The 576,716-nt window shown below is 50.0% G+C and overlaps 9 protein-coding genes and 1 non-coding gene across 31 annotated transcripts in view; 3 read left to right on the top strand and 7 right to left on the bottom strand.

Moving 5' to 3' along the window:
- LOC116938348 (piezo-type mechanosensitive ion channel component 2-like) overlaps positions 1-10,126 on the bottom strand; it is a 321,131-nt gene extending 311,005 nt beyond the window's left edge. Inside the window, exon 1 of the mRNA XM_076074013.1 lies at positions 6,699-10,126. Within this exon, the coding sequence (XP_075930128.1) occupies positions 6,699-6,762 (64 nt within the window). The 5' untranslated portion in view covers positions 6,763-10,126. The remainder of the gene's footprint in view (positions 1-6,698) is intronic.
- Positions 10,127-10,311: 185 nt separating this feature from the next.
- On the bottom strand, positions 10,312-35,999 carry TM9SF1 (transmembrane 9 superfamily member 1). Of its 5 annotated transcripts, XM_032971237.2 has the most exons (8): positions 35,715-35,998; positions 34,413-34,472; positions 32,901-33,020; positions 31,306-31,794; positions 30,015-30,492; positions 29,051-29,236; positions 20,886-21,159; positions 10,312-17,968 (listed from the first exon to the last, which is right to left on the bottom strand). In XM_032971237.2, the coding sequence occupies exons 3-8, from the start codon at positions 32,982-32,984 to the stop codon at positions 17,575-17,577; spliced, it is 1,905 nt and encodes a 634-aa protein (XP_032827128.1). In that variant the 5' UTR covers positions 32,985-33,020; positions 34,413-34,472; positions 35,715-35,998; the 3' UTR covers positions 10,312-17,574. The 5 variants fall into 5 exon arrangements, with proteins under 5 accessions (XP_032827128.1, XP_075930144.1, XP_032827130.1 ...); XM_076074029.1 differs by having other exon boundaries at positions 32,901-34,472; positions 35,715-35,999; XM_032971239.2 differs by lacking the exon at positions 32,901-33,020 and having other exon boundaries at positions 35,715-35,999.
- Positions 36,000-43,632: 7,633 nt separating this feature from the next.
- On the bottom strand, positions 43,633-57,753 carry LOC116952193 (charged multivesicular body protein 4b-like). 2 transcript variants are annotated; one of them, XM_032971326.2, is made up of 5 exons: positions 57,313-57,753; positions 49,948-50,125; positions 47,847-47,961; positions 47,254-47,371; positions 43,633-45,740 (listed from the first exon to the last, which is right to left on the bottom strand). In XM_032971326.2, exons 1-5 carry the CDS (start codon positions 57,494-57,496, stop codon positions 45,676-45,678), a joined length of 660 nt encoding a protein of 219 aa, XP_032827217.1. In that variant the 5' UTR covers positions 57,497-57,753; the 3' UTR covers positions 43,633-45,675. The 2 variants fall into 2 exon arrangements, with proteins under 2 accessions (XP_032827217.1, XP_032827216.1); XM_032971325.2 differs by having other exon boundaries at positions 43,633-45,743; positions 57,313-57,741.
- A 76-nt stretch (positions 57,754-57,829) lies between these two features.
- Positions 57,830-70,442, top strand: ZFAND1 (zinc finger AN1-type containing 1). Of its 6 annotated transcripts, none has more exons than XM_032971323.2 (8): positions 57,830-58,033; positions 61,575-61,617; positions 61,718-61,757; positions 62,674-62,807; positions 63,590-63,681; positions 65,145-65,266; positions 65,862-66,056; positions 67,821-68,434. In XM_032971323.2, exons 1-8 carry the CDS (start codon positions 57,979-57,981, stop codon positions 67,857-67,859), a joined length of 720 nt encoding a protein of 239 aa, XP_032827214.1. In that variant the 5' UTR covers positions 57,830-57,978; the 3' UTR covers positions 67,860-68,434. The 6 variants fall into 6 exon arrangements, with proteins under 6 accessions (XP_032827214.1, XP_032827211.1, XP_075930143.1 ...); XM_032971322.2 differs by lacking the exon at positions 67,821-68,434 and adding an exon at positions 68,446-70,442 and having other exon boundaries at positions 57,834-58,033; positions 62,674-62,796; XM_032971319.2 differs by lacking the exon at positions 67,821-68,434 and adding an exon at positions 68,446-70,442 and having other exon boundaries at positions 57,835-58,033.
- Positions 70,443-85,601: 15,159 nt separating this feature from the next.
- On the bottom strand, positions 85,602-255,037 carry LDLRAD4 (low density lipoprotein receptor class A domain containing 4). 2 transcript variants are annotated; one of them, XM_032971019.2, is made up of 8 exons: positions 254,686-255,037; positions 254,373-254,405; positions 219,131-219,397; positions 196,926-197,222; positions 194,745-194,885; positions 88,545-88,696; positions 86,802-86,858; positions 85,602-86,583 (listed from the first exon to the last, which is right to left on the bottom strand). In XM_032971019.2, exons 1-8 carry the CDS (start codon positions 254,708-254,710, stop codon positions 85,912-85,914), a joined length of 1,644 nt encoding a protein of 547 aa, XP_032826910.1. In that variant the 5' UTR covers positions 254,711-255,037; the 3' UTR covers positions 85,602-85,911. The 2 variants fall into 2 exon arrangements, with proteins under 2 accessions (XP_032826910.1, XP_075930141.1); XM_076074026.1 differs by lacking the exon at positions 254,373-254,405.
- Positions 255,038-283,956: 28,919 nt separating this feature from the next.
- CEP192 (centrosomal protein 192) lies at positions 283,957-410,005 on the bottom strand. Of its 5 annotated transcripts, XM_076074020.1 has the most exons (47): positions 408,615-410,005; positions 404,559-404,619; positions 403,928-404,121; positions 402,332-402,466; positions 389,506-389,741; positions 387,804-387,868; positions 387,273-387,602; positions 383,792-383,959; positions 383,411-383,567; positions 382,205-382,365; positions 378,381-378,651; positions 377,910-378,059; positions 377,508-377,572; positions 376,250-376,531; positions 374,537-374,708; positions 373,710-373,849; positions 371,092-372,229; positions 367,451-367,595; positions 364,952-365,144; positions 363,679-364,279; positions 363,202-363,368; positions 356,550-356,780; positions 355,072-355,197; positions 351,983-352,111; positions 350,904-350,973; positions 349,452-349,591; positions 349,124-349,216; positions 348,735-348,856; positions 345,086-345,238; positions 343,892-343,982; positions 336,939-337,118; positions 336,131-336,391; positions 334,155-334,276; positions 316,988-317,097; positions 315,313-315,488; positions 313,796-313,839; positions 312,358-312,524; positions 311,937-312,054; positions 305,924-306,026; positions 303,597-303,849; positions 302,683-302,762; positions 301,968-302,063; positions 300,373-300,492; positions 297,821-297,972; positions 297,441-297,588; positions 295,900-295,958; positions 283,957-289,290 (listed from the first exon to the last, which is right to left on the bottom strand). In XM_076074020.1, the coding sequence occupies exons 3-47, from the start codon at positions 404,071-404,073 to the stop codon at positions 289,149-289,151; spliced, it is 8,208 nt and encodes a 2,735-aa protein (XP_075930135.1). In that variant the 5' UTR covers positions 404,074-404,121; positions 404,559-404,619; positions 408,615-410,005; the 3' UTR covers positions 283,957-289,148. The 5 variants fall into 5 exon arrangements, with proteins under 5 accessions (XP_075930135.1, XP_032827094.1, XP_032827096.1 ...); XM_032971203.2 differs by lacking the exon at positions 404,559-404,619; XM_032971205.2 differs by lacking the exon at positions 404,559-404,619 and having other exon boundaries at positions 403,928-404,118.
- A 19-nt stretch (positions 410,006-410,024) lies between these two features.
- MRPL3 (mitochondrial ribosomal protein L3) lies at positions 410,025-447,515 on the top strand. Its single transcript, XM_032971208.2, has 10 exons — positions 410,025-410,362; positions 418,490-418,677; positions 420,910-421,001; positions 421,111-421,209; positions 421,612-421,711; positions 423,914-423,974; positions 428,564-428,672; positions 440,229-440,306; positions 443,943-444,020; positions 444,257-447,515. The coding sequence occupies exons 1-10, from the start codon at positions 410,190-410,192 to the stop codon at positions 444,401-444,403; spliced, it is 1,125 nt and encodes a 374-aa protein (XP_032827099.1). The 5' UTR covers positions 410,025-410,189; the 3' UTR covers positions 444,404-447,515.
- Positions 446,230-446,303, bottom strand: TRNAT-AGU (transfer RNA threonine (anticodon AGU)). The gene has a single exon. It is a non-coding gene; the product is annotated as a tRNA-Thr (tRNA).
- Positions 447,516-448,686: 1,171 nt separating the features above from the next.
- LOC116952128 (uncharacterized) lies at positions 448,687-495,605 on the bottom strand. 4 transcript variants are annotated; one of them, XM_032971183.2, is made up of 24 exons: positions 495,248-495,605; positions 490,463-490,631; positions 481,948-482,139; positions 480,464-480,684; positions 477,960-478,047; positions 476,771-476,883; positions 476,340-476,447; positions 475,865-475,967; positions 474,734-474,897; positions 473,393-473,478; positions 471,173-471,317; positions 469,374-469,509; positions 468,729-468,929; positions 467,514-467,640; positions 466,731-466,779; positions 465,839-465,895; positions 464,790-464,825; positions 463,838-463,859; positions 462,731-462,843; positions 458,450-458,503; positions 455,114-455,200; positions 454,339-454,446; positions 453,671-453,843; positions 448,687-453,127 (listed from the first exon to the last, which is right to left on the bottom strand). In XM_032971183.2, exons 1-24 carry the CDS (start codon positions 495,506-495,508, stop codon positions 453,016-453,018), a joined length of 2,925 nt encoding a protein of 974 aa, XP_032827074.1. In that variant the 5' UTR covers positions 495,509-495,605; the 3' UTR covers positions 448,687-453,015. The 4 variants fall into 4 exon arrangements, with proteins under 4 accessions (XP_032827074.1, XP_032827075.1, XP_032827077.1 ...); XM_032971184.2 differs by having other exon boundaries at positions 477,960-478,014; XM_032971186.2 differs by lacking the exon at positions 458,450-458,503.
- Positions 495,606-497,603: 1,998 nt separating this feature from the next.
- On the top strand, positions 497,604-536,689 carry LOC116952129 (putative tyrosine carboxypeptidase MATCAP2). 4 transcript variants are annotated; one of them, XM_076074023.1, is made up of 10 exons: positions 497,609-498,991; positions 501,358-501,562; positions 509,942-510,816; positions 514,516-514,723; positions 515,325-515,533; positions 524,498-524,641; positions 525,835-525,967; positions 527,578-527,883; positions 534,354-534,451; positions 535,129-536,689. In XM_076074023.1, exons 3-10 carry the CDS (start codon positions 510,121-510,123, stop codon positions 535,291-535,293), a joined length of 1,959 nt encoding a protein of 652 aa, XP_075930138.1. In that variant the 5' UTR covers positions 497,609-498,991; positions 501,358-501,562; positions 509,942-510,120; the 3' UTR covers positions 535,294-536,689. The 4 variants fall into 4 exon arrangements, with proteins under 4 accessions (XP_075930140.1, XP_075930138.1, XP_075930139.1 ...); XM_076074024.1 differs by lacking the exon at positions 501,358-501,562 and having other exon boundaries at positions 497,609-499,069; XM_076074022.1 differs by lacking the exon at positions 501,358-501,562 and having other exon boundaries at positions 497,612-498,991.
- The last annotated feature ends 40,027 nt before the right edge of the window (positions 536,690-576,716 follow it).

Below are 576,716 nucleotides of genomic sequence, written 5' to 3'. Positions count from 1 at the left end.
AACCTCGCCGCCATCGCCTTCATATCACCGCCACTAGCTTCACCGCGACCATCGTCACGATCACTGTCATCAACATCCACAGCCCATCGCTACCTTCACCGCCCTGACCCCAACAACCCCAGACCATCGCCACCCTCACCCCAACAACCCCAGACCATCGCCACCCTCACCCCAACAACCCCAGACCATCGCCACCCTCACCCCAACAACCCCAGATCATCGCCACCCTCACCCGAACAACCCCAGACCATCGCCATCCTCACCCCAACAACCCCAGACCATCGCCACCCTCACCCGAACAACCCCAGACCATCGCCGCCCTCACCCCAACAACCCCAGACCATCACCACCCTCACCCCAACAACCCCAGACCATCGCCACCTTCACCCAACAACCCCAGACCATCGCCACCCTCACCCCAACAACCCCAGACCATCGCCACCCTCACCCCAACAACCCCAGACCATCGCCACCTTCACTCCAACAACCCCAGACCATCGCCACCCTCACCCCAACAAACCCAGACCATCGCCACCCTCACCCAACAACCCCAGACCATCGCCACCCTCACCCCAACAACCCCAGACCATCGCCACCTTCACTCCAACAACCCCAGACCATCGCCACCTTCACCCAACAACCCCAGACCATCGCCACCTTCACCCAACAACCCCAGACCATCGCCACCCTCACCCCAACAACCCCGACCATCGCCACCTTCACACCAACAACCCCAGACCATCGCTACCTTCACTCCAACAACCCCAGACCATCGCCACCCTCACCCCAACAACCCCAGACCATCGCCACCTTCACCCAACAACCCCAGACCATCGCCACCTTCACCCAACAACCCAGAACATCGCCACCCTCACCCCAACAACCCCAGACCATCGCCACCTTCACCCAACAACCCCAGACCATCGCCACCCTCACCCCAACAACCCCAGACCATCGCCACCCTCACCCCAACAACCCCAGACCATCGCCACCTTCACTCCAACAACCCCAGACCATCGCCACCCTCACCCCAACAAACCCAGACCATCGCCACCCTCACCCAACAACCCCAGACCATCGCCACCCTCACCCCAACAACCCCAGACCATCGCCACCTTCACTCCAACAACCCCAGACCATCGCCACCTTCACCCAACAACCCCAGACCATCGCCACCTTCACCCAACAACCCCAGACCATCGCCACCCTCACCCCAACAACCCCGACCATCGCCACCTTCACACCAACAACCCCAGACCATCGCTACCTTCACTCCAACAACCCCAGACCATCGCCACCCTCACCCCAACAACCCCAGACCATCGCCACCTTCACCCAACAACCCCAGACCATCGCCACCTTCACCCAACAACCCAGAACATCGCCACCCTCACCCCAACAACCCCAGACCATCGCCACCCTCACCCAACAACCCCAGACCATCGCCACCTTCACCCAACAACCCAGAACATCACCACCCTCACCCCAACAACCCAGAACATCGCCACCCTCACCCCAACAACCCCAGACCATCGCCACCCTCACCCAACAACCCCAGACCATTCCCTCCGCACGCCTCTCCAGCTGCTTGACGTTGGCTCGCAATAAACGCGCTTGAGATCATTGCTCTGATTGACAGCAGGCAAACTGCAACGTGCCTCGCCATAGCCGGAATCGAACCGAAACCCGCCGAGAGCCAAGGCAGCCACGTGCCAGGGGCTCCGCTTGGAGTTTGCGCCACCGTTGATGATCACGTGGGAGAGCATCGAGAGGAGGCCTACACTCATCCAGCAGTGGAGTTCCGCGTGCACACGTGCGCACTCAGTGGCTTCGGCACGTGTGGTCACTGCTCTGGCCGTGCCGCTGTACTGTGTGGTTCACAACCATGAACAGAAAGCGAACATCTAGCTCGCCGCCTCCATAACGAGCACCTAATGAAGGCCGGAACGGCATCATGCCGGGCCGCCTTTGTCTCACCACTGTTCATCTTTACACAGCGAACCAACAGCTACACCGTGCGGAATATTTAAGGCTGATTACACCGAGAGGAGTTTCCAGACAGACCCCCATGTAATCTGACACTGATGATGTATGTATGTTGAACTTCTTTCGCACCGTATGTAGCCAACCGTGCTTATTATTTGGGGTCAGATCGCGTAGCTACAACGCCAAACTCTGACCCGTCACCACCCGACAGAGCCAAACTAAACTAAACTTTTTATTTTACCAGGTAAGGCCCACTTAGCTATTATCTCTTTTTCAGAAGCGACCTGGCCACAAATGATAGCTCCAGGAAGTGGATTATTACGTGGACATTTTTAGCAGCCAAATACTCTAAATGTGTGGTGTTGGTTCTAAATGTGGAGGGAAAACCCGGAGAAAAATCCACGCGACCACGGGAAGAGAGAGAGAGAGACGCAAACTCCAAATATACAGCAGGCGTCAGGGTCGAAGTTGAACACACGACTTCCTGCATACCAGGCGAGGTAGTTAACATCTCCTAGCCACCGCAGATCCCCTCTCGCCACGTGAATAAGTACGCCAGCCGAGCAGCTCACATCGAAACCGCTTAATATTGAAACGCAAGCAAAATGCCGACCCTATTGCCCGACGTTTCGCTCGAGGTTACAACCCCCATCACCGTCAGCTGTGAGCGAGAGCTATCGGACGTCACCGCGTGAACGCGCCTCCTGTGCTGGGCGCCAGAGTAGGCGCCGTGACGTCATCGCAGCAGGCGTGCAGGTGAACGGGTTCATCGATGAGCGGCGAACGCCAATTGGTTGATTCCCATGTACAAGCGGTACAATCGTGTGACAAGGTAATTATTGGTGAAAATAGGATACCATTAGTTGCATCAAGATGTATTGTGTCAGTCACAATTCATATGAGCGACGGCAACAACTATTTATAAACAGGGCGCTTCAAAATCACGTGAACACTTCCGAGAATTTGAACAACGCCACAAGAAACGTGCAGCCTCAGAGCTTTGGAGACCACCTGGACAAGAATCCAGGCATTTGTTGGCAATGATGGCGAACAAGTGGAGACGCTTTGACTTTTTAAAGCTATTAACATTACATTTGTTATCAAGTCACAGTGTATTATTAGCCGTTCTTTTTCCATTAAAAACGATAGTCCCATGTGAATGTTAACATTTTTTTCTTGAAGCACGCTGTTAAATCGCCCAGCGGGTGGCATCGTAAAGAGCGTTTAGTCTGGTGACGTCAAGTGAGAGGAAACGCCGCTATTGTTCGTGACTATTTGCGTGCGTTTATTAAAGATATTGTTAATTGTTTACGTGATTGTGACTAAATAATGGATTACTTTAACTTGAAAAGCCGACAGTTATCGAATGCTATTATGATCCTAGTTAAGAATTCATTCATCACGTGCCTGGGCAGCATTGGAGATGCATCGTTGAGCTTCGGGTCTGATCGCGAGAGTCAAATGTCGTGTCGTAAAACCTCCTCCACCCGGCAACATCCATTCAATGAGGTTGCCACGTGATGAACAAACGCTTCGGCAGCGCCACCGGACTGCTGGAGAGAAATCTCACCGCGTTCAACAATGGGGCACGACGTTTCGCTGACAGTTACAGCCAGCATCATCAGGACGTCGCCACGGGGATTAATTTCAGCGCCTCGAATGGTGCGAGCCGCGGTCCGCACTTGAACCCCGAGGGGGGCCCAGACTCACCACCGCGTGCGCTGTGCACGTGACGCTACTGGGCAGCTGGAGGCAGTCGCCCTCCAGCAATAACAACAGAGGGCAGAGGAGCGACGCTCACAACAATAAGCAGAGCGCCGGGCGACTAAAATGCAGCAAGTTGGCACAATAGGGGGCACAGGTGGTGCATCTGCCGGTGGTCATCTCAGTCAGTCGACTCGTGGCACCTCCCATGGCACCTGCTGGGTCTGTCCGTGTCAGCGAGCCTTCGATACTTCACGTGGCTTAAAAGTGCACCTGGCCTGGCACAGGCACCTGGCCTGGCACAGGCACCGTGGTGACGTCACCGTCACTTAGTGGCGACTGGCGGCTGTCGGTATTGGCTCTGCGTGCGTGTGGGGAGCGGTGGTGCAGCGGTTGGCGCACTGCGCTACGAACCCGCCGACCCGAGTTCGATTCCCGCTCACCGCCAACACAGGTGACGATTATCTGAACCGGTGCTGGGCCTCCCCTAGGTCGACCCAGCCTCAAATGAATACCTGGTGGAGTATGTAAACATCGCCACTGGGGAGACAAAGGCGGCCGGGCGTGGTGCCGGCCTTCATAGGTGCTACTCGCTAAGAACACTTTCCCCTACAGTCTGTTAAGGCTATACGGGGGATCTTTGTCTTTGCTGCGTGTTTGGGTAAACTACAGAGGATTTGGACTGGTGGCGGTGTGAAAACCCTGCACTTATAACCCGCAAGGACTTGGATACCTCTCACATTGAGTCCGTGCTACAACTATACACATCATCGCAACGATTCAGAGGCCGATCGGTGTCACGGTCATCCTGAAGTGCTGCCCCATGGACTTGCGCACCCGCATTGTGAACAGAACCCCCTTCAAAATCGGGCGGCCAAGCGATTTGCCTGCCGTGGAGTGTGACGCTAAAGCGGGCAGAAGGCACACGGACAGCCACCACCCCGCGCAGCCTGTTTCAATGGACCGTGGACACACCACGCGCGCGTGCGGCCGTCTTTGTCTCTCCCCGACGTTTTCACGCCCAGGTGCTCGTTTAAGGTGACGCGAGCCCCCGAGTCACGAGTCGCCGTGTCCCCAAGCCAGAGGCTCCACTTGCCCTCACGTCTCCTCCTGCTCTTGTTAAACGGTTTCGGGTGCGAGTGTGGCTTCACCTGGTTGATGAAACGATGGAGTGTGTCTGGGTGTGTGGGTGTCACTGCGTCTTTATGTGACGAATGTTTGAACCGGTCCTGGGCCTCCCCTAGGTCGACTCAGCCTCAAATGAGTACCTGGTGCGGCGTGTCAAAACATGGTCACTGGCGAGACAAAGGCGGTCGTGCGCGGTGCTGGCCACCCACCCCCTCGTGTGCCGTGCCGGCCTTCGTAGGTGCTCGCTAATGGCACTTGCCCCAACAGTCTGTTAAGGCTACACGGGAGATTTGTGTCTTTGTGTGCGAGTGTTATGGTGAGTGAGTTGATGGTTTAACACGTAGTGAGTAGATGCTTGAGTGAGGATGCGAATGATTCGTTTGTAAAGTGAGTGTATGAGCGTGTGTCTTGCCCCAACAGCTCGTGTCGGCTTTACGGGTGCTCTTTGTCTTTGTGCGTGGGCGAGTGAGTGACTGGAGTGCGTGTGAGAGTATCTATAAGTGCGTGAGTGTGTGTGCGTGTGAGCGTGTGTGTGAGCGTGTGTGTGTGCGTGTGTGTGAGCGTGTGTGTGTGAGCGTGTGTGTGCGTATGTGCATGCGTGTGAGTGTGTGAGCGTGTGTGTGAGTGTGTGAGCGTGAGTGTGTGAGCGTGTGTGTGTGTGAGTGTGTGAGCGTGTGTGTGTGAGCGTGTGTGTGCGTGTGTGCATGCGTGTGAGTGTGTGAGCGCGTGTGAGTGTGTGAGCGCGTGTGAGTGTGTGAGCGTGTGTGTGTGAGTGTGTGAGCGTGAGTGCGTGAGTGTGTGAGCGTGAGTGCGCGTGTGTGTGTCAGCGTGAGTGTGTGAGCGTGAGTGTGTGAGCGTGAGTGCGTGAGTGTGTGTGCGTGTGTGTGAGCGTGTGTGAGCGTGTGTGTGCGTGTGTGTGCGAGTGTGCGTGCGTGTGTGTGTGCGTGTGTGAGCGTGTGTGTGCGTGTGTGAGCGTGTGCGTGCGTGTGTGCGTGTGTGTGTATGTGTGTGTGAGCATGTGTGTGCGTGTGTGTGTGCGTGTTTTTGTGTGTGTGTGAGTGTGTGTGCGTGTGTGAGAGTATCTATAAGTGCGTGTGTGTTTATGATTGTGTGTGTGAGCGTGTGAGCGTGTGTGTGAGCGTGTGTGTGTGAGCGTGTGTGTGTGTGAGCGTGTGTGAGCGTGTGTGTGCGTGTGTGCATGCGTGTGAATGTGTGAGCGTGTGTGTTATGTGAGTGTGTGTGTGAGCGTGTGTGTGTGAGCGTGTGTGTGTGAGCGTGTGTGCGTGTGTGCATGCGTGTGAGTGTGTAAGCGTGTGTGTGCGTGTGTGAGCGTGAGTGCGTGAGTGTGTGAGCGTGAGTGCGCGTGTGAGTGTGTGTCAGCGTGAGTGTGTGAGCGTGAGTGTGTGAGCGTGAGTGTGTGTGTGAGTGTGTGTGTGCGTGTGTGTGAGCGTGTGTGTGAGCGTGTGTGTGTGAGTGTGCGTGCGTGTGTGAGCGTGAGAGCGTGGGTGTGTGTGTGAGTGTGTGTGAGCGTGCGTGTGAGCGTGTGTGTGCGTGTGTGAGCGTGTGTGTGCGTGTGTGAGCGTGTGTGCGTGCGTGAGCGTGTGTGCGTGCGTGTGTGAGCGTGTGTGTGAGTGAGTGTGAGTGAGTGTGTGAGCGTGAGTGCGTGAGTGTGAGCGTGAGTGTGTGTGAGTGTGTGTGCGTGTGCGTGTGTGTGTGCGTGTGTGTGAGCGTGTGTGTGCGTGTGTGTGAGCGTGTGTGTGCGTGTGTGTGTGAGTGTGAGCGTATGTGTGTGGGTGTATGAGTGAGTGTGAGTGAGTGTATGAGTGAGTGACTAAATCCACGGGTGTGCGAGCGAGTGACCGAGTGGCTGAGCGTCTCACCTGCTATGAGGCACAGTGGCAGCAGCACTCTGAACACAAGTCCGCACACCACCTGTGACGCCATCCCCGCGTGGCTCGGCCGAGCCTCAGCCGCTGCTCCGCGCCGCCTCCCCCTCTCCGCGGGGCTCCCGGGATATCGCCCGGAGCCGCCGAGTGGGGCAGCAGCCGCAGCGAGCCAGGGGGGAGGTGAGTCGGGTGAGTAAGCCCGCCTGGCTTCTCCTTGAGACGGCCGAGTGGGGTCGCCCGGAGCTCCGCGTGGCAGCAGGAGACGGGGCCAGGCAGCGCAGGGTGATGGTGGTGGTGGTGATGGTGGTGGTGAAGACGCAACGCACCTGGACCTGCGCAGATCTCTCTGGTTTTAATATGTTCTGCAGAGTCCACGCCCGGGTTGAGTTTGTGGAGCCTCGCACGACAACTTCGGTGCCACCGTCGTCACTGCATCGCCACCGCAAACTCGGCTGCCGGAGCTCGACAGCAGCTGCGGCTGTCAGACTCCGCCGCTCCCCTCTCGCTCTCTCCTTAGAAGAGCAGAACCCCAGCCTCGCCGCCAGACCAAGGGCAGCAGCAGCAGCAGCATCACCACCACGCCTACCTCACCCCCCCACCCCCCTCTCGCGATATCTCTCTCACTCAGACACAACTCTCTCGTCTCCCACGAGGTCGTCATTTCGCAGCGTCTCTCCCCACCGGACCCCTCTCGCGCCCTCGTCTGTGACCACAGCAGCTGTGTGACGACGTGTGTGTGTACGTGTGTATGGCTGAACTTCTAACGCACCGTACGGAGCCAACCGTGTTAATCGGAGGTGCGGGAGAAGGACAACAAAACTAAACACGACAAGGCACCTCTCAACGCCTTTATTTTAAACATCTATCAAATTACATCTCACCCATTAACCTCTGCAACTTTGCTCACAGATTGAATTGTCTTTAACCTCTGCATGTCCTCTCATCCACGTGCCCCTCTGTATTTATCTGAATGCACACTCCTCACTTTGGTTCCCATTCGTTGTTAACGGCCACGTTTGTGACTCACGTCACGGCAGGCATCAATTTGTTACTTTTCACTGTCAAATTGCCCACCTCATTCGCTCACTATTTGGATGCGAATTACAACTTCACCAAACTTCCCGAGGTTCGCCCGCTGCGCTCTTCACAGCTGCGTCCCCTCCAACAGACGAGAGCTTCGCGAGCTCGTCGCACACGAACTCCGCATCATGTTGATGTGACGAGATGTTGTTGACGAGCTCGCCTGGTGCACAGGGAGGTCGTGAGTTCGATCCCTACCCTGACGCCTCTATACTTCGAGCTTGCATGTTCTCTCCGTGGTCGCGTGGATTAAAAACATGCGTAATAGAGGATTTTTTTGGGGGGGTTGGATCGCGTAAATATATAAATGTTGTGTCGTTAAACCCGCCGCCACCCGACAGCCAATTAGTAAGCTTTGTCATGTAAAAAAACATGCCAATTCGTTATTATTACAGCACACCGGTGCGTTGGAGAGCAAAACCACAACATTTACAATCTGAGTACGACGTTTCGCCAGTAATTACAACTAGCTTCATCAGGCGACAGCCAGATTTGTGGAGAAATCCTCCTCCTGTTTCGTTCCTTAAATAGAGCGGTAGATGACGTCACTCGTGTGCCCTTCACGTGCGAGGAGGGGGTGGGTAATGAATGCGTGACTCTGGGCATCCCTTACCGTCTGGGTTATTTACATGGCGAGTATCAACGTAGATAATTATGTAAGCCCATGGTCGCGACAGCCTACGTGTTCTACTTTGTTGAGCTATCATTTGTGGGCAGGTCGCTTCTGAAAAAGAGCTATGTAGCTCAGTGGGCCTTACCTGGGGAAATAAAAACTGGAGTTTTACTTTATTCCAAGCTCAGCATCCGACTGACATGGCATGCAGTTCAGTGCCTTTAGGGGCGCTATGCTGACGATGTCATCAGCGTACCCGAGATGTTCATGTTTTCGTCATATGTATGAATTTGTTTCTTACCAATATTCATAAGGTACGGTTAAAAAAAAACCTCTCCAAGCCGGACTCGGGGTAAGCCGGCAGGGCAGCCGCAATGAAGGAGACCGTGAAACATCGACCAGGAGACCGTGAAGCAGAAGACGAAAGATGTGGCTCGAAGCAGTGAACCAGGATGCGAAGGAATGTGGACGAGTGGACGTAGGGATGACCGCACAGGACAGGAAAGAGCGGAGGAGCAGCAGGCGGGACAGATCCCACACGAGTGGGGGGAATGGGACAGGAGTGAGGGGGAGAGGAACCACAAGGATTCCTTTCCACGAGGCTTTCTCTTATTGGGCCACGTTCCAATGACAAGTGTGACACGTGACCCGACGTTCCGATGACAAGAGGCCTCATTACCTCGGTTGTGTGACACGTGATCCCGGCGATGATGCTCGCTCAGTGAGCACCACGTGGGCGGAGCTCACGGATTCTCGGACACGTGAAGTTCGATTAGACGGGGGGTTGATTGTCTCATACTTACAGCTGCAAACATCTTCCTCTCACCGTTTATCTCAAGATTGTAAACATCTCCCACCTCAAGCTCGTTGATGTCACCTTCGAGAATAAATCTCATTTGAGTCTATCTCATGCTTTATCTCAACATCTCTCATGCTCCTAAACATCTCCAATCCCCACATCCCATATTCGTTAATCTTTTTTCTAATCTCACGTCGGGGGAAAAAAAAAAACCTCAGTGCACCATACATCACACGGATCTTCAAACATACGTCTCGTATCCATCATACCTCCCATCCCAACATCTCACACTTGAACTACAGCGCAGGCTTTCACGGCGGGCCTCCACGGCTCTCCCACGCGAGCCACGCGTTGTCCGGTATTTCACCGAATCATCTCGGAACAACCTCCCACCATCTCTCTTCGAGGTCACCTCTCATCTACTGGGTCACCGTGCACTCTTCCATCGTTCAACACCGCAGCTAAAACAAGGGGAGATGTCTCTAAGCTCATGTCCGTTCGCAGTGCTGATCCAGCGGTGGAAATTCCCATTTCTCCAATGGAAAAACCAGTTGACTTCCCCTTTTGGAATCCGTTTTATTTATCCTTGAGGGATGATAGGCCGAGTGAATGAGATGTTACTTACCTGGCCAGATGTTAACTACCTCGCGCCTGGTTTGCAGGAATTCATGGGTTCGACCCCGACCCTGACGTTTGTATATTTGGAGTTTGCATGTTCTCCCCATGGTCGCGTGGATTTTTCTCCGGGTCCTCCGGTTTTTCTACTCTACATTTAGAATCAACATACTTTGAGAGTATTTGGCTGCTAAAAATGTCCACATGATGAACCACTTCGTTGAGCTATCATGTGTGGCCAGGTCGCTGCTGAAAAAGAGCTGGCCAGCTCGGTGGGTAAGATGAATGAAAAACATAGAATCACTAATAGGGATTTAACGCGTCACTGTATTGCAAGTTGTGCACACTGACCACGGCATCCACTCGAGGGACCGTGATGTTGGTATCGAATCCACAAGCTTCGCACCATGGGTATTTGACAGGAAACGAGCATGGTATGCATATCTCAGTGCGATTACAAATCACAACCAAAATGCGTTCATCAAAACAAATTCGACAGCTTGCCCTATCGGTTTTTTTCTTTATTGAATTTGATGCAATTCAAAATAAAATATGCTCCAACAATATCGTATCGTACACAGCAGACCCGCAAAATCCAGGCACCGCAAAACGCGTAAATCCCACCCAACAGGGACCGACGCTCACGTGTTCGCTGCAGACAAGTGTCGGAGAGTCGCAGAGGCGACGGGCCAGCATTGCCCACGCACTCTTTCAGGTGAAGAGTTCTTTTCTAGGACAGGTACTGTACAACGCACATGCACAGCGCGGACTTGGCCATGGGGGATGCAGCGACTTGCGAACACCGGCAGTGAGGAGTGAACTAAAAGTGAAAATGCCGTCATCGACAATGCAAGCGGGGCACGCGTGTTTGGGGATAGCGGATACACTCGGTGATCAAACGAGCCCTGCCTGCTGAACCGGCCAGGCACCCCCAACACTTGCTGGGCCCAGGCAATGCCCCCGTCGCCCTCATACATTGAATCAACAACCCCTGTTCTACTGAAAGAGTACAGTAGTATTAATCACCGGCCAGCAGAGTAAACTACAGGCACGCAGCCCGAAGCGTAAATTTCAGCCTGACATGACCACTTGCCCCCCATCTGCTGCTTCTGGTGCAACCCCCCTTAGTCAAAAACAACTCGGACAAGCAACCGTGGCACGAGTTCTACCCCTGAGCCGACCAAGCCCTCGATCCACCATCTGGTGTTAATGAAGCAGGCCAATTTTCATTGTTGGGTTTACTTTTCAATGTTGCTGTTTAGAGCACTCCTTTACATATTTCCTCTGATCACCGCAGCATCGCTATCCCAGCTGTTGAGAGCAAACCCCGATAGCTGTGGATTCCTATGGGAGCCAATGGGAAGCTAATGACCAGTTACAACTTAGCACGAATTTGGACAGCGTCTTCTGTAAATCGGCTGCGGTGTTGCTCAAAGTAACTCAAGTGCCCACAATGGGCTGTTCTACCCAAGCCACATGAAGAGAATTCAGAAAAACCTTTGTCAACAAGTCACGTGTTTTAAGATAGCACCTAATTTTATCTTTCAGAATTCTGCGATAAAAACAATCCATCTTAAGGCGGTGTAATGGGCTGTATGAACCTTATGTTAAATGTTTTGCTTGATCCGGGCCCAGCTTGACAACTTAGTCCCACGCTGCGCTTTCTATCCTTGTGGAAAGCAATCAGCTGCTCAGTGGCATGGTGGCGGTGGTAGTGGCACTATCCCACCCATGCATTGACAGCTTGGTACATAGGGGATGCTGGCCTAAGGTCGCTCAGAAATTACGGGAAAGTGTGCAGATCGAACAATTGTCTAAAAAAAATAAACACTAATGTAAAAAAAACGCAACCTTTAACACCCAAAAAACAAATAGTTTAAGTCAACACCATATTGAACCAAATGATTTGAAACCCACCAGATCCATCAGAAACACGAAGAGCCGATTTTTCTGCATAAACTTTGCCTTAAAACAGCACTGCCGTACGAGCAAAGCAACGTCATTTCACCTTCACAAAATCAACGGAATCTTCTTTAACCGCAAGCTTCCAAGTGTTTCTAATGCAGCTGACCGTATTTCCCGCAACTCTGAGGATATGCCTGACCGCTTCGTCACTAAAAACCCACCCGAGTCTCAGAATACATTAAAAAATTTAAGAAAATTAATGCACCAGCATTATTACAAGAGCCAAGTCCTTTGCTCTGGGACTCTGAACAGACGAAGCGATATCTTCACTTACGCACGTGAGATAATGGTTTACCAAAAGTGCCAACAATTCAGAATGTTAAGTAATATTCCTCGAAAAGGATCTATATACTTTTTATGGGAGCAGGGAAAAATTATAAATTTAGGATTGTTAGTCCTGCTTTTTTATAAGTTTAGTACTTCCTTGCAAAACCAGGGTTAAAGCAGTATTCAATTAACACCGCCCTAAAAACAATGGCTTGCTCTGGCACAAAGATGAAGAGCTACCTTTCCCTTGTACAGGGGTAATTACTCTGTACGTATTGAGATGGGTCAGGGAGACTGCAGCTCGCTGCTCTGGGAAGGACTAGTCATGAGGCCATACTGCCTTTGGGGTTTGCCGCAAGACAGCAAAATACATTTATCCAGAGATCACAGTTCATTAGGCTACATGTGCAGGCACAAAGAGCTGTGGGGTTCAGAAGAAGAGTGCCTTATCCGGTCCTCCTATACCCCCAACCAATCATAACACAGGAGACGTAAAGAGAGGCGCGCTCCTCAACATTCATTACAGGCGGCCCCGGTTCCCAATGCGGTGCCTAGAACACAATCGAGGTGCCGTGTAGCTCGCTGGGTTCACGCCCTCACTCGCTCGCTCCCTCACTCGCTCGCTCCCTCACTCGCTCGCTCCCTCTCCTCCCTCACTCGCTCTCCTCCCTCACGCTCGCACCCTCACTATCGCACCCTCACTCGCTCGCTCCCTCACTCGCTCGCTCTCCTCACGCTCTCCTCCCTCACGCGCCCTCACGTCGGAGGCATCGAGCTGGCAGCGCTCCGACCCTGGACACTCGAATGCAGGCAGCGACTAAAGATGACAGCAGATTTGAATGCTTCAGTGTTATTATTTCACGTCGGCCTGAAACTAAATCATTTTAATTGGGTTTTGTAAATCAGTCATGTCAATATGCGTAGGTCTATTTATAGCAGGTGAGCATGGGGAACGTGGCTCTAAAACAGCTAAACTATTTTTTCTTATTTTACCAGGTAAGGCCCACTGAGCTACAAAGCTCTTTTTCAGAATCGACCTGGCCACAAATGATAGCTCAACGAAGTGGCTTGTCATGTGGAAATTTATAGCAGCCAAATACTCTCAAAGCATATTGATGTGGATGAAAAAATTGGACCCGGAGAAAATCCACGCCACCACAGAGAGACACGCAAACCCCAAATATACAGCAGCAGCAGGCGTTAGGGTCGGAATTGAACCCACGACCTCCTGCATACCAGGCGAGGTAGTTAACATCTCGCCACCGCGGCGCCCTGGAGCGTTCAAACCAGCGCTTGTGACGTCAGGCAGAGGACTGCGATGTCACTTGTGGGTCGCTCGATTAGACGTAGCTGCGCCTCTCCTGTTGTAGGAATCTCAATAAGAGGGAAAGACGTTCTTCACTCCATGCCTAATGCTTGGAATTGAATCGATAAAAAAACATACAAAGCAAAACAGTACTTCTGATTTTGCTATGGGGAGAGAGGAAGGCTGCCGACGCTTCACAATCGTCACCAAGAAACAAGGGGAATAAAACAGCAACTCAAAATCAATGTACCATTGCACAGCAGAACCAGCAAACTGGAGAGAACCGGCTGAGCCAAAGGTTAAGTCGAAACGCAATGCAGACGACCTGAGCTCAAGCGCCCCACTTCGGATGGCTCTCCTCCAGCTGTCCACACACTCGCGCATCTGATGCCATTCCGTTTGCCCGATTTAAAATGAGGCGAGAGCTTTGATTGGAGACCCTTGGTGTACATTTACCACACGACAAGCGCTACTGCTCGAAAATATTTACAATTTAGTTGCGTCTCTAATCTGGGGCACGACCTGTTCAAATTTCCTGTCGAGTCTCAAAGTAGAAGAGGTCAAGTTTAGTTGATAAGTTTGGTGCCTTGGTAACATTGAATGAGACTGCATCTGCTCTGCGTTTGTCTCCACAATCTTGAGTGAATTTCAGACTAAATGGATTGGCAAACGTATAAATGCTTTAGAAGCGAACAATGGACACAATCATAACAGTCCCTCCAAAAACATTTGATTTAAATACACCTTAAAAGTTTCAATAGCGACTTTGTTATTGTTCGTCTTTACATTACATTTATTTACATTTCATTAACTCACGTCATAATGGCGAGTTGTGAGATTCGTATAATGAGTGTCCTTTATCCCCCATCAGTTCCAAGATTATTTATCGGGTTCCTCTTTGGGGTGTTTGGCCAATTCCTTGGTGGGCAAAAACAATGTTTATATCGCATTTGTGACTGCGCCCAGTATATGCAAGTACACACAAGCCGTGCATGCTTCACTGCTTACACCAAACTGTTTCCTGAACTCGTTACATGGTCATTGTGCCCATCGGCCTATTATCGTGAATTTCGTCATTCTGGGAATATCGTTACAGGGTCTTTAGCGGCTACTTGACAGCCAGACGGTGGCGCTTTTGACAATTGACAACTGGCCACCAAGGTGCCCTGGCACGCCTGCCAGAGAAACCCCTCCATCGTGGCACAAAGCAACGGAATTAAACGGTGACATTTCAATGAATTCGTTCCCTTTACGAAAACAACGGCGTTGGTGCAATTCGCATGAGAAAGAGCAGTGCCTTTGCCAAATACCCCATCATGCCTTGCCATCTCCATCCCAGAGAGTGAGCTGCATTTGGCTTGAAAGAGAAAAACATTTGTAGATTTGGTGTTGTTTGTTGGTAAACTTTGCTCATTGGGCTCTCATTCTGCTCGAGTCTGAGCTGATGAAACAAGCAAATGTGGGGAGGGAGGGGAGGGGGGGTTCTTACTCGTGTTGCCGAAAACTATCCGCCCGCCGCAGTTGCGAAAGCGACTTTGCGCTGCTCAGCCACTTTAGACGAGACCGCCTCTTCAATCCAGAAGAGTACAATTAAGGCAAAGGCCTTCCAAACGCCGACTTAGGTTTGCTTATTAATGTCACGCACATTTCACCTGTAATTCAAAACAAGTCCCAACAGAGATGTGCTCCCAATCGTGATGCTGTGACCAGGCACGGTGAACGGGGAAGCGTGGATGAGCAAGTCTCTGCGATTGGACAGCTGCGTCGCACGACGCTTGGTGACGCTCGCCCAAGCCGCACAACCTGGTGGAAGAGTTCAGCCTCTGCAAGTGGGCCGTGACGCACTGGTACCAAGTGTCGTGATCGGTCGCTCTTCTGAAGCACTTCGCGTGACCGAAGAGGAAATATCATCAACATCGCAGAATTGGGTCGGTGTTGCCACCCTCTGCAATTTGTTTCCAAACGGAATAACGACACGGTCGGCAGTCACCGTGCTCACAAGTGTTCCTGTAGCATCATGGTTGTCTTAGCCTGTTGAAGACGGTGCCATAGTCTCGCTGTTGAACACGGGGTGAACTCGGGAAAACCGCAGACACAGGCTCTCAACTCCTGCACAATGAGCCTCCCCTCAGTCCTGTTTTCATCTGCCAATGCTCTACATCCCCTAATCACCCAGGTACCAGCTCGAATGAAGACCCTGCCATCCAGGCTGCACAGTAGCACATTTCCAGCGCTCATGTGCGGACGCGCTCTTCCTGCATGACTAAGCAACTCCTTTGCAGCTATGCTACATGCTGCTCAACATGGACAACTCGAAGGGCAACATGCTTCTCTCCCCAATTAAAACAGACAAGAGCACATTGAAACAGAGGCGGCCTGGTGAATCAGAGCACTCATACCGACCAGGTCCCAGCAGATGACCCAACACTGTTGATATACCAGGAATTAATCTAGGCTTCAGCCACCTGAGATTAATTAAACCGGCTTCTCAAGTGAACCAAATGCGATGTATATGTCACGACGACTGCACCAAAACAACCCTATTTGGATGTGTGCTCAATTAAATTAAACCCAAGTCTATGGCCTACACAGCAGATAATAGCAAAGCAACCGATGCAGTACTCTGATTACGACGGATCATTAAATGGGAGGTGAGGTCGGTAGCGGGGCTTCAGAGTTGTTTTACTCTACGAGACGCGTCTCTGCCGTTTCGAGGTAAACTAGAATACTGTTGTAAAGAATTCCATTGTGCCTTGATGCAGAGAGACCTAAATTTTCAACGTAACAGATGTAAAATTTGAAATAAACTATAATTTTGATTTAAATCTTGAAACTGAGTGTTTTTTTTAGGTAATGTTTGCCGATGTACATATTACACATTTGGGAATGCTCTATTGGCACAAATGAAGGGCGAAGAACGTTAATTCAATGAAACACTTGAGAATTCTAACGATCCCTCGTTATAATTGAGAGTGTATAAACGGAGAACTGCCGAGCTCAATTCATGCAAAGCTGAAAGGTATTTTGGCCCCAGCATCATAAGAAAATTCCTACAGGACCTTGCAAGTCCACCGGAGCAAGTGGTATGTACAAATTAAAAGTGGCCACGTGCTCTAATGAGCAGAGGTCGGGGATCATCTCCGTAAGCAGCCCTGAGCCAGTGGTGGAAGTTCTACATTCTTTTTCCTTGGAGTCAGTCTCTCAATTGGATGATGATCATCGCTACTTTCCCACAAAGTGGTACCTGTCATATCCATGCTTTGAGAGATGATGGGCTGATATGATATACAGGCGAGCATATATGTGAAAAGCAGCATGATTCAGCCGAGTGGCCTCAGAAAATATAATAGGAGTAAAGCTACCAGCAGTTGTGGGATGGTTTTGCCCTTATTAAAAATCATCAGTAAAACGGAATACGTTTCTGCTGCGATACTTAAAGTGGCCACACATTCATCGTTTTACAACTGTCGTCTAGACCGGTGATTCTTAACGATAACGGTAAGGACGTCCCTTTACAGCAGCTATCAAACTCTCACACAGAGCCCATCGCAAAAAAAGTGGCGTCACGTCTCTCTGATATTAGCACTGACCACCTAGGGGAAGGGAACTGCTGGTGTGCAGATTCAGAAAGGGCACTCATGTACCTCTGCACACCCCTTGATATATATATCAGACCCTCCATAGCCTTTTAAGGAGTCAATAGAAAATAACGATGTCTCTGCGTGGAACTTGGTTGAAAACCCCAAAATGAAAACCAAAAAGTAAAGTCACTCCGTGCTCAGACAAGCATGTGGCAACACTTAGTCATCTCATTCATGGCATTGAGCCTGGAGAAGAAATTCCACATAACTATAGCCGAGGCCAGCTACTCCATATGATGAGCACTTTCAACTTCCCTCAAAGACACTCATTTTACTGATCCCAGAGAGATGGACTGAATCGACCATTCTACCAAGATGATAACTCACAACTTTCCACAATTAGAAGTCTGGAACACGCTGCTGTGCATGGTACCTACAAAGTGTTTGCAGTTTTTTTTTTCCCCATTGTGCCATGAGGCCTGAACATTTTTCATCGGAATGTTCATTACAATTTTCTTCCAGCTGACAGAGACTGCAGCTTCCCAATGGCTTGGGAGGAAATTTTAAATGGTGGCCGAACCGGCGAGAGGATGATTGGGAGAGCGAGCGGGTGGACAGGCAATCAGGCAAGCGAGTGAGCAGCACTAGTCCATTTTAAGGTTGACATAGATGTAGCGGATGAAGGCGAGCGACGTGAAGAAGGACACAGAGCCGAGCATGAGGAAGAAGACGTAGCACGTGAGCAGCGTGTAGCCGAAGAACTCGACAGTCTGCACGGCGCCCGACATGTTGGAGCGGCGGAAGTAGTAGAAGCCCGAGTAGAGGAACATGAAGAAGCCGGTGGAGCCGGCGCTGAACACCGAGCGCCACCACCAGCGGTGGTCCTCGCCCGACAGCTGGAAGTAGGTGAGTGCCACCGAGATGCAGGCGCTCACGCTCAGCAGGATGGCAGCGACAATGAAGAGCACGCCAAAGAGCGTGTACTGCTCGCGCCCCCACACCGTCGCAAAGATGTAGTAGAGCTCCACCGAGATGGCGCTGAGGGGCGGCACGGGAGGGGTGGGGGGAGCACGGGAGGGGGGGGGCACCGTCGGCGTTAGAGGCTTGCCGAGTCGCCAAGCTAAGCGGTTTGATCGGCTGTCACGATTTGGGGTCACCATTCGATTCAAAACATCAATTATTTTCTGTTTTGTTGCCGCCGCCTTGCTCGCTTTGTGAACAGTTATGTACATTCTAGATTTGAAGCTTTCGTGACTGCAAGGATTCATACTCATTGGTTTTATTCGGTAAAGTCACGTAGGTAAAACGAATTAAAATAAACAATTAAAACACGACATTTCGGAGGCAAACGCAAGCTTCCGTCTTCAGGTGGGATCAGACACAGCCAAAATCGCTGCTTGGTGCACGTGACTTGACCGAATAAAACCAAAGAGTAGTTATGTACATGTGGATGCTAGTGTATCATTTGTAATGTCTTATTTGTACTATTCTTAAATCTTGACTTGAAGCTTTCGTGACTGCAGGAATTCATATGCTTTGGGTCTTTCGGTAGAGTCACGTAGATAGGTTCAAAGAAAATAACAAAAAATCTACGAAGTTTCGATCGCAACACAAGCGGTCGTCACCAGGAAAAAGGGGGGTTTGTCTCGAATGGCAAACTGTTTATAAAGGTTTAAAATGGGCGTAGCCCAAGTGTAATGTGAGTGATGGTCCACGGCGGCGCTCGTGGTGGGTTTCCACCAATCAAAGGGCTGCCAAGTAAAAAATTAGCATGTCAATGTAAGATCGGAGGGCGACCTCGACGGCGAGGGCGCTGAGGTGGCTATGTTAATGTGAGAGACTAGCATGTTAATGCGAGAGATTAACATGTTAATGTGAGAGACTAGCATGTTAATGTGAGAGACTAGCATGTTAATGTGAGAGATTAACATGTTGATGTGAGAGATTAACATGTTAATGTGAGAGATTAGCATGTTTATGTGAGAGATTAACATGTTAATGTGAGAGATTAGCATGTTGGTGTGAGAGATTAGCATGTTGGTGTGAGAGATTAGCATGTTAATGTGAGAGATTATTCTGCTAATGCGAGAGATTAGCATGTTAATGTGAGAGATTAGCATGTTAATGTGAGAGATTAGCATGTTAATGTGAGAGATTAGCATGTTAATGTGAGAGATTAGCATGTTAATGGAAGATCGCAGAGCCGCCACCTGCAGGTCGGCACGTGAAGTTGGCTGTGCTAGTGTGAGAAATTTAACCCGTTAATGTAAAATCGGAGACCCGAAATAACTAACATCGGAAGGTGGTAGGATGGGAACATCACAGCCAGTTATGACTTAAACTGGTTGATAACGTCCTTCCAATGATTGCTAAGTTTGTACCCATCTTCTCGGTTGAAATTGTGTCTATGTCTGTAGATATGGATGGCTCATGAGCAATCTTATTCTCTCTGGGATCAGGGCTAAGCCAGCCCTGAACAAGATCCATTTATCATTGGGAAAAGTGACAGCAGCAGAAACGTCGTAGATTTTTTGTTATTTTCTTTAAACCTATCTATGTGACTTTACCGAAAGACCCAAATAAAATGTACCATCCTTGATCTGTTTCAGTGCTTCTGACAATATTTTGTTAACGTGTACTCTTCTTTGTATGGCTTGCGAACACATTTTTTTTTTAATTGATGAATGCTTAGTCATCATCGTAGCCACAAGTGAAAGTGCTCTTCTCTTACGGACACGTTCCTAGGCTGTGTTCAAGCATGGTCGACATAACTCTGAAAGTTTTGTTTACGAGAATCACTCTCGTGAGGTCCCTGCAGTGACGGTAAATTAAAGATAAAGGGTGCAATGTCGCAATGAAGTCACTGAAGAGTGTGCACCTGACCACAACTTTAATAGATTGAAACTCGAGTTAGACAGCCCAGAACACACATTATATATGTGTGTATATAAAAAAGCAAAGCGTTTTTTGTTGCATTCTGCTTCAAGCCGAAAGTGGTGGACTTCTGTAATCCAAAGTGGAAGTGGGGTTGGTGGATCACGCAGACTGTATCATGCACGATGAGACTCCCAACCTCGCAGCTTCGCAGTGATGTTAGTTTGTCTGCTGAGAAAACACTGAACCATTCCCTATGATGGTGTATGCAAAATGTTTGAGATTTTTCCTCTAACTACGTGTGGTATAAACATCGTTCATTTCCACCTTCAGTACCATGACAAAGTGTCCTGCCCTGCACACATGTTTTATTCAGATGACAGAAACTGGGAATTCTCATTGTCAAGACCAAAGAATCTCCATGCTTAAATGGGTGCTGGCCATTGATTATCTCCGTGGGTGGCTCTCTACCAATGCTGAATATTCCATGTTTCAACGGCAGCACGGGCCAGTCTATACCAAAAACTTAACACATACACGATGTTTGAATCTGTGTTAAAAACAATTTCGTTGAAAGTGGATTTTAAAAGTTTATCAAATAAGTGTAGCCATGTCTGAATTAAAACACCGTTGTGGTTACTGAGCAGTTATGACTGAAACAGTCCGAGTGTAAACATTCACCAGGCATTCATCCTGATTTACGAGCCATCTAAATTACTCGCCACCCACTCACTATTACAACATTCCACCGCGCAAACACTCGCTATACAAAAGACGAATCAACAAAATTACTCACCATCCAAATGCTTACCACCAAAAATAATCCACCACACAAAGGACTAATCACCAACATTGCTCACTACAGAAAACACTCAACACCGACATCACTCACTATGCCACGAGCCATTCATTCACCATCCAAACACACACCACCCATACTGCCACATTCACCCTCTCACCACTACACTTAGCCCATGTGGCATGTGCTCTGTGTGATTCATGTCCAGAGTGTGCTGCATGTCTGCATGTGCTACATGTCTGCATGTGCTACATGACTGCGTGCCCTGCGTGCACTGCCCACCTGAACGGCAGGAATCCCCCAACCGTCATGTGCACGACGGCCGACTTGTACCAGGGCTGGGCCGGAATCTCGCGGGCGATGTTTTTGGTGCGGCACGGCGCATTGAATGCGCCCGCGCGGTTTTTGCCGACGATGCCACCGATGACGGTGAGCGGGAAACCGACGAGAAGCCACACGGCCACGAGCAGCAGGATGGTGGTGGCGGGGAGCGCCTGGGTCGAGCCGTTGGCCCAATGCACCGAGTTCACGATGCTCCACGTCACGAAAAATGGGGCTGCACACGTATGCACGCACACACACAAATTTGCAGCGATATTAATGCGTGCATATACAGCCCTTTTGTCAAACCCACTGTTGGATGAGAGCTCATCCCCACAATGTACGGGCCGTGGGGGTTAAATGACCATGCCGTACCACGATGGTCGGTGCGGTTAGTGAAGGCAGGGCGCAGAGACGTTTGAGCATAGTGCAGGCAGTCCTCGAGTTACGAACACATGCTTCCATGAGATAATTTTTTTTTTAAACATGAACTCATACTTACAAACTGAACCACGGAACTATTTTGTTAAGTGGAGCAATCTTCCATGAGTTGTAATGAGTGAGCCTGGGAGAGAGTGTTTGTGTGTGTGATGTAGCCATGGTGACATTACCATCACTTAGTGGTAAATAGTGGGTATTCGTATTGGTATAGCTTTAACAGACTGCCAGGGAAAGTGCTATTAGCGAGCACCTATGAAAACAGGCAGGGCACACGAGGGGTGGGTGGTGATGTTTACACACCACACCAGGTTCTCATTTGAGGCTGAGTCGACCTAGGTGAGACCCATGATCGGTTCCGATAAACGTCACCGGTGTTGGCCGTGAGTGGGAACCGAACTCGGGTCGCCAGGTTCGTAGCACAGCGTGCTAACCGCTAACACCACCGCTCCTCACAACACACACGCACGCACGCAAAGCTACATAATGCACCACACCGAAGGCCAGATTCTTAGCTCTGATTTTCGCACACCACCTCACCATGCATCAAATTAAGGTCACCAGAATCACGATGGCACGGCATTAGACGCACACCCCAAAAGGTTTGCCTAGGTAATGTAAGGTGCTGATGCTACGACTCTCACCGGCGCAAAGATAAGTAGCACGGCAGGAAAAGCTCCACCGTAATATGGGAATACGGAAGAACGCAGCTGGCACGCGAGACGCGAGCCAGGCCCAGCGGTCACTCGAGCCGGGAGACACTCGAAGCACCTTGATTACAAGCACTTGAGGTGGTTGTGGTGGTGGTGTTGTTGCTGTTATGGGACGGTTCCCTGGTGGGTGCACTGACATTAGGCTCTGCTGACTATCAAATATGGAAGGACACTTATTTGCGTTGTTATTTTACTCCATTAGCACAATTGGGATGTAATTGGTGATAAAACGCCAAACAAATCAGATTTTAAGAATAAACACATAAACAGACACTCAGCAGGGCACATAAGCAGACACACACTCACACAGGCACAGAGTTACATAATTGTGCATGCGCACGCACGCACAAATGCACGTAAGCGGTTCGGATGCTGTCGTTTTTAACTGCTGCATATTGACGCATGTTAATGTAGCGGCTGTAAAAAAGCAACCGTCGTAAAAAACGATCCCAAAATAAAACACATTTAATCGACTCTAATGTTATTTTAACTAAAGCGCACTCTGAGTGGTACATTGATGAAGTCAGCGACTTACGCTTACAGTAAGTATCGGTGCTGCAGGGTAAGTGTTTGAGTAATTGCTAGGCCCAGGGTTAGGATGGATCTGAGCGTGAGGAGTAACTCTTAAGCGTTACGGTTATATGGGTAGTAAGTGTTAATGGTAAGGTTAGGGCAAGTGTTGGTAGTTGAAGTCGTGTAACTGTTAAGGATATTGTTAAGATACATTTTAGTGTAAAGTGAGCTTAGTTCTTTCACACCTGATGACGGTTGCTTGTGTTGCAATCGAAACGTCGTGTATTCTATTATTTATTTAATTTCTACGTGACTTTACCGAAAGAGTAATTCCTGCAGTCACGAACGCTTCAAATCAAGTTTGAGCTTAGTGTTTAAATGTCAATGGTAGGGTTTGGACCAAGGGAAGCGTTCGTGAGCGGGTAAGTCTCATTGGTAAGGATGAGATAAATTTTGAGGGCTGTTAGGGTGAGTGTTTGTGTTAAAGTTAGTTGAGTGTATAGGTAATAACAATAATTTCAACTTGTAACGCACACAGTATTCACTGTCAGAGAGAGACACGAGGAACCACAGACAAGCAGGAAGGAAACCACGCGAAGATCCAGCACCAACAAATCCCCAAGCTCTGCAGTCCTCCATATACATTAAGGTGTGGAATGAATGAATGTTAACATGTGGGGGAAACCCGGAGCACCTGGACAACACCCACGCGTGCGAGAGAGGGGGAGCACATCTGGGGGAGCAGTAGTGTAGCGTCTACATCATTAGACCTCCTTTGCCAGTACCAAAATGTAATAGGGTTTTTCCCCTTTTTTCTGGCAACAAAACTGAAACCTTTTTACAAGGATTCATGTCTGCATTAACCACAATGCCTGCAGTCAAAATGCAAACAAAAAACATACTATGATAATATATGCATTGTCCTTGAAACTGATTGGTCCACACCAAGGGACGGCTTTCTTTTGAGCCTCGCCTTTTAGCGTCATCTGGTCGAGCACCAATTGGGTCGAGGCTCAAAAGAAAGCCGTCCCTTGGTGTAGACCAATCAGTTTCAAGGACAATGCATATATTATCATAGTATGTTTTTTGTTTGCATTTTGATTGCAGATATTGTGGTTAATGCAGACATGAATCCTTGTAAAAAGGTTTCAGTTTTGTTGCCAGAAAAAAGGGGAAAAACCCTATTGTTAGTAGTGCAGCGGTTGAGCGCTGCGCTACAAACCCAGCGAACCGAGTTCGATTCCCGACGAGCGACGAACAAAGTGACAACTACAGTAAAACCTTGGATTGCGAGTAACTTGGTCTGCGAGTGTTTCGCAAGACGAGCAAAATTTTTAAATAAATATAAATTTGATAAACGAGCGAGGATCTTGCAATACGAGTAGTATGTATATGCTTTGTCTGCCGAGCATCACGTGATCACAACTGATATACAAGTGCTTTGATATGAGTGCTTTGATATACGAGTGCTTTGGATTACAAACACGTTTCCGCAACGAGTTATGCTCGCAATCCAAGGTTTTACTGTATTTGAACCTGTCCTGGGTTGACTCAACCTCCCCTAGGTCGACTCAGCCTCAAATGAATACCTGGTACGTGTGTAAACATCGCAACTGGGGAGACAAAGGCGGCCAGGCGTGATGCTGGCCACCCACCCCCTCGTGTGTCATGCTGGTCTTCATAGTTGCTCGCTAACAGTACTTGCTCCTATAATCTGTTCAGGCTATACGGGGGATCAATAACTTATTACACTTCATTAGACCTCCTTTGCCAGTACCAAAATATAATAATACGGTTTTTCCCCTTTTATTTCTGGCAACAAAACTGAAACCTTTTTACAAGGACTGCAGGTATTGTGGTTAATGTAGACATGAATCCTTATTACACTGTCATCCCATAGAGATGGAACAGGTGGAGTTCACATGCGTGCTGCACTGCCGTCTCCTGGCAAGGCAGGGTATGATACCCTCCTCGATGCCCATGGCAAGGGAGCTTCGCAACACTTGTGCAATCCACCAACCCTTACTTCCACTGGTGTGACAACAGGCGTGCGCCACCACTGCCAGGCTAAGCGTTGGTGCAAGTGTGTTAAGAGTGTTTGTGTTTGTGCTTTTTGCTCGTGTGTCTGCATTTAGACAAGTAGTAGGGTAAGTAGTATAATTTAGCTTTTTACCGAATTAGTTGCTGGTGCTAGCCTCCTCCTTACGATGACAGTAAAAATAATTGTGAGCGATAATGTTCATCACCTTTGCAGTCAACCTTAGTGCAAGGGGTCATAATTTGCAATAGGATCACAGAATTAACTACTTTCAGTCACAGTGTTACACAGCTCGAGGCAATGGCACACTGCTAGGAAATCGTGCTGCACGTGGTCACCAACCTGGGGACCACGTCCAAGTCTTGGGACCGGGGTTCGCACCGAAGCTGGTGGTAAACACTCTACCAAATAATTTATCTCACCTGCCACATTGGCCGTCTCTTAAGCGCGGCGCCAGCGTGCTTCCCCCCCATTCACACGTCCCATGCGTTTGAAGTTCATTACTTTTTTTCCTTCAACGTGCCCACTCCGAGGGATAGCCAAGCGCGCGTCTTGAGTTATGGGCGCTGCAGTTTCGAGGTGGGGTAATCAACGGGCCTATGGGCCCCGGGGCGCGCCCGCCGCTCCGCTCTCATCCCCTCCAGGCGGCTCTTAATTCACACATCGAGCGGGTGGGCGGCTGGGTTGCGACACGAACGGCCGCCACGAGCCTTCATATGCTGTCTTACAATGGCAGACAATTTATCTCTCGTTTAAAAGAACTTGCTTCGGCCGTGTGTCAAATTACATTCATGCGCGCATTTTTTTTCAAGAAACGAGACTGCATAATGGGTGTCATCTAGCTGACAATGTCTGTCGATTAAACAGGAGAATAAAAATAAATCAGCCTAAGAGTGTGTTATGTTGCTTCAAGGAAATGATTCTTCCTTCTTGAGCCTGTGGGCCTTCTGCCACCCTTATAAAAGATAATTAATCACCAGCCTCTGTACATTTCTTGCCAGTGGAATTTGTTTATACCGGGTAACCTTGGAATGGTTTTATCTTTATCAGCAAGATGCGGCCTCATAAACCAAAACGACTGTCACATTTGCGGAAACAGCCTCCCACAAAACCATGTGGGGTCCAAATATAAAGCTAACAGTTCATCAGGCCACACCTTCATAAAGGGACTCGGCAAAGTCTAAATCCCTCCGATGAATATTACCGGGAGACATTAATAGACAACAAGCCATCGTGTGGCTAATGCATCATTTTATAGGTGTCTGGATTTGATGTCAGCACTTCAGTAGAAGTGTGCTGGCTCATAGCAGTTCTAACTTAGTGCCTTGACAGGAGTACAGCATGCATTCATGCAGAGTCGTCCAAATGCCTCGAAAACACAAATGGCTGTCAGGAAGCCCTGGGAACCGGCCCACCGCGTGGGTGGCGCGAATACGCAGCGCTGGGGAGGGAGGCTCTATGAGTCTGGGGACCGCACAGAGCCCTCGCTCCCGATATCTCCCGCGACATCACACGCATGCCTACCATCACTCGCCACCTGCGGTTCATCTGTAGAGGCGGGCCATCCTAATGGACGGGCCATTCCTCAGGCTCCACGTTCTCCGCAAGTGCAGCTATGTGCGGCTCGTACACCGCGGTCCGACTAACGGCACCGCTTCGCTAAACGCGTCAGCGCAGAGAAGTTGGTGGCGCGAGGAGCGAGTGGTGGTGACTAACGAGCCTTCGCCTCCATCAATTATCTCTGCCCGAGCGCTTGGCGCCGTCACAGCTATGACGATGCCTGCGGCTCTCCGCCCGACCCGAAGACCTCGGAGGTATCCTCGTGCCAATCGCTCAACGGCCACGCTGGCACGATTAAAGCTCTATACACACACGGCTGCGTCCAGCGGCCCATTTGTAGCAATGCAGGTGGTCGGCTTCACCTGTGAAAGTTTAATTAATCGGCACGCTTGCTGCCGCTGATTCTGTGTGGTGGAAACCCACTGGCCGAGTTATTTTGTAGGAAAATCCTCATGTGACGGTTCCTGACACATGCGGTTTCTGACTGATGCTTTATGTGGTGGTTTAGATATGATTTTGGGAGCCCACTATAGTTCATCATTACTTGCGTAACAGAGAACTTGGACACTATTCAAGTAACACAATATTTATTCAATTGAAAGTCAGTGCCTCCATGATCCAAGGGAACATGGGTCAGTGCTCATCTACAATAACAGCCCAAGGTCTGTGTAGGAAATTGCCATATCATTATGGTGGACACCCCATGTATATTATACACAGAGAATGCAAGGGCCCCCATTTAAAACTCAAGTCAAGTTTGTAAATATCCACATAATTACAACACAATATAATTAGCATTTCTAACAGCATCTAAATGCCAGCCACATCGTGAGATGCTGTACAACAGTGGACCATGGGGAGAGGTGGAATGTTCATTAATTAAAACAGAATAAGAATATTTATTTATACAGTCATACGGGAAGGGCTTGAACCTGGACCTGAACAAGGGCAGAGAGTCAACAACTTGCATGGATGGGGGAACGGAGTTCCAAACCACAGGGCCAAGGACCAGCAGTAGAGAAGGGGGTTAGGTGAGTGTTTTTCCAAAGAGGCCTTGGTTAGTGGACACAGCAACTACGCGATGAACCAACAACCTACTTCCTGTACTGATACCTGCAGGTTGTGAATGCAAATGAAAATGTGAGGAGTCACCGGTGTTTTTTTCAGCTCTACAACTCAATCAAGGATCTGGGAAACAATTAAAATGCAAAATGAGCAAAATCTGTTTTTCTGAGCTTTAGGAATTAATAACGATGAACCCTAATAAACCTAAAAGTTATTTGGTGTGGCTTTCCGAGGTTCAGGAATTAATTATGAAGCCTGTTAATTCTAAAGAAGTTACCCTGGCACCATGCATCAGGAACTAACAGGGAACGCAATCATTTCCATCGCACCTGAGTATGGCTCAGCCCTAGAAATTCACAACAAGACATAAGGATCCTGAAGATACCAGTCTGGCTTCAAGTTTCAGATATTAATGAACCAAAAGAATCATGAAGGTGCCTTATTCTAATTGTGTTACAATATGTCAATCTTGATTTGATTTATTATTTGTGCAAAAACAGTTACTGGACGTGTGAATTCTTGTTCATTAAACTCAAATAAATGAATTATCATTGTATAAGCGTCGTGATGAGCCGCGACATCACAGCCACCGCGCATGTCCTTGTTTTTTTCCCGACATCTGCAACTCAATATGCGTCTATTAATACAGACACATGCTGCCTTGTGAACGTGACTGCACAGCGGCACGGGCGAGCAAGTGGGCGGACAAGGCCCTGTAGTGCAAATTACTGCAGCTCTGAAAAAGTTCTGCAGCCAATTGGAAGCTGTAACCCTATACCCAAGTCCAACCCTACCAGCCTCATTCCCATTCATGGTTATCGTGCCCCTATTACTACATCTACGAGACAACATGTAAGATATAAGAATAGGTTTTACCCTTTCTGGCAATAAAACAGGTGTTAAGATGTTAAAACATCAAACTGAAACCTTTTTGCAAGGAATGTTTGCATTAACCAAATATACTTGTGGTGAACATGCAAACAAAAACGATGCTCTGGTAGTATATGATGCATTGTCTTTGAAACTGATTGGTCCACACCACAGACCGCTTTTTTTAGAGCTTAGTCTCAAACAGTGTTAGACCAAAGGACGCCAAAAGGTGAACAGCACAAAGACAATGCCACTATCAGGACATTGAGAGCTCAGGGTGAGCAGCTACATAATGGGGCCTCCCTTGCCAGTGTCAAAATATAAGAATAGGTTTTACCATTTCTGGAAATAAAACAACATGAGCAGTTTTGTCCTTCTAATTATATTTCAACCGTGCCATCAGCTAAAGTCACGATTTGTAAAACTGTTCACCACTCCATGTCAAGAGGATGGCCCTGGAGGATGATGTCACAAAACTACTTCTGAACGTATTTAATTATAGGTCTCTTCAGCTCACGAGTGGCACATTTTTTATAAGCTCTGCAAAGAATGTTATTCTCAGAGGTGGAATAAGCCAAATGAAATGAAAACCCAAATTTACGAAGATAGTTTGTACGGCCATTGGTGACTATCCTGTGACCATCACTTCCTGAATACTTGAGAATGCTGGAGGGTCACCAGGTGGCTCAGAGGTCAGAGCCCTAAGCTACCACCGCCGAGGTCCCCATTCTCAATCACGTGCGGCTGAAATCCAAACTCAAACTGAACATCTCAGCTGTGCCGGGGTCAGTTGCCTAGCGCGGTACTGCCCACCCACCTCCCGAGCCTCCCGGCCAGGGCCCACACCCAGTCCCCCCTCCGATCGGTGGCGGCCGCTATACTGCCGACAGTGTCCGCGTGGTTCAGCCCTGCAGCAAACGGCGGATTACCGGAGAAGAGCGAGGTGGTGAGCACGATGTTCCACACCCAGTTGGTGCCCTGCAGGCGGCGGTAGAAGCCACTGGAGACGTAGCCGGCGATGCAGCACGTGAAGGCGTAGAGCAGGATGGCGGCCGAGTTGATGGCGCCGTGCCGGTGAACATTAAACATCCCCATCAGTGCCATCACCAGGATGCCTGCCCGAGGTAGAGACAAACACCGTGGGTTTAGACGGCTGGAACAATTATTTTGCCCGTGAAGTTAAACACGTTGCCATAATTCTGGGTAATGATGCAGGATTAGACTACAACTTTGCATATCCGACCTTCCCATTGCCACCCCAACTAACGGCCTATACGCAGAGCAGTGGGTGCACACGGTGTAACTGTTGTGTTCACAAATCCGACATTTTCACACTCAGTTCTTGATTTTATGTACATTCGCTTATGTCTCAAGTACATTAAAGCAATTACCCATGTTTAAAGCAGTTTGCTCATAGTTAGATATGCTTCGTTGTCCTGTACATTCTTTATTCTTGAGAATTCGTGGTACCACGAATCCTCATAATTCGTATAATATAATTCACTCCGCTTGCTTAAATGTAACATTCACATAAACTTTCCCAAGGATGTGAGCAGCAAGTGAGTGGGCAGGCAACCAGTTACACAGCCGGGCAAGTGGGTGCGTGGTGTAAGTGGGCGCGTGGTATGAGTGGGCAAATAAGCAGGAGGTCGCGCAGACTGGTGACTTGGTCAGTGAGTGAGTAGGTGGATTGGTGATCACGTGACCAGGCATGTTGGCGAGTCAGCGAGTAAACCCGTGGGCAAGCGGCAGAATGAGAGTGCGGTTTAGTAGGCCGAACCTCGCAGTGGCAGATTGGATGAAACGGGTGAGCAGGTGAGGGGTCATGAGAGTGGGCGAGGTCAAAAAGAGGGTGGGCAAGCAGGTGAGCAGCGGCCCGGGCTGAGCGCTCACCTGTGGTGAGGGTGAGGAACTGCGAGCCCACGCCCAGCACAGCGCACAGGAGGCTACGGTGCTGGGGGAAGCGGAAGACATCTGCGTGGATGATCTTCCAGCCGTTGTCGCCCTGGTCGAAGTCCTCGGCCGCCTCGTCGCCCACGTTGTAGCGGGCAAAGTCGTTCTTGAGCACGCGCATCAGGATGATGAGCACGAAGCCGATAAGCAGGAACACGAGCACCATGGAGTTGATGATGGAGAGCCAGTGGATCTCTAGCGTCTTGGGGAAGAAGCTGCGGTCGCGCAGGCGCTCGCCGCGCCGCTCGTACGGCACGCTCGTGGGCTGCCACTTGACAGTGTAGGTGTGCGTCACCACGGCGCCGGGCTCCAGCTCATCCAGGCTGTACGGCTTGGCGTCACGCGTGCTCACGTTGGCAAAGATCACCTGGTCACCGTTGTACTCCACAGTAAAGTGTAGGTGTGTCCACAGCCCCACCTGCCGCCGGCACCAACAACAGCATCAACGACAATGCCGTAATGTGGTGCCAGCTGTTGGTTCGTTTCCCATTTGGAGTTCCTCCTGCATGGAGGTGCTGTTTCTAATACAATAGGTGGCTGTCAACCCATGAACATCAGAAGGGGAACTGCGTTTCAATTTGGAATTAAAGAAGCGCTTGCACTTCTCCCCATCTTACGACAAAGCAAAAAGCATTGTTGTAACTACTTCTGAAAATCACTTCAATAGGCCCTTGATCCACATTCGGTACACACCATTACATATGCATAGTGGTGTATTTGTCACATTCCAATTAAACTGAAATTTAAAATAAAATGTTATATGGTGTTTAATGCAGTTATTGGTGATCGGGCTGAGATCAACTCACTACACTTTGAGCCACCCATAATTAAGGGTGGCTCAAACCTGGATTCGAAAAACAGAGCTATGGTGCTGCTGTCCTCTAAGCCACCTCTATACGGTTCTTTCAGAATCTGCACTTACAATGAGGGCTGGAATGAATCAATCAAAAATAGACGCATACAGAAAACTAATATAAATTGATAACAATGTCATTAATTTTTCTAGGGAAACTGAATTGAGTCAACTTTTTTTTCTTCAAATTTTATCACGAGCTTCGGGCTATCGACGGAAGAGATAATATTGCCCCGTGCTTGCTTAAACAGGACACTTCCAATGATCGTAACTATGCTTATAACATGCATGCATATTTACTGCATTTGCCCAGGTGCCCACCCAGCTGCCCGCCCGCCCACCCGCCCGCCCGCCTTTCCGTCTCCCCAGCCACCATACCTTGTGAGAGTGCGGCAGGAATCCGCTCTCCTCCACGTATCCGACGAAGCCGCGCAGGGGCACGTCCTCGAGCACGAACTCGAAGTAGTAGAGCTCCTCGATGGCCTCGTGCAGCTGGTGCAGCTCGGCCTGCGCCAGCGTGACGTCGCACAGCTTGCGTGGCTGCAGCACGTCGCGGCGGAAGTGCAGCTCGTAGATGGAGCGTGCCATGCGGTCGCCATCCAGGACCTCGCCCAGCGTCAGGCTCTTGTGCTCAATGTGTTCGGGCCGGCACACGGGCAGTGTGTAGTAGTGGTACGTCTCGTGCGGGTTGTGGTACGGCCCCACCTTGTTCACGTACAGCGTCACCACCTCGCCTTCTTTGAAGTGCGAGCCGCCCGCGTGCGCACGCCCCACCACCGCCGCCGCCGCCAGCAACAGCAGCGGCAGTGCGGGCGTCCTGGGGGAGCGGCTCGCCATGGCGGAGTGGAACGTGGGCGTCAGGGAGAGCTGCGGGATAAGAAGAGAGCGCCGCTTGGTCAAGCTCGTGCCAAGCGCACGTGGCAGAGTAATTGTGTGTTGGATCCTGGGCTGTTCTTGTGCCGCCGCTGTGTCCCCGTGAGTTTAAATGAAGGGCCCTTCACAGATGAACCATGCTGAGGGAGCATCACGGTGATGGAGAGCCAGCACGCTTTAACTGGGCTTACACCAGAACGACATCACTAGGTCACCCGCGGCAACAAGACAAATATGCTATGACGTCACTCAACAAACCTGTGCATTTATATTTTATACCTCTAAGCTAACATATAGCAAGTTAGTAAACTCTCTTGAACTTGCATTAAACAATGGTACAAACTTTACATTTTTTTAATGTAACTTAATGACCACCACTATTCCCCTGACCTCATGTAGATTCCTGCCCAGTGATGGTGTCCACCTGGGTTGGATAGTAAGCCATGCAGAGGTCATGGGAGTGTGGAGACAGAGGGCAGGGGGTAGGGGAAAGGGTGGAAGGGGATGAGGCTACTTGGTCTGTGGCATGACACACACACAGGCTCAATATGCAAACCAATATCCCACTCAAACGTGGGATAACGTTTCGAACGTTAATCAGGGGTGACAGCAAACTGACACCCAGAGCAAAGGCAAGTTGAGTTGAAGAGCGAGCCAGTTGTGGTTTGAACCACTGTCCACAGACAATTTCCAAACAAGGGCCGTGGAACAAACTTTACTTTCTCAGGAGTTACAAGGAACATAGAAGCCACATAAAAAATGTCTCTTTGCTTTTTGCTATTGTATGAGGTCCGACATTTCTCTACATATAAACACAAGAATGCTTAAATCACTGGAAGATACGTTGCAATGAGCTTTAACAATATATTTTTTAACCTAAAAACAAATGTATCCCAAGTATGGCTGTGCTTTAACAATGAAGGGGACTTAGTTATGTAATGAGGGGTCTACCAAAAATCCGGTGTGGTGGCATGCCTCCGTGATCAGCACTTTGGGCGGCAAGGGTTAGTGGATCACAAATATGTGTTAAATGTCTAAAACCATTGGGCTGCGAGATGGCCTAATGGGGTGCCACGGTGGAAAGATGTTAACTACCGTACCTCGCATGGTATACAGGTCGTGGGTTCAATCCCGACCCTGATGCTTGTATATTTGGAGTTTGCATGTTTTCCCCGTAATCGCATGCATTTTTCTCGAGGTCCTCTGGTTTTTCCCTCCACCTTTAGAAACATGTGTTTAAGAGTATTTAGCTGCTATCAATTTACACATGATAAGCCACTTTATTGAGCTATTACTTGTGGCCAAGTCGCTTCTGAAAAAGAGCAATATAGCTTTTTGGACCTTATCTGGTGAAAATAAAATCGATATACATTTTAGATAAAACCATTGTCTTATCCTATCATTAGATGGGCTTTGTACAGACCATCGGAGATGCTCCACACAAATAAAAACACTCCTGATAAGGGGGAATTGGCCAAACATCCCAATGCAGGATCCGGCTACAATATGCACTTGGGATTCAGTAATATTTTTGGGATAAAATACCATTATAAGATATTCATGTAAACTATTTAAACTATTAAGAGGGCTTGCCCAGAAAATTTCACTGAAAGGAATGATGGCCGATAAGTCAAGAATAGTAATGGGAGTAGTAACCAAAGAATGGAAGATGCCTGAAAAGACATCCAACCAAGGAGATTGAGCTCAGTTGACATGTAGGTGCTCGGTTATTATTACATTACAGGATCGTGAAAGGTGGTGGCAGCGTAGGGAGGCATTCATCCAGCAGGTAAAACTTTTCTGCAAAGTTATAAAAACTCTGTTATGGAAACGGTATCTGCAACACCCGGGGGGAGGGGTCTCATGGCGATCTCACTGCGAAAGTGGTTGGGATGATTGCCGATTACAACAAGTATGAAAAACAACAGTTTTTGCATTTAAGTTTGGCAAAGGATGCTACGTGTGTTGCTTGCAAAAGTTAATCATGAGAATTCAGCAAATGCCAAACTCCATTTAATCCATTCATATATCTCGTATACGAGGTAAACGTCAAGCTTAGGTCAAATTGTCTCCCAATTCAAAGGAAAAATGGTGCAGCATTCATCTCCACTGGTAACCCTGAGTTACTGATGGAAATTCCACATCCCCATGGCGAAAAACAATCACTTCATAGGCCTGCCACGATTGATTTTCCAAAAAAAGGTTCTCATTTGGTTGACACTAGAGGGACGACAAGCTTAGTCATCTGCTGACCAGGATTTATGTTTATACGTTTTAATTAAGTGGCCTAAATACAGCAACACTCGGCCAGTGTCGGGATTAAAATGGTAATGCATTAGTCTTGTTGTTTTCCCATGCTGTTGCTTTGACTTGTGATGACCTCCTGTATCATTTGGGGAGTGCCGCCATTTCTAGACTTAAATGTAGGTTTTATCAGCTTTAATTGATTAATCATGAGTGTCTTTTGTGGGGTTGTCGAGTATATCATTAAGGTAATTAATCATAGTTGCTTAGGCTCTGGTCGACATGTTATTTAAGCAGTCGTTGGTCAGTAAAGCTGTTGGTCCACTTTTTGCAAAAAGTTCGCTTTTAAACATGCGTCACTTTTTTACCTTTCTAAAGTTTGTGCGGAATGCACTTTTCCACGCCCATTGCCCACCCCCCCGAAGGCACTGAGGAAACACAGCAATGAGTGAATAAATATAATATTTTCCTGGGTCAGGACGTGACACGCTGCCACGTAAACTCAACGGTCAACCGGAACAGGTATCGTGGTTTCATGCGAAGGCAAAAGCCGTTCCGGGTGGTGGTGCACGAGAGCACTGAGCCGGCAAAGATAGAAACTGGCTCAAACTTAGCACGTCAAGAACGGGGGGGGAAGAAATTGTAATCCATGATGAAACACCGAATTGTGTATACAAATACTTCACCCGCATTCTACGAAACAAGTTTATCATGTACTCTGTTTAGAAGCTGTGAGCCGATTTACACTAAAGTTCCTGAAAAATCTCAGCTTTCTAAGCACCCAATCGGGTTAGCGTGGCATGCACGCAATGGGTAGTGAGGCCAGGATCAAGCAGTGCTTTGTATGCCCGCTGCTGTTGCGCAAACACCACGAGGCACTCATTTCAGGTTGAGCGTAGCGATTGGCACTTTAGCAGAGCGGCTATGTAGTTCGTAGGAAAACGACATTACTAGTGGCCGTTTTGCGATATCATCAGTGTCAACCTCTTAAATGTGGCACTGCACTTTCGTGGTGAAGAAACTTGCAATAAAAGTCCTTCTGTGCTGACAGTCCCCAGAATCACAAATCTTAAATATAATCAACAAAAAGTAAACAATGACAATCCACATGTAACCACCTTCAACAATATCACTGCCGTATAATACACAGGCACGGCACATATAAACAGACGTGTCTTTGTATGCCGCCCCAAACACGAGAGAGTGAAACTCAACTTGCTCTCACGAGGTTGAATAACGGGCACTGACAAGCGAATCTCAATGAGCCCTTAGCTGAACAAATAATGGGACACGTTCAATACAGGATGGAGCGACACTTCACCTGTTTCGGCCTGCGCGACACTCGCCGCCCGCCACTATCAACGTGGACTCCGACTCCAACTCGGTGAATAATTTACGAGGCGCTTCACAAATTAACTCACGGCTCGGTTGGACTGCCTCGGAGTCATGTAGCAACGAGAGCGCAGCGGCGCTGTCAGTCCGCACAAAGGCCAAGTGGGCAGGCGGCAAGGCACCTAATGCGACATTTCAACCGAAGCTCGGCGGGATTCACGCCGAGCGATGCAACTGTCCGCGCAGGTCACGGCGCCGCCGTCTCGTCGTCCGAACGAAAAGCGAACTCAGTGAGCAGCAGCAACAACAACAAAAAACATCATCAAGACACGTTTAACCTCGGGCCTACTGCGGGCGCCAGTCAGGCGAACGCGGCCTCCGCGCTCCACCAGTCGACGGCTCCGGGCACCGCGGCCTTGGCTCTGCTGCTGCGCGCGGTCCCTTCCCCACACCACTACCGGTGGCCAAGGCGGGGTGCGCGCCGCCGCTACCGCGCGGCCTCTGTCTCTGGGCCCGGGATTCTCCGCTCCGCCGTCTCTGCTCGGCCGAACTTTCTCCGCGGCCACTGCAGCCGCTCGCTCCCGGAAGCGGCGCACGTCACCACGCTTCCCACAATGCCCCGCGCGCGCGGACTCAGAATCGACTCCGCCTCCAATCTCTGCTCTTCCTTTGCGTTGTCGTCGACAGCAGTTTACTAATAAAGTAGCACTCTATAGTAAGCACTCTATAGTAGGTACTCTATAGTAGGTACTCTATAGTAGGTACTCTATAGTAGGTACTCTCTCTATACTAGTACTCTATAGTAGGTACTCTCTCTCTACTAGTACTCTATAGTAGGTACTCTCTCTCTACTAGTACTCTATAGTAGGTACTCTATAGTAGGTACTCTATAGTAGGTACTCTCTCTCTCTACTAGTACTCTATAGTAGATACTCTCTCTACTAGTACTCTATAGTAGATACTCTATCTCTCTACTAGTACTCTATAGTAGGTACTCTCTCTCTACTAGTACTCTAGAGTAGGTACTCTCTACTAGTACTCTATAGTAGATACTCTCTCTACTAGTACTCTATAGTAGATACTCTCTGCTAGTACTCTATAGTAGATTCTCTCTACTAGATACTCTCTCTACTAAAGTAGTACTCTATAGTATATACTCTATCTCTACTAGAGTAGTACTATAGAGTACTCTCTCTACTAGAGAGTACTCTATAGTAGATGCTCTATCTCTACTAAAGTAGTACTCTAGAGTACTCTCTCTACTAGAGATGTACTCTATAGTAGATACTCTTATCTATAGTAGAGTTGTACTCTAGAGTACTCTCTCTACTAGAGATGTACTCTATAGTAGATGCTCTATTTCTACTAGAGTTGTACTCTACAGTAGACTTGTACTCTATCTCTACTAGAGTTGTACTCTACAAAAGCATAAACGGTCGATTGAATGGGGGAGATGGTGTAGATTTTACTAAACCTCCCACATTCCCGTCAACCCCTTATCAGTGCCGCCTAGCTTATCACAGACCAATTCAGACCCTATTGGTCACCCCGTGCCCTTATACATCTCAGCGTGCATCCTACAAGTCCCATCACGAGGGAGAAACACAAACAAATAGACACTAAAACATCGTTGTGCCCGTATTTACACGGCTGTACGCCGTATGGGCCGGACAACTCAATTCCCCTCGACAAGAATACGGGTAGACCGTATGGCTTGACAGCTGTGATCCTAATAGGGGTTACCACTGTTCGAGACCGTCCATAAATGACGTCACGCGATTTGGGACGATTTTTCGACCCCTGCCCCTCGTCACACGGCGTCACAAAAAGTCAGACCGCCTTCAAATATGACGTCACAAAGCTCTGCCCCCCCCCCCCCCTCAAAACCATATTTCATGCTTTAAATCACTTTAAACTATTGTCATTGTAGTGCGTATTTAATGTGGCGCTGTACTCTGATGTTGTAGGAGAAAACATTTATTAAAAAGTGTATTTAATTAAGTAGAACCTGTTGTCTATATTTATTTGTGACGAGGGGGGGGAGGGGGTTTGAGAAATGTGACGTCACATCAAAATGCGCAACTTTAAATAAATATAAACAACACTGTTGTTAATTAAATATAATTGACTTAAGGCTTTCGTGACTGCAGGAATTCATATCCTTGGGTCTTTCGGTAAAGTCACGTAGATAGGTTCAAAGTAAATAATCAAAAATTACAGAAAACTACCGACGTTTTGATCGCTATGCCAAGCGGTCGTCTTGATGATTATTTCCTTTGAACCTATCTACGTGACTTTACCGAAAGACCCAAGCGTATGAATTAGAAGTGTTATAACAACATGAATTTTGATAAATTTTCATTATTAACTTTTTGATTATTTAAATTGATTCAGGTTACCTTTTATTTGTAGTATAGATGATATTATAATGTGAAACGTGAGAACTGGAAGTAAAACTCATTGGTTTTTTCGGTAAAGTCACGTATGTAGAAACTCATTGGTAAAAATGTTATGGTATGTCTACATACGTGATTTTACCGACAAAAAACCAATGAGTCATTTATGCAGTCACGAAAGCTTTAATTCTTTAGAATAATACTTCGTCAGGAAGAGGAAGCGCAAATAAAAATTGTATGCAGTCATTAAAAACGCTTGATAGTTTCGAATAAGAATTTTAAAAACGTAAGTACTATTATTCCTGTCATATCAATCGACAGACTTTTAAATCACACACATTTGTTTATTCAATGTACATTTTTTTAAATATCAGTATTTAATTTTTATCCAATTATTGTTACGATAAAATTTGGGTACAAAGATATCAAACAGCCATTTTTGAGCATGTAGGGATAATGAATAATGTAGTACCTACTCTAGATAGACGTCATTCGGCAGGCGTGCAATAGCCAACGCGTCCTCCATTATTCATTATTCCTCCATGGAATTTGAGTTCTTTGTACCCAGACTATGGCGTAATGCTTCATTTCGCCATTGTCCGACTATGAACCATGAGTGACTGAATTTAACCATTTAGGGTCTTTGATTTAACTACGAAGTTCCCTTATGGAAATGAAAAAATATATAAACCGCTCACGATTCAGTATATCGTGTGCACGATTTAGTATTTTATGCGCAAAAAATAATCAATTGTCCGCAAGAACTAACCATTCGCACAAATAAAATAAATTGCGCATATAATTGAAATTGAGTTGTTTTACATGTTTCTATAGATGTGCTCCGTATTAGCTCATTTTATTTTTTTAAATACTTCGTATCAGTTTCAGTTCATTGAGTAATCATAGCAAACAAATAATCATAGCTTATAAAATAATTCATGAATTTAACGCTATCTAGTAAAAATATTCAAAATATTCAGGCTGGTCATTACTTTCAACTCAAATCATAATCAAAATATACAACAGTTATAAAATTGAATAAGTAAAGTGTATATTATACCAATAAAATCTAAAATATATATTTTTTAAGCGAATTGACCGCTACAATGGACACAATAAAATGTACCGGTGTCTTTTTGACGCGCACGTGCTGGAATATTCTACAAAGAGCAGAACGGTTTGCCAACAAGAATTGGTTCAAAAGTGGAATTAAATAAAAAAAAATTCTACAGATTTGCAAGTTAAAGTTGATCATTGGTTGCAAGAATTAAAGGCGATTTCCACCACAAGAAAGGGATCACTTCTTACGTTTTGAGCTAAACAAACATCATCTGCCGATAAAACCCCCAAAAATGTGCCTGTCGAAATACTTCAGAATTCTGTATCGCAGTCTGATGGACAAGTGAGCGATGCTCAGGCTGATGATTCAGCGCCTAGTACTAGGAATTCAGCAACATTGCAGTCACAGATTGACATTCTAAATTCTGATCTGGTCGGCTTGTACGAACGCCAAAAACGTGGAATACTTACACAGCAACATGATGTGGAACTGACAGAGAAGAAGAAAAAACAACTGAATTGGAAAACCAGTTGAAGAAGAAAAAGGGTGATCAAAAAAGAGTACAGAAAGGAAGAGATGAGAAGAAAATTAAATTAAATTATCTGTTTGAAGATAATCCAGACCTACGCACATCTCTGAACGTCAGGGCCAGGCCTGCTAGGCCGAAAATTGAGGAAGATCAGCCTTCATTACTGGAAGCTATTGTGGATATTGTGAATATTGCTATGCATGGATCGGTATCGCATGAAAGAAGGCAGAGCGATGTGTAGAGAACCATAAACACATTACATCAGCTGACTGAACAGTTGAAGATGGATGGCTCTACAATCAGTACAGGTGGGCTCTACCTTCGTCTTTTGCCGTCTTGAAGGGCAGCGTCACGTGTCAACGCTCCCTGTGAAACTCATCAGGGCACAGAACGACCACCATGGCAAACATATCGGCGGTTTGTTTTGTGCGGCAACAATAAGGCACTTGGAAGAGTTGGCGGCCATGCCAGGACCGAACGGTGTGTGCTTTGTGAGTCAAGACGAGAATCAATTATTATTCCGCCTAAACGCATCAGGCCATAGAGAGTCGCTGCAACGTGAACTAATGGTTGTAAATCGCGAACGAAGAAAATGGAGAGAGTGGAGATTGGATATACGAAGGAGAGCTTGATCTGAATAGAATATCCATTCCACAGGATGAAGATATCTCTGCTCTCCCTATTGATTCCATGAAGGAGCATTTTGCTTCTCCATGGGAGAATGGAGAAGCATACATTTTGAAAATGTTTGAATGATTGTTATTACACATTTTTATTCTAATGATTCTACCAGGGCTTTTCATTCTGTGGAATGAATATTTGACTGCTATAATTGTACTCTCCATTTTGCTTCGTTTTACTACAAAGTTTAAAGTATGTTTTTAATAGTTATTACTTTTAATATTTGATGATTATAAGATAATTTCAATATAATATTCTGAACATCTGCAGTTTTAGTTAGACGATGAATATTTTCAAGTGAATTCTATGCAAAATTTCAGCTTTCCAACGCCTCCTTTTTAATAAATGTTTTCTCTTACATCAAAGTGCAGCGCCACATTAAATACGCACTACTACAATGACAATAGTTTAAAGTGATTTAAAGCATGTTTTATTTTCAAAATGGAAAAATGGTTTGGGGGGGGGGGGGCAGAGCTTTGTGACGTCATATTTGAGGGGGGGGGGTCTGACTTTTTGTGACGCCGTGTGACGAGGGGGGGGGGACAAAAATCGGCCAAAATCGCGTGACGTCATTTATGGACGGCCCCTACATGTTTAAACCAGTCCAGAGTTTGTGTTGAACCAATCCTGCTGAAATTGTGAACTCACAGAACGCCGTGTGGCTCATGGGATATGTACAAGTATTTTTTCTTGCTATGCGGAGAAGGAGGCGAATCGCTGATTTATATTTGGAATGTATATTCTCCACGACGATCATGATTAGGACTATACTCTTTGGTTCTTTCGGTAAAAGTCACGTAGGTAGAAAAATAAATAAAATAAAACAAAAAATAATCTAGCACGACGTTTCGTGGTCGTCCCCAGGCGGGAAAAATAATCCAGCAGTGGAACTGCTGAACCAGCTGGGACGTCGTGATTTATTATATTATTTTTATATTCTTATATATTCTTGGTTCTTTCGGTAAAGTCACGTAGAAGGGAAATCATTAAATTATAAAAATAAAACAATAAAATTCTCACGACGTTTCGATTGCAACACAAACAATCATCATCAGGTGTGAGAATTTAATTGTTGTTTTATTTTCATTAATTTATTATTTCCCCTTCTACGTTACTTTACCGAAATAACCAAAGGGTATGGATTCCTGCATTCGCGAAAGCCTCAAATCAAGAACGATTAGGACTGTATCGTTCTATTCGCGTGGACGATGGCGACCAGCAGCAGCTGTTCAGGAGCTCGCTGCCAATGTCGATGTCTCCTGCAGGCCAGAGAGAGTTTGTGGTCCCGCCCCGCCCTTGAAAGAACTCAAACTGCAGGGGTTTACGATGCGGGCCGGAGTTTGGATTGCATGGCCGCAATCGCACCACCGTGTGCATGGGCCTGTTGGTTTTCTGTTGTGGTCAATGGCCCCACCGGTGTCGTAGAGGAAGAGGCATGTGAAAGGCAGGAGGTGCGGTGTCTGGGGTCTCGATTCGTATGCAATCTTGTTGGTCTGTGTCGCCCTCTCGTGGTGGCTACGTCGTCACAACTGCGTTGGCAACTGGAGCGGCCATGCACACTAAATCAGAAAATGTATTTCTACTGGAGGAATCCGATGAGCTACAAAGCCCTTTTCACAGATATCCAGTACGTACGGGTCAGAGCGGTACAACAAACAAAACACGATAGGAATGCAAAGTACAGGAAACGTAAGCAAATCACTAAAATAGCAACACTTTGTTTTATTTTACCAGGTTAAGCCCACTGAGCTATTATCTTCTATTTAGAAGCGACCTGGTAACAAATGATAGCTCAACGAAGTTGGCTCATCGTGTGGCATTATAGCAGCAAAATAATCTAAACAATGTTTAACAGTTTCCAATAACCCCACTACACCATCGCGATCTCCACGAATCCCACCGCGGTTAAATTCTGCACCGCAGGGGCGCCATGATGAAGCGGAGCTGATTTATCACCTGGATCGCACCCCCCCCCCCCACCCCGATTTGTCACCTAAATCGCAACCCCCCACCCCGAGCCATGAGAATTTGCATCGCGCTCCCCATCCAGGCCACAATGAGCAACTCGCTCTGAAAGTGACCTGCGGAAACGTTGTGCGACACCATCCCACTCCAACCGATCTCGGAGTGGAGCTGAACACTGCAATGCTGCGGTGTGTCACTGGAACCCTCCTAAAGTCGACTCCCACACCCTGGCTGCCCGTGCTGTCACCACATCTCTCTCCCATACATCGCCGCGACGCTGCAACCTTCCGGGAAGTCCTGCGAATCGAGGACAACGGTCGCCTTCCCATTCGTCAGGACCTCAATAACATCCAGGGTCACCGCTTTAAGTCACCCCCCAAGCCCTTTTTGACCCATGCGCTTCACCTTCAACAATGCGAATCCAATCCCATGAAGCCTGGAGTGAAATGGAGTTCAAAGGAACTCACAAACACCTTGTTGTGAAAAACCCAATGCAAGAAGATCCCCTGGGGGTTTGATCTTCCACGAAGCTCATGGTCCACCCTAAACCACATCCACTGCACAAACTATGGCAGTAGATGCGGATGATACCTGATGATGCACAAATGGAAAATTCAAAAATCTCCAGTAGTAGTAGCGACCTAAAACTTTCGTGACTGCAGGAATTCATATTCTTTGGTTCTTTCGGTAAAGTCACATAGATAGAAAAAATATAAGAATAAAGTTAATACAAATACCACGTTTCGATCGCAACACAAGCGGTCGTCATCAGGAAAAGGGTTAGCCTCTAAAGGCAAACTGGTTATAAAGGGCGTAGCCCAAGTGTATCAGCAGCACCAGCAATGCCAGTGCAGCAAAGGGCCACCAGGAAATCACTGCACCCCGCTCCACACACCACACTGCTGACGGTGGAGGTTGATTGACAAGAAAACACATGTCAAGTCATGACCCAAAGTGGTTGGTGACCTCTTTCCAATGATTGCCGAGTCTATAACCTTCCTCTCGGAAATTGTGTTTGTGTCTGTATATATGGATGGCTTCATGAACGAATCTTTGTTGATAGCCAGTAGGCTTGCAAAGTACCTTCGTCTTAGAGAAATAAATTTCGTGAGCCAGCCGCATTAAAAAAATGATCAGCCATGGCAGAAGTATTGGTCCTACCGTGTTTCAAATCTGCCTTATGCTCACGAACACGGTCCCGAGACATGTCGCTTAGTTTCCCCAATGTAACTGCTGCCGGAGATACAGCTTAGTTTGTAGACGCCAGGGTATTGCATGTCAGGAATCTAGTCCGTCACAAATAAAATCAGATCACGAATTTTCTGTAGTGTTAAATCAGACCTGGATCTTGTGTTTGTTCATGATTTTGGAAATATTTTTGGTTACCCCTATGTATGGCAGGGTGATGGTTTTGATTGGATCCTCTGATGGCTCCTTTTTTACAGTTGGGGTGATGGCTTTGCAGATTGTGTCGTCAGAATATCCGGATATTCTGACAATCGTACAGTACCCCGTCGCTGTGGTGTAACATGCCAGGGCCATTGCCTAAGTTGATGTGCCCGTTGATGAAATTAATTTCAGAATATTTTATTTTATGAATCGCACAATGAAGCATCATTTCAGTGTAAAGTTGCACACTTTTATTCAGATTCATTTACAAAGAGTAACTATATACATGCTTTGCTGCTGTACATTGCAAAATGTACGTGTAGCAAAATACATCTAACAATAACAGCAATTATAAGAAAAAAAATACATTTCATATATACAGATTTAAATGCCGTAGCCCAGGACCAAATTAAACCGTTGCATTATCGAGAAATCTGATTTGATCCGACACCATCCGTTAATAAGCAACCACGGTCGGTGCCGCCTCTCCCTTCACCAGAAAAGTTCCAATCAAGCTTCGCGACCGCAAGAAACCCGGGACGGGGGGGGGTGGGGGGAGTGATTAATTATCATGCACGGGAGAAGGGGTTGATAAACTATCACAGGCGGAGTACGGAACAGCCCTTCAGCTCCCAACAGGGAGCAGCTTGGCACCATCACACTTCAATAAAAATGAAACCAACTTGATATTAAACTGTAAAATTTGTTTTAAAGAAATGTGCACGGTGCAACTTGTAGTTAAACCAACAGCAACTTCGACCTTAAAGCAAATAAAGTTAATGTAATTTATTAAGCTAGCAACTACGTTAAATAGGAAACCACCCGGAATGAAAGCGAGCGGGACTCGTAATTTAATTAGGAAATAGAGCGTTGATAGGCAACTTAGAATTACATAAAGAGGTACTAGGAATTTAATTGGGAACAATTTGGAGTCACAAGACCAAGTTGGATTGGCAATGGACTCGGCCATAGACAAATCTAAAAGTGCTGAAGAATGTTAATAGGTGCAATTTGGAAATTTACTTCAAAAAACACCAAAGTTGCACTCAAAACAATTTGGGATTGAATCAAGCACAATTGAGTACCTCACTTGAGCAGCAAACCATAAAGACAAACCAGACTCACACTGGATACAACTTATAGTAGCAAATACAATCTCCACCAGGCGCTTGACTTTGCCTAATATTTACATTGCCATCCGCCATGGTGGACTGTGGCGATTACCCACAATCCATCATGACAGTGGATAATTGTGTGATCTTGCTTTACTGCATTCAGTGGGCCTCGTGGTGTTTGTGCAGGGCAACCCAATGGGATGTTTTTCCGATTTTGCTTTGGTTTTCCCCACGACTGACCTTTATCATTCCATGGTTTGTACAGTGCCTTGAGATGCCGCTGCATTTCAGGCACTCAATGTAATTCCAAAACCTAATTTGTTTGATAGGCCACACTGGTGACAGAATTTAGGCAAACCTGTTGGCCTTGGTCTCACGGCCCCTGGCCTCATATATGGGGGAAATGCATAAAGTTTCCAGCACAGGATTACTTGGCCATTTGTACACAACACTCCATAATCCAGCTAAAGGCGCCAGGAAACAAAGGCACACAATGCTTATCTATATTTGCACCTACAAGGGTTTATGTTTGTGGGCTCATTTTCAGGCTTCGAAACTGCAATTTGCATTTTGTTGGTTGTTTTTTGTAGGCAGGATGGTGGTAAGCAGCCTTAAGAGTAGGTGATCATGGTCACATTAACAGGGCATTTGGATTTGGTCAATTAGATTAAAATTATCACTCAAATTACCATGCTGCTTCCTCTTGTATAAGAAGCCTTTACACGTTCTGCTTTGCCACTGCACTCGGGGGGAAACATTTTGCTTGTGGCTGCAAATGTAGGTGGCGTGCCTCCGAATGTTAAAAGCATCAAGTTAATAGGGCTACAGTCATATTTTGATAGTGAAGGTCGGTGAATTCAATATTCATACCACTACACAAATGCATGGTACAGGATTCAATGCCAAAAAGTTAAAAGTGTTCCACACCACGGCCCTTTTCTTTTGTAAGACCACACGCCGTGATCTTTCGCCACTCGCGTTGACGCAGTTCGGTGCACGGTCTGCGCGCGCTCCCTTTTGTTGAGCTGCAAAGGGCCAAGCCGAGCCCTCCTTGCCCACAGGAATTGGGAAACCTGCCCAGGAGGAAGGGGCGGGGGTGTGGCGCCCAGGAGGAAGGTTGGGAGGAGACCTGGGACGGTGTGGAGGGGAGCAGGGGGTGGGGCCTCAGTTGGCCCAGGCAGCCAAATCCCTCATGTCATCATCATCTTCCTCTTCCCTTTTCTTGGTGGCTGCTTGTAAATGCAAACAGAAAAAACAAACACACATAAGGTGGCTGGATCAGAATCAGAATATGATTTATAGTGCAGGAGGAATCCAATGAGCTATAAAGCTCTTTTTCACAGATGTCCAGTAGGGGCGGCTCAAAACGTTACAAAAACAAACAATACAAAAACACGAATCGGAGTGAAAGGTATAGGAAAGGTAAACAAATCACTTCTAAATATATATGTATATAAAACTTAACGATTTTTTTTTCTTACCAGGTAAAGCCTACGTACTGATTTATTAACTTATTTTCAGAAGTGACCTGGCCAAAAATTATGGCTGCTCAAGCGAGCTTACAAAAATCCTTGAGTACCCCATCAGACTTTGTTTAAACTAAGGCAACAATTGTTTCATTTTGCAGAACCAGCCTCACTGAGCGCCACTTGTTAACGAGGGCCTTGCTTGGAAAACCCCGTTTTTGAATCGTTCCTCCCGGATCAGGGGGGACACCGGAGTGCCCAGAGAAAAACCCATACGAATGGAGAGACTCCTCAAACTCCACACAGATGGCAAACCAACTTGCTCTGGTGCTTACAAAGGCACCTTGTTTTCCTGTAGCAATGAACAAATAATCACATTTCCAAAAAACTCGGAATTGGACTACGTTTCCAAATAAAATTGTGTAGGTGTCACGATATCGCACGTGGCATCGTAAAATAGTGGACACTTGCTATTATACAGGAAAAACCTTGGAATGGTATAGCACACCATGTGACAATATGATACTGATAGTATCACGATATCTCGAATTGTGTGGCATTACAAGTGTGGGTGGTGGCAGTCGGCGCTATCCACGATCAGCGTGTTTGTTTGGAACAAGTCTGAATGCATGCGAGTGTAACAGCATGATTGAGCGAGTGTAGGGGCATTCACGCTTGTGTGTGACAGCATACAAGTGTGAGTTTGTGAGTATGTGAGTGGAATAAGAAATGCATTAGTGAGCACGTGTGACAGAGCATGTGAAAGTGAATGTGCATGAACATGCGAGAGTGAGCATGTGAGCGAGAGCATGTGTGTGTGTGAGAACGTATGTACGTGTGAAAGCATATGTATGTGTGAGTGTATGTACGTGTGACAGCGTATGTGTGCGCAAGTGAACGGGTGTGCATGTGAGCAATACCAGGCTCTGACAAACACATACATAATGAGGTGGAGAGTGACAGCAGTGTTTAGCGCACTACGCTACGAACCTGGTGATCCGAGCTCGATTCCCGCTTACTGCTAACAACAGCGATGAATGTCTGCACCAGTCCTAGGCCTCCTTCAGCTCAACTCAACTTTAAATGGGTGTCTGGTGCAGTACCTATGTATGTAAGTTAAACTTCTCTCGCCACGTACGTAGCCAAGCGTGCTAATCGGAGGTGCAGTGTGTAAACGGAAGTGAGACAACGGTGACCAGTCATGGTGCTAGCCACACCACCCTCTCTCGTGTGTGCTCGATAACACAGCACTGGCCCCAACAGTCTGTATGGTTACCAGGCCGGGATGGCAGTGAGGCGGTGGGCACACTGGGGAGCTGGCTGCCGCCCACTTCCAGAAGCTCCTTGTCCAGCTCCTCCTGCTCCAGTTCCTCCAGCTCAGCCATGAGCTCGTCCTGCACCGCATCACAGATACACAAACACACAGAGACAGAGATGGTGTTACACACAGACACGCACAGAACGAGAGTGTTACACAGTCACACAATCACAAAACGTGGTGGTGTATACACACAGACACACAGAATGAGACTATGTTACACACAGTCACAGAACGAAGTGGTGTTACACAGACACGTATGTATGTAGAACTTCTTTCGCAATTCACGTAGCCAACCGTGCTAATCGGAGGTGGGGCAAGGACAACAAACTAAACACAAATACGACACAAGTCACACACAGAATGAGACGGTGTTACACACAGTCACACGCACACACAGAACGAGGTGGTGTTACACGTACACACACAGAGCACGAGACGATGCCACACGCATACAGAACGAGACGATGTCACACAGTCACACACACAGCACGAGACGATGGCACACAAGTCACAGTTACACACAGCATGGGAGGAGGGGCACTCGTCACCTCGTCCATGTCGTCCCCAAAGCCGACGGGCTTGGAGATGGCGTCTGAGATCTCCTGCGCCAACTCCTGCTGTTCGTGGATGTCGCCCATGAGCTCGTCCACCTTGTCTATATCCCTGGACACCAAGGACACGCGCGGAGATGCGGCAAGGTTATACGAGCACGTGAGTATTGACCAAATAAAAAGCGGACACTCCCCTCTGTCTCTCAGCAGATACTTTCCCCTCTGTAACTCTAGGAGAGTGTGTGCTGAGAACAGAGTGTGGCAAGTGTCCGTGCGATGTATGTATAACAAGTAGGAGAGAGTGGTGAGTGTGAGCGCTGTGTATCACAAGTAGGAGAGAGTGGTGAGTGTGAGCGCTGTGTGTCACAAGTACGAGAGAGTGGTGAGTGTGAGCACTGTGTATCACAAGTAGGAGAGAGTGGTGAGTGTGAGCTTTGTGCATCACAAGTAAGAGAGAGTGGTGAGTGTGAGCGCTGTGTATCACAAGTAGGAGAGAGTGGCGAGTGTGACCGCTGTGTATCACAAGTAGGAGAGAGTGGCGAGTGTGAGCGCTGTGTGTCACAAGTACGAGAGAGTGGTGAGTGTGAGCGCTGTGTGTCACAAGTAGGAGAGAGTGGTGAGTGTGAGCGCTGTGTGTCACAAGTACGAGAGAGTGGTGAGTGTGAGCGCTGTGTATGACAAGTAGGAGAGAGTGGCGAGTGTGAGCGCTGTGTGTTACAAGTACGAGAGAGTGGTGAGTGTGCGCGCTGTGTATCACAAGTACGAGAGAGTGGTGAGTGTGAGCGCTGTGTATCACAAGTACGAGAGAGTGGTGAGTGTGAGCGCTGTGTATCACAAGTAGGAGAGAGTGGCGAGTGTGAGCGCTGTGTGTCACAAGTAGGAGAGAGTGGTGAGTGTGAGCGCTGTGTGTCACAAGTAGGAGAGAGTGGTGAGTGTGAGCGCTGTGTGTCACAAGTACGAGAGAGTGGTGAGTGTGAGCGCTGTGTATCACAAGTACGAGAGAGTGGTGTGAGCGCTGTGTGTCACAAGTAGGAGAGAGTGGTGAGTGTGAGCGCTGTGTGTCACAAGTACGAGAGAGTGGTGAGTGTGAGCGCTGTGTGTCACAAGTAGGAGAGAGTGGTGAGTGTGAGCGCTGTGTGTCACAAGTACGAGAGTGTAGTGAGTGTGAGCGCTGTGTGTCACAAGTAGGAGAGTGGTGAGTGTGAGCGCTGTGTGTCACAAGTACGAGAGTGTAGTGAGTGTGAGCGCTGTGTGTCACAAGTACGAGAGAGTGGTGAGTGTGAGCGCTGTGTGTCACAAGTAGGAGAGAGTGGTGAGTGTGAGCGCTGTGTGTCACAAGTACGAGAGAGTGGTGAGTGTGAGCGCTGTGTGTCACAAGTAGGAGAGTGTGGTGAGTGTGAGCGCTGTGTGTCACAAGTACGAGAGAGTGGTGAGTGTGAGCGCTGTGTGTCACAAGTACGAGAGAGTGGTGAGTGCGAGCGCTGTGTATCACAAGTACGAGAGAGTGGTGAGTGTGAGTGCTGTGTGTCACAAGTAGGAGAGTGTGGTGAGTGTGAGCGCTGTGTATCACAAGTACGAGAGAGTGGTGAGTGTGAGCGCTGTGTATCACAAGTACGAGAGAGTGGTGAGTGTGAGCACTGTGTGTCACAAGTACGAGAGAGTGGTGAGTGTGAGCGCTGTGTGTCACAAGTACGAGAGAGTGGTGAGTGTGAGCGCTGTGTGTCACAAGTACGAGAGAGTGGTGAGTGTGAGCGCTGTGTGTCACAAGTACGAGAGAGTGGTGTGAGCGCTGTGTGTCACAAGTACGAGAGAGTGGTGCGAGCGCTGTGTGTCACAAGTACGAGAGAGTGGTGAGTGTGAGTGCTGTATATCACAAGTACGAGAGAGTGGTGAGTGTGAGCACTGTGTGTCGCAAGTACGAGAGAGTGGTGTGAGCGCTGTGTGTCACAAGTACGAGAGAGTGGTGTGAGCGCTGTGTGTCACAAGTACGAGAAAGTGGTGAGGACTGTATATCACAAGTACGAGAGAGTGGTGAGTGTGAGCACTGTGTGTCGCAAGTACGAGAGAGTGGTGCGAGCGCTGTGTTGCACCATCTCACATGTTCTGGTGCGCATTCTTCATGGCCTTGGCAGCGAAGCCCATAGTCTTGAGCACCTCGGTGTTGGTGTTGGCGTTCTCGAGTGCCTCGCGCTGGAACTCGATGGTGGACAGAGTCCCGTCGATCTGTGCCAGCTGCTTCTCATAGCGCTTCTTACGCTTGAGTGCAGCGAGAGCCACTGCAGATGGACACCACATGCACACAGTCACATTTATAGATTCGTGCACACGCACCACCACGTTCGTCTCCTCGTTAGCCTCGTAGGCCGTAAGTGAGAAGTCGTTCAGATTTCAGACACCATCGACCACTGTTGTTGCATAACGTGGCCAAGGAATCAAACCCGCGCTGCTGCCTTTGTAGCTCTGCAACGACACTATTGCACACGCACACTCGAAAACAAAGAACCCACAAGTCCCACCAGCACTGATATTTCCAACCACACAATTGCACTAATTACATATTTTAACCCGAGTTGACCTAGGGGGATCAGGGCAGGCACTCGTACAACTTGCCCCCGATAACATGAATCATTGGCTAACAACAATACACGACTCCACGGGTATTTGCAGTGCCAGTTTCGTGACGCGCAAGCATTTTAAAAGAGCATCATGCGCATATTAATCCTCGAGGCAGTCGCGCAGCCGCATATCACGATGAACATCCTGTGCTTACTGTCAAAGAGCGAAAATAAAGCAGGGGTAGGTTTTTTTCTCTCACCTAATCGCCATGGCAGAACGCCTCCCTCTAACGCGCGACTGACAATCACGGCGGCATAATGCACGGAAACGCCGACCTGCAGAAGGTCGGGGTTTTTAAAGAGCGTCCCACAGTGTCAATCGTTGCCTCTTAATTCACAGGAGGCGTTTCAAGTGCCCACCCTGCTACCAACGCCCTGAGCTGCATTCCTCAACCCACAGCGACGTCCACGTATAAAGACTCGGGGGGGCCAAATGCTATTTTTGTCAACCAACTACTGGATGAAGGCACCCCACGCCATGTGGGTCACGAGGGTTATAAATACATCACCACACTTGTCAGGGCGGGGGTTGGTTAAGGTGGGGAGTATAGACTGAGCATAGTACGGGACAATTAACTTTGCTGAAATGCCCTCTGCTGGCACATGGTACATATATAGACTAATATTATGTCCAAGGGTCTCCCTGCTCAAAGCTACACACCCACTTCCTAAGGCTCGGTGTCAAAAGCTACAATTATCTAGCTCAAACAAATGTGGTGGCGGTGTGGCGATGTCTGTTGGCAGCCCGACGGCAATGGTGAAAATTCCACGTTCTATGGTGGTGGGCAGTCTCTCCACGGAGGCAAGAACTGTTCATTTCCCACAAAGAGAGACAAACGTATTGTACCTGGAAGGATGATGGGTTTAGTAGACCCATACTGAGCATTTTAACTCGAAACCTTACGATTCAGATCCAAGGACTATGAAACGGCACCACCCTATACAGAATACAGACAAACGGAGTGCATCTAAAACAAATAAAAAAGACTCGGTGATGTAAATTGTTTTAAAAGACCTACTGAGATGACATTTTCACAAATATAGCTGTATATGAGCTTATAATTAGAAATATCCCAATACTTTTTTTTATTGACTTTTGAGCCACCAAACAAAACAGCCCAGAGGTTGGCCAGTTTTACTCATCGGGCAGTCAGCATAAAACTGTAAAGTGCTTTAAGGCTAAACATTCACATACCTACGATCATCATCAGTGAAACAAGTAATTCATATATATTTTATTACTTTATTGTTTCCCTTCAACGTGACTTTACCGAAAGAGCTAAGAATATAATTCAACTCCTGTGGAGTGTGATGCTAAAACTGATGTAAAGTAGATAGTGCACATTACACGTCTCTAGTACACAGAGATCCTCCATTCAGTCTCCACTGTTTGGAACAAGTGCTTTAATGGGGCACCCATTGAGTCCAGCATAGCGTAAAAACGGTCGCGTGATCACTACCACAGAGGGCCCACACCAGATTGCACAATGTTGACTATTTTACACTGTGCTCTTTTTACAGCAGAGGTGAGACCCATATAGTAGCTGCAAACACCCATTTGTGACCAAAGCTGTGCATGCTGCTCACTCATGGAGCCTGTTCTCTGCCGTTGATCAAGTACAGCTTGTCAACTCACTGGTGAATGAGGGTTCCCCCCCTATGCCATGCAGGCATGCGGGTTGTAACCATACTCGGTGCAGACTTGTGAAGGTGGGGAGCATAGACAAAGGAGCATAGAAGTACAGTACAATAATGGATGTTTCTGCATTGCCAATGTGAGGCTCTGCCAGTTGTTCTGGAAGGTTGTTTTATTAATGGCATGAAGGACAGCATAACTAGGATATAAATGGTATTGGTATAACATTTTTAGAAAAAACAACAGACACCTAGAGATTTACCATTCATCCCTTGTCAAATGGATGACACCACTGAACGATCTGCTGGGTACAGGAACCTGCATTTAATTTGTAATGGTCCACACCTTCACCTCAGTCGATGTCATTACAATCTGGACAAACCAGGCTTGGATGGAGCAATGGCCACATGATATCATACACGCTCACGTCATGTTAATGTACACACCTTCCCACTGTCCACCTGTAGCTTCAGACACAAAACGGTGTTTTGTCAATTCTTAAGACTCACTTTACATTTCCCGCAGATCAGCCATTCCTGTTCCATCAAGATGCAGCTAAAGCAATGCAACAAATAAACACGCTCACTCTTTCTTTTGCAGAGTGCTCATGATCTCAAGGCTAAGAGTCAAAATCCTGGCCAGGACTGACCCCTTCAGCCGATAATTATCATCTCTCTCTGGGGTTAAATAACACCGGATGAAATTGCTCCCATTCATGGTTTTTCTACAGTGGTCATCCTATGAACAGACTTCTCATTGTAAGAGAACACATTAAGGCTATTCCACTGACTCACGGCTCTTTATAGGTATATAAGCAGTAACCAACGCTTGAACATAATTTGGATTGGGTCAATGTGCCCCAGGTTTCAGTATCAGCCTAATAGATCTGACCTTACCTCAGAGAATGTGACTAATCTTGCGACTAAGGCTTAAATTCCTTTGTCCTATGTCCAATGGAAGGTATTTGGCTCCAACTCCCTCCAACGCGTCCAATCTTGAGCCTCCTAAATTTCACTCTACGGGCCCAAAATTATTACAATTTAAGGTTGACCCACACTTAAATAAGTACCCGGCGTGACCAGTAAACATCGGCACTGGGGAAACAAAGGCAGCTGGTTGTGGCGCTGCCCACACAACTCCTTCGTATATCACGTCAGTTCACTGCCAACACTTACCCCCATAAGCTATACAATGTCATAGGGAGTTTTCAGTTTGTTTGTGATCAAGTTTTTTAAATGCCACGAGCAATGTGGTGATGTCACCACCACCGAGTGCAAACGGTGGTTAATGTTGTTTTCGAGAATGTGCACAAGGCACTGACATCTCAGCGAGTAGAACGAAGAGCCACTTTGTGACTTAAAACCAAAGACCAAGAGACCTGTGGCGAGTTGCATAATGCATCGCTTCGGGTGTTTTCATCACTGATTAAACACGGATTGCGCCATTGATATGCCACACGGGCCATGGAGGTGGCAAGTGTGCCGTGATGTCACGTGAATACACACCTCCTGCGTAACTTACCTCGCATTACAATTGAGTTGAATCTGTACGGAAACATCACTTCATGTAGCCCCCCTTAAACCACGTGTACAAATCCACAAGTGGCCAACAAGCCACATATTTATAGCTGGGTTCAATCATATTGTGTATGACCAGGCGAGCATACAAAGAGACAGCAGCAGTCTCTTTCCCAAATATAGAGTCCGAGATGAAAATCCAGCTGGAACATCACAGTTCAATATCCACTCACCGGTCCAGCTGGGAGGCACTGTGGTTCACACACTTCCCAATCCAGCCGGAAGGCACTGTGGTTCACACACTTACCAATCCAGCCGGGAGGCACTGTGGTTCACACACTTACCAATCCAGCCGGGAGGCACTGTGGTTCACACACTCACCAATCCAGCCGGGAGGCACTGTGGTTCACACACTCACCAATCCAGTCGGGAGGCACTGTGGTTCACACACTCACCGGTCCAGCCGGGAGGCACTGTGGTTCATACACTCACCAATCCAGCCGGGAGGCACTGTGGTTCACACACTCACCAATCCAGCCGGGAGGCACTGTGGTTCACACACTCACTGGTCCAGCCGGGAGGCACTGTGGTTCACACACTCACCAATCCAGCCGGGAGGCACTGTGGTTCACACACTCACCAATCCAGCCAGAAGGCACTGTGGTTCACACACTCACTGGTGCAGCCTAGAGGCACTGTGGTTAGAGGAGTCATCTCAACTGGAAGGTTGGAAAAGTGCATTCCTACTCGGAGGTCAACTCATCCCGTCATCCCACTAGGGTTTATGCAATGAGCACCACTGTTTTGGGAATTGAGGGAAGGGATGTCACCGCCAGGCGCTGACATTAGCGGGCCACCCCAAAACCAAAGCTCGAAGCCTTGGGGACAGCAACCCCGGCCTTGCGTCTCTCTCTCTCTCTACACTGGCACAGGTGGTTGTAGTAACTTCAGTCACGTTATTGTTTTCACGATGCGATAGAACAATTTCACAACAAAACGAGTATCTTGAAACCAGTTTCCTTTAACTCTACATTGTGTTGTGCTTTGGTCGGCCTAACAGTAAGGCTAAAACCTAAAAGTTCTGCAACTGCAGATCACTCAACATAAGCCTGCCCCACGCGTCTTATACTAAATGTAACTTTACAAATCTGTAACGCTTACAAAGCCCACATGCCGCAAGTTACTAATAATTAATTAAATGGAACGTCAGTATGGAAATTATGACGTCTTGATAACCATCGTGCAGTCAATGTAGAGCACTCCGAAAAACTTTTACGTAGCGTGATTTTAATGGGTAATAGCGCGATTTATTTTATACCCGCATTAGTCTTACTTCGTAATTATTTAGTGGGGAAATTAATGAGTAACGGTAATCGAGATGTGAAAAAAGATGCAATACGATTATCGTGGATTATCTACCAGACGATACATCGCAGTATCGCCATATCGTGGCCACCCCAGTGGTAGGTGTTGTTGTTGTTTAAATGTCTTCCCGTGTCGACTGCGGCGACTTCCGGGGTTTCGGCGACAGCGGCCAAGCTCGTTGGGTCCACCTCCTCCAGCCCACCCCAGTCCACCTCCTCCAGCCCCCCCCCCCCTAGTCCACCTCCTCCAGCCCCCCCCGGTCCACCTCCTCCAGCCCACCCCGGTCCACCTCCTCCAGCCCACCCCGGTCCACCTCCTCCAGCCCACCCCGGTCCACCTCCTCCAGCCCACCCCGGTCCACCTCCTCCAGCCCACCCCGGTCCACCTCCTCCAGCCCACCCCGGTCCACCTCCTCCAGCCCACCCCGGTCCACCTCCTCCAGCCCCCCCCCTAGTCCACCTCCTCCAGCCCACCCCCTAGTCCACCTCCTCCAGCCCACCCCGGTCCACCTCCTCCAGCCCACCCCCTAGTCCACCTCCTCCAGCCCACCCCGGTCCACCTCCTCCAGCCCACCCCCTAGTCCACCTCCTCCAGCCCACCCCGGTCCACCTCCTCCAGCCCACCCCCTAGTCCACCTCCTCCAGCCCACCCCGGTCCACCTCCTCCAGCCTACCCCGGTCCACCTCCTCCAGCCCACCCCGGTCCACCTCCTCCTCTCTCGCTGCGCCCACGCGATTCGACCCCGTGGCTCCCTCTTGACACCCACTCGCGCCGTAACAGTTAATATTCTCAACTTGTTGTTTCTCAAAACCCACGGCGTCTCGACCCCATCTCTAGCGATACCCCTCCCCCTGTATTACATGTACCTCTCTCTGTGTCACGTCCCTTGCCCTCCCGTCTCTCCATTTGCCGTCGAGGCTTCATGTCTCCACGTACCACAGTGTCTAGCCAGGGGGTAAGCGAACCGCCCCATCGGTCTCAACTGAAAACGCCAGCCATCAGTTGTCCAATCCCCCGCACCTGCGATGAAGCAGGGTTGGCTACGTACGGTGCGAAAGAAGTTCCAACATACATACGGCACCGCCCACGTGCGTCGCCGACCAACTCTCGTGAACGCGCGTCGCCTCCCGCGTACCCCCCTCTGTATTGTCATTCTAACCCCTTTCTTTATTCAGCGAATGCTTTTACACAGAGCACCAGATCCACAAAGGAAAATAAACAACTAAGTTATTGTAGACGTACGTCAACGTTACATGCGAGTGAACGTCAGCCCACGCAGCTACAGTCATGTGACAGCCTCCTCCTCCGGCACGTCCGTCTGCAATGTATACAAACCACTAAGTGACCAACTCTAACCATGCACCAGTGTATCTCTCTGTCCATATATTCCCATGTATCTGTGTCCATGTTGATCGCATGTGCTGTCTCCACCTGTAGCCATGTCCCAATGTGTTATATAGTGCCGTCTCTCCTCCCCATGCCTCGGCGTATATTCATATGGCAGTGCTCCGGGTACCCAATAAACTAAATGTCCGAGGCAATTAAATATTTTACTTCTGGGACACTTTTTTTTCCTGGGGTGAACTTCACTCCGCGACTGGGGGGGGGGGGGGGTGCCAATCAATCCCAAACCAGTGCCACACTCCGCGCTGTCGACACGCAGCGAGGGCGATTGCGCCGAAACCCTGAACGCTCGCACGCACCGTGGTGGTGCATCATCGCGTACAGCTCGTCGAGATGAGTCGGTTGCCACACCGCCAACCATCAACAGAGTAAAGATGACTGCATCACGGAGACATTATGCGAGAGCCGGGGTAAGGGTCATTCTCCTCCGTCTTCATGTCCTCAGGTCCCCGTGTCTCAATGTCTCCCCCTGTACCCATGTGCCCAAACGTCTCGCCACTTTCTCGCGTCTCCCCATTTCCCTGTTGTCTCTTCTCATCCCCTTTCGTATATCCCCGTCCACCTATCTCCACGTCGCCGTCTATCACCCGCCCTCTCCATTGCTCTTCCCCCTGTCTCTCGTCCCAGCCTCGCTCTCTCACCCACAATCTCCCCTGTCCCCGTGTCTCACCCACAATCTCCCCTGTCCCCGTGTCTCACCCACAATCTCCCGTCCCCGTGTCTCACCCACAATCTCCCCTGTCCCCGTGTCTCACCCACAATCTCCCCTGTCCCCGTGTCTCACCCACAATCTCCCCTGTCCCCGTGTCTCACCCACAATCTCCCCTGTCCCCGTGTCTCACCCCCTGTCTTCCGGTGTCACCATGTCCCCGTTTCTCGCCCCCATCTCTCTCCCCCTTGTCCCCGCGTCTCCCCCGCGTACTCACCGCGTTTGTTCTTGGTGCCGTTCTTGCGCGCCGTGGCGATCTCGGTCTCGATCTTCTTCTCGAGGAACTCCTGCTTCTTGGCGAGCATCTCCTCCGTCTCGCGCAGCTTCTGCAGCGCTTCCTGAGGCGTCACGGACGTCTTGTTCTTGTTGCCGCCGCCGCCACCGCCGAAGAACTTCAACATGATGGCCGCGTGTGTCGTCAACGACGCTCGCGAAGAGGAGGTGAGACGGAGGGGAGACGGAGGTGAGACGGAGGGGAGACGGAGGTGAGACGGACGGGAGACGACAAAACGACGACGACACGCGGGGGCCGCCGAGAGTCGCCGAAGAGACGCGAAATGGCGACGCGCTCCAAATACCCACAACGCATCGGGAGCCGCCTTGAGCAAGAGTCGCTCCCATTGGCTGGCGGGGCCCAACAGCGGCGCGTGATTGGGTGACGCGGCGCACCGCGGAGCCAATCGCAGATGTCGACGCGGCGGCGCTAGCCCATGCGGGCTGCGGTATTAGAAGCAGGTGGGGGGGAACACAACGGGCGATGACGTCACCGGTGAACCACTCCCTGTGACGTCACGCAAGGTTCCGTGACGTCAACGCTCCGACACGTACCGTGACTCACGGTCACGTGATCGAACCCCGCCCGTCGCGTAACGTCACTCGCAAGATGGCCGAGTTAGACGTGGGACATCACTGCGCGGTTGAACACTGCGGGCAGCTCGGTAGGGCTCGGCATACTCGGACTCCTTTACCCGTGTTGTTGCGATCGACTCCGTTACTGAACAAACATTTGTGTAACGGCGCGGAAACGGCTTCGTTGTTTCATGTCCAATAATTTGTCACCCGGCGGCCATGTTGGTAAGGGGTACCACGTGTCATGGTGACATCGCCGCGTCCCTATGTAAGATGGCGGTCATGCTGCCTCGCCAAGTCTCGGCCAGTGACGTGTCACCAAGTTGGGGATGTGTACTGTATCTTTATCCTGGAGGAATCCGATGAGCTATGAAGCTCTTTTCTACAGATGTCCAGTAGGGGTGGGTCAGCAAGTTACAACAATTAGTTTTACAAAGCGAAATGAGTGCAAGAATAGGGGAGAGATAAGCAACTCACTAAAAAAATATATAATTTACAAATTAAATCTTGATTTGTTGTTTCTCTTTGTGTGTATCTGGGTGTGTCTCTCTCTGTTTCTCTGTGTGTTTATCTCTCTTGTGTTTGTCTCTGTGTGTCTCTCTCTGTGTATGTGTTTGTCTCTCTCTGTGTGTTTGTCTCTCTGTGTCGCTGTGTATGTCTGTCTCTCTGTGTTTGTCTCTATCTGTCTCTCTGTGTGTATGTGTTTGTCTCTCTGTCTATGTCTCTCTCTGTCTCTCTCTGTCTCTCTGTGTGTATGTGTTTGTCTCTCTGTCTATGTCTCTCTGTGTTTGTCTCTCTCTGTCTCTCTGTGTGTATGTGTTTGTCTCTCTGTCTATGTCTGTCTCTCTGTGTGTATGTGTGTGTCTCTCTGTCTATGTCTCTCTCTGTCTCTCTCTCTGTCTCTCTGTGTGTATGTGTTTGTCTCTCTGTGTCTCTGTGTATGTCTCTCTCACTCTCTGTGTATGTCTCTGTCTCTCTGTGTATGTGTTTGTCTCTCTCTGTGTATGTCTCTGTCTCTCTGTGTATGTGTTTGTCTCTCTCTGTGTGTCTGTCTCTCTCTCCGTGTCTGTCTCTCTCCGTGTCTGTGTTTGTCTCTCTCTGTGTATGTCTCTCTCCAAGCTTTCATTTACATACAGTTCTCACCCTGATGACGGCTGCTTGTGTTGCAATCGAAACGTCGTGATCTATTTATTTTATTTTTACGTGACTTTACCGAAAGAACCCAAGAGTATTTTCCAAATTGCATCGGTTCAGTACATAAATTGCATCCGATTTGCCCTAACACCAAATGCTCTTTTGGGGCAGGCTGGGAGCCGCGGTGGCTTTATGGGATTTGGTGAACTTCCTGGCCTGGCACGCAGCATCAGGGGCCCCGTGGGTTCAACCTTGACGCTGATGATGCTGATGATGCTGTCTATTTACGAGTTTGTGTGTCTCTCTCCATGGTTGCGTGGATTTTTCCCTCCGGGTCCTCCGGTTTTCCCCCTCCACATTTAGAATCAGCATCACGCGTTTAGAGGATTTGGCTGCGATCAATGTCCACGTGATGAGCCCACTTCGTTAAGCTATCATTCGTGGCCAGGTAGCTTCTTAGAAAGAGCTATTACAGCTCAGTGAACCTTACCTGGTATAATAACAATAGCTTTAGTTTAGTTTGCCCATTCGCACCTGAAACACGTGCCCGGGTGAAAATAACGCTATGGGAATATAGGCAGCGTTGCGGCATCTGGGGTGCTAATGTAAATGTTTAACACGGATATCGAGCATCGCTGTTGCAGAGGCGGTCCCGGGCCGTGTGGAGCCCTGACAAGTCTCCGCCGTTTGTGTAACTTGATTGTGCTACGGGTCACTTTCGTGGTAAACATTGTTGATGGTTTCATCTGCTCGAGTCAAGCCGCGCCACAAGGGGTTGCATTATATAACGTGAATGTTTGTGCAATATCCATGGATCTATCGTGGGACAGTACTTTTGAAACCGATTGCCTCTCTGCGTTATCCCTCCATGTGTCCGGGTCCCACACCTGCCAACCTCTTATCAGTGCTGCCGACCTTATTCCAGAATAATTCAGACCGTATTGATCACCCCTTGCCCCTTATAAATCTCACGTTCATCCTGCAAAGTCCCATCACAAGGGAGAAACACAAACACATAGACAGTTTTTGGGCCCATATTGAAACGGCTGTACGCCGTATGGATCTGAAAACTCGATTTCCCTGGACAAGGATGCGTGGTAAACCGTCTGGCTCGACAGGGATGGGGTTGAGCCTCCGACACACCTCGGTGGTGGTCCTGGCAGCCACGGTGCCCTGAATCCGTTGCATTCCTGTCACAGATACTGAAGAGAACGTTGACAACATTACTTTCCCTAATTACCTGACGAATGTTTATAACCGCTTATGACTGTCATTTGCATAGAGATAGATTTTGTTTTCAGAAATGTCTTGTCTTTTTTTTTACAATATACTCTTTCCCAAACCCTATTGGTTTCACTGTTATGCCAATCATACAATTGCTGTAATTTTCTGAGTTGTCTCAATGATATCTAAAAACAAATGATAATTCATCGGCGCTGTTGTGGAGAATCCAAATAACTCAATGAGCAGGCCATGTCTCCTTCATCGATCAGTCTTCTCTAAGATAATACTTGATCACTTTTCTCCCGCTTTATATTTTCAGGTCAAGCATGTATTGCGCGATTTTTAGTTTTTCAAGTGTTGATTAATTTATCCCCACTGGACTGAAGAAGAAAAAGCATTTTAATCTGTAAACTTGTACCAAGGCTCTGCAATAACAAATTCGAGAATTTTTCCCCGCCACGCATGTACCCGTTGTATTGCCTCTGCATTGAAACGCCAGTGACAGTCTGTGTTTGATGTGCTGTTGGTTTCACTACATAAACACGATGCTTCTGAAAAAGAGCTATACAGCTTAGTAGGCCTTACCTGGTAAAATAAGAAATAATGTTTAATCACTTAGTTTAACATGTCAGTGCGTTACAGACTATCCTCTGATAATTGTTTTTTTTACCCTTTTATCTGGCAACAAAACTGACACCTTTTTTACAAGGAGTCATGTTTGCATTGACCACAATACCTGCGGTCGGAATGCAAACAAAAACATAACTCTGATAATGTATGCACTGTCCTTGAAATTGATTGGTCCACACCCGAGACAGCTTTCCTTAGAGCCTCGTCTCACGTGGTGTTGGACCAGATGACGCCAAAAGGCGCACTAAAAAATGTGTCAGTTAGTTGCCAGATAAAATGGTAAAAAAACAATTATCATATTTTGCTACTGGCAATGGAGGTTCCAATGGTGAGACGATTCTCTATTACATCTTGATATCTATATTCATGTGAACCAGTGTGCTGCTATGAAGTACTGTATGCTGTTATGATGCTTAATTGTGAAGTTTAGGTTGCAGCAATCGAGATCCTTTTACTGTTTTGTATTATGATGTTTAATTATGTGTTTTTTATCTGTTGCACTTCAGAGCCTGTTGTTACAATGCATTTCTTTGCCACGTCTCCCGAGAAAATGACTCCAGGACTCAACGGGCTTTTATCTGGTCTTAAAGAAAGCAATTGCATTGAAAGTAAAATTCACTCTTCCGAGAATTTATGTTGCAGACTTCCTCCCGTTCGTCTGCAATGGCTGTGGCAAGGTGTTTTGGTGAGTCTCATTGGTGAGAATATATAGTTTCTTGCACGGTGCTAGCTGCGGATCCTTGCCGCTCACCTTTGTCACATTTGTGACCCCCGTGTTTCCACAGTTTGGAACACAGAGGCAAGGATGACCACGCATGCACAGAGGTAAGGACTCGGCAGCAGAGTTTTCCTTACCTACTACACAGAACGCTCACCAATACACACAAACACTCTACAACGCATTCACAAACACTCTACACCCGCCACCCCATTGGCTCACATTTCCACAACATTCCTGCTGGGACAATCGCACACCGCAACCGCATTTCCACTCGCACATCGGAGCCATGCCGATGCCGTGCCAAGCTGGGGTGTCGCAGGTCAGGAGGTCCAGGTTGTTCACTTTGGAACCCAAAGCCGTGACGCCACACAATGTACACGTCATTCTCCCCGCTCCTATCCCCTGCCGGCCTCTGAGGCAGTTTGAGATCTCTCGTGAGGCCACCATGGTGCGGTTTAGTTCAGGCTCAGTACGGCAAAATAACTTGCGGACATGCCACCGGTATACCCCAAGGGCATCTCGCTAACTCGGCTCGGTTGTCCCAATGGAGAAGGGGTATGTGACACAAAGAGGGCTGGGCACCTGGGCTCAGAACCGAGCAAACACCGAAACCACTCGTGACCTCTACTGGCTCAACGCGGAAGTGAAAGTGATATTTTACCAGCTAAGGCCAACTGAGCTATTTAACTCTTTTTTTAGAAGCGACCTGTCCACAAATGATAGGTCAACGAAGTGGCTTTTAAAGCAACGCACGTTGTTTCTAAATGTGGAGGGAAAAACCAAAGGACCCGGAAAAAATTTCACCTGACCACGGGGAGAGAGACGCGCAAACTCCAAATATACAGGCGTCAGGGTTGGGATCGAATGCACGACCTGTATACCAAGGGAGGTAGTTAATATCTCGCCACTGTGGCGATAGTGTTAAAAAAACACACGGCCATTATGAGCCCCCAAGCCACTTGGTCACCCCTAAAGTAAAGAGAGTTTCAGAGTAACGCCGAGTCGGCACGTCGCCCACAGGCAACTCCCGGGAGAGCGGCGCCCGCGGGGGGGGCCGCGGCCCTCACGAGCTACGCGTGCCACGTGCCGGCCTGCTCGGCGCGGGAGCTGCTGCCCGTGCTGTGTCCGCACTGCAGCCTGCAGGTGTGCTTCAGGTGCGTGGCGTCGATACCCGTCTTCCCGTGCCACCCTCCCCCACCCCACTGCGTCGATTCACTCCTCCCCATTTCTTTTTGCACTTCGCCCAGTTCCCGAGCCGCTCCCTGTCTCTACATGCTTCCCAGCCGCTCCACGTGCCTTCCCGTGTGTCCCAGCAGCACCGCGCGTCTCCCGGGCAGCTCCGCCCCTCTCCCCGTTGTTTTCCATCGCCCGTCAGTCGACAGGAGAGAGCATGAAACGTGTACACTATCGTAAGACCTTTCTTTGAAGCAAGCGCAGCAGAGCAAAAGAAGCGACCTTTCCTAGGCTTAGGAAAACACGAGCAATTTGACAAGGCAAAGAATCGAGAGCTTTGTGTGTGCGCGTGCAAGTATGCGTGCATGGGTGGCCAGCAAAACGTGCGGCCGGCCGTGGTGCTGACCACTCACCCCTTCGTGTGCCTTTCTGGCCTTCATAGGTGTTCACTTACAGCACTTGCCCCAACAGTCTGTTGAGGCTATACGGGGGATATTTTTCTTTGTATGTTGGTATTCATGCACAAAGAGCACTTGCAAAGTGGTAAGCGCACCGTACTTTAAACCTGAGTTCTATTCCTGGCCAACAGTCAAAATGATCTTAACCAGTCTCCCTAGGTCAGCCTGGCCTTAAAAGAGTGCCTAGCGTAGTGCGTGAATGAAACATCGGCACCGCGGTTGTGCGCCGTGCTGACCTGAATAGGCGCTCGCGATCAATAAGGGTACACACGGCGGATGCCCGTGTCTGCCGTGTGCGGGCTCAGGCACCGGCACCAGGTGGACCACGCGTGCGTGAACCTCCAGGAGGCGGCGCCGCGCATGCAGCGCACGCAGGAGCTGGTGCGCGGCATCACTGGTACCACACGCACCCTCACGCACGCACCCTCACGCACGCACCCTCGCGCACGCACCCTCACGCACGCACCCTCACGCACGCACCCTCACGCACGCACCCTCACGCACGCACCCTCACGCACGCACCCTCGCGCACGCACCCTCGCGCACGCACCCTCGCGCACGCACCCTCGCGCACGCACCCTCACGCACGCACCCTCACGCACGCACCCTCACGCACGCACTCTCACGCACGCACCCTCACGCACGCACCCTCGCGCACGCACCCTCGCGCACGCACCCTCACGCACGCACCCTCACGCACGCACCCTCACGCACGCACTCTCACACACGCGGTGGCTGGGTATGCGGGCTACATGACCCAGCCAACGCAGCCTCGCCTGCCGGAGGAGCTCACCGATGGGACCTTGCCCAGATCTTTCAAGAATTTGTGAGCTCCTCACACAATCCAGTCTGGTTAAACCCAGGATGAATCGTAGGCAGGCCAGCCTAAATGTTTCTAACCGGCGAAGATGTTCCATTAGGGGGGTCCACGTTTCGCAAGCCTAGAGAAGGGAGGGAATGACCGTGGCCGAGAAGACCTGAAGCTTAGTGCGGAGCGACAGACCAGGTAGCTTCCATACAGCGTTACGCAACTGATGAAAATATATTGCCGCACGACTAAAACGAAGTGAGACCTCTGCTGTCAAACTGGAGCCGGTCATGAGCACACTGCCCAGGTATGGGAAACTCCCCACTCTCTCCACAACTGCCCCATCACCAATTGGGAGTTGTGGGGGTGGAGTGTCTGATGGTACAAAATACCAGGCAGGTGCTTTGTTTTGGTGGGGCTGATGGTAAGGCCCCACGTCTTAGTGGCACGCTCCAGTTTCAGCAGAAGTGTCTACAACTCCTCCTCTGAATGAGCAGCAATTACCAAATCATCGGCATACATAACGTGGTTGAGCCATCCCTTGACCACACCCGGGCATCGATCAGTCTCCCATTGTATCTGTACCACACACACCCTCATACACGCACGTGCACACGCACCCTCACACACGCACACCCACATGCACCCTCACACTCACACACACAACAGCCGCCATCCGTTGCCAAGTGGTTGTGACGTCACCACGGCCAGGCTTGGTGCACTTTGAAGCCATGTGAAGTGTCGAAGGCCTACTGCTGGTAGGAGGTCACGGGACAGACCCAGGTGCGATGGGTTGACTGACTGAGATGACTGGCAGATCCACCACCTGTGCCTCCTACTGTGCCAACTTTGCCGCGTTTTATCTGCCTGAAGTTCCACTCATTGTTGTGAGCGTCGCGCTTCTCTGCCTTTCGCGTGCCTCCTCACGTACGACATGACCCCATTTCCTCTCGAGGCCACGCGAGGTAGGAGATGTGCTGCACTCCCAGACGTCACGTGATCTCTATGCTGCCGTGAGCCGTGGTCACCACGCGTCTCTCTCCCCTGCGTAGAGGGGAGGCGTGGGGCTGCAACCGCCGCGGGGCGGCGCGGGGCCCGGAGTGCGGCCGTGACCGCGCGCGTGCAGCTCATGAAGACGAAGCAGCAGGCAGTGGGGGAGCAGGGGATCCCTCAGGCACGACCACGCGACACAACGCGATGCCACAACGTGGCGTGGCCCAACACGACATAAGGCGGCCACGGCAGGACTCCCAACGCATCCCATCTCAACAGGGCGCATCGCAGCGACACAACGTGGTCATGCCACCGTGACACGATGCAGCACAACGCAACACATCGCAACAAAGCGACACAACAACACAATGTGGCAACATTGCACGAAGCTACAAGACACAACGAGACGCGCATTGTTGCACGGCACGGCACAATGGCCGGACGCGATACTGCGCGACCAGACAACACACAACGCGCCGTCTCCACCACACTCAACGGCAGTGCGCATCACCGGGCCACGCTGGACCCCAACGGCGTGCGGTGCCTCGCCGCACCACGCCGCACCACGCCGCACCACAACGCACTGTACCTCACCACGACATCCCAAGCTTAACCATTCTGCACTCAAACCCCCCACCGCAACGCACCACGCTTACCCATGCCGTGCCAATTTAACCACGCCACGCCTGGTCACACTCCACCGTGCCGCACGTATTGAAGCCACACTTAGCCACCACGCTGCGCCCACCCCTCTGCGTGCGGCTGTGCGGTTGCAGGAGGAGCGGCTGTACCTGCGTGTGCGGTTGCCGCGACCTGTGGGGGTCTCCGAGGGGCAGCAGCAGCAGCAGCAGCAGGAGGAGCAGGAGGAGCGTGCCGTGTTCGTGTCTCGCGCGTGGTCGGTGGGACGCGTCGTCGACTGGGTCGCCAGCGCCACGCGCCTTCCCAACAACAACCACGTCGCCAGTGCCAAGGTGATCGCGCACTTACACGCTTCTACAGGCGGTACACACGCATCACTCACGCGCACAGTTTACACGTACAGTGAGGGGAAACAAGTATTTGATCCCCTGTTGATTTTGTACGTTTGCCCACTGACAAAGAAATGATCAGTCTATAATTTTAATGGTAGGTTTCTTTGAACAGTGAGGGACAGAATAACCACAAAAAAATCCAGAAAAAGCATGTCAAAAATGTTATAAATTGATTTGCATTTTAATGAGGGAAATAAGTATTTGACCCCCTCTCAATCAGAAAGATTTCTGGCTCCCAGCTGTCTTTTATACAGGTAACGAGCTGAGATTAGGAGCGCACTCTTAAAGGGAGTGCTCCTAATCTCAGCTTGTTACCTGTATAAAAGACATCTGTCCACAGAAGCAATCAATCAATCAGATTCCAAACTCTCCACCATGGCCAAGACCAAAGAGCTCTCCAAGGATGTCAGGGACAAGATTGTAGACCTACACAAGGTTGGAATGGGCTACAAGACCATTGCCAAGCAGCTTGGTGAGAAGGTGACAACAGTTGGTGCGATTATTCGCAAATGGAAGAAACACAAAAGAACTGTCAATCTCCCTCGGCCTGGGGCTCCATGCAAGATCTCACCTCGTGGAGTTGCAATGATCATGAGAACGGTGAGGAATCAGCCCAGAACTACACGGGAGGATCTCGTCAATGATCTCAAGGCAGCTGGGACCATAGTCACCAAGAAAAAAATTGGCAATGCACTACGCCATGAAGGACTGAAATCCTGCAGCGCCCGCAAGGTCCCCCTGCTCAAGAGAGCACATACACATGCCCGTCTGAAGTTTGCCAATGAACATCTGAATGATTCAGAGGACAACTGGGTGAAAGTGTTGTGGTCAGATGAGACCAAAATGGAGCTCTTTGGCATCAACTCAACTTGCCGTGTTTGGAGGAGGAGGAATGCTGCCTATGACCCCAAGAACACCATCCCCACCGTCAAACATGGAGGTGGAAACATTATGCTTTGGGGGTGTTTTTCTGCTAAGGGACAGGACAACTTCACCACATCAAAGGGACGATGGACGGGCCATGTACCGTCAAATCTTGGGTGAGAACCTCCTTCCCTCAGCCAGGGCATTGAAAATGGGTCGTGGATGGCTATTCCAGCATGACAATGACCCAAAACACACAGCCAAGGCAACAAAGGAGTGGCTCAAGAAGAAGCACATTAAGGTCCTGGAGTGGCCTAGCCAGTCTCCAGACCTTAATCCCATAGAAAATCTGTGGAGGGAGCTGAAGGTTCGAGTTGCCAAACATCAGCCTCGAAACCTTAATGACGTGTAGAAGATCTGCAAAGAGAAGTGGGACAAAATCCGTCCTGAGATGTGTGAAAACCTTGGTGGCCAACTACAAGAAACGTCTGACCTCTGTGATTGCCAACAAGGCTTTGCCACCAAGTACTAAGGCATGTTTTGCAGAGGGGTCAAAAACTTATTTTCCTCATTAAAATGCAAATGAATTTATAACATTTTTGACATGCGTTTTTCTGGATTTTTTTGTTGTTATTCTGTCTCTCACTGTTCAAATAAACCTACCATTAAAATTATACACTGATCGTTTCTTTGTCAGTGGGCAAACGTACAAAATCAGCAGGGGATCAAATACTTTTTTCCCTCACTGTACACAGTTTACACACACACACGGTTTACACACAGGCACTGCACTCACTCACGTGTGTGACCGCACGCTACATTTTGGCGTGTTGTGAGCAGACATGGCGGCGCGCGGTTGAGATTGTAGGCGCATCTTAGGATCACGCGGGAATCGTCAAGCGCTAAAAAACTCACAAATCTGCAAGGCTGCAGGGCTCTGGCCAGGAGATGGCAGCACAGCAAACGTCTTGATGAACCTGTTTGTGAGGACATTTGAGTGTCGACTCACCTGTGGCGGATTTTCTTCGTGTACTGCGACATGCAAAATACTTCTTTAAAAAAAAATACTTTGGTCAATCATCCCAATGCCGAACCCTCCTGAATAATGGCCGTGGGACTCAGTGTTGCGTTCTCATGTAAATAACAGGCATCGCTCGCACACCACCATCGCCACCACCGCCGCAGCATCAGCAGCAGCACCTCCACTCACTACTAAGCGGGAGCGACGTCGCCATGGTGCTTGTGCCAGACTAATTTCTAAATTAAGGGCTTCTCACACCATGTCAGTCCGTGGGGGTTGTTTAGCCAAATACGTCACCACACTGGTCAGTGTGGGTTTGTGAAGGGGGGCGGGGGACTCTGGACCAGGCCAGGCATCACAGCCGCCGATGTTGAGCCGTGGCCGGGACTGGAACGTCACGGCACCGTCAACGCCACCACGGCCCCGCGCCGCTCTCGCTTGCAGAAGCTGCGTCTGTGCGACGTGGCGACGCTGCGCGCCTGGCCCATGGACGCCCTCGTGGACTCGCTGCTGTCGGCCCTGGGGAGCGAGGGAGAGGGTGCGGCCGGAGAGGGGCTCAGGGATGGCGGCGGCGTTCTGCTCGAGTACCTGGACCCCGGCTGCGATGTCGCACCGGAAGCTTCGCCACCGTCGGCGACATAACGGCAGTGGTCAGCTCGGCCAGTGACCTTCAAGCCCTCGCCGATGGGGGGGGCGGCAGTCGGCGATGTTGCACGTGTGACCCGTGATCCGCGCGCGTGCGTGTGTGCGCGCCACACGCGTCCGTTGCACTCTGGGTACACGGCCTTGTCCATTAACAGCCCACCACTCACTCTCAACCGCGAGTGACAACCGTCAGTGCCACCAGTGGTTGTTCTGTGGAATGATAAGTCCCTGGCATAGAAAAGTGGAATTTCCAATACAAACTGAGGCCCACTAATGGAGAGAAGCATCACCCAGCACTTGTTTGAGGATGGTCGTTATTTGACTTTACGACCACTTAACCCCATTCGTGATGTCCAGAAGTGTGTTTTGTTTGCCCTCTTGTCTCAAATGTGAAGAACAGCCATTGCTCGTAATATTGCCTTTATTTGTTTTTCTCTTATGAGGCAGTGCCAATGAAGGGAGTGAGGTTTTGATACTTCCTCAGCTGATGACGCAGTTTCTGTTTGGTGCAAGACATTTTCACGACAACTGTAACGGGTGTTCGGTTGGACTAACTCAGGGCCGATGGGCCGCACCACATCCACACTCGCCCCCTAAGCCTCGCAGAACTCCGTGAACAGTCACACACAAGTCACCGGGTACAATTCGCATATATGCAGAGATATCGCACCAAACACAAAGTGCTGTTTGCCACGCCAAGCGCATTTGGCAACCTGCCTATAAGAGCACAGGCACATCTCTCACGACCACCGTCAAGCAGCCGTGATGTGAGGGCCAAACCCGATTGGTTTACAATAACATTTGGGGATGGGGAGGTGGTTTGGGTTAGAAGGCGGTCGATGCATGCCGAGAGAGAGGACCCACCCAAAGAGGAGGACTGCAGCAAAGGTGGAGCGATGGGATCCGTTCGTATGCAGGAACGGGATTGGCTCGCGGTGTCTCTTAGGACCATGAAGAATGGCAACAAGCTTGGGAGAGCTCGGTGGGTTGCGTGCCGGCTGTGCGAGCGACTCTCCGCGGCATCGCGCGCCCGCCTGCTGCTCGCTTGCGCCACGCCGCGGGTGGCCCCAGGGCGGGTGGCACTGCCCCCTCCCGGCTCGCCGCGGTATCGTTATTCGCGGCGATTGTCAAATTTAATCATTTAACGATGATCGCCACAATGAGTTCCCCTTACCTTCTGAATTGTATGTCGCACGTTTAAGCTTGTACGAATACAGATTGATGAAAGTTATTCGACTGTAGTTTACTCAACATAAGCCCGCCCCAAGTCTTAATGCAAGCAGATTCATGGTCTACAATGCGTACGTCTGTGCTGGCAGTTGAGCGAATATTCAGTAATTCTGTGACCTATCAAAATTATGAGGTTATAAAAGGGATGGACAAATACATTACGGAAAAAGGAATGGCCATTGTCTCTTTACTGTAATGGGAAAGCTGAATGCTCGAATATGTTTGAACATCATAACACTGCTGTATTGTTGCCAGAAAGGGTGAAAGCCTATTTTCTTCATTTTGATAGTCAAAAAGGTCCTTATCTATAAAGACCTTAGTCTGTGTCTCAAAAACTCCCAGGGTACTTCCCGACAAGGTAGAAAGCTGACTTTTTGGTACATAGGTAGCCTTTTGAACACAGGAAAAATCTGTAAGAACGAGATTTTTCATTTTAAGGCGCCCCAAATCTGGATTTGCACACATGGCTGGTATGGTGTTATTCAGAAACTGATCAAAACATTTGATGGCGTTTTTTTCGTTTGATGGAGCATTAAACGGAAAATAAAATTAAAGCGAGAACCATTGTTCCATCTTTAATTGTTTTGATATATTTTGGATTTGAACGAAAAAATATACATTTTATGATGGTCAAACCTGAAAAATCGTAAAAGATAGGAGCTTCCCCTCAATAGAGTATGAAGTACATTTTTGTTCTTTCTAATAACGGAATATTTAAATTGAGCAGTTTGTGCGTGATATGGACACACGTGTGTGTGTGATATGGACACACGTGTGTGTGCGTGATATGGACACACGTGTGTGTGCGTGATATGGACACACGTGTGTGTGTGTGATATGGACACACGTGTGTGTGCGTGATATGGACAGACGTGTGTGTGCGTGATATGGACACGCAGACAGATCCCCGCCCTCACTTATCGGCTTAACAGATTGTTAGCGAAAGTGATGTTAGCGAGCACCTGTGAAGGTCGGCTCGGCACACGAGGGGGTAGGTGGCAAGCACCACGCCCGGCCGCCTTTGTCTCTCCAGCGGCGATGTTTACACACCGCACCAGGCACTAATTTTGAGGCTGAGTCGACCGAGGGGATGCCCAGGACCGATTCGAATAACCGCCACTGGTGGTGGCCGTGGGCGGGAATCGAACTCGGGTCGCCGGGTTCGTAGTGCAGCGTGCTAAACGCTGCGCATACACGCGCGCATGCACGCGCACACACGCACGCATGCACACTTGTGTACCCAAACACACGAGCGCAAACAACGAACAGTCCATCTCGGCGTCTTCGGTACGGCCGCAGAGACCATAATGGATGGGTGTTGCAGGCGGTACCGTGGGTGAACTCTGCATTGTGGACGTTGGCATCAAGATAGAAACACCAAACCCACAAATCCTGGACGACTCGGCTTGGCGCTGGGGCCATCGGGAGCGGGGTGCGGACACGAGGGGGTGTCTCAGCAGCCGTGGGAGTCACCTTCATCCGCACGCGAGCCACTTGCAGATCAAAACACGAGTTTGCGTTTATAATTGTAAGTGATGCCACCAGGAGACAGCTTCAGCAAATTCTAGATTTGAAGCTTTCGTGACTGCAAGGATCCCTTCTATGTGACTTTACCGAAAGAATATGAATCCCTGCAGTCACGAAAGCTTTAAATCAAAATTTAGGTGTTAAGATGTTAAAACACCCAACTGAAACCTTTTACCAGGAATCATGTCTACATTGACCACAATGCTTGTGGTCAGAATGCAAATATAAAAAACACTGATACTCTTTGGTTCTATTCGGTAAAGTCACGTAGGTAAAAAATAAAACAAAAATCACGACGTTTCGGCCACAACACAAGCGGCCTTCATCAGGTGAAGGGACCAGACTGTCTCGAGGACAGCGCTGGAGTGAACACAGCCAAGCTCAGACCGCGACCTTTAAGCTGTGAGAGGAATCAAGGTGCCTTGACAAAGGAATTAGCATGAAAAATTAGCATTTAATTGGCGGACTTAGCATGATGAAAGGTGAACATGTGCAGGTCGGCGAGGGGGGGAGGTGTGAAAGGGAAGAAAAGGGAAGCACGAAAGTTTGGGGTACCACTACTTGAAAAAATATACTGTACCATTGAAAATGAGTTTAATGTTTGGTTTGATTTAGAACATCTTTCCAATGGTTGCTTAATTTGAAACCGTCTTCTCGGTTGAAATTGTGCCTGTGTTTGTAAATCTGAATTGCCTCGTGAACAAATCTCTGATAAAAACCCGTGGGTTTGCAAAGAAACTTGGTATTGGAGAAAATTATATCGTGATCACCCACAGCGTTGTAACAGTGATCAGCCACGGCAGAATAATTCGTTCTGCCGTGTTTCAAATCTGATTTGTGCTCGCGAATTCGGTTAGAGACATGTCGCTTCGTCTCCCCGATATAGCAATCACCGCAGGTACAACTCAATTTGTAAACCCCGGGGTACTGTAAGTCAGGAATGACATCCTTCACGGATGGGATCAGATCACGAATTGTGTGTACTGTATTGAACCGGACCTGGATCTTGTTTGTTTAGAATTTTGGAAATCTTTTTAGTGACGCCTGCTATATATGCTAGTGTGATGGTTTTAACCGGAGTATCAAGTGGTTGTTTCTGTATGGAGGGAGAGACAGCTTGGGGGATGGTACGGTCAGAATATCCATTCCTTTTGAGGGCCAGGTGTACATGTTTTAATTCACTGGTCAGGTGGTGTTGGTCCGAAATGCAATGAGCCCAATGGTATAAAGTTTTGATGAGATAATTCTTTTGAGCTGGGTGGTGGTGGGAATCAGGTTTCAAGTAGGAATCTGTGTGGGTGGGTTTCCTGTAGACAGAATGCCCCAATGAGCCATCAGGTCTCCTCTCAAACAGAACATCTAAGAATGGTAGCTTGCCATCTTTCTCCACTTCCATGGTGAATTTGATGGCAGGATGTCTGGAATTGATGTGGTGTCAGAAAAGGTTCAGAGCTGGGAGGCCATGTGCTAATTCCTTTGTCAAGGCACCTTGATTCCTCTCACACAGCTTAAAGGTCGCGGTCTGAGCTTAGCTGTGTTTCACTCCAGCGCTGTCCTCGAGACAGTCTGGTCCCTTCACCTGATGAAGGCCGCTTGTGTTGTGGCCGAAACGTCGTGACTTTTGTTATTTTTTACCTACGTGACTTTACCGAATAGAACTTCAGCAAATTATTGAATAGCTCTCTGTCTTGTTCATGTTTTGATAAAAAAAAAATCGCAAGCGCATGTGACTGAGTGCAACATTTTTTTTAAAGAAAAATACTCGCAGAACTTGAGTTGTCAAGTGGGGGAAATATATATAATTTTTATTTTGCCGTTTAAAACAAAATTTGTGAAGACAACACGTTTTAGACGGACGATTCCAATGCTCACTCGGGCTGGGTGTGATCTTGCGGGGGACACCAATTAACATAATTGGACCTAACTCCACACGCGTTGGCGGAGAGGCGACTTCCACGGACGTCGCACAGAAGAGTGTTCAGATCTCCAAGACGCTGTGCAGACCTGCCCATTGTTCCGTCAAGACGTCGGCGGAAGCCGCCACTCCGTCCACGCACGGTACGAGACCTCTTGTCCGGTGGGCCGTGGGCCCGGGCTGGAAGTGCCCCCCCCCCCCTCCTTGCGTGCCCCAAACCCGGATTCCCCTTTCACAGGCCGGGGGTGGGGGAGACTCCGCGTCAGTCTGGGGATGAGGGTAGCTGGAACCACCACGACCCCACGGGACAAGCACAGAGGCTCGGGTGGCCTCTTCAGACGCCCGACGAGCTGCGAGCTTCGACTCGCGTTGAGTTTTCTGCCGCTCCTGGCGCGCAGCAGAGAGACCGCCGCCGTTTCGTTTGACCCACGCGATACCGGCGACCTCGCGAGTGCATTTGATGCAGCTCACTCTCCGGCCGCTGCTTCTTCAACGTAACTCTTCTATTATTATTTTAAAAATTTCCTCTCCCCGTCTCCCCCGTATCTCTCGTCTCTCTCACCCTGTCTCTCCCTCCCCTGACGATTTTAATGCAACAACAAAGCAGATGCACGGGATCTGAATAAACACAAACAAATGTTTAGCTCGGCGCGTGGCATTCACACGTGGACGCACACACTAACGAACAGAAACAAGAAAAAATAACAAAAACATAAAATAATAAACACTTCAACAATGTCCATTTGAAATGTCTACCCATTGGGTAGGGAATATGTGCATCACATATTATTATATACAGCGCCTTACAGCAATTATACACACACGTATAGCATAAGCCAATCAACCATAAGCACCGTAGAGTATAATATTTGAGTGAGGCACGGCGCGGGTGAGCAAGCACTTGCAGTGCAAAATTACGTGGGTAGGGGGGGGGGGGTCTCTACCCAGAGCTGCCACGGCCTCTCCCCTACCCACCCCCGTCACAGGCTGGGGAGGGGAGCGGGTGGGTGGGTGGCTGCTGCCCGTGGCTCTGCTCGTCAGCGTTGTTGTGTCGTACGGGACAGCCGTGCAAGTAACGGTCAGGCCGGCGGGGAGACACGAGGAGTGAGACACGGGGGGAGGGTGGGGGGGCTGACGCTGCATCATTCGAAATTGGTTCCTTCAGCGTCTCTGCGAGCTCCTGCTGTTGCTTTGCTGGAAAACGAGTGGCTCAGCTGTTTTCAGGCCAGCGCTGACATTGACAGGAAGATGTAACCCCAACAACAAGCAAGCTCCTCGCATAGGCAGCGGCCTTTGGCTGTGTGTCCCGGGCTGACCGATACTCGGCCGAAGCTTCAGTGGCGAGAAAGCAAACATTAAAAACCACGCTCAGCTGCTCTTATCACAGCGCTCTCTCTAGAATGAGAGTAACATCAGTGACAAGCCTGACGGTTATTTTAAATGTTGCTTTTTCTCAAATAACGAAGCTTCACCCTTGCGTTGGGACAGCCCGGGACGCAGAGCGGGTGTAGATCTACACGAGCTCGCTGCTTTTTGGGATGAATCTTCTCTCTATGGAGGCGAATGGTCAAGAACCGCATCGCTGGCCAAATCTCCCAAGCAGGCCTCTTGACGTCAGAGTGGTGGCGACACAAATTGAGGCTTTCCCAGGGAGAGGAAGAGAGCGGACTTTGGCGCGTCCAGAGCAGCGTCTCGCTGCGATTATGGCGAAGCGCAGCCTCTGACACTTGGGTGAAGGAACCCAACCGGAATGACGCGGAGCCGGCACCCTGCTACTTAGCGCGCAACCACAGCACGCGGGCCACACGGCCACGCTCACGGCCGAAGCGTGCTCGCGCTCGTGACAACGATCGGAGAATAACGTGGGATCGACAGCGTGCCTGTGGCAAGATGGACATCTCGAAGGGCAGTGGTTACGGTCGTTGTTTGGCGGGTTGAGGCGAGTCTCGTTCATCCACGCGGGCGGGCGGGCGGGCGGTGTCGGAACCCAGTGGGCACTGGGTCCCACGGTGGTGAGCCATTGCAGGTGTCCTGAACGATGTCGAGTGATAACTTAGCTGAAATAGCAACACGCCTTTCACCACATTTTGGGTTGAACCCACATCCGTAACTTTAAAAAAAACTGCTTTTAAAAAGGATGGTATTTCAAGTTTCCCAACGATGTAACAATCATATGCTGGAAATTACCGCGATGCCAACATGGCTCCCCTCCGTTATTATTATTATACTCGTGTCAAGCACCTCACACCCTCACTCAACTCCTGCCCCACCAAACCAGGCTCCCATTCATCGCCCGTAGCTGCCGCTCGCCGCTAATTCCCACTTTGCAGGACCATTGAACACGAGGGGACCCCGCGGGGTGTCGATGGGGAGCGAGGTGGAGAAGGGCTCCACAGCAGCTCGGCAACCTGCGGTCAAAGCACGAGTGGCCGAATTCCACGAGGCAGAGGGCGGCATCTTAACCCCCCCCGACCCACAGCCACCCACCCCACCCAATACAAGTTCATTATTCACGATTGAGGTCGAACGCGCTTCTTAAACTGATTTGGGCTAAGAGCTGGGCTCAGCCCCAACCCCCTGACCCTGCCGAGCCTTTCGTGGGGGTGGCAATGGGGAGGTGTTGCCTTGACGAACTTGGAACGATGGGGGGGGATTAAGAACGGAATCGCGAGCCTTCTCATTATGCACACTTGCGTATGCGCGCGTGCGTTCCCACTAATGACACAAACACAACGGGGCAGGCGCACGCACACACACACAACACACACAATAGCCCTTTAGTAGCTGCATGGTAGAGGGGGCACGGGAAAATCCGTGGTACGAGGTCACAGGTAATGTAAGCACACGCACACGAACACAGGGCGACACGCGCGCCCTCAACACCCCCACACACTCAACACCCCCCCCCCCCCCCCATGAATCCCCAGCCCGGACTCCCAAGACCCCCGGGGTCCCTCCCCACTCAATCCCAATAACAGCACTCGGAGGGGTCCTGCATTATGAGCTGTAAGCTCGGGCAGGTGGTCACTTAAACTCGTGTGTGCACTCTCCACTCTCGCTCCCTGGCCGACAATTGTCTTGCAGTTAGGTTCAGCCTTGAACATTTGTTGTTGTTGTTGTTTGTTAAACACGATCATTGCTTTTGTGTCGTTAACGGCACAACCGCGCGAGCGTTGAAGCCGCTTCCTGTTCTCAGCGCACCCCTGGCGAGGGAGCCTGCGGCGACCCCTCTAAGAGCGGTAACACTCCCACCACCACCACTCCCACCACCACTCCCACCACCACCACTACCACCACCACCACCACTACCACCACCACCACCACCACTCCCACCACTACCACCACTCCCACCACTCCCACCACTACCACCACCACCACCACTCCCACCACCACCACCACTCCCACCACCACCACTCCCACCACCACCACCACTCCCACCACCACCACCACTCCCACCACCACCACCACTCCCACCACTACCACCACCACTCCCACCACCACCACTCCCACCACCACCACCACTCCCACCACCACCACCACTCCCACCACCACCACCACTCCCACCACCACCACCACTCCCACCACCACCACCACTCCCACCACTACCACCACCACTCCCACCACCACCACTCCCACCACCACCACCACTCCCACCACCACTCCCACCACCACCACCACTACTACCACCACCACTCCCACCACCACCACCACTCCCACCACCACCACCACTCCCACCACCACTAACTACTACACGCGTCTGTGATGTTTCTTAAAGCGCACTCATTCCATTATTCCTGGAGTGAATTTTTTTCAATAATTTTAAAATGGAAGTGCTGCATACGTGGAACGAGTGCATTGCGACAGCCCCAAACGCTTTCACATCCCCCCCCCCTCCTTGACCCCCCCTCCTTGACTCCCCCTCCTTGACCCCCTCCGCCCCCCCAAACCATGAACCCTGCCCAGTCCCCCCTCCTCCCAGCCCATCTCGTCCTCGCCACCTTACACTCCCCATCGCCTACCCCATCCACCCTCTCTCTGCACCACCAACCCCGGGACCCTAGCGAAGAGATTTTAGTGCATAGCATAGAGAGTCCCTGGCTCCGGAACACCGCCTCTGCTCCATTAAACTGGCCTCGCGTAAATCGGCGCGTTGCAACGCGCGGGCGCGGCCTCTCGCTCGGCCCCTCGTTCAGCCCATACTCCCTGCGCCTCCAGGGAGGCCGCAAGGGGGGGCTAACTTTGTGCTCCGATACGATGGACCGCTGGGCCCAGGGGAGGGCGAAACCCCCCAAACCTCCGTGACTCCCAAAACTCCGAGCAGCCCACCCAGCTCCAGCGGATGGGTGTCCGAATGGACACGGCGCTCACAAACCAGCCGGGTTTTTTTGTGAGCGTCTCCACTTCACAGCGCCGTGAGGTGGCGACGCTAAACCCCCCCCCCCCGCCCGCCCCCTGCAGGCGGGGGTCGTTTGCAAGTGGCAGAATCGCGTCGCAAAAGTGAGCGGCCACGAAACGCCCAACCCGAAAACGATTCCCCATCCGTGATGTCGGAAGGTGGCTCCAATAACGAGCGACCCAAGGCCATTAACAACAGCTCTCAATGCTGTGGGGGCTGGGTCACGATTCAGGAGGTTAGATGACTTCTGCAAGGCAGATGCACGCTGCCCAACGTAGCGTCCAGGGTATAGTCGTTCTGGCACAGTATAAATCAGTGTTAATGAGGACAGGTGTTAGATTGCCTTGGCTAGTGCTGGCGCCTTGCTGCCAATGTGGCTCGTTGCATTTTATTTTCGGTTAAATAAGCATCGTCTTACTTTTTGGTTCTTTCGGTAAAGTCACGTAGAAAGAAAATAAATTAAATAGAATACGTTTCGATTGCAACACAAGCAATCGTCATCAGGTACGAATGAATGAGAAAAAAACAAAAAAAATGTTCTCATTCATTAAATGAATGAGCAACTAAAATAAAAAATAAACTAGTTTCATCATTCAATCGTACCTGATGATGATTGCTTGTGTCGCAATCGAAACGTCGTATTCTATAATTAACTTAATTTCTTTCTACGTAACTTTACCGAAAGAACCAAAAAGTATTTTGATTTCAAGCTTTCGTGACTGCAGGGATTCATATTCTTGGTTCTTTCGGTAAAGTCACGTAGAAGGGAAACAATAAAATAATAAAAACAATAAAATTCTCACGACGTTTCGACTGCAACACAAGCAATCATCATCAGGTGTGAAAACCACAGCAAGAAAATTTGAAAAAAGTGGCGGGTTTTTTTTAAACCGTTTTTTTGTTAAACCGCCACTTTTTTCAAATTGTCTTGCTGTGGTTTTCACACCTGATGATGATTGCTTGTGTTGCAGTCGAAACGTCGTGATAATTTGTTTTATATTTTTAATATTTTATTGTTTCCCTTCCACGTGACTTTACCGAAAGAACCAAGAATATTATAACCAAAAAGTAATTCCTGCAGTCACGAAAGCTCCAAATCAAGCATCGTCTTCTAAAAAAATACATTACATTTCAACCGGGCCTTCAAGATAAATTAATTCAGTTAAATGAGCAGCGACCAATGTGACCTCCTCCACGAGCCGGAATACGGGCTGCTGAAGAATCCAACATCGGTCCAGTCACACGTGAACACAAGCGGGACAGACACACGCGTGCACGCGTGTACGTACACGCGCGTGTACGTACACGCGCGCGCAGCGTTACGCACACCGAGAGTACGCACGCCCGCTCGCTTGCCTGCAGGACGCACAAACAGTCCTATTTACAGACACGCTCAGGCCAAAAGCTCGCGCGTAAGCTCATTGAAGCGTCGCCCACTGACATCAACATGCACCACCACGCTCCTGGAGCCCACGGCAACCCCCCCCCACCGGCCGGGTTCAATCGCGCGGCTCAACACGAGGGCAGCGCGGGATGGATCGCGATGAGAAGTCTCCAGGCTCCGACCGTGGCCGAGGAGCCCCCGACGCTCGCACGTGGCTGATCTCTGGCCGCTGGCGACGAACGGAGCAGCGTGTCCGGGTGACGGAGGGACGGGCACTTTGGCTACTTGCCAGGACGCGGTAGCGCCGCGTGAGTCGAAAACTAATGATGATGATTATGGTGAATTCATACATGTGGGAGTGTCTTTATCGCAGTAATGTTAACATACATTTTAAAATATTGCCTTTCATATGAATAATTAACTGCAAGTTGGGAGAAAAATAAAGCACGAAGCAGAATGTGAATAACCCACGGCTGAGATAGAAAGTACTAAAACTAGGAAACCTTTGGTCAAAACCATTGAGTTAGAGACGGCGTAACGACGCTCTAAGACCAGGGTGTGTATCCTAGTAGCTTTGGCGATTGCGAGCACGATGCACACACCACAAGTGGCTATTCTGCCATCGGCCGTGTTAGTGAGATTATATACGTGGGTGAGTAATGCAACGGCGGGGTTTGACAGCGTTGGTCACGGTGAGTTCACGTTGAACTAATGATGCATGTTGAACAGTGAAACTTAACTGCAGCTACCCCCCCTCCGCCCCCCACAAGGGTCCCGGTCTCCAGGTCTAGCGGTCGACTCCAACGCCGAGCGGTGGTTTGAGGCCGAAAGCTCAGCGGCGGCGGCGGCGGCTTTGCAAGCGGAGTCCTGGAGCCGGAGACGTTGACGGGGAGAGGCTCTCGGGACTTGGGACTCTCGGGACGGTCGATCCAGCTCACGACTGTCACCTCAATCGACTCTTCCTTCAACGTCTCCCCCACGGTTTAAAGGCGGGATCGGCTGCCACGGGGACACGGCAGTGCAGGAGCCGATGATCCACGGGACGCCGGCTTTGTCCGGCACCGTCGGCTGCATTTGCATTTGGAAGTGTTCACCCGACTGCATACGTGCTGCCGTTGCTCCAGTAATAAATGTTTTAAGCACTGCGGATTTCGTTTTGTAAATGGATTTTTTTTTAACTCGCATCCTGTCCTCATTAATTGGCATTTCAAATTATTGACTTGTTCATGGCCGCACGTTCAGATTCCTCACGTCTATGGACAGACTGTCGTTATATTTTTTTAGTGGGTATAAATAACCCACAACTGACAGCGATACTCAGCGCAGTGCTGCGTTTGCAGCAGGGATGCAACGATTCGGTCCACGTTCATTTGTACGCAGATTTGTACACGCATCAAAGCATCACGTAAGAATCAATAATTTGCAATTCATGGCAATTGTACTGCGTGCGAATGGTTCGTGGGAACCGTGTGGCCAATAAATATCCTATAATCACAACGATAGCAAATAGGTATTGACTTATTAAAACATAATTAAAGACCCCGAATCTTAACCCTCAATATCGTGGAAGGAGGTACATCACTACATCCCGAGATTGCGGTCCAATCTTGTCCGATGCAACCGACTGGTTCCAACGGCAACAGGGAGACACTTCTGGATGCAAACGCAGCGCCGCGTTCTTCAACTGCAGCACTTCGACATGCGGGGAGACGGTGAGGGGGTTCACGGGGGAGGAAGGGGGCACGGGGGGGAGGGGGCACGGGGGGAGGGGGCACGCACCGGTGAAGCAGCGAGGAGCGCAACGAAAAGCGAGCGCCTCAGGTCGCGGAGGCTGTGGGCGGCCCGTTAGGCGGTGGGCGGCGCAAGAAAAGTTGTTAATCTTTGGAGCGTCGCGATCCCTTTCCCTACAGCTGCGGCGTTTGCGTGGTCCCCCCACACGCACACACAAGGCCAGAGACCCCCCCACAACAAGCAAACGCCTCTCTGGCTCATAGCACCTGGGCACAGTCTCTATGGCTTTTGTCGTCAGGCAGCTGCGAACCTTTTAACGGCGCGTCTCTGAGCGAGTGCACATGGCAAGCGGGTTGCTCGACAGCAGAAGAGGGTGCTCAATGACGAGGACCGGGGTTTGACAGGAACATAATAAGCAAAATCTTAAAACCAGTTTAAATATTTATCCCCGTAAAACACGAGGCTCGGGATGTGCTATCGTTGTTGATTGCGGATACAATAAACACGGAGTTTGTCTCAAGGAGATACAAATAGAGTAATGCTTGAGTCCATCAGACCACGGACCTGGGTGGACAAACGCTGCTGGCGAGAGAACGTTGGCCCAGCAGGGCCACGGGGAAAGCCCCCCCCCTCTCCCAGTCTCAACTGGGACAGGATTTTAGACGCATAACCAATATCTACTGTGCATCATCCGCTACTTATACGCGTCTCAATTGTTTTAAAAGAACAGTGTTTATACATTTACATAAACAAGAGCTTTAAAAATTAAGCGTCTCCTTTGCTTGCTCGATCGAGCGATGGGACAATGCCCCATCGCTCTCTTGGTGTGCCAGAGCCACTGATGGGCAAGTCCCGTGGCTGGGAGGGGGATGGGTGCCAATTTCTCCATCGGGCGACTCCGGCCAACTTCCAAAACGTGAAACTCACGGCTATCGACCCCGGAGCGACGGTGACCCGGGTTCGACCCCCGGCAATGGCACCGTGCACCAACATGCCGGCGCACCGTCTAAAGCGACGGACCTCCTGCTACGTTTTTAAGCCGCGTCTCAAACAAAAAAAAAAGAGTTGCCTCTGTGCACTGGTCGCGCAGAAAACTTGCCAGTTCGTGGTCAGCGCCGCATCCGAGCGTAGCCCAAACCCCTCTCCCCAGCACCCCGACCAGTCGTACCGCCTCGCTCCCGTTGCACGGCGGCGGCGGCGCGCCCCAACCACCATGCTCACCGCCACCTTCCCCGGAGCCTTGCGGCGACGGCGGCGGCGGCGACATCGTTCGTCAAAAGGCAGCGTAGCAGGAACTGTGTGGGCTGCGTACGTGCAGCTGCCCGGCTACGGCTCGGCCCCAAAGGTTCGCAGCACCTGCCCTGTCCCACTCCATCCAGCGGTGCCCGCCCTGGTCACGTGATCGCCGGTGGGGGGGGGGGGAGACGTTTTGCTAAACCCGCTTCGGTTGGAGCCTGCTCAAGGAATCTCCGGTCACGTTTCAAAACTGACGGCTTACAATGTGTCGTGCTCATTAAATTAAAATGGGGAGTTATGAACACGAATCACAACAGTGAGTCAGGGTTTGTGCTACAATAGGATGGCACAAAACATGACCCTTCTTGACGAGTCAGAAATGTATGAACGATTTATGATTATAAAGGTTTCTGAATCAATCTCAATGATGGATACATTTCCCTATTTAGAAATCAAAACCAATGAAAGTCAGCGAGCGACGTTCGTGAATACATCCGAGTTAAGTGAACAACAGCCCCGCTGAATTATCGCTCTCAAGTGAAAGTTTCCACCGTTTTAAAACGTATCTCCATCAGTCGTGCGAACGTCAATCATCGTTTCTATTTCAGGAGCAGATTCAATTGAAGGGTCGAAGATACGTCTCCCGAGGAACGCTTGTGCGTACGCACAGGTAGCGAGCGGCGGTCACGCGTCGCTCCCCCCTCGTTCCCCCTCCCAGGACGATACCGCGTGGTGACCCCCAGCGTGGGAACCCGATCACGAGGGGGAGCAGCACCACGGGGGCCGGGCCTCCGCGAGGAGTCATATCTTGTCGCTACGTCTACCCAATGTGCCCTTCCCTCGACCCTTTTCTTTGTCATTTATTTTCATTTTCCAACAACAAAAATAATAAGAAACTTTGTTTTCGTCTGTTCTGCATTTTCAGTTCCGTTACAAAACCCTGCTCTTCATTCCAGGGGCATTCATCAACGACAACAACAACAACGACGACAACAGCAACATAACTTGTGTTTAGTTTCACATATTCCTGGGGACTTTTCCTTTCCCCACGAACAAAGACCAACGAGAAAGTGTCGCATCGGGATCTTGCCTGCTGCTATATCACACGTGCCCTGCACCCCCCCCCCCGCTGCTACCTTCAATCCCCTGCTGTGCAAACGCCCCAAGAGGGGGAAACGCCCTTCCAGATGCAATGCAGGCGACGTGAATCCCGGTGTTCTGAGGCCTCTGGGTCGAGTTTGAGGACCAATCGTGTGAGGCGGCATTCCGTTTCAACTCTTTAGGAACCTTTCCGGCAACGTGCGACTGGCTTACAGCCGGCTGTGTGATCGAAAAAAAAAATCGCCAGTTTTCCCACTCGGGTTTGCCTTCATCGCCGGTGAGTTACGCTAAACAGCCGAAGTGAGATGTCTCCTTCGTTGGTCGTGCAAACGCAGCGCAAGGTTAGAGAGGAAAATGTCACCGAAGCTGCTTTACGCAAAGGGCCGCAGGATTCTCGCAAGGCTCTCAAATTTCGCACGGCATTCACCGGCGGATTTAAATGCGTGTGTCCGTGACATTCGCTTCAACGGCGTAAGACCTCGCTCATGGAAACCTGGTTGCCTCTGTGGCGGTACGGAACGTGTTCACGCAGTCCAACAAATGCCGTTTAACGCTCGGCGACGAGCGGCGTGGCCGTGCACCAAGTCCGCGTGCGCCGCGGGGTGTGAAACGCGAGAAAGTCCCCTCGGCAAGAGCAACCAAACAAAAACCCCACGCACAGAAGGGGAGCGGAGATGCTTAGATCCACCATCAACTCCTCCAGGTCACACAACCGCTTTCTCAAGTGTCTGGCCACCACCTGTCAAAATCGGGGCCATCGCACAGATCGCTTATCGCACGCCGAGATCCAGCTATCGTACAAAAACGGCGTTTCCGGCTACTGCTGCCACGTATCAGGTTGCGACACCGCATGTCAAATTCCAGAGGCCTCCTGTCTGACTAAAAGTCTCTCACCGCTCAAATGAGTGTGGTGGATACTCACTCACGCTGGTTCCCCGAGCCATTGGTAGACGTTCCAAATTGCCGTGGCAGATGCCAGCCTTTCCACAGATTGAACCACCGCTGACCTTACACAATGAGGTATTTACTTTATCGACGCCCAGAAGGCCGATGAGCCGAGTTATCATCCACTGACCAGAATTTCAACTCAAACCCCTTCCGATTGTGAAATGAACATTAATATAGCAAAACAGACTAACATACCTCTGCCCACCAGGATTAAATGTAAAATGTATTGCAGATTCCAAATCGAGTTCACGCGTGTGTAGCCAAGTGCTTCCAAAGGTTGAGCACGGAAGGCTTACCTTACAAAGCACAACCCTAACCTTAACTTGATTGCCAACGTGCGGTAGCCAGGACTCGACATGTGGGGACCAGAGTTCAACAGGTAACGGTGCAATCAGGTCACAGTTTTGCCAGGAGGGCTCCGTACGCCGAGACGCCGGGGTTCGGTTCAGGACTCTTGCGTTTGTCCACCCGCTAGAGGCCGGCCCCACAGAGGAGAGCAGCGGACGCCGCGTGGTTCACGCTCTTGGCTCTGGAAGCGTCGCCATTGCCGCGGTGCGACAACATAACCAAACTGACATCGCCGGAGCGGAACACCGGGAATGCCTCCCAGTTGTTGTCCCTGTGGTGTCTCTGTCGGCCTGCCCTGTTGTCTGTTCAAAATACAGTGGAGATGGGGACTGTGCCAAACCAAACTTCCCGTCAGAGTCAAAATCCAAGAGATTTCAACAGCGGCTCGCACGCTCCCCTCGCTTCCGATTAAACCTCTCCTGACACGTCTATCTCAAGCTCCCTCCCTCTCCCCTGCTGCCTCTCTCCCGCTCTCTCCCTCTCCTAATCCTGTGGCTGTCCAGCTGCCTCGGCCTTTCTCTTTCACCCCTTCTCCCCACACACACAAACACACACAAAAAAACACCCCGAGCCCGGCGCTTTCCGCCCAGATTTACGTTCCCGTCACTCTCGTCACAACACGCCGGGCGAGGCTGCTGCCTCCACACCGAAATGCCCGAGCGCGCGCCGCCCTAGCGGGGGGAGGGGGGGTCGGGAGTGGGGGGGGGGAGGACTGGTCGGTGGGGGGGGGAGGCGGAACGGACCGGAGGAAGAAGGGAGGCGGGTGGTCGACAAAAGGCGGGAGCACACATTTCTTTGTTTCACAAGAGAGCTCGTGTTTGACACTGAACGCCGCCGCAGTGGCGCCCCCGCCTCCACCCGTCCCTTACTCCCCCCCCCCCGCCACCAGCCCACGGTGTACAAAAAAATATTCACGTTCTCCCTTGCCCCCCCCCCCCCCCACCTCACCCAAATCCCTCTCCCTCTTTCGCCTTCCTGCAGAGCAGACAAGACATTAAGGAGTAGACAAATAGAAAGTGGGTCACTGGCAGATTCAGCCAGCCAGATACGTGCACACGGGTAAACTCGCGTAAGCACTTAAGAAGATAAAATAAAAGGAACCAAAGAGGGGGGGGGGGGGGGGGGGGAAAGAAATAGGGCACGTGAGATATGATCCCATAAGGGCTTGTCTTCTCAGACACAGAAACACTGACAGACGACGCAGACAGACGGACGCATGGCTGACTGGTCCCGTGGCCAAGCGGGCAAACGGAGAAAAAATAATAATAACAAAACACGAAACTTAACATCGACAGAGAGGAACACACGCAACGAAAGAAAATAACGAAAGCCGCATTATCATATATATATTTTTTCTTTTTATGTTTTCCGTAAGTGCTGGGGGAGGCGGTGGGCATTGATTTCTCTCGTTTTGTTTGAAGGGGCCACGGGTGAACCCCTCGCCCGCCGTCAGACGCCCTTGCCGGGCTTCCTGTCCGTGAGCAGCCCCGCGACGCCAACGTCCCCGTGCGGCGCAAACAGCGCCGCGTTCCCGGGCCCCGCGGCCGGGAACGCGGCGCCCACCACCTCGCTGTACGTGGGCGGCGGCCCCTCCATGCGGCCGCCGTGGCCCCCGTAGCTGGCGGCCGACACCCCCGAGTGGCTGCTGGGCGGGCACGGCCCGGCGCCGCCGCCGCCGCCGCCGCCGCCGCCGCCGAGCGCGGCGCAGGGCGGCGGCGCCACGTAGTAGTCGCTGTCGTAGACGGTGCGGTTGGGCGGCGCCCGCACCGACTCGCGGTTGATCTCCTGCTGCTGCTCGGGCGGCCGCAGCTGCAGGGTGCACGGGCCCTGGTAGGGGGGGGGCTCCTCGCCGTCCGACAACGAGATGCTGGGCGGCAGGTCGATCTCCACCTGGCTGTACGGGTAGAGCGGCTGGTGGGGCGGCCGGCGGAAGGGGTCGCGCGGAGCCGCTCCGCCGCCGCTCCCCGCCATCGCCGAGTGCTGCGGCTGGTGGTGGTGGTGCTGGTGGTGGTGGTGCAGCTGGTGGTGCTGCTGGTGCTGCTGCTGCAGCTGGTGATGCTGCTGGTGCTGCGACGGCCTGCAGGCTGCGATGCTGTCCCTCGATTGGGACGAGTACATCAGCTGCGTGAGCACGTGCGGACAGGTCAGACTTGTACGATGAGCCTTTACGTCACTGCAATATTTAGCTTAGGCTCGTTGCGTCACTCGACGAACAATGAGGGTATCATACTTTTACGACGGTAAATTGCTGCCACGTCAGAAGGACAGCACAAGGCTCGTGGGGCCTCACAGCAATGGCGCGAACGCTGCTGGCGAGGAAACGCCTCGAGGGACTTTACCTGTGAAGTGCTTTGTTGTCTGGGCACGGGGCTTTCTGAGGGACACAGACTCCGTCCCTGTAAATGCACACAGGAGAGATGCTGACTGGTGTTCTATTCGACGCTTTTAATTCAATATTTATTCCCGGCGGCATTTTGTCATCGAAGCACCATAAAGGCATGAACCCCGAGGAAGCCGGGCGGCTCAGAGGGCTCATAATGGCCATGGCCACGGATGAGAAGAAGCAACAACTGATGCTGAGGTTAAAGCAGATTGTCGTGTATATGGGGTATGATGTTCCCAACACGGTCACTGACGACAGCACCAAACACCCAAGGTAAAACTCTGGCTTCAGATTTAACGTGGCCAGACTCGGCAGTCAAGAGAGCTTCTTCGTCATTCTGGAACAGAGCGCCACCGCTTTACATCTGCGTGCTGGCGCCACGGTGGCTAGGAGATGTTAACTACCTCACCTGGTACACAGGAGTTCGTGGGTTCGATCCCGACCCTGCCGCCTGATGTATATTTGGAGTTTGCATGTCCCTCTCTCTCTCTTCCCGTGATCCCATGGATTTTTTTCCGGGTCTTCCGGTTTTTCCCTCCACATTGAGAATCAACACCGTGCGTTTAAAGTATGTGGCTGCTCTACATTTCCACATGATACAGCCACTTCGTTGAGCTATCATTTGTGGTGGCCAAGTCGCTTCTGAAAAAGAGCTAGACAGCTCAGTGGGCCTTACCTGGTAAAATAAAACATTTGTTTAAATAGTTTAATTGTTTGATTAATTAATTAGGGTAATACACGCGCATTTAAAGGATGATGGGCCGCACACAGGCCTGTAGCGATGGGCGAGACTCGTGCTGCACCGTTCCCTGTCGAGGTATGAGGCTTCACTTCAGAGGGAATTCTGTAAAGGATATTTATTACTGTCACTTTATTCCTTAATCGCTATTAATTATTGGGCTAGTAGGTGGTGGTAAAACCCTCATATTGCTTTCGCGTCTTGGTGCAAAACAATGACCCCCGAATCATACCTGAATTAATACATTAAATTAAAGGCCACCGCTGACTTACATACAGATACAAAATAAAGATAATTTTAAAATGGTAAAATGACACTCGTATAATAATAAATCATTCTACGGTTGAATAAACGCTCATTGACTCTCACTATTTTTTCCAGGAGGTCCTACTTGGAATTTCTGGTCACTTTCTAATGAGAGAATGTTGCACCGTGGGAGGAAACCTGAGCGCCAAGATTAATCTGTCACACACACAGAGGAGAGGAACACTTAATCTCCACATAGGCTGGTGAGCTGCCTACTTGCTTTACTGCCTCGTACAAGCAACACTTTTGATCGCTCTACGGATGGGTGACTCGTGCCCTTGATCTCAGCATGATGCATCATCAAGCCCACCATCAACCGAGTCCACAGAGATGATCACCATGCCCAACCACTCCTGTATGAGTACACATCATAAATGGCTGACAACACGATTGAGCAAGAGAGCGGGCACGCGGGCAAGTGGGCAACAGGGCAAGTGAGAGTGGGGGGGATAGTGGGTGAGCGGGCAGGTGGCAAAGCCAGCGGCGAAGGGGCGAGCAAGCGAGTGAGTCAGCGAGGATGGGTGAGCTTGCATGCGGGCAAGTGAACCGCTGGGTAAATGGCAGGCGGCAGGATGGGCAAGCGACCGAGTGAACGGTCGAGCGAGCGAGCGTGTGAGCGTGCGTGCAACAAGATGCGTGGGCGAGTGGGCGTACCGTGCAGGGGTGGTCCCTGCGCCTCCTGTGCATGTGTCGTCCCATGAAGGAGGACGAGGAGATCTTGTAGTGATTGAGGATGCAGGTGATGACCAGCACCATCACCACGGCGACCGACACGATCACGAGGATCTGCACAAACTCGACGCCAGCTGCACACACAGAAACACGGCAACAAGAGACCCCCGCTCCGTTAGCCGTCGTCCGCCAAGGGCGGCTTCGGTTTGCGAAAGCCTACGGCCGACATGGCGCACAAGGGCACAGCGAGAGCAATAACCGAGCAAGCCCGGCTGCCTTGATCTCTGCGTTGGTCATGCGTTGCTCACACCACATGAGGTACTCATCTCGGGACAGAAACCAGGTACAGACGCAAATTTCCACGAATGTTGTGCATGGCCAACGTTCAAAAATGGGCTGCCAGACAGCGGTGGAAGTGAGAAAATCACGACGCCATTGCTCCTTGCACACGCACACACCGACACTCACGGGAGGTATACATACAAGGAATGATGCATGTGCCTTAATCGGCACAAGACCATCATCGAACCAAAATGTGCAATCGTCAGCAAGTACCATTCTAATGTGCACATTCTTCCCAGTGTCTGTAACGGAGCCAGCAGCGCTTGTTTCACACAAGCCAGCACCCATGTGCACTTTATTTACACTTAGATGTGTGCCAGGCATCTCCGCCATGGAACTCCCTCGCTACCACGCACGCACACACGTAGACACGCACGCACACGGCAGGGAGCAATGCTCTGGGAACATCAATGTATGCGCAACACAAACATAAAATCCATTATTTTTTTACACGAATTTGTGGTCGTGCTATTGTTAGCAAGCGCCTATTAAGTCAGCCAGTACACACGACGGGATGGTCTGGCAGGTATGACCTTATCCAGTTTGTCTCCACCTCGAATGGTACGGATTGCCGGTGGAACCTACCTAATGGAGGCCCAGGACAGGTTCACAACACCACTTGCCACTGGTAGTGCACATTATAGCTAACGATTGACGCTGGTGGCAGGGATTATGCACGCACACACACGCACAAAGATTCCCCGTATAGCCTTAACAGACTGTTTGGCCAAATGCTGTTAGCGAGCACCTATGAAGGCTGGAACGGCACCCAAGGGGGTGGGTGGGTGGCCAGCACCACGCTCGACCGCCTTTGTCTCCCCAGTGGCGATGTTTACACACTGCACCAGGTACTCATTTGAAGCTGAGTCGACCTAAGGGAGGCCTAGGACCGGTTCAGATAATGGTCACTGGCGTTGGCCGTGTGCGGGAATCGAACCCGGGTCGCCGGGTTCATAACGCAGCGCGCTAAGCGCTGCACTACCGCTCCCAACACGCACGCACACACACACGTACACACCCGCTCACCCCCTACAGGAAGCACGGCAGTGGGAGGTGGTGTCCCAGCGATGCGTCTCCCGGTGCCTCGGCACACGTGCTTACAATTCGCTCTCGACATCTCCGCTGACTATTTCCACCCGGCCGTCCACACCGCCCCGATGTCTCTGGTTAGTGGTTAGCCCATTTAGTACTCCGCTCGGAGGAGCCCTGTCACGGTAACAACTCCCCACGTGGCTGAGGCTCGCTGCTGCCGGCAGCGTGCGTCCATAGGTGCAGCAACCTCAAGCTACGGGGAAAATTTGAAGCAACTGCCACAGCGCGTGGTGTCTGCTGCCAGAAGTGAAAAGCCCAAGGGTCCGTAGTAAAGGGGGAGCTTTTTGTTAGGTTTAGATTGCGTAAATATAGATGTTGTGTCGTTAAACCCACCGCCACCCGACAACACAGCCAATGAGTAAGGTTTGTCACGTAAACAAAACGTGTCCATTAGTTACCGCTTCAACACACACCGGTGAGTTGGAGAGTAACCCCACGTTAACAATTCGAGTGCTGTGACGTTTTGCCAGTGATTACACAAACAACAACCAGCAGCATCGGGCGATGAGCTAGAATTGTTAAGAAGTTATCTCATGTCATTCTTAAATTGAGGGCAGTGAAGGTGATGTCATCACTGTGAGCCTATCGGAGGGGGGTTGAGGGTCACCAAGTGTCTCCTACTCACAAAGCAATGGGGCAGCACTCACTGGGAGCTCTGGTTGGTATCCTCGAACCTGTGAATATTCCACATTGCTATCGTCTCTGCAAAATCAGCAGTCGTTGTTCCTAGAGACTGATCTCTGCCAGAGCAGAGGGATTAGAGGCTGATCAGATCTCCATCCAGGCTTTGTGCTTGCAACCTTACAATTCTGAGTCGAGCACCTAAACCACAAGCACCCAGCCATGAACAGTACCGCTGTATTCGAGTGTCTATCCTTGTTTATGCTTAGCATAGCTCCTCTGACGTAGAAAGCATGTGTGGCTGAACATTGCAGAGAGAGTGGTAACAATAATGAAGGGGCATGTTTGCTACACAGCGCACTGAATTATGCCAGAACGTTGCAAACTGAAAAGAGAGCATGCATCTTATGCGTGGCACAGTCCACAATGAACTCCGACTCAAGGGATATCATTCATCAACGTGAGCTGCAATACCACGTATAGCCACTTCAAGTGCGACATTGCAAATAGTTGCGTAATGTCTCTTTGCATTGAAAATTAGCCTCTCGCCAGAACTTGTTACAGTTCTCTTTATAGTTATTCCAGGTAATTCTTATTCATAACACTAAACAAGCTCAACTAACTATCCCTATTCATCTTGGGATGGACCACGTGGTAGTTTATGCCAAAATTATTGTCATTAACCCTCCACCACCCGGCAAGATTGCCACGTTTAAACCAAACATGTCAGCGTTGACGTCACGTGACTGATGGGGCCAGCGGTGGGTGGGGGGCTGAATGGGCAGCGGTCGCGGGCCGTGGCCGGCTCTGCGCGGTGCCGGCTCTAGGGGGCATCACGGTCACACCGCAACAACGACATCGTCACCGCCGTACGCTCGCCCCCCCCCGAGGCGCCTCTCCACTCGCGTTTGTCGGGGTCAAACCCATTGACAGCGAGCGGCGCAGCGTTCAAGCCGCCGCTCACGGGCCAACGTCGCCGAGTCGCGCCGCTCGGCCGAGCGAGCTGGCGGCGCGCTCACCTCCAGCGGCGGCCCCGCAGCCGGCACTGGAAATTTCTGCAGCCGTGGGACACGCGGCCGTTGCTGCTCACGCGACGACCGCTGTCCGACTTGCCGCAGTGAGTCTCCTCGCCGCATTGAGCAGGAGGAGAGTGTTCAAACCCTGACGAGGATTTGAAGTCGCGACTTTCCCAATTTGAGACGAGCGCTCGTGCAGTCGTGAGAGAAATATCGAACGGCGGGCCGGCAGAGGTGCGCACGTGCCCTGCTCGTTCCGGGAGGTGCTCCGAAGAAAACCTCTGTACAGGGCCCCTCCACGAACGTTCTCCGTGTGAAAGACGAGATTCTCCCTACAAGCGCTGCTCTAGTCCTACACAAGCACCGCGCGGCACAAGTCAATTTTCAATGAGACCACAACTTCTCAAATGGGCCATCGCTTTCACGCCCCTTCCCCCAAGGCTTTCCGAGTTTGCTTATCTGGCCATCACGTCGTAAGGCAAAGAATCCTTTCCGAATACTCGCACGGCAGCGCACGCCGTCTCCCGGAGAAGGGCCTGCGGACGAGCTAACCAGACTTTTTCGAATTTAAGAATAATCTCTTTTTTAAGCCTCGCAGAAGTATACACAGACAGCAGCCGTTCAAGCAAACACACAGATATACAGATTCTTCCTTGGCTGCAGATACTGTTGGGGAAAGCGTTGTTAGCAAGCACCGACTAAGGCCGGTATAGCAATAGAAGCAGTGGTGTCAAACAGCACCGTGCATGCCTACCCACCTTTGTTTCCCCAGTGCAAATGATCACAGACTGCACCGAGTACTCAGACGACGAAAGGAATCAAACCTGGTGATCTGAGATTATAGCGCAGCGTGCATCACCACTACATTCACCACTTATTCCGCACACACATACACACGACGTGGATGAATAAACTGTCCACATTTATAATTAATATGCATTTACAGTATTTGGCTGATATAAATTAATTTCCACATGATGAGTCACTTTGTTGAGCTATCATTTGTGATAACCAGGTTGCTTCTGAAAAAGAGCTATATAGCTAGGTGGGCCTTACCTGGTTACAAAAAAAATAGACATCATAGGAATACGGCGGTGCGCCTTAACCGTAAAGATACGCTTCACGGTGAACGCTGTGAATCATGTGGCGTCAATTCGCAAGAGGCGCATTGTGTGTCATGATCCAAACAAAAAAATACCGAGCAAATAACTCAATTAAAATAAACATAGCGCTCTAATGTCTCCCTGTTGCGAGTGGCAGTAACCCTCCTGAACAAGTCACGAGGCTCCTGGGTATTGCAAGAGTCATAATAACAATTCAAATAAAAAGCTGCATCAATAACAAGTGGAACACTTGCATCCAGCAGTGCACAGCGGATGGAAGATGATCGCCACGGATTAAGTGCAAAACATTTCCTACTTGTGTGGCTGGAAGACAAAACGTTCCCCAATTCCCTGCCGGCCGCGGCGAGGCAAATCGCCGCTAAAATGGCCACAGCCACCTGTGAGGAAGCACGCACGGACTTGGCAGGTACACAACAAGCGACCGATGCACCCAAACTCCCCGAATTTCAAAATCCCCTTGAACGGTGGTTCTGCTACGGCTTACCACATCACCCTTCCAAGGTTAAAATACCGAGTACCGCTCTGTTGGGAAGCTATCTAGGGACAGACAGGTCCCTGTCAGGGGAATGTGGACTTTGCACGGCCGGCTCAGGACTGCAAAGTGCTGCCTGAGGGAGGGTGCACACTGTACATCAAACTAAACAATTTTTTTATTTTACCAGGTATGGCCCACTCAGCTACGTGGCTCTTTTTCAGAAGTGGTCTGGCCACAAATGATAGCTCTACGAAGTGCCTCATCGTGTGGAAATGTAAAGCAGCCAAATACTCGAAACGCATTATATTGATTCTAAATGTGGAGGGGAAAACCGAATGACCCGGGGAAAAAACCCATGCAACCACGGGGAGAACATGCAAACTCCAAATATACAGGCATCAGGGTCGGGATTGAACCAACAAGCGAGAGAGTTAACATCTCGCCACCGTGGCAGCTGTGTATCTACCTTGATGAATCAGAGCACTGATAAAGTCGGTCTACGTAAAAACCTCCCTATCTTGAGCGCTACCCGTCTCCCCACCTACCTAACACGGAGCGAGGGTAAATTCACGACACATGCACCAAATCGTGTCAGAATCATTTACGATGCAAATGAAATGTTAAGTATATAATTAGGCTGATGGGAGTGGAAAAAATGTGCATATGTTACATATATAAACATGTGCATATGTTACATATATAAACATGTGCATATGTACTGTTCGCCTTTTGGCATTCTCTGGTCTGACACTGGTGGTGAGACAAGGCTATAAAGAAGGCTGTCTCTGGTGTAGGCCAACCAGTTTCAAAGACAATGCGTATGTTATCATCAGAGCATGTTTGTTTGGATGTTTTGCCACAAGTACTGTGTGTGGTTAATGCCTCGCAAAAGGTTTCTATTTGGTGTTTGAACATCTTAACACCTTCTGTTTTATTTTGATTTAAAGCTTTCGTGGCTGCAGGGATTCATATTCTTGGTTCTTTCGGTAAAGTCACGTAGAAGGGAGACAATAAAATAATAAAAATATAAAACAATAAAATTCTCACGACGTTTCGACTGCAACACAAGCAATCATCATCAGGTGTGAAAACCACAACAAGAAAATTTGAAAAAAGTGGCGGTTATTTTTAACGTTAGCACCACGGAGAGCGATTTGACAGTTATTCAGATGGACGAGTCCATCTATGTTCGGAAAAGCGGAGGGGGGAGGCGAAAAATATGGATGCGGTCTGAAAGCCACCTTAAGCGTGAACAATCAATTAAGACCCGAAATGGTTTATAAAATCCTTCCAATGATTGCTAAGCCAGAATCCATCTTCTCGGTTGAAATTGTCTCTGTATTTGTATATGTGGATAGCCTCATGAACGAATCTCTCATGGTAGCCGGATGGCTTGCAAAGAACAGAGGTTCTTTCAGACCACATCCATTATTTTTCGTCTCTCCCCTCCTCTTTTCCGAACACAGATGGACTCGTCCATCTGAACAAACTATCAAATCGCTATCCGTGGTGCTAACGTTAAAAAAACGCCACTTTTTTCAAATTTTCTTGTTGTGGTTTTCACACCTGATGATGATTGCTTGTGTTGCAGTCGAAACGTCATGAGAATTTTATTGTTTTATATTTTCATTATTTTGTTTCCCTTCTACATGACTTTACCGAAAGAACCAAGAACACCTTCTGTTTCGTTGCCAGAAAGGGGTAAAACATATTCTCATTTTTCATCATCTTGGATATTGGTAAAAAAAGGTCCCAAAGACGAAACAGAACGTGAGAAAGGCAAAGGAAAAATGTAAAAATAGAACCTAAAAACTATCGATGCTTGAAGTGATTCGCACACCTCTCCCTTCAACTCGCCAGGGGGATGAATCACTGAGCGGGACCTTGGGGCGTAACGGAGACATCCGTGTATTGATCACAACTGATTTCGAAGCTCAAGAAACATTCACCAAATCACACATCAAAGAGTTGACTTTTTTCAATTGAGTCTTGTACTAAATGTTCGTGAGGCACCTGCAGCCAATAGAGGCCGCTATATTCACTACAACGTTTAAAACATATTCCTCAATCGCATCACAAACCCCGAATCACGACAATGCATTTAATCATAAGTAAGGCAAATCGTTACACCCATAATACCAATTCCTACCGGCACACCTGCCTACCGACGTCCTTCCATATCAGTCTATCTGTAGATTTACTAATTTTACTCATCCTGAATAAAAGATGGGCGTAATCCAGCACCGTAGAGACGTCGGGTTGGTGGATCACAGAAATGTTGCGCAACGCCCTTGCCGTGGGCATCGAGGAGCCGTGCCCTGGCTCGCTCAGGCACAGCGGTACAGCCAACATGAGGACTCCACCTGCTCCTGTCTGGACGGGATAGAGTGTTTCCCCCTCGCAAGCGCGGGTTTTCTCTGGGCGCTTCCGTTTCCCCCCACGTGTAAACACTCATCGCTAATTGGCCGACAACAACTTCATATATAGAGGACCGCTGAGCTTGGGAAATTGTTGGCGCCGGCTAAGCGCACGGCTGCCTTCCCGCTTGCCTGTAGTTCCTCCCGACGCCCCGTTCTCTCCCTTCGAGGTCAAACGGAAAACCGCGCGGTGGCAGCGTTACAAGATTAAATTAACATTGTTAAATTAACATTGTTGTTAATTTAAACGTCTTAAAAACGTGGATTCTGTGAGTCATGGGCTCAGTGGAACAGCACCGCCAAGCCGGGATTGTGGAACCCACAAAACGAGAGGGGCTACAACAGCACACGGAGGCATCCGCTCCCACGTTACTCCGCACCTCCGATTAAGCACATTGGCAACGTACGGTGAGAAAGAAGTTAAACGTACATACATACGCACGCTCGCCGTTATCAACGGCGCGATTCTGGAGAGAGAAATTGTCGCAGGCGGGGGGGGGGGGAGGCAGACTCTGTGGGGTCGACGCGTCAGGAGGGTTCGCGCCCTCCTCAGGTGCAACCACTCGGCACGCGGCCATTTACAATGAGCGCCGTTCCCCAAATCCACGGGAATTCCTGCATTATGTTACAGAAGAATTGCCGGAAAAACTACACTCTTTCTTCTTTTCAAATATATAGCCAGGGGAAAATATGTACAGATTTTTTTGTTATTATTGTTATCCACATTTATTTCTACTGGATTACAAATTGGGTGTCCCCCAAGTATGAGTGATTTCCACCGGCCACTGTGAGTCACTGGGTGGAATTTCCACGTTCCTATTACGGGGACCAAGATCTTCGTGGCACTCACTGCCAACTTGCCCGCTGTTTTAACAAGGTGGTGCTCTCAACCGACACCAGACAGACACGGATGATAAAGGTATTATGATATTGATAATGCCATTGATGATGGATGGTGATAACGATGATTGTAATCACGATGGTGATGTGGGGCAATCTTGGCAGGTAATGTAACTCGTCGCATAATGATTAGCAGCCCCTCTATAGCAACTCACTGGGCTGCATCACGACCAAAATCCACGCATACGTTTCGTAACAATACACATCCCGTCGTGTATAAAACGAGACGCGGTATTTATGCACTGTACTGAATTTCTACGTGTACACTGGCTTTTTTTATTGGAGGAGCGCCAAAACTCCGCAAAGCTTTTCCTGTTAACGTTCAAATATCCGACACTGCCGCCACCTGCAAGCGCAGTATTCGCTGGGGCTTCCAACCCCAACAAAAAAACACCTGCAGGTGGACGGGGAGCAGCAGCGGCAGCAGCAGCTCCAGCGGCAGCAGCAGCAGCAGCAGAGGCAGTAGCAGTGGCAGCAGCAGAGGCAGTAGCAGCGGCAACAGAGGCAGTAGCAGCAGCAGTGGCAGCATCGGTGGCGGAAGAGGTGGTAGCAGCAGCAGTAGCAGCGGCAGCAGCGGTGGCGGTGGTGCGCTCGCTAGCCGGCAGCCTGCGAGGCCTCCAGCGTTCACGTTACCGCTGCCCAGGGGGCATTTTCCGTAGCGGAGGTCCAGCGTCCGCTCCAGCGTGGCTTCTGCTAAGAGCCCGTGGCATAAACGTCCAGCCACTCACCGTTTGCCAGACAATAAACAGCAAAGTGGAAACATCAAACTGCGCAGACGAGCCAACGGGGCCAGGCTCATCACTGGCCACATTTGTCAATATTGTGCCCTAAGTTCGTGAAGCGTTTTTAAAACCGCCTGCTGACGTTATTTTGAGGAACTAAATGCACGGCAGCTGGACATTTCTAAAAATGGAGAAGTGACTTCTCAGTGAGTAGCATCCAGCATAAACTTAAATTCACTATAACTATTAGATTTATTACAATTGGTACATTTAAACAGAAATAAGACAGATTCACAATGCCACCAATCTAATGGTCTGCAAATCTCTTCAGATTCACCGACTTTTTGCAAAAGAAAACCGAGCGAATGTGGTGATTAACGCACGGGAGTAAATCTTTAATTTAAGGCAACGTTCTCATATGCTACGCAAGCTACGACACCGCCGCACGATGGCCTCCCGTGAGCGACATCGTGGGGTCTTGGACGTCCTTCACCCTCGGGGAAACCGTCGCACTTTACTTCAAACTCCCCCGCAGAAATAACCCCACGGCTGTAACGGGACTCTCACCCTCACCCAAGGGGCTCGAGCGCGCCACACATTGCTCGGCCACCCCGAAACCGAGAACATTTCGCAATTCGGCCGACGCGCGCTCGACGACGGAATGGGCGAGACGGAGAAGGTGCCCTCGACGCCGACGACAATCGCCCCGACAAAGCGCGGGCGCTCGCACGGCACTCGTCCGTCTCCCCGGCCGCCGGCGGCCTGGGAGACGCCGCGCGGCTCGGCAACCCGAGGGGAGCGCAAAAACCGCAGCGGCCGCAGAACCGACGGCGGCGGCGGCGGCGGCTTCTTACCCAGCAGAGAGACGTGCACACTCGTGGCGTTCATCACAAATGGTGGCGCTTGAGGGGGGGGCGAGCGGTGCACGCGCGCGCGTACGTGTGCGCAGCGCGCGCGCGCGCGCGCTGCGCACGCACGCCCGCCCACTTCCCCCGGTGCGCGCGAGACGGCGGCGCGACGCGTGGGGCCAGACGGCGAGACGGCGCCTCTCCTCCCGCGTGCGTCTGTCACGCTGCCAGCATCGGGCACACTGTACTCGCTTCCCGTGCGACCGGCGGCGATGCAGCAACAACAACCACACAACGCGCGCGAGCACCCCCTCCCACAACGCAAAGCTCGAATTAAAACGGTAAAAATATTATTATTATTACGCATATATCTGCCTCTTATCAAAATAGGTTTTAGCGCAATTTAATAGTACGGTAAATATAAATTAATGTTACCGAAATTTAAATAAGAAATAAAAATGCCTTGGGGTCGTCTGACTGTTGGCTGGAGGAACGAGCAGGTGTCTGGGCAAGACGCCCGTCTGGGGCCGCTGCAGCAGAACGTCGCGACGCTCGATGGCTCCGTTGTTATGAAACCCAGTCTACACAGAACTCGCACGCACGCGCAAAATATCCCCAAAGAAGAAGAAAAAAACTCAAGCTCGCTGCTGAAACAAAGCTGAGCGGATGCAGCTGGGCAGACGCGACAGCTCGAGAGTGGAGAGGGGGGGGTGGTGAGCGTCGGCCAAGCCGCCGCCGGGGCGTGAGCCAACGAGCCAGCGAGCCAGCGAGCCAGCGATTGCCGTCTCCGTGGGGAGAAAAAAGGGGCAGCGCACGCGGACGGGAAGACCGCAACGAAAAATCGCGATTCGAACCGCGAGGCCGGAGAGAAGCGTTCAAGACGGAGCCCGACGGAGCGTCCTTCAGAAATCACGTCGGGTGGTGTGGTGCAGCGAATGCGGCGAGGGCACGGGGGGGTGGCTACGTGGGCGGCGGGGTGGGATGCGGGCCAAGAAGGGAACAGGGTGAACGTGGGCACTCGGAGAAGGCAAGGAACGGGTGCCGGTCGACTGGCCGGCCGCGCGAACGTGCCGTGGGTCGCTCCAACCAACCTCCGAGCCGAAAACCGTTGCGTTTGTGCGGGAGCCGAGTGCTGGGGTGACAGCGCAGCGCCGTCAATGCGGAGGACGCCGATGCTCCAACCAGACCGGTGCTGATTCTCGTGCGCAAAGAGTTCGGGGGACTTAAGCCAAATCATGGAATCGTGAATAAAAATGTGGTTCAGAGACCCTTTTTTGACGTTAGGGGACCATTCTCATCTCGTCTTGCACTGCTGAAAATGAGTGCAGTGGAATGGCCGTGCAAGCGAGACCCAGAGACGATACCACACACAAATGGCACGTATTGTCACACTCTTGGTTATCCCGTTTCCTAGCAAAACTGCATATAAACTATAATTTTCTTTGTCCCTACATTTGTGACATCATCTCTGTCAGAATATAATTGATAGATATGTTCGAATATCACCGGGAGAAAAAAAAAGAATAAACATCAACGAAGCCGTCCCTTTTCACCCCCAGTGTATGTAGTAGTTATTTATTAATTTAGGTGAAACTGTCATGTCGGCATAACTGCTTTAACATCACGGGGAATTAATCCAGTCGGGTCCATATGGCCGCGACGCCGCCGCCGCCGATTAATTTGAGCACAGAGATGCCGCCAAGTGCGAGCGGAAACATTCAGCGCGCAAACGACCCAGACGCTTCCCTCCCCTCCCACCTCCCCTCCTGCTCCCCCCCCCCACCACCACCCATCCCGAGCCGTCTAGACGAGCAATTATAGACGTGCACGGATGCCCGGCTCGTGGCACGGTGGGGGAGGGGAGGGGTGTTGGGGTGGTGGCCAAGACCCGAGGCGACCGCGCGCAGGCGTCGTCGTCTTCTGACGCGCGTGTCGGCGGCGCGAGAGGCTCACGTGTGCGCTGCTGCTGCGGCTGCTGCGGCTGCGCGTGAGAGATAACTGGCTGCGGCCAATCAGAGCCGACTTGTTGGGCGTAGCGAGCCGACCTGTGGACACACGAACGGGCCTCGGGAGCCATACACGGGAACAATGGGATGTGGTGACGGGGCTGGAGCGAGGAATAGGATAGGCCTTGTTTCGGGATACCTATTGGCTACAGATTTTTTTTTGTTTTATTCACAGCAGTGGCGTTTCACACCAAGTCACTTTCGATGTTTATCATTAAATGCCTTTGTGATGTGTGTGCACACAACCCACTGGATAACATGCCTTAATGGTAACATTATCGCGTTAATTATTAAGGACTGGTGCTGTGGCCAGAGATGGTTGCGGTGAGATGTAGCCTAAGCGTAGCAAGTGGTATTGTTAAATGCATGGTTAGGACGAGGTTTCTCCTAAATGTAAGGATAGTGTTGGGCTAGTAGGGTTGTGCTTAGTGCTAGAGATGGGGTTTATTTCATAGGTTTACAGCTGTTGTTCGTGTCTCGAGTAAGGCCTAGGGTTAGTGACTCACAAATTTTTTGGGTCAGAAGGCGTAAGTAAAATGTGTTCTAAACCCCCTCCACCCGACACACCCAATGAATAAAACTGTCACGTGAACAAACTGTCAAGTGAACAAACTGTCACGTGAACAAACTGTCACGTGAACAAACTGTCACGTGACCAAACTGTCACGTAAACAAACGTGACAGCTTACTCCTACTTCGGCACACCCGAGAGACATCTCGTAACTTTGAAAAGGCTGCGCGACGTCTTCGGTGACAGCACCGACCAGCATCGTGGGGCGGTGGGGCAGTGTTGTGTCAGTCGGAGGAGGGCTTTTCGACACACATTTGATTCACGTGATCTGTCCCAAAAAAAATGAATAACGCATCATAATATTGGTTGTGAAAGCCAACTCGGCGTGAAGCTTAGGGTTCGTGTTTGGTCTATGGGTTTTGGTTAATGCTATGTCTGCGAACTCTTACGCTCACAATACCCTGCATTAAATCTCATGCGCAAGGATCGATGCTTGTTGACTCACATGAGTTGTATGGGGAGGAAGAGTGACAGAGTGGTTAGCGTACCGCACTGCCGATCTAAGTCACATTTTTAGTTAGCTTCATTAGTTTTATGCCTGGCTAACATCGACGGTGACATGTAAGCCAACATGCACTGACCAGCATGGTGAAGTATGGTCAAACAACCCACCAGGCATAATGGCATGGGGAAACCGTTATCCAGCAGCAGATTGATTTCACAAATAAGCGCTGATTTTATCAGCCCTGAAGCAACGATGGATGATGTTTCAGTGAATCCCCGAATTGGGATTTGAACTTGCGACATTCCAATCCTGAGTGGGGGCCCTCTACCCACGGCACCGCCCGGCCGCATTGGCCCAAAACGACGGCAACGTCAGAGGGGCGCTACGGTGACGAAGCAGCCGCCGCCGGGACAGAGGGGGCCCTCGCTACCCCGAGGGGCCCCGCTACCCCGAGGGCCCGACAGCACTTGCCCGTGTCTGCCTCCACGCGGACCTAGCGGCCCCACCGCATGGCTGCGGCCCGCATCACGGGCCGCCACGGACCCGCAACACCATCAGGCACCTCACGCACGGCGGCCCTCCCATCTCGACACAAAGTATCCACTGCAAGCCCTGGGAACGCGAGGATGGCCACGTTTCTGAGATGGCGTTGAAAAGGAGCCGGGTGGGTTCACCGGAGACCGAGCTACGCGACGCACTCATGGGGGCTACCAGGTAGCGCGAGATCGACGTCGCCGTGGTACGTGCGTGGTATGTGCCATGGCAGGTGCATGCTAGGTACGTGGTACTTGGCGTGGCAAGTGCACGGTAGGTGCGTGGAAACTGGGTGGCAGATGGGTGGCGGGTGCGTGGTATGCACGTGTTACTTGCACGGTACATGTGTGGTAGACGAGTGGTACGTACGTGGTAAGTGCACGGTACGTGCGCGGTAGGTGCGCGGTAACTGCGTGTTTAAGCCAATGGCATGTCCTCCAGTGGGCTGGTGGATGTATTTATTCTATTCATGAAGCGCGGTCAAAAGTCTCTCCATGCGCAAACGGCCGCTTGGCAGTTCCTCTCGCGGTGAGCTGCCCCGAGCCACCAGTGGACATTCCACCTCTTGCCGGGGCCGCTTCCTCTACGCAGTACTGAATTTCTATCAAAGCCGAGACAGCTGATGGTCTCAGTTGAGCCCTGATCAGAAGTTTTTCTCGCGAAGTTCTGATTGCAAGTTGAATCATCTATCACATGACCTCCAGGCCAGATGGGGGGTCATGATCTTACACAAAAGACAAAGATCCCTCGTAAAGCCTTAACAGTGTTAGGTGAAGTAATGTTGCAAGCTGCACATGATTAACAAATAACCACTTGATCAGAACCCATGGCAAATGTAGATAATTTAAACACACACAGTCTGTGTGACCACAGCCTGCATAACACGGAGCACAAGGGCAATTAAAGTAGGCGTGGCCAGTGATAAAGCCGTATGCTGATGCGACTTCACCTGCGTCTGTGTGTGTATCTGTGTGTCTGTCTGTGTGTCTGTCTGTGTACACGTGCGGCGTTAGTGTCGCGATTAGCGCGCTGCGCAGCGAACCCGGCGACCCCGAGTTCGATTCCCGGTCATGGACACCAGTGATGGTTATCTGAACCGGTCCTGGGCCTCCCCGAGGTGACTCAGCCTCACAATACCTGGTACGGTGTGTAAATGTTACCACTAAGGAGACAAAGGCGGCCGGGCGTGGTGTTAGCCACCCACCCCCTCGTGTGCTGGCCTTCATAGGTGCTACTTGCTAACAGCACTTGCCCCAGCAGTCTGTTAAGGCTATATATTGTACACGTGTGTAAATCTCCCACTTAGGTAGAGCATCCAGTGACTGGACATCAGGTCAGCTCAGTTCACAACAAGCCCACTGTGAGGCGACACCCCCCAGACAAAGCTGCTCCGAGTCCCCTGGGCTCCCGCAAGCGGCAGGCATCACCATCGGCCACAATGGGCTACGGTCGAACACACGCTCACACAAACACCGCGCTGTTGTGCACACGTGCAACCGCATGAGGATACATCACTACACACCGACTCTAAGAAGATGTATTACGTATCACAGACAAGGATTTGCATTTTATTTAACAGTCAAGTGCTACTGCCCCTCAAGAGCACGATATATCTTTGCTGTGCATGCGCGTGAGATTGTATGCGTATCTGTGTGTAAGTAATCCCGTGCGTACAAGCCTGTGCACGAGATTCTATTCCTACAATAAGAACTTGAACATTAACAGGAGTCACAGGACAGTGCAGTGGGTTGGTCTCTACCGTCGAGGAATAAAGCACCACTTTGAGATTGCTTATACCAACAATGTCAAACACAACACACGTGTACACGTAAAATGTGCACTGACGCAGCCACTTGTTGCACAACATATATAACCAGAGAGCCATGCACAATGCACAGTCTAATATTTAAGACGACACGCTAACATAATATCCAAAGAAATGACACATAACGGGAGAACCACTCGCTTGGCCCGTTGCGGGGAGTGCTGTGAGCGAGACCTTACAAAGAGCGGCACGCCAGCAACATACCCACCATGGCGAACCTTTGCCTACACAGTTCTGTACGCACACACCACCTAAGTTACTCGGTTTAAGGCTGAGTTGACCGAAAGGGGACACGTGGGCTGCAGCGTAGGGCACGGTTCAACGTACCACCGCGACTCACATACACGGCATGAAGCCAAATACCCCCCTGTGTACAAGCGCAATGAGCGACTTCCGCGACGCGTCGTGTAGAGGGTACTTCTTTTATTTCTTACACAGGCACAACACAGGCCAACCTCATCCTTCTCACTCCGAGTACAACACTTAGATATTAACGTCTCCACTGGTTACACACACACGGCCGATCACTCGACGTGGTCCCACCGCCCTCATTCGGCCACGCCGCTGCTCGGCGGCGTGACGAGGACGGCGATGCAAACCCCGCAGGAGATCTTCCGCGTGGCCGGACGACGGAGAGAGATGACGGCGAGCAGCGACGCAGTCCGGACCCAAGACCCCACACGCGAACCCCGAGCCCCGATCCGCCCCAGCTTATATCCCCCCAGGCGCGGCGAGGCTCCGCCTCCGGCCACGCCCTCTCGTGGAACCTTCGAGCGGGTTCCCGGAGCATCTCGGCCAACCCCGCCCATTACCTTTGCCCCAGATCCCTCTCTCTCTCCCTTTCAGACTGGATGTTGTTGTCTTAGTGGTGCCCGTACCCGTGCTTCCCTTTGCCAGCCAGCAGGTGTCATCCTGTCATTAAACAACTTTAACAGATATATTCTTAGTTCTTTCGGTAAAGTCACGTTGAAGGGAAACAACAAAACAATAAAATATATATACAATATATAAAAACAATAAAATATATATTGTATATATATTTTATTGTTTTGTTGTTTCCCTTCAACGTGACTTTACCGAAAGAACTAGAAATATGAATTACTGCAGTCACGAAAGCTTTAAATCAAAATTTAACCTTAACAGACTCTAACAGCAGTTAGCGAGCACCTATGGAAACCGGCACACAAGGGGGTGGGGGTAGCCAACACAGCACCTGGCCGCCTTTGTTTACACACCGCACCAGGTACTAATTTGAAGGTTGAGTCGACCTACGAAAGGCCCAGGACCGTTTCAGATATTTGTCACCGATTTCGGAAGTGAGTGAGAATCGAACTCGGTGCAGTGGTTAGCACAGTGCGCTAACCACTGCACTACGCTGGCCCAAATACACACACGCACATTCGTACACACGCACATGCATAGACACACACACTAATATACATACATTCACACACAAACATTCATACACACACTAATACACACACAGTTATACACACACACGCAGGGCTGTCTGGATTCCCTGGAACTGCGCGAACCGCCGCCGCACACTCCCCCCCCCCTCGCTGGACATTGTCCAGCAGACGGGAACAGCGTGTTCTCTCCAAACACGCTCCTTTGAAAGCAGCGCATAGCCCATTTAGCGCAAACCGCGCGCATGCGCACACACGTGCCTAGAACGGAGACGACGCACGATTACACGCACGGGAAATGAACAGACGCGCCACTCGCACCGCCAGCGACGATCATTGTTTTAAACCACAATCAGCACTCAGACCGCAGTTGTTGATGTGTTTTTCAACACTGCTCAGGCGTATTGTGAAATAAAATATGGTCAAAGTCATATCCCATTCCCGTGGCAGCGCCAGAGACAAAAAGCCAGTTGGCATCCGGACTGGCAAATACGAACTCATAACCGTCACAATTATTAGGAGTCAAACGCAGTGCTCCAACCATAGTGCCTCCTAACAAGTACATCGGGTTGGGATATCAGTAGCACATTTTTTGCGCCGCTACACAGGGATGCAAATAAATGTTTTCTTTTTAAGACCCAGGGCATTCATTCATGTATCCTGAGGACACTTGGCCAAGTTTCACGGTTCCTTTATTTTCACGAGGGTTCAGATTTAATTTATTTTGCCATTTGTTCTTTGTGGGGTTTGTTGTTGTTGCTTGCGTGTTTGGAGAAAAACCGTGAAGTATCTGGAGGGATACCCACAACTGCTCACAGATAGGATGTCAACCACGTTGCTGTACTACCTTCTCCCAATGGCCACCTTGTATCCCTGCAGACCGGGCGTCCCATTCACATTTGTAAGAGCCACCCAGGGCCCCATGGGAAAGTGACTATATCCTGGTGTCTTGGTTGAACAAAATCCAACTTGAACTTGATCATTCGTTCAAGATCTGTGAATATTGAGCTCCAAAATGTTAGGATTTCAAGCACATGCCAACCACACCACCTGGCACAAGCATTTCGTGCGTGTTCGTGAAACAAGCGCAAAGCTTGAGCAAAATAATTAGATCTTGATTTAAAGCTTTCTTGACTGCAGGAATTCATACTCTTGGGCCTTTCGTTCAAGTCACGTAAATAAAAAATAATAGATCACGACGTTTCAATCGCAAGACAAGCAATTGTCTTGAAGACGATCTACGTGACTTGACCGGAAGACCCAAGAGGACAAAATAATTAGGTTAATCTCAATGAGAGCACAATTCCAAGAATTGGTGACCAACAAAAGTTCAGTTTAGACAAGCATAAAAACAGAAAGTGAAGTATTGTGGTCATATGTCTTGGCGGTATGAATTCCATAGTTCTATGGCGAGGACCGGTCAATCCAAGATGACCACTGTTGACATCCCACAATATTAAGTATTGCACATCGATGGTACTCCTAAATGCCGGAGGAATCCTCATGATGAGTCGGAGTTCCCTGTCGTAGTATTCACTTGAGCAGGATATTCACTTGAGCAGGATAACTCTCCTTGGTAAATGAAACCTCGCTTGACTCTAGCTAGCGTTTGATTTCACAATCCCCCCAACTGGTAGCTGTGCTGTTCTACTAATTGAGCTTTGCTGCTGTGTTACTTAAGATGACTAAGCCATAATAACTTAATTGCATCCACAGACTCTGGCTAGACTAAAATTACACTAATTTTAGTCAACAGCGATAACGTTATAGAACTTAATTTAAATGAGGCAGAAACCATTGACACCCGCACAAACACAATCACTTGGATGCACACTTTCGGATACACAAAGACAGATCTCCCGTGTAGCCTGAACAAATTTCAGGGGGCAAGTGCTGTTAGCGAGCACCTATGAAGGCCGGCACGGCACACGAGCGAGTGGATGGCACGCTAACCGCTACATTTCGGGAACACATAGACAAACACCGCACATGCACGCACACACGCGCATGGACACTTACATAACACCAAGGCATTTTGGGTTATGTGCCAACATCCTTGCTCGCCGTTTGCCATGACAGCGTCTGAATGCATGAATAATTTTTATGCTCAAGAAACAATTCAAATAAATTACTGGTATTTATTTTCTCCCATATGCGTAGTCCCCAGCATCTGTCTCGACGTGTGGAAGCGGAGCATACACGCCAGCGGTCACGGACATACTTGGAGGCGATCGACAAGATGCCTAGTTCAATGACATTGGGACAAAAAGTGAAGTTTAAAGAAAAAATAATTCCTACAATTTTCTACGGCGTGTGTGATTGACATCCGAGCACAGGGCTCGGCATTTTCACATTTCAAAATCACCTGCAACAAGAGAAGCGCCGCGTGCACCATCGTCGCATGACCCAGACACGACTTTACAGGACTTGGGCAGATATCCTTGATAGGTTTATTTTATATAAGCTTTCGACTAAGCTCGTTTTATCCGTGCAGATGAGTGGTTCACCACGTGAATATCTGCAATCTATATTTAAGATTACAGTTAGGATCGCGTTGCTATGCTCATATGGAGCAGTGTTCATCTCCATTGGTCACCCTGAGCCAATGATAACATTTCCACATTCCTGTGACAGGGACCAGCCTTTCCACAGGATGACATGGATCTCAACAGTCCTGGCTAGGTCCTTCGACATGTGAACAAGAGTGCCAAAGCCGTCTCTCGTTGAACAACCGCATCGGAATCCACGTTCTAACACACGACTTCCGCTGACCTGCTCCAGGAGTGGGAACTACCCATGTTGAAGGAGGGCAGAAGTTCGATTGGAATATTTACACGTTGATAGAACTCGATCGAAAGCGGACTTCATGCAGCAATCCAGCAGTCCGCTAGAAAATAAATCCCCCTTCTCCCAAGGACATTTATTTATTTGCTTAGTTGTTTTGCTTATTTGTTGGCAGCATGGCAACGGGCAGTGTATATATTATTTAGAAGGCAAAACGACTGAGCGCTTGAAAGGCACTCAGGTGCCACCTGTGCAAAGTTTTTGCTTTTCAAAGGGGGGGAAAATCAAAGTGGGGGAGATCAATACTCTGCTTGGAGTTGGAACTTTCACTGCGGGGACTTCATCATAGGTCACGGCACAGATGGGCATCGTCAGGTCTCACAACATCAAAAAATGTCAAACTCGGTAAAGACAAAGTTTGTCGAGCGGCTCAAAGAACGGGAATGTTTCGTACAAAGCGGACTTTGTTTAAATCAATTTACAATTAGACTGAAAGTCATGACGATAATGTACAGCGCCCCGTTGTCATTCCACTGCTGGATGAAGGCCTCCACACACCCCAGGCTTGGTTTAAACATCACTTGCTACTGATGTTAGCCGAGGCCTAAAATTTAACTTGGGTTGCCAGGTTCGCAGTACAGGGCGCCCAACCACTGCGCTACTACTGTACTCCCAATGACGCGCTACCATCCCCATCATATAAAACCGCAGTAACTTGCAGCTTGCACGACACACACCGACATGTATATACAATTTAATGTCGTAAAACAGTTGGCCCTGCTCATACAAACACTGCACATTGCTCATCTCTGCATGGCAGGAGACCAATCTCGCTGAGGTGGCAGGAGATCAATCTCGCTGCGGTGGCGAGATGTTAACTACCTCGGCTGGTATACAGGTCGTGGGTTCGATCCCGACCCTGAGGCCTGCTCTATATTTACTCCACGTTGAGAATGAACGTGGAGTATTTGGCTGCTATACATTTTCACATCATGAGCCACTTCGTGGAGCTATCATTTGTGGCCAGGTCACTTCTGAAAAAGATCTACATAGTCCAGTGGCCCTTACCTGGTAAAAAAAAAAAGTTTTTACTTTATCTCATGGCCATCGTTGACATCTCCCAATATAATGGAACAAGCGGTGCTCACTTATGACAGTCAAGAAGGGACCGTGATGATGACGATGATCGCCGTTACAGCGACGACAATATTGATCCGCCCCGACCATCACTGGAATTTAAATTCACGAGACTGTTATTAAGGACCTACTGCTCTCATAATACTCAATTGGCTATCCCAATCCTTCCCCATTTAGACTGTTGTAAGTGCTACTAACAAGCACTTATTATGATGCCAGCAAGGCACGTGAGGTGGTGATGTGAAAGGCAATACAGAATCAGAATCTTTATTTAGACTGGAGGAGAAATCCGATGAGCTATGAAGATCTTTTTTTCACAGATGTCCAGTAGGGCTGGGTCAGAAAGTTACAACAAACAATACAAAACAGTGATCTGTTTTTTCCCAGTGCCAATGTTCGAACGAATCAGGCACTCAATGAAGGCCGAGTCGATCAAGCGGAGAGTCCAGCACGGATGCCACTTCATAGTTCATTTATTTGGTATAGCCCTGTGAGCCATTCGGCTCTTGAATCGGGTTCAACCGCAACAAACAAAAAAACATGAACAAGAAAACATCTTAAAGTGATTATGTGACTGTGCAAACAGAAAATTCAGGAAAAAAACATTAAAAATATTCCTGAAATAGCACCGTACACCAACACTGTGTGCAAAAAATCCCAGTGGGATGAAAGTCAAAATAACAACAACAACCACGAGACAACTAAGATTAAGGACATCAGTCTAACTCCGTATACAATAAACAAAAACATGGCCAAAACTAAAAAAAACTTCTTGAAATCACCAAAATAAAAGCCATAAATGCAATGTAACAGTGATCATAGGGACTGTGACCAAATTTTTAACAATAAACTACGTAAATAAATTATAACACCAAAATCTAGAGCCATATTTTAGGCCACTGAATAGCAGTGGCAGCTAGGGGTGCACCAATGTTGGGTCATGGCCCGGAATCCAATTCAGATCGTTTGGATCAGTAGCGCAGTGTGCAAATCACGGCACCACCGCTTCCAAAATGTAACACAAAGACAAAACCCCACCGTATAGCCTTAGCAGACTGTTGGGGCAAGTGCTGTTAGCGAGCACCTATGAAGGACGGAACGGTACACGAGGGGGTGGTTGGCCAGCACCACGCCTGGCCGCCTTTGTCTCCCGAGTGGCAAAGTTTACACATGGCACCAGGTACTCATTCGAGGCTGAGTCGACCTAGCAGAGGCCCAAGACCAGTTCAGATAATCGTCACTGTTGTTGACCGTAAGTGGGAATCGAACTCAGGTCGCCGGGCTCGTAGAGCAGCGGAGCGCTAACCGCTACGCCACCGCTCCCCACACGTAACACACGCGCACACACACACACGTGGTGCTCTGCTCAAACGAGCACGGCGCAGCGCTCGTCTCCATAACTGCCTTGAGCCTGGATCTGAAATTCTACATTCCTATGGCAGGACAAACCCCTCCATAGAATGTACTACCATAGGCACACACGGTGTATATTTCCAACAGCCGTTGTAGTGCAACGAACATGGATGAAATTCTGACATCGCTTTGTTCAGACAGACATCACTTCGGCAAACGCCTCTGCTCTATCTTCAAGGCTCGGCCACTTTCAGCGCGGCCCGATACCGGCGCGCAGAACACAGCGGGAGCTCTGGCGTCGCCAAAGACGCAACTTGACCCCGGGACCCCGACTCGACCAAATCAATGACTCGAGCAGCAAGTGCCACAGAAGAAGACGGAACAACAAAAGATGCAAAGACTTAACAGGTTCACCTTGTGGATACAACTTCATAAGACATCAAAGCAAACGTAAGAATCTTACTCGCCAGACATTTATGGTGAGGACTTCCAAGAGTTTTGGATAGAGCCCGGCTGTGGGAATAAAACTAGGTATGTGAAAACACAACTCCCTCTGCTCCGCACCACGCCCCGTTGAGTTAACTAGTATCATCCAGGGTTACAATTTCATACAAAGTATTGATTCTTGTTTTTGTGTTGCTTGCGCTGTCTGTCTCATTTGTGCTCTTTCATGCCTAAAGTATCTCTCTGTTTTTTTATGTCATTCTTATCTGTTCTACCAGTCTGGTCCATACCGTCTGTCTTGTCTGAACTATTTGTATTGTTCTCCCATATCCACACTGTCATGTCGTCGGTTTTATATCTTCTAGATTTGAAGCTTTCGTGACTGCAAGGATTCATACTCTTTGGTTTTTTCGCTAAAGTCACGTAGGTAAAATAAAATAAATGAAAACAACTAAATTAAATCATGACGTTTCGGAGGCAAGTATGAATCCTTGCAGTCACGAACGCTTCAAATCTAGAATCAATGCCCTTTACGGGGAGGATTTTCACTTATTTGTTAGAGCTTTTAACAGACAACGAGACAAGAAGTCACAGCTCATCGAGACGCTAACCTTCCTCAAGAGATGCCGCGATAACAAGGTAATACCCATCGCTTTCACACTCACATCTGCTGCTGTATCTTTACCGAACTCTAAACGGATTTTGTTTAATGCTAGCCTATCACTAATCTCAGAGAGAATAAGAGTAATCCGATTTGAACTCGATAGTTTAGACAAGACTCTCTTACAATCACATTTAATGTTGACACAAAAAATGTCCCCTTCTGATTGGAACCACATTGACAACATGACTGCTGCCTCTGCTGATTCACTGTCAGCCAAATGCAAAGCTAACCTAATCGCTAAATTCAACCTCCTATCAAAGAAGAAGCCAGAATCACACATTACAAAACTGGATGTTAACAAAATCATTATTAATCAGAGTAACATCCCGATTTCGAACAATCTGAAAACGGTACTGGCTAAAGGGCAAAATTTCGCTGTCACCCCTAAACATATACCAGTAGAGGATGTCATCTCTCAGGTCGATGTAACCCTCAAAGGCATAGGACACATCCAAGCGGACGTTGCGAGAGCTGAAATAGCCACTATTCTCAAGAATGCTAAGAAACTCATTAGCAACATTAGCAAAAACTAACGCTCTGAACTTAAAAAAGAGGGATGATATAGTCATGCTCTCGGCCGACAAGGGCAATGCCACTGTCATTTTGGATAAAAACTCATACAACAAAATCCAGGACCTACTCAATGATGGGAGTTACTCCAAAATTAAAAGTGATCCTACTAACAGCCTAACGATAAAAACCAACAAGATCATCACAAGTTCGACTTCCCTAATCGAACCAACCAAACGTCCCTCCCTAAAACCCATGGCTGCAAGACCTCCCAGATTCTATGGCCTTCCCAAGATCCATAAAGAAGGTACCCCACTAGGGATCGTGTCTACGATCAACTCCCCTACCTACAAGCTAGCCCGTGTTTTATCGGATACTCTGCTTCCCTTCACTGGCAAGACCACCTCAGCAGTACTTAACTCAACCCAATTTGTTTCTATGGTCAAGGACATTGTACTATCTCCTGACGATATCCTCGTCAGCTTTGATATGGTCTCTCTGTTCACCAAGGTCCCAGTGCCTGACACCATAACAATAATCGAAGATTTGGTCCAACATGGACTGAACCCTGATGTACCTGTGCTGGTTAGGCACTGCCTCACCAACACTTACTTTACCTGGAATGGTACCTTCTACAAACAAAATGAGGGTACCCCTATGGGTTCCCCCTTGTCACCAGTGATAGCCAATGTTTTCATGGAGAAATTTGAATCAGACGCCATCCAGACATCCACCCTTCGTCCTTCCCTGTGGAAGAGATATGTGGATGACACTTTCGTCATTTGTCCACATGGCCTCCCAGCTTTGAACCATTTCCTAGACCACATTAATTCCAGACACCCATCCATCAAATTCACCGTGGAAATGGAGAAGGATGGCAAGCTGCCATTCTTGGATGTTCTGTTTGAGAGGACTGATGGCTCTTTGGGACATTCTGTTTACAGGAAGTCCACCCACACAGATTCCTACTTGAAGCCTGATTCCCACCACCACCCAGGTCAAAAGAATTATCTCATCAAAACATTATACCATAGGGCTCATTGCATTTCTGACCAACACCACCTGGCCAGTGAATTAAAACATGTACATCTGGCCCTCAAGATGAACGGATACTCTGACCGTACTATCCGCCAAGCTGTTTCTCCCACCATACAGAAACAACCACCTGATACTCCGATCAAAATCATCACGTTACCATACATAGCAGACATTACCAATAAGATTTCCAAAATTCTAAACAAACACAAGATCCAGGTCCGGTTCAATACAGTACACAAAATCCGTGATCTGATCCCATCCGTAAAGGATATCATTCCTGACTTACAGTACCCCGGTGTTTACAAATTGAGTTGTACCTGTGGTGACTGCTATATCGAGGAGACGAAACGACATATTTCTGACCGAATTCGCGAGCACAAATCAGATTTGAAACACGGCAGAACGAATTCTCCGGCCGTGGCTGATCATTGTCTCAACACAGCGGGTTCTCATGACATTGTTTTCTCCGATCCCAAATTACTACGCAAACCTCCCGGTTATTACCAAAGATTTGTCCATGAAGCCATCCAGATATACAAACATAGACACAACTTCAACCGAGAGGATGGTTTTAAATTGAGCAACCATTGGAAATATGTCATCAACCAAGTCAAACTTTAGCTGCCTTATAATTGTACAGCCATTTCCATTTAGTCAAGTGGATTTTCGTGCAGCGCGCCATCGCTTCCCCCGAACCCCCTGCCCGAACCCCCGGGAGCATAACAAAAGGCGGCTTAACTTAGCCCTCCCCTCCCCACCCACGTCCCTTCCTGGCTCCTCCCCCCCCTTAACCTGTATATAATCTCGGGTGTCTCAGAGCTCTTCACTTGATACAGATAAATTTCGATTTAAAGCTTTCGTGACTGCAAGGATTCATCTTCTTTGGTTCTTTCGGTAAAGTCACGTAGAATGAGAATAAAATAATAAATTGATAAAATAAAATAACGGAATATTATTGTGTTATTTTATTCTCAGAATATTATTGTGTTATTTTATTTTATCAATTTATTATTTTATTCTCATTCTACGTGACTTTACCGAAAGAACCAAAGAAGTTGATACAGATATTTTGCTGTGACTGTTCTACTTGAAGACGGAAGCTTGTGTTGCCTCCGAAACGTCGTGATTTAATTTCGCTGTTTCCATTTATTTTATTTTACCTACGTGACTTTACCGAAAAAACCAAAGAGTATGGCTTTATATCTCTCGTCTCATTAATTACGACCATTAGCCACAAAGGGAAATAAATAATAAACCTGCAATGAATCCTAATGAATCGATCCACACATACTCACACACATGAATTGATGCGCACACCGTAGATGCAATAATCTATTTGAATCGCAAAAATCGTCACTTGCCGAATAAAAATACTTGTGCCGGCGCGGCGATGCGGCAGCGTGCTGTAGGCGCGACGCTTAAAACATTCTCAGGCGGAGATGGGCCTGGGCCCCTGCAGCCAGCGCTTGGGCTCTGTGCACCCAGAGGGGCCTGGACACCTTCAGCCGGTGCTTGGGCTCTGTGCACCCAGAGGGGCCTGGACACCTTCAGCCGGTGCTTGGGTTCTGTGCACCCAGAGGGGCCTGGACCATTCCAGCCGGTGCTTGGGCTCTGTGCACCCAGAGGGGCCTGGACACCTTCAGCCGGTGCTTGGGCTCTGTGCACCCAGAGGGGCCTGGACCATTCCAGCCGGTGCTTGGGCTCTGTGCACCCAGAGGGGCCTGGACACCTTCAGCCGGTGCTTGGGCTCTGTGCACCCAGAGTGGCCTGGACACCTTCAGCCGGTGCTTGGGTTCTGTGCACCCAGAGGGGCCTGGACACCTCCAGCCGGTGCTTGGGTTCTGTGCACCCAGGGGGCCTGGACCCCTCCAGCCGGTGCTTGGGCTCTGTGCACCCAGAGGGGCTGTGGTGGGGTGGGCTAGCCACCTGCCATCTCTCTGTTGTTGGCATTCCCCATCTCCTGTTGGACTAATAACTAAACTATTATTATTTTACCAGGTAAGGCCCACTGAGCTGTATAGCTCTTTTTCAGAAGCGACCTCTATCAGAAGAGACATGCAAACTCCAAATATACAGCAGCAGGCATCAGGATTGGGATCGAACCCACGACCTCCTGCATACCAGGCGAGGGAGTTAACATCTCGCCACCATGATACCCCACTGACTCCGAACTCTGAGCAACATGCAGCAAATCCAAGCACGGTCCCTCAACATGAAACGTGCGTGGCTTTGAATGTGGGTGGTGTAGAATAGCGATACGCTGCCCTACTAACCCGGCGAACTAAGTTCGATATCCGCTCACAGCCAGCACCTGTGACGACGGGGTGGGCGGCCAGGCGTGGTGCTGACCACCCATCCCCTTGTTGTGCCGTGCCGGCCTTCATAGGTGCTCGCTAACAGCACTTGCCCCAACTGTCTGGTTAAGACTATACGGGGGATCTTTGTATTTTTTTCGGTGTGCGGTCAGAGTGTGTGCTTGCTGCAACTGCCCACGCTGAATTCATAAGCAATTTACAGCCCTTTATCGATGCTTTGCTGAACGAGCTTCCGTGCAGTGTTGGTCATGGGGCTTGCTTGGCTATCAAGATTTATTGAGATATCACTCGCCACTCATTTTAGCCATAGACGTGAATCAAACTCAGGTGACCGGGTTTTGTAGTACATTTGTAGTGACTCAGCACTGACTGCTGTACAGCAGCTGCAACTGCAAGTATACACTTAGCGCACACGCCGTTGAGCATAGACACGGTGTGTTTGTGCCGGCAGGGCGGAGGAACTGGGGCAAGGGTCACGGTAGACCTCGTGGGGAGGCCCCTGGAACCCTTTGGTGGGTTCGAGAAGGGAGGCGCGGCTAGGGCGGAGCAAAGCCGCGCCGTGGGGAATAAAAGCAGCGGAGAGCGAGAGCTCCGGGCTGCCGGTTCTGGGAGTGGACTCGTCTCGTCGTCGCTGTCATCGTCGCCCCCTTCGCCACTGCCGCCTTCGCCCAATCATTGCGCGACCGGACAGCAGTTGGCTGTCCCGGTCGTCGCTGTCGGTGCATCGCGGACGGGGTCGTGTCTGGGCCGGGTCGTACGGCAGCGTGGTCATGAGAGAGAGGGGGCCGGAGTTGGAGGCAGTGGAAAGTAATAATGGAAGGACGGTGCCCTCTGCGACTACTTCGTCAGCCACACACACACACAAGCCTCACAGAGGAAGAAGAGACCTACGACACTACACAATGTGCAACCGCTTGACCCCCAATACCACTGCTACCACTTACAAAGCGTGTATTCTTTGCATGCAGTATGACAATATTTATTATGCTTTTGTTGTCACTAGTGCAAATTAAAATTATTTGCTGTTCATGTTGCAATAAATAATCACGTTTTGGAAAACATGAATTTAAATAGGTGATCTCAAAGGAGTCGTCTCAAAATAATTCCGTTATTATTCAATGCACTTTTTTTTATTAGGGCAGTGGCACTTGCAGTCTCAGTAACGGTGAAATCAGAAGCAGGGCCCAGCACTGTCAATGTTTAGATCATTACGCAAATCGCTCCTCTTCTCTCTGTTTGCGGCAGCAGCACTACCAGCACTGCTGTGGAAGCGGCTGCTTCCGTGGATTTCTTTCCGCACGCCGGCACCGCCGACGTCCGATTCACTTCTCGCCTCGGTGCGGAACGCTCGGAGTTGGGGGGGTTCGCTCGCACGCACAGCTGTCGACGACACCGCCTCCTCCCCGCGGGGGGGGGGGGGGAGACAGAAGGGGGGCGAGCTCAGGGGGGAAGGGCGGCGTGGACGCGGACCTTGGCCTTCCGTGGAGGTCAGCTGACCGCCACAGACAAAAGCTGCTGTTTGCCACAAAAAACGTTACCGCGGTCGTGGCACGTTGCCGTCAATAGGGGAATTGTTGCGTGCCGGCGTCACGACACTGGAGGAGCGGGTTGGGTTGCTCGTGGGGGTGAAGGCAGAGGAGGAGGCGGAGAGGCTAAAGGCTATCATTGTGGCCCCTGCATTCATCCCTTAGTTCCTTCATTCAATTCAGGCACATCATCCATCATCCGAGGCCGCAACTGCAAAGCGGCGAGCGCATTTCCCAGGACCTCCGCTGGCAGTGGAGCCGGAGCGAGATATCAAGGCAACTGCCGACGGTTCGCGCAGCACGCTCGGCGTATAAATAGAAAGGCAAAGACGATGCTAACCCCGCCATGGCCATATCGAGACACGATTATTAAGCGCTGGGCAAACACTGCCCTAGGAATAGAAATGCGTTTAAGAAACGAACGGGGCACGCCTGCCATCTGATTACAAATGATTTTAAGAATATAACCAAACACAGCTTCGTAAATAGAAAGCCGCTAAAGAAACCATCTCAGCAATCCCTTAGATATGGAGGGGATTCAAATAATTAACCGACCACTACCATCATAAAAAAAAACATGAAAGCGAATCCATAACATTGTGAAAGTATAAAAAATCTTACCCCCTTAGAAAGAGAAGGGAATAGAATAACAAAATGTTGCATCCACTGGTACAAAACAGAGAACACTCACTGCATGGTAGTATACAGCGTGACAAAACACACCAAACAGACAACACTCCAGACTACAGCCTCGTCAAACGTGAGCAGATTGAAGACGCTCAGCAAGCCATGCATAAGAGATGGGGTTAACGCTGACCCAATGCGAAGCAGGGTAGTGCTATCTGTCCAAGAGGGTAGTTCAGTGGCAGTGCAGTCTCTGTAGAAGGCGGGTTAGTGGAGAGGGTGGTGCAGTCTCTATGGGAGGCAGAATAGCAACGTTTCTATTTGACGACAGTTTCAGTCCAGTTCAGCTTCTTTCAAAGTACCCTGCGAGCCAATAAGCTCTTAAATAGGGTTTCATCAATAAAAATAACACCACCGCTTCTCTGGTAACAGTGCTGTTGCTATGCGAGGCAGAGTAGTTCAGTGGGAGTTGGCGTCACTGTGGAAGAGAGGAGAGTACAGCTGGTAGTGCAGTCCCCACTAGTGGACATCTGCCAAGTCCTAAACATCTGTGAAAAAGAGCTTTATAGCTCATCAGATTCCTCCAGTATAAATATTCTGATTCTGGGAGGCAGTGTCGTGCTGGAGTCCAACGGCCATGCCATCTCTATAGAAGTTGAAGATGAGCCTGGCGGTCCACTGTGAGTCACGAAGCACCGTCCACCCCCCACTCCGTACAACACAGGTCCCGCGATGCCCATTTACACGTTCACATGCTCACGAGCGCCATCGCGTTCACGTCAGCCGGGCGCCCGGGGCCGCGAGCGCCGTCGCGTTGCGTTGGGAGCCGGGGGCCGTGACGGCGGCGCCACCCGCCCAGCGGCAAGTGCGGCCACAGCACGCTCCGCGAGGGGGGCCCAGGACAATTTGTGGAGTTTAACCGCCACACGTGCATGGAATTGTGCGCGTGTGCGAGAATCGATTATTCGCAATTCATGAAAATGATGTAGAAGGTATGCGCCAATGTCCCTTTGGGGAAGAAATGGTGATGTATATTAGAGAAGTTATAGAAAATTATTTGATTGTCAAAATTAGAATGACACAGAATTTGGCCTATTTTTCAAATCACCTGGGGAGTGAATTGTTGTATATCTAGTTGTAGAACTCATCGTCATCATCATTACCATCTCCACCAAAATCATTTGCACGGAAATGTTATAGCAGTGTTGCTGCAGAATGCTCCATTCATAATCAAAAGGCAGATTAGTTTTTAAAAAGTTAAGGACAACATTCATCTGGGGTTGACACAATAAGTACAACTGTGGCAAATCAGCAGCGGTTGTCTTCGAGAGGTTGGCGATAGGAACGTGGAATTTTCATCACTGGTTCAGAGAAACTGATGGAGATAAGTGGCATGTCAATCTCAATTTAGATATATTTTTTTCTTGTAAAAATTAACAACTTCAATGTCTCAACACAATAAGAATACGGAGCATTCTCAGCAAAGAGGCCCCTTTACAAAAAAACAGGAATGCAGAGCTTATAAACACACAAAGTAAGTTTAAAGCACAGCATGAGGGTGCAGTTAGCCTTTACAGACTCGGTGGGAAAGTGCTGCTCAGGAAGCTGCCACTGAGGTTGCAATGGCTCACAGGGGGGGCGGTGTAGGAGAGCAACGCGTACACCTGCGCTGCCTTTGTATCCCCCACTGCCAATGCTGACCACGGAAGGCACCCAACTTAAACCCCGACCCAGCCTACAAGAGGCCCAATTATCAATTGCCACGGACGTCGCGCACGTTTGCGAGTGGGTGTCAATGCGCAAGCTGCAGCGCGCGACCTTCCGGCGCGTGACCTTCCGGCGCGCAAGTTTGGCGAGCGCGAGCGTCTAAGCGTGCTCGGGTTTAAGCACGCAGGATTTATATCATTTATTTTGAGCGCACATATTTTAGCTTACGGGGGTTTCTGGCAAATGGATTTTTTCTTGTGCTCGGAGCGAAGCGCTTTTTGCTTCAGGCGGGTTGTGCGTGTGCGCCGAGTGTCGCACGGATGTCGGCCGCGGCAGAGTTTCCCCCGCCCGGATGCACGTGCCAGGAGCGGCGGCCCCGCCAGTGGAATTTCCTGGACCGTTTTGGCATGAGCGGCCACCCTCCCGCACGACGGTACGCGCCAGCAACAACAACAAAAACACACTGAACGCTTAGTTTCAATGAAACAACTACTAAACTTTGCGTTTTACCAGGTAAGGCCCACTGAGCTCTCTTTCAGAAGCGACCTGGCCACAAATGACATTTAGACAATTCTCCGCTTGAAAAAGAGATCTCGTGAAAATAGCCGGTTTGTGGGGTAAAGCGTGAAAAGACAATGAAGAAGTAACTATAAACTATTTTTTATGCATTTTACCAGGTAAGGCCCACTGAGCTACTGTTATTTTTCAGAAGCGACCTGGCCACAAATGATAGCTCAACAAAGTGGCTCTTATCGTGTGGAAATTTATAGCGGCCAATTCTGGAAACGCATGTTTATTCTAAATGTGGAGGGAAAACCGGAGGACCCGGAGAAAAATCCACGCGACCACGGCGAGAGAGACACGCAAACTCCAATTATACAGGCGTTAGGATTGGGATCGAACCTTTGACCTCCTGTATACCAGGCGAGGTAGTTAACATCTCGCCACAGTGACACCCTAATTAACGCGCGCCCTGGCCCGCACTAGCGCGCACGGTGCCATACGTGGCACGGTCGTTATTGAAGGCGGTCTGCTTGCCTCGTGGTCTGCGTGCCGAGCCAGCCCAGTGTGCAAGATGTGAGACAACGCGCACGGTCATTCCTGCAAGACAGTTTCTTTAAAACAAGCAAATATTTCAAAGGCCTTGTGATGTAATTAAAATTGCCCTAAATTCCAGTTTTGGTTATTACAACAACAAATAATGGTAAACTCTTGTGAAATGTAATTGCTTCATTAACTGCATTATTCAAAACCACCAGGTTGATGCAAAATGCCACTAAATTAACTACGAGGCTATCCGGTCAATGCAAAATAAAAAATTACAACAATAATGTAAATAAAAAATGTTTATACCGATGACAGTACAGAGGTGTGGTTGTCCTACACACTGCTTGCTCACTGCTATATAAAAAAGTAACTTAGGCAAAGCAGCTCGGGGCAATTTCTCAACCTCCCTGAGAGTGAATTCTCAACCTCCCTGTGGGAGATATCAACATCCCCGTGAGAGTGAATTCTCAACCTCCCCGTGAGAGTGAGTTCTCAACCTCCCCGTGAAAGTGAGTTCTCAACCTCCCCGTGAGAGTGAGTTCTCAACCTGCCCGTGAGAGTGAGTTCTCAACCTCCTCGTGAGAGTGAGTTCTCCACCTCCCCGTGAGAGTGAGTTCTCAACCTCCTCGTGAGAGTGAGTTCTCAACCTCCCCGTGAGAGTGAGTTCTCAACCTCCCCGTGAGAGTGAATTCTCAACCTCCCCGTGAGAGTGAATTCTCAACCTCCCCGTGAGAGTGAGTTCTCAACCTCCCCGTGAGAGTGAATTCTCAACCTTCCCGTGAGAGTGAGTTCTCAACCTCCTCGTGAGAGTGAGTTCTCAACCCGTGAGAGTGAGTTCTCAACCTCCTCGTGAGAGTGAGTTCTCAACCTCCTCGTGAGAGTGAGTTCTCAACCCGTGAGAGTGAGTTCTCAACCTCCTCGTGAGAGTGAGTTCTCAACCTCCTCGTGAGAGTGAGTTCTCAACCTCCCCGTGAGAGTGAGTTCTCAACCTCCCCGTGAGAGTGAATTCTCAACCTCCCCGTGAGAGTGAGTTCTCAACCTCCCCGTGAGAGTGAATTCTCAACCTTCCCGTGAGAGTGAGTTCTCAACCTCCTCGTGAGAGTGAGTTCTCAACCCGTGAGAGTGAGTTCTCAACCTCCTCGTGAGAGTGAGTTCTCAACCTCCTCGTGAGAGTGAGTTCTCAACCCGTGAGAGTGAGTTCTCAACCTCCTCGTGAGAGTGAGTTCTCAACCTCCTCGTGAGAGTGAGTTCTCAACCTCCTCGTGAGAGTGAGTTCCCAACCTCCCCGTGAGAGTGAGTTCTCAACCTCCTCGTGAGAGTGAGTTCCCAACCTCCCCGTGAGAGTGAGTTCTCAACCTCCCCGTGAGAGTGAGTTCTCAACCCGTGAGAGTGAGTTCCCAACCTCCCCGTGAGAGTGAGTTCTCAACCTCCCCGTGAGAGTGAGTTCTCAACCCGTGAGAGTGAGTTCTCAACCTCCCCGTGAGAGTGAGTTCCCAACCTCCCCGTGAGAGTGAGTTCTCAACCTCCCCGTGAGAGTGAGTTCTCAACCCGTGAGAGTGAGTTCTCAACCTCCTCGTGAGAGTGAGTTCTCAACCTCCTCGTGAGAGTGAGTTCTCAACCCGTGAGAGTGAGTTCTCAACCTCCTCGTGAGAGTGAGTTCTCAACCTCCTCGTGAGAGTGAGTTCTCAACCTCCTCGTGAGAGTGAGTTCCCAACCTCCCCGTGAGAGTGAGTTCTCCACCTCCCCGTGAGAGTGAGTTCTCAACCTCCCCGTGAGAGTGAGTTCTCAACCTCTCCGTGAGAGTGAGTTCTCAACCTCCCCGTGAGAGTGAGTTCTCAACCTCTCCGTGAGAGTGAATTCTCAACCTCCCCGTGAGAGTGAATTCTCAACCTCCCCGTGAGAGTGAATTCTCAACCTCCCCGTGAGAGTTCTCAACCTCCCCGTGAGAGTGAGTTCTCAACCTCCCCGTGAGAGTGAATTCTCAACCTCCCCGTGAGAGTGAATTCTCAACCTCCCCGTGAGAGTTCTCAACCTCCCCGTGAGAGTGAGTTCTCAACCTCCCCGTGAGAGTGAGTTCTCAACCTCCCCGTGAGAGTGAATTCTCAACCTGCCCGTGAGAGTGAGTTCTCCACCTCCCCGTGAGAGTGAGTTCTCAACCTGCCCGTGAGAGTGAGTTCTCCACCTCCTCGTGAGAGTGAATTCTCAACCTCCCCGTGAGAGTGAGTTCTCCACCTCCCCGTGAGAGTGAATTCTCAACCTCCCCGTGAGAATGAATTCTCAAACTCCCCGTGAGAGTGAGTTCTCAACCTCCCCGTGAGAGTGAGTTGTCAACCTCCCCGTGAGAGTGAGTTCTCAACCTCCCCGTGAGAGTGAGTTCTCAACCTCCCCGTGAGAGTGAGTTCTCAACCTCCCCGTGAGAGTGAATTCTCAACCTCCCCGTGAGAGTGAATTCTCAACCTACCCGTGGGAGTGAATTCTCAACCTTCCCGTGGGAGTGAGTTCTCAACCTCCCCGTTAGAAACAAAGCGGTCTGACATAGGACAACCCATCCATGTGCACGGCCGCATGGATGGGTTGTCCTGTGTCAGACCGGTTGCGTGCGCGTGCATCTGCCTGTACCAGAGCGTGTAAGTGTGCGCGTGTGATTTTTTTCAACGATGGCAGGAACCTCCATGGTGCCGAGTAGATTCTCTCTTAGCAAGTTGTGGCCAGATGGCCCCTGACGGTCATTATATTTTTAGTCCGGAATTTTTTTTTTATAAACATGGAAGGTTTAATTTGCCAAATAAAATAACCAAATTTAGAAAACACTGCTGGGAAAACCGGACACACCCTTCACATGAGACTATAGCTTAGAATGTAAAGTGTCACTGTACTGGCTACTGCGTACCGTAGGTGTGCATCCGCAGTGCTGCCGTTTGGGGCTGCGTAGGTTAGCCACAGTTTTGGTCATATCTTGTCAGGAAGCCACTCAAGCTGTTGCCAGTAGAATCCATGCAGAAGGAAGTTTTACTAGGGCTCTATGAATCCAGTTGGGTGACAATGTGGATCCAGCATTTAGACTTGCAATAGGAAGTTCACATCCCAAATGTGGACCCACTTTCTAGCTATCGTCCCTCCAGGAGCGATGAACTAAGCAGTGCTTTGGCTGGCCTATTGAGATTGGCCTTCTGTCAAAGACAAATGTTTAATTTACCCAAGTGGCTCGGGAGCGCCGGTGGCGATGAGCACCACCGCAGGCTCGTTTGAGCGGTGAGACACTTTTGGCCTTGTCAATATCAAGGTATCAATTTGCAAACGGACGCAAAGCAACGATGACAAAAGCGCGAGGGTGACATGATTCCAGTCGTATCCAAAAAACGCCACCACCAAAGGATGTGTTTTAACGTTCGGCTCAGTAAGTGCGGGGACAGCACACAACAATGGCAGTGGTGCGGTTTCAGGGCTGCTACAGGGGCCATTTCAATACTCTTCCATTGTTTAGATTATTTTTCGTTTTGCGTTGTCCTCCACTTGGCGCCGTCGTTCAAACTAACGATCAGCCACTAGTGCTCATCTACGTTGGCAGTCCTGAGCCAGAGGTACAAAAACAGTGCCGACATTACCATGGCGGAGCTCGGTCTCTCCGTAAAACGACCACTAGCGACGTTCCGCAAAGCGGTTACTCAATTTTATCGACCCCCGAGAGATGATGGGGCCCGAGACTATCCCTGACCGAAGATTGAAACTTGCATCCTTCCAACAATGAGTCAAGAGCTCCAACCTCGGTGCCAAATCAGTAAAGTATTTTAATTTCCTTTTCCAAGGGCTCCATTAATGATATAAGCTTCTCTCAAGCTTAAATCATTAAATAAAGGTTCCAATAAACCGCTGCGAGGGGGTGAAACAAAACACACCTCGGCGTGGGATCAGTGCAGATCCAACAAAGTGTGGCAAAAACTACGGGGTGGAAAAAAAAACCCGTAAACTAAACAAAGGAGGAAGGCAGCTGGCTGGCTCCGTGAAGCAGACGCAGCCAAATTGTACGCGGGAAAGAGGTGAAACTGTAGCTCCCCTCACAGGTGAACAACACAGAACAGGTGAACACAGAACAGGTGAACAACACAAAACAGGTGAACAACACAGAACAGGTGAACACCACAGAACAGGTGAACAACACAGAACAGGTGAACAACACAGAACAGGTGAACAACACAGAACAGGTGAACAACACAGAACAGGTGCGAGCACTTGAGGGCTCCTCAGCCCCGAGGCCACAGACGCAGACTGTGCTCAGACGCACAGTCTCACACTCCACTCAGTCTCACACTTCACTCAGTCTCACACTCCACTCAGTCTCACACTCCACTCAGTCTCACACTCCACTCTCACTCCAGTCAGTCTCTCACTCCACTCAGTCTCACACTCCACTCTCACCCCACTCAGTCTCTCACTCCACTCAGTCTCACACTCCACTCTCACTCCAGTCAGTCTCTCACTCCACTCAGTCTCACACTCCACTCTCACTCCAGTCAGTCTCTCACTCCACTCAGTCTCTCACTCCACTCACACTCCACTCAGTCTCACACTCCACTCAGTCTCACACTCCACTCACACTCCACTCAGTCTCACACTCCACTCACACTCCACTCTCACTCCACTCAGTCTCTCACTCCACTCTCACTCCACTCAGTCTCACACGCCACTCAGTCTCACACGCCACTCAGTCTCACACTCCACTCTCACTCCACTCAGTCTCACACTCCACTCAGTCTCACACTCCACTCAGTCTCACCACACTCAGTCTCTTACTCCACTCAATCTCTCACACACCACTCGCACTCCACTCAGTCTCACACTCCACTCTCACTCCACTCAGTCTCACACTCCACTCAGTCTCACACTCCACTCAGTCTCTCACTCGACTCAGTCTCACACTCCACTCAGTCTCACACTCACACTTCACTCTCACTCCACTCAGTCTCACACTCCACTCTCATTCCACTCAGTCTCTCACTCCACTCTCACTCCACTCAGTCTCACACTCTCACTCCACTCAGTCTCACACTCCACTCTCACTCCACTCAGTCTCACACTCCACTCTCACTCCACTCAGTCTCACACTCTCACTCTACTCAGTCTCACACTCCACTCAGTCTCACACTCCACTCTCACTCCACTCAATCTCTCACTCCACCCTCACTCCACTCAGTCTCACAGTCTCTCACTCCACTCTCACCCCACTCAGTCTCTCACTCCACTCTCACTCCACTCAGTCTCACACGCCACTCAGTCTCACACGCCACTCTCACTCCACTCAGTCTCACACTCCACTCAGTCTCACACTCCACTCAGTCTCACCACACTCAGTCTCTTACTCCACTCAATCTCTCACACACCACTCGCACTCCACTCAGTCTCACACTCCACTCTCACTCCACTCAGTCTCACACTCCACTCAGTCTCACACTCCACTCAGTCTCTCACTCGACTCAGTCTCACACTCGACTCAGTCTCACACTCCACTCAGTCTCACACTCAAACTTCACTCTCACTCCACTCAGTCTCACACTCCACTCTCATTCCACTCAGTCTCTCACTCCACTCTCACTCCACTCAGTCTCACACTCTCACTCCACTCAGTCTCACACTCTCACTCCACTCAGTCTCACACTCCACTCTCACTCCACTCAGTCTCACACTCCACTCTCACTCCACTCAGTCTCACACTCTCACTCTACTCAGTCTCACACTCCACTCAGTCTCACACTCCACTCTCACTCCACTCAATCTCTCACTCCACCCTCACTCCACTCAGTCTCACAGTCTCTCACTCCACTCTCACCCCACTCAGTCTCTCACTCCACTCTCACTCCACTCAGTCTCACACTCCACTCCGTCTCTCACTCCACTCAGTCTCTCACACTCCACAGATCGAGCCAGCGACTGCGCTGCGGGCTTCGTCACGTGGCATGGGACGCGGGCGTGAGGAAGGAGGCCGAGCTGGCAGTCGGCGACGACCACGGGCGAGACAGCCCCCACCCCACAGCCCCAACCCCACAGTCCCCACCCCCCACTCCGCCCCCCACCGCACGCGTCCTTGAAACCTCGTCTGGGGAAAAAAAATCCGCGTCTGTGCGCTCCCCCACCCACCCACCTTCACGTACACATCCTCACACACACACTCACAACCTCTAACACACAACCTCTCACACACTCACATCCTCTCTCACACACACTCACAAACTCTCACACACACACTCACAACCTCTCACTCACACACACTCACATCCTCACACACACACTCACAACATCTAACACACTCACAACCTCTCACACACTCACAACCTCTCACACACACATCCTCTCTCACACACACTCACAACCTCTAACACACTCACAACCTCTCACACACTCACATACTCTCTCACACACACTCACAACCTCTAACACACTCACAACCTCTCACACTCACATCCTCTCTCACTCACATCCTCTCTCACACACACTCACAACCTCTCACACACTCACATCCTCTCTCACACACTCACAACCTCTCACTCACACACACTCACATCCTCACACACACTCTCACACTGATGCCCCATATACAACCTACATAAGCTGTTGCGGGACGTGCTGTTTCCGAGCACCTGTAAGTAAAGGCTGGCACGGCACAAAAGGCCAAGAGCTGTGCTCGACCACCTTTATCTCCCCAGTGCTGATGTTTACACACTGCAACATATACTCACTTAACCAATAGGACCGGTACAGATAGTCATCCCTGGCTTGGAGTTCGAACTTGGGCAGTGCGATTCGTAGCGCAGTACGATAACCACTACGCTACCACACCCCACACACATGAATACGCAACCTCACAACACACCACAAAACCAACCTATTTAGACTTGGGGTAAATGCTGTTATCGAGCACCTCTGAAGGCCGGCACGGCAAACGAGGAGAGGGTCGGTGGCCAGCACCACGCCCGATCGCCTTTGTCTTCCCATTGGCGATATTTACACACCACACCAGGTACTCACTTGAGGCTGAGTCGACATAGGGGAGGGCTAGCACCGGTTCACATAATCGTGAGCGATGTTGGCCGTGAGAATCGAACTCGGGTTTGATGGGTTCATAGCGCAGCGTAGCGCGAACCACTCCGCCACAGCTTCCCACCTCTTACGTGCGTGCACACACAGCCACACTTACAACACACACACATACACACAGCCACACTTACAACACACACATACACACAGCCACACTTACAACACACACACACAGCCACACTTACAACACACACACACAGCCACACTTACAACACACACACACAGCCACACTTACAACACACACACAGCCACACTTACAACACACACACACACAACCACACTTACAACACCCACCCCACACAACCACACTTACAACACCCACCCCACACAATCACACTTACAACACACACACACACAGCCACACTTACAACACACACACACAGCCACACTTACTACACACACACACACAGCCACACTTACAACACCCACCCCACACAATCACACTTACAACACACACACAGCCACACTTACAACACCCACCCCACACAATCACACTTACAACACACATACAATCACACTCCTTCCCCCTCTCTGTCTCGCCAGCAAAGAGCCCGGAAGCACATCACCCACCCACAAGAAACGGCATTTCCTCCACCCCCACAATCAAGTCACAACGAAAGCATTCAGCAGCTGGGATGGCCTCGTGGTGAGTAGATATAGGCTGCTCCTGCAACTATTGTATACAATAACTGTGATACTTTCAACATTACGGAAGCGCTATTCGCATTGTACCTGTTGCATAAAAGCAGCACCAATGCAGAAGTGGTGCCACGAAATTCTGAGACTGCGATGCTTTGGCATGACTTGTATTGGGAGGTATCGCCCAATCCAGTAATACCTCTAGCTTCATTTGTCTTCACAAACCTCGTACACTTAACAACTTAGAACATTAGATGCATTCCCAGCCTTCGTAACGTACCATTTCATACTATAAATATTGTAAACTAAGACTATTTATATTAAAATAACATCATTTTAAACTTAATAGTATTACAAGTTTAAAATAATTTAAATAAAATAAAGTGTACTGCACTGTAAAATATTCACACTAAACTACAAACGATATAATCTATTTTACCAGGTAAGGCACCCTGAGCTATGTAGCTCTTTTTCAGATGCGTCCTGGCCACAAATGATAGCCCAACGAAGTGGCTTATCATGTCGAAATTTCTACCAGTCAAATACTCTAAACGCACGGTGTCCATTTGAAATGTGGGGGGGGGGGGGGAAACTGGAGGAACTCGAGAAAAATGCACGCGAACAGGGAGAGAACGGCCGTAATATTTGGAGTTTCCATGTTCTCCCCGTGGTGGTGTGGATTTTTCTCCGGGTCATCCAGGTTTTTCCCTCCACATTTAGAAACATGCGCTTAAAGAATTTGGCTGCTATAAATTTCCACACAATAAGCCACTTAGCTGAGCGATCATTTGTGGCCAGGTCACTCCTGTTAAAAAGCTGTATAGCTCAGTGGGCCTTAGCTGGTAAAATAAAAAATAGTTTAGCTCATAGTTGTTGGCAGTCACGGGTCAGCAGTAGGGACTTCACATGCCTATGACAAAGACCAGTCAGTCTCTGCATAAGATGACCACTCTTACACTTCAGTTCTGCCTACATTGAAAAAACATTTAGCCAAATATTGTGACATCATGACTAAAGAATAGTGATCTTGAAGTGATGCTAATCCAATGGATGATAGGGGGTGACTGAACTAATGCATTATTACTTAAAGTGACACCAATATTAGCGCAATACCTGCTATAATTATCGGTGTCCCGTCGCTAAATATAAACATGCATCATCAAGCGGTGCCGAGATGGCCTCTATCACTCAGTACGATAGTTCTTACGAAATCGCACGTGCAATTATTTTCCTACAGCCAGATATACATTCATTCTGAAATTGACCAAAGCATGCCTTGGTGGCTAAGCTGACAAAAAATAACTTGTAACCTCCTTTGCAGACGTAGAAAGTTTTTTAGTTGAATACCAAATATTTAAATCACAAAAAACGTGTTCCTTGTTAAGTAAGGTTTCTCCGGTTTTCCATCAAAAACACATGAACATTAATTTCAATTCTCCTATTCTCGTACAATGAGGTTAAATCAAATGCTCAAAAGCATAATGGTTGGTCAATGAGTATAGAAGAGATCACACAATTGCACACACAAAGGCAAGACAAAATGTGAATAGCACACACAACACAACACACCCAAGAGACCAAAAGACAGAGGTGTACGGCTGTAGACAAACAGGTGACGCATCATAAATAAATATCTTTTTAGACTTTTAGCGGGTGCCAATGAAGGCTGCTATGGCACACAAGTGGGTGACACATCGCCAGTACCATGCCAGTCTACCTTTGTCTCTCACGGACTGACGATCCGACGATTTGTCCTCGTTAACAAAGCTGCCGAGCCACAGCGTCCTGCGGCCACTGCCGTGAGATTTGCACCCGGGCCACAGGGCACTGAAACGCTGCGCCACCGACCTCCCCCCCCCCAAACACAACGGTGGACACTTTCAGTCTTGGATACTGTAGAGTTACACGAAACAAAGCTCCCCCGTGTAGCCTTAACAGACTGTTGGGGCAAGTGCTATCAGCGAGCACCTGTGAAGGCCGGAACGACACACTAAGGGGTGGGTGGCCAGCACCACGCCCGGTCGCCTTTGTCTCCCCAGTGGCGATGTTTTTTACGCACCGTACCAGGTACTTGAGGCCGAGTCGACCTAGATGAGGAGACCCAGGACCATTTCAAGCAATCGTCACCGATGGTGTTGGCCGTGAGTGGGAATCGAACCCAGGTCTCCGCCGGGTTTCGTAGCACGGCGTGTTAAAACCGCTACGCTGCCGCCCACAAAGGCGAGACAACGCGCAACAGCACGCAGCAGCAGCCGCTTGCGACGACGGGGCCAAGCCATTCTCTCTCCTCGCCAGCGCTGCCACGTGCGGCGCACCGCTGGCGTCTGCGTGCCACTCCTCGCTACAAGACGGCGGCGGCACTTGTCTGGCACGGGTGACATGTCGCACCTGCGTGCGACTACGAGCGCAGGCGTGGCCTGCTTGGCCGGCGCTGTCGTTACGCGTCCGCAGCGCGTGCACTCGCACAGGGCCCCCCGCTTGTTTAGGGGCTCCTCAAGAACGTCTCCCTCTCTCCGCGTCTCTCGGCGAGTCTCTCCATGTGTATCGCTCCGTGAGTAGCGATGTGCCGTCCTGTCTCTCTGTGCTATGTTTCCCTCTGATCTTATTTCGGTGTTTCCACCGTGGAGGAGGCTCGTGAAGGACGCTACTGGGAGTTGGGAGGCAGTCGCCCTCCAACTGTCTGTCCCATGAACTCCTGGCAGCGAGCCTTCGACACTTCACATGACCGCAAAGTGCACCTGGCCGAGCACAGGTGCCATGATGACATCACCATCACCACGTGGTGAATGGCGGCTTTTGGTATTGTTATGTTTCCCTCCGTGTCTATCTATGCGACCGTATGTGCGTCTCTCTCCATCTCGCTGTCTCTGCATATCTCTCCTTTCCCCTCTGTGTCTGTCTCTCCAAGTCTCTCTCATGGCTGGTTTCAGTGTCTAAGTCAGCGTCACTCTCCCCATCTGTTTCAATCTCTCTTCCCCAGTCGGCGCAGGCTCCACTAATACTCACCGAGATGGGGTCTAGGGGGATGTAGGTGGTGGTGGACGGGAGTATGGAGCAATCACTTCGGCTTGGCAGGTGGAAATGACAGCACACACTGCACGAGTGTCATCACTATCGAGAGGTGGTCGTATCCAGCATTACCCTCAATTACTGCACTTTACTCACAATAATGTGCCAAATGCCCATGAACCTCCAAAAGCTTTCCTTGCAAGATCAATAATGAATCGCAATTACCTCTCACCTGCTTGAAGGACAATTAATTTTACAACAAAAAAACACAAGACAAAATACTTTTAAATTGTTATTCTTGGTTCTTTCGGTAGAGTCACGTAGAAGGGAAACAATAAAATAATAAAAATATGAAACAATAAAATTCTCACGACGTTTCGACTGCAACACAAGCAATCATCATCAGGTGTGAAAACCACAGCTGTTTTATGTTTTTATTATTTTATTGTTTCCCTTCTACGTGACTTTACCGAAAGAACCAAGAATATGAATCCCTGCAGTCACGAAAGCTTTAAATCAAAATTTAAAATTGTTGTTTACAATCCTTCCAACTTTATATATCTCTCTCGTGTGATTTAATTCAATAGATGTGTGCTGGACTTGCATGCACGGCCTTCTCCAGGTAGTCCCGTTGCGAGGGGACTACCTTCTCCCAAGCAGCACAAAAATGAAGCTCAAAGGGGAATTGGCGAGGTCCAACACAAAATCCGTCTGAACAGAGATTTACAAGATCCGAGATCTGTGGGTGCCGACGCGGTAATGCAGACGAAATAAACCGAAGGGCGCAGGGCATCCCCACGGCTTGGCAGGTGAGTAACACAGGTGGCGTAAAATAACAAGAGGGCTGAAAACGCAAAACAAAATTTCCTCCACACGGTTTGTAAAAGAGAAAAAAAAAACCCCACAGAGTGCTTAGGCTCTCTTCCCCCCCCCCCGCCACACAATAAACGGATGTGAACCAGCCAAAGCTACCGGTTAGGAGACCGCATAAAAACACAACTTATTTAACACCACGTGTCTCATAAGAGCATTGGGTGGTGCTCGTTTCCACCATCGCTCCTGTGCCTCTGATGGACATGACAGGTTCCTATGGCAGGAGGCAGTCTCTACATAGGTCAATAATTGGGAGAATTTCCACAGAGTGGTAGTCATTTTATTGACGTCAAAGCAACGGTGGGCAGAGTCCATCCCTGGCTAAGGTTTGGACTGACAACCTTCAGATTATGAGTCAAATACACAGCACGGCCCAGCCCCATTCAGACTACGCTTCGGTCACAGTCTTTCCCACTGCCATTTCTCTCAGCTTTGAAGGATTATTTCATGGGGCGCTAGTTCACTATACATTTCTGTGTTCAGGGAGTGTTAATGAAGAAGATGGTGGTGGTGGTGGTTTTGATGTCTCAAAACCACATTCCTGGGTGAATCCAGACACAGCTCTCCTCGGGGTGGCTTTAGTGGACTGATACCGTGCCAAGCACTAAGCCAGCAAGCACCCCTACAATCCTCAGTTTGATTCTGGGTTTCAGCCATCTGTGATTAAAAATGGCGTCACGAGGGTACTAAGGTGGTGATCTTAGCCCCATCAAGAAGCGCAACAAAAATGTGATTTTTCACTTCATTTAACAAATTCCATCTCTGACAAAGAAACAATTGTTTTGAACAGCACGCAACAAATGCTCTTTTCAGACGTGTGTGTAAAAGGTACGCTGCAGCCAGTGTAGCCAAAGAGGCCAACCTGAAACGATTTCAAAGCACTTCCAGCGCAACTATATGACACAGAGGGGTGCACTGCTCACCATGAGAAATTGCCAATTGAAATGCCTTTTGTTTCATGCCATGATACTTTTGGCACTATTGGAATATAATTTGGAGATGTTGGATGAGGGAGGCAGTGGAAGCGATGGGGATAAAAAATATTATTTATAAAAACACCCCCTCCCTCCTCCTGGGCAGTGTGTCTCCCCCAGGTTCCGGCGTGAGGGAGGAAGAAGTGGGAGGGGTCACTCGCTCCAACGCCTGGGCACCTGCCCGGTGCAGCTTCGCCGGTGCACAGGTGGCTCCGCATTTTCTGCCGCAGCCGGGTCCTCACAAAGGGACGATTGAGGACGCCGGAGGAAGTTTCCTCCCGACAGACAGCCGGCTCCCCAGGTAGGGTTACGGCGCGCTGGCTCGAGGGGGGGGGGGGGGGGGGTGGCAGCTGTAGCCGCGCGCAACGCGCAAATTAAATTACCCGGTCGGACGGAGCGCAGGCTAGGGGGGTTGGAGGAGGCGGGAGCGGGAAGGGCGAGGCGTCTCCGGCAACGCGGCGTTCGCACGCACACGACCGTCTCGGCGACAAATTCATAATGAGCTTTCGAAGTACACCGCCTTGCCCAAGTCACCTTTCACTTGCACGCGCACACACACGTAGTCACCAGCCGACACCTAAATGCACACCAAGCCTATGAGGTATATTCCTCGCAGATCAAAATCAGCGTTTGATTTCTGACCATGTACAACACAAGTCATGCGTGCATGGTCATAACTAAGGGTATATTTCTCACTCGATATTCTTTGGGTCAATAAAGAATTAAAGCTTTCGTGACTGCATAAATTACTCATTGTTTTTTTCGGTAAAGTCACGTATATAGAAATACAATAAAATTATATTAAAATAAATCACGACGTTTCGACCGCAACACAAACGATCTTCATCAGGTGTAAAAAAACAAATAGCGAGGGAGCACATAAGGTGACATCAACGCAACACATAGAGAGCGTTAAACTGCACGGAGGTAAATACAACAAGAAGATGAGAGACGAGAATTCAACAAACCTAAGAAAAAATTACGTGATGCAAAACCAGTCGGCCAACAACACAGTTAGACACTTGCCTGGCGGACCACGAATTTCAGAAGAGTGCTAAATTTCGTGTTCATCCTCTGGGTTGAACACACTAGCATGGACAGAGTGAACAAATACGAGGTACAAGGTAGCAGAAATACATAGACAGGGACACCAAGCGGCAAGAAGAGGAAAGACGGACAGAGAAGCAAGAAAAAGGGCCGAAGGGATTAACAGACAGAGGCTTAAATAAGCAGCAGAGGTGGGGGGAAGGGCTGAAGAAAGCAAGGGGCGCAAGAGCGCGGGCGGAAACAGACGGAAGTATGGAGACAAACACAAAACCACGGTAAACAAAAAACATAAAACGAAGCACATTAAACAGAAAACAAAAGACGAAGCACATTGAGGCACTTCGAAGAACAGACAACACAGGGCAATAAGTTTAGGACAGAATTGTAAAGGTAACTTCCCCGTAGAAGTGTGGTAATAAAGAATTAAAGCTTTCGTGACTGCATAAATTACTCATTGTTTTTTTTTCGGTAAAGTCACGTATATAGAAATACAATAAAATTATAATAAAATAAATCACGACGTTTTATGTACTGGATCTTGTGTTTGCTCATGATTTTGGAAATATTTTTGGTGACCCCTGCTATGTATGGCAAGGTGATGGTTTTGATTGGGTCCTCAGATGGTTCTTGGAATGAAAGCTTTACGGATTATGTAGTTTGAATATCCATTCATCTTGAGAGCTTGGTGTACGTGTTCCAGTTCACTGGCGAGGTGATGGTCGGAAATACATCGAGCCCTATGGCGTAGAGTTTTAATGAGGGAGTTCTTCTGGGAAGAACGGTGGTGGGAGTCAGGTTTTAGATATGTATCGGTATGGGTGGCTTTCCTGTAGACAGTGTCCCATTGAGCCATCTGGTCTCCTTTCGATTAAAACATCCAAGAATGGTAGCTTGCCATCCTTTTCCACCTCCATGGTGAATTTGATGGCTGGGTGTATGGAATTGATGTGGTTGCGGAATTGGTTCAGAGTTGGTCGGCCATGTGGCCGATATTCTCCAGGATGCTGCAATGCTTGCTTGGAGTAGGGACTGACACCACAAGATGCCAGCACTAGAGTACAAGGCAAGGCCTTTCCATAATAACCTAATATTATTGAATCCAGTATTCCTACAATACGTACATACCATGAAAACAAAATAAGGCGACATTTATGTGACATACCAAAATAATTCCCGGAACAGCGTTCTGGACTATTCTGGTTCCGTTTAAGCACTAGTCAGAACCCATAAAAGAATCAATCACGTGGTTCTGAGGTGACAGGTTTCTCTCTGTGGGGCTGATGTCCTTAAAAGTGTGATAAGCGAGCGTCTTTGACGGACTGGATTCAATCTCTGGGGTTCGCCATTTCTCAGATGGGCAGGGCACTGAGCCCATACCCCTGAGCTCCTGGGATTAAGTCCTGAAGTTTGGTGTCTCCATAGGGGAAAACGTTGTTAACAAAGCACAGTCAAGGCACCCCTGATATCCTGCCGTATTATTAAGCTCTGTGCCTGGGTACAGCGGGGTGACTGATTTCAGGGCACTCGGCACTTTGGGCAAATAAAGCTCTCATGTGCACGATGTTAAATAATTATCAGCCCCATCACTCATTCCTGCCACAACAACTGATCTTGCATCGTTATCCGCTTGTCATTTGGCAGTGTTGAGTGAATAAAGAGATGGTTCAAACGTGAACATTCACCTATGCTACTAAATAGCACCTCCTGTCGAGCAGACAAGATACCATCGCTGAGCGAGACTCCGGGAGCGGTCCCACAGTGCCCCGTCGCAAGGCGGTTTTGCCTGCCAGAATGACCTATCGCGAGAAGGTTTCCAGGAGGGAAAAAAGCTTCATAGAGAAACATAACAAATCTGCCTGATAACGAAAAATATGTAGTGGACTAATATTATAAACAACAGGCCATTGGTCTCTGATAACAGGCCACTGCAGGAGACGTGAGCTATGTTTTTGTCTGTGTTAAAGAAGTGTTAATGAGTTACAATCCTTATTGCGCGTGTGTAACTTGTGCTACCAAGCTTACCTTGACGAGAAATTACAGGTTAAAGAAAAACGAATTAATTTGATATTCATTAACGCGCGTGTGTGAGAATAAACCAGCTGTGTGCTTTTGTGCATACGTATTTGTATCCTACGTCGAGTTCATCTGGATTAACAAATGTAGGATGTGTTGTAAGCGATGACATGAGCACAGAGTGGGCTAACTCCTGCAATGGTGTAGAATCGCTCCAAATGTCTACTTCACCGGGTAAAGTGTACGGAGTGCTTTGGTAAATCTCCACATACATTACCGAGTGTCTGTTGAAATGGAACTGTCGACTGTGCAAACGAGCTGCCTTGGATATACTCGCGTCGTCAAAATGCACGCATGCATACAGAGTGCGTACATTAATCTGGGGGACGGTGGACGGCACGCGCAAACTGCAACACAGACTCATAAAGAACAACAGACACGACCGCACAAAGACAGCGCGCACCCACGTACGCGCCGTGCGCGTGCGCATGCTCACTTGTTCACAAAAGCACAACGGCGAATTTACTGAGCAAAATGAGCAAGGGGCGAGGGGGGAGGCGGCGATGGGGGGGGGGGGCATAGAACGCACAATAGCCCGGCGTGCACGTTGGGATAAAGAGGACTCCAGAAACAAAGCTTGCCTGAGAATGAGAATCAGCGCACAAGCAAAGGCGGAGGAGAGGCTCGGAAGGATAAAGACGCGCGGTGACAGAGACGGCGGCCACGCACACGCGCACACTCACAGACACAAAGATTCCCACTTTGGTATCTCAGCGTGCCGAGGAAAGTGCCGTTAGCAAGAACCTGTTATGGCCAACGCTGCAAATGAGTAACACACCCAGCAGCCACCTTCATCTCTCCGGCACCGATGCTCGCACCCTGCACGGGGGGCTCGTGTCAAGCCCAGGTCACCCAAGGGAGGCCAAGGCTCGGTTCAGATACTATACGTCACTGGTGTCATGCGTGGTCAGAAATCAACCGCCAATTAAAATCTCCAGGTTGGTAGTGCTGTGCACACACACACTCGTACTCATGGAGACATGACCCCCCGTGTAGCCCTAATAGACTATTGGGACAAGTGCTGTTCACGAGAACCTATTAAGGCTGGCACGGCACACGAGGGGGTGGGTGGCCAGCACTATGCCCAACCGCCTTTGTCTCCCGAGTTGCGATGTTCACACACTGCACCAGGTATTCGTTTGAGGCTGAGTCGACCTAGGGGAGGCCCAAGGACCAGTTCCGATAATCGTGAACTCGGGTCGCCGGTTTGGTAGCACAAGGATGCTGACTGTTACACTACCGCTCCCCATGAGACAAAAGATCCCCCATATAGCCTTAACAGACTGTAGGGGCAAGTGCTGTTAGCGAGCACCTATGAAGGCCGGAACGGTACACGAGGGGGTGGGTGGCCAGCACCACGCCCGACCGCCTTTGTCTCCCCAGTGGCGATGTTTACACACCGCACCAGGTACTCATTTGAGGCTGAGTTGACCTAGGGGAAGCCCGGGACCGGTTCAGATAATCGTCACTGATGTTGGCCATGAGCGGGAATCGAACCCGGGTCGCCAGGTTCATAGCGCAGCGCGCTAACCGCTACACTATCGCTCCCCATGAGACACACACACACACTCATACACGCAGATATATATAAAGACAAACCCGCACACACTCAGGATACCATGCAAAGGCATGATTTAAGAAAATAAAGCCACACACGTATGAGGATGGTAAAAATAATGACGTGATTAATTTAACAAAAATGTTGCAGTGACAATGTAGCATTTTGTGTGGAAACCAATAATTATGACCTCATCATAAAATACCAGATTATATGACGATGATGATGTAATATGGAGAACTGTGTTGATATAGTCAACTGCCTCAAGTATGTTCTCTAAACAGTTTTCACTCACTACAAAGACAAAGATCCCCCGTATAGCCTGAACAGACTTAGGGCAATGTCCTGCTTGCGAGTAGCACCATCACTCACCACACACATGGGTACACACACAACTCACATACACAAAAAATACAATCAACATAAACATATATACGGACACCATTATAAAGGAAAATACAGTTAGTTACACAAGCAGACTTAGTATATACACACACACTATAAATGAACAGACAGCACACACACACAAACACAGACAGACACGCCGAAGCGAACGTGGGCTGCACAGAGTGACTGCACTCCATTGTCGCACTGCAGTTGGCATGGCCAATGGAAGGTTGTGGTAAAAAAAATGAGGCCAAAGGATTACAATTGGAATTTGGAGAGGAAAAAAAACCAGAACGTTGCTTCAATCAAAGAACAGTAGTTTCCCTTCTATTTCAATGGTATTGCTGATTTTGTTACATTTGTATTTTATTCAACTGAATATGTTCATGTTGTGATTATAGCATCAGTTACACCAGTACACTCGGCCATGGGAACGACATTCAGACGCAGTTACACACACACCCTGACGCCTAAACACACATACACACAGACTCGCAGACACGCAAGTTTAAACACTCAATGACACATACGCCTAAACACAGACGCGCACAGACAAAACAAATGCAGCATCACGTGCGCGTAGACGGCCAATAGGTACAGACGCACGCACACAAAGACAATGATCCCCCTATTAGCCTGGACTGACTGTTGAGGATAAGTTGAGGATAAGAGCTGGTGGCAAGTGCCTATTAAGGGTGGCACAGTTCAATGGAGGGGGGGAGGTGGTGCCGACACCACGCACGCGTGCACACCCCAGCTGCCTTTGTCTTCCCAGCGCTCACGTGGACTTCATCACAAAACGTACTTAATTTGAGTCCCGAGGCAACCTTGGGGAGGCACAGACTCGGTTCAAATACCAACAGTGAAAAAAAAGGAACTAGAACCCGGCGTGTCTGGGATTAGGAGCGCAGTGTGCAGACGGCTGGCTACGCCACTGGCTCCCCCCCACCCCCTCTCGCGCACACGCACACAGACAAAGATCCCCCGTGTAGCCTGTAACAGACTGTAGGGGCAAGTGCTGTTAGCGAGTAGCACCTATGAAGCCCAGAACGGCACACGAGGGTGTGGGTGGCCACCACCACGCCCGGCCGCCTTTGTCTCCCCAGTGGTGATGTTTTTACGCATCGCACCAGGCACTCATTAGAGGCTGAGTAGACCTAGGGGAGGCCCAGGACCGGTTCAGATAATCGTCACTGGTGTTTGCCGTGAGCGGGAATCGAACCCGGGTCGCCAGGTTCGTAGTGCAGCGCGCTAACCGCTACACTACCGCTCACACACACTCACAGACACACACAGACACGCACGCACAGACACACGCAAGCACAGACACGCACGCATACACACACACAGACACGCACAATCACGAGACTATTTCCTGCAGGGTATTCTGAGGTCAGCTGCTGCTGGGGGTCCACCTATGCGAGGTCACCACGTCGCCTGGCCAGCTGCTCCCCTCGCCCTACCTCGTCGTGTATAATAATCATACCCCAGACACGGGTGTAATCCTACACGTCCACGACTCGGGCCTACTCTTGCTGTCTCGCCACTCGAGCGAGTTTTTTTGTTTGTTTGTTATTTATTCAACATTAATCAGGGAAACCAGATCTGGGTTTACCGGAATGTTGGCGCAGCCGTGAGACACGGCGGAGAAGACACCGCACAAAGGAAGGGGACACCACGGACTGAAGAAGATACAGACCCCCGGTGCAGGCACAAACTACGCACACAAGACACATAGGACACGTACAACATACGCCAAGACAAAGACGGTGGAGACACAGACACAGACTCGCACACTCATGGTCCAAACACTCTGGTGACAGACTGACACAAGACACATTATCACAGATGACTCACATATATTAAAACACACACATTGGCATGCTCTTACACTCACACAAATTAATGTACAGGAGTGCATACACAGATATATTGTTAGGCACGAAGGCAACAACATTTATTATTTTATACTGAAGAGGCAATTATTGTTAGCGAGCACTTAAGGTCAGCTCTATCAAAGGACAAAGATACCCCGTTATAGCATTGACAGACTTCTGGGGTTAAGTGCTGTTGGCGATCACCTCTGAAAGTCGACATGGCACACGAGGGGGTGGGTGGCCAGCACCACACCCGACCGCCTTTGTCTCCCCAGTGGTGATGTTTACACACCCCACCAGGTACTCATTTGAGGCAGAGTCGACCCACACACAGAGACAGACACCCACATACGCTCAAATATTAACCCCCAGGATTAATTATCTAAATGCAGACACCATCACGGTGCATCTTCTTAACCTGGGGTGCATCTGGCACCCCCTGGGGGTGCGAGATGCCCTTTCTGGCGGTGCCAGACGTGGCCAGATTTGTTTAGAAGGTAATTCATCGGAACACAAATTAAGCACGTGCATGTAAGTAACAACTCAAACCCTCTATGTATTAACATTCTACACTTTGTTTAGGTGAAGAACCACTGCACTACTACTTACCCAAAACAGATGCACACATACAAAGATATAATCGGCAGGGACGCACAATTACTCAACATACACAATAACATAACTCCACACACACACAACGCCACTCACAAAGACCACGCAGACGTGGAAAGGTGTAAATGTATAAGAGTAAGCAAGTCTACACACGGATGGACACACAGCAATGCGGTCACATGATATTTGGCTGTAAAGCCACAGTTACAAACGTCAACACAAACGCATACAATCTGAGACGACTGTACACACACGGACAAAGCACACGCATATTCAGACACTCACTCACTCTCAAGCCCCAACAGGAAACCAGTGACGCCATTCGAAATTGTCAAAGAATGCTCTGGCATTCTCAACAACTAAAAATGCCACGGTAGAGCCACATGGGTTTAACTGGTCCACGAAATACACAAATCAACGTTTGAGAGATAATAATTTCGCATATCGAAACTTCACAAGCCAACGTTATGCTTTTATCTTCGGCATCCACTGAAAAAACAAACAGGTCTGAACGCGGAATTAAGCCAAAAATTAAATAGGGCCAAGCAAACAGTGACCCAGACGCATGCCCACTCACTCACTGGCTGCTTATATATAATTATATTTAAAATGCGTGTGCGCGTTGGTGCCGTTCGGAACCATCTATTTAGTAGGTTCGCAAAAATCTGTCAAAACTTGACCCCTCCCCCCCTCCCTGTAGACACGCGCACCCCCCCGAATCCTATAGAACGGCCGACATTGAATCCACGCAGAAACGATCAAGGATTAATACTATTAACGAGGCTTCACCCCCCGGGCGAACGCATTTTGGTTAACCCCCTCCATGCGTACGTACTAAATGGATGGCCCCTTAAGAAGGGGAGCGGTGGGAAGCGGTCGTGAAGCGGTTAGCGCGCTGCAAACTACGAACCTGGCGACCCGGGTTCGATTCCCCATCACCGCCAACACTAATGGTCGACTCGGCCTCAAAATAAGTACCTAGTACGATGTGTAAATATCGTAACGTGGGAGACAAAGGCGGTCGGGCGTGGTGCTGGCCACCCACCCCCTCGTGTACCGTTCTGGCCTTCATCGGTGCTACTCGCTAACAGCACTTGCCCCTACAGTCTGTTACAGGCTACCCGGGGGATCTTTGTCTTTGGAGTTGTGCTGCGCCGACTGCACAGAGCGCGGTGCAGACCGCAGAAGCAGCAGCCGCAGTCGTCACGACCGTGACCCCCCCCCCCCGTGTGCACCAAATCAGCAGTGACATTAAACACTTACGTAACGATTACATTTACTCAAAGTTTCTAAATATGTCTACGCTACATTTCTGCGATAATCATTGATCGTAGAACATAAACAGCAGCTGTAGTAGGATCATCAAGAACCACCAGAGGGCACAGATCACACGGCCTATCGCGACGCCTCAGCTGGGCACTGGACACTCCACTTACCACGATTCGACTCGCTCGTCTTTACCGTCTCAATGTACAAGATTATAATCAACGTCCTGCTCCATATATGTGACGCGATACCTCCATCCAAACCTATGCAAGGTCTTATTACAAAGTGCCTCTCTCCTCAATTTATCATTGGGCTGGCCACTCACCTCTTTGGATCTGGGCCAGCAGTGGACATTCCACATTACATTGACGAGTGTCAGTCTCCATACACAGCACAACAACTGCGTAGTTCATAAACAAACAAAACGGTACATAATTTTATCTATCCCAGAGGAATGATGGTTTACGTGTCGGGAGGGCAAACGAGTTCGAGGGATCTCAACCTGAAACGTCGAAACCACGGGCCGATCGCTCTGAGCACGCTGCCATCCGGCTGGACACACAACAACAAAAACCAACAACAACAGCGGCCGCCATTCGCCACTCAGTGACGGTGACGTCCCCACGGCGCCTGTACCAGGCCATGTACACTTGGAGGCCACGTGAAAGTGTCGAAGACTCGCTGACAGGAGGTCACGGGACAGACCCTGCAGGTGCCATGGGTTGGCCGACTGCGATGACTGGCAGGCGCACCAGCTGTGCCAATTCGCTGTATTTTATCCGCCCGGCGCTCCGCTCGTTGTTGTGAGCGTCGCGCCTATTTCCCTCGGTTGTTGTTGCGCGGGCGACTGCCTCGAACTGCCCAGCAGCAGCAGCGTCCTTCACGAGCCGCCTCCTCCACCACCACCACTATCAGCAGCAGGGCGATCACACACAGAGGCTAGAGGCGCTTACACGTAGGCACGACCGCAGCGAGGTCGGTAACCTGTAGGGTGGTGGTGGTGGTGAAGGGGCTGGCGGGGGAGGGGGCGGACGGTACTCACAGAGGCCTTGCGCGACGGACGCCTGGCGGCTGCAGTTGCATATGCACGACGCGTCCGAGGTTGCTGCTGCTGCTGCGACCACCGCGCTCTTGCTGCTGCTGCTGCTGCCGTTGGCATGGGCCAGGCCGGACATGAAGCCGCGCGGAGGGATGAGGCGAGGGGCAGGGAGGGAGGGGAGACCAGAGCTAAGGCACCGCGCCCGGCCTAAACCCCACCATCTAAACTGGACCCCGTGCCGCGCGCCCGGCTCTGCCTCCTCCTCCCCACCACCACCACCAAGCCCGAGCGGCCCGGGGAGAAAGAAAGCACGGGCACAGCGCGACTTGACCGCGACGGCCAAGCTGCCCGTCTGCCTCGTACCGTGTGTCCGTCTATCTGGCTGTCTCGGCGGTCACGCCGCTGGCTGTCTGGACAAATTAAACTAAAAGGCTGGCCACCGTGTCGACCGGGCTCTCCTCTAGCTGTGTTGCGGGGCTGGCGGGCGAGCCGGTTATCCCGTTCGGCTGCACGAGAGGCTGGACTAGAGGTTGGACTAGAGTTTGGCTGTTCGTCGGGAGAAAACCCCCCAGGGCCGTCGTCTCACTCGCGACTCGAATTCATCGCCCCCCAGCCCCGAACAAGGCGGACCAGGACCGCCCCCCGTCTGCGGCGAGGGCGCCCGCCCCAGCAGCCCGCCAACCAATCGCGGGCGCCGGGGTAAGGGGTCAAAGGCAGGCGCGGACACCAATGGGAGGCTGGGCCGGGGGAGGTGGCGCTGCTACCCCCCCCCCGCCCTCTGTGCACAAGGCAACCTCTGTGTGAACTCCCCGCGTCTCAATGGCTCAGACTTCCCACCCCCCACCCCTCCAACCCAACCACCACCGACCCCGCCACCCACCCCCCAGCAGAATTATAGAGCGAGCGAGAGAGCGCGGGCTCTCACTTTGTAAGCGTGGCTCTCTCTCTCTGCCACCCCCACCTCACAAGCCACGGGCGGCGACGTGCACGGCCAATGCGAATGTTGCCCACGCGGACGTCAAGGTCCCATCCTCCCCCGTGTTACTGGGGGTGGGGGGGGCATCTCACACGCACGTGGGGGACAAGGGGACGTATGACGTGGGGTGAGGGCGATCCTGAGCGACTCGAGTCACATTCATTCTCAGTGGTGGTATTTTCCACCAAAGCATTGGCGAAACGTGCACTTCATTCATTACCAGTTCAATCCCTCCGCCTTTCTCGCACACACACATACTCGCTCGCGTGTGTAAAATGCTTTGTAGATTGTTTTTACACTTTTGTTCTTCTGTTACATTATTATTTTTGCACATGTTGGAACAGTGCTCGCAGGGACGAGAAGGCTGTGCGGGAGAGGCAGCTGGGTGTTTTTTTCACGCCTCTGTGACCCAACTTCCTGCAAGCAAGGCCACCAAGACCCCCCCGCACCCTCAACCCAGCCCCACCAGCAACCATCCCTCCCCCCATCCATGAGCCCACGACTCCCAAAACCCACACGCACTCAAAACCAAAAGCCCCCGCGACCCCCAGCAGTCAGCACCAGCTTCCCCCCCCCCCAACCTCCCTCCGCCTTTCTCCACCACCGCCCCTCCACCCCAGCCTCTCTCAGACAAGCGGTGCCATGCAGCACAAAGTGGGGCGGATGGCGAAGCCGTGAGCCGTCGTCTGCTGCCGAGCGACAGAAGTAGCTGCGGTCTCCATTCCGCGACAGTGAAGTGTTCGCCTTCCAAACAGTCATTTCCCGAAAATCCGGAATTCAAAAACAACCACCGCATACAATTAGGGTGAATCACAGCGAATCATAGCTTTCATCTTTGCACAGAACACAAAAGAAACGTGCTACTCTTTGCCAACGGACATAAAAAGGATGTTGGTAAACCCGTTAAAGAGTAATTGGGTTTGTGGGTGACTAAGGGCTTGATGCTCGTGACTAGGCACTGAGTCAGAACAGGTCCCAGGTTCTGGAATTTGATCATGGGGCAATGTCTTTGTGCGTAATGATGGAAATAGTACACTATGTTAAACGTGATTATAACTTGAATGATCGGATAGCGTTGTGGTTGGAGCCTCCAACAATTGAAAAGTTGCGAGCTCAAACCTCGATCGGGGGGGTTCCCACAGCCAGCTTATTTCACATCTGGGATCAAGTTAAATTAACGCCACTGTTGACAAAAACGTAATGGTGGCCCGCATGTGCAGAGACCAGCCTCTGCCATGGGAATGTGGAATTTAGACCAACTGGCTCAGCATCATAAACTACAGCTGAACACCACCCCACGTTTTATGTCATTACTTTTATTTATATCTGGTCGTTCAGAAATGATGCCACCATGTTCAAGACTAACAAACTCTCTGGCAGCTTAATAATGAGTTGTCAAAAGGTAGCAGTACAGCAACTGGGTTGTTGACCCATTTGCAGATATTTTCCGGGCACGCAAGTTTCCACCCACATGGAACAAGCACAGATCAGACATTTCCCAATTCCATCCTTCACCCATAACAATTCTCGAGAGGTTTTGCTGGGTAGAACATACGGTACCTTTCATTGAACAAGAATATTCCAGTACGCCACCACTTTAGAACGTTTGTGTGTGCCTGTAAACACGATTGCCAATGGGGCAGCTGCTCAACGTTTATGACCCCCCCCCCAAAAAAAACCTCACACCTATTGACTGTCAGCTTCAATTAATTCCTGTCACATTTAGAGAATAAAGTATGGTAGTATTGACAAGAAAACATTAAATTCCAGCGACCGACAGATATTTCACTTGAAATCGTTCGCACACGAACACGAGCACTGAACGCAAAGTTTAATATTTCTGTTTGTTTTGGGAGCCGTCTGCGTTGAAACCCCAAACGCCGCGGTGCTGTGCCACCCTTCCGAGCTCCAAGGGTAGCCAACCACCAAACTACAGCACTCCTCCGCCGCCGCCGCCGTCATCTCACTTTGTCGTGGCGAGTCAGCCTCATTAAAACCCCAGGCCGGCTGCCAGCCCTGCCAAGCGTCAGACTGAAGACAGTTGCGGCATTCTTCGGGGCTCGCAGTGCGGGCGCGCCTGTCTGGCCCGCCCAGCGTTCCCCGCCACCGCCTCCTCGCCCCGCGCGGAGCGCAGCCGAGGGCCAACTCTCCTAGCATGAGAACTTCATGAGAGCTTTTCTATGCGGGGCATTTGGGGCGAAGGATGGAGAAGGGGGGGGGCATTGAGGGAAAGGCGAGAGGGACGGAGGATGGGGCGTTAGTAGTGGGTGGGGGGGGTATACTACAGAGAGGCACAAATAGACACACGTGTGTGTATTCCGGAGCCAGCGTGCAGCGTTGAGTACGCGTGGCACGATCACGCGACGGTGCCGAGCCCATGTGCGTAGTTCGCAAGCCCACGGACGGGCATGCACGCGAACCCCGTTCCCCACACACCGATCGGATGGTCGCCAACATCTATGATGATGAAGATGAGCGTTGTTGTTGCCAATTAGGCACACGGTTATTTGTTCCCACAGTTCCAAGCTTGATACGCCATGGTGTTCACTCATTTTAGGCCGAGTAAACCTAGGGTGGGACAGTGTTTCGGAGAACAAACACGAACCACGCGTGTGTGGGTGCGCCTTTCGTGGGAAGCGGCAGTGTGGGGGGTTAGCGCTACGCTGCGCTCCGAACCCGGCGACCTGAGTTCGATTCCCGCTCACGGCCAATACCAGTGGCGATTATCTGAATCGGTCCTGGGCCTCTCCTAGGTCGACTCAACCTCCAATGAGTACCTGGTGCGGTGTGTAAACGTCGCAACCGGGGAGACAAAGACGGCCGGGCGTGGTGCCGTCCACCCACCCTCTCGTGTGCCGTGCCGGCCTTCATAGGTGCTACCCGCGAGCGGCACTTGCCCCTACAGTCTATGGAGGCTACACGCGGGCTCTTTGTCTTAGTTCGGACACAAAGGCTCGCAGTTGGCCATGAGCCGCGTCCAGTGGTGGACAGGGCCTGCCTTGCGGGCATGGCGCGAACTTTGCATTCACACTCCCAGCACGGCGGCTGCCACATTCTCAAAACGGGCCCAGGTGCGTTCAAATGTTTTAGTGTTGATTTTCTTTCATTTCCAAGGTACCCAGATTCATGCGCTTTACCTAGTGTGGGCTTTATAGAACGTTTCACATGAGTGGGATATGAGAGATCAGATTTTAACATCTTGTGAAGGTTTGCTATATTTTGATATCAAACATCTTGTTCAACATTGAAAATGTTTGTTATATACCAGCGATTGCCCCACGTATACGACCAATAACTTAGCCTTAAGTGAGTAACTGGTGCATTGTATAAACTGGTGCATGTATCAGCACTGGCGAGATAAAGGCGGCCGGGCGTGGTGTTGGCCATGCACCCCCTTGTGTGCCGTGCCAGCCTTCATAGCTGCTCGCGAGCAGCAGTTGCTCCTACAGGCTGTTAAGGTTATACGGGGGATCTTAGTCTTGAATAAGTACTGTATGTTTGCATGTATCTCTATGTGTCTTAAATGTGTATATATCTGGGACAGTTGTGGAGAGAGTGGAGAAGTTTCTATACCAGGATAGTGTGCTTATGGCCAACTCCAATTTGGCAGCAGGGGTTGGCATTATCTTTTCATTGGCTACGTGCAAGCTGCCTGGTCTGTCTGCGTGGAAGTTGCCTGGTCTGTCTGCGTGGAAGTTGCCTGGTCTGTCTGCGTGGAAGTTGCCTGGTCTGTCTGCGTGGAAGTTGCCTGGTCTGTCTGCGTGGAAGTTGCCTGGTCTGTCTGCGTGGAAGTTGCCTGGTCTGTCTGCGTGGAAGTTGCCTGGTCTGTCTGCGTGGAAGTTGCCTGGTCTGTCTGCGTGGAAGCTGCCTGGTCTGTCTGCGTGGAAGTTGCCTGGTCTGTCTGCGTGGAAGCTGCCTGGTCTGTCTGCGTGGAAGTTGCCTGGTCTGTCTGCGTGGAAGCTGCCTGGTCTGTCTGCGTGGAAGTTGCCTGGTCTGTCTGCGTGGAAGTTGCCTGGTCTGTCTGCGTGGAAGTTGCCTGGTCTGTCTGCGTGGAAGTTGCCTGGTCTGTCTGCGTGGAAGTTGCCTGGTCTGTCTGCGTGGAAGTTGCCTGGTCTGTCTGCGTGGAAGTTGCCTGGTCTGTCTGCGTGGAAGCTGCCTGGTCTGTCTGCGTGGAAGCTGCCTGGTCTGTCTGCGTGGAAGTTGCCTGGTCTGTCTGCGTGGAAGCTGCCTGGTCTGTCTGCGTGGAAGCTGCCTGGTCTGTCTGCGTGGAAGTTGCCTGGTCTGTCTGCGTGGAAGTTGCCTGGTCTGTCTGCGTGGAAGTTGCCTGGTCTATCTGCGTGGAAGTTGCCTGGTCTGTCTGCGTGGAAGTTTCCTGGTCTGTCTGCGTGGAAGTTGCCTGGTCTGTCTGCGTGGAAGTTGCCTGGTCTGTCTGCGTGGAAGTTGCCTGGTCTGTCTGCGTGGAAGCTGCCTGGTCTGTCTGCGTGGAAGCTGCCTGGTCTGTCTGCGTGGAAGTTGCCTGGTCTGTCTGCGTGGAAGCTGCCTGGTCTGTCTGCGTGGAAGCTGCCTGGTCTGTCTGCGTGGAACCTGTCTGGTATGTCTGCGTGGAAGTTGGCTGGTCTGTCTGCGTGGAAGTTGCCTGGTCTGTCTGCATGGAAGGTGCCTGGTCTGTCTGCGTGGAAGTTGCCTGGTCTGTCTGCGTGGAAGCTACCTGGTCTTTCTGCGTGGAAGTTGCCTGGTCTGTCACTCCACACGACGCTCCGGGTCTTCTCGGCCAGTCATGCCCTCTCTTTTCTATGCTTTGGGAAACGTGGACCCCTTTGAAGCAACATCTGTACCAGTTTCAAATATTCAGGCTGGCCTGCCTACAATCCTTCCTGAGTTTAACCAGACCGGATTTTGTGAGCTCACAAATCCTTAAAAGATCTGGACAAAGTCCCATCGGTGAGCTCCTCCGGCAGGCGAGGCTACGTTAGCTGAGGTTCATGTAGCCCGCATGCCCAGCCACCGCATGCCCAAGCAGCTTCTGTTTGGCTGGATAGAGGGGGCTAAACGGGCGCGACACGAGCTAGAGAAGACATGGACGGATGCGGTACAGGAGGACGTGGAGCTGAGTGGACTTGTCAAAGACTAGTACCAGCGGTGTGAAGATCGGCCTCTGTGGACGAGACTTTGTTGCCCTCCAGCAACAACAGAGGGCAGAGAAGTGACGGTCACAACGACGAGTAGAGCACTGGGCGGCTAAAATGCAGCAAGATGACAAAGTAGGGTCTGTCCCGTGACATTCCACACTTCACATTGCATCGGAGTGTACCTGGCCTAGCACAGTGGCAAATGGCGTCTGTTGTCTTAATCACCGAGAAAAAGCCCTGACAGTTTTGCTGTGCATAGGAATGGTCCTTCTGTTTAAGTTATGTTTTCATTTTCAAACTCACGGCAGGTTCAGATACAACCTACTAGATTTGTTATGCAATGCCACCAGCAGAACCCAGGTTGTCAGGATCGTAGAGAAATACGCTAAACACCATGGCACCGCTCCACACACACACACAGACAACCAACAAGGCACGGACATACACAATAGTCAAAATGCGTTAAGCTTAGAGATTGTAGGGGAAAGTATTGTTAGCAAGCACCTATTAAATCTGGTACATCAACCAGAGGGACAGTGTTGCCAACACCATATTTGGTAATCTGTCTCCAAAGTGCCGATGATGTTTACACACTTCAACCAGGTCCCTACTTGGCAGTACAAAGATCCCCCGCGTAGCCTTTACAGACTCTAGGAGCAAGTGCTGTTAGCGAGTAGCACCAACGAAGGCCGGCACAACACGCGATGGGGTGTGTGTCCAGAATCACGCCCTGCCACCATCACGCCCGGCCACCTTTGTCACCCAAGTGGCAATGTTTATACACCGCACCAGGTATTCATTTGAGGCTTAGTCGACCTAGGGGAGGCCCAGGACCGGTTCAGACAATCGTCACTGGTGTTGACCGTGGGAATCGAACCCGGGACGCCGGGTTCGCGTAGTGCAGCGCGTGAACCGCTGTACTACCGCTGCATGCACACAGACGCACAAAAACACGGGACAGCCAAGGAGACACATTTGTGTTTGCAGACAGCAACTAAAAGAAATCGCACGAATCCGTTCAAAACAACTGCATCCTGTGTGTGCGCAGCAGCATGAAGTAGAACATAATATTGTGCTAATCGTATGCAGACATCTAAAAAACACACATTAGTGCACATGGGCACACACACACACACAGGCCACACAGGCACACGTTTGCCAGCGAGGCGGCCGGCGCTTTAATGCCATTTCACGGTTTAACTTGAACGACCGCATTTCAACTGCGATACGCGCGAGCCTTATCGGCCTGCTCACTTTAGCCATAATAATATTTTGGGGGTGGCGGGGAGTTGGGGTGGAAGAAAGACGATGATCAATTTTTCAACAAAACAAAGAAAAAAGGCGTGGACAAAGGAGGTGGGGTAAAAAAAAGATCCACCGTGGCATCTTTCCAACGAGGGCTGCGAAAGGGTGCGGGGTGGTGACGCCACCAGCGGCACGGCCACTACTCTCGAAGGTTCCCCGACAACCGCGACGTCTCTGACGGGCGAGCGGCTTGCGGTGTGGGTTTGGGCTTGAAGGTGGACAGATGACCACCACCAACCACCACCACCATCATGTTAAGCTTCAGCACTGGGGAGACAAAGGCAAGCTGGCCGTACAGTTCTGGCCACGCAACTCCCTTGTGCGCCGCGTAGGCCTTAATAGGTGCTCACTAACAACACTTGTTGTTGGCTCTATGAAGAGATGTCTGTCTACCCATGCATGTATGATTCTATCCGACCAGCCTGAGGGTTAAGTGCTTTCTTACAGCACTTCCCCTGTAACCCAGGGACCCTTGTCTACCCATATGTGCGTGCCTATGCGGTGCCATTTGGGTACCTTTTTGTTGGTGCCTAATTATGTGTCGACCGATGTATGTGCAGTATGTACGTGTGAGTATATGTGCGTATGCATGCTTTTGTTTGTGTGTGTGTCTACATACATGTGCGGTAGCGGTTAGCGCATTGCGCTACGAACCCAGTGACTTGGGTTCGATTCCTGCTCATGGCCACCAGTGACGATTAATTATCTGAACTGGTCCTGGGCCTCCCTAGGTCGACTCAGCCTCAAATGAGTACCTGGTGCAGTATGTAAACATCACCGCTGGAGAGACAAAGGCAGCCGGGCGTGGTGCTGGCCACCCACCCGCTCGCTAACAGCACTTGCCCCAACAGTCTGTTAAAGGCTATATGGGGAATGTTTGTCTTTGTCTCCATGTAACTACGTCTATATATGTACGCAGAATATTTTTGCATGGTGGTTTTCAAACCCACACATAATCAAAGTGTATGTGTCTTACTGTACATGTGTCTACGTGTGTATCTCTGTATATCTGCGTGTACATGTGTCTGTAAATGTGCTTGTGGGTGTATATTTGCGAGTGTGTTTGCGTAATGGCCAGAAGTGCAACAATGGTTGGCTCTCGCTGCGCTACGAACCTAACGACGCAAGTTCGATTCACGCTGACGGCCAACGACAGTGAGGAATATCTGAACCAGTCCTGAGCCTAGTTCGACTCAGCCTTAAAATAGTACCTGGTGCGGTGTGTAAACATCAGTACTTGGGAGGCAAAGGTGGCCGGGCATGTGCTGTGTTGGTCTTCGTATTTGCTCGCCAACAGAATTTGCTCCAACACTCTTTTATGGTTACATGGGGAATCCTCGTTTTGTGTTGCGCGTGTCTATGTACGTCAAGCACGTGCGTACGCGTATGTACGTATGTGCGTGAGCCCACACAAGCTTCGATGCCTTCCGATTATGCCTTGTCCTCTCCACATAAGGCGCGCTGCTAAGGCCCCCTCCTCATCACGGCGTAACAAGTCGAGCCTTGTGAGTTACGCGGAGGCGTCAGACACTTCACCGATCCACCAAACAAGCGGGCCGGGGACGGCCAACGGGGCCACTGCAAAGTTGAAAAAAAACAGGCTGTGAAAAATACTGACAAGGCCATCGATGTCGGATCGATGGCCAGTTGGTGCCCTCTCCACTAACACGGCTATCGGTGCCATATTCGTTAACTTGTGCATTGATTCACAACCAGAACCATCCCGATAGTCTGCGGGTAAAAATAGGGACGTGTTAGTGATAAGCGATGGGTTAGAGATAGGGATGGGTTAGAGATAGAGATGGCTTCAAAATAATAATGGGTTAGAGATAGGGATGGGTTCCAGATAGTATTGGTGTTATGGCTAGACTTAGAGCTAGGTTTAGTGCTAGCGGGAGAGCTGGGGGTTTTGGTGTTAGGGCTATTGTTATAGTTGAGGCTCAGGTTAGGGAATATGGATGGTGTTAGAGCTAGAGTTAATGTTATGGTTATGTTAGGTATAAAGCTAAGGTTGGTGTTTGATCTTTAGCATTTAACATTTGTGTTATATAATGCCATGAGCCATTATCGGACTGTAATGAGCAGATAGTGTTCGGGTTAGGGCTACTGTTTAGAGCAGAGGATACAAGTCAGGTTAAGGAGATGTTCAATATGAGCATCGCTGCTGCGTCCCCTTTACGCGGCTGCTTTTTTAAAAAATGGCTACGGCACTGGTGAAAATCGAGGATTGGTGAGAAGCATTCCCCCCCATCTTCTCCCCCACTACCTCCCACCACCACCCCCCTCGCGTTCCCACCGCCCGAACAAAGTCCCGAGCAGGCATTTTTTAAAACAAATAAATAACTCCCAAGATTAAAAATGAACACATGAACAAATACATTTTACCCAAAACCATATGCCCACCCAAAAGACATTCCGCTTTGTAAATCTGTTTACATAAATGAGTGCGGCGCTCTCGTGGGTACACAAATTCGTGATTGCTCTCTTCCAGGAACGAACGCAACCCGTGGCGACTGCGACCGTGCTGTGGATGTGCAGAACTTAACGTGCATCACGAGCAACACGACGCTAACACCACCGCTGCAATGGACAACACAGAACTGTTCTGTGAATATATAAAAATACCAATCTGTACACGTACACAACGAGGCATTGGGCGGTGGCCGTTACAATCCAGCCACTGAAATCCCACATTGTTATGGCAGGGCTCGGTCTCACCATTGGACAAACATGTTGATCGTTTACCACCGGGATTTGAACTCGTGATTTACAACTGTGGGTCGCACATTCTGCGCTGATGAATTTTGTCAGAAAATCAAATAAAAGCCACAGACGTGTGCACACAGCCTGCAGACAAACTCCACATTTTGTCTTAAGGAGTGTCACTGCCCAGGGCCAGGAAATCGCAAGCAGGCAACAGCGTCACCAAAACCCAAAGAGCTTCGTCCACTTTTCTTTTTTGCATTCATTCAAGTGTTTCCACCACTCACAAGCAGTTTTAAATAAAATTTGAAGTGCTGGTTGCACGTGCTACGAGACGCTGCCTGCCGCTGGTTAACGAGAAACCCCTTCTCTGCATTGCTGCAGCCACAGGAAGGGCAGTGGACCAAGTGTACGAAGCACATCTGCCCACTTGTGTCTTGCCAGCAGTCTTGCTACAATAGATATGCTCGTTTTGAGCTGAGTTGACCTCTGAGAGATTGAAAATGGGGATCATAATGGAGTGTTGATGCGCATAGCCAGGAATTCAACGTGGGTGTGGCGCTGTTGTCGTGCAACTTCTGATTGCGATGGAGCGCCAAGGTGGCTAGGAGATGTTAACTGCCTCGCCTAGTGTGCAGGAGATCGTGGGTTCGATCCCGATCCTGACGCCTGGTGTATATTTGGAGTTCGAATTTTTTCTCCCCGTGGCGGTCTCGTGGATTTTTCTGGAGCTCCTCCGGTTTTTTCCCTCCACATTCAGAATCAACGTGCATGTAGAGTATTTGGCTGCTGCTATAAATTCCCACATCACGATAAGCCTCTTTGTTGAGCTATCATTTGTGATCGCCAGGTCGCTTCTGAAAAATATCTACTAAATAGCTCGGTGGGCCTTACCTGGTGAAACAAAAAAAATAGTTTAGTAATGCTGCTCCCCGAGTTGGGGCCTGCGTTTCCCTCATGGATACAATCAGCCTACACACTTTTGTTTCAGCTTTTGTGGGGTTTTTTCATCATTTGGACAAGCCCGGCATTTTCTATTCAATTAATAGCCAATGTTTCCCGTTTGCCACAGGGTTCAATGTCGTTGGTGGTCATCTGCCCAGTGCTCAATCACGATGACCGAGAACTAAACCCAGGTGATCAGGTTCGTAGCACGACGTGCGAGACACTGGCACCACTGCCCGTGAACGCACGCGCACACACACACACAGCCAAACAATTTAAATTGAATGCCGGAAGGAAGACGAACAGAAACGCGGCACTGCATACACAGACACAAACAGAAAGGCGGAGAAAGAAATGTATTTATATATTTATATATTTTTAAATGCAGTTGACATCTCGCACGTCTCGCGCCCAGCCTCTCCACCCCGCCCCGTGCACAGGTTCCAGCACGCAGACTCAACATTTACATAACCCCTGGCGAGAGGAGCCCTGCTCACTCCACTCCCTCCACTCTCCCTTCACTCCCTCCGCTCCCATTGCTCCCTCTGCTCCCTCCACTCCCACCATTCATTTACTCCCTCCACTCCCTCTGTTCCCACCATTTCTCCACTCCCACCATTCCCTCCACTCCCTCTGCACCCACCATTCCCTCCACTCCCTCTGCACCCACCATTCCTTCACTCCTACCACTCCCCCCACTCCCTCCACTCCCTCGGCTCCCTCCATGCCCAGCGCGGTGCTCTGAGCGCTCTGGAACCTTCACTCGGCAGAAACTGGCACGGAAACCAATTCCACGCGGAAAACCCAAACACTCAAAACACCGGCATCGGGGAAGAGACTCCATCACGCACCACACAACAACAATCACAGCTGCGATTACTTCCATGCGAGCGCAAGTGGTGCTCTGTCAATGAGATGTTTGCGTTGAATGGTGTTATTACGAAATGTAGTAGGCCATTTAAAACTGAGAATACCCTCCGCTCATTTCATTCATTCATATGCGCATGCCTTGAATTGCAAAGCTTCATTTTTTGTAGCAATTCTGCATCTGCACACACAACTTACCCTTGCTCAAAGCCACTGGGTTCCTGAAAGTTATTGTACGACAAGGTTGTGATTGTATGTGTGTGCAAACTCGATTGTGAACTTGCCACTTATACTTTTATTTTGAAGATTTTTTATGCCATTCATGCTATCCAGCAAATGTACAACATTCCCCGATCTTCATTGCAAAATGCTCATCTAAATGGTTTCTGACCTTGTTACAAAAGGCAGCCTGCCCCGTCTGAGTACCAGTTTTGAGTATTATTCATGAAATATGAATCACAACGACTGTAACGCCTCAATCGGTGACTCGGCAGTCGAGTGAGCAGCTCGAAATAAAAATGTTGAAGAGTTCAAAATTGTGGGTTGGTCCAGTCCATCATCCCTTTGGGGTCGAGAAAACCAGTACCACTTTGTTGGGCAGTCAAACCGTGGTTATTCTACGGAGAGACTCGTCCTATCCATAGGAATGAGGAATTTCCACCACTGTCTCGGGGCTGTCAACACAATAGATGAGCATCGCCTCAATGGGAACTTTCTCGCAGGGTTACCATAAATATATTGTAATGCGTGGCCTATTTATTAGCCATTCTCGAACTATTTCTTGGAAAAATGCCTCCATATGCCGACACAAACAGCTCCATGATCACTCTGAGACGCTGCCATCCTAAACGCGTACACGTGAGCGTTACTTCCAGCGATGCGTGGGTTTTCGTCTGGCACTCAATGTTTTCCTCCGACACCAAATGCATTTAACAAATGCGTCGAACATCCTGAGCATGAATCTCCTGGAAAAGTGTTTAGACTGTGTAGTTTTGCCGGATAAAAAAAAAACAAGACACTTCGTTTTGTGGTAAGTGCACAGACTGTAATATAAAACCCATTGAGCAATCCTGCTCTAAGCAACACCGGGCAGTAGTCATCCCTGTTGGTGACCTTCAACTCGTGAAGAAAACACCACAATTATAATCTTGGTACCAATACAGTACATCCAAACAACCACCACTGTTGACTTCACACAAAGTCGCATTGTACTAAGCCACAGGGGATGATGGTGATGATGGCTGTCATGATGGTGGTAATAATGGGCATTTGCAGTGGTGATGACAATAATGTTGCTGATAGTGGTCATAATGGTGCTGAAAATTAATGTGACTATGATGATGATGGTTGCGGTGGTGGTCATAATAGTGGTGATGATTTACTTTATGATTATAGTGATGATGATGATGGTGGTGGCCATGGGGGTAATTATGATGACGTTGACGATGCTGGAACTCAATCCCACAGTTGGGATTCCAAACGAACCGCATCCCAGAAACCAAGCGGCTACCACACCGGGCTATTAATGCAGCACTATTAATGATTCGCTCGTAGACGCCGTCTCCAACTCTATTATTACCACCGCCGCCACCGTCATTATGACTAATGCCACGGCCGAGTGTCGCTGCTGCCATTATTCGCATTATTACTTTCTTTCTCGCGGGAGTAATGAGGCAGCGGGTGTAGACAAAGCGCTGCAAAATAGCAGTCAATTGAGGTAGGATTAGGCAACAGAACGGCCCCCTTCTCGGCCTGAAACAAAAGGCTTTGAAGAGCGCCTCGCTCTGCCGAGGCGGCGCTGCCGGGGAGTGGGTCGCGAGCGCCGCGTTGGATGCGGCAAAAAAAGAAAAGCGCTTCTTGCCGCTCGCCCACACCCCGCCCGCTCGTCCGCCAACTCGCGGGGGCCAACACCGCCGCCTGTACGCCTCATACCCCCCCCCCCCCCACCAGAGCAGCAGAGGACATGAGCAGCAGCAGCAGCAGCACCACCACCGACCACCCCTTCCACACTGGGTTCAGTGTCTCTCCCTCGACAACCCAGCAACCCCCACTTCTCACACTGCACGTCCCACCGCCACCACCACCACCACCGCCGCCTCGGCATCCCGCAGTCACAGTTGCTCGCACGCGCGCAAGTACACGCGCGTGTGTGTCAGCCCGTGCGCGCATTCACACGCGTGTGCACACACACTCGCGCGCGCGCTTATGTTTCATGCGTAATCCCTATGCACTTGCTTGCTGCAAGCATGAGCGAAGACATAGGCGTGCATTAATGTCTCTGTCTCTCAAGTCTCTTCGTCTCCCTGTGGCTCCCTGTCTCCCACCCCCCCCCCATGTTTTACCTCCGTCTCTCAGGCTCCATCCGCCCCCCTTTGTCTGTCTCCCCTTTTCTGTCTCCATGTATATCTCTCTCTCTGTTTCCCTTTGTCTTCCTCTCTCTGCCTCTCGTCTCCTTCCGTCTCTTGAGTGTGCCATTATTTATCTCCACATCTCGTCTCTCTGTCTCTCACTCTGTGGGTGTTTCTCCCTTCTCTCTCTCCGACCATCGTCGTCGTCTCGCCATGCTCGTCGTCGTTGTTGTCACCGTAGCTACTTCCATCTCCTCCTGCGCTCGCCTCTCCCCTTCCCATTCGCGGCCTCCGCTGGAGCCACGGCGGTCACGTGACCGGGCGGTCCACCAGTCCTCCAAAATATTCGGCTCACATTTTTGTTCTTTCAAACAATTCAGCCGAATACGAGAACTGAAAAAAACACACTGCCAGTAGTGTTCTGGCTGAGTGTCGGAAGCGAATATTATTCAGTGCACCCCCAGTTCAGACACCGACCTCCGTTTGTCTTGTGTGTGGGAACACACATGGCGTGAAGCACACAAGCATAATGATGCAGGCTATTATACTGGCGTGTTACTGACATAGCACATACATAGACAAATATCCTAACTTTAGCAGTGTTGTCTGTGAGGCCAAATACTATTAGCAAGCCATAGACCCCTGTGCATGGAATTCAACTTGGATCACAGGAACTGAAGTGTGGTCGGCAGCTATACAACTCGATACAAAATTTGACGAACATTTCACGCAGTTAGACCTTCACTTCCACAAACATGCACTCACATGCTCCCACGTTCACATGTATTTGCACATACACAAAATGAACCACAAAGCTCCCCCATATAGCCTTAACATATTTTTGGGGCAAGTGATGTTAGCAAGCACCTATGAAGACCGGAACGGCACACGAAGGGGGTGGGTGGCCAACACCATGCATACACACACATACAAAATCACGCACGCACAGGGTCCACACGCACACACATGGGCTCAACGCACACACACACACACGAACCACGCTCTCACAAACACTTGCACTCGCATACACGCACCACAGAGACGCACAAAGGAGCTGGTGGGGAGCAGGGCCTGGGAACAGCACAATAGCTCAGGCCCCCCTCCCCTACCCCCACCAGTGCCACACACATCCATCACACACGGGACAGCACCACAGCGATGGGCTTTGCTTCCATTGGCGGTCTCCCATTCAAGCGGCGAGGGGGCGCGCGTTCCGTGCCCGTTCTCAGTGTTGGGCCTAAGCAGCAGCAGCAGCAGGAGGAGGAGTGGTGGAGAGATGTCGCCACATTCACTCGCGCGCGGGGAGCGATCCACTCCACGGCTCGAAGTGGTGACACTCACGCGCGCTCGCCCCCCACTCCGGAGGTAACGGCCAGCGGGCCCCGCTCATCCACTCGGGTGAGGCGCCTTGGAGTGGGGGGGGCACCTCTGTCTCGAACTCACTGAAGCCGTGGCCTCGCGAGGGTAGGGGGACACGGGACAATGGATTGCGGTTTTGGGTTAAACACTGCAACGCAGAGAAACATTAGAAGTGGTTCGGGCTATAAGGGTGTAAGGGGTGGATTTGTTCCTTTCAAAGTTGAGGTTTTGGTTAGAATGAGGGTTTAGAGCTGCTTCAGCATTTGAAGTTCAAAGCTAAAAGTGGCTCATGGTTGAGAGTGAAATCTTGGGTTCAGGATTCTGGATGAGCTCTTGGGCATGGATGTACCCTACTGGTTACCTTATGATTTACGGTTAGCTTCACAGTTAACTTGAGGGCTTAACCATTGAGTGTTTGCGGTTTAAGGGTAGTGTCGTGCGTTAAGGTCAGTGCCCGGGCTACAGGGTCAGGTTTAGGCCTCTCACCCCTCCCTCCCCCTTCAAAGCGCAATATAATGCCCGTAACGACAACAGCAGCAGCAGCAATGTCTTCTCGCTTCTAAAGCAACACAAATAAATAAATAAGCCTCGAGCGGGTGGAGGCGGCGACATCACCCTGCTCACCCCTCCCTCCGCTCACCCCTCGCCCCACCTGGTTTCACCCTCACCCCGCTCACCCCTCATCCCACCCGGGTTCACCTTCACCCCACTCACCCCTCACCCCACCCGGCTTCACCCTCGCTAACCCCCCCCCCCGCCCGAGCGGCTCTGCTCTCGAGACGCCATTCCCAAGAGCACACCCACACACAGCACCTGATCGTTACAACCAAACCCCCTTACCAGCCTCCTCGCCCCGCCATGCCTCCATCCCCCCCCCCTCTGCCCGTCTCCTCCTCTAAGCTCTAACCCTGAAACGCCCTCACTGTACCCGTGAGCTCCCCCGTTTCAAGCCGCATCGCCATGACCCAGCAGCAGGCTTCACCTTTACATCACGGGGTTTTGCCTCAGTCCACGCCGCTTACCACCAAGTAGCCTCGTTCACCCAGTCGCCTCGCTCAGGTGCAGACTCAAGTTCCCCTCTCCATGACTGCATCTCTTCACCCAACTGTCTTTTATTTCCTCCAGACCACAGAGGCCCCCTCTGCCAATCATGTACCCAACTTTCCCTTCCTGCATTTTAAGAGCAGTACCATTACCAGGTTAACACGTTGTAGGCTTTCGCGGCCAATATTATTCATAATCAAGGTTTTTTTTTTATTCGACCACGTAAATATAAATATGTCGTTTACCCACCACCACGACACATTTGTAGCGACATCACGGATGTCACTGTGTATGCCGGCCCTAGAGAGGCACGGCGTGCGGTGTAGCGACATCGCGGGCACCTTAGTGGTGTGGGTGTAGTACCGGCCCTAGAGGGGCTCGGTGAGCGCTGGATGGCACCACGCTTGGCATGCAGTGCCGACCCCTACAGGATAGGGTGTGAGAGTGCCGGCCATGGGAATGGGGTTACAATAGGCCGTGGCACTCTGGTTGACCCGAGAGGGGCACATGACCGGTTAAGTCTACAAAGGGGCCCCAAGTAGGGGTTAGGGATGGTCACGTGTCAGGGCCGAGATCCTGCTCGAGGATTCTGGAAGGTGGTTGTGGCCAAGGGCGGAGGCAGCCACGCCGCAGAGGATATAAGCCGGGTCCCACAGAGGGACCGGCGTTGTTGTTCATCCTGAAGCAACCTTCGTCTACTTCCTACGTTCTACAGAGTCTCCAACACGTGGACCTGTAACTAGTTACGGAGTAATTAGTGTAGTTAGCCTGGTGGTCACCACCATAGGTTGTTATTCTGTTAAGGGGCAGTTACCCCGTTTGTTGGTGCTAATAAATGTGTTGCTTCCAAAGAGTACGTCTGCGACTCAGTTGAATCCACTACACTTTTATATTTACACAATGTAACCAAAACAAACCCTCTTATTATGGATCGCAGTTTTCAATAAACGTCCATCGCCAGCCTCTTGTGCAGATTCATCTTGTAATGTGGTCGCAATTAGGTCCTTATCGGTGTTAACACGTGCGTGTTTTTTGTTATATTGTGCTCTGTGTTCAGCAACATTTAGAGGTCAGGCATTCTGAGATTCTCTAACACAATTTGTATCCAGATTCATCTTCTGATGTGATCGAATAATTTCCTTCGGGGCCCATGTTATGTTTTTTTTAACCGTAACAAGAATACCGATGCCTATGTGCGTGCAATAGTTGGCACCATTGAGACTCTGAGTTCAAATCAATATCTCAGCCACCCTTCATTAAACTGGGTTCCCAAGAGCAGAGAGTTGATGGCGTCAGGCCGGTCACCATTGACTGCACAACACAACCCAACATTACGTGATATCGCAGTGTCTCAGCTGTGAATTAACAAAAGAATGCGTAATGCAGTTTGATTTTCATGCAACGGACAATCCCAGCAAAGCGTGCTAAAGGCATGCCACCTAGTGTGGATGAGCAGCTGTAAAAGGGACTCCACAGGTAATGTCAACTTACAGACAGCATTCCCTGTCACAAGTTGATATATCAATGTTTCAAGTGTGAGAGTCCCAAATGGAGAGCTAATGTCCATGACATGCTGCTAATAGCGCGACTGGATTTGATTGGAATAACAATACCATGTCAAAACTTTTACGTACGATCTGGACACAGATTTCTGGTTCGGATACGGGCTGGGACAAATGTGCATGCCTTGGAGAGCTTCCTTCCTTTCTTCCTGATAACTCACAGAGAACAGGAAGCGGTAGAGCGTACGCCGGTTTCTCGGCGCGTTTGTGTAAATACACCGTCACAGAGCACAGAGGCGTAACCCGGAGCGTCTTTGCTACGAACAGGTCTCCCTTCGAGTCAGACATCCACAAATTAAACGACGCTGCCTTTGAATAACAATGCAGCCGTTTTTAGGTGCAGTAACCTTGCGTCACCTGTCTCGCAAGCGCACACACCCCCCACGCCACTGCAGTGCGCACGCAGCCTAGCGCTTTGAAAGGAGAGGCTGATGGTGTACTGCTTGGTACGATTATACCATTGGACAAGCCCCTTAAGGCTACATCTAGTCCGTTGTTCTTCATTCATTTTCAGAGCGGGCCCACTTTCACTGATAAGACATCATCAGTGTGATGAGGGCCACCACACATTTGAAACCATTGGGGAGTTTGACAGCAGCACGACGATGATGATAATGGGGGGTGTTTTCACTATGTATTGTTGGGGGTCTGCACGTCAGGGGCCGTACTAAAGGCCACCAGGGACCGCCAGTGACCCGCGGGCCTTGCAATCAAGAACAATGCTCTATACCACGACGTTCATTGCAGCAAAGTTCACCTCCACTCCAAGCCTTATCTTAGCCAACCGACCCAAAAATGTTAAATAACAACCGAGAAGTGAACACCAACACCAGTGTTAACCCTAACCATTCCCTGTCACTGACACCACGGTACTGCTAACCCTTGTCCCTGCCTGCCTCTGACGGAGGTGAAAACGCGATGCTCACACAAACCTCAACCGTATACTGACTCCAGCTCCCAACTCAATGCCGACGCCAATCTGAATCATGAACCAATGCTAACACGAGCCGCTAGCCGCTACACACCAGTACCAGAGCAATAACACCGAACAAATAAATGGTAGCCTCTAAGCGCAACGCCATAAACGAACATGAACCCAATCTCCTAATTTATATCCACGTGCAGGCCATAATGCAATGTGGACGTATAAAGCGTCCTCATACAGCCACATGAGAACATTCTACACAAGGCATCGTACTCGTGGATAAGCATGAACCCGAGTATCATGTGCACATTAACACACAGTAGAGAAACGCACGTCGCGATCCTGGACGGAGTATACTCATCCCACGATCGTCCCTTTAAGGGTCAGTAAGATTAGTGCTACTTTATAGGAAGTCAATGACTTGCAGATTGCGATTGACAACGACAACCTTTTTCGGCTTGATCGAGGATCTAAAGGAGGTGGAATTGCCATCTATGTTCACTAGCTCACTCCTTGTTTAAAAAATGTTGCTTTGAAGGTCTGGCTCTAAAAATAACTCTCCCAAATAATCAACAGATATTGGTAGTGTGCTGCTATCGACCGCCTAGTGGGAAGCATGTTGAAGCTGCATCTGCACTGAGAGAGCTTTTTGGGGGCCTCCCTGAAGGTGAAATAGTTTCAGTGGGTGATCTAAATTAGAATTGGCTAAACCCGCCGGCCGTGGCCGCAAATTTTGCAATTAATAAATGTCCCCACAAGACCCAACCTAAAAAATCCGGGACAGTCATCTCTGCTTTACGTCCTATTGACAAATGCCCCTCACAATTTCACACTGACTGGTGTTCTGGGTAATAACCGTAGTGATCACTCGGGGTGAGATCATCAGCCAGACCCAAAGCCCCCCCTAAATTGGTTGAGAAGCACTCTATGAGACACTTCAGCACTAGGCATTTACTAATGATGTGCTTCACTCCGATATTGACAAGGTTTGTGATATCCCCAACCTGACTACGGCTTGGGAGACCTTCAGGTAAACGTTTCTCCAAATTCTCAACAAACATGCTCCGTTGGTTAGATTTAAAACTAAAGGCAACCGCCCACCATGGTATGATCCTTTGATTACAAAGCTCATGAAAACTAGGGACAAGGCTTGGGCATGTGCTCAGAAAAGTTATTTGGTCAATGACTGGCTAGAATACAGGATTTTAAGGAATAGATGCGTTAAAAAAATACGGCATGCAAAAAATGCCTACTTTTCCTCCACTCTCCTGGAATCACATGGAAATGCCAGGATTTTGTGGAAAACAATCAAATGTATCGAAAAGGCATCCAAAACAGACAATCTGCCCGTTGAGCTTAACCGAAATGGGGAATATTTTTCAGATCCCAAAAAAATAGTTGATAATTTTAACATTCATTTTTCTGAAACTGGTAATCTTTTTGATAATGTATTGGGAGTCACCTCTGCTCATGCAATTCCTACACCCCTGTCCAAACATTAAACGAATTTAGTTTCCAGCCAATCCACGAAAGTAATGTTCTGAAACAACTGTCCTACCTCAAAGGGTCCTCCCCTACCGGAGCAGATAGTATTCCCGTCTTTGCTCTACTAACTGTTGGTCACCTAATAGACAAACCTAATGCCCAAATTTTCAACCTGTCCATCAAGGAAGCATCAGTACCTCTAGAATGGAAACATTCCTATGTTCGTCCACTTCACAAAGGGGGCCCTAAAGATGATCCAAATAACTACCGACCTATCTCAATTTTGGCCCCGTTGATGAAAATTTTTGAAAAATTATTGACCTACCAAATTAGCAGTTTCCTGTCCACCAACAATCTACTACATCTAAAACAATCTGGGTTCCGAAAAAAATACAGCACCACATCTGCTGCATTAGACTCTGAATCACATTTACAGTAGCCTTGATAATAAGCAGTACTGTGCCTATTCTGCTTCCCCCCAATGTTCCGTTTGGAATTGATAAAAGCTACCATACTGCCTCTACTTGACTACTGTGACATCGTGTATAAATCAGCCCCAAGTACTGTACTGAAGAAGCTTGATTCCATCTATCACTCGGCCTTAAGATTTACATTGAGCTGCCCATATAGGACTCACCACTGTGATCTCTACATTGGGTCAAACTTAACATCTCTTAATGTTCGATGGCTTGTGCACCAGATCTTATTTATTCACGATGTACTTACAAAAAAATCCGCAGACTACCTGCTGGATCTCCTTTCTGTTTAAAAGAACACATTTGACCTCAGGTCTTCGCTCATTTACCAGCTTCACATTCCCTATTGCCGTACAAAAACTGGAGGAAGGGCCTTTGCTATTGATGCCCCCAGGGTCTGGAATGCTATTGCCAATAAACTGGAACTTGAATCGCTACCAATGAGATCTTCTCTCAAAACTGCTCTAGAGGAGTTGTACACCCCTAGCTGCCACTGCTATTCATTGGCGTAAAATAAAATGTTTAGCTCCGGATGACACTGCAAAGTATTATCTGTATTTTAATTTAGCGTGCTGATCTTAAAGGTGCATTGAAAAATGTGATACTCCGACTGATGCTTCTGTTGTTGTGGAGTAACTCATGCAGCCAGCTATGGCTCTAGGATTTGGTGTTACATGTTATTTATGCAGTTTATGGTAAAAAATCGGTCACAGTCCCTGTGATCACTGTTACGTTGCAATTATGGCTTTACTTTTTTGGTGATTTCGAAAAGGTTTTTTGGTTTGGACATGTTTGATTTGTTGTAGTACGGAGTTAGACTGATGGCCTTAATCTAAGTTTTCTTGTGGTTGCTGTTGTTGTTTGACTTGCATCCCACTGGGGATACTCCGACTGATGCTTCTGTTTTTGTGGAGTAACTCATGCAGCCAGCTATGGCTCTAGGGTTTGGTGTTACATATTATTTATGTAGTTTATTGTAAAAATTCGGTCACAGTCCCTGTGATCACTGTTACGTTGCAATTATGGCTTTATTTTTTGGGTGATTTCGAAAACGTTTTTTGGTTTGGACATGTCTGTTTTGTTGTAGTACGGAGTTAGACTGATGGCCTTAATCTAAGTTTTATTTTGGTTGTTGTTGTTGTTTGACTTGAATCCCACTGGGATTTTTTGCACACAGCGTTGGTGTACGGTGCTTTTTTCAGGAATATTTTGCCGTTTTTTTCATGGATTTTCTGTTTGCACAGTCACATAGTCACTTTAAGATGTTTTTCTTGTTCGTGTTTTTTTGTTTGTTGTGGTTGCACCCGATTCAAGAGCCGAATGGCTCACAGGGCTATACCAAAATAAATAAATAAATAGAAATAAAATAAACAGCTGCTACCTTCAGCATACAGAGACTGGACCAGTGCCATATGACTGTAGAAGTTTTCACCTCTGCTCGAGGTTGCCAATGGAGATGAGCGCCAATGTTCACTGCACGCACGGGGACACTTTACAACTCTCGACTTGCGTAAGATAACGAACTCGCAAGCACAAAATGACTCGGCGTCACTGGCACACTGAAATTTACTCGCGGCCTCAGCGCACAACTGAAATATTGCAGCGTCAGCTCCTCCTCTGTTTTCTGGCGAGTTATTTATTTATTTACGTTCCGACGGGCTTCCCTGCAGACGTCTCGGCAAGGACTGAGCGATAAGTCGATGCATCACAATGAGCCCCGGCTCCCCCGTGGCCACTCGTGCTGGCGGAGGGGGCTGGGGTGGGGGAGGTGTCGATAACGTCGCGCTGCCTCCTTATCTGTTGGTAATGCCGCACCTTCCACGCACGGACACGGGTGGGTGAGGGTGGGTGGGGGTGCGTGGGGGTGGGTGGGGGTGGGCGCGCTCTGCCCCTGCTACCACAAGTCAGGAGGCACGGCCACGATAGTGACATCGCGAGGGGAGAGGCGAGCGACCATCTGGCGACTGAAGTACCAAGAGGTACTTACTTAGTCTGCCCTCTTATGTCAGCGAACACGGCGGTCTTATTCATTGAGTCCATCGAACAAAACTCATCTCTCCCCCCCCCCCCACTGCTCCCATCGGCAAGTGAGCCGAGCTCGTTTCTGTTCGATGGCCCCCGAGCTGGTGGTGAACGTAACATTCACACGCTGCGTACTAGAACTCAATTGCAGGAGGATTAAACGTCTCGATTTTTTGGCAAAATGTTTCCCCTACGTTTGCGCGTGCAAATAAAGTGCAATAGCCAGAGGAGAACGACTGCACCTAAGGACACCCAAGCACTTTGCGGATATGGCAGAACCCTATTTGGTGTACTGCCCTCCCTACAGGCTTATCACTGGCCTTACATGTGGGTGTCTCAGTCAGGCTCCATCTCTGTGACCCATCAACCCCTCCACACTGAACTCATGCAGTGGATCCGGGAGTTTTATTTTCGACCCTCAACCCAGCCATGCGAGTGACAACGCGTTACAACGCGTTCCGCCGCTCAAAGGAGCGTGGAGCTGTGTTCATCCCCAGTGGCAGCCCTCAATAGATTTGCAGGCGCAAAATACCACATTCCTATGACCGGGGCCAGTCTTTTCAGAAGATAGCCACTTTAACCTCCAACAAAGTGGTGTTCAATTTATCGACCCAGGGAGAAAAATTGTCTGAATCAAACACAGTCTGTAAGTGTCGACATCTTAACCTTCCCTTCTTGGACATTATTACAATTTGTCAGAAGCAACTGTGAAGTGCAAACTCGGATGATGTTGAAAAGTGAGCGCATGCCCCTATTGGGAGAATTCCTCGGGAAGACTCGATGTTGAATTGTAAGACATTGGGGCACAGCAGGGGCACAGACTGAGATCACTGCGCATGTTGTGCTCTGTAGACAAAACGCAGCACCCGCCCACCAACCCAAGACGCCTCCTCCTCCTCCCCCACCCCACAGAAACTCCCTTTCGCTTCTCACAAAACCACCCTCTCACCCCCCAGCAGAAAGAAGACCAACCCTCCTTCCCTGTAGAAAAGCCCAAGCCTGGCCTTTTCCTTCAGCATACCGACCGCCGGCACGTTTTCAGGTGTTACACGACCATGGATTTTTTTAAATATAAAATGCGAATCGTTTTTCAGAGTGAGCCATTCGAGTGCAGCGCACTCCCCACCCCCCCCCCCCCCCCCTCGTCTAAGTGACCATGCGTCGATTACAGACGGGGTGGACGGACAGACGGATGTCCCAGCGGGCTGTTGCCGCTGCCACCACTACAACCACTAGGCGTGGCCTCTCCTCGCAGTGCCCCCAAGAGCACCCTCTTGCACCACGTTCCAGGCCGAGCCCCGCGCCCAAGACGGCATCGGACCGAGCGGGGTGCGCGCGCCGTCCGCGCGTTCCCGTGCGTGGGGGGTCACCCCGCACCCCACACTCATCCCCGGCGACCCCCACCCCCCAGGGAGGGTAATTATGCGCGGGACGCCTCGCAGACCCGGCCCGTAAACTTGACCTATGCTAATTTCCCGTCTGCGCGCCACTGTTTGCGAGCCTCACAAAGGGCCTCCTTTAGTCGGACACAGTTACGGAGCGGGGCGGTGCGCACAGCCCGCATTAAACCACACATCACTAGCACCCACACACACAAAGTGGGAGGCTCCCTCTCTCTTGTGCTCGGGCTTCGACGGCCACGAAACCCCAACCACAACCACCTACTCCTCCCCCCGCTGCCCGCGCGTCTCCCACACCCACCCGCCCCCTTATCATCCCCAGACATCGGGCTGTCTTTCTAGTTCCGACTTGACATCGGAACGGGTTTTTTTCGTTTCAACTCAGCACTGTTGTGACGATGCCTGGCCGATGATCTTGTCCCGCTCGCATTCGGTGCGCCTCCGTAACGTCCCACGCAAACATTCTTGCTTGCGTCACTTTGTGTGTCCTGGTCGCGTCACTTTGTGTGTCTTGCTTGCGTCACTTTGTGTGTCCTGGTCGCGTCACTTTGTGTCTTGGTCGCGTCACTTTGTGTGTCCTGGTCGCGTCACTTTGTGTGTCCTGGTCGCGTCACTTTGTGTGTCTTGCTTGCGTCACTTTGTGTGTCTTGGTCGCGTCACTTTGTGTGTCCTGGTCGCGTCACTTTGTGTGTCCTGGTCGCGTCACTTTGTGTGTCTTGGTCGCGTCACTTTGTGTGTCCTTGTCGCGTCACTTTGTGTCTTGCTTGCGTCACTTTGTGTGTCCTGGTCGCGTCACTTTGTGTGTCCTGGTCGCGTCACTTTGTGTGTCCTGGTCGCGTCACTTTGTGTGTCTTGCTTGCGTCACTTTGTGTGTCTTGGTCGCGTCACTTTGTGTGTCCTGGTCGCGTCACTTTGTGTGTCCTGGTCGCGTCACTTTGTGTGTCCTGGTCGCGTCACTTTGTGTGTCCTTGTCGCGTCACTTTGTGTGTCTTGCTTGCGTCACTTTGTGTGTCCTGGTCGCGTCACTTTGTGTCTTGCTTGCGTCACTTTGTGTGTCCTGGTCGCGTCACTTTGTGTGTCCTGGTCGCGTCACTTTGTGTGTCCTGGTCGCGTCACTTTGTGTGTCCTGGTAGCGTCACTTTGTGTCTTGCTTGCGTCACTTTGTGTGTCCTGGTAGCGTCACTTTGTGTCTTGCTTGCGTCACTTTGTGTGTCCTGGTCGCGTCATTTTGTGTGTCTTGCTTGCGTCACTTTGTGTGTCTTGGTCGCGTCACTTTGTGTGTCCTGGTCGCGTCATTTTGTGTGTCCTGGTCGCGTCACTTTGTGTGTCCTGGTCGCGTCACTTTGTGTGTCTTGGTCGCGTCACTTTGTGTGTCTTGGTCGCGTCACTTTGTGTGTCTTGGTCGCGTCACTTTGTGTGTCTTGGTCACGTCACTTTGTGTGTCTTGGTCGCGTCACTTTGTGTCTTGGTCGCGTCACTTTGTGTGTCCTGGTCGTGTCACTTTGTGTGTCCTGGTCGCGTCACTTTGTGTGTCTTGGTCGCGTCACTTTGTGTGTCCTGGTCGCGTCACTTTGTGTGTCCTGGTCGCGTCACTTTGTGTGTCCTGGTGGCATCACTTTGTGTGTCTTGGTCGCGTAACTTTGTGTGTCTTGGTCGCGTCACTTTGTGTGTCCTGGTCGCGTCACTTTGTGTGTCTTGGTCGCGTCACTTTGTGTGTCCTGGTCGCGTCACTTTGTGTGTCCTGGTCGCGTCACTTTGTGTCCTGGTCGCGTCACTTTGTGTGTCTTGGTCGCGTCACTTTGTGTGTCTTGGTCGCGTCACTTTGTGTGTCTTGCTTGCGTCACTTTGTGTCCTGGTCGCGTCACTTTGTGTGTCCTGGTCGCGTCACTTTGTGTCCTGGTCGCGTCACTTAGTGTCCTGGTCGCGTCACTTTGTGTGTCTTGGTCACGTCACTTTGTGTGTCTTGGTCACGTCACTTTGTGTGTCCTGGTCGCGTCACTTTGTGTGTCTTGGTCGCGTCACTTTGTGTGTCCTGGTCGCGTCACTTTGTGTGTCTTGGTCGCGTCACTTTGTGTGTCTTGCTTGCGTCACTTTGTGTGTCTTGGTAGCGTCACTTTGTGTGTCTTGGTCGCGTCACTTTGTGTCCTGGTCGCGTCACTTTGTGTGTCTTGCTTGCGTCACTTTGTGTGTCTTGCTTGCGTCACTTTGTGTGTCCTGGTCGCGTCACTTTGTGTCCTGGTCGCGTCACTTTGTGTCCTGGTCGCGTCACTTTGTGTGTCTTGGTCGCGTCACTTTGTGTGTCTTGGTCGCGTCACTTTGTGTGTCCTGGTCGCGTCACTTTGTGTGTCTTGGTCGCGTCACTTTGTGTGTCTTGGTCGCGAACGCCCGTCAAGAGGAACTGAAATACGGTGACGAGTGACCATTTAACGCGAGCGTGTTTGTTATTCGTGCAGTTCGGTGCGCGCGCGCGTTAATCTGCCGTACGGCGTTTACCCTGCTGTGACCCTACACCCAAGCATCGCCACTCAACGCGGTGCTCTGGCGGTGGCGGGGGGCCGAGCGGGGGGCTGGCAGGAGGAGACTCCGGCGCTCAGTATAAACACGCAGTTTTGCAAAGCGAGGGCGAACAATTAAAATGTTCCAGTGGAAACCGTTCATGCACAGCGCCCAGGAATGCGAGCGTGCGATTGCGTTAAACTAGCCAATGCACATTTCGGTCCACGCACACTCAATGGTCACAGCACACAAACACGACCCTCGCACGACAGTATGTACATTGTTACCAAAGATCCCCCGTATAGCCTTAACAGACTGTTGGGGCAAGTGCTGTTTGCGAGTAGCATCTATGAAGGCCGGCACGGCACACGAAGGGGGTTGGTGGCCAACACCACGCCCGGCCGCCTTTGTCTCCCTAGTGGCGATGTTTACACATCGCACCAGGTACTCGTTTGAGGCCGAGTCGATCTAGGGGAGGCCCAGGAGCGGTTCAGATCATCGTTAATCGTCACTGGTGTCGGTGGCCATGAGAGGGGATTGAACCCGGGTGGCCAGGTTCGTAGTCCTGCTGCGCGACCTCTCCCCTCTAGACTTACACGCGCGGGTTTTCGGGGGTAAATAGTGCGCACTCAAACGACCGCCTCCCTGCTCGACGCGACGAAGAATTCGTCGCTGCGTTCAAGAGCCTGGGCCAAGCAGAGGAAGATACGGGAGACAAACGCGAGGGCAGAGTAAAAAAATGTTACATCTGGATTTTACATTGACACACACAAACCTCATATAATTTGCAATACAAGACCGCAGTCTGAGTTGGTGTGTTGCAATCATCTGGCGTGGTGGTGGCCAGATTAGAGCCCTCGTCTCACAAGAGACAACCAAGTCAGAATGTTTATTTATACAGGAGGAATCCGATGAGCTACAAGGCTCTTTTTCCACTAAATGTTCAGTCGGGGCGGGTAAGAACGTTACAACAACATACAATACAAAAACACCAAAGTCTGGGGTTGACTCTGGCCATGAGCCTTCTGTGCGTGCACAATATAATAATCTCTTTGTGGGATGCCATCCGACAGCATCGTGGGCAATTCTGCACTGGCCAAGGGCTGCCAAATGAGACGAGTGCCGTGCCGCGCTCATTATGAGCCGGGAGACACGCACGGACTTTCTGAATGAACATAGAAGCAGGCCGAAGTACATCATCGTCATGACTTGCCAACCAAAATGGTTAAACACGAGCAACATCCCAAGCAGGTGAGATGCTGGGGAGAGATGGGGAGCGCCCAGGGCCGGGCACGTGACGGGACACAGGGAGGGGCACTAAGCTGGCACGGGGGTGGCATGGAGGGGGGGGGGGGCACGGCACGTGCGTGGGGTGTGGGGGGAGCGAGATGGTGGCAGCCGTGGGCAGTGCCAGCTGGCGGCGGGCACCCAGACATCACGTCACGCGGCAGCGTGGGACGCGCAGGGGGGGGGGGCGGCGTCTGTGGCCCTCCCCCGCCCGCGCTGCGCGCCGCGCCCGCCGCCTTCGCGCGGGCTCAAATATAGAGACACGGGATGCACTGTACACAGACACAAAGCTTGCCCATGTTTAGCCTGACAGCACTTGTCGAGGCCAGGGGCTGTTGGCGAGCGCCTGTTGAGGCCGGCCCCACACAACACGCGCGGCGATGGGGCGGCGGTGGTGGCACTGCCACCCAGGGGCACCAGGACACTTGCGTGTCCGCAGGGATCGTGCTGGAGATGCGCGATGTTTGTGCTGTATTCTTGTAAGGCTGAGTTGAGGTGGGGGTGCACGGGTAAGGGTTGAGTGCCCATGGTGATATCGTCTCAGATTTCACACTTATTTGCATCTGATGGGGATTTCCATCAGCTGTCGGCCTGCTTAATTGTCAATCTTTAGGCTATGCTACTTATTCAGCTATTTTGTATTTTAGCAGGTAAGGGCTCACTGAGCTATATAGACTTTTTTTCAGAAGTGACCTTGCCACAAACGATAGCTAAACGAAGTGGCTTATCACGTGGCCATGTATAGAAGCCAAATACCCGAAACGAGTGAATTCTAAAGAGACACCGCAAACTCCAAATATACAGGCATCAGGGTCGGGATCGAACCCATGATTTCTGCATACCAGGCGAGGTAGTTAACATCTCACCACCGCGTCCCCCATTGCGATTCAGTATGAGTTATTGACATGATAGTACGGAGTGTGAAAAACTATACTGCCACTCTCCATATAAAAGATATGCATTGTGTAATGTTTAAGTGTAGCACACATAAACACCTCTTTACGTGTGCTTACAAGTTTGACGCAAACGCTCCTCCCACAAGCACGCGTGCGTACAATGCTTACGGGGTGCAGCGCTGTTTATATCATCCGCTTCATTTACAGCTCACAAAAACGAGCGCTCACGAACGCCGGGCACTCGAGGGACGCATTGTAGATGCATATCCAAGTCTGCAGTGGCGTCAACAAGCCACGGCCGTCGTCCAGCAGCGGAGACAGAACGCTTGATGGGATTTCAATGTGTATATACGCAGCCGTGCATTGTGCACGAACACATCATAAATATATAGATGAGAGAAGTTGAAATAACGTTTTTCAGAATGAGATGTTGAAAGCTGCTCGCGTTAAGTTTATTGTTGGGAGTCATCCCCGATAGGAACTGAACAAATGGTGAGAAACGGTTTTGCTGGCTAAGGAGAGGCCGCACGCAAAACGACGACAACCAAAGTGATGGAGCGACGGGATGGCGCGAGCACCGGGCCGGGAGGCGTGGCGACAACGACGTGGGGAGAGGCCTTCATCCAGCACAGAGGAGACAATGGCTGATGATGGTGACGGTGGTTATGACATCTGGAATGTTAACGCTGCGGTTGCAACAATTTACCAACAGTCGAAATGCGGCACGCCCCAATTCCATTCTGGGGGTCGATACAGCCGACGTGCCTCCGGACTTGAAATGAATACCGCTTTGTGGAACGTCAACAGCGCGCATCCTTACGGACAGGCCACGGCCCACGCTGTGGGAATGTGGAATTTCCACTACTCGCTCGGGGATTTCAGGAGAGATAAGCGCCACACAAACTGCACACCGAGCTGCCACTGAGACACTGCGACTGATCGATGCAGCGCCGACGACATTCATATCAGGCTTCAAAATAAGCACACAAAGGTCATGGCAACCTTAAATTTCCCTTCGTGTTTGTTCTCAAAAGTTTCTGACTGCACCTCTCATGCACACAATGCACACGCCACGAATAAAAGCTTATAAAAAAAAAACACTTCCAATTGATATTGCATCTTTCCGGCTCAATCCTTGTGTGCGTTCGACGAAATTACACCAATTTCTGCCGAACCAGAAGCACGCAATGGTTGCGCGTTTACCTCCAGGTGTCTGATATTCTACTGTGCGCAGCGGGGACCGGAACCCACAGTGTGTGCCTGCCTCGCTTCGACCTCAACATCCCTTTCTGCCGCACATTTGCTTATCGATAAAGATGTTTTATTTCAGACGAGTGAGCGCCAGTTGAGAATCCGTGACCTTTCTAAAGGGAGACTTGGGATGCTCGGTTCATTATCTGTTGTGAATTATTATTTTAGAAGACTACAACAGAACCTGTAAGCCGACTCCCTGGGGGCGAAGATTGGTCGGCCACGCTGAGATATCCACAGAGGGCAGTACAGCAAGCAAGTTGCTCACACAAATGTAAATATGGTTTAGTTAGCAGCTCAACTATGCAGATTTCTCTTGGAATTTCGACTCCCTGACTCACTTAAAAGGTTGGTCGGCCACGCTGAGATAGCCACAGAGGGCAGTACACAAGCAAGTTGCTCACACAAATGTAAATATGGTTTAGTTAGCAGCTCAACTATGCAGATTTCTCTTGGAATTTCGACTCCCTGACTCACTTAAAAGGTTGGTCGGCCACGCTGAGATAGCCACAGAGGGCAGTACACAAGCAAGTTGCTCACACAAATGTAAATATGGTTTAGTTAGCAGCTCAACTATGCAGATTTCTCTTGGCATTTAGACTCCCTGACTCACTTAAAATATTCAATCAGGAATTGGACAAACATTTGGATTGTTTTCTTCCTTTTTACTGAGAATTTTGAGGCATCCGGTGTATAAAGTACACAAGGGGATGTGTGTTGAACTGACCTTGCACCGTACGGAGCCAACCGTGCTAATCGGAGCTGCGGGAAAAGGACAACAAGCTCAACCCAATAAGCACTTCTAAATAAACTAATTTTAAATGTAGAGAACATCGATGGGTTCAACAAACGTATTGCTGTATTTCTTGCTGTACTGCCGTCTCTCGCGGTCACCTTTGCAGCCAAGCGCGCGTTTGGGCTTTCACAATTCTCTGCGACCCACCAACCCCTTCCTCGGATTACAGGCCGGATTATTGTAATGCCCGAAGGAAGCCACTAAATGCGCCCTTGCTTTCCTCATATGCAAATCATCCCTCGGCAAGCCGTCACGAACGAACGCAACTTCACCGAGACAACTTCGTCTGTTGCTGATGTCAGCCAGCAGCTGAACCCGGCCTCAAATAATTTATGCTAATTTCAAACATATTAAGGATGAGCGCAGCCCGATAGAACGCGAGACGATGGCTCCGTAATGTATGGGTGCGCCGAACGTGGCATTAAAGTAATTGGCTCGCAACAGAGGAGTGCGGTAAATCTCCACGCTGTCCGCGCCGCCCGCGAGACAGAGATCGGGGGAGCGTGTGTGTGGGTGTGTGTTGCGGGTGTATGTGGATGTGTGGGGAGCGGTTGTGTAGTGGTTAGCGTGCCGCGCTACAAACCTGGGTGACCCGAGTTCGATTTCCGAATCGACAACACCAGCAACAATTATCTGAATGGTCCTGGGCCTCCCCTAGGTCGTCTCAGCCTCAAACGAGTACCTGGTGTAAACATCGTCACTGGGGAGACAAAGGCGGCTATGCGTGGTGCTGGCCACCCACCCCCTGGTGTGCGGTTCCCGCCTTCATAGGTGCTACTCGCCAACAGCACTTGCCCCAACCGTCTGTTACAGGCTATAGGGGGGATCTTTGTCTGTGCGTACACTGGCCGTGTGATGGTGGGAGGGGGTGTGAGGGGGCTTGGATGTCCGGGAGCGACGCCCGCTCGTGCACGCACGCAGTCGGTGTCGTTCAGGATTTGGTTTTCACCCTGGGGACGGTTGGCTCCTGTTTCACTCCGCAGCATCCTCATTAGGCTTTCTGAGCTCATAGGGCAGACAGACACACACGAGGGCACACATACAAACACGTGTACGTGAGCTCACACACGTGCACGCGTGCACACACGCGTGCGACATGCAAATGCGGAAACGCCCAGGCCAAGACAAATATCCCCGGATTCAGACTGTTAGCCTGGGCAGACAATTAGGGCAATTGTTGTGTGCAGTGCATGATCAGGTTGAGAGTATGCCTATGTACCCCCCCCTGTTGCTGATTTTTATAGTTTATTACACGAGGTACTCAAATGTAAGACGAGTCAAACAGGAGACCAGATTCAGAAACAAATTGTCCGAGGCGCTGTGCAATGTCTAGGGCCAACAATCGAAACCTGGCATGTAGCATTGTGCGCCACTGAAGACGAACAGTGCATTCAGTCACACACGCAAGGACAACGATCCCCCGTGTAGCCTTAACAGACTGTTCGGGCAAGTGCTGTTAGCGAGCACCTATGAAGGCCGAAACGGCACACGAGGTGAGTGGCCAGCACCACGCCTGGCCGCCTTTGTCTCCCTAGTTGCCATGTTTACACACCGCACCAAGTACTCATTTTGAGGCTGAGTCGAAACAGGGGAAGCCCAGGACCGGTTCAGATAATCATCACTGGTGTTGGCCGTGAGCGGGTATCGAACAGTGCATGCAGTCACACACACACACGCGCGCGCACATGCACAGATGCACGCAGCCCCACAACCAACCCCCTCCCTCCCGCCCTATCTCCTTCAGCCTCCAGCAGCCGCGTACTCAATGCCCATCTCGTCTGGGAGTCCGTGTCCTCAAACCTGCCAATCAATACTCCAGTCTGCCACCTCCAAAAAGCCACAAATGCATTCAGCAATCAGCCGTGCACTCAGTATCTCGCAAGCCTCTATCCCTCCACCCCCACCACCGCAGCGCTCTCTCCACCACCTCCCCCACTCCTGCGGCCGCCCGTCTTCTCGTCATCACCCCGACCACCCACCCCTTACAAATCCCCCCCCAGCACCCCCCACCCGGCCACAGCGACGCGCGCATTCACTTGGGGCGCAAGCGGGGAGACGGCGCTGCTGCTGTCTGGGCTGACGAGCAGCAGGAGGAAGGGCGAGCGAGCGCAAAGCCGCCGCGCTCCTCCCGGAGCAAACGTCGCGGGGGGGGAGGGGGCGAATCAGCACGGTTCAAGGTGGAGGGGAGCAGCGGAGAGGAGGCGAAGAGGCAGAGAAACGGGCAGAGAGACAAAGGCAGAGATGGAGAGGAAGTGGGTGGGAGGGGGGAACTGACACGGAGTCTGGGTGGGGTGGGACAAGCGAGAAGGGTTGAAACCGGCAGAGAGAGATTTAGGGGCACAGGGAGAGAGGCAAAGAGGGGGATATGTGTGGTACAGTGGCGACAGAGACAGAGAAATATACACGAGAGTCGGAGAGAGAGATTGGTGGGAGACAGAAACAGACTGAGAGGGAAAACGATGGAGAGGTTTTGGAACTGGAATAAGAATTATAATCATGTTTTTTTTATTTAGTAGGGAGATGCAACCATGAGATTAGAACGAGCTAAACTGACGTATCATTACACCGTGGGTGCCACGGTGGCTAGGAAATGTTAACTACCTCGCCTGGTATGCAGGAGGTCGTGCGTTTGATCCCGACCCTGGCGCCTGCTGCTGTATATTTGGAGTTTTCTCCGCGTGGTCGCGTGGATTTTTCTCCAGGTCCTTCAGTTTGTCCCTCCACATTTAGAATCGACACGCGTTTAGAGTATTTGGTTGCCAAACATTTCCACGTGATAAGCCACTTCGTTAAGCTATCATTTGTGGCCAGGTCGCTTCTGAAAAAGAGCTACATAGCTCAGTCGAGCCGTATTCGGAGGCTCTATTCTCCAGCACTCCCAACACAGCTTCACCTACCGTACCATCATTGACACCGCTGTGCACCTCGTGACATACACAGCTTCACCTACCGCACCATCATTGACACCGCTGTGCACCTCGTGACATACACAGCTTCACCTACCGTACCATCATTGACACCGCTGTGCACCTCGTGACATACACAGCTTCACCTATCGTACCATCATTGACACCGCTGTGCACCTCGTGACATTGCATCCGTGACAGCCTTACCCGGTAAAATAAAAATTATTAAAACAAATTTATAGTTTACAGGGAGCAAGAGAGCAATTCAAATTCCAAGAACACATTTGGGGAGGAATGGCGAGTGGGAGAGAACACAGTTGAGGAGCAGAGATGACATGCAGACAAATCAACTGAAAACGCACACAATTCCCCTGACAGGCTATGGAGGCAAGTACTAGAAAACTATACTCGATTTATTTACCAGGTAGGGCTCACAAGGCTATGAGCTTTTTTATGAGAGCAATCTGGCCACATATGAATAGCATAAAAATCCACGCCGCCGCCACCATCACGGGGAGAGATCACACGGACTCCATATATACAACAGGCATCGTCAGGGTCCGAGATCGAACCCACGACCGCCTGCTTTCCAGGCGAGGGAGATAACATCTCGTCAAGTAATGTTCGAAAGCTCAAATTAAAACCAAAAGGGCAGATAATTAGGTCGTGTGGCCAACACTTTTGTCTTCCTAGTGCAGATGTTCACCCTGCTCCAAATATCCAGATACCACTTGCCATTGATGGAGTGCAAGGCCATAAAGCAAACCCCAACTTTCTGGAATCGCACTCCAGTGTGCAAACCAATGCCCCACCACTCACCATGCACACACATATACTGTACAGACATTCGCATAGATTAAACTGGAACACTTACAATGAAGGGAGCGTCACTCAAAAGTCAAGAGATTGCCACAGAGATGAAACGTCGTTTTTGTGAATTCGCCCGGGTGACTCAATCAGGTGACCGGTTCAGATCGCGGTGAGGAGGCAACTTAACCCACACATCGTCCCCTGCACGGTTTAAGAACAGGGTATGATTTGTGAGAAGTTGACAGTTTTTCGTCCTGTAGACAAAGTTCCCTCCCACACCGTGGGTTCGGGGTGGGGGGGAAACGCAATTTCAACCCACAAGCTCGAGAGGCCGCGTCCACGTCTTCGTGAGCAATACCGAGACTTTCATCCTCCTTATCTGAACAAAAATCACGTGATGGCACAAATATCCACACACTCATCATCAATGACACTGCCTAAACAAACAAAAACCCAAGTGTGCGACAAGCAACGTTCCGGGCAAGGGCCCTTCTTCAGAGAGCATTTGAGAGGCCTCTCCGCAAAGCTGCGGGACAGCGAGGGGTGTGTGGACGGCGTGGGGAGGTCTTCATCCAGCAGCGGATTGGACATTGACCGAGGGTGATGAGCTCAAGGCTGTGTCAATGGGCATGGAAGTCGTCGACCGTTTTTCAGAACTTTTACGCAGGACTTGGAAACGGCGTTCAGTGGGGCGACTGCATTCGAAGAGATGTTGATGAGTGCGCGATCCAGCGCGTGGAGACGATTATCTGAACCGGTCCTGGGCCTCCCTTACGTCGGCTCAGCCTCAAATGAATACCTGGTGCTATGTGTAAACAATTCCATTCTGGAGACAAAGACGGCCGAGCATGGTGTTGGCCACCCACCCCCTCGGGTGACGTGCCGGCCTTCATAGGTGCCGTTCACGAGCAACATTTGCCCCAACAGTCTGTTAAAAGTCACGCGGGGGACTTTGTCTTCGTCTTAACATCCCACCACTCTCAGGATACTTCAGCCGCATCTCACAGGCAGCCACATTTAATTGCGCTCTGTGGTAATTGTGCCGTGCCGTTTTATTAAAACATCCTCTCAGCAGAGTTGGCCGATACGAGTTTCTGGAGCTCCATTAGGGGTGCAGGCTAGTAGCAAAAAGGGAATGCACGTTCCAACTATAGGGGAAAAACTAGCACACCCCAATAATATTTTGCACAAATATTATTTAGGGAAGAGGAAAATTTTCAAGTTAACTTTGCTATCAATTAATTAAAGTAAAAAAATATATTATTATTTACGTATCCATGACAGCGTTATTTATTCTGAATACATTCCAGTAAGGCTCTGCATTATTAGGATGTTTCAGAAATGTATAATTTAATGTTTCGCATGTTGAAGGAAATTGGAGCACCCAGCCAGAAAAAAATCCATGCATAGGTTGGGATAACATTGCGAAAATAGAAATATTGTTAATGAACCTACTTGCTCTGTTGCCAGTGGCCACCTACCTCCTAGGCCTGCAGGTGAGTCTCAGCTTCGATTTTAAAAAATGCCAGGTAAGGCCCATTGAGCTACTATATTGCTCTTTTTCAGATGTGACCTGGCCACAAATGATAGCTCGATAAAGTGGCTTGTTACGTGAAAATATCTCGCAGCCAAATTACTCTAAATGCATGACGAGTCAAAATATGGAGGGAAAACTGGAGGACCCGGAGAAAAATCCACACATCCACAGGGAGAGAGACAAGCAAACTCAAAATATACAGCTGACGTCAGGGTTGAGATTGAACCCACGACATCTCGCCACCATGGACGATAATGATCTCTGCACGATCCACCAACCCAATCTCCAAACAACTGGCTCATGGTGCCTGCGACAATGAAGTCCCAGCACGGTGGAGTTACGCCCGCACGCCAATTACGCTTCACTCCCCTCCATCGTCGTCGTGGCACCTCACACGCGTGAACGTACGCGTGTACGCTCACCACCATCGAAGCGATTTGCACCTCGGGGTTCTGCAGTTGCTTGTGAGCAGCGCACGAGCAGAGCGTCAACGAGCCGCCACTCAGGCGCACAAAGCACCCAACCCGCGCGCCTTTACGCTTCAAACGAGCGGACCAGAAATAACTTGAAATTAAATCGTCGCAATGTTTGCCTTGATGAAATCCCTCGTGGGCAGGTAGAAAAAAAAGCTCCCCCCAGGTTCAAGTCGCTGTCAACTCCAGAAGGATGAGAAGCTGCAGGCTGATAGGCGATGCCCTGCTAGACGTAAACAATGACCGTGGGGGCCCGCCCACTCATCTGCAGACAGTACCCAAAGTATGCCAGTAATCTCCAATGATCGCCGCTTCCTTGGCCGGGAGTAAGTCAGTCAGAGCTGAGCCCGGTTCACAAACGTGGCCGAGCTTGGCCCAGTTCCATGCCCCTGAAGCACTCGTCTCAACTACACTGCCCTGCGTACCGTCTCAGCTACACTGCCTTGTGTACCGTCTCAACTACACTGCCCTGTGTACCGTCTCAGCCACACTGCCTTGTGTACCGTCTCATCTACACTGCCCTGTGTACCGTCTCATCTACACTGCCCTGTGTACCGTCTCAGCTACACTGCCTTGTGTACCATCTCAGCTACACTGCCTTGTGTACCGTCTCAGCTACACTGCCTTGTGTACCGTCTCAGCTACATTGCCTTGTGTACCGTCTCAGCTACACTGCCTTGTGTACCGTCTCAGCCACACTGCCTTGTGTACCGTCTCAGCCACACTGCCTGGTGTACCGTCTCAGCTATAATGCCTTGTGTACCGTCTCAGCTACACTGCCCTGTGTACCGTCTCAACTACAATGCCTTGTGTACCGTCTCAGCTACACTGCCTTGTGTACCGTCTCAGCTACACTGCCTTGTGTACCGTCTCAGCTACACTGCTTGTGTACCGTCTCAACTACACTGCCTGGTGTACCGTCTCAGCCACACTGCCTTGTGTACCGTCTCAGCCACACTGCCTGGTGTACCGTCTCATCTATACTGCCTTGTGTACCGTCTCAACTACACTGCCCTGTGTACCGTCTCAGCTACACTGCCCTGTGTACCGTCTCAGCCACACTGCCTTGTGTACCGTCTCATCTACACTGCCCTGTGTACCGTCTCAGCTAAACTACCTCGTGTACCGTCTCAACTACACTGCCCTGTGTACCGTCTCAACTACACTGCCTTGTGTACCGTCTCAGCTACACTGCCCTGTGTACCATCTCAACTACAATGCCTTGTGTACCGTCTCAACTACACTGCCCTGTGTACCGTCTCAGGTACACTGCCTTGTGTACCATCTCAGCAACACTGCCTTGTGTACCGTCTCAGCTACACTGCCTTGTGTACCTTCTCAGCTACACTGCCTTGTGTACCGTCTCAACTACACTGCCTTGTGTACCGTCTCAGGTACACTGCCTTGTGTACCATCTCAACTACACTGCCTTGTGTACCGTCTCAGGTACACTGCCTTGTGTACCATCTCAACTACACTGCCTTGTGTACCGTCTCAGCTACACTGCCTTGTGTACCGTCTCAACTACACTACCTTGTGTACCGTCTCAGCTACACTGCCTTGTGTACCGTCTCAGGTACACTGCCTTGTGTACCGTCTCAACTACACTGCCTTGTGTACCGTCTCAGGTACACTGCCTTGTGTACCATCTCAACTACACTGCCTTGTGTACCGTCTCAGGTACACTGCCTTGTGTACCGTCTCAACTACACTGCCTTGTGTACCGTCTCAGCTACACTGCCTTGTGTACCGTCTCAACTACACTACCTTGTGTACCGTCTCAGCTACACTGCCTTGTGTACCGTCTCAACTACACTGCCTTGTGTACCATCTCAGCTACACTGCCTTGTGTACCGGTTCATCTATACTGCCCTGTGTACCATCTCAACTACACTGCCTTGTGTACCATCTCAACTACACTGCCTTGTGTACCGGCTCATCTATACTGCCTTGTGTACCGTCTCAGGTACACTGCCTTGTGTACCGTCTCAGCTTTACTGCCTTGTGTACCGTCTCATCTACACTGCCCTGTGTACCATCTCAACTACACTGCCTTGTGTACCATCTCAACTACACTGCCTTGTGTACCAGTTCATCTATACTGCCTTGTGTACCGTCTCAGGTACACTGCCTTGTGTACCGTCTCAGCTTTACTGCCTTGTGTACCGTCTCATCTACACTGCCTTGTGTACCGTCTCAGGTACACTGCCTTGTGTACCGTCTCAGGTACACTGCCTTGTGTACCATCTCAACTACACTGCCTTGTGTACCGTCTCATCTATACTGCCTTGTGTACCATCTCAACTTTACTGCCTTGTGTACCGTCTCACCTACACTGCCTTGTGTACCATCTCAGCTACACTGCCCTGTGTACCGTCTCAGGTACACTGCCTTGTGTACCATCTCAACTACACTGCCTTGTGTACTGCCTCAGCTACACTGCTTGTGTACTGTCTCAGCGACACTTCCTTGTCTACCGTCTCATCTACACTGCCTTGTGTACCGTCTCAACTTTACTGCCTTGTGTACCGTCTCAGCTACACTGCTTGTGTACCGTCTCAGCTACACTGCCTTGTGTACCGTCTCAACTACAGTGCCTTGTGTACCGTCTCAACTACACTGCCCTGCGTACCGTCTCAGCTACACTGCCTTGTGTACCGTCTCAACTACACTGCCCTGTGTACCGTCTCAGCCACACTGCCTTGTGTACCGTCTCATCTACACTGCCTTGTGTACCAGTTCATCTATACTGCCTTGTGTACCGTCTCAGGTACACTGCCTTGTGTACCGTCTCAGCTTTACTGCCTTGTGTACCGTCTCATCTACACTGCCTTGTGTACCGTCTCAGGTACACTGCCTTGTGTACCGTCTCAGGTACACTGCCTTGTGTACCATCTCAACTACACTGCCTTGTGTACCGTCTCATCTATACTGCCTTGTGTACCATCTCAACTTTACTGCCTTGTGTACCGTCTCACCTACACTGCCTTGTGTACCATCTCAGCTACACTGCCCTGTGTACCGTCTCAGGTACACTGCCTTGTGTACCATCTCAACTACACTGCCTTGTGTACTGCCTCAGCTACACTGCTTGTGTACTGTCTCAGCGACACTTCCTTGTCTACCGTCTCATCTACACTGCCTTGTGTACCGTCTCAACTTTACTGCCTTGTGTACCGTCTCAGCTACACTGCTTGTGTACCGTCTCAGCTACACTGCCTTGTGTACCGTCTCAACTACAGTGCCTTGTGTACCGTCTCAACTACACTGCCCTGCGTACCGTCTCAGCTACACTGCCTTGTGTACCGTCTCAACTACACTGCCCTGTGTACCGTCTCAGCCACACTGCCTTGTGTACCGTCTCATCTACACTGCCCTGTGTACCGTCTCATCTACACTGCCCTGTGTACCGTCTCAGCTACACTGCCTTGTGTACCGTCTCATCTACACTGCCCTGTGTACCGTCTCATCTACACTGCCCTGTGTACCGTCTCAGCTACACTGCCTTGTGTACCATCTCAGCTACACTGCCTTGTGTACCGTCTCAGCTATAATGCCTTGTGTACCGTCTCAGCTACACTGCCCTGTGTACCGTCTCAACTACAATGCCTTGTGTACCGTCTCAGCTACACTGCCTTGTGTACCGTCTCAGCTACACTGCCTTGTGTACCGTCTCAGCTACACTGCTTGTGTACCGTCTCAACTACACTGCCTGGTGTACCGTCTCAGCCACACTGCCTTGTGTACCGTCTCAGCCACACTGCCTGGTGTACCGTCTCATCTATACTGCCTTGTGTACCGTCTCAACTACACTGCCCTGTGTACCATCTCAGCTACACTGCCCTGTGTACCGTCTCAGCCACACTGCCTTGTGTACCGTCTCATCTACACTGCCCTGTGTACCGTCTCAGCTAAACTACCTTGTGTACCGTCTCAACTACACTGCCCTGTGTACCGTCTCAACTACACTGCCTTGTGTACCGTCTCAGCTACACTGCCCTGTGTACCATCTCAACTACAATGCCTTGTGTACCGTCTCAACTACACTGCCCTGTGTACCATCTCAGCTACACTGCCTTGTGTACCATCTCAGCAACACTGCCTTGTGTACCGTCTCAGCTACACTGCCTTGTGTACCTTCTCAGCTACACTGCCTTGTGTACCGTCTCAACTACACTGCCTTGTGTACCGTCTCAGGTACACTGCCTTGTGTACCATCTCAACTACACTGCCTTGTGTACCGTCTCAGGTACACTGCCTTGTGTACCATCTCAACTACACTGCCTTGTGTACCGTCTCAGCTACACTGCCTTGTGTACCGTCTCAACTACACTACCTTGTGTACCGTCTCAGCTACACTGCCTTGTGTACCGTCTCAGGTACACTGCCTTGTGTACCGTCTCAACTACACTGCCTTGTGTACCGTCTCAGGTACACTGCCTTGTGTACCATCTCAACTACACTGCCTTGTGTACCGTCTCAGGTACACTGCCTTGTGTACCGTCTCAACTACACTGCCTTGTGTACCGTCTCAGCTACACTGCCTTGTGTACCGTCTCAACTACACTACCTTGTGTACCGTCTCAGCTACACTGCCTTGTGTACCATGTCAACTACACTGCCTTGTGTACCATCTCAGCTACACTGCCTTGTGTACCGGTTCATCTATACTGCCCTGTGTACCATCTCAACTACACTGCCTTGTGTACCATCTCAACTACACTGCCTTGTGTACCGGCTCATCTATACTGCCTTGTGTACCGTCTCAGGTACACTGCCTTGTGTACCGTCTCAGCTTTACTGCCTTGTGTACCGTCTCATCTACACTGCCCTGTGTACCATCTCAACTACACTGCCTTGTGTACCATCTCAACTACACTGCCTTGTGTACCGGTTCATCTATACTGCCTTGTGTACCGTCTCAGGTACACTGCCTTGTGTACCGTCTCAGCTTTACTGCCTTGTGTACCGTCTCATCTACACTGCCTTGTGTACCGTCTCAGGTACACTGCCTTGTGTACCGTCTCAGGTACACTGCCTTGTGTACCATCTCAACTACACTGCCTTGTGTACCGTCTCATCTACACTGCCTTGTGTACCATCTCAACTTTACTGCCTTGTGTACCGTCTCACCTACACTGCCTTGTGTACCATCTCAGCTACACTGCCCTGTGTACCGTCTCAGGTACACTGCCTTGTGTACCATCTCAACTACACTGCCTTGTGTACTGCCTCAGCTACACTGCTTGTGTACTGTCTCAGCGACACTTCCTTGTCTACCGTCTCATCTACACTGCCTTGTGTACCGTCTCAACTTTACTGCCTTGTGTACCGTCTCAGCTACACTGCTTGTGTACCGTCTCAGCTACACTGCCTTGTGTACCGTCTCAACTACAGTGCCTTGTGTACCGTCTCAACTACACTGCCTTGTGTACCGTCTCAGCTACACTGCCTTGTGTACCGTCTCAGCTACACTGCCTTGTGTACCGTCTCAGCTACACTGCCTTGTGTACCGTCTCAGCTATAATGCCTTGTGTACCGTCTCATCTACACTGCCTTGTGTACCGTCTCAACTACACTGCCTTGTGTACCGTCTCAACTATAATGCCTTGTGTACCGTCTCATCTACACTGCCTTGTGTACCGTCTCAGCTACACTGCCTTGTGTACCGTCTCAGCTATAATGCCTTGTGTACCGTCTCAACTACACTGCCTTGTGTACCGTCTCAGCTACACTGCCTTGTCTACCGTCTCATCTACACTGCCTTGTGTACCGTCTCAGCTACACTGCCTTGTCTACCGTCTGTCTTGCTGGCATCGCCTCATCTGTATCCTCTGTCCCATGTGCTGCCTTATTCACTCCAACCATCAGCCTGAATAGCACAAACCAAAACGAATATATCGTCCTACACTAACGCTTGCGTTCACGTCCTCACGAGTGCAAGAGCGACATTGTAAATTGACGAATCGCATATTCCAACTCCGCTCCTTCTCCCAACCCAGGATAGACTCCTGTGGGACCCCACTGGACAGGTGAGGTCAGGGCATCTTCTTTTGGAAGCGATGATTCACAAACTTTGTTCAGGTAAAAATGTTTTAAAGTATGGGTAGGTTCAAAGTTCCTTACCATACATATCCTACCGTGAAGTTGATATTCTAGCATCTTTTAAACGCACCTATATGAATCATCTATCTTAATTGCGTTCGAGTGAGTGCCGGAGGAGGATTCGCTCTCTTAATTGAGAAGCAAAGCAGAAGAGGATGCCGAGCACGATGGGCAAGATGAGTGACTTGGTGAATGAACGTATCTCTGTTGAACTTCTTTCGCACCGTATGTAGCCAATTGGAGGTGTGGTGGGAAAGCACAACAACGTGCGGAGTGTGCGAGCTTGAGGTGGCGTGGTCATGCGACGTTCGCACAACGTGCGAGACCTTGGTTGGGCGCGCGTGAGACCGGCACGAGGTGCAGGAGACGCGAAGACGCCGAGACGTCGCGAAGATCCACGAGATCGTGGTGAGGCGTGTGACGCATAGACAGGGTGCTCAAGAAGACTTTGCTTGATAACAAAATAACGACACATCTGTCAATTATATTTTATTACTGTGTTACAAAAAAGGGCCATTGCACAAAATGTCACCTATTACACAAAAAGCTATTTTAAAGAAATGCGTTTTCAATCGAGATTTAAAAACGCACAGCTCCAGTGGCTTCCTAATAGGGAGAGAGAAACTAAAGAATTGCTCCCCTCTTCCTCTGCGGCCACTTTCCCTGCAAGCCGCGAGCCGTCTCCCTGGCCACTCTTCGGCGAGCCGTGCGGTAACAAGGGACACGGCGCGCCCCGACTGCGCTTTATCGACGGAAAGGCCGCACAACTCGTCGCGCAACCACACGGCCGCGTGTTTTGCACGGACGGCCGGAGGCCGCAACGAGGTGGGGAGGGGGGGTAGCGGGTCCCAATTTCTTCGGGCCTCCCGACTACGCCGGCGCTCGCCAATGCCTCCCGGGTGGCTCGCTCGGTGCGTCTGGGCCACTTCAGGGACTCCGCGCTCCGCATTATTTTACTAGGTAAGGCCCCACTGAGCTAGATGGCTCTTTAATCAGAAGTGACCTGGCTATCACAAATCATAGCTCAACGAAGTGGCTCATCATCATGTGGAAAATTATAGCAGCAGCTAAATAATCGAAACGCATGTTTATAAATGTGGAGGAAAAAGCCGGAGGACCCGGAGAAAAATCCACGCAACCACGGGAAGAGCGACATGCAAACTCCAAATATAGAGGAGTCAGAGTCGGGATCGAACCTACGACCCCTGTATACCAGGCGAGAGAGATAACATTTCACCACCGTGGCGCCCATGTACTGTGGGCCAACAATGTCAGCACCTTGAAGCAGGTTAAGGCGTCGCCTTAATCTGCCCCCCGGCTTACACTGGGACGCCGTGGTGGCGAGATGTTAACTGCCTCGCCTGGTATAAAGGCTGTGGGTTCGATCCCGACCCTGACTCCTGTAAATTTGGAGTTTGCATGTCTCTCTCCCCGTGGCCGCGTGGATTTTTCTCCGGATCTTCCGGTTTTTCCCTCCACATTTAGAATCAAAATGCGTTTAGAGTATTTGGCTGCTATAAATTTCCATGTGATAAGCTACTTCGTTAAACTATCAAGTGTGATGGTCAGGTCACTTCTAAAAAAATTGCTATAGAGCTTAGTGGGCCTTACTTGGTAAAATAAAAAATGGTTTAAATCGTTTTCGTTTTTAAATAGTTTACATTCCTGCACCCCTTATGTTCCCTGCCCCCCCCCCCACACCCCGCTGTGAAGTCATTTAGCCCCCCACTTGCAATGGCACTGCACATGCTCTTGAGCTAAAAGTGGAAGGGAACTCAGGCTGACAGTGAGCTTGGTTCCCAGTGGTTGCGGAAATGCAGCAACGGGCGTCACTCCCAACCCTCCAACACCACCAATCTGATATCGAACAGAGCTGCCATCTTTACACTCACAGAGTGAGTAGCGCTCGTGTGTCGAGAATGAGCTATGAAACCAGCCCTCCAAACTGGTTAAACCGTCGCTAACGACGGTGTCCCAGGCTCTTGAACGGTTCCTTCCCAAGGAATGAATGGGTGGAGAGCCGCGCTCAAGCCATCTCATTGACAGACGCGTTAATCACCCGACTACATCCAGCCTATGCCTAAAAAAACAACACAACGGTTCATGCAAAGTAATTAAAACTTAACTAAAACCTGCAAAAAAATTGGCAGGCTACCTCGCAAACTTTAATTACCCATTGCATCGCCTTCCCAGCAGACAGGGACAAAAAATAATCAATCTTTGATGAAACAGTAATTGCAAAAAAAATATAACGCTTAAATAATTGGACATTGCTGGCACAACATCAAACATCTATGCCCTGAAGATGAAATGGAACCTGTAAACGGAAGTGTTAAAAAAGACGGCATTTGTTTTGTGCAGAGTTTTATCTCACCACGCACATTGGCTTCCCAAAGCAGGGACTCAATTCCCAATTCACTTCCTTAATGCAGCACGGGACTGCAGCCAGGAAGTTAAAGGCACCTGTATGGTTTGCACAAACACGATTAGATGTGTATGCAACGATCTTGCGATGAGCACTGTGAAGGTGTGTGGACTACTTTGGACAAGTGCTGCCGCAAGGACCCGTCTTTGAACGTAAGCATGTATGGCGAACTTCTCTCGCACCATACGTAGCCAGCTGTGCTGATCGGGAGGAAGGATAACAAACTAGACGGAAAAAATCAGTTCTAAAGTAATGCATTTTCAATCTAGATTTAAAGGTGCATAGCCCCAGTGGCTCTCTAACATAAAGACCCACAGAAATATATTCAAGGCAAGACAGTGCGATTGTAGCCATGCAAACCTAACCTTGCAGAAAACCAATAGAGATACACAGAGATACACAGAGATACGGCAGTCCTCGCTTAATGTGCGGTGGTCAAACAATGTAGTTTTGATATAATGCGGTTACTTTATTTGGAAAAAATTTCGCACACTCTCACACTCACCCACACTCAGCCACTCTCACCCACACTCAGCCACTCTCACCCACACTCACCCACATTCACCCACACTCACCCTTACCTACACTTGCCCCTCTCGAGCATAGCACAAAGGGTGGGGGTGGTCATGTGGTGTGGTTGGAAACCACGAGCATGTACAGTGAGGGAAAAAAGTATTTGATCCCCTGCTGATTTTGTACGTTTGCCCACTGACAAAGAAATGATCAGTCTATAATTTTAATGGTAGGTTTATTTGAACAGTGAGAGACAGAATAACAACAAAAAAATCCAGAATAATGCATGTCAAAAATGTTATGAATTGATTTGTATTTTAATGAGGGAAATAAGTATTTGACCCCTCTGCAAAACATGACTTAGTACTTGGTGGCAAAACCTTTGTTGGCAATCACAGAGGTTAGACGTTTCTTGTAGTTGGCCACCAGGTTTGCACACATCTCAGGAGGGATTTTGTCCCACTCCTCTTTGCAGATCTTCTCCAAGTCATTAAGGTTTCGAGGCTGACGTTTGGCAACTCGAACCTTCAGCTCCCTCCACAGATTTTCTATGGGATTAAGGTCTGGAGACTGGCTAGGCCACTCCAGGACCTTAATGTGCTTTTTCTTGAGCCACTCCTTTGTTGCCTTGGCCGTGTGTTTTGGGTCATTGTCATGCTGGAATACCCATCCACGACCCATTTTCAATGCCCTGGCTGAGGGAAGGAGGTTCTCACTCAAGAATTGACGGTACATGGCCCCGTCCATCGTCCCTTTGATGCGGTGAAGTTGTCCTGTCCCCTTATCAGAAAAACACCCCCAAAGCATAATGTTTCCACCTCCATGTTTGATGGTGGGGATGGTGTTCTTGGGGTCATAGGCAGCATTCCTCCTCCTCCAAACACGGCGAGTTGAGTTGATGCCAAAGAGCTCCATTTTGGTCTCATCTGACCACAACACTTTCACCCAGTTGTCCTCTGAATCAATCAGATGTTCATTTGCAAACTTCAGACGGGCATGTATATGTGCTTTCTTGAGCAGGGGGACATTGCGGGCGCTGCAGGATTTCAGTACTTCACGGCGTAGTGTGTTACCAATTGGTTTCTTGGTCACTATGGTCCCAGCTGCCTTGAGATCATTGACAAAATCCTCCCGTGTAGTTCGGGGCTGATTCCTCACCGTTCTCACGATCATTGCAACTCCACGAGGTGAGATCTTGCATGGAGCCCCAGGCCAAGGGAGATTGACAGTTCTTTTGCGTTTCTTCCATTTGCGAATAATCGCACCAACTGTTGTCACCTTCTCACCAAGCTGCTTGGCAATGGTCTTGTAGCCCATTCCAGCCTTGTGTAGGTTTACAATCTTGTCCCTGACATCCTTGGAGAGCTCTTTGGTCTTGGCCATGGTGGAGAGTTTGGAATCTGATTGATTGATTGCTTCTGTGGACAGGTGTCTTTTATATAGGTAACAAGCTGAGATTAGGAGCACTCCCTTTAAGAGTGTGCTCCTAATCTCAGCTCGTTACCTGTATAAAAGACACCTGGGAGCCAGAAATCTTTCTGATTGAGAGGGAGTCAAATACTTATTTCCCTCATTAAAATGCAAATCAATTTATAACATTTTTGACATGCTTTTTTCTGGATTTAGTTGTTGTTATTCTGTCTCTCACTGATCAAATAAACCTACTATTAAAATTATAGACTGATCATTTCTTTGTTAGTGGGCAAACGTACAAAATCAGCAGAGGATCAAATACTTTTTTCCCTCACTGTATACACCCGCCTTCTTCATCCCAGTGCTGATGTGACAAATCACTGCACACCCACAAATTTGACAGCCAAACTGAGGACGATTCCAATTTGTCTACCAACCAACCGTACACAATTTTGAAAACAAATGGCGAACACTCAAGCGTAGCAGGGTTGCCGTGTGCGTGCACACGAGCGACGTTCTGCTGTGGCTGACAAAAGTGCTTGCCTCACAAGATTCGCGAGTTCCAATCCAGGATATGCGTTGACTTAGGATACCATCCCGTTGGGGTTGGTCGATGAGTACCATTTTGAGGGAAGTCAACCATTGTTGAACTATGTCATCCTTCCTCGCACCTCCGATTAGCACGGTTGGCTTCGTACGGTGCGAAAGAAGTTCAACATACATACAATACATTATTCAGAAGCTAACCCTCACTATAGGAATGTGGAATGTCCACCATACGTAGGCTCAAGGCTGACAAACATATTTGAGCATTGTCCCCTTTGCTTATTTGAGCTGGGAGACACTTTGATGCGACTGTGACTAGGAACTGTCTTGGTGGTTTATAAATTAAAGTATTAAAGCTTTCCTGACTGCATAAAATTACTCATTGTTTTTTTCGGTAAAGTCACGTATGTAGAAATACAATAAAATTATATTAAAACAAAAAACAATCACGACGTTTCGATCACAACGCAAGCGATCTTCATCAGGTGTCAAGAACAAATCACGGAGGTAAATACAACAAAAAGATGAGAGACGAGAATTCAACAAACCTGAAAAAACATTATGTGAAGCACATCCAGTCAGGCCGACAACACAGTTAGACACTTCCTGATAGACCACGAATATTCAGAAGTGTTAAATTTCGTGTTCAACCTTTGGATTGCACATACCAGCATAGATAGAATGAAAAATACGAGGTACACGGTCAGTAGAAATACATATACAAGTCCACCAAGAGGTAAGGAGGGAGGAAAGACGGACAGGGAGGCAGAGAGAGGGGGAGGGGCGGAGGGATGAACAGAAGCTTAAATAGGAAATACGGTTGGAGGGGGGTAGGGGCCAGAGTGAGAGCGGCAGCTCAAACACGCACATCTTACACATACAAAACGGCAGCTCAAAAAAGGACCACCTCTTGTAAATACAAAACGGCAGCTCAAAGAATACGTGACCTTACCGAAAAAAACAATGAGTAATTTTATGCAGTCATGAAAGCTTTAATACTTTATTATCACACTTCTACGGGGAAGTTACCGTTGTAATTATGTGTAAGATGTGCCCTTTTTTGAGCTGCCGTTTTGTATTTACAAGAGGTGGTCATTTTTTGAGCTGCCGTTTTGTACGTGTAAGATGTGCGTGTTTGAGCTGCCGCTCTCGCTCTGGCCCCTACCCCCCTCCAACCGTATTTCCTATTTAAGCTTCTGTTCATCCCCCCCCCCCTCTCTCTCTGCCTCCCTGTCCGTCTTTCCTCCCTCCTTACCTCTTGGTGGACTTGTATATGTATTTCTACTGACCGTGTACTTCGTATTTTTCATTCTGCCTATGCTGGTATGTGCAATCCAAAGGTTGAACACTAAATTTAACACTTCTGAAATTCGTGGTCCGCCAGGAAGTGTCTAACTGTGTTGTTGGCCTGACTGGATGTGCTTCACATAATGTTTTTTCAGGTTTGTTGAATTCTCATCTCTCATCTTTTTGTTGTATTTACCTCCGTGATTTGTTCTTGACACCTGATGAAGATCGCTTGCGTTGTGATCGAAACGTCATGATTCTTTTTTGTTTTAATATAATTTTATTGTATTTCTACATACGTGACTTTACCGAAAAAAACAATGAGTAGGTTTATAAATTGTACACGTACAAAAAACATTTCCCGTTCCCTATTGCTCAGCATTGTCCAAGTGGTGGCAACAACGCTCATCACTTCACAATCGCCACTGGAAGCCGATCCGTTTCTAATCTGTCTGCATGACAATTTCCAACCGGTCCATAAGTTCTTTCGAATCTCAAAGTTGATTTTGTTCACGGCAGTATCACGGCAAATTACAAAAAAAAACTCAACACATTCGTCAACAGCACTGCCTGAAGAGGAACAGTGGATAAGAGGCGACGTTTTGGGCGATGGTCCTCTCTCACAGCACGCAAATAACGGAAAATTAAGACATGCGCTCACGCAGACACACGGAGTCACAAAGAAAACGATACAAAACCTGTGCATTCAGTCTTCCTGTACGCGGCGCCCAACACACGGTGTCCCGCACGTTGCCCTGTGCAGTGTGCCGCGTGTAGGATGCCGCGTGCAATGTGCCGTGAGCCACGTGCAGTGTGCCGCGTGTAGCGAGCCGCGCGCCCTGCAGCCCGCGGTGTGTGGCGTGCCAGACATGATGGCGTGCGCCGTGCGTTCAGCATCGCGAGTCATCACGCGGCCCGCCATGTGCCACGCATAGTAACATTGCACGCAATGTGACGTTAAACGCATTGTGACATTACAATACGTGCAACGCTACATATCATGTGCAGTGTGTCACATTTTACACCCAGCACTTCATGCACGCACTATGTAAGCACTATGCCCTGCGCTTCACGCTTCATGTACAGATAGTCCCCAAGTTACGATGGTCCGACTTACGATATTTCGATCTTACGATGGCGATAGCGATACGGCAAAATTGTAAAATATTACTCTTTGGTTCTATTCGGTAAAGTCACGTAGGTAAAAAAATAACACAACAAAAATCACGACGTTTCGGCCACAACACAAGCGGCCTTCATCAGGTGAAGGGACCAGCTGTCTCGAGGACAGCGCTGGAGTGAAACACAGCCACGCTCAGACCGCGACCTTTAAGCTGTGTGCGAGGAAACAAGGTGCCTTGACAAAGGAATTAGCATAAAAAATAGCATTTGATTGGCCGACTTAGCATTATGAACGGTGTAGAGGTGGTGTACATGCGGGTGAACAAGCCGGTTGGCGCGGGGGGGAGGGGGAGTTTACCTATTGATGGTGTGAAAAGGGAATTTTTAAGAGCTGCGAAAGTTTGGGGTACCACTACTTGAAAAATATACTGTACCATTGAAAATTAGTTTAATGTTTGGTTCGATTTAGAACAGCGTGGCTGTGTTTCACTCCAGCGCTGTCCTCGAGACAGCCTGGTCCCTTCACCTGATGAAGGCTGCTTGTGTTGTGGCCGAAACGTCGTGATTTTTGTTGTTTCATCTTTTACCTACGTGACTTTACCGAATAGAACCAAAGAGTATGGATCCTTGCAGTCACGAAAGCTTTAAATCTAGAATTGTAAAATATTTTAAATTTTGCGCGGCAGGCAAACGCAGCAGCGTACGAGGTACGATACTGTACGTTGGGACGCTGCCGGGATGTACGCGTCTCCCGCCTTGTGTGGTGATGCCTCACTCTCACCATATTAAAAGTTTTTATAGCAGATAGGATTGTTTCCTGAAAAAAACTTTCTATTAAATTGCAGTTCATATATGTAGGCTAAGAATTTACCTTGGTTTTTTTACTTTACATTTTACTGTGCAATACAGTATTGTAATTAATAAATACATAGAGTATATAGTTTATAATGTACAATACTGTAAATTGCTCTGTTTTGCTAAATTATCACCATTCTTTAAGACTCCTGGGTAGGCTAGGGCCATCTTCGACGTACGATATTTTTGACTTACGATGGGGTCGTCGTAACGCATCTCCATCATAAGTAGAAGACTACCTGTACTGTGTTAGGTGTTTCGTGCTGTATATTGAGGAAAGTACTACTGCCGTGCATTAGTCACCGATTATCATGCTTTATGTTATGCACTAAGTATTGTGTCGGCAATGTGTCTGTGCAACATGTTCCAGGCTTTATGTGCATGTATTATCTGCTCTATGTTATGTAGCCTGTCTTATCTGCCGCACGTTAAGTGGCTTGCATTAAGTGCAGCACGTCACGTAGGACATGTCTTGCTCGCGCTGCACGACGTGCTGCTCTTAGATGCCGCATCATGTATTATCTCCCGGGGATTAATTGTCATTTATGAAGTGCTGCACATCCGCACATTATGTTTCGTGTATGACGTATGCTGTTTCGCATCACGTGCTATTGTATTACCTTCCAAGTGTTATGTGCCATGTATTAAGTGATGTGTGCTGTGTGCCATGTACCATTAATTATGTCCCGCACTGGATGTCATGTGCTATGAATTGTCACGTATTAAATGCCTTGTATTATGTGGTGTGTTGCATGTAATGCACTGTGCATCACGTGCAATGCATTACAAGTTTCCTATTACATGCGGTGTTGTGTCATGCACTGCACTTCGTGTACCCTACAGGATGGTCTCTGCATTACGTGTCGCGCGCGGTTACGTGCCGCGTGCGTGGTTAACTGCCGCGTGCGTGGTTATGTGTCGGGAGCGGTTACGTGTTGCGTGCATGGTTATGTGTCGCGCCCGTGGTTACGCGCCATACCCTGCAGGCTGCGGTGCGACGGTTGGTCAGTGCCGGGGCTGCAGCCCTCCTCGTCGCTGGCGTCAGCACACTGGCTCGCCCCGTCACACCTCATCAGCGAGGAGGAGACGCACTGCCCGTCCCGGCAGCGGAACTTGCACTCTGAAACGCAGTAAGAAGCAGCGCACACGCTCAGGAATTCGGCACGCCTCGTGCACACTGGCAGCACATGCTGTGCTTCTTCTCCGTCTCATCTCAGTCTAACTGCACCATTGCTCTCGTGGAATGAGATAAGGACATTCTTCGTTTGCAACTCTTTAAAATAATCATTCAAATTCATAACGCGCATTCCATACGAGGATCCAAATGCAGTGAACACCTCGTGTGAGACCAAGTCACAAAGCCTTCTTCGAGGTCCGTCCGCTTGTCTCTTAGCCACACGAGGTGATGCACCTTCCCACACAACCCTCTACGGAGGAGTGTTTGTCACATGGGAATGAAAATTAAAGCGTTTGAATCTCCAAAATTAAGTTAAAATCCGATTTTGGCTTTCCTTGTTTTTCCTTTAAAACCGAGATACGAGAGAAAACGTTCCAAGGGGTGCCTTAGACCGCCGTGTGGTTTGTCCGTTTGCGTGTGCCAATCGGTGTGCTCGTTACTACCATTCCACTGGAAACGATGACTGCTTCCCAACTTTCAGGATGGGGAATCGTTTCTGAAAACGGTGACCGTTTATCATTCAACGGCACGAGTTCTCATCCAGTCAGGTCCACAGTGGCTCACGTTTCCACAAACGGCACCACGACCCGAACCTCCCCACTCCCATTCTTCCCAACCCCTCACTCTTCACACTCCCACCGTCTGTCTGCCGCTCCCAACCCAGACAACAGCCCAACAGACTATTTCACGAGCCTGTCGTGCCAACGAGACCACGCTGTATGATCATCGCCATCGCAGTTACATTGCCGCAACTGTAATAGTCCACTCCTCGACACCACCGGGTCTTGGGTGCCGCGGCAGCGAGATGTTAACTACCTCGCCTGGTATACAGGAGGTTATAGGTTCAATCCTGACCCTGACGCCTGTATATTTGGAGTTTCCATGTTCTCCCTGTGGATGAGTGGATTTTTCTCCGGGTGCTCCGTTTTTCCCCTCCACATTTAGAGTCAACGTGCATTTAGAGTATTTGGCTGGTATACATTTCCACATGATGAGATGCCACTTGGTTGAGCTATCATTTGTGGCCAAGCTGCTTCAGAAAAAGAGCTACATAGCTCCGTGGGCATTATCTGGTCAAATAACAAAAAAATAGTTTAGTCTTTGATAGAGATCGCCCTCGGTGCATCGTGTCTCTCGTTGCAGCTGACGCTTTTCCACGAGGGTTCACGTTGAGAGGTGACAGACATCAGTCGGCCGATGAGCAGCAAGAGAAAAGCGCTCTGAAGAGCCGATATGATTTTGCAAAATAATGTAAAAGCACCTCTGTGGAATGCCTGCAATGGCGCTCTAGCAACGTCATCGATTTGAAACAGCTTTTAACACATCGCTGCAGTGGTGTCACTGCAGTGCACTCTTAAAGACAGCTTTAAAGTAATTTTCTCATGAACGAAGCTTCAAGCTTGTACGGACAGCCCGGGACCCATATTGGAGGTGCGTAAAGCTACACGACCACGGCAAGTTGTTGTTTTCGACTGCATATATCTTTTATATGCAGAGGGAGATGTGCAGGGTGGCTCAGAAGTCAGGCGGGCCACCTGCGAGTGAACGGGGTGGGGTTCATAAGCGTAGTGAGTTGACAGTCTCAACCCCTTCACCAGTGAATATAAAAAACAAATGCTGCATTCAATCTGGATGTGCACTTACTTTGGATGCATTCCCACTGTGAGAATAAAAAATAAGATTGACCGTGTTGTGATGAACATTTCTTCTTGCATGCAGAGTTGGGGAGGTGGGGGGGGGTGAGGAGAGTACTGCCCCCTCCTGTGTAGTCCAGAAGTCAGAGGGAGCTCTGTGATATCCGCTTTTGTGGGCCGCTCTCCAACACAAAGGGTCGCACTACTCTGCGAGGGTTTCATGTGGAACCTTCGTGTCACCGCGCGACGGAATGAAAACTGACAACTGACGGACACTCGGAGACGTGCCGAGACCGCAACGCGGCTTCGCGTGCGGAGGGAGGCGGCGGTGAGGGACGGCGCCGCTCACCGGTGAAGGTCACCGTCGCCTGAAACTCCGCGGCCGCCACGCTGCCCTCGGCGGCGCCGGCCCCCGCCCACTGGAACTCGAGCGTCAGCTCGCCGCGGCTGGACAGGACGCTCCGGAAGGGCGCCGCCGCCGGCGGCGCGGCCGGCGCGCCCGCGGAGGCCGGCCGCTCGCTGCAGATGCGCAGGAGGCGCAGCGGCGCGGACGGGGGGCCCTCGCCGTCTGGGAAGCCATCGCGCACCTCCAGCCAGGGCAGGCCGCAGGCGGCTCGCGGCGTCGTGTTCACATCGCTCGCCACGCCTGTCCGGGAAACGCCGTGCCATTGAGAAGCCGCGTCAAGCAGCCGCGTTCGGTTCAGACAACGCTGGGTGAGAGAATTGCTGCTCGTGCAACGTGTGGAGTGTGCGAGCTTGAGGTGGTGTGGTCGTGCAACGTGTCTACATAGCCAGCCGAGCTACTCGGTGGTGCGGGGAAAGGACATCAACGTGTGGAGTGTGCGAGCTTGAGGTGGTGTGGTCGTGCAACGTTTGTACAACGTTCAAGACCTTGGTTGGGCGCGCGCGAGACCAGCGTGTGGTGCAAGAGACGCGAAATCGCCGAGACGTCGTTAAGGTCCATGAGATCGTGGTAAGGCGTGTGACGCATAAACAGGGTGGGCAAGAAGACTTTGCTTGTGAGGAGAGCATGAAGAATGAGTGTGAATGTGTAAGGCCTGGGAGGAACGAGGCGTGGTGAGGCGATGGGTGCAATATTTGTGATGTCACTGGGAGGTGTGTGAAACTAAATCTGGCTGTCGCATCATGAAGCTAGTTGTAATTACTAGCGAAACGTCATCCTCAGATTGTAAATGTTGTGGCTTGGCTCTCCAACACACTGGTGTTGCTGTACTAGTGACGAATTGGCATGTTCTGTTTACGTGACAACCCTTACTAGTTGGCTGTGTCGGGTGGTGGCGGGTTTAAACGACACATTTATATATTTACGCGACTTAACCCAAAAAAAACTCTATTATGGATGAACTAAACAATGTTTTTTTTTTATTTTGCCAGGTAGGGCCCACTGAGCTACGAAACTCTTTTTCAGAAGCGAACTGGCCACAAATGATAGCTCAACGAAGTGGCTTGTCACGTGGAATTTTATAGCTGCCAATACTCTGAATCCATGATCTTGATTCTAAATGTGAAGGGATACAAATCCTCACAACCACGGGGAGGGAAACATGCAAACCCCAAAAATACAGGCGTCAAGGTCTGGATCAAACCCATGACCTCCTGTGCACCAAACGAGGTCGTTAACATCTCGCCAACGTGGCACCCCTAATGTGGGTCGTGTATGGTAGGATGCGTGGGTTCTTGATATTGAGGCCCCAGCTTTGTTTGTGTGGCCAGTGCGAGGGCTGTGAGCTCAGGCTCAGGTGTGAGACCAGGACGGAGTGGGTTAAGGTGTGAGACCAGGACGGAGTGGGTTAAGGTGCTCGACCAGGACGGAGTGAGTTAAGGTGTTAGACCAGGACGGTGTGGGTTAAGGTGTGAGACCAGGACGGAGTGGGTTAAGTTGTGAGACCAAGACAGTGCGGGTTAAGGTGTGAGACAAGGACGGAGTGAGTTAAGGTGTTAGACCAGGACGGTGTGGGTTAAGGTGTGAGACCAGGACGGAGTGGGTTAAGTTGTGAGACCAAGACAGTGCGGGTTAAGATGTGAGACCAGGACGGAGCGGGTTAAGGTGTGAGGCCAGGACGGAGTGGGTTAAGGTGTGAGACCAGGACGGAGTGGGTTAAGGTGTGAGACCAGGACGAAGTAGGTTAAGGTGTGAGACCAGGACGGAGTGGGTTAAGGAGTGAGACCAGAACGGAGTGGGTTAAGGTGTTAGACCAGGACAGTGTGGGTTAAGGTGTGAGACCAGGACGGAGTGGGTTAAGGTGTGAGACCAGGACGAAGTGGGTTAAGGTGTGAGACCAGGACGGAGTGGGTTAAGATGTGAGACCAGGATAGAGTGGGTTAAGGTGTGAGACCAGGACGGAGTGGGTTAAGGTGTGAGACCAGGACGGAGTGGGTTAAGGTGCTCGACCAGGACAGAGTGGGTTAAGGTGTGAGACCAGGACGGAGTGGGTTAAGGTGTTAGACCAGGACGGAGTGGGTTAAGATGTGAGACCAGGACGGAGTGGGTTAAGGTGTGAGACCAGGACGGAGTGGGTTAAGGTGCTCGACCAGGACAGAGTGGGTTAAGGTGTGAGACCAGGACGGAGTGGGTTAAGGTGTTAGACCAGGACGGAGTGGGTTAAGGTGTGAGACCAGGACGGAATGGGTTAAGGTGTGAGACCAGGACAGTGTGGGTTAAGGTGTGAGACCAGGACGGAGTGGGTTAAGGTGTGAGACCAGGACGGAATGGGTTAAGGTGTGAGACCAGGACGGATTGGGTTAAGGTGTGAGACCAGGACAGTGTGGGTTAAGGTGTGAGACCAGGACGGAGTGGGTTAAGATGTGAGCCCAGGACAGAGTGGGTTAAGGTGTTAGACCAGGACAGTGTGGGTTAAGGTGTGAGACGAGGACGGAGTGGGTTAAGATGTGTGACCAAGACGGAGTGGGTTAAGGTGTGAGACCAGGACGGAGTGGGTTAAGGTGTGAGACCAGGACGGAGTGGGTTAAGGTGTGAGACCAGGACGGAGTGGGTTAAGGTGTGAGACCAGGACAGTGTGGGTTAAGGTGTAAGACCAGGACGGAGTGGGTTAAGGTGTGAGACCAGGACGGAGTGGGTGAAGGTGTTAGACCAGGACGGAGTGGGTTACGGTGTGAGACCAGGACAGTGTGGGTTAAGGTGTGAGACCAGGACAGAGTGGGTTAAGGTGTGAGACCAGGACGGAGTGGGTTAAGGTGTGAGACCAGGACAGTGTGGATTAAGGTGTGAGACAAGGAAGGAGTGGGTTAAAGTGTGAGATCAGAAGGAGTGGGTTAAGGTGTTAGACCAGGACGGAGTGGGTTAAGGTGTTAGACCAGGACGGAGTGGGTTAAGGTGTGAGACCAGGACGGAGTGGGTTAAGGTGTGAGACCAGGACGGAGTGGGTTAAGGGGTTAGACCAGGACGGAGTGGGTTAAGGTGTGAGACCAGGACAGTGTGGGTTAAGGTGTGAGACCAGGACGGAGTGGGTTAAGGTGTGAGCCAGGACGGAGTGGGTTAAGGTGTGAGACCAGGATGGAGTGGGTTAAGATGTGAGACCAGGACGGAGTGGGTTAAGGTGTTAGACCAGGACAGAGTGGGTTAAGGTGTTAGACCAGGACAGAGTGGGTTAAGGTGTGAGACCAGGACAGAGTAGGTTAAGGTGTGAGACCAGGACAGAGTGGGTTAAGGAGTGAGACCAGGACGGAGTGGGTTAAGGTGTTAGACCAGGACGGAATGGGTTAAGGTGTGAGACCAGGACGGAGTGGGTTAAGGCGTGAGACCAGGACAGTGTGGGTTAAGGTGTGCGACCAGGACGGAGTGGGTTAAGATGTGAGACCAGGACGGAGTGGATTAAGGTGTGAGACCAAGACGGAGTGGGTTAAGGTGTTAGACCAGGACGGTGTGGGTTAAGGTGTGAGACCAGGACGGAATGGGTTAAGGTGTGAGACCAGGACAGTGTGGGTTAAGGTGTGAGACCAGGACGGAGTGGGTTAAGGTGTGAGACCAGGACGGAATGGGTTAAGGTGTGAGACCAGGACGGATTGGGTTAAGGTGTGAGACCAGGACAGTGTGGGTTAAGGTGTGAGACCAGGACGGAGTGGGTTAAGATGTGAGCCCAGGACAGAGTGGGTTAAGGTGTTAGACCAGGACAGTGTGGGTTAAGGTGTGAGACGAGGACGGAGTGGGTTAAGATGTGTGACCAGGACGGAGTGGGTTAAGGTGTGAGTCCAGGACGGAGTGGGTTAAGGTGTGAGACCAGGACGGAGTGGGTTAAGGTGTGAGACCAGGACGGAGTGGGTTAAGGTGTGAGACCAGGACAGTGTGGGTTAAGGTGCAAGACCAGGACGGAGTGGGTTAAGGTGTGAGACCAGGACGGAGTGGGTGAAGGTGTTAGACCAGGACGGAGTGGGTTACGGTGTGAGACCAGGACAGTGTGGGTTAAGGTGTGAGACCAGGACAGAGTGGGTTAAGGTGTGAGACCAGGACGGAGTGGGTTAAGGTGTGAGACCAGGACAGTGTGGATTAAGGTGTGAGACAAGGAAGGAGTGGGTTAAAGTGTGAGATCAGAAGGAGTGGGTTAAGGTGTTAGACCAGGACGGAGTGGGTTAAGGTGTTAGACCAGGACGGAGTGGGTTAAGGTGTGAGACCAGGACGGAGTGGGTTAAGGTGTGAGACCAGGACGGAGTGGGTTAAGGGGTTAGACCAGGATGGAGTGGGTTAAGGTGTGAGACCAGGACAGTGTGGGTTAAGGTGTGAGACCAGGACGGAGTGGGTTAAGGTGTGAGCCAGGACGGAGTGGGTTAAGGTGTGAGACCAGGATGGAGTGGGTTAAGATGTGAGACCAGGACGGAGTGGGTTAAGGTGTTAGACCAGGACAGAGTGGGTTAAGGTGTTAGACCAGGACAGAGTGGGTTAAGGTGTGAGACCAGGACAGAGTAGGTTAAGGTGTGAGACCAGGACAGAGTGGGTTAAGGAGTGAGACCAGGACGGAGTGGGTTAAGGTGTTAGACCAGGACGGAATGGGTTAAGGTGTGAGACCAGGACGGAGTGGGTTAAGGCGTGAGACCAGGACAGTGTGGGTTAAGGTGTGCGACCAGGACGGAGTGGGTTAAGATGTGAGACCAGGACGGAGTGGATTAAGGTGTGAGACCAAGACGGAGTGGGTTAAGGTGTTAGACCAGGACGGTGTGGGTTAAGGTGTGAGACCAGGACGGAGTGGGTTAAGGTGTGAGTCCAGGACGGAGTGGGTTAAGGTGTTAGACCAGGATGGTGTGGGTTAAGGTGTGAGACCAGGATGGTGTGGGTTAAGGTGTTAGACCAGGACGGAGTGGGTTAAGGTGTGAGACCAGGACGGAGTGGGTTAAGATGTGAGACCAGGACAGAGTGGGTTAAGGTGTTAGACCAGGACAGTGTGGGTTAAGGTGTGAGACGAGGACGGAGTGGGTTAAGATGTGTGACCAGGACGGAGTGGGTTAAGGTGTGAGACAGGACGGAGTGGGTTAAGGTGTGAGACTAGGACAGAGTGGGTTAAGGTGTGAGACCAGGACGGAGTGGGTTAAGGTGTGAGACCAGGACAGTGTGGGTTAAGGTGTAAGACCAGGACGGAGTGGGTTAAGGTGTGAGACCAGGACGGAGTGGGTGAAGGTGTTAGACCAGGACGGAGTGGGTTACGGTGTGAGACCAGGACAGTGTGGGTTAAGGTGTGAGACCAGGACAGAGTGGGTTAAGGTGTGAGACCAGGACGGAGTGGGTTAAGGTGTGAGACCAGGACAGTGTGGATTAAGGTGTGAGACAAGGACGGAGTGGGATAAAGTGTGAGATCAGAAGGAGTGGGTTAAGGTGTTAGACCAGGACGGAGTGGGTTAAGGTGTTAGACCAGGACGGAGTGGGTTAAGGTGTGAGACCAGGACGGAGTGGGTTAAGGTGTGAGACCAGGACGGAGTGGGTTAAGGGGTTAGACCAGGACGGAGTGGGTGAAGGTGTTAGACCAGGACGGAGTGGGTTACGGTGTGAGACCAGGACAGTGTGGGTTAAGGTGTGAGACCAGGACAGAGTGGGTTAAGGTGTGAGACCAGGACGGAGTGGGTTAAGGTGTGAGACCAGGACAGTGTGGATTAAGGTGTGAGACAAGGACGGAGTGGGTTACGGTGTGAGACCAGGACAGTGTGGGTTAAGGTGTGAGACCAGGACAGAGTGGGTTAAGGTGTGAGACCAGGACGGAGTGGGTTAAGGTGTGAGACCAGGACAGTGTGGATTAAGGTGTGAGACAAGGAAGGAGTGGGTTAAAGTGTGAGATCAGAAGGAGTGGGTTAAGGTGTTAGACCAGGACGGAGTGGGTTAAGGTGTTAGACCAGGACGGAGTGGGTTAAGGTGTGAGACCAGGACGGAGTGGGTTAAGGTGTGAGACCAGGACGGAGTGGGTTAAGGGGTTAGACCAGGACGGAGTGGGTTAAGGTGTGAGACCAGGACAGTGTGGGTTAAGGTGTGAGACCAGGACGGAGTGGGTTAAGGTGTGAGCCAGGACGGAGTGGGTTAAGGTGTGAGACCAGGATGGAGTGGGTTAAGATGTGAGACCAGGACGGAGTGGGTTAAGGTGTTAGACCAGGACAGAGTGGGTTAAGGTGTTAGACCAGGACAGAGTGGGTTAAGGTGTGAGACCAGGACAGAGTAGGTTAAGGTGTGAGACCAGGACAGAGTGGGTTAAGGAGTGAGACCAGGACGGAGTGGGTTAAGGTGTTAGACCAGGACGGAATGGGTTAAGGTGTGAGACCAGGACGGAGTGGGTTAAGGCGTGAGACCAGGACAGTGTGGGTTAAGGTGTGCGACCAGGACGGAGTGGGTTAAGATGTGAGACCAGGACGGAGTGGATTAAGGTGTGAGACCAAGACGGAGTGGGTTAAGGTGTTAGACCAGGACGGTGTGGGTTAAGGTGTGAGACCAGGACGGAATGGGTTAAGGTGTGAGACCAGGACAGTGTGGGTTAAGGTGTGAGACCAGGACGGAGTGGGTTAAGGTGTGAGACCAGGACGGAATGGGTTAAGGTGTGAGACCAGGACGGATTGGGTTAAGGTGTGAGACCAGGACAGTGTGGGTTAAGGTGTGAGACCAGGACGGAGTGGGTTAAGATGTGAGCCCAGGACAGAGTGGGTTAAGGTGTTAGACCAGGACAGTGTGGGTTAAGGTGTGAGACGAGGACGGAGTGGGTTAAGATGTGTGACCAGGACGGAGTGGGTTAAGGTGTGAGTCCAGGACGGAGTGGGTTAAGGTGTGAGACCAGGACGGAGTGGGTTAAGGTGTGAGACCAGGACGGAGTGGGTTAAGGTGTGAGACCAGGACAGTGTGGGTTAAGGTGCAAGACCAGGACGGAGTGGGTTAAGGTGTGAGACCAGGACGGAGTGGGTGAAGGTGTTAGACCAGGACGGAGTGGGTTACGGTGTGAGACCAGGACAGTGTGGGTTAAGGTGTGAGACCAGGACAGAGTGGGTTAAGGTGTGAGACCAGGACGGAGTGGGTTAAGGTGTGAGACCAGGACAGTGTGGATTAAGGTGTGAGACAAGGAAGGAGTGGGTTAAAGTGTGAGATCAGAAGGAGTGGGTTAAGGTGTTAGACCAGGACGGAGTGGGTTAAGGTGTTAGACCAGGACGGAGTGGGTTAAGGTGTGAGACCAGGACGGAGTGGGTTAAGGTGTGAGACCAGGACGGAGTGGGTTAAGGGGTTAGACCAGGATGGAGTGGGTTAAGGTGTGAGACCAGGACAGTGTGGGTTAAGGTGTGAGACCAGGACGGAGTGGGTTAAGGTGTGAGCCAGGACGGAGTGGGTTAAGGTGTGAGACCAGGATGGAGTGGGTTAAGATGTGAGACCAGGACGGAGTGGGTTAAGGTGTTAGACCAGGACAGAGTGGGTTAAGGTGTTAGACCAGGACAGAGTGGGTTAAGGTGTGAGACCAGGACAGAGTAGGTTAAGGTGTGAGACCAGGACAGAGTGGGTTAAGGAGTGAGACCAGGACGGAGTGGGTTAAGGTGTTAGACCAGGACGGAATGGGTTAAGGTGTGAGACCAGGACGGAGTGGGTTAAGGCGTGAGACCAGGACAGTGTGGGTTAAGGTGTGCGACCAGGACGGAGTGGGTTAAGATGTGAGACCAGGACGGAGTGGATTAAGGTGTGAGACCAAGACGGAGTGGGTTAAGGTGTTAGACCAGGACGGTGTGGGTTAAGGTGTGAGACCAGGACGGAGTGGGTTAAGGTGTGAGTCCAGGACGGAGTGGGTTAAGGTGTTAGACCAGGATGGTGTGGGTTAAGGTGTGAGACCAGGATGGTGTGGGTTAAGGTGTTAGACCAGGACGGAGTGGGTTAAGGTGTGAGACCAGGACGGAGTGGGTTAAGATGTGAGACCAGGACAGAGTGGGTTAAGGTGTTAGACCAGGACAGTGTGGGTTAAGGTGTGAGACGAGGACGGAGTGGGTTAAGATGTGTGACCAGGACGGAGTGGGTTAAGGTGTGAGACAGGACGGAGTGGGTTAAGGTGTGAGACTAGGACAGAGTGGGTTAAGGTGTGAGACCAGGACGGAGTGGGTTAAGGTGTGAGACCAGGACAGTGTGGGTTAAGGTGTAAGACCAGGACGGAGTGGGTTAAGGTGTGAGACCAGGACGGAGTGGGTGAAGGTGTTAGACCAGGACGGAGTGGGTTACGGTGTGAGACCAGGACAGTGTGGGTTAAGGTGTGAGACCAGGACAGAGTGGGTTAAGGTGTGAGACCAGGACGGAGTGGGTTAAGGTGTGAGACCAGGACAGTGTGGATTAAGGTGTGAGACAAGGACGGAGTGGGTTAAAGTGTGAGATCAGAAGGAGTGGGTTAAGGTGTTAGACCAGGACGGAGTGGGTTAAGGTGTTAGACCAGGACGGAGTGGGTTAAGGTGTGAGACCAGGACGGAGTGGGTTAAGGTGTGAGACCAGGACGGAGTGGGTTAAGGGGTTAGACCAGGACGGAGTGGGTTAAGGTGTGAGACCAGGACAGTGTGGGTTAAGGTGTGAGACCAGGACGGAGTGGGTTAAGATGTGAGACCAGGACGGAGTGGGTTAAGGTGTTAGACCAGGACAGTGTGGGTTAAGGTGTGAGACCAGGACGGAGTGGGTTAAGATGTGAGACCAGGACGGAGTGGGTTAAGGTCTGAGACCAGGACGGAGTGGGTTAAGGTGTTAGACCAGGACAGTGTGGGTTAAGGTGTGAGACCAGGACGGAGTGGGTTAAGGTGTGAGACCAGGACGAAGTGGGTTAAGGTGTGAGACCAGGACGGAGTGGGTTAAGATGTGAGACCAGGATGGAGTGGGTTAAGGTGTGAGACCAGGACGGAGTGGGTTAAGGTGTGAGACCAGGACGGAGTGGGTTAAGGTGCTCGACCAGGACAGAGTGCGTTAAGGTGTGAGACCAGGACGGAGTGGGTTAAGGTGTTAGACCAGGACGGAGTGGGTTAAGATGTGAGACCAGGACGGAGTGGGTTAAGGTGTGAGACCAGGACGGAGTGGGTTAAGGTGCTCGACCAGGACAGAGTGGGTTAAGGTGTGAGACCAGGACGGAGTGGGTTAAGGTGTTAGACCAGGACAGAGTGGGTTAAGGTGTGAGACCAGGACGGAATGGGTTAAGGTGTGAGACCAGGACAGTGTGGGTTAAGGTGTGAGACCAGGACGGAGTGGGTTAAGGTGTGAGACCAGGACGGAAGGGGTTAAGGTGTGAGACCAGGACGGATTGGGTTAAGGTGTGAGACCAGGACAGTGTGGGTTAAGGTGGGAGACCAGGACGGAGTGGGTTAAGATGTGAGACCAGGACAGAGTGGGTTAAGGTGTTAGACCAGGACAGTGTGGGTTAAGGTGTGAGACGAGGACGGAGTGGGTTAAGATGTGTGACCAGGACGGAGTGGGTTAAGGTGTGAGACCAGGACGGAGTGGGTTAAGGTGTGAGACCAGGACGGAGTGGGTTAAGGTGTGAGACCAGGACGGAGTGGGTTAAGGTGTGAGACCAGGACAGTGTGGGTTAAGGTGTAAGACCAGGACGGAGTGGGTTAAGGTGTGAGACCAGGACGGAGTGGGTGAAGGTGTTAGACCAGGACGGAGTGGGTTACGGTGTGAGACCAGGACAGTGTGGGTTAAGGTGTGAGACCAGGACAGAGTGGGTTAAGGTGTGAGACCAGGACGGAGTGGGTTAAGGTGTGAGACCAGGACAGTGTGGATTAAGGTGTGAGACAAGGACGGAGTGGGTTAAAGTGTGAGATCAGAAGGAGTGGGTTAAGGTGTTAGACAAGGACGGAGTGGGTTAAGGTGTTAGACCAGGACGGAGTGGGTTAAGGTGTGAGACCAGGACGGAGTGGGTTAAGGTGTGAGACCAGGACGGAGTGGGTTAAGGGGTTAGACCAGGACGGAGTGGGTTAAGGTGTGAGACCAGGACAGTGTGGGTTAAGGTGTGAGACCAGGACGGAGTGGGTTAAGGTGTGAGCCAGGACGGAGTGGGTTAAGGTGTGAGACCAGGACGGAGTGGGTTAAGATGTGAGACCAGGACGGAGTGGGTTAAGGTGTTAGACCAGGACAGAGTGGGTTAAGGTGTTAGACCAGGACAGAGTGGGTTAAGGTGTGAGACCAGGACAGAGTGGGTTAAGGTGTGAGACCAGGACAGAGTGGGTTAAGGAGTGAGACCAGGACGGAGTGGGTTAAGGTGTTAGACCAGGACGGAATGGGTTAAGGTGTGAGACCAGGACGGAGTGGGTTAAGGCGTGAGACCAGGACAGTGTGGGTTAAGGTGTGAGACCAGGACGGAGTGGGTTAAGATGTGAGACCAGGACGGAGTGGATTAAGGTGTGAGACCAAGACGGAGTGGGTTAAGGTGTTAGACCAGGACGGTGTGGGTTAAGGTGTGAGACCAGGACGGAGTGGGTTAAGGTGTGAGTCCAGGACGGAGTGGGTTAAGGTGTTAGACCAGGACGGTGTGGGTTAAGGTGTGAGACCAGGATGGTGTGGGTTAAGGTGTGAGACCAGGACGGAGTGGGTGAAGGTGTTAGACCAGGACGGAGTGGGTTACGGTGTGAGACCAGGACAGTGTGGGTTAAGGTGTGAGACCAGGACAGAGTGGGTTAAGGTGTGAGACCAGGACGGAGTGGGTTAAGGTGTGAGACCAGGACAGTGTGGATTAAGGTGTGAGACAAGGAAGGAGTGGGTTAAAGTGTGAGATCAGAAGGAGTGGGTTAAGGTGTTAGACCAGGACGGAGTGGGTTAAGGTGTTAGACCAGGACGGAGTGGGTTAAGGTGTGAGACCAGGACGGAGTGGGTTAAGGTGTGAGACCAGGACGGAGTGGGTTAAGGGGTTAGACCAGGACGGAGTGGGTTAAGGTGTGAGACCAGGACAGTGTGGGTTAAGGTGTGAGACCAGGACGGAGTGGGTTAAGGTGTGAGCCAGGACGGAGTGGGTTAAGGTGTGAGACCAGGATGGAGTGGGTTAAGATGTGAGACCAGGACGGAGTGGGTTAAGGTGTTAGACCAGGACAGAGTGGGTTAAGGTGTTAGACCAGGACAGAGTGGGTTAAGGTGTGAGACCAGGACAGAGTAGGTTAAGGTGTGAGACCAGGACAGAGTGGGTTAAGGAGTGAGACCAGGACAGAGTGGGTTAAGGTGTTAGACCAGGACGGAATGGGTTAAGGTGTGAGACCAGGACGGAGTGGGTTAAGGCGTGAGACCAGGACAGTGTGGGTTAAGGTGTGCGACCAGGACGGAGTGGGTTAAGATGTGAGACCAGGACGGAGTGGATTAAGGTGTGAGACCAAGACGGAGTGGGTTAAGGTGTTAGACCAGGACGGTGTGGGTTAAGGTGTGAGACCAGGACGGAGTGGGTTAAGGTGTGAGTCCAGGACGGAGTGGGTTAAGGTGTTAGACCAGGACGGTGTGGGTTAAGGTGTGAGACCAGGATGGTGTGGGTTAAGGTGTTAGACCAGGACGGAGTGGGTTAAGGTGTGAGACCAGGACGGAGTGGGTTAAGATGTGAGACCAGGACAGAGTGGGTTAAGGTGTTAGACCAGGACAGTGTGGGTTAAGGTGTGAGACGAGGACGGAGTGGGTTAAGATGTGTGACCAGGACGGAGTGGGTTAAGGTGTGAGACAGGACGGAGTGGGTTAAGGTGTGAGACTAGGACAGAGTGGGTTAAGGTGTAAGACCAGGACAGAGTGGGTTAAGGTGTGAGACCAGGACAGTGTGGGTTAAGGTGTAAGACCAGGACGGAGTGGGTTAAGGTGTGAGACCAGGACGGAGTGGGTGAAGGTGTTAGACCAGGACGGAGTGGGTTACGGTGTGAGACCAGGACAGTGTGGGTTAAGGTGTGAGACCAGGACAGAGTGGGTTAAGGTGTGAGACCAGGACGGTGTGGATTAAGGTGTGAGACAAGGACGGAGTGGGTTAAAGTGTGAGATCAGAAGGAGTGGGTTAAGGTGTTAGACCAGGACGGAGTGGGTTAAGGTGTTAGACCAGGACGGAGTGGGTTAAGGTGTGAGACCAGGACGGAGTGGGTTAAAGTGTGAGATCAGAAGGAGTGGGTTAAGGTGTTAGACCAGGACGGAGTGGGTTAAGGTGTTAGACCAGGACGGAGTGGGTTAAGGTGTGAGACCAGGACGGAGTGGGTTAAGGTGTGAGACCAGGACGGAGTGGGTTAAGGGGTTAGACCAGGACGGAGTGGGTTAAGGTGTGAGACCAGGACAGTGTGGGTTAAGGTGTGAGACCAGGACGGAGTGGGTTAAGATGTGAGACCAGGACGGAGTGGGTTAAGGTGTTAGACCAGGACAGTGTGGGTTAAGGTGTGAGACCAGGACGGAGTGGGTTAAGATGTGAGACCAGGACGGAGTGGGTTAAGGTCTGAGACCAGGACGGAGTGGGTTAAGGTGTTAGACCAGGACAGTGTGGGTTAAGGTGTGAGACCAGGACGGAGTGGGTTAAGGTGTGAGACCAGGACGAAGTGGGTTAAGGTGTGAGACCAGGACGGAGTGGGTTAAGATGTGAGACCAGGATGGAGTGGGTTAAGGTGTGAGACCAGGACGGAGTGGGTTAAGGTGTGAGACCAGGACGGAGTGGGTTAAGGTGCTCGACCAGGACAGAGTGGGTTAAGGTGTGAGACCAGGACGGAGTGGGTTAAGGTGTTAGACCAGGACGGAGTGGGTTAAGATGTGAGACCAGGACGGAGTGGGTTAAGGTGTGAGACCAGGACGGAGTGGGTTAAGGTGCTCGACCAGGACAGAGTGGGTTAAGGTGTGAGACCAGGACGGAGTGGGTTAAGGTGTTAGACCAGGACAGAGTGGGTTAAGGTGTGAGACCAGGACGGAATGGGTTAAGGTGTGAGACCAGGACAGTGTGGGTTAAGGTGTGAGACCAGGACGGAGTGGGTTAAGGTGTGAGACCAGGACGGAAGGGGTTAAGGTGTGAGACCAGGACGGATTGGGTTAAGGTGTGAGACCAGGACAGTGTGGGTTAAGGTGGGAGACCAGGACGGAGTGGGTTAAGATGTGAGACCAGGACAGAGTGGGTTAAGGTGTTAGACCAGGACAGTGTGGGTTAAGGTGTGAGACGAGGACGGAGTGGGTTAAGATGTGTGACCAGGACGGAGTGGGTTAAGGTGTGAGACCAGGACGGAGTGGGTTAAGGTGTGAGACCAGGACGGAGTGGGTTAAGGTGTGAGACCAGGACGGAGTGGGTTAAGGTGTGAGACCAGGACAGTGTGGGTTAAGGTGTAAGACCAGGACGGAGTGGGTTAAGGTGTGAGACCAGGACGGAGTGGGTGAAGGTGTTAGACCAGGACGGAGTGGGTTACGGTGTGAGACCAGGACAGTGTGGGTTAAGGTGTGAGACCAGGACAGAGTGGGTTAAGGTGTGAGACCAGGACGGAGTGGGTTAAGGTGTGAGACCAGGACAGTGTGGATTAAGGTGTGAGACAAGGACGGAGTGGGTTAAAGTGTGAGATCAGAAGGAGTGGGTTAAGGTGTTAGACAAGGACGGAGTGGGTTAAGGTGTTAGACCAGGACGGAGTGGGTTAAGGTGTGAGACCAGGACGGAGTGGGTTAAGGTGTGAGACCAGGACGGAGTGGGTTAAGGGGTTAGACCAGGACGGAGTGGGTTAAGGTGTGAGACCAGGACAGTGTGGGTTAAGGTGTGAGACCAGGACGGAGTGGGTTAAGGTGTGAGCCAGGACGGAGTGGGTTAAGGTGTGAGACCAGGACGGAGTGGGTTAAGATGTGAGACCAGGACGGAGTGGGTTAAGGTGTTAGACCAGGACAGAGTGGGTTAAGGTGTTAGACCAGGACAGAGTGGGTTAAGGTGTGAGACCAGGACAGAGTGGGTTAAGGTGTGAGACCAGGACAGAGTGGGTTAAGGTGTGAGACCAGGACGGAGTGGGTTAAGATGTGAGACCAGGACGGAGTGGATTAAGGTGTGAGACCAAGACGGAGTGGGTTAAGGTGTTAGACCAGGACGGTGTGGGTTAAGGTGTGAGACCAGGACGGAGTGGGTTAAGGTGTGAGTCCAGGACGGAGTGGGTTAAGGTGTTAGACCAGGACGGTGTGGGTTAAGGTGTGAGACCAGGATGGTGTGGGTTAAGGTGTTAGACCAGGACGGAGTGGGTTAAGGTGTGAGACCAGGACGGAGTGGGTTAAGATGTGAGACCAGGACAGAGTGGGTTAAGGTGTTAGACCAGGACAGTGTGGGTTAAGGTGTGAGACGAGGACGGAGTGGGTTAAGATGTGTGACCAGGACGGAGTGGGTTAAGGTGTGAGACCAGGACGGAGTGGGTTAAGGTGTGAGACCAGGACGGAGTGGGTTAAGGTGTGAGACCAGGACGGAGTGGGTTAAGGTGTGAGACCAGGACAGTGTGGGTTAAGGTGTAAGACCAGGACGGAGTGGGTTAAGGTGTGAGACCAGGACGGAGTGGGTGTAGGTGTTAGACCAGGACGGAGTGGGTTACGGTGTGAGACCAGGACAGTGTGGGTTAAGGTGTGAGACCAGGACAGAGTGGGTTAAGGTGTGAGACCAGGACGGAGTGGGTTAAGGTGTGAGACCAGGACAGTGTGGATTAAGGTGTGAGACAAGGACGGAGTGGGTTAAAGTGTGAGATCAGAAGGAGTGGGTTAAGGTGTTAGACCAGGACGGAGTGGGTTAAGGTGTTAGACCAGGACGGAGTGGGTTAAGGTGTGAGACCAGGACGGAGTGGGTTAAGGTGTGAGACCAGGACGGAGTGGGTTAAGGGGTTAGACCAGGACGGAGTGGGTTAAGGTGTGAGACCAGGACAGTGTGGGTTAAGGTGTGAGCCAGGACGGAGTGGGTTAAGGTGTGAGACCAGGACGGAGTGGGTTAAGATGTGAGACCAGGACGGAGTGGGTTAAGGTGTTAGACCAGGACAGAGTGGGTTAAGGTGTTAGACCAGGACAGAGTGGGTTAAGGTGTGAGACCAGGACAGAGTGGGTTAAGGTGTGAGACCAGGACAGAGTGGGTTAAGGAGTGAGACCAGGACGGAGTGGGTTAAGGTGCTAGACCAGGACGGAATGGGTTAAGGTGTGAGACCAGGACGGAGTGGGTTAAGGCGTGAGACCAGGACAGTGTGGGTTAAGGTGTGAGACCAGGACGGAGTGGATTAAGGTGTGAGACCAAGACGGAGTAGGTTAAGGTGTTAGACCAGGACGGTGTGGATTAAGGTGTGAGACAAGGACGGAGTGGGTTAAAGTGTGAGATCAGAAGGAGTGGGTTAAGGTGTTAGACCAGGACGGAGTGGGTTAAGGTGTTAGACCAGGACGGAGTGGGTTAAGGTGTGAGACCAGGACGGAGTGGGTTAAGGTGTGAGACCAGGACGGAGTGGGTTAAGGGGTTAGACCAGGACGGAGTGGGTTAAGGTGTGAGACCAGGACAGTGTGGGTTAAGGTGTGAGCCAGGACGGAGTGGGTTAAGGTGTGAGACCAGGACGGAGTGGGTTAAGATGTGAGACCAGGACGGAGTGGGTTAAGGTGTTAGACCAGGACAGAGTGGGTTAAGGTGTTAGACCAGGACAGAGTGGGTTAAGGTGTGAGACCAGGACAGAGTGGGTTAAGGTGTGAGACCAGGACAGAGTGGGTTAAGGAGTGAGACCAGGACGGAGTGGGTTAAGGTGTTAGACCAGGACGGAATGGGTTAAGGTGTGAGACCAGGACGGAGTGGGTTAAGGCGTGAGACCAGGACAGTGCGGGTTAAGGTGTGAGACCAGGACGGAGTGGGTTAAGATGTGAGACCAGGACGGAGTGGATTAAGGTGTGAGTCCAAGACGGAGTGGGTTAAGGTGTTAGACCAGGACGGTGTGGGTTAAGGTGTGAGACCAGGACGGAGTGGGTTAAGGTGTGAGTCCAGGACGGAGTGGGTTAAGGTGTTAGACCAGGACGGTGTGGGTTAAGGTGTGAGACCAGGACAGAGTGGGTTAAGGTGTGAGACCAGGACGGAGTGGGTTAAGGTGTGAGACCAGGACAGTGTGGATTAAGGTGTGAGACAAGGACGGAGTGGGTTAAAGTGTGAGATCAGAAGGAGTGGGTTAAGGTGTTAGACCAGGACGGAGTGGGTTAAGGTGTTAGATCAGGACGGAGTGGGTTAAGGTGTGAGACCAGGACGGAGTGGGTTAAGGTGTGAGACCAGGACGGAGTGGGTTAAGGGGTTAGACCAGGACGGAGTGGGTTAAGGTGTGAGACCAGGACAGTGTGGGTTAAGGTGTGAGACCAGGACGGAGTGGGTTAAGATGTGAGACCAGGACGGAGTGGGTTAAGGTGTTAGACCAGGACAGTGTGGGTTAAGGTGTGAGACCAGGACGGAGTGGGTTAAGATGTGAGACCAGGACGGAGTGGGTTAAGGTGTGAGACCAGGACGGAGTGGGTTAAGGTGTTAGACCAGGACAGTGTGGGTTAAGGTGTGAGACCAGGACGGAGTGGGTTAAGGTGTGAGACCAGGACGAAGTGGGTTAAGGTGTGAGACCAGGACGGAGTGGGTTAAAATGTGAGACCAGGATGGAGTGGGTTAAGGTGTGAGACCAGGACGGAGTGGGTTAAGGTGTGAGACCAGGACGGAGTGGGTTAAGGTGCTCGACCAGGACAGAGTGGGTTAAGGTGTGAGACCAGGACGGAGTGGGTTAAGGTGTTAGACCAGGACGGAGTGGGTTAAGATGTGAGACTAGGACGGAGTGGGTTAAGGTGTGAGACCAGGACGGAGTGGGTTAAGGTGCTCGACCAGGACAGAGTGGGTTAAGGTGTGAGACCAGGACGGAGTGGGTTAAGGTGTTAGACCAGGACAGAGTGGGTTAAGGTGTGAGACCAGGACGGAATGGGTTAAGGTGTGAGACCAGGACAGTGTGGGTTAAGGTGTGAGACCAGGACGGAGTGGGTTAAGGTGTGAGACCAGGACGGAAGGGGTTAAGGTGTGAGACCAGGACGGATTGGGTTAAGGTGTGAGACCAGGACAGTGTGGGTTAAGGTGTGAGACCAGGACGGAGTGGGTTAAGATGTGAGACCAGGACAGAGTGGGTTAAGGTGTTAGACCAGGACAGTGTGGGTTAAGGTGTGAGACGAGGACGGAGTGGGTTAAGATGTGTGACCAGGACGGAGTGGGTTAAGGTGTGAGACCAGGACGGAGTGGGTTAAGGTGTGAGACCAGGACGGAGTGGGTTAAGGTGTGAGACCAGGACGGAGTGGGTTAAGGTGTGAGACCAGGACAGTGTGGGTTAAGGTGTAAGACCAGGACGGAGTGGGTTAAGGTGTGAGACCAGGACGGAGTGGGTGAAGGTGTTAGACCAGGACGGAGTGGGTTACGGTGTGAGACCAGGACAGTGTGGGTTAAGGTGTGAGACCAGGACAGAGTGGGTTAAGGTGTGAGACCAGGACGGAGTGGGTTAAGGTGTGAGACCAGGACAGTGTGGATTAAGGTGTGAGACAAGGACGGAGTGGGTTAAAGTGTGAGATCAGAAGGAGTGGGTTAAGGTGTTAGACAAGGACGGAGTGGGTTAAGGTGTTAGACCAGGACGGAGTGGGTTAAGGTGTGAGACCAGGACGGAGTGGGTTAAGGTGTGAGACCAGGATGGAGTGGGTTAAGTGGTTAGACCAGGACGGAGTGGGTTAAGGTGTGAGACCAGGACAGTGTGGGTTAAGGTGTGAGACCAGGACGGAGTGGGTTAAGGTGTGAGCCAGGACGGAGTGGGTTAAGGTGTGAGACCAGGACGGAGTGGGTTAAGATGTGAGACCAGGACGGAGTGGGTTAAGGTGTTAGACCAGGACAGAGTGGGTTAAGGTGTTAGACCAGGACAGAGTGGGTTAAGGTGTGAGACCAGGACAGAGTGGGTTAAGGTGTGAGACCAGGACAGAGTGGGTTAAGGAGTGAGACCAGGACGGAGTGGGTTAAGGTGTTAGACCAGGACGGAATGGGTTAAGGTGTGAGACCAGGACGGAGTGGGTTAAGGCGTGAGACCAGGACAGTGTGGGTTAAGGTGTGAGACCAGGACGGAGTGGGTTAAGATGTGAGACCAGGACGGAGTGGATTAAGGTGTGAGACCAAGACGGAGTGGGTTAAGGTGTTAGACCAGGACGGTGTGGGTTAAGGTGTGAGACCAGGACGGAGTGGGTTAAGGTGTGAGTCCAGGACGGAGTGGGTTAAGGTGTTAGACCAGGACGGTGTGGGTTAAGGTGTGAGACCAGGATGGTGTGGGTTAAGGTGTTAGACCAGGACGGAGTGGGTTAAGGTGTGAGACCAGGACGGAGTGGGTTAAGATGTGAGACCAGGACAGAGTGGGTTAAGGTGTTAGACCAGGACAGTGTGGGTTAAGGTGTGAGACGAGGACGGAGTGGGTTAAGATGTGTGACCAGGACGGAGTGGGTTAAGGTGTGAGACCAGGACGGAGTGGGTTAAGGTGTGAGACCAGGACGGAGTGGGTTAAGGTGTGAGACCAGGACGGAGTGGGTTAAGGTGTGAGACCAGGACAGTGTGGGTTAAGGTGTAAGACCAGGACGGAGTGGGTTAAGGTGTGAGACCAGGACGGAGTGGGTGTAGGTGTTAGACTAGGACGGAGTGGGTTACGGTGTGAGACCAGGACAGTGTGGGTTAAGGTGTGAGACCAGGACAGAGTGGGTTAAGGTGTGAGACCAGGACGGAGTGGGTTAAGGTGTGAGACCAGGACAGTGTGGATTAAGGTGTGAGACAAGGACGGAGTGGGTTAAAGTGTGAGATCAGAAGGAGTGGGTTAAGGTGTTAGACCAGGACGGAGTGGGTTAAGGTGTTAGACCAGGACGGAGTGGGTTAAGGTGTGAGACCAGGACGGAGTGGGTTAAGGTGTGAGACCAGGACGGAGTGGGTTAAGGGGTTAGACCAGGACGGAGTGGGTTAAGGTGTGAGACCAGGACAGTGTGGGTTAAGGTGTGAGCCTGGACGGAGTGGGTTAAGGTGTGAGACCAGGACGGAGTGGGTTAAGATGTGAGACCAGGACGGAGTGGGTTAAGGTGTTAGACCAGGACAGAGTGGGTTAAGGTGTTAGACCAGGACAGAGTGGGTTAAGGTGTGAGACCAGGACAGAGTGGGTTAAGGTGTGAGACCAGGACAGAGTGGGTTAAGGAGTGAGACCAGGACGGAGTGGGTTAAGGTGTTAGACCAGGACGGAATGGGTTAAGGTGTGAGACCAGGACGGAGTGGGTTAAGGCGTGAGACCAGGACAGTGTGGGTTAAGGTGTGAGACCAGGACGGAGTGGGTTAAGATGTGAGACCAGGACGGAGTGGATTAAGGTGTGAGACCAAGACGGAGTGGGTTAAGGTGTTAGACCAGGACGGTGTGGATTAAGGTGTGAGACAAGGACGGAGTGGGTTAAAGTGTGAGATCAGAAGGAGTGGGTTAAGGTGTTAGACCAGGACGGAGTGGGTTAAGGTGTTAGACCAGGACGAAGTGGGTTAAGGTGTGAGACCAGGACGGAGTGGGTTAAGGTGTGAGACCAGGACGGAGTGGGTTAAGGGGTTAGACCAGGACGGAGTGGGTTAAGGTGTGAGACCAGGACAGTGTGGGTTAAGGTGTGAGCCAGGACGGAGTGGGTTAAGGTGTGAGACCAGGACGGAGTGGGTTAAGATGTGAGACCAGGACGGAGTGGGTTAAGGTGTTAGACCAGGACAGAGTGGGTTAAGGTGTTAGACCAGGACAGAGTGGGTTAAGGTGTGAGACCAGGACAGAGTGGGTTAAGGTGTGAGACCAGGACAGAGTGGGTTAAGGAGTGAGACCAGGACGGAGTGGGTTAAGGTGTTAGACCAGGACGGAATGGGTTAAGGTGTGAGACCAGGACGGAGTGGGTTAAGGCGTGAGACCAGGACAGTGTGGGTTAAGGTGTGAGACCAGGACGGAGTGGGTTAAGATGTGAGACCAGGACGGAGTGGATTAAGGTGTGAGACCAAGACGGAGTGGGTTAAGGTGTTAGACCAGGACGGTGTGGGTTAAGGTGTGAGACCAGGACGGAGTGGGTTAAGGTGTGAGTCCAGGACGGAGTGGGTTAAGGTGTTAGACCAGGACGGTGTGGGTTAAGGTGTGAGACCAGGATGGTGTGGGTTAAGGTGTTAGACCAGGACGGAGTGGGTTAAGGTGTGAGACCAGGACGGAGTGGGTTAAGGTGTTAGACCAGGACAGTGCGGGTTAAGGTGTTAGACCAAGACAGTGCAGGTTAAGGTGTGAGACCAGGACAGTGTGGGTTAAGGTGTGAGACCAGGACGGAGTGGGTTAAGATGTGAGACCAGGACGGAGTGGATTAAGGTGTGAGACCAAGACGGAGTGGGTTAAGGTGTTAGACCAGGACGGTGTGGGTTAAGGTGTGAGACCAGGACGGAGTGGGTTAAGGTGTGAGTCCAGGACGGAGTGGGTTAAGGTGTTAGACCAGGACGGTGTGGGTTAAGGTGTGAGACCAGGATGGTGTGGGTTAAGGTGTTAGACCAGGACGGAGTGGGTTAAGGTGTGAGACCAGGACGGAGTGGGTTAAGGTGTTAGACCAGGACAGTGCGGGTTAAGGTGTTAGACCAAGACAGTGCAGGTTAAGGTGTGAGACCAGGACGGAGTGGGTTAAGGTGGGAGACCAGGATGGTGTGGGTTAAGGTGTTAGACCAGGACGGTGTGGGTTAAGGTGTGAGACCAGGATGGTGTGGGTTAAGGTGTCAGACCAGGACAGTGTGGGTTAAGGTGTAAGACCAGGACGGAGTGGGTTAAGTTGTTAGACCAGGACGGTGTGGGTTAAGGTTTGAGACCAGGATGGTGTGGGTTAAGGTGGAGGCCAGGACGGAGAGGGTTAAGGTGTTAGACCAGGACAGTGTGGGTTAAGGTGTTAGACCAGGACAGTGCAGGTTAAGGCATGAGACCAGGACAGTGTGGGTTAAGGTGTTAGACCAGAACGGTGTGACAACAATGTGTGGTGTTTGCCCAAGGGTGTGCGTTTGTGAAAACAGAGTGGCCTACTGTACGTGAGACAAAGGTGAAGTGGATCAGGCCATGGTGGGCATTGCCAAAATGAATTTTAACAAAAAACTAATTCAAGTAGTTTCTCTAGCTCAGGAGCGGAATGCATGAGCCAGAAGAGAATATGTGCGGGATGGAGACAAGTCATGATTCATGCGCAAAAAGGTTTCTCAATCCGCAAAACACAACATAAATCCCAGAATGTTTTTCATATCAAGATCACAACACCATTCTCGCGCACATTGTACACACGCCTTCGTGACAGCCACAAACCCCAAAAAAGTGAGATTGTAACTTATTCAATCTACGCAGACAAAGGACATGAAGGCAGCTGGGACCAGTATACAGTTGCATACAGTTATCCTGCTGCATACATTAAAAGGATGACTGTCTACTCGAGGGAAGTCTGGTTTGCGGGGTCAGCGTTGGCACGCATGTCGCTGCCAACCTGCACCGACCGGCATGGTAAAGTGCGGTTACGTGAACATATTGGCGATTCGCAAACCCAGTCAGAAATTTTTGCAGGGTGGTGGTGATGCGTCAAAATCAGTTCTCATGATGTCGAAGCAGTGGGAAGAGGAAGGTTATGTGAGCAGCTGAACATGAAGCTTCACAGGCTGTTGCCGTATAGCAGCACCCAGCCTGATGAAGATCGGCTGCGCAGTGTTTTGACTCATGCCCTAGACTTGATCGGGTGGGTTCCTCGATTCAACAGACCCAAATCAACAGTCAATGTTGACTTTTTTTAGCAATTCTCAGTAGACTGAATAAATAAAAACTGGTAAACAGATTTGCTGATTCAAATTTAGATTTGAAACTGTTTAATGAGGGCCAGCGTGTTATGTTGCACCGGTGTACCGTCAATATGTCCAAGTAACCTCCACGACCCACACAGCAGGCTATGTAAGATTTTGTGCCTTGGTAACTTGCTTTTCTAGTTGTTACCACCATCCACTGCTACTTAGTTAGGCACAACTAATCACGATAAAAATACACGATTCGATACTTGTACACGTATCCCTCTATTTACGAAAGTTCGGTTGAAGAAATTTTGCCGGCACTGACCGGGAGGTAGGTACGGCGCGGGCGGGCCGGAGGGAGCGGGCGACGCGTGGACGTGCAGGCCCGGCGGCGGGGGAGCGTGCTGCTGCGGGGCCAGCGGGGCCGCCGCTGGCGCCGCGCGCCCGTGAGCCGCGAGCCGTGTGACGTTGAGGGCCACCAAGTGGCCGGCGGGCGCGCGGATGTGCACCACGCACGACGTGGAGCCTCCTCGCTGCTGCAGCGACGTCACCGCCAGGCGCTCAGCGAGTTCCGCCCACGGGGGCACGCATTCTAGGGGGGGAGGGGGGCGAGAGACAGGGGGGGAACGAACAACACGCTCGTGGGTCAGGGTGCAGCCCCGCGACCGCTCGCTCACAAGCCGCCGCTGTCACGAGAGATTGGCCTCCGCTAGAGGAAGCTCGAGATAGCCCTTCTGGAAGGTATCTCGTACGACGCCTCACGAGACGTGGGATCATCTTTAACGCTTCAACCCCACGGCGTGCAACCTGCCAATCGAGTATGGCGAGCCCATTTTTACCGCCGGGTGGACAGAGGCAGGGCAACATAAGAAACTCGCAGGTTGTTTGCAACTGCCGCGCCTGGCGGTCGAACCGGCGACCTCTGGAATGCGAGTCCAGAGTACGATAACCTTAATAACCGTTACATCACGGCAGCATCTCACATGGGCGGTAGGGGGAACAGAGGTAAGGCACACATACACATGAGTGATTGTTCACACGGGGGTAAAGACGCACACACGGGGATAGAGAACGAGGTAGGGATATATGCATATAAAGGTAGAGACAGATGTACACACAATGGTATAGGAACATGTACACTAAGGTGAAGCGACGTAAATATACACACAAGTGTACAGGAACATATACAGGGACAAATGCATGGACACACAGAGTGTGTACATTATACACAGGAGTACAGAGGCCAACAAAAAGGGACCAACACAAGCACGGGGCAGAGACACAAAGGGTACCAGGAGACACGTGTACAGAGTGCACAGAGATCAGACAATGAGCACATACAGGGGTGGCGCCAGTACAGAAGTGAGCACAGTGGGTCAGGAAGACGTACTCCCATGGGTGCAAAGATGAGTACACAAAGACGTGTACACAAAGACGTGTACACAAAGACGTGTGCACAAATAGCGTACGCAAAGACGTGTACACAAAGACGTGTACACAAAGACACGTACACAAAGACGTGTACAGACACATACACAATGAGGCAGAAACATGGGGCAATGGAGACAGGGGTAAGGATATAGCGATATTGACACACACGGGTGTAAAAAGACACACACAGGGGTATAGACAAAGAGACAGTAGTACAGACACGTACACGCATGCAGCTATATCGAGACACACTCACTCACGTTGACGGACAAGTGGACAACCAAATAGAAGCACAGACACACACACACAGCTAAATTCACCTGAGAGTAACATCACTATCTGCCATCACCTAACCCGGTATAGAATCAATCAGATGAAAATTGCCCCAAATCCAGAACATATGTTCATGTTTGGAATAATTGAACTGGTAAGCAGACCATATGCCTCCAGCAGTTATGCAGCATATTGCTGGGAAATATTAATAACACACGCACACACACTCACTCGTAAACACATGAACACAAAGATGCCCTTGTTGGCATAATAAACAGGGACAAGAGCCATTGGTGAGCACCTATTAAGGCCGGCACAGTGCGCGGTGGGGGAAAGTGGTGAGCACTGCACAGGCCGGGCCGCCTTTGTCTCCCCAGTGCTGATGCTGACCAAACCGCACCCAAGTACAGAAGTTACTACTCTAGGACAGGGCTCAGCAACCAAAACAACGATAAGGTAAAACATTTATTTTCGAATTCGGTAAAAAAGAAACGCTCGATGTTTCAAGAGCCGCCAATGCGACGTGAACACGTGACGATGGTGCTTAAAGTAGTACGTCACGAAGCGTTCCTTAAAGAGAGCCACACGCGGGTTGCCGACCCCTACCCTAGGATCAGTTGACCCAGGAGTGAGTGGCTTCTGGTAGAAAATGCAGATTGCCAAATTTCCACCCAATAAAACCCTTCACGTGAACCAGGTGAGAGAGAACATTTAGACGACTATTTTCTTTCTCTGCTTGGAAAGGGAGATCTCGTGAAAATAGCTGGGCGTGGGCAAAGGGCGAGGAGACGGTGGACTAACACTCGTACAATCGTGGTAACATTCTTGGGGGAGGCAACAACACAGGGATAGCGCTAACTTGTACACACATTTAATAAAGCATCTGCAATTTAAAAAAATACTAAGGCCCACTGAGCTATATTGCTTTTTTTCAGAAGCGATCTAGTCACAAATATTAGCTCAATGAAGTGGCTTATCACGTGGAAATTTACAGCAGACAAATACTCTAAACGCGTGATGTTGATTCTAAATGTGGAAGGGACCCAGAGAAAAATCCACACGACCGCGGGGGGAGAGACACCGCAAACTCCGAATATAAAGCAGGCGTCAGGGTTTAGATCGAATCCACGACTTCCTGCATACAAGGAGAGGGAGGTAACATCTCGCCACCGTGGCACCCCTTACTGCACTCTATGAAACAAAAATTGCGTAAAGCAAGAAAATTAAGGAACCGTATTGTAAGGGTAGATTCAGACATTAACACTGAATCCTAAGAATCCATAAAGTCCTTGTAATGTTTGTCTACACACTGTAGCTCACACATCCGACTCATTGGGGACTGGGATGTAGACAAATATATGAAACGGTCAGATCTTGAACATCGATGGAAAATGACCACGATGCCGTGCAATAAAATAAAGTGCACCGGTTTGCAGGCGGTTAATCGGTTAGCGGGGGACATGCCATGGTAGTTGTTCAAACGGTGCGGGTACAGGAGTGACGCACGTATGAATGTTGAACTTCTTTCGACAAGCACCGAGGTTGCGCGCGCTCCTCCAACGGCTTCGGCAGTGGCTTCAGGGCAGAGTTGCGAACGAACGCACGGAGCACGCAAGCACGTTGACTTCATTCACAATCAGCTGGGAGCTCACGGTGCACGTGGGCTCCCGCACCGTACGGTTTAATACTCAGGCCAATGCGGCTGTCCACTTCCTCGTTCCTAAAAGCAATGTTCATAGCCAGGGTGAAACGCTCTGCGATAATAGAAATCAATGAGGTGATGAAAACAAAATTGTCGATCCATATTAATAGGCATAAAAATGCTTGCTTTATTTTAATTTCATTCGCTGAATCCATTCTCAGAGAAACATTTTATTCCTTGAAAGTCAGAGCTTGACACTCGTGACTGTACAGTCCAACGGGCATCCTGCACCCGACGGAACCTAACTTGCGTACATTTGGTAATTCACGAAATATAATGATACGTGTTCACACAGACACACAGTTCTTCAGCATTTAAAGAGATGCTGCCGTACAAATCCTGTACAGGGAATTTGGAAATGTGGTACAGTGAAGGCAGTGAATCCCACACGAACCACAACACAACTGTAGACACATACACGACCGTAGCCACGCACACACACACACACACAAGTGCGCGGACACTTTCTTAAACACGTAATGTCAACTTAAAGAATGCAAGAGCTCACAGTCGTTGAAAGAATGCCCATTTATTTTTGGTCAAGATTTTTGTTCAACAATATATATTTTTTGGCAGCTTATGTAACAGTACCTCTGATTAGCGCGGCTGGCTACGTACGGTGCGAAAGAAGTTCAACATACATACATGAAACTATTAGACTATCACGGGCTGCAGGATCTTCATGTTTGACAAGTGAGTGATGCTCATCAACCATTGCATCCCTTTAGAGCTAGTTGATGAAAATTCCACATTCCTATGGAAGGGGTCCGTGCATTTGTGCGACATGGACTGTCAACATTCCGAGAGCTGAAACTCATTTTCATCAACCTCACACATGAAATGGGTGAAAACGATCCCTGGCTGGGATTTGAACTTGAAACTTTGACTGTGGATAAATTGCTCTGACCGCAGCAAAAAAACTGGTGGCAACTATTAATAGACATTATTATCATTACGTTCTGAGTCAGTGAATATTTAAATGTTTTCAAATGTTTTTTTAAGAGTAACTAGTCACGACCTTGAATCAGCTGGTACCGAGTGGAAATCGATTAAAAAAAACCTCACAGAATCCATCGAGAACCATTTAAAACGAAAAACTCCGAGAGTGTTCCACTTTCTTGGCCTGACGCACAACAAAACGTCCTAAGGGCCCCATACCATCTGGACAAAAGTAGGGGGGCTGCAGGCTGGCCAGACCTGGATGCCAAGGCCCATGCGGCTTACGAATAAAGTCGAAAGAAAAAAATGAATGAAATAAACTCTCCCACAAAAATAAAAACACGTCAAAATTTGCTGCCTCTGGGAGCTGGAAAGATGATGTGCTTTCCATGAGCCAGAGGAAAGAGTGAGTGGCTGCCAAGGTATGAAGATCTGTAATCCTTCGGGCTGGGGAGACGGCCCACTGCCAGAAAACGGCCGGCAGCAGGGGGGCTGGACGGATGAGGGGGGGGGGGGCGCTAAGCGTGGGATGGAACCCGCTCCTCCTCCTCCCGCGTGACTCCATGGGCTTTGTACCACGCAGCCCTGATCGAGCCCCACGAGAAAATGTGCTTCCCCCCGCACCCCCCCGAAGCCTCAAGCCGTCCTGATATTAAACCGCCGGCTGCACTTTTATTATCGCTTTCATTCCTCCGAAGCAAATCCGCAAGCCGAGCGCGCGCGCACACACAAAAAAAAACACACCGCCGCAGGCAAACAGCGGACACGTTCGCCGCTAGAAAATAACGTTGCCGAAGGAATTGTCAAAAAAATTTGACAAAAGAGAGGGCGACAGCCCGTATCCTCGGCTGACCCCCTCAACGCACGTCTCCCGGAGCTGCTGCCCGCTCCCTCATGCTCTCTCGCTCTGCCAGATCCACCGCCGCATTCGGAGATATCCCCCACGTCAAGAATTAAACTGCTTCGATGGGGGGGGGGGACTGCTGATGCATGGTGACGGCGCCCACAATTATATTGTCTCTTCGAAAGGGCAACGTTCAGGCTTCCATTTCATGTGATCTTGATATGCAACAGTTTCACAGAAACCCAAGTAAACATGAATCTCAGCCGTAATCAATCCTAAATTGATCTTCCAGTGAGTGAAGCGTAGAAATTTTTACAAAAAGGTAATCATGCAAAGGGATAAGTTGGCTTCATGCTCAAACAGGGGGACTTGGAGATTAACATCTTGCAGGTCCACTCAGCCAGAAATGAGCCACAGAACCTCCCTTGGGTCAACAAAACTTAAAGGGAGCACTACAGACATGGCATCCCAGACACGACCTCTGACTGATACCACAACCTGAAATAAGCACCACATTGTAAACTATCATCATCACGGTCAATCCACTGCTGTATGAAAGCATTCCCAAGCCACCACAATATCCTCATGATCCTCCGATGAATAACTGTAGACTTTAAATCCTACGATAATAATAGTTTTTATTTATAAGGATATGTAAATTAGAAGCTATCATAAAAGTATTCAAGTATTACAGTGCATCAAATTAAGTTTAAACTACAAACACACAGATCCCGCATTTGAATGCGAGTTTCCAGTACCGCATGATTAAAATGACCGGCTTCTCAAGCAAAGCTTCTCGGCACAGCTACGAATGACTGCACAAAAAACCCATCACATTACATTTGGTTTTCCACTTAACTTAGCTAAATTGCAGCTCTAAGAATTAAAAACACCGGCTTTACTGCCAGGTGACAAACATTTCTCTTTCACAGGTTGCGTGGGGGAAAAAATGCAGTACTTGTGAAGTGATCTCAAACGTAGTTTTCATGATATATCTTTGCACTCTGCTGACGAGTTCTAAATGGACACTGTCTCATTTTATCGACAGCGACGGCATAATTGGACAAAAATTGGGAGAGAAAAACAATACAAATATTGTATCCAGGAAAATTCGGCGTTAACTTCTAAAACCTCAAATAACCAGGCCATAATTTTTCATAAATGACCCTCCCTTCCTGTACTGCTGGTGATGTCGTGTGAACACAACCCGACAGAGCTGCGCACATTCACAACAAGCACAGGTTTCAGCCACAGTCTCATAAACCCAACTGGCTTACGGCGACAAAAATCTGCACTAAGGCAATCGGACCTGCTCAAGTGCCTCACGATGCTGAGCGCACTCCACGGGATCGAGACACCCTCGACCCAACGCGGGCGCGCACGTGATCCTGTCGTTCACCCCTTACCAGATGACAAAGCCTGTAGGGACAGGTGCTCTAACTCCGCCCAGGCCAGGAAGTCCAAACCTCTGCCATTAGAGAGCGAAACTTGGGGGTAGCCATGACAACTCACCATCGCCACAGCCGTCATGTCGTCACAGCGAACGAGAACTTGCTTCCTGTCTGAGCCTAGTCCGAAAGTAAGAGAGCGCTAGATGCACTGCTCTATCCACGTTCGCCATCTGTCTTGGACGGGTCTGCCATGGAGGTGTGCTCCCCCACCCCCACGTGCTCGCATCGGTGGCGAGGATCAAGTCTGGTGGAGGGTCACCTGGCGGGAGATCCTTCTGCAGATTCCACTGCTTTGCCCGCCAGAGGGGACTCTGCAACTCTTGTGGGGTCAGTTCGGCTTGTTGATCGAGACTGCTGTGATATGGGTCACATTGACACAGTATGTACGTACGTGTTTTTAACTTCACAAAAAGAAGTTCTAAAGAAATGAGTTTTCAATCTAGATTTAAAAGTGCACAGCTCCAGTGGCTTCCTAATATCTGAAGGAAGAGCGTTGCAGATGGTCACAGAAGTACATCTGAAAGCGCACGATGCGGTGACCATCTTTGTTCGATGGCTAGCCAAAAGCCGCTGTGAGGCTGACCGGACTTCACGTGGTGGTCTATGCTCCTTGATGAGATCAGAAAGGTATTGTGGTTCATTTTTGGCAAGCCCACTCTAGTGGTCTTATGTGTAGTCTCGCCCAGGGCACCATCTCCGCAGTGGAGGCCATGTGCCCCAGGAGGACGAGGATGCTCCTTGTCCTGGGGGCAGAAAAGCAGCACCTTCTTGGTACATCCGGACATAGGTTCATCCAGATGTCAGCACCGGGGTGGTTAAGAGTCACCGAGTCGGTTGGAGGACGCACTTGGCTGGGTCGACCACCCAAATGTGGTCCTCAAGGAGTTGAAGGACAGCGTTGGTCCTGCTGGAGTTTGAGACGTGGCGGTGTTCATCCAGACAGGGGTAAATGTGAACACTCTCTCTTTCTCTTATAGATGACACCAACATGGCCGGGATAACCTTGGTGGACGCCCTTGGAGGAGAGGCCAGGCCGAATGGCAGCGCTCGGTGCTTGCAATATTGGCCGAGAGCGCAGAACCGCAGGTAATTGGAAGCACCGCGAGTGCATGGACACATGGAGCAGTGGGTCCACTGATGTCATCCAATCTCCCCATTCCAGAGAGTTCCTCATGGAATGCAGTAACTCAATCTTGCAGCGCCCCTTCTTGAGGAAGTAATTTAGCCTTTGACGGTCCAGAAATGGCCCTGTAGTCTCCAGAGCTTTATTCTGACCATGAAAAAGCACCGTACATAGCCAACTGTGCTAATCGGAGGTGTTGGTAGGCAGCTACATATTGAACGGCTCGAATGTTTAGAAGTTGCGACATTTCCTTGGTGAGAGAGCTCCGAATTCTCCGGCGAAGGCCCATTCCCGGTAGATCTACTTTTCAGATTCCGGAAGTGGAATAGCTGCATTCTTTGCCGATAGACCCTTGGGGAGGTCAGCTCTGACTTGGGTCGGCTGCCTGCGCCTGATACTCAGTGGTGGAAATGGGCCGGAACGCCCCAAAATGCTGTGACGGGAGGGAAAATTTGATCCCGACTGCGTTCCAGATGGAATCAAGGATTAATCTTTTTGTATATATTAGACTCACAAATACAACCGCTAGAGTAATAGAGAGAGCCACAGACACGCTCAGAGAGCCACAGACAAACTCAGCCACACACAGACGCACATAGAAACCCACAGACACACAAAAGAGGCTCACACACGGAGCGAAGCTCTTCCTCCGATTTAGTGGGTGGAATCATTTATGAGTTCCCCCAGTAATTAGTTTCCATTTATAGGCCTGCTGATACTACGCCTCAGCATGCGCAGATCTTGTGGGAACGTCTATTTCTCAGTTCTCTCTTCAACCAACGAATCCCGGTCCAAAGACGATCCTGTCAACAAGGCGCTACATCGCCCATGCAATCTTTTCCCAAATTTTATCTCCGACATCGAGCTTCTCTACTCACGGCCTCCTGCACAAAGGCGCCCAGCTGAAGCTTTTCCAGCGGTTTCACACGAAGGCTTTCGCGACCAAAATTACAATTCTGGCAAAATCGCCTGAGACAGCTGGATGTAATAGCCAGCGAAACATCACGGTACTCGAATTGTAAATGCTGTGGAATTACTTTACAACACACCAGTGGGCTGAACTAGTAACTAATTGGCACGTTTTGTTTACGTGACAAACCTTACTAATTGGCTGTGTCAGGTGATGGTGGGTTAACGACACATTTATATTTACTTGATCTAACCCCCAAAAAAACCCCTTTATCATGACTTGCTTGTCCAAGCTGTATTGCAGGGTTCCGGGGAGATGTACTCATCTGGGGAGACGTACTCATCCCAGCCGACGACATTTTTCTCCGGAGGCTTGACGCTTCCACAGCGAGACGCCAAGTACGCGGCGCTGACCTCTGATTCGCGATAGGGTGTGGACGCACATTGTTGTTGTTGTCTCCAGAGACTGACAATTCTGCTGCATGCAGGGTACGTGGTTGCCTCGGACCAACAACAGCAGGAGGGGGGGGGGTCACTGTTTCACTGTTCCGGGAAAACGCCGGCGCCAGTACCGCCCGAGCAGAGTGCAGTGTCTTTGGCAAAAGCCTCGGCTGTCTGATCAGGACCACTGGGGCCCTCATGACCACCGAGGGCAGGACTGCCCCGGCACTCCGGTGAGGACATACTCGTCTACATGGAATACGCGGTGAAGTCCCTGACGTGGCTGGCGCCGCGGTGGCGAGATGTTAAATACCTCGCCTGGTATACAGGAGGTCGTGGGTTAGATCCCGACTGTGACGCCTGTATATATGGAGTTTGCATGTTCTCCCCGTGGTCGTGTGTATTTTTCTCTGAGTCCTCCGATTTTTCCCTCCACATTTAGAATCAACACGTCTTTAGAGTATTTGTCTATTTTAAATTTCCATTTGATAAGCCACTTCGTTGAGCTATCATTTGTGGCCAGGTTGATTCTGAAAGAGAGCTATACAGCAAAAAAATTGTTATAAATAATAGTTCACAGTAAATAGTTAAATAGTATCTAATCCACGCCTCTTGCCGCACCACCATTACCCATGGCTCTTCAGGCATCAAATGCACTGCCTCAGCGCTCTGTCTTCCCTGTGCCGTGAGGGAAGCGCGTCACGCGGAATGTTTCATGCCCGAGGCAGTGCGAGCACCGTGACCACGGATCTCCTTGCCGCCCTCGACACGTAATTTCGATGCGTGACCGCGGCAATCCGGTGCGCGTGGTCATGTGCTACTGGACAAGGACTGCCATATAAAGCACACCTCCGATTAGCACGGTTGGCTACGTATGGTGCAAAAGAAGTTCAACACACATACATACATATCGCACGCAGCCGTCAGATTAAATAAATAACGGTGCGCGTTGCGCTGCTCAAGCAAGGTTTGTCACTTGTGGGACAACCTTGTACGTCCGACCTACATACGGATTTCAACACTTACTCCTCAAAGACGACTACGTTTAATGTTTTGAGCAAAAGCTCCTGAGGCAAAAACTTAAAAAATACATTGTGCCTTTCCAGTCAATCAAACGTTCCCTGAAAAGGTTAATTTCGTGTTTTAAATAAATAAATTATTCAATGCTTTTTATATTTATGTTCTTTACTTTATTTCTCTCTCCCACCTGAGGACGGTTGCTTGTGTGGCGATCGAAACGTCATGATGTATTATTTTATTTTTTATACCTAAGTGACTTTACCGAAAGAACCAAAGAGTATGGATTCCTGCAGTCACGAAATCTTCAAATCAAGATTGTTATTTTTATGTTGTGAAAAGAGATATAGGTGTATATTTTTAGGTTAGGTACTAGAGTTGTAATGACTGTCCGAAACACATCCATGATTTTTAGTATTAAGCTCACGGGGAAGTCATCCCGAAGTATGAAATTTCGTTTAACGCGTTTTCATTTAAAGAGCGCATCCCTTTCGTAAATCGAGGGATACCCGCATTCATTTGAAATAACCTAACAATGATTAAGGCAGGGCGTTATTGGGAACGCTTGCTGCGCAAAGCGCTGAAGGCTCGTGTGCAGAGCTCTATGGCAGACGGAAATCCTGCCCTACGCTTCCACGCCCACCAGCATCTAGGCTCGCTTGGTGGTCCAGAAACGGGCATCTTGCAGTAGGTTCAGTCGGTGGCTCAAGAATGGCCCCACTTCCAAGAGGCTCGTGGCTCAGGAATGGCCCCACTTCCAAGAGGCTCGTGGCTCAGGAATGGCCCCACTTCCAAGAGGCTCGTGGCTCAGGAATGGCCCCACTTCCAAGAGGCTTGTGGCTCAGGAATGGCCCGACTTGCATGAGGCTCGTGGCTCAGGAATGGCCCCACTTCCATGAGGCTCGAGGCTCAGGAATGGCCCCACTTCCAAGAGGCTCGTGGCTCAGGAATGGCCCCACTTCCAAGAGGCTCGTGGCTCAGGAATGGCCCCACTTCCAAGAGGCTCATGGCTCAGGAATGGCCCCACTTCAAAGAGGCTCGTGACTCAGGAATGGCCCCACTTCCATGAGGCTCGTGGCTCAGGAATGGCCCCACTTCCAGGAGGCTCGTGGCTCAGGAATGGCCCCACTTCCATGAGGCTCGTGGCTCAGGAATGGCCCCACTTCCATGAGGCTCGTGGCTCAGGAATGGCCCTACTTCCAAGAGGCTCGTGGCTCAGGAATGGCCTGACTTGCATGAGGCTCGTGGCTCAGGAATGGCCCCACTTCCAAGAGGCTCGTGGCTCAGGAATGGCCCGACTTGCATGAGGCTCGTGGCTCAGGAATGCCCCGACTTGCATGAGGCTCGGGGGCCCAGGAAGAGCTCCCCGCAGTATTCCAGGATCGACAGTCCCACAGTTCTGATTCATGTCGCCACCACCACCGCCACCGCACTCCGTGAGCCAAGGGAATCGATGGAGCCCACCCCCATGGCCCCCACTCTGCCTCCCCTCCCTGGTTGGAGCGTGTGGCGTGGGAATGATTTTTTTTCAATGTTCTTTTTTCAGTTTAGTTTAGACATTAAATTAGGCTGATTAAAGTTAAAATAGAACTTATTTTTACAAATTTCTACCGCGTTTTTTTGATAGTAGTGACGCTAAGACTTCGGAGACAGCACGTCTCATTTGCGCGCTGACCCAGCAATCTTACCAAGTTTAGCTCTTTTAAAAGCGTGTGGCTCGGATCAAAGAGCAAGCCCCCTGTTTATTCCGGCGCAAGACGAGACCGACTTCTTCATCGGAGCCATAGAACAAGTCACTCGTTTTTATAACACTCGACTCGAAAAGAAAAACTTCTACCCAACTCTAAAAACTAAACTTTTCAGTCCATTAAAACCAGTGAGCATAATCACACTGCTATGCAGATAAGTGGGACTCAAAACACAGACGCATGATGGGTTACAACTGGGGTAAAAGTTTTTTAGCTTCAGAGCTCATCTGTATAGAATAACCTAAATCTATTATAAAAAAAAATTAGAGCAGTGACACGAATTGATATATATTTGGAAATTTTCTGGCATGCATTTTATCACTTTCCAACCAAGGTTTAAAACCGTTATAGGCAACAGAGCAAAATGTAGCAAAGATTTGGCCAAATGTCCGCAGAGCAGAACAAAAAAACCCTCAATTGTCAATTGTAGAAAGGCACGTGGGCCTATCGCGATAACATCCGGTAAAGGCGAGCAGTCAGGCCCAACTTCTCCCCCATTCTGCTTGTTGCTGGGCCTAGCCGGCAAGGGGCTGCCACGGAAGCGGGCGCGGGGCCGTGCCGCCAAGTCTGGCTCACGAACCAAGGCAGCGTCGGCGGCTTCCCAGTGCCGGGTGGCAGCGAGTATGCAGCACGGGCGCCTGCCAAACCCAAACCCAGCAGCTTCCCTGCGCGTGGGCGGCGGTGGGAATGGGGCCCGCTCTCCGCTCCGCTGCATTCTCCGGCGCCTAAAAAAATAAAAGGAACCCTTCGACAGTTCAAGAGCGTCGCAACGCTCGGACCAAAATATACTTTTTTTCATGGGATAGTTGGTTGAAGGATTTTGTTCGAGTTATAAAAGGGTCAAAAACTACTTACAACATTCCCAGGAGTCGTCATGTAAGCGTGTATGCCTGTAGGCATCACGCACTGAAACTGTTTGTGCAGTGGCTATTTGTAACGTATCCTTGAGTAGCAATTTTTTTTACCAATGTGCTTTATCCAGTTTACAATTTCATCATCAGTGTTAACCACTTAAGAAGCACAGGAAACGTCACTTATGAGGATAAAAAATCCTTGCATCACAACTGTGAAGACGTACTTAGCATGACAACAACCACGTGGGCAAACCCTGCTCTGCATATGGTGATGTCATGGTTAACTCGAGCTTAATGGAAGCAAGTTAAAAGATCGATGCCCGAATGCTCAAATGAACATTGGAAGGTACTCTTCTCCATTGATAGTCCTGAGGCATTGGTGGAATATCCACATTCCTATAGCGGTGTTTAGTCTGTCCATAAAAAAGCACTCGTTTTATTAACCCTTAATGGATGATGGGCCGAGACAATCCCTGACCGGTATTTGCTTTAGTCGGTGGTAGTTATTTTGGCTGTGATTCCTGCCACCTTGTTGTGGAAACGATGGCCCGCTTTTCCAGAACATCGGCCCCCTTTTCCACATTTCGTAATTCACGAGGGGGCGATTTTCACGCCAAGGAGTCCACTCCACTGCAAACGGGGAATGGCCCAAGTGAGCGGGGTGACAGCAGGGTTAGGGAAACATCGCGGTGGTGGAAAGTTTCAGCGCGGAAACTTTGAGGATTTGTGTGTGAAATCGCTAGCGGTGTTTGTGCAGCGAGTGCCGAGACAGCGCCGGTGACCCAGTCCACACTCATTAGCGTGCTTGTTTGTTACCTCCATTCCGCAAGTTTGTTGCACAATTTCAGCACTAACTTTCGAGCGCGTTTTAGTTTGCGTAACATGTGCGTGTGTACGTACATTGAACCGCTTCCGCACCGTACGGAACCAAGTGTGCTGATGAAGGTGCGGGGTTATGTGTGTGTGAAATAAAACTAAACTATTGAAAACTATTTTTATATTACCAGGTAAGGCCCACTAAGCTACATAGCTCTTTTTCAGAAGCGACCTGGCTATCACAAATTATAGCTCAACAAAGTGGCTTATCATGTGGGAATTTATAGCAGCCAAATAATCTAAACGCATGTTTATAAATGTTTAGGGAAAAACTGGAGGACCCCGATAAAAATCCACACAACCACGGAGAGAACATGCAAACTTCAAATATACAGCAGGCGTCAGGGTCGGGATCGAACCCACGACCTCCTGTATGACTGACGAGGTAGTTAACATCTCTCCAACGTGGCGCCGAAATGGCTGGATAGAGGAACACACACACGTGTGTGAAGATATGGACCCTACATAGAGCCGTACACGCGACGGACACAAGTCCCAGGACTCAGCAGTGGGCGTTGGCAGGCAGCAACGCTATGCTACGGACCCAGCAGCCTGAGTTCGATTCCTGCCATGACAATAATCAGTTGTAAATGTTCAAATTCCTACGTAGGCCAACCCAGCCTTATATAAATATATGCCTGGTGCGGTGTGCACATATCAGTATACATCTGTAATCTAGCGCTTTGGAGGGAAGGGCTGGTGGATCGCCATGAGATAAGGAATTGTGGATTTTTGGTTGGTGCATTATCATCATCAGATGTAGGAGGAGCATTTTGATCATCATCGAAAACAATTCATTCTCAATCATCCAGATAATGCTCATCACCGTCATCAATTTTATTCTGTACCTAGGAGGGCAAAAACACACACACATCAGCACATGTGTACATGCGTGTGTGTACATGCGTGCGTACGTGCGTGTGTGCATGCATGTGTGGGGAATGGTGGTGTAGCGGTTAGCGCGCTACGCTACAAACCTGGCGACCCGTGTTCGATTCCCGCTCACAGCCAACACCAGTGACACTTATCTGAACCGGTCCTGGGCCTCCCCAAAGTCAACTCAGCCTCATATGAGTATCCGGTGTGGTATGTAAACATCGTCACTGGGGAGACAAAGGCGGCCAGGCGTGGTGTTGGCCACCCACCCCCTCGTGTGCCATGCCGGCCTTTAAAGGTGTTCCTAACAGCACTTGCCTCAACAGTCTGTTAAGGCTATATGGGGGATATTTGTCCTTATTTTTGTTTTGTGTGCATGCATGTGCGTTAGATTGGGAGCGGTGGTGTAGGGATTAGCGTGCTGTGCTGCAAACCCGGCAACCCTAGTTCAATTCCCACTCACAGCCAACAGCTGTGATGAATATCTGAACCAGTTATGGGCCTCCCCTATGTCCACTCAATCTCAAATGAGAACCTGGTGCGATGTGTAAACATCACCAATAGGTAGACAAAAGTGGTATGGCAAGGTGCTGGCTATCTACAGTGAGGGAAAAAAAGTATTTGATCCCCTGCTGATTTTGTACGTTTGCCCACTGACAAAGAAATTATCAGTCTATAATTTTAATGGTAGGTTTATTTGAACAGTGAGAGACAGAATAACAACAACAAAATCCAGAAAAACGCATGTCAAAAATGTTATAAATTGATTTGCATTTTAATGTGGGAAATAAGTATTTGACCCCTCTGCAAAACATGACTTAGTACATGGTGGCAAAACCCTTGTTGGCAATTACAGAGGTCAGACGTTTCTCGTAGTTGGCCACCAGGTTTGCACACATCTCAGGAGGGATTTTGTCCCACTCCTCTTTGCAGATCTTCTCCAAGTCATTAAGGTTTCGAGGCTGACGTTTGGCAACTCGAACATTCAGCTCCCTCTACAGATTTTCCATGCGATTAAGGTCTGGAGACTGGCTAGGCCACTCCAGGACCTTAATGTGCTTCTTCTTGAGCCACTCCTTTGTTGCCTTGGCCGTGTGTTTTGGGTCGTTGTCATGCTGGAATACCCATCCACGACCCATTTCAATGCCCTGGCTGAGGGTAGGAGGTTCTCACCCAAGATTTGACGGTACATGACCCCGTCCATCGTCCCTTTGATGTGGTGAAGTTGTCCTGTCCCCTTAGCAGAAAAACACCCCCAAAGCATAATGTTTCCACCTCCATGTTTGACGGTGGGGATGGTGTTCTTGGGGTCATAAGCAGCATTCCTCCTCCTCCAAACACGGCGAGTTGAGTTGATGCCAAAGAGCTCCATTTTGGTCTCATCTGACCACAACACTTTCACCCAGTTGTCCTCTGAATCATTCAGATGTTCATTGGCAAACTTCAGGCGGGCATGTATATGTGCTTTCTTGAGCAGGGGGACCTTGCGGGCATTGCAGGATTTCAGTCCTTCACGCCGTAGTGTGTTACCAATTGTTTTCTTGGTGGCTATGGTCCCAGCTGCCTTGAGATCATTGACAAGATCCTCCAGTGTAGTTCTGGGCTGATTCCTCACCGTTCTCATGATTATTGCAACTCCACGAGGTGAGATCTTGCATGGACCCAGGCCGAGGGAGATTGACAGTTCTTTTGTGTTTCTTCCATTTGCGAAAAATCGCACCAACTCATGTCACCGTCTCACCAAGCTGCTTGGCAATGGTCTTGTAGCCCATTCTAGCCTTGTGTAGGTCTACAATCTTGTCCCTGACATCCTTGGAGAGCTCTTTGGTCTTGGTCATGGTGGAGAGTTTGGAATCTGATTGATTGATTGCTTCTGTGGACAGATGCCTTTTATACAGGTAACAAGCTGAGATTAGGAGCACTCCCTTTAAGAGTGTGCTCCTAATCTCAGCTCGTTACCTGTATAAAATACACCTGGGAGCCAGAAATCTTTCTGATTGAGAGGGGGTCAAATACTTATTTCCCTCATTAAAATGCAAATCAATTTATAACATTTTTCACATGCGTTTTTCGGGATTTTTTGTTGTTGTTATTCTGTCTCTCACTGTTCAAATATACCTACCATTAAAATTATAGACTGATCATTTCTTTATCAGTGGGCAAAAGTACAAAATCAGCAGGGGATCAAATACTTATTTCCCTCACTGTATCAACCCCCCCCCCCCCCGTTTGCCGTGCTGGCCTTATAGTCTATTGCTAGCTATATGAGAGAATCTGTCTAAGTTTTGTGTGAGATGGACGGCGCCTGATTGGTTGGCCTGGGGTGCCGGTGGGGCAAGCGTGACGGTATCAGCGATTATGGCACAACTCGCCACCGCACTCCCTCCGCTGCCGATTGGCTGTGCGGTGTTTGTACGGAATGGAGGGCGCAATATATTCTGCCTGGTGATTTGGTCAAACAAAAACTCGCATGTAAATTCTGCGAAATGCTTTCGCTGAATTTACGTCCATGGCCGGAATTCTTGAAAAGCCTGAAACCAAATTCAACATGAATCAGGCCCAGAAATGTATAACCACAGGGACACCGGGTCAGAATTTTAGTCGTCAAAATGGGATAAATTAAAGTTAATAGCAGAGCTGTTCTGCTGGCTATAAAGCGGAGATACTATGAATTCAAGAAGCGTGCAACACAATATTCAACGCACACCCGTGCGTGAGCACAATAGGAGGCGTGTGTTGTCGTCCGTCTGGGCGCATTCTTTCTCAAGCTCTGATCTAAACCCACTCTGTCAAGGTCACCATATCACCTAATAACTTAATAAAACTAGAGTGCTAACATGTTTGCCTTACACGATGAAATGTAGCCAGATAATCGGTGTGCCAACAGGGTATGTCAGCTTTGGCAAATCCTGACAACTGTCTGGGCGGCTTCGAATGCTCGGCCCACCCACCCACAGCCTCCCTCTCCCCCCCCAGCTCTCCCCGTATAAAAACACCCATCCATATCCACAGCACACAGCTACAACAGTCTATAATGCACGCATCAGCAAAACCTTTAATTTGGGGTTAAATCATTAGACAGGGTGAGCGTTCGGTGCCTTCCGACGTTGCAATTTGTCTCAAGGTGCTGTCGTGAGGAGGGCGGGTGGAAGGAAGGCTGCATATTAACTCGCTCGTGCGTTCGCGCATCGACCTCCGAGGGAATCCACGGCTTCTCACGGCGCACAGCAGTGAGCTGGTCTGCAACTACTCATGGCGCCACTCGAGGTGCACGATTGGCAGAGCGCCGGGAAAGTTACGAGGCCTTCTTGTCGCCGATGCTGCGGCGACGTGGCGAGGCAATCGAAGGCACACTCCCTGACGAGCGGCTCGGGCTTGGAAATGACTCGGTGCCATTGCAACCGATGCAAAATAAAAATCGGAAGCGGGTAACTAAAAAGTAGTTCCGCAATGCCTGCCAACGCATCATAGCGAGAGTCGATGAAGCCCCAGTGTGGACTTTTGCAAGCGCTCCCTGACAAACTCCCGAGCTTCAACTCAGATCAGCCCGTCCCCTCCACTCGCACATCGATCTAGCGAGGTGTATTCGCTGGATTCCGTTGTCAGTGGAAAGCATGTCTCTGCACACTGCATTTTGGTGCCCGTGAGCAAACCCGTTACCGGTTTAAAATATTCATCCTTCACTTTTGATTTCGACTGTAAAACGTTCGAACATTTACACTTTCTCTACATGCGCCGCGCTGGTAAAAAAAAAAAATTTGTAAATTATGCAATCTTGAGCCCCAAAATCTTGACAATGCACAGACTCACAGAGGGGATTAATCGATGGTCTGTGGTCTATGACGAGACACCCAACGTCGCGTGTGTGCTCGGGGGATCATGTCAGTGCAATGCACTCTGAGAGGTTGCCCAACGGCAGTCTACCACATGAACCCCGGGGGGGGAGCTGCACTCTAGTAATTCTAAAAAACGTGTTCCTCTGACCATGTGGATGTTGGCTCCATCACAGAGTTGTGTGTCTCAACCACCAGACTGGGGGAGTTGGTGGGAGACCGCCAGTCGTTCTGAGAAACAGCACAAGTTTTATTGCCGTGTCACAACGCTTGACAGCGCCAGCCCGGTTCAGTGTTGGTGTCGCTCCTCAACTGACGCCAGAGCGGTCATGTGACCGTCTTTTACAGTGGCGCGTACAACTTTACACTTTCCCGAACAGTAGATTAGCCGTGTGCCTTTTGATTAAATCATGGGAGATAATGCGGATATCCCCCGCAAGTCCCGCAGAAATGTGCTTTGGATCACGTCAAAAGCAATGTCTCCACGTTGAAACGAACGCGGGGCAGTGTGTATAAAAAATAAAAGACTTACAGTGAGGGAAAAAAGTATTTGATCCCCTGCTGATTTTGTACGTTTGCCCACTGACAAAGAAATGATCAGTCTATAATTTTAATGGTAGGTTTATTTGAACAGTGAGAGACAGAATAACAACAAAAATCCAGAAAAACGCACGTAAAAAAATGTTATAAATTGATTTGCATTTTAATGAGGGAAATAAGTACTTGACCCCTCTGCAAAACATGACTTAGTACTTGGTGGCAAAACCCTTGTTGGCAATCGCAGATTTCCAACAAGAGTAGTTGGACCACCAGGTTTGTCCCAGTCCTCTTTGCAGATCTTCTCCAAGTCATTAAGGTTTCGAGGCTGATGTTGGCAACTCGAACCTTCAGCTCCCTCCACAGATTTTTTTATGGGATTAAGGTCTGGAGACTGGCTAGGCCACTCCAGGACCTTAATGTGCTTTTTCTTGAGCCACTCCTTTGTTGCCTTGGTCGTGTGTTTTTGGTCATTGTCATGCTGGAATACCCATCCACGACCCATTTTCAATGCCCTGGCTGAGGGAAGGAGGTACTCACCCAAGATTTGACGTCCATCGTCCCTTTGATGCGGTGAAGTTGTCCTGTCCCCTTAGCAGAAAAACACCCCCAAAGCATGTTTCCACCTCCATGTTTGACGGTGGGGATGGTGTTCTTGGGGTCATAGGCAGTATTCCTCCTCCTCCAAACACGGCGAGTTGAGTTGATGCCAAAGAGCTCCATTTTGGTCTCATCTGACCACAACACTTTCACCCAGTTGTCCTCTGAATCATTCAGATGTTCATTTGCAAACTTCAGACGGGCATGTATGTGCTTTCATGAGCAGGGGAACCTTGCGGGCGCTGCAGAATTTCAGTCCTTCACGGCGTAATGTGTTACCAATTGTTTTCTTGGTGACTATGGTCCCAGCTGCCTTGAGATCATTGACAAGATCCTCCAGTGTAGTTCTGGGCTGATTTCTCACCGTTCTCATGATTTTTGCAACTCCACGAGGTGAGATCTTGCATGGAGCCCCAGGCCGAGGGAGGATGACAGTTAATTTGTGTTTATTTCATGTGCGAATAATCGCACCAACTGTTGTCACCTTCTCACCAAGTTGCTTGGCAATGGTCTTGTAGCCCATTCCAGCCTTGTGTAGGTCTACAATCTTGTCCCTGACATCCTTGGAGAGCTCTTTGGTCTTGGCCATGGTGGAGAGTTTGGAATCTCATTGATTGATTGCTTCTGTGGACAGGTGTCTTTTATACAGGTAACAAGCTGAGATTAGGAGCACTCACTTTAAGAGTGTGCTCCTAATCTCAGCTCGATACCTGTATAAAAGACACTTGGGACCCACAAATCTTTCTGATTGAGAGGGGGTCAAATACTTATTTCCTTCATTAAAATGCAAATCAATTTATAAAATTTTTGACATGCGTTTTTCTGGATTATTTTGTTGTTATTCTGTCTCTCACTGTTCAAATAAACCTACCATTAAAATTATAGACTGAACATTTCTTTGCCAGTGGGCAAAGGTACAAAATCAGCAGGGGATCAAATACTTTTTTCCCTCACTGTATATTTTACCAGATAAGGCCTTACTGAGCTATATCACTCTTTTTCAGAAGCGACCTGTCCACAAATGATAGCTCAACGAAGTTGCTTATCATGTTGAAATTTATAGCAGCGGCCAAATACTCGCATGTTTCTAAATGTGAAGGGAAAAACCGGAGGACCCAAAGAAAAATCTACGCGACCACGCAGAGAACAGGCGTTAGTGTCAGCATCAGAACGCATGACCTCCTGTATACCGGGCGAGGTAGTTAACATCTCGCCACCGTGGCACCACCGGTATCTCCACTCGCGTCTCCCACGAGCCAGTGGTGAAAATTCCACATTGCTATGGTCAGGGCCCAGTCTCTCTCTAAGGCAACTGGTGTTGACTTCCCCCCGGAGCGGTACTTATTTTATCAATGCAGGTGGCATAATGGGCCGACACAATTCGCAACAACCCGAACTCACGACCTTCCAAAAATGTGAGTGGAGTGCTCTAAGCCACAATGCGGCGTGTGGGTATATTTAAAAAAAATACTTTTCAATGGAAAAAAAAAATCCTCACCCATTTTGGAGCCAAAGTAGTATCGCGATGTGGAATATCAACAGTGGCTGTCCCAACAGTGAGTCCTGGTTCTTGAATGTGTACAGCCGAAAGTTGGCTCTGCACCAGCCAACACTCATTTAAGAAAGGAGACGCTTTTTTGACTTGACTACGAACACCAGCTGGGACTTTCCTTTCTGTTGCCGTCAGAATGTTAATGATGGGGCTCTTTAGACAAGAGACGAACATTATCATCGAGACCCTGAGCCCTCCTGTTCTACCAGTGGGTATGCCTGCCACCTTGCTAGGACAATACCAATCATAGAGCAATTGCTTGCATGTGATTACACTGTCTGGGAAACACAATGTGATTTGTGAGCAGCGAAGAAAATTAAGGTTTCCTGGGCTATTCAAAGAATAAACTTTTATATAATTGCACAACATGATTTGATTTTGCACGCAGAAAAAAGCACCAATGGACGAATTTGATCATGAAATAAATCCCTTCAACACAAGCTGAAAGTACAAGTAAATTGTGGATGTGAGTTACACGTCGAGCACTGGAGACGTAACGTCAGCGCGAACACCGTCGAAAATGGCCGCTCAGAGCGTGAGAAATCCGTCTGTTCTGAGAACTGGTCACCATCTCTTCATGGGGAACAGACATGCAAGCTTTGAACGCAACTTTACTAAAATGAACCACCACGACCTCATTTTCCACCGTTTGCAAATTCATTATTTTATACCTAAAAAGGAAAACCATTGTGTTAATTACTGCAAAGTCTGCACCTTATTTTAAGCAGTGAGACTTCATGCCCTTGTGGCAAGAATAAAGAGTGAAACTAAACTATGAACTAAACTATTTTATTTTACCGGGCAAGGCCCACTAAGCTATACAGTATAGCTCTTTTTCAGAAGCTACCTGGCCACAAATGATAGCTCAACGAACTGGCTTATCACGTGGAAATGTATAGCAGCCAAACTCTATATGCTATGTTTATTCTAAATGTGGAGGGAAAAACCGGAGGACCCAAAGAAAAATTCACAAGACCATGGGGAGATAAACATGCAAACTCCAAATATACAGATGTCAGGGTCGGGATAAAACCCATGACCTGTATACCAGGCGAGGGAGTTAACATTGCCTAGCCACCGTTGCTTGCAGCGAGACTTGATGCTGGCATCAACGGCAGCATTGGCGCTAATCAAAGGCAGACTCGTCGCGAAACCAGCAGTGTTAGCACAAACTGACTACCGAAAACAGTCTGTCCTGAGCAGGGAAAATCCACTGGTGTAATTGAATGAATGGGGCACCCAGTGGGTCTGGGACGACAATGTTCCCAAAGTTAGCTTTTTACGTTTACTATGTATAGAAGAACTTTGCTATATATTCCTGCGATCTGTAAGTATTGATGTCCCAATGCTGCGGAAGATAATTTTCAAGGGTCCACCAAGGGGTGAATACACCTCTTTATGTCCTCTTACATTCATAGCTGCACATACAAAGTATGGTGGCCTAAACACATTCATTGCGCTGCACAGGCAGACGTTGACTTACGAACGCCCAACTTACAAAGATCCGCACTTACAAACCAGCATCCATGACATATATTTTTTTAACATCGACTTACAAACGCGAACTCGCACTTGCGAACCGAACCACTTAACTATTTTGTTCAGCGGAGCGATCCTCCATGAGATGGAAGGAGTCACAGAATCCCGCTGGGAGTGAGTATTTGTGTTTAGAGTATTTGGCTGCTATTAATTTCCACGTTATAAACCACCTAGTTGGGCTATCATTTGTGGCCAGGTCACTTCTGAAAAATAGCCATATAGCTCAGTGGGCCTCACCTGCCAAAATAACGATAGTTTGTGCATATGTCCATGCACGAACGTGTGTGTGAAAGTGAGTGCACGTGTGTGTGTGTGCATGCTCCTGTGTGTGTGTGCGTGCTCCTGTGTGTGTGGAGCGCGGTAGTGCAATGGTTAGCGGGCTGCGTTACCAACCCGATGACCTGTGTTAGATTCCCGCTCATAACCAATACCAGTGACAATTATCTGAATGGGTCCTGGGCCTCCCCGAGGTCGGCTCATCCTTAAATGAGTACCTGGTGCGGTGTGTAAACATTGCCACTAGGGAGGCAAATGCGGCCGGGCGTGGTGCTGGGTCTATTGGCCATCCACCCCCTCGTGTACTGTAGCGGCCTTCATAGGCGCTGCTCACTAACAGCACTTGCCCCAACAGCCTGTTAAGGCTACATGGGGGATCTTTATGTGTGTGTGCAATTGTGGTGACTGACAAATAAGCCAGCATAAGGACTCAAGGTAATAAAAAAACATTTTTTTTAGTTATGTTACTTTATTTTATGTTTTAGTTTATTTAAAATACAGTATTTATTACAAATGTACAATGTTTTTTACATTTTTATGAGTTTAACGCATGGCCTTCACCAATCAAATAATGTCTCACGGTAACATGATGCTTTAGCGGTATTCAATATTACTGTCATTAATATCAATAAATCCCAGTTTAAAATACAAACATCCCCAAACAGAACGGACACTGCTGATTTATGCTGCCAGTCTTTAGGCAGTGAGAGACATTCCACATATATTTTTTAGAAATGAGTCTGTCCACAGGACAAGCACTGCGGACCTCCCGGCAAGTGGTGGTACAGCTTCATCAGGTGGAGGGAAGATATTCTCTGGGGTTAGAACTCACAACTTTGCATTTGTGAGCCTTGCTGCTCTACAAACTGAGCTCTGACCTTGACATATATTGAGGCCAGAATTCTTCAAACCATATTTTCTGGCGAGCCTGATAATTAATAAAACTAGCGTGTGCTGGTGGGCCACGTGGCACTATATGCCGCGTGTACACACCTTACAATGTCATTATGACATCCGAACGTGTGTGTAGATGTGACCACAAATCTGGCTCTCTATTCTCACGTCAGGTTGGAGCACATCATCTAGGTTACAGGCCTATCAACATGGCCGAGCGTTAAGCCTTCACACGTGAGGATCTTACACCCGGAGAGCAAGTTTCCTCTAACAAGGGATTGGTCAAACATCCCGAGCAGGACTGTATTGCTAAAGCCTTGAGACCCAGTTATCTTTTCCTGTATAAATAAATGAAAAAATATTTATAGACTGAGGTTGCCCAGTTAAAAGGTGCCGTGCAACATCTCAGCAGGGGACCCAATCCAGCAGTGGAACTGAGAAGGGAGTTAGTGTTGATGCACACTACGGTATCAGGCCAGGCCTGTCGAGACACGACTCTGTGTGCCAAGGAGGCAGAGCCGTGACATGCGCAGCAGCATTAGGATCAGAAGCGCCGCCCGCACCGCCCGGCTAAAAAAAACCACACACACAGGGCAGCACAGACACAACGCAACCATTTACACAACAGCAGCAGCAGCAGCCACTGCACAACAATGGCAGCCGCTGCCAACGCGAGACGTGGCCCAACCCACGGCAAACAGCACATGTACCAACAACAAATACATAGTAAATTGGAACGCGCAAGATACCTTGGTGTCACTTGCATAACGGGCGAGGGGTTTGGGTGGAAGGGTAAAGGGAGGCGGTAGATGACAGGGGTGGAGGGGTGGGGAAGGTTGAACATGTGCCCGCGCCTCTGAGGCAGGTGGAGGTGTAAAACGGAGTGTTCATTAACACAAGCTGCAAACGAACCAACAAAAACCATCCCGCACCGAAGTTTTCCCTTTACTGTATTTGCTTTCAAGTTGATGGGCCAAGCGTTCGGGAAGCCAGTCTGCTCATTGAAACAGAGTAACGTTGTGCAAGTACACAAATCGCGATACGTTTTTAGTACAAGTGATATGCCCGTACAGATAAACAGGTCCCTGGCCAATATGTATTTGGGTTGCGTCTCGCGTGCTGCGCGAGACGCGTTCCTGAAAAACAGCGCGTAAGTCGAATCGCAATGTGTGAAGCCTACTTTCCCATAGACACACTGTACGTGTTATACGCCGAGGGTGCGTTACCGAAGAACAATTAAGTACAGCATTTCATTTCATTACTTGAGCCCTGGATTTACAAGATATATATGTAATACTTAATAATAGTATTGTTACAAAAATAATTAATAAGACGTTTAATAACAGAGAATAATCATTCAGATTAAAACGATTACTCCAGGCATCCCTCGATTTACGAAAGGGATGCGTTCTTCAAAAGACACGCGCGTAAAACGACATTTCGTAAATGGGAACGGCTTCTCCCATTCGTTTAAAACAAAAAATGAGGGATGTGTGATCCCAACTCTACTCCTAACCGAAAAATATACACCACCTATATCACTAATCACAATACAAAAATAAAAAAACAAACCTAAATATTAAACCCATTGAATAATAATTAATTTAAAATAAAAAAAAATATTAAACTTTTCAGGGAACTCGGCAAAAGATCTGTGCGTTGGAACGACTGGAAAGGTGATGTGGAGGCGTTACTGTTGCACTGTCAATTGCGTTAACGCGAGGTTTCGTAAATTGAGGGATACCTGCACTTACAAAGATTACTTAAAAAAGGAGTACCTTGAGGGCTTTATGATACGCTTCTGTGGGCTGCTGGCAGCATCAGCAGCAGCATCATCATCATCAGCATCATCATCGTGCGTGACGCAGAGACGTCAGATCTACGATGGCAGCGCCCAGCCTGTGACACCGGGCGCTGGCATGACGCGGTGACGCCATCACAAATGGATCTTTTCACTTTTAATTTTTACCATTGAAAATCTTTTTTTTTTTTACAAAATGTAATTTACTATTTTTCTGGAAGGGTTAACTTTAAAACGCATAGCATAGGTGTTAAGTATGTCCCTTGAACATGAATCGCGTAACTGTGAATTCGCGCTATGTGGGACGGCGTTACGCGAGGGACGCCTGTAATGCATATTTGAGCAATATCCCCACATATGCGGGGAAGTTTTCTAGCCAAAATAAGTTTCCTCTCACAAACCAAAACACTCAAAAAGGCACTGGCTGCACAACCCAAGCAGTACCCCTCCTAAAATACAATTTTGAGACTCGGTGAGGTTGTCTTGGATAAATAATTCAACAGCAAACAGATTATTGTCGTAATGTGAAATTTCAACCACTGCCTCATGGACACCAAAAAAGATGACTGCCATCACAATTCCCGTTTCAAGACATGCTACGAATTTAGACTTTTGGAGCGGCGGATTGAATTATAATTTATGAGTGTATATTTTAGACACCTTTCAGACTGAATAAACATTACATATTGATGCAAAGCGATACAATATTGCAGCTCAGTGATTCAGTTTATAGCCTATGGAGGCAGAGCACAAAGTTGCCACGTCTCACCGTTAAACTCATTACAGCGGCAGAGCCAGCGGCCACCGCAGGCCACACGCGCGTGTGAAGCTCTAACGCTCTGCAGTGCCAGGGTCGTCGTGATGCATTCGGATCAAGGGCAAATTCAACCAAATGGACCTCGGCTTTTTCTTGTTCCGCGGTGCCCATGTGCTCTGCACTCATGGCTCCACGGCTGTTTGGTTAATAGAAGTTCCTGGCAGGGAATTTAACAACATGACAACTTTTAAACGAGGCCAGCACTGGCTTCTTATCTGCCCTGGCCTCTGATCCGTAGACGAGACAGAGCTGCCTTATTCATCAACCGTGAGGCCACGGCTGCTTGTGATCTGCTGTGAGACTGTCTCAGGGTACTTCTGAGTAAAGTGACGGTGATGGGAGCGATGATGAACTACGCTGTTGAATCAAATGCCGATAACGCACGGTATCAGTCCGCAGCTTTGTAAGCTCGATTGCACTCTAGGCAGTTGGAGTGTAACCCAGACATTTTAAGTACGGGTGAGTTGACCTCTTGCTTGCTACTTGGTACCGGCTTCAACCGTTGTTACAAAAACCATCAGCACCATCAGCATAAAAATCGAGCCCACGATACATCGTGGGACTTGGTCTGCGCATGATGTGTATTACACGTGTTGTTCATGGCATGTCACCAACATGTGCTCCCGTCATCATCGCTCGCGACTAATAATAATTTTCATAGAAGTGAGCTGGAGATAGCGCCTCGGTGGAGGGGGAGAAAAAAAAACCCAAGTCACAGCCACGTCGAGTCTGCGAGTGGTCAACAAAAGCTTGTCGCCTCCTCGTTAAATAAGGAGCGTTGGAAAATTCAATGACGACTCTTGTCTGGGACCATTTAACAAAGCATTAACTGCAATAAAATAAATAAAGGATCTGAGGGTTCAATGAGTTTGCTGCTCGGTGTCTGCAATCTTGTGATTTATTCGCTGTAACTTTCTCTACTTTCTCTCACCAAGACCCTTCGGCAGGTCATTCTTGTCAAACAGCTTAAGGCCACGTCAACAAACACAATCAATCAATGAGAAAGTAATCACTGCAAAGTAAAACCTCATTATTCCTGCTGTCTTTATAGCAGTACTAGCCCGACTTCATACTTTTGTTGCAAGTACAGTACTGGTTATAATATATGGGATTAAGCAGTCTATTATTCTTTATATATTCCTCAAAAGTAGGTCAGACTGCAGAGCTTCTAATTATTTGTTGTTAACATTCTTGGCAAGTGGCTAAGCAACACACTGCACTGTACAATGTTTGTTGGTGTAAAATTGTAAATAGCACTTCAATGTTAAGAAATGCAATGCACATTTTTTTTAAACGTACCAATGCACGTGTGCGTTTTTAGACGTTTGTTTATGTTGCTGGCTTGTGCCTCTATATTTATTGGTGTATCTGTTAAACAAATCTGCTGCTCACTGTCACTGCATTGGCTGGGAGTCGCTTTCAAACATACAACGGGGTCTATGCCCTGGTAAAAATAATACATCCCAAATCTTAAATAAAAGAATGCATCCTAAATAAAAGAATACATCCATGATAAAAGAATACATCCTAAATAAAATAATACATCCTAGATAAAATAATACATCCTAAATAAAATAATACATCCTAGATAAAATAATACATCCTAAATAAAATAATACATCCTAGATAAAATAATACATCCTAAATAAATAATACATCCTAGATAAAATAATACATCCTAAATAAATAATACATCCTAAATAAAATAATACATCCTAAATAAATAATACATCCTAAACCCCTTAGTGGGCAGTTTGTTAAGTTGATTGGATTAACAGAGTCAAAGTCAAGTGTATGGTTTAGTTACGGTAGGGGCAGTGATGTGTAAACTGTACACTTCATATTTTATGAAGGAATGCCTGTGTTCAGACTGCTGTGGAAAAGTGTTACGTGAAAAAAAAGTTAAATATCAAATTTCATTAATTGTAGAGTGCATCTCCAACAGTCAATCGGCTGTTCCAACAGTCCATAGCAAATTCGGAGAAATTGTAATCACGATCATAATTTGAACGGAAAATAATCCAAATACCAGAGCATCCCAAGACGCTGTGCAAGGCAACCCTTTATGCACGAGTGTAAACAACACACACATAAACAAAATAACAAATTAATGTTATTAAAATATATTGACAGAGCACAAGTTGAGCGTATTCAGAATGTGGCGCGACATGCCTCGTACAAGCCGACTCAAACACCAGGAGCCCCAAGATAGCGAAGAAAGCAGCAACCAGAGGAAAAGAGGAGCAGGAGGGGGGGTGACGGATTTGGAGGGGGATGAAAGCGTCGGAAAAACTGGGCAGGGTCTTCCTTGGGGAAGTAACTCATCAACGGGAGAAGGCAGCAGCAAGGCCTCGAGTGTGGACTTTGAAGAGGAGAGCGAATGTTGAATGAAGATGCATCTCCGCTACATTCAACATTCGCTCAAATTTACTGACCCGCCCCTCACTGGACATCTGTGAAAAAAGAGCTTCATAGGTCATTAGATTCCTCCAGGATAACTAAGGCATCAAAAATAAAGATTCTGATACAGCAGGCTTCAAAACGGTCTTCAAATCACTGGCAATTTTGCAGACGTTTTATTCCATAAACCAATCTCAGCACACATTTTTGTTTATTTTCTAAAAGTGCATTTGACAAAGATCGTGAAAATAAAAAAAAACTATTTCTACATAGTAGTATAATTGTAACAATAAAACATGTTTATCAAACTGGAACGATATTAGCGGATGTTCCCTGTTACTTCGGGTCACAATGGACTCTTCTTCACCTCCTGACCGTCTGCTCAGCAGCGACGGTGGGTTTGAATAAAGTGCCTCCATTACTCTCTGTCTACTAATTTCACAGCTTCATTCATCACCAATCCCCTATTTTCTATGTCTCCACTTGATTAATCCAACACATTATATTTCTGTCTTCACTGCTTGATTTCCTGTATTCTGGCATTAAGGCCACATTTGGTATTGTGTCCATGATCCATCCTTGAGACATATCCAAACACTGTCGTCTGCTTTCTTAGATCTTTTATAAGTATTCTTTTATTATCTGAATCATTTTCTCGTAATCATTATTTTTTGCTTCATGAAGAGGCTTCTAGAGCCTGGTTTATGTATTGGCAGAGAAACAGTTTGCCGATTTCTAGCAGAAAAAACAGCCAAAAGGGCAGAAAATAATAATAGTAATTTAGCAGTTTTTCCAAAATTTACATAAACTACCTCTGTGCCAACATATGAATCAAAACCCTTGCATCAATGGACTTTTACCTGGTTAAAAGACATGGTAATAATATACAGTAGAGAGAGAACACATTAATTCAAGTAAGGATCTTTTCTCAAGAGTTATGTAAGTGTATTTTCAACTGGTTATGAAAGAATATGAATGAATCGATAATCAGATGCCATTGTCTATCCACTCCTGGATGAAGGCCCGCCTCCCCATACCATCACCATACCTCACAGTCCAGTCAGTGCTGCTACCATCCCTATTTCTTCTACACACAAACTGATCTCATCGCTCCATCTCTGCCATGGTCGCCCTCCTGGTTGTGTTCTCTCCTTTGACTGCCATTCCATCCCCAGGATCATCCATCGGCTCTCATCCCGTCGAGCGCCGTGTCCCCCTCAAGCTAATCAACTTGTCTTAATAGTCAAAATCATGTCTCTGATTTGTGTTTGTTCCCGGAACTGATAATAAACACTTGATACAAGCACCCAGGTCTCCCTTGCAAAGGAGACTCTGCTTCATTGGGCTCTTATCCGGTCAGAGAGCAATTTAAATTGTCCGAATTTACTGTATTCAAATATGTTGCTCCAGTGAACGTACACAATCCATAACCAGTCAGCGAATGGCTCTATTAAAACGGTGGTGAAAGGTCTACGTTCCTAATACAGGAGCCAGCTGTTCCATGGGATAATTGCTGCCGATTTCCCACAAGGTGATCGACATAACTTGAGTAAAAATAAAAGGTTAAGTTAATATTAAAATAGAACTCTTTCACTGCCACGAAACAGAAATAAATTTATGATCGTGACCAAAAAACTCCTGTCATGAATTATGCTTAACTGCTTATGAGATCTTAAAGGTGCAGCCCAGCAATTCCTTGCTTATGGAATGGCTTCCAATACAGGGACCTATTTTTCTATTTTTCCTTGCTGGTCATTCATCATGTAGGAGGCAAGAGTATGGAGCACGCAACCTGCCGATCGCAGTCTGTGGTGAACCCATTTCAACTGCTTGGGTGGACAGAGGTGGGGGGGATTTAAGAAGTGTAACCGCTTGCTCAACTGCTGTGCCGGTAGATCTAAACGGACACGTACGAATTGCAAGTCCGTTGTGCTAACCACTACGCCAACGGCAGAATCCCAACCTGTTATTGTTTTTAAATGCATTTTTGTTAGCTCAACAGAGACGATGAAGCGAGCACAAAGTGAATGCAGGCACCCACTGGGTCCGCTGTAGTCGAGATGCACATTTTGCGAAGGCGAATTCCTCGCGCGCTTGCCGTCACGCAAGAGCTAATGCACTGTTATTTATTATTCATCCTCCAAAAGCTGCGCTCCGCGTTTATTAAAATCAGTGCTTCTCTCCTGGCAACGAAAGGAAATCAAAACCCACAAAAATCAAGGGTAAAGCACAACAAAAATTAACACTTTTCACGTTGGATTTGAAAGAATACATTAAAGCCACTTTAACATAACAATGAACACACACATGACCGATATTTGCCACCAGGTGAGAGGCAATTGAGACGGAGTCCCTTTTCTTTGGAGATTTGGATAAGACTCTCGTTACTAGATTTTTCTCAATTTATTCACGTTGACTACAATGAAGATTTTTTTTTTTTAATTGAATGAAAAAAACACAGCTTTAGTAGGTACAGACCTAGGTTGTCAATCATAGGCTGTTCAACACAACGGTGAAGATTAATTTATAAGAAGCAAGTCTCAATTTGACAGCAAAGAATCTCATCATAAAACTCGAGTTAGGTCCATGATTTCACCCATACGGTTTTAATTAAGTTTAACATGTAGGCTTTCGCGACCAATATCATCCAAAATAGTTTTTTGGAGTTAGATCACGTAAATACGCTATCTAACCTCTATTACTTCGTCAATACAGTGATATCACGGGAATGCTAATGCTGCCTGTGACCGTGACTTTAAAGTTGTTATTCCTCCATAATGAAGCTTCAATCTCACGTCGGATGAACTGAGGCAGGTACAGTGAGGGAAAAAAGTATTTGATCCCCTGCTGATTTTGTACGTTTGCCCACTGACAAAGAAATGATCAGTCTATAATTCTAATGGTAGGTTTATTTGAACAGTGAGAGACAGAATAACAACAAAAAATCCAGAATAACGCATGTCAAAAATTTTATAAATTGATTTGCATTTTAATGAGGGAAATAAGTATTTGACCCCTCTGCAAAACATGACTTAGTACTTGGTGGCAAAACCCTTGTTGGCAATCACAGAGGTCAGACGTTTCTTGTAGTTGGCCACCAGGTTTGCACACATCTCAGGAGGGATTTTGTCCCACTCCTCTTTGCAGATCTTCTCCAAGTCATTAAGGTTTCGAGGCTGACGTTTGGCAACTCGAACCTTCAGTTCCCTCCACAGATTGTCCATGGGATTAAGGTCTGGAGACTGGCTAGGCCACTCCAGGACCTTAATGTGCTTCTTCTTGAGCCACTCCTTTGTTGCCTTGGCCGTGTGTTTTGGGTCATTGTTATGCTGGAATACCCATCCACGACCCATTTTCAATGCCCTGGCTGAGGGAAGGAGGTTGTCACCCAAGATTTGACGGTACATGGCCCCGTCCATCGTCCCTTTGATGCGATGAAGTTGTCCTGTCCCCTTAGCAGAAAAACACCGCCAAAGCATGTTTCCACCTCCATGTTTGACGGTGGGGATGGTGTTCTTGGGGTCATAGGCAGCATTCCTCCTCCTCCTCCAAACACGGCGAGTTGAGTTGATGCCAAAGAGCTCCATTTTGGTCTCATCTGACCACAACACTTTCACCCAGTTGTCCTCTGAATCATTCAGATGTTCATTTGCAAACTTCAGACGGGCATGTGTATGTGCTTTCTTGAGCAGGGGGACCTTGAGGGCGTTGCAGGATTTCAGTCCTTCACGGCGTAGTGTGTTACCAATTGTTTTCTTGGTGACTATGGTCCCAGCTGCCTTGAGATCATTGACAAGATCTTACCGTGTAGTTCTGGGCTGATTCCTCACCGTTCTCATGATCATTGCAACTCCACGAGGTGAGATCTTGCATGGAGCCCCAGGCCGAGGGAGATTGACAGTTCTTCGTGTGTCTTCCATTTGCGAATAATCGCACCAACTGTTGTCACCTTCTCACCAAGTTGCTTGGCAATGGTCTTGTAGCCCATTCCAGCCTTGTGTAGGTCTACAATCTTGTCCCTGACATCCTTGGAGAGCTCTTTGGTCTTGGCCATGGTGGAAAGTGTGGAATCTGATTGATTGATTGCTTCTGTGGACAGGTGTCTTTTATACAGGTAACAAGCTGCGATTAGGAGCACTCCCTTTAAGAGTGTTCTCCTAATCTCAGCTCGTTACCTGTATAAAAGACACCTGGGAGCCAGAAATCTTTCTAATTGAGAGGGGGTCAAATACTTATTTCCCTCATTAAAATGCAAATCAATTTATAACATTTTGACATGCGTTTTTCTGGATTTTGTTGTTGTTATTCTGTCTCTCACTGTTCAAATAAACCTACCATTAAAACTATAGACTGATCATTTCTTTGTCAGTGAGCAAACGTACAAAATCAGCAGGGGATCAAATACTTTTTTTCCCTCACTGTACATTACAACACTGTATAGCCGACTGGCTGAGGACTGAGGGATAGGTGAATATGTAAAGATATCAGATGCGAACATCTTTTGAAAACAATATTACCCATGCACATATTGCTTACTGGACACAAATAAACCGCAAATTGCTTTGAACATGGACAAAATAACTTACTGTTCTTTAGCATGTACTGCCCGCGAGATGACTATATGACTGCATGTGAAAAGGTCGGTATGTAAAAACATTTCTATACGAAATGACTTACAAAAAGACAAAGATCCCCCGTATAGCCTCAACAGACTGTTGAGGCAAGTGCTGTTAGCGAGCACCTATGAAGGATGACACCGGCACACGAGGGGGTGGGTGGCCAACACCACGCCCGACCGCCTTTGTCTCCCTAGTGGCGATGTTTACACACTACACCAGGCACTCAACTGAGGCCGAGTCGACCTAGGGGAGGCCCAGGACCGGTTCACATAATCGTCACCGGTGTTGGCCATGAGCAGGAATTCGAATTCAGGTCGCCGGGTTCGTAGCGCAGCTCGCTCACCATTACCCTACCGCTCACCACTACCCTACCGCTCACCATTACCCTACCGCTCACCACTACCCTACCGCTCACCACTACCCTACCGCTCACTACGACCCTACCGCTCACCACGACCCTACCGCTCACCACGACCCTACCGCTCACCACGACCCTACCGCTCACCACTACCCTACCGCTCACCACTACCCTACCGCTCACCACTACCCTACCGCTCACCACGACCCTACCGCTCACCACGACCCTACCGCTCACCACGACCCTACCGCTCACCACGACCCTACCGCTCACCACTACCCTACCGCTCACCACTACCCTACCGCTCACCAATGACTTAGGGGCCATCCATTTAGTGCGTACGCATGGAGGGGTAATTTAGTACGTACGTTTTGACGTACGTACTAAATGGATGGCCCCTTACACCACCACCACCGCCACCACGCACAGACACCGCATTGGGTACCTGGGCAGTGTTGACGGTTGTATATTGTACACGGTCTCTGTATCTTATAAGGAGAAGGTGTGCTTGGTGTTTGTTTTGCGTTGAGTCTTTGAGTCTTCCCTTACCCCAACAGAGATGACCAAGCCACCCACCCACTCTTGTCAGTGCTGCTCATTTATGAGGATGCGGTGGATGCTGCCGCGATGCAATGGACATCTGTGAAAAAGAGCTTTATAGCTCATCGGATTCCTCCAGTATAAATAAATATTCCGATTCGTATTCCTCGTACCACGAGGACTTGCACTGCAGAGAAGGACGCTTCAATCTCCCTGCCTCTGTCAATCCAGCAGCATAGCCGTCTACCGCAGGGCGTCACACTCCAGTCGGTGGCGGCAGGCTGCCATGTGGTGGTGGTGGTGGGGGGTACGATGTGGGTTTATCACAGCTGCTGGCATGAAGAGGGTGACCTCGAGACCCCCCCATTGTGGGGAGCAGTCATTGTTGTTTCCTCTGCCGCGCTGCCCAGCACGTCTCGGAAGAGGTGGGAATACCCGCGCTTCGTGGTTAATCCACTGCTAGATGAAAGCATTGTAATATCTACTGTATTGTTAACCGTAAATTCCACGAATAATTAAGACTGTGCAAAATCCACACTGGTGTTAATGAACACAGCGGCACAAAAACTATGGGTTTTAACCGGTTCACTGGTAACCGATTGCAGAAGAGCTGAACAGTTCTTAAAGTCAGGAACCGATTAACGATTCCAGTGTAATTTTGGCAGAGTGTGAAGGCGCCGAATGTAATTTGCGCCGATGTCTAAACTCCCGCGAAGGAAAGTTTGGGGGTCGAACCGCTGCACACCATGAGATAGCGACATACATCCGTTTCGAATTTAATTATCAATACAAATTTCGTGTTTGTTGCGAGACATTTGTATACTGCACATGCGCAAACCGGTAACCGTTTTATCAAGGTTTTAATGCGGTACGAGCTAGTGCAAGAGACGGTATTTAACAACCCGCATAAAACTTTTTACAGATACATGCATCGTGAATGAAACTACACAGGATTGCGGCAAAAACATCGATTCGTGAATCCGATTGCCCCGTGACCATTCATCGAATCGATAAGGGGGATAAGCCCTCACGTGCGGATAAGATTCCGCATTAACTGAAACCGTTTTGGTGCAAGCACTGTCATATATATATTTTTTAAAGAACACGCGATCCTCATCTGTGTCACAATGTTCTCCAAAGCTTATGACAAATACGTGTTTAGACGCCACGGCGGACTATCGGCGTGGGAATCGGTGCCGTCCGTGGACATTCAGGCGCGTCGTGTTGGGACGCTCCCGGCGAGTTGAATGGAACTTCGCGTGGCGGGACCACGCCGTGCGAATATTTGCAGGAGTGGAGGGATTTAAAAGCTCGTACCTTCTGCAATGCTCGTCTCTTCGAAAAGCAGCACTGGAATGCGAACACACGGAGCAATCAATGCACTGCGATAGATCATGGGAGCGCTTTGCAAACGCATTTGAGATTTATTTATTTATTTAAAAAAGTAAATTGAACTTTACTACCACCGGAAGTGGCTGCAAACACACCGGAAGTCACTGACCGGTGTTTATTTTATCCCGAATTTCGCAAAAAAAATATACCGCAATGCAACCGAATACTTTGACAGCAATCAACAGCAAGGCTATCGTTAATTTGTGCATGCGTCAGAAGCAAGTTTAGTCATAGTTACCGATGAGGAAGAGCTGGAGCATCATGCGGGCCTCGGACGCATGGCGCGCGCTGCGTGTCGCCCTCACGCGCCAGTGAAGGGGCGGGAAGGGGGGGTGAGGGGCGGGGCTGGTGTTTGTTATTTTGTGGGGAGAGGACGCGGAGCTCGCGAGTCTCTGTGGCGCGAGGGAGTTCGCGGAGGCGTTGCACGAGACCCCGGTGCACGCGCACGCACGCACGCGCGCGCGGGTTTGGTCGTCAGGCTGTGCGCGCGCCCACCCGCGCTTGCGAGCGTCTATCGGCTGCGGCGCGCGCGCGCGTCTAGCCGCGTCAAGCCGCGTGCGCCGCGCGCTGGGGCTGGGCGGGGGCCCTGTGAGGCGGGCGGGCGGGCGGGGTAATAGCGGTCAAGGGGGGGGGGAGGGGTGAGTGCGATGAGGAGGCGGGGTTAGTGCGATGAGGAGGCGGGGTTAGTGCGAAGAGGAGGCGGGGTTAGTGCGAAGAGGAGGCGGGGTTAGTGCGAAGAGGCTTCACGGCTGGGAGTCGAGGGGGGGGGGAAAGACGGAGTCAGATTAAACGGGTTCGTGAGCCATGGGCGGGGCTAGATTTGAGTGGGAGGGGTTAGTGTGGCGAAGGGGCGGGGTTAACGTGTCATGGGCGGGGCTGGAGTCGAGTGGGAGGGGTTAGTGTTGCCGAGGGCGGGGGTTAGGGAATCATGGGCGGGGCTGTGGTAAAGTGGGAGGGGTTAGTATAGCGAGGGGGCGGTGTTAGTGAGCCCCTCCCCCCACTCGGCGGGGGGGGGGGGCGTGGAACTAATTTACAGATTTGACTCGGCTCGTCGCGATCTGGCGATACCACGATAATTATCGTACGATATGGTCCTGATAACCGTGTCGTGCGTTTGCAAAAATTTCGTTACATTTGTGAATACAGAACTTTTGCTCATTTATTAGTAAAACTTTAAAATCTTTGCCAAATAAAGTTCACAATGACAATGAAAGTTCTCAAACATCGGTGGTAGCCATGACATTGGTGCCGCGTAAAGGGAATTCCCACGAGGCTACTACAGCACCGCGCTTACAGGGGGCTCGGAGAACTGCGGCTGAAAACAGCTGAGGAGTGCTCAAGCAAAACACCCTCCTCGACATTCGGACGTTAAAATAACACCGGCTCCCCCATTCCATTGCGCCTGCAAATTATTGAAGCTATTAATCTACCACTCTTAGACTCCTGTGACGCTGCTTACAGATCAGCTACTAATGAAACAATAAACAGACTCAACCCGCTTCATCATTTTGGATATTACCACAAGACCCACCTTTGTGACTTCTGCTTTAAATACAATTTCACATTTTATGCAAGAAGAAATCTATCTACATTGGGCCCTGTTCATCCACAAAATCCTTATTGGCAATTCCGTGCTATACCGCACCTCCTTTTAAGCACGGTTAGCTACGTACGGTGCGAAAGAAGTTGAACATATACTTAGCTAATTGATTAACCCCATTGTCGAACCCAAGAAACTTAATACGCCCATCTAATTGGGGGCCGTCCATAAACGACGTCACGCGATTTTGGTCGATTTTTGACCCCCCTAAAATATGACGTCACAAAGCTCTGCGCCCCCCCCAAACCATATTTCCATTTTGAAAATAAAACATGATTCAAATAACTTTAAACTATTGTTATTGTACCGCGTATTTAATGTGGCGCTGCACTCTGATGTTGTAGGAGAAAACACGTATTAAAAAGGAGACATTGGAAAGCTGAAATTTAGCATAAAATGCACTTGAAAATATTCAACGTCTAACTAAAACTGCAGATGTTCAGAATTATAAAATATTGAAAGTAATTCTAACTATAAAAAAATACTTTAAACTTTGTAGTAGAACGAAGCAAAATGGAGAGTACAATTATAACAATCACATAGTCATTCCACAGGATGAAAAGCCCTGGTAGCATTATTAAAATCAAAATGTTTAATAACAATAATTCAAAACATTTACAAAATGTATGCTTCTCCATTCTCCCATGGAGAAGCAAAATGCTCCTTCATGGAATAAATAAAAGGTGACCTTAGTAATAATCAAATAGTTAATAATTAAAATTTATCAAAATTAGTGTTGTTATAACAATTCTATTTAATTAAGTAGAACGTGTTGTTTATATTTAAAGTTTCGCATTTTTATGTGACGTCACATTTCTCAAACCCCCCCTCGTCACAAATGTCTGAACCCCCTCACCCCCTAGGTGCGTGACGTCATTTATGGACGGCCCCTTGGCTTTTAACTACCCCAAGGACAATAATTGGAATAGTTGAGAAAGCCTTTGTCGTTACAGCACCATCGTTTTGGAACAACCTTATTTCCTACCTTAACATCAAACTGTCGTTATGTATATCGTTTATTGTTAAATTTGAATCACAGTTTCCATGATCACTGTTACATTGTTTTTAGAGCTTTATTTTGGTGATTTTTAAAACGTTTTGGTTTAGCCATTTTTGTTTGTTGTAGTACAAAGTTAGCCTGATAACTTTAATCTAAATTGTCTTATGGTTGTTATTGTTTGACTTGCATCCCACTGGGATTTTGCACACAGCGTTGAAATGCGGTGTTTTTTCTGGAAGACTTCACTGTTTTTTCCTGGATTTTTCTGTTGCGTGTAGTCACTTTAAGATGTTTCTTGTTCATGTTTTTGTTTTGTTGCAGTTGCACCCGAGTCAAGAGCCGCATGGCTCACAGGGTTAGGGGCCGTCCATAAATGACGTCACGCACCTGGGGGGGGGGGGGTCAGACATTTGTGACGATGTGTGACGAAGGGGGGGGGGTGGGTTTGAGAAATGTGACGTCACATCAAAATTCGCAACTTTAAATAAATATAGACAACACGTTCTACTTAATTAAATAGGCTTTTAAGAAATGTTTTCTCCTACAACATCAGAGTGCAGCGCCACATTAAATACGCACTACAATGACAATAGTTTAAAGCGATTTGAAGCATGTTTTATATTTTTTGGGGGGGGGGGGAGCAGAATTTTGTGACGTCATATTTGAGGGGGGGGGTCTAGCAGAAGGTTAGTGCTGGATACAATCACATTTGCAAATGTGATTTGTAACTTTGACCCTTACCCATATATCTGTAGTGCCGTGAATTCACTCGGACGACAACCGTCTCTTTTTCCGCCGTCACTTTTATTCCATCGTTCCGTACACACAGTAATTCTCTCCGTGCTCCGCCAACTCGGACACTCCGATTTACTTCAGCATCGTCCGTGCATCTCCTTCCACACACAGTGTTCCTTCCTCTATCTCTTCACACACAGTGTCTTCCCTTCCACACACAGTGGTTCGCCTTCTATCTCCTCACACACAGTATCGCCGCTATCTCTTCACACGCAGTGACTTTCCTTCCACACACAGTGGTTCGTCTTCTATCTCCTCACACACAGTATCGCCGCTATCTCTTCACACGCAGTGGCTTTCCTTCCACACACAGTGGTTCGTCTTCTATCTCCTCACACACACAATATCGCCGCTATCTCTTCACACGCAGTGACTTCCCTTCCACACACAGTGGTTCTTCTTCTATATATTCACACACAGTATCCTGTCTGTCTATTCACACACAGTGACTCCATCTATATATTCACACACAGTGACTCCATCTATCTCCGCTAACGCTGACTCTCCCTATCGCTATTTACTGTCTTTGGGGTCCGGCTCTCTATCTATTCTTCCCTAACATTCCAGCTGTATTCTTCGTATCTCTTCACCTCTCGCCGACAACTGCCCAGCAACAACTCTCCAACAACAACTCCCCAGCAGCAACTCAACTCCGTTCAAACCACCTCGCGTTTTATCCCCTTTCGCATTAGCCTTAATTAATTGCCACGTGGCTTGCTGGCCATTTTCCGCCAGCTCGCACCTGTCCCCTCCATCAGACATCCAGACGCCACCATTTAACACTAACAGCCTCTCGACCAATCACAGCCCTCGTGCCACGACTCCCTTAATTACTTCGGGTTGCTTACGCCACCCGCGACTCGACCACCTGTTCGACCTCATGTGACCCGTTCTCCTTGTCTGTCTGTATGTACTGTATATGGCCAATTCCTATGCATATTGTTTAGTCCACTACATCACCCCCCCCCCCCCCCGTGATGAAAGAACCGAGCCATCCCCGGCTACGATATACTCGAATTGGAGTAGTGGAGTGAAGCGGACGGAACGATGACAACATATATACATAACGCATTTGCAATATACAACCATTTTGTACAATCATGCAACGACACGCACACAACACCTTTATACAGAATTCCCAACCCCCAAAGTTAATGTATTGTATTCCTCCTGGAAGGGTTCCCGCTGCCGGTCCATCTCCCCTGCACGGGATACCCTGCGGTAAGGGAGGGCCTCGCTCGTCTTGTCAATGAACCCTGCGCCCATCCCTGTCCCAGCGACACTCAGCTGGCGGGGCTGTCCATCATTCATGGTCTGGACGGCCATTGGTCCGGATCTGTGGCCGTTCAATCGGCGTCCGGTCAGTAACCCTGCCCAAAAAGGGTGATCCTGCAGGCACACGGGGGGCAGATCTCTGGGACACGCGCACTTGTGACCTCCCCACAGGTTTGTCGGACACATGCAATACAGGCCGCTCTCGGATGGGGGATGACGCATCATATGGTAACACAAATTTCTTCAGGCGCGACGGGTGAACAAACCATGTCCGACGACCGAATTTTATTCGCGCACTCTGATCCCGCAAAACCTCCACAATATCAACGGGCCCCTGCCAGGGGCGGTGAAACTTCAGGGACGTTCCCACCGGCACCATGGGGCAGTGCAACCAGGCTTTATCTCCAACACTCCACGGCTCTCGTGGCCGCTGCCTGCCAAACAATCTTTTGTTAGCGGCTTGTCGTCGTGCCGTATGTTGCAATGCAGCCTCTCGGGCTTCCCTTAGACGGTTCAAAGCCACCTGCATCGGAGCAGGCACCGTCGTAGATTTCTCCCGTTTTCGAATTCCAAATTTCACAATAGCCGGCGCTTCCGGTTCCCGTCCATACATCAGAAAAAATGGCGAGTACCCCATTGAGGCATGCGGGGCCAATCTATACGCGGCCAGCGTCGCTGCAACATGCAGATCCCAATCATCTTGAGCGGTGTTTACTTGGTGACAAAGCATGGACGTCAGCGTCCTATGCAGCCGCTCGACCATCCCGTCAGTTTGCGGGTGGTATGGGGACGTCTGGATCTTTTTGGTCCCCAGCGAGTCACACACGTCCTGAATCAATTTCGATGAAAAATTTCTGCCTTGGTCAGTAAGCAAATGTTCCGGGGCCCCCTTATCTAATACGTATCCATTCAAGAAAGCCTCAGCGATCGACGTCGCTGACTGGTTTACTGGCAGCCATGCCATCGGCCAACGAGTTAAGTATTCCACCCCGATGAACAAATATCTGTGCCCTCGGGGGGTGACGGGGAACGGACCCAAAATATCCAGTGCCACAATTTCGTTCACTCTCGAAACTTGAATCGATTGCAAAGGGACACGATATGGCTGTGCCGGCGCTTTCCTCCGTGCACATTCCTCGCACGCTTTTACATGCTGTTTCACATCGTTAAACATTCCCGGCCAGTAAAATTCACTCCCCACCATCAACGCAGTCTTCTTCTCCCCCAGATGCAGCAATTTCTCATGTACCTCGTTAATCAGTTTCCCCCGCAACACCTTCGGGACAACAATACAAAATTTTTGTGCTTCCACATCCCAGCGAACAAGCGATCCTCCGATCCCCTTGAACGAGAGGCACGCAGCCTCATCCTGGTCGGCGAGGAATCTTCCACCTGCAATTGCTTCCAATGCTTCAATGACAACCCCAACAGTCCAATTTCTGCTCCAGGGATTATCCCTGGCACCCCCAAACCCGCTGCAGCGACCGTTTGCGGAACCTCCTGCAGCGGCGGGTCGCAACGCAGCGAGCCCTCTGTGCACCGACACGTCCTAGCCGGTCGCGGCAACCTCGACAAAGCATCCGCGTTTACATGGTGCGTTCCTTTCCTATGCTGGATCGTGAAAGTACTCCTGGAGGGTCTCAATCCAGCGAGCCATTTGCCCCGACGGCTGATCCACGCGCAGCGAGTACTGTAGCGCCGCGTGATCAGTGCGGATCAAAAATTCCCTACCGTATAGATACGGTCGGTACTGGCGCACAAAATGGACAATCGCCAATAATTCCCTACGCGTCACACAGTATTTTTGCTCCGCCGGCGATAACACCCGGCTGCCATATGCCACCACTCTCTCGACGCCATCAACCATTTGTGACAAAACCGCGCCTATGCCCGTATCACAGGCATCCGTGTCAAGTATAAATTGCTTCGTAAAATCCGGGTATCCCAACGGCGGTGCGTCCGCCAGTGCGGCCCGCAACGCTTCAAACGATTTTTGTTCAGCAATCCCCCATTGAAACTTTACACCTTTCCTGGTCAGCGGATGCAATGGTCGAGCAATCGTGGCAAAATCCTTAACGAACCATCGATAATACGACGCAAAGCCCACAAAGCTACACACTTCCCCTGCTGTTTTCGGCACTGGCCATGTACGCACACAACTCGTCTTTTCCGGATCAGTGGCCACTCCTGACGCACTAACGACGTGCCCCAAATACTTCACCGATGTTCTCAACAATTGGCACTTCTGTGGTTTAAATTTCAATCCAGCGCACCGCACTCTGCCAAAAACGGCGCGCAGCCGTTGCAAATGTTCATCGAAATTCCTACTGAAAACACTCACATCATCTAAATATATCAAGCATGACTCCCACTGCAGGCCCGACAACACGAGTTCCATTAATCGCTGGAAGGTCGCCGGCGCTGAGTGGAGTCCCATCGGGAGCACGTTAAATTGATACAATCCTTGTGGTGTCCGAAATGCCGTTTTAGGTCTTGACTCTTTATCCAGGGGCAATTGCCAAAAGCCCGACAACAAATCGAGGGTCGAAAAGATTCTGGCGCCGGACAGGGCGTCCAGCGAATCATCAATTCGTGGAAGCGGATACGCTTCCGCCACCGAAACTTTATTCAATTTCCGATAGTCAACACAAAATCGCATGGTTCCGTCACGTTTTTTAACGAGGACAATAGGGGCTCCCAACGGGCTGGACGATGGGGCGATAATATCCTGCTCTAGCATTTCATCAACAGATCGCCGAATACATTATTTCTCAAGAGGACCTACACGATGCGAATTTAACCTGATCGGGGGTGCGTTCCCCGTGTCAATACGATGCTGCAACGTCGTTCGACCCACGTCGTATTTCCCTGAACTGAACACATCCTTAAGTTCCACTAGCAACGCATGCAAACTCGACCGTTGCACAGGCGATAACTCTGGGTTTTGTTTGTAAAGATCCCTTAACCATTCCGGATCGTCCTCCTCCCTTGACAACATTTCATCCTGCCCCGTAGCAAAACATGTTTTGTTTCTGGACCCGGCGCACCCGTTGCGTGTGCCAACGTAGTGCCCCCTTGAATAACAACCTCTTCGTGCCCCGCGTTTACAATTTGAATGAAGGGATCACAATAAGTTGGTATTATGGTCAAAGCTCCTACCACAGTGGGCATTCTCGACACAGCATTTGAGGGTGTCAACAGCACTCCCTCCTGTAGCTCATCCCAAGGCAATTCCTTCTTTAACCGTAGCGGTACCAATATTTGCGATGCAGGCGGGACGCGCACGGTGCGGCTCACCACGGCCTGCACCACAGCGTTCGCCACCGCAAATTTCGAAGGCGTCCCCAAAAATTTCATACATTTCCCCGACGGTAATTCCAAACAACCTTTTTCCACTGAAATCTTAATTGGCATCTTTTGCAAGAAATCCGTGCCCAACAAACACGGTACCGCCAAGGCCGTTGAAACCACAACACTTCCTGTCACAATAACCTCCCCAATTTGAATTGTCGCAACCACGCAGCCCATAATGCCCAAACTACCCCCATTTGCCGCTACACATGGCCCTTCCACTGGCGCTAACGATCCAGGCGACGTCGGCAGCGACCGAAAAGTTTGCAACGAAATGAGAGTTGCCGACGCCCCGGTATCCACAATAACCCGTACCATAACACCTTGAATACATGCCATCACATCCGACGATCCCGGCGCGGCCCCCAACACACGATGTACCAACGCGCCCCACATATCCCGGCCATGCGTACTATCCGAACCCGATGAATACGGTTGAGATGACGCGGATGAGTGATGTGGATAAGGCGGCCGTGTATTAAATGCATCTCGACTCACCCGGGATCCTGGGTCTTGGGGGAACCGCCCGCCGTAGTTGTTCGGCGCCCACGGAGGACCACCTCTTCGTCTCCAGCAGTCGCGGGCGAGATGACCCCTCCGCCCGCACTCGTAGCATGTCCGATGCACGCCGTCTCCATATGCCCCGGGACGACGCCGTCGGTCTCCGGTCGACACTCTGGCCGCCGCTGCCATCGGCGGCGCCTCGTCCACCACCACTGCCACCGTGCTCGCAGCCCTGGCAGGGGTCGTCAGCGACGGCTGCGCTACCGCCGCTGGTTCGTCTCGTATATCAAGGTTGACTTGTATGTTCCTGGCGATCAGCAACGATGACACGTCGTCGTCATCATTCTTGTCTGGGAGCAACAAGACGACTTTCAGTTCCTTCGCCAGCTGTAACATCTTCTCTTGCAGCAGGGAGTCCCAGCCCTCCTCGTCCATCGCCGGGTACGCAACCTGGGCGAGGGCCAGCAAGGCGCTGCGAAATGCCAGGGGGGACTCCGTGGCCTCCCGTTTCCTCTGTTGAAATTGACGTTTGGCGACCGACCGCGGCTCTTAGACCTTCCTCATTGCCGCAATAGCACCGTCCAATGTTTTTCTGACAGCGGCAGGGAGTCCGTTAAAAGTCGCCAAGGGGTCATCATCCAATGCCGTCGGCAGTGCTCGTAACGCGGCACTCTCCGTCCAATTCAGGGACTCGTAAGCCGCACGTAATCTTCGTATGAATGCCGTCCAATCTCCCACTTTGGCCTCAAATCGTTGTACATGTAGCCGTCGTGGCGGTCCCTCCGACTGGTCGTCTTCGTCGTCAGAATCTTCCAACCGCTCCGGCTGAGCAGCAACCTCCGGCGGTAGACCCGGTACGGGTAGTTGAATGCGGTTCTCCGTCAAGAAGTTCTGGAATTCCTCCGACAACTTCTCCATTCTGGCCTCCCACTGGGTCATGAGGACTCGCCAATCCTCTGGCGATCCCGGGCCTTCAGCACCACCCGAACTGCTGTCACTGTCCGGAGTACTGCCGGCCATCTGGCCGGGCTGCAAATCGTCGTTGTCGCTGTCGCCGCCCGAGTCCACTGGCACATTTCTTTTCTTTGCCGCTTTCCTTGACATCGTGGCATGTTCCGTACTTTTTCTGACACCAAATGTAGTGCCGTGAATTCACTCGGACGACAACCGTCTCTTTTTCCGCCGTCACTTTTATTCCATCGTTCCGTACACACAGTAATTCTCTCCGTGCTCCGCCAACTCGGACACTCCGATTTACTTCAGCATCGTCCGTGCATCCCCTTCCACACACAGTGTTCCTTCCACTATCTCTTCACACACAGTGTCTTCCCTTCCACACACAGTGGTTCGTCTTCTATCTCCTCACACACAGTATCGCCGCTATCTCTTCACACGCAGTGACTTTCCTTCCACACACAGTGGTTCGTCTTCTATCTACTCACACACAGTATCGCCGCTATCTCTTCACACTCAGTGACTTCCCTTCCACACACAGTGGTTCTTCTTCTATCTATTCACACACAGTATCCTGTCTGTCTATTCACACACAGTGACTCCATCTATCTATTCACACACAGTGACTCCATCTATCTCCGCTAACGCTGACTCTCCCTATCGCTATTTACTGTCTTTGGGGTCGGCTCTCTATCTATTCTTCCCTAACATTCCAGCTGTATTCTTCGTATCTCTTCACCTCTCGCCGACAACTGCCCAGCAACAACTCTCCAACAACAACTCCCCAGCAGCAACTCAACTCCGTTCAAACCACCTCGCGTTTTATCCCCTTTCGCATTAGCCTTAATTAATTGCCACGTGGCACACTGGCCGTTTTCCGCCAGCTCGCACCTGTCCCCTCCATCAGACATCCAGACGCCACCACTTAACACTAACAGCCTCTCGACCAATCACAGCCCTCGTGCCACGACTCCCTTAATTACTTCGGGTTGTTTACGCCACCCGCGACTCGACCACCTGTTCGACCTCATGTGACCCGTTCTCCTTGTCTGTCTGTATGTACTGTATATGGCCAATTCCTATGCATAGTTTACTCCACTACATATCTATCATTACATTTTAAAGTTGTTGTCTTGGTGTGGTCTAGGACTGTTCTTGTTTTACTGCCTTGCCCCAAGCTTGCATTTAGTGTAGAAAAATCATCAGGAATGTATGTATATACTCTTATATCAGTGCACAACTTTATCTATCTGTGATGAACGCTGCACTTTCCATCGTTTTCATGCAGGGGGCGCTGCAAACCTACGCGCCCCCTGCATGAACGACGGAGGCGCAGGGACAGATGTTCGATTATGTTGGAATCGATCTGTAGACGGTGGTCTTCTCGCACGGCCAACTCTATGTCGCCTTATCTCGATCCCGCAATCCCAAACAGGTGAAAGTCCACATCGAACCGAACCCCCAGCAAGGCCATCCACTTAACGATGAAAGAAAATTCACACGAAATGTCCTTTTCAATGAAGTCTTCCATATGTAACATGATATAAGCTTTTAATGAAAAAATAAAAATCTAATTCAAAACATAATACAATTCAAAGATGTTTAATTTTAAAACTTAAAAACGGAGCATCGGGTGCTTGCGTGAATGCGTCGTTCGTGTGCAATTTTTTTCGTGACTTTCCTGGCCGAAGGCCGTAAATGGTTGTTCGGGGGCGCCATAGGCGTATATATCTTTTTTAGTGACTTGCTTACCGTTTCTCAATGTTGCACTCCTAGCGTGTGCTTGTATTGTTTGCTGTTGTAACTTGCTCACCTGCCCCTCACTGGGCATCTGTGAAAAAGAGCTTCATAGCTCATCGGATTTCTCCCGGATAAAAAAACAATATTTTGATCATGAATAATGTTCAAGCAATGCGCCATACATTCCAACTTGAGGTTCACAAAAGCACAGAATATTGATACTAATGTACCAAAAAATATTGATGTATTTTAAAAAGAACGGAACTGATATCTCGATTATTGCCATATCGTGAAAAGTAATATTGTCCCGGCTTAAAGTTTTTGTGACTGCAGGAATTCATATTCTTTGGGTCTTTCAGTAATGTCACGTAGATAGGTTCAAAGGAAAGAACAAAAAACTACGACCTTTCGATCACAACACAAGCGGTCCTGATGACCACCTGATGACGACCGCTTGTGTCACGATTAAAACGTCATTGTTTTTTGTTATTTTCTTTGAACCTATCTACGTGACTTTACCGAAAGACCCAAAGACTATAATATCGTCCTATCATGGTATTGCGGCATCCCTGTGTATAAGAAGGCGTTTGTCAATCCATTGCTGGCTGAGGGCCTTCTCACCCGGCGGGTGGCCATGGAGGAGACAACTCATTTGCATTTGCAGATGAACTCCAAGCGTAACATTGGCCGCGCCTGCTGTCAATCAGGCTCACAATGGCAGTGTCTGAGCCAGCATGGCTTAGAGGCTGGATTGGAATGTGTATGGCCAGAAACATGCAGAGTACTTCTGTAGAGGAGTAGTGTGAGCAACCATGAGGGGGCGAACATAGGGAGATGCGAGCGAGTTGACAGCCGAGGATGACGTCATGTCACGGGTACTGTAAGGGGGTACCTTCGGGAACAAAGGCGTGTCCGAGCTCGGGGGAGGAGCCGCCAAAGGGGTACTTAAGGGGGACCCCGTGACAAAGGCGTGGTCGTTGTGGGGAGCCAGGGCAAGGATTGGCTGGAAGAGGTCTCTTCCTCCTCGTCGCCGGGCGGTGTTGGATGAACCGCCATCCCGGGCAGACAAGTGGGAGAGCCCCAGGGGATAGCCGAAGGTAGGAATTATAGTGTTCGGAGGTCCGGGGCAAGGACTAAGAATAGAGAGCACCTATCTCTGGTGTGAGTTAGAGTGTTGCGTGCATCAGTGTTAATAAATGGCATCAGCCCTTATAGTAAATCCCGTCTCCACGTGGTCATACTGCACAACAACTGGTGCCAGAAGTGACCAGAAAAGACTTCGACGCCATGTCAAAGTCGGCTGTCGTGCAGTCGAACGACGAAGACGAGATGGAGGAGGTCCCCACAACGTCTCCAGAGTCCGAGGCCCCGGAGATGTGCCCCGCCAAACTTCTGCAAACGGTCCAGGAGATGGAGGCTATCGCTCGCGGGCACTCACCGTCGCCAGAGGAATGGCAGCTCCTCATCGGCCAGCTCGGCCAACTGCTGCAGTCAGCCGTGCGCCTCGTCTCCCTCATGGCGGAGGCGGGAGCCCAGCCATGCACGCCCATCACGGCGTTGGAGCGGGAACGGGCGCAACGGGCGCTTCCCGCCATTTTCTCGCCCGCCACATTTGAACTTGGCGCCAACTTCCCAACGGACGCGACGCAGCAACCGGGTGCCATTTTGCCCTCGAGCATGATGCAGCAACTGGCCGCCATTTTAAGTGCGACTCAGCAACCGGCCGCCATTGACTCTGCTGCAGCGACACCGCCGTGGTCGTACTGCACAACACTTCTATACTGTACTGCTCTGCTCCCCAACTTCAACCCGCACTGACCAGCGTGGTGAAGTATGATCAAATAACCCCCGCGAAGACTCGACCGGTATGGGAGAGGCTTTAATCCAGCAGTGGATTGACAACACAGTTCCACATGTACAATGGGGTACCACGGTGTCAAAATGTTAACTACCTCGTCTGGTACACAGGAGGTGGGCTCGATCCCGGCCCTGATGCCTGTGGTGTATTTGGAGTCTGCGTGTCTCTCTCCCCGTGGTCACGTCGATTTTTCTCGGGGTTTTCCGGTTTTCCCCATCCACATTTAGAATCAACATCACGCGTTTAGAGTATTGGCCGTGATAAATCTCAAAGCAATGAGCCACTTCGTTGAGCTATCATTTGTAGCCAGGTTGCTTCTAAAAAAGAGCTTCAAAGCTTAGTGCGCCTTACCTAGTAAAATAAAAAATATAGTTTTTAGTTTATAGACTAAAACTAGGTTGGACGAGCACTGCAAGTTTTGCAAAAGGACCGTGAGAAACCGTGCAGTCATTTTAAATTATTCAACTGTAGGCAATTCTCGCGTAAATTGTATACAATGCATGATGCGCTGTCGTTATTCATCGCCCCTCATGGAATAAAATTCAAATAAACATTCAAGAGTCTGTGAAGGGAGGGCCCTTGTCTATAAACCGAAGACTACACAGCAGTGTTATAATCAGGGGTGACGGAGGATGAGACCCTGAGAGTCAAAACCAGTCTACAGCTTGCCTGATTTAATGCAACTTGACAACAATGGTTTGTTCAGACGGCCCATACGCTTATGGACTGAAATGTGAACCAGCCTCTGGTTCATTTTCAAGCATTGTTTTATTTACATGGTCATGAACAGTAACGTACGAACTATGTAATGTACAAACTAGATTTGAAGCTTTCGTAACTACAATAATTATTCTTTGGTTCTTTTGGTAAAGTCACGTAGAAATAAATGTAATTAAATAATAATAGAATACGACGTTTCGATTGCAACACAAGCAACCACCATCGGGTACAAATGAATGAGAAAACAAACATAGTAAACTTGGAAATATAATGCAATACAACACAGAGAGTCGGCCAACACAGCAGGCAACACCCCACCTGGTTGAACGTAATCAACCAGGCTATGTGTTAACTGTGTGCTAACCGACTCTCTGTGTTGCATTGCATTACACTTCCTAATTTTGGTAAATTTGATTTCTACCGTGCTTGTGTATGGGTCCATTCTCTCCTCCGGCCGCCATGGGCAGTAATTCCAAACAACGCTGCGTGTTTGTTTAGAAGTCCAGCGTCCAGCTCGTCCGTCCCCTATGGGCAGGAATTCCACACAACTCCCGCTCTGCCCCCCCCCCTCTCTCTCTATTTAAGGCATCGACACAGAGACGTTGTCTTTCTGTGTGCCTATGTGTGTGTTTGTCTGTTTGTCTCTGTGTGAGACTCTTTCTGCTTGTGTGTCTATGTTTTTTCTTTTCTAGATTTGAAGCTTTCGTGACTGCAAGGATCCATACTCTTTGGTTTTATTCGGTAAAGTCACGTAGGTGACTTTTTACCTACGTGACTTTACCGAATAAAACCAAAGAGTATGTTTTTTCTCTCTCTCAAATTTAACAATCCTTGGAGGAACGTAATCAAGCAGGTAGGGTGTTGACTGTTGTGTTGGTCGACTCTCTGTGTTGTATTGCATTATATTTCCAAGTTTACTATGTTTGTTTTCTCATTAATTTGTACCTGATGATGGTTGCTTGTGTTGCAATCGAAACGTCGTATTCTATTATTATTTAATTTAATTTCTTTCTACGTGACTTTACCGAACGAACCAAAGCATATGTAATGTACCAACGTAACATACCGATAGTTATGTTTGTGTTTAGTTTGTTGTCCTTCCCACACACCTCTGATAAACACGGTTGGCTACGTACGGCGTGAAATAATTTCAACAAACATTCATGAATCAGTGCGTACTGCCTGTTACGACGTTGCTCACACACACGGCCAGTGACGAAATGTACAAGCGAAACAGAAACTGAAAAGTGAGGAAATACATACGGAGAGATGCAAACGTGGAATTACATTGAGATAGAGAAAGGAATTTGAAGCTCCACGTGGATTGGAGAACACGCGCGGGGTAAGGGCATCATCGCTCAACCTGTGTGAAGAGGAGCGAGACGGCGCGTCGCGGCCAGAAGGGATGATGGCCATTGTCAAAAAGAAGAAGAACCGCGTTGCAGCCAAGGAACAGGCCACATCTGAGAGGACGTGTACCAAGGAGATGGAGCGATGAAACTAAACTTTTATTTTTACTTAAAACTAAACAAATTTTTATTTTACCAGGTGAGGCCCACTGAGCTATATATATATCTCTTTTTGAGAAACGACCTGGTCACAAATGACAGCTCAACGAAGTGGCTTATTAGGTGGAAATGTATAGCAGCCAACTACTGCAAACGTGTGATGTTGATTTTAAATGTGGAGGGAAAAAGCGAATGACCCGGAGAAAAATCCACCAGACCACGGGGAGGACATGCAGACTCCAAATATACAGGCATCAGGGTCGGAATCGAACCCACAACCTGCTGTATTCTAGGAGAGGGAGATAACATCTCGCCACCGTGATGTCCAATGAGACAAACTCGTTGCTAGGTCGATTCATATGCTGGCGGCTTAGGGATGCCTTCATTCGGCAGTAGCTCGACCTTGGCTCACGATAACGAAGTTCTTTTCATATTGCGACGTTACTGTGAGGCATTGGGAAAGCTGACGAACACAATTCCACGTGTTGTAGCGCGTCTCTGCAAACGGTGTGGTGCATCGTCTTCAATCTACCCTGGCCAGGAACACAGCGGTCGGCTCGATGGTTGGGCTCACAGACCCCTGCGTAACAGCAGCAATGTTTTGGTTCCGATGTATATGTAGTTGCATCGTGGGATGCCGCTGCATGATGCGTGAGCCAGGCTGTGTGTATCAAGGATGGATGGCATTGCACTTCACGTGCAGTGCCAGCCTCCAGAGGATAGGGGCGAGAGTTCCAGGTATGGTGGAAGGGTTCACAGGGGGCCGTGGCACTCTGTATGAACCCGGAGGCCTGGTGGCCGGAGGTACCAGCCCGAGAGCCCCCAAAGAGGAGGCTGGAGGACCACGGGACCAGGACCAGGTCCCTCTCGAAGGCTCGAGAAAAGAGGCGTGGCTAGGGGCGGAGTAATCCCCGGGACTGACAATATAAGCAGGACCCCTGAACGGGTCCGGCTGCTGTTGTACACCTGAAGACCTGAAGCCGTCACCCTGAAGAGAAGCTTCGAAGACAAGACCCGGACCCGAGTCGGGGTCCGCTCTCTGGTAGCCTCCCCAGTTGTGTTAGGGCCTCGCTAGCCCAGAGGGACTACCTCCTTATGTTACCTGTTGGAAGGGGCAGATACCCCTTTGTGTTAAGTCTTTTGTTATTGTTATAATAAACGTGTTGCCTCCAGAGAAGTCTCTCTCTCCATTTATACCCACTACAACTGGAGTCAGAAGTGGCCGATTAGTTAGATTTATTAACTAACTAGTATATATATGGAGACAAAGCGAAAAACACGTACCCGCTCTCCAGAGGAAGATGAAGACGATGCAGCAGCCCCGGGGTTGGCGGCCCCGGAGGAGGGAGGAGACGCACCGCCAATTGAGCAGCGCGCCGGTCGGCTGATTGACGGCTCACCACCATCGGGGAGGGCGCTCCGGGAGGCGCACTCCCGGCCGTGTGGAGAAGAGGTCTACGCGGCTCCCGCCCAAAGTTCCTGCCAACCGGGGACCGCTGCGTCACGATCGGCGCGACCGGCGCAGGGGGCCACCATCTTGGCGGAGTTTCCGCCAAAAGTGACGGAGAGCAGCTATCGGCAGAGCGGGTCCCATCTCCCCAGCAGCGCCTGCCCATTTTAAAATAATTCTCCACCGCTGGAGGCGACTGGGCCGCCTTCCAGCGGCGCTTCCTCATCAATTGCGAAATGGCGGGGTGGACAGAGGTGGAGTCACTACGGGCGCGTCCTGCAGCCCTTGATGACGACGCCCTGGCTGCCCTGGTAACCATCCCCCCAGCTGATCGCTCTACGCTGCACCAGGTGATGCAGAAGATGGCAGCGATTTATGGGCCGCCGTCCAACACCCGACACCGCTTCGCCACACGGGGACTCCGAGTCACCCCTCGCCTTCCGTAGCGCGCTGTTGGCGTTGGCCAAGGTGGCCTACCCCTGGATGGAGGTGGAGAGCATCGATGCCCTTGTCATGAAAAAGCTGCTGTCGTTGGCGCGGGAGCTCCGGGTGGTCGTCCACGCTGTCGATGACAGTGACCTCTGCTCCCTGCAGGTAATCAGGAGCATACAGGCCCACTTGCTCCTACAGCGGGAGATGGGCCTGGTGGCGTGTGCTGTGCCGGAGCACGCCCTGGCCTTCGCATCCACCATGAACAGGGGATGGAGGAGGGATGACCGGCAGCGCCAGGATGACGCTCACCTGTGGAGGAAGACGTCGCCTTGCCCGGAGCGGGGCCTCATGACGTGTTACAACTGTGGCCTCCAGGGCCACGTTGCGTCAAGCTGCCGGTCGCCTTGACGACGCTCCTCCGGGCCCCGGCTGTCGTCCGCCCGACCATCCTCCTCTTCGTGGCAACCTGAGGCAAGTCGCGACACTGTACACACTCGGCCCCTGGTTCCACCTCATGCATTTCATCGCTCTGGTTCGGGGTCGGGTCATGCGTCAGTTCGGGGGGGGGAAGATGACTGGCCACTCCGACCGGGTCAGTGGTCAGAGTTGGCCCACAGGGTGGTCGTCGGTCGTTGTGGGATCCATCGAGGGAGTTGAGTTCCGTATGCTCGTCAACACTGGTGCATCGGCGACTATTATTTCCGAGCTCATCTTTAATATACTACCGGACAAATGCCGTTCCCTGCGCCCCTTCGAAGTGCCGTGCTTTGCCGCCAACGGGGGTTCATTGGGTATTGTCGGCCAAATCACCGCTCAAATTTGTTTGGCGATGTCAAATTGTCGGGGCTGATCCTGGTCTCTTCGTCTCTCGCCGATTCATGCTTGCTGGGGACCGATTTATTCGGAAAAATGCCGATAAAAAATTTAATTGACCAAGGGTGCATCGAATTGCCATCTGGCCGTTGTTTGGCGTTCCTACCATCTCCCACTCGATTGTGTATAGCCAACGCCACAGTGCAGGCGCTTGCATCCAAAACGGTTCTGATCCTCCCAGGCGCGCAAATGTTAGTCCCCCTATGCTTGCGCAAGCCACTTAATCCGGCGGCAACGGCCGGAGGGATCCTGTTAGGACCCTCTAACACGGCTGTGCGGGGATTGGAACTCGTGGGTGCGCAGACCCTAGTGTCCGCTGATAGGGAACCATTCATCCAGGTCCTGAATGCCGGGTTGAAGACGTCAGTCGTTTCGCAGGGCACGGTTCTTACTCACGCGTCACCCGCGCTTTGTGGTGCTTGTGTCGTGGGAAGCGTTGAGGCCGGGTCACGTCTGACGCCACACTCCGGACCAGACGCCCGATGGCTGGATTCTCTCTGCTCGGAAGCTGCGAATTTGTCCAACTCCCAGCGTGATAAATTGAGGTCACTTTTACGGGAGTTTTCTGATGTCTTTAGCACCAGTAAATTCGATATTGGCCAGACCACACTGCTAAGTCATCATATTGACACAGGGGACGCCACTCCTATCCGCCAAAACCCTTATAGGCTGAGTCCTGCAGAAAAAGAGCACTTCCGGTTGGCCGTTGATGAGATGTTGGCCGCCGATATTAATCTGCCGTCCACTAGCCCATGTGGAGCTCATTTTGTTCTCATTAAGAAACACGATGGCAGCTTGCGCTTCTGTGTTGATTTTCGGAGGCTCAACAAAATTTTGGTTGCTGATACGTACCCTCTCCCACGGATGGACGACTCCCTGGACGCCCTAGCGGGTGCCCAGTACTTTTCTACGCTCGACCTTCTGTCAGGGTTTTGGAAGTTGCCATTGGACAATGCCTCTAGGCCCAAGATGGCTTTCCGTAAGCCGCAGGGCCTTTTTGAATTAAATCAGCTCCCGATGGAACTCCACTCCGCGCCGGCGACATTCCAACGATTGATGAAGCTAATCCTAGCGGGGCTTCAGTGGGACTCATGTCTGATTTACCTTGATGATCTCATCGTCTTAAGCCGCATGTTCGATGAACATCTCGGTCGTTTACGTGCTGTTTTTGCCAAAATGTGGGCTGCTAATCTCAAATTTAAGCCCCAAAAAATGTAACCTGCTGCAGAAATCCACGCGGTATCTCGGACATATTGTCAGCAAGTCCGCAATTGCTACGAACCCTGACAAAAGGGCGTGCGTTCGGACTTGGCCAATCCCTACGTCAGTGGGGAAGGTGCGAAGCTTCATTGGCTTCGCATCCTACTACCACTGCTTTGTAGCCGGATTCACTACCATCGCAAAGCCCCTCCACGTGCTGATGGCCAAAGGTCAGAAGTTCCATTGAGGGGAGGAGGAAGAGGCCTCGTTTGTCACGCTTCGAGAGGCCTTCGTTGACGCCCCTCTCCTCTGCTACCCCGCTTTTTCTGTACCTTTCATCCTTGAAAGGTACAGACGCGAGCAACACCGGCATTGGCGCGGTCTTATCACAGGTCGTCAACGAGGTGGAGTGTGTTATCGCATATGGTAGCAGGGTACTTTCTCCGGCCGAACAATGCTACTGCGTCACGCACCTCGAACTCCTGGCAATTGTGGTCTTTGTTCAGCTGTACCGTCCATATTTATATGGCAGGCACTTCACGGTGCGCTCTGACCACGCTGTGCTGCAATACGCGCTGCAGATCGAACAGCCATCCTGCCAACTGTCACGATGGCTTGAGGTCCTCCAGGACTTCTCATTTACCGTTTCGTACTGGAAGGGTATCCAGCACTCCAATGCTGATGCCCTGTCTCGGTTGCCACTGCGCGCTGACTGTGCTTGACGTTCGGGCTCTGGGCGCTGTAAGCAGCCTGTAGATGATTCGGTCCTGCCCCTTGCAGTGTCAGCTGAGGTGGCCCCCTCGGAGGTGACGGACAGTCCTGTGGCACGCGACGCCGTCCTTAATCTTGACCTTGCTGAATGGGGACATCTCCAGATGGAGGACGCTTCTCTGGTCAAGATGTGCCACCGCGTCGTGCACTCTGATGGGGATGAAGGCCATAGGGGCTTGGCCCCGGTGGTCCTACGAAGTACCCCCACACCCCCCCCCCCCATTTAAAGAACCCAGAATATAATGGGAATTGCAAAAGGAGGGGGAAAACAACAGTAGCAAATCCCCCCCAAAAAATACCGCAAGAAAATGTTTTCATTCTGACCTTTGACCTCTGAGCGTACAAACGTGTTCGCTCAAAACGTCCGACTGCGCGATATGTCTCGATGCTCTTCTTGCGATCGTGTCCACTCCTGCCGCTCACGGGCCACGCGACGGCCCCAGTGCAGGTGCTGTGTGGCCCTCTTGTGGATCCCGCGCGGAAGTGCGATTGACGCGGCGCCTGAGCGAGCAGCGTCCGCCCCCCACGCGCTGCAACTGAATGCAGTCAGAATCAGAATCTGCATTTAGAGCGGAGGAATCCGATGAGCTGCGAAGCTTTGTTTTTTGCACAGAAGTCCAGTCGGAATGACCTATACTGATGCGTATGTATGTAACGTATCGTGAATGCGAGGCTGTTTGATTCAACACGCCCATACAACAATGCTGTTTGAGCACCAACAGTTCAGTGCGATATGAATCAACATTACAACTTGGCACGGCAGCGTGTTGGTGATTACAAGCCCATGGGCTGCACATAAGTCTAACAGCCTGTTAGACTTATGTCGGGACGACAGTGCTTCAATGAACGCTGCTAAGATTCGCAGCGTCTTTTAAGCTAGGTGGGAGAAGTAAAGCGCCTTGACAAAGGAGTTTACATATCAAACAGGATAATTTAACATTGAAATATCTGTGTTAAAGTGTTGGATCAGCAGGGTGTTAAAGTCAGAAATTAGCATGTAACTGGGAGATTAGCATGATGTTATTGTGAGGGATTGGCATGTGACTGGTCACGGAAATAGCTATGTTAAAGTCAAAGTTTACATATCAACAGAGGCATTTAGTATGTGGATGCTAGAGGACTGCAACTATCCAACTACCATACAACAAACTGATGTGAAAAAAACTAAGTATGAAACTACATAAATATAATAAATGTACTCAATATGTTCTTCAATAAGTTGAGCTATTAACATAAAGTAACTTGGTATACACTACACAATATAATGAATACCATATAGTAAACTAATAAAAAACTAAAATATAAACTACATCAATGTTATCAATAAACTCTATATACTCTCCAATCAGCTGAGCTACTAACAATAAGTCGTTATACATTACAATGCCATATGGCGAAAACATGGGTGGCGGTTTTTTTCAACGTTAGCACCACGGAAAGCGACGAGCTTTGTTCAGACGGACGAGTCCATCTATGCTCGGAACGGAGGAGGGGGAGAAACGGCCACGATGAGCTGTTCTGTCCTGTGTTGCGTTACAACTATGTTGTAAACTAGACTACTATACATTGCAATGTTATACCTTTTAATCTAAACTACATTGTATAATATCGTATACACAGACCAATGTAAGCTCTAACATTATGCATTATATTGATATGTCTCCAACTAAACTTTTTTCTACATTACACGACTATACACCGTAATATACACTGCCATAGACAAACCCACCCTTGAATTATACAATGCGTTACTATACACTACCCTATACTTTAGACTGTAAAATATTAGACTTGCAATATTACACTATGTATTATTCTACCAACCCTACTGTATACCACACTGCTGTATATTTACTATACAATTACAATACTGTATATTGCCTTATGAATTATGTTAAACATTACAATGTTATACTATGTATTATTATACAACATGCTATAAACCATACCATTGACCGTCGTGTGAAAGATATTAAGAGGCAGTGCCAGCGAATGGACTGCGGTCTGAAAGTCACCGTAAAATACAATCAATTAAGAACCCAATGGTTTATAACGTCTTTCCAATGGTTACTAAGCCAGAATCCATCTTCTCGGTTGAAATTGTCTCTGTGTTTGTATATGTGGATAGCCTCATGAACGAATCTGTCATGGTAGCCGGATGGCTTGCAGAGAACCTCCATCAACACAATGTATGCATTTATAACAAATTCTGAGTTCAATAACCTTTAAACGGCATTTATACTTACCAAACGCTTCATTGTAAATTATTTTTACGATAATTTTAAAGCAGCCCTGTACACTTTTAAAACGTGTAATTTTTTTTAATACAAAACGTATTTGTGACATTTGAAACCAATAACTCAAACAGAAAACCATTTTCGTGTAAAATAAAGCGCACTCTTAAACAACATTTTAAAAATATGTTACCTAAACCTATAATTGATCTTGCTTTGAGGAATGGATGAGTTGTGCTTGATTGGAGGTGTTGGGAGAGGATTAGGCGGAGGATGAGGATGGAGATGCAGCAGGAGGGTCATCAACTGGCATCTCAACATCACCGACATCTCCAACATCCACCGTCGTTATCTCGATAGAAGACGCAGTCTCAGGATTTCCCTTCACTTGCGTGTCAGGTCCTCGTTGAGGTTCATCCGTGAGTGGTTGGGGATGCTTGGGGTTTTTTTTTCAAATAAAGAATCCAGGGTTGTCTTCTTTCCTACTTTTCAGTTTTGCATTTAAAATTGCACTGTTACATACCTTTGCAGAGCGATCCAAAATAGTGTCGTGTTTTTTAATGTAATCGAATGCAGCTTCGACATGGCCAAACATATTTCTTAGCATCTCAACTGTGAAGCCTCTTTGTTGAGAAGAATCATCCTCATCATCCATAGTTTCTTCTTCAAAAGTGTGCTTATCTACTTCAGCAAGATCTTCATTGCTGAGCGGCCTAACCGTGCGACACCAACAGATCTTCAACATAATTTTCTCCTACTTCATCGCATCCCACTTCGTTTTGCTCGTTGCGCTATTTCACCGTGTACACGTGATGTGTAATCGAACCCCTCAAAGCAATGCAATGTATCAGGATAAGCTTTCTTCCACGCACATCCTTCATTAGGCGGTTTGAGACTTCGTCCAAGGAATAACCAATCCGACAAAGTCGCGTCCAAAATGTCAAACTGCTTCCAAGAATTCCTGGGCTGTTGGTTTGTTGTCGTCGCCATCAGTGTCACCGATACGTTTCCAGAATGTATTTCTCAAACAGTCGGCCTGGAAGCATGCAGAGACACCCAGGGTCGTCCATGGGCTGCAAAAGCGACGTTATCCTCCCTGGCATAAACACAACTTTTTTGTTGTGACACAACTGTTCGAAATCCAAGTCGTGGACACTGGCATCGTCTAACACGAGAAGAATGTAAACATGATTCCTTACAAAAGGTTTCAGTTTTGTTGCCAGAAAAAAGGGGAAAAACCTATTATTATATTTTGGTACTGGCAAAGGAGGCCTCATGATGAAGATTTACGATGTGAAGCGAGGGAAACAAGATTGTTCCAAAACAATGGTGCTGCAACGACAAAGGCTTTGTCACCTATTCTTGTTCTTGGGTGAGTTAAAAGGAAATTAGATAGACGTCTTAGGTTCCTTGGGGTTGACAATGGGGTTAATTAATTAGCTAAGTATAGGTCAGATTTGCCAAGAAGGATTTTATAGATGAACGGGGCACAATGTAGATTTCTTCTTGCAGCAAGTGATGTGAGATTAGATGTTAAGTAGAGGTAACAATGGTGGGTTCTGTATTGTACATCCAGTGCAGAGCAGATTTACATTCCACGATGCCTTTTCCAGTTGGTCGCTCTAACAGGCATCGTCCGTTATTTTCGCAGCCTTGTTGGACCTTTGTTTAGTTCATAATCATCTCGTCCCACATTGCAGCCATCTTCATTAAACTCGTCTATTATTTACTGTGTTTTATTACCACTTGTAATCATGACTGTGATGTCAGGAGTCTGACAATGAAATATAACGGAGTGTGACACCGATTTCATTCAAAATCTGTACATTAACAGCGCAAGTTCTTCTTCTTCTTCTTCCTCTTCTTCTTCTTCTTCCTCTTCTTCTTTTTCTTCTTCCTCTTCCTCTTCTTTTTCTTCTTCTCCTCTCGTATGGCAAACAGGACTGGCGAAACTCCCCGTGCCCTAGTGGCCCACGTGCTAATGCATTCAAACTTCAAAATGACGAGGTACAGGAGTGGAAATTAATATAAACGTGTGTGTGAGAGAGAGAGACGCAGCTCACGATGGGCAGGACCTCTCACGATCAATGTCGCCTCATAATAGCTGCACCCTCTCCCACAGCCTTCTGACAGTTTGCTTTGAAGAAGTCCATTTGTGAGCTGCGACTCGGGGATGTGATCGATGTATCCCGCTTTTAACCAATGTGCACTTGATGGCATTCTTTAACTGAGGAGGGGCCCAGAACGATTTGTGTTGTGTCAGGGACTGGAGATTCAAGATATTATCCATCCGTTAGATTAGAAGACACTGACATCCAGAGAATCCAAAAGAACACAATTTGACACTTTCCGGACAAATTATTTCGACGTGCGGAAGAAGTAAACATCCAATGGTTGGGTTATTCCTGAACCGGCATTCCAGCTGTTGATTTCTGATTTCACACTGTTGCTTATCACCTCTTGATATTGATGTTCCCCAGAAGTCAACCAGTAGCAGTAAACTAGATTCCAAGCTTTCGTGAATGCAGGAATTCCTCTTCGGTTCTTTCGGTAAAGTCATGGAGAAATAAATTAAATAATAATAAAATACGACGTTTTGATTGCTACACAAGCAACAATCATCAGGTACAAATGAATGAGAAAACAAACATAGTAAACTTGGAAATATGATGCAATACAACACAGAGAGTCGGCCAACACAGCAGTCAACACCCCACCTGGTTGATTACATTCTTCCAAAGATTGCTGAATTTAAGAGAGAGACAAAACATAGACACGGAGACACACAGACAGACACACAAGCAGAGAGAGACACACACATAGAGACAAACAGAGAGAGACACACAGAAAGACGTCTCTGTGTCGAGGCCTTAAACAGAGAGAGAGGGTGGGAGGCAGAGGGGGAGTTGTATGGAATTCCTGCCCATAGGGGACGGACGAGCTGGACGCTGGACTTCTAAACAAACAAACACGGAGGGTTGTGTGGAATTCCTGCCCATAGCGGCCGGAGGAGAGAATGGACCCATACACAAGCACGGTAACACATAGCCTGGTTGATTACGTTCAACCAGGTGGGGTGTTGACTGCTGTGTTGGCCGACTCTGTGTTGTATTGCATTATATTTCCAAGTTTACTATGTTTGTTTTCTCATTCATTTGTACCCGATGATGGTTGCTTGTGTTGCAATCGAAACGTCGTATTCTATTATTTTATTTATTTCTACGTAACTTTACCGAAAGAACCGAAGAGCAGTAGCAGTAACCTGTGGCTGTACAGTATTCTGAAAACCTACCTTGTAATTTTATTGTGAAAGCGATGTCGGCTTATGATGGCGCCTGATACGGGTCGTCCAATGGGGAAGTATGACCTCCAAAAGCTGAGTGACGTCGAGAAGGGTGGACGATTGCCACGGCGAACACAAGAAACAGCAGCAGCAAGGCAGCAACTCGTGGCGTGTGGAGGAACCTGGGGTCGGGATGGTCGAGGGCTAATTCCTCTTTGGCTGCGCCTGAGAGAGGCAACGGGAGGCCACGTGAGGTGCCACCGATCGCCTTCTATCGCCGGATTTTGGTTGAAATCGGAAAGCGTCACGGTTCCTGTACGTTCCTCGCGAGAGCAACTCACGACTCTCGATCACACGGTTTAACGTGTGAATTGGGAACCATAATATACAAACCCTGGATATTTCAGTGGTGGTTGGGCCCAGTGCTCTGACACGGGCACAAAATGAGCACCCTTCGTACGGAACATTGGCTTTTATTTCTGAACAACAACAAACAAAAATGTCATCAGCTCATGAGACTTTGGGATCGCTGTTTGACCGCGGCATCCGAGCGCTCTGCGTGCCTCGTCCACGTGCCGCCATGTGGACGGTCCGGCTAGGACAGGGGTCGGCAGGGGTCAGTTAGGACAGGGGTCGACAGGTGTCGGCAGGGGTCGGCTAGGACAGGGGTCGGCAGGGGTCGGCTAGGACAGGGTCCGCAGGGGTCGGCTAGGACAGGGGTCGGCAGGGGTCGGCTAGGACAGGGGTCGGCAGGGGTCAGCTAGGACAGGGGTCGACAGGGGTCGGCAGGGGTCGGCAGGGGTCAGCTAGGACAGGGGTCGGCAGGGGTCGGCTAGGACAGGGGTCGGCAGGGGTCAGCTAGGACAGGTGTCGGCAGGGGTCGGCTAGGACAGGGGTCGGCAGGGGTCGGCTAGGACAGGGGTCGGCAGGGATCGGCAGCCTGCGGCTCCAGAGCCACAGCCTGCTTTTCAAGGACTGCTTCGTGATGTTTAAAAAAAATGAAGGACCACCGTCTCGTATTCACCACGTGGATTGCGGCTCTTAAAAGATTGAGGGGTTTTTTTGTACCGAATTTAGTAAAAAAAGAAAAGACTCTTCTTGTGTTTTGCTTTTCGACCCCTGGGCTATGAGGTGGTCGATACCCGCCACTGGCGAGCAGTCCGATGCAATGCGATTGTTGCGATTCTTCTCTGCATTACAAATGCTTAGGAAACATAAACCAGCATCCGGGCACACCGCACACGCGGCACAATGCTTCACTCCCCGTCACGTGTCTCTGTTTGGCCCTTTTTGTGGGGAGCGGTAGTGCAGCAGTTAGCGCGCCGCGCTACGAACCCATCCACCCGAGTTCGATTCCCGCCCACCAACACCGGTGACGATTATCTGAACCGGTCCTGGGCCTCCTCTAGGTCGACTCGGCCTCAAATGAGTGTTTTTTTCAGTTTAATTTATTTGGTATAGCCCTGTGAGCCATTCGGCTCTTGAATCGGGTGCAACCGCAACAAACAAAAACACGAACAAGAAAACATCTTAAAGTGACTATGTGACTGTGCAAACATAAAATCCAGGAAAAAAACAGCAAAATATTCCTGAAAAAACACCGTACACCAACGCTGTGTGAAAAAATGTGTGCTTGGTGCAGTGTAAAAAAATCGCCACTGGGGAGACAAAGGCAGTCGGGCGTGGTGCGAGCTAAGTGCTGGCCACCTTGTCCGTCGTATTTGTCTTTAAATGTGCTCGCGAACAGCACTTGCCTCAGAAGTATATTCAGGCTATACGGGGGATCTTCGTCTTTTCGTTTTTTTTGCCATTTTTGTTCAATCCGCTGCTGGATCAGGACCTTCTTACACCGTGGGGGTTATTTAACCATACTTCACCATCCTTGTTCGTGCAGCTTGGTGAAGGTGGCGAACGTGGACGCGGGAGCTCACGGGAAGAGAGCAACACAAACGGATTTCTCTGCTGCACGGACCTCTGTTGCCCACCGCAAATCTGCGGTACCGTATCGTAAAGGCTGCGCCACTTGGTGTTCAGCCAGCAGCGATTGCGCTGGGCACAGCGGTGGCGAGATGTTAACGACCTCGCCTGGGAAGCAGGAGGTCGTGGCCTCGATCCCGACGCTTTTTGCTGTAATATTTGGAGTTTCCGTGTCCTCCCCGTGGTCGCGTGGATTTTTCTCCGGGTCCTCCGGTTTTCCCCTCCACATTTAGAATCAACATCATGCGTTTACAGGATTTGTCTGCGATACATTTCCACGTGATAAGCCACTCTGTTGAGCTATCATTTGTGGCCAGGTCTTTCCTGAAAAAAGCAAAAAGCTCAGTGGACTTTACCTGGTAAAATAAAAATGATCATGAAAAGCTTGGAACCGCGAACTCGAGATCAGACGAGCGCTTCGCCCTGGCGTATGTCCTGATCGATGGATGGAAATTTTGCATGACAATGGCTGGGTAAAGTCTTGTCAATGAACACAATTGTCGTTGGCTGAAAATAATAAATTCCGGCAAAATTTTCATAACGGAAGGAAAAATTCACCAAGGTGACACTGGATGGGATGTTTGAACTTATCATCTGATGAATAAAGGCACATGTCACTCTGCCCTCGTATACACACATTTATATCCCACATTTCCCACCAAGAGCACGAGGTAGCGTGAATACAATCGCTTGCAGTGGGGGTACTTTGCAGGCCGTGGGTGGCGCGAGTTGGCACACGCAGATAGCGCCGTTCGCGGCTTCGGTCAGCGCGACCCTGGCGCTCCCCCCCCCCCAGCCCTCACAGACGCCAAGCCGCGTCTCGCCGCGTCTCTCCGCACGCAGATAAACAGCGAGCCCCCCCCCCCCCGCAGTCTGCTCGGGCAAGTGCAGCACCTGCAGACATGCATAGATGCACACGTTCAAACTCTCTCACACATACATGGAGATAAACACTTGCCCCAATAGGGGCAAGTGCGTGCCGTTAGCGAGCACCTATTAAGTCTGGCACAGGTGTAGTGTGGGGAAGTGTGGTCTGCACCATTCCCGATCGTCTTAAGTCGCACATAATGCTGATGTTTACACAGCACATGCCCGTACTCATCTATGTCTGAGTCGACCCATGGGAGGTCTATGATCGGGTAAGTTATTACTCTGTTGATGTCAGCCATGGCTGGAAATTTTATTCAGATGGCCGCGTTCGTAGCACAGTGCGTTAACCACTACGCAACAGCTCCCAATATAGACAAAGATCCCGCTATACTGTAGGAGAAAGTGATGTTAGCGAGCACCTATGAAGGCCGGCACGGCACACGAGGGGGTGGGTGGCCAGCACCACCCCCGGTCGCCTGTCTCCCTAGTGGCGATGTTTACACACTGCACCAAGTCTAGGACCACTCAAAAAATCGTCACTGGTGTTGGCCGTTAGCAGGACTCGAATTTGGATCGCCGGGTTCGTAGCGCAGAGCGCTAGCCGTTGCACTACCGCTACCCACGCTCATACAAACACCAAGCACACGCAGATCTGCTTATAGCCTGCAGATTGTTGGTACACGTGCTGTTAGCGATTCCCTTTTAGGGCTGAAACAACACACCATGGTGGGGCCACCACCACGCATGCCTGAGCGTCTCTGACCGCCACGCCACGTACTCATGTTAGGCCGAGTGGGCCGAGAGGCAGTCCATGCCAATGTCATGCACCAGACCTGCTTGGCGTGCGCCACGGCCAGGAATGTCAACCAGTATTGCTGAGATCGCAGCGCAGTGCCAATGTTAATCACCGAGCCACGGCTCCCACCGCTCACGGTTCATTTTAAGAGTGGAATTCCGTCAAATGAACCTTTGCACACTTCCACCTCATTCCCAATGATGAGACTTTCCAGACGAAACGCACACATGTCTCAAGTGCACTCACTATATATGTCCAGCGTTCGTAAAAGTTGTACGCATGCCGCCCTTGCGAGAGTAATAATGCACCTCTCACCAGTTATAAATACATTTGTTTTATTCATGTTTTATTAATTGGCCAACAAAATAAAGTGCAGGGCAGCACACGCTGAAGATACAATTTCACACTGCTGCCATTTATGCTGAAGTTAACAAACACTGCATGAAGACGATGCTGGCGAGGACGATGATGATGATTTGATTACGAGACAGCTGCTCAGTGCTGTCCAGCTCGACAAAGACAACAACAGACTTGGGGGTGCTGTCCACAGTGGAATGCAATCGGTGTTCCCCATGCTCCAACAACGAGGGAGTGCTCATCTCCACTGTTGGTCGCAACCAACTGAGAGATATTCCATATTCCCGTGCTGGGGCTCAGTCTGTTCTGAATATACCAAACAATCTTGACTAGTCACTTCCCAGCGAGTGGTTGTGCTTCCGCAGACGCCAATTACGCGGCGGAGGCCACTCGGCACACGAGCGGTGTGGGAGCGATTCAACCGCGGTGAAACATCTATGGCCGGGGGCTCTGTCCACCGCGAGCGGGTGAGCAGCTGGGGGGGGGGTTTCAAAGTTAAACAACAAAGCACAGGCGGGGGGGGGGGTCACTTAGTAGCCTGCTGAGCCTGGACCGCAGATGCCTACGTGAGCAGCAGCAATTTGCAAACGCAGCCCTCTCAACTCCCGCCCAGCCACACACACAATCACCGCCTGCTCGCGGCACTTTTCATCAACGCACTAATGCAGTCTGCAAATTAATGCCAAAGCGGGAAGTCGGCGGACAAGCGAAGTTGGCAGCCCAAATGGGCATGGGGAGGTTTGGGGGGGGGGGGGGAGAGATCCACATGGCCCTTTTGCCTGTTTGCATCAAACACCAAGGATGCCGTTCTCATCCCGACGATCGGCCGTTTCCCTCCACTGGCGGGAACGGAGACGAAGTTATAATTTTTTAAAAAATATGAAAATTACAACAAAAACACGCAAACCGTCGAGATGAGAATCATCCCGTCCGGAGTGAACATTCCCATTCTCAATCAACGCAATGGACAAGGGAACGCGAGCGCGCTCGAGGCGTTTTACGCAATGTGATGCCGCTGGCAGCTCTTGGCTCCAGTTTGATGAGGTAACAAACTCCAGCCCAGATGATTAGTTTCTGGCGACTCGTGCAGGTGGTCCCATTGAATAATCAGTGCAATCCACTGTCATAGTCCATTCGTTCCTGCAGCTTCCATGGGGGCAGTTATGGCGAGTCCAGTACTAGTTTATTATTACACATCGAATGTGCATTACCTAGACACCGGAGCCATGCACCACCACTGACACGAAGACTGAACAGGGTGACGAATGGGCGGTGGCCATGTATTGCGATGACAATGACAGACGCCCGGCCAACATGTCGCAACTTGTAAAGAGCAAAGCTAATACTTGCACATGTGCAAATACTTGCACATGTAACCTGCTGGCAGAAGGGCCTCTACTCGAGCTCTAGCGAACTCTCCAGAGGGCACGTGGCCTACACTTCCACGCTGCCGACACGTCCACGAAGAGTTGAGCACTCACACTTTACCCCACCACATGCGACTGTCTGATCGACCGTGCTCGATTATGCTGCTGGGTGCAGAGGTGGGGGAGTTGAGAAGCTGGCACCGTTGTTTGAACTGCCGCGTCCGGAAGCGGAAACGGCAAGTCCATGAAGAGACATTCATTGCTCTGTACACATTGCTACGTGTGGACCGTGCTCTACACGTACGATGCCAGATTATTTTCCAGGAATAACGATGTGAGTAAACGTTATCTCCAGATAAACCTAGGAAATGCCCATAGGAAATCCCAAGGCCACATTTTGATTGGAATGTATTCATTTGGAAGAACAGCCTAATGCTCTAGACCCATTGAGGAGCGAGATGCATCAACTGAAGTCGCGGTCATCGGTGACCACGGGAAGCTGCCGAATCTGGGCGCGGTCCAGAGAGAAACAATATTTTTAAAAACTCACACACGTGCTTCGGTTAATAATAATGCAGCATAAGCCCACCAGACGCTGGTCTATGGGCTTCACGGGATGCTCACAAATCCGGGTTAAAAAAAGGTACAAAAATAAATTCCCCACAACAAATATAAAGATGGGTTGGCCTGGTTCTTGTTAGTCCAATCCATAGCGATATAACGAACACTGCTTGACAGGAATCTACTGAATGCATCACATGCCGCACCATCCAGGGCAGGCTCCGAACCAGCGGTGTCGTCCACATACGCCTATGGCGCGGGTCAGACTCTCCTCGGGATAACTTTATTGACCTGTGGCTGTTCATTCTGATAATCCCCGACTTGGGTAAGAATTCACAACCTCTCATGTGCCGACTGGGGGAGTACCACCACACACTGCGAAGGAGTGGTTTCAATCTAAAAGAATGAAAAAGACGAATCCAGCTCCAGTAGGAAGTATCGATCACGATGCATCTTGTTTTGGGATTAAGCGTCAATAAACGCGTTTGTAGTGCATGTTCTCAGCGACTCGACCACATCTCGCCCGGTATGGCCAACGCCAGTCCAAGAGCTCTCTACATTGAGGTCACCTCGTTGGGATCACCAAGAGCTCTCTACATAGAGGTCACCTCATTGGGATCACCAAGAGCTCTCTACATTGAGGTCACCTCATTGGGATCACCAAGATCTCTCTACATTGGGTCAGCCTCTGAATTCCAGTGTTGGCTAATGCAAATAATGACCTCAACTCCAAACATGCATGGGTCGCCGTGGTGGCGGCACTACATTGTTCCGGTCTCACTTCACGTGAGACAGGAAGACCACTGCACGTGAAACACACCAGAGACATACGCACAGTGCACGTCGTGTAGCCAAATATTTAAGCAATTTGTTTTTAGTATATTTTATATATTTGCTGCATTGTTTTTACAATTAATAAGGCCCAGACTGAGTTCGTAACAGTCTCCTGGGTACATACAACTGTAGACTGTAACGAGGGCCTGGTTAGCGTGTTGAACAGTTTGAAATGGCATTTGGCAAAACGCGCGCACAGCTCGCAAACCTCTCCCTCCGCGTCACATCACAAGCTGCTGCCGTGCCACCAATCGCGCCACCGTTGCCCATTACACGCGGCTTTCGTTTTTGTCCCGCAACCTCCTGAGGGCACCGCCACGACCCCGTCCAGCTCCACCGGCTTCCCGCGGAGCCCTCAGCAGCAGCACGTCCCGGACACGCGCGTCCCCTCTCCGCCACCGCATGTGGGAGTAGGGCTGTTGCCACCTGTGCTGGGTGACTCACGATGCCCTCCGTTAGAAGAAATTAAGTGGCGGTTTTTATCGGTTGCATTCTAACACACCACTCAAGACTAGACATGTAAGTAGTTTCTACCCTCTTTCAATTTTAATCTTTTCCCAAGATATGCCCCAGTGTTTTTGTTCATAAACACTGGGAAACACTCTTGCAGTAGTAATCCAGGCAGATGTGGATTTCACAATCTCCGCAACTGCATCTGCTAGTGTCCTTAAACGTAACTATAACCCTAATGTTATCCTAACATTAAACCTGGTCTAACACTAGCATAACGAGCACACAGCCCGACATAAAAGCTTTCCACACGAATTCATAACCCCTAAACACAAACATCTCTAATTTAGCTCCATGGACTGCCATGGTAACGCTGCGAGTGAGCGTGTTGCGCATCAGGGCCGGCGTGGCAATGAAGGATGGGCGTGTGGTGGAGCCAGCGCAAACAAATGCCCGGTCGCCGGTTTCTCCATCGCCGATGCTGACGGCACGCTCGACTCGTTATCGGTTGAGGCTACCGAGGGGGAGGCCAGCCGTCACGCGGCGGTGAGCACCACGGCCAGGAATTGAACGCGGGAATGCTGGGAGCAGAGTGCAGTGCGCAAAGCAGCCGCAGCTCCCCACATTTATGTGCACGCACGCATGCACTCAAGAATAGCACTTGTGTTTTTTGTTGAAACAGAATTGTGGTTTGAGCCTGCCGTCCTCCTTGTAGGCACGGCGTCTGTTTCGTGGATTTCACCTCGATGGGCCCCTCAGCTTAGTTACAGGGCACGCTGCCCCAGAACATGTTAATGACAAGATAATCTTGTAAATGAGCAATTGCTGGAAATTATCCACAACCAACCCATGATACCAACAAACAATATTTTGCTGTGGACCAGACTAGCCTACCTAATACCCCCAATTGAAGCAAGACCGAGCAATCTCAAAAAGGCTTCCATTAATTTGTCCGCCGGGTGATGGTAGTGTTGTATGTAAACACAAGAGGAACAGTTAATCGCTTAAGAAAAATGAAGGCAGCTGCTGCTGTGGACGGGAGTGAATGTCTTCTTAAATTTAGGCTTCTTGGCGAATGCTAATATGCGAGGCAGTTGCCCTCCAACAACAGTGGAGGGCAAAGGAGCGACGCTCACAATAATGAGCGGAGCGCCAAGCGGCTAAAACGCAGCAAGTTGGCAGAGCAGGGGATACAACTAGTGCATGTGCCAGTTATGTCAGTCAGTCAACCCATGGCACCTGGGTCCCGTGACCTCTTGTCAGCGACCCTTCACGTGACCTTGGAGTGCGCCTGGCCTGGCACAAGCACCTTGGTGAGGTGACAGCCACTTAGCGGCGAATGGCGGCCACTGTTGTTGAGCGTGTGCGGCTAAACGCGTGCACTCACGAGCGTGTGTGGGCGAGTCACAAACGAGTTACCAAAATTCACCTCTTATAAAAACCTACATCAACAATGTGCGGCGATATTCGTGGAACGTTACGATTATGAGTGTGAACTGGCGCGCATCATTGTTTTTGTATGCGCGTGTACAATAATGCGCGTGTGAGACGGCATGTTTCTGAGTGTTCAGAGGAGCATGAATTTGTGAACGTGTGCGTGAACACGTGCATTTTCTGTTGTGAATAACCTATGAACGCACACAGTGCGTGTATAAGCAATAAGTACGTGTGTATGAACTCCGTTTACGTGCGTGCACGATGACCGCGCATATTCGTATGAGCACGTGAGAGTGCGTGTGTACGAGCAAGTACATCACGAGAGCGTGTGCTTGTGAGCACAAACACACCCGTACACAAGAGTACACAAGAAAGCACGATTGTGAGCACAAGGACGCGCGCACACACACGTGCGCGTGCTTGTATACAAGAGCGCTGGAGTGTGCGAGATCATCGATAGCCTGATAGGAAAGCACCGTCTCCCGCCATCCTCCTCCCTGTCCATCACTGTGGGGCGGCTATGGCCTCCCCGTGCAGGCGTACGGACAGACTGCTCCCTGGCGCCGTCTCGATGACCAGAAGCCCCTCGCTGGGCCCGGCCACCAGTGGCTTGAACTGCACCGGTAGATTCACGTAGTGCTGGGCCCTGAGGGAGTGGTGTGGGCAGCAGAGAGACAGAGGAGGCATGGTGAGAGAGAAAGAAAGGGAACGTGACGAAGGCATTAGGATGCCAAGGAAGCCTTCCCCCCTATGTTGCTGTCACATCAGACCGTCACCAATTACAGCCTGCAGGACATCAAATATGGAATTGCCATACAACAGTGGACGTCCTGCGAATAGACTCGCTCACCCCCTGTCACAGGACTGTGGAATTTACAACTTTGATTCAGGGGTACAGACAGGAGACGAGTGCCCGTCCACACAGGACATCACTTTGACTTGCGTCCAGACAAAGGCCGTCAATGGGTGGTCATTTTCTCAATGAACAGTCTTTGTTCACGGACCTACGTTTTCTGGTCATTTTGACTGCACTGTGATACACGACGTCATGCAGTGCGACCATTGCTGACCGAATCGACTTCACAAGAGGCACTCACCAGGAGGGACATATTTGTACAACTCCACTCGTGAAAGGTCCTTACTCTGACAAGACGAATGAATTAAAAACTTTCACAGAGTTCTTCAAGGTGACACAATTTCTGACGGAATTGCTTCAGAGGCTCTCACAGGGAGGTTCATCCCCGACTCGGTTTTGTTATGAAATAACTTTACAGCATCACTAATTCTGATTGAACTGCCTTCATAAAACTAATCTTTGAGTGAAGCCACGACCGCTCCTCTGCATGGCCACGCCAGGCTGCGTCGCAACACGCCACCGCCGCATCCACCGCTAGCGGCTCACCGGGCTGTCCGTCCGCGTGGTCACCCGCCCTGTGCACGCCCCTCGTCTGTGCGTTTTCGCTTTGGCGAAACAACGTTTGCTTCCTAATCAAAGCCAGGGACGGTGGGCTAAAAAAAGCCCTATGTGGCGGTCGCGAACAATCGCGAACATGTGGCGGACGAAGCTTGTCATACAAAACACGGCCCGCTAATTGTTTTTATAACAAAAAAAATAGCGTTGCTTTGAATTAAAGTTCTGAACTGCACGCATAAAAACACGCACAAATATATAAAATGACTACAAGAAACTCCATGGCCTCCTTGAGATTAAGTCATGTTCAGTTGAATGCAGTCATCCTGTTTTTTGGTGTGTAATGGAAAAGGAAAACGATTGAGTTGAATTGATGAGCCCCTTAAATGAAAATGTATTTCAAAAGTAGGAGCACTTGAGGTAAAATTGGTGGATCACACAGATGCAGTCTATTTGAGACACATTGACAGGACAATATGGTCACTGTGGAAGGAAATCAAGATGTCCAGAGTAACGCTTTAAAAGCAGGGGACAGGTCAGAAAATATATTTGCAGTACAGGCTGCACAAGACACGTCGCTGCCCTATCGCCTCCAAGTGTCTGGACTCACAGACGTGCACTACCACCAACACTCGGGCTGATGTTTAGTTAAATTCAATCTTCAGTTTCAGTTTCCTGCATTAACATTCAGCTGGGTGGCAGAGTGGTCAGATTGTGCGGCTCACAATACTAAGGTCGAAATCCAGATCAAGGATTTTTTTTTACTATTCAGTAGGTAGTCAACAGAAGTTGTTCTGTGAAAGTACTTTCCCTTCACGGAGGCGAAATGTTAACTACTTCGCCTGGTATGCAGGAGGTCGTGGTTTTGACCCTGACCCTGATGCCTGTATATTTGGAGTTTGCATGTCTCTCTCCCCATGTTCGTGTGAATTTTTCTCCAGGTCCTCTGGTTTTCCCCCCCACATTTAGAATCAACGTGCATTTAGAGTATTTGACTCCAATACATTTCGACATGATAAGCTACTTCGTTGAATTATCACTTGTGGCGAGGTCGCTTCCGAAAAATAAATACTTGGTAAAATAAAAAGTGTAGTTTTAGTGTATTTATTTATAGTGGTTTGCTTACCGCACCTAAACTATGGACTCCTATTGTTTTTTGCATTGTTTGCTGTTGTAACCTTCTGACCCACCCCTACATTTGTGAAAAAGAGCATCATTCCTTATCGGATTTCTCCATGATAAATAAAGGTTCTGATTCTAAATGTGGACGGTAAACAAAACATAAGCGCGCTGCCCCACACTTTTGGTGCAAAGAACTCAGATTTTAAAATAATTAATGGTCATAGAACCCAGATGAGAGCGTTACGGATGTAGCGCTGTGGGTAATCGAGGGCGATTGTGTTGGGACTTTGGACTCGCGATGGCGCAAGCGTGGCCAGGCCAACAGTCTCCCCCGGGTTGCCGGGTCCTCCTCCTTTTATTCCTGGAAAAAGAAAAATTATTGCTGAAATTCTGGTCTGAGTGGAAGGAGGAGTGGTGGAGGCATGTGTGTGTGTGCGTGCATGTACGTAAGCATGTCTGCGCTCGTGTACGCGTGTAATCGTGTGTGCGTGCATGCGTGCACGTGTAGTGGGTCCAACTGAGTCGCAGACGTTGTTCCTTTTAGAGGCAACACTTTTATTTGTAACACCGTAACACAAAGGGGTAAACTGCCCCATTACCAGACTACAACGAGTTACTGCTACGAAGGGTCGATCCCTCACTCGGGTCTCTGACCACGTGGTTGCCTCGTAGGACGGAGAGCTTCAGCTTGAGACGTAGAGCTTCCCAGCTTGTAGAATTCAGCTACCCCGGTCCCTCTCAGGGACCTGCCTGATATCCCTCTCCGGTCGGGGCTGCTTCGCTCTCGGACCCGCCCGCCTTCCTGAACATTCTTGTTCCCTCTCGATCCTTAACAAGAGCTCTCTCCGGACAGTGATCACCCACTAGTCCCCCCACCTGGGGCCCCCTGTGTGGACATTCCGGATCACGTGTCTACGGGGTCAACCAGAGTGCCATGGCCCGGGGCAACCCTGCCCCTGGGCTGACACTCACCTCCTCCCCCTCGGGGGAGCTGCCACCACACACTGTGCGTGGTGCCCGCACTATCCCAGTGCTCGCCAAGCCCCAATAGGGCTGGTATTACACACAGCCACCCACACGGTGCTGTCCACGATGTAGGAACATTGAATGGCACGACCCTTCCGGGCCGGCACCATACAGTGACATCCCTGATGTCACTACATCACCCCCCCCCCCGCCTTCGTGGTTGCTGCGTAAGACAACCCACCTCAACGAACAATAAGTGAAATGCAACGAGCAAAAAAACAGTGTGCCTCAACAATAACAAGAACAGAAATAAATACCCCAACCCACCTGTACAAAAATGACACTATATACAAATGTACAAACCAACAGGGAGAAGGATGGAAACCAACGAACCCATAATAACCACACCATCTTAACAACAATACAAAAGAACGGCGTGAACCACAGGATGTCCCATTACTATCAGACCTCCCACGGACGCGAGCTCAATGGCGTCAAGGTTCAACCAATGACCACCGCGACTCAGCGAGCGCGACAAGCAACCGACAGCGCGGGAGCGTGTGTGCAAGAGGATCGCGTATGAGTCTTTGAGCGGGTCCGTGATGCCGGCCCCCCCCCCCCCCCACAGGGGAGGCGGGCTCTTACCACTGGGGGACCCGCAGGGAATATGTCAATGTTCCGCCGGACCCGGCTCCTCACGAAGAGCAGCAGGCCAGGCCGGCGGGTCCACCCCCCTCAAAGCCCATGAAACTGGCATGCGCGACCGTTCAGGGGACGCCAGGTGTACCACGGCCGGGGACGGGACAGAATCGCCGCGCCCGGGAGCAACCGCAGCGGCCACTCGCCCCGGGTCGCCGGACGCACTCGACACTCGGCCCCAGCGATATGGAGATGAGATGAATTCACGCGGCGCGATGACCGGTTCAAGGCGAGAGGGGCGGACAGCACAGCAACTAACCACATCCCGGGATCGTTGCGTGCAAGGCTCCGCACTCGCATTCCCGACAACGCCCCCTACCGGACGTGCCGGAGCCGCATGAGCCAACCCCGTACTTTCCTGAATAACTGTGGTATCCAACCCAGCATTTTGAACCCGAACACAAGGTTACTGGTCGTCGGACACCAATGTCCGAGCTATAGCTCGGTACCTCACAGTACCCAAATCGAGTGGCTCCCTCAAACGAAGGGGAACAGACGTTCGTGCGCCGGGCGGGATTTCCCCCGTTCGGCACGCGGACATCTGCACCGTAGCGTTAGCCGCACACAACCGGGTAGGGGAAGGCAAAAATGCCACACGGCGTCCGGATGGCGATTCCAAACAGCCGCGGTCAATGCAGATTTCCAATGGCATTCTGCCAAGGAAATCGGTTCCAAGTAAACATGGAACAGTCAGGGACGTGCAAACAAAAATGTGTCCCGACAAGCTAACATCGGCGATGCGTACCTCGGCCGTGATTCGACCAATGATACCCAACGAGCCACCGTCAACAGCGACACAGCGCATCGACAAGGTCGAGAACCTGACACTTAGGGGGTAGAATGTAAAAAAATCTGGACCGTAATGATAGTTGCCGATGCACCCGTGTCGATCAGCATCCTTATCTCCACACCCTCGACAGACCCAAGCACCATAGACGAACCCTCGGTCGTAGCCACAACTCGATGGGCCAGCTCCGACCACTGACCTGGTCGGAGCTGACGCACCTCGCGATTACGTGTAGGACTTTCTCCTACCGACGCGCGATCGGGCCGTGAACCAAATTGCCTAGATGAGTGAAGTGAGGCCAGGGGTCGAGTGTGGAGTGTGTCACGACTCGCCTCAGATCGTAAAGGAGAGCAGGATGGCGGTGATGCCGGAAGGCGCCGACGTGGGACGCGGCAGCCCGAAGCCATGTGGCCTGACAGGCCGCACTTGTAGCAGGTAACATGGCTTCCTCTGGAACGAGAAGACGACCTCGACCAGCCCCGCTTGTCTGTCCGCCGCGTGCCACCGTCACCCCGCTCGCCACCCTTCCGAGTCGACGCGCCTTCCGAAAGAGGCCCCGCAATATGCGGTGGCCCCGGCTCCGTGCGGGACACAGCGCAAGTCGCCAGCGCCCCGTCCCGATGCAAAAGTTGCTGGGCTCAGATGCACTTGGCGACTTTGTGGCGCACGTCCGTTGGAGGCCCGAAGATCGATGCCAGCTGATCGAAGGCCTGCGTAGGGGTGGATCTTTCCAATCGCCGTGATAAAGCCACGAAGTCTTCGACAAAGGGAAGCTGACATTGGAGAGCCGGGCTGTCCCTCGGCACCGACGGCGCGCCTTCAAGTTTGGCAGGCTGCGCGCTCCACGCAGGCGGTAAAATGGCGGCCGATCGCGCGGGCTGCGCCACCGCATTTCCCACCCGTAGTGAAATGAGTCGCCATTCACGAGCGGTCTTGCCGCTCCTCCCGTCGCCGGCGAGACCGCAAGGCTAAACTCCGCCAAGAGCGAAGTCGCCGTGTGGAGGAGCTCCGCGAGACGCTCGTGCGCCTCCCGGAGGGTCGCCGACGGCGAAGCATCGAGCGCCCGGACGGCGCCCGGCTCCGCTGACAGCGTCTCCCCCGCATCCTCCAGAGCTGCAAGCTGTACGAAGGCCTTGTCCTCGTCGTCCAACGTCCAGGTACTCGGTCCACGAAGTGTAAACATAGTCTACAGCTTAGTTGAGTAACTAGCGTGTCCACTTCCGACACCAGTTGTAGTGGGTCCAACTGAGTCGCAGACGTTGTTCCTTTTAGAGGCAACACTTTTATTTGTAACATCGTAACACAAAGTGGTAACTGCCCCTTTACCAGACTACAGCGAGTTACTGCTATGAAGGATCGATCCCTCACTCGGGTCTCCGACCACGTGGTTGCTGCGTAAGATGGAGAGCTTCAGCTTGAGATGTAGAGCTTCCAGCTTGTAGAATGCAGCGACCCCAGTCCCTCTCAGGAACCTGCCTTACATCCCTCTCCGGTCGGGGCCACTCCGCCCTCGGCCCCGCCCGCCTTCCTAAACATTCTTGTTCCCTCTCGATCCTTCTCAAGAGCTCTCTCACTAGTCCCCCCCACCCGGGGCCCCCTATGTGGACATTCCGGATCACGTGTCTACGGGGTCAACCAGACTGCCACGGCCTGGGGCAACCCTGTGCCTGGGCTGACACCCCTCGAGGGAGCCCCCACCACCCACTGTGCGTGGTGCCCGCACTATCCCAGTGCTTGCCAAGCCCCGCTAGGGCTGGTATTACATACAGCCACCCACACGGTGCTGTCCACGATGTAGGTACATCTAACGGTACGACCCTTCCGGGCCAGCACCATACAGTGACATTCCTGATGTCACTACACATGCGTGCATGCGGAGAGTGGTAGCGTAGTGGTTAGTACGCTGTGTTTTGAACCCAGTTATCCGTGTTCGATTTCTGCTCACGGTCAACACCAGTGACAATTATCTGAACCGGTCCTGGGCCTCCCCGAGGTGGACTCAGCTTCATTTGAATACTTGGTGCAGTGTGTAGCAAACATCGCCAAAGGAAAGAGAAAGGCAGCGTGGTGCTCAAGACCCACTCCATTGTGTGCCGTGCCGGCCTTCATTGGTGCTTGATAACAGCACTTGCCCCAACAATCTGTTAAGGTTATATGGGGGATCTTTGTCTGTGTGCATGTGTGCATGCGTGCGTGTGCGTGCGTGCGTACTCGTGTATGCGTGTGATGGTGTTCCCAATACAGGGTGATGGCAAGGGCTCCCTGCTTACCGGATCAAGTGGTTCGAGTGCTGAATGTGGAAAGGAGCTCGCGCACACACAAACTTCAGCTGCAACGACAAGACGGACGTGAAAACGGGACGGGAATTAGTTTTGGCTTTAAGGTTTTTTGGAGGGATTTGTCTTGCAACGTGTGCAAGAAGAAATGTCATCATTCTCCGCTGATAGTTTTTTCTGTTAATGCACTTTTAACCCCAATGTATAGAATCAACAATGCCGGTGGCATCTTGTCACAAAGCCAAGCATTTTACATTCTGGAGCTCTTTGCAAAAGGAAACGCATCCCACACATACCGTCGAGGAGTGGCACAAGTAAACCACTCCTGAGTTTGAATTGCGTTATTCTGCGGTCTAAGTGGGACAGCCTTACCAATAGACTGGTGACTTTAAAACACACACATACATCCCTGTCCCACGGGCACAGCTAAACAAAGTTTCCCATCGGATCCTGCAGATGACTCCTATTGACGAATCAATGGTCAAATGTACTCCATATGCTCAGGGAATAAGGTCCAGAAGAGATTGCATAGTTCCAACAACAATAGTGTTAACAGGCGGCTTTTTGTAAGGTCAAAAAGCTTTGTCTAGTTGAGATAACAAAATTGCAGCGAGGCGATGCCTACAGCCGTGTTCATGTGCTGGTTTCGCCTTTGTTAGGAATCATCAACACAGCCCAGCAGGTAACCTCCGTAATGTCACAGTATACACGGGCTGCTTTATGCATCCAAACGCGGCCATGAAATCAGCGAATGAGCGCAGCAGCGAGTCACTTTGCTTCCAATTATTAGATGAGTGCGATAACATCTTTAAAAACATTATTGGACCTGAAGAGGCCGCTCAGTGATCCCATGCATTACCAGCTTCGCATTTCCTTGTGGGCCTTCCAGTGCTGTGTGGAGACAGTGCAAGTCTCATCTTTATGGCCCGCACCCCGAGACATTTACGTCGGAAATGCAATTCAATCTCCGATGTAACCACAGAAGAGAAATTTAGTGGGATTCAATATTCTCTTTAACAAGATGGAAGAGCTGGTTCGGAATCAAGTTGCGAGCTAAAATCCTGGTTGGTGGTTGACTCGGACTTGGATAGACTCGCTCCCACCACAGGAATATGTAATGTCCACCAATGGCTCAGAGCTGTAAATGGGAGATGAGCACCGCCTCAACGCTCCTTTGAGATGGACGTCACTTGGACTTCTCTTCTGCAAGCGAGGGCTGAGCGAGCAGCACGTGGCTCTGTTTATTGCTATTGTTGTCACCGCTACTCCGCTTGTTCCCCAGGAGAGCCTGATCGAGTCTCAAGACCCTTTGTCAGGAGGGTCCTGCCAAGTCGTCACAGTAGGGGGGGGGGGGGCAACGTTCCAACGTGTAATCCCAATTGAGTAATATGTGCAGGTAATGTTTTACACCAGGATGTTTGGCACATCACAAGTTACATTGTGCGTTTTATTTGTTTGCATGCCAAGTGTTCCGAGGGCTCAAGGGGGTGCTGTGTGGACTGCGTGTGGCGGTGGTAGTTGGGACGGTCACTCACGGTGTGTGGCTGCGACGTTTTGTTCCGGATTGACACCTTGACAGTGCTGGAGGAGCCAAGCGCCGTCTGGGGGAAGGAGTATGACTCCCGGGGCACATAGAGCCCACCAGCGGCGGTGGTGGTAGCGGTGGCACCAGCACTCCCCTTCCTGCCCACACATCCCACGAAGCAACGCACACCGTTAGCCCAAAACACGGTGGACGGTCTGCTACAGACAGTCCAAGTCTGTGCAGGAGCACGTTGGGTCCCACACCTCATCGGTCCGCTGCACGGGTAGCGCTTAAAATAAGGATTCTAAAAAGTGTGCAAGCAAACCCACAGCTAAAGATGACGTGTGCGCGTGAGAGCCGTGTGTACGCGGGTGCGGGTTACGGGTGTACCCGTCCTCGTGTGCCAGGCAGCCGTGTTGGGCTGGCGCGGGGAGCTCAGTGCCACTCCGCGCCCGCGGTGGGCTCGGTGCCGGTGCCGTCTTCACAAGGCCCACAGGAACCGCCTCCGCGTCGGTGCCTCCGCCCAGTGTTTCCCCGAGCGCCTGCGATGGACAAGGTGCCAGCGTTAAGTCCCCCGCTCCGGGGTGCGGGCACACTAGAGGTGGACTGCTGTAGCTGGTCAATGGCAGTGGTGTATCGTAGTCGGCATAGCCCAGCCCCTGGGCACTTGGGCCTGCACACTTCATAGCTATGCCACTGGCCAGTGCAGTCAGTGGTCACCAACATAGGTGTCAATTATCCATCATCATAAAATAATAAAGTAACTTTTTTACCACATAAACATTAAGTAAAATATTATAGCCTTGAGGACAAATGATTTGTAACAGGAAAATACTGGGCCGATTCCAACATCCTGAATCTCATCAGCACCGTCACCGGTTAAACAACATGTTGCTGCATTGTGTAATGAGTCATCATTACGATGACACCGTCACACAGTGGCAGCTGTCCTGTGGATGTACTGGCCTTCTCCATGGGAATGTGGAATTTCCACCAATGTGGAAAACACCAATGTCTCAATTTGAGCCACTAACAGTTGAGAACTACCCAGTGTTTAAATATAGAGAAAAATTGGCCTACTCTGGTGAATGAAGTCACAGGGTCCTTAATGTCCACTTCACAACAGCAGGCAAGCTTTGGTAACAAAGCACAGATATTTTTGTTGTCTTCCCGCATCTCTGATTAAGCACAGTTGGCGACGTACGGTGCGAAAGAAGTCCAACATACATACACACTATTGGTCGGGAAGCTGCAGCGAGAATCAAGCAATGGGCCTACTCAGCCCACGTTTATGAATAAACCGCTCAAAGGTCTTCAGCGTTGATGCTCAAGCTAGTGTGCGGGGCGGCAAACATCTCTACCCAGATCCAGTGGTGGACATTCCACATGTCTTTGACAAGCGGTCATTCTATCCACAGGACAATTTTTGTTAACTTCCCACACAGTAGTGGCTGCACGTAGCCCAAGTTGGGTGTTGTGCTCGCACCCTCCGCGATAGCACAACTCCGACTCTGTCGACAGTGCCACCCGGCTGGCCTTGCGAGTATGTAATTACGGTTTTCGGCCATCTCCCACTCACTAGGGAGGGAACCACGACAAATATAAAGGGTAAGAATCCAATAGAATTCCCCGCATCACATTCAAATTCAGGAGCATCAAAGGGGCTTTAATTGAAAAATTGGGATTTTTTTAAAGAGGGAAATAAAAATAAATAAAAAGCCAACACTTTTAAAATTAAAAGCACGGCGGGGCTTTGAAGCAGGTACCCCTCTGTTGGCAAGGACTTCAATACCAGGCGAACCCCACGCTGAAATTTGCATTTCATCAAAAAGCTCCTAAACCTTGGGTCTGTTAATCCTTCATAACCCTCCTCTCTGGAGTTAATATATTCTGTCGCAGTTTTGCCAGCTGTTTGGACTAACTCTGATGGTGGACGCGGTGTCATTGCAGGGTTTCCACATGTGGACACACGTTCGATGGGCTGTAACTTTGAATAAATTAACCCCTATAAATAATTCAACAAAAACTCAGCATATCCATCAAAAACAATGCCATGAAAGGGGAAGAAAAAAATCACAACTGGCAACATTTTGGGAAATGGGCCCTTCTTAGAGCATCTCTGCTATGAAGACGGGCCATGTGCTGCTTAAGCACCACGGCCAATGCAGTATCACAATAACATGTGAATAACAAATTTATTAATCACAATTATTCCTTTTTAAGGAGCCTCGTACATTTTTTTTACGTACAAAAAAATATATCCCGTATAGCCTTAAGTGTTGGAGCAAGTGCTGTGAGAGAGCACCTATGAAGGCTGGTATGGCGCACAAGGGAGCGGGTGGTCTCGATGTTTCCATACCGCACCAGATCCTCATTTGAGGCCAAGTCGACCTAGGGGAGGCCCAGGTTCGTAGTACATCGCACGAACCGCTGCACTATCGCTCCTCACAAACAGACACATCTGTACAAGACAAATAACCCTCGTATAGCCTTAACAGACTTTTGGGGCAAGTGTTGTTAGCAAGGAGCGCCTATGAATGCTGGCACAGCACATGAGGGGGGCCGGTGGCCACGACCACACAAAGCCACACCAGGCACTTATTTAAGGCTGAGACGACCGAAGCGTGGGCCAGGATTGGCTCCGATATCGCTCGCCACTGATGTTAGGCATTGCTGAGAAACGAACTCGGATCCCTGTGTCAACAGACAACAACTGCCATTCGCCACTAAGTGGCGGTGACATCATCACGGCGCTTGTGTCAGGCTATGTGCACGCTAAGGCCACGTGAAGTGTCGAACGCCTGCTGGCAGGAGGTCACGGGGCAGACTCGGGTGCCCACGGGGCAGACCCAGGTGCCATGGGTTGACTGAGATGACTGGCCGATGCACCACCTGTGCCCCGCCACACACGCACGCCACACACACGCATGCGTGTGCTGCACCTCTGCCGAAAGCTGCACACGTGTGTGGTCTCGTAGGTGCGTGTGCCCTTCGGGGTGACACTCCAGGTCCCAGAACTGGGCGTAGCGTCCACCATCGCGAGGCATGAATTCAGCCCACACCTGCGCAGCAACACGAACACAGAACGCTGGTGCTCACTGCAGTCCAGGAGAGGTTCGTTTTGCGGTAATAGTTCCAAGCTGTGTGGACCTGGGGGAGGCTTCCCTGGATTCTCATTTCAGGCCGAGTTGATTCAGGGGATATTCTTATTAGGTCCCATTTCAGACCGAATCTGGGGGAGGACTTTGCTGTGTTTGAACATTTCAGAATCAAGTTACCTTGGAGAGGTCTTTAACAGGTTGCTGGTTCAGGATGAGTTCATCTGAGAACAGCTGTCAACAGTTGTTATTTCAGGTTGAGTTAACTAAGACATATCCACCAATGTGGTGCTTGATTCAGGCTGGGTAGACCTTGGGGTAAACAAGTACATATAGATCCCTTTTTGTCAATCCACTGCTGGAAGATGTGGCCTCTCCACATCTTGTGCGTCATGGGAGTTATTGGACCATGCTTCACCAGGTTGGTCAGTGAGAGTTGGTGGAGTGGAGAACATGAGCGTGGTAGCATAGAAGCACAGTACAAGAACGGAGTTTGCTGCCCTGCCTGCTGCCAACATAGCACAGCCCCATTGCTGCCAATAGGAACCTGGGGTGCATGGTGGCCACCCATCTGAGCTATCCAGGCTCAATCCAATTGCATAGCACTTAGCACCAGATGTGCTTCCTCCATCCATTCCCCTGATCTTCGATATCAAGCTCGCTGGTTATCAGTTTAACAACACATCCTGTACAAAGTTGCCATTCTCGGTTATAAAGCACGCATGTTGGGTCAACCGGCATACTTAGCTTCCAGTCTCATTGTACATTGCACCTCGCAACCTCCAATCTGGTTCAGGGGCTTCCGCCTTATCAAGACAAGGTGGCGAGATGTTAACTACCTCGCTTGGCATAAAGGAGGTCGTGGGTTCAATTCTGACCTTGACACCTGTATATTTGGAGTTTGCAGGTTCTCCCTGTGGTCGAGTGGATTTTTCTCTGGGTCCTCCGGTTTCCCCCCCAAATTTTGCACCAACATCCATTTAGAATATTTGGCTACTATAAATTTCATCATAATAAGCCACTTTTTGAGCTATCATTTGGGGCCAGGTCACTTCTGAAAAAAGAGCTATATAGCTCAGTGGGCCTTACCTGGTAAAATAAAAAATAGTTTGTTTAGTTTAACCCTGACTCTCGAACCAGACAAGGTGAACGTCACTTCTCTGTTGCAGTCCCAGTTGTCTGGAATGCAATCCCTCCTCTCTACATCGTCGTGTTGTACTCTGTCAAAATCTGAAGACTCTCGTCTTTCCTTGGTTATTTCCCCTGCACCTTGAATTTCCTTTTTGAAGTTCACATTATGCGTCTTATAAATGCAGTCACAAATTAAAAGGAATTTAGTTCACAAGTAAAAGGGTAATTTGGTCAAAGGCTGACCTAGGCAGTGGCGGCCATCAGTGCGAGTGTAGCTGTTGGCCGGAGGTGGGGCAGGGAGCACTCACCGTGGCCTTGCCAGCGGCCTCCAGCGTGCCGGCCATGCGTGAGAAGCGGAAGGTGGAGTAGGTGGCGCGGAAGACATCACCAGTGCCAGCCACTCCCTGCCACCGGGGGGGGACGAGACAACAGGCTCAGCCGGACGGCGATGTCGCATGACGTGCGAGGTACGACAAAAGGACCAAGCGTACGGTCATAATCACCCTTGCTTGCTGCATAGCAGTTTCACTCGTTCATACCTCCCACCCTTGATGAGGAGCTGGGTTTACATTTTAAGCGTTGTCTATCACAACTTCAATTGTGTTATTTTCTGTTGGTCACTTGGCGTTTGGGTCTTTGGGAATGTGTTCAATAACCGTGATAAGATCAATTAAAAAACTTTTACATGCATTATAACACACATGCACATCTAGCCTGCACGCACCTTTGTGTCTGATCAGCTTCTCACAATTTACAGTGTTAGAATTATTGGTTCATTGTCCCCTTGGGTCAAATAGGTGCTGAGCAATGCTCATCTCCATTGGTGGCCTCGAACCAGCAAAACTTTCCAGACTCACTTTACTACAATTCATCAGTGATAACACAATCCCAGGCCATCAGATTAATGTTAAAACGTAAATCACCTACACAGTCCCTAAACGTTTCCAGAAATCATCACTGTTGATCACACACACACAGACACAAAGCTGATGTGTTTCTGATGACTGCACAGCAGCTGCCCACCTTGACATATGGAGGAGCAAAGGAGGTGAGGTACCACTTCACCTCGTCAGTGCCACGGTTGGTGAACTTCAGCGCAGCCTCTGTGACAAACGACAGATTCGGTGCACCCACACACGCATGCACGTCATCAAAACTACCACCGCTATGAATCACACATCTATTTGATGGCAAGTATTGTTTACAAGCACCTATTAAGAGCTATATATTTGTGCTGTACAGATATTTATGTTGTAGAGAGAGGCAGTCAGTTGTAGGCTTTGGGAAAAAAGGTCTTTATAGCTTGGCCTTGAACAGGGGTTGGGAGTCGACAGCACAGATGGCTGAGGGAATGCAATTTGAGACAATTGCTGCAGCAGACGAGACTGAGTAAGAAGATAGTACGTTTGGTATTCGCACCATTATTATAACGCAAGGCTATCACAAAGACACTACTGTGTCACAGACGCGGACTGCAGTCGTTTCACAGTAGGAAGCGATTTTCTGTGTAATTCCAATGGAGGAATTTGCAGAAAATTTCACAAATTTAATGACAACATAGGCACACAATGGCATCACGGGATCTTTAATGTTTACTCTCAGGCAGACGGTGCGTATATTTTATTTACGATAAATACACACGCAGTGTTAACCAGGGTGGCCTACTGGATTTGAACCGCGAAACTCTGCAACAAGTGGTGAACGCGCTACCACTGGAGCTGTGTCACCATCCCGTGAATGCTGACTGGGGGTTTTCCAAATAAATCATTTCTTGGTGGGACAGAGAGCGCACGAAAGTGGTGGGGAGAAAATGCAGACGGGTGAGTCAATGGAGGAGGCTCTGCCACCCACAGGAGCTCTGGAAAACCACGCTTCCTCTACTCACGTTTGGGCGATTTACGGAACAATACGACAGGCAGAACAAACATGGAACTCACTGGACGTTTCTCCGACGCGTGTCGCTGGGAAGTACACGCTCTTGTTGAACACCTCCACGCCGCCGAGCACTGGCGTGGACAGGGATCGTCTTGTCTGTATGCTCGGCGTGGCGAGCAAGGCGGGCGGCATAGCGGGTGGGATGGCAGGTGTGGCGGGCGTGGCGTGTGGCACGGCGAGCGTGCGTCCCACCGCGGGGTCCGGTGACACCACGTCAGCCTGCACCAGATCCTCTCGGATCTGCACGCGCACCGCCTGGACGGCGCCCAAGTGATGCGAGAGTGACGCGAGAGTGATGAGACGCATGGCTGCTCGCAGTCTCAGATTGAAAAGGCAACCAAAGTCCACCTCGGATTTTCCAGTATCGGATGATAATGCGCATGGATGGATATATTGTAAAGACGTTTTGAAATGTTGCAGACATTTTACATTAATTCATGTGTGTATATTTGCTTGTGCTTATGACCAAACCACCCAGAATGCATGTGATCTCATAGAATGTTGAGAGCTCAGCAGGGTTTGAACATGTAGTGCCTGGATGGGTGACCACCATGCAACACAGGTATTATAGGCTGTGGGGCTCATGTCAGCAGAGGACAGTGCAACAATGTTCCTTGCCTTCACCAACCCACAATAACAAGCAAGACGAAGTATGGTCAAATAACCGCCACAATCTGCACGGCATGAGGAAGCCCCTTATCCAGCAGTAGAGTTATGAAAGGGCTGTACACAAACACCCCTCGTATAGCCTTAACAGACCGTTGGGGCAAGTGCTGTTAGTGAGCACCAATTCAGGCCGGCACGGCACACGAGTGGGACAGGTGGCCAGCACCACGCGCAACATAGTGGCGATGTTTACACATCGCACCAGGTACTCATTTGAGGCTGAGTAGACCGAGGGGAGGCTCAGGACCAGTTCAGATAATCGTCTCTGATGGTGACCATGAGCGGGAATCGAACCCAGGTCGCCAGCTATGTAGCACAGCATGCTAACCGCTGCACTAACTGGTGTCTATCTGTGTGTGCGCAACAACAACCGCCATTCCCCACGAAGTGACGGTGACATCACCACGGCGCCTGTGTCAGGCCAGGTGCACTTTGAGGCCATGTCGAATGTCGAAGGCTCACTGACAGGTCAAGGCACAGACCCTGATGCCATGGGTTGGCTGACTGAGATGACTGGCAGATGCACAACCTGTGCTCCCCATTGTGCAAACTGTGTTTTAGCCGCGCGGACGTTGCTAACTGGCACAGATGTTTCTTTCTAGGGCCCCACGTTTTGCAAGCAAAGAGAAGGGACGGCATAACTGTGACCGAGAAGACCCGGAGCTTTGTATGGAGCGACAAGCCAGGTAGCCATCTCTTCACTGTACCCGAGTATCAATCAATCTCCCATTGTATCTATATTAGATGGGAATTCCACCGGTACATCCTTGGAAAGAGAGTCTTGAACTACATGGTCAAAGACGATTTTAAAGTGTTGGGGCAGAGGAAATCCCTGTCGTACCAAAAGGTGAACAGAAAATGGTTCTGACACTCAGCCTCGCAATTTTACCCGGGCCTGCCCATCATCATGAAGGTCCTTAATGATTGTAAGCAGACGGTCTGGGACTCCAAAAGCATGGGGAATAACCCAAAGCTCTAGCTTTGACCAGGTCAATAAAGCAAAGATGTAGGTTCTGTTGAAATGCTCTACACCTCTGCTGTAGCATACAGACAGAGAAATTGGTGTCAGTGCAGAACCGCTCTGGTCTAAATCCACATTCGGGCTCCGCAAGCTTCTCCTCAGCATATCTAGCAAAACGATGTTAAATTATTCTTGCAAGGACCTCTCCCAGGACACCGAGGAGGGAGATACTCTTGTAGTTGTTGCAATCAGTGTGGTCACCCTTTTTAAAAATGGGGCCCACCAGGGCATCCATCCAATCTTGTGGAACCCGTCCTGTGCACCAAGACAGTTGTAATGATGTCAAATTGGATAGTCTGCACACAAACCCCACCCTCCCCCTCACCAGTTTGGTTGAGAGGTCATCTCTCACCGGAGCTTTACCTGGTTTCAAGTTCAGGACCACCCTACACACTTGCTCAACAGAGGAATTATCAGCCAATCGCTCAGAAGGAGTGGCGACTTTCACCAATATTTGGGGCACAGCAGCACCAGTAAGGTGAACCCCACCTTGCCCTATCATAATATTTGAGCTGAGGGGGTTTCCCCTCCCCCAAAACGCCACAGAAATGCTCAGTAAAACCTGTGAACCTGTTCACACATATACACACACACATTTGCGTGCAGGCTAAGTTCAGGTGTGCTCCTTGCACAGCCCCCTACCTGCTGCTGGTTGTCACAGTGCACGTAAAGTCGGCCTGTCCAGGGCAGCTTCGTTTTTGCGGACGGAGATGGCGTGGGGCTCACCAGGATGAGCAGCGCCCCCCTGCTCACACGCACATAAGAGAGTTTTAAAATAAACCTGGCCCCATTAGGTCTACCAACAGCAACAGCTCACAATTGAAATGTATCTGACACTGATAACTGCTGACATCTATGCGAATCAGTTACGAGAGCGGGACCATTTTCGACCAGACAACAGTGGATTTCTAATGTTAGCACGCTCTGTCACTGCAGTCACTGGAAGGGCATCTTGCTCAGCCACTTTGGCCGGCTGAATGTGACACTCAAATGCTGACATTTACACCCTGTACCTGGGTAATCGTTTTAGGTTAGCTTGACCTACAGGATGCTCAGCACAGCTTCTGATAGCACCTGCTATTGATTTGCATGACTGGGATCAAAGCCTGGTCCATGTAGGTTATAGTGCAGTACGTGAACCACTTGGCCACCACTACCCTAAGAGGACACAACACCACACCACAGACGTTACCCCCATCCAATATTACACATGTCGAGGCAAGCACCAAAAAGACCTGCGTAGTACACAAGCACATCATGTGACCAACATCACATCAACACAGTTGCCCTTATTCATATTCTTAGTTTTTTCGGTAAAGTCACGTTGAAGAGAAACAACAAAATAACAAAATATATATAAAACAATGAAAAATTCTCACGACGTTTCGACCATAACTCAAACGGTCATCATCAGGTGTGTCGGTTTGCATAAATTTATTTTGAAAACGTCATATTTATTTATATATATAAAAATAACGTTTGCGTCACGCGCAACGATTGGCTGTTTGCCAGGACTAGTCCATCTATTTTTTGAAAAGAGGAGGGGGGAGACGAAATTTGTTTTTATGTATGCTGTCTGAAAGGCACTGTAAGCGTGAACAATCAATCAAGAACTGAAATGATTTATCAAATCTTTCCAATGATTGCTAAGATAGAATCCATCTTCTCGGTTGAAATTGTCTCTGTGTTTGTATATGTGGATAGCCTCATGAACGAATCTCTCATGGAAGCCAGATGGCTTACAAAGAACCTCCATCTTGGAAAAGTCAATGGCATGTGAGCCTACTGAATTAGAACAATGATCTGCTACGGCCGAGGTGTTGGTCCTACCGTGTTTAAGGTCTGCTTTATGTTCACGAATGCGGTCCGAGATATGGCGTTTGGTTTCTCCAATGTAACTACTACCACAGAGGCAACTTAGTTTGTAGACACCAGGGTATTGTATGTCCGGAATCACATCTTTTACAGACGGAACCAGATCACGGATTTTATGCAATGTGTTGAAACGGACCTGGATCTTGTGTTTATTCAAGATTTTGGAGATCTTTTTTGTGATCCCAGCAATGTAGGGTAAAGTGATGGTTTTGAAAGGCTCCTCAAGAGGGTTCTTCTTCATGGTTTGAGTGATAGCTTTGCGGATTGTATAGTCGGAGTAACCATTAGCCCTAAGAGCCTGGTGTACGTGCTTGAGTTCACTGCTTATGTGTTCCTGGTCGGATATGCATTGGGCTCTATGATACAGAGTCTTGATGAGAGAATTCTTCTGTGATGGATGGTGGTGGGAATCCGGTTTCAGATAAGCATCCGTATGGGTAGCTTTCCTGTAGACAGAGTGGCTCATTGAACCATCAGGTCTCTTTTTAATTAGGACATCCAAAAAAGGTATCTTGCCATCTATTTCGACTTCCATGGTAAATCTGATGGCTGGGTGTATGGAATTGATGTGGTCGAAGAATTGGTCTAGAGCAGGCCGGCCATGTGGCCAGATGACAAAAGTGTCATCCACGTACCTCTTCCACAAGGTTGGGCGTAGAGTGGCAGTCTGGATGGCGTCAGTCTCAAATTTCTCCATGAAAATGTTAGCTATAACTGGAGAAAGGGGGGAGCCCATTGGGGTGCCCTCAGTTTGTTTGTAGAAAGTTCCATTCCAAGTGAAGTATGTATTGGTTAAACAGTGTCTCACCAGGGGGGGTACCTCAGCGTTTAGTCCTTGATGAACCAAGTCTTCAATGATTGCAATGGTGTCAGGTACAGGAATCCGTTTTAGCTAAAGGTCTAAACTTTGCAGTCACACCTAAACACATACCAGTTAATGATATAATTGCCCAAGTAGACGTTGCTCTCAGGGGCCTGGGTCACATCGCTGCAGACGTAGCAAGATCTGAAATCGCTGCAACCCTCAAAAACGCTAAGATGCCAGCTAGCAACCTCAGCAAAGATGAGCGTTTTGAATTATATAAATTAAAAAAGAGGAATGATATTGTAGTTCTCTCAGCTGACAAAGGCAATGCCACTGTTATTATGGATAAAATAGAATACAACAACAAAATTAAAGAATTACTCGACGATGGTAGTTATACAAAAATAAAAAGAGATCCCACCAACAGCCTCGTCACACAAACCAACAAAATAATTTCTGATTCAACCGCATTAATTGATCAATCTAAACGGTTTTCGTTGAAACCTTCTGCTGCCAGGCCACCAAGATTATACGGCTTACCAAAAATACATAAAGTTGATACACCTCTTCGTCCCATAGTCTCTACTATCAGCTCCCCCACCTACAAACTAGCTCGTTTTTTGTCTGAAATCCTGCGTCCTTTCACTGGAAAGACCACCTCTGTGGTACAAAATTCTACTCACCTGGTATCAACAATCAAGGGTATTTCCCTGTCCCCAGACGACCTGCTTGTCAGTTTTGATGTAGTTTCCTTGTTCACCAAGGTTCCTGTACCTGACACCATTGCAATCATTGAAGACTTGGTTCATCAAGGACTAAACGCTGAGGTACCCCCCCTGGTGAGACACTGTTTAACCAATACATACTTCACTTGGAATGGAACTTTCTACAAACAAACTGAGGGCACCCCAATGGGCTCCCCCCTTTCTCCAGTTATAGCTAACATTTTCATGGAGAAATTTGAGACTGACGCCATCCAGACTGCCACTCTACGCCCAACCTTGTGGAAGAGGTACGTGGATGACACTTTTGTCATCTGGCCACATGGCCGGCCTGCTCTAGACCAATTCTTCGACCACATCAATTCCATACACCCAGCCATCAGATTTACCATGGAAGTCGAAATAGATGGCAAGATACCTTTTTTGGATGTCCTAATTAAAAAGAGACCTGATGGTTCAATGAGCCACTCTGTCTACAGGAAAGCTACCCATACGGATGCTTATCTGAAACCGGATTCCCACCACCATCCATCACAGAAGAATTCTCTCATCAAGACTCTGTATCATAGAGCCCAATGCATATCCGACCAGGAACACATAAGCAGTGAACTCAAGCACGTACACCAGGCTCTTAGGGCTAATGGTTACTCCGACTATACAATCCGCAAAGCTATCACTCAAACCATGAAGAAGAACCCTCTTGAGGAGCCTTTCAAAACCATCACTTTACCCTACATTGCTGGGATCACAAAAAAGATCTCCAAAATCTTGAATAAACACAAGATCCAGGTCCGTTTCAACACATTGCATAAAATCCGTGATCTGGTTCCGTCTGTAAAAGATGTGATTCCGGACATACAATACCCTGGTGTCTACAAACTAAGTTGCCTCTGTGGTAGTAGTTACATTGGAGAAACCAAACGCCATATCTCGGACCGCATTCGTGAACATAAAGCAGACCTTAAACACGGTAGGACCAACACCTCGGCCGTAGCAGATCATTGTTCTAATTCAGTAGGCTCACATGCCATTGACTTTCCAAGATGGAGGTTCTTTGTAAGCCATCTGGCTTCCATGAGAGATTCGTTCATGAGGCTATCCACATATACAAACACAGAGACAATTTCAACCGAGAAGATGGATTCTATCTTAGCAATCATTGGAAAGATTTGATAAATCATTTCAGTTCTTGATTGATTGTTCACGCTTACAGTGCCTTTCAGACAGCATACATAAAAACAAATTTCGTCTCCCCCCTCCTCTTTTCAAAAAATAGATGGACTAGTCCTGGCAAACAGCCAATCGTTGCGCGTGACGCAAACGTTATTTTTATATATATAAATAAATATGACGTTTTCAAAATAAATTTATGCAAACCGACACACCTGATGATGACCGTTTGAGTTATGGTCGAAACGTCGTGAGAATTTTTCATTGTTTTATATATATTTTGTTATTTTGTTGTTTCTCTTCAACGTGACTTTACCGAAAAAACTAAGAATATGAATTACTGCAGTCACGAAAGCTTTAAATCAAAACAGTTGCCCTTGTTATCTCGTACTAATGTTCATGACCACACTGCAACAGGAACTAACTTTAGGCCGAGTTAACCTAAGGGAAGCAAAGGCCATGTTTAGACACCAACTGCACTTCTTCTTTCCTATTGTTGATGTAGATGCAGAGCAACAACTACAATTTCACATTCAGGTGGTCAAGCGAGACAACAGCGTCAGGAGTAGCGGAGTGTATCGCTGTGATGTCTCTTTCGTATTTGTGGATTGGAAATTGCATCGTTATACATTACACTGTCTGTTCTGGATGACCACAGTCGAACACTACTGGAGATATTTTTAATCTTCCATTTGTGCATCAGGTATCCGAATTTGCCATGGTTTGTGCAGTGGATGCAGTTCAGGGTGGACCATGAGCTTCAGTTTTCAGTTATTAGGTATAACCCTGTGAGCCATGCGGCTCTTGACTTGGGTGCAACTGCAACAAACAAAAACATGAACAAGAAACATCTTAAAGTGACTACACGCAACAGAAAAATACAGGAAAAAACAGCAAAGTCTTCCAGAAAAAAACTGTATATCAACGCTGTGTGCAAAAATCCCAATGGGATGCAAGTCAAACAATAACAACCATAAGATAATTTAGATTAAAGTTATCAGGCTAACTCTGTACTACAACAAACAAACATGGCTAAACCAAAAACTTTTCAAAATCACCAAAATAAAGCGATAATTGAACTGCCCATATAGGACCCACCACTGTGATCTCTACATTGGGTCAAACTTAACTTCTCTTAATGATCGACGGCTTGTGCATCAGATCTTATTTATTCACGAGGTACTTACAAAAATCAGCAGACTACCTGCTGGATCTCCTCACTGTTTCGAAGAACAAATGTGACCTAAGGTCTTCGCTCATTTATCAGCTTCACATTCCTTATTGCCATACAAATACTGGAGGAAGGGTCTTTTCTATTAATGTCCCCAGGGTCTGGAATGCTATCGCCAATAGACTGCAACTTGGATCACTACCTGTGAGATCTTCACTCAAAACGGCTCTAGAGTTGTTGTACACCCCTAGCTGCCACTGCTATTTAGAATGGCCTGCAATCAAATGTATCTTTTTATTTAAAGCTTTCGTGACTGCAGTAATTAATATTCTTAGCTCTTTCGGTAAAGTCACGTTGAAGGGAAACAATAAAATAATAAAATATATATATAAAACAATAAAAATTATCACGACGTTTCGACCATAACACAAACGGTCATCATCACACCTGCCACTGATGATGACAAGGTGTTTGTGAGTTATTTTGAACTACATTCAGCTCTCCAAGCTTCACCAATTGTATTGATGTTGCAGTTGGCCAGTGGCTAGGAGACTTGTACCGATTCAGCTTATTCGATGAACTGCCACAAGTCATGATTATAGAACCGATTTTATCACCTCTAGTTTGGCACGTCTCGTATAAAGGTAACATTGCATATGATTTGCAAAGCTTGTGCACCACGGATCTCCCTTGTAATATAGCCGGGCAACTGGCTAAACGGGATCAACCGTGTAACAAATTAATATAAACTTAACGTACGTATCACATGTATGTATCATGAGCACAAAAAATTTATTTTCACTATCGAATTGATGGAACTGTTTTCATGACTCTGGAAGGATCTCTGTCCCAAGTACTCACACTCTCACTCTCGCATACACACGGCCACGAACAGGTCTGGCCATCACTCACTGTGGGTCGAGCACACCCTGATGGGGAGTGACGGTCAGGCAGTGCGCAGGCCAGGACAGTTCAAACGGCAGAGCTCGTGATGTGTGGTTCCTCAGCGTCACGCGTCCTGCGGAGTGACCTTCCGCAGACAAAGACCACCCGTTAGGTGTGCTCTCCTCAATCCATCAATGATCGCTTAGCATGCAAATTACTGCCACCGATTCAGAGGCCGAAACGTCGACAATCAACCTCTCTCTCAGAATTGCATACATCATCACCACGACTGCACCTCTTGGCAAGATTCCTACGAGTCAAGCTCAAGGCATCACGACAACCAGCGTTGTCGATTCCGCCAGCGCGAGCTGCTGTGTGAGTGAGAGAGCCGTCAGCGCAAGCTGATGTATGTAGCGAATGAGCGAGGCGGCACCGTGTCCATTCGTACCGATGGTGGGCGCCGGCAGGAGCAGCAGTGTGGGCTCGGCGCTCCACGCGCTCGCCTCCACGCCCGTGGCCGCCCCCTCGCTCTGGGGTCCCCGCACGGGCAGCACATCCAGCGAGGTGCTGCCATGCTGCCTTATCGCCCGCTGGCGCTGCTGGGCCTCGCCTTCCCTGTACATTCCAGTCACCGGCGGGCTTAAAGTTAAACTCTGTTCTACGGTCGTGCTCCATGGACCCAGACCAAATGTTTTACTTGTTGGTACTGCATGAGGTAGAAAAACAGAGTTGTACCAAGTGCAAAGAGTAGTTCATTATGCAATCTACTCAGTAACAAAAAAACTCACATCCATCGATAACACCTCCTTAAAATAGAAAATCTTATAGACAACGTTTCAGGCAGTGACCCTTGTTCACATCACATAGATGAAGAAGGGTCCTTGCCTAAAGCAGCCAATTAAATTTTTTAATTTTCCTTTACGTCAGTGTAAGTGATGAATGTGTCGTTATTTACGCATCAAATAATGTATTTTATTTACTAAATACATCTTGATTTAAAGCTTTCGTGACTGCAGGAATTAATATTCTTTGGATCTTTCGGTAAGGTCACATAGATAGGTTCAAAGAAAATAACAAAAAAATACATGAACATGCTAATCTCTCACATTAACATAGCCACCTCGGCGCGCTCGCCGTGGAGGATGCTCGGCGATCTTACATTAACATGCTAATTTTTACCTGGCAGCCCTTTGATTGGTGGAAAGCCCACCACTGCCGCGGTCGCTGCCCACCACTTACATTAACATTGGCTGCTGACATTTGGGCTACGCCCATTTCAAACCTTTATAAGCAGTCGTCTTTAGAAGCTAACCCCCCTTTTCCTGATGACGCCCGCTTGTGTTGCGATCGAAACGTCGTAGTTTTTTGTTATTTTCTTTGAACCTATCAACGTGATCTTACCGAAAGACCCAACGAATAATAATAATAATTAGTCAATATATTATTATATAACCACTTAATTATCGACATACAGAAACTGGTATCCCTAAATATTTGCCAGCACCCAACGATATCAAATTCTGCTCTGGCCAAGAGACGAATTGGGGGTGACAAGGTGGCTCAGGAAGCTGATACCGTGTCAGAGACACCCAGCTGTCTCAGCTGAGAACCTGGGTTTTAATCCAGGTCTGTACCGCCCCGTACTGCAACCCTCCCACCTCTCAACATTAAACTTGGTTCTTAGGCATGGAGAGATCGAAAACAGCGGGGAACCTGGTTTAATCTTGGGTGACCAAAACCAAGATTTGAACCTAGGATCTCAACTGTGCAGCCGTGCTGATTTAGGGCTATTACGCAGCCATCTTAAGCACCCCGATGAGCAACCTGAACCAACCCAGTTTTCCCTCGAAAATTAACATTGGGGAAACGTGCAATCCAACGCGTACCTGCTGGTGGTGCGCCGCTGGCCACTGTCATCCCTCAGGTGAGTCTGCAGGTGCACAGAGTTCATTCAGCATCAATTATATTATCAGTCCACCCTCTCACTGAGACGATGAAGGGCGCTTGACCCGAAACATCACCTACTATACACTCTTCCTTTTAAGGACCCAGTGTTATTGACAACTGTGTTGAGTTTGTCACTTGCTGCTGTCTATCCTACAGGCACAACATTGTCCGGCAGGCCGATGTGTGAGAACGCAAGCGTGCGTGCAAGAGAATGAGTGAGTGAATTATTAAATTAGCGCAAAAGGAAGTGAGGGAATAAGTGTGCATGGGAGAATGAGTGAATGATTAGTTGAGGGAAAAGCTGACCAAGTGAATATGTTGATCACCTGGGCAAGTCGCGAGTAAGCAAGCTTTACGATCGAATGCCTGAGCGTAGTGACTGAGTGGAGTGACCAGGTGGAGTGACCGAGCGAGTAACCGAGCGGAGCGACTGAGCAAAGTGAACAAGAGAGTGACCGAGTGAGTGACCGAGCGAGTGACCGAGCGAGTGATCGAGCGAGTGACCCAGCGAGTGACCCAGCGAGTGACTGAGTAAGCGACCGAGCGGAGTAACCGACCGGATTGACCGAGCGAGTGACTGAGTAAGTGACCCAGCGAGTGACCGAGCGAGTGACCGAGTGAGTGACTGAGTAAGCGACCGAGCGGAGTAACCGACCGGATTGACCGAGCGAGTGACCGAGTGAGTGACCCAGCGAGTGACCGAGCGAGTGACCGAGCGAGTGACTGAGTAAGCGACCGAGCGGAGTAACCGACCGGAATGACCGAGCGAGTGACTGAGTAAGTGACCGAGTGGAGTGACCGAGTGGATTGACTGAGTGAGTGACCGAGCGAGGGACTGAGTAAGCGACACAGCGAAGTGACCGAGCAGAGTGACTGAGTGAGTGTCCGACCGGATTGACCGAGCGAGTGACTGAGGAAGTGACCGAGCAGAGTGACCGAGTGAGTGACCGACCGGTTTGATCGAGCGAGTGACTGAGTGGAGTGACCGAGTGGAGTGACCGAGCGGAGTAACCGAGCGGATTAACTGAGTGAGTGACCAACCGGAGTGACCGAGTGGCTGGCTGAGTGAGTGACTGAGTAAGCGACCGAGCGGAGTGACCGAGTGAGTGGCTGAGTGAGTGACTGAGTAAGTGACCGAACGGAGTGACCTACCGACATGACCGAGTGGAGTGACCGAGTGGAGTGACTGAGCGGAGTGACCGAGCAGAGTAACCGAGCTGATTGACTGAGTGAGTGGCTGAGGGAGTGACTGAGTAAGCGACCGAGAGGAGTGACCTACCGACGTGACCGAGCGGAGTGACCGAGCGGAGTGACCGAGCGGATTGACTGAGCGAGTGACCGAGCGAGTGACCGAGTGAGTGACTGAGTAAGTGACCGAGAGGAGTGACTGAACAGAGTAACCGAGCGGAGTGACCGAGCGAGTGACCGGGCGATTGTCCGCGAGATCTCCAGGCACCTCTGCTTGTGCCGTGTCCTCCAGGCTGTCGGCGTAACCCGTGTCAACCGTGTCGGTGTCTGCAGCCGCTCCCGGCGAGCTGGGCTGGACCGCGCGCCCCACGAGAGACAGCAATACACGGCTCATGTGGCTGTAGAAGGAGGCGGCGTCATTGGGCCGCTCTGGAAGGTCGTACACTGCACCCACACAGAACCGCGACGCATTATGGACACTCATTCATATATCACGCATAGTCAACAAAGATCCATTGTGCCAAACGTGTGACCTCTTGCGACAGCATTCGGATGAACTGCTCTTGCTGTCATACCGTTGTCGAGTGATTTGTTTGATCCACGGATCACGGGGGTGACCACAGGAGCAGAGCCATTCCTTTGAGGGTCGCAGTCCGCTTTGAACGTCGACCGCCAAACCAAAGTGAGTGCAATTTGCTGGAGTCTGCGCATCAAGACGGGGTGACGTGTCGACAAAGTGACAGCCATCGCCCTCAAACAAGCTCTCGATCGCTAAGAGACCGGTTTCAGATGCAATGGTGAAATTTCTGACGATCGCCGAACCATCGGATACCAAGAAGGGGTCATTGGCATTGCATGTGGAAGGACTGCAGCCGATCCAAAACAGCCTGAAGCAATGGCCAGGCCTCCGCACTATACAACAACACTGGTAGACTCTGGGACCAAATGCGGTTCAGACCATTAATCATTCCTGAGGACTGGCCGATTCAGGGCATGACATCAGGTCTACATCGTTCGTCAGTGGTCTGTATAGATCCCAGTTAGATAAATTCCTCCACTGCTTCAATGGCATTACTGTTGATTACGCAGGGTGCTTCTTGAGGTCCGGAGAAGCCCAAGTTCTGGACTCTAAAGGCAAGTTTTTTTATATACTTACACTTGTTAACCCAGGAAAGCCTCACCAACTCTCAAGACTCTCAGGTCGGGGCAATGTTGCTGCCGTGTGCGATTCCAATTGAGTAATGTGCAGGTAATATTTCAGCATTGGGATGTTTGGCTAATGCCAGTTACCCTTTATGTTTTTTGCTATGGGAGAAAACTGGACAGAATCAAGGAGCGAATGCTGTTAAGCGAGCATATATTAAGGCTGGCACGGCACATGTGGGGGTGTTGAAGCGATCATATTAGACAAAGTGAACCTGGGGAGGCATTCAGAATATTTACTGGTGTTGTGCAGCCTGAAATGAGGTCTTCACATTGTATTGATAGTTACATTTTAATGTGCAATTTAATTGAGGGACTGTGTGTTGTCTTGGAGTGGTCTGGAACTGTTGTTGTTGTTGATCTTTTGCTGTCTTGCCCCAAGGTTGCATTTGTTGTTGACAAATCGGAAGGAATTTACAGACAATTTATACTTATAAACTTTATTTTTAAGTATTTATTTACCGTGACTAGCTTTACCTTTTCTCTACTTTGCACTTCTATTGTTTTTTTGTATTGTTTGCGGTTCTAACTTGCTGACCCGCCCGGACTGGACACCTGTGAAAAAGAGCTTTATAGCTCATCAGATTCCTATCCTAGTCTAAATATATAATCATAAACAAGATTCCGATTATGGATCTCTCCAAGGGGCCACTACTCCTAGGTCATCTTGGGATGAAATAAGGTCGCGGGCGAAGACCTTCCCTTTGGGTCAGCTTAGCATGCAGCGGTGGTGCATTTACCCTCGGTCACAGCCTCCTCCCCTGGGAAGGGCACGTGGAAGTCGACGGCCCTCAGGGGGTTCTCCTCCGACAGCGCCGGCTTCCACCTCCCGTCTGTCTGTGCCACGGCCCTGTTGAGCACACGCGCCGCCGCCCACCGCCACCCGCCCATCAAAACGGCATTCACAAGAGAGATCAACACAGTGCTAATTAAACTAAACTATTTTTTATATTACCAGGTAAGGCTCACTAACCTACATAGCTCTTTTTCATAAATGATAGCTCAACGAAGTGGCTTATCGTGTCAAAATGTATAGCAGCTAACTACTCTAAATGCACGTTTCTAAATGTGGAGGGGAAAAACTGGAAAACGTGGGAAAAAATCCATGCGACCACAGGGAAAACATGCAAAATCCAAATATACCGGTGCTCGGGTCGGGATCAAACCCACGACCTCCTGCATACCAGGCGTGATCTGCTTCCGTCTGTAAAAGATGTGGTTCCAGACATACAGTACCCGGGCGTCTACAAACTAAGTTGCCTCTGTGGTGGCAGCTACATTGGAGAAGCCAAACAACATATCTCGGACAGCATCCGTGAACATAAAGCAGACTTGAAACATGGTGGGACGAACACCTCAGCCGTGGCAGATCACTGTTATAATTCAGTGGGCCAACATGACAGTGACTTCTCCAAGACGGAGGTTCTCTGCAAGCCATCCGGCTACCATGAGAGATTCGTTCATGAGGCTATTCACATATTCAAACAGAGACAATTTCAACCGAGAAGATGGATTCTGGCTTAGTAACCATAGGAAAGACGTTATAAACCATTTTGGTTCTTGATTGATTGTATTTTACGGTGACTTTTAGACCGCAGTCCATTCGCTGGCACTGCCTGTTAGTACCTATCACACGACGGTCAATAGTATAGTTTATAGCATTTGTATAATAATAAATAGTATAACAGTGTAATGTTTAACATATAGTGGATATACAGCAGTGTGGTATACAGTAGGTTTAATAGAATAATACATAGTGTAATACTACAAGTCTAATATTGTATAGTCTAAAGTATAGGGTAGTGTATAGTAACGCATTGTATAATTCAAGGGTGGGATTTGTCTATGGATACGATATTATACAATGTAGTTTAGATTGGAAGGTATAATATTGTATTGTATAGTAGTCCAGTTTATAGCATAGTTATAACGCAACACAGGACAGAGCAGCGCACCGTGGCTGCTTCCTCCTCTTCCCCCCCTCCTCCGTTCCTAACATAGATGGACTCATCCGTCTGAACAAAGCTCGTCGTTCTCCGTGGTGTTAATCCCTCATACTAACATCATGCTAATCCCCAGTTACATGCTAATTTACTGTTGATAAGTAAACTGCTGCTAATCCCTCACACCAACATTATGCTAGTCCCCCAGATACATGCTAATTTATATGTAAACTCCTCTCCCCCCTCCCCTCATCCGTCTGAACATAGCTCGTCGCTCTTCGTGGTGCTAATCACATGCTAATTTATATGTTAACTCCTTTGTCAAGGCGCTCTGTTCCTCCCACACAGCTTAAAAGATGCTGTCCATGCTTGGTAGTGTTCATTCAAGTGCTGTCTTCCGGACAGTCCTGTTTCTTCACCTGAGGAAGGCTACTTGTGTTGTGCCAAAACGTCGTGATAATTTTATTGTTTTTATTATTATTTTATTCCCATTCTACGTGACTTTACCGAAAGAACCCAGAAGATGAATCCCTGCAGTCATGAAAGCTTTAAATCGAAATCACGCATTTTTCCAAATTTAATTTAATTTGTATTATTTTCATCAAATATTCATACCCAACATATACAACAATGTTCAACCACTGAGTAATGAGGCCTGGCTCGTCACTTCATACACCGCTCACAACCTTTTTGGCCCTTTCCATGCATGCAAAATGTGGACCCATCAACCTTGAAACATTCAGGCTGATCTGTCTATGATCTATCCTGGGATTAAACAGACTGGATTCTACGAGAACCTCACAGACCCTGAAAGATGATCTGGACACAGTTCCATTAGTGAGCTATCTGAAATTAGGTAATCAGTAGTACGTGGCTAAAGCTCAAGAGAAAAAATACTTAACATGCATCCCAACACGTGGATTCAAAGAGAAATAAGGTACGTGTTAAATTAACAACGTAATTGTGATTTCAGCTAACAATTCTGCTGTTATATGAATCCCTGCAATCACGAAAGCTTTAAATAAAAAAATACTGCTGTTGTTTATGTGTTTAACTACCGGGAAGTACCCGGCGTTGCCCGGGCGAAAAAGACGCACATACAGACATCGACCCACACGCACAAACACATCGACTCAAACACACACACACACACATGGATTCAAACACACACATCGACTTACACACACACACATATTGACTTACACACACATCAACTAACAAACACACATATGGACTCGCACACATCGACGTTCACAAACACACATTGACTGACACGCAGACTCACACAGACTCACACACACACATCGACTCACACACGCACAGAGCCACACACACATCGACTTACACACAGACATATCGACTTACAACACAACAACAACCGCCATTCGCCACTAAGTGGCGGTGACGTCACTTAGTGGCGAATGGCGGTTGTTGACTCACACACAGACTCACACACACATGGACTTACACACACATCGACGTACACAGACATCGACTCACACACATACATTATATAGACAGATGCTTTAGCGGGTAGCACTAAGGGCACGTGACCGAAAGCGGTGCTTGATTGGACGAGCTTAGGGCACGTGACTGAAAGCGGTGCTCGATTGGGCGAGCTAAGGGCATGTGACCGGAAGTGGGCCCGATTGGACGGGTAAGGACATGTGGCCTTGATACAGTAAGGGGCGAGGCCGGGGCCAAGGGATAAGGGGGGAGCGTAAAGGGTTTGTTTTTGGGGATCCAGCTAGCTAAGAGACATCCACATAGTGAGCAGCCTAACCAGAGTTAGCCACACTTAGTAACAGAACCCAGTGTACAGTAAAGTTGTTAATAAATGTGTTGCCTCCAAGAACGGTTTGTGTACGCCTCAGTTACATACACTACACTTACATGGACTGACACACACATCGACTCACACACACATATGTAGCGCTGTAATGGGCTAGGTGTACTTACCTGCAGTAGCCCACCAGGGGCAGCAACTTGGACCGGCATGAGGGTCGCTCGATTCCCCAGCCCCAAAGCAGGGGGGGGCTGCGGAGTATTCTAGGATCCCCTGAGACTCCCCCCCTGGAACTCTCTGGAAGGGAGGCGTGGCCAGGGGCGGACACACCTGGGGAGGTGTATAAAAGACAGACCTCTGGACGAGTCCGGGGCCAGTCCAAAGACCGAAGCCTGAAGACCAGCTAGCCTAGGACCCTGGGAACCCCTCGACCTGCTGCCCTTCTAAGGGCTGGGACTGAGTGGGCCAATGGTGAGACCCTGGGAACCCCCGGGGACCAACGTCCTTGTAAGGGCCAGGACCGAGAGGGCCAGTGATCGAGACCCATACCTTGGCTGGGTCGGGTCAGTGTAGCCTCCCCTAAGTCACCCTTAGCCGGAGGAGAGAGAGCCCGTGGTCCCAGTGATAGGGCACGCTAGCCCGGAGGCCGTACCTCCCCAGGTAGCGGGTAAAGGGGCCGTTACCCCTTTGTGTTAGGGACCGTTACTATTGCTGTTACGGTTACTATAAATAAACGTGTTGCCTCTACAAGCCGTCTCCACTCTCCTTGAACCCACTACACATACACCGACTCACTCACACATTGACTAACAAACACACATACATCGACTTACACACACACGACGCACACACATATATGGACTCACACGCACACATGGACGTGTACACACATACATTATTACTTTAATATTTACGAAGTAAGTTTTGAAATAATAGTTTTCTATGTGCGTGACTTTTGCGAAATAAGCAAGGAAGAGGGGAAATGCAGGCGTGTGTAATAAGTAATTAAGAGCGAGGGCGATGGTGTTCTGTCATTTTTGTGCAAACATTTTGCGCGAGCAAAAGCTGTATATAAATGAAAGTCAACGAATAAAAAAATCAACTTATCCTACCTGTAACTATGAGCAGATGCGCACCAATAAAGCATAATTGACATAACGCCACTGCTCAATCCCCGTACTGAGGGGGCAAGTGTAAATATGTTAGAATGAAGACGTAATAGCATTCAATATACTTATTTGCTCTCTGGTTCTTTCGGTAAAGTCACGTGAAAATAAAATAAAATAAATACATAGAATACGACGTTTCGATTGCAACACAAGCAACCGTCATCAGATAGAACTAAATTTGAGAGAGAAACAAAACACAGACACGGACTCACAAAGACAGACACACAAGCAGAGGGAGACAACATAGACACACAGAGAGAGACACACATCATAGACACACAGAGAGAGACACACAACATAGACACACAGAGACCCAATGCCTGTGTCGAAGCCTTAAATAGCGAGAGGGGGGGCAGAGCGAGAGAGGTGGGTCTGCTGAAGCAGAGAAATTTGCATGTCAATGAATCCACCCCTAAGCGACTGAGGGAAAGAAGATCGAATGGCCCTATGAGAGCCTGGTAAATTTTAAAGAGAGACAGAGGCATTGGGTCTCTGTGTGTCTATGTTGTGTGTCTCTCTCTGTGTGTCTATGTTGTGTGTCTATGTTGTCTCTCTCTGCTTGTGTGTCTGTCTGTGTGTGACTCCGTGTCTATGTTTTGTTTCTCTCTCAAATTAGTTCTACCTGATGACGACTGCTTGTGTTGCAATCGAAACGTCGTATTCTATTATTTAATTTATTTTCTTTTTACGTGACTTTACCGAAAGAACCAAAGAGTAATTCCTGCAGTCACGAAAGCTTCAAATAAAATTTTATATTTATTTGGTTTGCCCTGTGCAGCAAGTGATATTAGGTGGCTGCTTATGCCTCAAGAGAACAGAAAAAGGCTTTTATTCCCCTCAAAGTAGTTTTTTTGTGAGAACAGTAACATTTATAAATGTAGCTACACACACAACACACAGCGACTGTGACATACACACACACACGATTACTTTTATATTTACTAACGAAGTTTTTGTCAGCAGGACAGGAAATGTTATTAACCAAGTAAAATTTAACTGTTCATAGTTGTTCCATCTGATTTACCGGGTACTAGTCTATTTGACTGAGTTAATTGCATCCTCAGCGTTTAGCAGTACGGCTATTTTGCTGTGGGCGCCATCATCTATCTTGGCAGCAATCATGTTGCTTCGTTGCTCTCAGCGTCCCTGCAAAGTTCGTCCTTCCTCTCCCCATTGGCCCCCTTCCTTTCCCCTGCCTCCCCCTCTCGGATTCATTTAACTGCCCTTGCTGTGGTTGTCACACCTGATGATGATTGCTTGTGTTGCAACCGAAACGTCGTTATTTAATTTATTTATTTTTTTCACCTACGCGACTTTACCGAAAGAACCAAAGATTATGGATCCTTGCAGTCACGAAAACTTCAAATCTAGAAACAGGACCATGATATTTAGAAATGTAGCTATTTTCAAAGAGAAAATGTCTGCATAAGTGTCATTCCCTCGCATAAAGACGTGGTCACAATAATAGCCATTTTGTATATAACAATTTAAAAGTAGCACTTAGTATTCGGGGAGATAAATCGTGTTACTTAGATTAACTATCATAAAACATTGGTAAATCTCTATCATTTATATTAAATAATAACAGTAATGTTGATGAGTAAACAGCAAAGGTAATAAATGTTTTAAGGGAGCTGCAAATCTGTGTGTTACCTTGTGTCCACACGAATGAGAATTCCTCCCTCCCCCCTGAACGCGTGCGTCGGTAGGGGCGCGCATGCGCATATGCGTGCTTTGGCGCGCTGGCATACGCAAGGTAATAAATAACAAAAATCAGCACTAAATCGATCATTAAAGCACTTAAAAGGTGACGGACGTGAAATCGGAATAGCGCTTGCTCATCGCGAGGCTTATTCCGTGCTACCTGGGTAGTTTTTTAAAGGTAAACCCAACGGTTCGTGAGCGAAATCCCTCGCAAGTGTCGGCCACACACAGACAGGCAGACAAAAAAATCCTTTTATAGGTTAGACTAGCGGGAAGAACCCGGCGTTGCCCGGGCGAAAAAGACACACACACATCGACTTAGACACACACACAGACATCGACCCACACACAGATCGACCTACACGCACACACATATGGACTCAAACACACACATCGACTTACACAGCAATCCCCGATGATGCCACAGCTAGAACAATTTTCTCCCTCTGGCGAACCTTTGCGAGGAGCAGGTTGAGAACAAAGGTCTTCCCAGTACCGCCAGGTGCATCAAGGAAAAAATGCCTCCATTTTTAATCTCAATGTCTTCCAAAAATGTTCGTGTAGGCTTCTGTTTGTGCATCCATCAGCTTTGGTTCATTTTCCTCAATAAATTTAAGAAGCTCTAAACCATCATAGGATATTTGACGTAGGATCTCTTGAGCATGGGCATGCAGGTTGTCCCTGTCGGCTGTTGATAGTCCCATAGACGTGAGGTCTTTTCCACCAATTGAGTGCAGTTTGTCCTCAAGGAGGATGAGGGCCTGGTTGAAAATGACATAAGAAAAGTTGATGTCGAGGTTTGGATTTTCTCGTTGAGCTCTGTGGAGGATGCCCTCACTCATGGCCTCTTTGTATTTTTGCCAGAGTCCCATGGGGTTCGATGGGCTGCAACCTTGAAGATGTATGCATAAGAGCAATCTCAGTTGGGAAGGAGACTAACAGACACTTCTGTCATAGCTTAATCAAGATGCTGATCATGCTCAAAAATTTCATGAAGATTGCAAACTTTCCTGTATGTGTGACATACAACTCCTTGCACTGTTCTGAGGTCTTGTAAATATTTGGGCCCATTTTTTTTAGAAGTCCACGTATAGTAGGAGGAAACTGAGTGGTAGAGCTGGTTGGCAGAAATGGGTCACTTTGGCACAAACCAAAGAACACCATCAGGGCAGTATGTAGTGGAGCCAGGGCTTGTTGTTGGGCATTTCCTTTGAAGTAGATGCGTTTACCTTTTTCGAGGGGAGCTGTCAAATAGATGACTGTGGGGGAACGCTCATGGATGGGGAAGCCAAGATTTCTCCAAATGGGCTCATTGCTGCTGATGTATCTTCCTTGGACAAAATGTTTAACTTCATTTCCACTTTACCCCTCTGTTTTTTTAAGGCAACGACAGGCATGTCAGAGCCTTTGATGATATATTGGCAAACATATTTGATGGCTTTCACAGAATTGCAGAATTCCACAATAAAGTGGGCCTCGAAGATCTTGCACAGAAGAGGGCAGTAGGGAACGATCCACTGGTTGTCAACCTTCATTTCAGAGTTAGTGACAGGTCTGAGCGTTGTTTCAAATCCACCATGCTGAGTATTTCTGCGACAATAGAGGATAGGCATCATGGCTCGACTGAGTGTCTTTCAAGAAGTTTAGTGGATACTTCTTGGTACACCTGTGGTCTTGCATAGATGGCGAATTTGGATTGAACTGGCCATATGGTCCATAGACCATTTGCTTGCAGATCACATCAAAAAGGGCAGGGTCTTGATGGGGGTCAGGTAGCTCAGCACTGATAAATGTGTCAATGTCACTTGCATGAATATATTCCCTCAGCCATAGCAAAATGTGAGCATGAGGAAGATGACATTTTTGGCACTCAATGGTGTGCAAGTTACTGCTTGCCTTTCCAAAGACGCTGCCTTCGTTAGTTGCAATAAGCCTAATGAGGTCATCAACTTTGAGTTTAAAGACCCTTGCTAAGATGTCATGTCTGTCTGTTGGCTTTCGGTTTGGATAAAGCTCAACCTGGATCTCCTTCCATCTCGTATTGCAAGTGAAGGTGATAGAGAGTAATCGGGTCTGCCATTTTGGCTGATGTACGTCATGGCATCCCGAGTCTTCTCATGCATGTATATTGGTCCAGCTGTGCAGGATGAAGGCAAAATAACGAATCTGCCAACATTCTGAGCGTTTGCATATCCGTCGGCAGATGGGCATACTGGTGTACACGCAGGCGTTTTTGATTCATTTGAATGTAAAGAAGGCGCTCACTCTCAATTTTGGCATTCTGATCGACAACATACTGGTGAAAGAGGTTGGTGCACCATAATATGCAGTTTCCTTTTTCTCTGTCCATGATAACGAAGGAATAAAAGTCTTTAGAGGAGACAGTTTTGTGAGGATGTCTTTGTCCTGTAGCTTAGATAATTTGAGGAATCTGGACGTGGTAACCATCTTGGCCTTGCGACAGTAAAATGGGGTATTGTAGGGCATCATATGCTCTGTTTGTCTCAGGAAATCGTTTGATGGTGTTGTCTTCGTATCGAAGCACAATGTCTCTCTTACCATGTTCCTTACCCACCATAAGAACAGCAACCTCAACACCCAAGCTGCCGCTTGGGTGGAAAGAAAAGGTGTAGTACGTCAAATTTCAAATGGTTGATTTTCGCACCAATGTAACAAAATGATAGACGAAATATAATCGGCTGTAGCTAAGAAAGTCCAATGTATTTAGCAGAATAACATAGTAATCAGCATCACAGTACTGCATATCAGTAAATAGTGTGACGTGAGCAATCAAAACAAGAGAAAAGCATTGAAGAAATAAGCTGAAATAAGTGTACATTAAAGTGCAGCAGTACAAACAGGTAAGTAAAGAAGCAGGCTACAGTCTAGATTATAGACTGCCAGTACACCGACTCAATTACATAAGCATTGCTACATATTCTTAGCTCTTTCGGTAAAGTCACGTTGAAGGGAAACAATAAAATAATAAAATATATATAAAACAATAAACGTGAATTTACCGAAAGAGCTAAGAATATGAATTACTGCAGTCACGAAAGCTTTAAATAAACATTTAAGCATTGCTACAGTCGACATATAATATAATAAGCTAGCAATACGGTCAGCAGCTTAAAAAGCAGGATACAGTCTACATTAAAGGCTGGCAGTACACTGAGCGAGGTAAAGAAGCAGGTAACAGATTATATATAAACTGGCACACTCATCCTGCCCTAAAGCAATATTAACAGTACTCTTTGGTTCTATTGGGTAAAGTCACGTAGGTGAAATAAAATAACAAAAAATCACGACGTTTCGACCACAACACAAGCGGCCTTCATCAGGTGAAGGGACGAGACTGTCTGGAGGACAGCGCTGGAGTGGAAGAAGCCACGCTGAGATCACGACCTTTAAGCTGTGTGAGAAGAAAAACACCAAGCGCCTTGACAAAGGAATTAGCATATAATTTAGCATTGAAATGGCTCATTGAAATAGCTAAGTTAAAGTATACACATCCGCAGAGGTACCCCTTGACAAAAAAATTAGCATAGAATTTAGCATTGAAATAGCTGAGTGATTAGCTTGTAACTGGTCACAGAAATAGCTATGTTAAAGTTAGAGCATATACATTCACCGAGGCACCTAGTACTCATCAAACAGGAGAATTTAGCGAAACACAACCACGCTCAGACAGCGGACCTTTAAACTGTGTGCGAGCAAACAAGGTGTTCTGACGAAAAAAATTAGCATAAAAATTAGCATTTGATTGGCGGATTTTAGGAAAGAGGTGGTGTACGTGCCGGTGGACTTGCCGTTTGGCGCGGGGGGGGGGGGGGGGGAAAGGGGGGAGGGGGAGTTTACCTATTGATGGTGTGAAAAGGGAATTTATAAGAGCTGCGAAAGTTTGGGGTACCACTACTTGAAAAATATACTGTACCATTGAAATTAGTTTAATGTTTAGTTCGATTTAAAACATCTTTCCAATGGTTGCTTAATTTGAAACCATCCTCTCGGTTGAAATTGTGTCTGTGTTTGTAGATCTGAATTGCTTCATGAACAAATCTCTGATAAAAGCCCGTGGGTTTGCAAAGAACCTTGGTATCGGAGAAAATTATATCGTGATCCCCCACAGCGTTGTAACAGTGATCAGCCACGGCACAAGAATTCGTTTTGCCGTGTTTCAAATCTGATTTGTGCTCGCGAATTCGGTCAGAGACATGTCGCTTTGTCTCACCGATATAGCAATCACCGCAGGTATAACTCAATTTGTAAACCCCGGGGTACTGTAAATCAGGAATGACATCCTTCACGGATGGGATCAGATCACGAATTTTGTGTACTGTATTGAACCGGACGTGGATCTTGTGTTTGTTTAGAATTTTGGAAATCTTTTTAGTAACGCCTGCTATATATGGAAGTGTGATGGTTTTGACCGGAGTATCAAGTGGTTGTTTCTGTATAGAGGGAGAGACAGCTTGGCGGATGGTACGGTCAGAGTAACCATTCCTTTTTAGGGCCAGGTGTACATGTTTTAATTCACTGGTCAGGTGGTGTTGGTCCGAAATGCAATGAGCCCTATGGTATAAAGTTTTGATGAGATAATTCTTTTGGGCTGGGTGGTGGTGGGAATCAGGTTTCAAGTAGGAATCTGTGTGGGTGGGTTTCCTGTAGACAGAATGCCCCAATGAGCCATCAGGTCTCCTCTCAAACAGAACATCTAAGAATGGTAGCTTGCCATCTTTCTCCACTTCCATGGTGAATTTGATGGCGGGATGTCTGGAATTGACGTGGTGTAGGAAAAGGTTCAGAGCTGGGAGGTCATGTGGCCAAATGACAAAAGTGTCATCCACATATCTCTTCCACAGGGAAGGTCTGAGGGTCTAAGTCTGGATGGCGTCCGATTCAAATTTCTCCATGAAAATATTGGCTATCACTGGTGATAAGGGGGATCCCATGGGGGTACCCTCATTTTGTTTGTAGAAGGAGCCATTCCAAGTAAAGTAGGTATTGTTGAGGCAGTGCCTAACCAGTACAGGTGTGTCGGGGTCTAGTCCATGTTGGACCAAATTTTCAATTATTTCAATGGTATCAGGTACTGGGACCTTGGTGAACAAAGAGACCACATCGAAGCTAACAAGGATATCGTCAGGGGACAGTATAACGTCTTTAACCATAGAGACCAATTGGGCTGAGTTAAGTACTGCTGAGGCGGTCTTGCCAGTGAAAGGCAGCAAGGTCTCTGACAGAAAACAGGCTAGTCTATAGGTAGGGGAGTTGATCGTGGATATAATGGGTCGAAGTGGGGTGCCTTCTTTATGAATCTTGCGAAGACCATATAATCTAGGGGGTCTTGCAGCAGAAGGTTTAGGGAGGGACGTTTAGTTGGGTCGATTAGGGAGGTCAAACTTGTGATGATCTTGTTGGTTTTTATCGCTAGGCTATTAGTAGGCTAATTTTTTATTTTTGAGTAACTTCCATCGTTGAGCAGATTCTGGATTTTGTTGTTGTATGAATCTTTATCCATAATAATAGTAGCGTTGCCTTTATTGGCTGAGAGGATGACTATATCACTTCTGTTTTTTAAATTCGCGAGTTCAGAGCGTTCATTTTTGGTGATGTTACTAATGGGTTTCTTAGCATTCTTAAGAATAGTGGCAACACCACCTGACCAGTGAATTAAAACATGTACACCTGGCCCTCAAAAGGAATGGTTACTCTGACCGTACCATCCGCCAAGCTGTCTCTCCCTCCATACAGAAACAACCACTTGATACTCCGGTCAAAACCATCACACTTCCATATATAGCAGGCTTTACTAAAAAGATTTCCAAAATTCTAAACAAACACAAGATCCAGGTCCGGTTCAATACAGTACACAAAATTCGTGATCTGATCCCATCTGTGAAGGATGTCATTCCTGATTTACAGTACCCCGGGGTTAACAAATTGAGTTGTACCTGCGGTGATTGCTACATCGGTGAGACAAAGCGACATGTCTCTGACCGAATTCGCGAGCACAAATCAGATTTGAAACATGGCAAAACGAATTCTTGTGCCGTGGCTGATCACTGTTACAACGCTGTGGGGGATCACGATATAATTTTCTCCGATACCAAGGTTCTTTGCAAACCCATGGGCTTTTATCAGAGATTTGTTCATGAAGCAATTCAGATCTACAAACACAGACACAACTTCAACCGAGAGGATGGTTTCAAATTAAGCAACCATTGGAAAGATGTTCTAAATCGAACAAAACATTAAACTAATTTCAATGGTACAGTATATTTTGCAAGTAGTGGTACCCCAAACTTTCGCAGCTCTTATAAATTCCCTTTTCACACCATCAATAGGTAAACTCCCCCTCCCCCCCCCCCGCGCCAAACGGCAAGTCCACCGGCACGTACACCACCTCTTTCCTAAAATCCGCCAATCAAATGCTAATTTTTATGCTAATTTTTTTTGTCAGAACACCTTTTTGCTCGCACACAGTTTAAAGGTCCGCTGTCTGAGCGTGGTTGTGTTTCGCTAAATTCTCCTGTTTGATGAGTACTAGGTGCCTCGGTGAATGTATATGCTCTAACTTTAACATAGCTATTTCTATGACCAGTTACAAGCTAATCACTCAGCTATTTCAATGCTAAATTCTATGCTAATTCCTTTGTCAAAGGATACCTCTGCGGATGTGTATACTTTAACTTAGCTATTTCAATGAGCCATTTCAATGCTAAATTATATGCTAATTCCTTTGTCAAGGCGCTTGGTGTTTTTCTTCTCACAGCTTAAAGGTCGTGATCTAAGCGTGGCTTCTTCCACTCCAGCGCTGTCCTCCAGACAGTCTCGTCCCTTCACCTGATGAAGGCCGCTTGTGTTGTGGCCGAAACGTCGTGATTTTTTGTTGTTTCATTTTCACCTACGTGACTTTACCCAATAGAACCAAAGAGTATGGATCCTAGCAGTCACGAAAGCTTTAAATCTAGATTCAATATTAACAGTGTAGAGAATAGACTGGCAGTGCACTGAGGTCAATGAATAAGCAGGCAACAGGCCACATTACAGACTGCCAGTACACTGGCGTTGCTTCAGAAAAACACAAATACTTTAATATGTAGCAACTTAAATTTGAAATATTAGTTGTCTATATTACTATTGTAAGATTTGTAAACTTATTTTTATAATAAGTTTTCTATGTACGCGAGTTTAGCGAACGAAGAAATAAATTAGTACTTAACATTGCCGTGTTGTGGCCTAGTCCCGTGCAGAGCCCGCGGCCTCGCCTAGATTGCCCAGCCAGCCAAGGTGGCACCTTGCAGACTGGGGGCTGGGCCGCTACCCCTGCCCGCGCGACAATAATATTATCTAAGCGCTATAATAGTAGTATCTACTTGTGTTCGGTAACTTCAGTTATTTACCTTTCTGTTTCGGTCTCGGTCGAAAGTGAAGTTAAACTTTCGGTTTCGGCCAAAAGTAAATTTTTTATTTTCGGTCTGGTTTCGGTTTTGGCCGAAACCAGAAATTCAGTTTCGGTTGGCCTCTAGGTGGAACCTGCCATCACTGCAGCAGTGCATACTGACTGTGGTGGTACCTGCTATGACTACAGCAGTGCATACCGGCTGTGGTGGTACTTGCTATACCGACTGTGGATGTACCTCCTATGATTACAGCAGTGCATACTGACTGTGGCGGTACCTGCTATGATTACAGCAGTGCATACTGACTGTGGTGGTACCTGCTATGATTACAGCAGTGCATACTGACTGTGGTGGGTACCTGCTATGATTACAGCAGTGCATACTCACTGTGGTGATACCTGCTATGATTACAGCAGTGCATACTGACTGTGGTGGTACCTGCTATGATTACAGCAGTGCATACTGTGGTGGTATCTGCTTACACTACAGCAGTGCATACTGACTGTGGTGGTACCTACTATGATTATAGCAGTGCATACTGACTTTGGTTGTACCTGCTTCGACAACAGTAGTGCATACTGACTGTGGTGATACCTGCTATGATTACAGCAGTGCATACTGTGGTGGTACCTGCTTTGACTACAGCAGAGCATTCTGACTGTGGTACCAAATTACTAACCTGACAGAGTGCCGTTGTTAGGCCTAGTCCCATGCAGAGCCCCCGGCCTCACCTAGATTGCTCAGCTGCCCGAGGTGACACCTTGGCAGGCTGGGGGCTGGGCCGCTACCCCCGCCCCCACCACCATCCCCCCACCCGCTCTACAATAATCGTATGTAAATGCTACAATATTAATATCTACCAACCCTATAGTACTAAATGCACACATTGGGGCGAGGGGGAGGGAGAAGAGGACATGACACTTTGAAGAATTAACCTCAGGGTTGTGTATTTTTTTTGCATTTTTAACGAGAAGGAAAAATTCCCACCCCCCCCCCACCGATGACACGTGCGCATTGCTAGTGGCAACCCCCAGGCAGTTTTAGCGCTCAGTTTTAGCACTAAATTGCTCATTTAACTACTTTAAAGTTATGGATGGGAAAATGGAATAGCGCTGGCTCACCACGGGGCTCATGGCGTGGTGCCTGATTACTTTTTTAAAACGTAAACCCCACGGTTTGTGAGACAAATCCTTGGCAGGTTTCGTCCACACACAGACAGATGGACAGACAAAAAATGCCTTTTATAGGTTAGATCGGGGTGTCCAAACTACGGCCCGCGGGCCAACTGCAGCCCATCATCCATTTTTAATTGGCCCGTATCAAAGTCAAAAAATATAATGGGCTATGTCCCACTGTATTGCACTTCTTAGTTTAAAAACTAGGTGGCGCTATTGTCTTGAACAAGGCAGCGTCTCCACAAAGCAAGCAATCGAAGAAAACATTTGCTCAGGGTAACCAGAAATGCCGGAACCGAAGAGACGCAAGATTGCAAGCGAGTGCAGAAAATTTCAGACTCGGTGGAAAAATTAATATTTTTTTTCATATAAACCAAGGGGAAGTGTGTTTGTTTGATTTGTAATGAAAGTGTTGCCGTGATGAAAGAGTACAATGTACGACAGTATTATGAAACGAAACATCAGACCTTCACGTCCTAAACTGGCGCCGAGCGGAAAGAGAAGGTAAAGCAAATGGCAGCTAGCCTGGTAACGCAGCAGCAGGTTTTTTTCCGTGCTAACAAAGCTCACGAAAATGCAACAATAGCCAGTTATGAAGTAGCTCAACTCATTGCCCTACACGGGAAACCTTTCTCAGACGGTGACTTCATCAAACAGTGCCTCACTAAAGTCGTGGGAATAATGTGCCCAGAGAAAATGCAGGATTTCAACGATGTTAGTATGTCCAGAAATACGGTTGTGCGGCGAATTGAAGACTTGTCGGCTAACTTAAAACAGCAAGTGTCAGATAAAGCTTGTGCTTTCGATTTTTACTCGGTTGCATGTGATGAGAGCACAGATGCCACGGACACTGCACAGCTGTTAATTTTTTTGCGGGGAGTTGATGATAATTTTTGCATTACGGAGGAACTGCTCGATCTTCGGAGTCTAAAGGGGACAACAATTGGGAAGGACATGTTTGAAGCTGTGTCAGATGCAATTGACCAGGCTGGACTTAAATGGGACAAGCTGTGTGGAATTACAACGGATGGGGCTCCAGCAATGACAGGCGGGCGCAAAGGAATTGCTTCTATGGTGAGTGCCAAGGTGCGGGAGAGCGGAGTTCAGGGTGTCAAAATGCACTGTATCATCCACCAAGAAGCCCTCTGTGCCAAGATAATCCAGCTTGGCGATGTGATGAACACAGTTGTGAAAACTGTCAACATAATTCGGGCACGAGGGCTTTACCACAGAGAATTTTAAGCGTTCCTCTCTGATGTCAATGCTGAATACGGGGACCTACTCTACCATTCTGAAGTGCGCTGGCTCAGTCGCGGCTCCATGCTGCAGCGGTTTTATTCCTCGAGATCAAATATCGACAAGTTTTTGAAAGAAAAGGGCTGACCTCTCCATGAGATCAGTGACCCTTTATGGTTGGCAGACCTGGCTTTTTTAGTTGATCTCACTGATCATCTCAACACCTTGAACAAGAGACTACAAGACAAAGAGCAGCTGGCACCACAGCTGAATGCGCACATGAAAGCATTCCGTGCGAACCTCCGTCTCTTCGAGTCACAACTGCGCAATTTCAATGTAGCGCACTTCCCCACGCTGATTGAAATCAAATGCGCATTTCCAAATGCCAAGCTCTCTGCAAAAAATTGGGAGAATATGTGTCTGTGATCACATCTCTCATGACAGAATTCAGTCAGCGCTTCCAAGATTTTTCTGTTATTGAGAAGGAAATCACACTGTTTGCGGCTCCGTTTTAAATGAATGCAAAATAAGTGGAGGAGTGTTTGCAATTAGAACTGATCGAAATTCAGTGTGATGATTCTCTGAAGAATCAGCATCAGCTTCTCTCCCTACCTGACTTCTACCGGAGCTTGGAAAAGACCAAGTTTCCTCTATTGAGACGCCACGCAAAACGAATGATGAGTCTGTTCGGCTCAACATACATCTGTGAGCAGACATTCTCTCTGTTAACGCTGAACAAAAGCAGACTGAGAACCAGAACGACCGACAGCCATCTTCGTGACGTCCTTCGCATCTCAACCACCAAACTTACACTCCTGACCTGCCAGCTATCCTTCAGACCAAAGCGCAGCATCACTGCTCCCACGGAGCGCAACATTCTTCCCATTACAGGTGAGTTAAAAATACACAGTTTTCATTTGTTAATAAGCCCAATTACTTAATAAATTCAGTAAATTAAAGTTGATGACAATTTTTTAACAAACGTTTGTTGATGTATATATATATTCTTGGTCCTTTCGGCAAAGTCACGTAGAAGGGAAACAATAAAATAACAAGCCCAATAATTTATTTGTGTAATAAGCTTGAAATATCCACGTCCCCTACTTCTCTTCTTGTCTCTCCCTTCATACAGGACAATGAAGGGGGATAAGCACCCTAAGATCCAATCTGAGGCTGTCACTGAGAGAATGACCTGCCAACCTTTTTGTAAAAAATAAAATGAAAATCTACTAATGGAGAGCTATGATGGAGGCTTTTTTTCTTCAAACATGTTCAATTATAAAAGGTAATTTACCTGCATTTGATTGATTTTGCCAATATTAGTGCATGAGAAGTGAGGCAGTATAATTCACGTCTAGTGAGTGGCCCAGTCCTTCATATATTTTTCTGTATGTGGCCCTCGGGAAAAAAAGTTTGGACACCCCTGGGTTAGATGGACCGGAAGTCTGCTAGGGGCGAGCTTAGCAGTAGCAGGAGATTAGAGGTCACCTGCGGAACAGCTGCCGTGCGATCTCGTCGCCGCAGAAGAAGCAGACGACAGCGAGGAGGGCGGTGCTCGTATGGCACAGCGCGGATTCCCGCGCGGTCGCCCGGCACGTCAACTCCACCTCCTGCACCGCCGCGCACAGATCATCGTTCATGTTCTCCCATTACGCACAACCCCATTCAGCCCTTTGTTAACCCACCGATGGGCGGGGGTCTTCCCACGCTACGTCGGTCTTGGGGGTTGTTGGAGCATACTTCACCGTGTTGGCCACTGTGGGTCAGTGAAGGGAGTGCCTAGAAGCGGTACAGACATCACTCGTCTGATGTTAGCCGTGGCCAGGAATCAAACTCGTGATTAAAAGTTTCATAGTGTAGAAGACCAACCACTGCATCACCCAATCACTGCCCTCATAATATCACTTAATGTCCCAAAATGCAAATCTAGCTACACATCAGACCAGGAATTGAACTCGGGTATCCAGGTTCATAGTGAAGTGTGCTAACCACTGTGACATTTTTACAATCCACAGGTTTATCTGACAGTGCAGTCTCTTAACTGTACGGGCTTAATGTAACTTCAGATAGGGCATTCAACTGTGACAACAGCACAGCGGATTCATCTTTGAGTGTTTAGTTGTTCACATGCTACTCAACATTTTCCGTTGGAAAACAAATCATGTCAACGGTATTGAACTGTCTCAATGTTTACCAGGGACCACATTGTGAAGTGCGGTCTCCAATTACAAGTCAATCAAATTACCTCCACTCTCTCCACGGTGAAGCAAGGGTCGCCGGCTATAACTCACATTGTCACGAATGCAAAACATTTATTTGTATAATAAACATTCATATTCAAGCAGTGCACAAATTTAAATTCACGTTAATTTAATTATAATTTTAAGTATAATCTCTAATTTACCTGTGCAGTGCTGAAACGTAGAATTATTATGTTTAAGTGGTAGTGTCAAATACTAAAAGAGATATAACCAAATGGATGGAAAAAATATATATCCTGTGCTAGGCTGTCTGGGCGTCTCGCTTTGTCACCGGGCAACGTTCATCACAACGGTAGTTTGTACGGCAGTGCCGTGAGGTTAAGTGCTTGCTGGACAAGGCCGTGAGCAACAATGGCACTTACACTGATGGTAGAAATAACAACAACACCACGCAAAGTTGTTACTCATTCCCTCCTCTGGAGACATAATTTCAAAGCTCTTGTCACATCCAATGTGTGGAGAGGCGGTACACCAAAATGTGGACTTTATTTGTCCCAACAAGTTGAAATAATTATTATAAAAGTTGCAGAGATGAGAAGATAATTGGTAAATTTGGCATTTGAATGGGGAACTGAACTGAGTGTGCAGACTCTCTTAGGAGGTCCTGCTGCCTTGGCATGTTTGGCTAATACCACTGACATTGCATGTTTGCAGCAAAGAGAGGATACTTGAGAATGCAGAGGAAATCCATACAGAACAGGGGGAGAACACACTGTTTGCAGAACCCAGATCCTACTCTTGGCGAGGCATAAGCATTACCACTACTCCACCATTATCGCTCAATGAATAATCATCATTACGATCCATGGGCAGATAGCCCGTAGGTGTCCCCACTGCCCATTTCCTCATTTTCTCTGTCTTGTGCCAATATGCTTTATAATAGTGCACATGTTTCTGGCACTAATCTCTTATGTTGTCTTTCCGGTTAGAATTTTCCTGTTCTTGTCCATTCTACATATACGCCCAAATAATGCCAATTTCCTTCTCATCACTGCCTGCATCATCAGGTTGTCTTCTATGCGCAACCTTTTTTCTTACTTCTACGTTGGTCACTCTTTGGAGGGTTGGTCCCGTTTAGAGGCGGTATCCTTCTGTAGCGATACATTTAGAAAGCGCAATATCTTGACGAATGCAGCTCAATGAACGCAGCAATGGGTATTCCGAGCGTGGCGGCGCCAAGGGGTTCTCGGACGGAAGCCTAACCTGCTCAGCTCTCTCCTTGAGGACGAAGTGTGCCGGCGAGATGGTGAACACGGAGCTGTCGGCGACCTCGCGCGCCTGCATGTCGCCAAAGCAGACGGCACGTACGAAGGCGGCGCGTGTCCCCGCGTTGCGCAGGCGCACGCGCGTTCTGCTCACGCGCCCATCCGCCACGTCTCTCAGCACTGCCGCGTAGCTGTCGGACATCCTCTGGGTGCCCTCCAGCAACACGTGGCTGCAGCCGCCGTAGCCTGACAGAGGGATCTGTGACAGTGTGCGTGTGCGGCGTAGAGATGCGTAAAAGAGAGCTTTGTTGTGGGAGTAAATTTGTTATGGGAGGAGTGGCAAATTGGTGTCTAGGTGTGTATTTGGTATCCGAACATGTGTACCTGTGTATCAAAGACAGAAATCATGCAGTGGTGGAGGGGGGCTAAGTGGTTAGTGCACTGCGCTATGAACCCAGCCAGCGGAGCTTGAATCCCAGCCACCGAAAAAGTGGTAAATATTTAAACTGGTTTTGAGCCTCACCAAGGTTGACTGCTGTAAAGTTTGAAATTCGAAACTCGACATAGGCTACTGTTAAGACTGCTGTGGGGACCAATTGACATTATCGTTGGCACTGCCACAGAGACTCCATGACAACAGTAATTTAACTTCCTTACACAACGATTCCACCCCTCGCATCAACAATTCTATGAACCGTTATGATTTCGGCTGGAGAATCAATTCATGAAATAATTATTCTGCACCCTCGCAGAATCAATCGTGGCTGCAGAGCGGTGGTGGGAGAGGGGGTGTGTGCCGCGCTCACCGAGAACTTGACGCCGGGCACGGTTGAGCGTGTGCCGCTCTGCTTGATCTCCAGCTTGGCGAGCATGCAGGTGCGGCGCGTCGGGACAAATAGAAGGCGCACCGGCACGTCCTCACGCGGGCCCAGCAACAGCTCGCGTGCACTGCTCAGCCTCTCCTCCCGGCCAAACGTGCTCTGCAGCTGCACACGCGCACAGGGGTGTTTGTATGTATACTGAACTTCTTTCGCACCATAAGTAGCCAAGCGTGCTAATCGGAGGTGCGGGGGTATGACAATTCAACACAAAAAGCAGTTCTAAAGAAATGAGGTTGAAATCTAGATTTAAAAGTTCATAGCTCCAGCGGCTTCCGCATATGAGACAAGTGCTCCAGACGGCCGCAGAAGCACATCTGAAAGAATGCGATGCGGCGACCATCTTTGTTCGATGGCTAGCCAAAAGCCTCTGTGAGGCTGATCGGAGTTCACGTGATGATTTATGCTCCTTGTCGAGATCAGCAAGGTATTGTGGTTCATTTATGGCAAACATTTTGTTTGTAATGAGTGCGACCTTATAATGTGTTTGTTGGGCAACCAGAAGCCAATGCAGATCAGCGATCACTGGACAGACACGGCAGGATCCTGCAGCATCCATCACGACACGTGCCAAAAAATGTTGTACACGCTGCAGCTTGGTAATATTTTTGCCAGATGTCCTGTAGAGTAGTAAGTTGCAATCTTTGAGCCTTGTTGGTATACTACGCTACACAACACCCACGCCAACACTCACACTGGAGGCAAGTGGCATTAGCGCACAGCTTAAGGTCAGAAGAGTCTCTCTAGCATGACAGTGTGCCCAGTACCGCTTACTATGCGTTCTCAGCTCCCTTTGCTTCCTCAGTGCTAATGGATGACTGGGAAAAAGGATTTTTTGACTTTAGGAGAAGCAAATAAGGATGACTGTCCTCCCACTAAGCAAAGATCAGTAGAACACCTTTGTTGCTGAAGTGGGGGGAGTGTGTTGGAGAGTAAACCTACAACATTTACATTTCGAGGATGACATTTCGCTGGTAATTACAACCAGCCTCATCAGGCGGCAGCCGGAGTTGTGGAGAAATCCTCCTTCTGTCTAAGTCTTAAATAGAGGGGGTAAATGTGATATCGTCATGTTGAGCCATTCAGGTGCGAAGACCAGATGGGGGTTAATGTAGTCAAATAAATTACAACGGATATCTATTATTAGTTGCGTTATTCAGTAAATCAACATATAAGATGTTATGCTTGGCTCACAGTGACGACATCACAGTTACTCCCTCTGATGAGGCTGGTTGTAATTATTGACGAAAAAAGTCGTACTTGAATTGTAAATGTTGTGGGTTTACTCTCCAACACCGGTGTGCTGAACGAGTAACTAATTGGCATGTTTTGTTAACGTAACAAACCTTACTAATTGGCTGTGTCGGGTGGTGGCATGTTTAACGACACATTTATATTTACACGATCTAACCCAAAAAAAACTATTATGGATAATATTGGTCACGAAGCCTATGTGTTAAACGAAAGTGGGGAGTGTGTTGAGGGGAGTAGAGTGAGATGATATGAGAGAGATAGGCAGGGGTGAGTCAATGGGTGATTTTGAAGATGGCGAGTGCAGTCTTCAGATTTATCTGAGACTGGATTTGGAGCCAGTGAAGCGATCCAAGTGTTGAGGTTACGTGGTTACATTTCCAGTTGTGGCTAAAGAGTCTGGCAATTTAGATGATTCGGTTGTTTGTATCAGATGTGGGATTTGAGGAGGACCTATAAGTGGGTTACGATAGACGAGTTGAGCCATGATTAAATAATGGACGATGATCTCAGCGGCAACTGGGGTAGCGCCCATGTTGACCGTGCAATCACACCAGTGGCCAGTTGAAAAAGAACACTGCAAATAAAATTTCCATTAATTTATTCTGATCGACATGACAAACAAAGGTGAAATCAATCTTTACAAGATTTGATAATAGGTTTTTCCCCTTTTATCTGGCAACATAACAGGTGTTAAGATATTTATATTCTTGGTTCTTTCGGTAATGTCACGTATTATTTTATTGTTTCCCTTCAATGTGACTTTACCAAAAGAACCAAGAATATGAATCCCTGCAGTCACGAAAGCTTTAAATCAAAATTTAGGTGTTAAGATGTTAAAACACCAAACTGAAACCTTTTACCAGGAATCATGTCTACATTGACCACAATGTTTGTGGTCAGAATGCAAACAAAAAAAAAACACTGATACTCTTTGGTTCTATTCGGTAAAGTCACGTAGGTAAAAAAATTAAAACAACAAAAATCACGACGTTTCGGCCACAACAAAAGCGGCCTTCATCAGGTGAAGGGACCAGACTGCCTCAAGGACAGCGCTGGAGTGAACACAGCCAAGCTCAGACCGCGACCTTTAAGCTGTGTGAGAGGAATTAAGGTGCCTTGACAAAGGAATTAGCATTAAAATTTGCATTTAATTGGCAGACTTAGCATGATGAACGGTGAACATGTGCAGGTCGGCGAGGGGGGGAGGGGGAGTTTACATATTGATGGTGTGAAAAGGGAATTTTAAGAGCTGCGAAAGTTTGGGGTACCACTACTTGAAAAAATATACTGTACCATTGAAAATTAGTTTAATGTTTGGTTCGATTTAGAACATCTTTCCAATGGTTGCTTAATTTGAAACTATCTTCTCGGTTGAAATTGTGTCTGTGTTTGTAAATCTGAATTGCCTCGTGAACAAATCTCTGATAAAAACCCATGGGTTTGCAAAGAACCTTGGTATCGGAGAAAATTATATCGTGATCACCCACAGCGTTGTAACAGAGATCAGCTACGGCAGAAGAATTCGTTCTGCCGTGTTTTCAAATCTGATTTGTGCTCGCGAATTCGGTCAGAGACATGTCGCTTCGTCTCCCCGATATAGCAATCACCGCAGGTACAACTCAATTTGTAAACCCCGGGGTACTGTAAGTTAGGAATGACATCCTTCACGGATGGGATCAGATCACGAATTTTGTGTACTGTATTGAACCGGACCTGGATCTTGTGTTTGTTTAGAATTTTGGAAATCTTTTTAGTAACGCCTGCTATATATGGTAGTGTGATGGTTTTAACCGGAGTATCAAGTGGTTGTTTCTGTATGGAGGGAGAAACAGCTTGGCGGATGGTACGGTCAGAGTATCCATTCCTTTTGAGGGCCAGGTGTACGTGTTTTAATTCACTGGTCAGGTAGTGTTGGTCCGAAATGCAATGAGCCCTATAATATAAAGTTTTGATGAGATAATTATTTTGAGCTGGGTGGTGGTGGGAATCAGGTTTCAAGTAGGAATCTGTGTGGGTGGGTTTCCTGTAGACAGAATGCCCCAATGAGCCATCAGATCTCCTCTCCAACAGACCATCTAAGAATGGTAGCTTGCCATCTTTCTCCACTTCCATGGTGAATTTGATGGCGGGATGTCTGGAATTGATGTGGTGTAGGAAAAGGTTCAGGAGCTGGGAGGCCATGTGGCCAAATGACGAAAGTGTCATCCACATATCTCTTCCACAAGATCCAGGTCCGGTTCAAAATTCGTGATCTGATCCCATCCGTGAAGGATGTCATTCCTGACTTACAGTACCCCGGGGTTTACAAATTGAGTTGTACCTGCGGTGATTGCCATATCGGGGAGACGAAGCGACATGTCTCTGACCGAATTCGCGAGCACAAATCAGATTTGAAACACGGCAGAACGAATTCTTCTGCCGTAGCTGATCTCTGTTACAACGCTGTGGGTGATCACGATATAATTTTCTCCGATACCAAGGTTCTTTGCAAACCCACGGGTTTTTATCAGAGATTTATTCACGAGGCAATTCAGATTTACAAACAGACACAATTTCAACCGAGAAGATGGTTTCAAATTACGCAACCATTGGAAAGATGTTCTAAATCGAACCAAATATCAAACTAATTTTCAATGGTACAGTATATTTTTTCAAGTAGTGGTACCCCAAACTTTCGTGCTTCCCTTTTCTTCCCTTTCACACCTCCCCCCCTCGCCGACCTGCACATGTTCACCTTTCATCATGCTAAGTCCGCCAATTAAATGCTAATTTTTTATGCTAATTCCTTTGTCAAGGCACCTTCATTCCTCTCACACAGCTTAAAGGTCGCGGTCTGAGCTTGGCTCTGTTCACTCCAGCGCTGTCCTCGAGACAGTCTGGTCCATTCACCTGATGAAGGCAGCTTGTATTGTGGCCGAAACGTCGTGATTTTTGTTGTTGTATTTTTTTACCTACGTGACTTTACCGAATAGAACCAAAGAGTATGGATCCTTGCAGTCACGAAAGCTTCAAATCTAAAACACTGATAATATATGGATTGTCCTTGAAACTGATTGGTCCACACCAGAGACCGCTTTCTTTTGAGCCTTGTCTCTGGTCTAACACCGTTTGAGACGAGGCTCAAAAGAAAGCTGTCTCTGGCGTGGACCAATCAGATTCAAGAACAATGCATAGATTATCAGAGTATGTTTTTTTTTGCATTCTGACCACAAGTACTGTGGTTAATGTAGACATGATTCCTTGTAAAAGGTTTCAGTTTGGTGTTTTAACATCTTAACACCTGTTTTGTGGCCAGATAACAGGGGAAAAACCTATCATCAAATTTTGGTACTGGCAAAGGAGGTCCCATGATTAAAAAATGTATTCAACAGGAGACGGGTGCTCTTTTCACACTGAGTCGCGTAACGAAGGCTCAGGCTTGATGTTGTGCATCATGGCCGGAAATTCAACCTGGGTCACTTTGATTACCATAGAGCACACAAACAAATGGACCACCACTCCCCACAATTCACACACGCAGACACAGACTGTAGAGATTAGGGACATATTAGCTTGCTCCCCCAGATACAGTGAGGGAAAAAAGTATTTGATCCCCTGCTGATTTTGTACATTTGCCTACTGACAAAGAAATGATCAGTCTATAATTTTAATGGTAGGTTTATTTGATCAGTGAGAGACAGAATAACAACAAAACAATCAAGAAAAACGCATGTCAAAAATGTTATAAATTGATTTGCATTTTAATGAGGGAATAAAGTATTTGACCCCTCTGAAAAACATGACTTAGTACTTGGTGGCAAAACCCTTGTTGGCAATCACAGAGGTCAGACGTTTCTTGTAGATGGCCACCAGGTTTGCACACATCTCAGGAGGGATTTTGTCCCACTCCTCTTTGCAGATCTTCTCCAAGTCATTAAGGTTTCGAGGCTGACGTTTGGCAACTCGAACCTTCAGCTCCCTCCACAAATTTTCTATGGGATTAAGGTCTGGAGACTGGCTAGGCCACTCCAGGACCTTAATGTGCTTCTTCTTGAGCCACTCCTTTGTTGTCTTGGCCGTGTGTTTTTGGTCATTGTCATGCTGGAATACCCATCCGCGACCCATTTTCAATCCCCTGGCTGAGGGAAGGAGGTTCTCACCCAAGATTTGACAGTACATGGCCCCGTCCATCGTCCCTTTGATGCAGTGAAGTTGTCCTGTCCCCTTAGCAGAAAAACACCCCCAAAGCATAATGCTTCCACCTCCATATTTGACGGTGGGGATGGTGTTCTTGGGATCATAGGCAGCATTCTTCCTCCTCCAAACACGGCGAGTTGAGTTGATGCCAAAGAGCTCCATTTTGGTCTCATCTGACCACAACACTTTCACCCAGTTGTCCTCTGAATCATTCAGATGTTCATTGGCAAACTTCAGATGGGCATGTATATGTGCTTTCTTGAGCAGGGGGACCTTGCGGGCGCTGCAGGATTTCAGTCCTTCACGGCGTAGTGTGTTACCAATTTTTTCTTGGTGACTATGGTCCCAGATGCCTTGAGATCATTGACAAGATCCTCCCGTGTAGTTCTGGGCTGATTCCTCACCGTTCTCATGATCATTGCAACTCCACGAGGTGAGATCTTGCATGGAGCCCCAGGCCGAGGGAGATTGACAGTTCTTTTGTGCGTCTTCCATTTGCGAATAATCGCACCAACTGTTGTCACCTTCTCACCAAGCTGCTTGGCAATGGTCTTGTAGCCCATTCCAACCTTGTGAAGGTCTACAATCTTGTCCCTGACATCCTTGGAGAGCTCTTTGGTCTTGGCCATGGTGGAGAGTTTGGAATCTGATTGATTGATTGCTTCTGTGGACAGGTGTCTTTTATACAGGTAACAAGCTGAGATTAGGAGCACTCCCTTTAAGAGTGTGCTCCTGATCTCAGCTCGTAACCTGTATAAAATACACCTGGGAGCCACAAATTGTTCTGATTGAGAGGGGGTCAAATACATATTTCCCTCATTAAAATGCAAATCAATTTATAACATTTTTGACATGCGTTTTTCTGGATTTTTTAGTTGTTATTCTGTCTCTCACTGTTCAAATAAACCTACCATTAAAATTATAGGCTGATCATTTCTTTATTAGTGGGCAAACGTACAAAATCAGCAGGGGATCAAATACTTTTTCTCTCACTGTATTTATTTCTGTATGTCGAAATTCTTTCGCACCGTACGTAGCCAACCGTACTAATGCGTTATTACTTGATCAAAAAAAATTATATATTTCTGTAATTGTGGTACATATAGAATAAATTATGGTTCCATGACCAAATCAGGTGCAACAAATCATTAAAATCATTTTTAAACGATGAAGCATTCTGTCTCTCGAGTAGCTATGTTTGTCTTTCTTGTACGTTGCCCTATGTTTTTGTATTGTTTGTTGTAATGTTCTTACCCACCCTTACTCGACATCTGTGAAAAAGAGCTTTATAGCTCATTAGATTCCTCCAGTATAAATATTCTGATCAGCTAAACATTTCCATCCAACAACACTGCCCCCAATGTTCAGTATAATTAATAATCCAACAAAGCGCAGAATTAGCACACATGGGCTCTGAATCTCACAGTAGCCATACGTAGGCACGCACGCACCTGGAAGCAGTCGTGATCCTGCCCACGGATGACCATGCGCAGTGGCAGTGAGGCCGTATCCGAGTTGTTCCGTAGGGTCAGCTTCTGCTGGCTGCAGACACAACAACACGCAAGCACGCACAAAATTGCAAATGCATTATGAACGTGTACACAATATACAAAGATAAAGATCCCCCATATAACCATAACAGACTGTTGGGAAAGTGCTGTTAGCGAGCACCTATGAAGGCCAGAATGGCACACGAGGCGGTAGGTGGTCAGCACCACACCCGTCTGCCTTTGTCTCTCAAGTGACGATGTTTACACACCGCACCAGGTACTCACTTAAGGCTTAGTCGACGTAGAGGTACCCAGGACCGGTTCAGATAATCGTCACTGGTGTTGGCCGTGAACGGGAAGCAAACTTGAGGCGCCAGGTTCGTAGTGCAGCGCGCTAACCGCTACACTACCGCTCCCTACACATAATATACCCACACATACAAGTGTATAAACCCATGTGTGTGTATGCGTGTATATGTGAGGGGAGCGGTGGAACAGTGATTAGTGCTCTGTGCTACGAACTTGGCGCCAGAGTTCGATTCCTGCTCAGGGCCAACACCAGTGATGATTATCTGAACTGGTACTGGGCCTCCCCTAGGTTGACTCATTTAGTACCTGGTGCGATGTGTAAACACTGCCTCCAGGGAGACAAAGGCGGTTGGGCGCGGTGCTGGCAACCCACCCCCTCGTGTGCTGTGCCGGCCTTCATAGGTGCTTGCTAACAGCTAAACTACACTTTTTATGTAACAAGGTAAGGCCCATTTAGCTATATCACTCTTTTTCAGAAGTGACCAAGCCACAAATGATAGTCCAATGAAGTGGGTTATCACGTTAAATTTTATAGCAGCCAAATACTCAATGCATTATTCTAAATGTGGAGCAAAAAAACGGAAGATCCGAAGAAAAATCCACGCGGCTACGGGGAGAGAGATATGCAAACTCCAAATATACAGGTATCAGGGTCGGGATTGAACCCACGACCTGCCGAGGTCGTTAACATCTCGCCACCATGGTGCCAGCACTTGCCCCAAAAGTCTGTTACCGCTATACGGAGGATCTGTCTTTGCAGAGTACATGTGAGATTGAGTACATATGTGTGCGAGCGCACGAGAGTGCACGAATATGCGAGTGCGCGCGATGACTGTGGAGACCCACGTGGCGCGCCCCAGGGAAACGCCGCCCCAGCTGAGGAACTGCTTGTTGGAGAGGAGCGGGGGGATGTTGAGGAGGGGCGATGGGTGCTGCACCTCCCCTTTCAAGCACACCTCGTACTGGGGGCCCATCGGCAGCACCAGGATCTGCAACACGCTGGGGAGAACATCCAGTTGCGGCAACATCAATGGCGTGTTCTGTAAGGCTAAAGGGTCTCCCCCCCCCATTTGACTTTTAACTATCCCAAAAACAGGAATAGGTGACAAAGCCTTTGCTGTTGCACCACCAATGTTTTGGAACAACCTTATTTCCTTCTGTACATCGAAAAATCTTGTTTAAAAAAATATCCTGAAATAGAAGATTAGTGCAAGGTAAAACCACATTTGCAAATTTGATTTGTACCTTTGATCCTGAACCGTGTATCGATAGTTACATTTTAATGTGGCACTTTTGTTGTTATTTCGCTGCCTTGCCCATACTTGTATTTAGTGTTGAAAAATCGGCAGGAATTTCTCTACTTTGCACTCCTATCGTTTTTTGTATTGCTTGTTGTTGTAACTTGCTTCCTCTTCCGTATGGCTGATGTAGATGCAGAGCAACAACTACAATTTAACATTCAGGTGGTCAAGCCAGACAATCGCGTCAGGAGCAGCAGAGTGGATCGCTGTGATGTCTCCTTTGTATTTGTGGATTGGGCATTGCGTCATTATATTAAATTTCCATTTGTGGATCAGGTATCCGCATCTCCCATGGTTTGTGCAGTGGATGTGGTTTAGGGTGAACCATGAGCTTCGTGAAAGATGAAAACTCGGGATCTTCTGCGTTGGGTCGTTCTTTTGAATTCCATTCAGCTCTCTAAGCTTAATGGAGGTTGAACTCGCATTGAAGGTTAAGCGCATGGGTCCAAAAGGGCTCACGTGACTTCAAGCAATGGTGAGGGACGTTACTGATGAATGGGTAGGCAACTGTTTTCCTCGATTCGCAGTACTTCCCAGAAGGTTGCACCGGTGCACCGGATGGGTGGGGAAGAAATGTGGTGACAGCATGGGCAGCCAGGGTTTTGGGATTCGACTTGAGGGTTCCAGTGATACACCACATTGCAGTGTCCATTTGAACATGAACAAGTCGAGTGTGAGGAGGTCCATCGTTGATGTCCGTAGCGCTGGTGCTGATACTCCCCAGCTGAGCTTGCCAGTTTCTGGACCAGGTTGACCCTTGTTCAGGTCTTGGCGATCGTGGAAGGTTAGTGTAGGTCCAGCTTCACTCTGAGATAGGTTGGAGTGGGGTCATGTTGCTCAGTATTGCCGCAGAAATTAATTTTCAGAGTGTGCTTGCCGCTCCTGTTATCAAGATGAAATGCCGTGACAGGGGAGTTGGCTTGATCCTCCATTTCGTAAATACTCCAAAATGGTGTTTAGGTCTTGGTTCAGAGTGGTCACAGCAGCTGCGTCCAGGCCAGAATCCCACTTGTTCTTTAGGCATCACAGACTCGACAAGGGGGCTGATTCTCCAGAGGATAGTGAATAGGTCGTGTACAGGAGTGATATCAGCCTATAGCTTCCCGGGTCATCAGTTGATTTGTCCGGTTTGGGTATTGCAATGACCATCGCTTTTCGCCATACTTTTGGGATGCATCTGGATTTAACGGGTTTGGTGTACAGTTTTGCAGGCCATTGGAGTCCCCGAGGGCCTAAGTGATGGAGGAATTCTGGGGGGGGGGGGGGGATACGATCTCTGCCGGCAGCCTTGCCTTTCTTCATTGCAGCCAGATCCTTCCTCACTTCCTCTGTGCTGATGGTGGTGGATGTTGTCAATAAATTGAGCTAAATTTCTAATTCTAGATTTTAAGTTTTTGTGACTGCAATGATCCATACTCTTTGGTTCTTTCGGTAAAGTCACGTAGGTAAAAATTAAAAATAAAGTTAATCAAATCACGACGTTTCGGAGGCAACACAAGCTTTCGTCATCAGGTGTAACTAGCACAGCAAAATTACTGTAGAGAGCTTTTTGTGATAAGAGATTATTATATAGGGTAAGAGGAGGGGGGGAGGAGCCAAGGAGGATGGATGTAGGGTGGGGGGGTGTTGGGAGACGGGGATGGTAAAGCTCCTGCTCCTGAGCAATGGACCTCACGCTTGATGTTTTTGTTGGGTGGTCTTTTTGTGTTCTCCATAAGTTTTGGAGCCTATAGGGTTGAGCAGAACCCTTGCAGTCCAGTATTCTGTTGGATTAGCAGCACCCAGATATCGTAGTAGGGTCTAGGGCACAGCGGCTGGAGTGTGTGAAGCACCGACCTTCCACGCACTCAATCCATTATTGACATCTGGCTGAGTCTAAAGACTCTAGCAAGGCCTTTGCAACCTGTGGGCTGCTCGACTGGTTGTACTACCGGAGCAGGTTCTGGGTCTCTTTTGTCCAGCAGGGAGTATATTCTTCAGGGGATAGTCTCCTTGGCGGCTACAGTAAGGAGGCCAACAAAACAATAACATTCCAGTGTCACAGAAATCCAACTCACCACTCTTTCTACAGCCTCCTTATAGTGGCCTCAGTCAGCTTTGATGACGTTGCACCTTGGTAATCGTTTTGTCAGAATCATCGGGATTTCGATGCCGATGTGGGTGCTGATGGGCCTATGCTTACTTTTGGGGAAGTTTGGGAGTACTTTGCAGGATGTGTGCTCCTACTTTAATCTTTGGAAACAATGGCGGGGTCTGGGTTGTCGTCACATTGCGAGCGAGCAGAGTCGAGAGTTGCTTGCTGCTTGGGATTGAAAACCAGGTGCAGATCTTTGGTGGACATCAAGTCGGTGAGGTCTTTTCCGTCGGCCTGATTTACTCCATAACCCCACATAGTATGGTGGCTGTTAAAGTCAACAACGTATTGGGCTGGGATTGATGCACTCGGGAGCATTGGCTTTGGCCATATTGAATTAGGGGCTTTGTACACATTGGTTATGTGCACCTCTCCTATCCTGATGCTGGTGAAGTAGGTGGCTTTTTCAGTTGGTGGGAAGGCATATAACTCTGCGATGGTGTTCTTCACGTACAGTATATGGCCAAGCCAAATTTTGGGTGGTAGTTGCTCGTCGGGAGGTTGTATCCATAGATGTGTTAGCGGCCACTGGCATGTAGGGCATCCAAGACGTGGGTTTCTTGGAGCGACAGGACATCAATGTTGTGGGTTTTCATTACGATTGTGAGATATTTGCACTTTGTCCGGCAGGGTCTCAATGTTCAGTTAAAGATTCTTTGTCCCATGGCCTATCTGGTGCAGTTTGGCTCTGAACAGGGTCATTGGCTTGGCTTGTGTTGTTGCTCTGGAGACCGGGAGATCAATGATTGATGTTTGGTCGCCACGTTGATAGCATTAGTCGTGATATCTCACTTAACAAAGTAAGTCGCATGAAGGCTGCCATTTTCACTCCACTGTAACTTACTGACATGCCCCTACTGGACATCTGTGAAAAAGAGCTTCATAGCTCATAGGATTCCTCCAGGATAAATAAAGATTCTGATTGTGCTCTCTACTTGACTGCCCTGCGCCAGTGGTGAATATCCCACATTCCCATGATCCCCTTGTGGGTCCTTACACCTTTTACACGCATAAACATAGCACCCGTAAAGTGTGATGTGTGGTGTAGCATCCTTGTTACCCATGGGCAGGGCAGATATTGTCATCGGACAGAGCGAAGGAGACAGACAGATCCGACTCCTGACCAGCAGAAAGGTGCAGTGTGCTTGGCTGAACGGAGAACGCCACACCGGGACCCACAACCTGAACCGCACGCACAGGTGCAGAGGTTTCAGACAACACAGGCCCAAGTCTCGAGCGAGTATTGCACTTACTGTGAGAGATCCAAAAGGAAACATTTATTTCACTACACTGGCATGTAATATAAATAAAAAATACGGTGAAAATCTTGCCAACTACACTGGAGTGAGCGGTGTTGTATTGTTGGGGAAGAGCAACGCAAGGGGTTATGGCGTGCTTGTCTGTCGTGGACGGGCATCACACTAGCACCACCATCACGCCGTGCCTCACCTTCATGCTAAGCTCCACGTTGATGTTCCCAACGTTTTGCAGCGGAAGCTTCTGAACGGTGGACGTGCCAGGGCGGGCCAAGAACTCCAGCGTCTGGAGTGGGAGACACCACGTGGCCCATGGCTGTTCAAGCTAAGCTACGTTTTACCAACATCAGTGCTGGTGATTATTAAGACTCCGAAAGTGTCATGGGAGCAAACTGCAACATTCTCTCGACAGAAGCAGACTTCATTAACCATGATTCCTGTGAAAGGGTGTGAAATTTAAACCCAACAAACGGCGCCATTCTCTGGAAACGGCCGGTGCTGGGTTGGGTGAGGATCGCCACCTGCAGGTGCTTGGGGGCATGGACACGAGCGACGCCGACACGGGCGTGGAGGGGCAGGCTGCTCACGACGGTGCTCGGCCCGGGGCTGTCCAGCTCCACGTCCACGCGTGCCGAGAAGTGCTCCACTGGACCCACGGCGTCTACGGGACGAGACAGCGAGGGCAGGGAGTCGACACACGCGCTGACGTGCATTGCGTGCACAATCTCACAAGCACACACAAAGTCATAAACATGCGCTAACAAACATAAATGCACATACTCAATAATGTGTTCACGAGCACATAGACTTACACACACATAGATGCACACTCGAGCACAACATACAAACAACAAATACTCGGGGTGACGTTCCCATGGTGCTTGTGGCAGGCTAGGTGCACTCCGAGGCCACGTGGAGTGTCGAAGATTTGCCGTCTGGACTGAGAGAATTTCCCTTCCCCAAGACCTCATAGAAATGCTCTACAAACCTGCAGACCTGTTCCTGGGTGTAGGAGGTCAGATCACCTAAAGGATGGTGATAGGTGAGGCACTGAAAGTTACTTTATTGATGGAATTAGAGTGATTTTAGGCAGATTTCATCTCCTTAACAAACCACGCCCACCACTCAGCGCTGCACGGCACTCCAAACTTCTGAGCTGCAGTAAACCTCCTCATTCTCCGACATGGGATATTGTAGACAATGGGAGTGGGCCTGCCATTTTCACTCAGCCAGCTGGAACTCCTCCTCTTTCAGCCATACAGCTGCATGAGACACAGTACTGAATCTCACCCATTTCCCCTCGGCATCAGGAGTGGGGGACGATGCCAACTCCAGCTGCAAGCATTGTTAAAATTCCTGCTTGCACCTTTCATCAGCTAGCTGAGACCATGCTACTGTGGTATTTGAATGGGGTCGTAGGTAGACACCCACTACCGGAGTGGAAAAATGGTAGGGGGATCTTAGAGATGACACACTCACACACACGTACTAACATGCACATACACTAATAAGACTCCAGCATTCACAAAGGATCACAAAGGCACACAAGGACACACAAGCACGTACTCACACACGTAAGCACACTTCCGCATGCTCACACACACATGCACACACCGAGCCATTTAGTTACTCCACTTGTGCGAGCCACGATTGCAATTAATGCTGGATTAATGCCGGACGCAAGGTGTTTCGTGATTGATTTGCACATGACATTTTACATTTACTTTTTGTTGCGAGTGTTTTATTTTCTTGTTGATTTTTATGACTGTTTTCATTCCTTTTTTTCCTGTGCTGGGATATTTCCATCTCACAGTGCTCTCACCTAATTACAAAGTTCACTCCAGCCAATGAGTATCAAAAAGTGTGCGTCTATTACAAGGTTCCTGTATGCACGTTGATTCATGTGGTGTGTGCAACGTGTCAGTGTGTGCGGTCGCATTGGCCAACGGTGGCGGTGACACAGACAAACTCACCAGTCAGACTGCCGTGCCGAGCCGGAGCTCTGAAGCAAATCCACAAAGTGGCTGCCTGGGACTCGGCCTCCTGTGCACACAGCAAGCAACGCCATCAAAACTGACACCATCGCCAACATCATGAACGCTATCACCTTCACCACTGCCCCCTTCATTGTAGGGGCGGTTAAACGGTAACCGATGACCGCTTTCCAAAAGTCCGGAATCAGTCATATTTTCATAATGAATGCCTTGATTGCCCTCGTTTCTCAGTTGAAATTGAAGAGACTTTCCACTGAGCTGAAGGAGACTGAATCGAACTGGCAACCTCTTGATTGCAGGTCCAGTGTGTGGAGCATTACATCACGAAAACTACCTTTGTTTTTCGGTTAACAAGGTAATCACGTAATATTGTTGGGAGACACCTAATATTGTTGGGAGACACCTTTATGTGCAGCAAATAAGTAACTACAGTAAACTTTCGATTATCCGCGCTAATGACGGGGAGGACGGCTGCGGATAATTCAAAATTGCAGATAATAAAAAAATATCCATTTTCCGTGGATCTCTATGCCAAAAACCACGTATATAGATATATATTAAGAATGAACACTAACGATCGATTGATTCACGTGCTCAGTGATAACACTTTCTTGCTCCTGCGTAGAAGACCCTGCCCACTAAGTGGATGATAGCAGAGTCACTTAGTGGGCAATCAAACTCCGCCCACTGTAGTCAAGATATGCAACTACTGTACTGTAGAGGTGATCAAGTGGATTTTGGATTAACCGGAGCATATATTTGTTCGGTTTAAGCACGTGACTTGTAATAAACATTTCCAAGAACAACAATATAGAACTGTTTTTAGATTATTAATTTGGGCTAAAGGGAAAATCCATGAGTTATTAACTTGTGTCAAATCTCAGGTGCGTGGTTAAGCTGCAAATCGGATAAACTGCACGCGGATAATCGAAAGTCTACTGTATTTTTTTTCATGCGATTACCGGTCACCCAAATTTTTTTTTTGTTGCCAGCCCCATAATGGACACAGCCCCATTGGCAGTGGGAGAGCCATCGGGGTGAGGGCGGTGAGGCAGCACCTGTGCGGAGTGTGCAGCGTGCATCACGAGGTTGATGATGGAGGGAGCGGACAGGGCCTCTGTCGTGGGGTTGGACGCCGTCTCTGGGTCGCTTCGGCTGAACGTGAAGCAGCGCCACGCCACAGCGTTCTACACGTTGACACAAAAGATCCCCCGTATAGCCTTAACAGAATGTATGAGCAAGTGCTTCTAGCAAGCACCTATGAAGGCCGGCAAGGCACACGAGGGGGTGGGTGGCCAGAATCACGCCCGGCCACCATCACACACCTGGCCGCCTTTGTCTCCCGAGTGATGATGTTTACACACCACACCAGGTACTCAATGGAGGCTGAGTCAACCTAGGGGAGGCCCAGGACCAGTAAATGAAATCGAGCCACCAAGATCATAGTACAGTGCGCTAACCAATGATCCACTGCTCCGCACAATACAGACAAAGATCCCAATATAGCCGACAATGACTACTGGAACATGTGCTGTTAATAAAGCACCAACGAAGGCTGGCATGGCACAGAATACATGCACAATACCTTTACACCTCCACGTTCCTCTCCCTGGGAGTGGTACATATGTATGCATGTTGAACCTCTTTCGCACAGTATGTAGCCAACCGTGCTAATCGGATGTATGGGTTTAACACGTAGGCTTTTGCAACCAGTATTATTCATAATGAAGGTTTTTGGGTTAGATTGCGTTACTTATAAATGTGTCACAACCCTCCACCACCTGACACGGCCAATCAGTAAAAATGTGTCACGTTGACAAAAATGTCACTACTTTAGCGCACCGGTGTGTTGAAGAGTGGATCCACAACACTTTTGTTTAAAGAAGTCACCTCTCCACAAGAAATAAGTGTTATTTAGACAATGGTCGGCTAGTTTTGGAATATCTTCTGGTAAACCTGTCTTCTTTACCAGTGTATCAAGTAATTTAAGCGACTCGTTAAATGAAACCTTAGTGAACAGAGACATTGCATCAATATCATTGGGGTTAAGCTTAATATCTTTAATCACATTCACAAGATGTTCTGAATTTCTTATAAATTAAAATATCCTTCCGATGTAGGGCTGTATTTGGTTAGTTACATACTTTGATAATTTATGTGGCAGAGCCTATTGTACTTACTATGGGCCGTAATGGGATACCGATTTAACAAATTTTTGGTAGCCCACACAATCTTGGTGGTTATGAGGCCCGTGGCTTAATTTGGTATTGCTCAGTCTTGGGGATTAATGAATTTGCAATGATTGCAGAAGTCTTGCATTCTAAAATATTGGTTGGATATTAAAATTAAACAACACTCCCATTCCTGGATATTTTGCTTGGACGCGGTCAAAATGGCAAAATGACACACAGCATCGACCAAAACGGAACGCACACAGATGCCTATCTGAATGCAGATTCACATCATCATCCAGCACAGACATCCTCTCTCATCAAGACACTCATACATCGGGCAAAGACAGTGTCAGATGGTGAAAGTTTAGGGAAAGAGATCAAACATGTTAAAGAAGCACTAAGACTGAATAGCTACAATAATGCTCAAATTAACAGAGCATTGAATGCCAAATCAAGATCGAACAACAATACTGCTGAAAGTGATCAGATTATCAAAATAATTAAAATACCATATATCTCGGGAGTTACTGACAAAATTAGCCCTTGTTTTGCAAACCAAAACATTAAAGTGAGATTTGGTACAGTACACAAAATTCAAAAACTAGCGTCTTGTACTAAAGATGAATTAACGAAGTTCGCAACAAAAGGTGTATATCGGATCAATTGATTATGCAGCAAGTGTTATATTGGACAGACGGGACGTAATATTAGCGTAAGACTAAAAGAATACCAAAGGAACATTAAATTATCCCAAACACAGCTGTCAGCAGTGGCAGAGCATGCTTGCCAACAAGGACATTCAATTGATTTTGATAACGTTGAAGTGTTATGCAGTACTAATTATTACTGACCAAGATTAGTTAAACAACTGATTGAAATTTAGAAGAATTCAAATAATTTTAATCGCTGTGATCGCTATAGACTCTGCGCAGCATGGAAGCGTATTATTAAGTAATACACAACACATTGCAATTCCTTATAGGGGAGTCATATGCCAAGTGGCTGATTACTGATCTATTACATAATTGTATACACCCCCACCTCCAATCTCGAATCCTGATGGGGTTCAACAATGATCACGTCATCCTGCACTATTTAAGACCGGAAGCAGGTGGATGGCTTCACTATTCTGGCAAATCACCCGACGATGCTGGATGTAATTTCCAGCGAAACGTCGTACTCAAATTGTAAATGTTGTGGATCCACTCTTCAACACACCGGTGCGCTAAAGTATTGTCAACGTGACACATTTTTTACGGATTGGCCGTGTCAGGTGGTGGAGGGTTACGACAACCCAAAAACCTTTATTACGAATTAATGGGGTTAGGATAACTAACTAAACACAGAAAAGCAGTTTGAAAGTAAGGAGTTTTCAATATAGATTGAAAAGTCCATAGCTCCAGTGGCTTCCTAATAACGGAAGGATGAGACTTGACTTAAAGCTTTCGTGACTGCAGGAATTCACTCATTAGGTCTTTCGGTAAAAGTCATGGAGATAAGAAAAAAAATCACAAAATATATATCTTCCTGCCTCAGCAGTCCGCCTGCTGTATTTTTTAACCTGAAGACGACTGCTTGTGTTGCAATCGAAACGTCGTGATTTTTTCTTATTTTTCTATCTACGTGACTTTACCGAAAGACCCAAAGAGGAAGGATGAGAGTTCCAGACGACCACAGAAGCGCATCTGAATGCGTGCAATGCAGTGACCGTCTTTGTTCGATGGCAAGCCAAAAGCCGCTGCAATGATGACTGGAGTTCACGTGATGGTTTATGCTCCTTGACGAGATTAACAACCTATTGCTGTTCAAGCACTTTGTGTGTGTAATGAGTGCGACCGTAAAATATATTCGTTCGGCAACCGGAAGCAAGTGCAGCTTGGCAAGCACTGGACAGACATGGTCGGATCTTGCAGTATCCATCACGACAAATGCCAAATTATTTTGTATACTTTGCAGCTCGAGGTGGCGCTCACCGCAGAGATGACAAGACGCACGGGAACGGTGGCGCGCGTCCGGTTCGTCAGCCGCACTGGCAGTACTCGCGCCATGCCCCACTGCACGTCGCCAAATTCCACGCCCTGGCCACTCCCGGCTTCCACCTGTGAGCATCACCAACAACAACACCGCCATCATCAATAATGGTCCACCACCACAATCAACCTCATAATTTGTTTTTACTTTCTTTTTATTTTACCAGGTAAGGCCCACTGAGCTATATAGCTCTTTTTCAGAAGCATTCTGGTCACAAATGACAGCTCAATGAGCTGGCTTACCATGTGGAAATGTATAGCAGCCAAATACTGTGAACACGTTTTTAAATGTGAAGGGAAAAAACGGAGCACCGGGAGAAAAATCCATGTGACAACGGGGAGAACATGCAAACTCCAAATAAACAAGCTACAAGGTCGGGATCGAACCCATGTATGCTATATAACAGGATGAGATAATTAACATTTCGCCACTGTGGCGCTCATTGCAAGATCATCAGCACCACAATCACTGGCAGTGTCCACAATCATTATCAATATAGCCATGATTATCACCATTATCCACCAATATCATTATGATCATCATCTTTATCAGTTGCCACAATCAAAATAACTTCTGTTGTCGCTAACATCGCTATTACTATCACCATCAGTGTCCACCATCATCAGTACCCTTTCCGTGATCCATTGGTAATAAAAAAAACACATACAGTCTAACATGTGTAGTGACATAGAATCGGTCATGTAGCAGCATAGCGCTGGCTGCTGGCGGGGAAGTGTATCTGCCGCTTAAAGCAGCCCTGACTGACAGCAGGCCAGGTGATCGACCAGAGAGGGATCTAGGGGAAAGAACACGGAAGGGGCACATCAAGAACCCGCTAGTAGGTTCCAGAAAGGGGGTGTGGCTGGGGGCGGAGCCAGGCCACGCTGACAGTATAAGAGGGGCCCCTGTAGGGGACCTCGAGGCTGTCGTGTAGAGTGGGATCCCGTCGTGCTGCTGGAGTCTTCGCAGTCGTCTCCGTCTTCACCATCTCGGCGTCGCCAGTCAGGCAGTGTACCAGCTGTCTTGACTGGGAACCGTAGTTCATTTAGTGTTAACTGTCAGGATGTGCCTCAAACTCTTAGTGTCTCCGAGTCAATCACTACACATGCACAAAGACCCCCCGTATAGCCTTAACAGACTGTAGGGGCAAGTGCTCTTAGCGAGCAGCAATGAAGGGTGGTACGGCAGACGTAGGAGTGGGTGGCTAGCACCATGTCCGGCCACCTTTGTCCCCCCAGTGGCGTAGTTTACACACACCGCACCAGGTACTCATTTGAGGCTGAGTCGACCAAGAGGAGGCCCGGGATCGATTCAGATAATCGTCAGCGGGAATTGAACTCGGGTCTTCGGGTTCGTAGCGCAGTGCACTAACTGTAGCACTACCGTTCCCCAGAAGCTGAAAGACAAACACAACAGACACCTGAACATGGGGATTTTGCGCCAGCGCCGTGAGCAGCACGCGGGAGGCGAGGGCACCGGCGTGCGCCACATCCACCGGCGTAGCCGCCACGGGCCACGACGCCACGGAGAGCACGCACACGTGCACGCCAGCCCGGCGTGGCACTAGCAGCACGCGCACGTCCTCGGAGGAGCGCGGCCCCAGCACTGTCTGGCTCTTGAACACCAAGCACTGCTGGCTCTCGCCCTCCACCTAGGCACGCACGCACACACGTGAGTGCAACAACAACCGCTATTTGCAACTAAGTGGCAGTGATGTCACTACGGCACTTGTGCCAGGCTCAGTGCACTTTAAGGCCAAGTTAAGTGTTGAATGCCCGCTGGCAGGAGGTCACAGGACAGGCCCAGGTGCCTAAATGAGATGTCTGACGATGCACCACCCGTGCCCCCGACTGCGTCAACTCGCTGTGTATTAGGCACCCGGCGCTCCAACAATGTGCGGAGTCTTATTCAGGCACAAGCAAGCATACACACCTCTACAGACATAATAAACATTGAGTACATTTCATGTTTCTTGCGATCCATAAAGTGCAAAACCATCACAAAAAGGAGGCAATGATGGCTATATGTAATCCCAATTGAGTAATTTGTGGGTAAATTCTTTTTATTTGGCATATTATGGGCTACTAATTTTGAATGACGTCACTGGATCTTTAACTTTCGATTTAAAGCTTTCGTGACTGCAGGGATTCATCTACTGGGTTCTTTCGGTAAAGTCACGTAGAATGGAGATAAAATAATAAAAATAATAACAGAATAAAATTCTCACGACGTTTCGGCCACAACACAAGTAGCCTTCCTCAGGTGAAGAAACAGGACTGTCTGGAAGACAGCACTTGAGTGAACCCTGCCAAGCTTGGAAGCGTCTTTTAAGCTGTGTGGGAGGAACAGAGCGCCTTGACAAAGGAGTTTACATATAAAATTAGCATGTAACTGGGGGATTGGCATGATGTTGGTGTGAGGGATGAGCACCACGGAGAGCAACAAGCTCGGACCGGAGAAGGGGGGAGAGGAGTTTACATATAAATTAGCATGTAACTGGGGGAATAGCATGATGTTGGTGTGAGAGATTAGCACCACGGAGAGCGACGAGCTTTGTTCAGACGGACGAGTCCATCTATTTTGATTTAAAGCTTTCGTGACTGCAGTAATTCATATTCCTAGTTCTTTCGGTAAAGTCACGTTGAAGGGAAACAATAAAATAATAAAATATATATAAAACAATAAAAATGCTCACGACGTTTCGACCATAACACAAACGGTCGTCATCAGGTGTGTCGGTCCGCATTAATTATTTTTTTTGCGCGGTGTATTTATTTATTTATAAAAACGTTAGCGCCACGCGCAGCGATTTGGCAGTTTATTTAGGACTAGTCCATCTATGTTCTGAAAAGAGGAGGGGGGAGACGAATTTTTTTTTGTGCTGTCTGAAAGCCACTGTAAGCGTAAACAATCAATTAAGACCTGAAATGGTTTATCAAATCTTTCCAATGATTGCTAAGCCAGAATCCATCTTCTCGGTTGAAATTGTCTCTGTGCTTGTATATGTGGATAGCCTCATGAACGAATCTCTCATGGTAGCCAGATGGCTTACATATAACAATGATCTGCCACGGCCGAGGTGTTGGTCCTACCGTGTTTAAGGTCTGCTTTGTGTTCACGAATGTGGTCCGAGACATGGCGTTTGGTTTCTCCAATGTAACTACTACCACAGAGGCCACTTAGTTTGTAGACACCAGGGTACTGTATGTCCAGAATCAATGCTGTCCACGTGCCCCCCGAGGTGCCCCCTAGGCCCCCGGCCCCCACTGGGGTCCAGTCACGTGTCCAGCCGGGGTCACAGAGAGTGCCACTGCCTCACACCACCCTCGTGGCCTCCCGAGTCCAGAACCGGCCCTGACGTCATTCCCGCCTCCAGCCGGGATGACGTCATGTGTGTGTGTAGACCCGCGTGGTCATGACGCTCCCCCACATAGTGACGTCACACTTGTGCGTGTGTACACAGTAGTGATGCTATCATCACTTCACATGTAGACAATATGACTGCCTCTTCAGCTGCCACTATATCGACCAAATGTAAGGACAACTTGATTTCCAAATTCAACCGCCTCTCCAACAAGAAATCGGACCCACACACCGAAAAGCTAGACGTTAACAAAGTCGTTATTAATCGCAGTAACAGTTCTATTTCTGATGGTCTGAAAACCGTTTTAGCTAAAGGACTAAACTTTGCAGTCACACTTAGACACATACCAGTTAATGATATCATTGCCCATGTCGACGTGGCACTCAAGGGCCTGGGTCACATCGCTGCAGACGTAGCAAGATCTGAAATCGCTGCAACCCTCAAAAACGCTAAGATGCCAGCTAGCAACATCAGCAAAGATGAGCGCTTTGAAATATCTCAATTAAAAAAGAGGGATGACATTGTCATTCTCTCAGCCGACAAGGGCAATGCAACTGTCATCATGGACAAAATACAATATAACAACAAAATTCAGGAACTACTCAACGATGGCAGCTACACCAAAATAAGAAGAGACCCCACCAACAGCCTCGTTACTAAAACCAACAAAATAATTTATGATTCAACAGCATGAATTGACCAAACCAAACAGTTCTCGTTGAAACCTTCTGCGGCTAGGCCACCGAGACTATATGGCCTTCCAAAGATACATAAAGAAGATACAGCCCTTCGTCCCATCGTCTCTACTATCAACTCCCCCACCTACAAACTGGCTCGTTTTCTGTCTGAAATCCTGCGGTCTTTTACTGGAAAAAACACCTCTGCGGTACTAAACTCTACTCACCTGGTTTTGACAATTAAGGGTATTTCCCTGTCCCCAGACGACCTGCTTGCCAGTTTTGGTGGTTTCCCTATTCACCAAAGTTCCTGTACCTGACACCATCGCAATCATTGAAGACTTGGTTCATCAAGGACTGCATACTGATGTACCCCCCCTGGTGAGACACTGCTTCACCAACACATACTTCACCTGGAATGGAACTTTCTACAAACAAACTGAGGGCACCCCAATGGGCTCCCCCCTATCTCCGGTTGTAGCCAACGTTTTCATGGAGAAATTTGAAACTGACGCCATCCAGACTGCCACTCGTCGCCCGACCTCATGGAAGAGGTGCGTCGATGACACTTTTATCATCTAGCCACATGGCCGGCCTGCTCTAGACCAATTCCTCGAACACATCAATTCCATATACCCAGCCATCAGATTTACCATGGAAGTCGAAAAAGATGGCAAGCTACCCTTTTTGGATGTCCTAATTAAAAGGAGACCTGATGGTTCAATGAGCCACTCTGTCTACAGGAAAGCTACCCATACAGATGCTTACTTGAAGCCGGATTCCCACCACCATCCATCCCAGAAGAACTCCCTCATCAAGACTCTATACCATAGAGCCCAATGCATTTCCGACCAGGAACACATTGCTAGTGAACTCAAGCATGTACACCAAGCTCTCAAGGCTAATGGTTACTCCAACTACACAATCCGCAAAGCCATTCAAAAACATCAACATTACCCTACATTGCAGGGGTCACAAAAAAGATCTCCAAAATCCTGAATAAACACAAGATCCAGGTCCGATTCAACACAGTACATAAAATCCTTGATCTGGTTCCGTCTGCAAAAGATGTGGTTCCAGACATACAGTACTCGGGCGTCTACAAACTAAGTTGCCTCTTTGGAAGCAGTTACATTGGAAAAGCTAGACAACATATCTTGGACCGCATCCGTGAACATAAAGCAGACTTAAAACACGGTAGGACGAACACCTCAGCCGTGGCAGATCACTGTTATAATTCAGTGGGCTCACATGACATTGACTTCTCCAAGACGGAGGTTCTCTGCAAGCCACCTGGCTATCATGAGAGATTCGTTCATGAGGATATCCACATATACAAACACAGAGACAATTTCAACTGAGAAGATGGATTCCGCCTTAGTAACCATTGGAAAGACGTTATAAACCATTTCGGTTCTTGATTGATTGTATTTTACGGTGACTTTCAGACCGCAGTCCATTCGCTAGCACTGCCTCTTAGTACATTTCACACGACGGTCAGTAGTATAGTTTATAGCATTTTGTATAATAATAATAATAAATAGTATAACAGTGTAATGTTTAACATAATTCATAAAGCAATATATAGTACCGTAATTGTATAGTGAATATACAGCAGTGTGGTATACAGTAGAATAATACATAGTGTAATACTACAAGTCTAATATTTTATAGTCTAAAGTATAGGGTAGTGTATAGTAACGCATTGTATAATTCAAGGGTGGGATTTGTCTATGGATACGATATTATACAATGTAGTTTAGATTGGAAGGTATAATATTGTATTGTATAGTAGTCCAGTTTATAGCATAATTATAACGCAACACAGGACAGAGCAGCGCACCGTGGCCGTTTCCTCCTCTACCCCCCCTCCTCCGTTCCGAACATAGATGGACTCGTCCGTCTGAACAAAGCTCGTCGCTCTCCGTGGTGTTAATCCCTCATACTAACATCATGCTAATCCCCCAGTTACATGCTAATTTACTGTTTATATGTTAATTCCTCTCCCCCCTCCTCCGTTCCGTACATAGATGGACTCGTCCGTCTGAACAAAGCTCGTCGCTCTCCGTGGTGCTAATCCCTCACACCAACATCATGCTAATCCCCCAGTTACATGCTAATTTATATGTAAACTCCTCTCCCCCCTTCTCTGGTCCGAGTTCGTCGCTCTCCGTGGTGCTCATCCCTCACACGAACATCATGCCAATCTCCCAGTTACATGCTAATTTATATGTAAACTCCTTTGTCAAGGCGCTCTGTTCCTCCCACACAGCTTAAAAGACATTTCCAAGCTTGGCAGGGTTCACTCAAGCGCTGTCTTCCGGACAGTCCTGTTTCTTCACCTGAGGAAGGCTACTTTTGTAGTGGCCGAAACGTCGTGAGAATTTCATTGTTATTATTTTTATTATTTTATCTCCATTCTACATGACTTTACCGAAAGAACCAAGAAAGATGGATCTTTAACGTCCGTCGTGAAGTGGACAGTGTGTATTTTATGGTCAATACACCAGCAGCAATAACCAGGGTGACCTGCTGGAATCAAACTGTGAACCCTCTGCAAAAAGTAGCGAACACACTACAGCTGGGCCACGTTACAGCCCCATAACAACAACAAAGGCCGTTCACCAGTAAGTGGCGGTGATGCCACCACGGCGCTTGTGCCACGCATGGTGTACTTTGAGGCCACGGTGAGTGTCGAAGACCCGCTGGTAGGAGATTGTGAAACAGACCCAGGTACCATGGGGTTGACTGACTGAGATGACTAACAGATGCACCAACTGTGCGCCCCAATGTGCTTCACTTGTTTTTTATGTCCTCCACGGAGGCAGATCTTGATACTGCTATTAGCAGTCATCGGCAAGTCCAATCAGCTCAACATCCTTCTGTACCGCATGAGTTCATCTCTTCTCTACCACGTGCTACGCCCATTTAGCCCCATCTGTCTGGGCATGCGGTGGCTGGGCATGCGGGCTACATGACTCAGCCAATGCAGACCCACTTGCCGGAGGATGTCACGGATGGGAATGCGTCCAGATCTTTCAAGAAACTGTGCACTCTGAACAGAATCTAGTCTGGTTAAACCCAGGATGGATCGTAGGCAGGCTAGCCTAAATGTTTCAAACCGGCGCAGATGTTACTTTAGAGCAGGGGTGGGGAACCTTTTTTCTGCCAAGGGCCATTTTGATATATATAACATCATTCGCAGGCCATACAAAATTATCAACTTAAAAAATAGCGTGTTATATTGGGTCAAACATTTAATTAACTCACCCCTAATGTGATGGCTGGAACTGCTTCTCTTTGGTGAGGCGTGTGATGTTAGCTGGTATTGATGATGTTGCTACTCGCAACTGCTTTTCCAGGTTTGCTCCTATATTTATTGAATTTCGAGTCCCGCCTGCGGTTGCCTTGGCAGGGCCAGTGTAAATGATTTTGCGGGCCTTATACGGCCCGCGGGCCGGACGTTCTCCACCCCTGGTTTAGAGGGCTCCACTTTTTCCAAACAAAGCTAAGAGAGGGCATAACTGTAGTCGAGAACACCCAGAGCTGTATGGAGTAACAGTGTTACGTAGCTGATGAAAAGATAATGCCGCTCGACTGAATCGGAGTGAGACTTCAGCTGCCAAACCGAAGCTGGTCATAAGCACACTGCCCAAGTATGGAAACTTCTGCACTGCCTCCACAACTGCCCCATCACTTATGAGTTGAGGGAGGGGGGTGTTTGATGATACATAATACCCAGGCAGGTGCCTTTGTTTTTTTGGGAATGATAATAAGGCCCCATCTCTTAGTAGCACGCTCCAGGTCCAGCAGTAGCGTCTCCAACTCAGAGTGGGCAGTAATCACCAGATCATCCAAATACCAATGGTTGACCAATAGGGAGCCATCCCTTGACTGGTACATCCATGGAAAATATCGTCAAAGAATGTAAATTTGGCCTATCTATTGCACCAGCTGCCCTATCCTCCACCTCTGGCCGAGAACGTCGTCCTCATGCCACGCACCTTCTCGCACCACACACCACCTCGTACCTTCTCGCCGTCGATGGAGGTACTCAACAGGCACAGCGACACCTGCAGCCAGCGCTCAGTGGGGTTGTAAACGTTGAGCGATGTCTGTGCCGCGATGCCCACGCAACACGCATTGGGGAAGCCCAGCTCCTCCGGCACCAGCACGCGGCACGGTGTCGCCCCGAGGTCTGCATGGACATGGCTGTTTAGTACACATTTGGTGATTCACCCCCATAGCAATTCAGCCATCACAATTCGGGATGTAATTCTATTCAAGAATCAATTCGTATTATTGTCTCATAATACCCACCCGTTTGTATTATTTCAGATTTTATCTTGCTTGTACAGCTACCTCCACTCCACATACACAATTTTATCCACGAAGCGAGAGCATAACCATTTTAATTCATAAATCAAGACATTGTCACATGCCCAGTCTTGACCATAGGTGATACCAGATGCCTCGCACACACAGGTTGCAATTATATCTCTGCTCACCCAGCATGTGCACCAATCCAGAATGAGTTCCCGGAAGCAGCCCGTGTTGCGCCCCCTGAAGGATTCCGGCGAGTGCCGGCATGCTGTACAGTCCGGACCTCGCGGCGGTGCAGCTCACCGCTGGCACCGTACTCATGAATCCCGCCGTCGGAAAGGCAGCCCGGGTGACGCTGGCGACGCAGTGCAGGTGGCACGAGGACGGAAGCGGCACGGTGGGCGCCGGCGGCACGGTGGGGGCCGGCGGCACCGTGTAGTGCGGCGTGGCCAGCGCGCCGGGATAGTCGGCTGTGATGTTGTTCGTCAGGTAGCGCTGCACCAGCGCCGCCGAGGACATCAGAGACTGCGCCGTGAGCAGCGTCGGGGCGGCGTTGGACGCCGGGACTCGGAGAGGGGCTGCCAGTTGCCCGGGGTCTGTAACTCTGTCGGGTGGCAACTGGATGGTGCCGGAACTGGCAAGATGATGGTAGGAGGTGGTGGAGGAGAGCTGCAGGGTTTGGCGAGGGCTGTGCTGTAGCTCGACTCCGCTGGACGCGGGGGTCAGGGTAGCATCCAGGTCTGGCGTGGGGCTGGCCGACACAATGGTCGTGCTGAGTTCATCACACTGCGGAGCACATACGCACGCACGCACATGGGTGGAAGGCCAGGTACTGTTAGCGCCAACTCATATGGAGACTTATCCTTTATGTTGTGGTCTAGGCATTCTGCACTGCAGACTCAGTGCATGTCTACAAGTACTCCCTTAAATTTTGTCCCTTTTACTCTGCCTATAACGCTCTCTTTCCATCTTACCATACACTCACCATCTCCCTGTCCACTCACCATCACCTCTTCTCCCAGCATGTGTTCCTAATCTTTGTACAGCATTTTGTGATGCAGTCACATTTGGATACTTAATACTCCAATTTGTACTGAAGTGCTCTGGAGGCAGGGTTGGTGAATTCTATTAATTCCTCTCAGCCTCAGACATCAAGAGATCCCACATCATCAGCTGACCCACAAAACCCACGTTGGAGGCATTAGGACACGTTCTCCACTATAAAAAAACAAAACATCTGGGATACTGTATTTGCAGTGGTGTACAAACACGAAAAATACTCGTGTTCTTCAATAACAATGCCCAAAAGAGTAATATTTATAAAACAGGTGAGGTGTCAGGAAATGGCCCATGTTCTCCACTGTGAAGAAGGGCCATTGCAACAACATTACCCGTTATATCAGTTTCCATCTTTAGGGTACTGTTATTGAAGAATGTGCTGCAGTGATCAAGCCTCACCTTGGTGGTCGAGATGGGATGCTGGGGGAAGCAGATGCTGTTCTGTAGGGTGCTGTCACCTTCAGACAGGTACGTGAGGCGGCTGAGGCTCGGGTCACACGGGGAGGTAGGGGACGCATGGCCGACGGCCCCGTTCACGCTTGGAGTGGCGCACGGCACAGACGTCCCACTGGCCCGGTCGTCACGCACGACGCTGCGCACGCACAGCCATGTACACAACACCAGAGCATACCTGGCATCACACGCGCTACTACATACTATTACCACACAATGACACATACTGGAGGGATGCAATGCTAAGCAGAATGGACTTGCAATCTCCCAGTCCAATTTCCCACCCAGCACGGCAGTTGAAACCATGAGCTGGATTCATAAATCCTCCCCTACCCATGACTGCCCACTCAGCAGTATTCATGGACACACGACAGTTAATCGATCTGCAGGTCACATGTGCGGTGGAGCAAAGTGTGGGTACTTCCACCTCTTAGAAAATGTCTGGCTAGCATGAAAGAGCAGGCCAAATACGCTCTCGAGGGCCTCTATTGAGCTCCTTCTAGTTGAGGCAGTTCTGCCAGTAGTGGCATGAGCAAGCAAATGACAGGGCTGCGCCTTTAACCGCTTGCCAAAAACTGGGGCCGTACATTCAGTGCCCAGGAGATGCAATGAATTGTTACGATTAAGGGTCATGGTTTGATGAAATAAATATATTTTTTGTCTCATTTGTACCATCTCCTTTGCATTATTTCTCATTTCTTCTGCCTGGATTTCACAATTGCGTTCGCCTCGTTAACCTATATGTAAATAAGAGTATTTAACTTTCATAAATATAGATTGAATCTAGATTTGAAGCTTTCGTGACTGCAGGAATCCATACTCTCTGGTTCTTTCGGTAAAGTCACGTAGGTATAAAATGAAATAAAAATAAATCACGACGTTTCGATTGCAACACAAGCAATCATCAGGTGGGAAAACCACAGCAGGATTCCATGTGTATATCATGAGCATATTAAAGTGTTTAAATCATTAAATGATACATCACTCCATACCTTCAGCATACACAATTCAGTAAACCCTTGCGATGCGCCAGTTCTGGTTTAGCGAATTTTGCATATATTAGCGAGTGACTAAATGTATGCCAATTCCTTATTCGCGACCCCCCCGGACTCCAGTATTCACAAGTGTACGTAGCACCATGCCACCGGCATTGCGAAGATTAGGCAAGCTCCCTCGGCTGCCTACTTTGTCCTTAATCTCGCAGTAATCCCGCTCTGAACTCACTGTTGTGCATTTTTACTTTATACTACTGTAATAAAGTATTTCCACGACGATGCTTGTTGGGTGCTTCTTTATTCACAACGGTACAGCACAGCTTCACTTCCCCTCCCGCTGGTCCCACTCTCCCAACCCGTGGACGAGGTGCCTCTCTCTCTCCGCGTTCCCGCGAGGCTCACTCCACTCTCCGGCCTCGCCGCTGGCTGATGGTGTGCTGGAAGCGGAGGCGAGCTTCGAGGGAAGATCCGCCACGTGGCCCGTGGCGAGGAGGAGAGGGGCAGCACCGCCGTCCGGAACCCAGGCTTCCACACCGGCCTCGAACCTTCCCCTCGCTCTCCCTTATATCTCCCTCGGCGAAGCTAAGCCCCGCCTCTGGCCACACCCCCTCGGGGAACCTTCCGAACGTCTCACCGGCCCGATCATATCCCCCTCTCGGATTGGATCCCGATCACATCATCGTGCCCGCACTCGTTACCCTCTGGTATCCCCTGGATGGCGCTCCCTCATTACACTGCTTACAGTCGACTTGTTTATACGTTTTGGTATAAACGAGTCGACTGTGAGGTCCATTAAAAAGAACGCGAATGCAATCAGGGAAAGTGTTGTGGCTAGCACTCCCCAGAGTGCTAAAATAACAACTCTGCATTGTTATCAAACACCAGCATCTACCGATGAGTCATCCTCCTGAATTCCTCACCATCACCACCATCTCCATCTTTGTCAATCATCATTATCAAAGGTAATAAAAAAAACACATTGTTCTGTATATTTTTTGTCTTCGTCATTGTTATTTAACATTTAGCATTTACCCCGTGTTCACTCGTACCAGGAACTAAACCCCATTAGAACAAGGTTTCTGCATACGCAAATTCTGCATTCGCAAGCGTTTTCAAGAACACGGAGAGGGTTTTCAAGAGGGGGTTTACTGTACTAAGCATGACAAAACCATATGGTACCACACTAGACAGTACTACACATGATAACCAAGTACACAATGTGGCATCACACAAAACAACACCACACACAAGACAACACCACATGAAAACAAACACGACGCGATACACGCACAACACCACACACGAAACACCACACATGGTGGTGAGGACAGAGGAGGAAATACCTTGGTGGCAGTAGGGATGATGGTTGTGACGCTGATGGTGGTGGATGCGTTGCAGCAAACGGTGGAAATGAAGGCAATGGTGATATCGATGGTGAATTGAGCTTTACCTTGGGGCGGTGCTGGTGGTGGTAGAGTTGCTGGTGTCAGATCCCTGGCCTGGCGACGAGTGAGACAGCGGTGACGTGGACGGGCGGAACAGAAAAGTCTCCTCGGGCTGCCCTTCCCGTGGCTCGCTTGATCCCAAGTTGTGCTCTGCCAAGCACGCCATTAGCAGGGATGAGCACACCTCAAGCACGTGTACACACTGCTGGAAGAGGGCCTCCCCTTAGCTGCTGGTCAGTGGGTTGGCGAAGGCAAGGAGCATAAATGTGGGAGCATAGAATCTAAGTACATTGAATTTTGTTGCACAGCCCTCTATTGACCACCATAGAGCAGTCCCGCAGCCACCTTTGACAAACTTGGCATGCAAGGTGGTCACCCATCCAAGTATTATCCAGGCTGAGATAAAATCAATCATTTGATCGTTTAGTGATGTTGTGCCGTGATGCTGTGGTGCTCAAGCAGCAATCGTCCCAGTAGAGGATCACAGACAGTGCTTGTGCAATGTTTGACGCCGATTCAGTCTGTGGTTTTGAATACTGATGATGTTTGAAAAGATTTGTCTGACCAATATAACATGACATCCCTTTAACTACTGGCTATCAAATTCAAGACCTACTTAATGAATGTAGCGACACAAAAAAATTAAAGAGATCCCACTAACAGCCTCGTTACAGAAACGAACAGTATCACTGACTCAGCTTAATTAATTGAACAGACCAAACTGTTTTCATTAAAACCTTCTGCTGCTAGACCACCCAGATTATATGTCTTACCAAAAATCCATAAAGAAGGAACACCCCTTCGTCCCATCGTCTCCACCATTGGCTCACCCACCTGCAAACTGGCCTGTTATCTGTCTGAGACAAGGCCATAATTATAATATATACTGGGGGGGGGGACAACCCCCCTCTCCAATATATTGCTATAAAATAAATTTCTGTTTATATGATTGTGGTTATGGTTGTACTTGATTAATCCCTAATCTCTGCCATTACATACAATGAAATAAGAAAAGGTAAAAAAACAGCAATGTAATACAATACACTATTAGACATTGTAAAAAATAAATAAAAAGTCCATCCTATGTGTTAGTGAATTTTTTTTATATTTTAGGCAGGAAATTCGTTTTCAAATTAAGATTTTTTTTTTCTGGGGGGGGGGGAACCCGGACCCCCTGGAAGATTTGGTCCCGCCCAATGTTGACTCCATGGCTACAGCCTTGGTCTGAGACCTTGCAGCCATTCACTGGTAAGACCACCTCTTCTGTACTTAACTCAGCTCACCTGGCATCGTCAATAAAAGACATCTCACTGTCCCCAGGCGATTTGTTCGTTAGTTTCGATGTAGTTTCTTTGTTCACCAAAGTTCCTGTGCCCGATACCATTGCAATCATTGAAGATTTGGTCCAACAAGGATTTAATACTGATGTAGCGGCCCTGGTGAGACACTCCCTCACCAATACATACTTCACCTGGAATAGAACATTCTACAAACAAACTGAAGGCCCCTAATGGGTTCTCCCTTATCTCTGGTTGTAGTCAATATTTTCATGGAAAAATTTGAGACGGATGCCATCCAGGCATCCACTCTATGCCCGTCCTTTTGGAAGAGGTACGTGGATGACACGTTTGTCATCTGGCCACATGGCCGACAGACTCTGAAGCAATTCCTCAACCACATCAATTCCATACACCCAGCCATCAAATTCACCATGGAGGTAGAAAAAGATTGCATGCTACCTTTCTTGGATGTCCTAATAAAAAAGAGACCAGATGGCTCAATGAGCCATTCTGTCTACAGGAAAGTAACCCAGACTGACGCCTACCTAAAACCTGATTCCCACCACCATCCATCCCAGAAGAATTCCCTCATCAAAACGCTAAACCATGGAGCTCAATGTATCTCTGACCATGAACACGTAGTGAACTAAAACACGTACACCAAGCTCTCAAGGCGAATGGATATTCTGACTACATAATCCGCAAAGCCATCACCCCAACCGTGAGGAAGGAGCCATCTGAGGATCCAATCAAAACCATCACCTTGCCATACATAGCAGGTGTAACCAAAAAGATTTCCAAAATCATGAACAAACACAAGATCCAGGTCCGATTTAACAAAGTACATACCTGTGAAGGATAAGATTCCTGGCGTCTACAAACTAAGCTGTATACGCGGCAGCAGTTACATTGGGGAAACTAAGCGACATGTCTTGGACCGTGTTCATGAACATAAGGCAGATCTGAAACACGGTAGAACCAATACTTCTGCCGTGGCCGATAATTATTTTAATGTGGCTGGCTCACACGACGATGGTACTTTGCAAGCCTACTGGCTATCAACAAAGATTCGTTCATGAAGCCATATATACAGACAATTTCAACCGAGAGGATGGTTATAAACTCAGCAATCACTGAAAATATGTTATCAACCACTTTGGATCATGACTTGATTTGTGTTTTCTTGTCAACCTCCACCGTCAGCAGTGTGGGTGTGTGGAGCAAGGTGCAATGATTGCCTGGAGGCCCTTTTGGTGGAGACCCACTAACTGCTTAGTTGATTCCTACATTAACATTAGCTGCCCCGCCCATGCTACTGACACACTTGGGCTAAGCCTATCTCTAATCCTTTAGATGATGACAGGCACTTGCGTTGCGATTGAAACGTCATGGGTTACATTTTTATTTGATTTTGATTTATTCAGGTTAGGACCAGGCTACAGTCTACATTATAGACTGCCAGTACGCTCAGTTTAATAACCATTGCTACAGTCTACATCATAGACTGCCAATACGCTCACCAGCTTAAAAACCAGGTTACAGTCTACATTAGAGACTGCCAGTACACTCACCAAACTTAATAACCAGGCTACAGTCTACATCATAGACTGCCAGTACACTCACTACGATTTAGAACCAGGCTACTGTCTACATTAGTGGTTTTTTGTTTTGTATATTTTTATTTACTTTATTTTTTATTTTTCTATTTACGTGAATTTACTGAAATAACCCAAGAATGACATCCCTCTAACCAGGTGGATTGAGTAAAATATTTGAATATTGAACACAATGGAAGGATTTTGAAAACTATTGAGATGTGACTAAAATATGTCTCTGATCACTTAGTGATAACAGGAAGATGTATCTGATCGCTGGGAAAAGACAGGAAGATTTCTCTAAATATATGTTAAATAATTTGGCACTGCTGGCACAAAATCAAATACCTATGCTCTGAAGACGATTTAGAACCTGTAATGGAAGGGTAAAAAAAAAATTGTTTTATGTGCAGAGTTTTATCTCATCACGTACATTGGCTTCGAAAAGCAGGGACTCAATTCCCAATTCACTTCCTTAATGCAGCACGGGACTGCAGCCAGGAAGTAAATGGCATCCGTATGGTTTCCACAAACACCATTAGATGTGTATGCAAAGATCTCGCGATGAGCACTGTGAAGGTGTGTGGACTATGTTGGACAAGTGCTGCCCGCAAGGATATCTCTTTGAACATATGTATGTATGGTGAACTTCTTTCGCACCATACGTTGCCAACCGTGCTGATCGGAGATATGGGGGAAGGACAACAAACCAAACACAAACTAAACTGGTTACATGGATCACGAAGAGAAGACTGAAAATACGTCTCTGACCGGTGGAATTCCCCGCTGTCCGGACGTCTCTCTGGAGGACGTTCCTCTCCCCCTTGTGGCTCCAGGTCCCATCTTGCTGCGTGCGTGAGTGACCTCCGGTGCCAGCGAGCGGCTGCTCAACTCCAATCGTAGCCCCTGGCACCAACGAGTTCCCCCCCAGGCTCCCCGTGCGCTCCCCGGCCTTCTCCCTCTTCGCCTTTGTCTTAGCCCCCGACGCTCGTCTGCTTGCCGAAACCTTAGACTCCTTCTGCCGCAGGTCCGATGACCTCGCCGACCGCTCACTCGTGCTGGGCTTCTCCGCTCGTGCCTCAGCGCCAACCATCGAGCCTCGAGCTGACACCGGCAGTGGAACATCTGTGGGACCGGCGCCTCGGCTCCGTCTCTCACGTGTGTCGCCTGGTCGGGCGACCCGGCTCGGCGGCTGCGACGTCAGCGTCTTATCTCCTGGCTCAAGGGCAGGGATGGCGGTCGAGCGGTCGGGGGCGATGACGGCGGCGGTGGTTGCGAAGGTGGCATGTTTGGCGGTGGCGAAGTTCACGCTGCCCCGCTCCTCCTTCGTGCTTTCATTGCCGTCGTCGTAGAGCGATACCTGCTTGAGGTACTTCTCCAAGTCGAAGGTGTGCTCCAGCATGCGACTCTCCTCCCCCAGCACGCTGCCACCGCTGGCGCCAAACACGGACGCGCACCATGCAGACACGGACAGAGGCTCGTCCGTTAGAGACGCTGCCGCCGACGCTTCGCAAACGGCCCCAAACGGGGACAGGATGAGCGGTAATTCTGGTGTCACCGATTTCAAAGCATCCGCACCATCATCAGGAGCTTGTGAGCCGGAGCCGGCATCTTGCTCTCTGGGTTTCACACCCGACGGTGCCACCGATGACGATGAAGACATTGATGATGGTGGTGGTGGTACCGTGAGATTTTCACGGGGTTCAACGGAAAGCAGCTGCCTCGAGCCCGGTGCCAGGGGACCCTGGGTGGGACTGGTGACCGCTCCAGGCGGCTGGGCCCGGTGGCCCTTGTTTGAAAGATGCATGATCATGGCCGCAAGCTGCATGGGGTCAGCGTTCAAAGACGCATTGGCGATGGCCGATGCGATGCTGCTGATGTGTAGCACAGATTCTTCAGGGTGGGTGGCCTACACAGACAGAGAGGATGAAAATATTCTTAAGCCCAGTCACAGTCACTTATAAACTCCATCTATAATTTCAATTACAAACTCCAACCTTCATGATAATCTAACCATGAACTCGGACTTAGAGCCCAACCCATAATTCCTCAACCAAAACACAACAGTTAACTTCAATGATAACCACAATCTTAACCATAACCTAACTGTAAACAATATCCAAGGAATATTTTCTCTCCTATCAAAACACAGCACGAAATCAGAGGCCTGTGACACTCATGCTTATCCCAAACCTGAATCGTATCATATAACATACAAAGGACTCTCAACGCCACAAAAAAACTCTTGACAACAGCTGTCAATCCTTATTCTAACCGCTGACCTATAATCCCAACTACAATCCACCCTAAACCCCAACATGAAATCAAAACCACAACCCATGTCAAGGCCAAGCTTACAAACCTACCCTAAAACATCTCTTCCCAGTGTAGCACTGCTTTCCGTTTTGAATTAATCATTGTAAACTGTACATCAATTCAAATCTGTCCCCCTGGATATCTGGAGAGACCATCACTGGCCTGTATTCATCCTAAATGTCCTCTTCAAAAAAGTCACCAAATTACCTAAAGGACCATTCATTTCCCATCTCCCGTAGCCTCAGAAGTGCCTCCAGATTCTGATTGAAAATTACATTTCTTAAAACTCTGTTTGGTTACAAGTCTTTCCGTGTTGCTGCTGCACGTTTCTGGAACACCCTTGCCACTCATATCCCTTCACTATCCATTTTTTTGGGCGCCACAGTGGAAAGATGTTAACTACCTTGCCTGGTATATAGGAGGTTGTGGGTTCGATCCCGACCCTGATGCCTGTATATTTGGAGTTTGCATGTTCTCCCCGTGGTCACATGGATTTTTCTCCATGTGCTCCGGTTTTTTCCCTCCACATTTAGAAACATGATTTTTAGAGTATTTGGCTGTTACAAATTTCCATGTGATAAACCACTTTGTTAAGCAATTATTAAGGGCCAGGTAACCTCTGAAAATTAGATGTATAGCCCAGTGGGCCAAGCCTGGTAAAATTAAAAAAATTGTTTCGTTTATTGTGTTCCTATTTTATCTGAATGCAAAGTTCACTTGCGTCTGTACCCAATGTTTTCTGGCACCTCTTGCTCTCACATTGTTTAGTTTTTTTCAACTGTTAAATCCCTCGCGTTTGTTTGTTGCGCAATATTCCTTGAGAAACCTGTCGTCGTTCTTTGCACTTTTTATGTTTTTGTAATTTGAGCAGCTGTGTGCTCATGCACCACAGATATCCCTTATTAAATAGCCAGCCAATTGGCAAAATGGAATCATCCGTGTAACAAATCAAATCAACTCAAACGCTGATAAACTCAAACACAACTCAAACAATAACCGAAATTTTAACCTCTAACACCAATCACAACTCTAACCCTCGCCCAATGACTGTGTTTCCCCCCCCCCCGTCTCACCGCTCCATCCCCCTTCTGTCCTTGCTCGCGCCCAGACGCGCCACGCCGCCCGGCCTCCTTACTCGACGGTGTTGGAGCCGGCGACAAAAGCACCGTCTGCGACGGTATAGGCGCCGGTGACACCGCCTCCTCCACCGATACTGAGCACAGAAGAATGATGAGGGTTGAGTGCAGCTGTTGTTGAGAGGCTTTCCTCTGGCAGTGTGAAGGACGCCTTAAGAGATAGATGATTGCTAAAATCAAAACTCCTCTTAAGCCTGGATCGCACGTAGGCGATGTCTGTTACCGACACCATCGAAAGGTCAAATGACTTGCGCTTGGAATCAGCGGTGGAAATTTCACACTCGCACGACAGTGGGCAGCCCCCCACTTTCAGGACAACAATACTTTAAGAGTGGTATACAATTGATCGACCCCAGAAGAAAGATGAATTGGGATTGCAAGTTAAGGGTCTAAACAGAGCCACCTGGTCGGTTACATACACGAGTGACAAAAATAATAAGCAATTTTAGACGATTTGTTCATCCAAGAAATCCTCACCTAATGTCCATATACTTTTTCAGGTCTGCAAATCCATGAACTTCGTAACTTGTTTCATATGAATACACAGCCAATTACCATGTTTGAATTTCCTCAGTGCACTGCAGTCTCATTCAGACAAGTTAATTTTGTCTTATCAATCAAGTCAGGATTGAATCTTTGGTGGGGAGTCAGTCATTGTCATGCTGGATGATTTTTGTCCACTCGCTGTCATCATTCACTTCAAATAATTCACACTGTCGATGATTAATTTAATCACCGATTCTGTCAACAAAATGAACACTGACCGGGAAACAAGGTGAGCTGTGCGCCATCTCCACTGTCCCCGCCGTCGTCCGGCCCATCCTGCAGCGTTCGCTCGGCGGTGGCGTCTGAGCAGCAGGACGACGCGTCCGACATGCGGAGCAGCGCAAATGGCGCTCGCCTCTCGGGGGACACGATGTCATAGCCAAATGACGGCTACGGGAGTACGGACAGACGCACAGACACGGAGTGTAAACATGGTCAGCAACAACTGCCATTCGCCACTAAGTGGTGGTAATGTCACCATGGCGCTTGTGCCAGGCTATGTGCACGTTAAGGCCACGTGAAGTGTCGAATGCCCACTGGCAGGTCAGTGATGGGACAGACCCAGGTGCCATGGGTCGACTGACTGAGATGACTGGTAGATGCACTACCTGTGCCCTTCTACTGTACCAACTTGTAAAATTTTAGCCACCTGGTGCTCCGTTTGTTGTTGTGAGCGTCGCTCCTCTGCCCTCGAAGTCATATTGGGCAGTCTGCGCATAAACACCACCCACCCTCTCAGCATTTCGCTTGGGAGATAATTTCTGCTTCGTGCTTTTCCTCATGTTAGACTCTGGATCGCCTTCTGTACTTCAACAGATGACACTTCAGCCACACTCACAGGGGGTGGCACCGTAACCTCAGCAGGATCATCCCCACTTTGCCGCGTGATGTTTTCCAGGCTGAGGGATTCCCCCCCCCACCACCGACCTCACAGAAATGTCGGACATCAGATCATCATTTTTTCCCCTAATGATGGTGATAGGTGTGGCACTACAAGTAACTTTTTGGATGGAATTAAAGAGTGATTTGTGATCGAGGGCTCCCGGAGGCAGACTCCATCTCCTTAGCAACCCGCGATCACCACCCAGCCTTGCAGCGCCGTACGGCTCTACGAACCCGCATTTTCTAACGTGGGATAATATAGATGGTGAGAGTGGATTCAGTCTCCTGGTTCTGCCAAAGTCCCCTCGGGGCCTCCGGCACAAGCTTCGTTTTACATTTTTACGTAGTTTAGTGATAAATAATAGAAATAGGGTCACACACACACGTGGACCGTAAACAGGGTCACACACAGACACGGGCCATAAATAGGGTCACACACAAACACATAGAAACATGGACGCACAGAAGCAGATACACTGAAGCGACAATTTTAATTATTATTTCCAGCCCTTCATAAATTCACTTCCGGATGAAGGTCTCCTCACACCATTTCAGTCATTGGGGTTGTTTGACAATACTTGACCACATTGGTCAGTGTGAATTGGTGAAGAATGTGGGGAAGGGCAGGAAATTAAACTTCCATCACCATGTCCATAGTGCAGTGTGTACTAATGCCTGCGTTCCACCCCTTAAACCAGGAACAGACTAGGAGTTCCAAATAGATTTGGTGGGCCACGCATTAACATATACCTTAGTCACTTTTATCAGTAAAGAGGCCGTTGCCGTGCCAGAAGTGCCTGAGCGTGCTAGCCTAGATGGTGTTGTCAGGTCGAAAGCACGCGTCTAGGACCAGAATACATTATTAGTGTGATCAAGATGCTGGCAGTGTCAGATAAAAATCATTTGCAGGAAAGTTCAACGTGGCAGGCCTCAACTGACTGTGGGCCGTAAAGCTCCCTACGTCTACCTAAGAAGCCACATTAATCAAAACCGTAATTGAAACGTGCCAGTCAGCAGCACCTCCACTCTCTGCCCCTGCCGGCACTCACCCTCATGGAGGACGGCGCATTGCCCCAGAGCGAGCCCAGCGCCTCTGAACGCTGGCGGATGAACGTGCCAAGCGAGAGTCGCATGTAGGCGTCGCCCTCCTCTTCGTTGCCACTGCCGTCTGGTGCCAGCGAGGCCCGCAGCTGCATGTGGCTGTCGGGCAGCAGGCGCCATGACGAGTCGCCCATGCCCAGTGTCACATCGGCCAACGTCGCCGCAGCTGCTGTGATATCGCCAACACTATCGGCGGTGGTCGGCACCGTCGCCCCCTCGCACGTCTCTAGCTGCAGGCACCACCGCAACAAGTGGCGGTTAAAGGATGACGCAACCCAGACCAAAATAAAAAAAACTCTACCCAAGAATTATACGGGTCGCGGATTAAACCCTGCTTGCGAACAAATGAATTAAGTATGTTTACGCAAGCTGGTATATATAATGAGCAGCTCTTCACTTACTGATGGTTAGTTACTGTAAACGTGTAAACAAGTTAACCGTTTGCCAATTACTTTAAGTTGCCCCGGTGTTGGCACCACGTAGCATTGACGAGCGCCGCGCCTGGCGCCTGACATTGCGCGCTGTGCCTTGCCGGGAATCCACACCGCAGTGCCACTGCTGCTGCTGCTTCCCCCGTGGGTCAGTCAATCTCCAATTTAATTCACACACTTCGCTTCTCCCCCTTCAACTCCACTGGCTTCCCGTTTACTACACCGCTGTCTTTTCAAATACCTTACACTGGTCTATACATCTCTCCATGGCCTTGCCCCACCTTATCTCATCTCTCTCATCTCCTTCCATATCCCCTCCTCTTCGTTCCCAATCTAATTTGTCTCCCTCTGTCCCTCCTTCTCCCTGTGCACAATCTCGTTTGATTCTTCTCCCTGCTTGCACCCCTTCAATGGAATCAACTTCCCCTATAAATTAAGCAGTCCCCCCTCCTTAACCTCCTTCCGTTCCTCATTTAAAGCCTCACCTCTTCTCCATTGCCCATTCCCTTCCTCTTCCCTCCCCTCGCCCCTTCACTCTGTCCCGTCCCCCCCCCCGTAGCGCTTTCGTGACTCCCATGTGCCCTCTGTTGCAGTCACTCATTCCTCGGCCCTTGCACACCCCCAATTTTTACTACTTTTTAAACTATGTTAAGCGCCTTGAGCTAAGGCGCTCTATATATATAAAATTAGACAAGACGTGCTACAACTCCCCCATATCACTCAATGCCAAAAGAAAATATAAGCGTATAACTGTAGCGACACAACGAGACGATACCTGCGTAAAAGGGTTCTCCTTGAGGAAGGCCTCCTCATCAGCGTTCATGAGTGCAGCCACATCATCTGCTCGTGAAGACAGTGGGGTCAGTGGTGGATCTCCAGGCACTGAGACACCGCAGTATTGTGTTGCTACATTTCATGTGCTCACTCACTGATCCACCCTATATCATGATGGTACAATCCAAATGCTCACTCACCGAAATAACCCCATAACGTCATGGTACATTCAACGTACTCACTCATCAATCCACCCTATATAGAGATGGTACATCTCCGATCCGCACACCTCCGATTAGCATGGTTAGCTATGTATGTAAGTTCAACACACCTACATACACTCCGTGTGCCCATTCACTGATCCACCCTATTCAGAGTTGGTACATTGCATGTGCCTACTCACTGCCAGAGATGAAGTCGCCGTCATTGGAGGTGGCGTGAGCAAGGCCCCCGTACGTGTCTGTGAGCGTGTCCAGCGGCGTGAAGAATGCCAGGTCAGTCACCCACTCGCCTCGTTCGTCCTGGTAGACTACGCCCGGACACACATCTGGGCCTGCAACCACAAGGACAAGGGAGCCCCCTCTACATCACCACTACTCGTACTCAATGCGTGTACAAAATCAATGGTACATAGACTGTTGGGACAAGTGCTGTTATGGAGTGCCTGTGAAAGCCAGCACGACACAGTGGGGTGGTGTGGTGAGCACCATATCTGAGTTCCTTTGGCTCCCCAGCGCTGGTGCTTACCCATCGCAACCAGGATTTCATTTAAGGCCGAGTTGACAAATGCACACAGAGCACAAACATCCAGGAGACAAACACACATGCAGCACTCCCGTGTTTTGCCTGCATACCCGACCACACTTGTACTCACCCCCGTGTGCCTGCTCCTCTTTAATCCTGGTCCAGTCCCCCCCTCCCTGTGGTGGTCCGATGTCCGAGCGAAACAGCGACGTAGATGATACAGGTTCGACTTCCGTTACGTCTCCGCTCACTCGGCCACCGAGCCGCGCGGTGGAATTCGGCAGGAGGTACATGGAGTCGAGACCTTCCCCCTGGACCTCGTCGCTCTCATTGCTGTCGCGAGCCTCATCGCTGTCGTTCTCCCCCTCTGCCTCTCCTTCTCGCTCTCCGCACGCCAGCCGCTGCAGCATAATTCACACGTTAACCCCTCCCTGTTCCGAGACGTCTGCAAGTTGCAGGGTGGGTTCCCGTTTACTTAGAATCTCGAAACGCACAAGCGGTTCAGCATTCAATTTATTTAGAGGCGTAGCGCCGCTGTTTTTAAAGACATAGTACTCACCGCAGAAACTGCAGCAACACGACCGTACTCTATGATTGCTGGCGCCAAATTCTGCCATATGCCCTCCTGCATGGCCTTTCACTTCCAATTCCGTTCCGATGACGTATGTTTCGATGACGAAATGTAAGTCATCGGAATGGAATTAGAATAAGAATGATGTACAAATACGTACACATGTAATTAGAATGGGAAAGGGTTAACTGTGTTCGTTACAGTTGGGGTAGTGATAAGCACTTGGCCATTACAAGCCAATGGCACTACCAGGATTCATGGCTAGAGCTCGAAGTATGTGGGGAGGGACAAGGCAATTGCAGTGTAAGCCTCGTCTAAGTTAAACCCTCCATCAGGGGACCATGTTGAGTAAACAAAAATTATTTTTTTATTATAGCTGCGAGTGTTGCTTGGGTGTAGTACGAGTTGTCCAAATAATCCTAACCCTATCCGACCACCCACCAGTCGCAAACTTCTCACCGAACCTAACCCTAACCAACAAGGTAGGCAACCATCCACGAGTACGAACTCTCCCCCTGTAACCTTAACCCAGAACCCTCGGCCACACCTACAATGCCGAGAAAACGTTTGTGAACCCCAATGATAATTATGGAAATTCCATAGTTTTACCATGACAGCCTTCTTGAATCAAACCAGTCTTTTCTTAAATATCCAATAGGGTTTATATTAAACAATTCCATGTCTTTTGAAACAAAATGATGTACGAATTAAACAGACAATGAGTAATTAAGGTTCAGGGTATTGAAAAAGTAAGTAAACCTCTGATTTTGGGACCTCCTTTGCCAGTACTAAAATATGAGAATAGGTTTTCCCCTTTTGGCGTCCTCTGCTTTAACACCATTTGAGACGAGGCTCGAAAGAAAGCTGTCTATGGTGTGGACCAATCAGTTTCAAAGACAATGCATAAATTATCAGAGTATGTGTTTTGTTTGCATTCAGACATGATTCCTTGTAAAAGGTTTCAGCTTGGTGTTTTAACATCTTAACACCTATATTCTTAGTTTTTTCGGTAAAGTCACGTTGAAGAGAAACAACAAAATAACAAAATATATATAAAACAATAAAAAATTCTCACGACGTTTCGACCATAACACAAACGGTCATCATCAGGTGTGAAAACCAACGGCAAGACACATTTGAAAGAAGTGGTGGTTTGCATTTATTTATTTTTAAACTGTGTTTGTATTTATTTATTTTTTAAAAAAGTTAGCACCACGGGCAGCGATTTGGCAGTTTGTTTAGAAGGACGAGTCCATCTATGTTCTGAAAAAAGGAGGGGGGAGACGAAAAATTAATGTATGCTGTCTGAAAGCCACCGTAAGCGTGAACAATCAATTAAGACCTGACATAGTTTATCAAATCCTTCCAATGATTGCTAAGCCAGAATCCATCTTCTCGGTGAAATTGTCTCTGTGCTTGTATATGTGGATAGCCTCATGAACGAATCTCTCATGGTAGCCAGATGGCTTACAAAGAACCTCTGTCTTGGAGAAGTCAATGTCATGTGAGCCTACTGAATTATAACAATGATCTGCCACGGCCGAGGTTTTGGTCCTACCGTGTTTAAGGTCTGCTTTGTGTTCACGAATGTGGTCCCCTTTTTTATGTTGCCATAAAAAAGGGGAAAACCTATTCTCAAACCCCTACTCAGTCCGAAATGGGTTAAAACTAATTTCTAAGGATTTGGGGCACTACCAATCCACTGTTAGACAGATAGTCTACAAATGAAGAAAGTTCAAGACCAGAGTCATTTGACCTAGTAGAGGTCGTCCTACCAAAATCTCTCCAAGAACAAACTGGAAAATCATCAGTGAAGTCACAAAGAACCCCAGAGAAACATTCAAAGATCTGCATGTCTCAACTATCAGAAAAAGACTGAACAAAAATGGCATTCATGGAAGGATAAGCAAGGAGAAACCACTGCTCTCCAAAAAGAATATTGCTGCCCGTGTGAAGTTTGCCAAAGAGCACACAGATAACCCAGAAGACTTCTGGAACAATATTCTCTGGATAGACGAGTTAAAGGTAGAACGTTTTGGCCTCAATGAGAAATGTTATGTTTGGCAAAAACCAAACTCTGCTTTCGAACAGAAGAACCTCATCCAAACCGTGGGAATGTGACGGTTTGGAGATGCTTTGTTGCCTCAAGACCTGAACGGCTTGCCATCATTGACACAAACATGAAGTTTGCATTATATCAGAAGGTTCTAGAGAATGTCAGGCCATCTGTTCGTGAGCTGAAGCTGAACCGAAAATGGGTCTTGCAGCACAAAAATAATCCTGAACAGAAAAGCAGATCTACAAAAGAATGGCTGCAGAAGAAGAAATTCCATATTTTACAATGGCCTAGTCAAAATCCGGACCTAAACCCCATTGAAATGTTGTGGCAGGACCTGAAGCAAGCTGTCCATGTGGAGTGAACGACTTCCGACACACGTCTAGTAGGCTTCTTATTTATTAAGAGCACACAGGGCAATACACTTCGTAACTCGGCTACACCTAGGCTGTCCAAACACACAGCCCATCTCCGTTCCTGCGCTACGCTGGCTGGTTGACGAGCGTAGCGGCGGCGACGGAGCTGGTCTGGCAGAAGAACAGCCACGTGGTCGAAGACGAAGAGATGATGATGGCAGTAACGCAACCAGGACCCAGACCCCACACTACTATCTGCCTAGCGTGGCCAAGCTCCACCTCTGGCCACGCCCCCTTTCCAGAACCTTCGGGTTGGTTCCCGGAGCTTCTCGACTGACTCCGCCCTTGATCTTTATCCCAGATACGCCCCTTCATAATAAGACATTATGTAATGCAGCTATAACCGTAATTAGTCCTACAGGTCGGCAGGTGTCACCCTGTCATTACACATGCAAGGCAAACCTCAAATATCACCGAGTTGAAGGCGTTCTGTAAAGAGGAATGGGCCAAAATTCCGGAAACCCGATGTGAGAGACTGACCAACGGTTAAAGAAAATGCATAGTTGCAATCATTGCTGCTCAAGGATGTATCACCAGTTACTGAATCTAAAGGTTCACATACTTTTTCACATGTAGTTATTGATGTTGAATCGTTTGAGGATGAATAAATGTTTAAAGAGTACCATGTTTTTGTGTCATTCGATTAATCAGGTTATCTTAATCTATTATTAGGACTTAGATTAAGATCTAATAACATTTTAGGTTTGAAATATGTAAAATGTGAAAATCCTAAGGGGTTCACAATTTTTTCTTGGCACTGTACAAGAAGGTCCCACCAATAATATTGTTTTATCTTTTTAGTGGTGATGTTCGCATTGTTCATTTAGTTTCAAGTGGTGGAAAACCACCTCTGTCTCTACCCCAGGTATCTCCTTTGCCACTGCAAGCGTTGGGCCAGCCCCGGCCATCACCTGCGAGTGAAGCGATCCCCAGGGCGTGGCCTGCGTCCTCACTTCTCCCCCAGCCACGCTGCGCGTCAGCAGACAAGGTTCCGGCGGAGAGGTATCAACGCCCCAACCTCCGTTACCATCACCGTGTTCCCTCCCTCGTGCCTCGCCACTTTCTCCGCTCCCTGAACAACAAAACGCGTACAGCCCGGCCGTTAGCAGTGAGGTTTAATACCACAATGGGTTAAAACTAAAGAAGTGCGAGGCAGCAATGATCCCTCGGCCAGCAATGGAAATGTCGCATTCCGAATACAGGGGTCAGTTTTCCCTTAGTATGACCTCCGTCTTACCGAGGGGAAATGGACACCACTGGCTCAGATCTGTCAGTGCCAACCCAATGCTCATTCAATCAAGGGAAACGCTTCGACTTGGCTTTGAGTTGTAGCGCAATGTTCGCGGATGGCCTAGGCTGGTGAAACAGTGTTCATGTCCTCTGGAGCAGGGCTTCTTTTACTTTGGCCATGGCGACCCACTAAAGGTCTGCCGCCTTTCCATGTATACACCAGTCTTCTCCGTTCAAATACAAATCAAGTCAATGGCCAATGCGTGTGCCTCACTTTTGCGAAACTATACATCCAAGTGACAGATAGTGTCCCTCAATCAGAGCTCTATATCACCTGGGACAACAAAAATCCATCAGCCTTATAACCTTCACAAACTTTTGGGACAAGTGCTTTAGTGAGCACCTAAACGGTACACGAGGGGGTGTGTGGCCAGCACCACGCCCGACCGCCTTTGTCTTGCCAGTGGTGATGTTTACACACCGGCCGAGTCAACCTAGGAGAGGCCCAGGACTGTTTCAGATATTCGTCACTGGTGTTGGCTTGTGAATCGAACCCAGGTACATACCGCAGCACACCAACCTTTGCACTTCCATTCCCAACTGGGACAAAGATCCCCCGTATAGCCTTAACAGAATGTTGGGGCAAGTGCTGTTAGAGAGCACCTATGAAGGCCTACTGGGACACACACTTACACACACATCTCTCAATTCAATTCAGCAGTGTTTAGAATCACCCTGAATGTCTGTCGCAACCATTAGGCATCTATAACTTATAACTCCTTAATTTGTATTTAAACGGAGGTAAATTGGTAAACGTGGAAAAAAATGTCTGGCAATGTTGGGCTGCGCGGACCAGAGTGTGAAACCTTACAGTAGAAGGCATCTACCTGCATCAGGTGAGGCGGCACGGTGCCAGCCCTCAGCCGAGCTGCGGGGCTCCATGGCGGCCGCCTCCATTAGTCCGGTGCTGCCACAAGCCCTCGGGCGGCCGTCACGCTCCGCCTCATCCGAGCTGCCTCCCTCCAGACCTGGCCGGTTGCACACCTGGATGGGGACGATAGCATAATCAATAATCATCAATTAATAAATCAATCAATCCTCATCCATCATCATCCATCATCAGCACGACAATCACCAAAGGCACCATTATCGTAAGCAGCACAATTACTGTAAGTAGCACCATCACCATTGGTAGTATTGTCGTCAGCAACACCATCATCATCATCAGCAGTATCACGTTGTATTATAATGGAGGTGCCATCACTTGCCAAGAGAGCACCGTTGGTGTCCACACGACGGACAGGAAAGTCCATGCCGCCAACGACCACGTCATCAAATTCGTGATCGTTATCGGCCTTGTCATATTCGTCATCGCTTGTGTGAGCACAGTCCCTGCCCGCGCCAGCCACTCGCCTGCGTGGTATCTCAAATGCATCCTACCCAGGCACACATACAGACAACAACAAAAACACAAGGCACAGATGCATTATTAGCCACAATGCTCATGTATAACTTTGTAGAGTGTATGTGTGCAAGCTGAAGGCAGAGCAACAACGCTGACCACAATGAGCAGAGTGGTGGTCAGTTACAACACAGCGAGTTGGCACAGCAGAAAGCGCAGGTGTTACATATGACAATCTTCCAAATCTGTTCAAACACATAGTATCTCAAGGTGTTTCTAACCTCGCACGAACATCGTGCAAAAACCTAAATGTAGTAGCAAATAGCAACTGCTGCACGCGTATTTCGTTGGGCATTGTGCTACCATCACAACGATATTATTCCTGCCATGAAAGTCATTAGTGCCACATGGTATTTCAACCCCCCAAACCTGCCCCCTCGGGTTGACTCCGCCTTTAAGGAGTACCTGGGTACAATGTGAAATTATCGCAATAGACAGCTTGGTGAGCGCATTGTGCTAACAGTCTGAAGAGGGTGTGGTTCTTTATTCACTTGATTATGCTAGCTTCACCAAAAGCACATCTCCTCTCCGAACATTCATTATCTCTCTTTGGTTCTTTCGGTAAAGTCACGTAGAAAATAAAATCAAATAGTAATAGAATACGACGTTAAGGTTGCAACACAAGCAACCATCATCAGGTAAGAATGAATGATAAAACACAGACATGGAAACAACACAGGCAGACACACATGCAGAGAGACACACACAAAGACACACACCAAGACAAACAGAAGAAAGAACCAAAGAGTAATTCCTGCAGTCACGAAAGGTTCCAATCAAATGTATTCATTATATCGTCCTTATGGTGCTATACGCCTGTTCATATTGATCATCTTTATTTTAGTTTTTTAAGCACTATCGTTGCCTGTAACTCTGATGCGCGATGGTTGGTGCCTATTCTCTGACACGTTATGTTAGATTGTTGCCTGTACCTCCGACGTGTTATGTTATGTTGTTGCCTGTAACTCTGATGTGTTATGCTACGTTGTTGCCTATTTTGACGCGTTATGTTACATTGAGGTCTATAAAGCTGACGCATTATGTTACGTTATTGCTTGTTCCTCTGCACAGATTACATCATTGATAATGTTGTTCTTGTTTTGTGCTGATGTACTACGGATCTCCCTTGCAAACTCACTGGGTAAGCGGCAAAACAGGACATTCAGTGTAACAAATGCACATGGATTGATAAACAGGTACTCACTAACAGCCACTACATTCCATAGGGTCATAGCGAAGATGTTTGTCCTTGTGGGTGACCACTTCATCCACCTATATGTCATGTCAGCCGAAATATTTTTTCTGAAAATAGTAGGGATTCCTCTTCTGTTTACAAGCCTACATGAGAGATAAAGTTGTTTTTCTATTGTATATGCGAAAGCTTCTACTTGCAATGAAATGAGCGAATGTTGAAAAAATGAGAATGACTTTTATGAGACCTCCTTTGCCAGAAACAAGATATAGGAATAGGTTTTTACCCTTTTAACTGGCACAAAACAAACATGATGCCTTGAATAAAGGTGTCAGTTTTTGTGCCAGTTAAAAGGGTAAAAACCTATTCCTATAATGAGAATGACTGTCGATCAGTTCAAATTGACACGCAAGTCAAAAGCACACAGACCACACTCACACACACAGACCACGTGCAAACAGGCCACACAAGCAGACAAGCCATGCGTACACAGGCCACGAGCACACAGGACACGAGCACACAGGACACGAGCACACTGGCCACGAGAACACTGGCCACACACACAGACCATGAGCGCACAGGCCACACACGCAGACAGGCCACGCGCACACAGACCGCACAAGAAGACAGGCCACGCGCACACAGGCCACGTGCGCAGACGGGCCACGCGCACACACAGGCCACACAAACATACAGGCCACGAGCACACAGCCCATGAGCACATGCACACAGGCCATGAGCACACAGGCAATACGCGCAGACAGGCCACATACACATGTGATTTCGCACACAGGCCACGCACACACAAAACACACACGCACAGGCCACGAGCATACAGGCTACACACACACGCCATGAGCACACAGGCCACACACACAGGCCATGAGCACACAGGCCACACACACGTACACAGGCCATGAGCACACAGGCCACACACACGCACACAGGCCATGAGCACAAAGGCCACACACGCGCACACAGGCCATGAGCACACAGGCCACACACGCACACAGGCCTCGAGCATACAGGCCACATACACACAGGTCACGAGCACACAGGGCACACACACACAGGCGATGAGCACACAGGCCACACACACACGCATACAGGCCATGAGCACACAGGCCATAAGCACACAGGCCACACACGCAGACCACAAGCACACAGGCCACAAACACACGGGCCACACGCACACGGGCCACACACGCACAGGCCACGAGCATACAGGCCACACACGCACACAATCCACACACACGCACACAGGCCACACACACACACAGGCCACACACACACAGGACATGACCGTACAGGCCACACATACATACAGGCCACACACGCATATAGGCCACATACGCACACAGGCCACACCCACACAGACCACACGCAAACAAGCCACAAGCATACAGGCCAAGCACTTATTAGGTTGAGGTGCGGCAGGTGGAGGCACGCAGCAAGGATGCACGTGAGGCACAGCACACATGAACACATGCGTGTACACACAGGTGCGCACACGCACAAGCCCACACGCGCACACTCACCTTCACGAGCATCGTACACCCTCCTCCTACTCACGATCCACGCAGCCGCAAGGGGAAATTTAAGAATAAATCAGAGAGGCTCTGAGAGAGTATTCGTCTATTCCCAGAGCCTCTTGCAATCCAAAGAGCAAATGTGAATGCAACCCAATTATGTTTTAATTTAAAAAAACAAACGGATATTTGTTTCGCTTTGTTGCCGTGTCGTATTCTTCAAGACTCTCTTTAAAGTGCACGCAGCTTGCCACATCGTATTTGCAGCTCTTTCTCGGTATGTTTGTAACTTTAGTTTCGTTTTATAGTTTAGAACTCACAAGTTAAACCCTGCAAGTTTGACTTCTGGTGCATGAGACTGCCACACTTTCAAAATACCGGTGCGAGCTTAACCAAAACAAGGAAATGTATTAGAAGATGGATTCATTTTGTTAATACCATGAGGTATGTCATGTTGTAATTGTTAACACTATTGTAAGCTATCACAGTGCCAGTGAGTTATTGAACTCATTTCTATAGTTTTCCCCTTTTGAGAGTGAAACCCTCTTTTGTCGATTGCTCAGTACCTGGAACAGCGTCGCCCCTAACGCAGGTGTCGGCTTGTAGCCGCCCCCCTTCACAGGACCCACAGCCCCAAGCCAGGGCGGCTCTCGGAGGGACCCTGCTGTCGCCAGCCCTTGCCCCTGCAGCCGCCCCTCCAGCTGCTGTTGCTCCTGCTGCTGCAGGAGGCTACGGATGTCATCTTTGGAAAACTCGTATTCCTTGAGTTCCTCGAGTTCCGGGTCATCGCCATTGCCATCTCCATCCCCATGCTGCTGCAGCTCGTTCTGCTCAAAGCTGCAGAGGCTGTCATCGGGGGCGCTGGATGGAGATGCGAGCAGCCTCTGGATGTCGGTCTAAGAAGAGAAAAACGTATATACGTAAAAACATCTTGCTGGGTTCCTGGTCAAGCTGTGTCTCAAACACAAGCTTCAGTTTGTGGATGAATCTCTCTTTATATTGCGTGTATACTGGCTCTCTGATGCCCTGGTGTAAAGGTCCCTCTTGAAAAATATATTATTCAAGAGATGTTAATCAAAGCATCAGTGAGGTTTTACCTGTGCACGTAGCTCTGTCCCAGGAACCATTCTGTCGGTCAGCGTCATGAGCCCACATGAGAGGTCTGGCAGAATAAATAACAACATTAATGTGCATTCCTCAACCAATAAAGTCTCAAAAGGGTTCAACACGAGAAGTTTTCCCAATTCCTTTTCAATGTCTGTGTCCTTGAGAAAAGCGGCATACCTGGGAGGGGGATAACACTTGAAAATCGGCACAAACATGACACAAATCCACTTTCTATACTGCCAACTCTCTTGGCCACTTGTAGTGCAGCAGGCCGGGAGATTCACAAATCCACATGATCCAACAGCCCTTCTCTCAAGGACACTGCATTCAAAATTATGCTCCCATGCCCAGCTTTAGAGTTACAGATTCCTTTACACAGAAATACCCTGATTTACGTTGGGGATGTGTTCCTGAGAGGTGCGGCGACAAATATGGAAAAGACGTAAATCATGACTTAAAGCTTTCGTGACTGCAGGAATTCATATTCTTTGGGTCTTTCGGTAAAGTCAGGTGCATAGGTTCAAAGAAAATAACAAAAAACTACGACGTTATCAGCGGTTGTCATCAGGATGTGTTGCAATCGAAATGTCGTAGTTTTTTGTTATTTTCTTTGAACCTATCTATGTGACTTTACCGAAAGACCCAAAGAAGATGTAAATCATAGCGATTTATAGGGTAGGTGGTGAAGGCTGAGAGGCGATGGATACGAGAGAGGGCGAACGATGCTGTCAGCAACATAAATGTGGCTTGAGGCGACGCAAATCGGACCGCGGTGTTAATAATAAAGTGACGATATATTTGCAAAAATACGTAGAAGGGGGAACATAAATTGGGTTATTACTGTACTGAGATATGGTCATAACCAGTCCAAGTCACATTAGACTCAGTTTGGGAAAGCTTTGCAGCCCAATACAGACTGATAAGAAGGGTCTCGAATATTCCAGGTGAGTGACCAGGAAGTACAGCAAGAAATAAGATGCCCGGGTGGCTGGCTGGGGGTCTCAGAAAGCTCACAATGGCCATGCAACGATGGTGCAGAAACCCCGGCATCACTGATATCTTGACATTAAATCGATCGTAGTTTAAATTACCAATAATTAAGCAAATCTCTCAGGTGTGGAGAGTCGATGGTCCCAGTCTTGTTACTAAGGACGCCACAAAAAAGTTTGATTTAAAACGAAAACGTTTAAGTGGCTGGTGGCGGTGGGCAATTTGTGGTGGTAAGCACACTAAGCTATGAAGCTCGTGACCCGAGTTTGATTTAAGACCACAGCTAATGTCAGTTGTGAGTGACATCTGAAACGGTCACGAGACCCACCCCTTTCACATAAGCGCAATGACCAGCACGGTGAGGCAAGGTCAAAAACCCCCATGCCTAACATGGCGTGGGGAAGCGTTGATTCAGCAGTGGATTGACAATTGGTCATCCAGTAATCCAAGATAAATGGAGATTTAAAAAATACAGAGATACATGGTGGAATAAAACCTAAGGGCCTACTGTGGCTAACACCTGTGGCTGATTAAATAAAACCCAAATATAATTTTCCTTTTGTTTTCCCTTCAACGCAATACAAGCGAGCAAAATAAAATGCTCAACACCATTTTGCGAGCGGCCACTGAGCCAACAATCATCTCGCATCGGCAGCCTCACGCCCTCCCTCCCCTTTTTTCCATGGGCCAACGCTCTCTCACCATCCACGAGATCAAGAGGCAGGAGGCCCAGGGAGGTGTCGCCCGTGGTTTGGCCGCAGTTGCCCGCACTGGGCTCTCCATGCAGTGCCATGAGGCGGCAGGAAGCAGGGGGCGGTAGTGGTGGCGATGGCGGTGCCAGGGGCCTATGACAGCTACCGTGAAGCCTGCCGGCCTCCAGCTCGACTGGCAGCAGCATCTCGGAGAGGCGCAGCGAGGCGAGGTCGTCCGCGTCACTTCTGATGGCGACACCGTCACAAACACCGTCGTTGTTAGACATGCGAGGAATTCAGACTCATGACTCGCATATTAAACTGTCCATGTACGAATCAATGATTTACAATTTATAGTTATTTTCAAAATAACATGAACAATACTGTATTAAAGAGAATTTTAAAGAAAAAAATCTGATATACTTATTTACGAAGTGGGGAGGATGTTACATGCCCAATCGTTACCACCTCCATTTGCACCAAAACACTTGCACACAACGAAGCACAGACTGCTTTAGCTTTTCATTAAGGGTCTCTCCACTCCAAGACAAATAAGTGACATTGTCCAGCTGAACTTTATTCTGCAATTTACACAGTTACAAGGCTCCCTTGCAAATAGTAAAATGCTTCCACTATGTGAAAAGTCGTGCGTTTATAGCGTAACATTGCAAAACGCATATGAACGGGTTGCGTTCCCTCGTTTGTAAGTCGAACGGGTCATCAGTCGGAACACCATAATGTACCGTATCTAAATGCACATATGGTCACTGTTATAAAATGTGTTATGGTTCAACAAAACAGGGAAGCCATTTCACAGAAGGCGGGAACGCCATCGCCGCTGCCCACGCTCGCGGGTGCCATTTTGCCGCCGGTGGGGAGCGCTTAGCCCACCAAGCTTGAAGAGGAGACGTCCTCGTCGATTGACATCCAGTCGCTCCGCCATCAACTGCCCTTCATTAAATAATTTGTTGCCGCCAGCGGCGAGTCGCGGTACACCTCACTCGGCCCCGGGGTTCACTTCATCCATTGGGGGGGTCCGATTTGCGTTGGGGTCGCGCGCGGTTTCGAGGGGAGTCGGTGCGTGTTCGCGACGATGTACGGACTGCGTATACTGCATATACTGCATATACCGCATTGCACGACATCGTCGATTATTTGTACCACTGTGAATGGTGTTTTGCTCTTGAGTTGGGTGACTGAGCCCCGTGGAAATCCCGTGGTTGAGGTTGTGAGGGATTTTGGATTGACGGGTTCAGTGTATTACGAACTTACTGGTTTGGTTCCTGTCCGTTGTTGCTCGACAAACGAGAAAAAAAAAATGTTTTTTTGTGCGAGGGTGCCAATTAGGTTCTATGTAGATCAAGGGTGCGTGGGGCTGTAAATTGCCGCAAAATGGCGTCGCTCTCTCCGCTCGATTGCGTGCAGCCATACTACTATAGAGTCGATAGATACTACTATAGAGTCAGTAGATACGACTACAGTCAGTAGATACCACAACGGTTAGTAAATACTGGAACGCTATCCCTCTGCACATTCGCAGCATCACCTCAATCGCCTCCTTCAAAAGACACTTAAAAACTCACCTCTATAACCATGCTTTCGAGCGACTCTGAGCTTGGCTCTGTGCCTCTGAGTTGCGGCCGTTACGTCCGCAAATTTGTGCGCGTTATAAATCACATTATTATTATTACAGTCAGTAGATACTACTATCGAGTCAGTAAATACTAATGTAGAGTTAGTAGTTACTACTATAGTCAGTGGATACTACTATCGTCAGTAGGTACGACTATAGAGTCGGTAGATGCTACTATAGAGTCGGTAGATAATGCTACAGTCAGTAGATCCCACTACAGTCACCAGATACTGCTGCAAGGTCGGTAGATACGACTATAGTCAGTAGATACTGCTGCAGTGGTACCTCGGTATACGTCGTTAAATTCGTTCCAGAAGGTAGGACTTATACCGAAAATGACGAATACCAAACGAATTTTTCCCATAAGAAATAAAGGGAAAGGAAATAATCCATTCGAGAGTGTAAGAAATTATATTTTATATGGCATATTATACATTAATGGAGTTGTATACAATAATATAGACAATACTTATTACTAAAATGCATACATAAATTTAAATAAATGCATAAATAAATTGAAATAAAAATACAATTTAACATCACTTTACCTTGATGAGGAGTTGATAGCCTACGAGGATGGTGGTGATTAAGGGGAGGAGGAGGAGATGTTATTTTTTTGAAGGAGAGTCCCCTTCCATTAAAACTTCAGGAAGCTGAAATTATGGGGGTTTTTCTCTCTCTTTTCTTGACTTGGACCTGGTTGAGGCTCAGCAGGCATGAGTTTTACTAAAAACCTGTGCACTGAAGTTTGTTTTTGCGTCAAAACACGACGTATACCAAATTCGACGTATTCCAAAGCGGTCGTATACCGAGGTATGAATGTATAGTCAGCAGATACTGCTATAGAGTCTGCAGATACTACCATAGAGTCAGTAGTTACTGTTGTAGAGTTAGTAGTTACTACTATAGTTAGTGGATACTACTATAGAGTCGATAGATACTACTATAGAGTCAATAGATACTAATATAGATTCAGTAGGTACTACTATAGTCATTAGATACTACTGCAGTCAGTAGTTACTACTATAGAATCAGTAGATACTACTATGGTCGGTAGATACTACCGTAGAGTTGGTAGATAATACTATAGAGTCAGTTAATACTACAGTCAGTAGATTCCACTATAGCCAGTATATGCTGCTGCAGGGTCAGTAGATACGACTATAGAGTTAGTAGTTACTACCATAGTCAGCAGATACTATTGGAGAGTTATACTCTTTGGTTCTTTCGGCAAAGTCACGTAGTAAAAAAAATATATCACGACGTTTCGATCGCAACACAAGTGGTCAGGCGGAAAAAATAATCCAGCAGTGGAACTGCTGAACCAGGAAGTACACAGCAAGAGAGCTGTGACGACAAGAGGTTATATATGTTGGCGAAGGGCAAGCAGGCGGGGTCTGAGCTGGAAAGGAATTCCATCCCCGCACGCAAGCACGTCAGTTGTGTTAATGGGGGAGAGAGAGTTTAGGGAGAGAGATTAGCATGAAATGAGCTTCCATCGCCGCATAAGAGTATCGTCCCCGCATATGCGCACAACAGTAGTGTTAATGGGAGATTAGCACTATGTTGATGGGAGAGATTAGGGACATTAGCGAGTTAATGTCACGTCTATGTGTAACACAAGCTGCGGTGTTACCAACTGCGCTGTGAGAGGCAAGCACGTCAACGCAAGAGAACCACCGCAACGGTGGTCGCGCCAGTGAGACACAGCCCATCACACAGCCAGAACCATTGATACATCGAAGCTAAGGGAACAGAGGTGGCCATGTTAGTGAGACCCCAGCTCGTTAATGTAGAGACACCCAACAGGGCAATGCAACTCAGAGTTGGAGATAACAGCCAAACGGCAGGAAGGATGGAAGCACCACAGCAAGTTACGATTTTGCTTGGTTAATAACGTCCTTCCAACGATTGCTCAGCTTATACCCATCTTCTCGGTTGAAATTGTCTCTGTTTATATATCTGGATGGCTTCAGGGAAAATCTTTGATGGTAACTCGAAGGTTTGCAGAGTACCTTGGCCTCGGAAAAAACAATATCGTGCGAGCCCACTGCGTTATAACAATGATCAGCCACAGCAGAGGTATTGGTTCTGCCGTGTTTCGAATCTGCCTTGTGTTCGCGAACACGGTCCGAGACGTCGTTTCCCCAATGTAACTGCTGCCGCAGACACAACTTAGTTTGTATACATCAGGGTATTTCATTTCAGGAATGACATCCTCACAGATGGGATCAAATCACGGATTTTATGTACTGTATTGAATCGGACCTGGATCTTGTGTTTAAGATTTTGGAAATCTTTTTGGTAACACCTGCTATGTATGGCAAAGTGATGGTTTTGATTGGGTTCTCAGATGGTTGTCTCCCCATGGTTGGGGATACAGCTTTGCAGATTGTGCGATCTGAGTATCCATTAATCTTGAGGGCTTGGTGTACGTGCTCCAGTTAACTGGCTAGGTGGCACTGGTCGGAGATGCAGCGGGCCCTATGGTGTAGTGTTTTGATGAAGGAGCTCTTCTGGGCCGGATGGTGGTGGGAATCAGGCTTTAGATAGGAATCCGTGTGGATGGCTTTCCTGTAGAGGAAATGTCCCAACGAGCCATCAGGCCTCTTCTTGATCAAAACATCCAGGAATGGTAACTTGTCATCATTTTCCACTTCCATGGTGAATTTTTATGGCTGGGTGTATGGAATTGATGTGGTTGAAAAATTGGTTCAGTGCTGGCTGGCCATATGGCCAGATGACGAAAGTGTCATCTACGTATCCCTTCCACAGGGAAAGATGTAAGGTGGATGTAAGGATGGCATGATTCACAGGCAAGATGGCGCCGATGATGGCAGCCTCGGCCGGTTGGTGCGCCCTGTTTTGTCCAGTTTTGTCTTGTTTTGTCTTGAGAGGGGCTTGCTGTTCAACACACTCGTGCTGGTGAGAGAGGCCTGCTGTTCATCACACCCGTGCTGGTGAGAGAGGCCTGCTGTTTTGGGGCCTGCTGTTCAACACACTCGTGCTGGTGAGAGAGGCCTGCTGTTCATCACACCCGTGCTGGTGAGAGAGGCCTGCTGTTTTGGGGCCTGCTGTTCATCACACCCGTGCTGGTGAGAGAGGCCTGCTGTTCAGTACACCCGTGTTGAGGGGCCTGCTGTTCAGCACACCCTTGCTGGTGAGAGAGGCCTGCTGTTCAACAAACCCGTGCTGGTGAGAGGGGCCTGCTTTTCAGCACACCCGTGCTGGTGAGAGGGGCCTGCTGTTCAGCACACCCGTGCTGGTGAGAGAGGCCGGCTGTTCAGCTCACACGTGTTGAGGGGCCTGCTGTTCAGCACACCCGTGCTGGTGAGAGGGGCCTGCTGTTCATCACATCCGTGTTGGTGAGAGGGGCCTGCTGTTCAGCACACCGGTGCTGGTGAGAGAGGCCTGCTGTTCAGCACACCCGTGTTGAGGGGCCTGCTGTTCAGCACACCCGTGCTGGTGAGAGGGGCCTGCTGTTGAGGGGCCTACTGTTCAGCACACCCGTGTTGGTGAGAGAGGCCTGCTGTTCAGCACACCCGTGTTGAGGGGCCTACTGTTCAGCACACCCGTGCTGGTGAGAGGGGCCTGCTGTTCAACACACCCGTGCTGGTGAGAGGGGCCTACTGTTCAGCACACCCGTGCTGGTGAGAGGGGCCTGCTGTTCAACACACCCGTGCTGGTGAGAGGGGCCTGCTGTTCAACACACCCGTGCTGGTGAGAGGGGCCTGCTGTTCAACACACCCATGCTGGTGAGAGGGGCCTGCTGTTCATCACACCCGTGCTGGTGAGAGAGGCCTACTATTCATCACACCCGTGCTGGTGTGAGGGGCGTGCTGTTCATCACCCCCGTGTTGGTGTGAGGGGCCTGCTGTTCACTTCCATGCTGGTGAGAGAGGCCTACTGTTCATCACACCCGTGTTGGTGAGAGGGGCCTGCTGTTCACCACTCCCATGCTGGTGAGAGGGGCCTACTGTTCAACACACCAGTGCTGGTGAGGGAGTCCTGCTGTTCAGCACACCCGTGCTGGTGCGAAGATGGCGCTGATGATGGTAGCCTCAGCCGGTCGGTGCGCCCTGTTTTGTCTTGTTTTGTCTGTCAATTCAGTGTTTTGCCAAGATTTTCGGAGTTCTCTAACAAGAGACGAACTTTTAAATATCAGGGAAACAACTCCTGTGGATTTAATTCCTACTTTTCTGCTTCCAGCGGCAGAATTAGTAGGCATTCTAGTCAATGCCGCGCTAGGCTTTGCTCAAGCAACGAAACGCCGCCCAAGGGGTAAACGGTCGGGGGCTCTAGTACGGCTACGCAGACGCGGGATCCGAACAGTGCTTCCGAGCTTTTTCCTCTCCAACGTACGTTCACTGTACAACAAAATGGATGAACTTCAGCTACTGATGGTAAAAAACAAAGACTTTCTTTCAGCTTCTGCATTGTGCTTCACGGAAACATGGCTGTGTGATTTGATTCCGGACACTTCGCTACAACTAGCAGGATTCCATCTTGTAAGATCGGATCGTGACATAGCACTCTCCGGCAAGACGAAAGGCGGTGGTATTTGTTTTTACATTAACAGTGGCTGGTGTGTAGATGTCACAGTGATTCTGCAACATTGTTCTCCACTCCTTGAATCAATTTTTATAACCTGTAAACCGTTTTACTCGCCTCGCGAGTTCGCGTCGCTCATTTTGGTCGGAGTTTATTTGCCGCCTTGTCCTCAGGTTAAAGAGGCCCAACGCATGCTCGCCGATCAGATTCTGAGTGTGGAGCGAGCAAATCCAGATTCGTTGGTTATCGTACTTGGCGACTTTAACAAAGGTAATCTCAGCCACGAACTCCCCAAATACATACAATTCATTAAATGCCCAACCAGAGAAGGGAACACTCTGGATCACTGTTACACTACAGTCAATAGAGCCTACCACGCCGTCCCCCGAGCAGCACTAGGACACTCTGACCATGCCATGGTCCACCTGATTCCTGCATACAGGCAGAAACTAAAACTCTGTAAACCTGCTGTGAGGACATCTAAACAGTGGACCAGTGAGGCTGTGGAAGATTTGCGGGCGTGCTTAGACTGTACTGACTGGGATATGTTCACGACTGCTACCAATAGTCTAGATGAACTCACAGAGGCTGTGACGTCCTACATCAGCTTCTGTGAGGACTGCTGTATCCCAACACGTACCAGGGTGAACTTTAACAACAATAAGCCCTGGTTCTCAGCAAAGCTCAGAAGGTTGAGGTTGGAGAAGGAGGAAGCGTTTAGGAGTGGAGATAGAGACAGATTCAAGGAGTCGAAGAACAGGTTTAGCAAAGCAGTGAGAGAGGCTAAACGACTGTACTCAGAGAGACTAAAACACCAGTTCTCTACAAACGACGCTGCTTCTGTCTGGAGAGGGCTCAGGCAGATCACCAACTACAAACCCAGAGCCCCCCACACCACTAACGACTCCCGCCTAGCCAACGACCTGAACGAGTTCTACTGTAGATTTGAAAGACAATTGGACTGTCCTGAACCACCCCTTCCAACCCAAGAGGCCCCATCCCCCACCAATACTACAGAGACGACTATCTCCTTTCAGGAGGGAGAAGTTAATAGACTTTTCAAGAGGCAGAATCCACGCAAAGCAGCCGGGCCGGACTCTGTCTCTCCAGCCACCCTCAGGCACTGCGCTGACCAGCTGTCTCCGGTGTTCACCAACATCTTTAACACCTCCCTGGAGACATGCCATGTACCAGCCTGTCTCAAGTCCTCCACCATCATCCCTGTGCCCAAAAAGCTAAGGCCAACAGGACTAAATGATTACAGACCGGTCGCCCTTACATCTGTGGTAATGAAGTCTTTTGAGCGCCTGGTCCTGGCACACCTCAAAGCCATCACAGACCCTCTCCTGGACCCCCTTCAGTTTGCCTACAGAGCCAACAGGTCTGTGGACGATGCAGTTAACATGGCCCTCCACTTCACCCTACAGCATCTGGACGCCCCAGCATCCTACGCCAGGATCCTGTTTGTGGACTTCAGCTCTGCCTTCAACACCATCATCCCTGCCCTGCTTCAGGACAAGCTCTTCCAGCTGAACGTGCCATACACCACCTGTAAATGGATCACAGACTTCCTGTCTGACAGGAAGCAGTGCGTTAAGCTGGGAACACAAGTCTCTGGCTCCAGGTCCATCAGCACCGGAACTCCTCAGGGCTGCGTCCTTTCCCCTCTGCTCTTCTCCCTGTATACCAACAGCTGCACCTCCAATCATCTGTCCGTCAAACTATTGAAGTTTGCGGATGACACCACCCTCATTGGGCTGATCTCTGGTGGGGATGAGTCTGACTATAGGTGGGAAGCTGACAATCTGGTGACCTGGTGTAGCCAGAACAACTTAGAGCTAAATGCTCTAAAGACAGTTGAGATGGTTGTGGACTTCAGGAAGAATACAGCACCACTCACCCCCATCACCCTGTTAGACTCCCCAGTAAAAATTGTAGAGTCCTTCCGCTTCCTGGGCACTATTCTCTCCCGGGACCTCAAGTGGGAATTGAACATCAGCTCCCTCACCAAGAAAGCTCAACAGAGGATGTACTTTCTACGGCAGCTGAAGAAATTCAACCTGCCAAAGACAATGATGGTGCAATTCTATACAGCGATCATTGAATCCATCCTCACCTCCTCCATAACCGTCTGGTACGCTGCTGCCACTGCCAAGGACAAGAGCAGACTGCAGCGTATCATCCACACTGCTGAGAAGGTAATTGCCTGCAATCTACCGACCCTCGAGGACCTGCACACGACAAGGTCTATGAGGCGAGCGAGGAAGATTATGGCCGATTTCTCCCACCCTGGACACTCTCTGTTTCAGCTACTCCCCTCCGGCAGAAGGCTTCGGTCCATCAGGACCAAAACCTCACGCCATAAAAACAGTTTCTTCCCATCTGCTGCTGGCCTGTTAAACAAGGCCAAGGGCTAACACTGTTTTTAACATTTGATCTACATAACGACACGTTGCTGATATTAACTATGTTTCCCTATTTGTATTTTTAAATTATATCTTAAAGCTATTTTATATTCGATATTTATTTAATTTTATATACTTCAGCCCCTTAGTGTTAGACTTTTAACCCTTATTATAGTAAGACTTGTTTAAAACTTATTTAAGATTTTAGATTCCTATATGTTGAATGTATGCACCATCCTGCCAAAGTAAATTCCGTGTCGGTGTGAACTTACATGGCGAATAAAACCCTTTCTGATTCTGATTCTGATCTGTTTCAAATTTCTACATGAAAACATTCGCTACCACTGGTGATAAGGGAAAACCCATAGGGGTACCTTCATTTTGTTTGTAGAATCAAGACTGTAGAGTTAGTAGTTACTACTATAGTAAGCGTATACTACAATAGTCGATAGTTAATTCTAGATTTGATGCAGCTATCTTGCTGTGACTGTTCCACCTGAAGACGGAAGCTTGTGTTGCCTCCGAAACGTCGTAAATTTAATTTAGTTGTTTTCTTTTATTTTAAATTTATTTTACCTACGTGACTTTACCGAAAAAACCAAAGAGTATAGTCGATAGTTACTACAATAGAGTCGGTAGATACGACTATAGAGTCGGTAGATAGTACCGTTGAGTCAGTAGATACTACTATAGAGTCAGTATATAATAGTATAGTCAGTAGATACCACTATAGTCAGTATATAATGCTGCAGAGTCGGTAGATACGACAATAGAGTCAGTAGATACTGCTATAGTGTCAGCAGATACTGCTATAGTCTGCAGATACTACCATGTCAGTAGTTACTGCTATAGAGTTAGTAGTTACTACTATAGTGGGTGGATACTACTATAGAGTCAATAGATACGACTATAGATTCAGTAGTTACAACTAGTCAGTAGATACTACTATACAGTCAGTAGTTACTGCTACACTCAGTAGATACTACTAGAGTCAATAGATACTACTGTAGAGCCAGATACTACTATATAGTCACTAGATACTACTCTATTGCATGTAGGGTATTTAGGGACATATGCATACGCGGGAATAAAATATTTTTTGAGGAGGCGGGGGTGGGGGAGGTCGACAAAATTTGGAAACCTTTTAGATCAACTATTTACCTCCAACTTTCTATAACTTTTTGAACTTCTGCAAGTCTCTTATTTTTTTGACGGACAAACGGACAGACAAATGGCACGCCGGGCTTTCACAATAGCTTAGAATTTGTGCATTATATGTTATGTTTTGAAGATAATTTTTAAAATATATTTTTCCCCCGGGCAACGCCGGGTACTTCCCGCTAGTAGTAAAAAAAACTAAAAATAACGTAACATTAAAAAAAATGCAGTTTTATTTTCACTTGCGTTGAGTCCCAATGCTGGCTTGTTTGTCGAAAGGGGCGCAATGAGTCCCCACAATTGCAAACACACACGGGGGCACTCGCGCGCATGCGCGCACACACACACAACAACAATCCCGTGTAGCCTTCACAGGCTGTTGTGCCAAGTGCTGTTCACGAGCAGCGCCTATGAAGGCCGGCACGGCACAGGAGGAGGTGGGTGGCCAGCACCACGCCCGAACGCCTTTGTCTCAGTGGCGATGTTTACATACCGCACCAGGTACTCATTTGAGGCCGAGTCGAACTAGGGGGAGGCCCAGGACCCAATCAGATAATCGTCACTGGTGTTGGCCGTGATCGGGAATCGAACTCGGGCCATGGGGTTGGTAGCACAGCACACAAACCATTTTACTGGCGCGACTCGCAAACACAGGAGTATCAACCACCATCACCACTAAGTCGCGGTGACGTCACCACGGTGCTTTTGCCAGGCTATGTGCACTTTAAGACCACGTGAAGTATCGAACGCTCGCTGGCAGAAGGTCATGGAGACCCAGGTGCCATGGGTTGACTGAGTTGACTGGCACCACCTGCATCCCCTACTGTACCAACTTTGTCTTTTAGCCACCTGGTGCTCTAGGGCACGGGCGTGCACGGATACACGGGCGCGCACGCTCACTTTCACACACGTGCGCACACACACGCACAAACACTCACTATCTTCTTTGGTTCTTTCGGTAAAGTCACGTAGAATGAGAATAAAATAATAAATTGATAAAATAAAATAACACAATAATATTCTCACGACGTTTCGGCCACAACACAAGCGGCCTTCATCAGGTGAAGGGACGAGACTGACAGTCTCGTCCCTTCATCAGTCTCGTCCCTTCACCTGATGAAGGCCGCTTGTGTTGTGGCCGAAACGTCGTGAGAATATTATTGTGTTATTTTATTTTATCAATTTATTATTTTATTCTCATTCTACGTGACTTTACCGAAAGAACCAAAGAAGATGAATCATTGCAGTCACGAAAGCTTTAAATCGAAACACTCACTACCCACGAAAGGCTAACTAACGCCTTTCATCTTGCGGGGAATTGCTCTGCTGAACAAAAGAGTTTGGTGGTTCAGTTTGCAAGTGTGAGTTCATGTTTGAAGTGAAAAAAATGTCATAAAAGCTGGTTTGTAAATTAACCTTGTGGTGGGACCCCAAATAAACGGAAGTAAAAACGTAATTAATTATTTTTGGCGACTCCGTCCAACCGCGCACATAAACGTCGCGACCGACCTGCTGCAGATCATTCTGTTGTCATGTCAGGACGAATGCGCAGAAGAAACAAAACTTGGATTAGCATATCGTGTAGAGCTCGTCGAGATGAATAGATTGCCGTATCGTTCACCTTCAACAGACATAAAATGACGTTGCAACGCAGTTTATGCGAGAGCTGGGGGCTTATGGGACCCAGGGGTCCCGCCATAAGGTTCATATGTGGATGTTCATAAATCGAGGACTGCCTGTATATGCAATTGTGTTGTAAAACAGAAGCAACAAACATAAGAGGTTTTTTGGGTGAGATCGCGTGAATATATGGGTCGTTAAAACCCGTCACCACCTGACACAGCCAACTAGTAAGGGTTGTCACATAAACAGAACATGCCAATTCGTCGCTAGTACAGCACACCGGTGTGTTGGAGAGCCAAGCCACATTTACAATCCGAGTACGACGTGTTACCAGTAATTACAACTAGCTTCATCAGAAGACAGACAGATTTCAGAAGTCTTACTGTTTCGTTTCTTATATAGAGGCGTCGATTTGGTGACCACACTTCTGTGCTCTTGCACAAAGTGGGGGGTGTGGGGGATTAATGAGCCAACATACATTATGCATGCACATTATGCGAGCCCTTTGATCTTGTCTGTCCTGTCCATTGTGTGAATTAAAAGAGCCATACCAACAGTAATCCCGATTGAAGTATTGTGCCCTTTATAGGCATGCATTTAAAAATGTATTATTTTATGGTTCGCTTCCATGCCACACTAACGCAGTAGCTATCCGAACGGTTAAAATTATATTTATTTATTTCAATTTCGATAGACTCTCTAATTAATATTGGCCGTTAGTAGCTAGTTTTGCACAAAACTTCAGTATATCAAAATCAATTGAGTGTCCTTGTTGGCACGCGTGTTCTGCTACTGCTGACAGTTGTATTTGGGAGTATTTAATATTTCTCTGACTGAAGCTAGTTGTAATTATTGGCGAAACGTCGTACTCATAATGTAAATGTTGTGGCTTGGCTCTCCAACATACCGGTGTGCTGTACTAGTGGCAAATTGGCATGTTCTGTTTACATGACAACCCTTACTAGTTGGCTGTGTCGGGTGGTGGTAGGTTTTAACGACACATTTAGATATTTACACAATCTAACCCAAAAAAACTCTATTATGGATATTGGTCACGAAAGCCTCAGTGTTAAACAGAAGCAACAAAGTTGAGGTGTTTGAATAGGGAAGTTGTGCAACATTTGAAAAAAAATTGTGCATAAAAGTTACACGCTAATTGTGTAGCATAACAAAGTTGCCACGATTGGGATGAAGAGTTACGCCAATTGCTGTGCGCGTGAACCAAATTGTTTCCACAGCTCCAGCCCTCGTGACAACACTATGGTCTGGATTTTTCTTGATTACCGATCCTGTTAGTCACATGCAAACGAGCCCACTGCAAACTGCATGCACCTAATGTTTGGTAATCACAGAAAGCTGTACTGGGGGTCCCCCAATGACTAGTGTTGGTAAAAAATAGAACTAAATAATCATGCCGATGTAAGTTCCACTATTCTGTGCCTCCGCACCACCCCACGAAAACTCACAGGTCATCCTTGAAGCTCAACGCAAACTTGTGTTGAGAGAGGTCACCCAGGGGGTGGGTGGGGTCACAAAAGACTCCAGAAGTCGAGCCTACAGCCAACGGCTCCTCCAAGTACGACTCGTACACGTCCGACGTTCTGCACAACACAGCAAACCACGCTCGTCACGAACTTATGCGATGCCGAGTAAATGTAGCCGAGGCCCAGAAATTGTTCACAGCAATGGAACTATGTTATGTGTGAACGGGGATTCAAATAACGTTACAGGATTTACAGGAAAATAAAATTACACATTTAAAAAATAGCATAAACTCTCAGCATGTCACATAAAAGGGTGGTGTGGTCAACATCACCTGCACTTCACTACCGTTTGTCACCAGGTTGAATGTTTAGCATGCTAAGAAAAGCACCACCAATCACACACACTCCCAATAAACACATACACTCTCTGAGGACATACTCTAAAAGACAAACACTCGGATAAACACACATAAAACACTCGGCGAGAGTTACACTCAGTTGCATGCTTGGCTCTTTTACTTCACTTTACCTGCCCAAGCTGTTGTCATTTTCCCAAAAAATGTCAGGGAGCTTGTGGTGAATATTGGAAAACCGCAGATGTTGCTCCCACCCGTCAACTGACATACATGGTCACACAGTGGATCAGATTTTATAACAGCCAAATGCCAACGTTACAGTTAAGGTAAGTGGTGCAGTACTATAATGATACTGTGGAATGCAATGGAGATAAGACTCCTGGAATACTTCTCTATAGGTGGAGCAATAATGCAGCTGCAAGTGTACTGCTCTATGAACCAGCAACATGAATTTCATTTCTAGCCATGGCTAACATCACCGGTGAGCGATATAACCGGTCCTGGGCCTCTTTCTTCATCCACCTGCACTGACCAACATGGTTACGTATGGTCAAACAACCCAATTGAACGATATGGCAGAGTTTTAAATTTTGATTTAAAGCTTTCGTGACTGCAGTAATTCATATTCTTAGTTTTTTCGGTAAAGTCACGTTGAAGAGAAACAACAAAATAATAAAATATATATAAAACAATAAAAAAATTCTCACGACGTTTCGACCATAACTCAAACGGTCATCTTCACACCATAACTCAAACGGTCATCTTCACACCTGAAGATGACCGTTTGAGTTATGGTCGAAACGTCGTGAGAATTTTTTTATTGTTTTATATATATTTTATTATTTTGTTGTTTCTCTTCAACGTGACTTTACCGAAAAAACTAAGAATATGATATGGCAGAGGTCGGACTTCATCCAGCAGTGGACCAACAATTCTGCCTCCACACATTACTGCCATCATCTCCAATACACATGTAGCGATTCATCAATTAAAATCACGCTTGTGTTCAGGATGCATAAAATTGTGAGTGTGCAAGAATTAATTATTTTAAATTAATGTTCTGCTTTCAATAATTTTCACAATGAAAGAGACAGTGAGGATGGCACAGGTGAGATAGAAAGGACATCTGAGACAGCACAGACAGAAAACTCAAGACAAACAAAACCAATGAGATCAAGTGAACCATGGAGACAAGAGTGAGCAAAGAGGCTGGGCACCGCACCTGTCGTCGGAGTCTTCTTTCCGTGCGGCTGTGGAAATGGCTACGGGGGGGCCCAGGCTGTCTGGGGCTGACTCCGACAGGAAGCTGGGGAATGTCTCATCCGAGAGATTACCAACGCTGCCCCCGGCGTTACCTCCAGACGCCATCGCTCGTGGCGCCGCGGAACGACAGCTATGAGAAGAGTCCCCCTGCTGCTGTTGGAAGGGTTTGAGAGGAAACGGTGAAAACACCCTCGCTTGACTCACACACAGGGCGTGCCAGTGTACGCCTGTCAACCGGGGGCATGAGGAGTCACACTTTGGAAGTCAGGGGTGCCCTCCTCGCAAACTGTTCCAGGTGGTTGTTGCTTCGTTTACACATCGGATCTGGGAAGTTTGCCGATCACTTTCATCACAGATAACAGGAGTTCTAATATGCAGTCATTAAACCAACACAACTACCGACTCATTGCAGATCCTAGTGTTCACACCCTACTGTGTAATTAAAGGTTATATCATCAGCATAATCAGCATTTATGTCACCTTATTTAATTTTGTCCAAGGTTTGGTGGGATTGTGTGAACTTCATCTAAATATGTTATGGGTGTTTGGATAACCACAACACCCACAGTGGCTGCAAACATGTCTGTTACCGGGCAATCAGGCGACAGGGGTTGCTGGATCGTATGATTATCGTGTATCGGTGACTGTCACCTGCAAGACAAAACGGTTGCTAAATAGGAGGCAACAAGGTAGACTGATGACCTTTTTGTAGCAGCATCAGCGTTATCTTCTCATCGGGATGGTTTTTTTCCAAGCATTCCAGAAATAATTGGTCAAACATCCAAAAGCAGAACTCTCCTGAGAATAAGTATTCTGACTGTGAAGCTTTCCTAGGTAAAACGTTAATTGGGTTGTGACTGTCATACTATTCACCATTGGAATGGTTACAGATGATGAGACCAAGACCTTGAGATGGATCTCGAAACAAGTTGAGCTGTATTTAGAACCGCTCCAAGCTCCTGACCTCTTCTAGGACCCATCCATGTTCATCATATCCTTGTCTGACTGGATTGTTCGGTGTTGGCACAGTGGTCAACTCAATTAGGTTACTAAATTGAAATCCTAGGCAGTGATTGAATCCTTCTGGGCAAATAAAAACATTTACACTTTGGAAATTCCAACACTGGCGCAGGGCCAGCAATGCGTGTTTGAGCAGGGAGAGACCTTGAACATCACGTGACTATTGCATTATTAATAAAAACCAAAACAGTACTGTATTCTAATTCTGGACACATTTGACAGTGAATACCTCTAAGCGCAGTACTAACTCAGGTATTTCTCTGTCACAGCACAACTGCCTCGGGTGAAAACAAGTGTCACTAAAACATCTCCTTATGAGGCAGCTCAAGCAGTCTGCATGCCATGTGTTATAAGAGAGACTATGTTTGGTGTTACTTGGCATCATTATAGAGGGGTGTCTTTGTGTACATAACTTCAGCCTACTCTCAAGTTCACTCAAGGCTGCAATTCGTAATTGCAATTCCAAGTTCCCGCTTACATTACAGTCCATACTATGTAAAATGTGCACGGAGACACTCTAACTTAACTTTTGACCACAATTGGATGTTAACAGTGATGTCTTTAAATTTTCATTTAAATCTTTCGTGACTGCAGTAATTCATAATCTTAGTTCTTTCGGTAAAGTCACGTTGAAAGGAAACAATAAAATAATAAAATATATATAAAACAATAAAAATTCTCACGACGTTTCGACCATAACACAAACGGTCGTCATCACTTTTTTTTATTGTTTTATATATTGTTTCATATATATTTTATTATTTTATTGTTTCCCTTCAACGTGACTTTACCGAAAGAACTAAGATTATTATAGTGATGTCTTTATCGACTGAAATCAACTATGATAACGTGGAATTTCCACCAATGGCTCAGAGCTGTAAATAAAAAAACATTGAAATATTGAATAACTGATAACTAATACAATGCTGTTAATATACTGCCTGGTATTGTGTGTAACGATGTATATTGTAAAGGGCATTCTATGCATGACATGGGTGTGGGCATGGTGTTATGGGTGTGGGCATGGTTTTATGTGGTGGCCAGATTTAGAAGCCGACCCAACATATTTAACTGTGAGACCATCCCTTCCTCCCTCTCGTAATGTTAACTAAACCCATTAGATCCAATGTCTAGACTCTAGAGGGATATAATAATTTACAGCCCTTTGTCAATCCGCTGCTGTATTGTTCGTGGGGGTCGTTTAACCATACTTCATCATGCTAGTCAGCGAAGAGATGGAGGGAAGGCCATGACCAGTTCTGATATCACTTGATAATTAGGTCAGTCAGGGCCAAGAGTGAACCCAAGGTAGCCGGTTCGTAGCACTGTGCACTCACCACTGTGCCACCGCTGCTGACGGAGGACATTAACAATGGAGTACACATTTCGAGAAGAAAATCGCGAATTGGACAATACAAAAAATAACAGGCTTTTGAGAAATACAATTTTTTAAATTAAATTAGCGGTCGGTTGAAACGTGATTAATTTCCTCTAAGTCAGTGGTTCTCAACCGGGTGTTCGCGGACCCCTGGGGGTACGTGGCAACGTCCCAGGGGGTACATGAATTGATTTATGTGTGAAATTGTCATACGTGAGAGTCACTGGTGAATAATCACGAATAAATCTGCCATCATAAAATAACTACGATAAAATGCAAATCCATATGGTAACCTAGAACGAACGACATAACAGACCTTTGTAAACTCATTGATCGTAAACAATGTGGGTTACAAGAGTATCCAGCGAGCGCAAACACATGACGTTCATTGATTTTTGTATTCGCTTGCAGTTACTGGAGAGTTAGGATATCTCACAAAATGGACAATTTGTTAAAATGTTTACGTCCATTATTCATACATTTATTTATCAGAACCATGTTGAGTCAGGCAAGGGAGTATTCGGTTGAAACAAAACTCAACAAGGAGTACAGTAGCCAAACAATGTTGAGAACCACTGCTCTGATAGGAAACTACCATTACTATCCTATTTAATGTTATTCATTGAGAAAGCTCACCGAAGCAGCAACTTTATGATGAATTGTACATGAATTGCGACAGTGTTTACTGCATCGAGCCTTGATGTCCTCCTCACGCTGGTGTTATTGCAGTCTTCTACCACTTGTGCTACCAAAGCGGTGCTTCGCATGATATTGTTCAATTCAGACGCTCTTTGAATGAAGTCGCGTTCTCTTACCTTGTACCATTATATCATTACGACAAAATGCGAAGCTGATTTTGAATTTCCTGCACATGAGTTTACAATGTACGCTTATGAGCTTTGTTTTTAACCTTACTTTGAATATCCTTCTTGGCAAAAGCAACATTAATATTATAGCAATCACAGCACTATGCTTAGAATGTTAAAGTATAAACTGCAGTTATATCTACATTTCGCTACTGTTAATGTTATGGATACAAGGCTACGGTGTTAAAATGTGCTACTGTAATTCCTGGAATATTTACATTACTATGAACTTCACTATTAACACTTATTTAAAGTACTGCACTCTTACGACACACCGTGGAGTGGCGTGCTCATCCGCACGCACCTGCACAACGTTCGTTACACGTTAACCGGTAGTGTGCACCAATTATTTACTACCGTTCACGTTGTGTCCATGCTGCCGGGACTGTCTTGCTCGTGCTCTTGACCCTTGCACACTATACTGTGCATGTATTTGAGATTGTATGATCGTACATTGTACAATTGGTATATTTTAAAATGTCTGAATGTGATATTTCGTGTTTGCCTCGTCTGTGTTATTTGGCACTTTTGTAAACGATATGTTCCATCTCAGTGAATTATCCTGGCAAAATATTTTTGTAAAATAAAAATCCTTCGGGAGCACTCGGCCATTGGTGGAGATTCCACATGCCTAACGCGGGAGTAACAATTCACAAGACAAACCACTGTTGCTACTACTGATGTTATCAGTCGTAGAAACATTAGTGTATGCTATCAGTATCATCACAATATAATGTATAATTCAACACATTTTACCAATCCATTGCTCGTGCAGGCTTCTCCTCGCATTGTCGGACCATACTTCACCTTATTTTAGAATAGTTTAGTATTTTTTCTACCTACGCGACTTTACCGAAAGAACCAGAGTATCTATTTTTATTCTTAGTTCTTTCGGTAAGAACTAAGAATATGAATTACTGCAGTCACGAAAGCTTTTAATCAAAAGTATTGATTTTAATGTTTGAACAATTCCCCTCAACGTGACCCTCCCCAACACAACCTCTCACCCGGAGCCCCGACTTTGTGAAAGGTCAAAGTTGTTTCCCAAGTAAACGCGAGTGTGAGAAGACACTCATCTCCTGCTCGCAGCCCTGAGCCAGTGATGTCCATTCCACATTCCCATGACGAGTCACAACAACGCGCTATTGGGCTCGTTAGTTTACAATGGCGCGTATGAACACCGCCACACGTATACCTACTGCATGGATGAATGTAAAGATGCACAAACAACATCGAGGTGAGCGGATATCTGCATCGAGAGTGAAGCCGAATAAACTTCAGCGGCCAGGCCTAACTAGTCTGGTGCGGCGGGAGGTTGCCCCACACAAACTCACGCAACCCGATCACGGCAGCTGAGGTGAAAAGAAACACCGCAAGATTACCTTGCTGCAGGCGTCCCGCTTTGTTCAAGCCCTTCCGCTCCCTAATATACTTAACCGAGGTGAAGTTTCGATATAACAAAACACAAATTCTTTAAAACCAAACGGGGCTCCCACTCGCCCGCGACCGCCACAATCTTCAAACGGAGCCGTACGAGAGCGCGCCTCCTATTGGCTGCCTTGCGGGCCTGCCCCTCCTCCTCGTCAGATTGCCCAATGGGAGGCGCCTTACACGGAGAGACGCGCCACTCCATTGGCTGCTGGCTGCGGAGGGGATCGTTAATAGCGCGCGAATCGGAATCGTTATTTCTTCTGCACGAGGAGGAATCCGATGAGCTGTGAAGCTCTTTGTCACATACGTCCAGTAGAGTCGGGTCAGAACGTTATAAGCGATGCAAAAACTACGATAGAATAATGTGCTTTTAAACTGCAGGAGGAATCCGATTAACTATAAAGCTCTTTTTCACATGTCCAAATCGGAAACACACTCCTGGGGATATACAGTATGTGCTGTGCCGTAATGTTGAACTTCTTTCGCACCGTACGTAGCCAACTGCGATAATCTGAGGTGCGGGGAAAGGGCAAAACAACTAAACACAAAAAGCAGTTCTAAAGAAATGTTTGTCAATCTCGATGATTTAAAAATGCAGCGTAGCTCCCAGCGGCTTCCTCATATCGGAAGGAAGAGCGTTCCAGACGGCCACAAGCAGCAGCGCATCTGAAAGCGCCACGCGATGCAGTGACCGTCTTTGTTCGATGGGCAAGGCACAGGCTGCGAGGTCTGAGAGGCCTGTTAGGGCCAATTGAATGATCTCGAGTTGAATCGTGTAAATTAGGTTCGAGGTTTGCGAGGAGGCGACTCATTCAATTCAATTTGTTGGATGGCAGCGATATGTTCTGGAGCTAAATGCCTATGTTTGCTTGCCAATGACGACCTACCCATAGTCAACCATGACCTCAACAATGTACCGCACCTCCGACTCAAATCCCATCCCCAGCTGGGATCGCTGCTGCCGTCACCATCCTAGAATCTCACCCAGATCCGGAGCAACGCTGCTGCTGCTGGCGAACAGTGGAACAACGCGGCCGCCCAGAATAAACACCTCATTCGAGACCCGACATCGCACCTGATCGCTTTGACATTCCTCGAAGACATTGATTGATTTGTCAATGAACCGCATCAGAACATCAACGGGCCGATGTTCACATCTACTTCATAAATGTAACACTTAAAGACAAGCCACAGCCGTGCAATTGTGGCCATGCATCCCAAACTATGGGCCATACCGTAAACCACTGCACGCGAGTCTGTGCTTCAACTACGGAATAGCAAAATACACGCACTGGCTGCTGAAGCCCGCTCGTGGCGAGCAGACCTCGACATTGGGATCGATCCAGTTCCTGACCATGTTGTTGCTGTCATGCCCAAAAACATCTGATCATTTCGGTGCCACGCTGATAGATTAAAACCTTGCTCTCTGGCGCCAACGAGCAGGGCGGAACCTTTCTTCGCCCAGAACCCAGTCCGTGCACGGTTTCCGGCCGGATCAGGCTCGTGTTGCACAACAACCAGGAGGGATGGCGGCGCCCAGGCTGCTGTGCACGCTGGGGTCGCGTGTCCCACTGCTCTCGCTCTCCTCCTCCCGCTCGTCCTCCCTCTCCTGCTCCTTCTTCTCCTCTCTCTCCCTCGCTGGCCCCTGCTGCCCTGCGGCTGCTCGGCGCCCGCTCCTCTCGCCCGCCACGTGGCTCGGGTAAGAGACCCGCTCGCGCCCGGACACCTCGCGACGCCTCACTCCTGAGCTTAAGCCAGTGGTGGAAATTCCACATTCCTGTGTCTGGGGAGAAGTCTATCCACACGACAGTCACTGTATATTTTCCTACAACGTGGTACTCGGATATGAACGATACATTCCAGATGTCCACGTGGACATGTAAACTCAGCCTCACTCGGCAAAGTTGTGAAGGTCCTTTGATCCGGATTCCGCTAAACGTCCTTTATGATCGATGTACGCGTGGGAATAATGCTATAGCCGCGCAAACGCTACACGCCGTCGCCTTTAATCAGCATATTTATTTATCCTGGAGAAATCCGATGATGAAGCTATTTTAATCCTGGGAGGCGCTTGCTACATGGAGATGCCACCACCGTGAGGTCCCGCGTCACCAGGGGTGGAGGGAACCTGTTTCCCGCGGTCGCATCCGACCCGAGACTTGGTGTTGGTATACAGTAGTACTGTATACTCGCGGGCCTGACAGGCGGACATGATTCATGTGTTTTGTAGAAAAGTAGTTTTCACTTAAATTCGCCAGCGACCCCACAATCCTGACCGACCGAGGGAGATCTGGTCCTCCTTGAATCAGATCCGGACACTCCATGGAAGATGTCTGGGACACTTTATAAATGGAAAATTAACGAGAGTCCAGTTTGTGACTGAGGTGGTGCGACATCTCAGACCATATCGTGAACGACTGCCCAACCGGTTCAGTCAACGGCGATCTGAAACGAATCCACGCGGCTACTCCTGAAGCAGTTAAATGGATATCAAATCTCGACATCAATTTGTAATCTGTTGCAAACCCTAAAAATTCCATACGACAGAAGAAGACAAGTTCAACTTTTTGACACCACTTTGGCATCCAGTCATTCAACCCGTGAATGACAGTTCATTTATGTCAGAGCCCTTATTGAACCAGATGTGTTGGTAACCTGATGTTCTGTTTGTTCACAGTGCAGGGAGGCGCCATAGTGCAATGGGGAGCGGTAGTGCAGCGGTTAGCGCGCCACGCTACAAACCCGGCGACCAGAGTTCGATTCCCGCTCACGGATACCACCAGTAACTATTATTTGAAACGGTCCTGGGCCTCTCCTCGGTCGACTCAGCCTCAAATGAGTAGCTGGAGCGGTGTGTAAACATCGCCACTAGGGACGCAAAGGCGGCCATGCCTAGTGCTGGCCACCCACCCCCTCGTGTGTCGTTCCGGCCTTCATAGGTGCTACTCGCTCACAGCACTGACCCAACAGTCTGGGACACTCTGTCTATAGGAAATCCACCTTCTTTGGTTCTTTCGGTAAAGTCACGTAGAATGAGAATATAATAATAATCACCTGATGAAGGCCGCTTGTGTTGTGGCCGAAACGTCGTGAGAATATTATTGTGTTATTTTATTTTATCAATTTATTATTTTATTCTCATTCTACGTGACTTTACCGAAAGAACCAAAGAAGAGGAAATCCACCCACACAGATTCCTATCTGAAACCTGATTCCCACCACCATCCGGCACAGAAGAATTCCCTTATCAAAACACTACACCATAGGGCCCTATGCATTTCCGACCAATAACACGTAGCAGTGAACTGGAACACGTACACCAGGCCCTCAAGATGAATGGGTACTCGGACCGCATTATTTGCAAAGATGTTTTTCTCCAACTATGGAGAAACAACCCCCTGAGAAGCCAATCAAAACCATCATGATCCATACATAGCAGTTGTTACCAAAGATATTTCCAAAATCTTTAACAGACACAAGATCCAGGTCTGATTCAATACAGTGCACGAAATCTGTGATCTAATCCCATCTATGAAGGATGTCATTCCTGACATGCAATATCTTGGAGTTTACAAACTGAGTTGTACCTGCGGCAGCAGTTACATCGGGGAAACGAAACGACATGGCAGATCTGAAACATGGCAGAACCAATACCTCTGCCGTAGCTGACCATTGTTATAACGCTGTGGGCTCGCATTATATATATTTTTCCGAGACCAAGGTACTTTGCAAACCTTCGGGCTACTATCAAAGGTTTGTTCATGAAGTCATCCAGATATTTAAACAGACATAACTTCAACCGAGAAGATGGATACAAATTGAGCAATCATTGGAAGGATGTCATTGACCAGGTAAAATCCTAACTGCTTTATAGTGGTTGTTGTCTATCATATCAGCCGGGTACTAGTCTATTTTTCCGAGTTACCCCCCCCCCCCGCATCCCCAGCTTTCTCGGCCTCCCACTTCCAGCCCCGCCCACTTCCCCCCCCCCCCCAGCCTCACGTTCCCTCTCCGAGCGTCCACGCAGCGCTCCCCCTACCCCACACCCCCCTTCGTCTCCCCCCCCTTGCCCCTCCCCCCTTTCTTACCTAGATAACCTCTTACCACGGCAACTCTCCCACTTCAGCAAAACATGTGGTTTTCCCACCTGATGATGATTGCTTGTGTTGCAATCGAAACGTCGTGATTTATTTTATTTTATACCTACGTGACTTTACCGAAAGAACCAAAGAGTAAATATGACACTAACAAAATCCACGACATAGGGTACTTTCTGGGTTATTTGATCATACAACATAATTGTAATTTATCTTCTTTGGTTCTTTCGGTAAAGTCACGTAGAATGAGAATAAAATAATAAATTGATAAAATAAAATAACACAATAATATTCTCACGACGTTTCTGCCACAACACAAGCGGCCTTCATCAGGTGAAGGGACGAGACTGTCTGGTAGGACAGCGCTGGAGTGAAAGAGCCACGTTCAGATCACGGCCTTTAAGCTGTGTGAGAGGAACAAAGTGCCTTGACAAAGGAATTAGCATATAATTTAGCATTGAAATGGCTGAATGATTAGCTTGTGACTGGTCACAGAAATAGTTATGTTAAAAGTTAAAGCATACACATCCGCAGAGGCACCCCTTGACAATGGAATTAGCATAGAATTTAGCATTGAAATAGCTAAGTTAAAGCATACACATCCGCAGAGGCACCCCTTGACAATGGAATTAGCATAGCATTTAACATTGAAATAGCTGAGTGATTAGCTTGTAACTGCTCACAGAAATAGCTACATTAAAGTCAGACCATACACATTCACCGATGCACTTAGTACAAATCAAACAGGAGAATTTAGCATTGAAATAACTAGGCGAATTTAGCATTGAAATAACTGAGTGATTAGCTAGTGACTGGTCACAGAAATGACTATGTTGAAGTCAAGGCCTACACATCTGAGCTATTCACAGTACTATATAGTGAACCAATAAAAACTAAAATATAAATTACCTTCATGTTATCAATAAACTCTATATTCTCCAATCAGCTAAGCTACCAACAATAAGTCGTTATATATCACAATGCTATATGGCGAAAAAATGGGTGGATTCTTACCCTCAACTTCAGCACCACGGATAGCTACGGGCCCCGTTCAGACGGACGAGTTCGTCCATGGTCGGAACAGAGGAGGGGGAGAGAGACAGCTGCGAGGCCCTAGTATACTCCATGTTGTAAAACCATACCATTAACCGTGGTGTGAGAGGTATTAAGAGGCAATGCTGGCGAAAGAGCTGCGGTCTGAAGGTCATCGTAAAAATACAATTAATTAAGAACAGAAATTATTTAAAACATCTTTCCAGTGGTTACTAAGCCAGAATCCATCTTCTCGGTTGAAATTGTCTCTGTGCTTGTATATGTGAATGGCCTCATGAACGAATCTCTCATGGTAGCCGGTTGGTTTGCAAAGAACCTCCGTCTTGGAGAAGTCAATGTCATGTGAGCCCACTGAATTATAACAGTGATCTGCCACGGCAGATGAGTTCGTCCTACTTTGTTTCAAGTCTGCTTTATGTTCGCGGCTGCGGTCCGAGATATGTCTTTTGGTTTCTCCAATGTAGCTACTACCACAGAGGCACTTTAGTTTGTAAACGCCCGGGTACTGTATGTCTGGAACAGCATCTTTTACAGATGGAACTAAATCACGGATTTTATGTACTGTGTTGAATCGGACCTGGATCTTGTGTTTATTCAGGATTTTGGAGATCTTTTTAGTGACCCCTGCAATGTAGGGTAAGGTGATGGTTTTGAGTGGCTCCACAAGAGGATCCTTCTTCATGACTGGAGTGATGGCTTTGTGGATTGTGTAGTCAGAGTAGCCATTAGCCCTGAGAGCCTGGTGTACGTGCTTGAGTTCACTGGTAATGTGTTCCTGGTCGGAAATGCATTGGGCTCTATGGTATAGAGTCTTGATGAGGGAGTTCTTCTGGGATGGATGGTGGTGGGAATCCGGTTTCAAGTAAGCATCTGTATGGGTAGCTTTCCTGTAGACAGAGTGGCTCATTGAACCATCATGTCTCCTTTTAATTAAGACATCCAAAAAGGGTAGTTTGCCATCTTTTTCGACCTCCATGGTAAATCTGATGGCTGGGTGTATGGAATTGATGTGGTCACGGAATTGGTCTAGAGCAGGCTGGCCATGTGGCCAGATGACAAAGGTGTCATCAACGTACCTCTTCCATAAGGTCGGGCGTAGAGTGGCAGTCTGGATGGCGTCAGTTTCAAATTTTTCCATGAATACGTTGGCTACAACCGGAGATAGGGGGGAGCCCATTGGGGTGCCCTTAGTTTGTTTGTAGAAAGTTCCATTCCAGGTGAAGTATGTGTTGGTTAAGCAATGTCTCACCAGGGGGGGTACATCAGTATGCAGTCCTTGATGAACCAGGTCTTCAATGATAGCGATGGTGTCAGGTACCGGGACTTTGGTGAACAAGGACACCACATTAAAACTGACAAGCAGGTCGTTTGGGGACAGGGAAATGGCTTTGATTGTCGATACTAGATGAGTAGAATTTAGTACCGCAGAGGTGGTTTTTCCAGTGAAAGGTCGCAGTATATCAGCAAGAAAACGTGCCAGTTTGTAGGTGGGGGAGCTGATAGTAGAGACGATGGGACGAAGGGGTGTATCTTCTTTGTGTATCTTTGGAAGGCCATATAATCTTGGTGGTCTGGCAGCAGAGGGTTTCAACGAGAGCTGTTTGATCTCATCAATTAATGCTGTTGAATCAGAGATGATTTTGTTCGTTTTGGTGACCAGGCTGTTGGTGGGATCTTTTTATTTTTGTATAGCTGCCATCGTTGAGTAGTTCTTGAATTTTGTTGTTATATTCTGTTTTGTCCATGATGACAGTGGCATTGCCTTTGTCGGCTGAGTGGACGACAATATCATCCCTCTTTTTTAATTGAAATAATTCAAAACGTTCGTCTTTGCTGACCTCAAAAACGCTAAGTTGCCACCCAGCAACATCAGCAAAGACAAACGTTTTGAATTATCTCAATTAAAAAAGAGGGATGATATTGTCGTCCTCTCAGCCGACAAAGGCAATGCCACTGTCATCATGGACAAAACAGAATATAACAACAAAATTCAAGAACTACTCAACGATGGCAGCTATACAAAAATAAAAAGAGATCCCACCAACAGCCTGGTCACCAAAACGAACAAAATCATCTCTGATTCAACAGCATTAATTGATTAGATCAAACAGCTCTCGTTGAAACCCTCTGCTGCCAGACCACCAAGATTATATGGCCTTCCAAAGATACACAAAGAAGATACACCCCTTCGTCCCATCGTCTCTACTATCAGCTCCCCCACCTACAAACTGGCACGTTTTCTTGCTGATATACTGCGACCTTTCACTGGAAAAACCACCTCTGCGGTACTAAATTCTACTCACCTGGTATCGACAATCAAAGCCATTTCCCTGTCCCCAAACGACCTGCTTGTCAGTTTTGATGTGGTGTCCTTGTTCACCAAAGTCCCGGTACCTGACACCATTGCTATCATTGAAGACCTGGTTCATCAAGGACTGCATACTGATGTACCCCCTCTGGTGAGACATTGCTTAACCAACACATACTTCACCTGGAATGGAACTTTCTACAAACAAACTAAGGGCACCCCAATGGGCTCCCCCCTATCTCCGGTTGTAGCCAACGTATTCATGGAAAAATTTGAAACTGACGCCATCCAGACTGCCACTCTACGCCCGACCTTATGGAAGAGGTACGTTGATGACACCTTTGTCATCTGGCCACATGGCCAGCCTGCTCTAGACCAATTCCGTGACCACATCAATTCCATACACCCAGCCATCAGATTTACCATGGAGGTCGAAAAAGATGGCAAACTACCCTTTTTGGATGTCTTAATTAAAAGGAGACATGATGGTTCAATGAGCCACTCTGTCTACAGGAAAGCTACCCATACAGATGCTTACTTGAAACCGGATTCCCACCACCATCCATCCCAGAAGAACTCCCTCATCAAGACTCTATACCATAGAGCCCAATGCATTTCCGACCAGGAACACATTACCAGTGAACTCAAGCACGTACACCAGGCTCTCAGGGCTAATGGCTACTCCGACTACACAATCCGCAAAGCCATCACTCCAGTCATGAAGAAGGATCCTCTTGTGGAGCCACTCAAAACCATCACCTTACCCTACATTGCAGGGGTCACTAAAAAGATCTCCAAAATCCTGAATAAACACAAGATCCAGGTCCGATTCAACACAGTACATAAAATCCGTGATTTAGTTCCATCTGTAAAAGATGCTGTTCCAGACATACAGTACCCGGGCGTTTACAAACTAAAGTGCCTCTGTGGTAGTAGCTACATTGGAGAAACCAAAAGACATATCTCGGACCGCATCCGCGAACATAAAGCAGACTTGAAACACGGTAGGACGAACTCATCTGCCGTGGCAGATCACTGTTATAATTCAGTGGGCTCACATGACATTGACTTCTCCAAGACGGAGGTTCTTTGCAAACCAACCGGCTACCATGAGAGATTCGTTCATGAGGCCATTCACATATACAAGCACAGAGACAATTTCAACCGAGAAGATGGATTCTGGCTTAGTAACCACTGGAAAGATGTTTTAAATAATTTCTGTTCTTAATTAATTGTATTTTTACGATGACCTTCAGACCGCAGCTCTTTCGCCGGCATTGCCTCTTAATACCTCTCACACCACGGTTAATGGTATGGTTTTACAACATGGAGTATACTAGGGCCTCGCAGCTGTCTCTCTCCCCCTCCTCTGTTCCGACCATGGACGAACTCGTCCGTCTGAACGGGGCCCGTAGCTATCCGTGGTGCTGAAGTTGAGGGTAAGAATCCACCCATTTTTTCGCCATATAGCATTGTGATATATAACGACTTATTGTTGGTAGCTTAGCTGATTGGAGAATATAGAGTTTATTGATAACATGAAGGTAATTTATATTTTAGTTTTTATTGGTTCACTATATAGTACTGTGAATAGCTCAGATGTGTAGGCCTTGACTTCAACATAGTCATTTCTGTGACCAGTCACTAGCTAATCACTCAGTTATTTCAATGCTAAATTCGCCTAGTTATTTCAATGCTAAATTCTCCTGTTTGATTTGTACTAAGTGCCTCGGTAAATGTGTATGGTCTGACTTTAACGTAGCTATTTCTGTGAGCAGTTACAAGCTAATTACTCAGCTATTTCAATGCTAAATTCTATGCTAATTCCATTGTCAAGGGGTGCCTCTGCGGATGTGTATGCTTTAACCTAGCTATTTCAATGCTAAATTCTATGCTAATTCCATTGTCAAGGGGTGCCTCTGCGGATGTGTATGCTTTAACTTTTAACATAACTATTTCTGTGACCAGTCACAAGCTAATCATTCAGCCATTTCAATGCTAAATTATATGCTAATTCCTTTGTCAAGGCGCTTTGTTCCTCTCACACAGCTTAAAGGCCGTGATCTGAACGTGGCTCTTTCACTCCAGCGCTGTCCTACCAGACAGTCTCGTCCCTTCACCTGATGAAGGCCGCTTGTGTTGTGGCCGAAACGTCGTGAGAATATTATTGTGTTATTTTATTTTATCAATTTATTATTTTATTCTCATACTACGTGACTTTACCGAAAGAACCAAAGAAGATGAATCATTGCAGTCACGAAAGCTTTAAATCGAAATTGTAATTTAATTAGGGTGATAAAGATAACGGTAGTAATAGATACAGGCGGCTGTTGATTGACCGGACGTGATGTGTGCTGCTCATGTGCAGAGCCGGGTGTGTGGTGAGCACGCGCTGTGTGTCACGGAGCACCTCCGACACGTGGTGGCACGAGCACCTCTCGGAGGAGAACAACGCCTTCCTGCGGCGCCACATCAAGCAGGAGTTTACTGAGCTCACGGCTGCGCGCCTCAACCCCCTGAAGGATGAGCCATGGTCCCGGCACACGTGGACGCCTGGTCAGGGGCACGCAGGGACCCAGAGACCTGGCACTGCACATTCATTTGTTCAGCCTTTTACCAAGAATGGGCATTCATTCTCTTTGCTGTTAATTTATATTGCTGTTGCATTGAAGTGAAACACTTGCTTCCTATACAATCTCATTACGTGTTGTGGAGCATTCCAGGTCAGATAAAAGCAGAACTCTTCTGTGTCTCCACATTTTTGCCCATCAACCGGTTGGCCAGCTTCATTTGTGTACCTGAGTCTGCTTGATAGAATCCAACACTTTTTTGGTTGAGGATTTTACTTATTTACTCCAGTCACACTATAATTTGACTGGATGTGGTGCATGCTGCTCATGTGGGCCTTACCTGGTGAAATAATAGAAAAAGTGTCGTGTTTAGTTTATTTCGTTGCTTTCATGTTACTCTTTTGCTACTACAGGCATTGTTTCATGAATTTCACTCCTTAATACCTCCGCCAATGTGAAAACATTTTACCAGACAGACAGTTTCCTATTCTTTTTGTCTTTCGGTAAGTCGTGTAGATAGGTTCAAAGAAAATAACAAAAAACTACGACTTTTCGATCGCAACACAAGTGGTCGTCAACAGGAAAAGGGGGTTAGCCTCTAAAGGCAAACTGTTTATAAAGGCTTGAAATGGGCGTAGCCTAAGTGTCATCAGCATGGGCGGGGCAGCTAATGTTTATGTAAGTGATGGTACTCGTAGAGGGCAACGACGGCGCTGGTGGTGGGTTTTCACCAATTAAAGGGCTGCCAAGTAATCACTGCACTTCGCTTTACACACACTGTTGATGGTGGAGGTTGCTGCGAGAGGTGATGGTACTCGGAGAGGGCCACGACGGCACTGGTGGTGTGCTTCCACCAATTAAAGGGCTGCCAGGTCTAAAATGGAAACATAGCCAGTTATGACTTAAACTGGTTGATAATGTCCTTCCAGTGATTGCTTAGTTTCTACCCATCTCGGTTGAAATTGTGTCTTTGTCTGTATATATGGATGGCTTCATGAACGAATCTTTGTTAATAACCAGTGGGTTTGCAAAGTACCTTCGTCTTAGAGAAATCAATTTCGTGTGAGCCCACCGCATTAAAACAATGATCAGCCATGGCCGAGGTATTGGTCCTACCATGTTTCAGGTCTGCCTTATGTTCACGAACACGGTCCGAGACATGTCGCTTAGTTTCCCCAATGTAACGACTACGCAAATACAGCTTAGTTTGTAGACGCCAGGGTATTGCATGCCAGGGATCACATCCTTCACACATGGGATCAGATCACGAATTTTATGTACTGTGTTAAATCGAACCTGGATCTTGTGTTTGCTCATGATTTTGGAAATATTTTTGGTGACCTCTGATATGTATGGCAAGGGGATGGTTTTGATTGGGTCTTCAGATGGTTCTTTCCCAATGGTTGGGGTGATAACTTTACGGATTGTGTAGTCTGAATATCCATTCGTCTTGAGAGCTTGGTGTACGTGTTCCAGTTCACTGGCGAGGTGATCATGGTCGGAAATACATTGAGCTCCATGGTGTAGAGTTTTGATGAGGGAATTTTTCTGGGATGGATGGTGGTGGGAGTCATGTTTTAGGTAGGCATCCGTATGGGTTGCTTTCCTGTAGACTGGCCCATTGAACCATCTGGTCTCTTTTCGATTAAAACATCCAAGAATGGTAGCTTGCCATCCTTTTCCACCTCCATGGTGAATTTGATAGCTGGGTGTATGGAATTGATGTGGTTGAGGAATTGGTTCAGAGCTGGTCGGCCATATGGCCGACCAAGTCAAAACAGTTTTCTGTCATCCATACTCACTTCAACTACCATGTGACCATGTGGGGGACAGTACACCAGTTATCTTATTATATGCTCTTACTCTCAGCTTTGAAACTCCCATCTATTGTGTTTACCCACATTCCTCTAACCTTGCACAATTCAAGAATGGTGCTCATCTGTTGTAGTATTTGGGTAGCTATTGAGCCAACACATCACACTGTAGTGAAGTCGCTGCAGTGATTTGACAGTGCTAAGTTTGTGTTCCGGAAAGTCATTTGAAATCTTTCTCTCCAACAAAAATTCAAATGCATGTCGGATAGCCCAGTATGCGTAACCCATATATGCATCTACAAACCAACAGCTGTTTGATTTTTGGATTATGTTTGTGCTCACCCGCAGTACTTGCCCCAAGAGTGTGCTGTGTGATGGCTGAACATGGTGCTGTGTGCGTTCAGGCTCACGGAGAGTTGGTCTTGTTGCTGTCAAACTGGGCATCATGCCAGCCTGGACCAAATCTGGTGAAAAGCAACCCGTCACCGTCTTGCAGGTTTGTGTAGCTAGCTGTCTTCCGTGGGATCCACACGCTCACCACCTGCCTGTCGGCCCCAGTGCTAATGCGGTCACCCACTCCACTCACGCCTCTGTATGCCGCACAGGTGCAGGACTGCCACGTGCTGCAGCACCTCTCCAAGGAGGAGTACGACGGTGTAACAGATGTCCTCCTTGTAGGCGGAAAAAACGTCTCTCCATTTAGTGTACGTCACTCACTGGTTGACTCATATGCTTGTTTGCTTGCTCACTAGCTTGATAACTCAGTTACCCCTATGCTCACTTGCTCAGTCACCCGATGACTCGCTCTTACTAATTTTCTGCGTTAACGGACTCGGTCACTTGCTTGCTTACTTAATTGCTTGTTCACTCGCTTGCTCACTCACTGATTCTCTTATTAACTTCCTCATTCAGTCATTCGCTCACTCACACTTGCTGACTTGCAGACTAGCTACCTTGCTCGCTCAGTGACTCGCTCCTTCACTGACATGCTTAGTTAAATCACACACTTGCTTACTGGCTTGCTCATGCACTGTTGCCTAATTAAATAATGAACAATGTATTTAATTGCTGATGATTATGATAATGATTATGATGGTTCTGCACAGCACTCGAGGGTTCACTTGGAGCGGTGCCGCCTGGCTGGAGTTCCTCCCAAGCAGAAGGTGTCAGTATTTGAGGTGTCCAAGCACGCCCTTGTCAAGCCAGGTGATAGCGCCTTCACACCCAGCAGTGCAAGACTTAAACCATTAACACTGCCATTAGCACCATCGCCAGAACCATGGAGAGCGCCACCATCAGTGCCACCTTCAGTACCAGCAGCATCGGCACCATAGATATCACTTTAAATACGAGTGCCATTGTGCCATCACAAGCCCCACCATCCTAACCACCACCAGCATTATGATCGGTACTACTATTACCATCGTGGATATCACCACTCTTGTGCCACTGTCAACACCACGAGCCACACCAACATCGGCACCAATAATAGTTCCATCACAACAGACATCGCAACACTACCTCCATCAGCACTGCTATGGAGCAAACATCTAGCCTGAACCATCAAGAAATTACATACAGTAATATCCCGATGTACGTCATCCCGCTGTACGTACTTTCGCTTTAACGTACTCAACTTACTGATACCCAATCCCGTTTTACATACCGTGGTACTTCGCCAGAACGTACTCGAGATTTACGAGCTTAACCGTTAAGACCCCGACGTTGTTTACGCTGCACGTCGACATTCGGGCACCAGATGGCGCCCACGCGTTAGCGTCCCTGACTGCCTATCGTCTCTTCTACGGGCACACGTATAGTATCAATATTTTTTCCCCACATACTGTATTTATGACGAATATGTTTATACAAGTGTAAACTATTTTAATATGTTAAATAATATATTTGGTATAATAGACAAGGTCATATTTTAAAATATGAATAATATACACGCTCACACCGATGGTTGTACAGTATAGATGTGCAATGGGTTATTGAGCATCTTCAGTTTACGTACTGCACCACGTTACGATCCACCATTCCATCTCTTTGCTTCGATTTAAGTACAGCAAAAGCTCTGTTATCCGGCACTTTACCACCCGAAATGGTTGATAAACCGGTGTCTGTCATAGACGGCGATACGAATCTTCTTTCACTTATCCGGAAAAATTCCGAAAGCCATCCAGTATCTTGTCATGTGCTTCTCAGATATCTGTTGTTTACAGCAGCTTAAGGATGCTGCCGGATGGTGGGGCTAGCAGCAGTCTCAATTGCAAACACAAGGTGCATTCAGAAGCAGCTGAGAGGCAGTAAATGTAGAGTATACTATTTAAGTGTACTGTATACTGTACTATAAACTATCCCACTGCTTTTCGACAATCAACTTGGAATGTATGTATATTGAACTTTTTTCACACCGTACGTAAGCCAACCGTGCTAAACGGAGCTGTGGGGGAAGGACAACAAACTAAACAAACAAAAACAGTTATAAAGACATTAGTTTTGAATTTAGATTTTAAAATGCATAGCTCCAGTGGCTTCCTAATATTGGAAGGAAGAGCATTCTAGACGGCCGCAGAAGCGTGTCTGAAAGCGCGCGATGCAGTGACCATCTTTGCTCAATGGTTATCCAAAAGCCGCTGTGAGGATGACCGAAGTTTGCGCGATGGTTGATGCTCCTTGATGAGATCACCAACGTCTTATGATTCATTTGTCGCAACCACTTTGTGTGTAATGAGTGCGACCTTATAGAATGTTCTACAACTGATTGGTGAGTACCTCTGTAAATGTCTTATATCATACTCTTTGGTTCTTTCGGTAAAGTCACATAGGTATAAAATAAATTTAAATCACGACGTTTCGGGCACAACACAAGCATCCGTCATCAGGTGTTTGTTCCACCCATGGATCCCTGCAGTCACGATAACTTCAAATCTTATATCATAGTTAAAATGTAGGCTTAGTTTCATTCTTGAAGAGTTTTTTTGTCATTAAAAAATTTGGTGAACTATAAGTATAACATTTGATTAACCGGCACCCTCCATTTCCCATGGATGCCGGATAACAGAACTTTTGCTGTACTTTCAATTTACGTTTTGGTTTTCAGGAACGCATCCTGGGCGCAAACATGGTATGCCTGTCAATGAGAGTACTAATGAGACCTGAAAGAACTGGTTCTTGCATTGAATTGTGACGATTCAGTGAATCACTGGAGTGGGGAGGGGAGGCAGCGGAACCAGTCGTTATCAGGTCATCACCAAGGCTGCCACCATCACCGTGCACTGCCACCTTAATTACCTGCACCTTCAACAATACTGTCATCTGCACCCATAATTGACACCAGCGCCATCAGTTTATTGCTGCTGCTGGCTTGAATCTCACTGCTCTGCGATGCCCATCTTGTTGCAGGAACCCCGCTCTACGCCGCCCACTTCCGGCCTGGGCAGTACGTGGACGTGACAGCCAAAACGTGAGCGCCACTCCGCCCCTCCCCCACCCCGAGTTCTCAACCATGGGTTTATTCTCATCCTCTGATCCCCCTCCATGCTGTCGCTGCCACTTAGAGGAAGGAGGAAGGCAAACCCAGAGAGTCCACAGCTGCTGTATGACTGCAGGGAATTTTAAGTCTTCTTTTTCTCACCATCAAATAATAAAAGTTGCGTTGTAGAGCCCGGGGCACGCAGTGTAAATATACGTATGTACGTGTCTACATGAGCTTTTGATGTTTTGGGTTATGATGCTCATGAGATTGACTGGCAGAAGATGACCAGTAAAAGGTAAAGCCCTGGAATTGCTTGTTCATGCCACTGCTGGTGGAAGGGCTTCTTCTCGAGAGAGAGTCCGAGACATACCATTGTGCATTGCAAAACTGGGTTGCTGGTATACATGTGTAGTGACGCAGATCGGAGACAGTAATACTTGGAGGCACTTCTTTATTAAACAAGCACCATCGGGATAAATACACACCCTATGTGGGTGCACACTATTATAATTAAGACCGTCTATTGTCAGCGGAACTACTTTGTAGGCTGTCTGACTAACAGCACCCCGGTTTGGTGAAGACGGAGACGACGACGAGGAGATAGTGACGATGAGATGGTGACGATGATGATCTTGAACAGCACAACGGGGATTCCACTTCTAGCAACAGCCCCGAGCTCCCGCTCAGGGCCCCCTCTTATACTCCCAGACGTGGCCTTGCTCCGCCCTGGCCACGCCCCCCTTCTGGAACCTACTAGCGGGTTCCGGGGGCTTCCTGATGGGCCCCTTCTATGACCTTTCCCATAGATGTCCCCCTCTCGTATATATCGTGGCCTGCTAATGCGAGTTCTGCTGTACACCGCAGTTACCCTTTTCCGCCAGCAGCCAGCCCTATACCCCTACACGTGTGAGGCTGAGTGTTTGTGGGGAGTGGTGCGACAGTGGTTCCTGTACTGCACCACGAACCCAGTGACTGGAGTTTGATTCCCACTCATAGCCAACATTGGTGATGAATCTATGTTTGAAGTTTTCGTGACTGCAGGGATTCATACTCTTTGGTTCTTTCGGTAAAGTCACGTACAGTGAGGGAAAAAAGTATTTGATCCCCTGCTGATGTTGTACGTTTGCCCACTGACAAAGAAATGATCAGTCTATAATTTCAATGGCAGGTTTATTTGAACAGTGAGAGACAGAATAACAACAAACAAAAATCCAGAAAAACGCATGTCAGAAATGTTATAAATTGATTTGCATTTTAATGAGGGAAATAAGTATTTGACCCCCTCTGAATCAGAAAGATTTCTGGCTCCCATGTGTCTTTTATACAGGTAACAAGCTGAGATTAGGAGCACTCCCTTTAAGAGTGTGCTCCTAATCTCAGCTCGTTACCTGTATAAAAGACACCTGTCCACAGAAGCAATCAATCAGATTCCAAACTCTCCACCTTGGCCAAGACCAAAGAGCTCTCCAAAAATGTCAGGGACAAGATTATAGACCTACACAAGGCTGGAATGGGCTACAAGACCATTGTCAAGCAGCTTGGTGAGAAGGTGACAACAGTTGGTGCGATTATTCGCAAATGGAAGAAACACAAAATAACTGTTAATCTCCCTCGGCCTGGGGCTCCATGCGAGATCTCACCTGGTGGAGTTGCAATGATCATGAGAATGGTAAGGAATCAGCCCAGAACTACACGGGAGGATCTTGTCAATGATCTCAAGGCAGCTGGGACCATAGTCACCAAGAAAACAATTGGTAACACACTATGCCGTGAAAGACTGAAATCCTGCAGCGCCCGCGAGGTTCCCTGCTCAAGAAAGCACACAAACATGCCCGTCTGAAGTTTGCCAATGACCATCTGAATGATTCAAAGGAAAACTGGGTGAAAGTGTTGTGGTCAGATGAGACCAAAATGGAGCTCTTTGGCATCAACTCAACTCGCCGTGTTTGGAGGAGGAGGAATGCTGCCTATGACCCCAAGAACACCATCCCCACCGTCAAACATGGAGGTGGAAACATTATGCTTTGGGGGTGTTTTTCTGCTAAGGGGACAGGACAACTTCACCGCATCAAAGGGACGATGGACGGGGCCATGTATCATCAAATCTTGGGTGAGAACCTCCTTCCCTCAGCCAGGGCATTGAAAATGGGTCGTGGATGGGTATTCCAGCATGACAATGACCCAAAACACACGGCCAAGGCAACAAAGGAGTGGCTCAAGAAGAAGCACATTAAGGTCCTGGAGTGGCGTAGCCAGTCTCCAGACCTTAATCCCATAGAAAATCTGTGGAGGGAGCTGAAGGTTCGAGTTGCCAAACGTCAGCCTCGAAACCTTAATGACTTGGAGAAGATCTGCAAAGAGGAGTGGGACAAAATCCCTCCTGAGATGTGTGCAAACCTGGTGGCCAACTACAAGAAACGTCTGACCTCTGTGATTGCCAACAAGGGTTTTGCCACCAAGTACTGAGTCATGTTTTGCAGAGGGGTCAAATACTTATTTCCCTCATTAAAATGCAAATCAATTTATAACATTTTTGACATGCGTTTTTCTGGATTGTTTTGTTGTTATTCTGTCTCTCACTGTTCAAATAAACCTACCATTAAAATTATAGACTTATCATTTCTTTGTCAGTGGGCAAATGTACAAAATCAGCAGGGGATCAAATACTTTTTTCCCTCACTATTGGTATAAAATAAAATCAATTAAATCACGACGTTTCGATTGCAATACAAGCAATCATAATCAGGTGGGGAAACCACAGCAAGAATACGTTTTTTGCTGAAGTGGGAGAGAGAGTTGCCGTGGTAAGAGGTTATAGAGGCAAGGAAGAGGAGCAAGGGGGGATAGGGAGGGGTGTGAGTGTGGGGTAGGGGGAGGGGAGGTGCTGCGTGGAGTAGCAGTACCTGGTGGATATGATAGACGACAACCACTACAAAGCAGTTAGGGTTTTACCTGGTTAGGAGTAAGGGAGGAGAGGAAAGATGGGGGTGTGTGGTACGGGGAGGGAGAGTGCTGAGTGGTGTAGTAGTACCCGGCCCAAGGCAGATCTGAAACACGGCAGAACCAATACTTCAGCCATAGCTGACCATTGCTATAACGCTGTGGGCTCTCATGATATTTTTTTTTTCCGAGACCAAGGTACTCTGCAAACTTTCGGGCTACTATCAAAGGTTTGTTGATGAAGCCATCCAGATATATAAACATAGACATAACTTCAACTGAGAAGATGGATACAAATTGAGCAATCATTGGAAGGATGTTATTAACCAGGTAAAACCCTAACTGCTTTGCAGTGGTTGTCGTATATCATATCTGCCGGGTACTACTACACCACGCAGTACCTCCCCCCCACACCCCTCCCTATCCCCCCCCTTGCTCCTCTCCCTTCCTTCCCTATATAACCTCTTACCACAGCAACTCTCTCTCCCACTTCAGCAAAAAACTTCTTCTTGCTGTGGTTTTCCCACCTGATGATGATTGCTTGTGTTGTCGAAACGTCGTGATTTTATTTATTTTATTTTATACCTACGTGATTTTACCGAAAGAACCAAAGAGTATTGGTGACGAATAACTGAACTGGTCCTGGGCCTCCCCTAGGTTCACTCGGCCTTCAATTAATATCTGGTGTAGTGTGTAAACATCAGCACATGAGAGAGAAAAATACGGCTGGGCGAGGTGCTGGCCACCTCCCCCCTCGTGTGCCATGTTGGCCTTAATAGGTGCGCGTGAACAGCACTTGCCCCAACAATCCATTAAAGGCTACAAGGGGAATCTTCAACTACAGCATTGTAAAGGTATCCCTAGATTTATGGACATTCGGTTTACGAAATTTTGCATAACGAAATTGACAAATTATGGATACTTTTCGATAAACGAAATTTTTTCTGCCTTCACGAAATTTAACTCTGGCACACGCCGTGAGATTACACAAGAACCATACGGGAGGCTGCGTCGTCATCCATCCCCGACAATGTTACGGTGTCCCTGTAGTGCAATAGTAGCAACACCTCCACATCACCTTTACAGTCATTCCAACATGCAGCAGATATTTTGTTGAGGTCCCTGAAAAGGTAAATGTTCTTGTTTTAAATTAATTATTATTTAATCGTTTTAATATTTATGTTCTTTATTATTATTTTGTATTGTGAAAAGAGATATAGGTGTATATTTTTAGATTAGGAGTAGAGATGGAATGACTATCTAAAACATCCCTGATTTTTTGTATTAAATGAATGGGCAAAATCCATTTATATTCACGAAATTTAGTTTTACGTGTGTTTTTTTCAGGAAGAAGGCATCCCATTTGTAAATCGAGGCTTACCTGGCAACTTGAGTTCAATTCCTGAATTCAAATGGCCACGATATATAGCTCTGGTGTAAATCGGTATTTGAGGCTAGCCTCGGCTGATTCGGGTTCAGATGTGTGCATTGTGGCGCTGTGACGAGGGTGGCCCAACGAGTGTGCCTCCGGCCACACCCGCAACCCCCCCTCCCCGCACCCCCCCACCATGCTTTGCTGGCCTGAAAGCAGTGTCCCTTGCAGTCTTTGAGGCTGATGTGCGATCTGTGTGTGGCAGCATTGGCAAGGGCTTCCAGGGCGTGATGAAGCGGTGGGGCTACTCGGGGCAGCCGGCCACTCACGGGCAGACCAAGACGCACCGGCGCATGGGCGCCATCGCGGCCGCGGTGAGAGAGAACAACCCTGGCGTGCCCTCACCCCAACAACAAACACGACCATTCCTTAACGCTGACAATATCGCTAACCTTAATCCCCATAACACTAGCGCCAGCGTTTTGCTTAAGCCCAGTCTGTAATGTAACCCGAGTGTTAACACGAGGTAGAATCCCTGACTTCTAAATTAAACCTCAGCCTTGATCCACATGCTAGCATCGGCTCCAACCCCAACACCACCATGAGTCTTAACTGCCCTCTCTGTCCTGTGCCGGTATTCGCGCAGTCATTCATTTCACACAGGACTTTCACGAAGGAACTTATTTTTCACAAAGTCTGCAGTAGATTGAGAATAGGGGACGATGTTGCTCTATGTCAGGGGTCGGGAACCTTTTTGACTAAGAGAGCCATGAAAGCAAAAAATTTGGAAATTTATTTCAGTGAGAGCCATATAATATATTTTAAAAGTGAATTCAACTAAATGTCAGTATAATAAGCCTCTGAATTTATTCTTTTAAATAATGTTGTTATAACACTCACCATTAATGCGACTTCTGGTGCTGCATGGATTTGCTGATGTCTTTGTAGTCGGGTTGGTACTTGGTGAGGTTAAGCTTCATGCAAGCGTTGAGGCTTTCATCCGTTAAACGTGATCGTAGGTTGGACTTGATGTTTTTAAGATGTGAGAATGACTGCTCACATGCATACGTAGATCCAAACATGGTCAATACAGCAATACTCACACGCTGCAGTGTGTGGTATGTGACAGGAAGCGCGTTCCAAGTTTTGAGAATCAGCTGGTCTTCGGGTTGGAGTTTTTTCATTTCTGTCCACATGTGCTTGCTCGCCAACTCCGCTTTCTGTCATGTGATTCTTTCCAAATCTTCATTCAGTGACTTGAACTTATTCACCCACATGTCTGAGGCCTTCAGGTCAGCCACTTCTGCTTCAAAATCTCTGACGGAGACACCAGGGATGTAATTCAGGTCGGCTGTGTTCAGTGAACACTCGTTTGGATGGGTGATGAACTTAAAAAGACGAGTGTGCTTACGAAATTCTCCAAAGTGTGCTTTGAAGGACTGTAGGAGACTGGATGTGCAGCCAGCTAGCTGGTGGAGATCAAGGTTTTGAATGGGCTCACTTGCTGTGCATGCATCTTTAAATTGGCTCAGTTTTTCAAAATGTAGTAAACGACCTGTTTCAAGATCCGTGATGAAAAGCTCCAGCTTGTTTTCAAAAGCAAATACAGCTTGTTGAAGGGATAACACTGTATTTCCAATGCCTTGCATTTTCACGTTGAGCTGGTTCAGATGTTCAGTCAGATCTACGAGATAGTAAAACTTGAGGAGCCACTCGGTGTCGGCTAGCTCAGGATGCCCGACGCCTTTCATTTCAAGGAAAGTCCGGATTTCGTTCAGGCAAGCCGCAAAACGGCTAAGCACCTTCCCTCTTGACAACCAACGCACATTGCTGTGCAAAAGCAGACCAGGATAGTTATTTACAACTTCATCCAGCAGTGTTTTAAACTGGCGATCATTTAAGGCTCGGGCAACAATAAAGTTGATCACACGAATGACCAGCGACATCACTTCGCCAAACTGCCTGTCACACATCTGAGCACAAAGTGCCTCCTGGTGTATAATGCAATGGAAACTTAGGATGGGTCTATTTTCATGTTCACGGAGAAGCGCCACAAATGCTTTGTTTTTCCCCACCATACACGGAGCACCATCAGTACACACTGAGAGAAGTTTATCCATAGGTAGACTTTTTTCTTGAGCAAACTCCATGAAAGACTTGAATAAATCCTCACCTCTTGTGGACCCTTTTAATGGCAGAACAGCAAGACTTTCTTCGCGCAGTGTGTCACCAACAGCATATCTTGCAATCACGCTGAACTGCGACAAATGGCTCACGTCTGTTGACTCATCCAAAGCCAGAGAAAAGAACGGCGCTGCATTTATGTCCTTCACTTGCGTTTCCTCCACTTTGTTTGCCATCACGATGGTACGATCATGAACAGTTCTTGCCGACAGAGGCATGTCTTGTATCCGTTTGATTATCTTGTCTTTGTTCGGAAGATCATCAAAAAGTTCATTGGCTACATCCAGCATGAACGTTTTAGCATACTCGCCATCTGTGAATGGTTTTCCGTTCCTCACTATTGCTAAAGAACCAGCAAAGCTAGCCGAATTATAGTCACCTTGCCGGGTCCATACGCGGAGTTGCTGCTGGCTAGCTTGCACCCTGCTCAGAAGCTCTTGGCACGCTTTCTTTCTGCTGTCTCCCGCAGGGTATTTTGATGCAAAGGTAGCGTGGCGCGTGTCGAAGTGCCGCTTTACATTCGACCGTTTCAACGATGTAATTTTGTCATTGCAAATTAGACACACCGCAGAACCCGCTCTCTCCACAAAGGCGAATTCTTCGGTCCATTCGTCCTGAAATGTACGATACTCGTCGTCTTTTTTTCTTTTCGCCATCTTCTTCGTCGAAGGGTTAGCTTTGAGCTAATGACCGAGCAGACGCAGTCTCAGACTGATTCAAAAGGGGGCGTTTACCTGTTTTACCCAGCAACGGCAAACGTAGGCCAGTATCATCCAATTAAAATAATGGACAATTGCTCCTGCAGCCCTGAACAGGACATGCGCAGTGAAAAATCGATGGATGGATTAAAACAAGTGAGAATATTTTGTTTTATCTGCGAGCCATATGCAATCATCAAAAGAGCCACATCTGGCTCGCGAGCCATAGGTTCCCGACCCCTGCTCTATGTGATCCCAATTGAGTCATTTGTAGGTAATTTGTCAAATTTGGACCGTGATGCGAGCACACAATGGCCTACTCTTTTTGAATTACATGACAGGATCTTTAACACACGGAGCGTAACATCTTGCAGGCAATGCACCCACGATATTATAAAAATCCTAATCTTTAATTAGACTGGAAGAACCCGATGAGGTATGAAGCTCTTTTTCACAGACGTCCTGTAGAGGTGGGGCATTAAGTTACAACAAACGATAGGAGTTCAAAGTAAAGAAAATGTCAGCAATTCACTCATGAACAAATAAAAATAAAGTATAATAGAGGTTTTTTTGGGTGAGATCGCGTAAATATATAAATGTGTCGTTAAAACCCACTACCCGACACAGCCAGCTAGTCAGAGTTGTCACGTAAACAGAACGTGCCAATTCCTCACTATTACAGCACACCGGTGTGCCGGAGAGCCAAGCCACAACATTTGCAAACTGAGCACGACGTTTCGCCAGTAATTATAACTAGCTTCATCAGGCGACAGCCAGATATATGGAGACGTCTGTCTGTTTCGTTCCTTATATAGAGGCGTAGATGTGGTGACCACGCTTCTGCGCTCTTGCACTCGCGTGGGGGGTGGGGGGGATTACTGAGTCAACGTACATGATGCATGTACATTATGCGAGCCCTTTGAACTTATCCTTCCTGTCTATTGTGTTTGTTAAAATAGCCCTACCAACGGTAATCCCTATTAAAGTATGCTGCCCTTTGTAGGCATGTATTTAAATAATGTATTATTTGATTATTCTCTTCCACGCAGCACTAAGGCGCTAGCTATTTAAACGGTTAAAGTTATTTTGATTTCTTTCAATTTCGATAGATTATCTAATTAGTCTTGGCCAGTCGTAGCTAGTTTTGCACAAAACTTAAGCATTATCAAAATCAATTGAGTGTCCTTGTTGGCGCGCGTGTTCTGCTACTGCTGACAGTTGTATTTGGGAGAATTTAATATTTCTCTGATGTTCTTTTAGTCTCGTGCTGATCATTCGTCCTGTTTGCCAACATAACATTTACCACACGTGCAGTTAGTCCTCTACACACCTTCTGTTGATAGCTTCGGTAATACATCTTTTGTATCAGATATTAATTTCTGTATTTTATGTACCGTGCCAAATATGACTCGGATGTTTTGTTTTTCCAAACATCTGGCTAGTTTATCACTTACTCCTTTTAATGTACGGTATTTTGATAGTTTAAATTACTTGGGCAGTTTCAATGCTCTTGTTATTTGATTTGGTTTTGGTATTCAATACCCTATTGATTTGTGCATCATTGTAACTTTCCATTTGCAGCGCTTCTTTCAAATGTTGAATTTCATTTATCAGATTGTCACCATCTGACACTTTCTTAGCTCGATGAATGAGTGTCTTGATAAGAGCAGATTTCTGTCCGGGGTGATAGTTTGACCTCTGCATTCAGATAGGCATCACTATGCGTTTTCTTTCGGTAAACACTGTGTGTTATTTTACCATTTCGACCTCGTCCAAGCAGAACATCTAGAATTGGTAGAGTTCTGGCAGCTTCCACTTCCATGGTGAACTGGATAGATGGGTTTTGCGAATTGAGATGATTAGAAATACGTTCAGTGTATCTTTGCCGTGTGGCCAGACAACCAATGTGTCATCCACATTTCTAAACCAAGCAGATAGTTTTAGTGTGCTTGAAGCTATTGTTTTTGTTTCAAAATCTTCCATGTACAAATTCGCTATCACAGGAGACAATGGAGAGCCCATTGCTGCTCCTTCCTTTTGTTTATAGAAGTCACCTTGCCACGAAGTGTTATTTCGACAGTGTTCAGCTACTCTTGTAATATCTTTGGCTAAACCTTTGTTCGTTACCAGAGTGTCGAGTAATTTAATTGACTCGTTGACCAGAACCCTCGTGAACAGAGAGATCACATCAAAACTTACGAGAATATCATTAGGGTTAAGCTTAATATCTTTAATTATATTTACGAGAAGCTTTCGCGACTGCAGGAATCCATACTCGTTGGTTCTTCAGTAAAGTCACGTAGGTAGAAAGAATAATAGATCACAACGTTTCGATCAACCACACAAGCCATCGGCTCTATATAGTAGGACTTGTTTCAGCAGCCTGTTTCTCTATCCCACCTGAGGACGATTGCTTGTGTGGCGATCGAAACGTCGTGATCTATAATATACTCTTTGGTTCTTTTGGTAAAGTCACATAGATAGAAAATTAATAGATCATGACGTTTCGATCGCAACACAAGCAATCCTCTTCAGGTGAGAGAGAGAAGGCTTCTGAAACAAGGTCTTCTATAGGCCTGAGATGGGTGCAGCCTCAGGGTAAGAGGGCGGGGCTAGAGGTGGTCTCCCTGAGGCTGTGGAAGTGGCTATTGTATTGTGAGAGATTAGCATGTCAACCACACCTTGTTTCAGTAGCTTTCTCTCTCTCACCTGAAGACGGTCGCTTGTGTTGCGATCAAAACGTCGTGATCTATAAATTTTCTACCTACGTGACTTTACCGAAAGAACTAAAGAGTATGGATTCCTGCAGTCACAAAGGCTTCAAATAAAAAAAGAGTATATTGTCTCTACAGATCACTGGAATATAATCGACACAATTACACAGCAATCAGCTGATAATGTATTTAACAAAACTAACACTACCCAAATGAACAAATTTGCTAGACTAACTAAAACAACTTTCAACTAAAAATGTGACATTACCGAAAGAACCAAAGAGCAATTCCTGCAGTCACGAAAGCTTCAAATCAAGTTTGAACCACCTCTATGGGGAGGATGTAAGTTTGTTTTCTCTCTCTCTGTGTCTCTGTCAAATTTCACACTTAACTTCTAATTTAGCAATCTCTGGAGAACGTAATCAACCAGGCTATGCGTTAACTGTGTTAGCCGACTCTCTGCGTTGCATTGCATTGCATTACATTTCCAAAAAATTGCTAAGTTTGTTTTCTCAAACTGCCTATATCTCTCTCTAAAATTTTACCAGGCTCTCATAGGTCCATTCGCTCTTTCTCTCCCCCGGCCGCTTCAGGGTGGATTTCCACACAACACACTCCAAAATTTACCAGGCTTGCTGGGTCTTTCTCTCCCCCTGCCGCCGCAGGGTGAATTTCCACACAGCTCTCTCATTGACATGCTAATTTCTCTGCTCCAGCAAACCAACCTCTCTCTCTGCCCCCCCCCTCTCTATTTAAGGCCATGACACAGAGGCATTGGGTCTTTGTGTGTCTATGTTGTGTCTCTCTCTGCTTGTGTGTCTGTGTGTCTCCGTGTCTGTGTTTTGTCTCTCTCAATTTTAGTTATACCTGATGACGATTCCTTGTGTTGCAATTGAAACGTCGTATTCTATTTAATTTATTTTCTTTCTACGTGACATTACCGAAAGAACCAAAGAGTGATTCCTGCAGTTACGAAAGCTTTAAATCAAGCTTCAAATCAAGTTTAAAAATGAACATTTTATAAACAAAACGGTTATCAACATGACTAACGTTGAATTATCCAGTGATATGGTTACAGTCCTGTCTCAAGGTCGTAACTTTGCTGTTGCGCCACATACAATCCCTGTCGATGAGATCATTGCTCAAGTGGAATCAGCAGTTAGACATCTCCCCCATAACCAAGCTGAGATGACTAGGCATGAGGTTGCCAAAATTATTGAGAACAGCAAATTGCCAAAAACAAATATTAACGGCAGTGAAGCAAAAGCCTTAAGAGAATTGAAAGGAAATAAAGATATCCAAATTCTTGCTGCTGATAAGGGCTGATCGACTGTTGTGATGCTCCACGAGGACGACGATAATAAAATCAAATATTTACTCAATGAAGATACCTCCCTTAAAATTAAACGAGACCCAACCAGCACCTTGGAACGTAAAACAACGGCAATCATTGCCAAGTCATCAAATCCAAAGGAAGAGCAATACCTGATCAAACCAAGGGCATCAAAACCACCAAGACTTTATGGGCTACCAAAAATTCACAAACCTAATGTCCCATTAAGACCCATAGTTAGTACAGTAGGCTCTGCAACGTACAAATTAGCTCAATACGTAACGAAACAAATACAGCCCTACATCGGTAGGACCTCTTCGTTCATCAAAAACTCTGAACATCTCGTAAATATAAGTAAAGATATTAAGCTTAACCCTAATGATATTCTCGTAAGTTTTGATGTGATCTCTCTGTTCACGAGGGTTCTGGTCAACGAGTCAATTAAATTACTCGACACTCTGGTAACGAACAAAGGTTTAGCCAAATATATTACAAGAGTAGCTGAACACTGTCGAAATAACACTTCTTGTGGCAAGGTGACTTCTATAAACAAAAGGAAGGAGCAGCAATGGGCTCTCCATTGTCTCCTGTGATAGCGAATTTGTACATGGAAGATTTTGAAACAAAAACAATAGCTTCAAGCACACTAAAACTATCTGCTTGGTTTAGATATGTGGATGACACATTGGTGGTCTGGCCACACGGCCAAGATACACTGAACGCATTTCTAATAATCTCAATTCGCAAAACCCATCCATCCAGTCACCATGGAAGTGAAAGCTGACAGAACTCTACCATTTCTGGATATTCTCCTCGGATGGGGTCGAAATGGTAAAATAACACACTGGTTACCAAAAGAAAATGCATACTGATGCCTATATTCTTGGTTCTTTTGGTAAAGTCACATAGAAACTGAAAATAATGATATTAATTAATTAAAATATAATAAATTGAAAATAATAAAATATTTGATTATTTGCAATTTATTATTTGCATTTTTTTTTATATATATATATTTTCTTGATTATTTAAAATTTTTAGTTTTCTATCTACGTAACTTTACCGAAGGAACCAAGCATTTGAATTCCTGCAGTCACGAAAAAGTCAAAATACTTACGACTATCTGAATGCAGTCAGACTATCACCCCGCACAGAAATCTGCTCTTATCAGGACACTCATTCATCGAGCTAAGAAAGTGTCGGATGGTGACAGTCTGAGAAATGAAATTCAACATGTTAAAGAAGCGCTGCAAATGAACGGTTACAATGATGCACAAATCAATAGGATATTGAATACCAAAACCAAATCATATAACAAGAGCATTGAAACTGCCCAAGTAATTAAAACGACCAAAATATACTGTACATTAATAGGAGTAACTGATAAACTAGCCATATGTTCGGAAAAACAAAACATCCAAGTCAGATTTGGCATGGTACATGAAATACAGAAATTATCTGGTACAAAAGATGTATTACCGAAGTTATCAACAGAAGGTGTGTACAGGACTAACTGCACGTGTGGTAAATGTTATGTTGGCAAACAGGACGAATGATCAGCACGAGACTAAAAGAACATCAGAGAAATATTAAATTCTCCCAAATACAACTGTCAGCAGTAGCAGAACACACGCGCCAACAAGGACACTCAATTCATTTTGATAATGTTTAAGTTTTGTGCAAAACTAGCTACTACTGGCCAAGACTAATTAGAGAATCTATCGAAATTTAAAGAAATCAAAATAACTTTCACCGTTCAGATAGCTACCGCCTTAGTGCTGCATGGAAGAGAATCATCAAATAATACATTATTTAAATACATGCCTACAAAGGGTAGCGTACTTCAATAGGGATTACCGTTGGTAGGGCTATTTAAACAAACACAATTGACAGGAAGGACAAGTTCAAAGGGTGAGAGACGAGAATTCAACAGACCTGAAAAAACATTATGTGAAGCACATCCAGTCAGGCCAACAACACAGTTAGACACTTCCTGGCAGATTACGAATTTCAGAAGAGTGTTAAATTTCGTGTTCAACCTTTGGATTGCACATACCAGCATAGATAGAATGAAAAATACGAGGTACACGGTCTTTATATACATACGTGACTTTACCGAAAAAAACAATGAGTAAGTTCAAAGGGCTCACATAATGTACATGCATAATGAACATTGCCTCAGTAATTCCCCCCCCCCCCACATTGTGATCACCACATCTACGCATTTATATAAGGAACCAAACAGTAATACTTCTCCACAAATCTGGCTGTCGCCTGATGAAGCTAGTTGTAATTACTGGTGAAACGTGGTGAAATGTCGTATTCAAGATTTTAATTGTTGTGGCTTGGCTCTCCAACACACCGGTGTGCTGTACTAGTGACGAATTGGCATGTTCTGTTTACGTGACAACCCTTACTAGTTGGCTGTGTCGGGTGGTGGTGGGTTTTGATGACACATTTATATAATTACGCGATCTAACCCAAAAAAACCTCTTATGGATGATATTTGTCGCGAAAGCCTACGTGTTAAAAAGAAAGTTTAAAAGTACGTATTCTTTGGGTCTTTCGGTAAAGCCACGTAGATAGAATAAATAATAAAAATAATAACAATATGACATTTTGATCGCAACACAAGCAATCGTCATCAGGTGAAAAATATAGTGGGAGAGCTGTTGATAATATATGGTGGGAATGCTGCTAAGGCAAGGAGTTTAAAGGTTTGAGATGGGTGTAGCCCAAGGGTCAGTGGGCGGGGTTAGAGATGAAATTTGCATGTAAATGTAAGATCAGAGAAATCTTGACAAACGAAGCTGTGGGGGTGGCCATTGTATCGTGAGATATTCGCATCTCAGTGTAAGAGAGATTAGCATGTCAATGTATGAAATTTCCTTGTAATTGCAAGCTCGGAGAGAGCTCGGAAAGAGCCATCGCCAGATGTAGGTGGAAAAGGATGGCAAGCCAATATTTACTAATACAGCTAACGGTGGCTGTGTTAGTGAATGTAACTCAGAGAGTCGAAAATAACTGCTAACATAGTTAGGTAGGGAGGGAACATCACAGCCAGTTATGACCTAAACTGGTTAATGACGTCCTTCCAATGATTGCTCAGTTTGTACCCATCTTCTCGGTTGAAATTGTGTCTGTGTTTATATATCTGGATGGCTTCATCAACAAACCTTTGCTGATAGCCAGTGGGCTTGCAGAGTACCCTCGTCTTGGCAAAATCAATTTCATTTATGCCCACAGCGTTAAAACAATGATCAGCCACGGCTAATTATTGGTCCTACCGTGTTTCAGATCTGCCTTATGTTGACGAACCCGGTCCGAGACATGTCGCTGAGTTTCCCCAATGGAACTGGTGCCGCAGACACAGCTTAGTTTGTAGACACCGGGGTATTGCATGTCAGGGATCACATCCTTCACAGATGGGATCAAATCACTAATTTTAAGTACTGTGTTGAATCGTACCTGGATCTTGTGTTTGCTCATGATTTTGGAAATCTTTTTGGTGACCCCTGCTATGTATGGCAAGATGATGGTTTTGATCGGGTCCTCAGATGGCTCCTATGGATGTGTTTAGGGGTGACTGCGGTGGCTGATCATTGTTTTAACGCTGTGGGCACACACAATTGATTTTGCCAAGAAGAGGGTACTCTGCAAGTCCACTGGCTATCAGCAAATATTCATTCATGAAGCCATCCAGATATATAAACACAGACACAATTTCAACCGAGAAGATGGGTACAACCTGAGCAATCATTGGAAGGACGTTATTAACCAGTTTAGGTAATAACTGGCTGTGATGTTCCCTCCCTACCTAACTATGTTAGCAGTTATTTTCGATTATCTGAGTTACATTCACGAACACAGCCACCGTTAGCTGTATTAGTAAATATTGCCTTGCCATCCTTTTCCAACTCCATGTGGCGATGGCTCTTTCCGAGCTCTCTCCGAGCTTGCATTTACAAGGAAATTTCTTACATTGACATGCTAATCTCTCACAATACAATGGCCACCCCCACAGCTTCGTTTGTCAAGATTTCTCTGATCTTACATTTACATGCAAATTTCATCTCTAGCCCCGCCCACTGACCCTTGGGCTACACCCATCTCAAACCTTTATAACTCCTTGCCTTAGCAGCACTCCCACTATATATTCTCAGCAGCTCTCCCACTATATTTTTCACTTGATGACGATTACTTGTGTTGCGATCGGAACGTCGTTATATTGTTATTATTTTTATTATTTGATCTATCTACGTGACTTTACCGAAAGACCCAAAGAATATGAATTCCGCCAGTCACGAAAGCTTTAAGTCAAGATTATATATGTAACTTCCTGTCGATTTGTCAACACTAAATGCAAGCTTGGGCAAGGCAGAATAACAACAAGAACAGTCCCAGACCACACCAAGACAACAACACACAGTCCCTCAATTAAATTGCACATTAAAATTAAACTATCGATACACAGATAAGGATCAAAGTTAGAAATCAACTGGGACAGCCCTATAGAATCGAATCACAATCCTTTACATTAAGCTGTGAATGCGCTACCACTGGGCCATGTCACCAAATCTGAGTGTGCGACGTGGAAGAGGGTGACCGCGCATCGCAAGCGTGCGCACGGACGCAGCACCAAGCCGCGTGTTCACGAGGGAGGCCGCTCATTTGCGGGGGTGGCCACTCATTCGCGAGGGTGGCCGCTCATTCGCGAGGGTGGCAGCTCATTCGCGAGGGTGGCCGAGCGTTCTCGAAAGTGACCGCTAGTTCGCGAAGGTGGCTGCTCGTTCGCGAGGGTGGCCGCTCGTTCGAGAGTGTCGCCGCGCGTTCCAAATGGTCGCCGCGCGTTTCAGAGGGTGTCCGCGCGTTCCAGAGGGTCGCCGCGCGTTCCAGAGGGTCGCCGCGCGTTCCAGAGGGTGGCCGCGCGTTCCAGAGGGTGGCCGCGCGTTCCAGAGGGTGGCCACGTGTTCGAGAGGGTGGCCGCGCGTGTCGCCACAGGGCCCTGCACGCGTGTGGCCCGGAACCAAGATGCCCGGACGCATGGGGAACATCTACCGCACCGAGCACGGTCTCAAGGTGGCGCCCACGCTGCACTGCGCATGCACAAATGGAGCAGTGTCCACGCACGCACAAAGGCAGAGATCCCCCGTGTATCCTGAACAGACTTTTGGGGCAAGTGCTGTTAGCGAGCACCTATGAAGGCCGGCACGGCACACGAAGGGGGTGGGTGGCCAGCACCATGTTGGCCTCCTTTGTCTCCCTAGTGACGATGTTTAGACACCACGCCAGGTACTCATTTGAAGTTGAGTCGACCTAGGGGAGGCCCAGGACCGGTTCATATTATCATCACTGTTGTTGGCTGTGAGCGGGAATCAATCTCGGGTTGCAGGGTTCGCTAATCGCTACACTACCACTCCCCGCTGCACTACGACACACATGCACACATTCACAACAACCGCCATTCGCCACTTTGTGGCGGTGACGTCACCACGGCGCTTGTGCCAGGCTTTGTGCACATTAAAACCACGTGAAGTGTCGAACGCCCGCTGGCAGCAGGTCACAGGGCAAACCCAGGTGCTATGGGTCAACTGACTGACATGACTGGCCGATGCACCACCTGTGCCCCTACTGTGCCAACTTGCTGCGTTTTAGCCGCCCGGCGCTCCGTTCCTTGTTGTGAGCGGCGCTCCTCTGCCCTCCATTGTTGCTGGTGCCTCCAACTGCCCAGTCGTGTCCTTCACGAGCCTCCTGCAAAGAGGCCGATCTTGACACCGCTGGTGCCAGTCATCAGCAAGTCCATTCAGTTCCACATCCTCTTGTACCACATCACTCCATCTCTTCTCTAGCCTGTGCCATGCCCGTTTAGCCCCCTCTATCCGGCTGATTAAAAGCTGTTTGGGCATGCGGGCTCTACATAACCCAGCCAACGCAGCCTTGCCTGCCGGAGAAGCTCACCGATGGGACTTTGTCCAGATCTTTCAAGAATTTGTGAGCTCCTCATACAATCCAGTCTGGTTAAACCCAGGATGGATTGTAGGCGGGCCAGCCTAAATGTTTATAACCAGCGAAGATGGTCCTCTATTGCAAGCATAGAGAAAGGAGGGCATGACCGTGGCCGAGAAGACGAGAATCTTCGTGTGGAGTGACAGACCAGAAAGCTTCCACACAGCGTTACGCAGCCGATTAAAAGATAATGCCGCTCGACTGATTCGGAGTGAAACCTCTGCTGTCAAACTGGAGCCGATCATGAGCACACTGCCCAGGTAGGGAAAGCTCTCCACTCTCTCCACAACTGCCCCATCACCAATTGGGAGTTGTGGAGGGGGAGTGCCTGATGGTACAAAATACCCAGGCAGGTGCTTAGTTTCAGTGGGGTTGATGGTAAGGCCCCACCTCTTAGTGGCACGCTCCAGGTTCGGCAGCAGCCCTTCCAACTCCTCCTCTGAGTGAGCAGCAATCACCAAATAATTGTCATACATAACATGGTTGACCAATAGGGAGCCATCCCTTGACCGCACCTGGGCATCGATCAGCCTCCCATTATATCTGTGCCAGATGGAAATTCCTCCGGTACAGCCATCGAAAGCTTCATGAACTACGTGGTCGAAATAGATGTTACAAATTTTATAACATAAAATTCCGAGCAACAATTGTCCATCTTACCTTCCAGAGTTTTTTAGCATTGCTCGCAGGTGAAATGTGGTGCCCAGGGTTTGTATTGATCCCCGACTGGCATGCCGAAATATGCCTTGCAGGCCTAACACATCTTAGCAGATGCTTCCACAGAGTACTTTTTCGCTCGTCTTGATAAATTGGCCGCATACATCACAAAATGCATCTGCCAGATGCTTGCAGCCTCTTGATGCCAGATTCAGAAAAATGCAGTTATGTATCCACTTAGGCAGCTGGAACTAAAATGAACTGGTGGGCTTAAGGCCCCTGTATTTATACTATTTTTATTACTGGGAAGTTCTAGAATGTTCTAGAAGTTACTCCAAGTTTACTCAGCACTGAATCTGTCTGGAATGTTCTGGAAAATAGGTAAATTTCAAAATATCACTGTCCTGGTCACAAGCAAAGTTTGTGGGGGATAATAGCCATTTTCTGTACTTTTGAGGCATAAGCAATTAGGAAATAACACTTACTACCCAGGAACACAAATAAATTGTTACACAGTGTAATGTGGGAGCCAGAGGACATCGCTGTCGCACCCCAAGGTGAACAGGGAATGGCTCCGACTTTCGGCCACGTAGTTTTACCCGGGCCCGCTCGCCATCGTGAAGGGCCTCAATGATCCTGAGCAGAGAGTCAGAGACTCCGAAAGCATGAAGAATAACCCAGGGTCAATAAAGCATAGATTTAGGTCCGTTGGGAATTCTCTACACTTTTGTTGTAGCAGATGGACAGAAAATATGGCATATGCGCAGGACCGCCCTTTCCTGAAACCACATTGGGGCACCGCAAGCCTCTCCTCAGCGTGCCTAGCAAGGCGATGTTGAATAATCCTTGCCAGGACCTTTCCCGGCACACTGAGGAGGTAGATGCCCCTGTAGTTGTTACAGTCTGTGCGGTCCCCCTTCTTAAAGAGGGGGACCACCAGGGCACCTTCCAATCCTGCAGAACCCATCCAGTGGTCCAGACTGTTATTATGATGTCATGTAGGGCAGTCTGTGCAGAAACGCCACCCTCCCTCAGCATTTCGCTTGGGAGATCATCTCTGCCCGGTGCTTCTCCTGGTCTGAGACTGGATTGCCTTCTGTACTTCCTCAACAAATGGCACCTCAGCCAGCCACTCACAGGGGGTGACTACTTCTTCCAATATTTGAGGCACCACAGCCTCAGCAGGGTCATCCCAACTTTGCCACATGATGTTTTTCAGGCTGAAGGATTTCCCTTCCCCCATGACTTCACAGAAATGCTCAGAAAATCTGAAAACCTGTTCCTGGGGGTTGGAGATCGAATCACATTTCCTTCCCCGAATGATGGTGATAGGTGTGGCGCTGCAAGTTACTTTTTTGATGGAGTTAAGGAGTGATTTCTGATCTTGGGCTACTGAGGCAGACTCCATCTCCTAAGCAACCAGCGACCACCACCCATCCTTGCAGTGCTTCACGGCTCTCCGAACCTCTGAGCGAAAGCTGCGGTAAACTTCCTCGCTCTCTGACATGGGATGCTGTAGACGGTGAGAGTGGGCCTGTCGCTTTTTCTCAGCCAGCCTGTCAACCAGGGTCTCTGGGGAGGTTTGGACCGTGTACCCAAAGCAGCCATTGCAGCTGCATGAGCATCACAGGAGTGGAGGACGATGCGCCAACCGCAGCTGCAAGCGATGAAACTCTCGCTTGCAACTTTCATCAGCTAGCTGAGACCAGGCTACTGTGGGTTTGAATGGTGTCCTGGGTGTACACCCTCCACCAGAGTGGAAGAATGGCAGGCATATTTTACAGATGACACATGAACACACTAGTTTCCACACACAAACATATGCAGCAGTATCTATATACACTCGTATATGCCAACCACACACTTATGCACACGCACATATGCATGCAGACTCGTTTGTACACTATCCAGACAGTTAAGAAACAAAAATAATTGACAAAAAATGAACTCTTGAAATGCGACCTATTTATTAGACACCTCATGGAGGTTGATTGCCGTGTGGATGGTGTGATTGACCTGTGCGTGCCGGCTTGTGTGTGCATTGATGCGCAGGTGTGGAGGGTGAACACCAAGTATAACGTGCTGTACGTGCACGGCTCCATCCCGGGCCACAAGAACTGTTTGGTCAAAGTGAGTCCTGCAGTTTCCTCCACTTGCAATGACTTCCTTGCTGGTGTACCTAGTCATTTGGATATTGGCTGTCTGTGGGATAGGTGGTTGGGATGTATAAACATCGCCATTCGGGAGACAAAGGCGGTCGGGCGTGGTGCTGGCCACCCACCCCCTCGGGTGCCATGTCAGCTTTCATCGGTGCTCGCTAACAGCACTTGTGCGTGCCTATACGCGCGTGCTTGTGTTTGTCACAGGTGCGGGACACCATCCTGCACAATCGCTTGAAGTTCAACGAGAACCCGCCCTTCCCCACCTACTTCGCCGATGGGGAGGAGGAGCTGCCTGAGGAGTTGTTTGACGAGGAGCTCTTCAATTTCGACCAGCCGTCCATCACCTTTTGAGAGCCCGAGCCCCGCTCTGCCCACACACAGCTACTACAGACACACACCTACTCGACACACACACACACAGCTACTACAACAACAACCGCCATTCGCCACTAAGTGGCGGTGACGTCACCACGACGCTTGTGCCAGGCTATGTGCACCTTGAGGCCACGTGAAGTGTCGAACGCCCGCTGGCAGGAGGTCATGGGGCAGACCCAGATGCCACAGGTCGACTGACTGAGACGACTGGCTGATGCAGCTACTGCACACACACAAACAACGACTACAGACACAAAAAAGACAAAGATCCCCCGTATAACCATAACAGACTGTTGGGGCAAGTGCCGTTAGCGAGAACCTATGAAGGCCGGCACGGCACACAAAGGGGGTGGGTGGCCAGCATCACACCCGGCCACCGTTGTCTCCCGAGTAGCAATGTTTAAATACCACATGAGCTATTAATTTGAGGCTGAGTTAACCTAAGGGAGGCCCAGGGCCGATTCAGATAATGTCACCGGTGTTGGCAGTGAGCGGGAATCGAACTAGGGCCACTGGCTTTGTAGCGCAGCGCGCTAACCGCTACCCTACCACTTCCCACTGCAGACACCCACACACACAGCCATCCGTCTCTTTCTCAGCCTCCGAGCCCTGGCCTAGGTGCACACACACACTATCCTGGCCTAGGTGCGCACACACACACACTATTCTGGCCTAGGTGTGCACACACACACACATACTATCCTGGCCTCTCCACAGATAAAGACAGATCCCCGTTTAGCCTTTAATAGACCGTTGGGGTAAGTGCTGCAAGCACCTATCAAGGTCAGCACTACACCCGGCCCCCTTTTTCTCCGCAGTGCTGATGTTTATACACTGCATTAGGTACTCGTATAAGGCTGTATCGACCTAGGGGAGGCCCAGGACCGGTTCAAATATTTTGGTCGTGAGCAGGAATTGAACTCGCGTTGCCGGGTTCGTAAGCACACACACACACGCACAGCCCCACCGTCGCCCCTGCCATGGCAGACCAAGCAAAGGCTTCACTGTTGTATTCGGCATGCAGTCGTGCATCAAGATATCCATTTTTATGCTCAATACATTCTCGGAATTGTGTGTGAGAATCTATTTTGGATTTGTAGAATCAAATGTAAATGTTAACATTGAGGTTAATGGCGCGAGTCCAACTACCTCGGAGAGAGAATTGAGAAATGGCACGCGACGTAAAACAAATCAGAATGGTGTGTTGAACGTATTTCGCACCGTATGTAGCCAACCGTGCTAATCAGGAGATGTGGGTGAAGGACAACAAACTAAACACAAAAAATCAGATCGAAAGAAATTAGTTTTCAATTTAGATTTACAAGTGCATAGCTCCAACGGCTTCCTAATATTGGAGAAATAATATTTAAACCTGATGGTTTCAATGAGCTATGAAGCTCTTTTTCACAGATGCCCAGTATGTCCAGAGTGTTCCAGACGGCCGCAGAAGCGCATCTGAGAGCACGACTGCGAACCGTGACAGTTCACCTAATGGAGGCGTTCTGCTGTCAGCCTGCGTTCTGCTATCCGCCTGCGCGTTCTTACCCGTTTGGGGCGAGTGAATGCCGACGAGAGATGAAAGCGAATGAAAGCCACCTGGAGCCCGCCACGCTGCCGTCACTAGAGGGCGCCTTCGTGTCGAGTGGCCAGAGGTCGCCCTTGAGATGTTTCTCGCCGTGTTCGGGTTTGTCCGTTGGGGGACTGTGGAGCGCCACAGAAGCGGACCCGCGCGGAGGCAGAAAACGGAGGCAGATCATTCCAAACGGAAATTGGTAAATGGCAAAAAAAGACTTAAAATTAAAAGGCACCGCTGGGATTCGAACCCAGGATCTCCTGTTTACTAGACAGGCGCTTTAACCATCTAAGCCACGGCGCCGCCCTGTGGAAGGCAGCTCAAATTGTGATTAAGTCTTGCTGAGGTGATCCCGAGTTTTTGGACGCCCATAGCGCTGGTAATCCACGCCGTGCAAGTGGCGGGGATATTTTTGTTTTTTTAACCATACTTCACCACGCTGGTCAGCGCCTGTTGGCGGAAGGTGGGGAGCATAGACGCAGGAGCAGAGTGCAGGACATTGGACGATGTTAGACCGCCCTCTGCCGACCGTGACTCTGACAACGCGCGTCCAGTCTTTCCATAACAAACATTCTATGGCATTAAACCTATTGATACATTGTTTTACATGTTTAAAAAAAACTTACATTTAATACTAATTTAATATATCCCCAATTATCGGCAACATACTAAATAACTTGATGCCGACCCGTGCACAGCAATTCATGGCGCCTAGCCACGCAGAATTGACCACGGGTGGGGACAGTGAATTGGTGCTGTCCATTGAGATGGCGCACGCGGTTGGGAATTGACATCGACATGCAGCGTTGTTCACGTTTGAGAGTTCATCGTGTGGTCATACCCGTTGATTTCATGTTGTCCTTGATTTTCTGAGAATGTGTTTAGTTATTTAAATGTGTCGTTTGATGTTACCGATAATTGAGGATGTCAAATAAGAATGTAAACATTTTAAAGATACATTTAAAAAATCAGACAGCAATACATTGCATGCCATATCTAACCCTACAATTTTTTTATAAAACATGTTTGATCCAAATGTCGAGATTTTTTTTAGGGAAAACCCCATCAAAACTGCCCGTAAATGACAAGAACGAATATTTTCGTCTGTTTATAACTTAATAATGATCTTTTTATCAGTCTACCGGAAGTTAAAAATAGCCTCATGCTAATCCTACTACTAATACTTTCCTTGTTTGTAATCCCCATTTTTCGAGAACAAGGCAGGCAAGGATCCGAATATTGAGAGATCACGGTTGGACACGGGGTCAGGGCATAGCGGATGATGCTTTGGCTTTCCTAGAACCCCCGAATGTATGCCATTCCTTAACGTGCAGCTTGGAGGAGAGTAGTTCACTTAGCCCGCGGGGATGGCGAAGAACGCCGACAGTGCCTCGCTCCCCATCACCGTAGGCAGTGCTTCGAGAGTTTCCGCCTGGGACGAGTCCAGTGACATTGTAGGTGACTTCAAATTTGTACTGCAAGGTCGCCCTTTGCCATAAACTTGTCGACGTGGTTGTTGTGGTGTCCGCTCCGGTTGCTCTTGAGCTCCTGCTGAGCGGGGATCGGTCTTGCTCAGGAGCCGGTTCGGCTCGCTGCTGATCCGTTGGAGCCCCCCCCCACCCCCCGGTTTTCGGCTGGAACAAGAAGCTGCGTTCGCACGGTGACCTCGTCTGGTTGAGGTAGCGATGTAGGGTTGCTGCTGTCTCGCTTGAATTGTGATGGGAGTCGCTGCAGTTGCACGCTAAGTGCCTCCGTGAGCCTTCCAGTCGATGGCTTCTCTCATCGTGCCACTCGATGCACGCGTAGCAGCAGCTCCTGTGGTCGGCCCGGAAAGTCGTGGATCCTAGGACAACAGTATCGCTGGACCGTAGGGGACCGTGCATTGCCTTGAGCGCAAACACGGCTCCATCCTCCGCCACTTCTCCCACTCGGTCTCTTTTGCTGCACTTGGATCTCCATTTGATCGTGGAATTGTATCCCACCGCTGCCATCAGATGCAAAGTCCAGCACACAAGTCTATGGAGTTGCTGAAGGTCGGATTTACACAGCCGAGTCTATACAAAGGGAGATCTTTAGCAGACCTAAAACTCCTCACTCGTCTCTTAAAATAAAACAATGCTCTACTGCTTATCTTTGACAGCCAAGAGCTAATGGTGCTGAATTTCATTCTAATGGCAGGGACAAGTCAAACCATTGAACTTTTCAAACATCGAGAAAAAAGCTGCCTGAGGGGACAGCGTCACTACTAAACTCAGTGGGGAGAATTCAGATGAGTCTTTCGTACGGCTGCTGACGTAGATGCAGAGCAAAAACTACATATTTCACATTCAGGTGGTCAAGCCCAGATAACCGTGTCCAGGAGTAGCAGAATGTATCGCTGCGATGTCTCCGTATTAATGTGGATCGGGCAGTGTCGTTATATGTTGTACGGTCTGTTCTGGATGACCAGTCGCACACTGCTGGAGAGTTAAGTTTCCAGAATGCTGCTGAGACAGGAAAGAGGTTCTCCAACTGAGCTTCGACACCGAGGGAGTCCGACTGAAGCCAGAGATGAGTGCTTCAACCGAGTCCACACGCCGGTTTACCAAGTGGCGTCAATTTACAATGTCTGTTGCACTCGTGTGCATACCAGACTAAATAATAATAGGGTCAGACATCTCGGACATAATCATGTGCAAAAAATGAGTCCTATAACTTTCAATTTATTTAAAATATAGCTCCTTAAAAGTTGTTACCACATACCTCTGAACAGAAATTATACATTTAAAAGAGACCAAGACAATACAGTTGCAACTATAGATCAAAGAGCGTTTGAATGAAAAACAAATAGTAGACATTCAGTACGAGTTTTGCTCGTCTAAAGTGACAATTCTGCAAATTCTAACAGGAGAAAGGAAAACTACCACCGAGATTCAATCCATACATTCAGACTCCAAGCGGTGCCAACTCAGAGCTCGAGGGAGATGCTTCACGTTGGCACCGTAAGGCAACAGTGACGTGCAAAAGATGGACATCAAGAGTCATGTGAAATGTGCTTTCATAACTTCACTTGTTAGTGACCATGAGAAACATTACGTTTCAATGAAGTGCAAAGCGATGTCTTGATAAGACCTCGATTTACCCATCAGATGATTTTGCGCCAGACCCACACACACGACATACATGATCCCAATAGCGACCATAAGAAAAATAAACAAGGCATTTGTGTTAAAACAGTACAACTAACAGTACAAATGTTCGGCATCCAAGGTTTCCTACTGTGTGACTATAGACAATATTAGTCACGGTGGATCGTGCTGCCCGGTGACAAGTCCTGGGCATCTAAATGGACCGCACGATTCACAAGTCGTGAACACCACCAAGAAACCCCCACCCTCTCACATGGCAACCACTGCCCGCCCAGCAGAGGCGCTTATGCTCAGGGAGAAAAACTAAATACACATTTCTAAGACTACAACCATTAAATCAAAACTACACTAGCCAATGACATCGATGTTCATTAATAACACAAGCCAGAGCAAAAAGCTTGGAGCACCTGATATGTCAACACTTTAGCGGTGCCAATATCCTTTCTTAGGATGGTCTTCATATGGTGACTATAACCGAACAGGCAGCAATTAAGCACGTCAAGATTCATTAACTAAAATATATTCTTACGCTCACAAAAAATATATCATTTTACCTTGGCTAATGGAAAGTCAGACAGAACAAGGTAATATGATGACATTGCAAATAAGGTGCAAGTAATCATTAAAATATTCCTGAATACAAATATTGTTTTTGTAACAATCAAATTGGTGGAGGGAGGTGAATTGTTCTATGCCTGGCGGCTATAGACCTTTCCAAAAACCCACAATTAACATTTATTTGCAACCTCAAGCGGATGGGACCAACTCGGGAAATATCTGCCTTGGGATTATGATTTGAGACCATATAGCCACTGAACTCCAGTTATCATGATTTCGAAACCCTTCCAATCGCCAGGGCCATGGAGGGTAAGTCGTGGGCTCGGTCTGTACTGGGAGTGCACCTTTCGTGCTCGCGAGCTGTGGTGGTGATGCAGAGGAAAGTCTGTCAACCCATGGCACCTGGGTCTGTCCCGTGACCTGCCAGGCGGCGTTCGACACTTCACGTGGCCCTTGGTGCAAATAGCCTGGCACAAGGGCCGTGGTGACGTCACCACCACTTCGTGGCAAATGGCAGTTGTCGTTGGTGGCGATGCAGAGGAAAGTTGCGCGAGGTCTGGCGCTCTGGAGTGTTGTTGCAGACGACATCAGTACAGGCTTAATACAAGTCCGTCTTTATAGCTGATACATTTTTGTTACCATTGCTTATTGAGTGTACAATTCACAACTCAAATAAGAACGTTTATACGGTACAATCATTTTATCAACTGAATTTTAATACATAAGGCACATTGATTAGTTGAATCTACATCTACGTTCCAGGGTTAAGACCAATGTTAAAATATTTATTTCCATTAAATGCAAGATAGAGTTTATATAAAACAATTATTTGCATGAAGATACACGTGAAAGCAGTTGTTACCTACTCCAAATATACCACGATGAACCGTTTATAATAATCAGTGTTGAATTTCACGAGCATGTAAATATGAAAGGTCTCTAGCGATTAGTTAATTCCTACACACACTAAAACATCTTAAAACAATACTGGCCAAGTATTCCACAGCAATTGGTGGAACTACCACATCGCTTTGCTGGCAGCATTCTCTCCATAGCACAACAGCTCACTTCCCTGGCACTCACTGGTCATGGTACTCCTTGGATTGACCATGAATGCTTGAAAGTTCTGGATCATGACCTTTAAAGACTTTCACAAACACATTAAGTGAGGATTGCTTTCTCATCTCTCGTCTCCTATACAGGGGACAAACATCTATGGAGGTGTTAAGAGAAGGGAAAAGGGTGCCTGCACATGAAATGGCAGTTCTACTAAACACAAGGAAATATAATTTGAAGAAAATTTTCAGGAAACCTCTCCCGAGTCTTAAGAATAATTCTCACGAGGGTCCTGCGTGTGATGTGAGAGCCACTTGATTATCATTTGCTGGAGGAAACTTTAATTCCACTCAAACTGTGTTACACGGATGGCATGTTAGGAACCTACTTGGTGTACTGCCTACTGCAGGCAGCCCCTCAACCGGTAAGTATCGCAAAAAGTTTGTGTTCCACCAACTTGACTGTTCAGTGGCCTGAGCGCTCACATTCATTGCCGCTGTTTCGATTCAATCCAAATATTTGCACCTCCGATTAGCACGGTTGGCTGCATATGGTGAAAAATAAATTCAACATACATACAACGCACACGGCTGCCCGGGGTGTCATGCTCACAAACCCCAATAGCTGTCGTTTAAACGACGTCCATTTGGAACTGCTGACTGGACTGGTTGTGCGCAAGACTGAAGAGTTAAAAGGCAAGACATTGCTCATAAAGTGCTGGGTGACGAGAGTTTGGCAGCTTACTGGGCCCGGGTTACGCTAACTCGTCTTGTGCATATTACCTGCCCTTGTTTTCTCAGTCTAACCACCAGGTCGTGTCTGTACACCAACAATTAATAGCGAATCAAAAGGTGAAAAGAATTAAGCATTAAGGTTGGCATGAGCATCAGGTGTAGTGCTACACTCCCCAAGCAGTGTGACCTACCCATGTAGTCGTTACGCTTTCACACTTGGAATCCTCATTTTTGGCGTTCACAATGAACTGTGGCCAACGCTGCGGTGCGTCCATGAAATTACCGTAAAGGACCAAATGCGGCATCTGGCCCTTTTAACTTTTAACTGTCTAAAGGTAACACAGCTGTCCACATGGGCCAACTACAGCAGGAGATACACAAACCTTATCAATGCATTACACCTCATCCTGAACAGTATTGGTGCATTCAAGTGTGGTAATAACGTTCATTGCAAAGGAAAGTATGTATGGCATGTGAAGGTAACATCCTAGGAACTGGCTTGCAAGTGAATCATTCAAAAGTTTTGCACCAGGTGTCTTCTGCTAAAGGCGGTGCCAATTTTGTTGCTATGATTAGGCAGCTGCTTTAGCACTACAGATATGTGCACCGAGTATTGCGTTTACATTTTAAAAGGCAGTACGTAGTGTTTAGTGAATTACTGCTTGCATGCAGAATCCTTCTATATACTCTTAGTGTTAGCACTACTTACTCTTCATCCCCAATGGGACATGAGGCTACAACGTGTTCGCACTACGAGGTGCGCTATTTCAGTGGCTCCCGTTTGAGGAGCCACTGCAGCCGTAACATTGCCATAAGTACATATTATAACAGCAGCTAAATTCAGTACATGAGTATAGAGTGTTGCACACTGCACATGTAGCAATTAGGAGTATTGAGTAACTTGTGGACAACTCAGATTCTGAAACCGTCATCTAAAAACAGAAAAACTGGCCATGCACAATACCAAGCCGGTAACCATAGCTTTCCGCATAGCGAACTAAAGCCAAAACGCATTCTGGTTTTTTGGGTGCCAATTTCTCTCTGTTAAGTGTTTCGCAAACGACACTTTGTATGCTTGGTGGAAAATAACAGCACGGTGGCAATATCAGCCACAACCTAGGCAATTGCTGCTCAACAGGTCAGCTTCAACACAGCTCCAACGAACACAAAAATGACCAGCGCTAACCTCACAAAAGCTCAAATCAAAGAAGAGCAGGAGTGTGTTCTTGTACGAGAAGGTGCATGGAGACAGGAGTCGTAGAAGTGAGGCTAACCGTGGAGTGAGTGTAGCTGGAACTTCCTTCTCCCCCATCCATCTGTGCTATCCACTACCTGCCACTGCTCAAGTCCACGCTCAAAACCTTCATATTTCCTCTGCTCTTAGACCAACTGCCTCGCTCTACAAAATAAGTATTCCCACTGTTCTTGTACAGCGTATTGAGATGTGGTCGGTTTTAGAAGTTGCATAAAGCCAGTGTATTGTAACTGAACATGCGAGACGTGTGAATGCATAGGAGTGCGAGCAGCAGTTGGGGACCCTTAGGGCTTGCAAGAGCTCCGTGGCTGCCAGGTGCGCAGGTCAAGCAGCACCTGGTTCACTTTGTTCATCCACAAGTCACGCTCCTCCTTTGTGTCGGCTGACAGCCAGTACCTGCCGACGAGGGCAAGAGCACGGGAAAGCATTTCTCATGGTGCCAAGCCAGGGGGACACAGACCATTGGGAAACATCACACACATTGACTGGACACCACACAACATACAAAATAGATTTTACTTCAAGATTCTTCAAATATTTTTTTTCCGGTGGGCCACAAATAAAATAGCGAGTGTCGGCGGGGCACGTGGCGTCATATGTCACATGTACAGACGTATGTTTGTAGAACTTGTTTCGTATCAAACGTAGCCAACCATGTTAATCGGAGGTGCGGGACAGAAGTCATAACACGACATGAGAATCTGCGCAAGCGCTAGCTCGGCGGACACTCGCAGGACCAAATTTGGCCGCCAGTTCAAGAATTATGAATTACGAAACAATCCCCCAGAGACTATACTACACTCATCAGCAGAGATGCAGACAACAATCACCGGGGACTCCACGACATACGCCAGCAGAGATGCAGACAACAATCACCGGAGACTACACAACACTCACCAGAGATCACATGGCCCGCACCAGAGCCCACGGGACACTCACCGGGAGACCAGCAGCGCGTCCTTCCGTTTGCGCACAAGCGTCTGGCAGTCATGTGGGCGTGCTGCACGTGCCGTCCTCAGCTCCAACGTGTTGGGGCGTGCGCACGCCTCACGGCTCGCCGGCCCCACGCGAGGCTCCTCCACCTCCGCCAGCCTGACCTGACCCAGCGCCTCCTGGCGCACATGGGGGGAGCGGCAGAGCGGTGCCGGGAAAATGTGATTGGGTTCGTGTGGCCAAATATCCATAATAGGTTTGCTCACTTACAGAATCGTACAGTGAATTCAAACATGTATTCATGTACACATGCACATGTATGCATGTGCAGCCCTTTGTCAATCCACTGCTGGATAAAGGCATTCCCACAAGTGCCTTTCATGGGAGTTGTTTAACAATTCTTCACCACGCTGATCAATGTGAGTTGAAGTGGGGACCAGGACCGGTTCAGCATCACTCATCACTGATGTTAGCTGTCACTGGGAATTTAACTCAAGTAAACTGGTTCATAGTACAAATCCACTCACCACAGGTCACACCATGAACCTGATATAGTGTATCACTGTGTCAGCATGAATGGCTGTTAGGCATTGTATTACACGCATTAGCGTGTTGTGGCGGCGCATGTTAGTGTCAGCGGCGCGTCTCCATGTACAGGGCGCGTGCGTACCCACCTTGCTTCGCTCGTCGTCGGGGTACGTCCAGTAGCTGAGTCGCATCCCTGCGAGCACGAACCAGCGGCGGTGCCAGGCGCCCAGACCACCCACGTCCTCAAACACCGTCTGCAGGCGTCAGGCGCCACCGTGGGGTCACAATGAGGGGGCATGCGAGAAACCCAACAGCCCGACATCGAATGTGGCCAAGTGGAATTCTGTGTTTGAACCCCGTGCTAGTCTTGCATGGAGTTCGGCATTTGTGGGTAACCCGCGAAGCGGGCCGGAAGTAGTGTTTACGTAAAGCCGTTTCGGTGCATGTCGGGTCACGTTCGTTGCATCATGTGACCCGCACCCAAAGAGAAATCTGTAAAAAAAAATGTGGTTACGACCCACCTTGTGGTTCACCCACGGGTCACCCAGATACCCGATCCAGTATTCGACCCTAGGTTTCGCATTTGTGACTATAGGAAGGTACAATGATAAAAGAAACAGCCGTGAGCTTGCGCCTGGGCTGTGCGTCCCGGTAGACAGGAATCTTGAGGTGGAAACGAGGATACTAGACGTTAGTATCACGACAGCACCCATCGTGCTCCAGTGACATCGGTGCACTGAAGATTCATTAAAATGAACAGCAGTAACGTCGGCCATGTTATAAATGTGCCATAATTGTGCGTACGAGCTTCATTTAAAGGTCTTCACAATTGTGTTCGATGGCAAAGGGACACGGAGCCCAAGGCGTGAATGCACATGTGCGTGGAAGGCCGGGGAGGGGGGGTTCACTCTCGACGCTCACCAGGAAGCCGCGGTGTTCGACAGCCGACGCCGCTCGGCACTCGACCTTCAAAAAGATCGGCCCCTCCAAGGGCGACAGGAACGGCACCTGAGGAGGCATGCAGTGAACCAGGCTCGCTCACGGAACTCAGTTGTGCGGATAGTGGCCACAATCAACCACGACAACGCCCTTCATCATGTTTTGCTGCCATGCCGGAGCTTGCATTTAGTATTCTTTGGTTCTTTTGGTAAAGTCACGTAGGTATAAAATAAAACTTAAGTACTTGTGCAATTTGGACTTTTATACCTCACCTCCATCCTGTAATGTTTCTGTTTAAGGGTACGTACACAGTATGCAGGTTCTTTATTTACTGATGAAGCCTACTCAGCCAAAGCATCGAGATCTTCCTTTCCTCTCAATGATTGTATTTTAAAGCAATCTGTTATCATTTGTTTTAGTAATTCACGCAGCACGTGTTTTCTCAAAGAATTCACTTCGCGTCATTAACTAAGAAAAAAATATGATTTTTATATTTTTGATACATCATTAAAATAGAACTTTTAATTGTGTACAGTTAAACGGATTCTTTCTAAAGTGTATATTGGCATGTAGTTACAGATATTTGACAGTATGCTTCTGACGAATATTTGCAATGTTAACATCTATTTCAATGGTGAGCGCACAAGAGGCCAATAACTTCATCACTGCAACGTAACAGACATCATACGAGCCAACAACATTTGCATTCATACAAGTCGACACAATCGGATCTCAAGACTGCGCACTGGAAGGACAACCGATTCTTAGTCAGGGAGGGATGGACATGAGGTACAGATGTGGGATAGAGAAGAAATCAGGCAAATCAAATTCAAAGCGTTGAGTTTTAACATTGAAGATCATAACAGAGTTTAAACCAGCGCTTCTCAACTTTTCACATTCCACGGCACACTTGTGAGCTTGCTCGATCTTCGTGGCACACCGAACCCAAAACATCGCCGTGGACCTGTTGCTCATCCTGATCTTGTCGAGAACATGGAAACCAAGCTGTGCCGCCAAAACCCAAAACAAGAATTTGCCTGACTGCGTGAGTGTACAAGGGCATACCTCTTAAAACACTGCTTCTTTTAGCGCCGTTTGACGTAAAACGCTCTTTTTCCTGGAGGACAATACCTGCGTGAGAACGCGCAGCAGGCGACGCTCCCCCTCTGCTCCGAGCCGTGCGCTCAACCAGCGAGAGCAGCCTGCGTTCAGTGGCACCGAGCCAACCAGCGCCCCCATTGCCCCGAGTCTCAAATGCTTTCCGCGGAACGTGCGTTCACGCCGTTAGTAACCGTTTTTGCTTTTTGTGATAACATTTCTGACCCACAATATTTGGAAAAAGGCCTGCAAGTGATAAGTGCTGGTAATTGTGGCTAACCAGTCAAGGGAAGGCACCAGTTGGATGTGAACATGCAGGTTATACAACGTATGGAGGCCGGAAAGCGTTGGGTTGATGTCGGTTGGAGCTTGGGTTTTGGCTGTATCAACCGTTAGAATCGCTCAATCGTTAACTGTAACCAGGACAGCTCGTTCAAGGAGTGTTTTACTGGAGAAGGGGGAAGAGGCGATTAGGTGTGTGGGTCGAAGTTCAGACGCAGCAACACATGCCCCCAAGCCAGATGATCATCATGGAGAAGATTATGGTCAATCTTACGCACCTCCGACCAAATGCACTGACTGGCGAGTAAATTACTTATTGTATATTTTTTTACGTCATCATTAAAGTTATTTTTCTTTTTAAATATATTTATCATGTGTACAGCATCAATATTAAGGCTATTACTGATACACCAATAAACTCTTTTTATCACTCATAGGTAACATATAGGGCCGTTAGGAACGCATTTCCATTAGAACCACGTTATACTGACCTCCCGTAGCGCTGTTTCGTGCAGCGCTCCGTTTACCAACAACGCATCCTAATCGCTAGAAGAGGTATGTTTGATGTCTCCTCGTCTGTGTCTCGGTGTGTATTAGTGTATGTCTCCGTGCACATGTCCGTATGTGTCTCCATGTCCTTGTGTCTCTAAGCATGTCTCCACGTACATTTGCCCAACTGTACATGTGCCACCGAGGGAGTAGAAGGGGTGGCAACAGATTATTGTCTGCTGGCGTACTGCACCGCGACCAATGCAGAGAGGAGGGCGAGCAGATGTGGGCTTGTTGATGCTTTCCTTTTCTACAAGTCCGACAATTCTATGGCACGTCTGGGACTTTGGCGAGGCACAATAGCATGCAGCTGCACACTGGTCGCAAAGCACTGGTTTAAACTGTTAAAGGAGAGCAGCAGCCACGAGCCGTGATTCAGAATGCCGGCACCCTGCACCAATTGGAGCGCTTCATTGTGCAGCTGTACTGCACCACCTGCCCCCAAACCCCCCTCCGCGTGGGTTGTGCCATTTTATCCAGGGTTTTTGGGGAGGTTGTTTGGGATGCAGATGAGATACAGGTAAAAAAGCCTGGAGGCATTTACTAACAGATGGAAGAAGACATGTAGTGTTAATTAAAGAAAATGAGCCTTTTAATTTAAGAAACAAGATTCTCAGGACTGTCTGAACGGTCAACAGCAAGTTATATTTTAATTCGTTAAAACATCAATGTGGCCCAAAGTCTTTTACTATACCAATCGACGGTTCATAGATATTAAAACCTTTTTCAGTAAAAATCACAGAGATTTGCTCATAATATATATTTTTCAATCTAGCTGTAAATATGGGATTCGGGTAATGACACAACCACAAAAAAACGAATTGTCTCAGGGTCTTTGCAATGGACAAGCTGACAGCAGACATTGCACTTTGGGGAAAAGTCCATAAATCAACTCAATATGCTCATCTTCTGTTTGCAGCCCAAGTCATTGATGAACATTTCACATTCTGATGGTGGGGGTAAGTATATTCATAGGACAGCCACTATTGACTTTCTGGAATGGTATATATTTTTTATAAATACCAGACCGATGTTACCCAAGTCAAGCAGGATTTTAACTTGTAACCTTGATTGAGGCTCTTTAACCTGTTCCAAGTGACTGAATTCAGCAATAAGGCACCGTGGAAATTATGGGGAAAACTGCGGGATTTTAACCACACTATAAAGTATAAAACCCAAGGACTGATAACATCTCACGATTTAAACAGTGGTGTGGCACAAATACAGGGAACCATAGACACGTATGTGTCAGTGCAAACTTTCATCACTAAAAACATGTTAGGCTTTAACAATGATCAAGTCCTGAGAATCGAATTGTTAACTTTGTACAAGCTTGTTGGAGAGGGATCAACTGTGAGGAGACAAGGACAGAGGGGGAGAGAGGAGCACCTTCTCTTGAAACTCATCTCCCAGCAGGTGTCTGACTTTCCCATCAAACTTCATCTAGAGCCAGCAGGGGAGAGAACACCCAGTGAGACACCACGCGCCTCCACAACCCGTGACAGCACAACTCGCACACCGAGATACAACACTCCACCACCTCAACAACCTCACACTCCACCACCTCAACCAAATCAGACCACCTCAAGCACCTCGCACTCCACCACCTCAATTACGTGACACTATTCACCAGATTCATGTCGCACCTTACAGTTTTAACATTCAAATACCTTATTTATTCACAACCCAACCGCATTCCACTAATGTCAGATTTCTAAACTATTTTTCCTTTACCAAGTAAGGCCTACTGAGCTATATAGCTCTTTTTTAGAAGCGACCTGCCTATCACAAATAATAGCTCAACAAAGTGGCTAATCACGTGGAAATGTATTGCAGATAAATACCCTAAATGCAGAAGGAAAAAGTGGAGGACCCGGAGAAAAATTTACGCGATCATGGGGAGAACATGCAAACTCCACATATACAGGCATCAGGGATCAAACCCACGACCTGTATAGGAAAAGAGGTAATTAACATCTCGCCACCGTGGCACCCTATTTCAGTCAATCATGTCAGATATTTCACTCTCATTCTACCACTTCAACCACATCACACAGACACCATATTATCTCAAGTCACACCTCACATTCAACTGCAATCACCTCACATTTCACCACTTCAACCACATCACAACTTCCTCAACACACCCACCAACATTTAAACAGAGAAGCACAAGAGGAGCATCCACCAGGCCACACAGTGCATCAAAGCAGCAGCGCAAGATGTCATTGTGCGTCACGTGGACGGTGGCGCTTCAGGTCGAGCGTGCACGTGGCAGGGACAGAGGGAACGAGACGCGACGTGTAAACTCAAGTGTAAAATGAGCACAAGGAGCCAACCTCTAAACCATGTGTTCCGGTTGAAGATCATGACAAGAAATTCGAGGCATGCTTTTCAGTACAAATGTGATGCTAAACTAAGAAGAACATTTTCCGTACCTCTAACTTAATATGTTAAGGGTTATGAACACATGGTTTAGGCTTGGTAAAAACATCCGATTTGGATCTACTGAGAGCAGAACAGCACGAGAAGCAGAGTGGGGTCACTGCCAAGCTTCAGAGTGGGATATAACAATGAACAGAGGTGCTATTGAAATAACACTGCAACCGATCAGTTGTGCAAACTCAATGGTTAAGAGGCTGTGTAACCTAAGAGGAAACCTAACAACTTGAGACATTAACAACGTAATCACTTTATAACAAAGGCTGATGATTCATATCGCAAAATACAAGATTGTTAATAAGTCAAATTAAAATCTTGGTTGAAATTATAAGTTGTTTCATCAAATTTTAAGTTAGTTTTAAGCTTTATGATGGTTAGTTTTGTAAGATACGACATGGGAAAACTCCTGGTGAGCCATTAACCATGCTTAATGAAAGTATAATTTCTGTACAAACGAACAGATGGTGTTTGATACCAGAAATGAGCTACATTACTCCCATTCGAGAAGATATCCAGTGACCTCTTCAGTAAGCGGACTTTAGGAGTTGCTCACACAGCAGTGAAGGGCAATGTCGTAATGTCGAGAGCCAGATGGCTAAACATCTTGGTAGAGGGCACACATGTCGGATAACATTCCTGTAGCAATAGCTCCAGATTACCCCTTATGGGCAACCACGACTTTGGGAGCTTCTTCCTCAAGCTCGGAAAGAGCGAGGTGGACTTTGATAGCACCAGTGGCAAATTTTTCCCGTGGCTTTTCGGCGCCAATTTCCGATCCTCCACACCCTCTCCTCTCCCCAGTGGTGCCGAGACAGGGCACTGCACAACGTTCTTATTCCAGAACACGCCGCCACTGCCCGACACAGGGAAAACCACTGAGTGCAGGTCACTCAGTTTCATTGGCGATCAGCAATCTCGGCAGTTGTTCACGCGCGGCCATCTTCTACTACTAAGAGCCGTCTACGCTGTACGACACTTTCACGCCCACTTAACCCACATAGGCTGCGCTGCTAAACGAGATATTGGCATACTCTTTGGTTATTTCAGTAAAGTTACGTAGGTAGAAAAATAATAGATCACGACGTTTCGATCGAAACAAGCAATCGTCAGTTTTTTCTTGCTGTGGTTGTTCCACCTGATGACGCTTGTGTTGCGATCGAAACGTCGTGATCTATTATTTTTCTACCTACGTGACTTTACTGAAAGAAGCAAAGAGTATGGATTCCTGCAGTCACTAAAGCTTCAAATCAAGATTGAGATATTGGAACTTGCGTTGAGTCGGGTTTTTCATGAAGTGGTCACCAACACGTTCCAATTATACCTATTACAACATCCATTCCAGTGCCCGGCACTTGGGGAACTTAGCCAATGCGTTACATTTTCCATTCGTAGAACTGACTGTACGTAGCACTCACTGTACGTAGCACTCACTGCGTACACAAGATATCCCCCTTGACATTCTTTGAGAAAAATGCATTTTGGAGGGAATGGCGGGCAGAATGCAGCATGTAGGTGACCACTTATGAAAACCAGGTTTAATGTATGCACTTAATTCTAGTTTATTCACGCCAAGAGCCAATTTCGCCTTGGAACTTTCTCAGATTTGAGGACACAACCTTTTGTCAGAATGGAAACAATTATTTATACAACTCTTTTTATAACTCACCCGAGACAATTACGGCGACCCAGGTTTGTCGATCTTATCTCATCTAGGATTTTATATAGTGCTGTTGTCGAAGCCCTTAACGATTCCCATTGTGCTCCCACTAGGTTTCAATTAAATATTACTCTAAATAAGCTTATCGGATTGTCACGGTTCATTTATTTAAAATGTTTTCATTCTTTTCAGTGATTGCAACAAACCCCTTTGCTCCTCATTAATTGAAATCGATCAAGGCGGCCAGTTCACATTGCTAAAAATCAAATGTATAAGTTGGGCAAAGCAGACGTGGCACAGCAAGCTATGCGAAGCGGGCAGGTAGATGCGATGCAGCAGCGACAAAGCAGAGAAGCAAACTCCTCCAGCCTGCATTCACTCTCGTGTTTGAATGTTTGAGTTCACACGATGTCGTGATGTTAGCACACGACCGTTTTACTTGGCTCCAGGAAATGGTTTTGAATCAATCGTGCACATCACACGCTGGTGGATGGGACATGTGCTAATGTGCAAAGCAGAGCACCCTTTTGGCTCACAAGTTTCCACAGCACAAATATAACACACAATTAGTGTACTGAAGCATATTTTGGAAAATTGTCATTGAACACATTGTACTCACGAACAAAGTATCCATTCCGTCACCTAATATTACTGTGTAGACATTGCTTACTGTATGCACTGTGCATCCTTTAAAAATGTAACATCCAATTTGGATGACATTAAAAAGTTTTAAAGCCAGGTACTCACCTACATAGTTTACTCCAATCACCTATTTATGACATGGATGCGTAGTAAATCCCCTCATGAACTATAACATTTCCAAACATAATATATGTAATATAAATATGTAATGTTACGTTTATAATTAAAATCATTCCTATGTACACGGCATCTAGTACATTATATTATGTGGCAAACATCTCATTTACAGATGCAAAGCAAGAGCACTTGCGAAGGATCTCCAAACTGACGGCCTCGACACAATGTTTGCTCTCACAGTTACTTCACCACTGTCCCTCCTATCTCCCCAACATGGTTGCATGTTGGGGAGATATCGTCCACAAGAGATGACGAACGCCACTTCCACGGCACGAGCTGGCACGATAGATTGCAGTTATTTTCCACTGGCATATCCTGCCTGTGAGTTGCCCGAGCATGCACAATTCGTATGCTGTATACACTGGCTTAAAACGGTGTAGACACCCATTCTCTGTGCTTTTCTACATCAAGCTCTTACAACCCTTCTACTGATCTCACGATCACCCCATCTTACACTTGGGAATACCTGGTCACAACCCACATGGATAGACTGGCACTCCAATAAATTGGATGATCATCCAATCAATGAAGAGATCATTATGGCCAGTGTTGTTAATGCCAGTTTGTCATCACTTCCTTATTTCTGCCAGATGAAGGAACTACTGCAACAATCTTCTAGGTCTGCCTATTACAGTTACTTCACCACTGCCTATTTCTCCAACTTAGTTGCAAACTTCTGGGTGCCAACTCCAATGCTCGTCTCTTCAGCAAAACAGCCCTACAAGCGATGTATTTAGAGCGTGGCACCTTACCTTGTCCAAGAGAAACCTGGAGGTGCCGAGCGAGGCGCGCGTGATCTTGTGCGAGCCGACGAGAGAGAAGTTGCTCACACGCACTGCGTTGGGTCCGCCCGCACTGCTCATGGCTGCACAATGCACAAACATCAACAAAAAGGCAGACATGTACAGACACGCACAAACAAAACTAAAGACATATCCCCCATATAGCCTTCAACAGACTGTTGGGGCAAGTGCTGTTAGCGAGCACCTAACAAGGCCGGAACAGTACACAAGGGAGTGAGTGGCCAGCACCACGCCCGGCTGCCTTTGACTCCCCAGTGACGATGTAACACACTGTACCAGGTACTCATTTGAGGCCGAGTCGACCCAGGACAAGTCCGGATAATCATGACCGGTATTGGCAGTGAGAGGGAATCAACCTCAGGTTGCCGGGTTCGTAGCGCAGCACACTAACTGCTGTACTACTGCTCCCCAGCACACACGCACTGTCAACAGAATGCACATGTGCCTGCGTCAGGCCTCGTGCAAAGCAGCAGACTTAAAGCAAGTTGCAAACGTAGGCTGGGTTCACACTGGATCACTATAGGTGCTGCTGCATTTTCTAGCTTGAGCAGCAGCCAACCGTCGATATGAGGGTTGAATGTTTGAATGGCAACCAATATCCGTGACTGGCTGCTGTTCAACCTGGCAAATATTGTGGCACGTTAACTGATCCACTGTGAACCCAACCTTAAGAGGATGGCACGTTGACCGCTAAGAAATCCTTTAACCTTCATCATGAATGTACTAACTGCATACTACAGAGCAAGGCAGTGAGGCTTAATGTACACTTTTCAAAAGCACTAATAGCCTCTCTGAAAATCTACATTTGAATGTACTCTGTGATGGGAAAAATATTTAGGTGTCAAACCAAAATTATATCGCCATGTGTTCCACCATTGTTTTCCCGCCAAGCCACCCCACAACATTGTATTTAACTATATGAAGAGACTTTGGCCACCAGGTATCAATGTGCTTCACAAGGTGAACACGAGACCAAGGTGGAAAAGCACAATGCAAAGCCTGGAGCACAATGTGGCGTGTAGCGGGCGATTGTGGGTTCCCCGGCAGCCTCCTCACCTGGAGAGTACGGATGATTCCTCTGAAAAAGAGAGAAACACAAATAGCTTGACCCACACAACAAACAAACCTGCCTTGTGCACAAGTCTGCGATGTAACAATCCACCCAGCACCTGCAGCTAGTGTAGACGTGCTAGGTGGATAATTACATCGCAAGATCACAACTGGAAGTAGTGGTTTCATCCAGCTATGGATGACCGAGGGTGATAATGAAGAAATGTATTAAAGCCTAAATAATACATTTTTGCACGTGATTAGATGCAAATATTGTAAACCTAACAATTTATACAAATCAATAAACTGAATCATTAGCATGACCTGTTTAACTCTAGTAAGCCAGTTACACAGCCACTCCATGCAAGTACACAGGTGTGGGACGGCCTGCCTTGTGGCCCAATGTCCAGAGCATCCGCTTGGGTCATTCTCGTCGGCATGGGCCCTTCCCACATCGTCACACTAATGCAGAAATTAAATTGCAATTGGCACACGTTTCCAATGCCTGATCATTCCAAATGATTCAGTGCATGACTTGCAGTTTGATGCACTTCATTTAATTATGTTTTGAACAAATCAATGATGCAATCAATAGTGTGGGTTGGTACTGCATAAAAAAATAGAAATTATTAGTGGTATTACTTTATTAACTACAAGTGACAAATTATCAACTCGTGTTTTTGTATGTAATTTCACACTGCATTCTGAACTAAGAAAGTGGCGTTGTAATTTAATCATAATACATAAAAAATGTAAATATATTGTTCAATCACTGTGATATCTAAGCAATGTATTTCCATGCAAGTGTATAACTTGGAAATCAGTCTTAACCTTGACTGGAGGACTTGGTACATGCACAGGAGAACTACAAATTCGCAGTCATTATAATTTTATAAGATTTAAATTAATATCATAATTGAAGCTTGAAATCAGAAAATGTTAGTAAAGGAACACTTACAGTGATGGAAGTAAGTAGCTTTTTAGGAGTCATGACCTGGGAAGTAAGGAGTAATGGTAAGATGGTGATGATTTTAAACAAATGCATGTATTTTAACATTCGATTTAATAAAAACTCCCGTGAATGAATGCACAACATCAGTTTACCAAGTGCGTGTTGGTCTGTTTGGACACGTGGCCTGGTTAGGTTCAAACATGCATGCACTCCCGAAAGAGGGCAATGTCAAGATGTTCTGTATAACCAGCATCACCAGACATGCCAAACTCGTCCCGACAAAATTATGCATATTTGTTTTGGAATAGTGCTATGTAGCACAAACACTCTGGTCAAAGCATGGAGCTAATCATTATTTTTTATATATATGTGTAGTGGTTTTCACGGAGGTACACATTTGAACTTGGGAGGCAAAACGTTTATTGCTACACCCCAACATAACACATAACGATATATGTGGTAACTACCACGGTTAACTCAGACCCCAACGGGATAACTCTGGGCCACATGACACATGTCGCTCTCACTACCCCTTGGCCCCCCTCGCTACCCTCACCTGGTCACGTGCCCTCTCGGGTTCACCCAGACTGTCACGTCCTGACTTGCCCTCTCTCTGACCGTCACCAGAGAGACTCAACAACGCACAGTTCCACCCTTTCCTCAGTAGCTGGCGCTAGAGCAGTAGCGACTCAATATACGCCACTACATATATACATTATTTAGACTTATTGTACCACAAAAAATGGAGCGCGCAGAAAAAACTCATGCACGAGATAAATAAACTGTAAACCTCTGCAGAGATCAGGCGTGTCTGCTTTCCTTACTGCAACGATCAGCCACAAAATAGCATTTCCTGTCTGTGTCCTGTCTCCTCCAGTCATCCCATCCACCAGCTTACACATCTTCCTGAATGTCTCATCCCATCACCCTCGCATTTGACTTGCTTCTGCATGTGTGTAACACATCATGGTTCATATCACTATGTGATCCCTCAGACTATTCGTTTGAAATGGCTGATGGGGCAGCTGTTTGTGCAAACAAGAAAACGCACTGACCTTTGACTTGGTCGAGCGGCGTCTCTTATCCGAGGGTTCTCCATCTTTCCTTTGGGCCTGGGTTTGATGCACAAAACCAGATTCAAGAACTTCTAGCAAGACGCTGTGCAGTAAAACTATGCCCAGGTAAATGTACATTATCAGATGAGGCCAATTACCAGTGGTTGACATTTTTGCTCATCATTGCCCCCAGGCGCTGTGACAGGAGTACCAACTGGTCAGCCGAGCCCAGTGGTTCTCAACCTATTATGGCTACTGTACCCCCTTGCTCAATTTTGAGAAATAAATGTATAAATATGTTAACCAGTTGTCCATTTTGTGAGGAATCATGAGCTAATTAACTGTAAGAAAATAAAAAAAATTCAACGGACGCTCTGCATGCGGGATGTAATTTGTTCGCGCTCGCTGGTTACTCTTGGAAACGTTGTTTAAGTTCAATGAGTTTAGAAAGGTCTTTTATTTCAATCTTAATTTGCAGCTTTCGTGACTGCAGGAATCCACTCTTGTTCTTTCGGTAAAGTCACGTAGGTATAAAATAAAATCAATCACGACGTTTCCATCGCTGGATTATATTTTTTCCGCCTGAGGACGACCGCTTGTGTTGCGATCGAAACGTCGTGATTTATTTTATTTTATATCTACGTGTCTTTTATTTCGTTCTATGTTACCATATGGATGACATTTATACTGTAATTATTTAATATTAGCATAATCATACGTGATTATTCACCAATGACTCTCACGTATGATATATTTTCACATTCATAAATCACCCCACAACCACTGGGCTACACCATTTGATGCAATGTTTACAATAATTAAGGATATTTACGTAAATGTAGTAATAGGTTGTTTATTTATAAAGCAACTTTTGCAGACATTTCATACTGACCAGGCTGTAGACTTCCACGTCGATTTCAAAATCACTCTGAACACCTTCCCTGTTAAAGGCAACACCACCAATAAACATAAAGCACCACAGGACAGCTTTCAGTGTAACATGACATATTCAAATCAATTAATTCCATTAGTCATTCGTCTAAATTTTGGGCAGTACGAAACTCTGAGTAGTACTTAAATCGGGGTACCTGTTGCTTTTTGGCACAACAAATGTATTCCATTAGTCAGGCCAAATGATTCCTGTAGAAATCAAATTCTTCTACAGTTGATGCTGATACAAGACTAACATGAATTATGCCATGGGACAGTTCATGCAACAGAATAGTATTCTATTTTAATTCTAGTTTATTGAAGCTTAGCTGGGCTAAGCATAGCTAATTTCAGCTTGGTTATAATAGCAATTCTGGTTAATTCAGGTGACCAGAATTACCTCTAAACTGCATTGCTGATGCACAGTCGATGGAATTGGTATTTGAAAAAAGAAACGCGCTATTGTTTATTTGTTTATCTTGGCACCCAATCCATGGCACTCGGGGTAATATAATGCAGTTGTCTTATTCCACTAAAAGATGTGTGTATTGGGCAGTCATCCAAAGTCTGTATATACCTACATATAATATAACACACGATGATGAATCTAACATAGTTATATACAACACCCACAAGAGGCTCACAGGGAATATTGAGACACCATCTCAGGATTATTCTGCTTTGGAATGGCAAGAAGCAAGTGCCTGGAGAAAAACGCGCGCACACGAGGGGACAATGATCGTACAGCGAGAACTTGGTGGGGAAAGCAAGCGAGTCCCCGTCCATGCTGTGCAGCGTAGACGCCAGCGGCGTGGCCACCACGTCTGTGGAGCCATGACGGAACAGCACGAAGAAGTAGTAGTTGCAGCGATCTGTGGGAGAGCGCGTGGGTAGTGTCAGCACAAAGCACGTAATGACGCCATTAAAACCACTTCTTATGCTCGTGCATCAAATTGTACAGCCCTGTTGCCAATCAACTGCTGAATGGAGTGCCTTCCCATACCAAGAGGGTTGTGGGAGTTATGTCACCATGCTCCGCCACGTTTGTCAGTACAAGAAGAGAACGTAGATGTGGGAGTATAGCAACCAAGAAACGTATTTCACTACACTACACTCTGCTGACCACCGTGCAGAACAGCTCCACATCAATCTGTCTGTGAATAGAAATTATTTATGATTTTATTTGCAAATTAAACGTTAACGTTGCATTTAGGCAAATTGCACAAACTAACCTTTATGGAGGCATAAACATTGAAAATCAATACGGGAGAGCCAAAATAATATTTGAAAAATCAATCCATTCATCTAATTGTGACCATAGATCATGACCACAAATAATGTCAATTCATCTAATCACCATGAGTGGTGAATCGTTAAGTCAGTCCTGGCTATCTCATCTCAAATACAGCCCTATAACACATTTGCATATGTAAACTAACAAAAGCAACATAGCTGTGCTGACACACTGACTTTACCATGATGACATCGTCACGCTCTGACCTTGTGCATCCCATGCAACCGAAATAATGTTCACCGTGAAAATTGCGTTACATTTTATTCGAGCACACACCTACATTTTAGTTGTTTTCATCAGCAAAGCATTCACAACACTGCTCATTGATGTGTGTAAACAGAGTGTTGTACTAGAACCATCAAATATGTATTTCCAGGAGGGAAGGCTAAACTATACCAAGCAGACATACAATACTCCCTTCCTTCACAGCGTCGTTGGCCACTGACACCTATGGCCTCTGAAAGATCGCTCAACATTATCAACACTGTCAAAACGTACACATGGCTATCTTTTACAAATCCCCCTCCTCTTCATTACAATGCTTGTTTCCAAAAATGATTTCAGTGTTTTTACAAAAGGGAACATTCGCCTTCCTACCTACAATTTGTACGTTTATGAAAATTGTCCGTGAAGATCCCTGGGCATGGCACAGCGAGGCTCACTTACCCGGTTTGCTTGCCAGGGAGCACACAAAGTCTGCCTTGAGCGGCAGGCAGACGTTGGACACCAGCACGGTGCCACGGCAGACCTCTGCCTTCGAAGGTGCCATCCGAGCGTCGCTCCGGGCAGGCTGCTGCTGTCCGTCCTCGGGTGCCTGCTGCCCCTTGAGGTCGTTTAGCTCGATGAGCAGAGCCAGGCGCTTCTCAGCTGGGATTCAAGGGGGTAAAGGGGGTAACGAGTGAGCAAGGTTGAGTGGAGACGATCAGCTACATTAATGAATTAACGTACAACCAAGATCAATGCAAAAACACAAATGGAAATGTGTTTATTTAAAATAAAAGCATACAATCAAACATTTGAATCATTTATGCTCAATTAAATCACAACTTGGAGTTTTGAAAGAATTCAAGGAAAACTCTTATGGAACAATATTAGTCAGCAGTGCACCACAGGGATTGGCCACTGGACAATGACATCACAGAACAAATGCTGGAGCATCTCTCCCCAAAACTAAAGAGTACTGCTTTAGGCCCTGCAGAGAGTATTCTATGGATGATAACCCACTTTTTTATTCCTCAAGACTTTAGCAATGACAAACTAAGTAGATGTTTTGGTTAATTAACATTGGCTCTGTATGTCCGTAATGCTCACTGCTGATGAGCAGCAGCCTCTCGGCCTCGGCCTCCTCCACGGAGCCCTTGCCGTGATCCTCGTCCACGCAGCAGTTGAGGGCCTGGCTCGCCTGCTGGATGATCCTCTGCTGCGACGCGATCTCTCCGTTCAGCAGCTGCACGCACGGAAGTGAGCGACGCATGCTTAGAGAAACGCACACACGCACGTGCACGGAAGGAGACGACGGGACCTCAACCCTGCTCGGGCCACCATCTCAGAAGGCTGTTTGGCCAATTACCGAGGAGCATCAACAAGTTGTGTTTATCGCTTGGTTGTGATGTCGTATATGTTCTGCTTTCCAACCAATGCTGAGTGTTCATGCATTAGATCTGTCCATCCTATCGCCTGTATGTAATGATCCAATACGAACCAAACTGTTGTTGCTATTTGAAAATTTCTCAAAAATTATATAAAACTAAACTATTTAACAGGAAAAGTCAACTGAGCTATACAGGCAGTACCCGGGTTACAGTAGACCCGACTTACAGAAATCCAACTCTACAGAAATGTTCCAATAAATCATGGCGAAAACAAATTAAATACTGTATACGTAAATGTTTACATTAGTTACGTAAGCGCAAATAGTGCAGGGGGTGAGGTTGCAGATGAATCCAGCGGAGTGATGCGTAAGGCAGGGCCCGCATATTCCTCAAGGCGATGGTGTACTGTATAGCACTCACGAGTCGCGCTGTTACATTATTACAATGAGTATACTGTACCTGTCACATCATCTCTTTTCCTTTTGTAGCGTTACCTCATTGTTTGTTTTCGATGTTTCGTGGTATTCATAAACAATTGGACACAATACAGTATATGTTCCATTAGTTTAATTATAGTTAGAGTTAGGGTAGATATTCGATCAAATGAATCAGAGGAAGTGCACAGCGTATGAACAGCAATATGATACAGGTAGCGGAAGAAAACGGACTACAGCGCGATGCAGTAATCAGAGAAAACGGTAGGGGAAAGCACAACTATTTTCGGCTATGGGATTTTACTTAGATTTTTGGGGAAAATTGTTGCGGAAAATTCGAGTTATGGATATTTCTCGGGAACCTAACCCTTCCGTAACCCAGAGAGACTGCCTGTATAGGTCTTTTTCAGAAGTGACCTGGCCACAAATGACCGCTGAACGAAGCAGCTTATCACGTGGAAATGTACAGCAGCCAAATACTAAACCAACATTGATTCTAAATGTGGAGGGAAAAACCAGAGAACCCGGAGAAAAAAATCAAAATGACCACGGAAAGAACATGCAAACTCCAAATAAACAGAAACTGAACAATTTTCCCCAAAAATCTAAATAAAATCCCATAGCCGGAAATAGTTGTGCCTTCCCCTACCGTTTTCTCTCTCTCGGGATCGAACCCACGACGTCCTGTATACCAGGCGAGGGAGACAATACCTCGCCACCGTGACGCCAGTGGAAATAGTACTATTTGCAATTATGTCAGCGTGTTTTGCCCTGAAAACTACTGGTCGGCAACTGTACTTCTAAATGAATACTTCTGAGGACAATTGCACGTTGGAGAACGTTAGATAATGCCAGCTTATGCATGATTCTTCTAAATTGATTAATCTCACCTACTTATTTTATGAATGTTGTTGTTTTTTCCTACACTGACATTTCGTATCGGACTTATCTTTTATGACAACCCCAGCTCACCAATCAAAACAAAACCTTCATTATCAACGGGCTTTCACCTTCTATAGTTTGTGTCTATGCATCATGCATGCAACTGGCCACAGCGGGTGTGTAGGCCTTGCTAACACCGCACCTTCACCCTCTCCTTGGTGGCCTGGCCCTGCTGCCGCTGATGTTGCGCTGCAGGCGGGGGCTTCTGGTCACCACGCAGGAACGGCATCGAGCTCTGCGGCTTGGGCGGCTGTGCGGCACGGCGTTGGGTGCGGTAGGCGTCCACGCTGCAGAAGATAAAGATCCCCCCTCATATAGCCTTGAACAGACATTGGGGCAAGTGCTGCGAGCGAGAACCTATATAAAGGCCAGCATGGCACACAAGGGGATGGGTGGCCAGCAAGATGCCCGGCCGCCTTTGTCTCCTCTTTGCTGATATTTATAACCACATCACGCATTCATTGAAGGCTGAGTCAAACTCAGAATCAGAATCTTTATTTATCCCGGATAAATCCAATGAGCTATGAAGCTCTTTTTCACTGATGTCCATCCAGTAAACCTAGGGGAGGCCCAGGGCCGGTTCAGATATTGTCGCCAATGTTGACTGCGTACAGGAACTCTGATTACCAGGTATGTAGCGCAGTGCGATAACCACTACACGACTGCTCCCAAAGCTGCACACACACACAAAGACCACCCCCGCCCCATATAGCCTTAACAGACTGTAGGAGCAAGTGCTGTTGGTGAGCACCTATGTAGGCCGGTACAGCACACGAGGAGGTGAGTGGCAAGCATCACACCCGACCGCCTTTGTCTTCCCAGTGGCAATGTTTATACATTGCACCAGGTACTCAATTGAGGCCGAGTCGATAAAAAGGGCAGGCCCAGAAATGGATTAAATAATCGTCACGGATGTTGGCCATGAGCGTAAATTGAACTGGGGTCACTAGGTTCGTAGCGCAGCGCGTTAACCGCAATGTCCGCTCTTCACACACACACACACAGACAAACACGCATGCCCTGTTAACCTTTCAAAAATAGATGTAACAATTGATTTCTTCAACAAATTGATCAACTGTCATTGTGGGGTCGAGAATAAATCTACTAATTGTTAAGAAGCCCTACCCCTCCCATACATGTATAATCTGTACATTATACTAACATAGTACCTCTTTGGGTCTTTCGGTAAAGTCACGTAGATCGAAAAATAATTTTAAAAACCACGACGTTTCGATCGCAACACAAGCAATCGTCCTCAAATGAAAAAATATAGCAAAAGAGCTGCTGAAGCAGGGTGTTATATAGGCCTGAGATGGGTGCAGCCCAAGGGTAAGTGAGCGGGGTTAGAGAAAGAAGATCGAGGGCACCCCAAAGCTTTTGGGCTGGCCATTGTATTGAGAGATTAGCATGTCAATGTAGCCCCCGCCACATCGAGGCCTGAGATAGGTGCAGCCCAAGGGTAAGTAGGCGGGGTTATAGAAGGAAGATCGAGACGTGACTTTACCAAAAGACCCAAAGAGTATGAATTCCTGCAATCACGAAAGCTTTAAGTCAAGATTTAACATAGTACCATTAATAGATAGTATATGAATGATAACTCAATATTTACAAATGACTTGAAGCATGTATGATGTGAATGAGAACTGATTCAAGTTTTCCCGAGTGTTAGCTCATGTTGCACACGATTCACTTGGGTTGCAATAATTTTCCTGCAATGCAGTCGTTTGATTTGATAAACAAATGGAAGGTGGCTCCAAATTTTTTTTCCGAGCAAGAGAGTTAAGTTGGCTGTGTGGCTCAAACAGCAAATACTGCGTCAGGACACATGGCACAACTTGAGATCCTGGTTCAAAGCCAGGTCGCCACTCATCATGGAGCAGATTACTTGACGATACTGTGTTGGCAGTGGTGCATGAGTCTTATTTAACTAGGTTATCAAGTGAAGGGAATTTTGCAGGCTCAGCTCAGTCACCAATCAGCATGTTTAAAAAAAAACAGTTTTCAATTAATTCTACTTTTGCAACTATGAATTTTTTTTTGCTTGATTAACATGTCTTAAATATTCTTTATAGGTGTCCTTTGTCACTGTTATCACACCAGTGTTGCAGAAGTAATCGGACATCACGTTCATCGACCATGTAAACTTTGGTTTGTCAAATACTCTAAACGCATGTTTCTAAATGTGGAGGGAAATACCGGAGGACCCAGGTAAAAATCCACATGATCACGGGGAGAACATGCAAACTCAAATTACAGGCGTCAGGGTAGGGATCGAACCCACAACCTACTGCATACCAAGCAACGTAGTTAATTCGGGTGCGGTAAGAGTGGAGAAGCCGTGCATTTATGTGGGGCATCTTGCCTGTAGGGGAGTCCAGTGTCTTCGGCCGTGTGCTCCCCCTCTGCCGTGCCGGCGTCACGCATCTCTTCCTGGTGCAGGGACACGCTCTGCCAACCGCAACGCTTACACGGTCAATCAATTCATCCACATAATCCATGTCACACCTATCGCACTAAAATTACCTTAAAGTGCTGCACAGAGAGAGAATGGGGGGGAAAACATCTCGAAATAATAGTATCCAACACAACTGTAAAGCAATTCGTTAACATAAGAGGATTAATAATCTTATAAAATTTAAAACGTTAAAAAATATAAACTAATAAATAAGTTTTAAAAACAGGAACAACAATGTCTAAAAGTACTGTAACAATTAGATGACAAGAAATAAACACATAGCAGACAGTTGATGGTGGTGTAAAACAACTTGTAAGAAAACGTAAAAGATAATACATTCTGTCAAGGTGCGAATGCTATAAACCACGATCTCATCTTATTTTTAAAACCGCAGGAGGATGCCTTCCGCGTGATGTACTAACCACTCCACTGTGCTGATACGTGCACAAGATCCATTACCAAAATTGTGTTTCAAAGACATGAATAATTCAATTCATTGCCCTTTATTCTATATCCGGAAAAGCCCAATCACAAAAACATTTTCAAAAGGGTCCTGCATTCAGGTATTTGGCCAATTGGAGTGTTTTGTTTGTCAAAGCAATCCCATAGTACCTGCAGAAAACCCATACATACGGGGGGTGGGTGGGGGTGGGGATAACACAAAATGGTGTGCACAGAAGGGTCGTGAACCGCATCCTGGGCGTAAACGGGGCAATGCCTGCATCACTTGTTGTGTCTTTAGAACTGCCTTTTGTGTTTAGTTTGTTGTCGTTCCCCCATACTTCCAATTAGCAGTTGGCTATGTATGGTGCAAAAGAAGTTCAACATACATACACCATCACTGCTCCTGTTGTCTCAGGAATGTCAGAAATTTCAGAGTGCCAGCAATAACTATCAATGCTGCCGGAGCTAATATTACTGCTGCCACGATTGGAATCATTATTAAAGCTGCTGCTGCTGCTGCAAACATTTCTGCTGCTAACTTTTTACTGACTGCTGTTGCCACTAACAATGCTGCTATCACCAACACTACTGTGGATTCCATTTTCTGAGTTGCTTTTAGCACTACCTCAGCTGCATTGGTCATTGGTACTGCTCCATCCTAGTAGAGCTGCTACTACTACTGCCATTGCCATTATCAACAACTACTCATTCTGTCAATCGCACACAGCTCCTAATTCTACTGTCAAGTGGCTTGGATGGCTGCACATCACGAGTGTGGGCGAGTGGGCCCAGCGGCCTCCTCACCGGGGGCGGTGACGTGGGCAGCGCGGGCGACTTCACCGCGTCGTTCGTGCCGCTTGACCCCTCGTCGTCTTGCACCAGCGCTCCCTCAGGCAGTCGATCGATCGCCGGCAAGCAGCTCGTCCGCTCCACACCATCGCCGCCGCCACCCTCCGCTTCCTCCTCGCCTGGCCGGACAAACGACGACTGAGAAACGAGCTGCAAATGGGGCGGTCCACACCAGACGGCTAAAGCAAAGTTCTCTCACACCACATAGCTTGTCATTGCGGCAAATTAACCGTGCTAGTGAAAATTGTAAAATATCGTCTTGAACACTGGATTCATTGTTAGCTGCTCCTAACTCGTTGCAGGTCAGTAATTGAGTGCCCAACATTACAGAAAACATGTTAACGAGTAAACACAAATAAGACAATTATATTTTTATATAATTCTCCAACTTAATCCCAATGCCACGTTGGTAGATAATACAAGTACATTTATACAGCCTTATCTACATATGCTTTGCTATACTTGTGCTTTTGTTTTATCTGGGACACACCTCCGTATCAATCACCATGAATAATTAGCAGTTCTGTATTTAAAAAGTACTCAGCGATGCTCATTTACATCGCCAGTCTAGGGGCAATGGGGTAAATTCCACATGTTTGGCAGAGACAAGTCTTTCTTTAAAACAAAGCACTCAATATCAGAACAATGAGCCAGCATTAGCAAATCTGGCAGCCACTCATCATTAAAACAGGAAGTCCACTAAGTTCAGTGGCCTCGGGTAAGTCATCAGTGACTACACAAATAGCATTTAGAATAAATTTGAAATCTTATTTACCTAATCCAAGCTCTCAAAAGTGAAAATTAACAAACACACTGCATGACAGACATGTGGCAAATCACTCTTTGCTAAGCTTGAACAATGAGTGATCTACTGATAAGAAACCAGTAGTCTTAACGTATCATTTTCCAGGATATTCCTTTGCATTTTGAGGTTGTGCTGTGAGAATTCTCGGACATGTATTCCTTCCTCAATTTGACTCTGCCTTGAAAATATATATTTTTATGCAGATCACCTGCAACCAGAGCTTCGTAACACTCAACATACGCAACACTCCCCTGGCTGCCGCCATGCATTAAGGTACTTACCACCATCAGACCTCTCCACGGGGTTTACTTCTTGGTCATCATTTTGACCCGTGACCTTCAGTGGTGGCGAAGCAATATGCAGGAAGATTGGAGCGCCTTCGTCCTGAAGATGCATGCACAATGCCATTAAGATAATTTTTTATAGTTATAGGTGTGATGGAAAAACCAGAAAAATGTTGTTTGGTAAAGTTGAAAGAAAAGGTAACAGAGGTAGATAGAGAATAAGAGAGACAGATAGTACTGAAACTATTACTAGGACAGTAAAATAATGCTCTCAGGAATCCATGCAGAACAAAGGAAGAACATACAAATGCCACACAGAAAGGGAACCGAGTCAGAAATCGAGGCCAGGCCCTACTTGCTGTGAGGCACAAGTGTCAGAACACCTGCCACCCCATCATAGAGTAGCTTCATTATCGAGGTTACGATTACTCGGAAACGTTTAGAAGAACGAGGCAAGTCTGTCCCCACGCACCTCTGCCGAGCGCCGTTCATCATCTGTGCCAGCGAGTGCCGTGATCGCTGCCCCCACGCTGCATTCCTGGATACGCTGGCGGAGGGCGGCCGGGTCCTTTGCTCTCAGCTGCAGGGGATCACAGACGCAGGCAAATTGTGTCGTTTTTTCTGCGTAATGCTCAGCATTCAGGATGAACTGGTTTGGCATTCAAGTCTTTGGTATTTCTAGGGAACCCTAAAAATATCAAAAATGCCTCAGGCTCCAAAGCATCTCATATATGATAGGATGCCCTGTGGCAGAGTTCCTGACTCAAATCCCTCTTAGGGGTCAACTTGGCTCATTATTCCCTTGGGTTCAATAAAATGGCCATCACCATGTGGGATGTGAAGAGTGGTTGTATTTAAGCTGTTTACGACTCCTCACAGAATGAGTCGTCTCTCTCATCATACCTCCCTCAGCTTCGCTAGGGCGGCCTGGGTCCGTAGCTGTCTCTCGGACAGCCCTGTTGCTGGGGTATCGTCTCCGGGAAGGACAGCCGGCAAATTATTTTCACAGCGATCATCTGTGAATGAGGGCATTGCTGTTAGTGACTACTCCAAACCAGTTGGAAATTTCTTGAAGACAAAATAACCTCAAGATATCTGCACTGCCCTTGCTTCTCAAACTCCTTTCCATGATCCCAGCTCAGATACATCTCTTGCTCCAGGCTCCAATGGTCAAGCCGGTCTTGGGCATCAGAGCTTTTTTCTTACCAAGCACCCCCTGATTGGAACCGGTTAGATTCTAATACATTGCTACATGCTTAAAAATGTATCCATTCTGCCATATAACTTATTTCTGTGCACATAATCCGACATTTTATGCTGTTTTATAATATTTAACCACCTATTATATTTGTCACTGTAAAATTATATTTTGAATGCCTAAAATTATATATCACGCTATTGTGCAATATCAGTGGATTACAAATGCAGAATTTGTAAATTGTAAGAGTAATTAATGTCGCTGTCAAATGGAAAGGACCTCCTTGAACATGAGATGTGAATCTCAAGGGTTTATCTTGGTTGATTAAAACTGGGTTTTTTTTTTGCTACTCTGAACCTATCCGAATGTGAGACAAGTGCATGTTGGAGTAGGCTTTGATCTGGTTTAGGTTTACAACTGGCGAGACAAACCAAGGGTGTTAGGCTCCGGATTAAATTTATTATTTGGTTTTAGTTGGGTTCAAGTTAAGGGCCGCTGGTTAGTCCTTAAGCCAATCTGTATGGTTAGGCTACGGCTAAAAGTATGGTTTATGCTGACAGTTATAGTTATGCTATGCAAGGATTTGTCAACTCATTGTTAAGGTCTGACTAGAATCATGCATAAGCCCAGAGCCTTTAGCGTCAGAGATAAGCTATAGTGTGCGTCTTAGACTCAATAATCTTTATTAGTCTGTAATGGGCTAATATATAATGGTTAGGCTCTAATCTCTATTAGTTTCAGGGTTAGACTCTGTACTCAACCAGAAACTAAATTACGATATAGAACCCTAACACACCGCCAGCTACAGTAGTTGTTGCCAAATATCTGGTGATTGGCTGTGGTTTAACTTGTGCGGGGTAAACCACGGCAAGAGCCAGGGTGGATTGCACAGACCTGCAGCAGCGGCTAGTAGCGGGATCTCGGTGGTCATCGCTTCCGGGAAGACGACCTTAGTGGAGTGCACCACAAGCAGAACGTCCACCTGCGTCAACACATGACCTGCCACATTACACCCTTCAACTGACATTGTCAGTCACCGTTAATAACTATTTCTAATTTACAAGGTAAAGCCCAATGAGCTACTGTATATAGCTTTTTTTCAGGGGCGACCTGGCCACAAATGACAGCTCAACGAAGTGGCTGATCATATGGAAATTTATAGCAGCCACATACTCTTAAACGCATCCGGAGGACCCGGAGAAATATCCACGCGATCACGAGGATAACATGCAATCTCTAAATATACAGGCATCAGGGTCGGGAGCGAACCCACAATCTCCTGTATACCAGGCAAAGGAGATAACATCTCGCCACCACAGCGCCCCTCTTGTGCAACCCAACGACTGCTGACGAGAATTGGTATTTTTCCCGTGATCCATGTCCTGCAATTATTTTATAGGGCTTTCAAGATGCTTTCATTTAGATGCTGGTTACTTAAAATTGTATTGTAAATCTGGTGAGAGTAAGAGTTTAAAAAAATACATGAACATGTCATATAGTAAACCAAACATTACATTGTTTTTTATTTGACCAATAAAGAATTCACTCGCATGCAAAATTATTTAATGGAAAAGGTTTTAGCGGTATTAAAATTAACTAAGAAAAGGTTGTTGTTTTCCCCAGAAATACTGCCCAAAATTTGAAATAAAAAATTCAATTGTTCAGAAATTACACTTGTAAAGACATAAAATGCATATAATTATTATTCATAATTAGTTATGATAATTAGGACAGTTCAACAGGGTGAGTAAAATCATTCGCGAGCAAGCTACCGGCCAGGAAGCTTCCAACATAATGACTCCTATTGGATTTCCACATGCGTCCACGCACAGCACATGAAAAGCCTTCACAAGACCTCACAAACACCCACATGAGCGGTCACACCAGCAGAGCTCCTGAACATGGTGGCCGGCACAGGCTGGGGCACTGAAGGTAGTGGTGGTGTGCTGGTAAAGACATTGATGACAGCGATAGTGGTGTCTGAAGATGCCGGAATTAATAGGGAGGGAGCAGACGCGCGTCAAATCGCTCAAGCAAAGAGCTCCAAATCCGGTGGCCAGACAGGGTGGAAAGGACATCCACAAGCCACGTAGGAGATGAGGGTGGTGGAAGTGACATGTCATTGGACAGTATTAGGATGCCACATTGGTGAGATGTTAACTACCTCGCCTGGTATACATGAGGTTGTGGGTTCAATCTCGACTCTACCATCTGTATATTTGGAGTTTGCATGTTCAATTCAGCATCACAATTGGATACAAGATTCAATATTTTTGTCGTGTTTGTCGTCTTTCATTTGTATTGTCTGTCTCAGTCTTCATTCTTGTTCATTCTATTAGACTAGAGCAGGGGTGGGGAACATCCGGCCCGCGGGCCGTATAAGGTCCGCGGGCCGTATAAGGCCCGCGAAATCATTTAGTCTGGCCCTGCCAAGGCAACCGCAGGCGGGATTCGAAAATCAATAAATCTAGGAGCAAAGCTGGAAAAGCAGTAGCGAGTAGCAACATCATCAATACCAGTTTAACACGTAGGCTTTCGCGACCAATATTATTCATAATAAAGGTTTTTGGGTTAGATCGCATTATTTATAAATGTGTCGTAACCCTCCACCACCCGACACGGCCAATCAACACTTTATTTTGCTGATTGGCCGTGTCGGGTGGTGGAGGGTTACGACACATTTATAAATAACGCGATCTAACCCAAAAACCTTTATTATGAATCATCAATACCAGCTAACATCACACACCTCACCAAAGAGAAGCAGTTCCAGCCATCACATTAGGGGTGAGTTAATTAAATGTTTGACCAAATATAACAGGCTAATTTTTAAGTGGATAATTGTGTATGGCCCGCGAATGATGTTATAAATATCAAAATGGCCCTTGGCAGAAAAAAGGTTCCCCACCCCTGGTCTAGAGGCACATTTGGATACACTTTATACATTCATACATATATATTTATTATGCCCAATTTGATGCATGACCATAAGCATGAGTCAATTCTAATTGAAGGATATCCTGGAAAAGCCTGACAATCAACAAAAGCTAATTGTTCAAAAAATGTGGGTTTTGTTCAGGATAGGTGGATTGCATGGATGGAATAAGTACATTTTAAGTGTAGCATGTGGCTGTCTGTGAAAAAATGATGCACTAAAAGTTGTATCTGACCATGTAGTATTTAAATATAACTAGTGTAGGTTGTTTGAAATACATATATTTGGAGATCACGCTTCATAGGAAATCTCTCATTTTAAGCATCCATGAAGTTTCATTTCCTAAGTAACATCACGACAGTTCTATTCTCTTGGATACACAGCCAAGGTACACATTACAAGAGCTGTTAGTTTTTTTTTTCTGGTTTCACCTCCCAGGAAAGCGGACCCTTTCATCCCACACCTCTTGGTGGGCAGTGGTGCCGACTGCCCTCTGTGGTGGTGGCGGTAGCAGCGGCGCTCCGGTTGTAGGCGGGGAGGCCGAGTGGCCCTCCCACGACGAGATGCGCTGGGCGAGGGCGGCGGGACCCACGCGGCGCACGGGCGATGGGCGCACGTCAAGGCGAGCGCGCGGGCCCCATGTGGGGCTCACGGGGCCGGGCCAGTTCTCCGACGATTCTTCCTCTGCACGGGGGAGAAAGCATTGAACACCAAACGGGAAGAGCGAAACAAAAAAATACGTGTCGTAAGTGGTCATAATGGGGGTAGGCGCTAGGATTATTGTCTACTTTGCTTAGAGTTAGTTCTTGTGTTAATGTCTGTCTGACTCGTGCGGTTATGGTTAGGTATAGTGTTTGTTGTGGTTCAGGTTAGTGTTAGACCTATGGTATGGTTGGCTAGCGTGCTTATGCTGTTATTAGGACTATAGTCCGGTGGATTTCTCATTCAATATAATTTTCCTCAGTCTCAAATAAAACCTAGGTGGCAATGAGATTGGAGTACTCATCTCAATTCGTAGGTTGCTTGACTCAGACAATTATTATGCCAGGGCAGTGAACGATATTGTAATCAATCATAGTTCCAACAAATAAAGAATGCAGAATTTCCATAATTGGTTTAGAGCCTCAAACCAGTGTCATCAATTACTCGTTTAAGTAGGTAGACGACTTGATTTCCTTACGTGAGGGTTAGAGTTATGGGTTAGAGCAGGGGTGGGGAACGTTCGGCCCGCAGGCCGTATAAAGCCCACAAAATCATTTGGTCTGGCCCTGCCAAGGCAACCGCAGGCAGGACTCGAAATTCAATAAATCTAGGAGCAAACCTGGAAAAGCAGTTGCGAGTAGCAACATCATCAATACCAGCTAAAATCACACGCATCACCAAAGAGAAGCAATTCCAGCCATCACATTAGGAGTGAGTTAATGAAATGTTTGACCAAATATAACAGGCTAATTTTTAAGTTGATTTTTGTATGGCCCGCAAATGGCCCTTGGCAGAAAAAGGTTCCCCACCCCTGGGTTAGAGTAACGTTATATCATGCTCAGCATTCAGCACTTTCTACATTCAAGGAAAAAAACCCGTTTAGTTTACGTTTTTGAAACACCCTCCTAAAGGAGTGTAACTCCAGTCCTCAAAATCCAACGTAGCACAGCTTTCCGTGACTACCAACCATCAGGTGCAAACAACGTGTAGCGGGTAAAGTTGCATATGAATGGTAAACATGAGTGAACATGGAAAAACAGTCCGCGGGGATGTCGCAAGAACGGGAGTTTGAGAAACAGTGTCTGAGTATTAAGTTATAATTTGTGAATCGAGAAAGAATCACTCTGCTTTTCTGAAACCCTTCGTGTCATGATTAGTTTCATTTTGGTGCATTTCTTTCAAAGATGGTGCGACTGCAGCCCCACGTAAGGAGAGCTCCTCTGTGGCGATTGCTGGCATCCCTACCGTCTCCAATCTGTTGGGAGAGGTTGCGTAGCCGCGATCGCACCGACGCGATGGCAGGGGTGTCCGCCTTCACCGAACGCTCTACCCTGCGCGAATCCAGGCTCTGGCTCCTTGGGGCTGGGGAGCTCCCCCCCTCCAAAGTCACGTCCCCTGCACACAGACGCTTGGAGGGCGACGGGATGCTGGCTCCGACTGATCACAGGGCAAGAAGCGGGCAATTGTCAGAAAGCATTGGTCTCTGTTGCAGCCCAGTACTGGTGCTTTATTATTATTATCTGAGGTTGTCTTTGCATTTCAACATCACATTAATACAAATGCTCACAACCTGAGATTGGAAAACCAGGTGGCCTTTATTGCCTCACTATACTGAAAACTCAAGCTGCTACAGGTCAGAACAAAACTGTATGGAATCATGCAAATCTATTATCATTGATTGAGACAACTATTTTGATCCTACATTGGGAAATGTGTCCAATTCCATTGATGCTTATCTTGCATCTAGGAGTGAATCAGATTACCCTAAGGAAACCTAACAAATATAAAATTATAACGCTCCAAAATTTCACATAGACGGATTCATGAACCCAATCACTGTACTGCCATATCATCTATACCTCAAAGCCTAAAGGGTTTGTAAGTCTCACCAGTCTTGATGATGAACCAGACCTTTACCTCCAAAGGGCTGTCCATGCCCACCCAAGGCTTGAAACATTGAACAAACAGAGTGGTTAATACTGTGCTCTTATCTGACTATTCTCGCTATTTTTTTTACACAAGCCTGCTTTGTATCCAGCCAGGTGGTACTGTGGTCAGAGATAGGCCTTGGCAAGGTAAGGTAAAATTTCGATTTAAAGCTTTTGTGACTGCAAGGATTCATCTTCTTTGGTTTTCGGTAAAGTCACGTAGAATGAGAATAAAATAATAAATTGATAAAATAAAATAACACAATAATATTCTCACGACGTTTCGGCCACAACACAAGCGGCCTTCATCAGGTGAAGGGACGAGACTGTCTGGAGGACAGCGCTGGAGTGAAAAAGCCACGCTCAGATCACGACCTTTAAGCTGTGTGAGAAGAAACAAAGCGCCTTGACAAAGGAATTAGCATATAATTTAGCATTGAAATTGCTGAGTGACTAGCTTGTGACTGGTCACAGAAATGGCTATGTTAAAGTTAAAGCATACACATCCGCAAAGGCACCCCTTGACAAAGGAATTAGCGTAGAATTTAGCATTGAACAGCTAAGTTAAAGTATACACATCCGCAGAGGCACCCCTTGACAAAGGAATTAGCATAGAATTTAGCATTAAAATAGCTGAGTGATTAGCTTGTAACTGGTCACAGAAATAGCTATGTTAAAGTCAGAGCATATACATTCACCGAGGCACCTAGTACAAATCAAACAGGAGAATTTAGCATTGAAATAACTAGGCGAATTTAGCATTGAAATAACTGAGTGATTAGCTTGTGACTGGTCACAGAAATGGCTATGTTGAAGTCAAGGCCTACACATCTGAGCTATTCACAGTAACTGGGTATACAATACAATATATAATGAATACTATAGTGAACCAATAAAAAACTAAAATATAAATTACCTCAATGTTATCAATGAACTCTATATTCTCCAATCAGCTAAGCTACCAACAATAAGTCGTTATATATCACAATGCTATATGGCGAAAAAATGGGTGGATTCTTACCCTCAACTTTAGCAACACGGATAGCTACGGGTCCCGTTCAGATGGACGAGTTCATCCATGGTCGGAACAGAGGAGGGGGAGAGAGACAGCTGCGAGGCGCTGTTATACTCCATGTTGTAAACCATTCCATTAACCGTGGTGTGAGAGGTATTAATTTGAAACTGACGCCATCCAGACTGCCACTCTACGCCCGACCTTATGGAAGAGGTACGTGGATGACACCTTTGTCATCTGGCCACATGGCCAGCCTGCTCTAGACCAATTCCGCGACCACATCAATTCCATACACCCAGCCATCAGATTTACCATGGAGGTCGAAAAAGATGGCAAACTACCATTTTTGGATGTCTTAATTAAAAGGAGACATAGTTCATAGTTCATTTATTTGGTATAGCCCTGTGAGCCATTCGGCTCTTGAATCGGGTGCAACCGCAACAAAAAAAAACATGAACAAGAAAACAACTTAAAGTGATTATGTGACTGTGCAAACAGAAAATACAGGAAAAAAATATCAAAATATTCCTGAAATAGCACCGTACACCAACGCTGTGTGCAAAAATCCCAGTGGGATGCAAGTCAAATAACGACAACAACAACCACAAGACAACTAAGATTAAAGCCATCAGTCTAACTCCGTACTACAATAAACAAAAACATGGCCAAAACCAAAAAAACTTTTCGAAATCACCAAAATAAAAGCCATAAATCCAATGTAACAGTGATTATAGGGACTGTGACCGAATTTTTAACAATAAACTACGTAAATAAATTATAACACCAAAATCTAGAGCCATATTTTAGGTCACTGAATAGCAGTGGCAGCTAGGGTTGTACAACTCCTCTAGAGCAGTTTTGAGTGAAGATCTCATAGGTAGTGATTCAAGTTGCAGTTTATTGGCAATAGCATTCCAGACCCTGGGGGCATCAATAGCAAAGGCCCTTCCTCCAGTTTCTGTACGGCAATAGGGAATGTGAAGCTGGTAAATGAGCGAAGACCTGAGGTCAAATTTGTTCTTTGAAACAGAGAGGAGATCCAGTAGGTAGTGTGCGGAATTTTTTGTAAGTACATCGTGAATAAATAAGATCTGGTGCACAAGCCGTCGAACATTAAGAGATGTTAAGTTTGACCCAATGTAGAGATCACAGTGGTGAGTCCTATATGGGCAGTTCAATGCAAATCTTAAGGCTGAGTGATAGATGGAATCAAGCTTCTTCAGTACAGTACTTGGGGCTGATTTATACACGATGTCACAGTAGTCAAGTAGAGGCAGTATGGTAGCTTTTATCAATTCCAAACGGAATATTGGGGGGAAGCAGTGCTTGTGTCGATACAGAAAACCAAATTTTGTCTTTTTACCAATATAATAAATGTGATCTTCAAAACTAAGTTTTGAATCCAGGATGACCCCAAGATACTTATAGATCTTGACTTGCTCTATTTGATAATTATTCAAGGAATGTAATTGGGGAAAAATAACTTCCTGCTTTAGTCCCGGAGAGAAGCATAGCACCTTGGTTTTGGAGGTATTCAGGACTAGTTTAAGAGAAACTAGCTGATGTTGTAGTTTGTTGAAATCACCCTGGAGCTTAGCAATCACGTCATCCGGAGAGCGGCCAGCAGTAATCAGTATCGTGTCATCTGCAAAAAGATTTACCCTGGAATGATCCAGTTCAGTGCCCAAGTCATTGATATAAAGAGAGAACAAGAGGGGGCCGAGGATGGAACCCTGTGGAACCCCGTTTGTTATCTTAACACTGTTTGACCTCCAACCATCTGTGAATACAGTTTGGGTGCGAGAAAAGAGGTAATTTTTTTTAACCATTGTACTGTGTTCTCGGAAAAACCGAGGCAACTTAGTTTACTAAGCAGGGTGTTGTGGTCAACTGTATCAAAAGCTTTGGACAGGTCAAGAAAAAGACAGGCACAGTACTGCTTATTATCAAGGCTATTGTAAATTTGATTCAAAGAATCTAATGCAGCAGATGTGGTGCTGTATTTTTTCCAGAACCCAGATTGTTTTAGATGTAGTAGATTGTTGGTGGACAGGAAACTGCTAATTTGGTAGTTCAATGAGCCACTCTGTCTACAGGAAAGCTACCCATACAGATGCTTACTTGAAACCGGATTCCCACCACCATCCATCCCAGAAGAACTCCCTCATCAAGACTCTATACCATAGAGCCCAATGCATTTCCGACCAGGAACACATTACCAGTGAACTCAAGCACGTACACCAGGCTCTCAGGGCTAATGGCTACTCCGACTACACAATCCGCAAAGCCATCACTCCAGTCATGAAGAAGGATCCTCTTGTGGAGCCACTCAAAACCATCACCTTACCCTACATTGCAGGGGTCACTAAAAATATCTCCAAAATCCTGAATAACACACAAGATCCAGGTCCGATTCAACACAGTACAGAAAATCCGTGATCTAGTTCCATCTGTAAAAGATGCTGTTCCAGACATACAGTACCCGGGCGTTTACAAACTAAAGTGCCTCTGTGGTAGTAGCTACATTGGAGAAACCAAACGACATATCTCGGACCGCATCCGCGAACATAAAGCAGACTTGAAACACGGTAGAACGAACTCCTCTGCCGTGGCCGATCACTGTTATAATTCAGTGGGCTCACATGACATTGACTTCTCCAAGACGGAGGTTCTTTGAAAACCAACCGGCTACCAGGAGAGATTCGTTCATGAGGCCATTCACATATACAAGCACAGAGACAATTTCAACCGAGAAGATGGATTCTGGCTTAGTAACCATTGGAAAGATGTTTTAAACCATTTCCGTTCTTAATTAATTGTATTTTACGATGACCTTCAGACCGCAGCTCTTTCGCTGGCATTGACTCTTAATACCTCTCACACCACCGTTAATGGTATGGTTTACACCATGGAGTATAACAGCGCCTCGCAGCTGTCTCTCTCCCCCTCCTCTGTTCCAATCATGGATGAACTCGTCCGTCTGAACGGGACCCGTAGCTATCCGTGTTGCTAAAGTTGAGGGTAAAAATCCACCCATTTTTTCGCCATATAGCATTGCGATATATAACGACTTATTGTTGGTAGCTTAGCTGATTGGAGAATATAGAGTTTATTGATAACATTGAGGTAATTTATATTTTAGTTTTTTATTGGTTCACTATATAGTATTCATTATATATTGTATTGTATACCCAGTTACTGTGAATAGCTCAGATGTGTAGGCCTTGACTTCAACATAGCCATTTCTGTGACCAGTCACAAGCTAATCACTCAGTTATTTCAATGCTAAATTCGCCTAGTTATTTCAATGCTAAATTCTCCTGTTTGATTTGTACTAGGTGCCTCGGTGAATGTATATGCTCTGACTTTAACATAGCTATTTCTGTGACCAGTTACAAGCTAATCACTCAGCTATTTCAATGCTAAATTCTATGCTAATTCCTTTGTCAAGGGGTGCCTCTGCGGATGTGTATATTTTAACTTAGCTATTTCAATGCTAAATACTATGCTAATTCCTTTGTCAAGGGGTGCCTTTGCGGATGTGTATGCTTTAACTTTAACATAGCCATTTCTGTGACCAGTCACAAGCTAATCACTCAGCCATTTCAATGCTAAATTATATGCTAATACCTTTGTCAAGGCGCTTTGTTTCTTCTCACACAGCTTAAAGGTCGTGATCTGAGCGTGGCTTTTTCACTCCAGCGCTGTCCTCCAGACAGTCTCGTCTCTTCACCTGATGAAGGCCGCTTGTGTTGTGGCCGAAACGTCGTGAGAATATTATTGTGTTATTTTATTTTATCAATTTATTATTTTATTCTCATTCTACGTGACTTTACCGAAAGAACCAAAGAAAAAGGTAAGGTAATTTACCCTTTTTACCGGGTAAAAGGGTAAAGGTAAAGGGTAAAGGTGTCGACATGCCAAGGGGTAAGGTAAAGGGTAGGGTAAAGGTAGCTTCGAAGAATTATCCGGTAAGGTAAAGGTAGCGCGAAGTATTACCCGGTAAATACGGTACCTTTTTTACCGCTAAAAGCTCCGTGGCGCAGTCCGTGGCCCCCATTTAATAAGTAATATAAATAAAAAAAACTTTTTTTAAACACGCTGAAATGTACTGTACGAGTAATGGCAGAACTCCACGACTCCAGGAAGTGGCCCCGAAGCTTGCCATAACGTAAGGGACCATGGCCAATTACAGCCAACGTCAGTTGACAGTGGACAATTAGACCCAAGCCGAAACATAACGTAAAAAATAATTTTGATTTAAAGCTTTCGTGACTGCAGTAATTCATATTCTTAGCTCTTTCAGTAAAGTCACGTTGAAGGGAAACAATAAAATAATAAAATATATAAAACAATAAAAATTCTCACGACGTTTCGACCATAACACAAACGGTCGTCATCAGGTGTGTCGGTTCACATTAATTTATTTATTTTTTACGGTGTATTTATTTATAAAAAAACGTCAGCGCCACGCGCAGCGATTTGGCAGTTTATTTAGAAGGACGAGTCCATCTATGTTCTGAAAAGAGGAGGGGGGAGACGAAAAATTAATGTATGCTGTCTGAAAGCCACTGTAAGCGTGAACAATCAATTAAGGCCTGAAATGTTTTATCAAATCTTTCCAATGATTGCTAAGCCAGAATCCATCTTCTCGGTTGAAATTGTCTCTGTGCTTGTATATGTGGATAGCCTCATGAACGAATCTCTCATGGTAGCCAGATGGCTTACAAATAACCTCTGTCTTGGAAAAGTCAATGTCATGTGAGCCTACTGAATTATAACAATGATCTGCCACGGCCGAGGTGTTGGTCCTACCGTGTTTAAGGTCTGCTTTGTGTTCACGAATGCGATCCGAGACATGGCGTTTGGTTTCTCCAATGTAACTACTACCAGAGGCAACTTAGTTTGTAGACATCAGGGTACTGTATGTCCGGAATCACATCTTTTACAGACGGAACCAGATCACGGATTTTATGTAATGTGTTGAAACGGACCTGGATTTTGTGTTTATTCAAGATTTTAGAGATCTTTTTTGTGATCCCCGCAATGAAGGGTAAAGTGATGGTTTTGAAAGGCTCCTCAAGAGGGTCCTTCTTCATGGTTTGAGTGATAGCTTTGCAGATTGTATAGGAACACATAGGCAGTGAACTCAAGCACGTACACCAAGCTCTTAAGGCTAATGGTTACTCCGACTATACAGTAACAGTAGTTACATTGGAGAAACCAAACGCCATGTCTCGGACCGCATTCGTGAACACAAAGCAGACCTTAAACACGGTAGGACCAACACCTCGGCCATGGCAGATCATTGTTATAATTCAGTAGGCTCACATGACATTGCCTTTTCCAAGACAGAGGTTCTTTGTAAGCCATCTGGCTACCATGAGAGATTCGTTCATGAGGCTATCCACATATACAAGCACAGAGACAATTTCAACCGAGGAGATGGATTCTGGCTTAGCAATCATTGGAAAGATTTGATAAACCATTTCAGGTCTTAATTGATTGTTCACGCTTACAGTGGCTTTCAGACAGCATACATTAATTTTTCGTCTCCCCCCTCCTCTTTTCAGAAAATAGATGGACTCGTCCCTCTAAATAAACTGCCAAATCGCTGCGCGTGGCGCTGACGTTTTTTATAAATACACCGTTTAAAAATAAATAAATTAATGCAAACCGACACACCTGATGACGACCGTTTGTGTTATGGTCGAAACGTCGTGAGAATTTTTATTGTTTTATATATTTTATTGTTTCCCTTCAACGTGACTTTACCGAAAGAGCTAAGAATATAAAAAATAATGTTTATTTTTTTTATTTTTAATGATAGAATATAGTATTGTCATCAGTATGACATAAGTACACCAAGTTTGCAGTCGATACCACATTGGAAAGCGAGTTAAAATTCAGTTACAAGATTTGAGGATACAACGACAACAACAACAGAGTAATTAAAAGAAAGCGTGTAAAATTGGAATCATCGAGAGTATTCAATATGAATAAAGCGCTCTACCTAGCATTTACCTGTTAAACCTTTTTCATGTGTAGTACCCCAAAAATTACCCTGTAATCGGGTAATTTGTATGGGGTAAGGGTAAAAGGTAGGGTAAACGTAGGCTCGTTGCTTTTAACCTTTTACCTTACCTGCTAAAGGGTAAAATGTAGGGAAGAGTGATTGTATTGTGGTAAGGTAAAAGGTAGGGTAAAGGTAGGCTCATTGTTTTTATCTTTTACCTTACCTTGCCTTGCCGAGGCCTAGTCAGAGATATCAACAAGTGGAAGGCTATACAATTTTAATTCCAGTCAGGGTTAATAATAATACTAAAACAATGTATAATGTAAAAAGGAAATTAATGCTTGATAACGACTTGGGAGGCATAGGGTTGATTCCGCCTGTAATCTGTTTGGGGTTAAACATTTTTTTATCAATTTGTAAAAAGGTTAAAATGTGTTGTCCTATGGAAGGACTGGCCTATCATAAGTGTTGAATTTCCAAAACCAGCTCAGGGCAACCAAGGGAGACGGGCACTGCTCATTGCTCATTTTAGCACATATTTCACAACTGATGCCATGCCTTAGGCAGTGCTGTCGCTGTAGAATCCTATCTTTTAAATGTAGACTTTACACAGCAGCATTGTAAAAACAACCTGGTGCCTTCTGAGCCGCGCGGGGCTGGCTCGGCAAGGCTCCGGTGCGGCTTAGTGGTAAGGTTGAAAAGATGTATAAGCTGAATATAGAAGCCCATGTGCACGAGTCACTGCACTCGTATCAATGCAGTAATACTAGTTATGTTGGCACATGGGTGCCATGTGGGAACCTTGATTGCTCTTTCCGCAAGGGGGCTCCTGGGTCGTGAGGGGAGTCAGGGTACCGCCTCGCATGTTGGCATCGGTCAAAGGCTCACGCAGCCTCTTGCTGGGGCTTGGCCGCTCACTCATTTTCTGCTGTAGTAGCTCGCGGCGTGCGCGCGTGCGCTCCAGCAGCTTCTGCAAACGCAAAGCAATGTTCACACCACAACATGCCTTTGGAGAAACAGCATTTCAACGATAACCTTGGCAGCCAGTCTGTGGAGCAGTGTTTAATACACAATCATTTAACTAACAAAAAATAATTACAATAGTGGTACATGATATCTGAAATGGCCCTGGACACCCTACTTAAAACTGCAAGTTGGTCAAACAACTTTCATGACTGACAGCATGGTGAGGCCTTCATGTAGCAGTCAATAGACCTTGGACTGTAATGGGGCGAGATGTTAACTGTATCACTTGGTATGCAAGAGGTAGTGGGTTCGATCCCAACCCTGACGCCTGTATATTTGGAGTTTGCATGTTCTCCCAATGATCGCGTGACTTTTTCCCTCCACATTTAGAAACGTGTTCAGAGTATTTGGCTGCTATACATTTCCAGATGATAAGCCACATAGTTGAGCTACCATTTGTGGTCAGGTCACTTCTGAAAAAGATCTATATTGCTCAGTGGGCCTTACCTGGTAAAATAAAAATAGTTAATGTTTTAATCTTGATTTGAAGCTTTCGTAACTGCAGGAATCCATACTCTTTGGTTCTTTTGGTAAAGTCACGCAAGTAGAAATAAAACAAAATAAATCACGTCGATGTCAGTCTATGTGTAATAAATAGCATTGTCATCTTCTGGATCGCTAACACGGGTGCTTTTGTCACACATGGACATGCAACCACCGGCATGACTGCATCGACTTGCTCATCTATCACTGCCTTTAACATATTCTCAATGACTTCGCTCATGTACTTTTACATGCTTTTCTCATTGACTTTAACATGCTATTCTTTGTTACACGTAAACTGACATTAAATTGCAATTTTTTTCATTAACTTTTACATTCTTCTCTCATTAAAACACATTCTCTCTCTCCCCCGAGCCGTTCTTATGCTAAGTTCATTAACTTTAACATACCACACTATTTATTACAGACTGACATCGACTTGCTCATCTCTCATTGACTTTAATGATATTCTCATTAACTTTGACATGCTTTTCTCATCAACTTTAACATGCTATTCTTGGTTACACAGACTGACATTAACTTTCTAAGTTTTTCATTAACTTTTACATGCTTCTCTCATCAAAATACATATGCTAATCCTATATGCTAATCTGAGCTCTTATGCGCTACGGAAGCTCTCTAACTTTGCACTATAATCCAGCATGCTAATCTAAGTTCATTTCCTTTAACATGCCACGCTATTGCATTACCTTTGCACTATAATACCCCATTAACACTACTTAGGCTACCTTTGTTCTCAAAAACGTATATAAACTCTTGCTGGTGTAGTGTTGTAAAGACGAGCAGACTTCTTAGGAGGCACACTGTTTATTGTATTAATTCCTCATACAATGCTTAACACACACAGAGGGATATATGGTCCCCTCACCCGATACCCTAGGGAGGTACAGCCTCCGGGCTTGGCGGGACTCACGCGTCTACCGCTAACCTCCTTGATACCTAGGGAGGTACAGCCTCCGGACTTGGCGGGACTCACACGTCTACCGCTAACCTAGCCTAGAGTCCTCCGGCTAGGACCTAGGGGAGGCTATCTGACCAACCGCTGGCCCGGTGGGTCCTGACCACTGGGTATGCCGAGCCTTAGCCCTTAGAAGGGCTGGGAGGCTGGTCTAGGGTCCTGGCTAGGCTTCAGCCCAGTCTTCTGTCTTCGTGCAGGGAGAGAACTCCCCGAGGTCTGTTGGGTCACCCGTCTTATACTCCTTCGTGGCCAGGTAGAACCAATCATACATTCCCACGTGGAACCGTCTGATTGGTTCGTACCAAACCCTGGCTACGATCCGTTTCACCTCGACTGACCCCAACCGTTGTACCCAGAGGTAATGCCGCACTGCCCTGGTGGCAATGCAGGTTACGAAACAGTGCGTAGTTAACACCTCTACACTGGTAACAACTTCTCTTCACAAGGCAGCAGACATCATGCTGCTCGTAGCAGACATCGCGGCTGTCGCGATTTTCACCTGAAGACGATGGCTTGTGTTGCTATCGAAACGTCGTGATTTATTGTTTTATTTTTACCTACGTGACTTTACCGAAAGAACCAAAGAGTAGAGTTAATGTTTTATGCAGTATTTAGAACCAGGCAAGAACCTACTGGGAGAAATTCTCATCACGCAGGATACCCGAGTGAAATAGGAGGCATGTTTCAAAGTACACATGATGTGTAGAAACAAAACCAATCGAAACCCTCAGATTTGCAAGATTCTTTATGAGTCCCACATTGGGGTGTTTGGCCAGTTATGGTTATTTCATGGAATATATTCAGAAAAAAAGTATTCAGAGTGTACACAATAATTGATGGGGATAACACTTAAAATCCACCGATCGGTCAACATTATTACGTTTACTTGTGAGAGGAAATCGGTATTCCTGGATAAAATAAACAAATACAGTCTAATACAGTACCCAGATGTCCTGATATCTCATGACCACACAGCCCAGCAGGCCGGGTGTTACACAAAACACAGGAAGTTGAACCTTGTGTCCAATACAATGGATACAGATATATGCTACTGCAAGCAGCAGCATTTGTACTGCACTGCACATAACAGCCTAATTGGAGTAAAAATCACTTTACAACTTTAGTAAAAAGTCATTGCGACCAACCATTTCTAAACGCAATATTTTATTCTGAAAAAAGACTGGCACAGTTGCCAAACTAGGGCCCACAGAGGGAATATCGCCATTTTATGTGAAAAGCAAGGTTTGAATTTGGTGCCAAACAGACCAACAATTAATGGAATCTGTCGGCGGTTTGTCTCAAATTCCAGGGGGTGGGTCACGTGAGGGGGCGCGTCAAGTAAGCTGTGCCCCAGAGTGGAATGCCTCGTGTAATGGCCAACCAGCAGGAATCCTGTTCCAACAGCTTCGGCAACACAATTCTTTCTATTCCATTAATAACTTCACTATTAACAGGTGGAAAGTCCTTGCTTGTAAATGTGTTGCTGTGGTGGCATTTACTGCAAGGTCTTAATTGAAGATTTACCATAAACATGTACATTAAAGTTGACTACATTTCCATTAGGCTACAGGATAGTAAGAGGGAATATGAATGATTTGATTATTTTATAAAAATACTTCTTTTAATCGCGATGACAGACGCCTCCGCAGTAGGGAAACGCCGACCGGAGGTGAGAAAAAATGGCAAAAGTTGCTCTACAGACTCTACACGTTTCGGACAGGGGCCAAACACAGGCATATCTGTCCTTCGTCAGGAGCTCAGACCCCTCTGCATGCATGGCTAGAAGATAATATATACTTAAGGTGCATTATAGAGTACTTTAACAGTACAGAAAGCAAACATTAAAAAAACTTTCAGATCCACAAAATAATGTTCCATAACGCTAAGTGGTGTTTGTAGATTACAAGTAACACGAACAAATTACTAATAACGGATTAAGTCAACAAGAGCGGTGTTTGTACTTGGTGGTTTTTCCAATGAAAGCATTTGGTTCTACCTCTGGAATGTGGAATTTCCACCACTGGAACGTGAAATCTCACAACTAGCTTGATACCACTCATTAAGTTGCGCACTTCCCAATGCTTCTTTGAGCCGGAGGGCACCGACACGGTGCGTATGCTACAGCGAGGCTGATTCACGAACCGCAATTGCAGGTAATAATGTGCAGTTTAACGAATGAGAATTACATCAATTTAACAATATCAAGGGAAAAGCAAAAGTCTACTTGTTAGTAAAATTGCCGTTTAACTGCCCAGTGTATGGTAGTGATATTTCTGTGAAATTTGGTTATGCTGCTCTTGTAAATATCCCTCAGGTGCTAAATATATTGTGTTTGAAAGGATTTTGCTCATTTATGTAATATTGTTCGATTTACTTTGATAAATTTATGCTCATCTTTGGTGCTTAAGTTGCTTTGCCAAGCTGTCCTGTACGGGTTTGAAGCTATGTTAAGGGGAAACAGGCATTAAAGGTATGGTTAAACATGTCTATGGTACATAAATGCAGTTGTGACTGCAGGGACTATGATTGACTGCATGCCCGTGACTTAACACAGTACCTATTTTAAGGACTGTGCTGACTAACAGCTGTTACAACTCTTAAGACTGCCCTCAGCTGACACGATATTAAACCTCAGGAAATCAAACGTCTAAGGGGACAAATGAAAATGTTATTTTTTTATGCACAGCCCATTGTCAATCCATTCTTGGATGACAACCGCCATGGCGTTATCGGTCATGGGGGTTGTTTGACCATACTTCACCACGCTAGTCATTGCGGGTTGAAGGTCGAGGCTCAGGCACGGTTCTGATATAGATCGCCACTGATGTGAGCCGCGGCCAGGAATAGGCTGGCACCGCTTAGCAATCATTCACTATAAACATATAAAATAGCATTTGCTATGAAAAATATAAGGATGTATATAGTGTCTAACGACCAACAACAACACCACGTATGATGTCAACTTAGGCGCGACAACCTTTACATGTGAATCCACTACGGTACTTTTATTTCAAACTGGCTTAGGGCCGCAAACTTCTAACCATACCGTGCAAGCAAAACGAAAAAATAAAGCAATCTTTCACTGTGCAGGACCTCACCTGCGTGAAGGGATCCATCGCGCCGGAGTTTTGTCGGAGGCGAGCTGGTGTTGATGAGTAGACGGGGTTGAAGGTGTCTGCCGAGTCAGCTATGAGCTTGAATCTTGGCGTCGCGTTTCGGGCTCCGGACGGAGCAGGGCCGCGCCACACAACGTCACGGCGCGCGTTTGAACTGTCGCGGAGAGCATCACGGGTAATAACGGGCGCTTTCAGTGACGTTTGTGTGAACGCGACGGGAACCTCACTGCTTAATGACGTCATACGAATGTACGCGCGCTAAAGGTTTAATGACGCTATCGCGACGACGTCGTGTGTAAACAATGATGGCGTTAGTCTCACACCCTAAGCTCCATTACATAAAAAAATGTGGAGCACACTACAGTACTATAAATTTCGAATTACGTCATCGCAATAAAAAATCCTTTCGGGCACGTCAGGCGCGAACATCGGGACGTCATCTCGCAGGAAAGGGCCGGGAAAAATAACGCAATGATAATCTCAGCCTGGACACCGGATCGCCGTGCATGACGTCATCCTGTTTTAAAAGTGACGTCACACCACAACGGTGATCCCCGTTGCACGGTTTCATATTTCTAGATTTGAAGCTTTCGTGACTGCAAGGATTCATACTCTTTGGTTTTATTCGATAAAGTCACGTTGGTAAAATAAAATCAAAGAAAACAATTAAATCACGACGTTTCGGAGGCAACACAAGCTTCCGCATTCAGGTGTAATAGTCATTTTTAAGTAACTCCCATCATTGAGTAGGGCCTGGATTTTGTTGTTGTATGAGTTTTTATTCATAATGACAGTGGCATTGCCTTTGTCGGCTGAGAGGATGACTATATCATCTCTCTTTTTTAAATTCGCGAGTTCAGAGCGTTCATTTTTGCTGATGTTGCTAATGGTTTCTTAGCATTCTTAAGAATAGTGGCTATTTCAGCTCTCGCAACGTCTGCTTGGATGTGTCCTATGCCTTTGAGGGCTACATCGACCTGAGAGATGATATCCTCTACTGGTATATGTTTTGGGGTGACAGCAAAATTTTGCCCTTTAGCCAGTACTGTTTTTAGATTGTCTGAAATCGGGATACTACTCTGATTAATAACGATATGTGGTCCTGGGTTCTGCTTTGATAGGTGGTTGAATTTAGTGATCAGGTTAGCTTTGCATTTGACTGACAGTGAATCAGCAGAGGTAGCAGTCATGTTGTCAACGTGGTTCCAGTCAGAAGGTGACATTTTTGTATATATATTAAATGAACGCTCTGAACTCGCGAATTTAATAAAGAGAGATTATATAGTTATCCTCTCGGCCGACATAGGCAATGCCACTGTCATGGATAAAAACTCATACAACAACAAAATCCAGGACCTACTCAATGATGGGAGTTACTCAAAAATTTAAAATGACCCTACTAACAGCCTAACGATAAAATCAACAAGATCATCACAAGTTCGACTTCCCTAATCGAACCAACCAAACATCCTTCCCCAAAACCCTCCGCTGCAAGACCTCCCAGATTCTATGGTCTTCCCAAGATCCATAAAGAAGGTACCTCACTACGACCCATTGTGTCCACTATCAACTCCCCTACCTACAAGCTGGCCCGTTTTCTGTCAGATACTCTGCTTCCCTTCACTGGCAAGACCACCTCAGCAGTACTTAACCCAATTGGTTTCTATGGTCAAGGACATTGTACTGTCTCCTGACGATATCCTCGTCAGCTTTGATGTGATCTCTCTGTTCACCAAGGTCCCAGTACCTGATACCATTACAATAATTGAAGATTTGGTCCAACGTGGACTGGACCCCGATGTACCTGCGTTGATTAAACACTGCCTCACCAACACCTACTTTACTTGGAATGGCACCTTCTACAAACAAAATGAGGGTACCCCAATGGGTTCCCCCTTATCACCAGTGATAGCCAATGTTTTCATGGAGATTTGAATCAGATGCCATCGAGACATCCACCCTCAGTCCTTCCCTGTGGAATAGATATGTGGATGACACTTTCGTCATTTGGCCACATGGCCTCCCAGCTTTGAACCTTTTCCTAGACCATATCAATTCCAGACACCCATCAAATTCACCATGGAAGTGGAGAAAGATGGCAAGCTGCCATTCTTGGATGTTCTGTTTTAGAGAAGGTCTGATGGCTCTTTGGGACATTCTGTTTACAGGAAGCCCACCCACACAGACTCCTAATTAAAACCTGATTCCCACCATCACCCGACTCAGAAGAATTCGCTCATCAAAATGTTATACCATAGGGCTCATTGCAGGGCCATTGGGGGAAAGAGTCATTGCCAAGAAGGCTTTGGGGGGATGGGGGGTGCTTCATCCAGCAGTGGATTTACCATGGCTGATGATTCGCCTGGTATACAGGAGGTCGTGGCTTTGATCCCGACCCATGATGCCTGTATATTTGGAGTTTGCATGTCTCTTTCCCCATAGTCGCATGAATTTGTATCCGGGTCCTCCGGTTTTCCCCTCCACATTTAGAATCAGCATCACGCGTTTAGAGAATTTGGCTGCTATAGAAAAAATGTCCACATGATAAGCCACTTCGTTGAGCTATCAGTTGTGGCCAGGTCGCTTCGAAAAATAACTATATAGCTCAGTGGGCCTTACAAGGGTAAAATAAACAATTGTTTACGTTCCTCTCTGAAGGCAGTGATCGTATTTTAGCACATTATAACTGCTCACATTGCTTTAGAATTATAAGCTCATCTTTAATGCTATGCCCATGACTATATGTTATTGTTAGCCGTATGAAAGCTTTAATAGGGAGCACTCGGAATGTTTCAAAACTTAATCTTCAAATAGTCTCAATACATGTTCAGCATGACTGCATTCAATTTTAATCTTAAACAATACGTTACTATTGCACATTGCAGTCAGTATCCACTTCCCTATTTCATTGGAACATGTGGCAAAGATTGGGTGAGCTACGTACGGTGCGAAAGTAGTTCAACATACAACTGAAAGATTTTGACAATGCGTGAAAAAAATACATCAACCTTTGCAGAAATAATCATTTTAACACGAAGGCTTTCGCGACCAATATCCATAAGTTTTTTTTAGGTAAGATCGCGTAAATAAATAAATAAGCCGTTAAAACCCGCCACCACCCGACAGCCAACTAGTAAGGGTTGTCACGGAAACAGAACGTGGCCAATTCGTCACTAGTACAGCACACCGGTGTGTTGGAGAGCCAAGCCATAACATTTACAATCTTAGCGCTACGCTGCGTTACGAAACCGGCGACTCGTGTTCGATTCCCGCTGACGGCCACCACCGGTGACGATTATTTGAACCGGTCCTGGGCCTCCCCTAGGTCGACTCAGCCTCAAACGAGTAACTGGTGTGGTGTGTGAACATCGCCACTTGGGGAGACAAAGGCGGTCGGGCGTGGTGAATCCAAGTCCCGGGCGAAGCCGGGTAGTAAAGCTTGTACAGTATTAAAATAAATGTGCAAGAAGCCCAATTGGGGTTGCCCGGCAACCGGTAATCCACAGCGGCGTGACGTCACGGCGCGCTCACGTGACGCCCCCCCCCGCTCGAGGAGCGCGCGCACCAAGCTGGGTGGTGTAGTGCCATCCCCTCCCGTTGAGGTTCCGCGCTCTTCAGACTGGAGGTGGCCGACTCGTCTAATGGATGGAGGGTGAGAAAGCGGCAGCGACCTCTTCCTCCTCGTGATGAGGGCGGCACTGCCCACGGACGCCATTCGAGTGAGAGGTGAGAAAGGAATCGCCCTTTACCGTGTGCGTGGCTGGGTGTTTGTTGTCTTGCGCCGCCCGCCTCTGTGCTGAGCAGGTGAGAGGGGGCACTGATCATCATCAATCACTTCTGGCGGACTTGATGCCATCTCATGCCATCATCGTGCACATTGACAACACTCAATTGTGTAAGTGATGCCGTTCATCCAACCAGTTATACGACCATTGAGATTATCCTGCTTGTGTCTCTTAACATCTATGGAAAAAGAGCTGTATAGCTCATCTGATTCGTCCAGTATAAATGAAATAATTCTGATTCTGAACCAAGGTGAGAGGCCTTTGGGATTCATTATCACTTCTGATTAACATTTTACATTTACTGTTCTCATTTATCCAGGAGAGGCGCGCTGAGGCGTAGTGTTACTCGTTATCGGGAGGGTTCTTGCATTGGGATTTTATTTTGAGACGTTTTCAGACAATTCGTGACGCGAGCGTTTATTGTACATGTGGGGAGGATTGAGAGGAACCCCACGCCTTGCGCGAGGGGGCAACGCTCGATCCCCATACAGATGGAAACAGATGGCGATTAGCCTGCTTGGTGTATTGCCTTCTAGCGAGCCCAGGGTAAATGCACCTCCGAACCTTGCAGTTGTATTGAGGGACTGTGTCGTTGTCTTGGTGTGGTCTGTACGTATGCAATTAGAACGTGTATACTTTTGTAAAGCAGAGCCGACACAAGGGTTGCAGGGGATTCGTCCTTTATTCCTCTTCCCTCATCCACACCTGTCTCCAGCCGTCTCAATATCGTTCCCGCCAAAGGCCCCCTCTTCCCGCCAGTTCTCCCCTTATATCTCCTCGATTACCCCTGCCCCTTCTCTTGTCATTGTCCCACTAACCCACCTATTGGTGGGAATACTTCCCCTGACACCCCTACATCACCCCCCCCGGAGAAAAAAAAAACATCCTCGGTTCTGTCTACGCCATGGACCATTTAAGTCTCCCCATGAGCCTCCCCCCACTGACAGTGACGACCGTCCTTAACCCCCCACAACTATACAATTCAATACAACGTAACAAAATAAATTGAACGGTCTGCCCGGGTCTCCAGCCAGAGTCTCGTAACAGCCCGAGCATCCACAGGCAGCAGATGACCGCGACGGCCCCCTCCTTCGAAGGCCCTCTCGTCGCGGTCCCCGGTTCGGTGGCGCCGGTGTTGCCTTGTCTGGTGCTGCTATCTCTCCAGCCCCCGCGACCCCCGGTCGTGCCGCCTCTCCGTCAGGCCTCACATGGGGCGCTGTAGGTGACAAGGGAACACACGGCACCGAACCCCCTGCCGGTCGGCGAGTGTTGCCCGGCGACCTTGGCCCGGGTAGGGGTGATGATGATGGCGGTGACGATGGCGGTGACGATGGTGGGGTGTACAAACCATCGTCGCTTACCCAGTTGGACCTGGACGCACTGCGGTCAGAGTGCTTTAATGACCTTGACCGGCCTTTTCCAGGGTCGGTGCAGCTTTGGTGAGAGGCCAACTGGCACCTGAGGACAGTGTAGCCATGCCTGATCCCCGACTTTAAAGGGCTTGGCTGTCACTGTCCTCTCCCGTATCCGTACATTGGTCTGTAGGCTATTCACCGATGCGGCCTCGGCTGCCTGGCGGGCCTCTCTCAAATAAATGAGGGAGGCCTTTATTGCCTTGGGCCATGTGTCGGCTCTTGCGGGAATGTCCGTCAGCTGCACCTCAATAGGCGGAACAGGATCCCGTCCGTACATCAGGAAAAACGGCGAGAACCCCGTTGCCGCGTGCGGGGCCACCCTGTACACTGCTAAGACCGATGGAATGTGGAGGTCCCAGTCGGAGTGATTTTCGTCCACCACTTGGGACAGCATGGCCGCTATGGTGCGGTTAAGCCGCTCCACCATCCCATCGGTCTGGGGATGATACGGAGATGTTTGGACCTTTTTAGTGCCCAAGATAGAGCAAACGTCCTTCAATCGCTGAGAGGAAAAATTCCTGCCCTGACCCGTGAGCAACCGCTCCGGTGCCCCCTTAGCAAGGACATAGCCCCCCATGAAGGCATCGGTGATGGTCTGTGCCGTTTGGTCTGGGAGGGCCCACGCCATCGGCCACCTCTTGCAGTACTCGACACCAACCAACAGGTATTTATTTCCTTGTGGCGTGACTGGCAGTGGTCCCAGGATGTCCAGCGCAACCAATTCGTTGACCCTGGTCACCGTGATGGGCTGTAGGGGCGCCCGGCTTCCCCGGGGTGGTGATTTCCGCCGCGCGCATTCGACACAGGTAGCGACCCATCGGCGCACGTCAGCGGTCATGCCTGGCCAAAAGTTCCGACCCTGTAATGTGCACAGTGTCTTCCGCCCCGCCAGGTGCAGCAGCTGGCGGCAGTGTACGTCCATGACCAATTGTCGATGCAGCGACTCCGGAACCACCAGGCATCGCCGGCGTCCTGCCTGGTCCCACCGCATGAGGAGGTCCTCCCATACGACATACTCCTCCCGCCCTGCCTCTGCTGAGGCGCGTAGCGCTCGCTGGGGGGCTTCCTCCAGCTGTAGACGTCTCCAATCGTCCAAGGTTAGCCCCGGGTCGTGGTCGGTCAGCTAGACCTCACCCTGCGTGCCCTCTGCCGTGTGTACGGGAGCGATGACCGTTCCCGCCGGCCTCGCCTCTTTGCAGCGTGCCACGCCTGTGGTGCATGCACAAGGGCCCTGCAGCGCCAGCCGGGACAATGCGTTGGCGTGTCTGGTCCCCTTGCGATGCAATACTTGGTACCTGTACTCCTGCAGGCGCTCTATCCAGCTGGCCAGCTTGCCTGAAGGCTGGTCGATGCGGAGCGAATACTGCAAAGCCGCGTGGTCAATGCAGACCGTAAATTTGCGACCATACAGGTAGGGTCGAAATTGCTGCACGAAGTGAACGACTGCCAGGAGTTCCCTACGTGTGAGGCAGTAGCGCTGCTCCGCTAATGAAAGCACGCGACTACCGTAGGCGATAACCACCTCCCGACCCTGCTGGACTTGCGACAAGACACTGCCGATGCCCACATCGCTGGCGTCCATGTCCAGGATAAAGGGAGGCCAACAGTGGTGCATCTGTCAGACGGGAGCGCAGCTGCTGGAATGCCTCCTCCTCCAGAGGGCCCCAATGAAACCTCTGGTTCTTCGCCGTCAACACGTGTAAGGGCTTTGCAATGGTTGCGAAGTTGGGTACAAACTGGCGGTAGTAGGACACGAAACCCACAAACCTGCGTACCTCTGGAACCGTTGTGGGAACAGCCCAGGCCCTCACGCAGGCCGTCTTTTCCGGGTCTGTAGCCACTCCAGACTCACTGACGACGTGGCCCAAGTAGCGTACCGACCACTGCATAAGGTGGCACTTCGACAGCTTGAGCTTCAAGTTCGTGTTCCGGAACTGCAGGAATACCTGACGTAATAGGTCGATGTGTTCCTCGAATGATCGGCTGAAGACAATGACGTCATCCAGGTAGATGAGGCATGTTTCCCATTGGAGGCCTGCTAAGGCCAACTCCATTAAGCATTGGAAAGTTGCCGGTGCAGTCTTGAGGCCCATAGGCAGGCAGTTGAAATCGAACAGGCCCTGTGGTGTCCGGAACGCTGTTTGAGGCCGGGAGTCCACGTCTAGTGGGACCTGCCAGAACCCAGACAATAAATCCAGCGTACTGAAAAAGTTTGCTCCTGCCAGGGCGTCAAGTGAGTCGTCGATACGTGGTAGGGGATATGCGTCGTCAAGCGTGACGGCATTGAGGCGTCGGAAGTCCACACAGAATCTCAGTGACCCGTCTGACTTCTTGACTAGGACCACCGGTGCCCCCCAGGGACTTGAGGATGGAGAAATTATGTCGGCCCGCAGCATCTCCTGCACCGCTTGTTGAATGTGCCCTTTTTCCATTGGGCTCATTCTATATGTGTTTTGGCGCAGGGGTGCGGCGTCTCCCGTGTTGATGCGGTGCTGCAGGTCGAACGGTCCACTGACCAGGCGGCGGCTCACTATCCTGCGGTGCATGGTGAGATGACGGGGGATGGATGTGGATGGGCTGAAGATGGGGTTCCCCCCTTTTGAGTGTGTTGCAGCAGGGTGAATGCGCCCTTGATACGTGGTGTGGGCTCCCTCCTGGGGTGCGGGCTTGGCTCCCCATGTGGTGCGAATTTCCCCCCCTTTGTGACATAGGATGGGCCCCCCTGGTGGTGTGGGGCAGCCCCCCCCCTTTCCCGTAAGCCCACCCCTTCTCCCCTCCCCCTTTGTCGCGGGGGCATGGGCCCCCTTTATGGTGCGGCCCCCCTGGTGCTGTCTCCCTCCGCCGCATTCCGAGGGTGAGGCGGTGCGTGAAACTGCTCCACGGCGCACCGGCAATGCACCGGCAATTGTGTGTGCTGTCTAAGCCCCAGGGCCATTGCTCCTGGTGACTCGCCGACGTCGCCGGTAAATAGTGACGTCACCCGCGGTCGCGACGTCACCCCCGGCTGCGATGCCACTCCCGGCCGCGACATCACGTCCGGCCGCGACGTCACGTCCGCGACGCCACTTCCGGCCGTGACGCCACTTCCGGTCGCGACGTCACGTCCGCCCGTGACGCCACTTCCGGCCGCGACTCAGTCGCAGGCCCCGGCGTAAGCCCCGGCGCGGTCCCCGGCCCCGTTGTGAGCCCCGGCACGGTCCCCGGCCCCGGCGTTTGCCCCGGCGCTGTCCCCGACCCCAGCGCGAGCCCCGGCGTGAGCCCCGGCGCGAGCCCCGGCCCCGGCGTGAGCCCCGGCCCCGGCGTGAGCCCCGGCGCGAGCCCTGGCCTCGGCGCGAGCTCCGGCGCGGTCCCCTGCCCTGGCGCGAGCCCTAGCGTGAGCCCCGGCCCCTGGCACGAGCCCCGGCGTGAGCCCCGGCGCTTGCCCCGGCGTGGTCCCCTTCCCCTGACCAGAACGGTGGAGCCCTGGGCCCGACACCGACGGCGCCCACCCCGAGGAAGTCCCCGGTGAGGTCGCGGCATCGGCCGTGTGTATTTCCGGTGGGCCGGCGTCACTCGCCTGGTGCCTGTCGGGGTTCGGTCCTGGCGGGTTCCAGGTGGCGTTGGCTGCCCCTGGCTCCATGCGGCACCCCCTCGCCATGTGGCCCTCTCGACCACAATGGTGGCAGACCCATGGGGCGTTCTGTCGGGGTGGCTCGGCGCAGTATTGTAGAGGCGGCTGCCAGCGGCGCGGCGGCTGGTCGCGCCCCTGGTCTCTCTGCTCCGCCAGCCCCCGGATCGCCGCGTAGACCTCCCGCAGCGATGGCTCCGGCTCAGACGCTGGAGGTCCGCTCCCAGCTGCCACATCGGCATCCTGCAGCGACGGTGCAGGTTCGGCGGTTGGCGGCGCTGGTCCCAGTAGCACCACGGTAACGGCCCGGCTGCTCCCCCCCGCCACGCTAGCCACCTGGCCCATGGGTAGCGCCCGGCCCATCACCTGTTCATGGGCTTGTAGGATCCGGGCGGCCCACAGCGAGGTGCGTTTCTCCGGCGTCACCACCAGCATCACAACGCCGGCGCGGCAAGCGTAGGCGATGAGCTGCTCGGCCACGAGATTCTCGAGCGCTTATTCAGCCAGGCGAGGGAAAGCCTTCCTCGCCAACACGAGCAGTGCACCCCTGTAGGCTAAAGGGGACTCTCTAGCGCCCCGCTGACGGTCCTGGAACCGTCTAAAGGCGCCCTCAGCTGGGCAGTAGATCTTCCCCAACGCCTCGTAGGCCGCCTGTAGTGTGGTCTTGCTGTGTGAGGGAAGGGAGGTGTAAGAGGCGAGCGCATCGTCGTTCAGAACATATGGCAACGCTCGTAGTGCCTCTTCGTCTGACCGCTCGAGAGCGTGGAAGGCAGCCTCGAATCGGCGGACAAAGGCCTACCAATCCCCTCCTTCGGCCACAAATTTCTCGACGGCCCCCAGCCGGCGCGCCCGTCCTGCCACCTGCTCCCCGTGTTGGGTGTTTAGCTCTGGCGGTTTTGGCGGGAGCGGCGGCGACGGCTGGCGTGACGGGGCTGTTTGCGGCTCCCGCCCGGCTGGCTGGTCGGCCTCCAGGTCCCGTGGCCCCTCCTCCCATGGTACGTGTGGGAGTTGGGGTCCCGGTGCCGGCGGGCCCCCCAGTAGCTCCTGGAGTGCCCTCTCCACGCGGGCCATGCCTCCATGGGGTCCTCCATGGGGTCCGGGACCCCTGCTGCTACTCCTGGTAGCGGGCCCCCTTGTTGCTCTGGATGTGGAGGATCCCCGGCCTCTGCTCCCTCTTCTGTTGGCTCCCTTCCGCGGAGATTCTTCCTCGTAGCCATTGTGAATTCCACCGCTGCCACCAGATGTAAAGGAGAGCCGACACAAGGGTTACAGGGGGTCGTCCTTGATTCCTCTTTCCCCATCCACACCTGTCTCCAGCCATCTCAATCTCGTTCCCGCCAAAGGCCCCCTCTTCCCGCCAGTTCTCCCCTTATATCTTCTCGATTACCCCTCCCCATTCTCTTGTCACCGTCCCACTAACCCTCCTATTGGTGGGAATCCTTCCCCTGACACCCCTACACTTTGTTGCGTATTTATTTTTTGTCATTTGCTTTGCTTTCCTATAATTTGCACTACGATCGTGTTTTTAATTGTTGTAACTTTCTAACCCGCCCAGACTGGACAACTGATCCTTATAGCGGTACCCCGGGGTCTTAAAAAATAAAAAATGGCCGAGGAAATTAAATATTTTACTTCTGGGACACTTTTTTTCCAGGGGTGAACTTCACTCCGCGACTGGGGTAACAATCAATTCGAAATCGGTGCTATTCTGTGATGTCGACACGCAGTGAGGACGATTGCGCTGAAACCCTGAACGCTCGTACGCACCGTAGTGGTGCATCGTGTACAGCTCGTCAAGATGAGTCGATTGCCACATCGCCGACCATCAACAGACTAAAGATGACTGCATCACGGGCATTATGCGAGAGCCGGGATACTATGGTACCCCGGGGTACCTCCACAAGGTTCAACTGTGAAAAAGATCTTCATAACTCATTGGACTTCTCCAGGATCAATACATATTCTAATTCTGAGTTTCACAACATCCATCCGTACCTCCTATTAGCATGGTTGGCTGCGTATGGTGCAAAATAAGTTCAACATACATATATTTATGTAATCTACCGCCCGGCTTTAACAAGCTTTAACTAAGAGATAACCCATTGAGATTAATCTAATTGGTGAACTTTATTTAAAACTGTTCGCAAGAGCCCCATGCGATTTAGTATCGCTTGTGATTAATGCCCTTTTCTTAGCCCCTTGAGCTTTGTCGAACTAGGGGAGAGCTCCTTCACAACCGTTATATCTGTTAGCGATTGTCATTCATGTCCTTTGTTAACAAGGCGAGTTCTAGTGATTTACGTCTTCTATTTTACCAGGTATCAGACATTGAGACTCGACTGTGTTCTACAGTGAGGGAAAAAAGTATTTGATCCCCTGCTGATTTTGTACGTTTGCCCACTGACGAAGAAATGATCAGTCTATAATTTTAATGCTAGGTTTATTTGAACAGTGAGAGACAGAATAACAACAAAAAAATCCAGAAAAACGCTTGTCAAAAATGTTATAAATTGATTTGCATTTTAATGAGGGAAATAAGTATTTGACCCCTCTGCAAAACATGACTTAGTACTTGGTGGCAAAACCCTTGTTGGCAATAACAGAGGTCAGACGTTTCTTGTAGTTGGCCACCAGGTTTGCAGACATCTCAGGAGGGATTTTGTCCCACTCCTCTTTGCAGATCTTCTCCAAGTCATTAAGGTTTCGAGGCTGACGTTTGGCAACTCGAACCTTCAGCTCCCTCCACAGATTTTCTATGGGATTAGGGTCTGGAGACTGGCTAGGCCACTCCAGGCCCTTAATGTGCTTCTTCTTGAGCCACTCCTTTGTTGCCTTGGCCATGTGTTTTGGGTCATTGTCATGCTGGAATACCCATCCATGACCCATTTTCAATGCCCTGGCTGAAGGAAGGAGGTTCTCACCCAAGATTTGATGGTACATGGCCCCATCCATCGTCCCTTAGCAGAAAAATACCCCCAAAGCATAATGTTTCCACCTCCATGTTTGACGGTGGGGATGGTGTTCTTGGGGTCATAGGCAGCATTCCTCCTCCTCCAAACACAGTGAGTTGAGTTGATGCCAAAGAGCTTCATTTTGTTCTCATCTGACCACAAAACGTTCACCCAGTTGTCCTCTGAATCATTCAGATGTTTATTGGCAAACTTCAGATGGGCATGTATATTTGCTTTCTTGAGCAGGGGCACCTTGCGGGCGCTGCAGGATTTCAGTCCTTCATGGCGTAGTGTGTTACCAATTGTTTTCTTGGTGACTATGGTCCCAGCTGCCTTGAGATCATTGACAAGATCCTCCCGTGTAGTTCTGGGCTGATTCCTCACCGTTCTCATGATCATTGTAGCTACACGAGGTGAGATCTTCCATGGAGCCCCAGGCCGAGGGAGATTGACAGTTCTTTTGTGTTTCTTTCATTTGCGAATAATCGCACCAGCTGTTGTCACCTTCTCACCATGCTGCTTGGCAATGGTCTTGTAGCCCATTCCAGCCGTGTGTGGTCTACAATCTTGTCCCTGACATCCTTGGAGAGCTCTTTGGTCTTGGCCATGGTGGAGAGTTTGGAATCTTATTGATTGATTGCTTCTGTGGACAGGTGTCTTTTATACAGGTAACAAGCTGAGATTAGGAGCACTCCCTTTAAGAGTGTGCTCCTAATCTCAGCTCGTTACCTGTATAAAAGACACCAGGGAGCCAGAAATCTTTCTGATTGAGAGTGGGTCAAATACTTATTTCCCTCATTAAAATGCAAATCAATTTATAACATTTTTGACATGCGTTTGTCTGGATTTTCTTGTTGTTATTCTGTCTCTCACTGTTCAAATAAACCTACCATTAAAATGATAGACCGATCATTTCTTTGTCAGTGGGCAAACGTACAAAATCAGCAGGGGATCAAATACTTTTTTCCCTCACTGTATACGGGAGACCCAGGTTGGTGCTAACAAGAAGATCAGGATGTGAATTCTGAAACTCAGCGTCTTCTCACTCATACGAGCAATGGGGTGGTCTTATCGCCCCATAAATGCATTCTACGTTCCGATTGACGGGAGCCAGTCTTCTTTGAGACAATCACTTTTCACAAAAAGCGGTAGTCATGTTGGGCGGAAGCATGGTGCAGTGGTAACACTGGTGCCTCACAGCAAAAGGCAGAATCAGAATATTTATTTATACTGGAGGAATCCGATGAGCTATAAAGCTCTTTTTCACAGATGTCCAGTAGTTAGATTCCCAACTTGGTTGGATTTCCAACTTGAGCACCTTACTGTGTGAGTATGTTCTCCCCCTGTTCTACATGGATTTCCTCCGGGTTTGCCGGTTTATTCCCATAGCAGAAAGAAGACACAATGTAACTGGTTTTGGCCAAACAACCCAATGTTGAAAAGTTAGCTGGAAAATACTCAATTGGGGTTACATGCAGCAGCAACATCGTCCCCAATTGTGAAAACTCAGCCGGACGCCCTCAAAACGTGCCATAAGAGTCAGTGAAGCTTTACTGGTTAAAAAAGCGCAACAATAAAGTCATACCCCGATTTACATCATTCCCTTTTACTACGTTTTGCAAATATGTTGTCACGTTATTATCACCACAACCAGATTACGTCGCCTCAATCCACACGTCGTTGACAGCATCGTCCGTCCTTTCTCACTATCCGTCGCCTCTCAGCTTTTGCCTCCACCTACCCTGTAAATCGCTTTGATTGACGTTGTTTCGATATTCGTCGTCGCACCTCACGAACGCATCCCCGACATAAAGCGGGGTATCGCTGTAATACTATTTGTATCAACCCTGATCATGAGCTAAGTAGTCTACAGACTGGAATTTGAACACACTGAGTAACATGTACAGTATTTTACAATTCAGTTGACAGTACAGCAAGTTGGTTGTTGACAACCTGTGTTTGCATTGGATTTTGAGTGTGACCACCTTGTGTTGCAGGGGTTTTCTCCATGTTCTGTGTTTTTTGTTGAGCGTGGATTCCACACAAAGCATTCACTGAGGCTTTCTTGGGTAAATAAAGTTTCTGTTTGTGATGTTAACATTGGCACATAATGCCTACAAATGGTTGACATCACATGGCCGCTTTCAAGAGAAAACCGTTGCGATGCAGGTTGTGAACAATCCAGTCAATCTGCTGAATAAGATATACGACACAAGGCTCACCAAGGCATCGAGGGATTAATAAGCCAATCTGTGTCAACGAGTAGCCTTGTACTAAGTTCATTATCCCCTGACCTTGGGGGCGGAGTGGTGGTGCAGTGGTACTTGCACTGCACTATGAACACAGTTCCATTCCCGGCCATGACTAACATCATTGGCGAGTTACCGGTATATCTGAATTTGTCCTGGACCTCCCCTCCTACTTCTACCAACCCGCACACACCAGCATAGTGAAGTATGGACAAACACCCCCACCATGACCGGCAACGGCATGGTAAGGCCTTCACCCAGCAATGCCTTGACAGTGGTGGAAATTCCACAGTCCTTTGCCAGAGGCCAGGCTATCCATAGTGCTAACAATATTGACTTAACACATGGTGCTCATTTTATTGACCCTGAAAAAACGATGGGCTATGTCGACCTGTGGCCAGGGTTTGAACTGATGGTGAGTCAAGCCCTTTAACCGTAGTGCCAAATAGGCAGATATTTTAATAACATGTGCTGTGTTTTAATGTAAGTAAGTAACATTGTGCATGAAATCACTGAAATATTGTGTTGTTTCAATGGCTGCAGTTACAAAAATAGTGAGTTTGCAAATCTGTCATCGATGTGGCTTTTTCTTGAGACCTGAAACCTTGTACTTAGCTGCCTTTTGTTGGTTACATATTTTTTGGTGTTGTTATGGTATTGCCGCCATAGAATCACTCTACTGGCCGGGACAAGAGCTCACCAAGAAGACCACTCTGGCCGCTCCGGTCGCAGTGCAGGCTGGCTGCCGACTGTCTCAGTACAACCAACAGCTGCCACAAAATTATGACAAACCAGAACAATATGACCGTAGGTCTTCCCAAATAAACTGGGCCTCACAGAATAGTCAGATGTTGCAAAGAGACCAGGTACCACAAACTCACAATAAGCCATCACTAAAATACCAGCAGCTGCAACCCGAACAGATGTCACAAATCAACCACCGGCTGTTAATACATGACTGCATCGCACGAACTGAGCAAGTGTTGCAGAACAGCCGATTGTCACAAAAAGACCAGGTGGCAAAAATTATCCAGCTTTCACAACATAATGGCAAGCCATCGCAAAAAGCTCAGTCTTCACAAAAAGACCACATTTTACAGATCAACCACTGGGCATCAAAATATGACTGCGTGTCACAAACTCAGCAGGCCTCACGTAAAGTGGCACAAACTAAAAGCAGTCCCCAAAACGGAGAGGTGTCACGAAGCCAGAAAGGGGTGACACAAAACCGGTTCCCACTGCGCACCGACAATGCGAGGAGCTTCACAGCAGTGGCGGCGGTGGACGCGACACCGTCCCCACCGCTGCCACCGCCATTCTCACGATTCTACCCCGCACAGCGTCAGCCTCACCCCAGCAAGGGGAGCTCGGTGGCGGCCCCAGGAAAGACGAGGCCAGGAAAGACGAGGCCAGGCTCTGCACAAGTCTCGCGGCGGCCGTCCGTTCAGACGCTCACTTCCCCACGTGAGGAGGCAAAGAGTCGCTCGACAGCTACCACCGCCGCCACCTCCGCCGCCACCTCCGCCGCCACCTCCGCCATCCTGGTGCGTTTTGCCGAGTGTTACTGAGCGAGGTTTAATTCTGCCGGGGTAGCAGTGTCGACTTTTGATTGTAAAGTCACAATTTAAATTTGTTTTATTTCAGGGTTAAGTATTAATTTCAATCTGTCATAGTCTTCATCATCATGAGCACCATCATCAACGTCGTGGAGATATTGGTGATTCTGTGCTTTGGAGAAGCACCCTGCAACAGTCACCCTGTAGCAGTCTTGTTCCAAAGGGAAAGAACTCCAACCCCCAATGACAAGTCTGCAAGTTTTCTGAGCATGTCTGTGAGGGAAACCCTTCAGCCCGGATAACATAATGGGAAATGGTGGCGTTGACTCTGCTGGGGCTGCAGTACTTCAAATATTGGAGGAAGTAGCCACCTCCTGTTAGTGACTGGCTGATGTGCCATCTGTTGAGGCAGTACAAAGAGCCATCCAGAGCCTGAGACCAGGAAAAATGCCAGCAGAGATGACCTCGAAGCGAACTGCTGAGGGAAGGTGGTGAATTTGTGCAAGCTGCCCAATATGACAGGAGTACAATTATCTGGACCACAGGAGGGGCTCCGCAGGATTGGAAGGATACCCTGGTGGTTCCCCTTTTTAAGAAGGGGGAAAGCACATAATACTCTTTGGGTCTTTCGGTAAAGTCACGTAGATAGAAAAATAATAAAAAAAAATCACGACATTTCGATCGCAACACAAGCAATTGTCTTCAGGTGAAGAAATTCAGTAAGATAGCAGCTGAAACAGGATGTTATATAGGCCTGAGATGGGTGCAGCCCAAGGGTAAGTGGGCGGGGTTAGAGATGGTATTTGCATGTCAATGTAAGATCAGAGGGCGCCCTGAGGCTGTGGGGGTGGCCATTGTATTGAGAGAGATTAGCATGTAAATGTATTGTGAGAACGGAGGGCATTCTGAGGCTGTGAAGGTAGCCATTGTATTGTGAAAAAACGAGAGCCACTGCCACATCGAGGGATAGGAGCATCGGTGACTGTGCTAGTAAGACATGCAGCCTGTCAATGCAACTCAGAGAGTCGGAAATAACTGCTAACATTGGCAGGTAGGATAGAAACATCAGAGCCAGTTATGACTTAAACTGGTTAATAACGTCCTTCCAATGATTGCTCAGTTTGTACCCATCTTCTCGGTTGAAATTGTGTCTGTGTTTATATATGTCTGGATAGCTTCATGAACGAATCTTTGTTGATAGCTAGAAGGTTTGCAGAGTACCTTCGTCTTGGAAAAACTAATTTCGTGTGTTCCCACAGCGTTAAAACAATGATCATCCACTGCCGAGGTATTGGTCCTACCATGTTTCAGATCAGCCTTGTGTTCACGAACACGGTCTGAGTTTCCCCGATGTAACTACTGCCGCAGACACAACTTAGTTTGTAGACACCGGGGTATTGCATCTCAGGGATCACATCCTTCACAGAAGGGATCAGATCACGGATTTTGTGTACTGTATTGAATCGGACCTGGATCTTGTGTTTGTTTAAGATTTTGGAAATATTTTTGGTGACCCCTGCTACAGTGAAGGAAAAAAAGTATTTGATCCCCTGCTGATTTTGTACGTTTGCCCACTGACAAAGAAATGATCAGTCTATAATTTTAATGGTAGGTTTATTTGAGCATTGAGAGACAGAATAACAACAACAAAAATCCAGAAAAACGCATGTCAAAAATGTTATAAATTGATTTGCATTTTAATGAGGGAAATAAGTATTTGACCCCTCAGCAAAACATGACTCAGTACTTGGTGGCAAAACCCTTGTTGGCAATCACAGAGGTCAGACGTTTCTTGTAGTTGGCCACCAGGTTTGCACACATCTCAGGAGGGATTTTGTCCCACTCTTCTTTGCAGATCTTCTCCAAGTCATTAAGGTTTCGAGGCTGACGTTTGGCAACTCAAACCTTCAGCTCCCTCCACTCCTTTGTTGCCTTGGCCGTGTGTTTTGGGTCATTGTCATGCTGGAATACCCATCCACGACCCATTTTCAATGCCCTGGCTGAGGGAAGGAGGTTCTCACCCAAGATTTGACGGTACATGGCCCCGTCCATCGTCCCTTTGATGCGATGAAGTTGTCCTGTCCCCTTAGCAGAAAAACACCCCCAAAGCATAATGTTTCCACCTCTATGTTTGACGGTGGGGATGGTGTTCTTGGGGTCATAGGCAGCATTCCTCCTCCTCCAAACACGGCGAGTTGAGTTGATGCCAAAGAGCTACATTTTGGTCTCATCTGACCACAACACTTTCACCCAGTTGTCCTTTGAATCATTCAGATGTTAATTGGCAAACTTCAGACGGGCATGTATATGTGCTTTCTTGAGCAGGGGGACCTTGCGGGCGCTGCAGGATTTCAGTCCTTCATGGCGTAGTGTGTTACCAATTGTTTTCTTGGTGACTATGGTCCCAGCTGCCTTGAGATCATTGACAAGATCCTCCCGTGTAGTTCTGGGCTGATTCCTCACCGTTCTCATGATCATTGCAACTCCACGAGGTGAGATCTTGCATGGAGCCCCAGGCCGAGGGAGATTGACAGTTATTTTGTGTTTCTTCCATTTACAAATAATCGCACCAACTGTTGTCACCTTCTCACCAAGCTGCTTGGCAATGGTCTTGTAGCCCATTCCAGCCTTGTGTAGGTCTACAATCTTGTCGCTGACATCCTTGGAGAGCTCTTTGGCCTTGGCCATGGTGGAGAGTTTGGAATCTGATTGATTGATTGCTTCTGTGGACACGTGTCTTTTATACAGGTAACAAGCTGAGATTAGGAGCACTCCCTTTAAGAGTGTGCTCCTAATCTCAGCTCGTTACCTGTATAAAAGACACCTGGGAGCCAGAAATCTTTCTGATTGAGAGGGGGTCAAATACTTATTTCCCTCATTAAAATGCAAATCAATTTATAACATTTTTGACATGCGTTTTTCTGGATTTTCTTGTTGTTATTCTGTCTCTCACTGTTCAAATAAACCTACCATTAAAATTATAGACTGATCATTTCTTTGTCAGTGGGCAACCGGACAAAATCAGCAGGGGATCAAATACTTTTTTCCCTCACTGTATGTATGGCAAGGTGATGGTTTTGATTGGGTCCTCAGATGGTTCTCTCCCAACGTTAATAGACCCAAAGAGTATGAATTCCTGCAGTCACGAGAGCTTTAAGCCAAGATAAAGCACATCATGTAACAGTTAACCAGGCACCTCCTCCTCAGTGTGCCAGGAAAGGTCCTTGCAAGGATTATTCAACATCACCTCCTTACCAGGCACACTGAGGAGAGGCTTGCAGAGCCCCAATCTGATTTTATAATGAGGTGGTCCAGCCGCTCCTTCCGTTTCTGGATGATCATTCCGCTCGTGAAGCCGATGGCGGCCACCCCTTGAGGCCAGTGAGGAAGCCGAGGGTCTCAGCCATGACATCACCGCCGATGAGCACCCCTGGCCATGGGCCACGCCGCCACCGTGGCCTCACGCCGTTGCCCTCTCGGCTCTGCTCGGGCTGGTCTATTCCGTCTGCGCCACCACCTCCTACTCCCCTCTTAAGGATTCCAGATGAAAAGTGGACTTGCTTGTCATGAAGCATCTCCAAGAGCTCCTCTATGCCGGTGGGTGTCTCACCTTGTCAGAGCCGATCAAGCTAGGCTAATTTGGGAACCGCTATCCCTGCCTTTGTTCTGCTATGTTTATGGCTACAGGTGACGAGCAGGTCACTGCCGGACCGGATGGAGGGTATGCCTGTGGTTGGGTCACCTGTGGCAGGCGAAAGGCCCGTGGTGGGCGACCTGCGCGTGGCGGGGAGAAGCCTGGACCTGGCCCAGAGGCCGGTGGGCAGCACGCAGCACGACCTCACGGGAGACGGAGCCCAGGATGAGTTCCGGCACCTTCCACATCTCCTCCAGCGCTGTGAGCTGTCCCATCACGTACCACTCATCATCATCACCACCACCACTTAATATTTCTGCCACGTCTCCCATACAGGATGTCTCGAGGTACTCTGCAGTAGTCTAGTAAAGAGGGACCTGTGGCAGCTGTTTCTCGTGTGGCACAAAGTGAACGGCAGCTCCAGCCTGCACGTGGGGGCGAGACTGCTCTTTTGTATTAGGCAGTTAAGTAATTTGCAAGTTATTTGGCAAAGTAGGACCATGACATCAGCATACATGGCCAACTATTTTTTCAAAAAATATCATGGGTTCTTGTCCATAATGTTAACGCTGCATAGTTATGGTTAACTAGAGGATAGCCCCTCCTGCAGGCAGGGTTATCTTCCCCATCAACTCAGTTCCCTTCTCTCAAATATTACCCCCTTATCAGTTTCTCCACTATTGGATCTGCGCCTCTTCAGTTGGTCATTCCCAAACTCAACAGATATGAATCCAACTCGAAGTTGCTCGATTCATAGCATGGTGTGTTAACTAAGCAATGCACCAACGAGCGTTAACATTGTGACCATGACCTCCAGTGCCGCATCTTCGGCGTCTCTCTCCCCACGTTCCCCCTGGAGCAGGGCGCGGACTGGATGTGGGGCCCTGCCGTGGTGTGTCGGCACGCCCGCCCTGCCTTCTCGCCGCCATCAAACCGCGCAATGTGCAGCGCGAGCGCGGGCGCTTCGTGCGCGCCGGCTTCGCATACAACCCGCGCTTCGAGTATGCGAACCCCGCTGATCCCGCGCTGCTTGCGCGCTATGCCACGCCGTCGCACTGCTTCCTGCCGCAGGTAGGGGCAAAGGGTAGCTCCTGGGGGGGTTCACGAGAGGTCCAACATTTGCGTTCACTTAGTTCGCAACATTAGCGACGCTGCGCCATCACGCCGCTTCCTTCTGCAGGTTGGGGTGCACTGTGCGGCATCACGAGAGTGTTTGGCATACTCAGAGGGCTTCCGTCAGAGCTGTTTGAGGGTTTGTTTCATGGTTAAGGTCAAGCGCTTGTGTTAGGATTTGTGCTAGGGTTAGTGTTCGTATTTGGGTTTACGTTAAGGGTCGAGGTAAGGGCCTGTTTTAGAGTTAGGTGCTGTTTGTTTTAGGACGAGTTTCGGATTCAGTTTTAGAGTTCTAAGATTAAGGTCTATGAGGATTTGGGCTATTGCCAAGTTTTGTTTTCGGATTAGGGTTGTTGCTAGGGTCTTATGGTCATTGATAGGATGAGGATTATTGCGAGGGGTAAAGTTATGGGTATGCTATATTTAAAGGTTACTCGCGGTTAGTACCCGGGGGTGCCCGGGCGAAAAAGGCAGACACACACATGGACTTACACGCAGACATGGATCCACACACATAGAAACCCATCGACTTACACGCATGCAATCACATATGGACTCACACACACAGACATGGACTTTAGGGACACACATGTAGTTACACACACAAATCGACTCACACGCACACACATAGACTTACACATATCGACTCGCACATACATACAATAGACTCAACAACAACAACAACCGCCATTCGCCACTAAGTGGCGTTGAAGTCACCACGACGCTTGTGGCAGGCTATGTGCACCTTGAGGCCACGTGAAGTGTCGAACGCCCGCTGGCAGGAGGTCACGGGGCAGACCCAGGTGCCATGGGTCAACTGAGATGACTGACTGATGCACCACCTGTGCCCTGTACCGTGCTAACTTGCTTGCTTTAGCTACCCAACGCTCTGCTCGTTCTGCGCATCGCTCCTCCGCCCTCCGTTGTTGTTGGAGGGCGACTGCCTCCAACTGGCCAGTAGCGTCCTTCACGAGGCTCCTCCACAGAGGCCAATCTTGACACCGCTGGTACCAGTCATTGACAAGTCCACTCAGCTGCACATCGTCCTTCACCACATCACTCCATCTCTTCTCTACCTTGTGCCGCGCCCGTTTAGCCCCCTCGATCCGGTGAAACAAAAGGGGTTTAGGCATGCTCTGGCTGGGCATGCGGGCTACATGTCCCAGCCAACGCAGCCTTGCCTGGCGTAGGAGGTCACCAATCGGACTTTGTCCAGATCTTTCAAGGATTTGTGAACTCATCACACAATCCAGCCTAGTTAAATCCAGGATCGATCGTAGGCAGGCCAGCCTAAATGTTTGTAACCAGCGAAGATGTTGTATTAGGGGGGTCCAAGTTTCGCAAGTGTAGAGAAGGGAGGGAATGACCGTGGGCGAGAAGAAGTGGAGCTTCGTGCGGAGCGAGAGACCAGGTAGCTTCTACACAGTGTTACGCAGCCGATGAAAAGATAATGCTGCTCGACTGATTCGGAGTGAGACCTCTGGTGTTAAACCGGAGCCGGTCATGAGCACACTGGGCCGGTATGGGAAACTCTGCACTCTCTCGACAACTGGCCCATCAGCAATTGTGAGTTGTGGGGGTGGATTGTCCAATGGTACAAAATACCCAGGCAGGTGCTTAGTTTTGGTGGGGCTGATGGTAAGGCCCCACGTCTTAGTGGCAAGCTCCAGGTTCAGCAGCAGCGCGTCTAACTCCTCTTCTGAGTGAGCATTAATTACCAGATCATCGGCATACATAACGTGGTTGAGCAATAGGGAGCCATCCCTTGACCGCACCCGGGCAGCGATCAGCCTCCCATTGTATCTGTACCAGATGAAAATTCCTCCGGTACAGCTGTTGAAGGCATTACAAAGTACGCGGTCGAAATAGATGTAAAATAATGTGGGAGGCAGAGGACATCCCTGTCGCACCCCAAGGTGTAGAGGGAATGGCTCTGACTCAAAGCCACGTAGTTTGACGTGGGGCCGCTCACCATCATGAAGGTCCTTAAGGATCGTGAGCAGAGGGTCAGGGACTCCGAAAGCACGAAGAGCAACCCTGAGCCCAGGCCTACTGATGGTATCATAGGCCTTGAGCATGTCAATAAAGCACACACATGGACTACCACGCACATATGGACCTACAGTCATGCAAAGAAATGGACTTACACTGATTAACATGGAGCCACGCACACACAGCGACTAACACACACTCACATGGACTTACACAGACATATCAACTCACACACACACATCGACTTACAGATACACATGGACTCACACATACATAGACTGACACACACAGACATATGAACTTACACACACAGACATATCGACGCACACACACACATGGACTGTCACACATAGACACATTGGCATACAAACATCGACTGACACATAGACTCCCACACAAACATACATGGACTCACACACGCACGTAGACGCACACACACATGGACTGACACACACACATGGATGTACGCACACACACACACGTACGTACAGACACAACAACAACCGCCATTCGCCACTAAGTGGCGGTGACGTCACCACGACGCTTGTGCCAGGCTATGTGCACCCTGAGGCCACGTGAGGTGTCGAACGCCCGCTGGCAGGAGGTCACGGGGCAGACCCAGGTGCCACGGGTCGACTGACTGAGATGACTGGCTGATGCACCACCTGTGCCCCCTACTGTGCCAACCTGCTGTGCTTTAGCCACCCGGCGCTCCGCTCGTTGTTCTGAGCGTCGCTCCTCCGCCCTCCGTTGTTGTTGGAGGGCGACTACCTCCAACTGCCCAGTAGCATCCTTCACGAGCCTCCTCCACAGAGGCCGATCTTGACACCGCTGGTACCAGTCATCGGCAAGTCCACTCAGCTCCACGTCCTCCTGTACCACATCACTCCATCTCTTCTCTAGCCCGTGCCACGCCTGCTTAGCCCCCTCAATCCGGCCGAACAAAAGCTGTTTCGGCATGCGGTGGCTGGGCATGCGGGCTACATGACCCAGTCATCGCAGCCTTGCCTGCCGGAGGAGCTCACCGATGGGACCTTGCCCAGATCTTTCAAGGATTTGTGAGCTACTCACACAATCCAGTCTGGTTAAACCCAGGATGGATCGTAGGCAGGCCAGCCTAAATGTTTCTAACCGGCGAAGATGTTCCATTAGGGGGGTCCACGTTTCGCAAGCGTAGAGAAGGGAGGGAATGACCGTGGCCGAGAAGACCTGAAGCTTAGTGCGGAGCGACAGACCAGGTAGCTTCCACACAGCGTTACGCAACCGATGAAAAGATATTGCCGCTCGACTGATTCGGAGTGAGACCTCTGCTGTTAAACTGGAGCCAGTCATAAGCACACTGCCCAGGTATGGGAAACTCTCCACTCTCTCCACAACTGCCCCATCACCGATTGGGAGTTGTGGGGGTGGAGTGTCCGATGGTACAAAATACCCAGGCAGGTGCTTAGTTTTGGTGGGGCTGATGGTAAGGCCCCACCTCTTAGTGGCACACTCCAGTCTCAGCAGCAGCGTCTCCAACTCCTCCTCTGACTGAGCAGCTATTACCAAATCATCAGCATACATAACGTGGTTGAGCAATAGGGAGCCATCCCTTGACCGCACCCGGGCATCGATCAGCCTCCCATTATATCTGTACCATATGGAGATTCCCCCGGTACAGCTATTGAAGGCTTCACGAACTACGTGGTCAAAATAGATGTTAAATAACGTGGGAGCCAGAGGACATCCCTGTCGCACCCCAAGGTGTACAGGGAATGGCTCTGACTCCCGGCCACGTAGTTTTACCCGGGCCCGCTCACCATCATGAAGGTCCTTAATGATCGTGAGCAGAGGGTCAGGTACTCCAAAAGCACGAAGAACGACCCAGAGCCCAGGCCTACTGATGGTATCATAGGCCTTGACCAGGTCAATAAAGCATAGATGTAGGTCTTGTTGGAATTCCCTACACCTCTGCTGTAGCAGACGGACAGAAAATATGGCATCTGTGCAGGACCGCCTTTTCCTGAAACCGCATTGGGGCTCTGCAAGCCTCTCCTCAGCGTGCCTGGCAAGGCGATGCTGAATAATCCTTGCCAGGACCTTTCCCAGCACACTGAGGAGTGAGATGCCCCTGTAGTTGTTACAGTCTGTGCGGTCCCCTTCTTAAAAAGGGGGACCACCAGGGCATCCTTCCAATCCTGCGGAACCCGTCCAGTGGTCCAGACTGTTGTTATGATGTCATATAGGGCAGTCTGTGCACAAACGCCACCCTCCCTCAGCATTTCGTTTGGGAGATCATCTCTGCCTGCTGCCTTTCCTGGTCTCAGATTCTGGATCGCCTTCAGTACTTCCTCAACAGAACGGCACCTCAGCCAGCCACTCACAGGGGGTGACTTCTTCCAATATTTGAGGCACCGCAGCCTCAGCAGGGTCATCATCACTTTGTGCCACGATGTTTTCCTGGCTGAGGGATTTTCCCTCCCCCAGGACCTCAGAAATGCTCAGCAAATCTGCAAACCTGTTCCTGGGGGTCGGAGATTGGATAACCGTTTTTTCCCCTAATGATGGTAATAGGTGTGGCGCTGCAAGTTACTTTTTTGATGGAGTTAAATAGAGATTTGTGATCACGGGCCACTGAGGCAGACTCCATCTCCTCAGCAACCCGCGACCACCACCCATCCTTGCAGCGCCTCACGGCTCTCCGAACCTCCGAGCGAAGGCTGCGGTAAGCCTCCTCATTCTCTGACGTGGGATTCTGTAGCTGATGACAGTGGGCCTGTCGCTTTTTCTCAACCATCCTGAACACCTCCTCTGTCAGCCAGGGTCCCTGGGGAGGTCTGCACCGCGTACCTAAAGCAGCCATTGCAGCTACATGAGTCACAGTCCTAAACCTCGCCCATTTACCCTCGACATCAGGAGGAGTCGGGGACGATGCCAATCCCAGCCGCAAGCGATGATGAAATTCTCGCTTGCAACTTTCATCAAATAACTGAGACCAGGCCACTTTAGGTCGGAATGGGGTCCTGGGTGTTCACCCACCACCGGAGTGGAAGAATGGCAGGCGCATCTTACAGATGACTAGTCGATGGTCAGAGGGCAGATCAGCTCCACGGTAGGTCCTGGTGTCAAGGACATGGGCTCGCATCCGCTGGTCCGTCACTATGTAGTCCAGCAGATGGTCTTGCCTGGACCCGGCATGCATCCATGATGTTGTGTGGATGCACCGATGCCGGAACAGCGTGTTGGTAATTACAAGCCCATGGGCTGCACAAAAATCTAGCAGCCTCCTACCGTTGTTATTGAGCTGATCTGGCCCATGCCCTCCAATCACTCCAGACCAGGTGCCAGTATCATGACCAACTCGGGCATTGAAGTCACCCAACATGATGACTCTATCCCGAGGGGCCACTTTAGCCAGCACCTGTGACAGGAGGTCATAGAAGGCATCTGACTCATCGACTTTGCCTCCATCCCTCCACGGATGTTCAACTTCGGTGGGGGCATAAGTAACCACGACCACCATTCCACGCCTCCGGTTGATGGGAAGGCGAGCCCAAAGTAGCCTGGGGCTTACAGCTTCCCACACCTCACCGCCACGCTCCCACGCCCCCTTAATTCTTTTGTTCAAAAGAAGAGCCACACCCTGTTGTTTGGCAGTCTGCTGCCCCGAGTAGAGGACTGTCCACCCCTCATGGTGGCAGGAGCCAGAGCCGGTCCACCGGACCTCCTGAATGCTGCATAGATCCAGGCGGTACCGGTCCAGCTCCCGACAGAGGAGTGGCAGCCTCTCCTCCGCAGTGAGCGTTCGAACATTCTACGTGGCCACCCGTAGTGGCTTTTCGTTGTTTCTGGAGTAGCCCCGAGGGTAGGTATTCAATCTCCTGGCTCCGCCAATTGGGGTTTGGCCAGGAGACGTCATAGACGCCTGGCCCCCCAGGGCCTCCGGCACAAGCTTATTAGTTACATATTTCAGTTTAACTCGTAGTTTCGTGGTAATTAATTGAAGGTGGAGGGGTTACCAGCCCCTCGCACCCGTCCAGAGCCCCCGTTTAGCCCCTGTGGTGGACACATATGCCATGAGGGGAGGAGCCAATCAAAATTGGATCTCCCCCCACAGCACTGTCCACGACAGAGTTGCCCGTCCGGCACCGCGAGGAGGTAGGGGGTTGTTTTGCTGTACAGACACACACATTGACTCACACGCACGCATGGAGCAAAAACACACAGAAAGAAATGTACTTACACTGACTGACATGGAGCGACGCACACACAGCGACTAACACACACGCACACCGACTGATACAAACACACAGACATATCGACTGACACACACAAACACATGGACTCTGACACACAGACTCACACACACATTGACTCACACACACAGACACATGGATTTACACACACACATGGCCGCAGACATGCACATCGACCCACACACACACATGGACTTAGACGCAGGCATTATTATTGTGAAGAGAGGTAACTTAATTTAAGAGTAGTTTTCTACACACGCACACCACGCACATACATAAACTTATGCACACACACATGGACTTACGCACACACACATCGACGGTTTGCACTATCACTACAGCAGTGCATACCGACTGTGGTGGTACCTGCTTTCACTACAGCAGTGCACACAGACTGTGGTGATACCTGCCTGAACTACAGCAGTGCAAACCGACTGTGGTGGTTTGTGGTATCACTACAGCAGTGGCTAGTGACTGTGGTGTTACCTGCTATCACAAAGGCAGTGCATACTGACAGTGGTGGTAGCTGGTATCACAAGAGCAGTGCAGACTGAATGTGCTGGTAGCTGGTATGATTACAGCAGTGCATATTGTGGTGGTACCTGCTTCCCCTGCAGCAGTGCATGCATACTGTCGTGGTAGCTGGTATGATTACAGTAGTGCATACAGTGCTGGTACCTGCTTTAGCTACTGCAGTGCATACGGACTTTGGTACCTGCTTTCACTACAGCAGTGCATATTGACTGGTGGTCCATGCTATTATTACAGCAGTGCATAGTGTGGTGGTACCTGCGTTCCCTGCAGCAGTGCATGCATACTGTGGTGCTATGATTACAGCAGGGCAAGCAACAGTGGTCGTACCTGCTAGGATTAGAGTAGTACATGTTGACTCTATAGCAGTATATATCGACTGTACAGTAGTACATGCTGACTCTATAGCAGTATATATCGACTGTACAGTAGTACATGCTGACTCTATAGCAGTATATATCGACTGTACAGTAGTAAATGCTGACTCTATAGCAGTATTTATGTAGTGGATTAAACACGCGCATACAGGGTGGTTGGTAAAGACGCGCGAGTTATGGACGGTGGGGTCATGTCGGGCTGGGCAGGTGCGGCAACGGGGAACGGTGAGAGAGAAACGGGCCAATTAAGTTGGTAGGCGATATATGGCTGTGATTGGCTGGGTGTTGTTGTGAGGAGCAGAGTGGCGACAGAGTGTCTAGAGATGGGGGATGTTAGGGACAGGTGCGAGGGACATGAGGCGTCGTGGGCACGCCGCCTAATGAATTGGTAGTTGATGGGAACGGGGATATATTCGGGAGACGCGGAGAGCGGAGAGAGTTGTCGCTGGGACTGGAACGGAGCAGGTCGGGAGAGAGACGGGAGAAGACATAAGATACAGAACAGGCTAGCAGTGGAGCAGAGACAAGGAGCGACAGAGATAGAGACAAGGAGAGACAAGACAGATACAAGCAGAGACAAGGAGCGACAGAGAGAGATAGAGACAAGGAGAGACAAGACCGAGACAGGGAGAGAGACGGAGACGAGATAGAGGCGGAGAGAGATAGAGACAAGACAGAGACAAGGAGAGACAGGGAGAGATACAGAGTGGGACAGCGACGGAGTGAGACAGAGACAGAGAGAGAGATACGGAGTGGGACAGGGACAGAGTGAGACAGAGACAGAGCGAGAGAGAGGTACAGAGTGGGCGGAGATAGAGTGAGACGAAGACAGAGTGAGACGGAGAGACAGGGTGAGACGAAGACAGTGAGATGGAGAGACAGAGTGAGACGAAGACAGAGTGAGACGGAGAGACAGGGTGAGACGAAGACAGAGTGAGACGGAGAGACAGAGTGAGACAATGGGCGACAGAGACAGAGACGACGCGGAGAGACAGAGGGAAGGGAGCGCGGCGAGCGAGCTGCGGCGAACAGAGAAATGATGAAGCCACAGGCGTAATGTGGAGAGTTTGTAATAAAAGTGGTGTTGGAGAAAATAAGATGTTGTCCGTGTGAAGTCGACCACTACATTTATGGACTCTACAGTAGCACATGCAGACTCTATAGCAGTATTTATGGACTCTACAGTAGTACATGATGACGCTATAGCAGTGTGTATCGACTGTACAGTGGTACATGCTGACTGTATAGCAGTATATATCGATTCTACAGTAGTACATGCTGAATCTATAGAAGTATAAATCGACTCTACAGTAGTACATACTGACTCTATAGCAGTATATGTAGTGACTCTATAGCACAAAGTGCTCAGGTGACAGAGTGCCGTGGTGTGGCAGTGAGCTGGACTGAACGCGCATGACTTGGCATGGTCTGCCCTCCCCACACAATTGTCGTCAGTTGGTACGGTCGAGCTCGCGCAATAAGTAAATAATTAAAATAAAAATGGCACTACATCGCTAATTAAACTAATTTAAAGTTGACGGATGAGAAAACGGAATAGCCTATTCCCACCGCGGGGCTTGGGGTGTGCCACCTGGCAATTTTTTCGTACCAAAACCCCACCGTCCGTGAGCCAAATCCCCCGCAAGCACGCGCGCGCGAATACTTTTTATTTATAAGATGTTTAGTGTTTGCTTGGGCTCTTTTTATGGTCGTAATATTTTACTAATAGGAACATTGCAATGTTAAGGGGCATGGCTACATTTTCTCACCTTGTCTTTCCTGCCCAGGCTGTGAGCATCCTGGAGCGTACACTGAGCCGGTACGGCAGCTACGAGCACTTTGAGCAGGACATGGGGGGCGACGTGCTGTCCCCTCGCCGCATCTGGGCTCACGTGCGCACCTACATGGAGAAGGAGGGCTGCCTCGGCGAGGTGGGGCTGCTTTGCGACGTGAACCCTCGGCGTGTTTTGGCTGGAAGCGTGTTTCCCCTCCTGCGTGCAGCAGCCAAGAAAACAGCAGTGAGGTACAAGAGGCTGGGTCTCAGTGGAGAAAGTGACTGCAAATACAGTGGGGACGGTAAACACCTCCCCATGTCTTCACTAACGCCGCCTTACAACAGAAATAACAAGCCTTAGATAGCTTATCATCAATCTCATAGGTCCCGCTTTCAAGTGGAAATGAGCCCTTATTTGACTACTGATTCATGGGACATTATGGTTATGCCTCTCTCCTGCGCTGTTGGGCAGCGTAGATGGTTACAAATCTCACCTCTCGTATTGACATAATGCTGGGTGAGGGTGGTAATGAGTGCGTGGTTTTGCGTCTCACTGTGATACTGTGTGGTGCAGGTGGTGGTGACTGTGATTGAAGCTCACACCTATCACGTGATGTTGAGTGGTGTATGTAGGTGGTGGTGTGGTTGAAGCTGTCGCCCATGACGTGATGCTGAGTGGTGTAGGTGGTGTGGTTATACCACTCACCCACCACGTGGTGTTGAGTGATGTAGGTGATTGTATGGTTATACATCTTGTGGAGAGCGGTGGTGTAGCGGTTAGCATGCTGCGCTATGAACCTGGAGACCCGGGTTCGGTTCCCGCTCATGGCCATCACCAGTGACGATTATCTGAACCGGTCCTGGGCCTCCCCTAGGTCGACTCAGCCTCAAATGAGTACCTGGTGCGGTGTGTAAACATCGCCACTGGGGAGACAAAGGCGGTCGGGCGTGGTGCTGGCCACCCACCCCTTCGTGTACCATTCCGGCCTTCATAGGTGCTCGCTAACAGCACTTGCCCCTACAGTCTGTTAAGGCTATATGGGGGATCTTTGTATTTGTATACATCTCACCTACCACGTGGTGTTGAGTGGTGTAGGTGGTGGTGTGGTGTAGCTTCCACCCACTGCGTGGTGTTGAGTGGTGTAGGTGGTGGCGTAGTTGTTGCTCTCACCCACTGCATGGTGCTGGCTGCTGTAGGCGGTGGTGTGGTTGTACCCATCACCCACCGTGTGGTGCTGAGTGGTGTAGGTGGTGGTGTGGTTGAAGCTGTCACCTATTAGATGGTGCTGGCTGCTGTAGGTGGTGGTGTGATTGAAGCTCTGACCCACTGTGTGGTTCTGGCTGCTGTAGGTGGTGGTGAGCCTGCACGACGACCTGCTGTCGCGTGCCTCCATGACAGTGCAGAATGGTCGCCCCACGCTATGCATTAACACGGCAGCGGCGCGTGAGCACTGGCTCGAGGGGATGCTGCAGCACGAGATCGGTGAGCGCACATGCGAGGTCTACCGGCCGAGGGATTTACAGTTAACCATTGTTAATTCGACACATGGGACTCTGGCCTTGCCGAATTATCCAATATTCCGAATTATATACAATGGTACTCCCCAGTGCCCCCTCCAATATATATTTTTCAAAAAAATGTTCTCAAAACTCTTCACACACCATACGCATTGACACACCTGCATCAATTCTATCTGAAACTTTGGATTTGTTTCGCAGACTAAGTGATTTACACTTCAGTCCCTTTCTATTACTTCTTTATGTAGGTGTAGACAACTTTTCTGAGAGGGTTGGCTTGCACAGAGTGCATAAATAAAGTAAAGTCCAAAGCAAAAGGTCTGCACTAACGCTCAACATGCGCGCCTCCACTAGACTGAGTCATTATTTTGGTCGTGGCACGCGTCGTCGCTCCACGTGTATGCCGAAATTGGACCATTCGGTACGGCAATTCGGCTCATGGAGAATTACTAATACTTTATATATGTCGAAAGCGCAGCCATGCCGAATTATCCACATTTTCGCAAATATTTTTTTACATATATGTTTTTATTGTAATGCAACACGAGCCTGTTACAATACGTCGTTCGCAAAACGGGGGGAGGGGGATAGGCAACCTGAGTTCGGCGCGATAGCGCCCTCCCTATGAAGGGGAAGAATTTGGCTCACTGCCCCACCCAAATGAGGACCACTTGCGGGGCTTGAAGAGTTATATGGGGGAGGGGAAAGGGGGAAGGGTAGAAGGAAATGAAACATCCTGGGGGAAGAAAAGGAACAGAAGAAGAGAGGAGGGGGAGGGGCGGAACAGGTAGGGGGAGGGAGAAGGGAAAGGGAGGGGAAAAGAGGGGAAGCACGTAGAACAAGGAAAACCCTGCAAATAAACTTATATCCTTGTACACGCACATGTGTGACCTTGAGACGAACATCCCACCGAGTAACGCTCCGTTCCTGCTCGTTCCCAGCCGAGAGGCGCAGCATTTCCCATACATCTATCCTTACCTCCTGACCTTTCGCAGCTAATTTGCATCAAAGGTTATCTGGGTTGGGCTCCTGGGCAAACCTCAGTAAACAAATTAAACCTCCTTGTAAAACCCACCTTAAATCCACCTCATGAGAGCCATAATATTTTACCCCCAAGTTTAACTCTTTTGCTGAACCCCATCTTTAAATCCCTCATGAAACCCCTTTGGTGTACTCCCTCATTAAATCTTATCTTTAGACTTTCCAGAAAATCTTATTTGTTGAACATTCTCAAACCCTCTCAATTGAAAATGTATTTTGTTTAACTAGGTGAGTACTCAAGAGTCCAGGATGAAACTCAATTGCAAGTGACTTGGAGCATTGGTCTGCCTATAGAAGACGACGATTGCTATGTTTAATCCCAATTTAGTAATTTGCAAATAACTTTTCGACTTTGGCAAAATGGCACCATGGAACCGGCACACATTGGCCTCCTCTTGCAGAGAGACAATTGGAGGACCTTTAACGTTCCGCAGCAGGTGTTAAAAATGCGCCACCGCTTGCCTGCATCGCATCGACATTCAACACCCGTCGCTGCACCCCCCCCTCCATTGGCGCGCGCGACCCTCGCCCTAGGCACACACTTCCTGCGGGGGCTGAATGGCGCCCGCCAGCCGTGGGGACGCCCGGGCGGGCGGCGCCGCTTTACGCTGCGCCCGGCGAACCCCACGGAGGAAGGGCTGGCAAGCGTGCACAGCGTGTTGCACCGCCGTGACCCTTTGCTGTGGCGCGCCGCGCTGCTCTACTACACCATAAACCGCGCCGCCCACCTCTCCTTCTCCGCACTCTTCGCGGAGCTCGGCCGCTTCGTGCGTGACCCATCCACACGATGGGAGTATTGCCTCCGTGCGAAGCGCGGCCAGGAGGACACTTCCGTGCCGGGTGAGCATCAGCATTGTGTTAAAGTCGGGCGTGTGAGACTCGACGAATCGGGGTGCACTGGTGGCGCAGCGGTTAGTACGTTGACTGATGAACTCGTGAGCATATTGTGTAGGGCGGTGGCAACGGTGGTTATTTTGCACTGTGCTGTGAATGTGGTGACCTGAGTTAGATTACTGGCTACGGCGAACAGTGGTATTTACATCTTGATTTAGAGCTTTCGTGACTGCAGGAATTCATACTCTGTGGGTCTTTCGGTAAAGTCACGTAGATAGAAAAATAATAGATCATGACGTTTCGATCGCAACACAGGCAATCGTCTTCAGGTGAGAGAGAGAAAGCTACTGAAACAAGGTCTTATATAGGCCTGAGATGGGAGTCCCCTCAGGGTAAGAGGGCGGGGCTAGAGATGGTCTCCCTGAGGCTGTGGCAGTGGCCATTGTATTGTGAGAGATTAGCATGTCAATGATGTATCAGTGACGGAGCGAGTAGGATATCCAGCCTGTCAATACAAAGACCTCCAACCTGTCAATGCAACTCAGAGAGTCGGAAATAACTGCTAACATTGGCAGGTAGGATGGAAACAGCAGAGCCAGTTAAGACTTTACCTCGTTAATCCCGTTCTTCCAATGATTGCTCAATTTGTACCCATTTTCTCGGTTGAAGTTGTGTCTGTTTATATATTTGGATGGCTTCATGAACAAATCTTTGATGATAGCCAGTGGGTTTGCAGAGTACCTTCGTTTTGGAAAAAATAATTTAAGTGAGCCCACAGCGTTAAAACAATGATCAGCCATGGGCGAGGTATTGGTCCTACCGTGTTTCAAATCTGCCTTTTGTTCACGAACACGGTCCGAGACATGTAAATAAAATTTGTGATCTGATCCCATCTGTGAAGGATGTGATCCCTGACATGCAATACCCCTGTGTCTACAAACCTACAAACTAAGCTGTGTCTGCTTAGTTTGAAACTAAATGACATGTCTCGGACTGTGTTCGTGAACGCAGGGCAGATCTGAAACAGTGCGGCCTGGCTCCGCCCTGACCGCACCTCCCTTCTCGAACCCACTAGCAGGTTCCAGGGGCCTCCAGATGGGGTCCTCCGTGACTGTTGCACACGCTCACCGGCGTGTGTACTGTCTCCACCACAGTTGCCGCCGCTGTCCACCAGCCGGCGCTATTACACTACACATGTGTAGTGACTAACTCGGAGACAGTAAGACTTGAAGGCACTTCTTTTATTTAACGAGCACCATCAGCGATAATACACACCCTACGTGGGTACACACTATTACTGTTGCTAGCCTATACAAAACACTAACCGTCTAATTCTGACGGTGCTGAACGGAGACAGCCAACAACTAGCTAGCAGCGCAATATTGAGTGAAGACAGCAGCGGCGATGGCGACGAGACAACAGCGACGATAGTGACAACGAGATGGTAACGACGACTATCTTGAACAGCTTGACGGGGATCCCACTTCCAGCAACAGCCACGAGGTCCCTCACAGGGGCCCTTATACTCTCAGCGTGGCCTCGCTCCGTCTTGGCCACGCCCCCTCTCTGGCACCTACTAGCGGGTTCCGGAGGCTTCCCGATGGGCCCCCCTCTGTGACCTTTCCCCTAGATGTCCCCCTATCGTGTCTATCGTGGCCTGCTGACGTGGGTACTGCCATACACCGCAGTCACCCTTTTTCGTCAGCAGCCAGCGCAATGCCACTACACATGTATACAGTAATTTCTCATTTAACGCGGTAGATGTGTTCCTGAAAAGTGCCTGGTCAAGTGAAAAGCGAGTTAAGGGAAATACATTTTGCCATACATAATATAACGATAAAGTTTCATGAGATACGTTGGACGCACACAGATGGTGGGACAAATAACAGAGTATGCTGTCGCATTACTGTATCATTCCGCGTACTGTATCATACCACTCAGCTGCAAAGCTCAAGAAACTTTGCGCATACCGCGTTATCACAGGATGCAATCCGCGTTGTGCAAAAAGTGTTCCCTAATGGAAAAACCGCCTTACAGTATCCCCTTTTTATTCGCGAGGCATACGTTCCAGAGATGCAAATTTCGTGGATAATGACAAGACAAGAAAATATATTGGCCTATGAAAACCTGAATTAATAACATAAGCTATTAAATACATGAGAATGATCATAACACAAAAAAATTGTATTAAATAATCTAACCTATAAAGTAATTTTTTGTCCGTCTGTCTGTGCACGCGCGCTTGCGAGAGATTTGCCTCTCAAACGGTGGGGTTTACGTAAAATAAATTAGCCAGGTACCACGCCGCAAGCCCCGCAGTGGGCAAGCGATATTTCCTTTTCTCGTCCGTTACCTTAAAATTAGTTTCATTCGCGATGTTTCGTTATTTATTTATATAGTTTTGCCGCCCGGCGCGGGACAGAGCACACAATTGCGCATGCGCGAAACGCTAACACACGATCGCTAAAAATTTTCGTTCGCGTTAAAAATGCTTACAAATATACACACAACGCTGAGGTTCATTCTTCACAGTCTTATGTCCTCTTCTCCCCCCCAATTTGTGCAGTTACTGCTATAAAGGCCATAAATATTAATATAGCGCTTACATAGCATTATTGCAGCGTGGGTGGGGAGAGCGGCCCAGCCCCCAGCCTGGCAATGTGTCACCTCCTCTGGCTGGGCAATCTAGGCGAGGCCGCAGGCTTTGCACGGGACTAGGCCTTACCACACTGCTAATTTTGCTTTTGGCCATTATGCGTGTATGCCAGTCTATAATCTGTTACCTGCTTCTTTCCTTCACTCAGTGTACTGCCAGTCTTTCATGTCGACTGTATCCTGCTTTTTCAGCTGCTGACCGTATTGCCAGCTTTTTATGTGGACTGTAGCAATGCTTATGTCATTGAGTCGGCGTACTGGCAGTCTATAATCTAAACTGTAGCCTGCTTAATCTTGATTTGAAGCTTTCGTGACTGCAGGAATCCATACTCTTTGGTTATTTCGGTATAGTCACGTAGGTATAAAATAAAAGAAATAACGTGATTTATTTAATTTTATACCTACGTGACTTTACCGAAGAAACCTAAGGGTATGTAGCCTGCTTCTCAACTTACCTGTGCGTACTGCTGCACTTTAATGTACACTTATTTCAGCTTATTTCTTCAATGCATTTCTATTGTTTCGATTGCTCACGTCATGTTATTTACTGATACGTAGTACTGCGATGCTGATTAATATGTTATACTGATAAATACGTTGGACTTTCTTAGGTACAGCCCATTGCATTTCGTCTATCGTTTTGTTACATTCATGGGAACATCACCCATTTAAATTTTGCCGTACCGCACCTTTGCTTTCCACCAAAGCGGGGAGCACGCAGGGAGGTTCAATGCCCCAAATATTGTTGACCTTGCTTTCTTACGGTGAGTGAGGAACATTGTGAGAGAGACATTGTTCTTCCATACCAAGAAAACACCATCGCACGATTTCCTGACACTAACAGAGCATACGATGCCCTACAATAACACATTTTCCTGTCGCAAGGCAAAGATGGGTACCACGTCAAGATTCCTCCAATTACAAAGCTGCAGGACAAAGACATCCTCACAAAACTGTCTCTAAAAAAACTTCAATTCCTTCGTGATCATGGACAGAGGAGGAAACCACATTATGGTGCGCCAACCTCTTTCACCAGTATGTTTTCGATGAGTATGCCAACATTGAGAGTGAGCGCCTTCTTTACATTCAACTGAATCAAAATCGCCTGCGTGTGAACAGTATGCTCATCTCTGGGATGCCATCAATGCCGAAGGAGATGCAAACGGTCACAATGTGGGCTGATTAGTTATTTTGCCTTCATCCTTCACAGCTCCACCAAGATACATGCATGAGAAGACTCGGAATGCCATGACGTACATCAGCCAAAATGCCACGCCCCATCTCTTCATTACCTTCACTTGCAATCCCAAATGATAGGAGATCCAGGTTTACCTTTATCCAAACCAAAAGCTACCAAACAGACATGACATATTAGCGAGGGTCTTAAAACTCAAAGTTTATGACCTCATGATGCTTATTACGACCAACAAAGGCAGCGTCTTTGGATAGACAAGCAGTCACTTGCACACCATTGGGTGATAAAAACGTCGTCTTCCTCATGCTCACATTTCGCCATGGATGAGGGTCACATTGACATATTTATCAATGCTGAGCTACCTCACCTCCATCAAGACCCTGCCCTTTTTCTATGTGGTCTGCAACCAAATGGTCCATGGCCCATGTGGCCAGTTCTATCCAAATGTGCCATGTATGCAAGACCATAGGTGTACCAAGAGGTATCCACGGAACTACTTAAAAGACACTCAGTCGGCCCATGATGGCTATCCTCTATATCGTCACAGAAATATTGAGCATGGTGGATTTCAAACAACGCTCAGACCTGCCACTAACTCGCTAATTAAGGTTCACAGCCGGTGAATCGTTCCCTACTGCCCTTTGCAAGATCTTCCAGGCTCACTTTGACGTGAAATTCTGCTATTCTAAAAAAAGCCATCAAATATTTTTGCCAATACATAAACAAAGGCTCTGACATGGCTGTCTTTGCCTTACATTGCAGAGGGGCAAAGTGTGCATGAGCTCAAACTTTTTTTTCAGCAACAATGAAGCCATTTGCATAATTATTGGCTTCCCCTTCCATGACCGTTCCCCCACAGTCGTCCATTTGGCACTTCACCTCCAAAATGGTCAACGCATTTACGTCACCAAAGGAAATGCCCAACAACAGGCCCTGGCTCCACAAGATACCACCCTTATGGCGCTCTTTGTTTTGTGCCCAAGTGACCCATTTGCTGCCAACCTGCTCTTCCATTAAGTTCCCTCCTACTATACATGGACTTCTCAACAAAAAATGGAAGTGACGTGCTGCTGACGGTGAATCTGATGCCTTGGACGAGTCTACACAGTTCATCCCAACAATCAGCAGTGCTACTTTCTCCCAATACTTCTCCATGTTGCCAAAGGGCACAAATCTTTCCAAGACCTCTAAACAGTAGAAGGAATTGTCTGTCAAGCATACAGGGAAGCTTGCAATCTTCGTGCAATTCTTGTGCATGATCACCATCTTCATAAAGCTATGACAGAAGCTTCTGTTGGTCAGTCCCCTTTCCAACTGACATTGCTCTTCTGCATAAATCTTCAAGTTTGCACCCCATCTAACCCCATGGGACTCTGGCAAAAATACAAAGAGGCATGAGTGAGGATATCCTCTACGGAGCTCGATGAGAAAATACAAACCTCGACGTCAACTTTTCTGATGTCATCTTCAAACAGGCCCTCATCCTCCTTCAGGACAAACTGCACTCCATTGGTGGGAAATACCTCACGTCTATGGGACTACCAACACCCTACAGGGACAACCTGCATGCCCTTGCTTAAGAGATCCTACGTTAAATATGCTATTATGCTTTACAGCTTCTTAAATTTATTTAGGAAAATTAACCAAAGCTGATGGATGCACAAATAGAAGCCTACGTGGAAATCTTGGAAGACATTGAGACTACAAATCAAGTCTTTTTTTTATTTGATGCACCTGCCAGTACTGGGAAGACCTTTGTTCTCAAACTGCTCCTCGCTAAGGCTCGCCAGAGAGAGAAAATTGCCCTAGCTGTGCATCATCGGGGATTGCTGTGTAAGTCGATGTGTGTATGTGAGTCGATGTGTGTGTGTGTGAGTCCACATGTGTGTGCATTTAGGTCCATGTGTGTGTTAGTCGATGTGTGTGTAAGTCCATATGTGTGTAAGTCGATATGTGTGTGTAACTCCATGTGTGTGTATCTAAAGTCCATGTCTGTGTGTGTGAGTCCATATGTGTGTGTGTGTGTAGGCAATTGTGTGTGTGAGTCAATGTGTGTGCGTGGTTCCATGTGTGTGTGTAAGGCCATGTTTGTGTCTCTTAGTCGATATGTCTGTGTGTAAGTCCATATGTGTGCTTAGGTCGATGTGTGTGTGAGAGTCTACGTACGTGTGTGTGCGAGTCCCTGTATGTGTGTACGTCGATTTGTGTGTGTAACTCCATGTGTGTGTATATAAAATGGATGTCTGTGTGTGTGAGTCCATATCTGTGTGTGTGTGTGTAAGTCGATGTGTTTGCGTGTGTGAGGCGGTTTGTGTGTGTGTCTAAGTCGATGTGTGTGTGTCTTTTTCGCCCGCTAGTAGTTCATAAATTCACTTACCTTAAATTATCTCATTACTTTCTCTCGATGCAGTGATGTAGAGTTCCAGATACGATTTGCAGATATCCAAAGTAGCAGATGGCAAGTACGTGAATAACGAGGGAAAACTGTCCAGCGAAAATGGGTTGTGTGAACACCACGCGTTAAGCAAGGACTTCATTGTATCCGTAGGTAGCGAGTGTGCGGCTTCCACGATGGTCACGTGGCTGGGCTAATGCCGGGTGGCACGACCGTGTTTTCGGGCTCTAGGCTGCTTTAACAAAGACCAGGTTTACCTGACGGGCGTCCTCGCCATCCTGCGCCACCGCCGCTCCATTGACTTCCAGATGCTCTACACCCTGGGCAAGGCGAGTTCATGCTCGTCAATGCAAGCGTGCATGGTTATCGATACGTATGCACACATGCACACACGAGCCCACATGCTCACACGTATGCATGCATGCACACAAGGACACACATAAGTGTACGTATATGTGCACACACACGTACATGCTCGTGCACATGCAAAGGTTTGATGTCAATGTTATGACCAAACAGCAGATGATCTTGTGGGTCTTACTAGTGATGGAAAGAAGAGCAATGCACCTAATGCAAATATAATTAAACAATGTAAACTGAGAAAATGTTTAAATGAGTGTTGATGTCATGGTCAGGTGGTAGTACTTCATTATCTTGTAGCAGTAGTGTTGTGTGGCCTGGTATTGATGCATAGTGTGTAGTGGTAGTGCTGGATGGTCAAGAACAATGATTCAAAACTCGTCCTTGCCTAGGGTTTTTTTTTCAATTCATCTGCAAATTAAACCACGATGCACTTTGTGCACATGACGATTGGCAATCATGTAAAGCTGTACCCTGGGAGGTCACGAGGGCTGGCATTTAGAAACACTGCTCCAGAGGCAGTGCTCGATGTTCCATTGGTTTATAAGTGACTCTTGGCAGTCCAGCACTGAAGCTATACCTCTCGGCCCTCCGACCTCTCCCTTGCACCGTGACCACTGAGCCGACTCCGGGCCCCCTCTGGCAGGTCTCCATCGAGGACGTGGAGCGGCTGCGTCCGCTGGCCACAGCGGAGAAGACGCGGCTGCCGCACTTCCTGCGTAACCCCGAGAGCTACCAGCGTGAGCTCGACCGGATCATGTTTGCTAATGGACTGTCGGACTCAGAGCTGCACGAGCTCATGCCAGACTGAGTGACAGGGCAGCACCGCCAAGAGGACCACTGGGCATTCCGTTTGCGAGCTTCCACGGATGCGGTCCACAGAGCGATGGCCGTGGGATCCACGCAAAACTAGAGTCGGACAGCTGTCATTTTGTCCAGTCAGCATTAACTCAAAAACTCTGCTCACCACAGGTGCGGCATTTGAACGTTTATTGAGAACTGTCCGGGGGTTGCAACGGCTTGGTGGACTCCACCAGAGTCAACGGTTCGACTTCCGCTACAGCCGCCTGTTTATTAATACAATAATCTACCCAAAAGCCGCACTTGTTGTAAAGCGGATGTTGAAGACTGAATATCATTATTTACAGCCCCTTTGTCAATCCACTACGGGATGAAGCCCTCCACACACTGTGTCAGTCACGGAAGTTGTTTGACCATACTCTTCTACGTTGAGTGTAAGTTGGTGAAAGGGGAGCTCAGAACTGTTTCAGATATCACCATCGCTTCAGTTCAGCTGTGTTGGTGTGGAGTGGTGGTGCAGTGGTTTTCTGTATTGCACCATAATCCTGCTGGTTGGGTTCAATTCCAAGCCATGGACAACATCAGTGGCAAGTGGAATCTGAAGATGTCCTTTTCCTCCTTTACATTGACTCAGCCTTAAATGAGTTCCTACTATGGTGTGTATGAACAGCATGAGGGAGACAAATGGTGGCGAATGTGGTGCTGTGCCATACCGGCCTCAATGGGCGCTCGCTAACAGTACTGGTCTTATATACCTAAACGTGGAATCGTGTATATACAGTACAGTACATCATATGGAGTGAGGTTGTGGGTGTGAACAATGTATATGCTGTGTAGCATACAGCCGGGGTGTTATGAATATGTTTGACGTGAACACAACTTTTGTGCAATGTGCCATACCTTTGTGAGTAATGTAAGTCAGCAATGTGTATATGCAGTTGTCTGACGCACGTACAAATACAGTTTTTTACTGCCGAAGTGAATCACTGCAATGAAAACAAATAGCTGAGGGATTTAGTTTAAATCAATGTACTAGCATTTCATCATTTGGCCTTTGAACATTTCTTTAATATTTTAAATTACCATTTTATGATTTATTTTATGAAATAATGGCAATTTGTACTGGTTATGACTTCAGTGAGCCTCGTAAAAGTGTGCAACAACATATCAATGCCCTGATGTTATGCATAGTCTTCGAACACTCATCAGATATGACCTGTTCATTCCAGGGAGCACAATTAAGATTTGTGATGCCTGTATGTTTATACATTACTTTATGTCCCTTCAATGAATAAGCAAACAACCTTACCCACATGAGTATAATTGTTACAAATACAGTGAACAAATGTAATTATATAGTGAAATGTGTGTATCTTCTAACCTATAAAACTAATGTTTTGTCTGTCTGTCTGTGTACGCTCACTTGCGGGGGATTTGGCTCTCGGACCACGGGGTTCGCGTGGGAAATTTTTTGCCGGGCGGCGCGCCCCGGGCCCCCGCTCGGCATAGGCTATTCCGTTTTGCCGTCCGGCGCCTTTAAAGTGGTTTAATTAACGTTTCGGTACGATTCCTCTTTATTTATTTATTTTTGCCGACCGGCTCGCTGCTGCGCATGCGCGAAACGCCGACGCGAGTTGTTGCCCCTGGCAACGCACTTACGCCGTCGCCGCAGGGGGGACGCCATTTCTCATTTAAAATGCAAAAAAATTACACGCGACGCTGAGGTAAATTCATCAAAGTGTCACGTCCTCTTCTCTCCCCCTCCACCCCAATGTGTGCACTTACTATTATAGGGTCGTAGATACTAAAAATATAGCGATTAAATAGGATTATTGTAGCGGGGGGGGGGGGGGGGGTAGCAGCCCAGGCCCCAGCCTCGGCCGGCCGGGCAATCTAGGCGAGGCCGGAGGCTTTGCACGGGACTAGGCCTCGTCACGGCAAATCTGTCAGGTGAGCACTTTGTGCTATATAGTCGATATATACTGCTACTAGCGGGGAAATATATATTTTAAAACGTCTGCAAACTTGAAAACATAACTTACAAATGAAAAGATAACTCATTCATTTAACAAAAATCCGAGCGCGCCAAGAATCGATTCTTTAAATCGTGCAAAGGAATCGAAAGTTGTAGATTTCTTTAGAATCGTATTGAAGCGACGACGCTCGCTTGCGAGGGATTTGGCTCTCTAACCGCGGGGTTCGCGTAGAAAAATCAGAACTATCAGAGTCAGTATGCACCTCTGTCGTGAAAGCAGGAACCATCAGAGTAGTATGCACTGCTGTCGTGAAAGCAGGTTCAACCAGAGTCAGTATGCACTGCTGTATTCATAGCAGGAACCACCACAGTCAGAATGCACTGCTGTAATCATAGCAGGTACCACCACGGTCAGTATGCACTGCTGTAATCATAGCAGGTACCACCACAGCAGCATGCACTGCTGTTATCATATCAGGTACCACCACAGTCAGTATGCACTGGTCTAGGGAAAGCAAGTCCCAACCAAAGTAGGTATGCACTGCTGTAATCATAGGAGGTACCACCACAGGCGTATGCACTGCTGTAATAGCAGGATACCACCACAGTCAGCATGCAATGCTGTAGTCATAGCAGGATACCACCACAGTCAGCATGCAATGCTGTAGTCATAGCAGGATACCATCACAGTCAGTATGCACCTCGTAAAAGCAGGAACCATCAGAGTCAGTATGCACTGCTGTCGTGAAAGCAGGAACCACCAGAGTCAGTATACACAGCTGTAATCATAGCAGGAACCACCACAGTCAGTATGCACTGCTGTAATCATAGCAGGTACCACCACAGTCAGTATGCACTGCTGTAATCATAGCAGGTACCACCACAGTATGCACTGCTGTAATCATAGCAGGAACCACCACAGTCAGTATGCACTGCTGTAATCATAGCAGGTACCACCACAGTCAATATACACGGCTGTAATCATAGCAGTACCACCACAGTCAGTATGCACTGGTCTAGGGAAAGCAGGTCCCACCAAAACTAGGTATGCACTGCTGTAATCATAGCAGGTACCACCACAGGTGTATGCACTGCTGTAATAGCAGGATACCACCACAGTCAGCATGCAATGCTGTAGTCATAGCAGGATACCACCACAGTCAGCATGCAATGCTGTAGTCATAGCAGGATACCATCACAGTCAGTATGCACCTCGTGAAAGCAGGAACCATCAGAGTCAGTATGCACTGCTGTCGTGAAAGCAGGAAGCACCAGAGTCAGTATGCACTGCTGTAATCATAGCAGGAACCACCACAGTCAGTATGCACTGCTGTAATCATAGCAGGTACCACCACAGCAGTATGCACTGCTGTATCATTGCAGGTACCACCACAGTCAGTATGCACTGCTGTAATCATAGGAGGTACCACCACAGTCAGTATACACGGCTGTAATCATAGCAGGTACCACCACAGTCGGTATACACTGCTGTAGTGATAGCAGGTACCACCACAGTATGCACTGCTGTAATCAAAGCTAGGTCCTACCACAGTCCTTATGCACTGCTGTTATCATAGCAGGTACCACCACAGTCAGTATGCGCTGCTGTAATCATAGCAGGTACCACCACAGTCAGTATGCACTGCTGTCGTGAAATCAGGAACCGCCAGAGTCAGTATGCACTGCTGTAATCATAGCAGGAACCACCACAGTAAGTATGCACTGCTGTAATCATAGCAGGTACCACCACAGTCAGTATACACAGCTGTAATCATAGCAGGTACCACCACAGCAGTATGCACTGTTGTAATCATAGCAGGAACCACCATAGTCAGTATGCACTGCTGTAATCATAGCAGGTACCACCACGGTCAGTATACATGGCTGTAATCATAGCAAGTACCACCACAGTCAGTATGCACTGCTGTAATCATAGCAGGTACCACCACAGTATGTACTGCTGTCATCATAGCAGGTACCACCACAGTATGTACTGCTGTCATCATAGCAGGTACCACCACACTCGTTATGTAATGCTTCCATCATAGCAGGTACCACCACAATCGGTATGTACTGCTCTCATCATAGCAGGTACCACCACAGTCAGTATGCACTGCTGTAGTGATAGGTACCACCACAGTCGGTATACACTGCTGTAGTGATAGCAGGTACCACCACAGTATGCACTGCTGTAATCAAAGCTAGGTCCTACCACAGTCCTTATGCACTGCTGTTATCATAGCAGGTACCACCACAGTCAGTATGCGCTGCTGTAATCATAGCAGGTACCACCACAGTCAGTATGCACTGCTGTTATAGCAGGTACCACCACTATGCACTGCTGTAATCATAGCAGGTACCACCACAGCAGTATATACTTCTGTAATCATAGCAGGTACCACCACAGTCAGTGTGCACTGCTGTTATCATAGCAGGTTCCACCACAATATGCACTGCTATAATCATAGCAGGTCCCACCACAGTCGTATGCAATGCTGTAGTCATAGCAGGATACCACCCCAGTCAGCATGCAATGCTGTAGTCAGCAGGATACCACCACAGTCAGCATGCAATGCTGTAGTCATAGCGGGATACCACCACAGTCAGCATGCAATGCTGTAGTGAAAGCAGGATACCACCACAGTCAGCATGCAATGCTGTAGTCATAGCAGGATACCACCACAGTCAGTATGCACCTCTGTCATGAAAGCAGGAACCACCAGAGTCAGTATGCACTACTGTAATCATAGCAGGAACCACCACAGTCAGTATGCACTGCTGTAATCATAGCAGGTACCACCACAGCAGTGTGCACTCCTGTAATCATAGGAGGTACCACCACAGTCAGTATGCACTGCTTTCATTATAGCAGGTCCCACCACAGTCAGTATGCACTGCTGTTATCATAGCAGGTACCACCACAGTCAGTATCCACTGCTGTAATCATAGCAGGTGGCACCACAGTCAGTATGCACTGCTGTAAACATAGCAGGTACCACCACAGTCGGTATGCACTGCTGTAGTGATAGCAGTTACCACCACAGTCGGTCTACACTGCTCTAGTGATAGCAGGTACCACCACAGTATGCACTGCTGTAATCATAGCAGGTCCCACCACAGTCCTTATGCACTGCTGTTATGATAGCAGGTACCACCACAGTCAGTATACACAGCTGTAATCATAGCAGGTACCACCACAGCAGTATGCACTGTTGTAATCATAGCAGGAGCCACCATAGTCAGTATGCACTGCTGTAATCATAGGTACCACCACAGTCAGTATACACGGCTGCAATCATAGCAGGTACCACCACAGTCGGTATACACTACTGTAGTGATAGCAGGTACCACCACAGTATGCACTGCTGTAATCAAAGCTAGGTCCTACCACAGTCCTTATGCACTGCTGTTATCATAGCAGGTACCACCACAGTCAGTATGCGCTGCTGTAATCATAGCAGGTACCACCACAGTCAGTATGCACTGCTGTTATCATAGCAGGTACCACCACAGCAGTATGCACTGTTGTAATCATAGCAGGAACCACCATAGTCAGTATGCACCGCTGTAATCATAGGTACCACCACAGTCAGTATACACGGCTGTAATAATAGCAGGTACCACCACAGTCAGTATGCACTGCTGTAATCATAGCAGGTACCACCACAGTCAGTATGCACTGCTGTAGTGATAGGCACCACCACAGTCGGTATACACTGCTGTAGTGATAGCAGGTACCACCACAGTATGCACTGCTGTAATCAAAGCTAGGTCCTACCACTGTCCTTATGCACTGCTGTTATCATAGCAGGTACCACCACTGTCAGTATGCGCTGCTGTAATCATAGCAGGTACCACCACAGTCAGTATGCACTGCTGTTATCATAGCAGGTACCACCACTATGCACTGCTGTAATCATAGCAGGTACCACCACAGCAGTATATACTTCTGTAATCATAGCAGGTACCACCACAGTCAGTGTGCACTGCTGTTATCATAGCAGGTTCCACCACAATATGCACTGCTATAATCATAGCAGGTCCCACCACAGTCGTATGCAATGCTGTAATAGCAGGATACCACCCCAGTCAGCATGCAATGCTGTAGTCATAGCAGGATACCACCACAGTCAACATGCAATGCTGTAGTCATAGCGGGATACCACCACAGTCAGCATGCAATGCTGTAGTGAAAGCAGGATACCACCACAGTCAGCATGCAATGCTGTAGTCATAGCAGGATACCACCACAGTCAGTATACACCTCTGTCGTGAAAGCAGGAACCACCAGAGTCAGTATGCACTACTGTAATCATAGCAGGAATCACCACAGTCAGTATGCACTGCTGTAATCATAGCAGGTACCACCACAGTCAGTATACACTGCTGTAATCATAGCAGGTGCAACCACAGGTAGTATGTACTGCTGTAAATATAACAGGTACCACCACAGTCGGTATGCACTGCTGTAGTGATAGCAGGTACCACCACAGTCGGTATACACTGCTCTAGTGATAGCAGGTACCACCACAGTATGCACTGCTGTAATCATAGCAGGTCCCACCACAGTCCTTATGCACTGCTGTTATCATAGCAGGTACCACCACAGTCAGTATACACAGCTGTAATCATAGCAGGTACCACCACAGCCGTATGCACTGTTGTAATCATAGCAGGAACCACCATAGTCAGTATGCACTGCTGTTATCATAGGTATCACCACAGTCAGTATACACGGCTGTAATCATAGCAGGTACCACCAGTCAGTATGCACTGCTGTAATCATAGCAGGTACCACCACAGTCAGTATGCACTGCTGTAGTGATAGCAGGTACCACCACAGTATGCACTGCTGTAATCAAAGCTAGGTCCTACCACAGTCCTTATGCACTGCTGTTATCATAGCAGGTACCACCACAGTCAGTATGCGCTGCTGTAATCATAGCAGGTACCACCACAGTCAGTATGCACTGCTGTTATCATAGCAGGTACCACCACAGCAGCATGCACTGTTGTAATCATAGCAGGTACCACCACAGTCAGTTTGCACTGCTGTTATAGCAGGTGCCACCACTATGCACTGCTGTAATCATAGCAGGTACCACCACAGCAGTATATACTTCTGTTATCATAGCAGGTACCACCACAGTCAGTGTGCACTGCTGTTATCATAGCAGGTTCCACCACAATATGCACTGCTATAATCATAGCAGGTCCCACCACAGTCGTATGCAATGCTGTAGTCATAGCAGGATACCACCCCAGTCAGCATGCAATGCTGTAGTCATAGCAGGATACCACCACAGTCAGCATGCAATGCTGTAGTCATAGCGGGATACCACCACAGTCAGCATGCAATGCTGTAGTGAAAGCAGGATACCACCACAGTCAGCATGCAATGCTGTAGTCATAGCAGGATACCACCACAGTCAGTATGCACCTCTGTCATGAAAGCAGGAACCACCATAGTCAGTATGCACTACTGTAATCATAGCAGGAACCACCACAGTCAGTATGCACTGCTGTAATCATAGCAGGTACCACCACAGTCAGTTTGCACTGCTGTTATAGCAAGTACCACCACTATGCACTGCTGTTATCATAGCAGGTTCCACCACAATATGCACTGCTATAATCATAGCAGGTCCCACAACAGTCGTATGCAATGCTGTAGTCATAGCAGGCTACCACCCCAGTCAGCATGCAATGCTGTAGTCATAGCAGGATACCACCACAGTCAGCATGCAATGCTGTAGTCATAGCGGGATACCACCACAGTCCGCATGCAATGCTGTAGTGAAAGCAGGATACCACCACAGTCAGCATGCAATGCTGTATTCATAGCAGGATACCACCACAGTCAGTATGCACCTCTGTCGTGAAAGCAGGAACCACCAGAGTCAGTATGCACTACTGTAATCATAGCAGGAACCACCACAGTCAGTATGCATTGCTGTAATCATAGCAGGTACCACCACAGCAGTATGCACTGCTGTAATCATAGGAGGTACCACCACAGTCAGCATGCAATGCTGTAATCATAGCAGGATACCACCATAGTCAGCATGCAATGCTGTAATCATAGCAGATACCACCACAGTCGTATGCACTGCTGTAATAGCAGGATACCACCACAGTCAGCATGCAATGCTGTAGTCATAGCAGGATACCACCACAGTCAACATGCAATGCTGTAGTCATAGAAGGATACCACCACAGTCAGCATGCAATGCTGTAATCATAGCAGGATACCACCACAGTCAGCATGCAATACTGTAGTCATAGCAGGATACCACCACAGTCAGCATGCAATGCTGTAGTCATAGCGGGATACCACCACAGTCAGCATGCAATGCTGTAGTGAAAGCAGGATACCACCACAGTCAGCATGCAATGCTGTAGTCATAGCAGGATACCACCACAGTCAGTATGCACCTCTGTCATGAAAGCAGGAACCACCATAGTCAGTATGCACTACTGTAATCATAGCAGGAACCACCACAGTCAGTATGCACTGCTGTAATCATAGCAGGTACCACCACAGTCAGTTTGCACTGCTGTTATAGCAAGTACCACCACTATGCACTGCTGTTATCATAGCAGGTTCCACCACAATATGCACTGCTATAATCATAGCAGGTCCCACCACAGTCGTATGCAATGCTGTAGTCATAGCAGGCTACCACCCCAGTCAGCATGCAATGCTGTAGTCATAGCAGGATACCACCACAGTCAGCATGCAATGCTGTAGTCATAGCGGGATACCACCACAGTCAGCATGCAATGCTGTAGTGAAAGCAGGATACCACCACAGTCAGCATGCAATGCTGTATTCATAGCAGGATACCACCACAGTCAGTATGCACCTCTGTCGTGAAAGCAGGAACCACCAGAGTCAGTATGCACTACTGTAATCATAGCAGGAACCACCACAGTCAGTATGCATTGCTGTAATCATAGCAGGTACCACCACAGCAGTATGCACTGCTGTAATCATAGGAGGTACCACCACAGTCAGCATGCAATGCTGTAATCATAGCAGGATACCACCATAGTCAGCATGCAATGCTGTAATCATAGCAGATACCACCACAGTCGTATGCACTGCTGTAATAGCAGGATACCACCACAGTCAGCATGCAATGCTGTAGTCATAGCAGGATACCACCACAGTCAACATGCAATGCTGTAGTCATAGAAGGATACCACCACAGTCAGCATGCAATGCTGTAATCATAGCAGGATACCACCACAGTCAGCATGCAATGCTGTAGTGATAGCAGGAACTATCACAGTCGGTATCCACTGCTGTAGTGATACCAGGAACTATCACAGTCGGTATGCACTGCTGTAGTTAAAGCCGATCCCACCACAGTCAGTGTGCACTGCTGTAATCATAGCAGGTACCACCACAGCAGTATGCATTGCTGTTATCATATCAGGTACCACCACAGTCAGTATACACTGGTCTAGGGAAAGCAGGTCCCACCAAAAGTAGGTATGCACTGCTGTAATCATAGCAAGTACCACCACAGTTGTATGCACTGCTGTAATCATAGCAGGTACCACCACAGGCGTATACACTGCTGTAATAGCAGGATACCACCACAATCAGCATGCAATGCTGTAGTCATAGCAGGATACCACCACAGTCAGCATGCAATGCTGTAGTCATAGCAGGATACCACCACAGTCAGTATGCACCTCTGTCGTGAAAGCAGGAACCATCAGAGTCAGTATGCACCTCTGTTGTGAAAGCAGGAACCATCAGAGTAGTATGCACTGCTGTCGTGAAAGCAAGTTCCACCAGAGTCAGTATGCACTGCTGTAATCATAGCAGGAAACACCACAGTCAGAATGCACTGCTGTAATCATAGCAGGTACCACCACAGTCAGTATGCACTGCTGTAATCATAGCAGGTACCACCACAGCCGCATGCACTGCTGTTATCATATCAGGTACCACCACAGTCAGTATGCACTGGTCTAGGGAAAGCAAGTCCCAACAAAAGTAGGTATTCACTGCTGTAATCATAGCAGGTACCACCACAGGCGTATGCACTGCTGTTATAGCAGGATACCACCACAGTCAGCATGCAATGCTGTAGTCATAGCAGGATACCACCACAGTCAGCATGCAATGCTGTAGTCATAGCAGGATACCATCACAGTCAGTATGCACCTCGTTAAAGCAAGAACCATCAGAGTCAGTATGCACTGCTGTCGTGAAAGCAGGAACCACCAGAGTCAGTATGCACTGCTGTAATCATAGCAGGAACGACCACAGTCAGTATGCACTGCTGTAATCATAGCAGGTACCACCACAGTCAGTATGCACTGCTGTAATCATAGCAGGTACCACCACAGTCAGTATGCGCTGCTGTAATCATAGCAGGTACCACCACAGTCAGTATGCACTGCTGTTATCATAGCAGGTACCACCACTATGCACTGCTGTAATCATAGCAGGTACCACCACAGCAGTATATACTTCTGTAATCATAGCAGGTACCACCACAGTCAGTGTGCACTGCTGTTATCATAGCAGGTTCCACCACAATATGCACTGCTATAATCATAGCATTTCCCACCACTGTCGTATGCAATGCTGTAGTCATAGCAGGATACCACCCCAGTGAGCATGTAATGCTGTAGTCATAGCAGGATACCACCACAGTCAGCATGCAATGCTGTAGTCATAGCGGGATACCACCACAGTCAGCATGCAATGCTGTAGTGAAAGCAGGATACCACCACAGTCAGCATGCAATGCTGTAGTCATAGCAGGATACCACCACAGTCAGTATGCACCTCTGTCATGAAAGCAGGAACCACCATAGTCAGTATGCACTACTGTAATCATAGCAGGAACCACCACAGTCAGTATGCACTGCTGTAATCATAGCAGGTACCACCACAGTCAGTTTGCACTGCTGTTATAGCAGGTACCACCACTATGCACTGCTGTAATCATAGCAGATACCACCACAGCAGTATATACTTCTGTAATCATAGCAGGTACCACCACAGTCAGTGTGCACTGCTGTTATCATAGCAGGTTCCACCACAATATGCACTGCTATAATCATAGCAGGTCCCACCACAGTCGTATGCAATGCTGTAGTCATAGCAGGATACCACCCCAGTCAGCATGCAATGCTGTAGTCATAGCAGGATACCACCACAGTCAGCATGCAATGCTGTAGTCATAGTGGGATACCACCACAGTCAGCATGCAATGCTGTAGTGAAAGCAGGATACCACCACAGTCAGCATGCAATGCTGTATTCATAGCAGGATACCACCACAGTCAGTATGCACCTCTGTCGTGAAAGCAGGAACCACCAGAGTCAGTATGCACTACTGTAATCATAGCAGGAACCACCACAGTCAGTATGCATTGCTGTGATCATAGCAGGTACCACCACAGCAGTATGCACTGCTGTAATCATAGGAGGTACCACCACAGTCAGCATGCAATGCTGTAATCATAGCAGGATACCACCATAGTCAGCATGCAATGCTGTAATCATTGCAGATACCACCACAGTCGTATGCACTGCTGTAATAGCAGGATACCACCACAGTCAGCATGCAATGCTGTAGTCATAGCAGGATACCACCACAGTCAACATGCAATGCTGTAGTCATAGAAGGATACCACCACAGTCAGCATGCAATGCTGTAATCATAGCAGGATACCACCACATTCAGCATGCAATGCTGTAGTGATAGCAGGAACTATCACAGTCGGTATCCACTGCTGTAGTGATACCAGGAACTATCACAGTCGGTATGCACTGCTGTAGTTATAGCCGATCCCACCACAGTCAGTGTGCACTGCTGTAATCATAGCAGGTACCACCACAGCAGTATGCATTGCTGTTATCATAACAGGTACCACCACAGTCAGTATACACTGGTCTAGGGAAAGCAGGTCCCACCAAAAGTAGGTATGCACTGCTGTAATCATAGCAAGTACCACCACAGTTGTATGCATTGCTGTAATCATAGCAGGTACCACCACAGGCGTATACACTGCTGTAATAGCAGGATACCACCACAATCAGCATGCAATGCTGTAGTCATAGCAGGATACCACCACAGTCAGTATGCACCTCGTAAAAGCAGGAACCATCAGAGTCAGTATGCACTGCTGTCGTGAAAGCAGGAACCACCAGAGTCAGTATGGACTGCTGTAATCATAGCAGGAACGACCACAGTCAGTATGCACTGCTGTAATCATAGCAGGTACCACCACAGTCAGTATGCACTGCTGTAATCATAGCAGGTACCACCACAGTCAGTATGCACTGCTGTTATAGCAGGTACCACCACTATGCACTGCTGTAATCATAGCAGGAACCACCACAGTCAGTATGCACTGCTGTAATCATAGCAGGTACCACCACAGTCAGTGTGCACTGCTGTTATCATAGCAGGTTCCACCACAATATGCACTGCTATAATCATAGCAGGTCCCACCACAGTCGTATGCAATGCTGTAGTCATAGCAGGATACCACCCCAGTCAGCATGCAATGCTGTAGTCATAGCAGGATACCACCACAGTCAGCATGCAATGCTGTAGTCATAGCGGGATACCACCACAGTCAGCATGCAATGCTGTAGTGAAAGCAGGATACCACCACAGTCAGCATGCAATGCTGTAGTCATAGCAGGATACCACCACAGTCAGTATGCACCTCTGTCATGAAAGCAGGAACCACCAGAGTCAGTATGCACTACTGTAATCATAGCAGGAACCACCACAGTCAGTATGCACTGCTGTAATCATAGCAGGTACCACCACAGCAGTATGCACTGCTGTAATCATAGGAGGTACCACCACAGTCAGTATGCACTGCTTTCATTATAGCAGGTCCCACCACAGTCAGTATACACTGCTGTTATCATAGCAGGTACCACCACAGTCAGTATCCACTGCTGTAATCATAGCACCTCCCCGGACCCTCCCCGGACCCTCCCCGGACCCTCCCCGGACCCTCCCCGGACCCTCCCCGGACGCTCCCCGGACCCTCCCCGGACCCTCCCGGACCCTCCCCGGAGCCTCCCCGGAGCCTCCCCGGAGCCTCCCCGGAGCCTCCCCGGAGCCTCCCCGGACCCTCCCCGGACCCTCCCCTGACCCTCCCCGGACCCTCCCCGGACCCTCCCCGGACCCTCCCCTGACCCTCCCCGGACCCTCCCCGGAGCCTCCCCGGAGCCTCCCCGGAGCCTCCCCCGCCCTCCCCCGAGCCTCCCCGGACCCTCCCCGGACCCTCCCCGGACCCTTCCCGGACCCTCCCCGGAGCCTCCCCGGAGCCTCCCCGGACCCTCCCCGGACCCTCCCCGGACCCTCCCCGGACCCTCCCCGGACCCTCCCCGGACCCTCCCCGGAGCCTCCCCGGAGCCTCCCCGGAGCCTCCCCGGAGCCTCCCCGGACCCTCCCCCGAGCCTCCCCCGAGCCTCCCCGGACCCTCCCCGGACCCTCCCCGGACCCTCCCCGGAGCCTCCCCGGAGCCTCCCCGGAGCCTCCCCGGACCCTCCCCGGACCCTCCCCGGACCCTCCCCGGACCCTCGCCGGACCCTCGCCGGACCCTCGCCGGACCCTCGCCGGACCCTCCCCGGACCCTCCCCGGACCCTCCCCGGACCCTCGCCGGACCCTCGCCGGACCCTCACCGGACCCTCCCCGGACCCTCCCCGGACCCTCCCCGGAGCCTCCCCGGAGCCTCCCCGGAGCCTCCCCGGACCCTCCCCGGACCCTCCCCGGACCCTCCCCGGACCCTCGCCGGACCCTCGCCGGACCCTCCCCGGACCCTCCCCGGACCCTCCCCGGACCCTCCCCGGACCCTCGCCGGACCCTCCCCGGACCCTCCCCGGACCCTCCCCGGACCCTCCCCGGACCATCCCCGGACCCTCTCCGGTGCCTCCCCGGAGCCTCCCCGGAGCCTCCCCGGAGCCTCCCCGGACCCTCCCCGGAGCCTCTCCGGACCTTCCCCGGAGCCTCCCCGGAGCCTCCCCGGAGCCTCCCCGGACCCTCCCCAGACCCTCCCCGGACCCTCCCCGGACCCTCCCCGGACCCTTCCCGGATTCTCCCCGGACCCTCCCCGGACCCTCCCCGGACCCTCCCCGGACCCTCCCCGGACCCACCCCGGAGCCTCCCCGGAGCCTCCCCGGAGCCTCCCCGGACCCTCCCCGGACCCTCCCCGGACCCTCCCCGGAGCCTTCCCGGAGCCTTCCCGGAGCCTCCCCGGAGCCTCCCCGGAGCCTCCCCGGACCCTCCCCGGACCCTCGCCGGACCCTCGCCGGACCCTCGCCGGACCCTCGCCGGACCCTCGCCGGACCCTCCCCGGACCCTCCCCGGACCCTCCCCGGACCCTCCCCGGACCCTCCCCGGAGCCTCCCCGGAGCCTCCCCGGAGCCTCGCCGGACCCTCGCCGGACCCTTGCCGGACCCTCGCCGGACCCTCGCCGGACCCTCGCCGGACCCTCCCCGGACCCTCCCCGGACCCTCCCCGGAGCCTCCCCGGAGCCTCCCCGGAGCCTCCTTGGACCCTCCCCGGACCCTCCCCGGACCCTTCCCCGAGCCTCCCCCGAGCCTCCCCGGACCCTCCCCGGACCCTCCCCGGACCCTCCCCGGACCCTCCCCGGAGCCTCCCCGGAGCCTCCCCGGAGCCTCCCCGGACCCTCCCCGGACCCTCCCCGGACCCTCCCCGGACCCTCCCCGGAGCCTCCCCGGAGCCTCCCCGGACCCTCCCCGGACCCTCCCCGGACCCTCCCCGGACCCTCCCCCGAGCCTCCCCCGAGCCTCCCCGGACCCTCCCCGGACCCTCCCCGGACCCTCCCCGGAGCCTCCCCGGACCCTCCCCGGACCCTCCCCGGACCCTCGCCGGACCCTCGCCGGACCCTCCCCGGACCCTCGCCGGACCCTCCCCGGACCCTCCCCGGACCCTCCCCGGACCCTCGCCGGACCCTCGCCGGACCCTCGCCGGACCCTCCCCGGACCCTCCCCGGACCCTCCCCGGACCCTCCCCGGAGCCTCCCCGGAGCCTCCCCGGACCCTCCCCGGACCCTCCCCGGACCCTCCCCGGAGCCTCCCCGGACCCTCCCCGGAGCCTCCCCGGACCCTCCCCGGACCCTCCCCGGACCCTCCCCGGAGCCTCCCCGGAGCCTCCCCGGAGCCTCCCCGGACCCTCCCCGGAGCCTCCCCGGAGCCTCCCCGGACCCTCCCCAGACCGTCCCCGGACCCTCCCCGGACCCTCCCCGGACCCTCCCCGGAGCCTCCCCGGAGCCTCCCCGGAGCCTCCCCGGAGCCTCCCCGGACCCTCCCCGGACCCTCCCCGGACCCTCGCCGGACCCTCGCCGGACACTCCCCGGACCCTCCCCGGACCCTCCCCGGACCCTCGCCGGACCCTCGCCGGACCCTCCCCGGACCCTCCCCGGACCCTCCCCGGACCCTCCCCGGACCCTCCCCGGTGCCTCCCCGGAGCCTCCCCGGAGCCTCCCCGGACCCTCCCCGGAGCCTCTCCGGACCTTCCCCGGAGCCTCCCCGGAGCCTCCCCGGAGCCTCCCCGGACCCTCCCCAGACCCTCCCCGGACCCTCCCCGGACCCTCCCCGGACCCTTCCCGGATTCTCCCCGGACCCTCCCCGGACCCTCCCCGGACCCTCCCCGGACCCTCCCCGGACCCACCCCGGAGCCTCCCCGGAGCCTCCCCGGAGCCTCCCTGGAGCCTCCCCAGACCCTCCCCGGACCCTCCCCGGACCCTCCCCGGACCCTCCCCGGACCCTCCCCGGAGCCTTCCCGGAGCCTCCCCGGAGCCTCCCCCGAGCCTCCCCGGACCCTCCCCGGACCCTCCCCGGACCCTCCCCGGAGCCTCCCCGGACCCTCCCCGGACCCTCCCCGGACCCTCCCCGGACCCTCGCCGGACCCTCGCCGGACCCTCGCCGGACCCTCGCCGGACCCTCCCCGGACCCTCCCCGGACCCTCCCCGGACCCTCCCCGGAGCCTCCCCGGACCCTCCCCGGACCCTCCCCGGAGCCTCCCCGGACCCTCCCCGGAGCCTCCCCGGACCCTCCCCGGACCCTCCCCGGACCCTCCCCGGAGCCTCCCCGGACCCTCCCCGGAGCCTCCCCGGAGCCTCCCCGGACCCTCCCCGGAGCCTCCCCGGAGCCTCCCCGGACCCTCCCCGGACCCTCCCCGGACCCTCCCCGGACCCTCCCCGGAGCCTCCCCGGAGCCTCCCCGGACCCTCCCCGGACCCTCCCCGGACCCTCTCCGGACCCTCCCCGGACCCTCCCCCGACCCTCCCCGGACCCTCCCCGGAGCCTCCCCGGACCCTCCCCGGACCCTCGCCGGACCCTCGCCGGACCCTCGCCGGACCCTCGCCGGACCCTCCCCGGACCCTCCCCGGACCCTCCCCGGACCCTCGCCGGACCCTCGCCGGACCCTCCCCGGACCCTCCCCGGACCCTCCTCGGACCCTCCCCGGACCCTCCCCGGACCCTCCCCGGAGCCTCCCCGGAGCCTCCCCGGACCCTCCCCGGACCCTCCCCGGACCCTCCCCCGAGCCTCCCCCGAGCCTCCCCGGACCCTCCCCGGACCCTCCCCGGACCCTCCCCGGACCCTCCCCGGAGCCTCCCCGGAGCCTCCCCGGACCCTCCCCGGACCCTCCCCGGATCCTCCCCGGACCTTCCCCGGAGCCTCCCCGGACCCTCCCCGGACCCTCCCCGGACCCTCCCCGGACCCTCCCCGGAGCCTCCTCGGACCCTCCCCGGAGCCTCCCCGGAGCCTCCCCGGACCCTCCCCGGAGCCTCCCCGGAGCCTCCCCGGACCCTCCCCAGACCCTCCCCGGACCCTCCCCGGACCCTCCCCGGACCCTCCCCGGAGCCTCCCCGGAGCCTCCCCGGAGCCTCCCCGGACCCTCCCCGGACCCTCCCCAGACCCTCCCCGGACCCTCTCCGGACCCTCCCCGGACCCTCCCCGGACCCTCCCCCGACCCTCCCGGACCCTCCCCGGAGCCTCCCCGGAGCCTCCCCGGACCCTCCCCGGACCCTCCCTGGACCCTCCCCGGACCCTCCCCCGAGCCTCCCCGGACCCTCCCCGGACCCTCCCCGGACCCTCCCCCGAGCCTCCCCGGACCCTCCCCGGACCCTCCCCGGACCCTCCCCGGAGCCTCCCCGGAGCCTCCCCGGACCCTCCCCGGACCCTCCCCGGACCCTCCCCCGAGCCTCCCCCGAGCCTCCCCGGACCCTCCCCGGACCCTCCCCGGACCCTCCCCGGACCCTCCCCGGAGCCTCCCCGGAGCCTCCCCGGACCCTCCCCGGACCCTCCCCGGACCCTCCCCGGAGCCTCCCCGGAGCCTCCCCGGACCCTCCCCGGACCCTCCCCGGACCCTCCCCGGACCCTCCCCCGAGCCTCCCCCGAGCCTCCCCGGACCCTCCCCGGACCCTCCCCGGAGCCTCCCCGGAGCCTCCCCGGACCCTCCCCGGACCCTCCCCGGACCCTCCCCGGACCCTCCCCGGACCCTCGCCGGACCCTCGCCGGACCCTCGCCGGACCCTCGCCGGACCCTCGCCGGACCCTCCCCGGACCCTCCCCGGACCCTCCCCGGACCCTCGCCGGACCCTCGCCGGACCCTCCCCGGACCCTCCCCGGACCCTCCCCGGACCCTCCCCGGAGCCTCCCCGGACCCTCCCCGGACCCTCCCCGGATCCTCCCCGGACCTTCCCCGGAGCCTCCCCGGACCCTCCCCGGACCCTCCCCGGACCCTCCCCGGACCCTCCCCGGAGCCTCCTCGGACCCTCCCCGGAGCCTCCCCGGAGCCTCCCCGGACCCTCCCCGGAGCCTCCCCGGAGCCTCCCCGGACCCTCCCCAGACCCTCCCCGGACCCTCCCCGGACCCTCCCCGGACCCTCCCCGGAGCCTCCCCGGAGCCTCCCCGGAGCCTCCCCGGACCCTCCCCGGACCCTCCCCGGACCCTCTCCGGACCCTCCCCGGACCCTCCCCGGACCCTCCCCGGAGCCTCCTCGGACCCTCCCCGGAGCCTCCCCGGAGCCTCCCCGGACCCTCCCCGGAGCCTCCCCGGAGCCTCCCCGGACCCTCCCCAGACCCTCCCCGGACCCTCCCCGGACCCTCCCCGGACCCTCCCCGGAGCCTCCCCGGAGCCTCCCCGGAGCCTCCCCGGACCCTCCCCGGACCCTCCCCAGACCCTCCCCGGACCCTCTCCGGACCCTCCCCGGACCCTCCCCGGACCCTCCCCCGACCCTCCCGGACCCTCCCCGGAGCCTCCCCGGAGCCTCCCCGGACCCTCCCCGGACCCTCCCTGGACCCTCCCCGGACCCTCCCCCGAGCCTCCCCGGACCCTCCCCGGACCCTCCCCGGACCCTCCCCCGAGCCTCCCCGGACCCTCCCCGGACCCTCCCCGGACCCTCCCCGGAGCCTCCCCGGAGCCTCCCCGGACCCTCCCCGGACCCTCCCCGGACCCTCCCCCGAGCCTCCCCCGAGCCTCCCCGGACCCTCCCCGGACCCTCCCCGGACCCTCCCCGGACCCTCCCCGGAGCCTCCCCGGAGCCTCCCCGGACCCTCCCCGGACCCTCCCCGGACCCTCCCCGGAGCCTCCCCGGAGCCTCCCCGGACCCTCCCCGGACCCTCCCCGGACCCTCCCCGGACCCTCCCCCGAGCCTCCCCCGAGCCTCCCCGGACCCTCCCCGGACCCTCCCCGGAGCCTCCCCGGAGCCTCCCCGGACCCTCCCCGGACCCTCCCCGGACCCTCCCCGGACCCTCCCCGGACCCTCGCCGGACCCTCGCCGGACCCTCGCCGGACCCTCGCCGGACCCTCGCCGGACCCTCCCCGGACCCTCCCCGGACCCTCCCCGGACCCTCGCCGGACCCTCGCCGGACCCTCCCCGGACCCTCCCCGGACCCTCCCCGGACCCTCCCCGGAGCCTCCCCGGACCCTCCCCGGACCCTCCCCGGATCCTCCCCGGACCTTCCCCGGAGCCTCCCCGGACCCTCCCCGGACCCTCCCCGGACCCTCCCCGGACCCTCCCCGGAGCCTCCTCGGACCCTCCCCGGAGCCTCCCCGGAGCCTCCCCGGACCCTCCCCGGAGCCTCCCCGGAGCCTCCCCGGACCCTCCCCAGACCCTCCCCGGACCCTCCCCGGACCCTCCCCGGACCCTCCCCGGAGCCTCCCCGGAGCCTCCCCGGAGCCTCCCCGGACCCTCCCCGGACCCTCCCCGGACCCTCTCCGGACCCTCCCCGGACCCTCCCCGGACCCTCCCCCGACCCTCCCGGACCCTCCCCGGAGCCTCCCCGGAGCCTCCCCGGACCCTCCCCGGACCCTCCCTGGACCCTCCCCGGACCCTCCCCCGAGCCTCCCCGGACCCTCCCCGGACCCTCCCCGGACCCTCCCCGGAGCCTCCCCGGAGCCTCCCCCGCCCTCCCCCGAGCCTCCCCGGACCCTCCCCGGACCCTCCCCGGACCCTCCCCGGAGCCTCCCCGGAGCCTCCCCGGACCCTCCCCGGACCCTCCCCGGACCCTCCCCGGACCCTCCCCGGAGCCTCCCCGGAGCCTCCCCGGAGCCTCCCCGGAGCCTCCCCGGAGCCTCCCCGGACCCTCCCCGGACCCTCCCCGGACCCTCCCCCGAGCCTCCCCCGAGCCTCCCCGGACCCTCCCCGGACCCTCCCCGGACCCTCCCCGGAGCCTCCCCGGAGCCTCCCCGGAGCCTCCCCGGACCCTCCCCGGACCCTCCCCGGACCCTCCCCGGACCCTCCCCGGACCCTCGCCGGACCCTCGCCGGACCCTCGCCGGACCCTCGCCGGACCCTCCCCGGACCCTCCCCGGACCCTCCCCGGACCCTCCCCGGACCCTCGCCGGACCCTCGCCGGACCCTCCCCGGACCCTCCCCGGACCCTCCCCGGACCCTCCCCGGAGCCTCCCCGGAGCCTCCCCGGAGCCTCCCCGGACCCTCCCCGGACCCTCCCCGGACCCTCCCCGGACCCTCGCCGGACCCTCGCCGGACCCTCCCCGGACCCTCCCCGGACCCTCGCCGGACCCTCGCCGGACCCTCCCCGGACCCTCCCCGGACCCTCCCCGGACCCTCCCCGGTGCCTCCCCGGAGCCTCCCCGGAGCCTCCCCGGACCCTCCCCGGAGCCTCTCCGGACCTTCCCCGGAGCCTCCCCGGAGCCTCCCCGGAGCCTCCCCGGACCCTCCCCAGACCCTCCCCGGACCCTCCCCGGACCCTCCCCGGACCCTCCCCGGACCCTTCCCGGATTCTCCCCGGACCTTCCCCGGACCCTCCCCGGACCCTCCCCGGACCCTCCCCGGACCCACCCCGGAGCCTCCCCGGAGCCTCCCCGGAGCCTCCCCGGAGCCTCCCCAGACCCTCCCCGGACCCTCCCCGGACCCTCCCCGGACCCTCCCCGGAGCCTTCCCGGAGCCTCCCCGGAGCCTCCCCGGAGCCTCCCCGGACCCTCGCCGGACCCTCGCCGGACCCTCGCCGGACCCTCGCCGGACCCTCGCCGGACCCTCGCCGGACCCTCCCCGGACCCTCCCCGGACCCTCCCCGGACCCTCCCCGGAGCCTCCCCGGAGCCTCCCCGGAGCCTCCCCGGAGCCTCCCCGGACCCTCCCCAGACCCTCCCCGGACCCTCCCCGGACCCTCCCCGGACCCTTCCCGGATTCTCCCCGGACCCTCCCCGGACCCTCCCCGGACCCTCCCCGGACCCACCCCGGAGCCTCCCCGGAGCCTCCCCGGAGCCTCCCCGGACCCTCCCCGGACCCTCCCCGGACCCTCCCCGGAGCCTTCCCGGAGCCTTCCCGGAGCCTCCCCGGAGCCTCCCCGGAGCCTCCCCGGAGCCTCCCCGGACCCTCCCCGGACCCTCGCCGGACCCTCGCCGGACCCTCGCCGGACCCTCGCCGGACCCTCGCCGGACCCTCCCCGGACCCTCCCCGGACCCTCCCCGGACCCTCCCCGGAGCCTCCCCGGAGCCTCCCCGGAGCCTCCCCGGAGCCTCGCCGGACCCTCGCCGGACCCTCGCCGGACCCTCGCCGGACCCTCGCCGGACCCTCGCCGGACCCTCCCCGGACCCTCCCCGGACCCTCCCCGGACCCTCCCCGGAGCCTCCCCGGAGCCTCCCCGGAGCCTCCCCGGAGCCTCCCCGGACCCTCCCCGGACCCTCCCCGGACCCTCCCCCGAGCCTCCCCCGAGCCTCCCCGGACCCTCCCCGGACCCTCCCCGGACCCTCCCCGGACCCTCCCCGGAGCCTCCCGGGAGCCTCCCCGGAGCCTCCCCGGACCCTCCCCGGACCCTCCCCGGACCCTCCCCGGAGCCTCCCCGGAGCCTCCCCGGACCCTCCCCGGACCCTCCCCGGACCCTCCCCGGACCCTCCCCCGAGCCTCCCCCGAGCCTCCCCGGACCCTCCCCGGACCCTCCCCGGACCCTCCCCGGAGCCTCCCCGGACCCTCCCCGGACCCTCCCCGGACCCTCGCCGGACCCTCGCCGGACCCTCGCCGGACCCTCCCCGGACCCTCGCCGGACCCTCCCCGGACCCTCCCCGGACCCTCCCCGGACCCTCGCCGGACCCTCGCCGGACCCTCGCCGGACCCTCCCCGGACCCTCCCCGGACCCTCCCCGGACCCTCCCCGGACCCTCCCCGGACCCTCCCCGGACCCTCCCCGGAGCCTCCCCGGAGCCTCCCCGGACCCTCCCCGGACCCTCCCCGGACCCTCCCCGGACCCTCCCCGGAGCCTCCCCGGAGCCTCCCCGGAGCCTCCCCGGACCCTCCCCGGAGCCTCCCCGGAGCCTCCCCGGACCCTCCCCAGACCGTCCCCGGACCCTCCCCGGACCCTCCCCGGACCCTCCCCGGAGCCTCCCCGGAGCCTCCCCGGAGCCTCCCCGGACCCTCCCCGGACCCTCCCCGGACCCTCGCCGGACCCTCGCCGGACCCTCCCCGGACCCTCCCCGGACCCTCCCCGGACCCTCGCCGGACCCTCGCCGGACCCTCCCCGGACCCTCCCCGGACCCTCCCCGGACCCTCCCCGGACCCTCCCCGGTGCCTCCCCGGAGCCTCCCCGGAGCCTCCCCGGACCCTCCCCGGAGCCTCTCCGGACCTTCCCCGGAGCCTCCCCGGAGCCTCCCCGGAGCCTCCCCGGACCCTCCCCAGACCCTCCCCGGACCCTCCCCGGACCCTCCCCGGACCCTTCCCGGATTCTCCCCGGACCCTCCCCGGACCCTCCCCGGACCCTCCCCGGACCCTCCCCGGACCCACCCCGGAGCCTCCCCGGAGCCTCCCCGGAGCCTCCCCGGAGCCTCCCCAGACCCTCCCCGGACCCTCCCCGGACCCTCCCCGGACCCTCCCCGGACCCTCCCCGGAGCCTTCCCGGAGCCTCCCCGGAGCCTCCCCCGAGCCTCCCCGGACCCTCCCCGGACCCTCCCCGGACCCTCCCCGGAGCCTCCCCGGACCCTCCCCGGACCCTCCCCGGACCCTCCCCGGACCCTCGCCGGACCCTCGCCGGACCCTCGCCGGACCCTCGCTGGACCCTCGCCGGACCCTCGCCGGACCCTCCCCGGACCCTCCCCGGACCCTCCCCGGACCCTCCCCGGAGCCTCCCCGGACCCTCCCCGGACCCTCCCCGGAGCCTCCCCGGACCCTCCCCGGAGCCTCCCCGGACCCTCCCCGGACCCTCCCCGGACCCTCCCCGGAGCCTCCCCGGACCCTCCCCGGAGCCTCCCCGGAGCCTCCCCGGACCCTCCCCGGACCCTCCCCGGACCCTCCCCGGACCCTCCCCGGAGCCTCCCCGGAGCCTCCCCGGAGCCTCCCCGGAGCCTCCCCGGACCCTCCCCGGACCCTCCCCGGACCCTCTCCGGACCCTCCCCGGACCCTCCCCGGACCCTCCCCCGACCCTCCCCGGACCCTCCCCGGAGCCTCCCCGGACCCTCCCCGGACCCTCGCCGGACCCTCGCCGGACCCTCGCCGGACCCTCGCCGGACCCTCGCCGGACCCTCCCCGGACCCTCCCCGGACCCTCCCCGGACCCTCGCCGGACCCTCCCCGGACCCTCCCCGGACCCTCCCGGGACCCTCCCCGGACCCTCCCGGGACCCTCCCGGGACCCTCCCCGGACCCTCCCCGGACCCTCCCCGGACCCTCCGCGGACCCTCCCCGGACCTTCCCCGGACCCTCGCCGGACCCTCGCCGGACCCTCCCCGGACCCTCCCCGGACCCTCGCCGGACCCTCGCCGGACCCTCCCCGGACCCTCCCCGGACCCTCCCCGGACCCTCCCCGGTGCCTCCCCGGAGCCTCCCCGGAGCCTCCCCGGACCCTCCCCGGAGCCTCTCCGGACCTTCCCCGGAGCCTCCCCGGAGCCTCCCCGGAGCCTCCCCGGACCCTCCCCAGACCCTCCCCGGACCCTCCCCGGACCCTCCCCGGACCCTCCCCGGACCCTCCCCGGACCCACCCCGGAGCCTCCCCGTAGCCTCCCCGGAGCCTCCCCGGACCCTCCCCGGACCCTCCCCGGACCCTCCCCGGACCCTCCCCGGAGCCTCCCCGGAGCCTCCCCGGACCCTCGCCGGACCCTCGCCGGACCCTCGCCGGACCCTCGCCGGACCCTCGCCGGACCCTCCCCGGACCCTCCCCGGACCCTCCCCGGACCCTCCCCGGAGCCTCCCCGGAGCCTCCCCGGAGCCTCCCCGGACCCTCGCCGGACCCTCGCCGGACCCTCGCCGGACCCTCGCCGGACCCTCGCCGGACCCTCGCCGGACCCTCCCCGGACCCTCCCCGGACCCTCCCCGGACCCTCCCCGGACCCTCCCCGGAGCCTCCCCGGAGCCTCCCCGGACCCTCCCCGGACCCTCCCCGGACCCTCCCCGGACCCTCCCCCGAGCCTCCCCCGAGCCTCCCCGGACCCTCCCCGGACCCTCCCCGGACCCTCCCCGGAGCCTCCCCGGAGCCTCCCCGGAGCCTCCCCGGACCCTCCCCGGACCCTCCCCGGACCCTCCCCGGACCCTCCCCGGGCCCTCCCCGGAGCCTCCCCGGAGCCTCCCCGGACCCTCCCCGGACCCTCCCCGGACCCTCCCCGGACCCTCCCCGGACCCTCCCCCCGAGCCTCCCCCGAGCCTCCCCGGACCCTCCCCGGACCCTCCCCGGAGCCTCCCCGGACCCTCCCCGGACCCTCCCCAGACCCTCCCCGGACCCTCCCCGGACCCTCCCCGGACCCTCGCCGGACCCTCGCCGGACCCTCGCCGGACCCTCGCCGGACCCTCCCGGACCCTCCCCGGACCCTCCCCGGACCCTCGCCGGACCCTCGCCGGACCCTCCCCGGACCCCTCCCCGGACCCTCCCCGGACCCTCCCCGGAGCCTCCCGGAGCCTCCCCGGACCCTCCCCGGACCCTCCCCGGATCCTCCCCGGACCTTCCCCGGAGCCTCCCCGGACCCTCCCCGGACCCTCCCCGGACCCTCCCCGGACCCTCCCCGGAGCCTCCTCGGACCCTCCCCGGAGCCTCCCGGAGCCCTCCCCGGACCCTCCCCGGAGCCTCCCCGGAGCCTCCCCGGACCCTCCCCAGACCCTCCCCGGACCCTCCCCGGACCCTCCCCGGACCCTCCCCGGACCCTCCCCGGAGCCTCCCCGGAGCCTCCCCGGACCCTCCCCGGACCCTCCCCGGACCCTCCCCGGACCCTCTCCGGACCCCTCCCTGGACCCTCCCCGGACCCTCCCCCGACCCTCCCGGACCCTCCCCGGAGCCTCCCCGGAGCCTCCCCGGACCCTCCCCGGACCCTCCCTGGACCCTCCCCGGACCCTCCCCCGAGCCTCCCCGGACCCTCCCCGGACCCTCCCGGACCCTCCCCGGAGCCTCCCCGGAGCCTCCCCCACCCTCCCCCGAGCCTCCCCGGACCCTCCCCGGACCCTCCCCGGACCCTCCCCGGAGCCTCCCCGGGAGCCTCCCCGGACCCTCCCCGGACCCTCCCCGGACCCTCCCCGGACCCTCCCCGGAGCCTCCCCGGAGCCTCCCCGGAGCCTCCCCGGAGCCTCCCCGGACCCTCCCCGGACCCTCCCCCGAGCCTCCCCCGAGCCTCCCCGGACCCTCCCCGGACCCTCCCCGGACCCTCCGCGGACCCTCCGCGGACCCTCCCCGGACCCTCCCCGGACCCTCCCCGGACCCTCCCGGGACCCTCCCCGGACCCTCCCCGGACCCTCCCCGGACCCTCCCCGGACCCTCCCGGGACCCTCCCGGGACCCTCCCGGGACCCTCCCGGGACCCTCCCCGGACCCTCCCCGGACCCTCCCCGGACCCTCCCCGGGACCCTCCGCGGACCCTCCCCGGACCCTCCCCGGACCCTCCGCGGACCCTCCCCGGACCCTCCCCGGACCCTCCCCGGACCCTCCCCGGACCCTCCCGGGACCCTCCCGGGACCCTCCCCGGACCCTCCCCGGACCCTCCCCGGACCCTCCCGGACCCTCCCGGACCCTCCCGGGACCCTCCCCGGACCCTCCCCGGACCCTCCCCGGACCCTCCCCGGAGCCTCTCCGGACCTTCCCCGGAGCCTCCGCGGACCCTCCGCGGACCCTCCCCGGACCCTCCCCAGACCCTCCCCGGACCCTCCCCGGACCCTCCCCGGACCCTCCCCGGACCCTTCCCGGATTCTCCCCGGACCCTCCCCGGACCCTCCCCGGACCCTCCCCGGACCCTCCCCGGACCCACCCCGGAGCCTCCCCGGAGCCTCCCCGGAGCCTCCCCGGAGCCTCCCCAGACCCTCCCCGGACCCTCCCCGGACCCTCCCCGGACCCTCCCCGGACCCTCCCCGGAGCCTTCCCGGAGCTCCCGGAGCCTCCCCGGAGCCTCCCCGGACCCTCGCCGGACCCTCGCCGGACCCTCGCCGGACCCTCGCCGGACCCTCGCCGGACCCTCCCCGGACCCTCCCCGGACCCTCCCCGGACCCTCCCCGGAGCCTCCCCGGAGCCTCCCCGGAGCCTCCCCGGACCCTCGCCGGACCCTCGCCGGACCCTCGCCGGACCCTCGCCGGACCCTCGCCGGACCCTCCCCGGACCCTCCCCGGACCCTCCCCGGACCCTCCCCGGACCCTCCCCGGAGCCTCCCCGGAGCCTCCCCGGGAGCCTCCCCGGACCCTCCCCGGAGCCTCCCCGGAGCCTCCCCGGAGCCTCCCCGGACCCTCGCCGGACCCTCGCCGGACCCTCGCCGGACCCTCGCCGGACCCTCGCCGGACCCTCGCCGGACCCTCCCCGGACCCTCCCCGGACCCTCCCCGGACCCTCCCCGGACCCTCCCCGGAGCCTCCCCGGAGCCTCCCCGGAGCCTCCCCGGACCCTCCCCGGACCCTCCCCGGACCCTCCCCGGACCCTCCCCCGAGCCTCCCCCGAGCCTCCCCGGACCCTCCCCGGACCCTCCCCGGACCCTCCCCGGAGCCTCCCCGGAGAGCCTCCCCGGACCCTCCGCGGACCCTCCGCGGACCCTCCGCGGACCCTCGCCGGACCCTCGCCGGACCCTCGCCGGACCCTCCCGGACCCTCCCCGGACCCTCCCCGGACCCTCCCCGGAGCCTCCCCGGAGCCTCCCCGGAGCCTCCCCGGAGCCTCCCCGGACCCTCGCCGGACCCTCGCCGGACCCTCGCCGGACCCTCGCCGGACCCTCGCCGGACCCTCGCCGGACCCTCCCCGGACCCTCCCCGGACCCTCCCCGGACCCTCCCCGGACCCTCCCCGGAGCCTCCCCGGAGCCTCCCCGGAGCCTCCCCGGACCCTCCCCGGAGCCTCCCCGGAGCCTCCCCGGACCCTCGCCGGACCCTCGCCGGACCCTCGCCGGACCCTCGCCGGACCCTCGCCGGACCCTCCCCGGACCCTCCCCGGACCCTCCCCGGACCCTCCCCGGACCCTCCCCGGAGCCTCCCCGGAGCCTCCCCGGAGCCTCCCCGGAGCCTCCCCGGACCCTCCCCGGACCCTCCCCGGACCCTCCCCGGACCCTCCCCGGAGCCTCCCCGGAGCCTCCCCGGAGCCTCCCCGGACCCTCCCCGGACCCTCCCCGGACCCTCTCCGGACCCTCCCCGGACCCTCCCCGGACCCTCCCCCGACCCTCCCGGACCCTCCCCGGAGCCTCCCCGGAGCCTCCCCGGACCCTCCCCGGACCCTCCCTGGACCCTCCCCGGACCCTCCCCCGAGCCTCCCCGGACCCTCCCCGGACCCTCCCCGGACCCTCCCCGGAGCCTCCCCGGAGCCTCCCCCGCCCTCCCCCGAGCCTCCCCGGACCCTCCCCGGACCCTCCCCGGACCCTCCCCGGAGCCTCCCCGGAGCCTCCCCGGACCCTCCCCGGACCCTCCCCGGACCCTCCCCGGACCCTCCCCGGAGCCTCCCCGGAGCCTCCCCGGAGCCTCCCCGGAGCCTCCCCGGAGCCTCCCCGGACCCTCCCCGGACCCTCCCCGGACCCTCCCCCGAGCCTCCCCCGAGCCTCCCCGGACCCTCCCCGGACCCTCCCCGGAGCCTCCCCGGAGCCTCCCCGGAGCCTCCCCGGAGCCTCCCCGGACCCTCCCCGGACCCTCCCCGGACCCTCCCCGGACCCTCGCCGGACCCTCGCCGGACCCTCGCCGGACCCTCGCCGGACCCTCCCCGGACCCTCCCCGGACCCTCCCCGGACCCTCCCCGGACCCTCGCCGGACCCTCGCCGGACCCTCCCCGGACCCTCCCCGGACCCTCCCCGGACCCTCCCCGGAGCCTCCCCGGAGCCTCCCCGGAGCCTCCCCGGACCCTCCCCGGACCCTCCCCGGACCCTCCCCGGACCCTCGCCGGACCCTCGCCGGACCCTCCCCGGACCCTCCCCGGACCCTCGCCGGACCCTCGCCGGACCCTCCCCGGACCCTCCCCGGACCCTCCCCGGACCCTCCCCGGTGCCTCCCCGGAGCCTCCCCGGAGCCTCCCCGGACCCTCCCCGGAGCCTCTCCGGACCTTCCCCGGAGCCTCCCCGGAGCCTCCCCGGAGCCTCCCCGGACCCTCCCCAGACCCTCCCCGGACCCTCCCCGGACCCTCCCCGGACCCTCCCCGGACCCTTCCCGGATTCTCCCCGGACCCTCCCCGGACCCTCCCCGGACCCTCCCCGGACCCTCCCCGGACCCACCCCGGAGCCTCCCCGGAGCCTCCCCGGAGCCTCCCCGGAGCCTCCCCAGACCCTCCCCGGACCCTCCCCGGACCCTCCCCGGACCCTCCCCGGAGCCTTCCCGGAGCCTCCCCGGAGCCTCCCCGGAGCCTCCCCGGACCCTCGCCGGACCCTCGCCGGACCCTCGCCGGACCCTCGCCGGACCCTCGCCGGACCCTCGCCGGACCCTCCCCGGACCCTCCCCGGACCCTCCCCGGACCCTCCCCGGAGCCTCCCCGGAGCCTCCCCGGAGCCTCCCCGGAGCCTCCCCGGACCCTCCCCAGACCCTCCCCGGACCCTCCCCGGACCCTCCCCGGACCCTTCCCGGATTCTCCCCGGACCCTCCCCGGACCCTCCCCGGACCCTCCCCGGACCCACCCCGGAGCCTCCCCGGAGCCTCCCCGGAGCCTCCCCGGACCCTCCCCGGACCCTCCCCGGACCCTCCCCGGAGCCTTCCCGGAGCCTTCCCGGAGCCTCCCCGGAGCCTCCCCGGAGCCTCCCCGGAGCCTCCCCGGACCCTCCCCGGACCCTCGCCGGACCCTCGCCGGACCCTCGCCGGACCCTCGCCGGACCCTCGCCGGACCCTCCCCGGACCCTCCCCGGACCCTCCCCGGACCCTCCCCGGACCCTCCCCGGAGCCTCCCCGGAGCCTCCCCGGAGCCTCCCCGGAGCCTCGCCGGACCCTCGCCGGACCCTCGCCGGACCCTCGCCGGACCCTCGCCGGACCCTCGCCGGACCCTCCCCGGACCCTCCCCGGACCCTCCCCGGACCCTCCCCGGAGCCTCCCCGGAGCCTCCCCGGAGCCTCCCCGGAGCCTCCCCGGACCCTCCCCGGACCCTCCCCGGACCCTCCCCCGAGCCTCCCCCGAGCCTCCCCGGACCCTCCCCGGACCCTCCCCGGACCCTCCCCGGACCCTCCCCGGAGCCTCCCCGGAGCCTCCCCGGAGCCTCCCCGGACCCTCCCCGGACCCTCCCCGGACCCTCCCCGGAGCCTCCCCGGAGCCTCCCCGGACCCTCCCCGGACCCTCCCCGGACCCTCCCCGGACCCTCCCCCGAGCCTCCCCCGAGCCTCCCCGGACCCTCCCCGGACCCTCCCCGGACCCTCCCCGGAGCCTCCCCGGACCCTCCCCGGACCCTCCCCGGACCCTCGCCGGACCCTCGCCGGACCCTCGCCGGACCCTCCCCGGACCCTCGCCGGACCCTCCCCGGACCCTCCCCGGACCCTCCCCGGACCCTCGCCGGACCCTCGCCGGACCCTCGCCGGACCCTCCCCGGACCCTCCCCGGACCCTCCCCGGACCCTCCCCGGACCCTCCCCGGACCCTCCCCGGACCCTCCCCGGACCCTCCCCGGAGCCTCCCCGGACCCTCCCCGGACCCTCCCCGGACCCTCCCCGGACCCTCCCCGGAGCCTCCCCGGAGCCTCCCCGGACCCTCCCCGGAGCCTCCCCGGAGCCTCCCCGGACCCTCCCCAGACCGTCCCCGGACCCTCCCCGGACCCTCCCCGGACCCTCCCCGGAGCCTCCCCGGAGCCTCCCCGGAGCCTCCCCGGACCCTCCCCGGACCCTCCCCGGACCCTCGCCGGACCCTCGCCGGACCCTCCCCGGACCCTCCCCGGACCCTCCCCGGACCCTCGCCGGACCCTCGCCGGACCCTCCCCGGACCCTCCCCGGACCCTCCCCGGACCCTCCCCGGACCCTCCCCGGTGCCTCCCCGGAGCCTCCCCGGAGCCTCCCCGGACCCTCCCCGGAGCCTCTCCGGACCTTCCCCGGAGCCTCCCCGGAGCCTCCCCGGAGCCTCCCCGGACCCTCCCCAGACCCTCCCCGGACCCTCCCCGGACCCTCCCCGGACCCTTCCCGGATTCTCCCCGGACCCTCCCCGGACCCTCCCCGGACCCTCCCCGGACCCTCCCCGGACCCACCCCGGAGCCTCCCCGGAGCCTCCCCGGAGCCTCCCCGGAGCCTCCCCGGACCCTCCCCGGACCCTCCCCGGAGCCTCCCCGGAGCCTCCCCGGAGCCTCCCCGGACCCTCCCCGGAGCCTCCCCGGAGCCTCCCCGGACCCTCCCCAGACCGTCCCCGGACCCTCCCCGGACCCTCCCCGGACCCTCCCCGGAGCCTCCCCGGAGCCTCCCCGGAGCCTCCCCGGACCCTCCCCGGACCCTCCCCGGACCCTCGCCGGACCCTCGCCGGACCCTCCCCGGACCCTCCCCGGAGCCTCCCCGGAGCCTCCCCGGAGCCTCCCCGGAGCCTCCCCGGAGCCTCCCCGGACCCTCCCCGGACCCTCCCCGGACCCTCCCCCGAGCCTCCCCCGAGCCTCCCCGGACCCTCCCCGGACCCTCCCCGGACCCTCCCCGGAGCCTCCCCGGAGCCTCCCCGGAGCCTCCCCGGACCCTCCCCGGACCCTCCCCGGACCCTCCCCGGACCCTCCCCGGACCCTCGCCGGACCCTCGCCGGACCCTCGCCGGACCCTCGCCGGACCCTCCCCGGACCCTCCCCGGACCCTCCCCGGACCCTCCCCGGACCCTCGCCGGACCCTCGCCGGACCCTCCCCGGACCCTCCCCGGACCCTCCCCGGACCCTCCCCGGAGCCTCCCCGGAGCCTCCCCGGAGCCTCCCCGGACCCTCCCCGGACCCTCCCCGGACCCTCCCCGGACCCTCGCCGGACCCTCGCCGGACCCTCCCCGGACCCTCCCCGGACCCTCGCCGGACCCTCGCCGGACCCTCCCCGGACCCTCCCCGGACCCTCCCCGGACCCTCCCCGGTGCCTCCCCGGAGCCTCCCCGGAGCCTCCCCGGACCCTCCCCGGAGCCTCCCCGGAGCCTCCCCGGAGCCTCCCCGGACCCTCCCCAGACCCTCCCCGGACCCTCCCCGGACCCTCCCCGGACCCTCCCCGGACCCTTCCCGGATTCTCCCCGGACCCTCCCCGGACCCTCCCCGGACCCTCCCCGGACCCTCCCCGGACCCACCCCGGAGCCTCCCCGGAGCCTCCCCGGAGCCTCCCCGGAGCCTCCCCAGACCCTCCCCGGACCCTCCCCGGACCCTCCCCGGACCCTCCCCGGAGCCTTCCCGGAGCCTCCCCGGAGCCTCCCCGGAGCCTCCCCGGACCCTCGCCGGACCCTCGCCGGACCCTCGCCGGACCCTCGCCGGACCCTCGCCGGACCCTCGCCGGACCCTCCCCGGACCCTCCCCGGACCCTCCCCGGACCCTCCCCGGAGCCTCCCCGGAGCCTCCCCGGAGCCTCCCCGGAGCCTCCCCGGACCCTCCCCAGACCCTCCCCGGACCCTCCCCGGACCCTCCCCGGACCCTTCCCGGATTCTCCCCGGACCCTCCCCGGACCCTCCCCGGACCCTCCCCGGACCCACCCCGGAGCCTCCCCGGAGCCTCCCCGGAGCCTCCCCGGACCCTCCCCGGACCCTCCCCGGACCCTCCCCGGAGCCTTCCCGGAGCCTTCCCGGAGCCTCCCCGGAGCCTCCCCGGAGCCTCCCCGGAGCCTCCCCGGACCCTCCCCGGACCCTCGCCGGACCCTCGCCGGACCCTCGCCGGACCCTCGCCGGACCCTCGCCGGACCCTCCCCGGACCCTCCCCGGACCCTCCCCGGACCCTCCCCGGACCCTCCCCGGAGCCTCCCCGGAGCCTCCCCGGAGCCTCCCCGGAGCCTCGCCGGACCCTCGCCGGACCCTCGCCGGACCCTCGCCGGACCCTCGCCGGACCCTCGCCGGACCCTCCCCGGACCCTCCCCGGACCCTCCCCGGACCCCTCCCCGGAGCCTCCCCGGAGCCTCCCCGGAGCCTCCCCGGAGCCTCCCCGGACCCTCCCCGGACCCTCCCCGGACCCTCCCCCGAGCCTCCCCCGAGCCTCCCCGGACCCTCCCCGGACCCTCCCCGGACCCTCCCCGGAGCCTCCCCGGAGCCTCCCCGGAGCCTCCCCGGACCCTCCCCGGACCCTCCCCGGACCCTCCCCGGAGCCTCCCCGGAGCCTCCCCGGACCCTCCCCGGACCCTCCCCGGACCCTCCCCGGACCCTCCCCCGAGCCTCCCCCGAGCCTCCCCGGACCCTCCCCGGACCCTCCCCGGACCCTCCCCGGAGCCTCCCCGGACCCTCCCCGGACCCTCCCCGGACCCTCGCCGGACCCTCGCCGGACCCTCGCCGGACCCTCCCCGGACCCTCGCCGGACCCTCCCCGGACCCTCCCCGGACCCTCCCCGGACCCTCGCCGGACCCTCGCCGGACCCTCGCCGGACCCTCCCCGGACCCTCCCCGGACCCTCCCCGGACCCTCCCCGGACCCTCCCCGGACCCTCCCCGGACCCTCCCCGGAGCCTCCCCGGAGCCTCCCCGGACCCTCCCCGGACCCTCCCCGGACCCTCCCCGGACCCTCCCCGGAGCCTCCCCGGAGCCTCCCCGGAGCCTCCCCGGACCCTCCCCGGAGCCTCCCCAGAGCCTCCCCGGACCCTCCCCAGACCGTCCCCGGACCCTCCCCGGACCCTCCCCGGACCCTCCCCGGAGCCTCCCCGGAGCCTCCCCGGAGCCTCCCCGGACCCTCCCCGGACCCTCCCCGGACCCTCGCCGGACCCTCGCCGGACCCTCCCCGGACCCTCCCCGGACCCTCCCCGGACCCTCGCCGGACCCTCGCCGGACCCTCCCCGACCCTCCCCGGACCCTCCCCGGACCCTCCCCGGACCCTCCCCGGTGCCTCCCCGGAGCCTCCCCGGAGCCTCCCCGGACCCTCCCCGGAGCCTCTCCGGACCTTCCCCGGAGCCTCCCCGGAGCCTCCCCGGAGCCTCCCCGGACCCTCCCCAGACCCTCCCCGGACCCTCCCCGGACCCTCCCCGGACCCTTCCCGGATTCTCCCCGGACCCTCCCCGGACCCTCCCCGGACCCTCCCCGGACCCTCCCCGGACCCACCCCGGAGCCTCCCCGGAGCCTCCCCGGAGCCTCCCCGGAGCCTCCCCAGACCCTCCCCGGACCCTCCCCGGACCCTCCCCGGACCCTCCCCGGACCCTCCCCGGAGCCTTCCCGGAGCCTCCCCGGAGCCTCCCCCGAGCCTCCCCGGACCCTCCCCGGACCCTCCCCGGACCCTCCCCGGAGCCTCCCCGGACCCTCCCCGGACCCTCCCCGGACCCTCCCCGGACCCTCGCCGGACCCTCGCCGGACCCTCGCCGGACCCTCGCTGGACCCTCGCCGGACCCTCGCCGGACCCTCCCCGGACCCTCCCCGGACCCTCCCCGGACCCTCCCCGGAGCCTCCCCGGACCCTCCCCGGACCCTCCCCGGAGCCTCCCCGGACCCTCCCCGGAGCCTCCCCGGACCCTCCCCGGACCCTCCCCGGACCCTCCCCGGAGCCTCCCCGGACCCTCCCCGGAGCCTCCCCGGAGCCTCCCCGGAGCCTCCCCGGACCCTCCCCGGACCCTCCCCGGACCCTCCCCGGACCCTCCCGGACCTCCCCGGAGCCTCCCCGGAGCCTCCCCGGAGCCTCCCCGGAGCCTCCCCGGACCCTCCCCGGACCCTCCCCGGACCCTCTCCGGACCCTCCCCGGACCCTCCCCGGACCCTCCCCGACCCTCCCCGGACCCTCCCCGGAGCCTCCCCGGACCCTCCCCGGACCCTCGCCGGACCCTCGCCGGACCCTCGCCGGACCCTCGCCGGACCCTCGCCGGACCCTCCCCGGACCCTCCCCGGACCCTCCCCGGACCCTCGCCGGACCCTCCCCGGACCCTCCCCGGACCCTCCCGGGACCCTCCCCGGACCCTCCCGGGACCCTCCCGGGACCCTCCCCGGACCCTCCCCGGACCCTCCCCGGACCCTCCGCGGACCCTCCCCGGACCTTCCCCGGACCCTCGCCGGACCCTCGCCGGACCCTCCCCGGACCCTCCCCGGACCCTCGCCGGACCCTCGCCGGACCCTCCCCGGACCCTCCCCGGACCCTCCCCGGACCCTCCCCGGTGCCTCCCCGGAGCCTCCCCGGAGCCTCCCCGGACCCTCCCCGGAGCCTCTCCGGACCTTCCCCGGAGCCTCCCCGGAGCCTCCCCGGAGCCTCCCCGGACCCTCCCCAGACCCTCCCCGGACCCTCCCCGGACCCTCCCCGGACCCTCCCCGGACCCACCCCGGAGCCTCCCCGTAGCCTCCCCGGAGCCTCCCCGGACCCTCCCCGGACCCTCCCCGGACCCTCCCCGGACCCTCCCCGGAGCCTCCCCGGAGCCTCCCCGGAGCCTCCCCGGACCCTCGCCGGACCCTCGCCGGACCCTCGCCGGACCCTCGCCGGACCCTCGCCGGACCCTCCCCGGACCCTCCCCGGACCCTCCCCGGACCCTCCCCGGAGCCTCCCCGGAGCCTCCCCGGAGCCTCCCCGGACCCTCGCCGGACCCTCGCCGGACCCTCGCCGGACCCTCGCCGGACCCTCGCCGGACCCTCGCCGGACCCTCCCCGGACCCTCCCCGGACCCTCCCCGGACCCTCCCCGGACCCTCCCCGGAGCCTCCCCGGAGCCTCCCCGGACCCTCCCCGGACCCTCCCCGGACCCTCCCCCGGACCCTCCCCCGAGCCTCCCCCGAGCCTCCCCGGACCCTCCCCGGACCCTCCCCGGACCCTCCCCGGAGCCTCCCCGGAGCCTCCCCGGAGCCTCCCCGGACCCTCCCCGGACCCTCCCCGGACCCTCCCCGGACCCTCCCCGGGCCCTCCCCGGAGCCTCCCCGGAGCCTCCCCGGACCCTCCCCGGACCCTCCCCGGACCCTCCCCGGACCCTCCCCGGACCCTCCCCCGAGCCTCCCCCGAGCCTCCCCGGACCCTCCCCGGACCCTCCCCGGAGCCTCCCCGGACCCTCCCCGGACCCTCCCCGGACCCTCCCCGGACCCTCCCCGGACCCTCCCCGGACCCTCGCCGGACCCTCGCCGGACCCTCGCCGGACCCTCGCCGGACCCTCCCCGGACCCTCCCCGGACCCTCCCCGGACCCTCGCCGGACCCTCGCCGGACCCTCCCCGGACCCTCCCCGGACCCTCCCCGGACCCTCCCCGGAGCCTCCCCGGAGCCTCCCCGGACCCTCCCCGGACCCTCCCCGGATCCTCCCCGGACCTTCCCCGGAGCCTCCCCGGACCCTCCCCGGACCCTCCCCGGACCCTCCCCGGACCCTCCCCGGAGCCTCCTCGGACCCTCCCCGGAGCCTCCCCGGAGCCTCCCCGGACCCTCCCCGGAGCCTCCCCGGAGCCTCCCCGGACCCTCCCCAGACCCTCCCCGGACCCTCCCCGGACCCTCCCCGGACCCTCCCCGGACCCTCCCCGGAGCCTCCCCGGAGCCTCCCCGGACCCTCCCCGGACCCTCCCCGGACCCTCCCCGGACCCTCTCCGGACCCTCCCCGGACCCTCCCCGGACCCTCCCCCGACCCTCCCGGACCCTCCCCGGAGCCTCCCCGGAGCCTCCCCGGACCCTCCCCGGACCCTCCCTGGACCCTCCCCGGACCCTCCCCCGAGCCTCCCCGGACCCTCCCCGGACCCTCCCCGGACCCTCCCCGGAGCCTCCCCGGAGCCTCCCCCACCCTCCCCCGAGCCTCCCCGGACCCTCCCCGGACCCTCCCCGGACCCTCCCCCCCGGAGCCTCCCCGGAGCCTCCCCGGACCCTCCCCGGACCCTCCCCGGACCCTCCCCGGAGCCTCCCCGGCCCCCGGAGCCTCCCTGGAGCCTCCCCGGAGCCTCCCCGGACCCTCCCCGGACCCTCCCCGGACCCTCCCCCGAGCCTCCCCCGAGCCTCCCCGGACCCTCCCCGGACCCTCCCCGGACCCTCCGCGGACCCTCCGCGGACCCTCCCCGGACCCTCCCCGGACCCTCCCCGGACCCTCCCGGGACCCTCCCCGGACCCTCCCCGGACCCTCCCCGGACCCTCCCCGGACCCTCCCGGGACCCTCCCGGGACCCTCCCGGGACCCTCCCGGGACCCTCCCCGGACCCTCCCCGGACCCTCCCCGGACCCTCCCCGGACCCTCCGCGGACCCTCCCCGGACCCTCCCCGGACCCTCCGCGGACCCTCCCCGGACCCTCCCCGGACCCTCCCCGGACCCTCCCCGGACCCTCCCGGGACCCTCCCGGGACCCTCCCCGGACCCTCCCCGGACCCTCCCCGGACCCTCCCGGGACCCTCCCGGGACCCTCCCGGGACCCTCCCCGGACCCTCCCCGGACCCTCCCCGGACCCTCCCCGGAGCCTCTCCGGACCTTCCCCGGAGCCTCCGCGGACCCTCCGCGGACCCTCCCCGGACCCTCCCCAGACCCTCCCCGGACCCTCCCCGGACCCTCCCCGGACCCTCCCCGGACCCTTCCCGGATTCTCCCCGGACCCTCCCCGGACCCTCCCCGGACCCTCCCCGGACCCTCCCCGGACCCACCCCGGAGCCTCCCCGGAGCCTCCCCGGAGCCTCCCCGGAGCCTCCCCAGACCCTCCCCGGACCCTCCCCGGACCCTCCCCGGACCCTCCCCGGACCCTCCCCGGAGCCTTCCCGGAGCCTCCCCGGAGCCTCCCCGGAGCCTCCCCGGACCCTCGCCGGACCCTCGCCGGACCCTCGCCGGACCCTCGCCGGACCCTCGCCGGACCCTCCCCGGACCCTCCCCGGACCCTCCCCGGACCCTCCCCGGAGCCTCCCCGGAGCCTCCCCGGAGCCTCCCCGGACCCTCGCCGGACCCTCGCCGGACCCTCGCCGGACCCTCGCCGGACCCTCGCCGGACCCTCGCCGGACCCTCCCCGGACCCTCCCCGGACCCTCCCCGGACCCTCCCCGGACCCTCCCCGGAGCCTCCCCGGAGCCTCCCCGGAGCCTCCCCGGACCCTCCCCGGAGCCTCCCCGGAGCCTCCCCGGAGCCTCCCCGGACCCTCGCCGGACCCTCGCCGGACCCTCGCCGGACCCTCGCCGGACCCTCGCCGGACCCTCGCCGGACCCTCCCCGGACCCTCCCCGGACCCTCCCCGGACCCTCCCCGGAGCCTCCCCGGAGCCTCCCCGGAGCCTCCCCGGACCCTCCCCGGACCCTCCCCGGACCCTCCCCGGACCCTCCCCCGAGCCTCCCCCGAGCCTCCCCGGACCCTCCCCGGACCCTCCCCGGACTCTCCCCGGAGCCTCCCCGGAGCCTCCCCGGAGCCTCCCCGGACCCTCCGCGGACCCTCCGCGGACCCTCCGCGGACCCTCGCCGGACCCTCGCCGGACCCTCGCCGGACCCTCCCCGGACCCTCCCCGGACCCTCCCCGGACCCTCCCCGGAGCCTCCCCGGAGCCTCCCCGGAGCCTCCCCGGAGCCTCCCCGGACCCTCGCCGGACCCTCGCCGGACCCTCGCCGGACCCTCGCCGGACCCTCGCCGGACCCTCGCCGGACCCTCCCCGGACCCTCCCCGGACCCTCCCCGGACCCTCCCCGGACCCTCCCCGGAGCCTCCCCGGAGCCTCCCCGGAGCCTCCCCGGACCCTCCCCGGAGCCTCCCCGGAGCCTCCCCGGACCCTCGCCGGACCCTCGCCGGACCCTCGCCGGACCCTCGCCGGACCCTCGCCGGACCCTCGCCGGACCCTCCCCGGACCCTCCCCGGACCCTCCCCGGACCCTCCCCGGACCCTCCCCGGAGCCTCCCCGGAGCCTCCCCGGAGCCTCCCCGGAGCCTCCCCGGACCCTCCCCGGACCCTCCCCGGACCCTCGCCGGACCCTCGCCGGACCCTCGCCGGACCCTCGCCGGACCCTCCCCGGACCCTCCCCGGACCCTCCCCGGACCCTCCCCGGACCCTCCCCGGAGCCTCCCCGGAGCCTCCCCGGAGCCTCCCCGGACCCTCCCCGGAGCCTCCCCGGAGCCTCCCCGGAGCCTCCCCGGACCCTCGCCGGACCCTCGCCGGACCCTCGCCGGACCCTCGCCGGACCCTCGCCGGACCCTCCCCGGACCCTCCCCGGACCCTCCCCGGAGCCTCCCCGAGCCTCCCCGGAGCCTCCCCGGAGCCTCCCCGGACCCTCCCCGGACCCTCCCCGGACCCTCCCCGGACCCTCCCCCCAGCCTCCCCCGAGCCTCCCCGGACCCTCCCCGGACCCTCCCCGGACCCTCCCCGGAGCCTCCCCGGAGCCTCCCCGGAGCCTCCCCGGACCCTCCGCGGACCCTCCGCGGACCCTCCGCGGACCCTCCCCGGACCCTCCCCGGGCCCTCCCCGGAGCCTCCCCGGAGCCTCCCGGGACCCTCCCGGGACCCTCCCGGGACCCTCCCGGGACCCTCCCGGGACCCTCCCCGGACGCTCCCCGGACCCTCCACGGACCCTCCCGGGACCCTCCCCGGACCCTCCCCGGACCCTCCCCGGACCCTCCCCGGACCCTCCCGGGACCCTCCCGGGACCCTCCCGGGACCCTCCCCGGAGCCTCCCCGGAGCCTCCCCGGACCCTCCCCGGACCCTCCGCGGACCCTCCGCGGACCCTCCCCGGAGCCTCCCCGGAGCCTCCCCGGAGCCTCCCCGTAGCCTCCCCGGACCCTGGCCGGACCCTCGCCGGACCCTCGCCGGACCCTCGCCGGACCCTCGCCGGACCCTCGCCGGACCCTCGCCGGACCCTCGCCGGACCCTCCCCGGACCCTCCCCGGACCCTCCCCGGGCCCTCCCCGGACCCTCCCCGGAGCCTCCCCGGAGCCTTCCCGGAGCCTCCCCGGACCCTCGCCGGACCCTCGCCGGACCCTCGCCGGACCCTCGCCGGACCCTCGCCGGACCCTCGCCGGACCCTCGCCGGACCCTCCCCGGACCCTCGCCGAACCCTCGCCGGACCCTCGCCGGACCCTCGCCGGACCCTCCCCGGACCCTCCCCGGAGCCTCCCCGGACCCTCCCCGGACCCTCCCCGGACCCTCCCCGGAGCCTCCCCGGAGCCTCCCCGGAGCCTCCCCGGACCCTCCCCGGAGCCTCCCCGGAGCCTCCCCGGACCCTCCCCGGACCCTCCCCGGACCCTCCCCGGACCCTCCCCGGAGCCTCCCCGGAGCCTCCCCGGACCCTCCCCGGACCCTCCCCGGACCCTCCCCGGACCCTCCCCGGACCCTCTCCGGACCCTCCCCGGACCCTCCCCGGACCCTCCCCGGACCCTCCCCCGACCCTCCCCGGACCCTCCCCGGAGCCTCCCCGGACCCTCCCCGGACCCTCCCCGGACCCTCCCCGGAACCTCCCCGGACCCTCCCCCGAGCCTCCCCGGACCCTCCCCGGACCCTCCCCGGACCCTCCCGGGACCCTCCCGGGACCCTCCCGGGACCCTCCCGGGACCCTCCCGGGACCCTCCCCGGACCCTCCCCGGACCCTCCCCGGACCCTCCCGAGACCCTCCCCGGACCCTCCCCGGACCCTCCCCGGACTCTCCCCGGACCCTCCCGGGACCCTCCCGGGACCCTCCCGGGACCCTCCCGGGACCCTCCCCGGAGCCTCCCCGGAGCCTCCCCGGACCCTCCCCGGACCCTCCGCGGACCCTCCGCGGACCCTCCCCTGAGCCTCCCCGGAGCCTCCCCGGAGCCTCCCCGTAGCCTCCCCGGACCCTGGCCGGACCCTCGCCGGACCCTCGCCGGACCCTCGCCGGACCCTCGCCGGACCCTCGCCGGACCCTCCCCGGACCCTCCCCGGACCCTCCCCGGACCCTCCCCGGACCCTCCCCGGAGCCTCCCCGGAGCCTCCCCGGAGCCTCCCCGGACCCTCCCCGAACCCTCCCCGGACCCTCGCCGGACCCTCGCCGGACCCTCGCCGGACCCTCGCCGGACCCTCGCCGGACCCTCGCCGGACCCTCGCCGGACCCTCGCCGGACCCTCGCCGGACCCTCCCCGGACCCTCCCCGGACCCTCCCCGGAGCCTCCCCGGACCCTCCCCGGACCCTCCCCGGACCCTCCCCGGAGCCTCCCCGGAGCCTCCCCGGAGCCTCCCCGGACCCTCCCGGAGCCTCCCCGGAGCCTCCCCGGACCCTCCCCGGACCCTCCCCGGACCCTCCCCGGACCCTCCCCGGACCCTCCCCGGAGCCTCCCCGGAGCCTCCCCGGACCCTCCCCGGACCCTCCCCGGACCCTCCCCGGAGCCTCCCCGGAGCCTCCCCGGACCCTCCCCGGACCCTCCCCGGACCCTCCCCGGAGCCTCCCCGGAGCCTCCCTGGAGCCTCCCCGGAGCCTCCCCGGACCCTCCCCGGACCCTCCCCGGACCCTCCCCCGAGCCTCCCCCGAGCCTCCCCGGACCCTCCCCGGACCCTCCCCGGACCCTCCGCGGACCCTCCGCGGACCCTCCCCGGACCCTCCCCGGACCCTCCCCGGACCCTCCCGGGACCCTCCCCGGACCCTCCCCGGACCCTCCCCGGACCCTCCCCGGACCCTCCCGGGACCCTCCCGGGACCCTCCCGGGACCCTCCCGGGACCCTCCCCGGACCCTCCCCGGACCCTCCCCGGACCCTCCCCGGACCCTCCGCGGACCCTCCCCGGACCCTCCCCGGACCCTCCGCGGACCCTCCCCGGACCCTCCCCGGACCCTCCCCGGACCCTCCCCGGACCCTCCCGGGACCCTCCCGGGACCCTCCCCGGACCCTCCCCGGACCCTCCCCGGACCCTCCCGGGACCCTCCCGGGACCCTCCCGGGACCCTCCCCGGACCCTCCCCGGACCCTCCCCGGACCCTCCCCGGAGCCTCTCCGGACCTTCCCCGGAGCCTCCGCGGACCCTCCGCGGACCCTCCCCGGACCCTCCCCAGACCCTCCCCGGACCCTCCCCGGACCCTCCCCGGACCCTCCCCGGACCCTTCCCGGATTCTCCCCGGACCCTCCCCGGACCCTCCCCGGACCCTCCCCGGACCCTCCCCGGACCCACCCCGGAGCCTCCCCGGAGCCTCCCCGGAGCCTCCCCGGAGCCTCCCCAGACCCTCCCCGGACCCTCCCCGGACCCTCCCCGGACCCTCCCCGGACCCTCCCCGGAGCCTTCCCGGAGCCTCCCCGGAGCCTCCCCGGAGCCTCCCCGGACCCTCGCCGGACCCTCGCCGGACCCTCGCCGGACCCTCGCCGGACCCTCGCCGGACCCTCGCCGGACCCTCCCCGGACCCTCCCCGGACCCTCCCCGGACCCTCCCCGGAGCCTCCCCGGAGCCTCCCCGGAGCCTCCCCGGACCCTCGCCGGACCCTCGCCGGACCCTCGCCGGACCCTCGCCGGACCCTCGCCGGACCCTCGCCGGACCCTCCCCGGACCCTCCCCGGACCCTCCCCGGACCCTCCCCGGACCCTCCCCGGAGCCTCCCCGGAGCCTCCCCGGAGCCTCCCCGGACCCTCCCCGGAGCCTCCCCGGAGCCTCCCCGGAGCCTCCCCGGACCCTCGCCGGACCCTCGCCGGACCCTCGCCGGACCCTCGCCGGACCCT

The sequence above is a fragment of the Petromyzon marinus genome, chromosome 45 (genome assembly GCF_048934315.1).
Source record: "Petromyzon marinus isolate PM22_M1 ecotype Great Lakes invasive population chromosome 45, UKy_Petmar_22M1.pri1.0, whole genome shotgun sequence".
Lineage (NCBI taxonomy): Eukaryota > Metazoa > Chordata > Hyperoartia > Petromyzontiformes > Petromyzontidae > Petromyzon > Petromyzon marinus.
Note: the sequence above shows the minus strand (reverse complement) of the source record. Positions and strands in the feature narration are given on the sequence as shown.

Excerpts from the sequence above, each read along its gene's own strand:
- CEP192 (XM_076074020.1), bottom strand. The coding sequence starts at position 404,073 with ATGGCGTCTGGAGGTAACGCCGGGGGCAGCGTTGGTAATCTCTCGGAT. Across the intron at positions 363,369-363,678 it reads TGGATTGGTGCACATGCTGG|ACCTCGGGGCGACACCGTGC; the intron begins GTGAGCAGAGAT and ends ATGTCCATGCAG. Across the intron at positions 300,493-301,967 it reads AGGCCGCTGGCAAGGCCACG|GTGTGGGCTGAATTCATGCC; the intron begins GTGAGTGCTCCC and ends GTTGCTGCGCAG.
- MRPL3 (XM_032971208.2), top strand. The coding sequence starts at position 410,190 with ATGGCGGCGCCCAGGCTGCTGTGCACGCTGGGGTCGCGTGTCCCACTG. Across the intron at positions 418,678-420,909 it reads CCGGCACACGTGGACGCCTG|GCTCACGGAGAGTTGGTCTT; the intron begins GTCAGGGGCACG and ends GTGTGCGTTCAG. Across the intron at positions 444,021-444,256 it reads ACAAGAACTGTTTGGTCAAA|GTGCGGGACACCATCCTGCA; the intron begins GTGAGTCCTGCA and ends TGTTTGTCACAG.
- LDLRAD4 (XM_032971019.2), bottom strand. The coding sequence starts at position 254,710 with ATGATGCTCCAGCTCTTCCTCATCG. Across the intron at positions 219,398-254,372 it reads AGAGACGAGCATTGCAGAAG|AATGCGTGCCCCCGTGGGCG; the intron begins GTACGAGCTTTT and ends CTCCCCCCCTAG. Across the intron at positions 88,697-194,744 it reads GTCGCACCGCAGCCTGCAGG|CTGGCGTCGAGTTTGTGCAG; the intron begins GTATGGCGCGTA and ends CTGTGTGTGCAG.
- ZFAND1 (XM_032971319.2), top strand. The coding sequence starts at position 57,979 with ATGGCCGAGTTAGACGTGGGACATCACTGCGCGGTTGAACACTGCGGG. Across the intron at positions 63,682-65,144 it reads GCTGGTGCGCGGCATCACTG|AGGGGAGGCGTGGGGCTGCA; the intron begins GTACCACACGCA and ends TCCCCTGCGTAG. Across the intron at positions 66,057-68,445 it reads ACCACGTCGCCAGTGCCAAG|AAGCTGCGTCTGTGCGACGT; the intron begins GTGATCGCGCAC and ends TCTCGCTTGCAG.
- LOC116952129 (XM_076074022.1), top strand. The coding sequence starts at position 498,952 with ATGAGGGCGGCACTGCCCACGGACGCCATTCGAGTGAGAG. Across the intron at positions 510,817-514,515 it reads CCGCCACCTCCGCCATCCTG|GTGACGAGCAGGTCACTGCC; the intron begins GTGCGTTTTGCC and ends TTATGGCTACAG. Across the intron at positions 527,884-534,353 it reads GGAGGACACTTCCGTGCCGG|GCTGCTTTAACAAAGACCAG; the intron begins GTGAGCATCAGC and ends TTCGGGCTCTAG.
- LOC116952193 (XM_032971325.2), bottom strand. The coding sequence starts at position 57,496 with ATGTTGAAGTTCTTCGGCGGTGGCGGCGGCGGCAACAAGAACAAGACG. Across the intron at positions 47,962-49,947 it reads AAGAATGCGCACCAGAACAT|GGATATAGACAAGGTGGACG; the intron begins GTGAGATGGTGC and ends CTTGGTGTCCAG. Across the intron at positions 45,744-47,253 it reads CTCACTGCCATCCCGGCCTG|CAGCCACCAAGAAAAGGGAA; the intron begins GTAACCATACAG and ends TGCATTTACAAG.
- TM9SF1 (XM_076074029.1), bottom strand. The coding sequence starts at position 33,032 with ATGTTTCTAAAGGTGGAGGGAAAAACCAGAGGACCTCGAGAAAAATGC. Across the intron at positions 31,795-32,900 it reads CGACCTGTATACCATGCGAG|CTCTCCCTGACGCCCACGTT; the intron begins GTACGGTAGTTA and ends CTTATCCCGCAG. Across the intron at positions 17,969-20,885 it reads GGGGGATTCCTGCCGTTCAG|CGCCATCTCGGTGGAGCTCT; the intron begins GTGGGCAGTGCA and ends GCCGCCCCTCAG.
- LOC116952128 (XM_032971183.2), bottom strand. The coding sequence starts at position 495,508 with ATGACGTCATTAAGCAGTGAGGTTCCCGTCGCGTTCACACAAACGTCA. Across the intron at positions 476,448-476,770 it reads CCCTAGCGAAGCTGAGGGAG|CTGAGAGCAAAGGACCCGGC; the intron begins GTATGATGAGAG and ends GATCCCCTGCAG. Across the intron at positions 455,201-458,449 it reads GAGATGAGTTTCAAGAGAAG|GTGCCGTTCCTGTCGCCCTT; the intron begins GTGCTCCTCTCT and ends ATGCCTCCTCAG.